This window comes from Homo sapiens, chromosome 8 (assembly GCF_000001405.40).
Source record: "Homo sapiens chromosome 8, GRCh38.p14 Primary Assembly".
Lineage (NCBI taxonomy): Eukaryota > Metazoa > Chordata > Mammalia > Primates > Hominidae > Homo > Homo sapiens.
The window spans coordinates 76400588-76977303 of record NC_000008.11 but is presented as its reverse complement, the minus strand read 5'-3'; the positions used below and the strand labels follow the sequence as shown (position 1 = coordinate 76977303).

The window sequence follows — 576716 nt, the reverse complement described above, 5'->3', positions numbered from 1 at the left end:
CATGCCTGTACTCCCAGCTACTTGGGAGGCTGAGGCAGGAGAATCACGTAAACACAGGAGGCAGAAGCTGCAGTGAGCTGAGATCAAGCCACTACACTCTGTTGCCAGCCTGGGCAACAGAGCGAGACTCTGTCTTAAAAAAAAAAAAAAAAATTCAACTTTTATGTTTAGGGGGTACCGTGTGCAGATTTGTTACCTGCATATATTACATGATGCTGAGGTTGAGCATAGTGGATCCTGTCACCCAGGTAACAGGTGACAGGGTATTGAGTATAGTACCCAATAGTTTTTTTTCCAACTCATACCCTCTTTGTCTCTCCCTACCTAGTAGTCCCCAGTGTCTATTATTGCCATCTTTATGAATACTGGTTGTTTAGCTCCCACTTATAAGTGAGAACATGTGGTATTTGGTTTTTTGTTCCTGCACTAACTCACTTAGGATAACAGCCTACAGCTGCATCCATGTTGCAAATAACATGATTTTGTTCCTTTTTATGGCTGCATTGTGTTCCATGGTGTATATGTGCCACATTTTCTTTAGCCAGTCCACTGTTGCTGGGTACCTAAGTTGATTCCATGTCTCTGCTATTGTGAATAGTGCTGCGATGAACATGGGAGTGCATGTGTCTTTTTGGTAGAACGACTTATTTTCGTTTGCATATATACCCACTAATGAGTTTGCATAGTCAAATGGGAGTTCAGTTTTAAGTTCTTTGAGAAATCTCCAAACTGCTTTCCACAGGGTCTGAAATAATGTACATTTCCATCAACAATGTATGATAAGCATTCCCATTTCTCCACAGCCTTGCCAGCACCTGTTGTTTTTTGACTTTTTAGTAATAGCCATTCAGACTGGTGTGAGATGGTATCTCGTTGTGGTTTTAATTTGCGTTTCTCTGATTAGTGATTTGGAAAATTTTTTCATATGTTTGTTGGCTGCTTGTGTAGTTTCTTTTGAGAAGTATCTGTTTATATATTTTGCCCATTTTTAATAGTTTTTTTTTACATATTGATTTATTTAAGTTCCTTATAGATTCTGGATATTAGACCTTTGTTGGATGCATAGTTTACAAATATCTTCTCCCATTCTGTAGGTTTTCTGTGTACTCTGTTAATAGTTTCTTTTGCTGTACAGAAGCTCTTCGGTTTAATTAGGTCCCACTTGTCAATTTTTGTTTTTGTTGCAATTGCTTTTGAGGACTTAGTCATAAATTCTTGCCCAAAGCTGATGTCCAGAATGGTGTTTCCTAGGTTTTCTTATAGGATTCTTAAAATGAGATCTTACATTTAAATCTTTAATCCATATTGACTTAATTTTTGTGTATGGTGAAATGTAGGGGTTCAGTTTCATTTTTCTACACATGGCTAGACAGCTTTCTCAGCACCATTTATTGAATAGGAAGTCCTTTCCCCATTGTTTATTGTTGCCAACTTTGTCAAAGAATGGGTGTAGGTGTGTGACTTTATTTCTCTGCTGTCTGTTCCATAACATTGGTCTTTGTGTCTGTTTTTGTAGCAGTACCATGCTCTTTTGGTTACCATCACCTTATAATATAGTTCGACGTCAAGTAATATGATGCCTCCAACTTTGTTCATTTTGCTCAGAATTGCTTTGGCTATTTGGGCTCTTTTTTTGTTGTTGTTCCCTATGAATTTTAGAATACCTTTTTGTAGTTATATTTAAAAAATGACATTGGTAGCTCAATAGGAATAGTACTGAATCTGTAGATTACTTTGGGCTAGGAGTATGGCCTTTTTAGCAATATTGATTCTTCTCATCCAGGAGCATGGAATGTTTTTTCATTTATTTGTATCACCTGTGATTTCTTTCAGCAGTGTTTTGTAGTTCTTATAGAGCTCTTTCACCTCCTTGGTTAGATGTATTCCTAGGTTTTTTATTTTTATTTTTATTTTTGCATCTATTACGAATGGGATTGTAGTCTTGATTTGGTGCTCAGCTTGAATGTTATGGTGTATAGAAATGCTACTGATTTTTGTACATTGATTTTGTATCCTGAAACTTTGCTGAAGTCTGTTATCAGTTCGAGGAACCTTTTGGCAGAGACTTTTGGGTTTTCTGGATTTAGAATTGTATCATCAGCAAAGAGATAATAGTTTCACTCTTCTTTTCCTATTTAGATGCCTTTTCTTTCTCTTGCCTGATTGCTCTGGCAAGGACTTCCAATACTATATTGAATAGGAGTGGTGACATTTGGGTTGGTTCCAAGTCTTTGCTATTGTGAATAGTGCTGCAGTAAACATACGTATGCATGTGTCTTTATAGAAGCATGATTTATAATCCTTTGGGTATATACCCAGTAATGGGATGGCTGGGTCAAATGGTATTTCTAGTTCTAGATCCTTGAGGAATCACCACGCTGTCTTCCACAATGGTTGAACTAGTTTACAGTCCCAGCAACAGTGTAAAAGTGTTCCTATTTCTCCACATCCTCTCCAGCACCTCTTGTTTCCTGACTTTTTAATGATCGCCATTCTAACTGGTGTGAGATGGTATCTCATTGTGGTTTTGATTTGCATTTATCTGATGGTCAGTGATGAGGAGCATTTTTTCTTGTGTCTTTTGGCTGCATAAATGTCTTCTTTTGAGAAGTATCTGTTCATATCCTTTGCCCACTTTTTGATGGGGTTGTTTTTTTTTTACTTGTAAATTTGTTTGAGGTCTTTGTAGATTCTGGATATTAGCCCTTTGTCAGATGAGTAGATTGCAAAAATTTTCTCCCATTCTGTAGGTTGCCTGTTCGCTTTGATGGTAGTTTCTTTTGCTGTGCAGAAGCTCTTTAGTTTAATTAGATCACATTTGTCTATTTTGGCTTTTGTTGCCATTGCTTTTGGTGTTTTAGTAATGAAGTCCTTGCCCATGCCTATGTCCTGAATGTTATTGCCTAGGTTTTCCTCTAGGGCTTTTATGTTTTTAGGTCTAACATTTAAGTCTTTAATCCATCGTGAATTGATTTTTGTGTAAGGTGTTAGGAAGGGATCCAGTTTCAGCTTTCTACATATGGCTAGCCAGTTTTCCCAGCACCATTTATTAAATAGGGAATCCTTTCCCCATTTCTTGTTTTTCTCAGGTTTGTCAAAGATCAGATGGTTGTAGATGTGTGGTATTATTTCTGAGGGCTCTGTTCTGTTCCATAGGTCTATATCTCTGTTTTGGTACCAGTACCATGCTGTTTTGGTTACTGAAGCCTTGTAGTATAGTTTGAAGTCAGGTAGCATGATGCCTCCAACTTAGTTCTTTTGGCTTAGGATTATCTTGGCAATGCAGGCTCTTTTTTGGTTCCATATGAACCTTAAAGTCATTTTTTCCAATTCTGTGAGGAAAGTCATTGGTAGCTTGATGGGGTTGGCATTGAATCTACAAATTACCTTGGGCAGTATGGCCATTTTCACAATATTCATTCTTCCTATCCATGAGCATGGAATGTTCTTCCGTTTGTTGGTGTCCTCTTTTATTTTGTTGAGCAGTGGTTTGTAGTTCTCCTTGAAGAGGTCTTTCACATCCCTTGTAAGGTGGATTCCTAGGTATTTTATTGTCTTTGAAGCAATTGTGAATGGGAGTTCACTCATGATTTGGCTCTCTGTTATTGCTGTATAAGAGTGCTTGTGATTTTTGCACATTGATTTTGTATCCTGAGTTGCTTATCAGCTTAAGGAGATTTTGGGCTGAGACAATGGGGTTTTCTAAATATACAATCATGTCATCTGCAAACAAGGACAATTTGACTTCCTCTTTTCCTAGTTGAATACCCTTCTTTCTCCTGCCTGCTGAACCAAATCCAGCAGCACATCAAAAAGCTTATCCACCATGATCAAGTGGGCTTCATCCCTGGGATGCAAGGCTGGTTCAACATACACAAATCAATAAATGTAATCCAGCATATAAACAGAACCAAAGACAAAAACCACATGATTATCTCAATAGATGCAGAAAAGGCCTTTGACAAAATTCAACAGCCCTTCATGCTAAAAACTCTCAATAAATTAGGTATTGATGAGATATGTCTCAAAATAATAAGATCTATTTATGACAAACCCACAGCCAATATCATACTGAATGGGCAAAAACTGGAAGCATTCCCTTTGAAAACTGGCACAAGACAGGGATGCCCTCTCTCACCACTCCTATTCAACATAATTTTTTTTTCCCCGCTTTCCCTTTCCCCTGCTCCCTAAGTGGTATCACTGTAGAGAATGCTATGTAGGATCTTCTGGCTTTGCTTCTATTGCCCTAATAGGCACTTCTGTTGTCAGGTTTTATATTGGGCTGTGCAGTTCAACCTAAGAGCCCGTGGATGGTGCTTATGGGTAAGAGCCAGTTTGGGCCAACACAGCTGGATATATACTTGATCATTGTATGCTGGGAGAAGCTCTGTTGCCTCAGGCAATGGGCTTATTCACAGAGTACACAGGGATCTGAGCTCCCTCCTTAGCCCCAGTGGGGTGGGGGCCAAGATGGTCAGGGCTGGACTAGACAGGTCTGCCTGCAGGCCCCTTGATGGCATGCACATGCAACAGTACCAAGGGAGAATCCATTGCAAAGTCACCAGGTACCCAGAGGCATGCGTAGGCATGGAGCTGGGAAACTTCCTCAGCCCCAGGTTCTCTGCACAGGGGATAGGGGCAGCCTAAACTCCCTGTCCATGAGAGTGGGTGCTCCAGATGCCTGGAGATCTGCCTGGGTAGGGAGCAGAGAGGGCCTCACTGTACCAGAATCTCTGCCCAGGAGGAGTGGGCTAGCTCAGGCCGCTGGTTCAGGTGAGCAGGTACTCCAAATGCCTGGGGATCTGTCTACATGTGGAGCAGAGAGGGCCCCACTGTACCATGATCTATGCCTAGAAAGCATGAGGCAATTTAAGCTGCTGAACCAGGGGAGCATGTGCTCCTAATCTCTGGAGATCTGCCTGTGTATAAACAGCCCTGCTGCCCCCCACCCACACCGTGATCTATGCATTGGAAGGGTGGGACAGCTCAGGCTGTTGATTCAGGCTTGGGAGTGCTCTGAATAGCTGGAGATCTGCCTGGGCATGGAGCAGAAAGGGCCCTATTCTACCACAATCTACGTCCATGAACGATGGGGTAGCCAAGCTACTGGTCCAGGCACGTAGGTGCTCCAGATGCCTAGATTTTTGCCTTGGGGTGGAGTGGAACAGGCCCCACTGCACCACAATCTCAGGAGAGCAGGGAGGGCACCCAGCAGTAACACATGCAGACCAGTTCCAGGTTGCCAAGCTGGCACTGGCTGCAAGTCTTGTCATCCAGGAGAAACTGCAGCTGTACCAGATCTCCTCCTACCTCAGGCCTGCAACAGGGGAGACCACAATTCCAGTACCTACTGCTGAGGCACTTTCCACAATTCTGGCTGTGGAGTCCCTACTCTGCTCCAGAGCAGGTGCTCCAGTCTCTGGCCTGATGCAATGCCTGCATGGCTATGCTGCTAGGTCACCAAATAATGCCTGTGACTTTGTATGCACCCTGATCAAAAATGGCATTCTGCTCTCAGTCCTGGGTGTGGGAAAATGCCTGCAGCTTTCCCAATGTCTTTTCCTTACAAAGTCTCCAAGCCTCTCCCCAAGTTAGCTCTTGGCTTTGGGAGAAGCAAAGTGCTCTCCCTTGGCCTGGGTTTCTTGAATCTGCAGTGGAAAGGTCAGTTACAGAGGGAGGCCCTCTGCTTCTTTCACATACTGGGGGTCACTCATTTTTATCAGCCGGACACTGATAAAATCAGAATCTGAGGTGTCCTTCACAATTTGTATGGATTCCTACTTTCCTTCTTGAATTAAAGCTGACAGAGTTGGTCTTTATGCACTGTCTTGCTATTTCCAAGTGGCTGAGGTGCACTAAAAATCTCTAATCCCCCGTCTTGGGGGGAACAAAATCAACTTTTTTTAATGTCTATTTCTTTTATCTTTCAAAGAGTATGTAAATCATGAAACAAGACAGAATATGAGAATATGCCTTCATGTTTCCAGGTAGTCTTTTATTTCCCCTCTTTTCCAAAAAAGAAAAAAAAAAGCTTATAGTTTTAAAATGTTGGGAAAAAATAAAGTAAGCATCATTTTGTATAATTTCTTTTACCTAATCCTGAATTGAGTTGTTATTCTGGAAACTATAAAAAGTCAAATAAAGTTGAGAGAAGTCACTTTTGAGGCCAGGAGATCCATAAGTGTAGTATTCTGTAGGTAGTTCACTTCCCTTCTCATTAGCAGCAGAATAATATATTCTCATTAACAGGTTCAACTTATGTCTACGCTGAAACCTCAGAACCAATAAATTGTATATCTACTTAGTTAAGTAAAACTGATTTTCAAAATCGAGTGGATGTGGACATGTTTATATTTATTAACTTCAAGAGATCTATCTGAAGGAAATGATAATGTTTAGTGCCAGACTATTCATAATAAAGAAAGATGTGAAACAACATAAACGCTCAACAATAGGGAAATAAATAAAATAGTGTAGCAATTTAGTTGACTAAAATAATGTAATACAAATACAACAGGAAATAATTTCTTGCAGAAATATTTATGAATATTTTTAATTACATGAGAAAGTGCTCATAATGTAATACTAAATTAAAGAAATAGGATACTAAATTAAGTACACTATGACCTCACCAATGAGATAAATAGGTACATAATATGTTTTACTAACAACAAATACCTCTCAGTAATCAAATTTTGATTTTCTTTTTTATGTTTTTCTGTATTTCCCAAATTTTCTACAATGAGCATATAATTATTTTTAATAAGACCCAAACAGGTTATTTCTTTAAAATTTCATGACCAGTTTTGTTTCAGTTAATCCAAAGATAAAACATCTTCACAACTTGTAAACAAGTTTTTTGATGTGAGATAATTTAGGAGGTAAAAGATTCTAAATTACTATAGTACCTATTTTTGCATTAAATAAAACCTGCCTTTATAGCCAATCACAACTGTAGAAAGTCTGAATTATTTCATATGTCTTAAATTACATATTAAATATCTAACTCCATACTATATATGCATTTTAATCACTTAGAAGTATGTAGGAAAGTCTAGAGCTAATACACCAGATCTGAAAAATTGACGTGAATATTTAATATTGTCAACTGCCTAAGCTTGTAAAGTCACTATATTTCCACAACTAAGAATCTAAGATACAGGGTCTGACCTAGGATTTTGTATTTCTTCCAGATATCAACACAAAATGTCGACGTTTCTGAGTATTGTTATGGTTTGGCTGCCAATAAGAGACAATGCAAACTTGAATCTCAACTGAGACCTAATCTAAATAGTCACAGTTGGTCAGGCGCCATGGCTCAAGCCTGTAATCCCAGCACTCTGGGAGGCCGAGGTGGGTGGATCACCTGAGGTCAGGAGCTTGAGACCAGCCTGACCAACATGGCAAAACCCCGTCTCTACTAAAAAATGTAAAAATTAGCTGGGTGTGGTGGTGTACACCTTTCCCAGCTACTTGGGAGGCGGAGGCAGGAAAAGTGCTTGAACTTGGGAGGCGGAGGTTGCAGTGACCTGAGATCACGTCAATGCACTCCATCCTGGGCAACAGAGCAAGACTCTTTGTCAAGAAAATATATAAAATAAATAGTCGCAATTCTGAATTATTGGAGCTGAAGTCTTTACTGTTCTTGAGGTTTTCAGAATGGTTCCTTGGTAAATATATCTCACCATACACTCAGAAAATATCATCCTCTCCTGACAGCCTCTATTTTAAATCCATGCCAATTTGTAAGAGTGCCTTTCTAGTCACCAAAAATAATAAAATACTACAATTTTTTTCACTAATTGAAATTATAATTACTTGCTTTAAAAATACTTAGTTCTAGACTAAATATAGAGGTCAAAAAAAAAAATTTAAGAGCAAGGATCCTCATCCAATATCGTGAGCATTATTTCTTAGTTTTCCTTCTCAGACCTAGTGGAATATTTCTCAGTTCAACTTGATGATTCTCTCAAACAGCAAAATAGCCTTTCAGCTCAGTAAGGACAGAAACTGTATCTTTCTCATTTTTGTGGCACTACAGCCAAAAACCGACTGACACAATACAGATGCTCTGTAAATGTCTGTAGAAACCAAGAGAGTTTGAAGTTTGATCATCAAGCCGTTCACAAAGATTGAGCAGAGCAGCTGATGGTATTAGCGTAGGGAGAATTCTATATGCATGTATATAATGTTGTGGAAAGGCCACACCTCAGGTTTGTAGTGTATCTTAGGATTGCCATTATTAATTTAAAATATCCTGTGGCATTCTTGCTTTGAGAAAAACAGTTGGAATTCAAGAGCACAATAAGAGAATTAATAACTTTGCTTTGAAAATACATGCAATTTCAGAGCTGTCAATTTTAGCTATGTCTCTTTAAATACTTTTTTCTTCTAGAATCCAACTGGGTAGATGAAGTTTGTTTTTTTTTAATTCCATTATAAAAGTAATAGCCCTGTTTTGGTGTTTTGTAAGCAGATAATATTCTGCTGGTGACTGTCTTTGCAATAATGCATTGCTCTGAATTCTGAATTCTATTATTTTACATCTACAGCAGCGTAAAGTATTTTTTATAAACAGCAAACTTCACCTCATAAAAATTCATTACATAAGGGCATAAGCAAGTGCTTTTCCTTCTAGTCATTGGCAGTAAGTGATTCATCAGTTTTCCACAGAAAACCAATTTCATTGCAGATGTTCTGTAATTTCCAGTCCTCCTGAATTGTGGAGCCATATCACACAATCCCAATGCCAGGAACATAAGGACTTTTTAAAAGGTCTGTGCTTAGTCTCTTTAATAGGATTGAATATCACTTGCTGTCTCATTGGTTTTATTTTTTTAAAATTAAGAAGTCAGACTCCTTTTCTTTCCTATATATGTTGATTCCACACATGGGTGGATAACTGGTAGCAAATTCAAAACCAACAGATTTCTTCGTATTTGAAACAATGACATTCATTCTTTTCCCTGGAATCAAAGCAGAAATATTAAGAGAAACAAAAGTTTTCCCAAACCTAAATCCTTTTTCTTCAATCGTGCTTAAATTCACTGTTTTTTTACCCCAGAGTAAGGAAGTCAGGCAGAGGGCTGGGGGAAATTCAGGAAGTGTCCATCTGTCAATTAATGGAGCTCCCGAGAATTTTCCTCAGGTAGATTTCTTCCACTGATAACTTGAGTGTGGTTTTGTCTAATGTTTCAAGGTTGAGAAGTGGAAGATAGGTATTCAGTATAAAATATGGAGATAAGAGTGGGGGAAAGCCTGCAGACTCAGTGATGGTCTAAGGACATATATGATAAATGAAAATTTCTCAGAAGTACAAAAGACTTCTCTCAGAAGATTAAACATCTCCTAGAAGGCTTATGAAATTAAAGTCCAATTTTTTTAAGAACATCGTCCTTGGATTGAAAGGTTGAATCAAAAGCATGATAATTGAATTTACTTACAATACAGAGTTATGAGCTATTGCAAGGGTGAAGTGATAGATTTTCAAGATAACCAGTTTGGTTCTGAAGCTGGTCCTTATTTACTCCTCTGCCTTCCATTGCAGCTCTGGTTACCCACGTATTTCCTTTAATGAGTTAAGTAAGTAATGCCCATGGACTTGGTCTCTGCAGGGCCACTCCTATGCAGAGGTCTCCGCTTGTGTTTTAGAGGTATAAATATCTGCCCTTAGCTCTGCCATGGTTCCTGGCATTTAATCATCAATTGAAAGTAGTATGTCTATAAGGGCAGAGCATTATCTATAACGTAAATTCCATGCAATGTGCTGCCTTCTGTTGTGGATTTCCTGCCAGCACCAGTCAGAGATTAGAGGCAGCTGGAGTGGGAGAAAGGTGGCTCGGACACATACATCCGTAAACTATAGAACCACCAATCAAAATCTATTCTATTTCCTCATCTCCCTAACCACTAATTATTTTTTACACATTACCTCTTTTTACTTACTATCCTCTAAATTCATGTTCATTTTATTTTTATTATTTTTTTTAGAGGCGGGGGTCTTGCCATGTTACAGAGGCTGGTCTTGAACTCCTGGCCTTAAGCAATCCGCCTCGGCCTCCCAAAGTGCTGGGACTATAAGTGTGAGCCACTGCATCTGGCCCTCTAAGTTCATTGTAAACTGGCTTCTCCTTTATACAAGCTAAAACTTAAGACCACATGAATGATTAAGCCTAGCCTCCCTCCTCATTCAGCCAAATGATTAGTGAACACTTTTTTCAATATTTTTTTTTCAGTATGTTGGGCATTAAGAATCCAAAGATTAGAGTCTACCAAAGGAAAAGGCAATGGGAGTAAATAGACAAAGTGCTTGGAGAGCATTGAGAAATGAGTGATTTATTTCATCAGAGACCTGTAGAGGCCTTCCAGGGACAAAGATATTTCGGTTTAGTCTTGAGGTATGTAGGATATCTTCAGGTAAAGAAATTTAAAAAGGACATCAAAATGGGATATACATACATGTACACACACATGTCATCCACACACATACATATATATATGTTTGTATGGATATGTGTGTGTATGTGTGTGTATACACAGAACCGACAGATTTCCTCATGTCTGAAAACAATAACATTTAAGAATATCTTAAGAGTATATAAGTTCTTGAGATTTAACACCTGAGCCCCTAACATCCAAGTTTAGATGAGTAGTCATTCATTCAACAGATAATCATCAAGGACTCACAGTCTGCCAGACACTGCTAGGTAAGCATCAAGGATGCAAAGACAGTAAATACAGGACATGTTTTCTGCCCTTAAGAAACTCACAGTTTCCCTGAAAACTAGTTAATCACTATGGAAAACAGGGTCCCGTGAGAAAAGAATTTTATGCAAGAACAAGGTGAAGATGGAGTCATAACATAAGACATCCTTTAGGAAAGAAAGCCCAGGCTGGTAATCCCAAATTGAGATTTTTCCAGGGCCACTAGGAAAGGCTAAGGATGCCTTGGAAGAAAAAGGGAAACAAAACTAGAGAAAAGGCTGTTGAAAGAGGACAGACCAAGTAGCAAACAAATTTTGGCCGAAATGAACCAAAAATTCATCATTCTACCAGGTGGCTGGTACCCTTTTAGAACTTTTTATTCTGAGATGTGTTATAAGCCACTCTTTACAAAAGAGGCAACTAAGTAATTTTCCCAAGGTTACATACACAGCAAGGGTGAGAACTAAGGTCTTTCTGATGCAAAATCTACCCTCTTTCTACAACACCCAATCGCCCTTCAATTTTATCTCACAATTGCTACCAGAGGCTCATTGTTTAACTGGCTTGTCCATACCCTCTGCAATACACTGCTTTCAACAAAAATCAGAATTGTGTCAAAAAAATTTCAAAAAAAGGTCATGCATATGGAACTACCACTTAAAGTAGGGGCGATATGAGAATAGAAACCAACTAGAATGTCCTGAGTAGATATAATTGAGAAATAGGAGAGATATAGTATATTCTTGAGATACTTGGATACTTGAGAGGAAAAGCCCTTGTCCAGACTTTCTTTGACTCAAGAAAGGGAGAATAGTGATTCAGAAAGGGAAGAGTTATTATTGTTTTCTCAGGACTCAACATTGTGCCTCATCCATGGTCATACTCAATAATTACTTGTTGAATGACTAGAAGAATGAATATCAAGGGAAAGGGAAAACACTGGAGATGCTAATTTTAACTTACATATTGGCAAAGCTACTTTCTGGTGGTGATTTTTTAATAAAAATACCAAGTATTGTTGAGAGTATAGAGAAGCTAGCATCTTCTTAAACTACTGTATCAGTGTAAATTTTTTTGGAGAGCAGATTGGTTATATGCATCAGCAGCTTTAGAAAATGCCTCCTTTTTCACAAGAAATTATAGTTCTATAATTTAATACTACTAATAGAGGGATTTATTTACCAGGATGTGCATCTCTATTTACTATGGTGAAAATTGCCAACAACCAAAAATCTCTCAAAGGAGATACACTAAATAAACCATGCTGTAAAAACATGTAGTTTTTCTTATCTATTATTTAGTAAAAAGTAAAAGTTGGTTATAAACAGAATGTACAATATCATCCTGTTTTCCTAAATACAGAATATGTATATTTTTATAGTTATATAAGTCTATTACAAAAGACTAGATAAATTTGTAGTAAAAATGTTGGCAATAGCCATCTATGGGAGATATAGGTAATTTTTATTCCGTTCTATGTGATTGTATGTATTCTCCAAATCTTCTACAATAGATATATAATTATTTTATAAAAGGAAAAAGGATCAGGCTGGTGGCTCAGGACTATAATCACAGCATTTGGGGAGACCAAGGTGATAGGAATGCTTGAGGCCAGGAGTTCCAGGCCTGCCTGGATAACATAGTCAGACCATGTCTCTACAAAAAAATAAAAATAATTAGCTGGGTATGGTGGTGAATGCTTATAGTCCAAGCTACTTGGGAGGCTGAGGCAGGAAGATTGCTTGAACCTGAGAATTTGAGCAAGACCCTGCCTCAAAAACAAAACAAAACAGAAACAAAAATTCAAAAACAAAAATTAAAAAAAAACATAAAAATGTAAAAGCAAGCAACAAAATGAGAAAAATATTTTCAAATTATATAAAAGGTAAAGAGTTAATGTACTTAATTCCCACCTATCTACTAAAAAATAATGAGCCCAAATACAAGAAAAAACAATCCTCAGAAAAAAAGAAATGAAAATGGCTAATGGACTTATAAAAATATGTTCTACTTGGCCAGCAATGAAAGAGAAATGGTGATTAGAACAAATTAGAATAAAAATGTACTATATGAATATGAATATTTATTGTTGTTGAAAGCCCAGTAATGATATACTTGGGGAAAGCAGTTTTCCATTATGAATGAAGAGCCTTAAACAACTCACAGCTTTTGACCCAAGATTTCTACTTCTCAGAATCTATCATAGTAAAGCATTCAGAAATGGGGACAATGAATTAAACATATATGTATATTAAAAAGTGATATGCACTCCTAGGGTTTACATATGTATATGTTAAAGGTATTTATGGAATAAATCCTAGGAAAGCTTAAGTTGAGTCACTTGAGGTGTTTTGACTGAGACTGAAAATTAAGGAAGATAACTTCTGCATGTTGACATACAATACTTTCAACTGAGTAACAATAATAATATCCTAAATTCAAGTACGGTTGGTGTACCATAAAGATGTACATTTCTAGTCATTTAAAAAATGTTACTTGAATTGAAATGTCGTTTTTTTTAGTTAGCTTGTTAGATAAAGCCAACAAGGAAATAAAAAAAAAAAAACAATGAAGAAAAGGGTATTGTGTTTGTTGTTATTGCTGTTGCTGCTACGGTTTTTATCTTAAGTGCCTGTCACATGGTAACATTCTATAAATGAATATTGATGAATGGACTTCCTACAAATTAAACGTGAGTCCTTCTTTTCAAATAGTAAGGTGTTTGAGTTTCACTGAGTTCATTGTACCACCGATTTTTCCAGTGTTTATTTTCCTCTATTTCTTACAATTCTGATTAAACTGCTATCACCAGAAATAGGTATTTGTATACATATTTGCTAGACTCAATGTTCTACTTGGCTAAAAACACCAACTCTTAGATATTCTGATCTGTCAGAAACTGTTTCTAATCTTCAGTGAGGGCTATGGTTTGGAAGGTAGAGTATGTTCCAAGATGCTCAGCAACCTCTTGAACCAGGAAACAGGATCTTTATCTTCCTGACCTTCTATTTATCTTTTGAAAAGACAGAAGCAATAACATTAGCTATGTAACTAACCTGCTAGCTCAGGTTCCTCTTTGTCCTTCTTAGTGGGCTCTTTCCATTTTTCTGTTTTCTTTCAGCATTCTCTATTGCTGAAGTATTTGGGGGAAAAAAACTGTTCTATTAACTTACATTGTTTACAGAAAAAAGTTTATTTTCTTTAAATTAGTTGGCCAAGTTAACATTCAGTGAAAACAAGGTATTTGATGTTTATTATTCTTACTTTCTTGTTTCAGTGAAATATAGATACTTTATACTTGTACACTTATTAACAAAGTCAGGTCCTGACTGAAGACCTCCGTTTTGAAATAGAAATGATGTCCTAGCTCTAAAGTACATCCAATCAAAGCAATTGAGTTCGAAGCACAAAACAACACTAGCGATTTCATTATCTACGTTAGAAAATATGGGAATGCAGGCACATAATCTAGCCAAAGACTAATCAGGATTTCATCCACAACTCTTCATACTAAAATAATCTATCAAGTAGGATTTTTAGGCTAAAGCTATCTGATACCTATGTAAAATCACAGTCAACTGTAGTAAACATTATACTGATATGCAAATATAAAAAATTAAGTGTTTCCTGAGGTTCTTCTACTCTTTTCCTGAATCTTTGTAGTTCAAGGATTATTCCTTTTACAAAAACCAAATGAAGCTCTTCTTCTTCCGTTCCATAGTCAGCTCTTATCTGTGATCATATATTTACTGGCCACAGTGCTTATTTGGTAAGTAATCATAAAATCACAGGCTTGAAAGTACTTTTTTAAAGAATACCTCTATAAAACCTTTATTAATTGGGTATTCAGACTCCATTTTATTACTTTCAGTAACTGAATTCACAGTCTCCCAAGAAAAAATCAGTCATGCTTTTGAGATGTTTTATTTACTTAAAGTGTTTACCTGTCATTTCAAAATAGTTGTCTACTGGTTATAATTCTGTCCTGTAAAGCCATTAGAAAAAGTAGAATATTCCTTCCTCAAGAGAGTTTTTTATATATTTGAAGTAAAACACAGCAGGATTGTCTTCCTTTACTCATGTCCAGTCAGTCACCTCTAGCACCAACCATACACCCATGCTGCAATGGAAGCTGGGTCAAGGAGCGGCATTGGAGCTGAAATTCAGGCTGCACTCTATGTGCCAAGTGTTGGACCCCAACACTGGGACTGTATCCACCCATAGAAGAAGGTGTCTTTTTATAATTTTCATGAAGGTACTTCCATTTGGTCCACTCGTCATGCTTTTTATCTATGCGATTTAGTTTATCTCAAGAAGGAACCTTCCGCTTATTGAGACAAAGTTGTCACCTGAGTTTAGGGGACCTGTGTTCTTTACATGACATGATTTCTAATCTCCCCTCTCTGGTTGCTTCCTAAATTTTTCCATTGTTATCCATATGCCAACATCACTATCTTCTCAACGATCGATTTTTTCTTAATCTAGTTGTTCCTAAATGATATATATTGTTATGCAATAAATTATACTGTAGCACCATTTTTATTATCCTATGATTCTAGTCTTCAATAGCTCTTGTCTAATTACTTTATCAAAGCTGAACTTTTGGACCTGGCTTTCAATGACTTATAGATTGGATCTATCTTACTTGAAAATGTAACCCGAAGGGTTCAAAACTTAACTGATTATCGTTATCCCCCAAACCGCCTCTTTACTATGTTCTTTTAATTGTCCCACCATCTATTTAGTTACAATGAAAGAAAAGCTGTAATTATTTCTTGACTTCCCCTCCTCCCTCACTCTTGTGTTCAGTTGGTCCCCCATTTCTGCAATTCTACATTTGCATTGCCTTATATACCCTTTCTACTCACTACTCTTCATTTTTACCTCCCTGCCCTAGTTTCGACTATAATACTCCCTAACTTCTTTGCCTCCTATCGAGACACACAATGTATCTCTAACAATGCTGCTTGCTATTGAAATTTTAAATTAATCAGGCCTTGCCAATAAAGACATGCCTGAGACTGGGTAATTTATAAAGAAAGAGGTTTCATTCACTCACAGTTCCACATGGCTAGGGAGGCCTCACAATCATGGTGGAAGGCAAAGGCGGAACAAAGTCAGGTCTTACATGGTGGCAGGGAAGAGAGCATGTGTAGGGGAGGGAACTCCCCTTTATAAAACCATCAGGTATCATTAGACTTATTCACTATCACAAGAACAGCGTAGGAAAGATCCACCCCTATGATTCAATTACCTCCCACTGGGTATCTCCCGTGACATGTGAGAATTATGGGAGCTACAATTCAAGATGAGATTTGGGTGGGGACACAGCAAAAACCATATCAGGCCTCTACACTGTTTTAAAGGTTCTTTGATGGTTTCCTATTTAAGTAAAAGGAAAAATGCCTTATTCGTTTGGCATGGCTTCAAGAACCTTTTATTCTTTCTCCCATTTGCTCTCCACAAAGGAAACACTATAGACTTCCAGGGTTTGTGTGTGTGTGTGTGCTTCAGATGATTCCCACTTCTTTATAACTCTGATGCTTCCCACTTCTTTGCAAATGTCAGGAGCTAACATGGCTCCAACAACCTATTATCTTTGTTTCTAGTTCATGTCAATTTTCTGTGGTCTTAAATACTAATCATTCTTCATAATCGAGGTAGAAACTAGTAGTTTGGATTTATTTATTGTGAATCAAATACATTCCCTAAAGATGGCACTTTAAATTTCACCATGATTTCTGATAGTTTTTCTATTCTTAAAAGTGTGATATAAATTTATCATTTCCACTCTTAGTAGACTCTGCCTTGTTGTAAAGTACAGCAGCACATTTGATTACAATATTATTTATACCTTTTGCTCATTGTCTGGCACTTAGTGAATTTAATATACTTTCAAACTGTAAGAACTTTAATATTCCTGCTCTGCAAGTCCACAGATTGTGGAATCTTCATATAAGAGCATGACCACATTTACTGAAACATTTACTCATCATTTTCCCCCATACTAAGTAACATGAGAGGATTTGAACCTATGAAGAAGCTACTTCTAAATGTGTCTTATATTTTCTTTTGCTATGTTATGTTGAAACATCAAGATGTTTTAATGCAAAAAAAAAGTTTAATGTAACTTCTTATCAGCAGAAAGCTTGCTTGGCTCCTTATCATCAAGCCTTTCTGATTTTTCAAGTAGAGACAGGGTAGATAAAAAGCCTCCTAAAGGTTTAAAATAATTTGAAACCCAAAGATGGAAGGTTGGGCTGAGACAGATCTAAATCTAAAATACACTAAGGTATCCAGACTTCCTACATTTTCAAAAGTGGTAGAGATCTGCTGTCTCTCTTTAAGCTTAATACCCTCTTGCTTGAGTAACATATTACTTAAAAATAAATAATAAAGAACAACCTCTCTTACAAGGAGCTTAAGTATATGAGTTAATTGAAAGGTCAATATATAACTGGCTTCGAGTTTATCCCAAAAGATTCAAACCTCAAGGAGGAAGAGCAACTGGACAGATCATAGTTCCTGGGGATGCACCACAGCCATGCTGCTCCAGGAGGCCACAGATATGAATTGAAAGGTAGGGAACCTAGAGTGAAGAAGACAGTGCATGAAAATAAAACAGGACAAGGCAGTCTGTGACATCACAGATCCAGAAGAAAAGAAACACAGTCACTTTAAAATTAGTATCTCATTTCTTTGTTCTTTCTATGAAGTGAATTATTAATATTAACATTGTTTGAATAGTATTTGCTGCATTTTGAAAAAGACAAGTCTCTAGAGTTGGTGCCCATTATTACCAATCAATGAGGAGAAGGGTGAGATATTAGTTGTCTAAGGAGAGAGTGGAACCATCTCATTGTGATTAGTCTGAACCACAGCCCCAAAGTCTTTAGGAATTTAATTCAGTCCATCTGTTTTCATGGCAAGCATTTCTTACCTTATCTGAACTCTAGCAGTCTCCAAAGTGTGTTTTTCAAACTACAGATCATAGCCCCCTAGGATTGATTAATCAATTTAGTAGGTTGAGACAAGCTATTTTGAAAACAAATAAAATAAAAGTAAGTAAAAGGTAAAATAAATGTCCTCACTCATGTAAAGGGTAATGTATTAGTCAGAATAGGCTAACCTATACTTGATATCTAAATGTCTTTAACACAATAAAAATTTCCTTCTCATATGTGCAAAGCCAATGCAGGTTAGATGAGCCCCCTCAGTCTTGCAACTTCACAACATGGAATGAGTGGTCTCCAAGACAGCATGCTACCTGCAGCAGTGAAGAGAGAGGTTCAGAGCCACACAAGCTGTATTTAAGAGGCAGGCCTGGAAGTGGCTTGTATCACTGCTGCCCATATCCCATGGGCCAGTACTTGGTTGTGTGGATCCAATCTAACCGTAAGGAAGGCTGCACAATGCAGTCCTCTTGTGCATACGGAAGAGGAAGTGGAATTGGAATTTAGACCAAGGCACTGTCATTACACCCATTCTTCATTGAGTTGAACATATATAAACTTCTGTAGAAGAGATAAGTCAGCTATTTTAACAAATACCTAACCTTTCCTGAAACAGCAGAAATTTTATTTTATTTTTCTTCTGAAAAGAAGATACTATCTGTCACCAATGGGGCAAAAACTAAAGTTTATTTTTTAGGTATTTGGATTTTCCTATCAAGTTGATTAAACTGACATGTATTGAACACCTGCTGAGTGTACCAAGCCCCATGGAAAAATCAAAGATGGATGAGATAGCAGTTCTACCTGTTTCCCTATCATCCCTTTCTATACCATCATTATTTATCCAACTGTGTGCTCCCTCTGAGCTATCCCACAAGGCCCCAGATAGCCACACTTGGAGACTTTTTCCCCAAAAATTGGAAATATGCAAAATTTCCCCAGTCTGAGAAAAATTGTTACCTTATTGTGAAGAATTCCAGTTCTAGTAAAGAATAACCAGTGGACAAGACTACTTGTCCAGGCTTCTGACTTCTTTTGCTCAGACTCCCTCCATGGATTCTGTATCCATTGTCCCTTAATCCTAAAGTCTTGGTGCCTGCTTCTGACTAGATGATGCTATGAACTGAACTGTGCCCCCTCCCATTCATATATTGAAGCCCAAGTTCCCAATGGGACTTTATTTGGAGATAGGGATTGTAGGTGGTAATTACAGTTAAATGAGGTCATAAGGGTGAAGTCCTAACCTGATGGGATTGGTGGCTTTCTAAGAGGAAGAGATCTTTCTTTCTCTCCACTCTCTACGAACTGAGGGAATACCGTGTGAGGACACAGTGAGAAGGTGTCCATCTGCAAGCCAGAAAGAGCCCTCTCACTAGGACCTGAGGGTGCAGGCACTCTGATATCAGATTTCCAGCCTCTAGAAATATGAGAAAAATGTCTAGTACAGTACTTAACACCACCTAGTCTGTGGTATTTTGTTTAATGGCAGCCTGAGCAGACTAAGACAGATGCTTACCTTAGGCAGTCAATAATAGGATATACAAGGATTAAGTGTCTCCTTCACTGTGCAGTTTCTTTTGCCTATCCAAGCTGAGTTCATTATTCCTATTTTTCATGCTATAGTCATTGTTTGTGTACACATTCTCTTGTGTATTAAAATGTAAGTTCCTGAAGAGTGGGAACTAATTCAAAGATAATCCTTCATGGTGAGAACACATGAGATAAATATGGAATGCTGTATCAAGGTCACAAAAAAGTGTCATTTAGTAAGTATTGTGTTGGTGTTTTATGCAAGTTATCTATCTTAATACCTAAACTAACCCTAAGAGGCAAACATTATTATCCACATTTCACAAATGAGAAAACAGGCTCACTAGGTCTCTGATGTCATATTGTAAGTAATCAGTGGAACTGAGATTTGAACCAATCCGTATTGGACTCCAAAGCACATTTTCTTTTTATATTGTATTATAAGCCTCCCCTCTTTTCTTTCCCTCTATCTTACCTACCTTTTGGACTTGCTTTCAGAACCCTAGCTCAGCCTTAACCACTGAATCATCTCTACCCTTTACCTACTTCTATGCTTTCCACCATCTCTGTCCCCTAAACCTATTTGACTTTCCTTGTCCCAGGTCCTTAACACATTGGTATCTACATTATTGGAGCTGATACTTTGATTAAAACAATGCAATATTGTACTACTGAGTGCCTCTATATTTAATTATTTAACAATTACTTTCCTTACTGTGCTAGTCATGATAATATACTAATGAATCAACTTAATTAAATAAAAATATGTTTGTTCTGTTTCTTTTGAAAAATATAATCTGATTCTCTTCTTCATTATAGTTACTGCTACACAAATTACAAGCTAAATTATTTGTTAAATTGCTTAAATCCATTGGGTTTATTCTATCAGGAGTGGAAATATTTGTCATCACAAGTCTTTAATTACTTTTCCCACTCATAGTAGGCATTTACAAGTGACATATGATATGAATTTCTTAAATTAAATTATTGCAAACAAAAGAACAGCAAAACATTAGGTTCCTTAAAAGTCAAAAATATTTTGATTATTCAGACAATAAGCAGCAATATAAATAGATTAATAAAATTAAGCATGATTCATATTCATTCTCTGGTGCAATTGATCCACTAAAACATGATGCCATTCTAAAGTTTAAAGAGCCCTTGTAGCTGAAGGCTTAAATATGTCATTTTAAAACAAGTGTATCGTTTAGATTTAATTGACTGTCCTCAAAGTATATGGCTTTAAAATATTTATGAGTGATTTTTGGTTATGTGCAACCCACAGCAATCCAGATTAAAAATAATACTGGTAATAACCCATAATATTGTTTTCAAAACAATTACTTTCCTAATCACTGGTAATGTTTATCTTATTCTTTGGGTTACTATCTTCATTAAATAAAAGATCTCCAAGTTTTACCTCAAAGATAGTCCCACTACAGGGTTTTAAATAAGTGAAAGCCCGTTATAAAAACCATGGGCGCTAGACATTATAAATGGAAGCTGCCATTGCAATTAATTTTTGCTCAATTCTGGATTTTAGGGTTCTTTTCATACTCTGAGATTAAAGATTTTGTGGAGAAAAGAATCAAAATCCCAAAGTGGGCCAAAATGCCCTATAAGATACAAATACTTTATTTGAATATGCCAAAAGAAAAGCTCTAACTACAGTATAATATTACATAGGTGTTAGCCTGGATCCATTGATTCTGGTGTTAAAAATTAAGAAAAAGAGAATGTGTATAAAAGGATTGGCATAATTATTGACTTCTATGTAGTTTTTATAAGGGTTGTTAGTCCTGCGCCAGTTGCCCCTTAATTGTTCAGCAAGGTCTCGAGTGGCCTTCTGCTCCACCTCTGTATTCCCAAGCAGTGCAATCTAATTGCAAATAATGGCTAACCATGAATCATGTAAATTTCATTCCATGGAAAGCCACATGGAAACTTCCACCACTAGGAATACCATTCACTCCAGTTATCAGATATTCTAGGTTATTTGCACCACTGCTCTTGTTCAGTCATTCATTGTGTATCTTTTGCATGTCTGCCAGTAGCTGCTATGTTTAGCATGAGAAAAACAAAGTGAGAAGACAGAGTTCCCCCACTTAATGCACATAAAGGATAGTAAACAGTTGTTCAATGTGTCAGGAATTATTGTGTTTTAATTCTCACAACAACTGCCTTATAATGTAGATATCACCATTTTAGAGATGGGGACAATCGCAACAATAAACCTGAGACTCCGAGAGGTTAAGTGTTAAGCCAAAGGTCACAGAGCTAATAGGTTATGGAACTTATGTTCACGTGAAAGGTAGTTCGATCTCATTTCAAACCTATGGTCCTTTTATTATTGACTTCTGTGTTCTCCATCAATTTAAATATACAAAAGCTTAATGCATTTATTTTGTTTGTAAGTCTTCCCTAAATCATCCTCATTCTTTATTCTTAAAGTTGACATTCTCCTGTCTAGAATGCTGTTTTTAATACATTTGATTTCTTTAACAAAAATAATATTTAAAATATATTAGGTACTAAAATATCATACAGGGACTTGTGCAATAAGTAAGTTTTACTTCCCCAACATGCAGAGAGAATAGGTCCACAGAGAACGCCTCTGCAGGAGCCCATTCTCTAGGCCAGTCATGACAACGAAGCAGCCTTTGATGAGAAAGAGTGTGGTCAGGAAGAAGCATGGCTTGAAAAAGAGCCAGAGAGGACTCTCAGTCATTCTAGAATTTGAGGAGTGATTTTTAACACGCCAGGAAGAAGTGAGTCAATAAGGAAGAATGTAAATCAAAAGGGTACGTGTAAAAGGAAAAACACAGTCACTTTTATGTAAATTGAAAGATCTGCTTTTGCCAGGAGGAAATTCTGGGAAAGATCTCTTCTGCACCTCAGCAAAACGCAGGCAAGTTCCCGTCTGTTTCCTTCCCTCTGTCAGGAACAATTTTCCCAAACAAGTGGGGCATACAGGACTAGAATGGAAATGGAATGGATTGGAACTCATTCGTGCTATGAAATCACAGAAGGTTCAGAGAGGCAGGGTTTTTTTTCTTGTCTGGTTCCTGTTTCTGTCTTTTTTCCTTTCTTTTGAGCAGTTTTCAAGAGGTCATATGAGCCGGGCTCTACCCTGAGGCTAAGACTAAGTCATTTCTAGAATATTTCTAGATTGAAAAAGTAGACTGGAAGCCAAAAGTTAATCATTTTTATTTTGTCAATCTCCTATGGCAATAAAAATAAACTTCATTTTGTTATTTTTAAAATTTTTTTAATTACAAAAAGCAATGGGTTTGTGGAATTTTATTAATATAAAAATACAGTGTTAATTTTAGTTTATAAAATTTTAAGGACTAATTGTCAAACTGATGTTTCATATTTTTCATATTACATCATTTCTATTTTAACACATTTCTGAAATGTATGGATGATTTATTTTTTAAGTGTCATACCTTCTCTCATAAACTTACATGGCAATATAAGACTCCAAATTTATATTGCCATGTAAGTTTATGAGAGAAGGTATGACACTTAAAAAATAAATCATCCATACATTTTCAGAAATTCAAGAAGCCTTTGTCAGTATCCCCCTAGACATTTTCAATCTTTTCCCTAAAATCCCCATTCTTTGGTCAGTAAATTACTTTAATGCCTTAATTTATTCCCACAGTGGTCCCAATGTTAGTTTTATCTTGCTGGTCTAACAAATTACCACAAACGTAGTGGCTTAAAACCACATAAATCTATTATCTTACAGTTCTTAAGTCAGAAGTCCTGTATGAGTCTCACCAGGCTAAAATCAAAGTATTGGCAGGTTGTGTTCCTGTCTGGAGGTTCTAGGGAGATCTGTGTCCTCCTCATTTGTCTATGAGCAGAATTCGGTTTTTCACAGTTGCAGGATTAGAGCTGTGTTTTCTTGCTGACTGGCAATGGGGACCTTTAGCTCCTAGAAGCTTCTTTCTGGTCGTTGCTCATGGTCGTATGTCTCAGAATCAGGGTGTTAGACCCTTCTCACGTTGCCATCTCTCACTGACCACAGCTATAAGAAGCTCTCATGTTTTAAGGCCTCAATATGATTAGATTGGGTCCACCAAGATAATCCAGGATAATTTCCCTGCTTTAAAATCCTTAAACATAATCACATCTGCTAAGTCCCTTTTGCCTTGTAAAATAACATATTCACAGATCCTGGGGATTAGGGATTGGGAGTATTAGGATATTTGAGGGAGCCATTTTTCTGCCTACTACAGCTCCTCCTCCACCATAATGGAAGTCTGGGCTTCTTCAGATGATCTACCTTTCCCAGTAACTCTCTCAAATTGAGGTGGATCACTACCCCAAATTTATAATTTAAAAGCTACACATTAGGTTCCATATTCACTACTGGGGTGATGGGTACACTAAAATCTCAGAATTCACTGCTATATAATTCATCCATCTAACAAAAAAACCATTTGTACCCTAAAAGCTATTAAAATAATTTTAAAAAGAGTACAAATGGAAACTGACAAACCATCTTTTCAAATATCTTAAAATTACAAATCCAGTTAACAAACTGTTAAATAAAATGTCAGTTCTGTTCTGAAAAATATGTCCTCCATAACAACCTGAAGGCAGGTTCAAATGTAAATTTCTCAGACCTCTAGGAATTCCTCTTCAGAAAGTAACAGAAGGAGAAAGCCACCCGGGCTTATCCCCTTTTCTTTCTCCTTCACATCCTTCCTCTGTCCAACACTATGCAGGGCGCCATGTGCAGGCATCTTGATAACAATGTGATTATTCCAAGCTCTCTAGTCTAGAATAAACTAGTCCTGCTTTTCCAGAAAATCTCTGACTATATTGGTTAGTCCAGCCCCTCAGTAGATAAATTACAGAAATTGAAGGAAAATTTGAATAAAGCAAAATGGAAAAAAAATTGAACAACAACAAAAAACATTACATAATATAAGATAATCATAAATACTAATGAAACAGTACTTGTACAGTACATGTGTACAAGTCATGGACTCTCTAAGATGGCAGAGCAAATCTTAGGACTTGGAGATATTTCAGTTCAAATTATTTCTCTGCTTTATATTGGACAAATCACTTTACCTCTTTTAGCCTCAATTCTCTTATCTATAAAATGGTGATAAGAGTATACCTGATAACTTATGATAAAAATCTATGACAGTTTGAAGATAAAACAGAAAAATAAACATGTAAAAGTGGTTGGCACAGTACACACAGTAAGTATTCAATAAAAACTCTCATTATTAAATACTGAATTTAAACAAAGTTAAATTTTATACTAATCAATTTATGTCACACCTAAAACCGAATGACAGAAAAAGGTGAAAAATTAAAGCATTATGAAAGATATTAAGACAAAAGCATCAAACCAAAAAAGCCAATATCAATAATCACCAAATTAGAAGTGAAGACAAATAATGATTAGGACAAAGGAGAACCGTAATCTGATTTTCACTTTAAAAGTGTAAATGTGGCTACTAGGTTGACAATAGGTTGTGGTGAAACAGAATGAGATGACAAATTTATTTCTCTCCCATATGAAAAAATAAATCCAGAGGTGAGCATCCCAAGTCTGGTCTGGAGGTCTCATAAGACATTAGAGACCCAAGTTCCTTCTGCTAACCCTCTGCAATACAATCCTTTGAACATTGATGACATTCTCAAAATCACAAGATGGCTACTGAATCTCTGGCCATTACATCCATACTCCAGCAGAAGGAAGTAGGAAAGGCAAAGTTAAACTCCCTTAAAAGCCCATCTGGAAGTCTCACCCTCCACCTTCTATTTACAATTCATTGGTCAGGACATTGTGACATGGTCACACTTACCTTGAAAGGAGACTGGGAAATGCAGTTTTCAAAAAAGACATATTGCTGTCCAAATTAATATCAGGATTCTGTTATTTAGTTTAAAAGTTGAGCCTGAGTATTGGGTAAGCAACTAACAGCTACTGCTACAAATCCTAGGCCCAATAGAAACATATTTGGAGGGGAATATGCTTTTATAGATTTAAGAAATGACACAGAAAACAAAAAAGAATAAAATTAATAAATCTAAAAGCTTGCTTTTTTATTTACTTTTTTTGTAAAAACATTGGTGATCTTTTATTTTAATTTTTATTTTAGGTTTGTGGGTACATGTGAACATTTGTTACATAGATAAACAGGTGTCATGAGGGTTTGTTGTACATATTATTACATCACCTGGGCATTAAGGCCAGTACTCAATAGTTATCTTTTCTGCTCCTCTCCCTCTTCCCACCCTCCACCTTCAATTAGTCTCCAGTGTCTAAAGTTGTTTCCTTCTTTGTGTTCATAAGTTCTTATTATTTAGCTCCCACTTGTAAATGAGAATATACAGTATTTGATTTTATATTTCTACATTAGTTTCCTAAGGATGATAGCCTCCAGCTTCATCCATGTTTCCACAAAAGACATTATCTCATTATTTGTTATGGCTGCATAATATTCCATGGTGTATATGTACCACATTGTCTTTATCCAGTTTGTCAATGATTCATATTTAGGTTGATTCCATGTCTTTGCCATTGTGAATAGTTCTGCAATGAACATACATGTGCACGTGTCTTTATAATATAATGATTTATATTCCTCTGGGTATATACTCAGTAATGGGATTGCTGGGTTGAATGATAGTTCTGCTTTTAGCTCTTTGAAGAATCACCATACTGCTTTCCACAATGGTTGAAGTAATTTTACTCCCAGTAACAATGTATAAGTGTTCACTTTTCTCTGCAACCTCACCAGCATCTGTTATTTTTTGATAGCCATTGTGACTGGTGTCAGATGGTATCTCATTGTGGTTTTGATTTGCATTTCTCTAATGATCAGTGATATTGAGCTTTTTTTAAATATGCTTCTTGGCCGCATGTATGTCTTCTTTTGAAAGTGTCTGTTCATGTTCTTTCCCCATGAGGGCATTTGTTTTTCTCTTGTAAATTTGTTGAAGTTCCTTATAGAGGCTGAATATTAGAGCTTTGTCAGAAGCATAGTTTGCAAGTATTTTCTCCCATTCTGTAGGTTGTCTGTTTACTCTATTGATAGTTTCTTGTGCTGTGCAGAGGCTCTTAAGTTTATTTAGATCCCATCTGTCAATTTTTGCTTTTGTTGCAATTGTTTTTAGTGCCTTTGTCATGAAATCTTTGCCCGCTGCTAGGTCCAGGATGGTATTGCCTAGCTTCTCTTCCAGGGTTTTTATAGTTTTGGGTTTTATATTTAAGTCTTTGATCTATCTTAAGTCAGTTTTTGTTTATGGTGAGAGGTAGGAGTCCAGTTTCATTCCCTGCATATGGTTCATCAATTTTTCCAGCACCATTTATTGAGTAGAGAGTTCTTTTTTTATTCCTTGTTTTTGTTGACTTTGTTGAAGATCAGATGGCTGTAGGTGTGCAGCTCTATTTCTGGGTTCTCTATTCTGTTCCATTGTTCTATGTGTCTGTTTTTGTACCAGTACCATGCTGTTTCGGTTACTGTAACCCCGCATTATAATTTGAATAAAGTAATGTGATGCCTCCAGCTTATTCTTTTTGTTTAGGATTGCCTTGGCTATTGGGGCCCTTTTTTGGTTCATATGAATTTTAAAATAGTTTTTTCTAGTTCTGTGAAGAATGCCATTGGTAATTTGATAGGAATAGTGTTGAATCTATAAATTCCTTTGGTCAATATGTCCATTTTAATGATATTGATTCTTCCTATCCATGAGCATGGGATGTTTTTCTTTTTTTGTGTTTTCTCTGGTTTCTTTGAGCAGTGTTTTGTAATTCTCATTGTAGAGATCTTTCACCTTTCTGTTTAGCTGTATTCCCAGGTATTTTATTCTTTTTGTGGTAATTGCGAATGGAATTTTCTTCCTGACTTGACTCTCGGCTTGGCTGCTGTTGGTATAGAAATGCTAGTGATTTTTGTACATTGATTTTGTATCCTGAAACTTTGCTAAAGTCATAGCTGAAAGAGCTTTAAGGCCAAGACTAAGGGGTTTTCTAGATATGGAATCACGTCGTCTGCAAACAAGGATAGTTTGACTTGCTGTCTTCCTACTTGGGTGTGCTTTATTTCTTTTTCTTCATAGAAACAGATTTTTTAAAAGTATAAGTGAATGTTATATATAAAATTATATAATAATAATTTTGAAAATCTTGAAATTCTTGATACCCATAGAAAATTAAAGTTTCCAAAACTGACTCAAGAAGAGAAAATCTGAATAAATCAATAAATATGAAATTTAAAATCCTGTTAAAGAAATTTTTTTCAAAAGTTACCCATCCACTCTATTTTACAGTTGAATTATTCAAAGCTTTCAAGAAAAAGATAAATTCTATTTTTAAAAGTTGTTCTGAGCCAGGAGGGGTCGCTCACACCTGTAATCCCCGCACTTTGGGAAGCCAAAGTGGGCAGATCACTTGAGCCCAGGAGTTCAAGACCAGCCTAGGCAACATGGCAAAATCTCATCTCTATAAAAAATACAAAAAAATTTAGCCAGGCATGGTGGGGCATGCCTGTAGTCCCAGCTACCCGGGAGGCTGATGTAGGAGCATCACCTGAGTCCCGGGAGGTTGAGGCTGCAGTGAACCATGATTGTGCCACTGCACTCAAGCCTGGGCATCCGAGTGAGATCCTATCAGGAAAAAAAAAATTCCATAAAATTAAAAAGGGAAAAACCTACAGTTAATATAAATAATAAACAAAACAATTAAATTACCCTGTTAACAAACCCTGGCAAAAGATACTGACAAAAAATAGAACGATTTCTTTTATGAAAATAGATGTAAATTCTAAAATGAAATAATGGCAAATAAACCCAGCACTACATAAAAAAGGGGGTGTAACTATGATTTACTGTTAGGAATCAATATACTGTTGACACTTGAACATCGAAGGTCAGATGCCAACCCCTGCAATAGTCAGAAATCTGTATATAACTTTTGACTTCTTAAAAACTTAACTATAATAGCTTACTGTTAACCAGAAGCCCCACCAATAGCACAGTTTATTTATTTATTTATTTATTGAGACAGAGTCTCGCTCTGTCGCCAGGCTGGAGTGCAATGGCGCAATCTCGGCTCACTGCAACCTCTGCCTCCTGGGTTCAAGTGATTCTCCTGCCTCAGCCTCCTGAATAGCTGGGACTACAGGCACGCGGCACTATGCCCAGCTAATTTTTGTATTTTTAGTAGAGATGGGGTTTCACCATGTTGGCCAAGATGGTCTTGACCTCTTGACCTTGTGATCTGTCAGCCTCGGCCTCCCAAAGTGCTGGGATTACAAGCGTGAGCCACTGCGCCTGGCTAATAGCACAGTTCATTAACATGTATTTTGTATGTTATATGTATTATATACTGTATTCTTAAACTAGAGAAAAATTTCATTAAGAAAATCATAAGAAAGAGAAAATATATTTACTATTCATCAAGTGGAAGTGAATCATCATAAATGTTTTCATCCTCATGGTCTTCAGGTTGAGTGGGCTGAGGACTGGGAGGAAAACAAGGGGTTGGTGTTGCTGTCTCAAAGGTGGCAGAGGAGAAAGAAGTAGAGGAAGCAGAAGGGGAGACAGGAGAGGCAAGTACACTTTGTGTAACATTACAGAAATACATTGTATTTTCTGTCTGACTATTTGCTTTTTAATTTCTCTCAAAATGTTTCTATATGTTACCAATCCTTCTTTTACTAGTTGCTTTAGTTTAAGTGCTTGTATCATAAAAGGGCCCCTGTCATAAAAGAAATCAAAAGGAGTCCTTAATAATCAAAACTCTTCTACCAGATTGTCTAATGTCAATCTATTTTCTGGCACGGCTTCTTCAACAATTTTTCCTCATTGTCTGGCACTGGTTTGGAAGCACTCATCTCCAGATCAAATCGTCTTCTGTTAATTCCTCTGGTGTGGCATCTGTTGGCTCTTGAATTTCTCAAGATCCATATCTTGAAATCCTTTAAACCCCACTTTTTTTTTTTCCATATCCACAGTCTCTTTCATGATTTCCTTGATTGGCTGTGTTTTAAATCCTGTGAATTCATGCATAACATGACAAAGCATTGATGAAACCCCTCCAGAAAAGCATTCTCATTGTTCATGCCTTCCTGTTGCACAACCAAAAGACTGGCAGCTAGTATTTATAATTTTTCTTCAAGGCTTGAGAGTTAGCAGGTTCATAGATAAGGGCAGTCCTGATTCTAAGCCTGACTGCATTTGCACAAAACAGTAGGGTTAGCCTATTCCTTCCTGCCTTAAATCCTAATGCTCACTTTTATTTCTTATTATTAAGTGCTTTGTTTTTTGGCTTTTTCACCCCAGAATAGAGCACTTTCGTCTGCATTAAAAACCTGTTCAGTCTTCCTAATTTATCTCCTGCCTCTTGGTCGCAGAAGCTACTTCTCCTGTTATCTTGAAATTTTTAAAGTCCTACCTCTTTCTAAAATTATCAAACCATACTTTGCTGGAATTAAATTCTCCAAATTTTAATCCTCTACCTTCCTTTTGCTTTAAGTTGCCATATAATAACTTTTTCTCAAATTATATTAAAGTCTACGGTTATAACTTTCTTATAGAAATCCTGCATCCACGGAAAAGCTGCACTTTCTTTTTGTTTATTATTATAATTTAAGTTTTAGGGTACATGTGCACAATGTGCAGTTTTGTCACATATGTATACATGTGCCATGTTGGTGTGCTGCACCCATTAACTCGTCATTTAACATTAGGAGGGATAGCATTAGGATAGCATTAGGAAAAGCTGCACTTTCAATACAAGATAAAAAGGTATTTCACCAAAATTGCAAGGTTTTTATGCCTATTGGTGTAGCTGCAGTGACTGCTTAATAAATTTTCTTTTCTTTTTTCTTTCTTTTTTTTTTAACAACAGTTCTTAGACCGGATTCATTTATCTTGAAATTCTGGATAACCACAGTGGGAGACTCCATCTATGGCACATATCAAGCAATTCACCTTTTTCTTGTAATGTCATGACTTTTCTCTGCTTCTTAGGAGCATTTCCAGCATTACTAGTCACACTTCATATGGGTCACATGGTGATATTCAGGATATATATTATTGCACTAAACACAATGAAAAATATGCAAGAACAACAAAATATCTCTTTTTATTGTGATACACAATTTACTGGAGAGATACACTGGTCAGGTGGAGATGATTAGTGTCCCATGGTGTTTTAGGCAGAAACTTATAACACTTGAGCTCATTGCAAAAGCAACAGGAGGTGGCTACAAAATTATTACGGTTAATGTACTACAGTTAATTTTATGCAATTATGATTTAGTACTGCATCTTTATATTTGCTTTCATATCTCTCAACTATGAATGATGCCACATACAGTCTATGTTTGTGTGCATAAATTTTGGTAAGTTTAATTTTTGTAATATTTTGTATATTTTAATGTAATATTTTGTATATTTTATGGTAGCAAACGATAACACAGACAAATATCTATGTACATTTTCTGCATTCATAACATACCTAACTTTTTCATTAATTATTTCTAGGCTACATAATTCATCTGTAAATTTTTTCAAATTATCACAAATCTGCAAAAATATTTTAATATATTTATTGGAAAATATCTGCATATTAGTGGATGTGTGCAGTTCAAACCCAGGTTGTTCAAGGGTCAACTGTAATTAATTCTTTTAATAGGTCACAAGAATAAAATCAAAGATCATTTTAATAGATGACCTAAAAGTAACTGATAAATTTAGTATCCACTTATATTAAAGATAACACTTTTAGCAAAAAGGAATAATTTATTAACAATATAAATATTTATGGCATCTTAATAACTGTCATGCTTAGTGCTGCAATAGACAGTAATTCCATTTGCAGTTGAAAATAAGGCAAGGACTGAGCACCCAAATTGGCCATCGACCCTACCTCCTCTGTGGCAGAGCCACCATAGGCTCAAGTTCCCCCCAAGGTGATGAAGATCAGCCCACAAAGTGCCCATTATTGCTGGCTATGCTGCCGCATACAACTGTGTCCCTCAGAAACTGAAGACAAACCTGCTTAGCATATATTCCAGCCATCAACACAGTTTCTGTAACAGTAGAGCTACTGTGCCAGTTGCATGCCCACTGATGGCTCAAAAACTGGCCTGCCCTTAGCAAAGTCATGCTGTTGTCTCCAAAACCATTTTAGACCATAGAGTTACTCTAATGTTGATAGCAGCCAAAGAAATCACACAGAGACTGTGCTACTGCACCCATCCAGAACCAAAGCCAGAGCATCCTATGCAACTCATAATATAGGACACATTTACAGGAAAAATCTTTCTCTACAAAAACTACTCTGTAAAATTGGAGGGAGTGACTGTTCCACCAGATATGCAGATATGAATATAAAAACACAAGAAACATGAAAAAATGAGACAACATGACACCTCCAAAAAAACACAATAATTCTTCAGAAACAGACCCCAAAGAAAAGGAAATCTAATGCCAAAGAAGGAATTCAAAATAGTGATTCTAAGGAAACTCAGTAAGATGCAAGAGAAGAGATGGACAATTTAACAAAATTAAGAATACAATTCATGATCAGAGTGAGAAATTAACAGAGATATATTATCAAAAAGCACGAAACAAATTTTTGAGCTGAGTAATTTTATGAATGAAAAAAATACAATAAAGAGCTTCAGCAACAGACTAGATGAAGCAGAAGAAATAATTTATGAACTTGAAGGCAAGTCTTTTGAAACAAACTAGTAACAAAATAAATTTCCTTTTTCTGTAATAACAAAAAAGAAAAAATAAGAATAAAAAAAGAAATGAAAACAGTTTCTTGGAATTATATGACACCCTTAGCCAAACAAATGTTTACATTATGGGAGTTTCAAAAGGAGAAAAGATGAAAAAAGTCAGAGAAAACCTATTTAATTTAATCAAAATAATAGCTGAAACCTTCCCAATCTTGAAAACAATAGGAACATCCAGATCCAGGAAGCTCAAAGGTCTTGAAATAGACTCAACCCAAAAAGGGTCTCCTTAAGACACATTAAAAGCAAAATTTGAAAGTCAAAAACAGAAAAACATGTCAAGTCAAATGTAAGAGAATCTTCAATAGATTAACAGCAGATTTCTCAGCAGAAAGCTTACAGACCAGGAGATAGTGAGATGATATATTTAAGGTCCTATAAGACAAATAAAAACAAAACTGTCCATCAAGAATACTATGCCCAGTAGATCTATCCTTCAGAAATGAAGAAGAAATAAAATCTTTTCCAGACAAGCAAAAACAACGATTTAATCACCAGTAAACTGTTCTTATGAGAAGTACTAAAGGAAATACATGTGGAAGCAAAAGGTAATAGCTACTGTCTTAGTCGATTTTTGCATTACTATGAAGGAACAACCGAGGCTGGATGATTTATTTTTTTTAAAAAATGGTTTACTTTGCTCAGGTTCTGCATACTGTGCAAGAACTGGTACTGGCATCTGCTTCTGATAAGGACCTCAGAAGGCTTCCAATCATGGCAGAAGGTGAAGGAGGAGCAGTTGTGTCACATAGTAAGAGAGGGTGCAAGACAAAGAAAGGAGGATGATGTTGGACTTTTTGTAATGATTATATCTCATGAGAACTAATAAAGCAAGAACTCACCCATTTTCATGAGGCTGGTACTAAGCCATTCACAGGAGATGTGATTCCATGACTCAAACACCTCCCACCAGGCTCCACCTCTAACAATGAAGATACTGAGATGTGGAAGGGAAAAATAACCAAACTATATTAGCTATCATCATGAAAATACACAAAAGTATAAAACTCACTGGTAGAACAGAGACACAAATAAGAAAGAGAAAGGAATCAAAACTTACTAATGCAGAAAACCACCAAACCATAAAGAAAGATCAGTACTAAGAGAGAAGGAAGATAACAAATGATGTGCAAAACAACCAGGAAATAATTAACAAAATTACTGAAGTAAGTCTGTACCTATCAATAGTAGCCTTGAATGTAAATGAATTAATTTCCCCCAAATATAAGATAGAGTTGATGGATGGAAAAAAAAATAAGGTCCAACGGTATGCTGCCTACAAAAACTCACTTCACCTGTAAAGATACACAAAGACTGAAAGTGAGGGGGTGGAAAAAGTATTCCATACAAATGAAAATGAAAAACAAGCAGAAGTACCTATATTTACATCAGATAAAATAGACTTTACATCAAACTCTGTAAAGAGAAACAAAGAAGGTTATTACAAAATGATAAGGGAATAAATACACCAAGAGCATATAACAATTGTAAATATATATGTACCCAATACCAGAACACCCAAATATATATGTGTATATAATATATATTATTACATCTAAAAGAGGAGATAGACTCCAATATAATAATAGTTGGAGACTTCAGTATTCCACTCTCAATATTGAATAGATCATCTGGACAGAATAAACAAGGAAATATCAGATTTAAACTTCACTTTGATGAAATGGACCTGACAGACATTTGCAGTATATTTTATCTCACAGCCGGAGATTACAAATTCATCTCATTAACACATGGAACATTCTCCAGGATAGAAAGCAGTACTAAAAGAGAAGTTTACAGCAATAAACATGTACATCAAAAAAGTAGAAAGAGTTCAAATAAACAACCTAATTATGCAACTCAAGGAACTAGGAAAGCAAATATAAACCAAACCCCTAAAAAAAAAAAAAAAGAAATAATAAATACCAGGGCAGAAATAAACAAAATAGAGACCACAAAATTATAAGGGTCAACAAAACAAAAAAAACGGCTTTTTGAAAACATAAATACAATTGGCAAACCATTATCTAGACTAAGAAAAAAGAAAGAAGACTCTAATAAATAAAATAAAAAATGAAAAAGGAGACATTACACTGATACTGTAGAAGTGGCAATCAGTAGAAATTACTATGAACAAATATATGCTAACAAGTAAAAAAACTAAGAGGAAATGATTATTTCTTGGATGCTTACAACCTACTAGGATTAAACCAGAAAGAAACAGAAAACCTGAAAAGACCAGTTATGGCTAACAAGATTGAAGCAATAATAAAAATTCTCCCAACGAAGCAAAAAACAGGACTGATGGCTTTACTGCTGAATTCTACCAAACACTTAAAGAAAAACTAACAACAATTCCTCAAACTATTCCAGAAAATTCCAGGAGAGAAGATTCTTCCAAACTCATTCATAAGTCTAGCAGTACCCTGATACCAAAACCAGACAAAGGTACAACAAAAAAAGAAAACTACAGGCTAATATCCCTGAAAAACCTAGAGGAAAAATCCTCAACAAAATACTGGCAAACCAAATTCAACATCACATCAAAAAAATTATACACCACATCAAGTAAAATTTATCTCAGGGATGCAAGGATGATTAAACATATGCAAATTCATCAATGTGATACATCACATCAAGAAAATATGATCAACACAATATATGCAGAAAAAGCATTTAATAAATTCAACATCCTTCATGATTAAAAACTCTTGACAAATTGGATATAGAAGGAACATACCTCAATGCAATAAAAGCCATATATAGTAAGCCCACAGATAACATCATACTGAACAGGGAAAAGTTGTAAGCCTTTCCTCTAAGAACTGGAACAAGGCAAAAACACCTACTTTCACCACTTTTATTTAACATAGTACTGGAAGCCCTAGTCAAAGTAATTAGGCAAGAGCAAGAAATAGAAGACATACAAATTGTAAAGGTGGAAGTCAAATCGTCCCTGTTCATAGATGACATGATTTTATATAAAGAAAAACGTAAAGATCCATCAAAAACTCTTAGAACTGAAAAATGAATTAACTAAAGTCTCAGGATAGAAAATCAATGTACAAAAATTAGTAGTGTTTCTATACATCATTTATGAACTAGATGACAAAGAAAGCAAGGAAGAGATCTTATTTACAATAGCCCCCCCTCCACACACAAAAATACCTAAGAATAGATTTAGCCAAGGACTTGAAAGATCTCTGCAATGAAAATTACAAAACTTTGATGAAACAAGTTAGATACAAAAAAGGAAAGACATCTCATATTCATTGACTGTAAAAATTAATATTGTTAAAATTACCATAGTACCTAAAGTGATCTACAGATTCATTGCAATTTCTATCAAATTACCAATGGCATTCTTCACAGAAATAGGAAAACAATCCTAAAATTTGTATGACACCACAAAAGACCCTGAATAGCCAAAGAAATCCTAAGTAAACAAACAAACAAACAAAATCTGGAGGCATTACATTACCTGACCTCAAAATACACTACAGAGCTTATGTTAACTTAAACAGCATGGTACTGGCATAGAAACACACAAACAGACCAATGTGACAGAAGAGAGAGCCCAGACATAAGTTCACACATCTACAGGAAACTGATCTTCAACAAGCCTCCAAGAACATACATGGGGGAAAGAACACCCTTTTCAATAAATGGTGCTGGAAAAAATGGATAACAATATGCAGAAGAATGAAACTGGATCCCTGTTCTCTCACCTTACAGAAGAATCAACTCAAAATGGGTTAAATACCTAATTGAAAGACCTGAAACTATGAAACCACTGGAAGAAAGCATAGGAAAATGTCATGATTTGAATGTTTGCTTCTTCTGAAATCTCATGTCTAAACTTAATCCCTAATGTGGCAGTATGGAGAAGTGGGGCTTTTATGAGGTGATTGGGTCATGAGAGCTCTGCTCTCATAAATGCATTAATCCATGAATGGGTTAATGGATTAATAGGTTATCATGGGAGTAGGACTGATGTCTTTATACAAAGAGGAAGAGAGTCCTGAGCTAGCATGATCAGCCCCCTCACCATGTAATGCCCTGTACTGTCTCAGGACTCTACAGAGACCCCATCAGCAAGAAGGCTCTCACCATATGTGGCCCCTGGGCCTTGGACTTCTCAGCCTCCATAACTGTGAGAAATACATTCCTCCATTGTGTAAAGAATATGCAGAAAACATTTTCAAAATGCGTTAAAGTAGTATAGCTCAAAAAATAAATACAACCACTTTAAAAAACATAATAATGCTGATTTGTTATAAATTGATATTTATTTAATAGACACCTGTATAGTACTTACATTTTATTGTGCTAGGCTCTTGTCTTAGTGTTTTGAACATCATAATTCATTTAATTTTTATATCATAATCCCCATTTCACAGATGAGCAATCTGCAGCACAGAGTGTAAGTAACTTGCTCATCACACAAGTAATTTTCAAGCACCAGCTACTTTTTTTAAAAAGCTGAATGTTGCATTTATTAATAGGTTTTGTCTTAGAGATGTGAAATTTATTGAATATCTTACTGAGTATTAAGTAGCTGCTGTGGTCCAGGCACCTTGTTAGGTCCCAGGTATACAAAAATGAGCCAATTGTGGTCACTGCCTTTATGGAACTTGCTTAGAGGTGGGAGAGAGAGAGGAGTGAGCCAGCACTTTTAATACATCTAGCTAGGATGAAATGGGAGCACAGAAGAGCAACATATAAATCAGACTGGAGGGTCTCTGAGGGCTTCTTCAGGAAGATAATACTTTATGTATAATTTGAAATATAGTAGAAATGTAGCAATGGGAAAAAGGAAAAGGAAGAGAAATACTTTTCAGGGGAAAGAATTAACATATTTGTAGAGGTGATTATTAGCAAATTGGCCACATCCTAATTCGTAAGTATATATGGATTTTTCAAACCTTTTATTTTACATGGAAGAGCTAAATGCATTAGTTTCATCTTCAAAACTCAGGAATTGAAATTTAACTTATACATAAATGGAAATTTTTTCTGCAGTCTTATTTTTGTTTTTACATTTTTAAAAACACTTTTTGCACTGAGCTGAGATCGTGCCATTGCACTCCAGCCTGGGCGACAGAGTGAAACTCCATCTCAAACAAAACAAAACAAAGCAAAAAACTTCTATTTTAAGTTTAGGGCTATATGTGTAGGTTTGTTATATAAATAAGCTAGTGTCCTGGAGGTTTATTGTACATATTATTTCGTAAGCCAGGTATTAAGTCTGGTGCCTTTTAGTTATTTTTCCTGATCCTCTCCCTCCTCCCACCCTCCACTCTCCAATAGGCCCCAGTATGTGTTGTTCCCCTCTATGTGTCCATGTGTTCTCATCATTTAGTTCCCTCTTATAAGTGAGAACATGCAGTACTTGGTTTTCTGCTACTGCATTAGTTTGCTAAGCATAATGGGTCTAGCTCCATCCATGTTTCTGTGAAGGACATGATTTCGTTCTTTTTTATGGCTGCATAGTATTTCATGGTGTGTATCTACCACATTTTCTTTATCCAGTCTATCACTGATGGACATTTAGGTTGATTCCATGTCTTTGCTGACCGCTTTTAGAAAATGCATGTTGAATGTCTGTCAAGGTGAAAGATCGTTTAATTGCTCCTTCCATTTGTGTTGATTCCACCTGCTGAGTTAATGAAAATTTCATCTCCTTATCCTTTACTCGTTCTAGACCAGTGGGCCTCACATCAGAATCATATGGGGAACTTGAAAACCAACTGGGTCCTACCTCCAGAGACTCTTATTTAACTAGTAAATTTTGGGTATCAAACTTTTAGAAGCTCTTAGATAATACCCACAAGTAGCCCAAGGTTAAAAAGTATTGTCCTGATAAACAATGGAAGAATTCTGGCTCATAAACTTTCTTGTTCTTCCAAGGAATTCCATGGTTACTAGTGTTTTTGTATACGTGGCAGCAGAGCACATAGTTTAAAGTCTGGTACATACTATGCAATCAAACTTTATTGAATAAGGCTTTCTAAATGCACATCCATATGCACATACAAATATCTACTTTCAAAAATTAAAAATTGGTCAAAGTGTGGTACTTGTGTCAAATTTAAAATTTGACTTTAATGTATAATTCATGTACAGCTTTTGTTTTAAGGAAAATATAGAATTTATAACAATTTATTGTTTGTTTGTTTTGAGGCAGAGTCTCTGTTGCCCAGATGCCATCTCAGCTCACTGCATCCTCCACTGCCCAGGTTCAAGCAGTTCTCCTGCCTCAGCCTCCCATATAGCTGGGTCTACAGGTGTGCACCACCACACCCTGCTAATTTTTGTATTTTTTAGTAAAGACAAGGTTTCCCCCATGTTGGCCAGGCTGATCTCGAACTCCTGATCTCAAGTGATCCGCCCGCCTTGGCCTCCCAAAGTGCTGGGATTACAGGCGTGCGCCACGGGCCAGGCTTAATTTTTTCTTTATTGATGAGGCTCTTCTTTTATTATGAAAATATCCCCAAAATTAAGATTGTGAATTAGACATATTTTCTATCTTTTAACAGATGGAAATTAAGTTCATATACATATCATATGTTTCTTAGCTTACCATGTTAGAGTATATGAGTTCTTGATGTTGTTATGTAAATTTCTAATTCCCATTGTGCATTAGTATTGATAGTGTCTAAAACAAATGGATGTAATTGCACAAAATGAAGACCTGAGGAAATTATTAGGCAACCCAATGACAAAACCTTTTGCCCAATAATTTGGACATTACAGGTAGAAATTCTATGAGAATTTGGATCATTTACATAATTACTTCAGTTTTATCCTTAGCTTTTATTAAATTAGTATATAAATATTTGAACATTTTATCTTAAGATAAATTACCTGGGTGGGAGAAATGTAAATTAATCATTGAATGTTTTACCCCTTGTATTCAGACAATTATTAAACTCTCTATGCTTTATTTTTTATACCTGGGACATTCTATAGAGTTCTATATGCTAATATTGTTGTTACAAATATATTCATGATATTTTCCCAATATTGAGAAGACCGCATAAATCCAGAGCCTAAATTTTTTCAGATACTATGGTTTTACTTTTTATATCTACTCGACGTGTCTGAAATCTGTTCTTTCTTCAAATACTAATTACAAATACATTTTTTTAAATAAAGTAATCTAACCTACCTACGATACATTCCAATTTTAAGGTAATATTTATGAATGCATATTGCTAGAGATTTCTTTCTTGAATTGGAGCCCTGTATAGGTAAGAAATAGGGAACAAAAATAAAAATATTCAGCAATAGAAGATGCTTATTAGCCAACTTGTCTTCTCTTTTCAAGGACATTCTAAATTTTAAGCATTTTAGGGTTGAGTTCTAGATCTATTCTATTTTTATTAGTAGACAGAAAGCAGTCTTGAATCAGGGATTAGGAAAGCTTACAGGTTATTAGGAAAGCTCTTTTTAGAAAAATCATAGCTATTAGGCTGCTGCTGAGAAAGTTGAGCTTCGTTCAAAGAATCTCTTAATCATCTTTCCTATTGCTGAAGCTGCAGTTAACATATAGAAAAGAGTGTTCTTCCATTTAATGAATTCCCAAATGCTGTGGCATTTATTAAGGAAATATTTAAGTAGAACCATTATTCAGAGGATATTTTATTCTTTCCTTACTACCACTGCCCTGTCTTCATCTTATTAGTTTCCTAGTGGGAGGTTAAAAGAAATATACAAGAATGTATTGTATTCCCTGTCTGGCCTTATTCCTTACTTAACTTTGTACTTCACTGGCACAAAAATAAAAATAGGTTCAGACTCTAGTGATGCTGATTAAGAAAACTCTCAAGCAGGTTACATGTTATTTAGCCCTACTACAATTCTAGCTGTTTTAATTTAGCCTTTTAACTTCATAATTAATATGAAGAAAATTAAAGTCATGAGTATTCACTTCTTTTCAGTGTATATTTATAGAGTATATAGTATAAATGAGGCATGGCATTCAGTTATGGGATACAAAGATGAATAACAGAAAGTTAGATCCTGGCACAGAACCATACAGTCTAGTTAGAGGGGGGAGATAAATATAGACTTATACAAGGTGATAAGCCCCTAATAGGAAGAGCACACCTGATGAGCACTCAGCCAGACTTGGGAGAACAGCAGACGTCCAGGAGGAAGTGTACAGATCTGCCTATATGGATAAATATGAGTGAACAACTGTAAACATTTTGATGTAGCTGAACCTTAAGAATCTGTGGAAGGGTGGACAAAAGTGAAAGGATAAATACCATCTCTTTGGGGATACTGCCACAATACAAGCAAATAGTTAAATTAGTCTAGATCTGAATTACATCTGCAAAAGAAGATATGGGGCAAGAAAGGTAAAAATATCTGGATTAGAGGCCAGGCATGGTGGCTCACGCCTGTAATCCCAGCACTTTGGGAAGCCAAGGTGGGTGGATCGCTTGAGGTCAGGAGTTTGAGACCAGCCTGGCCAATATGATGAAACACTGTCTGTACTAAAAGATACAAAAATTAGCTGAGTGTGGTGCCACACGCCTGTAGTCCCAGCTACTTGGAAGGCTGAGGTGGGAGAATCGCTTGCACTCGGGAGGCGGAGGTTGCAGTGAGCCAAGATCATGCCACTGCACTCCAGCCTGGGTGACAGAGTGAGACTCCTTCTCAAAGGAAAAAAAACAAAAAGAAAGAAGAAAGAAAGAAAGAAAGAAAGAAAGAAAGAAAGAAAGAAGAAAGAAAGAAAGGAAGGAAGGAAGGAAGGAAGGAAGGAAGGAAGGAAGGAAGGAAGGAAGGAAGAGAAAGGAAGGAAGAAAGAAAGAAAGAACGAACCTGGATCCTTGAATGCCAATTAGAACCTTTGGTTTTAAGAGGCATATCTCCTCCCAGTCTGTAACAAATCTAATTACAACAACAACTCAAAAAAGGCATTATTTGCCCATTTTTCTCATTCTTGTGAAATCTTCCTGATTCAATGTCAGGCAGAATGATTATAGACCCTATATCTTGCTATATTGATACCTGAACTTGGGGTTCTTATGATTTGGATTTTATAGGAAGAAAAAAAGAGTTAGTTCAATTTAATGTAAGATCAAGGAGGCATAAATATACACATATAAACTATAATGACATATAATATAGTTCTAATATTAATTTCATATTCTTCCCCGATAAATAAAATACCTTACCCAGATAAGTTTGAAAAAACAAGGAGTCTCCTCTGGGGCAGTCTAGATTTCTCTCCTTTTTTCATCTTCAAATTTGGCTGAGACTCTTCTGTGTGTCTCACACTGTTCTTGTTCCACATGAGTCTGAGGGATTAATTGTACAGAGATTTTATCTCCAGATTGTCTCAGTTTTCATTTGCACTCCTCAGGTTGCTCTTTATTACCAGGATTACTAAGGACATGATTTTTGTTTTTGTTTGCAATTCTGCCTGCAAAATTTCTGCCACCACTTATTGTCAATAACCCGGTTTGCTTGAAATTTCCATCCTTTTTCCAATCCAAAGACTTTGTAGTTGTTGATCATTGTCTCTGTGATCTGGCCCTGATGTGAAAATAGGCTAAGTGTATTAAACTATACTCTTATTTTTGAGAAAAGTAACTTTCCTATTGGAGTCTGGAAGCTCAAAAGCAATATCCCACTAGCAGCTCAGTCTGTCAATCAAGAAGGGTTTGTGGTGCGCTTATGAATTTCCAAACATTGTGCTAAGCACAGGGAATAACAAAATGAATGAGACCAAATCTCTGCTTTCAGGGAGCGTACAGTCAAGTGGACAGAAACATTGTGTATTGATACTTTCATATAGTGTGGTCCAACATCCTCTTCAGCCTCAGCAGCTTAGGTATTTTGTTTGACCACTCAAAGCTCAATGCCTTGTGGATGATAAATACAGACCCTGCATTTATATCAGAGCATTTCAACACCCTATTGCAGGTTATATTTCCCTTGTCAATGTTCTCTTCACCTATTCTACTTATCTCTATTACCACATATGGCATGATTCATTTTTTCAGTCAAATTTATTGAGTTTCTTGAGAAAAATTCACCCTTTTAAGAGGACAGTATGCGCTTTGACAACCATATACACTCAGGTAACTACTCCCACAGTCAAGACATGGACATAGTCTATTACCCCAAAAAGTTCACTTTTGCCTCTTCCTAGTCAAATATCTCCCTCTGCAACTGATACGATTATTCTCCCTGCTGTTTTGCCTTTCACCAAATGTCATATATATATGGAATCATAGAGTATACAGCCTTTGTGTCTGGCTCCTTTCATTTGGCACAATGCTTTTAAAGTCATTTATGTTGTTACATAAACTAGTAAATTTTTGTTGTTGTTGTTTAGTATTCCAATGCATAAAAGTGACAAATTTCATGTATAAAAGTGCCATATTAACAAGGGTTGTTTGCTGATTTTTGCAATTAAAGGTGCCCCTTTTTAGTTTTCCTTGCCTCATCATACTGAGTGGGGCGTCCAGTACAAAGTTGAATAGAAGTGGTAACAGTGCACATCTTTACCTTGTCCTCTATCTTGGGGAAAATATTCAGTCTCTACCATACAGTGTAATGCTAACTGAAGGCATTTAAAGCTAAATCTTTTTTCTATGAGTTCCTAAGAATCATATCCATGGAGAATGTCTCACAGCAATTCCTTTGACACTGGGTGATACCTCTTCTCCAGTTAGATGTCTACAACACCCTGTAGCTTCTGCAATCCGTAACATTCCACAGGCTGCTAGCAGCTATAGATGGCTGCCTGTGGCATGTTACAGATTGCAGAAGCTGTGGAGTCTTTCAAGAATCTCTTCTGGGTTTCTTTAATTAACTTACTTATTTATTTAAAGACAGGGTCTTGCTCCATCACCCAGGCTAGAGTGCAGTGGTGCTATCATGGATCACTGCAGCCTCAACCTCCTGGGCTCAAGTTATCTTCCTGCCTCAGCTTCCTGAGTAGCTGGGACTGCAGGTGCATGCCACCAGACCCGGCTAATTTTTCTATTTTTTGTAGAGACAGGGTATCACTATGTTTCTAAGGCTGGTCTTCGACCCCTGGGCTTAAGTGACCTTCCCATCTCCCAAACTGCTAGGATTACAGGTGTAAGCCACCATTTCTGGCCACCTGGGCTTCTTTTAAAATAATCCTTGGGCCTGTTCTCTTCCAATGGGCCCTTCCTCAGTTCATTTGATACATATACAACTCTGACCTACCCTCAGCTTGCTCACAGTGTTGCCACCACTCTGACACCAGGAGCATTTTATAGACACCAGCCATGTTACTCAAGTTGAAGGGCTCATGAAGCAGGTTTTGTAGGTGGGCTACTTGAGGCACCTCCCCCATGGCTTCAGTGAAGGGAAGCAACACTCAATCCTCTCCCAGAAGGAGCTCAGGGAAAACACCACAAACCGCAATAGCTTTCTCCAAAGACACCCTCTCTTCCAGTACCTTCATACTCAGTTGTTTTACTTGCTTGAGTGATTGTGGGCTGAAAACCATAAAACTGGTGTGGGGCCAGACCTTTGCAAATCCTTCATAAGCGTTCAAATGCCTTCTTTTGAAAGGTGTGAGTGCTTTCTTCTGCAGTTGTATTTCTTTAGGGACTTTAGTTAGCATGGAGGCAAAACAGTCCTACTTTATAACTGTATTACAAATTAATGAACTGATACTAGAAGATTAACCTTTCAACCTCAACTTGGTATTTTTCCAACTATACAACACTATTTCAATTTGTATCTAATACATAATGAGCCAGGAGAATGATATCCACGAATAGGCACATCAAGTAAGGAATAGCTATGTGCATATACTTCTTTAATTACTGTAATATAGTTCCATGATTTAGGAATTGTGGAGGAAGTTACTAAGGGAAAAAATGAAGGTGAGATTAGATAAGACTGACAGAATTGCAAAGAGTAAATATTTAACCGCATGTCAGAGTAGGAGCCATAGTGTTAAGTTTTTTTTTAAAGTAGAACCTTGCTTTGAAGTGAAATCTCTTATTTCATTCAATATATGTTTATTAAAACCCACCTAGGTAGGATGTTGGGCACTAGATGTATTTTAGTGTAAGAATGTAAGTGCTCTGATGGAGCTTGCATTCCCAAGGGAGGAAGAAACAATAAGCAATTAACAAATTAATGAACATAGCCATTTTTGCTAGTGATAAGTCCATAAAATTAGGAAAATATGATATAGATTGAGTAGGCATGAGAATATGGTATAGTAGATAGACTCGAAGGCCTCTCTCTAAGGAGGTGACATTTGAGTTGAAACAAACAACAAGGATCCAGCTCTATGAAGATATGATGGCAGCTTGTTCCAGGCAGAGGAGACAGAAAGTAAGAATGCCCTAAGGCAGGAATATGATAAATTCATAGATTAGTCAAAAGGCCATTGTGGCTGTAGCATAATAAGAGAGGTGGAGCATCATAGATGATGAGGTCAGACGGGCAGGCAGCAACTAGTTCATGTAGGGTCTCGAAGGTTATAGTAGGTCATTAGATTTATTCTAAGTGCAGCAGAAAGCTTTTTGGAGGGTTTTAAGCCAGGAAATGACATGTCTGATTAATGAATTTAAGACGTCATTCTCTCTACTGTGCAGAGTATAAATTCTAGGGAGCAAGAATAGAAGCTGGAACACCAATTAGGAAACTATTATCATGGTTTAAGTGAAAGATGATAATGGCCTAGAATAGGTAGTAAAGATGATGGGAAGGATGGCAGTAAAGATGAACAGAAGTGATGGATGTGTGATATATACTTTTAAGGTAGAGCTGATGGGACTTGCTTATGGGTTGTACTTGGAATATAAATGAAAGAACCTAACTCAGTCTTGAGCAATATGGCTGACTCAGAGGATTGGTTCAGAAAGTTTTAGAAATTAGTTTTCCATGAGATAATTTTGAGAAGCCCACTATACATTCAAGCAGAGGAGTCAAGCACATGCAGCTGCAAATGAATTGGAGTCCAGAGGTCAGTGGGAAGATCATGGTTGGAGATACAAATATGGGCTTTGTTGGCATTTTGATGACAGCCAAGGGACTAGATAAGATATTTTAGATAAAAAGTGTTCAAGGACCGAACTCTGAAACATTCCAACACTTACAGGTGGAATATAAAATGTTACACTAATGCAGTACACTCAGATGGACAAACCACTAAGGTAGTAGAAAAGTCCCATGTGAATGTACATCACAGAAACCAAGAGAGTGAAATGTGTCACAAGAGAGAATGGTCAACTCTTGTCTAATGTTTCTGAGAGATGGAATAAAATGAGGAGAGAGAAATTACCATCGTACATGTCATGGGTGAATTTTTCATTTGTGTTACTCACCCTGACCCTCTACCCAAAGATAGCACAGTCTAAAACGAAGGCGACAATAAAGGTAGTTTATTTTGGTTTATGATGCCAGGGACTAGGAATGTAAGATTGATAAGAATGAAACAGAAAAAGAGGGAAAGTCAATACAAGCATGCACTAAGCTCATCAACACTTAGCCTATAGATAAATATTCTTCTCTTCCATCCCACAGGCAGTCAATCCTAAGGCACATTCTACATGGGAGGCCTGGAACCTTCTGAGAAGCTGTGTAGAATGTGCCTCAGGATTGACTGCCTGTGGGATAGAAGAGAAGAACATCTATCTATAGGCTTTCCTTCCCCAGTGGTCAAAGGTTGTTCATGGAGTGTTACAGTTCCAGGTTTTCACAAGCTCCACTATTGAGAGATGCTGTCTTTAATGGAATCAAAGAAACATCAGAGCAGGAAGATAGAGATATGAGGTACAGATAGAGACAAGGTATTGTTTGGTTGTATTTGCAGAAAGCTGGTTGCCATAGCAATACGTGAAATAAAAGGTGACCATAAAGAATGTAAGATGGGGCATAATAAGGCCTGAAACTATCCATTCCTTGCACCACTCATATGTGCTTAGTTTATTGCAGGATCCTCAAGGTAATGAATGGCCTTAATTTCTACAACACATTTAATATTGAGGGATTAATTGAGTAAGCTATAGTCCCCACTGCTGCAACTGGGACTAAGGTTATAATTTATGTTCATCAACAGCCTTCTCTATCTAAAGATAGTAAAAAGATAATAAGGGAATATTGTGGACAACTTTATGCTTATACATTTGATGACTTAGATGAAATGAAAAAAAAAATCCTGGAAAGACACAAACTACCAAAGCTTACACAAGAAAGCATAAATAACCACAATAGCCTTATATCCATGAAATAAATTGAATTTGTAGTTAAATATATTCCCATGAAGAAAACTCTAGGCCTCAATGACTTCCCTGGAATAGTCTAACTGATATTTAAAGAAGATATAATATTAATTCAACCAACTTTTCCAGAAAAATGAAGAGATGGGAATATTTCTGAACCGATGCTATGAGACAGTAGTTTCCTTGATACCAAATTCAGACAACTATTACAAGAAATGAAAACTACAGACCAGTATTCCTTATGCACATAGATGTAAACATTCTTAAAATTCAGCAAGGTAAATCTATGAACACTTAAAATATATAATACATCATAATCTAGTGGTATTTATGTCAGGAATGCAAGGTTAGTTTAGCATTACAAAAATTAGTACATTTTACTCGGTGTGGTGTCTCACTCCTGTAATCCCAGTGCTTTGGGGGGAGAGGGGAAAATCACTTGAGGCCAGGAGTTCAAGACGAGCCTGGGCAACATAGCAAGTCCCCATCTCTGCAAAAATAAATAAATAAATAAATAAATAATAAATAATAAAAATTAGCCAGACATTATGGTGTGCACCTGAAGACTCAGATACTTGGGAGGCTGATGTGGGAGAATTGCTTGAGCTCAGGAGCTTGAGAACTGCCAGGTGCAACATAGCAAGACCTTATCTTTAATAAAAACATAAATTAGTCAGGCACCATAGTACACACCTGTAGTCCTAGCTACTCAAGAGCCTGAGGCAGGAGAATCACTTGAGCCCAGGAATTCAAAGTTATGGTGAGCTATGGTCATGCCATAGTCTGGGCTCCAGCCTGGGTGATAGAGCAAGACTTTGTCTCTAAAAGAAAAGAAAAAATATATAAAAGACTTCAGATTGAAAAGGAAGAAGTAGTAAAATTATTCACAGGCAGCATCTTTGCAGAAAATCCTGTGGAGTCTACACAAAGCTACTAGAACTTATAGGAATTTAGCAGGGCTCCAAGATATAAGATTAATATCCCCAGATCAATTATTTTTTGGTACACTAGCACTCAGAAATTAAAATAAAAACAACATAATTTGCAATGGTATCAAAACATGAAATATGTAAGGATAAGTTAGACACAATATATGCAAAACTTGTGCTGTGAAAAACTACAAATATTTATGTAATATAGTTTTAAAAACCTACATAAATGGAAAGGTATATTGTGTTTGTGCATTAGAAGACTTAATATTGTTAGGATGTCAATTTTCTCCAAATTGGTCTATAGATTCAACTCAACCCCAAACAAAATCTGGGCAAGTTTTTTTTCTTTTTCACAGTAATTGACAAGCTTACTCTTAAATTTACATAGAGATACAAAGGACTCTAGGAGAGCCAAAATAAAATTGAAAAAGAAGAGCAAAGTTGAAGACAAACTCTATCTGAATTAAAGACATAAAGCTACAGTAATCAAGAGAGTATGGTATTGATGTCAAGATAGATAAGTATACCAACAGCAAAGAATAGAGATTCCAGAATTATATCTACACATATGAACAACAAATATTGACAAAAATGATTCTTAGTGAAAGAAGTCTTTTATTTAACAAATGGTACTTGAAACAATGAATATCCTATTGAAAAGAAGGAAATGAAAAGAAAAAAAGAAGTTCAATCCATAATTCATAACATATATATAAAAAATTAACTCAAAGTGAATCATTACCCGAAATGTAAATCGAAAAGCTGTAAAATTTCTAAAAGAAAACATAGGAGAAACTTAAGTGATTTGGGGTTAGGCAATAATTTTCTAGGCATGACACTAGACCTGGAGGACATTATGCTAAGTCAAATAAGCCAAACACAGAAAAAAAAATTACATGATCTCACTTATATGAGGAATCTTTTTTCAAAATGGTCAAATATACAGAGAAAAAGGATAAAACAGTGGTTAGGGGGAGTGGAGGTAGGAAATGGGGAGATGGAGGTCAAACAATACAAGTAGCAGATATAAGGATAAATAAGCGTAGGAGACTCTGTCTCAATAAATAAATAAATAAATAAATAAATAAATAAATAAATAAACCTAGGGGTCTAATGTGCAACATGAGGACTAGAGCTAACAACATTCTATTGTATTAGGAATTCCTCTCAAATAAGTAGATTTTAGCTGCTCTTGTCACACAAAAAAGGCAACTGTTAGATGACAGGTTAGTATGCTTCAATACAGTAACCATTTTACTATCTATACATAGCCTAAAAGTCATGCTGTAAACCTCATATATACAAAATAAGATTTATTATTTTTAAAAAAAGAGAGAATGAAAAGACAAGCCATTGACTGGGAGATAATATTTGCAAATCATTTACGTAATAAAGGGCTAATATCTGTAATATATAAGAAACTGTTAAAACTCAGTAATAACAGAAAGACACAATTAGAAAATAGGCAAAAATTTGAATATACTCATACACCAAAGAAGTTATATGAATGGCAAGTAAGCACATGAAAAGATGGTCACCATTATTAGTAATGAGGGAAATGTAAATCAAAATCTCAATTAACTACAACTATTAGCATGCCTAAATTTAAAATGACTCACCACACATACCAGGTGTTGGCAGGGATGTAGAGCCACTGGAACTCTCATTCATTCCCGGTCAAGAGCAGTTCAGTGGATTCTTTAAAAAGGTAGTCTTACACCTACTGCACGGAACAGCCATTGTACTCCAAGGTTACTCAAGAAAAATAAAAGCGCGTTTCCATAAAAGATTTGTACCTAAATATGCATAGCTGGTTTTAACAGCCAAAAGCTGTAAATAATACAAATGGGCATCAATATGATTGGGTATATTATCATTTAAGAAAACACTATTCAGTATAAAGGGAAGTACTACTAGTATCTACAACAACACAGATAATCCTCTCAAGCAGTATGTACAGGGACAGAAGATAGTTAAAGAAACTGCATATTTTATTGTTTCATTTACATAAAATCCTAGAGGTGCCAATGAATTTGTAGTGGCAGAAAGCAGATCAGTGGTTGACTGCGGGGGTAGTAGCAGAGGGTACAGAAGGAAGGGACTGAAAAGGGGCATAGGAAAACTTTGAGGGGTGAGGGCTTTGTTTGTTATTTTGGTTGTGATGTTGGCTTTACAGATATATTCATGTGTCAAAATTTATCAAATTGTGCACCTTAAGCATGTTCAATTTACTGTATGTCAATTATACCTCAATAAAGCTAATACAAAGAGGGACAGAGATACTTGGTACAGGTAAGGCCAGATACTGCTGTGATACTCATGTGCCAAACTGGTTGCTCAACAATAACTGAGAAAAGAAAGGTGATTCAAAAAGATGTGAGGTACAGCACCAGAAGTATCTGATATAGTAGTAGCAGACTGTGGACAACGAAGCCCAAATAGTAATGTAGGCAGAAAATCATCATCATCATCATAAACTAAAATTGTATAATATTGGCCAGACACGGTGGCTCACACCTGTAATCCCAGCACTTTGGGAGGCCAAGGTGGGCAGATCACTTGAAGCCAGGAGTTCAAGACCATCCTGGCCAACAGGGTAAGATCCCATCTCTACTAAAAATACAAAAATCAGCTGGGCGTGGTAGCATGGGCCTGTAGTCACTGCTACTCAGGAGGCTGAGGCATGAAAATCTCTTGAACCCAGGAGGCAGAGGTTGCAGTGAGCTGAGATCATGCCACTGCACTCCAGCCTGGGTGACAAAGCGAGTCTCTGTCTCAAAAAAAAATTGTATTAATATAATATTTATTACCACCAGACTCTTAATACTGTAAACACACATATTTTACATATATATATTAGTAACTTATAATGTATATTTCTTTATAACTATAGATTTTTATATATTGTATAATTGTAAAATAGCTATAATCTATATATTTCATATATAAATATGTATTTTCTTATAATAAACCCAGTAATGCCATATAAATAGTAGTACTATATGTAGTAGTTGGCACTATATTTAAACCCAGGAATGGGTTATCTCCAGTAGTATCACATAAATAGTAGTACTATATGTAGTAGTTGGCACTATATTTAAACCCAGGAATGGGTTATCTCCATTTTAAAGATGAAAAAACTGAGACTCAGAGAGTCTTAGCTACTGTCTTAGTGAGTTTGGGTTGTTATAACAAATTATCATTGACTAGGTGATTTAAACAACAGAAATTTATTCCTCAGATTTTGAGGCTGTGAAGTCCAAGATAAGGGAGCCAGAGTGGTTGGGTTCTTACCCTTTTCCTGGTTTGTAAATAGCTGTCTTCCTGCTGTGTCCTCATAGTGGAAAGAGAGAAGAGAGAGGAAGCAAGCTCTCTCTTGTCTCTTCTTACAAGGGCACTAATCCCATCATGAGGGCTCTACTGTTATAATCTAATTGCCTCCCAAAAAGCCCACCTCCAAATACTGTCACATTGGTATTATGAATTTGGGGGAAGCATAAACATGCAGTCCCTAACAGCTGGTAAGGGGCTGAGTCCACTCGTACTAAGTAGATAATATTGAAAAGTGTCTGTGAAGGTAAATATAGGTATAGACAGATATAGACAGTAGCTCAGAGGGATGAGTGGGAAAGAACCAAGCATTAAGGAAGAATTTTTAAATTAAAGATGGTAAATGCTAATATAGCTATGTATAGATAGATAGATAGATAGATAGATAGATAGAATGATCCATAAGAAAGGTTAAAAAACCAAACACCGCATGTTCTCACTCATAGGTGGGAACTGAACAATGAGAACAAATGGACAGAGAAAGGGGAACATCACACACTGGGGACTGTTGTGGGGTGGGGGGAGGGGGAGGGATAGCATTAGGAGATATACCTAATGCTAAATGACGAGTTAATGAGTGCAGCACACCAACATGGCACATGTATACATATGTAACAAACCTGCACGTTGTGCACATGTACCCTAAAACTTAAAGTATAATAATTATAAAATTTAAAAAAAATTTATGATTCCAAGGAAACAATATAAATACAGGAGTGACATCTTGGGAAAGCAAGGCATGTAACGATTCTGTGATGAACTAATCTGTTGAGACCCTGCATTAGAACTGCATCCAAAGCCCTTTTAACCTCCCAACCTACCTTTCTAACTTCATCTTTTGTTGGTCCCCATCTCATACATTAAACATCTCTAATTATTCTGAAGACAACATGTTTTCCATTTCTCTGAGCCTTCGCCCTACTTTTAAACTCCTATAAGAACATCTCTCACATAACTACCATATAGTGACCCCTAACCTCATTCTTCAAAACCTGGTTCAAATATCGGTATCTTTGTGTAACTTTCTCCAGCTTCCTAACTTCAGGTCCACTACTCCCTTCCTTGCTACTCACAGAACATGTGACCTCTTATAGTTCTTATCACACTACATGGAAATATTTGTTTATACATCTTCTTCCTCCATTAGATGGTTACATTCTTGAAGACTGGGCTATATATTTTATTTTAAAAAATTTTATCACCTTATCAAGCACAGTGCCCATCATTGTGTTTGTTCTCAAAATGTGTTTCAGTGAGTGAAAATATGAATAAAATGTAACTGGCACAACTGAAACTGAGGACATATTTACACGTAGGAAGAACTTTCAGTAGTTGATAGTAACTCAGTAGAGAGCTGCTCTACCATTTTAAACATTGCCTCTGTTAGCACACAAGAATATAGAGTGTAAAATGCCCAGGGCCACTAAGATAATGCCCCTAGGCTCAAGACTCCCACCTAAAACATTGCCTGATCTCTTCCCCATGTAAAGCTGTTTGCTTTGTCTCCTGGTATCAGATGACCAGGGGACATGAAGATGGCATGAGTGTCCCTAGGCTACTAGCAATTCTGTTGAGGGAGATAGTATAGTTTTCCACTGAGCTATGTAGAAAGATTAAATTGAGCCACAAAGGATAAAGTACCTGCCTGGGGCTAAAGAAAGTTGACATTTGAGTCCTGCAAGCTCTGGCCCTACTCATACATTTGGCGCACAACCCTCTTTACTTCAGCAAACCTGCTAATAGTTTCAGCACTTACAGTGATAAAGCAGAAAATATAAACAATGTTTTGCCTCAGTAGCAGGCCTTTTCTGTGGGTGCCAATTCTCTGCTGCAGTTTTTCTTCAACAAGTTGAGAGAACTAATGAAAGATGTTCTCTTTTTTATATGTGTAAAATACATCTTAGCTCTAAAGCTGATCCTGGTATACCATGCCCAATGTGAGCCTTCTACTTCCTATTTGAGATTTACAGTCAATTTTGAATTTGCTGCTGCTGCTGTTTGTTTCCCATCCTATTTCTCAGGGCTAGCAAATCTATAAATAGTTTACATGCGGTTCAACTTTTAGTCTATTTTCTCATCAGATTCTCCGGCTTTGAGCCTTCTAAAATGGCAAGAGTAATCAGAATTGGACTTAGGGGATGCGAAATGGTACTTGGCAAAGGTGTGACTGACACCTTCTCTCTCACCCCCTTATTCTTTTCCTTCATCATCAAATTTTCTACATCAAAAAATCCTTGCTCTCTCAGAAACAGACTGCCCCCCACCCCATTAGAGCTGTGTCTTTGTGTGATGGCCTGATCAGATCCTGAGTTCATTTCATTTCTGTTACAGTCAAAACTGTCTCTGTATATGCCTATCTATATTTAAAGGTTTTCTCTTGGGACTCAAGTAATTCATATTTTATGTGAAGTAACTTAATTTTATGATGTGTCTGGTCTAAATAGATTTTTTCCCTCTCTACTCCTCTAAGACAATGACAATTTGATTTCCCATTTATGGTAACATTAATGTAATCTCCTAGTACTTAAGCACATCACTTCTGTCCAGTTTCTAAGAGCAATCTCATTTGCCAAGCATCCTATTGAGTGCAATGCTTAATACAGACCTAGCACCATCAACATTAAGGAGAACTTTGGCTGAGTAACCAATCATAGATGAAGGGGGAACAAAAAATCCTCATGATGGCTTTTCCTCTTTGTCATGCTTTCCAGTTGATAAGCTATCACCCGCCTAGTTTCAGAAAAGTTGTAAAACCGCTTCTGCACACAGGCATAAATTGTTCATGTTAGATTTCCGTTTTAAGTATTATGAATCTCATCCTAGTAAAGATCCTCATATCATATTAGTTTGAATGGCATCAAAAAATATCTAAAATCTTCCATTGCTTGTCATTAGTGATACCCATATACTCCTTTCCACTGCCAATATTGCTGTCAATCAGGTAAATTAGTGCTAAGAAAAGTGCTCTACTCAAATAAAGCAGACTGGGCCTGGAAGTGTTCATTCTAGTTCCATTGTTCTTAGATACCATGCTGCTCTGACATAATAGCAATGGGGATGAATCTCTGACATCGTGCATTTTAACTAGAATATTTTGGCATTCTGTTTTACTTGTTATACTCATTTCTAAGGGAGAAAAAAGAGGATACTTTCTATTTTGCACAAAAAAGTATATTTTTTGGAAGTCATTTTAAAAAGATTTAGTCAAATTCAATTTTACGGAATCATATACATCTATTTTTAAATACTCTAGAAATGCATGACTTATGTTACCACATAGCTTTTATTTCAACTCTTCTTTTCAATCAAGATCAATCCACCTTCTCCCACTTACTCTGCAATATATCTCTACCAGATTTCTTTAGGTAGCTCCTGTGCAAATTAGGCTGGGCCCAGGGAATTTCTAAATTTCAATTAAAAATATTTATAATTTCTTAATGCAAATATTAGAATATCATCAGGACACTAATGATACTCTGGGCCACATCTTCTGTTCCTCTATTCTAACAGTGTAGCTTTAGAGCTCACCTAGTGCCTAGCTGAGCCAGGGTTTCACATGAAAGTTGACTGGCTGAGTTTCAAGCTGGATAAAACAGAGGTGATGATGTTAGGGACAGAGGGCTAAGACAGGCCCAGGGACATTATTCTCTGGAGCCAGCTGAGAGCATTCTGACTTCTCACAAATGTGCTTTGCCCATACGTCCATTATCTGTTGAATTGCAATTTTTCAAAAGATGCCACCAGCAGATTGTACACTGCTTGAAGGCAGGGTCCCTCATGTTCCCTTTTGCATCGCTGGAACATAGTGTAAAGCCTGGCATGTAAGAAGAAACCAGTACATACGCATCAAATGAATGGATGGGCGGATGGATGGATGAATGAATGAATGAATGAATGAATGAATGAATGAATGAATGAACACTCTGGATAAACCAATAAGTGGTTTATATTAATCCTAATCCTCAATACTGTGCTGACAAATCTTTTGATTTTAACTGCAAAAAAAGCTTAATAAGGTGTATTACAGCTTCAAACTTAACACCCAGGACAGCAGAGATATCAAACAGAGCCTTTGTGTTAACTAAGCATAGTTCACTTCCTTCAAGAGCCTAGACAGATGCAGCCTCACACAAGGGTGAACAGCTTGACCAGGTGAATGAAGTCTGGATTTCAGCTCTGACTCAGCCTCTTAGTCAGAAGCCCTGGTGCTGGATGCAATCTGGAAGCCCCATAGAATACCAACTCTTACTGATAGTTATAAGTAAACAGAGAATTGTTCTTTGTAGATAAGATAATGCTTTAATGTTAATAGATTCCTAATGGCTATTTAAGCCATTGCACCTATTGCTACCCCAGGCTTATGACTTTTAAATTTCCAATGCTTTAAGTTTTATATATATATATATATATATATATACATACATATATATATATATATATATATATATATATGTATTCTATAGTAGTTTTTCCAAGGAAGTGATTGAAAACATTAATGATTCTCTGCTAATTTAACAAATGAGAATTCTTGACAAGCCATTTTGCTAACAGACAATCAAAATCAAATGTAAGGACATTTCAACAGTGAACCAACAAACATTATACTGAGAATTTATAGTCAAGTGTGGGGGCTCATGCCTGTAATCCCAACACTTTGGGAAGCCAAGGCGAGAGCACCACTTGAACCCAGGAGTTTGAGACAAGCCTGTGCAACATAGTGAGACCCTATCTTGATTTTTTTTTTTGATACAGAGTCTCGCTCTGTTGCCCAGGCTGGAGGGCAGTGGCACAATCTCCACTCACTGCAACCTCCACCTCCCAGGTTCAAGCAATTCTCCTGCCTCAGCCTCCCCAGTAGCTGGGATTACAGGTGTCTGCCACCATGCCCAGCTAATTTTTGTATTTTTAGTAGAGACGGGGTTTCTCCCTGTTGGCCAGGTTGGTCTGGAACTCCTGACCTCAAGTGATATAACCACCTCGGCCTCCCAAAGTTCAGGAATTCCAGGCGTGAGCCACCATGCCCAGCCAAAAATTTTTTTTTAACCAGGCATGATGATACATACCTGTAGTTCCAGCTACTTAAGAGGCTGAAGTGGGAGAATTTGCTTGAGTTCAGGAGGGTGAGGCTTCTGTGAGCCGGGATCATGCCACTGCACTCCTACCTAGGTGAAAAAGCGAGACGCTGTCTCAAAATGTAAAAAATAATAAATAAAGAAATAAATAAAGAATTTACTATAAAATTAGTTATGTTTACTATTTAAGGAAGCCTACAAATAGCTAAGAGCAAGCTGAAGGTCACAGGGAGATGTCTTATTCTTTCAGGATAAATCACATTCCCAGTTTGTCTTCATTTCTTGATATACTATATTGTACAATATTACACTAAAAAGCATAGGATTGGTTTAAAAAATATTCTAAGAGATTTCTAAATAGTTCAGCTACTTACAGCAGGCATACTCTACTTTTGATAAGATGAACAAATTAGTTCAAGTCAAAAGAATGGTTTTTAAGTGCTTTACTTCACTGTACAAATAGAAAATTGTGAAGATGTAGTCCCTATCATCTGAAAAGTGTTACTTGCATAGAGTTCCAGGTACTCTCACACACAGAGTGACTTGGAACAGGTACCCAGCTATCTATACAATTCTCAGAATAAGTCAACTGTGTAACCTATGCAAAAGAATCAAACTAATGATGAAAACAATGTATAGAAAGACATAACTTTTTGTTGTATTTAATTTTAAAATTTTTATTTATATGTAATGACTGTGCACATGAAGTATACGTGATATTTTGACATTTTAATACAATATATAATGATCAAATGAGGGTATTTAGGATATCCACCTCATTTGTCATTTATGTTGGGAACATTTCCAATCTTCTCTTCCAGTTATTTTGAAATATACAATAAATTGTTGATAACTGTAGTTGCCTAACTGTGCTATTGAACACTAGAACTTATTCCTTCTATCTATGTTTATACACATTAACCAACCTCCCTTTATCCCGCATCATACACTTCCAGCCTCTCTTAACTATCATTCTACTTTCTAACTCCATGAGATCAACTTACTAAGCTCCCACATATGAGTGATAACATGTGACATTTGTCTTTCTGGGCCTGGCTTATTTCACTGTGTGTAATGATCTCCAGTTCCATCCATGTTGCTGCAAAGGACAGGATTTTATTATTTTTTATGGGTGAATAGTATTCCATTAAGTATATATCCCACATTTTATTTATCCATTCATCCACCGATGGATGTTTAAGTTGATTCCATATCTTGGTTATTACAAATTACATAACAACAGTAGAGTAATTCCACTGTAGCTAAAGATAATCTTGTAGATGGGAAAGTCTATTTGTAGTCCCAATAATTTCCCATGTCAGGGGAGGCGTGAGGGACTAAGAGCCGGGAGCAATAGCTGAGGACATCTTGCAGTTAGAAATAAAAGACAACATAGCAGTGACCTGTGAGGGCAAGAACAACTGAAGATCACAGGAATCAGAACATCTTACCGGATGCTGTGCTTTGGCACTATAGCGTGTGCCCTTTTCACGTGCTTTTGCACTATAGAATCTTCCCAGAATTTAGACACAGCACTAGGGAAGAAGGAAACTCTACATTGGCTAATTAATGTTATTCCACAGTGATGGAGAGTACAGTAAAATCCTTTCATAAAACAAAATAAAAAAATTATTATTAGAATTATTATTAGTGAGGTACATAAAATAATAATTAGTGAGATACACTAATAACTAGTAGGCTACACTAAATAACAATAATAGTTGCATTTATTAGTAGTAATAATAATTATTAGTAGTAGTAGTGGAGTACACTAAATGTAATCATGTAAAAGGAGAGGCTTCATTTGGCCAGGCACAGTAGTTCACATTTGTAATCCCAGCACTTCGGGAGGCCAAGGCAGAAGGACCACCTGAGGTCAGTTCACAACCATCCTGGACAACATAGTGAGGCCCCATCTCTTCAAAAATTTTTTTAAAAAATTAGTTGGGCATGGTGGCACATGCCTGTAGTCCCAGCTACTCAAGAGGCTGAGGCAGGAAGATCACTTAAGCCCAGGAGTTTGAGGCTACAGCGAGCTACATTCACATCACTTACTCTAGCCTGGGTAACAGAACAGGACCTTGTCACTAAAAATAAAAAATAAAAACCAGAAGAGGTGCATTAAACCAAGGTTAAAGAAGACAGTTTGAGTTCATTTGTTATTTAAAAAGACAAAGCAGAAGAATAAAGGTGGTGAAAATTATAGTGTAAACTATTACACTGAACAGAAAATTCCTCTATAAACTGTCATCATGAGAAAGTTTATTTCCTATCTCTCATACCCATCCACAAAAGAGAATATAAAACTTTAACCCACTTTAGCTTTTCTTCTTGAGAAAAAGAGCAGAGCAGAGGACAGTGGTGAATCATCAATTGCATTAATTCTGAATTCATGCTATAGCAGAAAGCATTATAGCATTGTTTTAATGTTAGATATCAGATCCAGTTATCAAGTCAAAGAATTTATACTCATTGAATGCTTAAATATGTGACTGAGATTTTTTAAACCCAGCTTATTAAGATAAAATTTATGTCAAAATGCATGTAAAACATTTTAAGTGTGCAATCTGATGAATTCTGACAAATGTACACACCCTTGAAACCATCTCTCCCAATGAAGATGCAGAAGGTTTCCACCCCTCCAATGAAGATGCAAAACAATTTATAATGTTTCTTCATGGCCCTCTGCAGTAAATCTTACCCCCCATTCTAGACAACTGATGATCTAATTTCTATCATAAATTAGTTTTGCCTTTCCTAGAACTTCACGTAACTGGAATAATACACTCTGCAGTCATTTTTTGTCTAGCTTCTTTCATTCAGTGTAATGCTTAAACAATTTACTCATATTGTTGGATGACTGTGTTCCTCTTCATTGCTGAGTACTATTCCATTGCATGAAAAAAAGTTTTACATTCATCTGTTGATGGAGTTTGTTTCCAGGTTTTGGCTATTATGAATAAACCTGCTATAAACATATTTGGATATAAGATTTTGTGAATGTTTTCTCTGCTCATTTTAACATTTTAGGAGTTAAATTGCCATGTCTTATAGTAAACATATGATTCACTTTATTAAAAATTGCTACACTCTTCTGACAGCAAAGTTTGAGTGTTTCACTTGCTTCACATCCTCACCAACCCTTCTTGGTATTGTCAGTCATTTAATTGCAGTTATCCTAGTAGGTCTGAAGTCATATCTTGTTTGAATTCACATTCCTTGCTACCTAATAATGTCGGGCATTTTTCTATGTGCTTATTGTCCATTCGAATGCATTGCTTTGTGAGGTACCTGTATAAATCTCTTTGCCTGTTAGTGTAGGGTTATTTTCTTCTTTTTATTGAGTTGTAAACACTCTTTATATAGTCCTATTTCAAGTCCCTTATCAGATCTATGTGGCAAGTATTTTCTTCCAGTCTGCATATTGTCTTCTCATTTTCTCAATGAAGTCTTATGAAGAACAGTTTTTACTTTTGATGATGTCCAACTTAACACTTTTCCCTTTTATTTTATAGTTATTTTATAAGAAATCTTTGCCAGCTCCAAAGTTCCAAAGATTTTCTCCTGTTTGTTTTTAGAAGTTTAATAATTTTAGCTTTTATGTGTAGGTATGAACCATTATTAATTAATTTTGGCATAAGATATGAGGCAAAGATCAAAGTTCATTTTTTCATCTGAATAACCAATTGTTCCAACACCATTTTTTGAAAAGTCTATACTCTTCTTTTGGAAGTGAACATCTTTATCAGAATTAATTGACCATAAGTGTGCAAGGGCTGGTTCAATACTTTTTTTCATTGTTATATATGCTTATCTGTATAAACATCACACTGTTTTGATTATTCTATTTTTAAAGCAAATTTTGAACTCAAGAAACATGTTATGCAACTTTAATCTTTTTTGTAAAAATTGTTTAACTACTCTAGATCCTTTGTATTTCCATACTACTTTTAGGCACAGTTTCTTAATTTCTATGAAAAGGTTTGCTGTGGTTTTGAGAGATGTTGTTTTGAATTTATTTATCTATTTGGGGAGAAAGTGCATCTTAGTGCTATTGAGTCTTCTACTCCGTGAATATATCTTTCCAATTATTTATATCCCCTTTCATTTTGCTCAGCAATGTCTTACAGTTTTTATTGTAGAAGTCTTAATTTTATTCCTGTTAAATGGTTTTGTTTCTCTTGTAAGTGGTATATTTTTAAATTTTATTTTCTAATTGTTTGTTTCTAATGTATAGAAATGATTGATTTTTGTAAATTGTCCTTGTATCTGATGCATACTAGTATCCCACTGTGTATGTGTGTGTGTGTGTGTGTGTGTGTGTGTGGACTCCTTGGGATTTTCTACATAGATAGTTATGTCATCTGGAAACAGAAACAGTTATATTTCTTCTTTTCAGTCTTTATGCATTCTTTTTTCTTGTTTCATTGCATTGGCCAGGATTCCACTCTAATATCTAATCAAAATGATGAGAAGGGGCATCCTTATTCCCTTCTCAATTTTAGAGGGAGAGCACTCAGTATGATAGCTGTACGTTTTTTGTAGAGGTCCCTTTTCATATTAAGGATATTATCTGCTATTTCTAATTGCTATGAATCTTTATCATAAATGGATGTTTTGTTGCAACTAAGATTTGAACCCACTATGAATTGGAATCTATGTTGCTTTTTTGTTTAGACACAAGTTGTTTGTGGTCTGGTTTTTAAAGCAAAACATTTTAAGGAAAAATATTAAGTTTATAATGTGCTGCTGCCCCTATCTGCTCAGATATGGGAAAAGGGGAAGAAGTATCTCATTAGTATTAGACATATCAGGCAAGAAATATCTTCCCCAAAGGAACTGTTTGTATTTCAAGAATTGTATTCCTCCAAATAAGATAATAGTTACTTACCTTTGCATAATACTTTACAGTTTACCTGAGAGTTTTTACCCGTAAGATCTCATTTGATCCTTAAAACCTCTGAGATAAATTAAACTAATTTTTTTACTATAGTCATTCTACCGTGGAAGAAATAGGGCTCAGAGAGATTAAATGAAACATTTTTATAGATATGTAATGTTAACATAGGAGTTTCACTTCTGTAAACAACTTTGTACTAGTCAAACCTTCCAGTTGGTTGTAGTAACAAAATAGTTGCTAAGGATGGTGACAAGGAATCTCTTCGTTCTTAGAGCAATTCTATTTCTTCGGAGATAATTTAGGATTTATGTGACAAAATCTGAAACATAGAATCCCTTTAAATAAATGTTTACCTAGGCTGTAAACTCATTGTGTAATAAATTTAAGTGCCTAAGAGACAGGGTGTGATTCTTAGTCACTTGGGCTTGCCTCTGCCCATAGCTCAGTGCCTGGCACGTAGATCACAGTAAAAATGTGTGGGTTGGCGGCCAGGTGCGGTGGCTCACGCCTGTAATCCCAGCACTTTGGGAAGCCGAGGTGGGCAGATCACAAGGTCAGGAGTTCGAGACCAACCTGACCAACATGGTGAAACCCCGTCTCTACTAAAAATACAAAAAAAATAGCCGGCCAAGGTGGCAGGCGCCTGTAATCCCAGCTACTCGGGAGGCTGTGGTCTCTTGAAACTGGAAAGAGGAAGTTGCAGTGAGCCAAGATGGCGCCACAGCACACTCCTGCCTGGGCAACAAGAGTGAAACTCCGTCTCAAAAAAAAAAAAAAAAAAAAAAAAAAAGTGTGGGTTGGCAGCCTGGAATACTACCTGCTTCTGCTTCTTCTGAAATGACGTATTAAACTTAAATTCTAACAACAGGTATTTGAATCTCATAATTACTTTTCATACTGCAAAAGTAAATAAGAAGATAATTTTGCCCTTCAGGAGTCACATTCTACTTCTAACATTTATTAATATCTATCCTCAACCAAATTCTAAAAAAAAGATATAGAGCAATTAGCATCTATTTATACTTTACTTATTAAAATTAATAAGACAAACATATGCTTTTGATTTCAGTGACTCAAATTTTGATTCATTAAAATTTATAATGTACACCTAAAGGGGGAGAATCTAGGATTTCAATTGTGGACCATGACACAGTCATAAACACTCAGTATTGCAATGGTCTCTGTTTAATCTTTCTTCCCTGCTAGACTGAAAACTCCCTGCAGGCCGTAGCTGTCTTGCTCCCAACAACTGAACTGGGTTCCTGCTATCATACCTAACACGTGCTAGCACTAAATACATATTTGGTGAAGAATGAATGAGTGCCAAAACTGAAAGTTACCAGCTCAAGTTCTGAATGAAACTACTTGTGCTTTTTCAACTTAATGCCAGAAGAGTTTGAATACAAGAACACATGCTGGGGAGCAGGACATTTTTTCTATTAGATGCTTTATTTATCCCTACATCTTTCAGACAGACGGAGGGAATGTGCTCCAGGAAGGAGAGTGGGATGCTGGGTGTCAAGTCTCCAGGGTTTAATTCCCAACTCTGAATTTCACCAGCTTCAAGGCCTTGGGCAAGTCACTTAACCTCTGTTCCAAACAGAAATAATACCACCTCCTCCCAAGAGCGCACCAAGGCAAGTTTGATTGATGGCTAAGCTCTTGGAGCCTTTGATGAAATGTGCTGAATGTCTGCCAACTATTACTACTGCTAATAATAATAACGTTTTTCTAACACAGTCCCACGGAGCAAAATAAATCGGTAACAAGGGACACATTGCTCCATTGAAGCAAATTGTGACCAATTCTTTTTGAAAGAAGGATGATAGGCTTTGTTCCACAATGGTATCATTTTCTGCAATCTATTCTCTCCTTATTTATAAGTAGAACTAGTTGTCAAATGTCTATGTGAGATGTTTATACATCTTTAAAAAGGAGAAATGAAGGGGAAAGATTTTAACTAAATACAGATACAGTCATATTATGGAAATGTCATGTTTTGGGGGTAGGTTAATCAATTTATAAAAATAAACAGATGATTAGTAAGGTAGAAATGTTGTCATTTGTTATTTCATCAGCTATACGGTTTCACTGTATCCAAAAAGAAAATCTAAGGAAACTCTAATCCATCAATTTAGTTTTCAAACGTCTATTTCTTGAAATAGAAATATTATTCTGTATTATTTAGAAACTTTATTATTTTTCATTACAATATCAAATATAATTTTAAAATAAGATTAATAAGTTTTTTGGTTAAAAAAATACATATTTACTCTAGACCATTGGGACAGAGATATAAACATAAATGAATAAAAATCAAAATCTTACTACAGCATACTAATTAAAAGTGTATTCTCTGTGTAGACTGCCAGGGTTCAACCCCATGTCTGTCATTTTCAGTTTGACCAGGCTTCTTCATTTGTACATAGCTCAGCTTCCTTATCTTTTCAGTGGGACAGTACTGCCGGTCTTCCAAGGTGTTGTGGAAAATTTATTAAACAGTGCATGTGAGGCACTTAGAAGACTGCCTGGCAGAGATACCATTGTTAAATAAGCTATTATTGCTATTATTTAACCACTCATAATCTCTAAATTTACAGATTATTTTAAGTCATCTTTATTAATAAAAATTAAATATTAAAAGATAGCTTTTTAAAAAAATTTGAGATCATACCACACAAGCCATTTTTAACCTGCTTTTCCTCACTTAGTATATTACAAGGATTGTCTTATGTCATTAGACACTTTTCTACATTATGATACAGCCATTTAGAACTGCATAATATTCTACTGATTGATTTCTCTTAACCTAAAAAAAATACCTTATTGTCAGCCATTTACATTGTGTTCATTTTCTGTTTTTATAAAGAATATGGTGAAGACCATAATTTTGTGCATCTCAGCATCTTTTAAATTACGGCTTTGGGATAGATTTGTCAAATAGAATTTTCAAGGAGCAAAGGATATACATATTTTAAAGCTTTTGCTATTAAATTATCCTCCAAAAAAGTTGAGACAATAGTGTATATGTCATAATAATTTAATGTTGCCCTTTTAAATTTACATAAACATATTGTTTATCCCTGTGTGAGCCATGCCTGAGATACTCTCTTATTGGAAGTTTAGAGACAGAGAAATAAATGAAGAGAGAGTCCAATAGATTAAAAGAGTATAGATTACTTCTGCATGTTTCAACGATTGATCTCTACCTAGAAAAAACATACAGATGGGCATCTCAGAAGATTTATAAATGTTGGTAAAAAAATATAGCAATCATATGCTCTGCTCATTTTCTCTATTTAGAATAATTTGTTTTCAAGTTTCTGTTATTTTCTTCTATTTTGTGATACATAATATTAAGGCCATTTGGAAATAACTATATTCTGGCATGTTTTTATTACATTCTTATAATTTACTTATTTTAAGAAATCAGTTAACAGAAAGTCAAGTTCTTTGACATTTTTAATGTTTTATTTGATCTTTAATTGATGAATAATAATTGTACAAATTAATAGGGCACAGTGTAATGTTTGGGTACATGTATACATTTTTATCTCAGCAAGATGGACATCTTTAAAGAGATCCTGATGCAGATAAAAGAGGCTTCTGGCACACTTTAGGAAATGGATGTCTGTTTGTATGATTCTCCTCACTAAGTCACACTTGCCCAAGACTTGTCCTCCTCACCTTCTTAGCCTTGCTTTTTCTCTCTGAACTACCCTCCAGAAGGAAGACAATCCCTTTTAAACTAAGAGAATATTCACTGTATCCAGAAAAAAAAAAGGCCATCTTTGAGTTCAGTTTAGTGGCAGGAGAAAAGAGAATGGAGACTTCGTTACTGGAATGAAGATCTTCCCCTTGATGTTAATGTATCTAGTACCTATTGATAACCAGAACATGTTTCATGTATTGTGATGAATAGTGTACATCTAAATTCTACATATAAAGCTGTAATTTCATTGAGAGACTCTAGTGACATTGAAAAATGATGTCACTGGTAAGCTGAGCTTGAATTACAACTTTAATTATTTACACTTCGGCCTACATTATTCCTATATTATACCTGTCATAGTACTATCTTGTCCTGGGCCTGCTAACAGGACCATGATGATAATTTACTCTATCAATGGGTCAGGTAGAACAGCACAGCCACATCAGTCAACCACTTCATACAGAGATGAGAGTAATACAGGAACTGGATAGAGCATGAAGGGTAGAATTTACATAGAAGCTGTTTTGCAAATCCTCTCACCTAGCAGAAAGAGAGCTTTCTGGGGGTTTCCAGAGAGTAGCTTCTCTAACCTGTTAACCTCTTAAAAGTAGAAAACTGTTTTCGTTATTCTCCCTCTATATATTTAGCTGTCTGTCTTACTATTGTTTGACTTACCTCTGAGATTACTTTGATTACAATGGGGAATCCAGAAGATTTATTTTAGATATTTTTATTTTGAACTTATATGTTCCTGTGAGCAGACCCCAGTCTCTTTTAACAAAATCACCTTGTTTGTGACTTATCTTACATTAAAGGCCCCAGGAAAATGTAATGTAGTTTGAGCACATAAAGGTGTAAGAGATTTTGGATTCATTCCATTTATCTAGTATTCCATTTAAAGGAAATCTTCAGGTTAAGATTATTTTTAAATTATTCATTAAAGAATAATCGTATGGCAAAAAGGAAATTAAAAATAACATTTTAACATGAGTCTGTAAATCACAGACTTCCATGCCACATAATGGTATTATTAGGAACTACTCCAACTTGATAGGTATGTTTACATACCTTTTCAAACAGTCTTTCATGAAGAAGAAGAAAGATGGCGTGGGAAGGGCTTTAACTGGACATCAATCACAACTATTATCCAAGATCCCCATGGGGCCCAAGTTTTTCACGTGGCAGCCCAAATGAAGAGAAGTTTCTCTAGCAAAAAAGGGAGATACCAATCATATGTAAGTGATTCCATCAGTTACATGTCAGTGGGAAATATTTTGAAATCAGCTTATGTACAATTCCAATAATTGCAGATTATACACAATTATACACACACACACAAACACAGACGATTTCAGCTGATCAATAAGTAGTCTTAGAGAAAGAGCACATAAGACCAATCTATTTTCTTGAGAAAGAGTATAACAGAGGGAGAGCCTAGAGAGGAAAACACAAAAATAAAAATGGTAATTGAGTTGGGTATTACTGGTTATTATTGATTATTGATGCTTAATTATTTCCAAAAGAAAGAACAATCCTTATTTGTGTCCTAACAATGAAGAAAAAATATATCCCATCAATCTAACCTCCTATCAGGCCAGTAAATACTTTAAAAACAAAACAGATACTCCAAAGTTGTGTTTTATAAAATTTGTATCTACCCATACATTTTTCTTTAGATATAAGATATGGTTTATTTGATGAAGGCCCTGTACAAAACTCCAAACTTATAGAAAACATTATACTGTCTTAGAGTTTCTAAAGTACTTTCAAGAAAAAATTAAAAATATTGCACATGAATTACATTTTTACAAAAATATGCTGGAAAAGTTATTTTTACAATTGCCGTGGATTTATTTTCTAAATTGAATTTAAAAGTCTCCAGTCTATAAAGTAAGATAAGTCTTACAGACATGCAAGAAGAAAAATCAACATTAGCTCTACGTAGTCAATGTGATATATTGTCCATACTACAAACATTATAATGTTGAAAAAATTGTTAACTAGCCTTTACCCATATTATTTACATTTAATAACTGGGAAAAATATTGTAAAAGTCCTTGGGATTTACTAAACAATTCCCTATCCAGCCTCTCCGTCTTTTAATATTAAGGCAATTCTTTAAAAGCCAAGGTTAAAATGTTGGCCTGGCCTCATGTTCCCGTGAGGGAGCTCCCATAGACAGAGGTTTGTGGCCTTTCCCTACTTGCTTACTGACTTACTTCTTCTCGTGGGATTTTCTGGCTGGCAAGCTAGAAAAGCACACAGAGTAATCCCAGCTTCTCTTTGTGAAGCTGCCTGCCCATAGAAAGTCTACGTTCTGCTCTGTCGTGCTAGGCTTCTTGAGTCAGGAGGCTCCTACAGGGATGCCCTGTGGTGGCCCAGCTCACTGTGATAGTGTGGCGAAGTATAAATCTGAGTGAAGAGTTAGAAAAATGCAAACCTAAGCCATATTTCCATCTTAGCTTTTATCAGTAAGAAAGCTAATATTTTGATGCTCATCTGCTTCCTGTGGCTATGGAGCGTTATTTATTTATTGAGTGTTTCAAGAGAAGAAAGGCATGATGCACTGTTTATTAACCTTGAAAGATGGATGCAGAATAACATGTGGTGGTCTTTGCTCATGGGGATGCAGCTAAGGGACAGAAGCATTTAATAGTTTGCAGATCCAGGTCTTCTAGAATTGAGTCCTGGCATTTTGAGGCAGCATCTGTGTGGCTGTTATTCCAGTGGTGTGGCTGTTTATTAGCTGGGACAGATCCAAGCAAGCTGGCTGCCCAGGTCTGTGTGTGCACGTCATTATTGCTGCTCACGATTGCACAGAGGCAATTAGGCCAAGCATTGCAGGTGAGGCCCAGAAAAGGATAAGGATATCTTGAAAAAAGGGGGTTTTTTTAAATCAGATATCACTGTGAAAACTTTTTAGGCACTGGATGCATGAAATAATCTTAGCTTCCTTTATTTTTTTCATCCAGACCTTCAAGCTAGGACTTTAAATTTCAAAAGCCGTTAAGTTCCAGTCAAGCAACAGAGCTTCATAGCAGGCATTGATAGGAATCTGAATTAATTTTTTTCCTGACCTGCTTTTAATGCAAAGGAGGTGAACTATGCAGGGGCCCATCCGCTGTATTCATGTGGTTTGTTTCAAAAGAACTCTGTCCCTACATATTTTCTTCAGATGACTCTGGTTCATCAACAAATAGCCCCCAGTAGTGGAGTCCTTATTAAATAAGGAATAGACAACTTTGCCTGAAGTAGAATAGAAGCATCCCAATGAAATATATTCAAACCCAAAAGCTCAGAAGGCAAATAAAAAGGTGTGTGCCAGGAATACTCAGTTCTCAGGAACCAAGTTTGCTCAGGTAACAAGGAGGAATTGGATTTTTTAAATTTTATTTACTTATTATTTATTTTTGAAACTGAGTCTCACTCTGTCACCCAGGCTAGAATGCTGTGGGGCAGTCTTGGCTTACCCCAACCTTTGCCTCCCAGGTTCAAGCCATTCTCCTGCCTCAGCCTCCCCAGTAGTTCTGATTACAGGCGCCCACCACCACATCCAACTAATTTTTGTATTTTTAGAACAGACAGGGTTTCACCATGTTGGCCAGGCTGGTTTCAAACACTTGACCTCAAATGATCAGCCTGCCCTGGCCTCCCAAAGTGCTGGGATTACAGGCGTGAGCCATCCCACCCGGCCTGGATTGGTTTTTAAAACTATCAGAACATGATCATTGGAGAGTGAAAAAAAAAAATAAATAAAGGAAGTTTGGTTAAGTGGAGGAAGAGAGAGATTTTCTTAGGAGCAAGGTTAAGCTTTTAGAGAAGAGAGTAAGGCAATATGAGCAAGAAAAAAAAACCTTGGCAGCCAGGCTGGGCAAATAAGAAAGGAGAAAGGTCATGCACCCAGGTTTAGCTGTCCTTGCAGATAGGATTAGAGAAGAGTATTTTGGTTGTTACTTGATCAGGAAGGGTGATTGAGGTTCAAAGAAAACTACCAGAGGAATGGCAGCGAGATCTCCAGAAGCTCACTGGAATGATTCTCCCAGAGGGAGCCCTCAGTCCAGAAAACCAAGGGGAGGCATACCATTAAAGCTGCAAATAATCATCCTCCTAAGGCTTAAGTCAACTGTCAATGAGTGGTTTTATAATAGTTGGATATGTATCAGAGGAGAAGACTAGCGTACCATGTTTAAGGCATTAGTAGGTGCATTTGAAGATCCTATAGTGATTGTAGGTAGTAAAATCTTTCCTGAGATAAAATGCCTCAGAAATGTATGGCTAAGGGAAGACACAGGGAAGACAGGGCCTAATACCTATTAATATGTATTATATACTAATTTTAGAATTTTATGTAAGAGCTCATTTAATATTTATAGTAATTTCAGAAGGGAGAGACTATTAATATTTCCATTGTACAGATAAGAAAATTAAGGCATAGTAATGTAAGTGATGGCCCAGCTCCAGCATCTGGGCTCTTGAGCACTATAATTTACTGTCTGTCTTATATTGAAGGTTAGTGCTGGATTAGAAGGTCATCTGATGAGAGGATGCTTTCTAGGTGTGATTATGCAACACAGAATGGGGTGGGGAGAGTAGACACATTTGTTTGAAAGTGGGGTTTTTTTGGCAGACTCACAGTTCATTAAATTCACATTTCTTCTAGGACAGACAGATTGGTGGCAGTTGAGCAAGGCTAAATCTAGAGGAATATGTTAGAAAAATAAATGCCTGGAAAGAAAAGTGGAGGTTCCAGAAAACAGGATGAGTTTTTTGGGTGGTACAAAAAAGAAAGTGCCTTTAATTATAAAAACATAGCTGGGCCGCCCTGAAACGAATCAGAGGAAAAAGGGAACAACAGAGACATGTTGTAGTACTCCAGAAAAAGTGACGGTAGAAGAAAACATTTTTGCTGACATTAAAGTTTCTCAGTTATTCACGACCTGAAGAGACAAGGGGCTGGGGAAGAACAGGCTCTGGGAAATAGTGTGTGGCAAAATGTTGGCTCTGACCAGGCCTTGAGAGACACAGATTCTCAAACTCCAACAGCAGTTTTGGTCAGCAATCTGCTAGGGTGAAGCAAAACAAATGTTTCAGGCAAAACAAAGTAAATGAAACCTCAGAAGCAGAATTCAGGGGCCTTATTTATGATCAGTAGCAGCAAGAAATGCTAGCTCGGAAAAATAGGCCATATGATTAGACAGAAGCCATGGTGGGTTCATTGCTGGGGTGCCAAAAGCAAAGAGGTCAAAGGGTAACACAAGATGAGATTTTAAATATAATAGATGAGAAAGAAAGGCAGCCCAAAGAAGGCTTGGGAAATTTCTAAATTTTGCACTAAAGCAGTGATATCTCAAATCCTACTCTCTGACAGAGGAAGCTGTACATAGGTGCATTCCTGTCCTCCCTGCATGATCAATATCTGTATCTGGCTCTCAATGAGAGAGTTCTCCCATTTGACTTCATGTTCACAAGCCATAATTTCATGTAATTGCACTAGACTTATGGGCGATGCGACCACTGAATACTACTGAGTTTCTTCTGAAGCCTGTCACAAAGATCTAGATTTTTACTAAGTACTGCTTTCTAGGAAAAATGTTTTATTTAGATAACTGCCTCAAAGACCTAGAAATTAGCTTGAGTTTCAGATGAGATCAGGTGTGTTCAGGGTGGTATGGCTGTAGACAAATTTGCTTGAGTTTCAAACTTTCATGGGTGTAGAACTAGTGCCAGGGTAATTTTTATACCCTTAGCTTTGGTCACTGAGGGGCATTTTCATAGAGTAGGAAGTAGAAAAGAAGTCATTGGAGGTAAGCAGCTCAAAACAACAGTGGTGGCTTCCCATGGCTTCTGTGATTTGTTTTGAGAATTACCCGCCTGGCTGAGGCTGGGATCATTTGTTGTGACTTCCTGGTGAGTGCTACACTTTGAGATTTTCTGAAAGAGGTATTCTGATCTTAATCCATCAGCTCTTCAAATGATTATATAAACTTCTAATTCCATGTAATAAATATCTCTTTAATCAAGCTAACCTGGAGTAGTTTCCGTTTTCTGACCAAACCCTTATTGATATTGCTAGTGTCAAAATAACTCAAATTCTGATCCTAGGGAAAATGTATTCCCATAGAATATAGCCAAGACTGCAAGTAGCTAAAAAAAAAAAAAAAAAAAAAAAAAAAAAAAAAAAAAAAAACCTCAAATCTACTCAGGTATCACGGTGACCTGCCGTTGGCTAAGAATGAACAAAATAAGAAAATTTGATGATAGGGATAGCTTTTGGAATTTAACAGATTTCTTTTGAACTTAAGAAGTCTGGATTTATCTTTTTTTTTACTTGTTGAAAATTTTTGATCTTTGATTTATTTAGAAAGGGCCACAAATTTAATGTTTCATCATTTCTTCCTAGGAATTGATAAAAGTATTATGGTTAAGTTTGAGATATTTTTATGTAGAGATTGAGTATCCCTTATTTAAAATGCTTGGTACCAGAAGTATTTTGGATTTCCAATGTTTTCAGATTCTGCAATATTTGAATATACACAATGAATTACCTTGGGGATGAGACCCAATTTTAAACACAAAATTAATTTATTTTTTTATCTATCATATGCACATAGCCTGGAGGCAGTTTCATACAATACCTTTTTAATAATTTTGTTCAAGAAACAATGTTTGTGAACACTGAACCTTCAGAGAGCAAAGGTGCCACTATCTCAGCCACCCCTGTGGACAACCTGTGGTTGTTTGGCATCACCACGATTCCTGATTCTGAATTTATATGTTAGAGATAAGCAATCACTTTTTTTTACAATATTCACTCATAAACACTTAACAGGAAAAAAAAATGACTTACCATTAGTACAGTGAAGAAATAATGTGCTTAGTTTAGCCAAGAAGTACAGTGGCATCACCAGAATACCTAGATCAGCTGTTAAACAACAGCAACAACAAACAATGGCAGGCTTTCATTCTCTACCTATGATGCTGTGTTTTAGTTGAAGGTTACTGTACACAAGATTTTATTTTTTAAGTGAGAAGAAACATCAGGAGCAGGTGATGGACAAGGAAGTGGGCCCTCTAGCTATGAGGAGGCATTCTGTTGGAGGGCTTCTTAAAATGTTTCCTCCAGAGCCATCTGCCTCATTAACAATGGTTTTTGTCTTAGAAGTTTCTCTTTGATTTCATGAACTGATATGATTTGTTGTTTTGTTATAACATATGCTGCTGTAGTCTTTCAATGATCCTGTCACACATTTTTACCATGTCATCTATAGGCACCTTTTCTGCAGTGTTAACAACGCTATCTTCATTGTCACTATTATCACAATCACCTTAATTCACAGCAATTTCAGGTATCTCATCATTGGTCAATGAATGAATAATTGGAGCCTCATTATTGATGTTAAAAAGTTCTTTGATAGTCACTTCTTTCAGCTTACTGATGGACTCTGAAGGTATATTTTTTACATGCTTAAAAAGATCAGACATCATTTTTTTTCTCACTTGACATACAGAGTCCTTCAAAGCCACCACTTTATTCATCATTATCACCGAACCTATTCTCAGGCCAGAGACTGCGCCAGGCACGTACAACTGTGTCTTTAGTCACTGTGTTCCAGGCATTGGCTGCAGCATGTATGGCATGCCTCATACTAAACTCTTGAAAACCTTCCACACTCATGTCTCTGTGTGAACACGTTTCTAGCCTACTGTTCAAGAAAGTGTTCTTATATTTATTCTTCATTGATCTAAGGATACCCTGGTTATGTGGCTAAATTAATAAAATCACATTTGGGGGAAATTACACTCATGGATCCACTCATTCAATACATGATCGAAATCTTCATTTTTAGCTTGTTGCAGTGTTTTCCATTTTTCATTAACTTCTTGAACTCTTGGCCTCCCAAAGTGCTAGGATTATAGACATGAGCCAACATGCCCGGACTATTTTTCGTTAACTTCTGTTTAGCACTTTTAGCATAGAACTTGAACAGTTTTTCCTTCTCTTTCTTTCGGCCATATATGGTAGTTATTCTAACACCATACTCTTTTGTAAGATGTTTTATACGTACATCACTATACAGTTTCTCCAAAAGCTTGACTTTCTGTGCTATAGAAATGTAAATACTCTCTCTTTTTCTTCATACTGTTAGCTATAGGCATATCTTCAGGCCTTTTGACATTTTCGACATTATCTTTATACCACAGAACAGAGAATAAGCCCAAAAACACCATGACTAATGCACATAGGCCTTTGCCCAAAATGGGGCATGGAGAAGAACCTGCTGTTAACACATCTAGCCTACACATGGGCCATTTTGTTACACTTTTTGGGTGTGCTTGCATGGGGGAGTCTGGGTGTGCATTGAAAAGATGTATCTTCTGGGTATTAAAGTTTAATTGTCCACAGAGATCCCAGGAAAGTACACAAAGAAAGAGTAGTGCCAGTGTGGTAGGGTAGGTAACTTACCCCCAATAAGTTATTGGATTTACTTCCCATAGTGGATTTTCTACACCTCAGCTGACTGTATAACTCAAACCAGGAAAGATAAGTTGCGGAAGATGGTGATATCTCAAATGCCACTCTCTGAAAGAAGAGACCATGCATAGGTGAATTCATAGGCCTCATGCTTCCATGGCTTTGTGTTTCCCTGAAGGAATTTCCACTAGAATAACACTCTGGACCTCTATTCCACATCTGCTCTCACTCATCCAGACCACTCATCTAGACTTTTCTCACTCATTCTGCCCCCTTTGTAGAGGAAATATGAAGTAACTTACTGGTGAGTCTGGGTGAAGAAATGCTTCTGAGCTCTTTCTCTTTTCTCGCCGGGTCCAAAGAATCCTTCACGTGATAAGCTTGTTGGAGCAGTGCAGACCCCAGTGAGATCTGCAGTCACTTAGTTCTGCATGCAACTGAGTAGCATGTACCCTGACACACATTAGGAAGCCCACTGTGGCCATCCGTCTAAACCAGGTCTTTAATACAGTTTTGTCAGGAACATGAGTAATGTATTTTTCTGCATGATTAGTTTTGAACTTAGCAAGGAAAGCATTACCACAAGATAAGATTATTTTCTTCAAAAAGAAAACATCTTGCAAGCATCAACCTTTCCTATACTCTTAATAAAACTATCGTTTCATTTTTTAGATATTGACTAGATGCATTGTTCCTCAAATTCTTTTTGACTATAAGTCGCAGTAAGAAACATATTTTACATTGTGACCTAGTATACATACAGAACACAGCAATTTTCATAAACTCATTTTTATTATGTGTGTTATCTCTGTAGTGTCTATTCTATTTCATGTTATAAAAATAATGGTCATGGTCCCTAAATAAATTTCCTGACCTAGTAATAAATCACAAGTCACAGTAGCAAAATGCTAGACTAAGCCATATGCAGAAAACTGAAACTGGACCACTTCCTTACACCTTATACAAAAATTAACTCAAGATGGATTAAAGACTTAAATGTAAAACCCAAAACCATAAAAACCCTAGAAGAAAACCTAGGCAATACCATCCAGACCATAGACATGGGCAGAGACTTCATGATGAAAACCCCAAAAGCAATTGCAACAAAAGCCAAAATTGACAAATGAGATCTAACTGAAGAGCTTCTGCACAGTGAAAGAAACTATTATCAGACTGAACAGGCAACCTACAGAATGGGAGAAAATTTTTGCAATCTGCCCATCTGTCAAAGATCTAATATCCAGAATCTACAAAGAACTTAAACAAATGTACAAGAAAAAAAGAAACAGTCCCATCAAAAAGTGGGCACAGAATATCAACAGACACTTCTCTAATGTAGACATTTTTGCGGCCAACAAACATATGAAAAAAAGCTCATCATCACTGGTCATTAGAGAAATGCAAATCAAAACCATAATGAGATAACATCCCACACCAGTCAGAATAACGATTATTAAAAAGTCAAGAAACAATAGATGCTGTCGAGACTGTGGAGAAATAGAAATGCTTTTACACTGTTGGTGGGAATGTAAATTAGTTCAACCATTGTGGAGGACAGTGTGGTGATTCCTCAAGGATCTAGAACCAGAAATACCATTTGACTGAGCAATCCCATTACTGGGTATATACCCAAAGGTACATAAATTATTCTACCATAAAGACACATGCACATGTACTTTTATTGCAGCACTATTTACAATAGCAAAGACTTGGAACCAACCCAAATGCCCATTAATGATAGACTGGATAAAGAAAATGTGGTACATATACACCATGGAATACTATGCAGCCATTAAAAGGAATGAGATCATGTCTTTTGCAGGGACATAGATGAAGCTAGAAGCCATCATCCGCAGCAAACTAACACAGGAACAAAACCAAACACTGCATGTTCTCACTCATAAGTGGGAGTTGAACACTGAGAACACATGGACACAGGGAGGGGAACATCACACACTGGGGCCAGTTGGGGTGGGGGCCAAGAGGAGGGAAAACATTAGGACAAATAGCTAATGCATGCAGGGCTTAAAAACCTACATGACAGTTTGATAGGTGCAGCAAACTTAACAAACCTGCGTGTTCCGTACTTGCTCCCAGAATTTACAATAAAATAAAAAATAAAAATAAAGAAAAATGCTAGACTAAAGCATAATATGTCCAGGTACTAGGAAAAAACAGACTTTGAGAACAACTTCTAGACAGAGGTGTTACATAAGAGAAAATGTCATTTTGATTTTCTTCGAACATCTGTAATGAGTTGCTTTGCTTCCCAAGAGACCAAACACTGTATGAACCTCAGATGTGAGGCTCCTTAGGAAGCTGATGGCAATTCCGAATTTAGTATTTTATTGGCCTGCTGGGTTCATGGAATATCCAGAACACTGTCATTTGCTCCTGGTCACATGGCAAATATTGCTTCAGAGTTGCAGATCAAGGGGTGTTCCAAGATGGCTGAATAGGAGCAGCTCCGGTCTGCGGCTCCCAGCATGATTGACGCAGAAGATGGGTGATTTCTGCATTTCCAACTGAGGTACCTGGTTCATCTCATTGGGACTGGTTGGACAATGGTTGCAGCCCATGGAGGGCAAGCGGAAGCAGGGTGGGGCATCGCCTTACCTGGGAAGTGCAAGGGGTCGGGGTATTTCCCTTTCCTAGCCAAGGGAAGCGCTGACAGACTACATGGAAAAACGGGACACTCCCTGCCCAAATACTTCACTTTTCCCAAGGTTTTAGCAACTGGCAAACAAGGTGATTCTTTCCTGTGCCTGGCTCAGCCGATCCCACAACCATGGAGCCTTGCTCCCTGCTAGAGCAGCAGTCTGAGATGGATCTGTGAGGTAGCAGCCTGGCTGGGGGAGGGGGCGTCCGCCATTGCTGAGGCTTGAGTAGGTAAACAAAGCGACCAGGAAGCTTGAACTGGGCGGAGCCCACTGCAGCTCAGCATAGGCTTCTATAGACTCCATCTCTGTGGGTAGGGCATAGCAGAACAAAAGGCAGCAGACAGCTTCTGCAGACTTAAACGTCCTTGTCTGACAGCTCTGAAGAGAGCAGTGGTTATCCCAGCACAACATTTGAGCTCTGAGAATGGACAGACTGCCTCCTCAAGTGAGTCCCTGACCCCCATGTAGCCTAACTGGGAGACACCTCCCAGTAGGGGCTGACAGACACCTCATATAGGTGGCTGCCTCTCTGGGACGAAGCTTCCAGAGGAAGGATCAGGCAGCAATATTTGCTGTTCTGCAATATTTGCTGTTCTGCAGCCTCTGCTGGTGATACCCAGGCAAATAGGGTCTGGAGTGGAACTCCAGCAAATTCCAACACACTTGCAGCTGAGGGACCTGACTGTTAGAAGGAAAACTAACAAAGAGAAAGGAATAGCATCAACATCAACAAAAAGGTCATCTACACCAAAACCCCATCTGTAGGTCACCAACATGAAAGACCAAAGGTAGATAAAACCACACAGATGGGGAGAAACCAGAGCAGAAAAGCTGAAAATTCTAAAAATCAGAGTGCCTCTTCTCCTCCAAGAGACAGCATCTCCTCACTGCAACAGAACAAAGCTGGACAGAAAATGACTTTGACAATTTGACAAAAATAGGCTTCAGAAGGTCAGTAATAACAAACTTCTTGGAGCTAAAGGAGGATGTTTGAACCCATTGAAAGGAAGCTAAAAACCTTGAAAAAAGATTAGATGAATGGCTAACTAGAATAAACAGTGTAGAGAAGACCTTAAATGACCTAATGGAGCTGAAAAGCATGGCACAAGAACTTCATGATGCATACACAAGCTTCAATAGCTGATTGGATTAAGTGGAAGAAAGGGTATCAGTGATTGAAGATCAAATTAATGAAATAAAGCGAGAAGACAAGGTTAGAGAAAAAAGAGTAAAAAGAAACAAACAAAGCCTCCAAGAAATATGGGATTATGTGAAAAGACCAAATCTACATTTGATTGGTGTACCTGAAAGTGATGGGGAGAATGGAACCAAGTTGGAAAACACTCTTCAGGATATTATCCCGGAGAACTTCCTCAACCTAGCAAGACAGGCCAACATTCAAATTCAGGAAATACAGAGAACATCACAAAGACACTCCTCGAGAAGAGCAACCCCAAGACACATAATTCTCAGATTCATCAAGGTTGAAATGAAGGAAAAAGTGTTAAGGGCAGGCAGAGAGAAAGGTTGAGTTACCCACAAAGGGAAGCTCATCAGACTAACAGCAGATCTCTTGGCAGAAACCCTACAAGCCAGAAGAGAGTGGGCGCCAATATTCAACATTCTTAAAGAAAAGAATTTTCAACCCAGAATTTCATATCCAGCCAAACTAAGCTTCATAAGTGAAGGAGAAATAAAATCCTTTACAGACAAGCAAATGCTGAGAGATTCTGTCACCACCAGGCCTTCCTTACAAGAGCTCCTGAAGGAAGCATTAAACATGGAAAGAAACAAATAGTACCAGCCACTGCAAAAACATGCCAAATTTTAAAGACCATTGATGCTATGAAGAAACTGCATCAATTAATGGGCAAAATAACCAGCGAACATCATAATGACAGGATCAAATTCACACATAACAATATTAACCTTAAATGTAAAAGGGCTAACTGCCCCAATTAAGAGACACAGACTGGCAAATTGGATAAAGAGTCAAGACCCATCAATGTGCTGTATTCAGGAGACCAATCTCACGTGCAAAGACACACAAAGGCTCAAAATAAAGGGGTGGAGGAAGATCTACCAAGCAAATGGAAAGCAAAAAGAAGCAACGGTTGCAATCGTAGTCTCTAATAAAACAGACTTTAAACCAACAAACATCAAAAGAAATATAGAAGGCCATTACAAAATGGTAAAGGGATCAATTCAACAAGAAGAGCTAACTATCCTAAATATATATGTACCCAAACAGGAGCACCCAGATTCATAAAGCAAGTCCTTAGAGACCTACAAAGAGACTTAACTCCCACACAATAGTAATGGGATACTTTAACACCCCACTGTCAATATTAGACAGATGAACGAGACAGAAGGTTAACAAGGATATCCAGGATGTGAACTCAGCTCTGCAACAAGCAGACTTAATAGACATCTACAGAACTCTCCACCACAAATCAATAGAATATACATTCTTCTCAACACCACATCACACTTATTCTAAAATTGACCACATCATTTGAAGTAAAGCACTCCTCAGCAAATGTAAAAGAACAGAAATCACAAAAAAATTTCTCTCAGACCACAGTGCAATCAAGTTAGAACTCAGGATTAAGAAACTCACTCAAAACTGCACAAGTACATGGAAACTGAACAACTTGCTCCTGAATGACTACTGGGTAAATAACAAAATGAAGGCAGAAATAAAGATGTTCTTTGAAACTAATGAGAACAAAGACACAACATACCAGAATCTCTGGGACACATTTAAAGCAGTGTGTAGAGGGAAATTTATAGCACTAAATGCCCACAAGAGAAAGCAGGGAACATCTAAAATTGACACCCTAACATCACAATTAAAAGAACTAGAGCAGCAAGAGCAAACAAATTCAAAAGCTAGCAGAAGGCAAGAAATAACCAAGATCAGAGCAGAACTGAAAGAGATAGAGACACAAAAAACCCTTCAAAAAATAAATGAATCCAGGGACTGCTTTTTGAAAAGATCAACAAAATTGATAGACCACTAGGAAGACAATAACAAAAGAGAGAAGAATCAAATAGATGCAATAAAAATTGATAAAGGGAATATCACCACTGATCCCACAGAATTACAAACTACCATCAGAGAATACTATAAACACCTTTATGCAAATAAACTAGAAAATCTAGAAGAAATGGATAAATTTCTGGACACATACCCTCTCCAAATACTAAACCAGGAAGAAGTTGAATCTCTGAATAGACCAATAACAGGCTCTGAAATTGAGACAATAATTAATAGTCTACCAACCAAAAAAAGTACAGGACCAGACGGATTCACAGCCGAATTCTACCAGAGGTACAAGGAGGAGCTGGTACTATTCCTTCTGAAACAATTCCAATCAATAGAAAAAGAGGGAGTCTTCCCTAATTCATTTTATGAGGCCAGCATCATCCTGATACCAAAGCCTGGCAGGGACACAACAAAAAAAGAGAATTTTAGACCAATATCCCTGATGAACATCAATGCGAAAATGCTCAATAACATACTGGCAAACCAAATCCAGCAGCACATCAAAAAGCTTATCCACCACGATCAAGTCAGCTTCATCCCTGGCATGCAAGGCTGGTTCAACATAGGCAAATCAATAAATGTAATTCATTATAGAAACAGAACCAACGACAAAAACCATATCATTATCTCAATAGATGCAGAAAAGGCCTTCGACAAAATTGAACAACCTTCATGCTAAAAACTCTCAATAAACTAGGTATAGATGCAACGTATTTCAAAATAATAAGAGCTATTTATGATAAACTCACAGCCAATATCATACTGAATGAGCAAAAACTGGAAGCATTCCCTTTGAAAACTGGCACAAGAAAAGGATGCCCTCTCTCACCACTCCTATTCAACATAGCATTGGAAGTTCTGGCCAGGGCAATCAGGCAAGAGAAAGAAAGAAAGGGTATTCAATTAGGAAATGAGGAAGTCAAATTGTCCCTGTTTGCAGACGACATGATTGTATATTTAGAAAACCCCATCGTCTCAGCCCAAAATCTCATTAAGCTGATAAGCAAATTCAGTAAAGTCTCAGGATACAAAATCAATGTGCAAAAATCACCAGCGTTCATATACAGACAAACAAGCAAATCATGAGTGAACTCCCATTCACAATTGCTACAAAGAGAATAAAATACCTGGAATCCAACTTACAAGGGATGTGAAGGACCGCTTCAGGGAGAACTACAAACCACTGCTCAATGAAATAGAAGAGGATACAAACAAATGGAAGAATATTCCATGCTCATGGATGGGAAGAATCAATATTGTGAAAATGGCCATACTACCCAAAGTAATTTATAGATTCAATGCCATCCCCATCAAGCTACCAATGACCTTCTTCACAGAATTGGAAAAAAATACTTTAAAGTTCATGTGGAACCGAAAAAGAGCCCACATTGCCAAGACAATCCTAAGCCAAAAGAACAAAGCTGGAGGCATCATACTACCTGACTTCAAACTATACTACAAGGCTTCAGTAACCAAGATAGCATGGTACTGGTACCAAAACAGGTATATAGACCAATGGAACAGAACAGAGCCCTCAGAAATAATGCACACATCTACAACCATCTGATCTTTGACAAACATGACAAAAACAAGAAATGGGGAAAAGATTCCCTATTTAATAAATGGTGCTGGGAAAACTGGCTAGCCATATGGAGAAAGCTGAAACTGGATCCCTTCCTTACACCTTATACAAACATTAATTCAAGATGGATTAAAGACTTAAATGTTAGATCTAAAGCCATAAAAACCCTAGAAGAAAACCTAGGCGATACCATTCAGGACATAGGCATGGGCAAGGATCCATGACTATAACACCAAAAGCAATGGCAACAAAAGCCAAAATAGACAAATGGGATCTAATTAAACTAAAGAGCTACTGCACAGGAAAAAAAAATACCATCAGAGTGAACAGGCAACCTAGAGAATGGGAGAAAATTTTTGCAATCCACCTATCTGACAAAGGGCTAATATCCAGAATCTACAAAGAACTCAAACAAATTTACAAGAAAAAAACAACCCCGTTAAAAAGTGGTCAAAGAATATGAACAGACACTTCTCAAAAGAAGACATCTATGCAGCCAAGAGACACATGAAAAATGCTCATCATCACTGGCCATCAGAGAAATTCAAATCAATACCACAATGAGGTACCATCTCACGCCAGTTAGAATGGCAATCATTAAAAAATCAGGAAACAACAGATGCTGGAGAGGATGTGGAGAAATAGGAACACTTTTACACTGTTGGTGGTAGTGTAAATTGGCTCAACCATTGTGGAAGACAGTGTGGTGATTCCTCAAGGACCTGGAACTAGAATTACCATTTGACCCAGCAATTCCATTATGGGGTATATAACCAAAGGATTATAAATCATGCTACTATAAAGGCACATGCACATGTATGTTTATTGTGGCACCACTATTCACAATAGCAAAGACTTGGAACCAATGCAAATGTCCATCAATGATAAACTGGATTAAGAAAATGTGGCACACATACACCATGGAATTCTATGCAGCCATAAACAATGATGTGTTCATTTCCTTTGCAGGGACACGGATGAAGCTGGAAACCATCATTCTCAGCAAACTATCACAAGGATAGAAAACCAAACACCTCATGTTCTCATTCAAGGTGGGAATTGAACAATGAGATCACTTGGACACGGAGGGGGGAACATCACACACTAGGGCCTGTCAGGGTGTGAGGGGCTGGGGGAGGGATAGCATTAGAAGAAATACCTAATGTAGATGATGGGTTGATGGGTGCAGCAAACCAACATGGCATATGTATACCTATGTATCAAACCCGCATGTTGTGCACATGTACCCTAGAACTTAAAGTATAAAAAAAAAAAAAAAAGAGTTCCAGATCAGTATTCTTTGTCAATTGGATTGTCTGCTCCTTGAGGGCAAAGACCGTATCTTCTCTTTCTTTTGTACTGTCATACACTTTAATATGTAGCAGGCATGATTCTTATCTTCAAGTACCATATAGTCTAGCTGAAGAAAGATATTAAACCACAACTATTAAGAACATTTGTCATGTAACCAAGGCTAATTATTTCCCTAGATTCACAACTGAAATTCTGAGAGTCATGTGGAAGTGGCTGAAGTCAAGTACTATTAGTCAGTGGCAAATTCTGAAATGGGTGAATTCTGAATTGACTTTTAAAAGACTGTCAGATGATTGGGGTGCTCTGTAGAGGATTTACTTTCTGGGTCTCAGCACATCACCTGTTTAAGAAAAGCAATTTATTTGCGAAGGATTCAGACAATCTTTCCTCTGGATGTGTGCTTTGAACAAATTATAATTCAGTGTCGAATAGAACCAGAGCTGAAGCTTATCTGACATACTGTTATAGCATCACTAATCTTTATAGATCGAGGAGAAAATAAAGAGTAGTTTGTAATTTGCAGGGATGATCTAGGGAGCAATGGCATGGTATGACCTTTAACAAATTACTTATGTGATTGGTTAGTATGAAGTTGAGAAGGGGGACCAAAAGACCGAAGGCATTATGTCCCAAACTAGCCTCATCCCAAGAATCACAAGGGATGAGAGATGACAGCTCATATTTTAAGGTCTTTTCCCAGGAATGATGACTTACTGTTCTGGAGTAGAGACTTAGTTTGGAAATCTCTGGTCAAACAGTAAGTAAAACAAATAAGCATTTCCAAAATTAGTTCTTTAATAAAAACAATTACTTTTTACCAAGGATTTAAGTTTCGTGAATGTTTAAGCCCATCAAAAACTCTATGAAATAACTATTATCTCCATTTCATTAACTATTCATTAACTATTATCTCCATTTCAAATAACTATTATCTCCATTTCTCTCAGAGCCTACTCAATTCACATAGCTGATAAGTGAAAGAACCCTGTCTCACCTCACAAGACTTCTGTGCTCCTGATCAACAACTCTACTACCTCCAAAGAGGTGTAGCCCTCTGTAGTTCAGCCTCACGTTCACAGTCTTGGGCTCTGCAATCTCACAGGCCCTATATGGAATTCCAGGTGTACAGTTCTCCAGCTGTATGGACTTGCTGACCATATTAAATTGTTAGGTTATAGTAAATGGTAGCTTTCTCATCTGTAAAACAGGAATATTACTAGTATTTACTGCTACTAGAGCTGTGAGGAGTAATTGCTTCAAATATATTAGAAAAAGCCAAGTGCCCTCTTGGAAGTGTGATATCTTTGTCCACCTTCAGTAAATGTGAATTTGGCGTATGTGAAAGTTATATCCCATGTTTTTGGTTTTTATCATTTGTTTTAGGGTTTCTAAAAAAAACCTGAAAGGCTTTACAGAGTCTCTTTTGTGTCTTTTATGTCTTCCCTTAAATATATCTCCCCCATGTTTCCCTGATGTGAAGTTGCCATTTTCTTTTGAGACTACAGGACATCCATTAAAAAAAAAAAAATGTTGCCTCAGTATAGCTTTTCAAAGCATTAAGAAAGTATACTAAATTACCCTTCATTGAACCATATGCCAGGAGATTTTCTCTTACTCTCCCAACTGAAAGCAATGTATCTTAAGTCCTAACAGATTCACAGGCTTAAATCCTATGACTAATATTGGGCAGGCTCATCCAGGATTTATTAGGGATCAATGTGACCAATGGGTTTGGCAGCTGGTAGTTGTCCTCCTTTCTTCTAATGCTGTAAAAATAACATTGTTGCCATTATTACATCATTTTAGTGTCTCCAAATATGTTCATCAGTCTGACCACTGCTAAATGTTTTTATGAAAAAGAAACTTTCTGCTTCTCAAAAGGTTAGCCAACATCTGAGTGCTGGCAAGTTACCAAACACAAAACTTTGTCTCCCTCCCTACCTCTCACTGGCCAGCTGACTGAACAAGTAATACTTAAAATATTTGGGGAGCTTGATGTAGCCGGCAGGAACGTCAAGTTTCTCCTACTGATTAATTCTTACTGTTCCAAATTAGCAATGCAGTTCTTGTCCCGAGAGCTAAAACTGCCAGTAATGGTCTTACTTTTTGTCTTGAAGACACCACATCTGAAGCCTAATGGCAGCACTAATCCTGATTTATTCCTCCAAATGCCAAACCTGGAAGGAAAGGTCAAAACGGTCAGTGGGTTCTTCTTAAAATAAAACAAGAGGAAACACAGCCAGAAGAGGCCAATGTAAGATGGCTTTAGTCTTGCCCTCATTTACTCAGACAGTCCACTTACAGCTCATCTGTCACCCAGGATCATGGTGCGTCTTCCTGGGTGGCTGCTGCCTTAGTCCCTGAAATATTTTGTTCATTCTTTCCCATTGGAGCCAAGTGTCTCTTAAAAAAAATATTGCGCTGCTTATGTTCCTAAGACCTCAAGATTACCTCCCCCTTAAAACCATGCCAACTAGGAGGGGCCTCTCCTGTCTCAATTCCCTCCTTTCACAAAAGTTTGCTCTCTCGTTAATCTTTTACATTCAAAACATTTTTGGCATACTAGACCTGCATTTAATTAGTACAGACACTTGGAAGACTAAGTGTCCTGGCCTTACAAGGAAAGGAAGGAAGGAAGAAATGTTTCAGGCCCAAAGATCTGTCTCTCTAAAACCTAACAGCTTATCCCCATCATCTCTCAGCTATTGAGGTTAGAGGGTGGAAGCAGTACTAAGTTTATAAACTATTTGGAAGCAACCCCTATTAGGATTAGCACTCTACCTTATGTGAACAGGAGAGTTATCAGACTCTGACACCATGAACCGAAGCTGATCCAGCTTTCAGTGTTTGAGCAGTGAAAGAGGTACCTTTAAATCCCAGCACTATTTATCATCTGGTTTGCTCTTGCTATCTTGTCTCCATCAGCCTGCTGACCTCGATGCCCACCAGTAGCTTCAATGTTGAATGTTCTCTTTTGTGATTTCATGCTTTCCCAATACTGCCAACCCACTCATGTCCTCACAGAGATCACCAGGGTAAGAAATGGACCCTGTGCATTGTCCCAGGAGTGCAAAGGGAGCTATCGATAGCAATTGCTTTCACTGCTCATTATGCTCGCAGATACCAAAGGGGCATAGGTATGTGCAGTTTCCCTGTAATCACCATTACACCATTGTGATTAATGGTCACATTTGAAGTGCGCAATGTTCAAGAATATTTTAGTGATTCAATAACATATAAAATGCCCTGCTTCCTTTCCACCTCATTATTTTGATTAGATCATCTGCACTCTGTCTTATAACATGAGGAAAACAAAAAACCCCACAGATATTATTTTGTTTTCCTGAGGATAATAAAAGAACGTTCCACAGATGATACTTTCAACATTAAAGGCTACATAGGTATTAAAGTTTTCTTTAGTATAATCTCTTTTAGCAATATGCTTAGGCTACATTATTACCCACCTCCCAAGACTTACAACTATTAACAAAGATTGTCAGTAATTTAGGTGTCCTCCTGTGGTTATTCACCTAGAGACACCTGCACCATATGAACCAGATATATAGATCATTTCTATCACTTCTTCCCTTAAATTTGCTTACTTTTGAATCATCATTTGCAAATATTTTATTGCATTTAACATTTACTATTTTCTTTTTCTGGGAGAAGGGAGTACTTCCATTTGCCTTAGTCATATCTTCTGTGGCTAATTTGTGCAGTTAGCACACAAGATTCTTCACTTGAGCCTTCTTGTACAAGTTCCACTATGTGTACATACGTTTGAAAATTCCCTCTCTTTTCTAATTCCTTTTATTACCGTTCATTCTTCTACATACCTTTCTATGTAATACTGTATAGAGAAATATACAGTAAAGATATAGAAAATAGAAACATTGTATATTAAATTCATGTAGGCAGCTTGTTAATTTGTATACATTTTTATACATGGTCATAGCCCCATCTCTGAGCAAACCTCTTGAACCTTCCATGTCTTCTCAATAGCCTGGGGGGTCTTTCATTCATATAACGTGTATTTTGCTCCTTGACATGACTTCTGAGTGACTTGGATATGACAGGAAGACTTGATCCTTCCTAGAAAGGATCAGAATGAAAACCATGGTGTGTGTGTGTGTGTGTGTGTGTGTGCAAGAGCACATGAGCACATATGGATAGTACTTTATGGAATGGAAGCCCAGACCAGCGAAAGTAGCCCCTGGGAAGAAAGCTTGTGGCGTCTGGGACTCCTGAGGCAGAGCGAAAGAGAAAGGATGAGTGGGACTTACTAAATCGTCTCTCTGCCTCCAGTCTTTGTCCTCCTTTAGTTCTTCTCCACACTGCAGCTGCCAGAAAATGGAAATCTGATCATGATAATCACTTACTTAAAAGTTTTTAATAGCTCACTGCTAACCCTCAAGATAAAGTCCAGACTCCTTAGCATGATATATAAAGCCCTTCATTATCTGGTTCCGGCCTTCATGGCCAGCTTTATCTCCCTCCACTCCCCACGAAGATGTACAGCTTTTCTGTGTTCCCAGAACATGCTATGAGAACAGGGTTTTTCTTCTATTTAATACCAGTATGATGGAAGAATTGTGTGACCCCCAAGAAGCATCGAAAACTTTGTACCTCTAACTGTTTCGTTTCTTTAATGTAAGGCATAAATATGAGCTAAGCAACTTGATTATTGAAAAAGGTCACAGGCAGAATTATGTTGCTGTAGGGTGCTGTTTAAAAACATGTCCGTTCAATTTTACTTCCTAATACTACTTGGTGCCAGTAAGCACTCCCTAAAAGTTGAACACATTCTTGGATTTAGTAGGGTATCATTTATTTTTAGTTTGTTGTGTTCTGTTCAGCTACCACTAAAGTAAGTCACCTAAATGCTCTCTCTTTAACCTGATTGTATATATGTTTTAATATACGCTTGGAAAATTTCCCTGAGCAACTCATCTAGACTGTCAAGAAATTTGGAAAATGTGGTAAAAGATTGCAGTTAGTTTTGAGGTACTTTGGTGAATGTAACTATCTAAAAGACTTAGATCTGAACTTAGGACAGGGAGGTCTAGTTTCTACCCTGCCATTGAGGAGCTGCACCACCTTGCCTGGAGTTTAAGTTCTGCCCCATCTAGAATTCTTGCTGTGTGAATGGGACTGACGGAGTCCCTAGACTTCTCAAGGAAGAAGCTGCTACTCTATGTAGCAATTCCCAGTCCATTGTGATTTCTCTATCTTACCAGTTTCTTTACTAACAGTGTTATCACTGGGCACTTCTCCTCACCAAATTCAGTGATCGTTTGTGGGTTCTCATCCTGCTGAATTTTTAAATATCACTCAGGATGTTTGACCACTCTCTCTTTGAAACTATGCCTGTCCATAGCTTCTTATTCTCATTATAAAATTGGCAGTAGCATCTTTTTCTTCTTCATGGGATCCCTTCTTCTTTCCGCCCTTTAAATATGGGTGTTATGATAGTCGAGTTCTGAGCCCACTGTTCATCTCATTTTCACAGTTTGTGAGCCACCTATTCTTGTGGTTTCATCTTTCACCCAAAGGTTTATAAGTCCCAAACTTTTATCTCAAGTTTGGACCTGGATTTAGACCCTTTTCTAAATTCCTGCTGGTTGGGCCCACCTGGAATTCCTACTGGCAACTCTACCTTGACAAGTCCATAATAAACTTCGTCATCTTCTCCTTTACATGGACTCTTACTCGAATAATCTGTGTCTACTTTGATACTACAGTCACCCAAAGTAGACTTCTGGAAAGATTTTTGATCCATTCTTAATGTCCCACATTTAGTCAGTTTTTATATCTTGCCAGTTTTGCCTCTAACGTATTTCAAATTTGTCTTTTTTCTTCACCCCTACTTTGCTGCCTAGGTTTTAATGGGTCTCCTCACAGACTCCTGGGCATCCTAACTGATGCATTTGTTAAATGAAAGAATGAATGGATGGGTGGATGAGATCTCTTAAATCCTTGCATACAATTCTGTACTTTACTTTCCCTATCTGTAAATAAGGAAGTTGAGAATGTTCTGTCATATAACCCTGCCATTTTTCATTGTTTCTAAATCTTATCAATCAATGTACCCTTAGTCAACAAGTATAGAACATTAGCCCTCCAGCCATGAAATTATAATCAAAAGCTTGATTTAGAAAAGCGATATTTGAGAAGCTTTAATAAGCCATGTGTTTTTCATCTACTCCAAATGTCATCATTGGATCAAGTTAGAAAGTTAGAAAACCAGAAAATTATATATGGCACCCAATCAGTTTAGCCACCAAAATCTTGCTTTAAGATTTGTTGTAATATGCCGTTTTCTCTCAATGAAGGTTAAATTTTGCTAAATCCAATCACAAATTGCACATATTGGTGATAACATTAAATTATACAGTTAACATTGAACTAAATGTTAGATTTCTACCTGAGAGATATATATATAGTGCTGGGAAAACTATGTTTCCCCTGAAGGTCTGCTCCTTCTTCTAAATAAAGAGAAGAAAACATTAAAGACAAATTTGAGGCAGAACATACCAATTAGTTTGGCTTTTACAGTTGGCAGACTTGTGTCCTCTTTTCTAATTCCATTTTTATTTTACTATTTTATTATGTTTTATTGTTAAATGCCTTAAGTAAACACCTGGTCAAAAAAGCAATGGGTAGCAGATGCTTAAATGAAAATTTTAATACTGAAGATAATATTATAGGGTTCTTTCTTTTTACATATTTTTATTTTTATTTTTTTAGAGACAAGTTTGCATTATGTTGCCCAGGCTGGAGTGCAGTGATTATTCACAGGTGCCATGATAGTGCAGTGCAGCTTTGAACTCCAGCAGCCAAACGATCCTACTGACTCTACCTCCAGAGTAGCTGGGACTACAGGTGCACACCTCCACACTCGGGTTCTTGTTATTTTATGTGGTTAAAGGAGTATACAAGACAAAATCTATATAGTTTTTAGGAGCTAGGACAGAAAGCTGCCTTTTTGGTTCCCCGAAAAACTTTTCTTTAGTTCAGGTATTCGAAAATGCCATTTTTTGATGACAAAAGCAATATTTACTCTATAAATGTTAAATAACAAAAATTGAATATTAAAGTATTTGTAAATCACATATATGCTATTACCTGGCAATGATTTTTTTGTTGGTGGTGGTTTTTTGAGATGGAGTTTCTCTCTGTTGCCCAGGCTGGAGTGCAGTGGTGCGATCTTGGCTCACTACAACCTCCATCTCTGAGGTTCAAGTGATTCACCTGCCTCAGCCTCCCAAGTAGCTGGGATTACAGGTGCCCACCACCATGCCCAGCTAATTTTGTATTATTTAGTAGAGATGGGGTTTCACCATGTTGGTAGGCTGGTCTCTAACTCCTGACCTCAGGTAATCCACCTGCCTCGGCCTCCAAAATTGCAGGCAATTATTTTTATTCTCATTTTATGTCCACCTTTGAATTTAGTGTATATACACACACACACACACACACACACACACACACGTATATACTAAATATGTATAATGCATATAATATTTTAGTGAATAAAACCACATGAACTTGCACAAATTGTTTACGTTCTATGCCAGCATTTTTTATATTTTAAGTATATTTGGATCATATAATTTTAAAGATTAAATAATTTTCTGTTTTGTGATTTTTTAACCAGTTCTTTATCATTTTACTGGATAAAAAGCAGATGGATTTAGAAGATTAAATTTTTTAAAGATACGACTTATCACCAACCCTTTAGAAGCAGAGAAATTAATAGTATACAGAAGTAGAGAGAAATGAGTCTTAACTGGGTCATCTAGAAATAAAACTGAAAGAATTAGTGTCTAGTATGGTGGTGATATTGCAACAAGTAACTTATTTCTTTAAACTGATTAAATCTTATTGTAAAATATTCTTTTTTTCAGAGAGAAAGACTATAGAGCTGTAAATAAATACCTTTCTAACATTACAAGGCCACCATAGGCATTTTCTCTCATTAAAATGAATGAGCCCTCTATTCAAAATACATTACCATACTTTCTAACCATACTTAAGTAAAGAGATGAGACTCAAATAAATCTGATTCAAAAAGCTCTTCAGTTTAAGGAATCTCCCACTGGGAACTAATCTTTAAACCAGGCATATGTGATAAATCTGTAAGGTACATTCACCATTAGAGGCAGGTAGAGAGGAGTTCTTTCCTACGCTATAGTTAGAGCTGGTGCTCAGTGGGCAGAATAAATATTTGGTTTTATGCCCCATTACTCCTACATAGTGATGTCCCCACATCCTTTACTGCCTCTGATAACCTTTCCAGAAGAATTTTCAAAAATGGGTTTTGGGTGATACAGAAACTTGAAAGTAATCTCCAGAAATCCTAGCCTTTGGTAAATGTGTGTGTGTGTGTGTGCATGTGCATGTGTGTGTCTGTGCATGTGTGTGTGTTTTACCAGAAGGAGCCACAGATGAAATGCATGAAGAATTTTATGAGGCCCCATCTTTTCAAAGTCTGACAATTTATTTCCCTTGGGAAAACAGAGGAAGAAAAAATGTTCTACTGTGAAGATATCACAAATCATTACTCTACTCTGCCACATGTAAACTCTTTCTGCAATCATCCCTCACATTGCCAGATTAGAGAAAAACAAAATCAGATGTAAAATTCTTTATTCCCAGAATTGAAGTGTAAGTAGCGCAAATTCTATGTTCAGACTAAGTAGTCTCTTACTTTGGATCTGGAATGCTAATACTAATGTCATCTAGAAGTTAGCTATGTAACACCTAAAAACCCAAGGGCTCCCATATGAGTGCTCTGTTTACTCTCACGTTTTTAAGATAAGGTAGTAGAAGATATGATTTCATTACTAAATTTCAATACAAAGGTATAGAAGAAAGAGTTTATAATTTGACAGACCTAATGTCTTTGAATTTTAGAAATAAGATCTAATGTTAGAGCTAGTCACATTATGTTTTAGAACTTTTTCTTAGACTAAATTTTGAGGAACATCTTTGCTTTACAAAGCATGGTCTTTTAGTTGTTCCAAACCAATGCTGAGTTTTGGATGTGTCCAGAATTTGACACCCCTTTCCCCAACTTCTGAACCCAGAGTCGCTGTGTCTCGTTGGGCAGATTGTGAACTTCAAACTCTATAAGAAGCTATTCACATTTACAGACCAAAGTGCTTGCTATCTTCAGACAAGCACATCCTAAAGAGAAGGAAAAAAGGAAGGACAGAGCTAGGCATGCCTAGTTGTTCCAGATCCACCAGCCAGAGAAGTTCCTTCATCCTTCAGAAGGAGTAAATGAGGGGGTGGAGAGAGAGGCCTGGAGTGTTACGTTAATGATGCCTCACCACAGAGAAACACAAAGTCGAGGGCAAAAGAGGTTGCCCCTCAGCATCCCCGCCCTGTGAAAATTATTTTTCATAAAAAATGTTAAAGACTACCGTATTCAATAAATAATGTAGGAAAGTTAAAGGCAAAGATGAAAATATCAACTGATGTAAATGAATTCAGTATTCTGTTAACAATGAACTCTTTCAAGGAAGTGAACAGAACATTCCCTGGCCATTTCTATAAGAAAAACTTTAAAACTTATTTCTTAACATGATTATCAATATTTAAGATGTTGATATTATTGTAAGTATTTATGTCCAGAGAAGAATAGTGACTCCAAGAGGAATGATACAGAGCAAAAGGCTCTCTTTTTATGGTGAAAATTATGAAACTTATCAGGAAACACGGCCCCAACTTTGATGCTCAGTCATAACAATTCTATCACCCCACACACTCAATATATTTCCTCTTCTCTATTATTTACATTTAAAAATCTTATCTATGTAAATAAACAGTTTCTAGAAGTCCATAACAGCATTAGAGGAAAAGGGCTAAAAAGATTTTTACCAGCTTTAGAAGGTGTACTTGTTATGATCTGATGTAAAAATTATGCTCTGTGTAATGAAACTTACCTTGGGGGGATGGGGCATTGCGGGTGAATTTTAAAGGCCAAGACAGTCACTCTCAGAATATTATGAGGTGGCCAAGGGATGATTTTAGGTGTAGATTCTCAAGCAAAAGCCACACGGGTAGGCACTCGGCATTGCAGGAACTAATGGGACATGGAGCGGCTTCTCACATGGGCAACTCTAGAGAGTATGTTCCAGCGTGAGAAAAGCAGGGATTTATTATCAAATTTGGTTATATTTGATTCCATTTAAGGCAGTCTGAAATAATTTTTATAGAGAGGCAAAACATGAGTGAACGAATTAACCATTTTTAACCTGTCCTAACAGATCTGGTATTAGTGATAAAAGTAAGAAATAGATTTTTCAGCGTAAGTTTCAAACCTTCGAGTACATGAAGCCCCTTGCCTCTTCTTCCATACTAAGAGTGGAGACTTTTGCTCCAAGTATTTTTCTTCCTTAGGCCAACAACAACATGCCCACCTGACTTGGAGCCCTGGTCAAAGGACTGACCTCTTTTTGTAATATTGCATTCATTCATCCATTTTTTTTCACTCACTTTACTCTGGGAGTCAGACAGACTGGAGTTCAATTTCTGACTCTACTACTTAATAACTGTGTGACCTTAGGCAAGTTTCTTGCCTTCTCTGAGAGCATTGAGTATCTCCCTCACAGGGCTCATGGGAGGATTTCATGAGAAGATTCACATAAAGCATAAAAGCTTTACTTGCAACACAGTGAGCATCAATTTGGATATGTTATTAGGTTCATGAATATTAACCACACTACCAACCTTGTAGATTCAAAGATTATTAAGTTGTTCTTTCTCCCAGGGATAGTGGAGAGGCAAGTGGCTAATCATAATGTCATGTGAAGAAGTTTAAGGTAATGGCTAGCTTGTTAGCTCTGAGATCATCAGTCTGTCTGGTTCACTGTTTAATTCCCAGAATTTAGAGCAGTGACTGGTCATCATTACGCAAAAAAATACTCAATAAGCACTTTTTAAACAAATTCATGAATGAAGTAATGCCTGAATTATGGAATAAATGAATTATAGAGAGATGTACATATTGCTATGAATACACTAATAAAGGATCAGTTAATTCTTCAGGACAAGTAGGAATGAGGCATGGATTTGTTTGTTAATTGGGGGTAGCAGAAAGGGTAAAGCTTTTTGTTTGTTTGTTAAGGTTGTGGGCTTGGGTTGAGGGAAAAATTTCTGATGCTGACCTTTACACTCACATGGAAAATTTCCAGGCTGTGCAATTAGGGTAAGACATTTGAAGATATAATAGTATCAAAAGTTCAAGCCTAAGAACACAAAGGGCATTTTTAAGGGCTAGATGGAGCGTGGGCACACAGGGCAAAGACAGGAAAAGGGAAGAAGAGGCACAGAGGCTGATCTGAAACGTACATAAAGAGCTGCTGTGAATTCTAAGGCATTTGGGCTTCATCCTGTAAGCAATAGGGAACCATTGACAGTTTCTAAGGAAGGGAGACACAGCTTAGGTTCTGACAGTGCTTTTGTGTATAAAAGTTTCTGACTTCTACCACGGAGCTCTGCCCCCCACAAATTCCGTATCATAAATGAAAAGGCTGTCATTTATGCTGTCTGTATAAGTCCTGCCCCAGGCATTTGTACATGAGGTGTTTTTCCGTTTTATCTTGTAACATCTAATGCCATCAGCTTTGAAGCAAGCATCCCTCCTTTCAAGTTGCTTCATATGCTTAATTCTGTGGTTACCCGATAAAGTGCCTAATGTTGTAAAGTTTAGAGCTTTTTCTTAACACTATAGATAAATCAAAAAGAAGAGTGATCATAGCTTTGGATTGGAGTTCATCAAGGAAAGGTTTCTCCGAGAGTCAAGGTTTAGGTGCTGAATATAATGCAGTGAATTCATTTTACACATGATATTAAGTGGAAAAAATAAGTATTTGAGAAGAAAATCCAATTTAAAGACTTCAGAGATCTGATATCTCAAAATAGTGCTAGCTATGATGCACTCTCTCACTGAAGAAATATTTATTTGCCTCATGAATCTTGGACCTGTGAGGGAAAATGGCAGTTGCTGAAATATAATTTAGGACTATAGGAAAAAAAGTGAATTGATGAAAAAAGTTGAAAGTCAAGAGGTTTTTACATAGATATTTTAGGCAAAAAAAAAAAAAAATACAAAAAACAAAGTCAAATGTACAAGATTTTAGACTAATTGCTCATGTTGGCAAACAGGAGTACAAACATATGCTTCAGAATTTTAGAAGTAAAACCCGATCTTGTGTTTAATACGCAAAGCCCCCTTGACCTTAACACATCCTTCCTACATCCCCGCTTGGAGGACAAGAGAGTTCAAGCTGTTTATGGTAGGAATGTCTACCTTTGGGCTTTTTAAACCAGGTTCAAACCAATCACAATCTCTTTCTTAGGTCTTAAAATAAGATCAAACAGTGCAAAATTCCCTTACCAGTGTTTAAGCCTGGTTGCCTCTGTCCAGATGACTCCTATAATCCAGCCAGGCAGAACACCTCACCCTGCTGTTCCTGCTGATTTTCTGCATGTCCTTTGATTGTAAGTAATTATCTCCAGCTGTCCCTGCGCCCTGGCCTCCTTTAACTCCTCAAAGTCTGGCCTTAGAAACTGCCACACTGGAGGAAACTTAGGGTCCTGAGTATATCCCTGCACAAAGTGGTTGAGCACTGACCATAAAAAATACATATATTTTGGTATCTAGATGAGGCTATGCCCAGATATTCTTCCCCAACCTCTTGCAGTACTTCGAATGTACAAAGTCAAGAGCAAGAAAGAAAACTCCCAAGGAAGCCTTCCCAAATTTTAATCCAATATTCTTTCCCTGCTTATAATGACCACTGAATCTATCTTCCATTGTGTTAATAGTTAAAACAAAACAAAAACACCTAAAGGAATCTGTTTTTTCCTTGATATTTTCCCTTTATTCTTTTTTAAATGATCATCCATACTTTGTGAAGTGTTATTTGAGGTTGAAATATAGTTTCTCATCTTTGCATTAGATTTGCATTGAAAGGCAAAAAGCAATATAAAACACTTATTGGAACAAATGGGTAGGTCTTCATGCATGTATATTTATGTAGAAGTGAAGCGTAAAATCTAATCTCTTAGGATTTTAACACTTGGCATTATTTGCTCTAGTTAACAGATCCTGTATTTTGCAACTTAAAATTTAAGAAATTTGAGGGAATTCTTGATTTCAATAGGCATTAGTGGTGAAAACAATATTTTTCACAAAATAAAATTATCAAACATATCTATCATATTGCAATATTTGATTAAAGTTCTTCACTACAAATCTCTAAAAATTAAGAGACAGAGAGCTCTGGGAGAAGCCTTGAGTCAAGTTGCATGACAAACATATTGGCTGTGCCTTTGCTGTTTCTCCTGGATAGAAACTTATGGCAGGAAGAGGAAAAGACATTCTTGAGATTAATAATAAATCCAGATTACTTAATATGTGGTAGAGTGTATTAATCAGGTCTTTCTAGAGAAACAGAGCCAATAGAATATATAGAGATATATAGGAAAAGATTTAGTATGAGGATTGGCTCACCTGATGATGGAGGCTGAGGAGTCCTGTGGTCTTCTGTCTGCATGGTGGAGGCCCAGGAAAGCTGGTGGTGTAGTTTCTGGCTAAGCTAAAAGACCTGAAAACCAGGGGGGGCAATGATGGAAGTCCCAATACAACTCTGAAGGCCCAAAAACCAGGAGTGCCAATATCCAAGAGCAGAAGATGGGTGTCCCACCTCAAGAAGATAGAGCAAATTTGCCTTCCTCTGACTTTTTGTTCTAATCAGTCCCTCAACAGATTAAATGATGCCCACTCACATTTGTGAGGACAATATTCTTGACTCAGTCTATTGACTCAAGGAGACACCCTCACAAACACACCCAGAAACAATGCTTTACCAGATATCTGGGTATCTTTTAGCCTTATCAAATTGACACATAAAATTAACCATCACAACAATCAACAACAGCAACTTAAGCATCTAACAGTATAAAATTAATTAAATAATGGTTCCCTTTTTAACTTTTCATATGACGTTGTCAATAAACATCAACATGTAGAAGTATATTCAATGACATAGAAGGATAATTGCAGCATTATGGAAAAGTCTCATTATAAAAAGTATGCAGTATGATTCCAATGTAACCAATTGTCTGTATTAAGGTTACTAGCCTAGATATTAAAGATATTGGTTCTATTGTCACCCAGCCTGAGTGTGAGTGGCCTCCACCGTTGAGGCTGGTTACCTTTGGAAAACTGGCTAATCACTCCAGGCCTACAGTTCCTCATTGGTAAATGGAGATAAGAATAATACTTACCCTCTATTGTATTTGTCAGGGCCAAGTGTTTTAATCTATGTGAAACACTTAGAAAAAACACTGATTCATTAAAGGACTCAATAAAGGCTAGCTATTATTTCTATTAATAGTAGTATCTGTAATTATATATAGTTTAGATATAAAAACGTAACGGCTAAAAGTAGTAATTAATTTTTCTTCTTGGTGTGTTTCTGTGTTTTTAAAATTGTCTACAATAAGCCTGTATTTATCTTGAAATCACAGACACACACAAACACACACACAAACACACACACACACACAGTCAACCCACAATAAATATCATTTGTAAGGAAGAAAACCTGAATATGAATCATGGTTCATCTCTTTGAGCTCAGTTTCTCTCACTTTCAGCAAAGCATTCTCCCTTTCAGTTTCTGTCTCCTCATCCATAAAACAGGACTAGTTAAAAATGACTTCACAGTATTATTGTGAACTAAGATGAGTATCTATGTCTTTTTAGTTACAATTTCTTAAGCGGTTTCTATGTTCTGTGCACTGAGTTAAGTGCTTTAAATAAATTTCCCATTTAATCCTCACTAAAATAGGGGAAAACACACAGAATAGCTATTATCCTTATTTTCAAATGAGGATTGAAATGTTCCATAAACATTTCAATAAAAGTAATTTGTCTGAGTGTACACTGAAATGAAAGATAGGCCTGGGCATAAACCTTTATTTTCATTAAGGCATTTTTCTAAGTTTGGTCTTTCTTGCACACTGGAAAATTTCTATTTCACTCTGCAGTTAATTTTAAAGTAATGGAATACAGTTTCCAGATACAAAACAATAATTCTTCTGTAATGTACTTTTTCTCAGCAGTATAAGTTACAGAAATATGTTCCTACTACATATCAAAGGGAATCTGTTCATTCAAAGTTCCCACAGCCAACACTACCCATCATACCGTAATAGCTCTTCATCTGCCCTCCATGGACAATATGATTTCATTGTGCAGGTCAACTTGTTATCCCTAGCATGGAGGATGAATGTGTGTATAAGGTGAATGTATTAATATTCTGGACACTTTCTCTGGAAACGAATTTGCCTTTCCTACACACAAATCTTCTGCCAAAACTACCATCCATGGACTTACAGAATGCTTTATTCTCCATCATGGTGTTTCACACAGCATTACTCTTGATCAAGGAGCTCATTTCATAGCAGATGAAGTGGGACAATGGGCCCGTGGTCATGAAATTCACCGGTCTTGTCACGTACCCCATCATTTTGAAGCAACTGACTTGATAGAATGGTGGAAAGGCCTTTAAAGACCCAGTTATAGCACAAGCTAGGTGGTAACACTTTGTAGCACAGAAAGCTGTATATGCTCTAAATCAATGTCCAATATAAGCTACTGTTTGTCCCCTAGCCAGCATCCACCAGTGAGAAATCAAAGGGTAGAAACGGGAATGGCTCCAATCACTATTACCCTCAGTAATTCACTAGCAAAATACTTGCTTCCTGTCCTCACAACCTTATGCTAGGCTGGTATCTTAGTCCATTCAAGTTACTATAACAAAATACCATAAACTGTCTTATAAACAACATAAATTTATTTCTCTCGGTTTAGGAGGCTGGGAAGTCCAAAATCAAGGTGTGGGCATATTTGGTGTCTGGTAAGGACCTGATTTCTGCTTCATAGATGCCATCTTCTCACTGGGCTCTTACATGCTGGAAGGGGTGAGAAAGGTCTCTGAGGTCTCTTTAATAATAACACTAATCAAAGCCCTCATGACCTGATCATCTCTCAAAGGCCCTACCTCCAAATACCCTCACATTGGGAATTCAATTTCAACATATGAATATGCAGAATACAAACATTCAGTCCATAGGAGCTGGTCTAGAGAACCTAGAATGTTTCCATTGGAAGACACAACAATGACTATATAAACTGGAAGTTAAGACTACCACCTGGCCACTTTGGGCTCCTCATGCTTCCAAATCAACAGGCCAAGAAGGGAGATGCTGGCTGGCGTGACTGATCCTGATTACTAGAGGAATTGAGCTGCTACTATACAATGGGAGTAAAGAATACAGGAGATCCCTCAGGGCATGTCTTTATACTGCCATGCCATGTGATTAAAGTCAGTAGACAACCATACCAACCCAACTTAGGTAAGACTAGTAAGATCCTTGAGAAAGGAATGTTTGGGTCACCCTACCAGGCAAAGGACCACCTCCAGCTGAGGTGTTTGCGAAGTGCAAAGGAAATATGGAATAAGTCGCAGATGAAGGCAGTTATAAATAAAAGTATGACCACATAATGAGTTGCAGAATTGATGACTCTGATTGTTCTGAGTATTTATTCCTTATTTTGTTATGAACTTTTATGTGTGCTTGTGTGTGTATATATACCTACACATATGTATATGTCAAATATCTTTGTTTTCTTTTCTATTATCTCATTATCATATAACATAAAATCTGTGTATAATAGTTAATTTTATGCCACATTTTAAAGGTTATAAGATATCAAGGAAAAGAGAAAATATCACCCAAGGATTTTGCATCCTATCCTGGAAAAAGGGCTAGTGTTCTTGGCTACATGCAGGATAGTTATTTTATATTAGGTAGAAGTATGACCTTGTTATTGTCTTTATTTGAATATTAGGTATGCTTTGAGGAGATGTCACCCCAAGTTGACAAGGGGTAGACTGTGATGGTTAATATTATATGTCAACTTGGCTAAGCTATAGTACCCAGTTATTTATTCAGACACTAATCTAAGTGTTCTGACAAGTCACTTCATAGTGTGATTAATATCTATAATTTGTTGACATTAAGTAAAGGAGATTACACTCAACAATCTGGATGGGGCCTCAGTCAATCAGTTGAAAGCCTTACTAGCAAAAACTGAGTTTTCCCAGGGAAAAAGACAACCTGCATCAAGACTGCAGCATTAACTCCTGCGTGAGTTTCAGTCTGCCTGCCGTACAGACTTCAGATTTTCCAGTGCTGTCAAATGCATAAACCAATTCCTTAAAATAGTAATAATACTGTATAGGATAATATATATTTTACAAATATATATATATGCACATACATACACACATGCACACATAAACATATATATACATATATATACACACACACATGTCTATATAGTCTCCTATTGTTTCTGTGGTTGATATGGTGGGATAATTTATTCCATATATTTTCTATATATAAGTATAACAGGGCATCCTGAGAATTAATCCTTTTGTTTCTTATTTGTTGATACCTCTGAAGTTAGAATTCATACTCAGGACAGAAGATTTTTATATTTTCAGAAGCGGCCACTTTTGTAAACTATTTTCATCATATGTAGGGCAAGTCCTCACCTATGTTTATTGAACAAAGCCGTTAGGATTTCCTAGAAAAGTTTTCTAAAATACTTGTCTCATATCGAGGTATTAATTATTCTATTTTAATGATACAAAGAGTTTTCTTTACTGTCAAGAGTATCTTAGCCGACAGCATTATAATAGGAACTACATTGTGGCTACTTTTCTGGGTTCAGGGTCTAAGAAGGAGATTCCAATGTAAAAGAAAGAACAGTCCTCTGTAGTGTAGGTGCTAAGATGGAAGACAGTAAATCTAACTTTCTTGCAAGGGCATGGTCAATGTATGTAAGGAACAATTATATAAATATATATAACATATATATATATATATTTGTTATACATAACATAGATGGAAAATTCAACACAGGAAGGATAATAAAAATACAATGGATCAGGCTTATGAGATGCAGCTATTCTTCCGAGATACAGAGGAGCACAATGAGGCCAATAAAAAAACACCTAGTAGAGTTGATAGTATCTGTGGCTCAGATATCTTGAAAAGTGAAGCATCTTGTGAAATATAATTGCCCCTTTGTCTGAACCTAGTTTATAGATGTCCAACTCACTATATAGAGCATGACAAATATAATTTTTGGAAAAGGTGTCTTTAACATAAAGAAGATTCATCTTTCCTGACTTGCACTTCACTAAGAAATCTTTGGAGTTCATATTATATTCCACATATTGCTCCCATTATTGAAAAACTATAGCCAGTAGTCCCAACATATTTATGTATCAGTCCCCAATAATAAGGGTAATAGGCAAGGCCATGTGATAACCTCATATCAGTTACTAAGGACAGATGGAAGTCATTACTACAAGTTACTGGGTTTCCTGTATCTTGTGGATAGAGTAAATTTTCCCTGGTCTTTATTAGGATGGATTTCTTTAATTTACCTTGCCTGAGAAATTGTATTTTACAAGGTTATATTTATGTATCTGGAGGAGGTCTTATAAAACATGAAGATTAACTGCAGGGTTAATGAGGAGACTTACAGTGGCTCAGAAAGGCCACATGGTATCACAGAGAAAAGTCTTAAAGTGAAGTCAAGGTTTATTTCCAAGGCCTACGTCTGATTTATTGTGTCTCCTTGGACAAGTCACTTAACTTACCATCATCTCTATTTCCAGCTGTAATAATATTCCTACCTCATATCTCAGAGGGGTATTGCAAAAATTTTTACCAAACACAGACTAGAATTTTATTACTGTTGGGGAATAGCTTTTGGCACCTCTGAAGATAGGGTCAGAAAAAAAACCCGTTAAATATAGATACGATTGTGATGATGGCATTACATATCACATCTCATTTCCCTTCTTAGATTTCAGAAAACTTTAAGTAAAATTAGATCATGCTTTTTTTTAGAGAATACTCATAATTAACTTCAAAATTTTCTTTCAGAAAACAAGAAGCAAACCCTTCTGAGAGATTTTCCCAATCACTATTCACAGAAGCATTTTTACAGAAACACTAGAGGTTTTATTAACTTATATTTAGGATGTGTGATAATAACAACTAAAAAAAAGTAGTTCTATTTATACTATTCCTCCAGTCTCCTAGAATTAAAGCACAGCATATAATTCCTTCAGTAGGTGTTACCTTTGGCATTCTATATAAAAATGTGTTGAAATTCTGAAGTGTTATGTAAGTGTTGATTATTAGTAGCAGTATACTATGAGAGAAAATTTAAAAGGCAGGATTGAAGGTATTTTTCACTTTCTCTTTTGCTCATATTCAGGATTTCATGGACACATAAGGTTTTTACTTTTCCTTTCATAATTATTTTCTTTCAAGTAAAAACTAAATGGGTGTCTTAGTATTATTAACACAGGTTTTATAGGTAACAGAGAAGAATATATGTGTATGTGTGTATTCAATGATTATACATATCAAATATTAAAAATTACATGTAACATCCTACTTCATGGGTGAACTTTGAAGGTATTAGGCTAATGAAAGAAGCCAGGCACAAAAAGCCGTATATGGTATGATTCCATTTATATGAAATGCCCAGAATAAGTAAATCTGCACATACAGAAAATAGATAGTGGGTGCCAGGAATTGGGGGGAGGGAAAGAAGGAGTGACTGCTAATGAATACAGAGTTTCCTTTTAGGGTGATAAAAAATATTCGGGAATTAGACAGTGATGATATTCACATACTTTGTGAATATACTAAAAACCAATGAATTGTACACTTTAAAATAATCAATTTTATGGTATCTGAATTATATCTCAAATAACATTACATACAGAGAGAAATGGATAGAAAAAAACATTTAGTTTTGAGTCTGCTAAATCTGGCAGTGTCAAGGTAATGTATTTTCAGTGTTTTAAACATGATAATGATTTATTTTATGTTTAATGTTGCATAAATTGTTTTATCATTTCTAAATACACGTGGTGAGGAACGAATATCTTTTAGAATTCATATTGTCATACTTGAATTTTCCTACTGAAAGGCACTCTTGCCTTGTCCTACATGATTTTTTATCTCTTATAATGATTTAAAATCAGAAGAGCCAGGTTTCAGTTCTCTTCTCCAGGAAAAATGTCTTGTGCTATAGAATTGAACAGCCACAGTATAAACCTCAGGTGTGTGATTCAGGATAAGACAGAAAGAGCTACACATTCACCAAACCCAGTGTTACAGCCTGGGTCCAGCCAGAAGGAAAAACCACATGGTAATCTGAACAGGGGAAGTTTGTTATAAAGAATTATTAAAGTATGATAGAGGAGTAACTATGAAGACGTAAAGATAACTCTGTCTAAAGGGCATCCTAGGGCTGAGACAATGTACAAAAAAGGACAACTTGAATCCCCAAGCCCGGGTTGCAGAACTCATCAGATAAATGAGGTTGGAGCCAACTGAATGATGGAGAAGTTATCTGGCTTGCCCAGGTTGGAGCTGGTTCACAGTCACAGGCATATAGGAAACGACACTCCAGGGTGCAGGTGAGCTGAGGCTGGTGGGTGTGTGTTCAGAAAGTGCCAGGTGTTCTAGCCAGTGTGAGGCCTGGAGTATGTGGTGTCCACACCAGAGGGGATGTTGGGGGTGGTTACCAGTCTGGTGCTCAGGCTGCAAGGTTGTTAAGGGACTGTACACTGTTAGTCATGCAGCTGGGACACTTCACTGCTGGATGTCACCACGCACAAGCACCACAAGACTATACAGCAGGAGCAAGAGAAAACAAAACTCATCACACCAGACCAGGAAGAGAAGCCCCCTTTCGACTGCGGTGTTCTTCCAGCAACTCCTATTGACAAAACTTCCCATCGAGCTCACTGTGCAGAAGAAATGTTTAGAGTCTAGTGCAATGTTGCAGAGCAGGCACTGAAGTATCAAGGTGGCAGTGAGAGGCAGTAAACTGGTAACTAGTGAACCTAGTTTCCTTTTCTTCCTAAACCTGTAGCTTGACCATATTTATCAGCTCCCTTTGCAGTTAAGTGGGGGTGACTGAGATAAATTCTAGCCCAGGAGGTAGATGCAGAGGTAATCTGATATACTTTCAGAACTTGCCCCTACAAACTGTGGCTGTCCCTAACACACCCACCTGCAAAACTGGAAATGAAGAATTCTAAATCCCCAGGGGATGGCAGATCCACAAGGTGGAAATATGCTGGAAATATTCTAGATCTCTGACTTGTCTTTTGAGAAGAGACCCCAGAAGAGTCACCTGATCAGGCCTGTTGATGCTGAGGATGTTGCATGAGTTAAAAATAGATCTTTACAGTGGTCAGCCATTGGAATATTGCAGTTGTTTGTAACCATAGTTAGTCTTTTTTGACTAATCTGAGTAATAAGGAAACGGACGTCTTTTGGACTAATGGGCATCTTGAAATTGGTTGCTACCGTAACAGTAACGTAAAATATGTGGCATTGACTTAGTTGTCAAACAGTGGGCAACAGAGCATGAGATATCAGAAGCTGATAATCTGATACCCCTTATTATGCAATGGCAAAATATTTGATGAACTGTGTCTACAATAATTTGGAAGTCAGACCTCCCTAATGAGCTTATGTTTCTGGTAGAAGTGGTTGAGAAAAAAGTGTTAGAATGTGTTAGTTTATTGATTGCCTTTAGCAAAATATTTCAAGAAAGATTTCAGCTCAGAAAGAAAGCAATCGATTTACAAGCAACAACACAAAAAAGGGGAAAGAGTTCAGAAATTTGGGGCTTCACAAGATTGGAAAACCTGATAGTTTCTAGACCTCAGACAGTAATATATAGGGCAATGGTTTTGAGAAACAAAGGCCTATTAATACTCAAATAACAGATTGATTATTTTCTATGTAAGTTTGTTCTTTCAAATTGCTTCAAGGTAGCCACCATTAAGTTTGGAAAGAGAGACAAAAAGAGAGAGCAAGGAAGAGAGAGAGAGAGAGAGAGAGAGAGAGAAGGGGTGAAGGAGAGGGAGAAACAAGCACAGGGCTAGAACGCAGATAAATAAGGCTTGCTTGAAAATTATACGTAGGAAAAAACTTTGGGTATGACTGGATACTATGAACTGATTGGAAGCAAACAGACCAGAAAACTGTCAAAGAAACAGGCTGACAAAGCGGTGCATCCCCCAAGGAGAACATATATCCCAATCTCCTTTTCTGATGTGACCATCGAAATGGCCGCAAGGCTGAGCTTCATTGAGGATAGAGTCAGAGGTCACAAAGAACAATGGACAAGGGAATTTTTCCCAGAGGACAGAATGGGAGTTCATTGCCCCTCTACCAGGGTAGAAGCTCTTCACAATGTCTAATCAAGCAGGATTTCAGAACTGCTACAGACTAGCCACTGTGGTATTATCCATACTTCCATTTTCCAAGTGGGTCACTGTGGCCATCCCATCCATGCTTCTCCTTTGCATGCTGGTATTGCAATGTGGGAATAGATAATTTATCTCTGTACTTTATGTGTCACTGTATCACAGGGATCCACACCTGAACCTGACAGAAAGGACTCATCTCTCAAAAACCCTAGACTTTGAGTGGACTTCAGGAACTGGATGTGGCTTCACGTTATCTCCAAGCAGGAGGGAGGATAAGTCTTTTCCAAGTGTGAGAGAAAGGATGAATTGGGTATCGGATGACCAGAAGGCAGATGTTAGCAGACTTTAGAACCAAATTCTGTTTCTTGTTTTACTTGTGCAGAAAATGGAAGTGGTGAAATGTTACCTTTCTGAGTTTGGGTTAGTAGGATGTGGGTGGAAGGATAGCTTTATAGCCCTGTGCTTGTTTCTCCCCCTCCTCCACCTCTTCTCTCTCTCTTATATTCACTTCCACTTCTAGGTCTGTCCTTTGCTCTCCTTTAACCTCTCCCAGCAGCTCAAAGCAGAGGACTCTCTGATCCTAAGAGACAATGGAGCCATAAGATGAAAAAAGTTTTCAGTTCCGCACTGGGAAAATAATTGCCCAGAAAAACCACTGGACTCAGAGCCCTCATGTAGAACTATTGCATGAGTGAGTACACTTTATTTTGATATAACCCAAAGAAGGGGAATTAGGAATCAGAGAAAGAAGGAACAACAACAACAACAACAACAAAACAGGCAAGGGATGAAGACGTATTTCTATATCAAGTTGCTGCTACCTGGGCAGACTCTTGAGCATTAAAGCACAGTTTAGTTTAGAGTGGCAAGGCCAGGCCAGACCTATTATCCAAACTAGAATTCTATTCAAGGTGTCAGAGATGCTACTCATAATTATCCCAGAACAACATATATATATCTCACAGTAATTGTGGGGAAACTGGATGTGTGATCATACTTACAGTTCTGTGCAGTGTTTTATTTTTGTTTTTGTTTTGAGACAGGGTCTCGCTCCGTTGCCTAGCCTGGAGTGCAACAATGCAATCCATAAGGCTCATTGCAACCTCTGCCTCCCGGGCTCAAGGAAAACTCTCACTTCAGCCTCTTAAGTATCTGGAACTACCAGCATGCACCACCATGCCCAAATTAGTTTTTTAAATTATTATTATTATTTGTAGAGATGGGGTTTTGCCATGTTGCCCAGGCTGGTGTGCACTTTTAAGATCAAATAGGTAAAGTCAAATAGGTAGAAACTCCTTCTAAATGGAAAAGAGCCCAAATACTTGTTATAGTTATGATCCCAGCGAATAATTTTAAATAAGTGAGTGAATAAAAATCCCTTTAGTTATATCCTTAAGATATTTCCAAGTATCCATTTCTTAAGGAGGAACTTTGGTGTGCCTATAGCCACTTCTAAAATCCGGGCATTCCTTCCAAATCCTGTTCACGGTGTGTTGTTAGGACACAAATCCAGATTTCCTCTGCCACCCCTACAAGAGAGACCTTTCACTCTCCCCCTCTGCAATATACATCTCCAAACAACAAGCATCAGCGTCCTCGTGGTGGGGAGCAATTCATTTTCGTGTTGACTTCATGAAGAGACGCCTGCAGTGAGCCTGCAGCTGAGTGCAAAGTGCAGATTAGGAAGGAAAAGTCCCTGTTCCCTTGATGCATTAACGCATTCTCCATTAAGTTGCTCTACTGGGGGGTGATCCTGGGCCTGGAGGAGCTTTTCTGCTCTAGGGCTCTTATCTCCTGGGGCCATTTTTGGAGGGTGGCCAGCCCAGCACAACTCCATTTTCAGTTTCTTCCTACATGTGTCTCTCTGGCATTGGCTGCCCCGATCCCTTTCCCACTCCCCACCCCAGCCTCAATTTAGAAACTGAATGCTAAAAAAAAAATTGAATAGACATTTTTTGCATAATTAGTTTCTTAGCTGTGCATTGTATAAATTGTCATTTAAAAGACTAAACATAAATTCAAATTTCCATTATGAATATTAATGTTGGAAAGAAAGAACATCAGGAGATTGTGTGACCCAGTTCTTCTCTTTTGGTAAGAAGGAAAGTTATGACCATCAAGGAGGCCTAAATCGCCTGAGGACAGAGGCGTGACCGGCCTTCATGTCAAACCACAGTACAGATCTCCCACCAGATCTCAGAAAGCCCTGATAATCAGTACCGTGAATTGTTCATGAAAATGAATTAATATACATAAAGTCTTTAGAGTGATGGGTATATATAGGAAGCAGTATGTGTTAGCTTTGATTTTGACTATTCTTAATAGTGATGGACTATTACAATAATAACCAATATTAGCTGGTTTTATAATAATTAGTATATATCAGTCATCTCTACACACTATAGTTAATATTTTAGAGACATACACTAAATCATTATTAATATATAAATTATTATATATTATAAACTTGGAAAGTTTTATGTTAAAAAAGAGAGAAAGGGAGAGAGAGAGAAAGAAAGAGAAAGAATCTTACATCTGTGTGTTAGTGTTTGGGGTAGGAGAATGGTTCAGAGGGGAAACAGGAGTTGAAGGTGGCCATGAAAGCTGGATAAGTGACTCAAGTTTGGAAGGCTTTCCACTATTTCATAGCAATGATTAGATTTGTTCCATTTTATCTCACATTACCCTAGTACCTGCAGATAGGAGTTACACCAATGCAAAATTTGTTCTCTTCTTGGGGAAGTGAGAGGGAATAGTGGTTAAGATAAGGTCTCTAGAATTTCTCTGCCTGAGTTCAAATTCAGGTTCAGTGACTCCTTCACTATGGGACCTTGAGCACATCACTTAATATCTCTGTAGCTCACTCTCCTTATCTTTATAACAGCATAATAATACTGCCTGCTTGGTAGGCTTCTTGGGAAGATTAAATTAGTTCATACGAGTTAATGTATTAATGTAAAACACTTATGACATAGCGATTACTTGTGTAAGTTTTATAAACACTAAAGGGAATATTTAAGGTAATGAAAGTTGTTTCTAAAAATGGCATAGGGTATCTAAGGAGGTGGTGAGTTCAATACCCACTGTGGGGCTCACACATATATTCCTTACAACCCTGGGAATATCATATGCAGCCAGATAATATATTTAAATATCAATCAATTTTTTTCCTCCCAATATTTCACTCTTACCTCCCAACCCCAGCACTCCCAAACAACTTCATAATTTCTGCTCCCCTGGGACGACTTTACTTTGGGATATTCTCTATTTCAGGGTATGTCAAAAGCAGAAGGAAGAGAGAGAAGGGAACCCCTTCCTGGGTTTTGTGGTTCCATAGCTTAGGGCTTGAAGGGAATAAAAAGGATTCAGGGTACAGAAGAAACTCAAAAAAGATGCAAACCTCCAGGCCTGGGACAAGGTCAGGATGCTCTAGGTTAAGTGGAGTGAAAGGATCCTCAAATAGGATCCTGTGTTTCCCCTCTAGCAAAGTTCCAAGAGGGGGCGGGACCACTAGATAGATGAGAGTTTGAGGGCAGGGATGAGTTTTGGTATAAGGCAGACTTAAAGGTCTTCTTGACCTTTAAGTTGTTCCCTGGAGCAACAGTGGCAGGAGGTAGAAGAGCATCGGATGAGAATGAGGCAACTTTCTTGGACCAAAAAGGAAAGGCCAAAGAGAGGGGCTCCCTCAGCAGATATCACGGAAAGTGGACACCAAGCATTCAATGTCTCCTTTCCACAATGTGTACCATGTAAGTCCCCCAGAATTTAGACATAATCACAGGGACAGGAGGAATCCAAAATTGACGGTAAGGCCAGCTTCATGAGTGTGTGACCTATGCGGTCACATAGGACTCTGTCCTTCAGAAGAGTCCAGTGCTTGGTTCAGTGCTTGGTTCAATGCTTTGCTTTTGCCATCTCATGATTTTGAATAATTTTTTAACAAGGGGTTTGCATTTCCATTTTGCACTGGGCCCTGAAATTTATGTATTAATTCCTGCTTGACTTCTATTAACTTTTCTTAATCACAGTAGAAAGAGGAATTCAAATAGAAATTAAGTTGATTAGAGAAAAATAAAGTTATATTTCTGTATATCTGAGTTTGCAGTTTGATTTCTGTACTAATACATGCAAGCCAAGACCAGATGAGTAAAGTCAAACAAGTTCTGACCATGAAAATGAGTAGTGAGATTTGACTTGGATGCAGAGGGTATGTTGTGCAGGGTAAAGATAAAATTGGAAAATGTGGTTGGAGGTGTGAGGGTGGTCCATCTTGAAGACCTCTACAATGGAGAATATCAAGACAGTCTGGCATATTTGGAATTACTTGAGGCCCTGAAATACACAGCCATGTTTGAAGCCTCCATATATAATACTAAAACTAGCCTTGTAACAAGAGAACACTTTAAAATGGAGAAGACAGCTAAGGGGCAGTACTTTGATCCCAGATAAACCTGACACTCAATCCTACCTCTGCTGCATCAGCTGGAGAGCATCAAATTTTCAATTCTCATTTATAGAAGAGGAAAGGCTCATATCACTTACTTTTGTGGGTTACTGTGAGGATAAAATGGAAAGATGTCCATATAGTGTTGCGTAGAGTAGAGACTCCCAAACTCACTGTATAAAACTCATAGAGAACTATTTACAAGTGAGGTTATCCTTTTCCTGAGTTTGAATATCTACTATATGACAGGCTACATCTTTAGGGACCATACCTAGAATATTTTGTTGTTCAATAAATGGATATACAGTAAACACACATTGCAGGAAAATGAGCCAGTGTGGGCACAAAACTCTGGGAATCTAGTCTAGTCCAGTGGGAGTGGGGTTTGGGGCTCTAACAGTACTGGTTCAACCAGTAACCAACTTATTGGTTCACTCTTGAAAAGAGCAAAATAAAAATCCCATGGAACTATACCATCATTTTTGTGATAGGTAGGTAGGCTAACCTTACCAAGTTCATTGCTACTTTTGATCTGCTAAAACATGTGAATTTGGTTCACTAGAGAAATAATACTTCCTCTGATACCACCATGGGGCTTTGCTTTCTCCCTTTAATGGCATTTGAACAAGGCCCTTCTGGTCCTACAATAAATATTATACAGGAATACTTTTATACATGAGGAAATATATCTTTTACCATGACAATCCAGGCTTTTCTATGTTAGGAAAAAAAAAGTCAGGTTAACATTCAGTTTTTCAATGCAGACAAGTGATCACTAGGGAGGGAACCAAGATCAGAAAGTTCATTTTAACAGGGACCTGAACTTGGCCTCAAACTTAAAACATGGTCTCAGAGGTACAAGCGTAGTGTGTTAAATGTTTTGCCTTTTGAATATTTGATTTCAGCACAGAAGCTACAATCTAGCCTTATCCTAATGGTTTTCTGTCACTGCTGCCAACAGGAAAAGAGTTGTGACCTGCCTAATACAATGAAAGCAGCTTTTATTCACTTCCAGTGATGCACTAGAAAATAGCTCGATAATGCCAAGAAAGCATGTAAAACAAGGGAACCTCTACTACATTTCCAAATCAACCTATTTATATTTTCTATTTGAGGTTTATCTGTACCTTATAACACAGAATTCGTTTCTTTGGGGGCTTTCCAACTTGAGTGAAATTGGTGGGTCTGAGCAAAGAGCAGAATAAGGAAGAAAAACCACGTGCAAAATGCTTTGCCTTCTGCCATTATCAATGATAAGAGTGGGTTGAAAAGCGATGCTCTGAATTAAAAGTTTTCTGTGTTCAGTTGAGAGGGCTAGGGGTGAGAACCCACTGAGAACACTAAGCAGAATGGACCTTTCATTTCTTCTTTAGCTGACTCGCAGATGAAGTGAGCTTTGTGAGAGGGAATGTTTGCATTCAGTATAAATGAAAAAGTGTCTGGTCTATATCCAAAAGCAACATACAGGTGTTGAAATTCTAGCAGTAATACTAAAAGTAATAAGTTAATGAACTCTGAAATGAAATTATTCCATTTGTCAAAATCTGTTTGCCAGATTTTAAAATCTAACAGGGCATGCAGCATATGGAACATTAAAGTGTGGATACCCATTGTAGGCATAAAGAGTGCTACTGAGAAGCATGAGTTTGCCTGTTAAAGGATATAGAATTGGCCTAAAAAAAATCACAATTATTTATGTGACATGCTAACATTTTTGTGCCATTAAAATGTGTTGACAATAATGCCGTTATTTAACTTTTAATAATCCATGTGTCTATTTTTCTGGATTGCTTAGTGGCTGCTTAACACAGACTCCTGTTAGAGCAATCTGGTAATTCAAGTGGCCTCCCTTAAGTCACCTTCAGGTGGGGGAAATTAATACCTTGTGCAAATATTGCAAAGTCAACTCAGAAAGAAAACACATAGTAAATATGTAGATACAGTTTTTAATGTATCACAATGAGCAACAAACATACTTGATGAACTATTTCCAGAAGAATAAGTTCAAATACCATCTACAATAAACATCATTTCAACTATGACAACAGGTCTGTGACAAAATAAAAAAAAGTTTTCAAAACCATGTTATTTACCGTAATACGGTGCATTTGAGACTTCAAACATTACAGTAACAAAAACTAATGAGACTACTCTCTATATATAAAACATCAATAACATTTTTGGTTTAGTTTATTTAAAGTTATAGCCATAGGGGCTTTTATTAAAACCTCAGGGTGCATTTCCTATGTAACCCAGGCGTTGAGAGTACATGTTGTGTAGACAATGATTGCGCTGTGATAATCCCTTTGATATCCAGGAAAAAACAATTCTCATTCTCAACCTTTGGAGGCTGTCCTTTTATTTCTCACCCTAACAACGTCCATCCAGTTAAAGTTTTTTTTCTTTTTTTTTTCTTTTTTTGGCTGCTGTGCAGTTGTAAAAGTTTATGTCGACACACTGTCGGAATAATCATTTGTAAAACAGTCCTTTGTTTTGTGAAAAGCGTTCTGTTCCATGCTAACACACTGTTGCACATCGTGTTAACTGCCAGGACAGATCGATCTCACAATGCTGCTGCTTAACATTCATGAAAAAGGCAAAAGCAATTTTCTGAAGCCTTTGGATTCAGGACATTAGCTCACTATAGCGGCAGGATTGCACCTTAGGAGGCCATGTTGTCTCTTACGAAACACAATCAAAAAAGTGTCTTCAGGATTAAAATAAATGTTAAAATACTAAAAAAAAAAAAAATCCAAATTAAAGACATTAAAAAAGTTCACATAAAATGTATAGAATAAAGATTGCTGTGATCATCATCCGAAACAAAAACTGTACAATAATAAAATGTAAAATGAAATGTGTCTTGATTTGATCATTAAAACAGTTTGAAGCATGACTTGAGTTAAACTGTCAAACAGTTGCATTACATGCTACTTGTTCATCTCGGAAGAGAAATATCAAAAGCAATACATTTTGCATTTCTTCATATTAATAAATTTGTACCATGCACAGCCAACTACAAATATGTACAACAGCTTAGCTTTCTTTGTTCACAAGCCTTTAACTTTCTTACAAATAACCTTCTGTTACTTTGGAATGAATCACATTGTTTTACTATATCAAACACAAAAGTGATTCGTAAAATACCCTTTGACAGCTTTCACATTCTTTAAGTTCCACAGCAACAGAAAAACAGCAAAGCATAGCAATTTATAAATCAATTCACTGGGTGGTGGAAGTTGAAATTCATGGCAAGCAAAACAAAAATGTTAACACAGTAGCAGCAAATGTTGATAAAGATAATACTTTTAATGCATATATGATAAAACAAAACAGGTTAAAAAAAGTATGTAACAGAACAATACAACACAAGTGCCCAGAGTATGAATGGAAGTACAATAACCTATCCACTAAATGGCAGTGTATAGGGATATCACTGAATTCAGTCCTACGTGCGCAGGGCTAACCTCTTTATACAAAACAAATTTTTAGTCCCCTTTTTATTTTTTAAAGCAGCTTCTTTGCTTTCCCGAGAAGCAAATATACCTTTTCATAATTTTTGTTCAACTTGTACTTAAACAGTTTCAAGTATACAGTACTACTTTCATTTATGCACCAATTGTTAAATAGGTCTTTGGGTTGTTAGGAGTTAAACTTCTAACAAATGCAGACCAAACTGTTGCTGCACTACACACAAAGAAAGGAAAAAAAAGGTATCTTATTAAATTTCACATGGTCTACAAAATCATAAGTGCACTAGAGTTCAGACACAAGCAAGTACCTTGACAGTATAGCATTAAATTCACAAATGAAAAATGTCCTGTTCACATAATCCTCAGAGTCTATCAAAACTAGAATTATTACCTCTTTCAGAAAAAAAGAATGACGTCAGAGGTAAAAGTGAGAAGGTAGAGTTGGCACAGATTATTAGTATATTCTACAAGAAAAGGGTGACACTGGTATAAATATAGCTTGTGGCAATACAAACTGCAATACACAGGGCAGACACATGATTCCACTGTTCCAGATTCCCTCTGCGGTAAAACTGTACTATCCTGCAGCGTGAGCTCAAGGATCTGTGTGTTGTCCAGTAAGGGTTATAAAGTCTCTTTGTACACTAAACACACCTAGAAAATGCTTTCTAATAAAGATTGACGTTTGGGGAAAAGTCACAGTTTTACCAGGCTTCTTGCTGCTTTTAACAAATGAGAAATGTTATGTTCTGACCTGAGAATTTAAAGCTACTGAATTACACCTAACTAAACTAAGAGAAATTCTCTTTGAAACATCTGGATCATCCTCCCATACAGTACATGCTAGCATTTGGAAATCAATCCAGCTGAGGTGCAATTTGCTTTCTTGAGAGTTTTTGGCTTGAAACAAGTTCCAAAAGAACTTGTGAGATTTTTTTTTCCTTTTCCATATTTTAGCATATAGTACAAGCGCATTCAACCATCTGCATCAGTTCTGTCCATTACATACCATCCTATATTGCCAGCATATCAATATGGGAAAAACAATCCTGAGTCAATCATTTGGTACTGTAATTTTTGGGTTAGAGAAGCTTTGGAACTGCAGTTAAAGTCTTATTTTTTTTTTATTTTTTTATTTTTTATTTTTTTAAGCACGGGATCCTGTCTTCACTCCTACACACTGAACATATCCATTCGGATGCTATTGAAATTACCATCTAGGCCAGAAGCAGGCTTAGCCTTCACTTCCAAAGAATTATCTAAGTCTTCTAGCTTCTGGCTCAGCTCACTGTCAGACTCATCTGAACAACTTTCTGTGGGTAGTGAGGTTTGAACCCCTGAGGTGCTGCACAAACTTGAGGTAACCGTTGAAGGCAAGGAAAGGGAAGGAGGAGAAGAAGGGGGAGAAGCAGCTCTCCTGGCAGACGCTTGGAAAAGGATATTAGGCCAGGACTTCATGGAGAAGCAAGAAAGATGAGGATAGGTGTTATTAGAAGAAGCTGCAGACTGCGAGGTAGATGTGGTGTTAGGATTAGGGGAGCAGACTGAGTGAGGTAATAATCTAACATGCTCTTTGGCATTTCTCATTGCTTGTTTGATTGTTTTCTCTTTGTGCAAGCTTGACTGGAGGTGTTGGCTAAGTGCTTCATTCCCACTGATAGCCACATCACAGGCAAGACACTGATATTTGCTGACTGGGACACGAAGCACTGTCTCTTGTGGGTCAATCAAAGGCTGACCGAAATAACAGAAGGACTTTTGATGATTTACTGCGGCGTCTTCATCAGTAAACATCATCTGGCACTTTCTGCATATAAACTCATACTTGACGAATGGAACAACGTAAGTGTCTGAAAAGTCTGCACTTTTGGATTCTAACTGGGGTTCTTCTTTTGTGCTTTCTGTAGCAGTACTTTTGTCTTCCTTTGTTTCTGAAGCATCGTTGGAGTTTTGCGGCTGGTCACTTTCTACTTTGGATGTCTTTGCCTGAACTGGTTTCTGCTGCTGTTCTTGCTGTTGCTTTTGCTGCTTTTGCAGGGACTCCTGCAGGTTCTGCTGATACTGTTGGTACTGCTGCAACAGTGCACCTGGGGACAGACCTGCCAGTGTCTGGGGCATTGTAGGGCCATAAGGAAAGAGGCTCTCCATGCCACAGACAGGTGGGAAGTATCCCCCCTGCACTGTTCCAGGGAGCTGAGGTGTAAAATAAGAAGCAAACCCAGGGATAAAGTATGGCAAGAACTGTCCGCCTATAAAGGAAGCTGGGTCACCAGCAATTGCATTCTGTAATGCCTGCAACTGAATAGGATCGACATGTGTTTCACCTACAACTTTGCCCAACACTGAAAGAGCAGATGAGATTTTTTCCTCTTTTTTGGGGTGTTTTTCGGGTTTGGTGGCCTCTAATTCCTCCTCTTTGATTTTTTTCACCTTGTTTGGCTTAGTTTGCTTTTTCTCAGATTCTTTGTTCTGTTGCTCGGTCTGCTGTCCTGACAGAGAGGATGAAGGAGGAGGAGGAGGAGGAGGTGGTGGAGGTGGTGGAGTCTGCAGCAAAGGTTTGGTGGGGGCACTGCTGAGAGACAGGGCAGGAGACGAAGTAGCTGAAGTAGGAAACCCAAGCATGCCTGCACCGGGAGGTGTTAAAGCTGAAAACAACAACAGAGAGATGGCCACTGTCAATGTACAGACCAACATCGGAAGGCTGTATGCTTAACACCTAAATAGAACTCACTAAGGACATTGCTATATCAGAAAAGATGTATTACACACAATAGGAAATTCATGATCACCACCTAGAACTTCAACATGGGGCTTTCCTGTGTTTATAATATTTCTTATATTAGTTTTAACCCCCACCAATAACTCTAAGAATGTAAGCTGCATATTTTAGCAACATTTTACTCAGAAAACAGGCTCTCATGCTATGAAAGATGAATAACAAAAAACATCATCGTGAACTATAGTGGTTCCTTCCAATTGATACACCTTGCAAGATCCCTATTCTGTTATTTATTTTAAGCAATTTTTACTATACCTCTGGGAAGGCAGACTCTCTCCGTCCTTCACTTGAGCAGTTTGATAATTACCACGTTCACTAAAAGTAATTAGCTATCAAATACAATGAAATCCATCTGCCTATGTTCCAGCAGAAAAATACACTTACATTGAACAAAGAAGGTGATAAGCTAATTAAATAGCAATAGTAAATGACCACTGAAGACACCAAAAAACAAACAGCAGCGAAGTCAGAGCCATTCATTACTAGGACTGAACAAGGTTAGCCAGGATTTCATTTTTAGGAGTGTAGGTTAAGTTGTTTGTTACCATCCTGACAACTTGCCTAACAGGGTACTTGACAGGAACTGCATATATTAACAGTCAACTTTACCACCCCCAAAACATGCTTCTTCCAGGTTTGCTTGTAGTACGCAAACATGATTCTCACCTCATTAGAGATGGGAAACTAAATGATCAGTAGGCAGAAACCTGTGGGTACAGCATAACTCCTAGAGGAATGTAAAAGATCTTTGCTTTGTTTCAAGTACCCAGTATAATGTAGTGGCTGATAATAACCTATTACACAGCCATTTTTATGAGCTAGATAGTTGGCTGGGAAACTGAAGGACAGCTCAGGATAGAAAAGGGACTTGTAAAAGCCTGTGCCTTTTTTGAAGATGTTTTTAGAGGCAAGTAAAGTTGACTGCAAAAGGAACAGACCAGAAGTCTAATGGCTGGCTGACAGTAATTCATTCTTGAACAAGGGAAGGCTCACTACCAAATGATCATGACAAGGACTGTGATGGAGGTCTGGTGGGCGGAAGGAAGAATTAACCAGGAGAAGGTGAATAAAGTTTAATTATCAATGCATAGCTCTAGAGGGAATGATCATGAGACTTCATAGAGCCATCTTGTTAATATTGGTCATAGTCTTACCTCCATGCTAAATGCAACATGTGAGTGTTAAAAAAAAAAGGAGAGACAGAAAAACTGTATGCTTCTTTTTCTTTAGCTAAGAAATAATAAAAAAATAAAAAATAAAAATAAAAAACCTCCATAGTTTCTTAATTGATCTTTACCCAACCGAGAAAGCTTAGCATTCAAGATACTGTGAAGTCAACATCACTCCTTCCTTGACCCTTATCCTTATCACATTACCCTCAATTAACTTAGGGTATTATTGGCTGCTCCTCTTTTTAACTTTGCTACACTCAACTCTTCTCTGACCTACTTTGATATAACTTCTACAGTTTTAATAGTGATAGACTCTAAGGAGTTTACATGATGTTAGAAAACAATCTCCCAACATCCTTAATGGCAATGGGGAACTGCTGCTAAACATTCCATTTTTAAATAAGGAAACCGAGTCCTAGGAGTGTTATGACTCAATGGCAGATGAGCTAGAGGAGACTAAATTTTACAGCTGTCACTCCAATTTATCTTCTGGTTTAACTGAATCAATTTCAGGGGTTAAATAATTCAAATATTTAAGATGCAAAAAGAAAAGAAAATCCTGGAAAATAATGTTATATTTCCAGAAAAAAACTGACAGCAAGTACACACATTTTACTGAAGAATGGCTCACACATTAAAAATAAATTTAAATAAAGATGGCCCAAGCATTACTGGTATATGATAGGAATGAATGAATAAACTCTCTGATCTTTAATCCAATTTTAGTAATAGATGTCTAGATTCCTGGGACTTAGACCTAGCCCTAGGGAAAACTGTGAAGTAATAGATATGCCTTTGGGGGCCCACAAGCATAACTCCCTTGCCTTTATTCCTACAGTTCTATGTCTGGGATTGCGTTTCCACTTGCCTGTTTATAAAAATTTATTGGCAAGAAAGAACTGAAGAAATGAATAAAGTAGTACGAAAAAGGTTCAATATATACCAGATTCAATAATTTTTTAGGTTTCTTCCTGCTATGATATTCTGATTTCACCACAGTATACACTATTTTCCATTCGACAGTTAAAGGAATTAGTATCTAATTATAAAATTTCAGGCCTGAGTGATTCAGGTGGAGGAGGCTTTACTTGCATTGCTAAAATATTACATTGGTAGCCAGCTTCCTTTGCCTACTCACAAAACCAACCTTAGTTCTAGATCTCATAACAGTACAACTTCCTCATAAATAATTTTACCCTCTTTCACCTAATTTCCCCCCTAAATCTGAGGAAATTACTGGCTTACCTGTCTCCGACATGAAAATTTAAGACAAGATAAATTTTAAGGAATGGAGACATGAAAAAATAGCAATTGTGGTTAGAAAGCAAGATGGAGCAATAGTTGTTGACTTAGGTTTTCCCATCATGAAGGGTCTACATGTTTTTATCTAGGGTTACATAATGAAGTAATAAAGATTTTTAGAAGACTGCAATAGGAATCCCAAATAATCCTAGATCAAAGATTATCAGGAATTTTGAAAAAAATTCAACATCTTGAGGCAAAAAGCTGAGTTAAATAATGAGCTACTCTAAAAATTTTGGGAAAAGAGATGTAGATTAAGAATAATAAGCTATGTGCATTTGGCTTACTAGTAAGATAAATAAGCCTATAAAAATTTGCAGTAAAAATATCAGTAGCCAGAAAACCAGAAATAGAGGAGAAAAGCTGAACAGCAATAGAGATGTAGAGTAAGTGGTGGTAATTTACAATTAAATGCGTGTCAAATTTTATCTTTTATCTAGTTATACTGTTAAATATACATTCTTTCCCATTTCCCAACTCCTACTGCAGTTCTCAGAAATTTCACATAGAATTAAAAATGTTTCTGTAAATAATCTCATACTACCATCATTTTGTTGGGTTTTCTTTCTCTGAAATAGCTACCTTGTCCTGATAGTAATACTTTCAGAAGAAAATGCCTGCTTCTTAACGCACTCATATGTAGTTCATTTTCTCCAAGTTTCTTTGACTGAGGTCCCTCAAGTTTATATTTGAGGTTGGAAATGAAAATAATTATGTACATGGGGCCAAAGACAATTGTGCTAAAATTATTAAGGACTTACTCTTATCTACATTTACCCCAAATGTGCTAGTAAATTACATTAAAGTATGAGAAAAATGCAAAAGGCATGTTCTAAAGTTCCATTTAAGGAAATCAGCTTAGGCAGTATTTCCAAACACTAATGGAACATTTAAAATCAGACACTGCTTAAAATGATAAAGTAAATAAGTTAAAAATAGAAAAGCAAATAATTTTTTTATTCACTTTGAGTGTAATCCCAAAGCCAGCTAACACTCTAAAGGATAAAATATAAATTTAAAGTTTTCTAATTTTTCCAGGTATATAAACATACGTTGATATTCTATGGCCATTTTCCCTTTTTTATGTATGATCATGATACAAAAACTAGGATGTGAACAAAAATTAAAGAAAAAAATAATTCATCCTATTAAAAAGTGAGCAAAGCAATAGTAGGTAGTGATACTGAACACAGGGCTGGCCACTGTTTAGGAAGCAGGCATACATGATGAATATTACCCTTGAAAGGGCCTTCTTAGTAATTTTGAAGGAATAAAAAATTTGCAGATTTCTTGGAAGATAAGAAAGTTTTGTGAGCATTAAAACCGATATCCAACCAGAAAAACAATTCTACCTCCCAAAATAAAATAAAGTGTATGTTTAAATCAGGAAATTCAGAAGTTGATAAATACTAAAACCGAACATTTTTACACTGCAATTAAGCTAATTTTGGGGCGTAGCCTTTGAGTAAACTCTTATGTTCATCTTACATTCACTGAAGCGATTTTTAGTGATTTCCTTCTAATCAAAATCTTGGAACCTACTTTCAAAGGGATGGGACATCCTTAAAATGAAGGCTTTTCCATAACTAAATCTTATTAAAAAGGAGCCAAGGGGAACTTGTCATATTCTCAAAGATGTTCATATTGATAACAAATTGTAGCAACGGCCCAGGGCTTGTAAGAAACGCAGAAATATTTTACTTATAATGTTCTTTTGATTTTGCCTTAACTGGTATGTTTATCTCTCCCATTAAGCAAAGAAGATAATTGTTTGGTGACAGATAATACAGTAGAAAATGATCATGGGAAAATAGAGAACCACAGCTCTACTGAGCTGGTTGAAATAGTCAGCACTACCCACCATAAGTAAATTAACCTAATAAAGACATGAACTGAAAGTGCAGGAACTCAGGCGCTCAGGTGGGGCCCCACTGGTAATTCTGCTGTGTTAATGTTTAAAATCTCTCACAAAGGACTAAGTTGAGAGAAATTGAAAATTTCAGTAGGTAGCAATGTTCATGGAGCTTTTCTCTTTATAACACTCCCCAGTCTGTTTCAGTCCACGATTTAATAAAGCAGCAGATATAACAGATTTGAGTTCCTGGGTACCTTGTGTGTTTAAAGATACTCCTATCCGTGGTGTGACTGCCTCCAACATCTTCTCACTAATGCTATTACAAATAGGGCCTGTATTTTTGGGAGAGGATATAATTTATGGTGAATAGAATGAGGAAAATATTAGTCTATTTAAATATTTCATAAACATCTCTTTTCCTCCTTTCTCACTTTCTTTCACCTAGGCCCTCTGGGCGCCCATATCAGAATGACTGACCAAAGAGCAGTTGGCAGAAGGACCACTGTCCGAACAAAGGCCTTCAGACTCAGTGGAGAAAAAACAAGATGCTTTGACCACCACTTATTGGGATGACAACACAGTCATCATCAATCAAAGTAGACTTGTAGATTAAAGGTACAGATATTTCAACTGTTTTCAGCCCATGTAAAGATATCAAAACTCTTCTATTTTACTTAACTGATCACAGAAATCTTTCCATATAAGATATTTTTCTGAGTCAATAATCAGTGGTATATAAAATGGGACCAGAAAATAACAAGACTCATACCATATGCAAAAAAAAAAAAAAATCTGTCATTGCATTATTCTTCAAACACTTGTATTTTACTTAAATAAAATGTACAACCAAAACACTTAATTATAGCTCTAATATTTAAGACTCCAAAATTGTCTAGATAATGAAGCCCAAAGTACCTTTGGGGTGAGGGAAGTTGGTATGACAGTTCAAGGAAGGGACATGGCAGACATTTTCTTGGTGACATTCTTTATATGTATAGTTCCATTCTGCTTCTCTCAAAAACCAGCTGACTCAGAACAGAAAACCAGGTAAGCTAGCGGTGGCTGAGGGGCCATAGGATGTCATTGTTTTCACACCTCCCAAACTAAAAGTTAAAATAGGAATAACTTAAGATCACAGTGGCAATTTTGTTTTTTTGTAAGAAAATCATGGAATTGAAAAGTTTGAAATTCATGTAAAAATTCAACTTGTAAAAATGAAAAAAGCTTTCCTTATTTTTTGTAAATGTAGATATATATATATATATATATATATATAAAATTAGTGAATTCTAGATGTCCCTTTAACATGTTAAATTTTCCTTTTAAAAAGAAAAAAATCATTGATAATTTAGAAAACAAAACTTACTTAAATTATAAAAGAACCATGTTTTCCTATTTTGGGTGATATATAACTTTCGTTATATTTTTGGCTACATGATTGGCTAGCACGTTATATTCCATTTCTTTAACATAATATAATTGAATACCTATACTTATTCACAAAATCTAAACTGTGCAAACTGCATATCTTTTGATGAACACACAATTAGATTCAGCATCTGAGGTTGCCTCAAACAGCTTTACAAATTTGTTATGCCTTAAGTAGAAACTTTAGCTGGGGCTAGGGGTGAGGGAATAAAGGCATGAAGTAATATTAATGTATTTCTAAGGTTGCTGAATTTATTTAAATAACAAGTAGCAATGCATGTTACAAAACTCAAAATTGTATAGCAATGCTAAATTCTGTGCTATCACAGAAGTCATATTTTTAGTTGTTGAACTTCAAACATAAGTCCTATTAATCTGCTAGGAACCATGTGGGTGAATACCTGTGGCTGAAGGACTCAACTTTTGAACTCTGGGTGTCACAGGGTGGCGGCGGGGGGGACAAACAAAAACACCACCACCCCATCCCTTGGAAAGAACATAAATTAAGATACCAATAAATATATTATTTAATGTTTCATTTTTCTTAATATGTGTACCAAATACTAAGCCACATGTGAGTGCTGGAATGCCATCTGAAATCAAGATTGAAATTAGTATAAAAATAAAATATTTCTATGACATGGAGCTGTAATGATACAAATAATTAATATATATCTGAGAATCTGCTGTGATCTACCTAGTCTTTATTTTTCTGTGTGTGTTTCAGGTTGACCTACTTCCTGGTAATTAGCTATAGCCAATATAATATATACTTTAAATAATGTATTGATTTCACTAGCTGAAATTAAAAGAAATCCAAAGGCACCCCGTTCTTGGTTACATGTGACTGTCTACCTGATGCTACTTAATTAACTAGACTGAGTCTCCTTTAAATGACTTACTGTTTGAATTTTGTGGAAATCCCGGCAAGGAGGATGGACCGTTCATTCCGGGGAGAAGGACTGGAGGAAGGCCGGGGAGTCCGGGGTAGGCTGTTGGCAGGCTGATGCCGTGGAGAGAACTGCTGTCCATCATGCCTGGCTGCTGTACCGTCAAGCCCAGCACGTCTGAAGCTTTCTTTATACGATCAAGTTCTTGCTGTGCCATCAGCTGCCGAACCGTGGTCGGAGCCAAGTAATCTTTCTCCCGATCGAGCTGACTGCCAACGGTCTCCCTCACTTTTGAAATGTGCTGTTTGGAGAAAATGTGATCTCTGATGGACAAGCGGGCAGAGTACTTCACCCCGCAGAGGGTACACTCTGGTTTGGTGCCTTCCGTTCCGCCTTGATTGATCATGAAAGGCTTCCCTATGTTAATTTTAAATTTCTTTTCCTTTGCCCTTGCATTTTGGAACCACACCTGGACTACGCGTTTGGGCAGACCAATCTCATTCCCTAACATTTCACATTCTTGCATGGTTGGAGTTCGGTAGTCACTAAAGCAAGCCTTGAGAACCTTGAGTTGAAGATTGCTCATTTGCGTTCGAAAACGCTTGTGACCCGGCCGATCATTACTTTTGGATTTAAAGGGATTGCTGGATCCGAATGGATTTGGGGAGCTCGGGTCCGCTATGCTGGACGTTTCGCTGCGGTCGGCGTTGTCATCCGGGTCATCTGTGATGTAAAAGCTTTGGTCGTGGTCGCCATCTTTGTCATTGAAATGGATGGATGGGCTTGTGAGAGAAAAGAGAAATTTGTCATCGCAGACCTCCGTGGTAGGTGTGGTTGCAGGTTTTGGCAGAGTATCCAGAGTTTTTGGCTCTTTGGGAGACAAAGCCGGTTTCACATCTCCGGAACTTCCTGTGGTGCTTTCCATTTCAGTGTTTCCCTCGTCTCCGGTGGTGGCGTCACTGATTGCCGTATTAATCGATGAAGTCTCATCAAAATCGGTTTTATTTTGATCATACCCAGCCTCAGCAGGAGGGGCATTTAAATTCTCTACATCCTCAGAACACTCTGCTTTAAAAGAAGAAGGGCTTAAAAGATTCTTCGGTGACAGCTCTGCTGTTTTACTAACAGGTGTTGACACTGTAGAAGCCAATTCATTCTCACTTGATAGATCAATTTTAGTTAATGGCAAAGATGGGTAATCAAAATAGATGTATTTCTGTGGGCTTTCTCCCCCATCTTCGGTGGATATTAAAGGGCTTGGTGGCAAGCTGTAACCTGCCTGCTTTCCTTCATTCCAGTGCCGAGAGCGAATGTGGCTTTCTAAGGCCGACTTTGCTTTAAACAGGGCTCGGCAAAACGGACACCGTTTATGAGACTGTGCTGGACCCACCGCCCGGAACTGGCCTTTCCTCTCCCGCGCTCGTGTATTCTGGAACCAGACTTGCACGACCCTTTTTTTCAGCCCGACTTCGCGGGCAATATGATCAAGCATTTTTCTGGTAGGATTGGAATCCAGCAAGTATTTTTCATAGAGTATTTCCAGCTGTTCCGGGGTGATCGTGGTTCTCAAGCGTTTATCTCGGTGTTGGTCTTCACCGCTATTCCCTCCTTCTTTTTCACTGCAATTATTATCTTCTTTATCGTCTAGTTTCCTTTTTAGGGAAGCAGCAACCGTTGTGGGGGCTGTGGTGTGGGAGGAACTGGCCTGAGGGGGCATTTGAGTGAGGGAACTGCCCAGCAGTTGTCCAGTCATCAGCGGATTGTTGGGGTCAAATATCATGTAGGGCATGTCCATGGGCCTTTCCAAGAACGGAGAGTGAAGGAATTGGTTTTGAGCAGCAAGGAAGTGCATGTGCTGGTGTTCCTGCCAGAGTTCCAGAGTTGGGAAGGCAACTGTACACTGATCACATTGGTATTGTAGTAACTGTGGAGGTAGACTGTTCTGGAGAGACGTCATGGAAATTTGCAGTGGACTGGAAGGGACCGGTGTTTGAGAGGCCGAGGGAGGTCTTCCGATAAGTTGGGGTTGTTTTGGTGGCTGTGGCTGTGGCTGTGGCTGGGCTGTGGATGCCTGTGGTGGGTCCGAGGAAGTCGATGCTAATGGCAGGGCTGGTTTGGTGCCTTGAGAAGGGGGAGAGGGGTCACTCTGCTTTGGCTTTTCTGCGGGATATTCAGGTTTTGGAGAAGTCTTCTCAGGTTCTGGTTTGGGTGATGGAATCAGGGGGGTGCTGGTCCCAGAGCCAGAACTTGCTGCAGGGGCAGCAGCGTTTTTAGCTGCATCCGTTTGGCCAGACACTGTGCAATGCTTGTATACCACTTGATCAGTGGCATCCATGGAGTCTTCTGTTTGGCTTTCATCTTGGGCATCATCATCTTCATCCTTGTAACACTGCTTTTTCTGATGCGTAATCAAGTCAAAGATCCTGGGGAAAACCACATTGCACTTTTTACACTGGTACTGCATGTTGCTTGTTCGAATGTACCGTTCATTAGTGAGTTCTCTTTTTTCATTATCTTTTGTTTCTGCTTGATTCTCATAACTCTTTCGTGCTTTCTGACGAGCATTCTGGAACCATACAACAATAACCCGGGTAGGCAGATTGAGAACAGTGGAGAGTTGTTCTATTTCATCATCTTTTGGGTAAGCGTTTGTGTCAAAAAAGTCTTGCAGAACCCTAAGCTGGTAGTCAGTAAATCTCGTTCTAGAAGACCTTTTACTGAATGATGCATCAGATTTGTAATGTTCTAAAGAGGTGGGCTGTGGATCAATTCTGATATCTTCTAAAACCGTTATAGGAGGGTTACTGAAGTTGTATGGTGAATCTTTATTTCTCTGTCGTTCCTTAAAAAGCGTATTTCTAAACCAGTGTTTGATAACTTTTTGGGAGAGGCCAGATTTCTCTGCCATTTCCTGGATCTGTTCTTCACTTGGAGAATTATTAATGTCAAAATAAGCCCTCAGGATTTTTAGCTGATCATCTGTAATTCTTGTCCGTGGGCGTTTGAACTGAGAATGTCTTAAGAAGTTGGGATCTAATCCGAGCTGCTGCTGGCAAAGTTGGGTGAGGTCTGCAGAGAGTGCGTCCATCTGTGGCAGCTGCAGGGCAAGCTGGGGAGGAAGCGCAGGGTGTTGCACAGGTTGCATCATAATGGAAGGAAAGAGCGGCAGGTCCAGAGAAACCGGCAGTTGGACCTGTGGAGGAGCAGAAGGTGGAGGAGGTGGGGGGGGAGGAGGAGGAGGAGGAGGAGGTGGTGGTGGTGGGGGAGGAGTGGGTGGTGGAGCTTGCAGAGGAGTAGAAACCGTGTTGGGGATCTTTACAGGACCCATAGAAGAAGGCTGTGGAGGAGCCGGAGGCAAGGGAGGAGGAGGAGGTGGCGGGGGCGGCGTTTCTGGAGAAGATGGAGAAATTGGATAAAGCTTGTCATAGGCCTCCCTGTATTGACGAGCAAATTTTTCTAGCGCTGCATATGGAAAAAATTGCCCATGTACATGTTCTTGGTGACTCTTTAAAATAAGAACATTGGAAAACAATTTACCACATGTTCCACATTCTAGTTTGTCAGTGTTTTCGCCTTCACCACTTTTGCCCTTCTTCTGTACCTTCTGCCTGTTTTCGTTATACTGAATGACCAGTTCAAAACCAAAGTTTTCCAATAACGCTTTGGCAGCATTTCCTCTGGCCCCTGAAGCTATTCGGGGTGGTGGGATGGATGGTTCCAAGGATTTTTGCTTCTTTGTGTCTTTGCCTTCTTTGAGTCCTTCACCTTCACTTATAAATTCCTGCTTTGGTTTTTCTGGCTTTTCAGAAATATCTTCTGCCTCCTTATAAGATGGCACATCCTTCATGATTTGGCAGTCTGCACTCACTATGTTACTTTGCTCTTGTTTCAATAATTTGCTTGCCTGCTGTTGCTGCTGCTGCTGTGGAGGTGGTGGCTGCTGCTGTTGTTTTTGAGGCTGCAGCTGGGGCTGTGTGGCTTGGTATTGTTGTGCTTGTTGCTGTAGTATCTGGAGTTGAGTTTGACCAACGTGATGTTGGGTTTGAATCTGCTGCTTTAGGTCTTCAAGCAAGGAGCCAGCCATTCCTGTCATGCCAGGCATCCCAAATGTGGCAGAGCCTGGCAAGCCCAAATCTGGCCCCAAGCTGAACTCCGTCCCAGGTATATAAAATGGAAAGAGAAACTGAGGCTGCTGAAACTGCAGCAGTGCTTCTGGGGTCATAGGAAAATGAGGCAAAAAGGCTGGGTTTAGAAACTGAGGCTGAAAGAATGCGGCTTGCTGTTGTAATTCGTGCTGTAGTTGCATCTGAATTTGTGCTGGTGACTGTGGTGGGTGATGTGCAGGTTGAGCAGAGATTAAATCAGGAGTTTGCTTTTTATTTAATTCTTTGGCATCTAAATGGGTATCTTTGCTGTTTACAGCTGCTAAACTCATGGAATCTAACATCCCCTGGCCAGGGCTGTTGACATTTGCTGCAATGCTGTGCCCACCAGCCACATGACCACTGGGCTCCAGCTTTGCAGCCCTAGCCTTTGTCTGGTGGAGCACAGACCTCATGTGGATTTCCAATGTTGAGCTTTGGCTGTATGCAACATTGCAGATGCTGCACTTGTAGGGTTTGTTATCTGTGTTGCTGTTGGTTTCTTGTGGGACAGGACTGGAGGCTTCCTGCAAAACTTTTTTCAGCTTATGCAAGTGAGAAACTGAATTATAGTGGACCAAGAGAATGTTCTTTTGGGTGAATGACTCTTTACACACTGTACATTTATATGGACGAGATGGATCAAGGAATTTTTCCATCGTAAAATTGGGCCCTTTTCTAAAAGGTAAGGTCCGCTTTGGTTCAGAGCCCATGTCATCTGGAATAGAGCTACTATCACTTCCTACAGGACTTGCTTTCCCTTCGTGGTCCACCTCATACTCTCTCTCCATTTCCTGCTCTAGGCCATGGTCATCCTGGGACATAGTTTCGCTCTCTGCCCACAGTTCTCCATTCACGGGCAAGGAGGCATATAGCTGTTGAAGTTCAGCTTCACTCAGTTCAGGGTGGCCTGCTTCCAAGTGTTTTTTTAAAGCCTGGAATGTACGGAAACTGCGCTGGCAGAGGTTACACATTGTCGCAGCCCGAATTGCATGATACTGGGAATGTATCTGAAGCTTCTGCATAGTTTTGAAAGCCAAGCTACAATGGTTACAGCGATACTTGTAGACATGACGGTCAGAAACAGAGAGCGGTTGCCTTTTTTGCTGTTCATTTAATTGATCTTGCAGTGTGTCGGGGATTTTCACATCCTTACTGCTATTTTTATTCCATTCTGAGACTTCCAAGGGTTCTTTAGTCGGTTTCTGCTCCTCATTCTTTACTTCCACATTAGCCTTTGAATCCTCGAGACCTGCCATGCTTTTGTCATCCATTGGACTTTCACCTATTAGGAAAAAGCACAAACATCTCTCTTACAATAAGAAAACCTACTCCTTAAATATTAATTAATATTATAAATAGTAGCCTCTAAAGGCTTCTGCTTAATTAATTGTTTGAATAAATGTTTACTGAGCAACTACTATGTGGCAAGCACTGGACTGGGTACTGGGGATATAAAGGCAAACAAGAAATCACCGCTGGCCTCAAGAAATTACAGAAAAGGGAAGAAAGCAAGTCAAAGGTCATTAGAGCTTGCTGCAATTAGTGTGATACTAAGGGCCATCCCTTGGTGTTCATGAATTAGATCACACAGAATTTTCCTGGGTGTCTGACACTTGGGTCCCCTGAGGTCACTTACAGATAACCAGACACAAAATATGCCTTGGAAAATATGGCTCTTTGAAATGGCATACATTTTTCCCCTATGCTTTACGAAAATCTTTTGATAGTAATAATCTTTGGGCACCACCACAAATGCAAAGCCCCTAAGCGTATTGTTCACAAGTCTTGATGATAAGATGGCATACCTGAATATTTCCCAGACCCCTCAGCTGTCACGGCTGCAGGTGTGTCCCGCTCTGATTTCTCAGAGGCAGCTGCTGGCAGTAGCATACTGTTTGGCATCATCACATCAGGGACAGGCACCTTTGGAAACCAAAGGGGTTTATGTTAAATGTACCCCAGAAATCACAAATTCCATCACATCTCTCTTTTGCTGGTAGCATATCCCACTTACATTTGTTTATTTTAGCCAAAGCAGGGATGTTTTGCAGATGTTACAGATCAATGCCACACCTTGCCACTTTAGATCAATGCTGTGGCAATGTTGTATTATTATTATTATGGCTTAAAGGTTCCTGTAGGTTTATTTTTTTATAATGATAATGAAGCAAGTTTGAAATGCAAGGTGCCCACTGGGGTTATTTGATGAACATTATAGATATAAAAAGAAGACTGCAAAATAATGTTCTTTACTAAGCTATGCCTTGTACCATATTTTTTTCCAAGCAAAAGAGGTCACAAATGGGCCTTGAGTGTGACTACTATAACACGAGCAATAACAGAGCTTTAATTAGCTCTGAAGAAATACATTTCCATAAACCAATAATTACAGATTTTATATTGATATTCCTGACACAGATTATGTCACACATGCATCAATATTTGGTATCCTTACTGTCATAAGCAGCTTCTCCACACAGTCTGGAGACACACTGTGCAAATGCGTCAGATGCAGTTGGAGATGCATTTTGTTGCTGAGGACGTCCTGACAGAGAGGACAGCAGATGACCGGCTGCACCGAGTGCTGTGATAGGACGTGCATCTGGATACGACTTTGGTCCCTACTATTGTAGTTACAATAAGGACATTGATAGAACTGGAAAATATTGAATAAACATGGCCACTATTAGTTAATGCATTTCTTATTTGATACATAGTAGTTGTATTTTGGGGGTACGTGTGATATTTTGGTACATGCTTACAATGTGTAATAATCAAATCAGGGTAAATGGGATATCCATCACCTCAGACATTCACTATTTCTTGTACTAAGACCATTCCAAATCTTCTCTTCTAGCTATTTCAACATAGTTAATGTATTCTGATGACTTTAGAACATTAGAGGTAATACCAAGAGTTACATTGCCAATTGCAATGTCTACATACATTTCAACAGCATGGAATCATTTGGGGCTTTAAAACTATCAGGAGCAATAAAAAATAAAGATTTACACAGTAAAGGGGAAAAAAAGTATTTACCTGTTCATGACAGAATTTATTGTCCTCTGTAGGTTTTGACCTTTTTGTTGCAACATCCTCTTCTTTTGCCAGCAGGAGTGGCTGGGTACCCCCTGCCACACTAACTTTTAGTTCCTTCTCTGGTGTGATTATCCCTGATTCCCAAAAAGAATAGAACAATTCAATTTAAAAACACAATTCCGAAATGAGAAAAATTATGTTTTTCAAACATTTGCGACTCTAAACACACTGAATCACAAAAAGAACCGACAAGCATTTTAAATAATGCTAATCTCAAAAGGCAATAAGAACACTTCTTTTTGTCCACTGACTAAGTGGACTTTATAAATATATTTTAAAATGTACTCCTGTTTCATGTTTAGATAACCCTAGGTGGCCTGGAAAGATTCATCAATAACACATGCTCTCTGGTGTCTCAGAATGCCTTTACCACATTAAAGCAAATCTACTCCCTTTCACAAATACTAACTTAAAAAATCATTATTTCTACTAACATTTAATTACCTATCTCTTTTCTAAAATTCTTTGACACTTAAAATATTTCAACGTTCTGAGAAGGGCTGACTGGTTATAATTCAGAAACTCAAATAATAATAATTTTATGTCATGAATGGATTTAAAAACGGAAAGGATTGTAAAATTAATCATATGTATCTGCTGCTGCTATTAGTGATTTACTCTTTGCTGTAGATATTTCAGCAGTTGGCTGTACATATAACATTTAGTACAAATCTCAAGAAGACAATGGTTTTATGAGGTTAATCCAAATATTTGGTGTTAAAAATGATTTCAGATTTTGCCTAGACCAGCAGTGTAATGTGTAGGAGCCTCATATACATCAAAGAAAAGAGTGCAATTCTAATTTCCCAATCTAACAGAAAATTCTTTCCAGCATCAATTTGCCCGATAATCTCCTCTGCAAGGCTAGATATTACAGCGACATTGGGTAGGCATGTCACATACATCTCATGACAAACACAAAACCTCATTTACCAGCCATTCCAATCTCATCATAGCATGGCATCATCTGACCTTTTTTCTGCTGTTTATTATGAGTATTTCTAATTTTAACTTTCAATTTTCACCATCTTCCAGTCAATTTGCAACTAAATTATTTCCAGGGTGAGGACACTATCACTGGACAACTGGGTGCAAATACATCTTGAAATGCAATGAAGCTAAACCATTGATTGCTATCAGACCCCACGTAAATATATAGTCCAGGCGTAATCTGATTGTATGCTGTGCATGAAGATTTATCTTGATTTTTTTTCAATCCACATACGGTTCATATGAATGAACAAATTGCACCTTATTGCAAAATAACCCAGTTTTAATTTAGAAATAAGGTCAAGGATGTTATGGAAACAAAGTAAAAATAAACAAAAAAAATACATTCTATTTCAACTGTGGATAGAGATGCATGTTTTATACCTTATAAGTAATTTCAGAAATTTCAAATTCAGAAAGAAATATGAAAGCAAGAGTGATTCCATGCAGATCAAAATTAAAATATAATTTAAATTACATCATGACAATAATTTTATTCTCTTGGGGTTCATGGTAGATACAGAATTAATGCAAAGTTTTCATCAGATTATACTGATACTACTGATTTCTAGATTTACAAGCACTAGAATTTATTTGAGTTGGTACATTTGTCTTCATGTATATATATATGTGTCGGAGAAATTTAGGTTATTTCTAGATATTTGAAAAAATAATTTATGATATTTGAATTTGAATGAACTTAAATCCAAGAAAGACTGGAAAGTTTCATTACACTGATTTAAAAATGCCCAAGTATTTGATATCGAAAGATATGTCAAAATAGGAAAGTCATAATTCCTATTACCTTGTCATAATTAAGTCTGGAATCAAAAAATATATGTTTCTTTCTCAAAGCTGAATATACTTTGGAATATTGTTTTAGAAGTGTTAAAAAACAAACATTTAAGAAAACTATGATATTTTATATTTTCAAATAAAACTTACTGCTTAAAGTGTCAAACCAAGTTGTATAAAATCATTGCCATTTAAATCAACCAATGTCTATCAATTGCCTTCTCCTGTGAGATGTTTCTTTAAATGTTCCCCCACTAATAAGTAAGAATATGTTTCCTTAGGAGAATAATACTCTGTCATATCCCCTTATCGTTCTTTTGCGTACATGATGGAATTGGACAGGACCAATAAGTCGATCCAGGTCCCTGTGCCATCAAGGACTGTCACACACAAGTTAAAAGAGAATTTCCATGACTTAGTTGCTTGCAGGCCCTTTGGATCATCAGTAATAGAATAAATCTTTCAGAAACTTATAAATCTATTAAATGTATAGCTATGGACTCATTTCCATAAGCATATATAATGTGTATTTTATTCTTATATTGAGACTGTCAGGGATCAAAAAATGTATTGATTTCAAGATCTGGAACATTTTACTAAACCTACACACTGGTGTGCATAATGTATAATTAATACCATGTATATTAAGAATATATTTATTTTATTTTTATGCTTATTAATATTCATCAAAAATATAATTGCTTTTGAATTTAGTGATGTTCTATGCTGTATCAAAAAAGTAAGAGTTAAGTTTTAGGGTCACTATCACATGGCCGTTGCAACAACTGTTGGCTATAGTATTCAATACAGTTATGCGTCACCCTCAAAATTTTTCTGGCTAATTAACTTAAACCATAATCTTAATATAAGCCAGGAGCCTCCTAAAGACCATTTTGTTTGAAATTACCAAGAAGTTATAAATAAAAGCTAGAACATCTAACATTAGCTAGGTACGTCAAAAATGCATGGCACTGATAGTAAGAGGAAGTAGAGAATATTGAGATGTGGTAACATGACAAAACAGACTCTGGAGGATGAGGCAAGTCATCAGGATTATTTGTAAAGATGAAGGATGTTACATTCTATGCGTGTATGCCTTTCTTACTCAAAGGGATACTATCTTAGGTTTCATATTATGGCATCCCTGGTAAATTATAGAAAATTAACTCTGGGGTCTCTTTTCTAAGTTGTATTATCCTGGAAATGCCTATTAAATAAGGGTCAATTAATTTGAGGAAGGTTTTAAGTTTTATGATTGCTTATAGTTTATGCCTGCCACTTTATTTGAAGTAAACCCTGTTGATTACCCTAGATCAGAAAATTTTAAAATAGGATCATAATTTATTTTGTGTTATTGAGGACAACACAATATCCTCAAAAAAAATGTCATTTTCATTCATTTTAACTAAAAAATGAAGTCTAATTACAAATAAGCACTGCCAAATAGATGAAAAAAATGATTATCTGTCAGTTATGGGATTATTTAACTTGCATGAGATTGCTAATATAAAAAATGACATAATTCATTTCAATGCAGATGCCGCCTTCTTAATAATTTTCAATCCCTAAAATACAGAAGGCTGTAAACGGTTTATACTCATAACAAGTAAGAAAAATCCAATAACGCACATGTACTCAAAGCAAATCTTAATAAAAAAATAAAAGTACTGAGTTATTATTAATGAGTCAATGTATTTAATAAAGTTTGAATACTATAAAACTTGGATATAACAGATGTTATTCAACTCCAAATAATTATAAATTATAATTACCAGTACAGTATTCTTTCTAATGAGACTAGAATGAAAGGATAATTTTAATTGCAATAATGAAGGTTAATTTCCATCTTTCCTCATGTTTACTCCCTTATTAAAAAGTGGTCCCCTTAGCCAAGGCAGAGACATATTACATTTTCAATGCAAATGTATTAATCTGGATAAACTCTGTATTAATTCTTGTACTGCACAGGGCTATAATTTGGATTATAATTAATCTAAAGTGGCACTAGATTTAAATGACAATATAAATGAAGCATTAGAAGGCTTTTCTATTATGAATGAATATTCAACAAATATAACTTGCATATTGCCACGTCTCATTTTGAAAGCTCTACTCCTGCAGATTAATGTCAGCAACATAGCACAACAGCTTACACAAACATAGCCTTCCTAACATATGTTAATTCCTTCTTGTCTAAAAAATTCTATGTTAAAGTTGGGTCAAACTACTTCCCATCTAACGTATGAAGATAGTGATGAATTTGTAAGCTTGCTAGTATTTTTTTTACATTTATGACACATATAGAGAAAAACAATAAATGTAAGTGGTTATTCAATCATTAGAAATACATACAAGAGAAAATCCATGTAATAATATTTTAAACCTAAAAACATTCAATTCAGAAGGCAGAAAACTTTGTTAAATGTTCATGTTAGTTGTCAATCACAAGAGCTGTCTTGAAGGCTAGAAGGTTTTAAAGATAAATATTTGCATTTCAGCAACTGCTTTTAGTTGGTCCTTGCCTAGAGCTTATTTTTTATCCCTACAGAAAAACCCAGGAAGGCATTTATATGGGGATACAATTTGTTTTAAATAACTACCATTATACTATTGTCTATATCCTCTCAAATGCCCAAGTCTTGTCTGGATGGTACAATTAGGTGCCCAAGGAAGAATAGTAATTCATCAGCCCATTAGGGAGTGATTGAGTCCACTACTTTTGCGGAGCAGTAAGTGGCACTGGTAAAGATAGAGCCTTGGCATCTGTGCTATGTTCCAAGCCAGATTCTTTCCTCAATGGTAAAATTAGATCCATTTTTCTAGAGATTCCCAGAATCCATCCTTTACAAGGTACTAGATATTAGACATTTGAGACCTGGCATAATGTCATATACCTCGGGATTACATGGGCATTGAATTAACACAAATCAGATATCTCTGTTATACATTCTTCTGAAGAATGGGAAGGATATATTCCACAATCTGTTTTGGTACTACTATGTGAAAGATGCCACTGAATACAGACAGAACCTTGCCCTCTCTGAACCAGGCAAGCAGCTAATTTGATAAGGTCCATCATAGAAAGTGAACAAACCACCTTGCTATTTCCAATCTTTTCCAAATAAAGTTTAGATGGTACTGTCTTTCATATTAACTTATCACTAGGTACTTCTAATTCCTCCTCAGTAACTTCAGGAGCCAGCTTACTAATATACAGCTATGGCTTCTTTTTACATTGCTTGCGGCTTAATACCAACCTTAGATCTTCTTTGTTTAAGTCAAATTAGAATCACATGTTAGACAGTATATCCTAGGAGCAAATCTCAGTGACGCTTTTCTCACTGGCCTCCTGAAAGAAATTTAGTACTGAACAGTGTGGGGAGGGGTGCAGAGAGGCCCTTCAGATAATTTTTAAAGGGAATGAAAAACTTAGATATGCAAAGACTGAAGTACAAACGTGGGATGATTCAGGTTTAAATAAACTTGCATGTAAAAATGATATTTTTTGCACAACCCAATGTCTTCATAGTGAATACAAACTCCTTTATATGTGGCTGTCACTAGAATTCAAGGAAAAGATAGATGACTACCTGAAACTAATAGGCTTGAACCCGTTTCAGCACTTCTTCTGCTTCAATGAGTCCAACATAATAAAACGAGGTATAGCGTGCAGCAAAAGTAGCCAATGTAATATTCATTGCAACCATAGATTTCCATCTCATACATACAAAGCATGGATGAAGTCATATATTTGCCAAATCAAACACAGAAAAAGCCTTAGGTATCCACACCAGATGCTGGCCTAGGGTTTGTTTGTGCACAAGTAAATGTCATGACACGAAGGTTTGTTTTCAAAGACAGTAGCTTTCATTACTGGGATTTGTCTATTCTAGAAGATCAAAATTACCCAGCACCTAATCCCTTTTCAATGATATTTCCTCTTTCTTAGGCTGAATCATCTGTAAACTTTTTCACTGGATTTTGTTTGAAATACCTCAAATAGATGCCCTAAAAAAGGGCAAATTCCTGAGTGTAAGTTGTAAAAAAGCAAGGAAAACTGCATTTATTTTTAGGGTTACGTGGTTTGGCGGGCGAATACATGTGACTGAATGACAAAATTCAAGTGATATCTAATCCTATGCTTATGAAAAATTAATATGCCATCAGAGGAATCACAAGTATAGCTAAGATTAATGAAAGGCGCTTAAAAAATTACAAGCACACAAACTGATTTGATTAAAAAATAATCTCACTGGTCGTCCTGTAATATTCTTCAACTTATCCACATCTATTCTGTCAGATGGTTATGATTAAAAATAGGTCAATGGGAGGCTACTGATAGAAATCACATGCAAAATGCACATGCAATGAATAGTAGTGGGAATGTTCAGACAGTTTAAAATGAATAAAAGCTTTTAATAAGTTTTGTGGGGTGGGGGGATGGTGAAGGAAGAGTTGATGGCAGGGAATGGGTATAGGGAAATGCCGAGGTGAAAGATTCTTGCATCTTACCAGAGTCTTTATTAGAGTTTTTGCCTTCACTATTGTCTCTCTCACTTGTGTCTTTTTCATCGTCCTCGGCCACTGCTGTAGGCTTAATAGCTCCTTCTGCCTCCTCACTTTGTTCTTCTGTTAAGAAAGGCAGACCAATCAGTAGAACTGAAAACCGCCCAAAAGTTCACACTGAAATAAACTAGGTGGCCACTTGAAAACTTTGTTATTTATGAATCATCTGCAGATATTCATACTCAAATGAGAACACAAATTTATGCAAAAGTCTATGCTGATCATGCTGACTGTACCAATGCAAATTTTGTATCTAAAGGATCTTCTTTTGTATCCATTGAGAGGATGGGTCTATACTAAATTAAAATAAATTCTTTTTAGTACAGTTTAAGCTGAAACATATTTAAAAATTGGGTATAAGGCAATTCTGTGATTCGAATAGTAGAACCTTGTAACAACATAAACCTACTGTTCCATAGACTGGGATAGATGTCAGGAAAAAGAAAACAGATTCTTAGAAAAAAAATCTTAAATAATATAACAACGGTTATATAAGACAGGTGTTACTCCAGCTTTCAGACCCCAGACCCCAAAGGAATTCTTTGGCATTTTCTTAGAGTAAGATCTCAAAACTTCAGTTACATTGGGGATTTTTTTTTTCTTCTGTAGAGGGAGCTATACTGGGTGCAGGATATAACAAGGTATACTTCTATGACAACCACATCACCCCACACCTCATTCACGGGTTCACACCAGCTAGATTACATGGAAATCCTCATAGTAACTCAACCCTATTTAATTATTCTGTAAATCTTAGCTATGCCACTGCTGGTGGATTAATCTGTTTATGCAGTTAGCCTCTATGCTGGGGCTGTGTAGCACTAATCCGTGAAAGGCCCACTGTTCTCTTTCATCCTGCGATCATTTGTCTCTCACTGTGCTGATGTCACATTTTAATGAATTTTTGGCAATCTGAGTAATGCCAGATAACCAGGCTCGCAACTCCCCACAGCATGGCATGCTGTTTTCATTGCAGCACAAAAAATAAAAATCATATTCCCCTGTTCAGGTAGGAATTACATAAATTAGGATAAGAAGGTAAAATGGGATTTGAAGCACCAGGCTCAATTTCATAAAATCTTTAATGACCATATAAATTAACCCTGGAAAGGCAAAAGGTCACCGACACACATTTGCATACACTCTTCTATTTGCTTTTGATAAGCAGAGCTTTTATGCAGAGAACATGATACAATTAACCCTTCAATAACCATACAAAACGCTGCTATGGACATTTTAAGTGTCAAGCATTAACTGAAAATTACACACTGAATAAAATTTTCATTGCAAATGCTATAGTGATTGAAAGGGGAAATCGTGGCCCTCTCCACCCCCCATGTTTTATTAATAACGTTCTGACAGCAGAATGAAATATCCACTGTCATATGTAGCAGCTGAGCACCAAAAAAAAATCTATTTAGTGCCTCACTTGCCAGCCATGCTCTACAACTGTGTGAGCAGGATAACAACAGAAGGGGACAGTTCTGGGCTCAATAGGAAACTCTAAAAAGCTAAAGGGAAAACAAGGACATTTAATACATTCAAAATAAGAGTTTGTTTCAACTGTGAGTCCTCAAAGGCACCATACAAATCCATTTATTCCATTTTTGCCCTTTGCCTCTGCACAAAAGCAGAGGGATGGCCCTTGTTTAGGGGGTCAATCATCTGAGGGTTTGAGGGAAGCTTCCCTTTCAGGCAAATACACTCAGAAATTTAACTTCAAGAAGAGAAAGAAACAACACCTCTTCTGGCGCTAGCCTGCTTTCACCCGTCAGTGATAATTACTGATCAAACACAGGCTCCCTCCTCCCAGCACCAGGCCACGCTGGTAGGTAAAGTGGCTGGTGGCCAAGCTGGATTTGGGAGGCTGGAGGGCTGAGATCAACTGGATTGGGCTGTGTCCCTCCCAAGTCCACACATGTGACATGATCTCTAGTTCGCGACCTATGACAGCTGTGGCAATTACTTTTCAACTCATCCCGGGGAAGGGATGCAGGAATTCTTGGAGTAGATTTACTGGGCCTTTCCCCCAGGGCTGGAAAATAAAGTGTCAGAGTGCTACTGAGTGTCCTTATCTTGGGGGTACATAAAATTGTAAGGGCTATGGCAACTCACACTAATAAAACATTGTGTGTCAGGAGAAGAAAAAGAAAATTATGAAGGCACTAAAAGAAAAGCTACAGTATATAATCTGGGTCTCATCAGAGAGATTTTGCAGGGTCCTCTTCTTCATTTTCTGGTATGTGTTTTAAGTGTGAGAGAAATTCCCAGACATGTTCTTCTATACATCACTGTGGTGTCTGACCTCAGCCTGACCCTGGCAACAGTTTGAGAAATCTGAATGTGAACAAAGACTCTGTGTCAGCAGCAGGGAAAGATTGTGGGATAGACGCTCCCCATCAACTTAATCGCAAACAGCAGTTCTGAGGCCATAACTGCCTGGCTCCTCCAAGCCACAACTCATAACCTTTAGAGGTGGATTTGCCTGCAATGCCTCTGCTTCTGTGACTTTTTTCCCCTCTCTCTTTTCAGGTTCTTCCTTTGAAGTAGGCAGGCAATTAGCTCTAATGCTCAAGCAATTCAGATCTGTTTTGTGGTTTAGAAGGGGAAAGCTGTTTATTACAGGTAGGCTCTTTGGAGCCATAAGAATTTGCAAATTTTTAATCATGCAAAAAATAATCAAAAGGTAACTTATACACACCATAAAGTTTCATATAAGTCAGAATAAAAGGGCACTTTTATTCTCAAAGAGGGTTTTAGAAATAAATTTGACATTCATTGTATAAATAGACTTTAGAGTCAAGAGTATGAATGTGGAGAAACCACTTTCTCTGGAAACCCTGTAGGTTAGAACTCGGGTTAAGGGAAGGAGTGGCTACGTTCTAACTTTCAAGCACCACGTATCCTCAGTTGTAAAATACTATGAAATGTAAGGGAAATATATATATAAAACTAAATGTACTAAATAGATACTGTAGAACTGAGGAAAATATACTACATAAAATTCCAAAATAAAGATGCCAAAGCGGTTTTCATTTTCATCAATAAGCCTCTTCACTAATATATTACATGCAATAATAGTGAAAGTATTAAATCATTTCATGATACTGTTGTATTCAGTAGAAGTATACATGTATACAGCATATGGATATGCCACATGCATTTTATTCTTTTGCCTCATGAAATACAGAAAATACAATATTTCTATATTAATCTTTATGATATGTTTATACTTAAGCTTACCATGTATATCAAGGTCCATTTGAACATCCCAATTTTCAGACAAATGATAATACATATTCATTTTTACATGTTTCAAAATAATAGAAAGAAGGCAAAATACTGTAGTCTTATAGAAATGTTACAACAAACTTCCCCTAGCATTTTTGACATGTCTAAAATGATCTTATAAGTTACTCTACATATACACATTGGCTATATTTAAAATAAGTGTTTTTGAATGACTAGCTTAGAGTATTTTCATTTGAACAATAAGAAACAATTGGAAAACTGATATGAGTTTATCCTACAACATTATACAATTTCTAAGCAAATGTACATCAGTGGTATCCCTTTGATCTAAGTACCACCCAATTGTACTTATTTCCCATTGTCCTTCTCTCTCTCTCTCTCTCTCTCTCTCTCTCTCTCTCTCTCTCTCTCTTTCAGACAGAGTCCCACTCTGTTGCTCAGCCTGGAATGCAGTGGCACTCTCGGCTCATGCAACTTCTGTCTCCTGGGTTCAAGCAATCCTCCCACCTCAGCCTCCCAAGTGGCTGGGACCACAGGCATGCACCACCATATCCAGCTAATTTTTATATTTTTAGTAGAGACGAGGTCTCCTCATGTTGGCCAGGCTGGTTTCAAACTCCTGGCCTCAAGTGATCCGCCAACTCAGCCTTTCAAAGTGCTGGGATTATAGGCATGAGCCACCGTGCCTGGCCCTTATTTCCCATTGTCTTAACATACAATTGGGTTTGGGATCCCTCTCCTCTAAGTCTGCTACGAAAGCATTTCATACTTTTTCAACCCATGAAGTGATCATATAAAGAGGAAACACAGTAACTTAGACATCTTTAGTTTTATATTAACATATTGAGTATCTCTGTACAAGACACCTGGCTCGTGAGCATTCTTTCCTAGACTCCTCCATGATCTCCTTGCCCAATCATGCCCCACTCAAATCTATCCTCCTAATGATCTACTTAAATCTGACTTCCCCACTTAAAATCTTCCAGTGACTCCTATCACTTACAAAGAAATAACTCAACCTTCTGTACATAGCGAGATTATGTCCAAGATACCTGGTCCTTGTCTGTCACTCCAGTTTCATCTTTGTTCACTTCCTACATAACACTTAGTGCTTGGGAACAGTCTTCTTACACTTTAGAGTGTCACATTCACCCAATAGACCTGTTACTGGACCCCATCTTGAAAGGTTATAATGTCGTAGGTCTAGAGCTGAACCTGAGAATTTGCCTCTCTGTTGAGTTTCCAGGTAATGCCCGATGTTCCTGGTCCAGCTCACATTTTGTAACCACCGTTCAAGAAACCCAACTGTTTGTAGTGCTTTCTCCCTTCCTATATGTACCATTACATTTCCTTATCTTATTTAGAACAACTTTTCTTCACTGTGTAAATTCCACTTTTCCTTCAAATCATCTTGGGAAATATCAGTTTCAACATCTATGAAAACGGAGTTAATAATAATTATCTCATAGGTTTGTTATGGAATAACATACACAAATTGGTGAGCACAAGCTTAGTAAAAATAAATATTAAAAATCATAGCTGCATTATTACTAGTACTATTGAGTACTATTGTTTTTTTCTCTAAAAAGTCTTCTCTGAACCCTGAACTAGGATTAGTGTTTCTGGATAAATGCTATTTTCCCCCCACCTGTATATTGATGTTAAACCATTCACCACAATTTAATTTGTGGAAATTATCTGTATATTGCCTACTTGCTGTAATAGGTAAACATTTTTTGAAAATAGTGAATATCTTATCCATCTTTGTGCCAAAAGCAGCTGGAACAGTGCCTGGAATACAGTAGGTAGGCAATACATGTTAGTTGGAACAGTGAATTGGGTTTAGAAAGCAAAATTTGGGAAAGAAAAGGAAGAGTCCACATGCTACCCCAGCCCCTATTTCCCTTTAATAAAATGTAAAAGGGGTGTTTGATTTTGTCTTGGTAGTCTGGCTTTGGTTTTTTTTTTTTTTCTTTTTGCATTTCCCTCTTTACCAAATCATATTTATTATTCAACCCTCTCCAGTCTGGTTTCTGTTCATATTAATTCCTCCTCTCAAAGTCACCAGTGACTCCCATGCTAAGTTCAGTGGTTACTTCTCTGCATCTTACTTCACTTCCTTTGCTCGACCGATGTTACTCTTCCCTTCTTCTGGAAAATCGTGCCTCTCTTTGGATTTTATTGCACCAGGTAATTGTGATTTTCATCCTGCCTTTCTGAGAATTTCCTCTTATTCTCCTCTGCTGGGGCCTCCTCTATTAAACAACTAAATACTTGAGTGTCTCCAGTATTAGTACTAAGCCCTTTCTCTATCTACATTACCTCCCTAGACGATCTCATCCAGAATCATGGCTTTATATTTTGTAACTGTACTGGATGTCCAAAAAGTCTATCTAGTTTAGTATGCCAAAATCAGAGCTCTTGATGCTCCTCAACACATCTTACTCCATTTCCCCAACTTTACCATTGCCATTAACAATACCACCACCCAGCACAAGCAAGAGTCATCCCTTAGTCTTCTCTTTCCCATTCATATGCATCCTATCCATCAGTAAATCATACTATTTCTACTTCCAAGATACTTAATGTATACTGAATCCATCTACTTTACATTTTCCCTGCCAGTACCTTTAATCTCTTACCTATATTCCTGCAATGGTCTTATAACTAGATAAGACTTATTCTTGTGTTCCTTTAATTTATTCTGCACAACTAAATAAAATCAATCCATTCTTCTGCTTGAACCTTGTCATAGCTTACTATTTCACTTACAATAACATAACAACTCCTTACTAGGCTGAAACAATTAAGCCCTTGCCTACTTTTCTGGCTGCATGTTATGCTACACTCCTCCTCACTCCCTCATCTTTCTCCATGTTAGCTTTCTTTCTCTTCCTGGAATGGGACCAATTTTTTCCAAACTCTGACGTACATTTTCGCAGACTCTGCATAATTGGCTCCTTTTCATTAACCAGGACTCGGCTCACTTGTCATTTCCTCAGAGAACTTCTCTGACTACCGCTCCTAAAGTAGCTGATGAGCTGTCACACAAGTAAGGTCCTCAGATTTTAGCAGAATCACTACCACCTGAGGGGCTTGCTGGATTTCAACTCCAGTGTCTCTGATTCAGTAGGTCTGGGTTGGGGCTCAGTAATTTGCATTCTTACAAGTTCCTTGGTTGCACTGATGCTGTTTGAAAGGGGACCACACTTTGAGAACCTCTGCTCTAACATATCACCTCTTTAACACTTCCTTTATCACATTTATTGCAATCTGAAAATACTTTTTTGTTTATTTGTTTAGAGATATTATCTAAAGTGAGGGACTTCATCTGTCTTATTCACAATATATGCTCCCCAGTCTCTGGCACATAGAAGATACTCACTAATATTTTAAATAAAACTGATGATTTCTAATTTGACTATTTGTGCAACTAAGTCTACGGTGTGATGTCATCAATTGAGATGGAGAAAAGAGGAGAACAAGTAGTTTTGCAGAAAAGAAAGTTCAATTTGGAATTTGTTGTATTTAGCCTCACTACAGAACATCTAGATGAAAACATCCAGAAGGTATGGGAATATCTAAGTCCAAAGATTCTCAGACAGATTGAAGCAATAATGTAGATTTTGATGTCTTTGTTTACAAAGCAATAAAGAAATATATTGACAGGAAGTAATCTGTTTTTAGCTTGAAATGTTTGCCATAACTCTTGATTTTTGCCATATCACTGCTGGGTCATTAATGAAATCTTTTCATTGGTTTGAGGTGGGGGAGGGAGAGTAGGTTTATTCTATTTCATATTAAATATGTTCTCTAGATTTTTAGGAGAAAATAAGATTTTAAAAAGTATTGATGAGACATGCATAGGTAAACGTAAACTTAACTTTGAAGCTGGAATTTTTTATGAGGAATGTCCTGACTTTATATGGAAGGGATGTTTTCACTTGCAAAATTGTTTTTATTTTAAGTATTCCAATATACCATTGTGAATGCAAAGGACTTTGGTAATCATTTATTGTTCTATATAGCAGGTTATTATTCCAGCTGGATAAATCTGGAAACTGGGGTCATATTTATATAGCAGAAATATATAGCAGAAATAAATGAGCTGTGTTGTAGTAGTAGGAGTGAATTTCCTTTTAAATTATCTGAATATAATGCAGCTAAGAAGGTGTAACTGCCATTTTTAACAAATATATGTATGAATATATATATATATATATACATATATATATATATATATATACATATATATACACCAAAGCAAAAGGATTAGAGGATATGTTGACATAACTATACAAAATCCAATGAATTCAATAATTACCAAAAATAACTCCATCAACTAGGCTCTTTGACTTGTGAAAAATAATATCCAGCTTATTAATATATACTTTGTATAAAACCTATAATTTAGGTGAAGTTTCATAGTGCATAAATATCGATGTGAAAAATTATTAGCAGAAGTTTTAACTTATTCTTTAAGAAGCTACAAACATCCACAAAAAAGAAAAAAAAAAGAGTCCAGACACAAACCTTATATCCTTCAGAAACATTCACTCAAAATGGGTTACAGACCTAACTGCAAAACACAAAACTATAAAACTCCTAGAAGATAACATAAGGGAAAATCTGGATGACTTTGGGTTTGGCAACAATTTTTTAGATACCACACTAAAGGCATAATCTATGAAAGAAAGAATTGATAAGTTGGATTTCATTAAAATTAAAATTTTTGCTCTTTGAAAGATACTGTTGGAAAATAATGAGACAAGCCACAGACAGGAAGGAAAGATTTGGAAAATACATATCTGATAAAGACTGTCATCTGAAATATACAAAGAACTCTTACAACTCTTACAAGCAAATAAACAATTCAATTAAAAAATTGGCCAAAGACCTTAACAGACACCACACCAAAGAAGATACACAGATGGCAAATAGGCATATGAAAGATTACATGTATGAAAAAATCCACATCACATGTCATCAGGGAAATGCAAATAAAAACAACAATGAGATACAACTACACACCTATGAAAATGGCCAAAATCCAGAACACTGACAACATCAAATGCTGGTGATGATGTGGGGCAACAGGAACTCTCATTCATCGCTGGTGGGAATGCAAAATGGTACAACCACTTTGGAAGACAGTTTGGTGGTTTTTACAAAACTAAACATGCTCTTATCATACAATCTAGTAATTGTACTCCTTGGCATTTATCAAAGGGAGTTGAAAATTTATGTCCACACAAAAGCCTGGACACCGATGCTCATAGTAGTTTTATTCGTAATTGCCAAAACTTGGAATCAACCAAGATGTTCTCAGTAGGTGGATAAATAAGCTGTGACATATGAAGACAATGATATATATATATTATTCAGCACTAAAAGGAAATAAACTATCAAGCCATGTAAAGACATAGAGAAAACTTAAATGCATATTACTAAGTGAATGAAACCAATCTAAAAAAAACTACATACTGTTTGATTCCAACTATATGACATTCTGGAAAAAGTCAAACTATAGAGACCATAAAGGATCACTGGTTTACAGGGGTCAAGGAGGTGGAAACAATGAATAGACTGGCACAGAAGATTTATAGAGAAGTGAAACTGTTCTATATGATATTATAACGATGGATCCATGTCACTATGCTTTTGTCCACACCCATAAAATGTACAACACCAAGAGTAATCCCTAATGAAAACTACAGTCTTCAAGTGATAATGTTGTGTCAATATAGATTCATCACTGAACAAGTGTACCACTCTGGTGGGGAGGGCAGTGATAATGAAGGAGGCTATACATGTGTCAGGGGAGAGGGTATTGGGGAAATTTGCTGTGAACCTAAAACTGCTCTAAAATGTAAAGTCAATTTACATATACTTCCAATTATTGAATTTATTTCATTTTGCTTTTTACTTATTTGAATAAGGCATATGATCAGATCTAATTAGAGAAGTTCCAGAGAATGTTTATTCCATCAATTATGAGAGTAACAAAAGCAACTCATTTAGGACAAGGAAATATTTTGAGAAGGAGTAGGAACCATTACCTGAGGTCGATCTCAACTGCTGCTCTGTAAGATCATCATCACAAGTCCTGGCTCCCAATGAGGCAGTTTCTGCAGAAGACATCAGAGTGAAAGGTAATCAGCATGCCATATCCAGCTCTCTCATCATGGCTAATATTACAAGAACCCAAAATTTGGCAGTCAGGAGAGATAAGTATCAGGTGAAGCTCAGGTGAGTCTCCAGCACACATTATATCCTAGTGAGCAGCAGCTGGCAAAATGAGCCCAGGGAGTGATAGGATTAGATTTAATTCTTAAGTATTAGCAGCACAGAACAAACACACTGATAGAGAAAATATGGGAGCAGGAAAGGCTCATCATGATTTTTGTCATTGGACTATTTGGCCAAGCCTATATGTTATAGGATTATGTGTTATAGTGACAATAGCACATTACATAAATTATGAGCATACTTTTACTTCTCTGATAAGTTACCAAAAAGAAAAGAAAAAATATCATTACTGTATATGATAGCTGATGTGCCAAAGCAAACATCAGGCACTGGAGGGGGCACCTGAAGAATAAGTCCAAGTCATCAGCAAATCCACATCTTTATTCTCATCTTTCATTTGAGCTTTAGAGCAAAAGTGCCAACAATGTCTTGGTTTACAAAACTCAACACCAAACACAAGTCATTATTGTCAACTAACTGCGTGATTCCTTTTTGCACTCTATTGTAGGGGAACCTATGGAATAAACAAAACAACTAGACCTCAGAAATTTCCTTCGACATCTCATTCCTTCTCCACAGCAAGTCACCACCTGCTGTTGATTCCATTTTACCAAGTCTCTTATCATGGGTGCTCTCTATTCCCTCTGTCTTCTTCTCTTTCCTGACCGTTTCAGCAGCCTCTGTAATAGTCTATATGCCTCAAATTCCCTGTCTTTCCAATCCAATCCCTCATAAAATCTCAGGAGTCATCTTTTTAGAAAATAGAATCTTGAGTACAAATCATTTCGCCATCACTTCTAGGTATGGGTGAATTACTTAGCCTCGCTAAACCTCAAGCCCCTCATGCATAAAATGAAGATAGAATTATGTAAATAGTAACAGTAATAGAAAATAATACAACTAAAGGTGTAACATGATATAGTCTTTAAAGTCTGAAAAGACCAGATTGTTATCAAGAAGTTAAAAAAAATGGTCACATAATTCTTAACTGCCAAAGGAAATCATGTTTATTTACTATTTCTAGCAATAGCATCTCTGGTTGATTCTGAAGGCTTTAATTAAACAAACAATTAACCTGGAAAATAGAAGTGCATACCAAGGCACTATTATTGCATTTACTAATTGTCTTTCCTGCTGCGTATAAAACCTTTGGCCTTTAGTAGTAATCTATTTAAAAACAATACAATCATAATAAACACTCAGTGCCCCCCCCCACTAAAAAAACCATTATGTTAAATTCATCATGAAAGAAAAAATTTATTCTCAGTCTTTACTTATAAATCCACAAGTAGCTTCCAAATAAATCACAGCCTTAATTGACATCCTACATGTCACTCAAGAAGTCCACCTTTTTTCTCTTGACAACTTCTTATAAAGTTATGCCTTGATTAACGTGGTTCTTTTGACTTTGAATACCTTTTTGGTCTTCCTCTGTGAGCCTCCTATTCTTCCCTCAGAACCAAAAGCACGTGAAACCTCCTCTGTGCACCCATGATGATTAGCTTACATGTATGTTTCAGCACTTATCATGATGTGTTAATTTTTACATGGTCCAAGTAATGTTTCCCCGATAAATTTTGAGTTGTTCAAATGCAGCTTTTCATTTCACAGATTCTCAAGTAAGGACAGAGTAAGACATCAGTCACTTAAGACACTTTGATACAAAATACTAACCTACATCCTATATCCTAAAACAGATGAATCTGAAGATGAGAATTTTCTTGTAGCTTCCCAGAGCTTCAGGACTCTAAATTCAGAGCTCTGTCAACTATACCACAGATAACACAAATGCAGATAATACTCCCTGCTCTCTCTCTCTCTATGTGTGTGCATGTAAAAACCATTTCTCTTTTTTCTAGTGAAGAATCAACATAATTTTTCAGAAAATCTCTACCACTACCCCCACATACACATTTCAACGTATCATATAGACTTGTTCAAAATGAATGTCAGTAGTACCTAGGTGACTTTGACCAAATAACTGCTATTCCTTAAAGATTAATGAAAATAAAAATAAAATGACAAATTATTGAGTTCATATCTCTGCCAGGTACTGTGATAAGCTATTTGTATAGAAACCATCGTGTAATCCTCACAATAACATAATGAGGCAATTATTAATCCTTCTTTTACAAATCAAGAAGCTAGAGCTTAAAGAGGTTAAAGTAATTTGCCTCAGGTCACAAAGTTAGAAACCAATGGCCTGGAATGAAACCCTTGTCTGTCTCGTATAAAAGTCTGTCAAATTTTCAATGTATCTAGTTGTAATACCACAATATTTGGGAGCCTGTAAAGGTTTTCCTAGTCTTAGCAAAGGCCGGAAACCAAGTTGCGGGGAAAGCAATTTTTCTCTAGACCTGTGAAAATCCTGCTGTTTCATAACATATGTATGTTCCTTGAATATAAAATATAACCAAATAATAATTTGGTGCCATATTAAAGTTACTTCATTTGATAGTGATTTAATGAAATGTACAAAATGTCAAAATCAGCAACTGTTGTTTAATCTTACAAATTAGGTCATGTGGCACTTAGAGACTGCTCCAATGAGAGCTACTTGTACAAATAATTTCATAAAAGAATGTTTAGATCCTCAATAATGTTTATCTCTTCATACAAATAATATAAATATTTTAATAAAGGAGCTTTTGACTTACAAAATGAAATGATGAATCTATATTTTTCTGCCTGTGTAAAATGAAAATGTTTAAAACCTAGTAATGATACATAGCATCTTACAATATGTCACTTTAATAACTGGTCTGTAATAACAAATCTGACTGCTGTTAACACGATTTGTCTCTTTTGCTGGTAATTTAATTAGATTACTAATTTGTGTTCTCCAGCCCCTGACCTTCGTTGTTTTAATAGTATTTTTAAAAAATGCCATTGACTTAGTTTATCCAGTATTCTACTCTATCCTGTCAATTTGGTGATAATCACACATTTGAAAATTATGCCAAATTACGCTATTTTTATTAACACAATGTGGGAGTGATCAACATCATTTTCTGTGGAATAGTGTATTGATCATCCCAATCGCCATCAACAACAACATTTTACAGAATATCTGCTCTGTGCCAAGTACTGAATGATATCTTTATTTGCATTATGACACCCATAGCAAGTGATGGAGCTGGGATTTGAACCCACACAGTTTTATTTCAGGGATAGTTCTCTTAACCACAATGATACATTGAACTATAGTTTTGAAATCCTATGGATTTCAAAGGAAAGTAGCTTTCCTTTTTTTGATTCTGCATTTATTTCTAGCGTTCATTTTTGTCATTCTCGTTCAGGCCTGAATTCTGCTAATCACCTATTTCTTTAGCGTAACCCAAATGGTTACATCTACAAAAACCAAGATTAATGCCAAAATGTTTAAGGTTCCCATTCCTTAAATGGAGTCTCGCTCTGTAACCCAGGCCGGAGTGCAGTGGCGCGATCTTGACTCACTGCAACCTCCACCTCCTTGGGTCCCGGTTCATGAAGCAATTCTCCTGCCCCAGCCTCACAAGTAGCTGGGATTATAGCCACGCACTACCATGCCCAGCTAATTTTTGTATTTTTAGTAGAGATGGGGTTTCTTCATGTTGACCAAACTGGTCTTGAACTCCTGACCTTGTGATCTGCCCACCTCGGCCTCCCAAAGTGCTGGAATTACAGGCTTGAACCACCGCGCCTGGCTGGTCAATTCCTTTTAATCGTTAAGAATGAAAGTTCTCACAGCCCTCTCTCTCACTACCTTTTATTGCCACACCTACCCCTAAGCCTCTCCATAATGAGTCTCCAACTCATTACTCCTTTCTACCTTTTCCTTCCCTGTACAAGCAATATTTATTCTGGTAAGTAAACTGACAACTTTCAGGTATTTAATCTCAGTTCAAAAATCATCAAGTTCCCATCTGGCAAATCTTCCGCTCCTACCCGCCCCCCGCCCCGGCTAATTGGGATAACAATTTTGCAAAACTATAATCCATACAAATCTCATGGCCAGGGATATATTTGGAATTTTAATTTTTTAACAATCTAGATATTTATGCAGAGAATTATAAGATTCAGATATCGGAATAAATTTAACCTGTACTAGATGATTGCAACAGCCATGGGCAAAATTTGGGATGCATTCAGCACAAGTTTAGAGGCAACTGGAATTTTTAAAATAATGGATATATGTTCAAGTTGCCAAGCATAGTACTAATACTATTTGCCTGCAAAACCTCCACATCTCACCTCCTCCCAATAATTTGCTAATGCATTAAACAATAAAGTATAGTACTATTCTTACAAAATGTTTAGCACATAAAATAAAATATATACCACCAGAGTAAATATTAAGCCAACTGGTGTAAAATAGTAAAGGCGAAGAAAAACATTTTCTGTATTCCTATGCAGCATTATGAATCCCATGTTATTTTCATTTACAATAAGCCCAACTCTTACTTTTTTTTAAATTGCATAAAAAGACTAAATTCTATGATAGAGTTCACAAGTGTCAACCTTCACACCACAACCCCTCTAGCCATGCCTTTTGTGTTTTACTTTTGAAGCTTCTCCCACTTCTACTGGAGCTATGTGACTAACTGTAAAAGGATATTTTAGAGCCTATGAATACAATAAAAGATATTAGCAGTGCTCTAATTATAAACTAATGATCATTTTTGGAAACTTGTTAGGTGCTAGGCATGTATCCTGCATTTCCTTACTTAATCCTCAAAGTAATCTGCAACAGCAAAAAATCACTGTGTTTATGGAAGAGATGAGATATCAAAGCTCAGACAGTTTAACTTTTTCTAAAGGCACAGGGCAGCAGAAGTGAGATTTGAATGAGTGTCTGACTCCAAAGCTCTGTACCTCCCCGCTGGACAGCACTGCCTCTAGGCATCCCTCAGGACTCCTGGGCCAGGCAGCCTGAAAACTAAATTATTTTCCTCCTAAAAAAAAAAAAATAGCTCACATCGCTTCAAAGCAAATTCATCATAACAAGCTTAATATTTAGAAGAATACATAAAATTCAACATTTATTATTATCTTAGTAGTTGATATTTTAACAATGCCCTCTGAACTTGTCTTGGCATTGCAAAAGTCAAGTCAGTGTGTTCAGATAAAGCAAGTTCACAATTCAAAATGATTTCAAGTGGTCTTCTCCATCCTTTTCCTATGCGGATACAAAGACTGCTCTTCTAAAAAGCTGAGCAACTCAGCATGCTACCATATGGTTTTGAGTAACCAAGCAACATCATCTTTGTTGACCTGTAGTGCTTTCTCTTAAATTATTTCTTCCAGGCAGTAATAGATTGAAGTGCATTGGATGCTCCAGTGTCAATTATCTGAATGGGGCTGGATTTGTAATTTTTTATTTTCTGGAAAAGTAAAGCTCCTTTGCCCTGCCCTGTCTGTTTTTACCCAGAAGTTATTTTTATATAGTAAGGGAGTACTATCTCCTGGGGCCTCCTCAGCCAGGAATTTGTGATCACTTCTTTCTGCTTCTTGAGTCATCTATGACCTCGGTGTAATGGGGCCTCAAAAGAATTTAATACGTTCCTGATATAAATTAGTTTCAATAAATTACTTATACATCTTCTTAATGTCTTATATTTTAAAGTGCTTTTATTAAAATGTTTTTTCTTAAATTTACTAATTCCTATTGTATTTCTCCATTTAAGAATCTATTTCATTTCTGATTGTTTTGAAATTAAAAGATCAACCTTTTGTGAGGATAATTTCAGTATAAACTTGTGTTTCCATCTATCAACCAGTTGCCCAATTATCTAGATTTAAGTCCTTATAGCAGGGGTCCCTAACCCTGCGGCTGTGGCTCGCTCCTGGTCCGTGGCTTGTTAGGAACGGGCCATGCTGCAGGAGGTGAGCTCCTGCAAGCAAGCCTTGTCGCCTGAGCTCCACCTCGCATCAGATTAGAGGCAGCATTAGATTCTCACAGTAGCATGAACCCTATTATGAACTGCACATGCAAGGGATCTAGGTCGTGTGCTCCTTGTGAGAATCTAATGCCTGATGATCTGAGGTGGAACAGTTTCATCCCCAAACCATCTACACCTGACCACTCCGTCTGTGGAAAAACTGTCTTCCATTAAACCAGTTCCTGGTGCCAAAAAGGTTGGAGACCACTGCCTTATGGGATTCATCAAAATTTCTCTTTATTGTCTAGAAGAAATTTCATTCCTCAGCCTACTGTGCTGGCTTTGCTAGGTTGCTCATCAGCATAGGAACTGATCCCTATCCATAAACTGATCCCTCTTCCACCCAATAATAGCCTTTGTTTGTGCTGAGCACTGGCTAGTTATTTCAACTCTTTGCTTCCTATCTCAAAACCAGCTTTTATTTTATTGTGGTAAGAACACTAAACATGAGGTTTACTATCTTAACAAATGTTTATGTGCACAATACAGTATTGTTGCCTATAGGTATAATGTTGTGCAGCAGATCTCTAGAACTTACTCCTATTACTTAACTGAAACTTTATGTCCCTTGTTTATAACTCCCCATTTCTCATACCCCTCAGTCCCTGGCAACCACCATTCTACTCTTTGATTTATAAATTTGACTATTTTAAGTACTTTAGACTGCTTTAGTGGAATCATACAATATTTCTCTTTTCATGATAGGGTTCATCCAATGTTGTCTCATAGCTAGTTTTTAATTCATGAAAGCCTCTATTTTCTATTCCACAGTTACTACGTTTTTCAAATAGCTGTATACTAGGTCAAAAGCCTTTTGAAACTATTTTTTAACGATAAGAAAAAAATAGTTATCCAGCAGTACTTCTTTATCTTTACTTCCTTTAACTCTTTCAGAGACTCCTTACAGGGTGATATGGTTTGGATGTTTGTCCCCTCTGGAACTCATGTTGAAATGTGTTTCCCAGTGTTGGAGGTAGGGTCTGGTGGGAGGTGATTGGATCACAAGGGCAAATTCCTCATGAATGGCTTAGCACCATTCCCTTGGTGACAAGTGAGTTCTCACTCAGTTCATGCAAGATGTGGTTGTTTAAAAGAGTCTGGGACCTTCCCCTTCCCTCTCCCTTTTGATCCCACTCTTGCCATGTGATGTGCCTGCTTTCCCTTTGCCTTCTGCCATGATTGGAAGCTTACTGAGGCCATCACCAAGAGCAGATACTGGTGCAATGCTTATACAGCCTACAGAACCATAAGCCAATTAAGCTTCTTTTCCTCATAAATTACTCTGCCTCAGATATTTCTTCAGAGTGATGCAAAAACGGCCTAACATACAAAGGTACCTTTACTCTCAAGCAAGCTGCATTTCTTTGGCTCAGTGATATTATTTGGTTCTTGGAAGCTTCTATAACTTCTCTTACACTTTCATCTCAAAGACCTGTGATGATAGGTGCCTCCCTCTAAGGCTGCACTGTTTTTAAAGGACTACAACCATAGAGTTGAATCAATGTCACAAGTTTTTAAAAATGCTTTCTTGACTCTCTAATTTCATAATTCCCAATATTTTATTTTCATCGCAATGAGTTACTTGGGCATATTTCTTTGGAGACATTATCCATGAAACCATCATTCACTCTTGCTGTGAAGAATCAGAGAACATAACCCCTGTGTTGAAATAATGGTCAATTCTTTCTTAACTATCTGAGATTTATTCTTTTTGCTTGAGCAGTTTGAGCAAGCAAAGATAAAAGGTGAAACATCAGTGACATAAAATTGCCAACTTCTGCTACAGCAACCCTGCCCTCAGAAACCTACGTTGTTCAAAGAAGTATTTCATTAGGAGAACGTTGGCTGCTCTTCGAGCAAGGAAGAAACGCCATGGAGTTAAGAACCAAATCCATATACACTTGGGCTTGAATCCCAGCTCCACCAGTTTCTAGCTATTTGATACTCTCCAAGTTACTTAACTTCCCTGACATTCAGGATTCTATATGTGAAAGTGGAAACAATAATAAGTTTGCAGGATGGTATTAAGGAGCAAAGTTAATAAATACAAAGTGTGTAGTATTGAATAAGTAGTAGTTGTACTTATGCATAATTCTTCTCTGGCTTTGATCAATCCTGCTGAACACAAGTTACTCAAAGAAAAGACTATATCAATTTGGTACTATGGCTTTTTAGATTGTATTTATAAGTAATGTACTCTTTGTCCATCAGTTAAGTTAGTGTTTTAGGCCTTTAAAATATCACTATTATTTGTGCAGATATTTTGGAGGTAGCAAATGTTAACAAGACTAAACATCGATTTCTTAAGCATTGTAGTTTAAAAGTTATTTTTTTAAGTAAATCCCTAAGCAAATTTTACACATGCTGCAATAAAAGCAGTATGTGTATCAATTTGTAAAGGCTTGGCGTTTTACAAAAATCATAGTGAGGCCCGCAGTGACTCACTCCTGTAATCCCAGCACTTTGGGAGGCCGAAGCAGGAGGATCACCTGAGCCGGAGTTCGAGAGCAGCCTGGCAACAAAGGGAGACCCTGTCTCTACAAAACATGAAAATAATTAGCCAGGTAGAGTGGCACATGCCTGTAGTCCCAGCTAATCCAGAGGCTGAGGCAGGAGGATTGGTTGAGCCCAGGAGTTTGAGGTTGCAGTGAGCTATACTCATGCTACTGCACTCTAGTCTCAGGATCAAAGTGAGACCCTGTCTCAAAAAATGAAAATAAAAATAAACTAAAATTACTGTGACAGAATATGAACTTTGAAGGACTGGTAGTAATAGACAAGTCAGCCCTAGGTAGGTTTTTTTCCTTGCAAAAGAAGGGATCCTCTGCTCCCCATACCAAACTTCCACCATCCACCTTCTGGTAAGAGAAAAACTTGATGAGAAGATACGAACAATCTCAGAATATATAGGCCTACAAATGTGGCAGTCTGCAAAACTAAAAATTTTCATCTGTACACAAATATTGGATTTGAGTAATTTTCTAGATTATTCCCTGTGTTGCAGTCACCTAAATCATATGCCTTACTGAACACACCATTAAGACACAAAACATTTATTTTTCTTGAAAACAATTCATAATGAAACCAAAGATAGATAATACTTTAGAGCTTTCACAAAGGCAGTGTTCAATAGGAAATGCATAAAATAAGAAGCTCAATAAGGAACACTTTTCTTCAAACTGTAAAAATTTAAACTGATCTATTAATATGTTGGCACCAGTGTCCTCATCTGTAAAATCGGGATACAATTACCTTCTTTCTTGCTATCACACCTAGTCACTGTAAGGATGAAATGTAAGTTGCTATCACCATCTCTAGGTATGCATGCAAAACAAATAAATAAAATCTTGCTACTATACTTCCTAAATATTTAATGTTTATATATCCTGCCATGGAATGCATCGCTACTACTTATAATAAACTACCCTTTACAATTGTATACATGGGAGAAATTATTGCTTCTCATAGGTTGGGTTATTTATTTTGTGAATTATATATGACCATAAAAGAAAATCCTCAGATAACTAGATAATGTTTTTTACCAACATGATAATTGTTGAAATAAATTTACCATTAACCTAAGATGCAGTAAAGTTTCCTAAATTCTATGTAAATAATGCTTGGCTTGGAAATTTCTGCATCTCATCACATTCAAAAAGGTCAGATTTATGTAGTTATATACACCAAATTATACTTATGAGATCTGACCTAGGCAGTGATTGATACAAACATAAGTGAAAGAAATCTGGAAAGGAAAAGTTAGTGAAAGTATTCATAGCCCCAGAAAAGGAAGATTAGAGAAGCTAGCTTGGAGCCAAGATGAAAAATGTGCTATTGGAACCTGCTATGAATTTTCAAGACAATACTTATGCATATCCATGAAATGTTTATTTAATAAATCATTCATTAATGAGCAAACAGATTGATGAGATTTGGCACACTGCTCTCTTTGGACTGTGTGAGCAGCAGAAAAAATGGCTTCTGAGACATAGCCAATTTATTTTTTCCTGTGCCTGTATGCATGTATTGGCAAAGAGTTCCTTGGATTTTGGCAGCATGGGGGGTTTTAAGCAGAGGTGCCATGATCATATTTTCTTCTGTGGGATGCTGTGCAGAGGATTAAATAGAGGAAGAGGTGTCTCACTGTTAAAAAAAAAAAAAAAAAGGAGACACTATAGCATCCATCACACTTCAAATTATAACTGTCTGGAAGAAATTGTAGAGAAAGGTAGTAGAGTCATTTCACTGGAGAGAAAAGAAATGTTAAAAAGTCCAAGATTAGGTCAAGAGAAAAGATGATAAGCTCAATTTTGAACATGAATTTGAGTAGAGAGGTTTAGTAAACATATAAGTTTATGGGACTAGATCTTGGAAGAGAAAACTGAGTTGAATATATTTGAAAATGTTACTAACCAATGACTTGTGAGTAAATGACACTTCTTAGAATATATAGAGTACGGACGATGAAGGGTAAGGGCAAAACTCTAGGGAACAAAAATCAAGAAATTAAGTGACACTGAAGGATGACAAAAGATACTGAGAAAGAACAAAGAGGAGCTGGGAGTGGTGCCTCATGCCTGTAATCCTAGCACTTTAAGAGGCCAAGATGGGGGATCACTTGAGGCCAGAAGTTCAAGACAAGAAGTTCAAGACAGTAAGACCCCATCTCTACAACAAACAAAAACAAAATTAGCCAGGCATGGTGGAGCACACCTGTAGTCCGAGTTACTCAGGATACTGAGGTGGGGAGGATCACTTGAGCCCAGGAGTTTGAGGCTGCAGTGAGCTATGATCTTGCCACTGCAATAATGAGACCATCTCAAAAAAAAAAAAAAAAAAAAAAGAGGTAGACACAGGATCAGATAGTGATTGGTAAAATAGTGGCCAAAGGAAAAAAACCTTGGAATCACAAGTATAAAATTATAGAGAGAAGTCAAGTAAAATAAGGTCACTGTTGATATTGTCAGAGATGATGGTGTCTTGGACCAAGGAGTCAGTAGAGAAACTGGTATATATTTTGAAAGAGCAGTAGATAGGACTTGCCAATGGGTCTAATGAGGAATGGGAGAAACTGAAAAGAATCAATGATTATTCCAATGTTTTTGGCCCAAGAAATAAGAATTAAGATGCCATTTACTAAGATGAGGGAAAATGCAGGTGGAGCAAGTGAGAGTAAAAAGAAGGTTTGGATATGTTTAGTTTGAGATTTTTTGTTTATATAGGCAAGTAAAGGTGTCAAGTAGGCAAGGGTATGAAGGGGTGTGTGCATGTGTGTGTATGTGGAGAGACAGGGGCAGAAACAGAGAGAGAGATAGAGAAACAGAGAGCAAGTGGAGGGGAAGAGAGGACAATGCATTAATGGTAGTTTAAGTTTTTGAGATGAGATTGAATGAGATAACCTAGAGAATGAGGGTCCATGATTGAGCCTGGGATTCACTCCTACAAAAGGCATACCAAAGCTGGGGGCACTGTAGCAGTCTACAACCAGATGCAAGAGGTGATTTATCATCGACAATATTTAGAAGTGCCAGTACCTGGTAAAAACAAAAATACAGCAGGCCAACTTTTAGTCAGTTTTATTGCTGTTTTTTCTTTATTTCAGTTCCCTACAGGGAATGTATTGTTTTTACTGCCTGTGCTGAGGTGAAAGAGTCCCACGATTTCCTCCCAAAACAAGGAAGCACCAATGAAGAAAACTGATCAGGAATGAGGTAGGAGAAAACCAAGAGAGGATGTGGTATAGACAGCCTAGTGAAAAAAAAAAAAAATCTCAGAAAGAAGGAAGAGGTCAGCTTGTTAAAAGCTGCTAGCTATCGTAGTTAGGCCGACTAGGAATTGGTCATTAGGTTTGCCAAAGAACAGGTCAACAGAGTCCCTGATTGGAGCTTCTTTAGTAGAATGGTGTGAGTGCAAACACCTCCTGAACGTGGGTAGAAAGGAAAAAGAAGATGAAAAAACTGGAGATGTCAAGTGTGGAAAATTCTCAGAAGTGTCTGCTGTAAAAATGACCAGAGAAATAGGGTGGTATCTGAAGGTAGATGTAACATTAGGGAGGGTTTTATAAGTAGGGAAGGTTGAGATGATGATGGGAATGAGCTAGTGGAAAGGGAAAAATTAATAATGCAGAAGAGAGTGAAGCAGTGACAGGTGTCATAGGATGGACCTAGGTGTAGATGTCTGAAAAACATTGAGGGTGAAAGCCAAATTATCACAAAAGTCAATGAAATTGAGACTAGGGCTTATCATCCTGAAGCAGGATTATGACAATAATTGGGGAGGAGAGTTGGCAGAGTAGGAAGGACAGAGAAAAGAGGCACCAAAATGGATGCGAACAATACAAGACAGGGACTAAAAAAGAGGTTCAGAAAGCAAAAGTCATCTGGTTTTAGCATATAATACACACCCATTGCCTGTTTGTGATACACAGTGACTGTAATCATTTTTGTTGCATAAAGATCTGGCTAGCAATCCTATCTAGCTATGAGCCAACACCATTACTTTTTCATTGTAGGTATCATGGAGGCTATAAGCAATAAAACTTATCAACAAAGATGAAAATCCCTATGGAACATAAACACTTTCCTATTAAACTCTTAAGTTTTATGGCAATACCATCACACTGTAATTTTTGTAATAGTCCCAAGTTTGATCAGAAAAACTAAACAATATATAATGCATATGGCACATGTATTTTAGGATTTTGGCACAAGATCATTAAAAGGCCTCAAAAGTGTGTGGCAAATTGGTACTCTTTTCCACACACCCATTAAATTTGCTGCATGACTAATCAGATGAAGCATGTCATAATCATCACTAGTGTAAAAGGTGACATATAGGCTGAAGTCACACTGCCATAAACATCTTATGATTCAAACAAAAAATAATTGTGCAAAAGAGCAAATACATCATTACAATACATGATAACAGCAAGTAGTAGGGGAAAATGAACTTAAGTATGAACAATTAATTCATAAATGATTACCAGAATTCAAAAGTAAAAAAATGTGCAAAATATACGGTAATCTGAAAAAAATAAAAAGTGTGTTTGGAAGGATGACGATATTGGTGGTAAAGAAATTGAATTTTTAAAATCATTTATTTTTGTTTACTTCACATATACAAACTAGAATTAAAAACATCTCTACTAAGGTAAATAATTTCAGCCAAAGGCAGAATTCCCTTTGGAGGATTTTTAACAATGCTGTTACTAGGACATAGAAAGAATAGCAAAAGTACATTCACTGAAAAATGTAAGTAACGTGGGAATAAACTGCATCTTTTATATGGCCAATATTTTTGTAATGTTCTCATATACATCTCTTTACTCTGATCCTCACTTTTGTCCTCAGAGGAAGCAGATGTTGTATCACCCTAAATACTCTAGAAGTCTATTTCCAGAGTGAAGAAAACCACCCTCTAATTTGCCCAAGTTGCTTGCAAGGGTTGAAAATACACTGCTTTTTGCATACACTATTAATTGTTGGGAAGAATCTCTTATATATATCCACAAAATTAGAATGTAATAGGGTGAGGCCAAATGGAATATTGGAGAATCAGTTTTCATTTGTTCCACGGCACCCCATCTTTCCTGTGATACCCGTGAAACGGTTGCACAATACTTATAAGCTGGTGCTGGGGCACTCTGTCTTCCTTCTTCCTGCCAAATGCATGGAGGTGATCCTGTCTCACCAAAAGTCCTATAGACAGGGACAAATGAACTTCTGCCCATTGTTCTCCCAGAAGAGCGGCACCCACCACGAATGCTCCATTTCACCTCATGTCTAGTTCACCTAATGGCCTAGTTCTGGGTTTATTTATATTTACATATTCAAGGAGTACATATTGAACACTTACTAGGTGCAAGACACCCTGATAGTCCCATTACGGAAGTTCCAAAAGAATAGTTTATAGGTATTTCTGTTTAATCAATCCTTTTTATTTAGAAAGATATAAAAATGACTTACATTATTCCACATTCCATGAAATATTTCCACTTTATTCAGCATAAATGACATTAATAGGCTAACATAAGCTCTAAATGTTATAAATAAAACAGAGCCCCAACACTGTTTTATTAAAACTACCAAAAGCCCATTAAAATCATGAGGAAAAATGAATACTTTTTGTGAGTTAAAAAAAAAAAAAAAAAAAAACCTTTATGAGCACATTACTTCCCCTCCCCTTCCCACACTAGTTTAAAGCATTTTGTCTGAAAGGGGAAAATGTACTGCCTTACTATCAGGGCCCCTTCACCATGCCTAATCAGGCTGTGAAGTTTTCTATAGTCACCAAGCTTCAACCTTTAGTGGGACCCTTGGCTCCTCCTTCATTGCTTCTATTTAGTTGGTAAGTTTACTCTGGATTTCTTTTCTTTTTTTTTAGGCAAGGTCTCGCTGTGTCACCTAGGCTGGAGTGCAGTGTCATGAACATGGCTCACTGTAGCCTCAACATCTTATGCTCAGTGGATCCTCCTGCCTCCTGAATAGCTGGGACTACAGAAATGTGTCACCTTGCCTGGTTAATTTTTTAATTTTTATTTTTAGTAGAGACAAGGTCTCCCTGTGTTGCCCAGGCTTGCTTAGTCTCAAACTCCTGGGCTCAAGTGATCTCCCTGCCTCGGCCTCCCAAAGTGCTGGCATTATAGGCGTGAGCCACCGTGACTGTTCTAGATTCATTTTTAATGCTCTTTTCTATGTGTTGGGCCCTACCTCAGTGCCAGCCTCCCAGTATGTTGACTGGCTTTGAATGAGCTCTCTGCCTCCAGGTCCTCTTGCTTCTAAAACAGCTCTTCAACAACGCCATTCATACAATCAAAAGCTTTGGTACTTTCTTATTTTCTCCTTTATCGAATCCAAACTTTGCTTGGTCTTCAAGGCATTCCATAATCTTAACTATCTAGTTAATTTTTATTGCTTTCTCCTAAATGGTCATTAATAGTCTTTTAGTATAGTTTCTTGCTTCTCCCGCAGTCTTATCAATTGTCTTTCATCTCTGAGTCTGCATCATGCCATTCCTCCTCTTAACCCTAAGGACAATGCCAAAATAAATAAGCAAATAAAGAAACACACAAAGAGAGAAATAAATAAAACCTTATTTCATTTTCCTTCCCTACTCAATTTTCATGTCCTCATACCTCCATCAGCCATATCAAATCCCAGTTTCAATGTTCCTCTAAACATTACTGAACTTGAATTCCCTCAAAATGTCCTAATTTACCTGGTTTATGGTGACAAGTTCATTGATTCTGTCCTCTAGGCAGCCTCTAAACTCCTTGAGGGCAGGGAACTTTCACTTTTCTATCTCTCACAGCCCCAGGCCAAATGCTAAACCCAGAGCTGTTGCTCAGTGGATTCCTTTCAAGTGATTTCTACAACCAATAATGGTAGTAGTAGAAGAATCTTCCAGATACTAAAGAAGGGTCCTTTTCTCCACTTCATTCTGATTCTGATTCCAATTAATTCATCAAGTATTTGCCACATTTGCTATTAGATGCAAGTATCTGGTATTCTTGCTCAATGGGACAGGAGTTTAAAATCCAATTGAAATAGGCTAAAGAGGGAGACAAGTTCTTCACGGTTATATGCCAGCTTTGTTAGCAATTCTTTCTCCTTTTCTCTCCCAATACACATTGTAGAAATAAGTTACCCTGCACTGTTTTCCTTTTCCTAGTCCCTTCTTGTTACTGGTTTGTGAATGTGCAAGTTGTATGCATTTAATTCTTTGAAGTCCAAACACATTCTTGCTTGAAAGAAAAGCTCTGGAGGATGAAATAAGAGTATACAATTATTGCAAAATGGTAATAAAATCACCTCCCCACGCTTCCCTTGAGAACCATGGTCAAGGAAGATCTGGCTGAGAGGGCTGAAACAGACTGTCAACTTGACTTTTAATTTTATGAACTATGAGAATTTGGACAAAAAAAAATCTTCAAAGGATCAATATCATTTCTACAAATGAGAAGAAGACTGAGTGTGAAAACGCTGCTTTGAAGCAGGCTCAGAAGAAAAAAATCTTATGAGCAAGTACCAATAGTACTTTCTCAATTTCTCATTTTTTTTTCTTTAAAAGGGATTTTATTTCTTTTAAGCACAGGAATTGCAGTTAAAAATTATTTTATAACCCTTAAAATGAGAACATTTGCCTATTAAGCTCCAACAATCCACAATATTCTATCTGTAAAGCATATCATGTGGCCTCCTGCTGTTTCATTTAACTTTAGCTGAACCTTTTTTTTAAAGTGTTTCCTAATCTACCCTAATTTGCTTAAACTCCTGATCTGCCATTTCTCAAACTGTTTGTTTACATCTCACTGGAAATGTGTAACAGTTAACAAAGTGTTTTAAGAACTAGAAATAATGACAGAGTTAGACATTTTAACTTATAGCATAAAAGACATTTAAGGCTGGGCACGGTGGCTCACACCTGTAATCCCAGCATTTTGAGAGGCCAAGGCGGGCAGATCACCTGAGGTCAGGAGTTCCAGACTAGCCTGACCAACATGGAGAAACCACGTCTCTACTAAAAATACAAAAATTAGCCGGGCATGGTTGCAGGCGCCTGTAATCCCAACTACTCAGGAGGCTGAGGCAGGAGAATTGCTTGAACCCAGGAGGCGGAGGTTGCAGTGAGCCGAGTTCGTGCCACTGCACTCCAGCCTGGGTGACAAGAGCAAGACTCTGTCTCAAAAAAAAAAAAAAAAAAAAAAGACATTTAAATTAACACACAGGCACTCACAGCTCAGTCACAGCTCCCTAGGTGGCAAGAGCCATATCTGGCTAGGAGCTCCTAAGATGAAAACAACCTTCTTGTGCCCTCAAGGAGCTTGAATCTGGAGAAGGAGACAAAACATCCACCCACTATTATGAGAAGTGATATGCAGGTAATAGGAGCCAAATATTCTTGAGGCAAAAGAACCCAGAACAAGCAACTTGGTGGGAGAGGGGAGAATCAGTGCAATATGTATCTTATCCTCTATTATGACGTTTAAAAAAATGTTCTATCAAGGAGAAACAGTTTATAGACAAATGATAAAATAAGGACAATGGTCATCTTTTAAAACTTTCCACTCAACCTATATAAATAGCAAAATATGATACAAATAAATAAAGCAATGCTGAATTGGGAATCAGAAGCTTGGGTTGCACCATGAATTAGCTTTGTGACTTTGAGTAATGAAACTACAGGGAGCCTCTGCTTCCTCAGCTGTAAAATGAGGGAGTGGACCTAGGTGAGTTTTAAGGATTCTTTTGGCTTTCCCATTATCTGATCATCTGCAATTATTTTCATCAAATTACAGGTACTAGCAACAAGGTTAACGACAAGACCTCATAAGACTGGACAGTAATTCACCTTTACCTCATACATGTTACTTGTGAGTGCTATGGTTTGAATGTTTATGTCTGCCCCTAAATTCATATGTTGAAATCCTAGCCCCCAAGGTAATGGTATTAACAGGTGGGGCGTTTGGGTTTAGTGTCTTTATGAAAGAAATTGCAGGCCAGATGCAGTGGTTCAAGCCTACGATCTCAGCACTTTGGGAGACCAAGGCGGGAGAATTTCTGGAGCCCAGTAGTTCAAGAACAGCCTAGGCAATATAGTAAGACCCTATCTCTACAAAAAATAAAAAATTAGCCAGTCATGGTGGCACGTGCCTGTAGTCCCAGTTATCCCAGAGGCTGAGGCAGGAGGATCACTTGAGCCCAGGATTTCGAGGCTACAGTGAGTCACGATCATGCCACTGCACTCCAGCCTGGGCAATAAAGCAAGACCTTGTCTCAAAAATAAATAAATAAATTTAAAAAAATAAAATGCAGAGTGATAGCTAATCCCTTCCACCATGTGAGGATACTGCAATAAGGTACCATTTATGGGAAAGTGGGTCCTCACCAGACATCTAATTGGCTGGCACCTTGATCTTGGACTTCCCAGCCTGCAGAACTATAAGAAACAAACACCTGTTGTTTATAAGCTACGCATTGTATGGTGTTTTGTTATAGCAGCCCAAACAGACTAAGACAGTGAGCTTAGTTTTACAACCTTCCTTTCTCACATTCCCTTTCACATTATTAACCTTCTTGTCCTTTATATTTGCATAACCCTTAATACTTTTCAAAGTATGTTCATATTCATTATCTCAAGTCTTCTGAGTAACTCCTCCACATTCTAACCATACTGCAAATAATTTCCCTCACTCTCTTGCTAGACCTACCTCTTATAACCTTATTCATTCTTATTTCATATTACTCTGCTTTATGCTTAACTCTTTTCCCCTTTCCTTTCTTCTAAAGGAACTAGATACATCATTTTCTACCACCTTTCCACCCTCTTTCTCCATTACAGGCTATTCTAAATCACTGAAGTGAATTTGTTTTTGACTGAGTGCTTAAAGCTGAAACCTCAAAGAACAGAAGCACAAAGGTGACTCTGGATACTACTACAGTCAGTTTAATTTAGAGACCATCTTTCTAAGATGGTTTCTTCAAAAAGACAATGGACCTAGGAAGTTCTGAAGTTAGGAGCTTGAACGAGGGGAAAGGAGGTTTGTCCACGCAGGCAGGATGCTAGAGAGGCACCAGTCCCTCACCTGAATACATGGTAAGATTAGTGGAGTGGGGTTTCAGGGATGGCATTAAACACAGTAATGCCAAAGAGAGTGGCTCCATCTTTCAAAATGTAGTTTAGGTATATATCAAACTATATTTTTCTAATTTCAGCATTCTTAAGGAACAGCATTTGTTTTTCAAAAGTATTAGTAATCTAGTGGGAGTTATAGACCTTCTTCGTATAAAACTGTACATACGAATAATTTTGTAGACAATTACAAGAAGCCATGGAATTCCTGGGTCCATGGGTCTCAGGTTAATGAACTTTGCACAAATAGCCTAGATAAGCTATTTTGTGGATGTTACATAACTCTAAGAAAAGTAATCTCCATTCTCTTTTATCATATTGATGTAAAACTTTTTCATTTACCAGAAAACCAAGGATTAAGTCATCTAATTGGAACAGTCACAATGTTTTAGCTTCTTTTTCGTTTTTAATAATTATTAATGAGAATGTTGGCAGAGCAGGGTGGTATACACCTGTAATCCCAGCTGTTCAGGAGGCTGAGGTGACAGATCACTTGTGCCCAGAAGTTCAAGGCTGCAGTGAGCCATTATTGCACCACTGCACTCCAGCTTGGGTGACAGTGTGAGACTCTGTCTCTAAAATCTTTTTTTTAAATAAAAAAAGACAATGTTACGGAAGAATAGCATGATGACGGTTATTGTCAAACTACATGGACATGTCTACATGAAGACAAATCAGCTGATCATTAATATAAAAGCAAAAAGTACTCCTCTTTTAAAGAAAAAAAAAGATTGCATTTTTTTCTGTAATATAAAGTCCAAAAGGAATCTAATTTTTTAAACTGAAATAATCAAATGCTTTGGAATCATATGCTTACATATTCCCAAGAATTGTTATTCTAGGAGCCTAGAAGTGCTAATGGGCCTCTCCAAACACTTAACTCTTACATAGAACACAGATTATTAAATATACAATGAAGAACAACAGACAAATGTAACCTAGAGAGTGTAGATTACCAGGAGAACATCCATTGTTTCTGTATTCTGGCTAGTTTTGGGCATAATCTTGAGAATTTCAGTTCCAGACAAAAAATACTTTCAAAAAGGCATAAAAGTTCCAGTATGCAAAGCAACTTCATAAAATGTAATATGTATTCTACAAAAAGTAGGAAAAATTTTGATTTGAAAGCCAAACTCAAGAGGAAGAAGAGATTTTAATCTTTCAGCTTGGTTTTTAAATAAAGTTGATTTCCAGACATCCTTTTTAATTCTCCAAAAATCTCAACCACAAATTTTATCACCTAAATACCTAAGAGAAATATGAAAACAATGAAAGATGATGATATTTTTGGCTCACTAACTTTTGTAAAGTTCTTTTTCTTCTTATAATAAACTTGTGAATATTCTCAATAAAAGAAAATTCTTACGAGACTGTACCGGGGAAAAAGGTGCCTTTAGAAAAGTTTAGTAAAATCCACAAGTAGAACAGATTGAAAACTAACAGTGTTTATTTCAAATCGTTTGCTAAGTAACAGAGAGTTCTTCCCCTCCCCCAATAAATCCCAAAGTCAAGATTTTCTTACAAAATACAAAAGCATGTTAAAAAGATTATAAAGAAACAAATTTTTAGAATTTTTACTTTTATGCATATGTATATGATATTAGTAGCATTAAAGATCCTGAGAAAGGCCATGAAGCAATTTAAAAATTGAGGCTTTTAAATATCACAATAGTATGTAATTCTTGCCTCACAGCTGCCATCACTATCTTAAACATTCATAATAATAGTTACCATTTGCAAATATGTTAATGAAGCTTAACTGGCTCTTGAGAAAATTAATCTAGTTGAATGCCATCAAATACATTTTTTTAAAAAACTATAAAACAACAAATTTTACCTGCAATTGTAAATTACATAATATGTTAGACAGAAAAACTCATTCACTGTGTACCGCAAATCCATTTTTTTCGTTACAATCTTTATGGAACCTAAAAATATAACTCTTTCCTTTCTTTAACTCATTGACGTTAAAAGATGGAGATAAATGCTTAAAAATTACAGATTTTTGAGGGTACATATGAAATAAGTATTATGACTTTTAGTTAACATGGATAAAAAGTAAAAATATCAATATTCATTTTCTGAAAAGCATATTTTCTGTTTCTTAAATTTGGCTTAATAATACCTAATGCTACTTACTGTATAAGAAATTTAAAACCTAAGTTTGTCAAATATACTTGTACTGAAATCCAACTAAAAGAAATAATGCCTGTTCTTTATTAGACAATATGCACAGAACTCAGAGTTCCACTGCTAAGGTTGAGAGTGCACAACTCAACTCATTACAAGTCTAAAAGTTTCATGAGTTTCACCCCAGGTATCACAAGCTAAAATTCCAGGCCTCTGTGTCATTCCCTGAAACATCTGCAACAGAATTTAAAATTCTTGATAAATGAGATAAGCAAAAGCATTTACTTAATTAGATTTTTAAAGCATTATTTATTAACTCATGAAGTAAATCAACGAAAAGTTTTATACCAAAAAGCAACGTACAAACATACAACTTAATCTTTCATTTAGAAGTTGATGCCCTAGATGTTTTTTACTTAATGCAATTGTAAACATGATTTTCTTAATATTGGCTCAATTAAATACAAGCTCATGCTAAAAATAATTAACTCATAAAATTAAACTATTTTAAAGCAATTTAGATAGGTGCGTTCTTGACCTTGATAGGGTTTTCTGTTTCTTATAATCTACAAGGAATCCAAAATACAATCTATAACTTTTTTATTTTTTTTGAGACGGAATTTCGCTCTTGTTGCCCAGGCTGGAGTGCAATGGCGTGATTTCAGCTCACAGCAACCTCCGCCTCCCGGGTTCAAGCCATTCTCCTGCCTCAGGCTCCGGAGTAGCTAGGATTACAGGCATGTGCCACCACGCCTGGCCACAATCTATAACTTTGTATACATATGTATAACCTAATAACCTAATGCATAGAAGCATCTGATTGTATGTTTATCTGGAGTAATCTGTTTTGGTGTCTTTCCTGCCAAACCACTTCTGGTGTTTCAAGCAGGGCAATGACAGCATACACCTTCTTGTTATTATTTATGTACAGAAGGCCAAACCAAATGTCTGGGTGGGTCTCCAAACACATAACATCAGTAGTTTTTTTTCCATCCACAGGACCCAATTACATTGAAATAAACTAACTCCTAGTGAAAGATTGGCTCTAACAGAGAATACCACACAACCACAGACACTGAAATGAAATCACAGTCATAAGTATAGAAGCCACCAACATATTGTTAAAAATAGTCTGTAGTACAACCTCATACATACATGGACAGTCAAATAGTGCACATTAGTTATGAAAAGAAACTGCTCCTTTTCTTTCTATGAGGTGCATCCTTCGTGAAGATTTCCTAATTTTAAAAGTTTTCTGTCTCAGGCTAAATGTGTAAAAATACCAGCAGGGGCCCTAAGGACTACTCTCCTCACAGAGGCAGAAAAACTGTCATGTGGGGCTCTGGCTTTAAATGGGTGGATCTTTTAGCTGATCCTGGAGTGGCAGAGACTGACAAATGTGGGGAAGTCCTTAGCCGTGAGATGAGGGTTTAGCTTGTGGGCTCTTGGTCAACTGAAAGGTTGCATTCAATGTAAATTATAGGACTGCTCTTTAGATATATACTGCTTCCCACCAGGTGAAAGTTAAGCAGAGCGTCGGGCTCATTCAGAGATGGCCTAGTAGCTTCTTAGCAAGGAGGGGAAGCGAAGCAGCCATGAGCAATTATTATCGCCATCTCTGAAGGACAGAAAGGAAGGAAGGAAACATTTTTATAGAGACCTATATTAAATTTCCTTTTTAAAGTGCCTCTATGTATTTCTCGTTCCAATTTATATGAAAAAAAATATTAGTTTTAAAACTACAACAGAACTGGCAGTAAATATACCTGCAACAATTGTTCTTTTATTAAATATTTATTGAAATAAATTCCTGTGCCTTCTCATTTTTCTTCTTCTGGTTCCAATATTTATTTACAGCTGATTATTAACATCTGCCAGTATAACGGTTTCATCCATACAGAAGCCGAAGGGTAAAAAAGTCACACACACCCTTCTAACGTGACCTGTAGTTAGACAGAAAACAGTTTTCCCAGTCACTGCTTGGCTTCCTGTCTGTGACCTCTGAAAAGCATTGGAGGCCAGGGTTAATGGCCTTTCCAATCTCTGTGATAAGAATTCATTTTGTTCTATTACCAGCAGTTATCTGAGGAGCCTGCTGCATCACTTCAGCAGGGTTCAATCAATGAGAGGACCTAATGAAGTAACCAGCTGTAGCTCTATTTCTCTGGCCAGCTCTATCAGACAAATAAGATCTATCAGTCACATCTTAAGGCTGATCCTAGACACAGCATCTTCACATGCTGAACTCCTATGCATATGAACTAATGATACCCCGCCATTTCTTTTAAAGCTTCCCTTTTGATATAGGTTTTGTAGTGCTGAAAATGAAATAAGTTCTGAGATGTTATTTTAAGAGGAAAACAATGCAAGATGAAATAAGAATGAATTTGCAGAACAGTGAAAGAGTTTATAAGAATAACAAATGTTAAAACTATGTGGCATCCAAGCTTAGGCTCTTAACTTGGCAATTCTCAAATATTTACACTTTAGGTTGATATTTTTTAACCTTCAAAAAAATGGGGAAGGATGAAAAGTTACTATATTCAATTTTATCATATTTATTGATAGAAGTTTAATGATAGGACTTGCATTTTTGACTGGGTCTTCGGAATAAAAATATAATTATGCTGTATTTTTTACTTTTTGGTCAAATATCAATCAACGTAAGACCGTAAGTTAACTCTGGGTTATTTTATATTATCAAATGTCACTAATCACACAAATTCTATTATTTATACATTTTAATTTTTTAATTACTAATTTGATTCACCTTCCCAATCCAAAAGAGCATTTATTAATGGTATTTTTACACATGGAAATTTCAGAAGGGAAAACAAAGCCTAGCACCTTCAATTAGTGGCCTCATAAAAGTATTAGACAGTCATTAGAAGTACTATTCAAAATTAACCCTTCTGTGGAAAGGGGTACTGATAATGGTTCTACAGTTTTTAGACTATTTCTCAGGGAAATTTTGAAGCCAAGAATAAAATATTCATATTTGCTGATATGAGGAAAGCTACAAGTACCTTCGTTTACTTTATTAGGTTAATCACAATGAATTTCATGTAATACAATTTGTATTCTTTTAAATTTGCTGCTTTCTTTGTCAAACTGGAAAAAAAGAAAACATGGCTATGTGCTGTTATGCTTAAGAGATGATATCTAAGGGAAGCTACACAGATCAAAATTATTTGCTAGCCTTGTGCTAGATAACCACATTCACACTTGCAAAAATGCCCTGTTTCATTAGAAGACAATGGTTATTCAAGCAGTATTGCCAATATATTAGGACATAAAAGTACCAAGACAAGCGTTATTCAAGCAGTATTGCCAATATATTATGACATAAAAGTACTAAAGACTATATTCCAAATGTCTAGATTTTTAGGGGTATATAACACTGCTTTCTTTTTCAAATTGCAATCACAGAGATGTTTGAGTGATACGGGTATGATATCCAGATGGTCTTTTCATTCAAATCTTTGGAGATGTAAATGAAAGATTAAGGTGCACTAGATAAGAGGCTGGATGTAACAGAAAAAAACAACCCTGGTATTAAAGGAAAATAAGGTGTGGTGTGTTTGTGTGTGTGTGTGTGTGTGAGAGAGAGAGAGAGAGAGAGAGACAGAGAGATAGAGAGAGACAGAGACAGAGAAAGATTCCTGGACCTCTAACCATCTAGGTAAGTGCGAAAAGGACTGAAATATCTTTGCTGAATATGTAAACAGATAAGAATATGCCTAGCAGGCATTTTGGGAACATCTGTCAATTTTTTATAGAACACAATGATTGTGGGCTATTGATTGCATTTAAACAAAGTTGTTGCAAAAAAATCAGCTAACAATTCGTGTAGAAAGGGCCAATCAATATTTAAATGACTCACTTTATTGATTTAAAATTAACTTTCAATTAAGAGATCCATAGGACTCTTAACTGCGACACTTATCCATTCAAGAGAAAATAAAGGTACATTTATCGATACACTTAAACAGCAGTGGCTGGTTTCCTATCGATTCAGTCATTTGCGCTGGGATTCGTTAGCGTCATCAGCCTTTAACTCGCTTACTAGGTCTTCGCAGTGTACCATACTGCAAGATGTAGGAATGCGCAAAACAACACAAAGAAAGGATAGAAATTTAAACAGAATTAAAAGATATAGGAAAAGGTAAGTCAACCTTACACTTTTATTTTCCTTTTAGTATTACAGAAGGAAGAATGTTTAGATAGATTATTTGGGTGACTATTAGAAAAAGAGGGGCTATTTTTCAAAGCAAGTGGTTTAGATATGGCACATTTTAAAACTGTGTAAACAAATGAAATCTTTGAACAATTGACTAGTAAAAGTTTTTTTGGCTTCTATTGACTAACAAGAACACTAACTTGAATATACTGGTTATATTATAATCAATGGTAGCTAAAAATAACAGTTTATGGAATTTTTTAAAGACAATAATTATATTTCCTATTGGAAATACTGTATATATGTGTTTAAGGCCATATTTATTCAACAACATTGCAAGGGAACCACACAAGGCTATGTTGTATTATTTTGATAATCTACCAGTTATTATATTTTATAATTTATTTTTATCAGGGTTTTCATGAAGAATAAAACTAATACAGAAAATTAAACTATTATATAGTATGGATGAATAAAAACATGCATAGATAAGATTTATACATGTATTTCAAAATCATTACTATCCACTTATTTGTTGTGTCTTTATTGCCACTAAAAGGGAACTCTGGATACAGAAGGAGGCATTGATTGTAAATCTTTAACTGCAATTTCTAACATTATATCAGAAGAACAAAACTGAATGATCTCCATGGGGAATGGCATCTTAACAGGGCTGAGTCTCCAACAGCCTGATTGTAATATGTGTGGCCAGTGTTACTCTTTTTCAGGAATTCAAAACTATAGGTGTGGCTTTTTGGTTTAAGATGGTAATGTCCCCAGCCTATACTACCTCTCTTATAGCCCAATTGTCTTGTCCTCATATTCTTCACTATACAGAGCTGTCTGTATGAGAAAGAAGCTATCCCAAACAGAAACCCCCTACTCATTTACTGACATGCAATTCCTGGTAGGAGAGAGAAAGCTGCCAATCTAATTCTGCTTGTTCAGAATCTATTTTTAATCATCTTTACATTTACTGTGAATCTTCATTCATTCATTATATCCACTATGGATACAAAAGATGTTTTCAGTAATTTAAAGGTTAGCCTTTAGTTTTTCTCTGTGCACCGTCTTTGGTGGTTCTGCTATACCACTATACCACTTGTGTTTTCGATTTGCTCTAAACTTGTCAGAAAAATTTGGAGTGGATGGGAGTAAAAAAAATCACAGATTCAAATGTTCAGATAAAAGAAACCCCTCCTACAAAATTAGTTTAATCACATAATATTGGTGTAACAGAATTTGGAATATATTGTGATGATTACATTTACTAAAAAGTGCATGATGCCATTATTTCCAAGGAGAAATCAGATGATCATGCTAATTAAGTGATAGCAAGTGGCAAAGGATGCCTGTCACAGGCCTCTCTGATCTGCAGAGAGAGATGTGTGGTTCCCAGCCTAAACACTCAGGAGTAGTAACAATTGGCTTAAGCACTATTCAGTCCCAAGGTGAATCCCAAATCTCAAATAGGGGATTCACTTTAATTTAACACTTCCTTATCACATCAAAGAGGTGAAAAAGGCATCTTTATGAATTGGCTTGCAAGGACCGAAATAACAAAAACAAAAAAAATCAAAAACATTTTGGATTTTATCCCAGTACCTAAATTCTCTTTAAGAACTCTTGGGGACACTTGGAAATGACTATAGAAAAATTTATATATTTTAAGATTCAAGCTATAAATCCATGTAACAAAAATAATTAAAAGCTTAGTTCTTTTAATCTCTTGAAAGTTATAAACTTCCAATTATATTATTAAAAAGAAAGTACAGAACTACCTAAAAATACCTGTTCATTGGACCTAACTAATGTATTGGCTCTGTCCGATAAAATAAATTATCATTACCTCAGCCAGATTTACACCTCTTAAAAAATTATTTGCTAATATTTTTTCTGTGTCATTAATCCCATTTTACCTATAACCAAAAATAATAGAGCCTACCTTTCTCACAGCAGGCTTTGGAGAATGTTGACTACTTTAGTAAGAATGACACTGAGTCTACACCCATAGTCCACTGGTCAGATCTCAAGAATTTCATACGGCCATCTCATCATTTCCCTGTGTTCACTCGTTATCATCTTAATAACATAAGACATCAAATGGTTTGGAGCTAGGCATCTTGTCTTTTGGATGATCATGCTACGTGTTATTTGAGTGGGATGTTGTAATTTAACAGTGATAGAAAAGGAGATCTGCTTGAAGATGATGAACCATGCTGAGTGAGTCATGAGAAAGTGCAGGCAACACATGCCTAAAAGGCAAACCCAGTGATTCCTATAAAGGATGGGAAATGAAGGTTATCTAATTTCTGAAATTCTCTTATCTTGCTTGATCTGCTTTTGTAGTGTTTATTTCAGGATCATTATTGTATTTTTTACAATAGATCAAAGACATGGTTGATAAGACTTGATTCTAGATAAATTTGTTGCATTTCAGATATCTTACAATATATGAAATCTCACAGCATGGCTAGTTTATTTAAACCTTTTTTTTTCCCCTAAAGGCGTACTTACACCGTAATTTCAGAAAGGTTTCATATCACTTTACCCAAATCATGGCTAAGATGGACACAAATAATTACAGGAATTAGTGCTACAGGGTGTAAAATTGTTCTTCTTGTAGAAGAAGTGCATTCATTTCATTCTGGAATTCCCTGCTGAGACATGATGTGTGCAAACTATCTAAGGGACAACATAATCCTCTGATGCTTATAAAAAATAGTAAAGTTGCATGTAATCTCTGACTACAAAAAAAAAAAAAAGCCTAAGTGTCATTCACACCAAGGACAAATGCCAAGTATTCTCTGCTGAGCTCACTGATGATTCTTGTTCTGTAGAGAAAAAGCCAGAAATTATGAAAATCATTAGTTTCAGCCTCAGTGGAAGTAAATGTAATAGATTGAAACTTCATATCAAAAATTCAAAATAGCTATATATCTTTAGTGCATACTAAATTAGGTAGTCCTTTATGATCTGATTTCTTTTAGATGCATTTTTCCCTTTATCCTTTACAACAACCTCATTTTTAATATTACAGCTAAAGTGAGTATCCCTTACTAAAGTCAGTGGCTATCTTCTGGAAAATGTGGAAACAAATTTGGTTATGCGCCATATGCCATTTGATTAACTGTACAAAATGGAATAACAGTAAGCTACAGCACATAGAAGGTCACATGAGGGATTTTTAACTTCTTGTTCAACCACAGAAAATCAGGCAGCGTTAGGCATGAGGACTACTTTCTTACCCTTGTATGCCACTGATTAGTTCAGCCTTAGTAGAACAGAAATCCTTAATCTTCTCTTTTTAATATTGAAGAGGTAAACCCCTTTCACCTGCATGTGGAGGCTGCCTTTTCATCAAAGCTCAGGAGATTCCAGTAACAAAATCAATGTATGCATGTTCAGAGCAGTTTTCAGGGTTTTGTAAGACAAATCTCTCAAACGGGGGCTAGTTTAATGCTATTGAGCTGTGCTTCGATCTAACCCAGTGAGTGAACAACACAGCAACAGTTCACTTTGGGATCCTTCTCCACAAATGCAGCTGTGGAATTTCGCCATGACCTCTCACCTCACTTAATCCGACTTTAAACCTCCCAGTGGATGGTTAAATAAATAAATATTTAAAGGTAACCCCAAATCAACAAACATAATTAATTAATTTCTCTCTTCCATGTTAATAAACTAAACTTGGGGAAGTTTCCACCTGATGGAGTGCTTTTCCAGGGGCAGGGCAAATTCTGCAAACTCACATTTCCTTTTTAAAGGTAATGTTTGAAAAGCCAGTGAAAAATGATAATATATATGTATTTTTCTCTTTTCTTCAGTATATAGATTTGTCGACTGAGTCAAGAATAATAATTTGTTTTAAGTGGAAGTATTTATTTTCAGGTATTTATGGTACTCACTAAAAATGCTTTGATTCCTTAACAGTTTATGCTTTCTATCTTTAAAAATATTAAATGACTACTTCGCTATTCAAATTCCTCTGTTACTAGAAATCATAAAGTCACTAAATATACATTGTCTTATATAGTTTTTAAATTAAAAATTAAAAGTATGATTGATTTTTGAAAAATTAAATTTTGGACATTGTGTTACACTCAACTCTACGGTGGAAAAGCCTTGATTGTTTTCCTCACGTTGCTTCCATTAGTGTCATAACTTCACAAATTACCTGATGTTAAATCAATCATGACTTTACACAGCTACAGGCTTCCTTTCATAAAATAATATTTTATTATGGCAGGAATAAGGCATTTGAATATTTTCTAATGTTTTGGAAACATCAAAAGGAAACCATCTCAGATTCCTTGTTGCATTTTGAGGTGAGTATTTTCTCAGACATTAAAAAGACTGCTGGACTTAATGCAAAAATTCTAAGTCTGAATTATAATCAAATGTTAATGCAGGAGTATTTCAAAATCTAGGGCAAATCACTTTTGTATAATTACAATGTGAATATAAAATATTTAGCATCATTTATTTCTTCAGGCAAATGATATATACTTACTATCTTTTTATTGGTGTATTGTCAAAATGGGTTTTAATTTAAAACTAAATGTAACATAATAAGGCAAAAATATCCCTACTGATGTTGAATGAGTATTTGTGGCTTTCTTGTTTATTTGCCCTATTTATATTGACTTCAGGTGTAAAATTGGTGGCTTATATTAAATCAAATATTTCTCAAACTAAAAAGAACAAAAATGAGTGTGCAATCATTAGAGCTACTTTATACTTTTTAGAAGTAATTCAGCTGAGGATAGACACAAACACCAAACATTTTGATAACATTGACTACACTGTCCTCCACTACTCTTAGGAGGTTACATTTGAGTCATGATTCACACTCTACCAAGAAAGACCTATTTAGAGTTTAATTAAGAATAATTAGTGTAAATAAACATTGTCAAAGAAATTTAGTTACTTTTCTTAATTATATAAATGCAGTTTACAAGGATAAATATTAAATTCGTGGCTATTTTACCTTTTAAAAATGTTAACACTAATTTTCAAACATCAAAAGACCTGCTACATATGCCACCTTACCCTCTTCTTTCGGTCATACCACACACACACACACACACACGCACACACGCGCATGCACACACACACAATATTGATTTATATTCTTCCAAAAGAAAAGGCTGGATTTTTATTTCTGTACTAGACAGAGGAATTTCCCTTGCTCAAAAATATTTTAGAGTAAATTTGCGTCTTTCCTGTTAAATGGATATTGCTTACTGTTGGTTGACAGCTCAAGTGTGCTGACAGGAATTAGTGAAAAATGGGCTATCATAGAAAATATCACACTTTTCGGTCTCAGAGCCACTAAAGGATACAAAAGACTTCTTTGGCCTTGCTCTGTGGTCTAGGACTTCAAGTCTAAATAAGTACCATTAGATATAAAGGATTTCTTATTATTTTCTCTTACGTAATAAGGGCATTTACATTCCAATGTGAATGTAGAAATAGGTTTGTAGGGAATGTTTTCTCCTTCTAATATTTCTTTTGAAAAACATTATTGACTCTCAAAACAACAACTATTTGAAAGTGGCTGTCCCTATGGTGTAAAAATAATTCTGAGGCCTAAAGCTGATAATCTTGAATCCAAAGTACTGCAAAAGCCTTCTGTGTATACACAATGATGCACTCGGTAACCATTCGGTTTAATGCCAAACTTTGTAAAGTCATATTTTCTAAGTCAGAGGCACATTTTGTACCATATCATATAGGGAATGCCCCAGTTAAACCATATTCCTTTAATGGCAGAACTTCAAATGGCATCTTGGGTTTCACAAAACCCTCTTTCTTTTCAGAAGTAATTAGCTAAGGCAGAGTTTGTATGGCAATTAAAAACCACTTGCTTGCAGAAGCTTGTAGGCATTATGTAATTTTTTTATGCTACAAGTACATATGCGTTTTCTTGCCTCTAGCTTAAATACAGTGAATGTTGTAGTTGGTTGCACAGGAATTGTCTCAAGAACATTAAAGCAAGCCAAACACGATTGTATTCCAACTAAAATTGCTCTCTTTATACGGTGTATTGAAACTTGATAACTGTTGGTTATAAAATTCCTTTGATTTTCTGTAGGTAATAAAATACTTTGGCAATTACTATTGACAGTTCTGGATAATCTTGAAGGCTGCCTTGCCTGAAGAAGATGAGTGTTACAAATCACTCCACTGAAAGAGGGAAGAACAGCAGCAGGCAGCAGACAGGTTTCAATTTCACAATGCTGATTATCTCATTCGCGATTCTATGCATGCCTAAATCTGAGAATCCCTCAAGCAGCTATATGGACTTCTACTTTTAAAATGCCTATTACGCTTTCATACTTTTTCCTGCTTCCTGAAGAGTACCATTTCGCCAAGCTTAAATAGCAGAAAATTGCACTGCTTTTCCTCTGCCCATCTCCTCAATCTCTATTAACCTGCACAAGAACAAAGGAGTATGATGGTCCAGCTATAGGTTGAGAAATAGGTTTGGAGTTGTTTTTCATTTACTGCCACGCATATTTTTGACTCATAAATTCATTTCCAACAATAACCTTCTTTTAATACCTCAGCAAATTACTAAAAATGCACAATTTTGTCCCAACATATATACACGTGAGTCCTTGTTCAATCAATGTGAGCACACTCCTAACCGCACATACTTTTTATTATTTACAGCAACGCCAAATGAAAGTACGTGGTTATTAGCATGTGTCTTGATTTAAATAAAAGTGATGAAAATGAAGCTGGCCCATATGGAATTCTTTCTATTTTGGTTAGAAGAGAACAATAGGCTAGGAGCAGAAAAGAAAATGGTTGAAGCACCTGGTTCTAATGCTTGCAATAGGCCTTTATTAGATGTCATAAACTGAATGATGCATTACTCTGTGGACGACTTATAGCCCACAAATGCGGAGGTAAAATGGAGGACAAAGAGTTCTTTTAAAACAATAAGGTTAAACGGTCCTTTTAAATCAAACAATATTTATTAAATGCAGAAATCTTAATAAACTTACAGAGATTTGCTCATTCTTCTAATTGTATACATTCCTGCCTTTCTTTTTTAAGGCTAAACCTTTTGGTTGGATTTTAACAATAAACTGCATCTTGCATAAGCATTATTTAAAGTCACTTCTAAATGACAAATGCACTGTGAGAGAAAGGAGACATCTTTCAATTTTTTTTTTTTAATTAAAGAAAAGTTAGAAGGCTCAATGTCCATTCTCTCCAGTCAATTAAGTCAAAAATTCACGTGTGCTACAGAACAACAACAACAAAAAGGTAATTTTGGCCATCGGAAACTGCTTTCAAATGAGGTCTGTTTTGCATTTAAAAAGATAAAAGAATGTTTTCTAAAATGACAATTGCTGGTTGGCCATCGATTCTGAGCTTTAATCTCATAGCCTGCTCAAATTTCCCATTATGTCTCACCAAGGCTTAGAAGGCTCGAGAGGCCGAACTGTGGCCTTCAACAAAAGTGGAGGGGGTTACAGCATTAAGAAACACAGCTGTTGCTCGCAAACTGCAAATTTTAGAATAACTCACTGCTTGTTTTTTCCTTGCTGCTAATAAAAACTTAAAGTGTTTTGCATGCTTTCTATAAACAGTGCACTTAAGTTTTATAATCTGGTACATCTTATTAAGCGTGAAGTCTGCTGATCCCTAAATTATTCATAACGTGGTCCAGACTGATTAAGATTGGCTTGTTAAGGAGCACAAGAAGCAATTAAACTGACAAGGCAGTGCGGCCTTGATGTATACATTTATTATCACAAGAATACCCAAAGTGAATGCCCTTATTAAGCAATGAATTTCACCTCACTGGCCTTCTACCATGGCTGCCACGGGCAGAGAGAGTGAGGAACAACATGTCAAAAGCTAACTCTGAGGAAATGCCTATCTTCAAGTGAAACCGATTTTGTAATGAACCTTTCAGTTCGCTCCTGAGGTAATAAATCCTGACTGGTGCATTAATTACTTGATAACATCCCATCAAAATGCAAATGCAGCACTTGACCCATAGGAATGGCTCACTAGCTGGTAACTCTTCAGGGTGGACATAAATTGTCTGTTTTCTCTTATCAAACAGGGCGTTTATTTCCATCTTGCTAGGGTGAATGTCACTTCTGCCACGCTCAGTCCCTCTGTGGCCTGACACCATCATTTGCAGAGGACTGTCAGGATGTGCCAACATCCTAATTGTGCGACTCCTTCACTTTGTACCTTTTGGGAGGAGCCTCCCCTTCCTCCCCTCCTGCTAGGACCCTCCCCACAACACACACACACACTCACACACACGCTCTTTCTGACACACGCGCTTTCTGAAGGAATCCAATCCAACATGTCAAGGACGAACTGCAACAGTGTTACAAAGAATAAGCCCCACCTTTACAGAACACACTAATCTTTCTTTTCAAAAGCAACACACCAAACTCGGAATTTCGTTTTTTGCAGTGATCAAGTGAAAGCTGAATGAACACGGGAGGTATACAGCCAGTATGTATAATCAGACATTACATAGAATAAGGCAAGACGATGTTTCCTGAACCTGGATTCACATCGTGACGAGGAAGCATTTCTAGGTGGTGTTTTAATATTTTCACAAATAATCAATGCTTCATTAAAGAAATAGAAATGGTACACTCTAGGCCTGGAAAGAGAGAGTGAGATAAAAGGGAGCATCAAAATACCACTTAGTAAACACTCGAGTATGTGTGAGAGAGAATCCTGTTCTTGAATGTTCTCTTAGACTAGTGAAACAGATTTATTTAGTTATGGAAACTGTTTCCACAAGGAATGTTAATAAGGATTTTTGTTTTCTATTGGCTCGTTCAAAATTCTGATCTCCATCAATAGGTCTGATTCTCCCACCTGGGTCAACCTGCCTTCCAGTTGTGTTTATTCGTCTTGAAGGCTTGGTGAAAATCCTTAATTCAGGTTACTAGGCAACCCTGCAGGTGAGAAAATATAATGTTTGGCTGACTCCATTTTTGAATGCACACAGTGGCCTAATGCCTTCAAAATAGACGCAAAGCATGTGCTGATAATTCTCTGCTACATTCTCTAAAGGCGAGGTCAGAAGAAAATTAATTGATGCTGAAAATAATGACAGAAGGAGAGGCACCACTGAGACTTGGTGTGACTGGCATGTGATAATGTTAGCAAGAATCTCAGCATGTGACTGGACAGCGTGATGAAAAATATACCCTGTGCGAGGGAAAAACAAGTTACAAAACTTAATTAGTTTTTGACACTTCTTCGTAAGTTATTATCTTTTCATTTGGAACATTGCCTTGGGACATCAATACATAAGAAGAAATGAAACATTCTTATTGTAAATATGAAAGAAAGATGACTTTATATTGTGCCTCTCCTCTTTACATGTCCTTTTGAATAAACAAAATATCCTCTGCAGGCAAAAGGATAGAAAGGAGTGGATGATGCAAATGCATTTGCTCTATCTGCTGTAAGTATGACACCGTCTTAGTCAATGTATGGTTCCATTATGATGGATTATGCAATTTTGATTTAAAAAAAAGAGGTGGCATCCAAATCAAATGTGGTCAAAATAAGGCTCTTAGATGGGAAGTAGTCAAATTATACCTCCGCTAGCAATAATGCTTCCTGTACAGCAAATGTATTTTTAATTCCTTTCCACTAAGGTTTATACCTAGAAGTAATTCACACTGATTACTAAATAACCCTTGTGAGTTGCTTTGTCTTTTGAATTTTAAAAAATACACTTGCCATGAGCAATGAATTTCATAAACCAGCAGCTCTCATGCTTGATGAATCATTCTTATTTTATGCAGTGCTGTGTGATAGAGAACTGAGATAAAATATTCTATCCACAAGCTATTCAGTACAATTTATCATCAGCAGCTCACTAGTCCAGTGATAATACCTGGCTTGCAGATTGTAATGATCAGTTTCTGTTTTTATTTCAAACAGGAGCAATTCCGAATACCAGAGTTTTTAATTTACATACATTAGTGAGGTTCAAATGTGGCAATAGCTACAAGCAAATTCACTTGCAAACTGAATGCTCGCCTTGCATAATGGGTTCCCTTTAGCAATTACTCACCAGTGAAGTACCCAGATAAAAATGAAAACAAAGAGAAAAAAGGAAAATCATGATACATACACCATAGTATGGACTAGGATAATTACTGAACCACAGTGAAGGTCACGTTTATATCTGTTTTAGTAATGATTTTGTGTACCCTTCCTCTGTATTGAATTCCTAATGTAATCTTCTTTCTATGCTATGATGCCTTATTCTTTATCTGCAAATTTTTTAAAGTTTCAATACTAGCTTCCTAGTATACAAAAATGGCAACACATTAGTATTAATAAGACTGGTTACTGACAACATCTTAGAAGACTAAAATATGGAAACATCTGCTAAATACACACACATACACACAGACACACAGACACACACACACACACACACACACACACACACATACAGACACACACCCCAAAACTCCACAAATTATACCAGGTCAAACGTTTAGTAAAACTGACAGGCTTATAATAAAATACCTCTTATAGTTACATCACTTTTACACTGACCACAGTATTGAGCTTGAATTCCCAGCAGCATCATTACTAGACATTTTCTGCCACCTTTCTAAATCTGAAAAGCTTCCTACATTTAGTGAAGATTAGGTAATGCTACATCCAATCAATAGCAGCTATCAATTCTATACCTTGTTCAGCAGAACAAGTTGATTAACGCAAGTAAAAGGGCTGACTAAATATTGTTTAAAAGTAGATGTTTCTTAAAACTAATCTGTAGTTTTGAGAAAATATACTACTCAAACACAATAACAAACACAGATTATGACATATGCAATAAGAGTTGCTCATTGGCCATTTTAATCCCATAATATTATTGAAAAACCAGTACAGAGGCTCCAGTGTAGAACAGGAGCTTTGGATTCATTCTGCATTTCCAGACTCTGGGTTGTTTATGATGTGATCTTATGGTTATACATATGAAATCTCTTTTTAGGTTTATCAGCGCTTTTCTAAAAACACTTGTTTATCAGCAAGGTCAATAATATTCTGAAGAAATCATAACACTGTCTCTGGAAAAAAGTCATATCCAAATTCATGTATTAGTGCCAACAGAGTGAGTTTTTTCATTTCTAAACCTGAGCAAAGTGTGCAAAACCACCTATACTACTCCTAGAACAAGCCATACTCACAAGACACAGATGGATTGAATATACGACAAAATAGCTGGCCTGGCTGATCTCATGGTGCCTGCCTCCATGATGGAGATGCTGCGGACATGAGTGGTTTCTGGTTGCCACCTCATCAAACAGTTCTAGATATGGTCGCTTTACGTTAGAGGAGACTCACTCTTTTCTTCCAGTGTTGTAACAGTCACATATTGCCAATACTTGGACATTTTAGCCTTAGTTAGAAATCATTCAAGGAACCTGTGCAGGGAGTTGTATGAAAAAGATGGGTAGGTTGTGAATTCAGAAAACTAAAAACAAAAACACCTCTTCACGGTGTGGTAAAACAGCCTGTATTTTCCCTGGTTATGAAAAGATTATCAGGAGAAGTGACAATAACTCTTTTTCAAAAAAACATTACAAATAAGAAATTGGACACTTTAAGTTTTCAGACCCAGCCTGGGTTCTGGTTTTCAAACTCTCCAGGGTGGTGTGGTTAGACCATTACAGTTGGTTCCAGTTCTTCCAGGCAGCACTCAGCCACTGAAGTATTACGGTATATTTGTTTAACCACGCTGTTGCTCATCTTCCCCACCCCAAAGCCCAGCGGCAAGTGTGGCAGTCATGGGAATTAAAAATACAAGATGAATCTTGGCATACATTTAAAGACCCCAAAGATAAGTCTTGATTCTTAACAGACAATTTGTATCTGTAATAAAGCATCAAAATATAGATTTTATTGTTATACTAGTAAGTTTTCTAGAAAATTAACTTCCTTGAAGTTATAGTGAAAAAACTGCAATTCATATTAAGTGTTAGCATCTATCTCTACATATTCTATAGAAATCAGCTATATCTTCTCTATTCTAAAATAATACAATTTCTATAAATATACTATGTGTGCAATAGTCAGCTATCTTACCTAAGCTGTGTAAAGTCATGTAATTTTTATAAATTTCTATTTTCAAAATCATTTTCATTATTTCCCAATATAAACTGTCCATTCAAGTCAGATAATGTACTTGCCTACCCTACCTTAACCTTAAAATTTAGGCTTGTGGACTTTGGCAATTCCACAACCATCCCCAAATATACTTTCTATAAATTAATATTTCTCTCCTGATTTAAACTACCATGCAAAACTCTCTAAGATTTTTGGCCTTCCACAATCTAATCCTTTGAATTCCTCCTTTTCTAAAGGTTTCAATATTTGTAATGAAACTTGGTTTAATAGGTTTTACAATGGTACTTAGAATAGCCCTTACTGTATATTCCATGAAAATTGAACAATAAGCCTTCAACTAAAAAACATGCAAATATTCAATAAGCTGTGGCAACTTGGAAGACAGTGACTAGTACTTCATGTAAAGACTTGGAGGCGGGCGGATCACCTGAGGTCAGGAGATCGAGACCAGTCTCAACATGGAGAAACCCCGTCTCTACTAAAAACAAGATTAGCCGGGTGTGGTGGTGCATGCCTATAATCCTACTTGGGAGGCTGAGGCAGGAGAATTGCTTGAACCTGGGAGGCAGAGGTTGCGGTGAGCTGAGATCGTGCCATTGCACTCCAGCCTGGGCAATAAGAGCGAAACTCCGTCTCAAAAAAAAAAAAAAAAAAAAGACTTGGATCATTTTTGTTCTGAAGATCAAAATGGCTTAAAATTTACATGGCTTCAGCCTGGACAACACAGCGAGACCCCATCTCTACAAAAAATAAAAATAATTAGCCAGGCATGGTGGTGTGTGCCTACGGTGCAAGCTACTCAGGTGGCTTAGGCAATAGGATCACTTGAGCCCTGAAGGTTGAGGCTGCAGTGAGCCATGTTTATGCCACTGCACTCTAGCCTAGGCTACAGAGTGAGATCCTGTCTCAAAACAAACAACCAAAAACAAAAAAATTAATATGGCTATTATTTTCTGTGGTTACTATTTTACTTTTTCCTATATTGTCAAATGTCAAATGAAAGGAAATCTTTACTCTCCAAACTCAGACTTTCACTGATTTTTATTTAATCATTTGTTCTTCTGTTACCAGATGTAATTACAATGAAGAAGGAATGAAACAGTGGGGATTGCATCTTGTCTTCCATTTTCCCTGGGACTTGAAAAGGCTGCTTATATGAATTCTCCTGGAGGAAGCCACTACTTTGTACTTGACTCTCTACTTGCAGGCTGACAGCTGGCCCAGAGACAACTTGATTGTGAAAGTGTCTACTGAGATGGACTTCAACTGAGAAGAGGCTTGATTTGTCCACACACACACACACACACACACACACACACACACACAATGACAGGCCAGCCGCCTTCTCCATCTCTATCCATTTTAACTAGATTTAAAAATGTTTGATAGGATACTTTGCTAGTTACATAATCACATAAGATATATTAAAACGGCTACCTTTAAATAAAACTACTACAAATCTACACTTAATTCTTTTTTTGAGTAGATAGTTTTGTACTTAGGTTAAACTAGAAATTTGGTTCTAAAAAGTGAAAGGAGAATGTTGAGGCTAAAGAGAGAAAACTATTACAGTCTCCTGTATAGAACACATTTTCAGCTTGGTTTTATCATGTAGAGTATATAGAGAAGTGGCAGCGCATTGTTCTGATTCTAGTACTGTTCATATTCTCTAAAAGCCAAAATTTGTAACTTAACAACAGGGGGATATGTTGCCACAGAGCAAAAGAAATCTGTGGTCAAACATGAAAGAGAACTTTCCAAAGCACATTTTCCTGGATTCTGTATATGTGAACCTCTTCTTATACATGAAATGCATAAGAACCTCTTCTGAGAACAAAATCTGACACAAAATCTACTTCAAGAGCAAAAACAAAAACCTCGTTGTCCATTTTCAGCTGAAAATTGGGAAATACCTGCATTCATCTTAGTATCACTGCATAAAATTTTAACCTTCCAGCTATAGCGGTGCAAAAGTATTTCCACCCCAAAAGTTATCAAAATTAATAAAAGAAGATGCCTAAAATTGAGTCTTTTCATGTCAACTTCATTGCCATGTACATATTTATAGCTGAGCCATAAAGCTTTGTAAAGTTCTGCTTTTAATAGAAGTAACAGAAACATCACCAAAAAAATAAAAAAGTTCTGTTAAGATAAAATACTTAAAATGCTTGTTGGGCTTATGAGTCAGAAGAGAAAGGGCCAGCGGGCATCAAGGTCAGGTTTTCCTATAGAAGAAGATCAATTTTAAGTGGAGTGCATTAATTACTTCAACACTGACTTTTAAAGAGCTTTCCTACTCAAACCAGTCTTACGTACTCGTAAGAATCACCTATATTTGTCTACTTAATTATTGTTTTGATTTGTGTGTGTAGTTGATTCTTCAATAATGATAATCTTACCACCAGTATTAGTGTTTAAAAAAATGAGAAAGGAAAAAGAAAAAGAATGAAAAAGAAAAAGCAACAGAATGAAACTACAGACCAACCTCTTTTTAATAGTCTTTTTACATGATTCCTGTTTTAAATGAGTAAATGATGGCAATTATACTAACTAAACTGTTTTATGGCTTCTGATCTTAGAAATGGTGGATAAAGTGAAATCATTTTTATAGTAGCCAATATACATCCCCAAATTCATCTGCTGGAATTATGGAAGGGCAAAAGCAAATCCATGTGTGTTTCCTAAAATGAATCTACTTTGTAGAGATATGAATTTGCATTGAAGATTTCATTCCATTTACCGTTTGAAATCAAGTAGGGATTTTTAACTTCAAAACAGTTTATCTCATTTTAAAAACTGTCCTTGCATTTGAAAAATCTGCTTAAAAATTATTTTATAAATCAACAAATGCACAGACCCACATGGAATGATTTAAATAATTTTAAGTACATATATTTGAGAACGCCTGTATGTATGCCACCTCTAATAGTACTCTTTTTTTTTCCTTAAAGACAATCACAACTTCACCCCTAATCAAAGATAGAGGAAACTCTAAAATGTTCCTTGGAAGGTAACTGTAATTCCTTCTCATTCTATGCCTCATTCCATGCTTCACATGAGGCAGAAGCAGCAGAATAATGCCCATTGTTATTGTATGGTTACAGTGTCCTGCGAGTCTGGACAAGTTATTAGGTCAGACACTAACTTCCTTAGTAGAAAAATGATGTGTTCTCCTTTGTGCTCTCTTCAGTAATGGCTGGAGTCAGTGCTAATTAAGGCCCCACGGCAATGTGGTTCCAGAGAGGTCAGGGACTTCTTTCTGACACCTAAACAGTGCTCAACTCAAAGGAACTGCCCCTAATCTGAAATGATGTGATGTAGAGCTGGCCTTTCAGATTCATCGTATATTTAAAGGAAAATGACAGTTAATGGCAGGGGTGTCAAAAAAAGAGCAGATGGAGAAGCTGGAAAAATGTCACTCTGTGGCTATGTTTACCTGCAATTAGTTTCTCTACTTAAGAACCAGTAGACAATACAGCCATGGGCACCTTGTTACAACTTTGGTGCTCCTAAAATGTTGTGAAGAAGAAATCTGCATCAGGCACTCCCTGGAAGAAATAACTTCTGAAAAACCAAAGAACTATTTGCTTAAGGATCTATTATTGGACCTTCCTTTCTCCAAGAAACATATGATCTTGTCCAGTGGTCTTCCAGAATGATTAAACCATAATCTTTATTAGTGGTTGTAATAATAACACAAATAATAAATTCACAAATATTTCTTATTGGGAATAAACCATTGTGGTATTTAATTCTGGAGTCATTTTCTTTTGCTCCTTGAGGCACAAATCTTGCGAAACTGAAGCAATAGTCAAAAGAGAAGCCAAGATTTATTGTCAGTTTGTTTTAATAGACACCTGCACAGCTCACTAATTACTTCAAAATTGTAAAGTTTGTTTGCACAAATCTGTTCCTTGCTTTTTTTAACCTCCTTCCCCCAACTAAACACCAGTGACACACCTGCATGTCATGAACTTGAACTGATGTTGTATTTATCTCAGAATTTTTTGTTGCTGTTACGTTACAGAATCACTTTTCACAATAGAATGGCTGAGGTTGGCCCAGGGCTCTGGCCATATAGCATTAGGTTTTGGAAGTATTTGTAACTTCCAGATTATAAGAATTTCTTCCAGAGTAAACGAATATATAAGGTCATCACCTTTGTAACCAAGTCCTCAAATTACTTGAAAAAAATACAATTCAAATTTTAAAATTATATCTGTGGACTTAAAGGTTTCATGGTTGTATAGTTAAGATGTACACATTAAAATCATGATGCATATTCATGAGTAATATCTATACATTGAGTGGTGTAAGGTTTTGTGTAGAATATATTTTTCATAATATAATGTGCAACTTTAATACATACTGAATCTTACACATTTTCAATATTCATGTGAAAAATTACTAACCATAGAATTTTAAAAGTTACAGATAATTTATGCTACAACCTTCACTTTACAGATGAAGACATAGAATCTCTGAGATGTTAGGTGATTACCCCCACTTAATAGTAAGACTGAGATTAAAATCCTGTTTTCTCCATACTCATATAGTAGAGCGATTTTTCTTCCTTACTCTGCCACCTTTTCTTCCTAAAATAAGTTCAGTACTTTGTACAGGAATGAAATTTCTCAACATTTTAAATACAGTAAAAATAGCTCCAGGCATAAAAATATGTTCTCAAATTTGGTATGCCAATATGATATTAATATCATTTATAAAGACAGTACATAAATGGGAATTTATCAAAAGTTTTCTACGTTAAAATCCAAACCTTCTACCTTAAAACATAAGAATTCTGGAGTTTTTTCCCCAAACTGAACTTCAATACATCAGATTAATGGTTTTCTTTGAAACAGCTAACGTTCCAGGACACCATATAAGCTGTGATGGTATGCAACAGACACCCAAAGTGGCCAGAATCAGCAGTGCTGTGTGATCTGTATAAAAAGTGAAGAGAGAATTTATGAAGTAGGATTCTCCAAACTCTTGAAATTCAGAAAAATATGATTGAAAAGTACCTCAATGAATGGCAAGGAAAAGACATTTCTGCTCAAAGTGAAGGTGGAGAATCTTTTGTGCTATGTTTAATCAGTTTTTCAGTCTGTTTCTGACTTGTCTTTTTTGTAGCAAATTGAAGTCAAATATTAAGCAAAAGAACTTATTGAAAGTTTTTTGCTTTAATTTTAGTAAGAAACAATCTACCAAGAAGAAAACTGCAAGGCATAGGCCTCCAGGCCCCTTTAAAAATTCTTCTCTGGTTGAGTGGCTGTTACTCAACCAAGGCAGATCTCAGTAATCCATCCTTCAGTGCTCATGCAAGGCTGGATGGAAACTCAAACTTTACCCCTGGGAACCTAAAAGGTAGCAAGTTTCTGTAACTGAATTGTTCCAACTTGGGAATTATGCTACTGGATTAAAAATGGGGCTGTCCTTTACATTACACACACACACACAAATACCAAATAGGCAAAAAAAGATAACTGATGATAGTAGTTCAATAAGTCCTCAAAACTTGGAGCCAGAGATTTATTCCTTTCACAGAAGACCAAACTTGATTCATTAGAAGATAATTAAATATTATCAGTGCTTTAGTTTTAAACCTTTTAATCAAAGTTTTATCTCAAGCCAATAATTCTTTATGTAGAGAATTTTGGAAAAATTTAATGTTTCCAGTGGAGACCTTGATTTTTTATTTTTACTTTTTATATTTGAGTACTTTGGTCTGTTATCCTTTCAATAATAGCACTTTTAGTAATAATTCATTATTGTGATGCTTTATAACAAGCATACAAGAGTCATGTTGAATAAAAACCACAGCTCCACCATTTCTCAATTTTGTGACTTAAGATTATCTAATATCTGTGCCTAAGTTTCCTAAGATGAAAATCAGAGATAGTAATAATTTCCCCCTCAATTTGGCTGTGATAAAGTTTAAGGAATTAATACGTTTAAAGTATATTCCAGTGCCTAACACAAAGCAAGCAATCAATTATTATTATTACTAGAAAATGCCTTGGACCATGTATATAGGAAAGTGTACTTTCTCAACCACTTAATTATACATAAACAATTTCTAAAACCACATTCAGATGTACAGAACAAATTGTCCAGGCTTTTCAATATGCAAATATAGATAAGCATCAATAGGACAACTCATATTTTGACATAAATAATCAGTAATGAGAATGAATCTTTTAGAAGTTACCGGCATGTTACATGAAATCAAATCTGAAACAAAATCAAGCAAGTATTGTACATTTTAAGTGAAATCCAAATAGTTATTTACAGAGCAAACCGTAAAATCTCAGAAGATTCTGTCGTGCATTCATATCTGAAAAATTGTTTTTCTAAATGCATATGCACATTTATTTACATATTTATATGACAGGCTACAAAGACACTAATGAAACAGCCTATTATTTCTAAAATAATTCAACACTATTTTCAATTCCATTAATAGCGTAGAAATTAAACTTTTAAAACCCTACACAAACAAATCAAGATACTTCAGATCTCAAATCCACAAATTGAAATGGAGATTTGGTAATTATCTGACTAATTTGATTAATGGAGATGAATAAACTAGATAATTCTGACCCACAGATCTGTGTTGATCCTGAAATGCTTACTTTGACTGTATAAATCAATTTAAACTGGTTAAATGCTAAATGTACTGTCTTCACAGCACAAAGTGAAAATGAGATTCTGCAGTCATTTACTTATCTTTATTAATGCAGAAAGCTAAAAACAATTGCCTACCGTGATATGCACATATTTATTTCCTGACAAAATATTGTTTTTGCACAACACAGATATAGTCTAAGGCTCACTCATTATCCTTGGTAATTTTGCTCTATGATTCCCCATTAGAGCACTTCATACAAATGTTTCTTACAAATTGCTCTATTATGCCATAATCAAAAGACAGAATTTAGCCAAAATGTTTGTTTACCATTTTGTAGACAGTCAAAACAGTCTGTTGGTGCACTCTTTGATATTAATTCCTACTCATCCAGGAGTGGATTTTGGCCAAAACGCTTAATTGCTCTTTTGAGGACTTTCACAATCATATGTCAGTTTAGTCTTACATGAGCCAACAGCCATGCAATAATGGAAGTCACTTAATATCAAGCCAGCTGATTTCTTTGTCTACCATATAATGACAAATAAATACTTTAGTTGCAAACTTTCCAGAATACAAAATAACACACTTGTGTGAAATAAATGTTTTCATGAACTATTTTATTAATCTAATTTAATCATCAAGGCAATGTTGACAGTATGCTAAAATAATCTGATCAGTTCCCTTAAAAACATAAGCAGCACAGTAACCATAATCAAGTTAAACAATTTACTTAGTATGGCCCAGACCCCAGACCTGCACTTTAAAATATTTCACTTTTTCCTTTGTATACAAAGAACTAAAAACCTGGCTCTTTATAACAAAATGCAATTATTTGGTTTGATATTGTATAGATCTCATAATGTAAGTGGCTGTGAACAGCATTGATTTGGGAGAAATTCAGTTTTCAACTAGTCAGCTTTCATATGTCTTCAAACACCCCAAAATGGCATTTCAATGTCCAAAGTCTATTTGACCAGAACTAACTCAGAAACGATTCATGTTAATCCACCAGAATCTCTACTGTAAGTTGAACAGCACGGATGATGTTATTAGAAGCAGGAGACATATTTTTAAAAAATTGAAATCTGGACTGAGAGCCAAGAGGCAAAATTAGAACAAATAAATTAATAATCAAGAATAAAATTCAATATGTAACTGAATGCTAAGTTCTACAATACAGTAAGTACTAGAGAAGATCACTGATGAGGGATGTATAGCAGTACAGGCCAAAGTTCTGAGGCTTTCCTCAGAATAAATGCTAGCCTATAAAAGATAACTGAGGATTGTTAAGCAAAGAAGCAATGGTGCTTCTGGAAATACGGATAACACATAAAGAATGTGAGAAGACTATGAGCATGTGGTTCCTGTTGGGCAGGAAGTAAGGAAGAAGTAAGGTTTCCTAACTGGAGACAACTATGTTACTATCCAACCTGATATCTTCCCTTCATAAGATTCCAAACTCCTCAGGCCTTCCTGACCTCTGCCAGTTACTACTTGTGTAAATCATTTAGCCTAAAAGCATTCTCAATTTTCTTATTTATAAAATAAGGAACATGTTGGTACCACTTGTTTACCATTACTCTGAGGAATAATTGGGCTTGGATGTGTAAAGTACTTAAATAGTAGTGGGCATACAGAGATTGGTCAGTAAAGGTCGGCTATCATCAACATCATCATCATCATCATTATTAATCATTAACTATCTTTTCCTAAGCCTGGCTCATGCTTTCAGTCATATTTTCTTTTTTCTTTTTTTGAGGCAGAGTCTTGCTCAGTTGCCCAGGCTGGAGTGCAGTGGCATGATCTCGGCTCACCGCAACCTCTGCCTCCCGGGTTCACGCCATTCTCCTGCCTCAGCCTCCAGATTAGCTGGGACTACATGCTCCCGCCACCATGCCCGGCTAATTTTTTTTTTTTTTTTTTTTTTTTTAGTGGAGATGGGGTTTCACCGTGTTAGCCAGGATGGTCTCAATCTCCTGACCTCGTGATCCGCCCACCTCGGCCTTCCAAAGGGCTGGGATTACAGGCATGAGCCACCGCACCTGGCCACTTTCAGTAATATTTTCTAATCTTGTTTTCTAACAAGTACCATGCATCTCAGCCAAACTGTGCTACTGACCTCCAACACACCCTGTGGTTTTGAAACTCAGAGCCTTTGCTTCCCAGGTTTTACTTCATCTGGAGTATCACTACCTAATCACTTCCCTCTCCCCTTGTTGAAAACCTGCCCGTATTTCAAGACTCTCTTTTTCTATAGTCATGCATTTTGTTTCAGATTTATGTATTAGCTACCTTATCTGGGTTCTCATGACCTGTTCTTACCTGTCTTACAACACTTGATCACATACATTCTATTTTCCCCTTAAACTATAAACTGAAATGCAAAGACATGTTTTTGTTGGGGACTCATGTGACAGTATGCCAATAAGATTTGAAACAATATAAAATTGTTTGTTGTTTTGTTGATTTGAAAACAATATAAAATAGTTAAAATGTGGGATGTAAAATATGCATTTATACACAGTGATTATGCTATTTACAGGAAAAGAGATTGTGTAACCCTGAGTTAACAAATTTGACTACCCCCCTATGGCAAAATAAATATGTTGGTCATTTGATCTTCCTAGAAAATGACAGCAATCATGCTATGGATGGTTTCTGCCAATAAATCTCATGCTTTGAGCTTTTCTTCGTTATGGTGAACAAATAGCCCTGAACCTCCGAACCTCAAAAGTGCTGTGAACAGTGGCACACTCTTGCCAAGGGGCTTCTGGTTTTCAAACTGCAATCAGTGATCCCTGCCCGAAGTTCTACTTATGGGAACACAATTATTCAGGGCTTTTTTCTTGTTTGCTTTTGTAACAAAGGTATAATTATTACATGTTACATAAAAACTTAGCTAGGGAGTACAGAATATTATTTTATACATTTCTTATTTTTTGGGTTGGTTATCAGGAGATATTAAACCAAAACTTGGTACACACTATAGATACTAAAAGATATAACTATTAAAATATCAACACTTCTGAAATTTGACACATTTGATGTGTCTACTGTTTACTATATCGCATTGACTTGTGTCTTATCAAACCTAATTTCCATTGAACTATGTGTTATAAACTCAGATAATCTCCTTATCTAAAATGCCCAAAAAAGTGAAATTTATGATCATCGATGTCTAACTTCATACTAGATACTTTACATGAAACTATTCCATACGTTGTTAGTAGTTTTCCCAGATGAGAACTGATAGCTAGTGAAGGAAAAGAAAGAACAAAATGACGAGCAATTTTTGTCATTGATTTTGAATAGCAGGGGATTATCATGGAAATGCTTTTTTTTAAAAGTTCTGTCTCAAAACGTCTGCTCATTCTCTATAGCGTGTTAATTTCTAGAATAGTTAAAACAATAGATTCTGAAGTTAGACTGCTTTTCAAATGTCAGTTCTGTTACTGAAATAATGGAGCTGTGTAAATTTAAAAATAGACTTGACCTCTCTAAAGCTCAGTTTCCTCACCTGTAAAATAGGAATAAAATAATATCCACGTTACGGGTTTGTTTCAAGAATTACGTGAGTTGAGGAAATCAAGGGGAAACAAATATTTCCTTTTGTTATTATATTTAGTGAACCCGTTCAGATTCAGAGTCAAAATCTGGACTGTTTTACTGGTAACAGATAACCAGTTTATTGGCAAAAGATCCATACAAAGAAAGTAGAGAACATTCAAGCCAAATGACCATTTGCATCCGAACTATCTACGTAATTGAGAAAAATGTGCCACCTTAATCTAAATTCTTTGAAAAATTGCCTCAATTCTCCACCTCACTTGGCATCTATAGACAAGGTTTTAATGTCCACTACCCACTGAAGGTCTTTGTATTTCAAATAAAAATAATAGCTGCCGTCAAGTATGTTAATGTCTATAATCATTGTAATTTTTGTAAATTATAACTGTCAGTGGTCACAAACCTACCCAATGAAAACATAAGGTAACAATTTAGCCTTTGTATTACGCTTCTCAGAAAAGAAGAGCCACTTGTAGGAAACTTAAGTAGAAAGGCAAATTTATAACATTTATTCTAAAAATAGGTTTTTTTTCCCTCCTCTCCCAATGGGATTATTTCTGAGGGAATATTTGCCTGCAAAAATCTGCAGCTAAAATTTTACCACTGTTTTCACCGATTTCCATTATAGGGTGAAGATCCACAATGCTACTTTAGCTTCTGTAGACAACATTTAAAGAATAAATATCTTTCAAAATATGTTCAAAATATCTAGAATACCATGAAACCATTTTAACTAATATACAGATTTCAACTATGTTGCTGCCACATATGAATAAAACTCATTTGACTCAGTATGGTACAGTCTATAAACATTACAATTTTCTTCATTATAGAAAATGATTCTAGGGGGATACAGCTTTACATTATAAATTTATGTAAATTTAATTATATTTTTGCCCTGATGATTAAAAACTCTTTTAGTCTAGACTAACATAGCATATTAAAATTTCATCAGATATTTCCTCAATTAAAAGGTAGTACCAAATTTAAATATTTGCAACTATTAGAAATGAAGAGATCTAATTAATATTAGCTGTGGATTGTGTATTTCATATTTTTATTTTGTAGAACTTTGTCATTTTAATGACACCAACTGATCAAGTAATGCATAGCCTAATTAGAATATATATTGGCACATTCTGTTAAGATGCCAATAGTCTGGGGAAAAAAGTAGCAGCTAAAGCTGATTCAGTATTTTATTATATTTAAACATAATAAAAATTCACTTGAGTTTTAAAAAAATTTTGGAAGAATAATAATTCTCAGTATGCCTGCGAATGGACCTTTGAAGGATGGTTGTTTTTGGTAATTACAGGCTGCTTGGATGTTTAAATATGTCATAGACTTTAAGTCTAAAGGTAACCCTGCAGTGTTCCTGCTATATATTCTGGCTGTCCTCAAAATAATTACAGAGTGGAGCTTGACTGTCATTCATGGGTATCTATTCCATTGTGTGAGGAGAAAAAGAAAATGGCGGCCCACACATTAGCACATCACCCATGGCTAGAGCAATGACAAGACAGATTAGGATGTATATTAAATCTCACACATGACTGCCTTTCTGTATCAAGGTAAAAAAATACTTGCTCTTACATACATTAGGGACCAGTGTTGGTCTGACATCTACATTAATATTGACAGCATATCAACTTTTTTTTTACATTTACTGAGTCAATAACTAGTCTAAACCTGGTAAAACTTAGATAAGAAATGAAAAATATATTTAGCAGGCAGCCTTATTTTCTCACATCTAAAAACATAAAATAAAATAAAATAAAATAAAATAAAACTTTAACCCCCAAATAGCACTGAGCTTTTATGAATTATCAATTCTACAATTATATATCAACTGGCATACACAGCTGTGACTTGGCAATCTAATCTTATTTGTCCAACAAGAAATTTGGTAAAGAACGGTTCTAGAAAAAGATACTCCTGCACAGACAATAACATAAATATTATATGCATAAAAGACTAATTATTTTAAAAAGCTGGATTACCATCATTGTATTATTTCATCTTCTGTATATTATTTTCACAGACAAGAAGAAATTGCTAGGTAGTAATTCGGCTTCAAAATAACCACAGATGAGAAACATACATAAAGCTTACAAAATGGGAAATACTCAATTTTTAATTTGTTTGCGATTCTTAATATATTTATTGATATTTACAATGTTGACAACTGGAAGCCCCATTTGAACCGGGTTAGAGAAGAAAAGTCATTATTTACTTTGTTTTAAAATATCACAAAGCTAAATAAAAACCCATCTTTATTTCAAGGTAATACCTGGGTTTCATTAACAATTAAATGTTGCTTTCCAATGATGGCTATCTTACATTTTGAAATATGTCAGTTTTACCATTATTCTCAAAGACACCATAATGCTCTTGAGGTGCACACATATTTTATATACATTATGCAAGAATGCTGCAAAATGAAACATTCATTTTTCCTAGCTTCACAGTATCACCAAATAGGGAGAGATATAAACAAATCAATATGTACTTTTTTAAAAAAAGAAAACAACACTGGAGTTTGTTATTCTTCAAAAGTGTATGTTCAAATGGTTAGCATTTCAGTTTTAATAATTAAAATATGGTTGGAAGCATCATGAAGGACCAATATTCAGGAGAAACAAAATCAGAAAGCAACCGAGCAAAATTATTTTTATTTTAAACGCATCATGCAACAACACGTCAAGTGCTGTTCATCTCCAAAGTCAGACGAGCTTTCATTAAAACATGCCTTTGATAAAAGACTGCCTTTCTCCCTTTTCCAGCACTCTGTGGAAGATGATCCAGGTTAAAGTGATGTTCTTAGTAATAATTATCTTTATAAGATTCACACTATCATTTATGTACATCCTTGAAAATGATGCCATTTCGTGAGGCCATGACAAAATTGCAACCATGATTATAAGCCCTTCCATCAGGCAACCCTACTGGTAAACAATGGTAGGAATAAGAGACCTTTCTATGCTCTTCTGCTAATGCTGTGCTAGCCTCTTCTAGCAAGATATATGTAAAAGAAAAGATGTAGAGAAATGCCTGGCAGAGAAGAATAACTTGCACTTTAGTGCTTGAAATGTTTATAGCACGAGAGCTGATTAATTAATATCAATAGAGTCCCTTAAAAAGTTAAAGAATCGTTTTAACAAGCAATGAAAAACGATTATGATTATGAGAGAGGCATATTCTGTCCTTCGCCGGGGGTTGTTTTTACGCTCAAGAAAGTGATGTGAAATTAACTATTTTCATAAACAGATGGTCTTTCGGATAATGGCTTGTACTTTTTAATTTCCTTTTTGGCAGGACATCATGCCAAATGTCAGGAATGTCGATAGTCTTCATTAGAAGTTGTCTGATATTATTGGGATATTTTGTACAGATATCCAGTTGTTTCCCAATATTATAAATGGAAGGCAGAAAGGTTTAAGAAGGTACAGAAAGATAAAAATGTAATATACTGAATTAAGAAAAAATGAATCCATATTAAATTCCAAGATTAAAAATTTAAGGCTCAAAGTATTCACTATTTCTTTCCATCTCTACTGCATTGCTATCTTTAAATAGCAATGTAATCTTTAAATACGCTCACAGAAAACAACTTTTGTTCTTAAACTTTATTCTTAACAAGGGGTAAGTGATGCCCCATTTATAACATTTTCAATTTGTAGAGTCCACATGTGGCTGTGTACTAGCATAGCCAGACAGAGTGTACATTTCAAGAAAACTAAACCTCATAAATCTCCAGAAATTCCTCACATCTATTATGTTTACCTTCTGCTGCTGATGAGCCTGTTGGGCTCTGTACAGAGGAAATTACAAGCGCTCCAGAAGATTTGGCAAGAAGATGCTAGAAGAAACAATAGGCAAAAAAAAAAAAAAAAAAAAAAAATTCTTAACTGAAGCATCATATCCAGCTTTGGCTACCATTTACATATTTGAGATTATAGCTAGTAAAATGGAAATTCCATGGAAATGGAATAAAATGTTTTCTGAAATCCCTATCTGATTACTGCTGGTGATGTCTGAAATTAAACATGTTAAGCTACACTCAATATACTTTATGGAATTCAATTGAAGGCTAACATTCTTATTGAAAATCTGTGTTTATACAATTTTCCAGCTAGGAACCAAGGTGCTTGTATCCACCTGAAACTTTCGCTCCCAGCCTTGTGATTGCTTTCCTAATAATGTATATTACCAAACAAATCTCTCTTTACTTAACAGATGTTTGGAGACAGTTGTAACAGCTGCTAAGTAGTAAGGAAATGCCAGTAGAAATATTTTATAGTCCTACATTTAAATATCACTAGAAATTTGCTTACACTTGATGCCAAGGGAAATGCTTATGTTTAAGATATATTCTGCATCGTGATAAAAAGTTAATAGGTCAAAAAATCTTCCACCCAAATTATGCATCCACAATGCCAACAAAATCAAATGAAAAGTTAAGAAACCCAGTTTAAGAACCAGGCTTGTATTGTTTTTCTTGACTCATTCTAAATATCAATTTTTTCACCAAGTTGATGATTGGTTGTTTTGTCGTTTTGAAGACCCAGTCCTATAGTACATATTTTAAAAACTGTCTTTAAAAAAACTTAATTACTCATGTATTGGAAGGGAACTTTCTATTCTTAAAGCTTGTTAAGTAGACAATAGTTATTTGCTATTACAATGTACTCATTACAAAGATAAAAATGAATAATTAATAATGTGCAAATTCATTATCAGGAATCACTTTTAAAATAAAGTTGGAGGTAAAAGCTACTAGTAAGGAACAAACAGAAGAAAATAAAACAACAAAAACCACTGGATGAATATCAGTAGTTTACAACTCTCCTTAAAAAGCAAAAATCACAATTCAATATCTTAGCAACAACAGATGTCATGAAGTAATCAGATAAACTCAACCACACAACTTACAAATTAGCAAATACTCACATTATTGATAAATTATTGGCCCATGCACGTATCTGATGTGCTAACCATTTATCTTCTCCCGAACAATTTCCTAGCTGTTAAAATCATCCAGAAATAGGTAAACCCAGGTCCTATACAAAGTCAATCCAACTAAAGAAATATATTTTATTATTGTAAAACAAAATCTGGTACTTAAGAAAGTTAATATGAATGTGTCTCACTTCAAATTGGAAAGAAAGACAACAGGATTGATCCAATGCTTCCCTCAGAATGCCACAGCTGATTTTTGCCAGTAAATTACTTCTTGGGTTTTTCTATTTGGTCCAAAATACTGTCTACCTTTAAGTATAACTACAAAAATGTATTTGTTAAACTCATAATATCTATCCTTATCTCTGAAAATCATTACAGTGCCTTTACAATGTTTAGTTCTACATGTCTTTAGAATTGTTTGGCATTTAGCCAAAAGAGAGCTTGAGAAGGCTAGATAAGAGCCAACTGCTAAAAAGAAATTAGAATAAAAATTTCCATTCTAATGAATAAAAACTGCTAAACCAAAAAGCATTAGCAAGGGACTTATAAAAGATATGGCATAGGTTATTAAAACATCATCCTTATTACAAGAATTTTTCCCTACTGATATCATTTGGTTTATCAAATGAGTTCACATCTTTCTTACATTCCTTCCTTAGTTTTCTACAACCACTGGGTAGTAACCAGAAGCTGACTCCTGACTTGAGTATAAGCTTACAGAGAAAATTAATTTGACAGGTTATACAGATGCTTTGTACTTTGATAGACAGCTTCATTTAAAAGCAACTCATTTAAAACACATTGTAAGACATAGAAAACAAAAAATAGAAGATTTGACATTCAGCATGGACACGTTAAAGAGGTGCTATAAGTAAAGGTTGGCTGGTAAGATTTTCTGGAGTTCACACTCCAATTTTATAGTCACTGGTAAAACCTACCAAAGACTGATGATGGGTTACCATGCTTTTGTGTTTTTTTTTTTAATTTTACTTTTTATCCTTGGTGGATAATCATTTGAACATATCTTTTTGCTTATGGTTCTAACTCTTATTTAAATTATGTTCACATCATATGCCTTAGCAAAAATATTCTTATCCAAGCACAGTTGGAGGCTACTTAAGACCAAGGTTTTTATGCTAACACCCTTAGACTATTGGTGATTAATTAACATCAAGGAACTGCTAAACTGCAGTAAAATAAAAACTAAAACGCACATATGAAATATCTTTATAGGTTCGTGATTGCTGGTCTCTGCAGAGAAAAATCGTGGCACGCAGCCCAGTCATGCCAGACCCCCTTACGCCACTACATAAAATTTGAAATAATAAGAGGGGGAAAAAAAGAAATGTCTCAATAAAAATTATAGTTTCAAGTGAAGAACACAATGATTAGTTCAGTATTAGCAGCTAATTAGAGTGCCATTTTCATTTTTATGGATGACTTTTCGCTGCTGCAGTGCCCTCATTGGTCCGGGTTTGCCATGGGATTCAATAGAGTTGCTATGTAATGGAGTACGCTCTCAAGCTCTGTGCTCTATTCTGATTCACTGATGCTGATTTGATTTTCCAACTGGCCTACAGTAGATAAGAATGCTCAGTTGAGAAAGGCGACCTTGACGCTTCTCACCTGACCTGTCTAAACTTTACTTTGAAGTTCACAACCACTAATTCAAGTATATTTTTAACACTGGTATATTTATAAAGGTGTACTGAGTAAATATGTCTCCTGACAGATTTAAAACACCACCTAGGTTTGCCAAAAGGAAGAAAAAAAAGGGAAAACGGACTTTTTAAATACATAATAATGATTTATCTAAATAGGCTTTTTTATGCACCCAAACCCTGAACCACCTTTGATCCATTTATAATTAAAGCCAAAAGTACAGCCGTCTCATTTAATTCCAATATGGGTAGTTTTAATGCATAAAGTTTCGCATGTGGTTTTTAGCTCACGACCATCTGTTTCTGGATTTCATATATAAACAGGACACTTTAGGGAACAGAGATTAATTCAGTTTTGGAATGCCATTCAAAACGTGTTAGCTGTTTCCCTGCACCAGGTCAACCAAAGCAAAAACAAGTTAAGCGCTCATTTTGCAAAGTAGCATTAACATTGGAATTATTGTATAATGGACCCTGACTAGGTCTTATGTTTTAAATTACTGGTCTCTCTCAAATAAAACTATTAATCTTTTTTTGTCTCAGAATGTTTTACAGTCCTGTTACACTTATTAGCTGCTGGCAGCAAAGAAACTTTTAAATGAAAGCCAAATTGCTTTGGTCATGAGAAAGGAAATTAAAGCTCACTCTGGGGGGAAAAATTTCACTGTGAGATCCTCCCAAGGTAGAGTTTCATAACCTCCTGCATGCCTGCTAAAGATGTCACCGCATGCAGGACCGCGTATGGTACTGATATAAAAAGAAAGCTTTAATGGGAACAACATGTTCATTTCTGAGAGATTAAGAGCTGCCGTGTTTTACACTGGGGGACAGGCTCGAGTTGGAGAGTTTGAGGCGTGTGTGTGTGTGTTTGTGTGTGTGTGTGTGTGATGAAGTGGTGTGGAGGGAGGCTCAGAGACAGCCCTCTTCAGGGTTACTCACCAAGCTCATTTGGTGGGCAATCTTTAACAAAAAAGATCTCACTGAGGTTGTCCTCCTCTGGTGCCAGGCCTTGCTGGTGGAGCTGGAGCTTCCGTAGGCCCTCAGTCTGCTGATGCTTCACCGAACGGACATGTTGTACCAGATTCAACTTGACCTTGGTGGTGTAATCACACACGGCACAGTAGTAATAGCAGGATTCGGGATTCACTGCACCCTCTTGCTTCTGCAAGTGCTGAAAGGAAGGGAAGGCTCATTAGAACAATGGTCTAGCTCCATGGTGGATAACAAAACAGGTGACACCCACCCATGGCATGATAAACATTGGTTACACAGATGCTCAAATGCATTTTTCTTATAAGACGCAGCCCAGCCTACCACCTGAAAAGTGAATTAATTCCGTGCAGATACATTTAAAATAATGTGTAAATCTAGATGGAAAGCAGCACGCCAGCTTTATAAGCCCACTCCTAAGAGGAACTGTTTTCCAACAGATATATGCAAAGAAAATTGAGTCTTCTTATACAGTTAACTAGTTATCTCAGAAAAAAAAAAAACAAAAAACAAAAACAAACAAAAAAAAAAACAAGTTCATCAAGGTATGAGAATACCTGGGTAATTAGGTTGACATGAATGAGGTACTTCTTGATGTTTAAATGCTAAACATAGTTAAGATGAAAACTTTAACCATAAGCTGAAATCCACAAATTGCATGGCATTTGGTATTTTCTAGATGAGAATGGTCTCAGGTTTAATTAATATTTTAGTGTAGCACAAACTCAAAGCAAAAACAATCTGGGACTATTTCAGCTGAGCCCTCCGTGATAGAGGTTACTTTGTTACAAATACTGACTCAAACATAAATGTTTATTTAAATTTTCCATAAATCTGCATGCATGGAATAAACTTACATTTTCTATAAACAAAAATGTTTCTCTTAATTATATGTTAGATACACTAAAAAGTTAAGTAACTTAATTTGAAGTTTAATCTAATTCAAAACAGACACTATGATGTGAAGCTTTTTCTTTTTTACCATTCACAGTGACCCACAACAAATTTTTGCTAAAAAAAAATCTGTTTCGCAAGCTCTGCTGACTCTGATTTCTGCCCACAGCATGTAACAGGATCCTCTTAAATTCTGATTTTTTCAATGGAAAAACTTTTACAACTCCCAAACATATTCTGTTACAGTAGTTTATTTTTAAAAAAACTTTTCCCCCATTTTAATTGGGGTAGTTCAATTCCATACAAACAAGAAAATTCCCAAAATAAGAATAGCAACAAAGAGGAAGAATATTAATAACTGTGATTCAATATAAACTATGTGAGTTTTAGTAATTCATTAAAATATTTTTATGTGCTTCTTTTAAAAAATACACAAATGGGCACAGGTGGTATTTATTTGTTCTTAGATTAGTTGAATAAGGGTTAGCATTCTGAAATTCAAACAAACAAAAAGAAAACCTTTATATACAGGATCAAACATGTTGATTTCTACCTTCCCTCCCCCACCTCCCTGGCTTTTAGCATCTGAAAATGGTTAGTAAGAAAAGAATAACTAGCTGGTGAGCCTTTCCAAACACCAAAAGACAGGACCCATATATTATATTTGGTTAACGCTCATGGACACTTTTAGTATTTTTTAAAAAATCAAATGAAGTGATGTTTTGTTCTAAAGCGTCATTCTCAAAATTTTTGTAAAAGGTTACGTTTCTGATCATTCCCATTCCCAGAAATAGAAGTGCAGCGTAGCTCATGTAAGTTATGGCTCTTCACCTGCAAAAACAAATTCTGAATAAATTCTGCATACTTAACCTCAGCAAACAAAGACCTGAAAGATTCAAAAGATGAGAATCTTGAGTACCTGAAGGTAAGCTTTTCTTTCCTTAGTATGGACACTTAAAAAGATACCCAAGCCTGGATCTAAACAGGAACATTTCTGTGCCTTTCAAACACACCAGTCTCAAGTCGGGTCCAAAAGGGAAGAGACAAGCCAGGAATTGACCTTCTCTAGTCCCAGCGACCAGATTTGCCTGAGGCCACAGGACGCCTGAGTGTGTGTGAGAGAGAGTGCCTTGTGGGATGGTGGGGGTGGTATTTGCTATTATAACACACCAAAACACTTTCCAGAGGGGAGGGAGGAGAAATTAAACTCCCTTTTTTTTTCTCATGTAAATCGTGTAACCATTCACCCCAATTGGTATTCAACCAATGTCATTTCTAAGATTTCAGTCTTCGATATATTTATTAATAAATAGATCACCACCCGATTTTCTTTATAGCACGCACAGTATGCCTCCTTTCCACACCTACTGGGAATCCTTATGCTTGTTGATTCAAGTGAATTAAAAATGGTACCAATAAAAGGAGCAAGGGCTATTTAACAACACATTTCCTTCTGTCTCAAATCTGCACTGTCTAGAACAGAACCTCGTTTCTTGTCACTCCGCTGTGTTAAGAACAGCAGGCCACAGCCATTCAGACTGCCCCATCAACTGTGAGTTTTAATTTGAGCCACTTTCACATTAAAAAAAAAAAAAAAAAGAAAACTTACTTTTTCCACCAACCCATCTTCACCCTGTGTTGCACCACCTAAAGCTTTCAGGCCATGCTCTACTCTGGAGCAAGCCAAGCATATCAAGTGTGCCTGCAACACTCACAGGCTAATGAACAATGCACAAAAACAAAAGGAACAGCAAGGCTCCTATTATCTGATCTTCCGTAAAACACAAAAACTGCCTTCTCTGGTGCAGAGGAAGTGCCAGGAAGCCTGCAGGTGTGAGCCGGTTAAAAGAAAAGGCTTGGGCTAAATAGATTCTTTGACTGTCAGGGATTAGAGCCATGGCACTAGTGGTAACACACATCTTTTCCTTTAATTTACAAAATTTTCTCACGAGTCTGCAAGAGTTCACCCCATCAGGGGCTTTCGGAGGCCATTGAAATGTCTTAAGTTTTAATTAAGTTGGAGTTGTCAGAAGAAAGCTTTTTTGGCACAGAGTCAGGGTCATTAATTACTGCTATCTTTGTTTCTTTCTGTAAAGAGAACTCCACTGACTTGTTGGGTTTCTTACCCAGCGTACATTTTCTATCCTCTCATTCCCTTTCACTTCCAAGTGGGACTTGATTAAGTAGTTTACCAATTACTTCCATCAGTTCTAGGTACAAAGCATTTATACAATCTTAAATCTTAAAAAACATTTCTCATTAGTGGTTTGGAGTACAGTGGCAATAATACATTCTTCTAGTAAGTTATCAAGCAGCTGATTTCTTCCATGGATCTTTGCATTTAAATATAACTGTCTTCACATTTTTCTCATCATTATCTATTCAACATACTTTTTCATATTTTCACAGCCTGTGACCTTGCCTTTTATGAAATACTAATCAATTTTTAAATTATTTACTTTACCCAATGACATATAATTTTAGCTGGAAACATTCAATTTATGCCTAATATCTCCCAAGTCAGGCAAATATTCTTATTGTTTCCAGATAAAATTAGCTGCCACTATTACTGATATTTTGTAGAAGTAAAAATGAAAGGTGTAAAAACGCAAAAGTTTTAGGTAATTTGTTAATGTTTCATCTATCCCTAAAATAAAGTCATTGCTATTTGGACCAAGTATATTAAGCACTAAAAATCTTTAAAAATCAATATCTTATTAAATTTTTCAAATTTCTAAAATACTGTACAGACCTGAATATGTGTTATACATATTTAATTATGTATGTAAAGTCAGGAAAATTATATTCTTTTTTAAAAATCATAAATTTCAATTCTAATTTTTATGAGAAAATATACTATGTTTAGATAATTTGCTTTGAAGTATCTCCTTTTTGGTAGATATTTTGTATATCTCCTTTAGGTTTTTACATCATTTCTCATTTTTCCATTTCATGGAAAAATAACAAAAGCAAAACAACTTAGTTAAGATTTATAAGCAAGAATGAAGTTGAATAATTGTCTCAAAAATCAGAAAACATCTAAATTAGAGTAAACCTGAATCAATACAGATGTATTTCTATCTACCAGTATGGCCAGAATGAGTCTTTGAATTTAAGAACGTCTATTTTTAAATCTGAATGAAATGGATGGAAAAAGATTCACAAACCTGGGCAAAGCCAATTACCACACTCATTTCTTCCTGATGAGCATATGATATCACTTCAATTTTTTTTCTAGTAATCTCATAGACAACTGCCATGAGTAACAATCACAAACGTCTTACCACCAAATAAATGCCACTTCAGACAAAGCCCTGAATGCCACAAGGGGCACTCAACATTATAATGATAATGCCTCATCATTATCTGATGATTCTCTGATGAGCAACTTACAGGATTTGGAGTCCAGAACTTGGATGGGGGTCCAGAATTTGGACTAGAGTCTGCTCCAGGGAAAGCTAAAACAACCAGTGCTTTTATTCAGTCTGGTCCAAAAGTGGGCCACTTTGGAAAGGAGGACAGAATTCTTAGTTTCACAGAATAGCTGATTCTGTCGTGTCTTCTCACAGGTAAAAACATCATTTTTTGTCATTATACTATTCTGCTTATTAAACTTAAAATGATGCATTCTGAGAAAGAGGGCATACAATTTTACTCTGGTCCTCAATAAAAGTTCTCAATGCCATTTCTAATCCACAGTAAAAGATATAAATATAAAAGCATAGATGAAATAAATTAGATAATCAAATGTAACTACTCAATTGATTTAAGAAAGTCCAAGTTTTCTAGAGTAGTGAAGTCATATCTTTACATAGATCATTTAAAAAGCAAATATTAAAGTGAAATCCATCTTCCAGGATTTAACAATTAGGGAATTTGAAGGGCCCATTCTACTATCTTTGTGGTTTATCTTGTTTACACGTCTTTTGTATCACCCAAACAGATATCAGGAGGATGGGGACTCTGTTTTTCACTTCCAAACCACCTGTCAAAGCGCTAGAATAAAATAAGCACTTAAAAATTAAATCAACTTGAACAAATATATACATGATATCTGAATCTTAAACTTAACACTGAACAAACTTGGTAATGAAGATTATATTAAAAAGATATTATTTAAAGATGTATACAATGATTCTGCAACATTTTAAATCCTCCAATAACTCTATGGATCAATTCTGCTCATCTCCATTTATCTGAATGTATTATGAATATATCTGACTATAGTCTGAATATAGTATGTTCTGAACCTGGGTCCTTCTATATTAAATTTTTTCTAGATCATCTGAATGAATAAGAAATAGTCATATGGAGTTTGAGAAGGTAGCAGGATCCACTGCTTTTTCTTAAATCCTTCCTCGATTTCACAAACAATTAGTGTGCACACTATGGCAAGTATTGGGCAAGACATTGAAGATCCAGATGACGCAAAGCCTTCTCTCAGGGTGCTCGTGGCCTAAAGAAATAAGTTAGGAAACAAAATAAACAAATATAACCTCATACAACGAGGTTTTTCCTGTAGTGAAATAGATTTCATGGGATAGAGAAAAGGCACCTCTGGGTACCACTTTCCCAAAGAAGTAAACTAGAACTTGGTTTGGCAGGTTTTTGTCATGGACAACAGGTAGAGCGGCAGTCAAGGCAGATGGAATAGCAAGTATATCATCTACAGGCAAGAGCAAGTGTGGCAAGAGCAGTGCACAGTGTCTAATGCACTAAAGGAAAAGGCTGGAGAGGATGAAGTACATTGAATAGCAGGCTAATATTGAACTCGAAACAGAATGATGTGGGAAGTCACCAAAATATGTTAGGTGGGGCTGAGATAAGATTAACCTTCCTAGTTCAGAAACACCACTCTGGCCATGTCGTGCTGCCTAGATTGAAGAGTAGTCTGGTAGTATGGCCCTTGCCTTCCTGGGAGTCAAAATACAGTCAAAATATGACTCCTGGGAGTCATAAATACAGCTCACCTATGTCCCTCCTCTTAGTCCCTGGCTTTAGCCATAACTCTCTTAACCCTCTTACTCAGTCTTCCTTACCCACTATTAATTATGTTTGTGTCCACCAGAATTTAGTTCTAACTACCATTAACGAGGTCAAGTATTCATAAATAGACAACTCTCAAATTTCTATTACTTACCCAGGTTTCCTTTCTGAGATCTGAGTTCATCTACTATAAAAGCTATCTTAGCATATCCACTCAGAAATCTCTCAAGGCAACCAAAATTCAACAAATAAAAAACACAACTGATTTCCCTCCCTTTTTACTCATCCTCCACGCTTTCCCACAGTAATTAACTTTTACTGAGTGCTTTTTACGTACTAGGCACTGTTCTAAATGCCTTCCATAACGTTCTTTTATTAAATCTCCACAATATGGCCGACAAAGGAGATACTAATCTTACCTTCCATTTTAGGGATAAGGAAACAGAGACACACAGAAATTAGCAGCTTGCCCAAGGTCACAGTGTCAGTGAAAGATGAAGTCAGGCAAACCCCTATGCTTCTAACCATTATACCATATTCCTTCCTCAGGTCTTTCAGGTAGTGGCACCTCAGATTCACCCAGAGGCTCATTCCAGAAATTTGGAAGTCATCTTTGATGCTTTCTCTTCCCTACTATCTACATCTAAATTATCGCAAAGTCCTAAATATGCCTTCTGATTATTTCCCAATCTATCAACATCTCTACATTTTGCCACCATCTCTTGCCACAAGCTCTCATTCATTCTAATCAATTCGGACAATAACCACAGTGTCTTGAAAAGCAATCTGTTTGGGTACAGTGGCTCACGCCTGAATCCCAGTATTTTGGGACCTTGAAATCAGGAGTTTGAGTCCAGCCTGGACAAGAAAGTGAGAACCCATCTCTTCAAAAAATTAAATAAATTAGCCAGGCATGGTGGCAGGCGCCTGTAGTCCCAACTACTCGGGAGTCTGAGACAGGAGAATGGCTTGAGTCCAAGAGTTGGAGGCTGCAGTAAGCTATGACTATGCCACTGCACTCTAGCCTGGGCAACAGAGTAAGATCTTATCTCTTCAAAACAAAACAAAACAAAAAAGCAAAAACAGAAAAAAAAGAGAAGAAAACTGATTCATGAATTTAACAATTCAGAGAGCATCTGCTATATGTTGTGCACTGTTCTAGGTGCTGGAATTGCAGCAGTGAATATAACAAAGTCTCTGCCTTCACAGCCTAAATCCATGAAGGGAAGAAATATAACACTCAAATAAATAAGTACATAATTTCAGGTAGTATAAGGGCTGTGAAGAGAAATGAAGCAGGTAAAATTAGAAAGGGAAAGCAGATGTGGTGGAGAAAGATGCTATTTGAGTATGCCAACCTGATAAAGGCACATCTCTACTTAACACTCTTCAATAGCATTCCTTTTCTCTTAGAACAAACCCTAAAATTCTTAACATGACTCTAAATAGAATGACCATATGGCTAGGCTTTTCCAGCACACTTCCAGTTTAACAACCATCACCCCTTCACTTTCAAAATATTTCCATTTTGAAGTTTAAGAATGGAATCCTTATACCTAAGGGCCCTGCATGATGATGGCTTCAACCCAATTCTAACTTTAGTTCATTCATCTTCCTCACTTGCTGTCTTTACTCCAACTATCCTGATTTTAGATCTTCCAAGTGTAAGGTTCATTCTGAGTATACAGCTTCCAGAATTCCCTCAGCCTTGACAATTTACCTTCCCCCCTTCACCTGTCTTACTCCTATTTCTCCTCAAAATCAAAGTTTTTCCACTTAGGAGTCTTTCCTTTTTCTTTAGAAATATGACATTTTTTTCCTTGTTGTACTTTGTGTGTTTTCTTTGGAATGCTTATCCCATCACTAATCAAATATTAGCACAATTAATTGATAGGTGATTGCATTCTCTCCCAGACTGGAGGCTTCCTGAGTGCATGGACTGATTCTTTATTGTTCATTATTTTATCTCCAATTCCTAAATAATGTCCAGCATATAGCTATATGCTCAATAAATGTGGTTAGGAAGAATAATAGTGAAGAGGTACAACTACTGGCAGGCAATAGATCAGAAGTACTCAACAGCATGAAGAGTTAATCAGGACATCATATTTGATAGAATTTCTTGCCTAATTGATTGAATATAGTGGAGAGCAATAGGAAGAAGATTAAAAATAACTCTGATTTCTAGCTTTAGCAAGCAAATGAAGGATGCTACCATTGACAGAGATGGGAGATGCAATATAAAGGACACGTTGGGGGAAAAGGATGTGCTATATGCTTTAGACATACTGAATTTGAGATGCCTGTGGGATGTCTAGATAGAATTTGTTATCACTTATAGCAAGATTTATTTGTGTTATAACAATGATATTTTTAACAGAACCTGTGTCACCTCAGGTCCAGAAAAACTTTGAAAAGAGTTACAAAAAGCTAGAAATTCCCATTTGCCTGGTGGAATCCTGGTCTTTATTTTGCCTCTCCAGACTCAGTTTTGCGGAAGCCAGGCACCAACTCACAGAGCTGAGACAGTAGCAGGAGACAGTAGCAGGAGGCAGCAGCTCCCACAGTTTCTGACCCTAGTTTTCATTCCACAAATGAGTATCCTGCTAAGAAGTACTTTGAACAAACAGTAGTAGTCATAGAATACCAAATAATATGGCAGGAAAAAATGTAATTTATGTAAAATATTCAGTTTTTTTATTTAAATATTAATTTTTGAGATCTTTGCTCTATGCACTTATCGTCAGTAGACACTGATACACATCATAATTTGCAAAGTGAATGAAATCAAGTGACCCTTTGACTCCACAAATAGAGCCAAGTGAAATTGTCCCAATAGAAAACTTATCAAATTCTAGGCTGTGTGACATGGCTCACGCCTATGATCCTAGCACTTTGGGAGGCTGAGGCAGGCAGATGGCTTGAGCCCAGGAATTCAAGACCAGCCTGGGCTAATATGGCAAACTCCTGTATCTACAAAAAATACAAAAATTAGCCAGGCATAGTGACTCATTGCCTGTAGTCCTAGCTACTGGTGAGGCTGAAGTAGGAGGATCGCTTAAGCCTGGGAGGTCAAGGCCATAGTGAATGGTGATCAGGGCACTGCACTCCAGCCTGGGCAACAGAGCAAGACCCTGTCTTAAAAAAAAAGAAGAAAGAAAGAAAGAAAAGAAAGAAAGAGAAAACAATTTAAAACTTATCAAATTCTAAAGTAATAGAAAAAAATATGCAAAGCACACTGAGATGATGTCACGAACCTGAAAATAGATTTGTTTCTCACATATGGAAAGATCATTCATGTCATCCATTTGTCAGAGTCCCCCTGCAATATTTGACATTGCTGACTCCTACTTTCTTGAAATCCCTTCTTTTAGCTTCAGTAAAAAGCCCTCTACTTTATTTTATTTTATTGAGACAGGGTCTTACTCTGTTTCCCAGGCTGGAGTGCAGTGGCACAATCATAGCTCACTGCAGTCTTGAACTCCTGGGCTCAAGCAATCCTCCTGCCTCAGCCTCCCAAGTAGCTGGGACTACAAGCATGCACCACCACACCTAGCTCAACTTTCTTATCTTTGTAGTTGCTTCTGTTTTGTTTGCCATCTCTTTTTCTTATCTTGATACATAAAATAGGGGTTTCACTTGTGCTCGCCTCATCTTTTGATATCAAGCCCCCTTCTATTATTTCATTTTCTCTCTTTGTTTAGTTAATATCCTGGATGCAGATCACTCATAAATTAAGATTCCTAACAATGACCTTTCTCTCCAAACCTATACTGCATGTCTAACAACCCCAAATTATCTCCTTCTGGGGCCTCCTTCTTTTCTTCAAACCTCCAAGTCTATAATGAGTTCATCATCCGTCCTTTTAGTCCTGCATCTGCTCCTCTGTGCCTTCACATTACTGTTGATGATACAAGACAGACACATGGGTGCCCCCTCAGATTTATTTCTCTTCCCTGCTCCAGGCATCTAATTAGTTGTTAAGTGTTTGCTTATTCTAATGTTGCCCTCATCTTTCTCTTTCCCCCTACTTTCACTATCTCCTATTTACTTCTTCCTGGAACTACTACCTCCATCTCCTCAATGGCCAGCTTGAGTATAATCACAAAGTGAGCACTTGGCATCATGACCTGCATTATTACATTTATTACCATTAATGGCATTCCTAATCATATTATGCCACTCCTGCAATTAAAATCCATCAGTGGTACCCCAATGCCTACCAAGAATTTCCCAAACCCTTTACAGGTTATTTAAAATCTCACATTCCTTTCTTGATCATTTCATTGTTTGCTCTCTATGTGCCAGAAAAACTGAATCACTCACCATTTTTTAAATGTCTATAACTTACTCCATTATTTACATGCCTTCGTTCACAATCTTCCCTCTTTCTACCCTTGTCAATGTTTTATGTGTACATACCCCAATTTTACCCATTTTAAAGCCCAATCCAAATGTCACCTCAACAAAAAGACTCCTCAATTGTTACAACCAGAGGTATCCTTGTCCTCCTTTAAAACAAACAAAAAATACCTTATCTGAATCCCTTTATGCTGATTAACATATTCTATTTTTGTGTTACAGTTATTTATACACATGCATTATTTATTCCAATAATGGGTCCAATACAGGACCAATGTCAAACCCATCTTCATAAAAATCCCATATCCAGAGAACATGTTCAATAACCACCCATGTGCTTACATTTAGAAAAGCAGTTCTCCTTTAATGACAGGAAACATACTATATTTAGGAGGAACAAAGTTTTGTTGAGAGCCCAAAGTTTAACTTTTCCTCTACCCTTCACCAGATACTTGACTTTTGGAAGTTACTTAATTCTTTGAAGGCTTAATTTCTTTTTTAAAATGTGGTTAATACAACCTGTCATATATTTTTTATCAGATTAAGTGAAGCAGTATAATATAAACTGCTACGTGCAGGTATCTAATAACTTTTGGTTCCCTTCCTATCTTCAATATATGTGTGGTAGGTCTCTAAGATGACTTCAATACCCACATACAGCAATTTTAACATGTGCTGGGATAACAAGAACACAGAAGAGGTGGGAGAAAAAGACCTACCAGGAGTTCCCAAGCTGTGTCTCCGATTTATTAGGGCAAAACTGAGCAAAACAAAAGAGCTCACCTAAATAATCTGTCCCAACCCAGCAATGTTTACACATCATTAACACAAGAAGCAAGAAAATGGAAGGAGTGAAACCAAATCTCATTGAATAAATGCAAGGTGGTTTAAAGCGCTTTTATACCACCTATCTCAATCTCTATTTTACTGTTAAGAAAACTGAGTCTCTGTAAAATTAACACATTTCTGCCACTTATTTAGTAATAAAGCTGGAATGCAAGCTTAGGCCATTCTAATTTGTATGTTCATGTCACGCAGTGTCACGTTGTCTCACATACACACATGCACACATACACACACACACACACACACACACACACACCCCTTTATGAGACAGACAAAGGAAGAAACAAATTCTGATTCTCTTAAGAGGCTGTGTTTCCTCAGGTTTTGATTGAGTAACTGAGTGTTAGGGAAAAAAACTACATTAATTAAACAACTGACATTGGCCAAAAACTGTGCTGGCTAATAGAATGTTGCAGACTGTCTCTTGAAAAAGCACAGGTTCCATTTTCTTGAGATAATAAATTATTTAAATAGTAATTGAAAAGTAATAACAATACCATTTGTACATTCAAAAAGTACTTTTAAAAATTATAATATTATATAAATCAATATTTAAATTAATTGCTCTCAAAATATTCTCCTGTGTATTATTTTACCTGCTAGCCTCCACTCTATGTAAAAAGGAAAAATAAATTAAATTTTCTATTATTATTTTAAACCTATAGATGCTTGTAAGGTCTGCAAATCTCATGAGATATTTGTTATTAACCAATAATATAGGCATTCAATACTACCCACAGCCCATGCAGCCCAAGGCCACAAAAATAATAGTGTTTTTGCTTTTCAGGCAATAACTGAAATTGGATATTTTTTAAAGAAATAATATTCATATATTTAAGTTACATGTGAGATAAAAATTAAAACCATGCTTTTGTGTCATGGAACAGATCGTTTTAAATATCAAAATTGCAGTTACTTTTGAATAGTTCTTAATGGCCACACAAATGTGTTGGTTTGATTAGGCTCTCAGCAACCACCTACCAGCAAATCATATTAAAATGGAAGAAAACCCTATTTGCTAGAGAGAGACATTAAGACATTAGAGCATATTTTGCAACAGAAAGCCCAATTACCTATATAAAATTTTTGACATCAGTTGGCCTAAATGATCAATTTTTTATCTTTTTTTTCAAGCACTTGTTCAACAAGATTTCTTAAAAATGTGGTGGTACTATTATTATGTATAATCATTTTTCAAAGTTCCCCTATTTATGTATAATACTTAACACTCCTTATGTTGTAGCCATTCCTTCTATCACCGAAGGATATTAGATACATTAGAAAGGTTTTCCTGGTTTCTCTTAGCTCTGTCTTTAAGTATGGTCATATCATACATCTCCTGTGATGAAGATGAAAGCATGGATTTTTGAAGTGGGATAGACTAAGTTTTGGATGCTTCTTCCTTAATTAATGGCAGTATGGTCTTGAATGAAACATCTAACTGCTGGGCCTCAATTTCATCATCTTTTCTTTTTTATTAAGACTTGTAGTAACTGCCTCATGGGGTTGTTTTGAAGGTTAAATAAAATAATATTAACAAGTGTGCCATACCTAACGGTACTGTGCCTGGCAATGCAATAGACAGGAAATAATCTGTTCTGTTCCCCTTTTTGTGACAGTTTATTTTCTGACGTTTTAATTCCTTTAACCTAATGAAAATGGAGTCATAATATAGGAACAGTGACATCATTGTTATATTTCAAACTGCCACCCAATTTTGGTTCCATACCACTTAGAAGTGATTTCTGCTGGGATTATATCCTAAGGCCATTTATTGGGGAAATAAATTTATTTCATTCAATATATATTAACCTACATGTATAACATTAATATTTGAGTAAAGCTACATTTAATATTTACCAGAAAAAAAGAGGCATAAACCAAGCTATAGCCTCTGTAATTAATTCATTCTAAGAATTTCAGCATATCTAAAATTTTATATAATCAATAGTCTTCATACTTTTCATAAAGAAAAATAGGTATAGTTAACATTTACGATGATTTTTTAAAATCGTGCTTTCTGGTAGAACTTTGCACAAGGATTTATTATTGCATTTAAGTAGTGTCTCAAGGTATAATTTTTATGGTCTATTAAGCATAATTCTCAAGCACCTTTAACACAACTAAATGAGGTGGAATTACTATTAACTTGTATTTTAGGTTACCAAGTGCCCAGGCAGTTCCAAACAACTATATCCGGAATGGTATTTTATGACAGCTCATGACTTTCTATGTTGAGCTTCCTTGACTTAAAATTTTTACGAGATTGAAAACTGGCCTCTGAGATGGTGCCTGAAAGTTGGGTCATTAGTCCTCACCTTTTAAGAAATAATGTCTCAGCAGGTTGTATTTGAACCACTTGAGCTCAAGGAGGTGTTAACAGAGTTGTTAATTAACCTAGGTCTGGAACCTACTGTGAAGAATCCCAGAAAGTTGGAACAATAGGGAGGCACTGCTTAACCTACAGCATGGAAGAAATGACTTTTGCTTTAATAATATAACCGCAAAAGTTACACAATAGTAATATGAAGTTAAACAAAGAATGGCAACGTGAAACTAACAGTCAGAGGTCGGAGCAAATTTACAGAAAACCAGCTGGAGTGAAAATGTACGGAATTGGACACTTTTGAAATGTACTGGTCCTTTTGAAGTGATCCTTGTCTCCATATTTGAATAGAAATGAGTAATAAAATAAATCTGAAAATAACATCTCTTTTATACTCAAGATTCTAATTAGATCAATGCTTTGCTTAAATCTATCAAGACCATTGTTTTCAATAACCCACAAGGATGGAGATTTCATGGCTTTCCTTGGTAAGCATGTACCAATGTTTAATCATCCAGTTACAGTTGAGATCTCAAGGTGAAAATGATCTCTCTATAATTTCTCTGTAAACTCAGCTGGTCCGTGAAACTAGAGAACTGACTAGCATAAATAAACACAAACAAACAAATCTCTCAGATTCTTGAAAAAAGTTACTAAGTAACTTAAGTAGTATCTTAAGGTATAATTTTTATGGTTTATTATTTACCTCTCCAGACAAAGTAATCTCAATTAGTCATCTCTCCAGACAAATTAATCTCAATTGTATTGGCAATTTCCTTTGAGAAACTGCTTACAGTATTTAAATCAAGTTTGTATTATTTTCATAGTTCTTTGTATAGTCTTTTGAAGATATGTAATCCCAAATTCTTTTTATATAGGAGATGACCAATGCTAAGAGAGGACCCCTGTTGCAGTCTAAATGCTCCAATATTCCCTCCATTTTGTTGATGTTGTTGAGACCAAACCATGTGATGAGAAAAATAAATGATAAAGATTATGAACATATGAATATAAAGTTTAGCTGCTGTAATAAAAACATCAGAATTAATGTGATCCATATCCAATGATGTATATCTTTAAATGGTGGATTGCACTTATGGTAACTTTTAAACTAGAGAATCTACAACATGCATTATTATTACTAGTATCAGCTGTAATTGGATATACATTTTAAGCAGCTTATATGTTTTTCTAGTTAATATTTCCTACGCCTATAGCACATTTTTTCTTTTTACTTTTTTCCTCAACAATCAACTGTAATATTTATGATTTTCCCTAGAAAAAGGCTTATTTACAACCATTATCATATATAATAATACATCACTTGTTTTTCTGTTTGTTTGTTTGTTTTGGAGACAGGGTCTCACTCTGTCACCCAGGCTGGAGTGCAGTGGGGCCATCACGGCTCACTGCAGCCTCAACTTCCTTGTCTCAAGTGATCCTCCCACCTCAGCCACCTGAGTAGCTGGGACCACAGGTCCATGCCATCATGCCCAGCTAATTTTTGTATTTTTTGTAGAGACAGGGTTTTACCACATTGCCCAGCCTGATCTCCAACTCCTAGGCTCAAGTGATCTACTCACCTCAGCCTCCCAAAGTGCTGGGATTACAGGCATGAGCCACTGTAATCACTTTCTTAATCTTATCCTTCCACTGCTAATGATTCTAAACACATCCTGCTTTTTCATCTAAGGTCCTTATCGCTGAAGAGTCTCAGGCTTTGGAAACCTGGAGCTATCAGACGGGAACAGCCCAAGTACGGCAGGATGAGAATAGAGTGGAGTGACAACTGGATGGCTATATTAAAAGTAGCAAAGCTGAGGCCCTGTTATGGGACGGTGGCATAGAAGAAAGAGAAAACAATGACAATGGTGTCTCTTCCTCAACATCTGGATGCCGTGAGGGGATAAAAATGAGAAGAATGAGATTTAATAAAGATGACAAAGATATTGAAAGGGGAATCCTGAGAAACTCTTCGATCCAGCACCTCAAAGCAGTAAAGTGTCAAGGACAGATCTTAGTGTGTTGGTATTTCTAGAGAAAGAATAATATCTCTTTGCTTCTCAAGTATCTTCCTCTTTATGTTCATTATTATCAAGACCTTATTTGGCAAGTGGCAATTGCTTTAATTCTATTGGAGAACTGGAAGACCTAAAACTGTTACCTATTGAGAGAGTCAATACGATGATTACAATATGTTTTAGGCATAGTATAAAAGATGACTACAGATTGGCATCTATAAGATTGACTGTATCTTTTCTCTAGGAAAAGATAACACAAAGATGAACTCAGGAGTTGTAAACATAAATTAGCTCTGTGTATATTTATTTGAACTGTGACGAGTAGTGTAATAATTGGTAATTTTAAAAAATTTGGGGTAGCACACTTTAGGAAAACATATTCATTTGCTTTTATGGCATATTTCAGATTTCCTGGCTTTCACATGATGAATTCCTACTAGCATATCCTAATTCTAGTATTATACATTTTTAAATATTGCAGAAAACAATCACTTTAAACTTAGAACTTACAAAATATTGTTCACATACTATCTCATTTGATTTTCACTAAAAGTCAATATGAATGTCAGGGAGATATTAACTTCTTTTTATAAATCTGACTTCCTGTACTATTACATGTATTCTTCACTATTTATGTTGTTGCTAGAAGTTCTTATGCCTAATAGAGAAATAATTACTGTACTCTATACCTTTTTCTTTTCTCCTGACTTCATACTTCCTATAATCTCCAAGAGGCTATATCTATAAATCCCTAGAATATAATTGGGTGTCCTGGACCAGAAACTAGTCATACTTTCTTTGTAGCACTAGTGGGGATGGTGTCTTACTCATTCATGATGGTATCTATTAGAACAAAACACTCTCTTGTAAAGCAACTCAATCTGTTTTCATTGAACTACTGGCTGTCCTCCAGAGGAGTAGACCCACTCCAAGAAAGCATTCTAAAAATCTTGATTTTATTTGTTAGTAATTTTTCTCCAAATGACCTTTCAATTTTTAGAGTATTCAACCCAGTGATAGTAGTACTAAGCAGCCCAAACAAGACAACCCAATGCAAGTATTCTCAAGTGATCCTATTGTAACATGCTTCCTTCTGCATTTCTCTATGTACAGAGGCAAAGAGATTGCCCTAAACATCAGGCCAGAAAGCAGTCAAAGTGGAGACATTTGCTTCTAAACCTCATTTATTTTGAAAATCAAGAGGTCTTCTCTGTAAAACATCCCAAGATTAGAAAATCAAATAATTTTTCAGCTTGACTATTAAATACTTTTCCTTCTATTTTAAAACACATGTATTGTTTAACAAATGGTTTTCATCTCTATGAGGTCCAAGGATCTCTTTTTACATTCCTCCCTTACTATACTGAAGTAAAATAATATATAACATTATCTATTTACACATAGAATGTATATAAATCAATATAATAACCTAACTGTAATAAAGGAGAAGTAAAAGAAAAGAAATGTAAAATATAATATATAAGTTTATTTCACTTTGGAAAAGCTGAGGCATGGCCACTACATGTAATGAAGCAGCCATAAGCTTGCACCCACATGTAGCATTGCCATGAATTTACAAGGATAAATAAACACAGTTTCAAGTGTATTGCATGGGCAACTCACATTTCATGAGGAGGCTACCTATTGGTGATATAATTTTTCAAAGTGGTAATTAACTCTTACTAAACTACCAAACAAAAACAGCATCTTCTCTTGATGTACCTGATAGTTGCATTCCTGAAAATTTTAGCATATATCAAAACTGTGTTAAAAAATACTTTATGTATAAAACAGTGTTTGGTTATAGGTCTAATGAATATAAACAAGTTTAATCACTTAATTTGAATGCAGAATGGGTTAACTGAAATTGGGATACAGGACACTTTTCCCTTGTGATGGACTCTCACACATTATAGCTGTCTGGTGGACGTGAACCCCACCTAAGAAATGTGTTTAGTAACTAACTGGCTCTCAATAGAGAGCCAGGCTAACTTTTTTTTCTCTTTTTTTTTTTTTTTTTTTTTTGAGGCAGGGTCTTGCCCTGTTGCCCAGGCTGGAGTGCAGCCGCCTGATCACTGCTCACTGCAGCCTCAATCGCTTTGGCTCGAGCAGACTCTCCCACTTCAGCTTCCCAAGTAGCTGGGATGAAGGCATGTGCCACTATGCCCAGCTAATTTTTTAATTTTTTTGTAGAGAAGAGATCTCCTTATGTTGCCCAGGCTGGTCTGGAACTCCTGGACTCATGTGATCCTCTGGCCCTGGCCTCCCATAGTACTGGGATTACAGGTGTGAGCCACCCCACCTGGCCTCAGACTAACTTTTCACTCCCCACACTTCTTGTGAGTCAGAAAAGCTTTCCCTATCTCCTCAGAGTAGGAGATTAAACTCTTCCATTACACACCTTCACAGCTCCATAATGCATGCCTCTTTCACAGGACGTATCATAATTTTAATCAGATACTGTATGTGATTTTGTGATTTTAAGTATTTGTCTCTACTCTCAAACTGTACCTCCATGAAAGCAAGTAAGTCTGTCTGTTCGACCCTGTATCTTCAGTGCCAAACTTGTCCTTAGCACATTGTAGATGCTCAATAGTAAAGACATATTAATAAAGGAATGAATAAAACAATTTGTGTCTGCTCAAAGGCCGCAATCCACATGCCATATTGTTTCATGGAGTGAGATGGTGGGATGCCAAGATACTGACCTCCAAGTATATGTACCTATTTATTGTGTGGAATGGTAGGTACATCCTTAGAAATCAAAGGAAAACAAGAAAAGGTCTTAGGAGAAATAATAAAAAATAATCACCATGAGAATGTAATTTTTTCTTATCTAATGAACTTCATGTGTATTCTTGAACACAGCCTAAAAAAATTATGGGATCTTTAGATTCTTATTAGTGGACTGGGTGATTGCTTAAATTGCCAAAATAATATTTTAAAGGCACTGAATGACCATATCTATGGTTTCTGTAACTAAAAATAACAACATAAGCTTAAAGCAACATGTCTTAAAAAATAAAGAGTTGATCACTTAGATCATTTACCTGTCTTAATACTGTATGATATTTTCAAACCCTCTCATGGAGAGTATTTATTTTATTTATTTACATCCCACTTCATTCCACCAAGGATATGATGTATAAATCACAAATTAAACATTTCTACTCTTGGTAAATATTAAACAAGTTATTTTTTATTTCCATCTTGAAATTGAATAAAATTCAAAAAATTAAAACTCAAATGACTAAAGGTTAAAATATCTAATGTTATAATAATAAATCTAATCATTTAAATGTATTTCCAAACCTAAACTTAGCCAGATGATCAATCACCATTTCTGCTCTTCCAGATGGCTGCAGTTCCATCTCCTAGAATAATGGAGTGCTCAAATCTTTGATAGTTAATTGTACTGGATTACTGTTTGGCAATCAACCAACTCCCTGGCCTGGGGGCAGATCATTTTATTTAATGGTTCATCACCAAGACCTCACTAGCATGACAACATAGATCACTATGCTATTGATGCCAAGAGAGTGAAAAGCTGAGAGTCAGCCTATCCCACCCGGGAGGAATTACACTTAATAAACTACCCAGGTAAGTGGTAACCAAAATGAGTAATGATTAAGACCAAGAGCAAATTAAGTAAAATAGCAAACGGGGGAATAGATTTTTTTTATCACCTTTACTTTATAAAATCATGTGTTACCTAGTTTAACATTTCTTTCTAATATATAATTTGGCTGAAATATATAGGAATAACATCTATGGAAGCATAAAATCAAATGAACAAAAAGGATAATGATTTTTAAGGTTTAAGGTTTGAGCAGTGAGTTTTACATTTTTCACCAAAATTGGACATTTTATTTTCAAAATGTAAATATGTATGTAAAGAAAATCTTTCTTGAAGTCATTTTGGAAATGATTTTATTTTGTGGAAAATATTTAATCCACATACCAGTATTGTATCACTGAAAACTGATTTTTCTATTTATTTTCAAAATACATTCCCAGATGTATTTCACATATAAGCCTGAATGCCTCAAGACTGGGGAAAACAGTTGTTTAACAGGGAACAACCAATGAAGGTGCCACAGACCTCTCACTAGACTCTGTTTTCAAGCTCAGGAGTCATAAAAATAATAAAACTCTCTTATGACTGGGCACAGTGGCTCACACTTCTAATCCCAGCACTTTGGGGGGCCAAGGCAAGTGAATCGCTTGAACCCTGGATTCGAGACCAGCCTAGGCAACATAGCAAAACCCCATCTCTACAAAAAATACAAAAATTAGCCAGCCATTGTGGCACAGACCTGTAGTCCCAGCTACTTGGGAGGCTGAGGCTGGAGGATTGCTAAAGCCTGGGAGGTCGAGGCTGCAGTGAGCTGAGATCGTGCTACTGCACTCCAGCCTGGGTGACAAAGTAAGACATTGTCTCAAAAAAAACAAACAAACAAACAAACAAAAAAACTCTTTTATGATAACATTTGCCCAAAAACCCAATCATGGCTGAGAGGAAAATACCTGTTCTTATGCTTGATATTAAGACCCAGTAAAAATCTCATTGTCTTTTTTTATTGTTTATAAATCACTTATGCATTTACGCATGTTTCTTTATTTTGAGGTATCTTCCCTATCCTCCTTGGTAATTTTTCATGTACCTTTCAGAGCTACAATTGAAAGTTGTCTTACTTGAGTCCCTTCCAGTGCTCAGTAACATTCTCTGTCCTCTATGCTCCCAGAAAGCATTTTTCATACCTGTTTCTCCACTTACCATATTGTGCCATCATTTACTTGTTTTCATGCCCATTTCTTCTATCAGAGCCCCATGAATGAAGAGACTGTGTTCCTTCCTTGGTATCCTCAGGACTTAAGACAGTTCCTGGCACATATTAAGAGCTCAATATATTTGCTGGAAATGAACGAACAGTGTTCTATAGACAAACTATGTGCCTTAACAATGATAATAAACCTCATGAATGAAGGTATCTGCGCTCAGAATCTAAAAGGACCTGACCTCTGAGGACCACTAGGGACATCCCTGGTCCACCATCACCTGCTGGCTCAGGGCTGCCGTATGTGGAGGAGCCTCTTGCTACGCACTAAGACTCCCTTCATTGTGCACTTCAGCATTCTACTCCCACGCTCATCTTTAATCTTCCTTCTCTCCTGGGCTCCTCCTACCCTGCCTATTCTGAGCAAGAGACATAGGCATGGTGCCTATTTTGTAAATCAGGAGGACTGTGTTCTAACTCAAGCTCTTCTCAGTTATTTACAGGAACTTAAAACACTTTTCTCTCTGCACTTTCCTCCTCATTTGCAACCAAGGGAGAGCGGTTGGGGTGTGGGAGACCATGAGAGTAGAATGGAACAGACCTGGGCATAAACCTTCCATGCCCATGGGCAAGTCAAAGAGCCCTGGAGTTTAACAATAGCACTCCCAACTTCATCTTAAAAGTCTCCAGTGGTTGACCATCACACTCAGAATAAAGCCCCTCACTGGGCATGGAAGATCTTTTGTGGTGGAGCTACAAAATTTTTAGAGACTGGTCCTCTCAAACAATGTGTTACTAGCCTCAATCAACTAGGCACAAGTCCCTTTTTACCTCCATGTTCTCACTTCTGCACATTTACTAACTCTGTTCTCGGGCGCCACTGCCATTTCCATCCCATATTAATTTTGTATACCTCTATCATAGCTCTTGTCACACTATATTGCAATTCTTTTTGTCTGGCTTCCACTTTAGACTGCGAGCCCAGTTAGAACAGACATGTTGTGTATGTCATATCATTTGTGCCCAACCTCGTGCCTCTTGTGTCTAGTGTCACTTAATAAAGTTTTCAGGAGAGAGAAATTACTGCCTGGAAACCCCTGCTTGACAACTATTCAAATTCCTGAGATAAGAGTCGGCTGCGTGTGTATTGATTAAATATGGCTATATCATGGTAAATTCTTTCACTGCTATTGGAAAAATAAGCCAAGCTGTGATCAATTAAGTAAATGCAGAGGAAAATATGATATTAATTTGGGGATATATAATAGACACAATAACCTTTTTTAAAAATTTGGCAATTTATACCCTGCTTCTTTTAATAAAGGATGCAAGGAAACACATCATGGGATGAAAAAGAGAAAAAATCAGAAATATGCATGCAATAAGGACCTTTATAGTTGCTATAGTTTAGCGTAAATTTGGACCTTTGCTGCCTAGAAAAAGGTAAGACACTGGGAAAAGGGAAAAGACAGACATTTATAGTAACATAGATTCTAATCTTGTAGTTGACAAGAGGGCAATTGTGATAGCTTTGACGAAATGATTGAGAAAAGTTGGCAATTAGACCATTTGAAAAAAAATGGTAATAGATGGTATATGCATGTATTAAACTAAAATGAACTAAAATTAGACAAAATATATTATAAGGCATCTAACATCAGAAATTTCATTAACAGCCAACAAAAATCACATTGTTCCTTTTACAATGTATGAGCCTCTACCCACCCATCCCAACCTCAATCTGGTCTCTCTGTTTCTTGCTCTAGAAATCAGATATTTAACCTAGTTAAAAAAAAATGTGTCTTGAACAAAGGCTAAAAGAAAGTGGTTTACCTTTTTAAAAGTGAAATTATTCAATAGTTGGGAGGAAATGGAGAGATACTAAATAAATTACACTAGCATGTGAAATAAACATTTGATTTAACTGAAGGACAAAACAATTAATTTCTCTTGGATGACTATACTGTTCATCAAGCCAATAAAAACATGAAAGATAAAAATGACATGACGACGTCCCTACATGATGGCCTTGAAAAGACAATGCCATCAACAAGCACTAAGACAACTGTACTTAAATGAATCTGCACGAAAGAAGTAAGATTCTTCTTTGATGATTTCTTCAAAAGGACTTGACTTTGACACATCTTCTGGTGTTCTAACTTAATCCAAAGAATAACATGGAACTCCTACGAAGCAAGTTGATGGAAATAACATTAGAGAATGGCTGGGTTGTGAGGGCTGTGAGGATATTTTGAGGTCACAGTGACAGAGAGAAGAGAATGACCTCTCTCATATTATCAGTATACAAAAAATGAGATCATTATAGCAATGCTGAGCTTAACCACATACACTGTAAGATCTAGACTATCTAGAAGGCAACAAATGATACTTGCTCAAAGAAGTCGCAAAGGCTCTGTTGTGATACTAAAAAGGCAAATACAACTAACTAATAATGAAAAAGATCAGACAATTTCAACACAAAGTAATATTTTGACAAGCTTTCATCGAGCAATTTCTGTAATTGTTGGTGTTACTAATAGAATGTTCAGCCTTTCAAACAGTATCCATACAATGTCACAAGCACTAGATTTAATTTTTAATAAGCATGCATGTAGCCCATCTTGTAACATATACTGAGAATAATAATGTTTAGCCGCGCTTTTATATTACCTATGGCATCTTGTCCTGGTTGATGCCATAGAAGACTTAATGAAGACTTGTTAATGAAGACTTAACTAATAGTCAAAAAGAGGAAAGTAATATGCATTTCTCAAGAAAAGAAAAAATATTTCCTAACATTTAGATCTAAAAAGGCAAAAATCACGAGACTAATAATTTGTATACATAATAATTAAAACATTCCTGCACTGAAAAGATCCCCTAAATTAAGTTACCAACAAAGAAACTGGGTAAAATATTTACACCATATATAACAACGGGCTAGTATTCTCAGTATATAAAGATTCTAATACATCAATAAGAAAAAGACAAATAACTCAATGAAAAATTGTGCAAAGTATGTGAACATACAATTCATTAAAGAATATAAAGTTTGACCTATTAGTTAAATAAATACAAATTAAAAATAATAAATACATTCATTTCTTATTAGAAAAGATTTAATAGAATGGCAACCCACAGGGTGGCCCAGATGTGGACATTCTCCAATGTTGATGGTATTATGTAAATAGGCCTTATCTATCCAGAAGGCAATTTGGCAATGAGTGTTAAAAAATGCATGCCTGTTCTCACTCATATGTGGGAGCTAAAGAAACATGATCTCATTGAAGTAGAGAGTGAATTATGGTTATTAAACACTGGGAAGGGTAAGAGGAAGGGAGAGGTTGGTTAATGAATATAAAATTACAGTAGATGGGAGGAATCAATTCTACCTTTCTATAGCAATGCAGGGTAAATATAGTTAACAATAAGTGACCATATGTTCAGAAAGCTAGAAGAGAGGATTTTGAACGTTCTCAACACAAATAAATGACAAATGTTTGAGGTAATAAATATCCTAATTACTCAGATTTGATCACCACACATCATATACGTGTATCAAAATATTGCTCTATATCCTATAAATAGGTATAATTATTATCTATAAACTAAAGTAAAAGGAAAAACAAAACAAAACAAAAAATGTATGCTGTGTAACTAAGCAATTGTTTTTTGTTTTGTTTTTTTGAGACAGAGTCTTGCTCTGTTGCCCAGCCTGGAGTGCAGTGGCGCAATCTGGGCTCACTACAACCACCACCTCTTGGTCTCAAGTGATTCTCCTGTCTCAGCCTCCCGCGTATCTGGGATTACAGGTGCGCACCACCATGCCCGGCTAATTTTTGTATTTTTTGGTAGAGACAGGGTTTTGTCACGTTGGCCAGGCTGGTCTCAAACTCCTAACCTCAGGCAATCCACCATTCTTGGCCTCCCAAAGTGCTGAGATTACAGGCATGAGCCACTGCACCTGGCCTAAGCAATTCTTTTCCCAGAAATTTATCACAAGTAAATAATCAGGAATGTAAAGATACGTAAACAAATATGTTCCTAAGAATAACTGTTCACATTTCTCAAATGCCAAGTACTGTATATAACACCTATAAGAATCACGTTCTACCAGTGCAAAAATAGATTCTTGGGGAGGTTAAATACTTTTTCCAAGACACAATCAAGAATCAAAACCCTGTCAGTATGATTCCAAAGCGTTAACTATCAACTTATAAAATAATTTTTTTGCATATAAAAAATGTTGGCTGGATGCAGTGGCTCATGCCGGTGATCCCAAAACTTTGGGAAGCCAAGGCAGGAGGATCACTTGAGCCCAGAAGTTCAAGACCAGCCTGGGCAACATAGTAAGACTCCATCTCTACAGTAATAATAATCATAATTAGCTGAGCATGGTGTTGCATGCCTCTAGTCCTAGCTACTCAGGAGGCTGAGATGAGAGAATAGCTTGAGCTTGGAGATGGAGCTTGAGCAGTGAGCCACTGCACTCCAGCCTTGGTGACAGTGTGAGACCCTGTCTCCAAAAAAAAAAAAAAAAAAAAAAGGCCTAAGACGAATGAAGTGACTGTGACAGACAAACAATTGAAAAGAATCAGAGACCTACAGAGAAACAAAAGAGATGGAAAGAGAGGCAAGAAGACAGGGGCAGAGAGATGTAGCAAAAGACAAAGAGAATTTTGAATTGATTAGTGCTGTTTAGCTTATTTTTCTTTTGGCTAATTTGTTTCCTTTTATTGTTTGAAATAAGTATTATTTATGCAATATAAATATATTTTAAAATAAATTAATTGCTAATGGAGACAGGGGACACAGAATTTGCTAATTGGATATATGCCCTGTAGCACTACTGAAGCAAATGGGCTAAGAGATTTCACAGGCAACATCTTGTGTCATTTATCCATATAGGTAGGGGATATAATTCCAAAATGTAAATCAGTAAAGGCTGATTTCTGGGAGTCCAAGATAAACAATAAAGGAAACTGATGGTTCAATTTAATTCTAGAGAAGCCTGGAGTATGGTTATTCTATGTTGTTGACTTATGGATACACAAGCAGTTTATTAATCAATACAGAAGGAAATACTAATATCATTTTTATTGAAAACGATGGACCCTATTTGCAACCCTATCTCTACAAAGAATGCACATATATGAACATATGCATTGGCATGCACTGGTACAAATACACACCATAAAACAACACAAAAACAAAAATAAACCCAGAACCTTTTCAAGTGGCACACTATGGTGGTAGATCAGCTATGTCAATTTAGGAATTGTACAATTCACGAAAAAGTAATTACATAAGTTATTATAGTGAATTCACTTTCTTGGATTACACTGACTAAGATTTGCAGCTATAATTAAGTAAAATTCCAGTGAATGTAAAAATTATTTGGAACCACATATACTCAAATAGTAAAAGACAAAATATATATGTACTGCTAAATGTGGGGGGCATGGGGTGTTTTTTTGTTTTTTGTATTGTTTTGTTTTGTTTTTTGAGACAGAGTCTCACTTTATCATCCAGGCTGGAGTGCAGTGGCATGATCTCAGCTCACTGCAGCCTCTGCCTTCAAGGTTCAAGCAATTCTCCTGCCACAGCTTTCCTAGTAGCTGAGATTACAGGCATGTGCCACCATGCCCAGCTAAAGTTCTTTTTTCTTTTTTTTTTTTTTTTTTTTTTGGATTTTTGGTAGAGACAGGGTTTCACCATGTTGGCCAGGCTGGTCTTGAACTCCTGACCTCAAATGATCTGCCTGCCTCGGTCTCCCAAAGTGCTGGGATTACAGGTGTGAGCCACTGCACCTGGCCCATATGTGTGTTGTTTTTTTTTTAATACTCTTTTAAGTCACTGTTAATTTTTTTTAAAAAACATACTTTAGAGCCATACTAAATATAGTTAGACATTTATGAATGAACCAATATTTTTCATTCTCTTGCCTTCATGCAGGTAATTGAACATTACACCATTGAAATACCATTATCAAAACTCTAGACTTCATAGAACTTTCATAAACTGAATTCTGATGTCCCGTAAAGGATTGCAGGGAAGCTGCAATCAGTTTGCACATCCTTTCCTTAAACCTAATAAATTTTCATTCACTGTTAGGTTCATCCTCAAACCTCATCTTATTTTCATGGGAATATATACAACTAGATAATTAAGTTTTCTGGTAAATATTAACATAGACGTTAGTTAGGCTGAGATATACTCTCAGCATTATCCTTTCTAGCAATAATAATCTACTCTCAGCATAAGAGTGATCCTTGCATGCGGTTGATGACCACCTTAGGATACTCACTGTTGGAACCACCACTCTTGGTGAAATTAGTACTTATGATGCTCATCATCGTAGCTAGAAGAGTTTCCCAGAGATGCAAAGCAAATTGTGTACTTTCTTTTCCAAGTCAATATTCTAACCAGAATGATGTATGTAGAGAGTGAGATCATATTACAAATAAAAACATGAATTTCTGGCTAAGGTGTTTACCTAACAAAAGAAGGAAAATTACTATTTTATCTCATCTTCTTTCCCACTTGTATCCCTCACAATTCATTCTAAAAATTCTGGTAAAAGTGAAGTAAAGAAAGCAAATAGCTTTGCTACAGTTTACCTTAACTTACATCAGACACTGACATAAAGATGGCAAATAGGTTCTAACTGGCCTGCCCTCTCTGATCATTCAACAATTGTTGCCAAGACCACTGTGTCAAGAAGGATTCTGAGTGGCATTATTAATTACTGATGTCTATTGTGGAAACCTGAGGGAGAGACTGGAGGTTACAATTTGTCTCTATTCTTTCCTGGCTTTTAAGCCTAATAAATTTCCATTCACTGCTAGGCTAACCCACAAACCTCATCTTATTTTCATGAGAATATAAACAACTAGACAATTCAGTTCTTTGGTAAATATTAATGTAGACATTAGTTAGGCTGAGATACACTCTCAGCAAGAGGCAATGAACAGAAAGATTTAACCTGGTAGTGAACAGAGATGAGAGGGACATGTGGCCATAACCCATGTGAGTCAGAAGAATTGATCTTCTGTGAATTCCAAGGGCTTCCAAGAGACATTTCATAGAGGATGCAAGAAATTCCAAATTTAAGCTTCCTATAAAACACTGGGTGATATGGGGAGACAGGAAAATATTCCTATTAATCAATATAGATTGTCTTCATCTTTCTTATTAATTTTGTCCTTATCAGCTCCTGCGTTTTTTAAGGTATGAGAAAATGTGTTTACAAATACAGTAATCAATTCGTTCTCTTGAAAGTTTATGCATTATTTTGTGGTGCTTATCTTTTAATTTCAAAATGAAGTTTAGAATTGTTTAGATGAGTCGTTATAGTAAAAGAGAACAAAGGAGTATATTTAGATTCATTCCTGGGTTTGAGCCCCAGTACTGCCACTGATTTTTTTCACTTGTTAACTGCTATATTTAATAAAAACTTGTTGAAGAACTATGGGTAATGGAAAAATGAGATAAATAGAAATATTTCACAGAATTTACAGTATAGCTGGGAAACAGACTAGTAAATAGCAAAGTGGAAAATATCACAAAGACGCAGTTTGGAAGCAGAAAGAAAAGAATAAATCTGGCTAGCAGTTGGATTTCTTTCATTTTTCACACCTTTACATTTTACCTTGTAAGAATACACATTCTACTTCCTTGTATGGTTATTCTGAGGACACAGTAAGATCATATATGACTTATTTTACTGTAAATATACTAAGCTACATTTACTTCTTACTCCATTTAGGGTGAAATGAGCACAGTTTAGCATCTCAAAACTAAGTCCAGGCCATGCACACTCAGTGTTAAATTTTTTACAAATTTTTTACTTCAGTCATTATACAACAGCATCATCAAGCATTCACAAAGCAAATGTAAATCTTTATATACAGTCAATACAATTTTAGGGCATCCCTCCTAGATATAAATGTGAAATTCTCCTTGAACTGGAGACATCCTCAGGGAAAGCTTTCTGATAACCACAAGCATCCAAGACCCTAATCTTGGTTAATCACTAACAGGTCAGCATCTCTGAAAACAACACAGCCTAAGAACAAAAGAATGTGTGGTCTGGTTCTCATAGAATTTTAAACCTAGGACAAAACATAGGGATTTAGAAGGTTATTTTTTAAAAATCTCACATTATCAGTTTGGTAAGAAAATATGAACTGCAATTATCAAGCTTCCAGATATACAACATAGCTTTGAAATAGCATGCATTTGCTACTGACTCTGTAGAGGAAGAATATATAATTTTATAATGCAATCAACCTTTTGCAATATAATTAGTCTATCAAAAGATCTTAAAATACTGCAAAAATCTTACATTATTTTATTTGTGTTGAATTAGCAATTAGCTCCGCTCAATAAATCCTACTCTATCCTCAAAACACCTAGAATAAGATAAACAACATGTATTGGGTAAAAATTAGAAAGAATTTTGTAGCATGATGTGTTTTATTCATTTCATTTTTCTATATTACAGACATTGTAAAAATTAGAAACCAGCATCTCTTTGTTCTTAGTTCTAGAATTCTAGGCTAAAGAAATGTCTGGCCCAGGAAGTTTTACCCCATTCAAAAAGAATCATGAACTTTCCACTCTCTTTCTTATAAATGAATAGGCAGCTAGTCAAGCAACAACCAAAGTTCTGGATACCAAATACTACCTAAAGTTCTGAACATCTCATCAAGAAAAATGAACCTAAGTTATGAGGATTGATAGATACTATTCTTCTGAAGAAACTTAAGAATTCTTGATCTGGGACAAGTTACTTGGTCCTGCATGAAACAGTGTTACTTGTCTAGAAATTGACAAAGAGTCGATGAGGGAAGATAAGTCATATAAAAGATCAATTTATTGTCAGACAGCTGGGACAGGAAACCTCAAACTAGTACTTTGTGAAAAATTTACATTAAATTGAAGAAAATAGTAACAGAAAATGGCATATCACATACAGATGGTGGAAGGACTCAACTGAATAGTCATGGAACACCATGCACCAGAAGTGAAGTGAATACATGTAGTATCAACTTTAAAGAAAGCTTGGATTGCTGGAATTTAGCAGTTCATCCCAGACAAAGTCCTCCTTTAATACTGATTTTAGTTCATTTTACTGTTTTTTCCCCACCTGGATTGTAACAGAAGATAGCAATTTGCCAACTTTAAATTATGATACAGATGTACAGTAATATTGTTTTATAAATAAATAAGTTATAATTCTAACCCACATAAATTGACTTGGCTTTTATATAAGTTGAAATGGGGAACGACTGGGATTTCTAAGCAAAAATGTTTTCAGGAATAAAAACAGTGGATAAAAATGTTCAACATGGTAGCCTTGTACATAGCAGGCAGGAAAGAAAAGGTGCAGTAAGTGGAAAGGCTAGTTTGGAGGCTGTTATAGTGGTGTAAGTGTGAGGTAACAATTTTTTTGTTTTTAAAGAAAAGACACGCTTTGAGAGGCCGAGGCAGGAGGATCACTTGAGGCCAGGAGTTTGAGGCCAACCTGGGCAACATAGTGAGACCTCATCTCTACAGAAAATTTAAAAACTAGCCAGGTTATGGTGATGTGTGCCTGTACCCCCAGCTACTCAGGAGGCTGAGGTGGGAGGATCGCTTGAGTCCAGGACTTGGAGGCTACAGTCAGTTGTGATCGTGCCACTGCACTCTGGCCTGAGGACAGCGAGATCTTGTCAACAAAAAAACTACAAATACAAATAAAACAATAATATAAAAACTTTTTAAAAGGCATAATTAAGAAAAGATATTAAATACAAAATTATAAAGTTTGGCAATTGATTGGTTAAGAACAAAAATGCCAGGTGGAAGGCTCAGCAAATCGGAGAGAAGATGTTCTGCTAGAAGTCAGTAGGAGTAGCTGGATGATCCATGAAGAAGCTAAAGAGCAGAACATCAGTGAGACTTACAGATATGAGACACACAGACAGAGAGGGATAAAGATCTTATGAGTCATCCATATGAAAATGGGGGATGTAGAATTCAAGAGAGAAGTTAGGTAAAACAAGGATTTTGCAAACATATAAAATGACTATTAACATCATACGAGTAGTTAAGATTATAAAAGCATTTTAAAATTACAATAAAATCAAAGACAGAATGTTGAGTAAAAATGACATTTTAAGGGGACAGAAGGAAGATACAGAAACAGGGATTTTTATTCATTTTTGTTTGTTTGTTTGTTTGTTTGTTTGTTTGTTTTGAGATAGAGCCTCGCTCTGTTGCCCAGGCTGGAAGTGCAGTGACGCAATCTCGGCTCACTGCAACCTCCGCCTCCCAGGTTCAAGTGATTTTCCTGCTTCAGCCTCCTGAGTAGCTGGGTTTACAGGTGCTTGCCACCACGCCCAGCTAATTTTTGTATTTTTAGTAGAGATGGGGTTTCACCACCTTAATCAGGCTGGTCTCAAACTCCTGACCTCAGGTGATCCGCCTGCCTCGGCCTCCCAAAGTGCTGGGATTACAGGCGTGAGCCACTGTGCCTGGCCTTTATTCTTTCATTTTGTCAACACCTACTGCTCTATTAAGTGCCACGCTAAATACTAAACTCATAAGAACCAAGACAGAGATGCGTGATGTATATTTGGAATCCAAACACTATAGTCACATTATTTTAATAGTGGCCTTAATCAAGAAATTTAGGTTAACTTGAGAACACGTGGACACAAAGAGGGGAACAATAGACACTGGGAATTAACTGAGGGTGGAGGGTGGGAGAAGAGTGAGGATCGAAATCTACTTATTGGTTACCATGCTCACTACCTGGATGGTGACATCATTTGTACTCCGAACCCCAGTGACATGCAATTTACCCACATAACAAACCTGTACATGTACCCCCTGAACCTAAAATAAAAGCTGGAAGGAACAAAAATCGAGCTTAATAGAGCATGCTTTATTTTCTTTTGTTATGTTTACAGTGATATATTCTTTGTGCAAATATCTCTTGAGAACCAAATACCTAAAAGGAATTTGACAAATTCTAAAAAAATTATTAATATAGTTTCAGAAGTTACCATAAATATAGTCATTTTTTTCCTTGAAAAATACAGTGAATCACTAGAGAAATGGAAACCCTGCAAATGCAGAATTTAGCACGTGAGAAGTTTTCAAAAGATTTTGTTAAAAAGAAAATATAAGAAATGAAGTTTTTGTTCCTTAACATGTCAGAATTCGGTGAAAACAACATGGGTTTATAAACACAACACAGTCTTTGTTAACTGAAAGAATCCATTAGTCGAGTTTGCGGCCATGTAGTAAAATGGCTCCCAAGTAGAGGGACCATCAGCAGGGTGAAATGACTGTACCAAGGAGAGGTGGAACAATTGCCTATTTCTTTTACAATGGATTCTACTTCTATTTCTTACATGGTTGTTTAGTCTTAGTTTTGCTTTTAAACTTTATGGTTTCACATGTAAAGACTCTTTCATGTTCTGGTATTTGACTGCAAAATGTTATTTCTGGACACCTAAAAAAATAACTTTGAAAACTGGTATTTATTTTACACAATCTGAACAGAGAAAAAAATACCAAGAGTGTCTTATTCAAAATAGAATAGCCCAGAGTTTACATTTTTAAAAAATTTAGTAAAAAGTGAATAAAAACTTGCATTTCAAAAGAATGAAGTTCTGAAAATGATCACCGGGGTGAATCCTGCTTTAATTCTCTGCTTAGAATTTCTGTCATAAAACCAAAAGAAAAAAATATTTCTTGTTTGTTTTTTGTTTTCAGAAACAGGATCTCACTCTGTCACCCAGGCTGGAGTACAGTCATAATTCAATCTTAGCTCACTGCAGCCTCAAACTCCTGGGCTCAGGCCATCCTCCCACCACAGCCTCCCAAGTAGCTGGGACTAGGCGTGCACAACCATACCCAGCTAATTTTTTTAATTTATGTTAGAGATGGAGTCTTGCTATGTTGCCCAAGCTGGTTTCACACTGCTGGCCTCAAGTCATTCTCCTACCTTGGCCTCCTGAAGTGCTGAGATTATAGGCATGAGCCATCGCTCCTGACCAAAATTTACTTTTTAAAGCAATTTATACACCAAATAACGTTAATTGGATTACAGCCAGGTGAAAAGTTCCCTGAGAACCGACACCCTACAGATATGTTACCAGAAACCACTGTTAAAACTAAAGAAATAAAAGTAATCCTGTACACTAGCAATGCTGTACTTGGCTCATTGTCAAAGATTCCTACTGACAAGGAATCTGCTTATTTTAACTCTTGGAGCAGGCCAGTATATTAAAAGAACATTGCATTAATTAAAAAATAAATTTGCCCTACATATTATAATGTTTAGTTGAATATCATTTCATAATAATTATGCTATCCCAAAGCTTCAAACAATGCTATTTTAATCATTAAGAAAATTTTCTGTTGTTCATATACTGTCTTTCATCAAAATTATAAGCTTTTCTGTACATAATATTATGAAAGGCATATTTATCAAATGTTCTAATTGTCTCTAACATTGACTCTGCTACAGACTCTCAAATGCACACTGAAATCACCATCTTTAGGGAAAAAATTAAGATGAAAATGTATATATATATATCTTTTAGAAAATTATATGTAGTAAAACTGAAAAAATAATTGACTTTTCAACTATTATCATTTTTACTTTAGGTTCTTGAAAAAGAAAAAAACAAGTAAGTACAGACTTACCCTACAAAATGCCATTATTCAGTACCTTGGTCTGATTTAAAAGTCTATCTTTTTAAATCAATCCTCCAAGAAAGGATAACAAAAACTATACCTACACAAAAAGGAATTTTATTTTACCAATATTTTCAAATGCATTTACAAATTATGGGCTTTACTGTGAGCACAGGCAAAAAAATATAGCTTTCCAACTAATGTCCATTTTCCCCTCTAATTGAAAGTCAAGTGTTTTCAAGGAGGGAGGGTCATAGAGCATTCTGATCAATCTTCAAGTATCATGGGTGTGATGCTTGATCCATGCATCATACCCATGGTGCTCCAGCAGAGCTGATTTTTAAACCGGGTTTTATAGGATGAAAGTATGTTTTTTAGTGGAAGAGGAAAGAACATTTCAGGCTGAAAGGACAGCCTCTGTAGAAATACCAAGGCTGAATGCTATGTCATCATGGCCCAGCATTGTGGAGTGGAGAAAGCAGCAATTCCTACACTGACTTGGGCATCACAAGAAGAGTACTTTTTTCAAAAACCAGATTTCCAGGCTCTTGTCTAGAAATAGAAACTCCCAGATTGGAGCCTGAACATCTGTAAGTGTTTAGGAAAGCACAGGACGTATACTGAATCTTATTCAGTTCTAGATTAAGCCTGAAGTGGTACATACCTCATCAGGATGACTACATACTTGTAAGTAAATAATTTCATTTTCATTTTATCTAAAAAAATTTTTTTAATGCAAGAAATTCTTACAGAAAGTATAGCATATTGGCTGGGTGCGATGGCTCACCCCTGTAATCCCACCTCTTTGGGAGGTCGAGATGGACGGATTACTTGAGGTCAGGAGTGCAAGACCTGCCTGGCCAACACGGTGAAACCCTGTCTCTACGAAAAATACAAAAATTAGCTGGGCATAATGGCACATGCCTGTAGTCTCAGCTACTTGGAAGGCTGAGGTGGGAGAATCGCTTGAACCTGGGAGGTGTAGGTTGCCGTGAGCTGAGATTGCACCACTGCACTCCACCCTGGGTGACAGAGCGAGACTGTCTCAAAAATAAAAAAATAAGAAAAAAGAAAGTATGGCATAAATTGATTTTGTTGTTACCATCATTGTATTTTATTTATTTATTTATTTTTTAGGTGGAGTCTCGCTCTGTCGCCCAGGCTAAAGTGCAGTGGCATGATCTCGACTCCCCGCAACCTCCGCCTCCTGGGTTCAAGCGATTCTCCTGTCTCAACCTCCTGAGTAGCTGGGACTACAAGCACGCACCACCACACCCGACTAATTTTTGTATTTTTAGTAGAGACAGGGTTTCGCCATATTGGTCAGGCTGGTCTCGAACTCCTAACCTCAGGTGATCCACCCACCTCAGCCTCTCAAAGTGCTGGGATTACAGGCGTGAGCCACTGTGCCCAGCATATCATTGTATTTTTAATAGCTAAGACATGGCTAGAAAAGCCACAGGAAGGGCATAGGTACTCACATTTATGCTCCTTAAACAATGAAGTGGTTAAGCTATATTCAATCAATACTGCAATATTTAAAATAGGCCAAACTCTTTCTTCCAAAAAATAGTAATAGAGTTTGACTAGGATGAACTACAGGTCTGAATTTCTCATCTGACATTCCAGAATAACATTGATGCATCATAATAGGCTTGGCCTTTGGAAGTTACTGAAATATTAAGAGTCTCTAGACTTGCCAGTTTCTTAATACATCTGCTCCTGATCAAAAGTGTTTGCATACAGCTATGTTGACAATGTGACTATTACTAGCCAATAACATCTTTCTAATGACTGCTGAAATTTCGTTTTTAAAAAAATATCACTCATTCAACTCTACTTAGTAAAATGTTCTAGCTAAACAGTTAAAATAGGCTGTGACTTAAGCTCCTTTACCAGATTTCATTTGGCCTTCATGGACTCATTCCCCAGGACCCAGAGTTGGGAGTTTTAAGGTTTCCTCATAAAACTATGAGTTAATTCAGTTGACCATCATTGAATTTCATGTGTCCCCAAATACACTCAATTTAAAATGGCTATCATGGGTGGCACGCATGTTCATGCAAAGCAGAATTGTCTCAGCAGAAACCTGTAACAGAGCAGAGCTCAGATTAATTGGAAATCTATCTGGCACATGTTTGGCATGCAGTCTATAAGACAATATTCAGATGTGCAACATGGATTCATGTGATGGTAGCTTATCAGTTTCTCCAATCAGAAGTTCGAGGAAGATTAGAACCTCATAAGAGATACAAATCACAGCTCAGTCTCTGAGATTCAATCTGAAGGCCTGAAATCTGTGGCTGTGTTAGTGGCAAACTCTCTACTCTTAATTCTTTCAACTTCCTTTACATTCTACTCTTCTCCTTTTCCCCATACTTCTGCACTGGAAAGATAAATGGTAAATGTAAAAGGCGTAAATGGTTTAAAATGGAATATGTAAATGTTTGAAAAGAATAATTCTTACTCAAGTCCTTGAAGAAATCATCTTCTTTATAAAAGGGATGTGTGTGTTTTCTCACAAGCTGAGCTTCAAATTATCTAACAAGAATTATAGGACACAGAGAATGGAAATAAAAAGTGGCTTGTAAGATGTCAGGCGATAATACACCTCGGGAGGTCAGGCTGGGTTGCTTGATGAGGGCCTTTTGGTCACTGCCAGTTCCGATTTAGGAATATACTATTGATGGCCACACCAAAGAGGCCTGAAGGAAGTGCAGACTATTAAATCACTTGTTTACCTCAAGTGAGCACCAGTGGTACTCAGTCAATGATTTTATTGATCCAAATACTGTTCAATTAAGTGTGTTTATTTTGATTCTGTGATTAACATGCATTGCAGAAGACATACTCACAGTGAAACAAAGTCTAAAATTATCCCTTTCACTCCCCTTATCTTGTCCTTGTATCCCAGTGTCACTTTGATTTAATGAGTTATGCATTAAATGAACAGATATTATAACGTTGAAGAGTAGTATTAAGTGCAATATCTAAACTCTCAGGCCTTCTAAAAATTCATTTTCTTAGACCAGTCAGTGAACATGGCAGGAGTTAGTAATTAAACGTAAGGTTCCTGGATGCTAGGTAAAGGTCCAGTTGTATGGCTGCTGATAAAAGAAGCAAGATCGATATTGCCGCCAAAATTGCCAGATTCAAATTACTAAAACAATAGTCAAAGAAAGAAAAAATAGAAGTGCAGTATATTTGGTCCAACCAGAGAAGGTGGTCAAAGCATAATTCTAAGGGTGTCAAGAGTGGAATTTGGTGTGGGTCTTTGCTTTCACCCAACAAGCATATCTACACCATCCAAACGTCCTTTTTCTAACCACTACTTAACACACAATGCCTTCATTTTCTGCTTATTCCTCTTGTACATCCTCATTTATCCCTCTAGCAACACATTAGCTGGATCTATTTATGTGGAAGCACTCTGTGCCCAAACCAATCAGCAACAATTCCCACATAACAATACAACTGGAGAGAACACTATTTCTGAGATTCTACTGAAAACTTCAACATGCCATTGAATGAAAGCTGGAAAATATGACCAAAAATGCTGGCTGGAATTCTTCAGAAACTTTTCTGCTCCTGTCTTTATTATAGCTAAGGCTAAGAGCATGGTCATCTCTGAAACAGGAGGAGTACACAAAAGCTTTGACCACTCTTTTCCCCAAAATATACACATTCTGAAAAAAAGTGGTTTTAGATGGTGATATAAGGAATGGGAAACTCTGGAAATAGAGACTTTCTGATTATTTTTAAGGTGTCTCGATTTCTATCTATACCACAAAGCCCTTCCAGATTGCTCAGGCTGTTCAGGGTAGGGTTGCAGGGCACCTTTCTTTGTTCTTCCCGCCAAATACAAACTTGCCTTGTTTCTGCCCAAAAGATACATTGATGACTTCTGAGTCTTGGCCCACACAAATGCAAATTTAATAACTCATTCTAGTTGTCTTAGTTCATGAGATTTTATACTTGGAGATAAGGATGGAGAGTAACCACTGGACTTGACCTTGCTCCTGGCCATTGGAATGTGGTCTTCACACCTCTTGCCCGAGTTGATATTGAAAAGGATAAGTTTCCAGCTGAAATTTCTTTATTTATTTTTATTTTCTCCCCTAACAGAGCTGTAGTTTTTCAACTGATGAAATTCACAGAATTTAAACACATAGATCTCATTCATGGGAACACAGCCACCTCTCTATTGCATTGCTTCATGGCTAAACTTCTCTGGAGAATGAATTATATTCCACTTTTGGAATTCACTGTCATCTGTTCCTAGTCTCCAGATATTCTGAACCCTCTGTATAGCATTTGCTGCACTTCATCATCTTCTCCTAGCAGGTTTTCCTTAGTTTGTTTCCCTGATCCTCTACTCTTGTAATTTTCTTTTTAATCTTTCAGACAATTTCCTTCATTGTCTTCTCCTTTCTTATCACCACTCCTATGTAGAGGTACTTCCATGCATGCCTGGTTTTACTTGGAAATCTCATCCTCCTTTAATTAATATATCTATAAATTCAATTGATGTGATTTTTCAAAACTATATCAGAGCCCCTGATCTCTGCAGTTTGACTTCTTCCCTTAGATGTCCTGTAAAAACTTCACACACAAATGTGCTACAAACTGTACTCATTGCTCCTTTTCCCTCAAATAATGTTCCTTTTTGTTATCTATTTCTGGCACAACTGCCTCCCTCAAATAATTTTCCCTTTTGTCACCTATTTCTAGCACAATTGCCCTCTCAGTTGTCATGTGTTTAAAAAACAGCTTAATAACTTGTAACTCTTCTGACTTTCTTTACCTCCCATATAGCCAGTTTTCAAGGTTTGCAAATTTTATTTCAGAAAAATCTTTTAAATACTTCCCCTCTCCCCATTTCAATTCTTACTTCAAGTCTCTGTTTACCTTATGTCTCTACAGCATTAAAGGTGTTTTCTCCTTGACTCTTTCTCAAACCAATCCATCCCACACTTTTTTTTTTCCCCAGTAGGTTTTGGGGAAACTGATTGTATTTGGTTACATGAGTTAGCTCTTTAATGGTGATTTGTGAGATTCTGGTGCACCCATCTCCCAAGCAGTGTATGCGGAACCCATTTTATACTCTTCTTTCCCTCCCTCCTTCCTGACTTGCTTTCCCTCCCTTTCTCTCTTCTCCTTTCTTCCCTTCTCTCTCCTATCTCCTACTCCTTTCTTCCTTCCTTCCTTTTTGTTCTTCCTTTAATATTATAAACATGTTTTAAGCACCAGGGAATACAAATAAAAAACAAGCAGAATCTCTCCCATCAGAATTTTTCTAGATGAACCTTACACAAGACTCTCCTGACCAAAACTAAAAAAGATTTCAAAACACATACAAAATAAAGTTCATATTATTTTACCTAGCATTCAACAATTCTCTTCCACTGCCATATACACCATATATAAATGGTCTAATATCAACTTATATTTGAGGTCTACCTTATTTTCTGTTGCAACCCAAATAGTTTTCATTCTTCAAAACAGTTGCCCCATGACTTTCCTTCAATGATCCACAATACTAACTAGCAATCTGAGACTGAAAGTTACAAGTACATTTTTTCAGGAGGTAAGAAGAAGACAATCATGTTTAATAATTTTAGAGCCTGAATTTCTTCTCAAAGGCTGGGACCTATAAATATAACAAACATTATATATTCATATCACTTGTGAATGATATTAAAATTGTAACATTAAATTTTGAATTGTACATTGTTTTTCTCCTGACCATTCCATTTACTCGTGATAGGCAAGAATGCCTATAACAACATGGAATTATTCATGCTTTCATTATACCTTTTATTATCCCTCCCTGCTTACCCCCATCTTTGCATGCATCAATCCTATAAAATATTCTTAGGCCCAATTAAACAACTATCTCTTATGAAGCCTTTCCTGATCACTCTAATGGAAAGAATTGCTTGTCCTCTTGCCTGCCCCACTAGATATCCACATTTAAATACACTATCATTGAATTTTCTTAAGAGTGAACTCAGGCACACTTAAGGAGTGGGTATATCAAAATCTTTTGTTTCTTGATTCTTAGATAATATTCCAAAGGAACCATGAGGTAGTTATATCATGATCTCTTAGAACCAAGGTTATCACAGTTGATAGCTCCTTTCTTGCTATTTTCAAGGAGCAAGATGAATAGAAAGGGACAAAAAATAAAGGCTTAAGAATAACAGTTTTTAAAGTTTTGAAATTGAACATGGACTTTTAAAAAAAGGAACCACAATCAAATGTAACATAACAGTTTGTTCTTGGAGAAGGTTCTAAGTATCCTAACCCTGTTGTCTATGACAGAATGATATGGTTTTGCCAGCCTTGCACCTTAGTCACTGCTGATCTAATGATTCAAAAAGGGGAGGAAAAGCTTCCTAAATCATGGTTCCTGCATAAGCTGCCTTACATGGGTCTAGAAGAATTTAGTTATGAAAAAAAGCAGACCGGGCATGGTGGCTCACAGCTGTAGTACCAGAAGTTTGGGAGGCTGAGGCAGGTGAATCGCTTGAGCCCAGGAGTTTGAGACCAGCCTGGGCAACATGGTAAAACCCCATCTCTACCAAAAATACAAAAATTAGCTGGGCTTGGTGGCGCATGCCAGTGGTCCCAGCTACTGGGGAGGCTGAGGTGGGAGGATCACTTGAATCCAGGATGTCAAAGCTACATTGCACTCCAGCCTGGGTGACAGAGCAAGACTCTATCAGAAAGAAAGAGAGAAGGAGAGAGAGAGAGAGAGAGAGAGAAAGAGAGAGAGAAAGGGAGGGAGGAGGGAGGGAGGAAGGGAGGGAGGGAGGGAGGAAGGAAAGAAGGAAGGAAGGAAGGAAGGAAAGAAGGAAGGAAGGAAGGAAGGAAGGAAAAAGAAAGAAAGTAGAAACAAATCTTGTTCCACTGATTCCTTTGGCTTTATACAAGAAATATGGATAGACAATGAATATTCTAAATTAAGCAAATCGGTGGCTTTGGTTCAGTGATGAAAGTTTTGGAGAAATGTTACGGTAGTTACAAAGACTATGGAGATGCCATCACTTTTGTTCCACTTAGGCAACCTGAACTTGCTACATGATCAGCCATCTTTCAGAATCAGCTTACCAAATATTTACCTGATCCTCACACTTACTGAATAATGATGTGAGTACTTATCCCTTAACCGACCTGGTTACATCAGCATAACTGTGTGAGCACCATCAGACGACACATTCATAAGCCTCAGGATCTTAATGGGGGCACCTAGGGTTCAGGGGCAAGGCTGGGTGTCCTGAGAATGTGGCTTTTACCTACCCACAAGCAAAACAAAATTTTGGATACATGTGCCACTAAAAATAACCTCAAGTGCCACTTTCACAAAGCCTTCCTCCTACATGTGATGCCTTAGCTCATTAATTTGTGAGGTGCTTAGCTCTACATATAACTGAATCACTAGTTAAATTCTAAAAAATAAAAATATTTGTTCTCTTTATTTAAGAATTAATGCCACACTGTTCCCTTCCAGAGGGATCTCTGTCCTGATTCTTAAATGTATAAGTAAGAATTTAACCTCACAGGGCATGAAATAATTCAAATTGAAGAGACACAGTACCATTTCTGATTGGCTAACACTACTGCTAACAAGTTATGATGGATTCTGACAAATTCATGGTGAATATAACCACTTTTCACAAACAGCCTATCCTACATGCAATTGCAATTAGCTTGTCTCCATATAATAGCTTAATAGGTAAATTCATAAAAATAATTACCATTTTTATCACTTATTATGTTCCAGGCACTATGCAAAGCAGATAACATTATCATATGTAATCCTCACAAAACCTTATTATATAGGTAGTAAAAGAATCCCATATTATAAATGAAGAAACGGAAGGTTAGAGAGGTTAAGTAACTTGCTCCATGTCACACAACAAATATGTGACCAGGCTGAGACTTAGATGCAAGTTTCTCTGACTCCAAAGCCCTTAATTACTATAATGCTCTGCCTAATAAGCAACTGAGCAAAGTACAGAACATCTAGAAAAATCTTAAACATCATGGTCTTAGTCTATACAGGTAATTGTTTATTTAGTCATTAGTGAAATAATCCATCAGAATAAAATGTCTTATGGCCATTTTATGGCAAGGTAATGAGAAGACAAATGCACAAGCTTTTTAAATGCCCTCTGATATTTTCTTAAAGTCGAAATATTTTTTAAAAATCTGTATCAGTTATAACTAAGGAAAGGTCAAACTGGGTAAGTATGTGAGAGAGGGTAAATTTACTCATAGTACTCAGAGATGTAGCTCAGCAGATACAGGTTTATTACCTAGAGCGTAAAACACTGTGATTGTAGATAGGGAAAACATCAGAGCAGGTTCCACCAGTAAATCCATTTTTAGGATTTGGTAAACAAGTGTTTAAATTCTAAGAATGATTTTGATCATGAAAGCAACTGTGTATTTACTGGAAGTAATCAGCTTCAGGAGGGAGGCAGAAAAGTCTAGGTTAAATGCTCATGTTTGTAGTGTCCCATTATTCACATGTGTCATCTGATGCTCAATGTTCCTTTTATCTGTGATGACATAATGCTGGGTCTGGATGCCTGAGAACAGCTTCAGGACTACTCCTACAATTAATCAAGGTATTTTTACCTTCCTTTTTTGAAAAACTTGAAAGACAACTTACGATTTGAAATTACCTGCATTTTTGCAATATAAGCAACCATTAATTCATGACAAGCTGCTCAAAAATCAATTCTATATGGGAATATTCCAGTTACATGTCCTGAAATCTGGCAAACCTTTGTCTCAATGGCTAGAAATTATCTGGCTGAGGAAGTCAGTGAGCCAAACTACATGGACTGTTCTAACCTCATTCTTCCAAGTAAAATCAGAGGCATAAAAAGATTCTTTGTTTCTGTTTTTCACACTATATTTCTCTTTTTGATCTGCTTACTTAGTATAGCTCTTATGTTTGTCTAAGAGAATATGGCCCAGATTTTTATATCAGTTTAATATTTCACCATAATAAATGTTTTCTTTAGAAGACATTCTTGTCCATAAACTGAAATTCAAACCACAAAAGGAAAAGTTTATTAAGAACAAAGTAAACTTGGTCAGAAATACACTAACTAATTTTATTAATAAAAATTCAATTTACTGATTTCTCAAACTAAATTCAAAACACAAGTTTATCTCGTTTTTTTTCAAGGCTTGACTTAACAGCTTATCCATTCATTTTACACAAGTCAGTCCGACTACACTTTTATATTAACCATACATGCCACTTCCCTTGATTGAAAAATGTTGTTAGGTTAAAGTCAGTTTTTTTTTTTAAATTATGTTCTAAGCCCTAAAGGATAAACATTTATCCACTAAGACAGAAGGATAAAGATTTTAATGGCATCTTGCTTTAGGATTCAAAATAAATAAGGCAAAGATGAGTTTCCATCTTCTTAAGACTAAATTACAGAGATTAAAATATATAAACACAAAATGAATGTGTTCCATTTGCATATTATATTCCGCTCTTAAAGTTGATATTGAAGATTAAGGGTCACCATTTAATCCTCACTATCCTAATCCCTAAAATTACAAAGACAGGCATAAGTGCATGTCTGCTGCACTAAATTACCTTGAAAGAAAGCAAATTCCGGATGAAAAGGGAAGCATATTTATATTATGGTGATTTAAAATCTGTCGCCTAAACACATCTTCTCCCCTCGATCCATTGACCTAAATTGCACACTAAAAGCTTGTTTGTCTGCAAATGGGCAGCTAACACTTTGAGACAATCCAGAGATTCTTCACTTATGCAGAATCATGCCAACAATTTTTCTGACTACAATAAACACTGTCTTGTTCATATTCCACAGAAACAGAAATTGTGTTATAAAACAGAAGACTTTCTTTACAGTTTTAAAACCATTTCCTGGATAGTTAATTATGAAAATTCAGAACTCTGGATATAAGAAGTTGTGGATGCAAAAATATTTATAAAAACATTTCACTAAAATACTACCTAATCAAAAAAATATTGCTAATTTTGTTGAATTCTAATTCTTTTTTGTGTGTGAAAATAGAAAAGATGAGCTTTTTTCCATGGTTGAAAAATGCTTTATAGGCAAGGGTTTACTTCCCGGATATTCTTGTAACACTTTCTGAAATCTGAAGACCATTGTGATGAATTTTCTAAGCAAAATAAACTCAACTCACAGATTCACCTAGTGGCTCAAAAACCTACAAAATTCTTATTTTCTTTTGGAAAGCTCACATTAATATCAATGTGCTTATGTACAATAAGAACAGCATAATGGAATGGCAGAATAGCATACACTTGTAAAAGATCAAATTTCTTCCTAGGTCCTGCTGATTTCGTCAGATATACATTTACTTCATAAGATCATTTTCTGAAATCACATTATATCTATCAATCAGATCATAACCCTAGGATAGACTTGGTTCCTCTAGAAATCTATTCTATCATCAATAGAGTATCATGTTTCTTCCTTTAAAATATGCTTCAAACAATTTTGTGTATGTCTGAAGAATGGGATCCCCACTGTTAAAATCTATGCTATTTGTGTGCACATGTAGCAATTTGTATAAATTCAGGAAATATTCTTATTACATGTTACAGTGCACTGAAGACTAAAATATGTCTGTGTTCTTGAATATATTTCAAAGACTACACAGTGTGATGCTGAATTAGTACGATGCCATCTTTACTACTGTAAACATATATTTGAGAATATTTGAAAGCACACTGAAAATGCTTTATTGCAAATCTTTATTTTATGTAGATGTAAAAACTACAATGAAGAGGTCTAATCATCTTAAAAGGGAGAGTACACTGCAAATGATCCAGTGATACTCAGCATTTCAGGCCAAACCCCTGCTGTTTAGCCACAGTAGTTACAAAAGCAGACTAATGAAAGCTGCAAAAATTATAATTAATTTTCATTCTAAAGAAATTATTCTGCTCTAATCAACTGCCTATCAAATGTCAGTGCAAATTACGCTAAAGAAAAAAATATTAGGCCAGGTTTACAGAGTAAAATTTTCCGTGTACTGTATTAGAATAAAGAATGCCTGTGTGGGAATTACTTTTAATGAACAACAAATTACAATTACTAAACTAAATGAACCATCTGCCTTTTTTTGTTTGTTTTCACGGCCTCACTGGTGCAGAATGCATTGTCAGCTTAATTCCCATTCAAAATGGCAGACTGCCTCATCACCAGGCTCTCATGTCCATAACATTTTAACAGAAAATCTGTAACAGATGTTTTCAATTTTAGGAAGAGGACAAGTATGTTTTATAAATATGTTCTAAACATTAAAGGCTGGCGTTTATAATAATAAGGTACATGCCTTTTTCAGACTGGAGCACTGGGATAACTAAGTACTCCTAAGCCCTAAATTAGCACATAAAGTATTCATAGAGCAATACCAATAAAAACAAGTCCCGATGTACTTTATTAAACATTTCATTCAAGTAAATGTGTTTTGTCTCTATCCTCTAATAGGTGATCATTTGTTTCAAAGGGGCATGCATGAGGACATTCAATGATGACATCTATTATCAAACCTTTACTGAAAGGTTTAAAGTGGTTAGCTGGATACATCATCTGGCATCGGCATAAAACATTAAAAATGGAAAATCAGTCTCTTATTAGCATGTGTCTCATATTAGCTGGGCTTTCCCTGCTGAGGTTTGGGGACCATGATACTAAAACACTTGGAAGACTGACTTTTATCAGGGCCATTTATGGAAGAGAAAATCCGATCTGGGCATGATCTTAAAAAGAAGGAACAGCATATGAATATTATCTTAATATAAGGCAAAAGGAATATTTACTAAAGTAAATGAATATGTTTTCTTCATACTGCTATTTATGGCATTTACAAGTAGCACTGACTCAAAACTGCAAGGAGGACATACTTTAAAATAGTTCTTTAACATCCGTTATTAAATTTTTTTTCTTCCTTTAAATGAAAGGTATTATCCTGACAGCCCCTGGGGCTCTGGGTCTCCATTGATCCACTGTGCATGCACAGCACAGACAGGAGCAGTGTGAGCCTCTCACTACCACTAGTATGCCTCAGCACAGACGTGGGGGATCAGGTCTAAGGGAGACAGGAGAACAGCTCAGCTTTCATATTTACCCAGTCCTTAGTTTATCCACTGAGATGACCGAAACAGAAAAACCAAAAAAACGATTGGCAAAACTGATAGTTTATTTTCAAAGAGCAAAATGGACTGGTCCTCTATCTTTTCATGCTTTTCCTGGCATTGTTTCACTTTCATTTTAATTTAAAGCTTTGTACAATCCCATCCCCCAAACCGCCACCCCTGAACAATCATTGGAAATCCAGATTCCTTTCTGCAATTAAAAAACAAAAGAAAATTGTATTAGATTATTTCATGAGCTAGACACAGAGAGGGATATATGATTCCAGGCCTCTCCACAGGCTGGATGAGTCTCTGTCTAAATAGTCTCTGCTCTGAGTGGATATTTAACTCTCATCTGCAGTGGGAACTAAAATGTGCTTCTTTAGAAAAGCAGCTTGCATGCCAGGGTCCACTCAGTGTAATGGTGTCTGCTTTGAAGATTATTTTAATCTCCCCCCACCCTTATTCTGAAAGGAAAGACTGAAAAAAATGACAGCTCCATTATTAGAAATGCAGCTTCAGAAACAAACTAATGGAGAATCCTTCGAAGGTATGCTATTGAGGGAAAACCAGTTTTTAAAAGCCCTTGCCCATTTTTGCAATTGTATTTTATGATAGGAAGTCATGCTTTCAAAACATTGTTTTCCATATTTGCCTTTTATTTTGCATTTGGATCAATGGAAATCAACTAAGGCATTTTCTCTGTGCTTTATTTTCTTAGTTTTACCCTACAGTTATGGCCAAGTTAGAGGCCAAGTGTAGCCACTGCTTTTGAAGAACTCCAAGGGAATGTTTAATTTTAAGTGAAAATTACTTTCTGTAAATAATATATATATTATAATAATGTAGCTGTTATTAATTTTTAGCTACATTTTAAATTTATAGAATACTGCGAATATTAATAATTTAACAACTATACTCCTTTAACATATATATACACTTAGATATCCCATAAAACAGACTGCCCTTCTAAAAAGTCAAGCAATTTTGAAAAATAGTTACTTTTACCTGAATATGCCTTTATTAACCTGCTAATATTAATGACATACATAATTATACACTGATGAAGATATTCAACTCATGATAAAATATTCCTTTATGAAAAATATTGCATCTGAGAATTTATTAGAAATTACCATATATTTTACTCCTTACAAAAATGTGATCATGGTCAGGTGTGGTGGCTCATGCCTGTAATCCCAGCACTTTGAGAGGCTGAGACAGGCAGATCACTTGAGGTCAGGAGTTCAAGACCAGCCTGGCCAACATGGTGAAATCCTGTCTCTACTAAAAATACAAACATTAGCGGAGTGTGGAGGCACACACCTGTAGTCCCAGTTACTTGGGAAGCTGAGGCAGGAGAATAGCTTGAACCCAGGAGGTTCAGCTTGGGTGATAGAGCGAGCTTCTGTCTCAAAAATAATAATAATAATAATAATAATAATAATAATAATGTGTGGCACCAACAACTGTCACATAAAGTAAAAATTAATTATCATATCGCATTATAAAGATGCTAGCTAAAATTAGTAAGTCCAGTGTGGTCAGCATTCATTCCTTTGATTCCAAAATATATATTGACACTAATTTTGTTATATATTGATAGAATATTGTTCTACTTTACTAATACTGAAAGTGTGAAACAATGGACTTATTTAATTTCAAAATTTGAGATTATTTTATTTATATTTGTAATAAAATTTTTGCTAATATTCACAGACTGAGGAGGAAAGAAGTGGAGCAGCTCTTTTATTCACTCAAACCCATGTACTCACTGGCCATGTACTGCTAATAGCTGCATCGCATCACAGTCTCCCATTGCTAAGAAGATAAATGCCTTCAATTATACTGACTCTCAACTATAACCTGAAGAGGAAACAACCAATTCTTTCTTGACTCAGACAATGGGCTTCTCTCCCTTCTCCCCATCTCCAAACTTGACATCCACCTATCCAAATCCTGCTAGTATCGAGCCAAACACTTCCTGTTTTGCCCTACTAACTGTACTCTCTTTTAGTTGTAAAAGGGCTTACCACTTTGTAACTCTTTGTGAGCACTGTCTAGATAGCTGGTTTTACATATACAGGGTCTGAGAGTCTTATGAAAGGTATGGACACACTCTTCAGAGAGAAAAATGTGTGTTTTTGTATATACTCAGGACAGTCTCCTTCCACACCTTTCTGGATGTCTTCCATGTGTATGGGCCCCAGATGGGTAGCGTCAGCCTTTGGAGAAGCTTATCAGTAAAGAATGATTATTAGAGCACAGCCTCCAGGAGAGAAGCCAGGGTTCATATCCCAGCTCCTCAAATATCTGTATGATCCTGGGAAAGACACCTGACCTTGCTATGCTCCATTTCCTAATCTGTACAACTGCATGTACTTCAGTGGGCTGTTGTGAGGATCGAATGAGACAATGGACGTAAAACATTCCTCGCTACATAGAACTTAGCTATGATGTAGTGATACAAAACGGAGGAGCTTTATAGATGTCTTATTAGTTCTTTGTGTGTATCCCTTAACCATCCCCAAGTCAAGGACCAGGTGCTAATTAAGTTTGCATACCCCAGGGCACCTTTAAAATAGTTTTATTTATTTATTTATTTATTTTTTCAGATGGAGTCTCGCTCTGTCACCCAGGCTGGAGTGCAATGGTGCAATCTCGACTCACTGCAACCTCTGCCTCCCGGATTCAATCGATTCTCATGCCTCAGCCTCCCGAGTATCTGGGACTACAGGTGCCCATCACCATGCCCGGCTAATTTATGTATTTTTAGTAGAGATGTTGAGACCATGTTGGCCAGGCTGGTCTTGAACTCCTGACCTCAAGTGATCCACCTGCCTCAGCTTCCCAAAGTGCTAGGATTACAGGCATGAGCCACTGTGCTCGGCCTAAAAATAGTTTTAAAAGTACACTGTTGAAGAAAAACTCTTAATAAAGACATGAATTTTTGTAACAGCATATGATATGAACACAGTTTGCAGAATGAATACATTTTCTTCAGAGTTTAAAACTCTTCAGTCATTATCTCTTTGTTCACGTGGTCACAAAGCATTCTATTGGCCACAACTAAACCAGTTCCTTCTTTTTAAAAATAATACAGATGGACCTCTTTGGGGGATGGTTTTAATATTGCCTGTCTGCCAGGAAGGAGACTCCTCAAGGTCTCCTTTGTCCTTCTGATTCAAGATGAATTATTTTTTTCTAGAATCTTTTAATTCAATTATTCCAGAAGTAAATTACTTTATATTAACAAATAGAAACACAACAAACAAACACCAAGTTCTCCTTCGTTGCTTTGAAAATTTTTTTCTCCCAGTTACACGGAAGGATCTCTAGTTCTTTCTGATACACAGTACAAAGATTCACATGGCCTAGCTTCACGTCCCTTTATTATTTCATAGACTTCAGTAAATTCTGCTCCTATTCTTCTTCTTTTGAGATTTATTAATACCAGCTTTTAGTCATCTGTAAACCCATACAGGCTGGCTGCAAGCATTCCTGTTACCCTGGTCTGGAGCTTTTCAATCTGTTATATGTCTTTTGGGGTGAAAGGTTCACATCTATAATATTTCTGTTTTGTTCATGCTGATGCAATAGAATTTTATAACATACAACAAAGAGCTAGAATCTGAACACCAGCATATGTAAAATTATGTTAAGAGAAAAGGGCAAATCCCAGGACCACTGTAAGAGGCAGAGTCTAAGAGGCCCCATTCTCGAGCCATCTATCTCATGGGAGTACTTTTCCAATTAATTGGAATAATATGTCACTGAAATTGAACAACAGAAATCATCTTTGCTCTCTAAAACCATGAAAATTAGATATTTTGTACAAAAAGTAAGTAAAAAGGAGGCTTGTTAATTAACAATTTAGCAGAATCATTTCAAGTCACAACTCCCCACTTCATAAGCTCCTCTTCATTCCTAACCAAATAAAAACAAAATATTATTCGAGCAGGACCATCGTTTCAGCCTTAATCCCATCAATTTACTCACAGATTTATTTAAGTTCTTACAAACAACTAACCTTCAAAGCAGAAGGCACACACGATATTTCTCCTCTTGTCAACTTGATGCTGGCTATCATTACAATGGTAGTAGATCTATAGGGTGGGGAATATGGAAATGAACAGAAACTGCTTCCAAAAATTCCATAAAAATTATCTTTTTATGATTGTATGTGTCCTATTAAAGGATTTTTAGTTAAACAAATTTTTGCTCAATCAAACCCTTTAAGAACCACTAACGAGCAATTTCAGAAAGAAAGTTGATGTACCAATGCTTTAGCATTAAATTATCTTTGACCTTGAAATATTACCATAGGCAATGAGGTAGTATTCATCATCATGAGATTATTTGGAGGTCAAGTCTCTCAAATAAAACTTACATTTTCCTAAAACCTATGAAAATGGTGGGAAATCTTCTGATCATCAGAACCAAAATCACTTATTTCAATAATTAATAGAACTAGTTGTGAATATGAATATTTAAAGAGTCAACACAAAGAAACCTTGATAATTCAGGGTAATCACTTCCATAAAGATTGGGGGGGTGCTCTCCCAGACTGTGTTAGTTGTCACTAATAACCTATTTCAAACCTGTGACTTTGCAAGGACCTCATTTTGATGGCCTAATAGTGTCAGGCACAGATTTCAATGTTTAAATTATTAAAAACCATGATAAAGGCCGGTTCTTCCACTTGCATTGAAAGGGTGTATGCTCTTCCTTTCATCTCTTGATTAACATGGGGCAGACTTTCCAATTTGTGGATTAACTATACCTTTTACTAGTTCTTTTTCACTCACTGATTTCCTGCCTCTTGGCCATTTCTTAGCTCATTTTCATATCCCCCAGAGGGGAAAGAGAAAATTAAACTCAAACCTATGGAATTTGCTCTAATGAAAGGAAAAGGAAGATATTGGAAACCAGTGGCTAAAATGAGGTTTGGAGATTTTCATACTTGCCTTGGTTCCAGTTAACCTAGAATATCGAGGGCCTACTTTATATGAAGTCATTTATCCTCCACCTCCACAACATGATTTAACCGTGACCAGGATGGGAAAGCTATTACACAAACCAGAACTTTCGTGAAGTTTCTTAAACAAAATTATATTAAGAAGATAATATAATTCTTGAGACAGATATATATTTAAGATGCAAAATTTCACAAAAACAACTTGGACTACACATCTTTCTGACTTCAAAATTATTTTTAGGTATTGGCCAAAAAAATAAAAATAAGGTATAATGGCTCAGAATGTAATAGGTTTCTGCTTATTTGTTGCTTTTACTGATAGAGTATTCCAGCTCAAGTCCCCCAAAGGGTTAATGCTGCTGAGTGAGATGAAATTCATGAGCATAATCCTAAACAAGTGAGGTGAAGTTCTATCAGGTCTATTTCAGCTATCAGGGATTACCGCTAGCTGTCTAATCCTGCTGAGCCTCGGGGAGGAACGTTCTATTGTATTTGAAATCCTGGCCAGGAAAGAACAGAAGGTTAAATGGGTGCCTTGCTCTGTAATCAAATATCACAGGCACTACTTATCTATTCAATGAACAACTGACGTAGAAAATCAATTAGGAACCAAATAGCTTCTTAGGAATTTCTACCCAGAAAGAAGCAAGATTTTTAAAAAACTGAATTTATTTGATATGTTTTATGGTAGACTACTATGAATTGTCAAGTTCCAAAAGTTGTTTTAGCTGGTTTCTGAAATATGTATTCCTGCAGGCTCTAAAGTTTCTGTGCTACTTGCTTGCAAAACCAGGAAGATTTTAGGAATAATGATACCACACTCCAGGACAGTGACTGAGTCACTTACCTAAGGAAAGGAGCAGCCATGCAAAATCAATCCACATGAAATACTGTTAAATCTGGATAAAGGTTCTCAGCAATAATGCAAATCTATATTATTATGTTTTTGTTGAGATGACAAATAATTTACCTCTTCTTAAATGCATTCCTTCAACAGTACATCATCTTCTGTGAAAATATTATGAGTGTTGAAAACGATGGAAGAAAAAAAAAATGTGGCTGCGGCCCCAAGAGCTCTTTGTTTCCAGCAGAAAGAGGCTCCTTTTGGTGGCCTGAAGGTTAACACCCTTGTCTCACTACCCTCTTGCCCTGCCTGTCACTCTCAGTAGATGTCACAGTTGATGCACGCAGACGAACAGGCTGACCTGGCCAGTCAGCTTGACCTTGGATAGGCCTAAGATCAAATATGGTTATTAATACTGGGGACAGTAAAAATGTAATCTTCCAGACACTGGAGAAGTGAGCTAGAAATTATGCAGTAGGCACTCCCTGTCAATCAGAAGCATCATGACGCTAAGCATTAAAATGTTCATCTGGACCTGAGCGGGAATTAAGATAAACTTCTTCTTTTCTGTTCTGTGAATGCTGTTGAGTGAAATTTGCTCAGGGCCTTTATATGCCCAACTTATCTGTCCTTACACTTTCAATTATTTTTGGACTCTCTGCTTTATGAGAGTTTTTATAAGGTAATCTATTTGCAGGCTAAAGCAGATATAATTGGAAAAATATTGCCCTTTCATAGTCAAGGAAGATATTTTACAAACGGGATGAAATACTTTTAATACTCTCATTGTAGTTCAACGTGCATATAATTTTAACCATGGGTTCTCATTCTCTATAATTGTTATTCCTTTTAACTTTTTCTCAGAATATATCCATAATATGAGTTAAAAAAGGGAAATATAAAAAGTCATTTAAATGCTCAGGCAAATACAAAATGTGTAACAGTAATAACTGCATTACTATCTCAAACCACTACTAAAATGAAAACAGATATTTAATCTAATATTCCTTTCATAATTTACACTTTCATTTCCATATTCCCAAGTTATGGGCCTCTTGATGAGATGGTCATGTGTCCATTATGATTTGGCCAAAATGTCTGACAAAAGGGTATCAATATTTCCAATAAAAAATGTAGTTTTAAAATCATCAACTTTTCATTTAAGGACAGATCCAAAACAACACAAATAAAGAAAACAAACTTCTTCAGTTCCTGGGAAGAACTTGCAGTCTGCATTACAAATGTCCATTTTAACAAAGCAGTAAAATCATTTTATTTGAAAAAAAAGATAGGCTCTTTTGATTTTTGTTGTCTGCAAATTTCCAAAAAAAAAACTTATTTAAAAATGTATTAGGACTAATGTATCTTAATGAGATTTTTTGCATAATGAACTATTCATTTGAGCTCTTCGTGAAGGTACACTCAAAGGCTTCACACCAGTGTCCCGAAGACTTTACAGGGTATGTAGCATTATGTTACAACAAACTGCCCCACTCCTTCAGCCTCCTGGTATTTCATATCAGTTGCTTCCTCAAGCAACACAAATCTATTAATGCTTTAATTTGTGACACTGCTAACTGGTATTAACAGATTATGACTTCGAAATGTCCTTGCTAACTGGTATTAACAGATTATGACTTCGAAATGTCCTTGCAATTGTACTGGCACAGGAGGATGATATATTTGTCATAGCAGTGCAAAATGTTTTAGGTCACAGAAACATATAATATTGTACTTTGTGTTTTACTTAAACAAAACCTCAAAAGGTTTACAGTACACTGATGTTTGCGCATTGATCAGTACCCTAAAATAAGGGAGGGCAAGAAACTTATGCCCTTCACTGATCTATATATATCAACTGGTAACGATCAATAAGCGATCAAACCTATCAAATTATTAGCCAAGTCTTGAAATAATTGGTTTGATTTTTTTTAAACCAAATCACTCAGCTGTTTCATTAATCTAACTTTTTCACTCTGTGGGGAGGGTTCTTGATTCGTTTATGTCTCTTGTGAAACATAAGCTGTATTGCCAATGGAACTCAGATACAGTTTGGCACAAGCATTTTATATTAGATTCATATTTTAAAACGTAGCTCTTGTGGCCAGTACAGAACCGCTAGACTATTTCAAGTTGATCTGCAGAAGTGGTAGTTCTTTATGAAATACACAAAGATTCAGTTTTTAACTTACAGGTAGTTAAATACGATAACTTTTCCAGATTAAAGTATTATGACAATGTACATTGTGTTGATCATAAGATTGTGTACCATATTTATTTGCTTGTTTTTAGCACTGATTGTCAAGGTAGCTGCCAATGCATCTGTATTCAATATTGTATTTGGGAGAAAAGTATGGGTTATAATTAAAGAAAATTGTCCAATTATAGAACATACAATACAGAGTTCCCTTTCATACACAGGATGAAGAGCTATACATACATATATACACACATCAATATCTACACATACACATCCCCCCATATACCTGTACACACACACTTATATCCAAATCTACACAGACAGAGAGAAAATATATGCTGCTATGAAGTGAAACTCCCAAAACAAACCTCAGAATCTGCCTTCCTAGAATAGCAAGGAAATGAAAAACTGAAGAATCATTACAGTGAGTTACAAATGAGCATGTAACCCAGTGGGCCTGTGGAAGTTGGCTCTCCTGAGACCTGTAAGATTCCTGTTCAGAAAATAGACTATATATCTGCTGCCTGGGGATATCTTCATGTACAAAGGAAGTGGATTTCTGCAACCATGATAAGGCAAAGCATGATTCCAAAAATTTACCAAAAGATATTCTTACAAAATTTGATCCAGAAGCTTTGAGTATTTTAAACCAACTTCTGGACTCAGAATATGATTTCTTGGCCCAACAGTTCACTAAAGTGCCAGACCTTCAACAAAAGAATGGCTCTTTTGTACAGAAAGGGTTTCTTTGAAAACGCTTGCCATTTTTCCTACTGCCATGAGATTTTTGTATATCAAAACATGTCAGACTCTTGTCCTAAGAGGCAAAACAATGTGAAAGATAGGGTAATACCATCAATGACTTACTTGGAAAGAGTATGCAGCATTGGCAGACCCTAGAAAAATCCTAGCCTGTCGTAGGAGAAGACTCACAGAGAAGAGCAGGCGACACAGTTTCTCTCTTCTGAAGAAGAGAGGAACAGATGCTAATGGAGCTAAGATTAGCATAATCATCATGTTCACCATCTTCTCTTGGAGCCTTAAGATCTACAAGCAACCTTCAAAGTTTTCTAGTCCAGTGGTCCCCCAATTTGACTGATTATCACTATCATGACCTTGGAATCAGGATGTTTTAAAACTTACAACAGGTTCATCTCCTTCAACCTTCACTATTATATTCATTTCAGATTTGTCAACTGGATATACAGCCATTTCTAGAATGCCTTTTCACATAATCCTTTCACGACTGCAAAAAGTTTGAAAAGGTCTTTCTTTCTGATAAAAATCTCAGTGGTAAATGTTTTTTGGGGTTTTTGTTTTGTTTTGTTTTCTATACCTGATAGCCAATATCAAGTAGAGTCCATTCATTCCAGCCCTGGCTACCTTTCTAACTGCTTCAATGCATGTTCCCATTCAAACTCGTCACTTTCCCCAAGATTAGAGGAAGAGTTTCATGTACACAAATCCGAAGGTACTGACGACACAAATGTTCCACGTCAAAAATACTAATTATATTACCTATTTACAATAAGTAATCATTTCTTTGTTTAATAGGTGAGTATATGTTTAATGCTTTACTGTCTCCTCCACTAAACCACAAACTCCCCCAGAGCAAAGCCTATGTCCATCCTGCTTGACACCATATCCTTATTTCCTAGCATAGAGTCTGGGAGAGTGGGCTCTCAATGAATGAATACATGAAATGAGTAATCAAATAAGTTAAAAAAAAAAAGCAAGGGAATTAAGAGATATTTAGTTATTTTTCCCTACATAATTTTTACTCTGCTTCCTGTTTATAAGAAAAACAAATAAACATATATTCATGGATTAAGCAAAACAATGGGAAACAAGCAACCTGACATATGTAATTAAATCAGTAATTTAAGATGAGATACCTGTTAAAGCTCAGCATAATCTCAGCTCTTAGAACTGCAGAAGTGATTAAGTTTGGACTAGATCTCAAAGAGCATTAAGTGAATGCTAATCTTCTAATTCTAATGGTAACTCAGAGCCCATTTTATAGATGAAAAAATTGTTGTATCATACCAAAGGCAAAAGGAAAGTAATGCCAGATACAGAAACTTTACACATTCATTTTTCAGCTGTGAGCATCACTTACTACTGCTCATTTGCAAATTCACACTTGGCTGACTTGAAAACTGGTATTTAAAAGTGTAATACACAGTTCCTTTTCTGTGGGAAAACTTCTAAGAAAGAATGTATATTGAAGTTAAAACATAAAAGAATACACAAATAGTTATTTTCTACGAGCTACATTCACTGCTTTTCAAGTTGATGAGTATGGCTACATTCCTCTTCAAAGCAAATTTCAATTGAAGGCCAATTGGGGAGATAAAGTTAAGAATGGCTTTTCAGGAATGACAAGTCCTAGATATAATAGTGTAACCAAGTACACTTACAGAAATTTAAAAATAAAGTGCCTTACCAATAATAAAAAAGCAGAAGTTATCTCCAAGTACAAAACGCAACACCAATAGAGTGGATGTACTGACAAGACATGAGTAATATTTTCCACACATAAGGAAAGCTTTCATCTCAGAATCCCTTTTTTTTCAAAGCTATTTTTGCACCTCAATTAAGATCTACAGAACTCAGTGGAGTGTTTTTTCTCCATTTACTAATATATTAACTAAGGTACAGAAATTCTTGCAAAAAAAAAACACATAAAAAGTGAGAAAGTCAGTTGGACACCTTAAGATAGAAAATACCCAACCTTGTTTTAAACTTTTCTTGAGTTACAGAAAGATATAGGCAGGTATTTGTGTATATTTTTCACTCTCTTTCTCTGAGACATTCCCCTATACCCTCCCACCATGTTCCATCCTCAGTATATTAATAATGGGAGGATATCAAAAATTGATACCCACCTCATTAAAGCTTATTAGGCTCATCAAGTGTTCATAGACATAAATACTGAAGTAGGCAGTCAATCTTTCAGTTTTACTGTGTTACAGACTCAAGAAAGCTGATGCAGAGAATCTTTTAGCATGTGATATGGTATAGGAGCTTATCATGTTTTCTTGCATAATTTCCCCTTAACTCATTTTAACAGTAAAACAGAAAGAAAAAATTACACAATGATAATGTTCTGACAGTAGGAACATTGGTAGCCCTTGATTGATCTCATCATACCCATGTCAATCAGCCACATGAAGATCTCCAGAAATTGAAAACTTCAAGAAACATTAGTAACTGTTTGAAACAAATAGGATTAGGCCTGAAATAGCAATAGATAAAATAGTAAGACTTTCAACATCGAATATTACATCAGATATGAGAAAGAGGCATATTCATACTTTTATACTCATAAAAAGAAAAAAAAATCCTGTCAGTTAGCAAGAAAAGTACCAGGAAATATTTAGGTTCATCCATACACTTACTATTATGAAAACATAAAAATCATACATACGGTCACAAACATCACATGGGTGGAGAGGTGGTGGTGAAAGAGAGAGAAGACTCCAATTATACTGTTACTGTACATTATTTTTCAACAATGTGACAACATCTTTATTGGTATGGAAACACAGAGACACTCTTTATCAAAGTTCTGCAAATCAGAAATCTAATTTTTCCCCAAATACCACAAGAAATCTAAATATTAATTCTCTAAATGATACAAAGGACTAAACACTACAAAAATGTGTTATATAAAGCACTAAAAATGTCCTTACAAACTTCTGGAATTCAGGAAAGCTGTGAACAGGGACAACTTACAAGAAAAAATAAAGCACAGAGAAAAAGTATAAGGTATTTGCTTCTTAAAACTGATGAGCTTCTTGAGGACGGGGAGAAGCTCTCCAGTTTTTCCCTTTGTGTCTGTCTCATTTGCCTTGGGGCCCAGAACAGGGCATTTTTAATCAATTAGGATAAATAAGCCTCTCTGTATTACTAGAACATCAAACAACATATACTTAAGTAGATTTAAGCTGTCATAAATGTACCAATTTTTTCATTCCTACAAATATAGCAAATTCAGTTTGTAGATGTTTTTCAAAGAACATAGTATGAACCAAATAAATGATTCACATTCAGACTTTATAAAGAACTAAAGCCTACATACTGGTATGAGTGATTTTTCTAATTTGTCAGCCCTCACTTCTCCTCCTTCAAAAGACTCTAAATCTTTACCTTTCTCATCATTCATTCTTTTCTTCCTACCTCAGGAGATACATGTCCCCCTCAAAGACCAACTATTACAGTTGCACCTGTATTCCCATCCCCTTCTGCCACAAACAGGGCCTTCCCTTCCAGGTATCCCCTCTCCAGGCAGCATCTCACTGTAATAAAGTGTTCTATTTAACAACGTGGGTGCTGAACCAGACAGTCTGAGTTCAAGTCCTGACTGAGTTATCACTGTTACTACTAGCTATGTGACCTTATATAAATTAAGATTTCATTGCCTTAGTTTCCTCATCTTCAAAATGGGTATAATAATAGTAGCTAATCTAATAGAATTGCTGTGAGAATTAAATAAGTATATATATTTGAAGAACTTAGGATATTATCATGACACCAAATAAGTGCTCAACATATGCTACCATCAATTTTCTTAACTGAGCTAGTCAGTCAGAGAAGAACAGAAGATGGATAAGAGACATTGAGAGAATGATAAAAATGTGAAGTATTCTTTAAAGGACAGGGGAGAAGGAACAAATCAGGCAAAAATTAAGAACAGACGGCAGTAATGTGAATCCAGTTAATATTATTGACTGTCAATCCAGCTGTTTCACTGCTATGTATATACCCTAAGAGAAAAGAGAGCATATGTCCACACAAAACCTTGTATATAAATGTTCATAGCATCATTTTCCATAATAGACAACAAGTGGAAACGACCCAAATGTCCAGCAATTAATGGGGTATAAATAAAGTGTACTATACCTATGCAATGAAAATTTGGTAATAAAAAGGAATGAACTGCTGATACATGCTACTGCACAGATGAACCTTAAAAACATTATGCTAAGTGAAAGAAGCTAGTCACAAAGGACCCCATATACTATGATTCCATCTATATGAAATGTCCAGAACAGGCAAATCTATAGAGACAAAAAGCAATTAGTGATTGCCTAGGGCCGGAGAAGGGAGGATTGGGGATAAGGGTGGGAAGCTGAAACAGTACAGGATTTCTTCTTGGGATGATGAAAATATTCTAAAATCAATTGTGGTAATGGCTGCATAATTCTGTAGAAATTATAAAAATTATTGAATTGTATCCTTTAAATGGATTAGTTGAATGGCATATGAATTATATTTCAATAGAATTGTTGCAAATAAAAAAATGAAGTGGAGGCAAAGCAGAAGACAATGGTCTCAAGATTCACTGTACTCTCAACATGGTAGATTTTGTAGCATATCACTTTAGTCCTTTCCCTTTCTAATGCAGAACTGCTTTCTTAAAACTTTCAGTCACATTTTCCTATAGAACTGCATACTTCAATATTGGGATTGCCATCTTATTTCATCATTTTCCCACTATGAATATCTGACAGTCGGTCAGTTTAAGAAGATACTTGTTTGGGTTACCTAATACTCTGAATTTCAAGGATGTCTCTAAATCTAAGAATCTTGTGGTATCTATTATATCTTTAAGACCAAATAAAAGAGCAGAGTGTTAATTAGGTAGACAGTAATTTCAGAAGCACTTTACTTTTAAAATATTTTTTAAAAATACTTAGTACTAAAGCCTTTGCAAAAGCATATCTACTCCAAGGTTGGGAGCAGGACTTGCCTTTTGTAGAAAAAGAAAAGGCTTACTGTCCTCCCACAATTAGCAAGGCCATTTGCTTTTTGGAGAAACTATCACTTTTAGCAAATCATATCCTGTTCTCTGATCCTTTGATTAGTCATGTGTACATACAGAACTGATTTCAGTGCTTCTTGACGAGTCTTGCACAACATCATCAAAGGTTTATTATCTCTAGGAACTGAGAACCCTTACATTGTGCAGGAAGAGATTTCTGTGATCTACTTTAAAACAAAATACAGGGCATTAATGATTAACCCATAATCTTCATCAATTTTAATACATTTTTATATATTCTATTCTCATTCTTCTCTCTCTCTCCCTCTCTCTTACACACACACACACACACACACACACACACACACACATGCAATTCATCCCAAGGAAGTTTGGACAAAAAAAAATAATAGGTCTTCTTGGATATATATGGAAAATATAATTGAGGTACTGGCATTTGGCCTTTTTTTTATCATCTAACACAGGAGATCGGAATAGATCCATGTTCTACATTCATTGAAAGAATTAAATTGTTCACTTTTTGGAAAAGCATGTGTGTGTGTGTGTGTGTGTGTGTGTGTGTGTGATCAATTTCAGTGTACTTTCTTCTTTATCAATGATTTGCCAACACATTATCAAGCTGCTGTAATTAAGGGGGTAGTCATAATTCAGAGTGACCTGGTACATGGAACAGCAACTTACAACTAAACATTATACCAGACATTTAAAACATACATCTAAGGAAATGTGGAAAAAAACTGAGCAATAGGATAATCAGGAAGAGATTTTCTCATTTTGTGACTTAAAGAGAGTAGCTCTACCTTCATGTTAAGAATTGATGCTCTAAAAATTAAACAGCTCTTCAAAAATCTCATTTTAGTTTTTCTAATATTTACAGAATTAAGAGAGCCAAGACTATTTTTCTCTGAAAAAAAGTTATTTGTAAATTCCCCTTGCACCTATTTTTAAGGAATTCAGTTATGAAACTGGGGAGTATTTTCTCAGGAAATACTCATCATGGAAAAATTTGGTACTTCTATTCCATCCAAATGTGCGGGTTTTTTAAATTACCTAATTTTCTAATAAAAATCATAAACTAAAAAATAATAAACCAGAAATTGCCTTTAGACACATTTCTTCTCAAAAGATATCACAGGATTTCTGTTTAAAGAATAGTGATATTTGACTTCACATAGTAAACAAGAGAGAATTTTCTCCCTTTATCATGTGTTGTAAATTCATTAAATAAAATAAATTCTAAAAGGCAAATTCTGGTTTTATATAATTCCCATTTTAGCATGTCAATCTTTTTCAAAAAAACACTATTTGGTTTAAAAATTGGGAATTATTTTCCTCCTTCTCCATCTCTGATACCACCTACGCTGTTACTCAGTAGTAAGTGCTGAATGTATGTTGAGTTGAAAGGAGATGTCTTGTAAATTGACTCTCTTTCAGAGGTGTCGGCAATTAGACTTGCTACCTGATTTTTCACAATTGAACAATGAATGATTTTAGACCCTAAGGACATATGCTAGTGTTATTCTCAGGCCTGCCAAACGAATAGTTAGAAATATTTTAAGTCTATAAAAAATACTGCACATTACAGTTATCAAAATATCCTTACAGGCTGGATGCAGTGGCTCATGCCTGTAATCCCAGCACTGTGGGAGGCTGAGGGGGGCGGGTCACCTGAGCCCAGGAGTTCGAGACCTGCCTGGGCAACATAGCGAAACCTCGTTTCTCAAAAAAATACAAAAATTAGCCCAGGGTGGTGGCACCTGCCTGTGATCTTAGCTACTTGGGAGTCTGAGGTAGGGGAATTGCCTGAGCCCAGGAGGTCAAGGCTGCAGTGAGCAGTGATCACGCCACTGAACTCTAGCCTGGGTGACAGAGCAAGACCCTATCTCAAAAAAAGAAAAAGAAAGAATAAAAATCTTTACATGCTTTACACACATCAACCATAGTTATTGCGAGTTTCCATGCTGTTAACAATTCTGTTATGCCAAGCTACAACTATTCTTACTTTCCAGTAAATGAACATTCTTTAATAGATGTGGTCAACTGCAGCAATGTCAGTGACTGACAATTTTCTGCCGGATCAGGTACCCAGATTCAGGGAGGCAAGATTTCTCCAAACATCTCTAAGTCCAGTTAATACAAGTAGTTCTATCAAGACTTTGGGCTTTACATTGAAATCATTAGCAGAATTTTGAGGAGGAGAGAGGAAAGGAGTGTATTATCAACATATGATGGAGAGAAAATCCCTCGAGTCTTGTAACTAAAATGGATCAAAGTAAGATGTAGAAGATAAAATTAAGATAATAATAATAATAATTCAAAACAAGATGATTTTTTTAAATCCTAAGAAGTAGCAAGTGAATACAACTTCCTCCAGTAGTTGTAAGGAAACCAGGAGAAGGAGAAAGAGACTCAGGTTCTAGGCAGTGAGTAGATTGTGCTTCAGTTGTTCTTGTGTAGTAAGTTAAATGCTTAGGGAGGCACATTCCCTCTTTCAGGTCAGCAGGGTACCATTTAGTGCATTACTGCTGAGGTACCCTGGTGACCTGAATGAATTAATGCAGCTTCCAAAGGTGCTTAACTTGCAAACACTGAGAGCTCAGGCACTAGAAGTGATAAATATTCTATTAGTCCTTTCTATTTAATATACCAAATACCCAAACATGCCAGTAAAAGGAAGACTTTTAAAAATCTCTGTCATCCCAGGACATACAGCAGCTAACAATTTTAACAACAGTTTCTCCTTCCTGTTCATAGGTGACCCAGTGGGTTTAAGTTCATCATCTCAGTAGACTACATTCATGTGCACAAACCTACCAGCCAGCTCTTACTACATCTGCAATACCTTTAAGAAAATCTGCTTGCTTGAAGAAGTGAAAATGGGCTACTTTCCCATAACCTGCTCTTCCTATCCTCAAATATAGAAGTCTTCTTAATTAAAAAACCTTATTAATGTGGGCTAGGGGCATAAGCTGAAAAGAGGCCAAGGTTAGAATTCCAGCCCAGCCTCTTACTATCTATAAGGACTCAAGCAAGGTGTTTTTCTCTGAATCTGTTTCCTCATATGTCAGAGTATAATAATAGCATATGGCTGTTAGGAAAAGTATGTGAAGTAATGTACACAAAGAATTTAACTTACATGATTATTGTAAGTATGTTCTCTCCAAAAAGTAATGCCATTGTAAAAGGCAATAAATAAGTAAGTCAATTGTCAATATGGGTTCACTGTTGACAGATTATCTGGCATCAGGAGGGTTTTTTTTTGTAAAATTCTTCTGAATATCCCATAAATTTTATATAGATAGTAAATTGCCAACTCTATCGATAAATGAGGCCTTCTTGCAAAAGGACATGTAATCATAGACTACAAATCATTATTTTAAAGCTTTAAAAGCTTTCCTCCCAAACTGGAGTTAACTGTTACAGTTGGATTTATCAATAGATCATTTCTTCCCACATTCAGCCCTGCATTCCAATAATTTTATTAGCAGATATCGAGGAACAAATAGTTCTTCAATCATAACCTTTCTCTGCACTACTCCTTAAAAATTGCTTGATGGAAAAATATAGTCCTAACACTAACCCCTTAAGCAACAGAAGAGAGAAATGTATATTTTATGCTAGTACTTACAATGAAATAAAGTCTATAGGAAATTCTAAATCAAAAGAATATGATCTCCATACACTTTAATATTTATGTATGCACATTTAATTTATGTAAGTTCAAGATTACAAAATTTCCTTAAAGATAAGGAAAATAAAATGTTAATAAAATGGTGTAAAACCAAGTGAAATAAAATATGGTCACAACAACTGTTTTTATCTGTGATAATAACACTGTAACTGGTCATTACAATAATGTATCTTTAAGCAGTACTTTCATTGACCTTATTGTAAATTGAATTTACAGAGGTTTCCCAAGAGTTATACCACATTTTTATCCTGGTTATTTAAAGGGGTGGATGGTAGTTGTAATTAGACACATTTTGCATTTCTTTTTTTTTTTTTTTTTTTTTTTTTTTAAGATGGAGTCTTGTTCTGTTGCCCAGGCTGGAGTGCAGTGGCGCAATCTCGGCTCACTGCAACCTCCACCTCCTGGGTTCAAGAAATTCTCCTGCCTCAGCCTCCCGAGTAGCTGGGACTACAGGTGCGCACCACCATTGCTGGCTAATTTTTGTGTTTTTAGTAGAGTCAGGGTTTCACCAGGCTGGTCTCGAACTCCTGACCTCAGGATCCACCCACCTCAGCCTCTCAAAGTGCTGGGATCACAGGCGTGAGCCACCACGCCTGGCCTGCATTCTTTATTATGTGGTTTTCTTCTTCATATTCTAGGAGATGCATTAGTAGCAACATCCTCATGTTTGAAAACTACATATATGTCCTAACTAGTAGAAAAGCTCTATCCTGCCCTCAAGTTCCCACCATAATCGTTGTCTAAAACTGATAAATAAAGTCTTGCTATGCAATAGGGCAATAAAAGTAAGCGAAGACACAGAAGTGACATTATACTACATCTACTGATGACTCAAAAGACCACTCACATGCAGCCCTTTGACTAAACATTGCTGAAAAAATGCATGGAAACTCTTGATGACTACGTCCATAGATTTAACTCTGAACAACTTTAATGTCCCCGACATCTAAGCACCAAATGTAACCCATAATATTGGTGAGCAGAATGAGTTAGGAAGTATCACCTTAGAAAACTCTTTGTCTCTGAGCAGCACTTAGAAAGATGGCTTATATTCCATCACATCAATGGGACACAGCCACCATACCAGACACTTCAAAACCTTTCACATAGTAAGTGTTCAATAAGTGCTTCTATATTTACCAGAAGTAAAAATTGAGATATCGTCTGTGTATTCTGCTAACAGAATGGTGGCCTTTGTGACTGTTATACTAATCGCCATCCTCTTGAGTTATAGAATCTGTGAAGGTGTTTCCTCACGGTTATTGGTGGCTGTGCCTCCATGCCTGTCCTTCACCTTTCAAACAAATCAAATCCTCCCATACGCTCTCCTGGAATAGGCTGATAATTTGGGGGGCAGGCAGAAAGCACCTTTTAAGGCTTGAATTTCCAGCAACATTTCCAGCAAAGTTCAGGAAGTCCAGATGTTCTGGAAGCAGAACCACGGTCATTATACACATGCCAGCTCCTCCTCACTCCACCCAGGGCCAAGACCCTTTCAGCAGTGTGAGGCCTGGTTAACATATGACTTTCACTGCATTATGGCATGGCGTCCCAACACCCACTTGAACATCTCAGCAATTTTAAACAAGCTCCAATGACGGGGACTATTACATTTAAGCCACAGAAACACACAGGGAGAGCACATTAATTATGAGAGAACACCTTTGTCTGCATTACCTAAATGACCTCAGGGTGGGTGATAAATGAGCAATTTAGCTCTTTTGATTAAATCATACCTGCACTTCACATGAAATAGAATGAACACAAGTTACACAAAAAAATGTAATGTAAATCATAAAGTAGGAGTTGACATGAATGGGGGTGCCAAATTGACTCTGTTTCTGAGGTGTGGTGTGTTGTTGTTGTGGTGGTGGTGGTGGTACGTGGCGGTGGTGGTGGTGGTCGTGTGTGTGTGTGTGTGTTCAGGAGTAAATGAAGAAAGCTCTTAAGAAGGGGCACTGCCCTACCTAACCCCAATCCCTGACATAATCACTCCACTCCACACAAACATTAGAAATTCCTCCAGATCAGGCAGTTCCTTTTTAAAAAATGCACGCTGAAAAAGACTTCTAAGTCAATTACACCTTTGGAGGCACGACTCTGCTTTTATAAAAAGGCTTCATTCCCCTTAATTAAAAGAACGCTAGTTTTCTGTGGGGAATTAGATAGGTAATCTTGCAACATGGGATATTTCCATGAAGAGAAGACCTAGGTGGGGTAAAACAGTAAGGATTTCAGGAAAACAGAAAAGAGCATAAGAGTATTTTCCTGATGTGTAGGCAGACGGTGGCGTTGGTTAAGAAAAGACATACAGAAAATAGAGTAGGTGGGTTCTAATAACACACTTTGCTTTCTTTAAATTTTGTCTGGGTTTGATAACAATTTCACACAATAAAAATCATTCTATCTATCCTGACATGGATGTAGTAAGTTGCTAATGCCTGGTCTTAGTCAATCTTCCTAGGGATTGATATCTATCTATCTGTCTATCATCTATCTATCTATCTATCTATCTATCTATCTATCTTTCTATCTATCTCTCTATCCTTTGATTGACAGATTTTTCGTCACTTTTCTTTTCTGGTATGGTACAAAGAGGGTTCTCAGCTCACAATGTAATATATTACTTGACATGTGAATGCAGTGAGAAAGTCCATATTTGTGCTGAAGTAGCCATGTTATAACACATAGCCGTGCTTCAGCAAAAGTCAAGCTTAAAAACAGAAGTAGACATAGTTGATAGGGCTGGCCAATTGCATTTGTTCTGAAAACACCAGGGATTTATTAGTTGCTATTAGCAAACCAACTCCTCTTTATTTAATCCATGTATTTATAAGTTATAAGTATTATGCAAGTATGTACTATTCTACTAGAGAAACTGTTTTTTTTCAATCTCTGCCCTGTCTATTTATATAAGAATACAATAGAATAATTTGAACTGTGATTAGTTTTTTTTTAAAACAAATCCTGCAACTGGAATTAAATTTCACACTGCATTTCAACCTTGAAATGAACATAAATCTGAAACTAATACAAAAGTGCAAAGATTTTCATATTCAGGTTAATGTTTAGTAACAGAAAAGAATAACTTTTGTTTATCTCTGAAAACAGCTTTCTTCATCTAAACAAATGACTAGAATAAGATTAAGAAAAACTTGTTTTGGTTTCTTAGATACACACACATATTCCAATTTTTTTTCACACAATGACTTTTATGTAAATGTGTACCACACAATCTCCTGACTTCCTTTACCATCACACCGGGACAATGACAGTTCAATAATTGAAATGGTACATATCTCGTATATTTGATTTTAAATTGCAAAGTTGGATTCAGGCCTATTGAAATGAAAATACCTGTGACTGTTAATTCCAAACTGATCGGGTTATTATTTCCTACTAAGAAAAAAAAAGGCACAAAAAGGTAGATGAACCTAATTATTCCATTTTTTAAATTTCCTTTACACATACTGTTCCCAATATGCCTCCTTGCATTCTCCTCTGTGGGCCTCCCCAACACCTTGATTTTAGTTCTTAACCAGGATTCTTTAATCCATAACATGGATAATGAGAAAAACCCAAAAAATGCTCCACGGGGGAATGTTACACTAAAAGTTACCTAGGACTAAATCCCAAGTGTGTTCCTTTGCTCACCATGGAGACAGGCAATTTGTTCACTGCTTTCAGTCAATTTGATATCCAAATATGAAAAAGGCATTATGGAATTCAGACAGACTACTCTGCTTCACTACTAGCAGATGCAGGAAGGAAAAAAAGAGGTAGTATAATTAAGGCTTTGACTTTGAACAAGCAAAGCTGTGAACACCTCACTTATAAATACATATAATATTAAAAGAGCAGCCGAAGTACAGATGCAGCAAGAGTATTTCTATGTCCTGCACTGAATGGTGGTTAGACCAATCAGCTGGCCAGAAAAGTCTTGGCCATACTGAGCCAAGAACAAACTAAACTGTAAATCTGAAATATTGCCAGTTTCATTTGTTCTTCCTCAATTTGAACGTGTAGTGCTCTGTGGTTTTCATTATATCTTTTTACTAGACTCTTTAGAAGAAGTTGGAGATCATTTAAGGGGTAGACAAAATTACAGTGCATTTTTGAAAAATAAAGGCTGGAAGTAAAGGAGTTTCTTTAATTTGTTCCTTAGTTGATTCGTTAATCCATCACTCATTCTACAAATATTTATTGAGAACCAATTATTTTATCAACTGACTAAAATTTGTAAAGAATAGGAACACATGAAATTAGAAGAATATAATTAAATCTAATAAATGGGTTAGCTGAAAAACTGCTGTTTTATACACACACAGACACACACATTCACTTTGCAAGATTGATTGTAGCTAGCTATATATTTTGTATTTATTAATCTCACTTTGAATACATATTCAAACATTAAAAGTAAAGATTATGGGCAATCTTCAGTTTCATCTTATTGTTTTATTTTCCTAGAGCAATTTTGTTTCATCAATCAAATTTCTGGAGGAAAAGTCCAAATTTAGTAGTGCTTAGCACTTCAGAGACTCTCACTTGAAGAAATGGGTAAGATTTTCTTAACAGTAACAAAATTGCTTTTAAAAAAATTCTATGGAAAATAATGCTGCCAAAAATGAATATAGCTTTGTTTGTTTTTGCAGTCATCATTAGCAATAGGCATAAAGGTATTCTTTTTTTTGAGTCCATATGGAAAGATCATCAACACATTCTGCCTCTGGGTTCTTTGCCAAAATACCATAACCCACAAGCCTTCTACCTTAAATATAAAAGGAAAGGTGTTGTTCTGGTTAAATAAATAAATATTTTTTACTAGCATACATCTAATGTTAAAGCTGCCTAAATCCTGCCAAATATATTAAAAACAACATCTGTAAAACAGATTTTCATTACATTGATCAGTTTCAAGTCAAGCAGCCAGGCAGATGATGCTTCTAAGCTAACCTTAACCTTTAACTTTTAACCTCCTTAACCTAGAATAAGGACACACTTTTAGGTAATGCTGCTTCAGTTTGACAATGCAAGAGGTAAAGTGGCCTATTCAAATTGAAATGACACATCACCACATTTAGTGTTATGAATCAATATGTTGTCAATAACAAGACAAGCTGTTTTCTCGCAGCTCTGTATTTGTCTTATAACTGCTACTTGTCACTTCCCCTTAATGTTTAAATAATTCATGATGCAAAATGATGTAAATTAAACTCCTAATGAAAATGAATTTTATAGAGGAGATTACTGTCTAGCCACTAACTCTGAAACTATTTTAAGTCTAATTTTAATATTTTCACCATCATTTTTTTCTAGGCTCAGGCCAAGTTGTTACGTTCTCATTTAAAAGCAATTAATATTACTTATGAACCACTTTTATTTTGCCAACACAAGCCAACCAAGCTTGCTAATATCCTCATTACTGCACTTGAAAATCCTCTATGATTCACAGTTTCTGAAATCAGTTTAGAGGTGGAATCCTCAACACAATGCTACTTGGAATATTTTTTTCAGTTACTAGTAGAAATAATGAATGTTTCTTGAAAGAAAATGCAAAAGAATAAAGTTCAATTTTCTAATACCAAGTCTCAATAGCTCAAATATTTATCTCTTCAATCTTCTATTAATTCAAGATAAGTTTGTTCAAAGTTTATTTGCTGACCATATTTAAACATTGTACTGAACAAGGATACTTAGGTATTTAAGAGATAAACAACTAAAGAAGAATAAATTTTTATATGATTTATAACATTTTTAAGGAAAGAGTACACCTTTCAGTTGTGGGATCTGAAGCTCTCTCTGCTTTAAGGCCCTCTTTATAATCATGCTTTTGTCTTAATTGGTTGTTATAAATTCAAAGACAACATCCAACTCTCCATGAAAAGGAACTTCAAGGGTAACTGTGGCACCAAGCAAATTGCCCTGAAGAGAATGAGGTGGTCAATCCCTGCTTATGGAATGAATGGATAAACTTACACACACACACACACACACACACACACACGCACACACACGCACACACACGCACACATACATTTAAATAATCATCAAGCAGTTAGATTAAATGTTTTCTGAAAAAATAAACAATAACACCCCACCTTCCTTTAGGTTCCCACAAAAGATTAAAAAATAGAAAATTTATACATTTATATCTTCCATTCACAACATGTTAATTTAAAGTGTTAGAGGAGCTGCATGAATATAAACACAGTTCATGAATATTCTATATAGCTCCCAGGGTCTAAATCTATTATTTATACAAACTTAATGTTTGTTTTTCTCTCCTAGGTATTTTAAAAGTTTTAATAGGCCAGGTATCAACAGAAAAAAGTAGACAATTGAACAGTTGTCAACTGTTGCTGCAAAACCTATGAATTATAATACAATTAATCCTTTATATTATATTTTCAATACTGTCAACTTAGAAGCTTTCCATCTCACATTAGGGCCTGCACTCCCTTCAAACTCTGTAACGTAACCCAAATCTAATGCTTTCATTATTGATCCACAGAGTGCCAATATCACAGGAAGAGTGCTACAAATTCTCACACTGAGTCGTTAGGATTTTATGCACAGTACATTTATCTAGAATTTCAACTTCAAGAAACAACCCAAACACATAGTATTAGACAAATCCAAATAAATAATTCCTTCACCTAATCTAAACGGCCTCAACCTGCTCTTTTCATGTGTGGTTATAATTTTAAATAGTGTTAGAAAAGTCGTAGGTTTGATAATCACTGGTTGACTCCTGATAGTATAGTTAACACTGATTTCTAGTACAAATCAATAGACAACACTTGCAAAATGGATTTTGTAATCATATTTAGAGCTTGTTACAATGACTAATGGTTTGCAATATTTTCTGAATTTTAATATCCTCTAGACAAAAAGAAGTTTTTAATAAGTTACCAAGTTATTCATCATAGTAATGAATGTGTTATATTTGTACATGAACCAAGACAATCAAGACAATCCAGTGAACAAACTGCAGAAAATATATTAATCAGTAATTAGGGTTTAGAAAAAGTCAAGACAAGTTCTGTAATAAATGGTGTTCATCACTTGCACGTATTCAGTACATGTGCACAGTCTTCCAAGTAAAGATAAAAGTATATTTGCCATTGTATAAAGCATTGTATAAATAAGCATATTTATCTATACCACACCCATTTAGGAGGAAAATATTGATAGGAAGACAGTCATACAAAATAACAACAGAATTTACTTTTAGAGACTTCCAAGGATGCTAAGGGAGAGTGTGTTTACTCAGTGCTACTGAGCACACACAAGAAAACAAAGAAACAAACATTATGTTTGGAGCGTCATTGTTTGTCACCAAACAAAATATTATGCATTCACAAGGTTAGGCACTGATTTTGTCTTCTGCTCCCTGTAACCATTTACATTTAGCCAAGAGTGGTGCTAGGTTCAAAAAAAAAAAAAATCAATAGGTTTAAAAAGTATTATTTTATATATAACACTATCCCCCAAATTCTTTTATTTTGGGGAAGCCAGTGAAGAAATAAATGCCACTGAGACAGGTGTAAGTGAGACATAGGGTAAAACTTTATAAATAAAGCCTTCAATTCCATATATTTCAATATGTTTTTATAATGTTAATCAGAAACTGTGCCCCCTGCCCTTTGATGTTTTTTCTCTTTTTTTTTCCTTAAGTTGGAGACTTGTGCTCCAAGCTCTGAAAGAGTTAATTCCCTTTTCTACTCTGTGCCAACGGAAATGGATGTCACTGCTTACCTTGTAGAGCTTCAGGGCCGCCTCGTGCCTGTGATTGGTGGTATGCAAGCGTAATTTATCCACACTGTTGGTGTAATAGTCACAGGCGTTACATTTTAGGTGAACAGGGTTGCCAATGGCAATACACTTCAACCTCCACTCATTGCTTTTGCCCCCTTCTTTAATGTGAGCCACCAGTTGATATTTCTGCATATGTTTATCAGTCTTGCAGTGTAGCTGGAAGTTGGCTTTGAGCTGAGTGTTGTAGTTGCAGAGCTTGCACTGGTAGATATCTCCAATTACTGCCCTCCATTCCTCTTCAGGGAGAGAGCGCTCACTGCTCACATGCACACTTAGGGCCTCCAGGCTGTCAGAGGTGAATTTGTTGCAAACAGCACACTGGAATAGCTTCAGCGCTGGGTCACTGATATAAGGTGACAGCTCTCCTGCAGTAAGGAGGGACAGGTCATCACCCATTAGCTGACCACTGGCAAGCCGGATTTCAGGCGGCAGCTCATTATTTACTACAGGAAAAAAAAATTAAAAGGAAAAATAGAGACTAGAAAACACAGCACACACAAAGGAATCTGTAAAATAAAGTCTTGACAAGGAATGTGCTTTCTCTAGAGCTTAAACTATAAAAAGCTGTAATAGGATTCAATCAGGATCAATTACAATCATCCCTTTCAACTTCTAAATTCCCTCATCAGATAGCTTTAATTACTCCTACTGGGCATGATGTCATTCTGAAATTTGTATTTTCGAGGGCAAGAAAGTTGATCAATACCATAACAAAACAGTCACGTGCTTTCAATTTAAGAGCCTAGATAAACTTACATAAGCACTAATTGTTATTTCCCAATTTGTCTTAAAGCTTGATGAGATTTGGCTAATATTGTATGCGTGCCTGTAATCTACTGCCAAATACCTGGGATAAGGTAATGGTATTATTGTTAGATTAATTATCTTGGATCACAGCCATTAAAATATTTCTTAAATATATTTAATTCAAAATAATGCTATACCCTTTTAAAGCTCGTTTGATATGTTAGCGAATAATCACCAAAATTGAAACTATAAACCTTGTAAGGTATGGCTAATGATGGCAGGCAATTAATGCAAATTAGCTTTTGTTAATCAACTTACTGAATGAAGACAAAGTTTGCTAACTTCGCTGATGCCGCCATTGATCCCTTAACTCTTTCTTCTCTGAAGTTAATTTCGCTTTGAAGCAGAAGAGCAAATGGTTTGATTATCCAGCTTAAAGAGAAAGTCCTTTCTAGTAAGCTGTCCTCAATTTGTTGGCACTCACCATTTTATCTGGGTGCATCACGCCAAATCAAAATGTGATTAGAAACTAACAACAGTGCAGAAAAGCAGGAAATACTAACCGAGCCCTGGTGCCAAAGCCGCTGCTGTCGCTGGATCCAGCTGGAATGGATTGATCATCAGCTGAGGGTCGGCAGGGTTTTCCAGCTTCATTCCGGTCAGGCCTATGTTCTGGGCTAGGTAGTACTGATAAAGCTCTGCTTCCGCCGGGGCGAGGCCCAAGTGCAGATTATGCTGGATCTGCTTCATGTTCTGCTGCAAAAGCATCATATTATGCATGTGCTTTTCGCTGGTCATATGAATTCGGAGGTTCCTGGCGACATTGGTTTCATAATCACAAACTTCACACCGCCAGGTGGGTTTCTGTTTGGGTTTGGACGGAGAGGGTGTTCCGCAGCCACTGAGGCTGGTGTTGGGGGCTGGGGCAGAGTGGCCAAACACCTGCTCACCATTGCCATTTTGGAGATTCTGAACATTGTTCAGGTGCTTGTCCGACTGCATATGAATACTGAGGTTGCCTTTGGTAGTGGTAGAGTAGTTACAAACCTCACAACGGAAGGGTTTATAGCCACACGTGTAACTCTCACCCCGGGCAAGCCTGGGGTGAGGCTGTCCAGTCTTACAATAAACACAAGAGCCACCCGGCTCAGGGTGTTTCTCCTTCATATGGGCCTCCAGGGTCTGCTGATATTTGTAGTGCCAGTTACATTTAGGACATTTGAGGGTTTTGCATGAGTTCCTCGAGTGCATCATAGTCATATGACCACCAAGAGACCTCGAAGACCCCAACACAGTGTCGCACTTTGGACACTCGATGCCACTGCCCGGTGAGCCGTCTCCTCCAGGCCCTGGTGTGCCAGGAGTACTCGGGGTAAAGCCATGCTGGTGAGGAGTGGCTGAACTGTCTTCGTCTCCCCGGGCTATTTCACTTGGATGAGCAGCTGTGGCACTGTCTTTACTGGCACTTGCGTCTGCAAAGTCCTTGCCACTGATGCCATAGTTACTAGCAACACTGCCACTGGCCCTAACAGCAGCAGTCTGTTTTTTCTTTTCTGTGTCATCAGAAACAGTCGCCGAGGAGGACGAGGTACCCTTTTCAATAAATTTTAGCACACTGGATGATAAAGGAGAAATGCTTTGGTTTAAGAGAGGGAAATCTTTGTTACCAATACTATCGGTGAGTTCACCTAATACTTCCTCGTCATCAAGTTCATTGGAGTACGCATCTTCTTCATCCTCATCTCCCGGTTCAGTGGGTTCACTTTTGACAGGGCACTCCCCGTTTGGGTGTAAAACGTTGCTTTCTTTTGGCCTTTCACAGTTGTTCTCTTGGTCTTTGCTCTCTGACATCTTGCTAGACTCAGACGATGAGTGGCTGAGGGAGACAGAGGTAATTGGGGTGTTCACTACTAAACTAGACAGCCCCCCCAGATTCACTTCAGCCTTTGGCATTTGGGTAATCCCCAGCGGCTGCTCTGCTGAGCTCGAGGTGCTCGCGCTTCCTTTTAAGAAGGCAAAGCCAGCCGGCAAAGAGTCACCATTTTCAACATGAAAAGCGCTCCATAAACCGCGGAAGGTTGGATCGGGTCCTATGAGGTTTGTAGTAGAAAAATGGGGATAAACAGAAGTGGATTTTTTTGGTTCCAGAAAGCTTATAAGAGGTTCTTTGTCTTTGCCAATCCCCTGTATTATGGCGGAGACGCATTTATTACTGAGGAGCTTCTGCTCCTCGTCATTGAGGGTCATCCGATGATCATGCACAGCATGGGTTACAAATGACCTGATATAACCAAAAGACAACTTGCACAAGAAACACATTAAAACAGGTTTCCTTTTCCCATCGCTAACACAACCATCGAATTTGGACAAGTCCACATTGTTAGGGACATCTTTGGACACACAGGAGTTTTTGGCTGAGCCATCACTGGTTAGATAGTCTTTCTCTCTCTTGTGTCGGAGATCATAGACACGGAAACTGTGCAACACAGGACCAACTCCTGCTAATGCTGAGGTATTTGGGAAAGCCTGATCGGCTGTAAATGGTTTCCCGAGGGATGAAGCGATATGAAAAGTGTTGATGATCTGTGGGTAGAACGACATAGGTGCAGAAGCAGACTGATCACTCTTCTCTCCAGCAGATGCCAGGGAGTCCAGGAACATCGCTGTAGAAAAGAGTTTGCTATTTGCCCCAGTCTGTGCATTCTGCCCACTTTCTTTGGAGTCCTCAATTATATATGCTGACCCATCAGGCTGGTAAACGATCTCCCCTGTTAGATTTTCCACGTCACTGTCCTCTAACTCGCTGATCTCGCTCTCGTTGTCATCCTTCAGGACAGGAAGGCGGGCATTAGGGCAGTGGTGTTCCATGTATTTCTGTAAACTGGGAAAAGAAGTGGCACATTCGTTGCAGGGTATCTCCTTTGCTGAGGTAACCTGAGTGGCAGCTGCATTCTCAACGCTGAAACCCAGCAAGGCTTCACTTTTGCGCTCATCCGTTTTCAGGTTGTCATCTGTGGAGCTGTTTTCCCTGTCAGGCTCCATCCCTGCAACTTTCTCTGGCACCTCATTATCAAGTTGTGTCGTTCCACATAGCTTTGATGTGCTCTGCCCATTTTCCTGCCTTGAGATAGGAGGGGAGTCACAGGTTTCCATGGCAATTGCTACATGGGGATCTCATTTCATCCAGCCTGTCAGGGACCTGGATAAAAAATAAGGTGAGAGAAGCCATTTTTATTAAATAATGACACAGCTCACTAATAGCCCATCACTAATTTACAGCTGCTGTAAACGTGACTATCTAAAAAGGTAAGGGGAAAAACTTAAAACCGGCGTGCCTATCTATCACAGACGGACTTTGTATAAATGTAGCAAAATAATGTAGATAGCTATCACAGGCATGCCTAGACATCCAAGGTGTTTTCATAGTCGCTATGAGCATTCATAAGAAGTCTAAAATTTATATCAATAATCCTGAGTTTTTTCATTCCTGTTTTCCAAAAAAATACACAATATACGTGACCACTCTAAAACCCCCTTTGCAGTAATAGGAATGTAAATAGCTTTTGTATACAGCAGCTGGAATGAAAGAACAACAGAAATAACTTATAATTCTAAAAATTTACCTTTTCTTTATCAGGCAGTGACTAGAAGGGGAGATGAGTGTGGGAGGGAGACCAACAAATAAAGAAACCTTAAAATTAGAAATATTACAGCCACAGGCAGCACCGACCAAACTTCTCTGGTTTTCATTTTGCCAGTAAATCAGCTTACTACAAATCTTCCTTGTGCAAAAGCTCTCAGCAGGTATCTGGCTGGCCCTGATTAAGCACCAATCACAATTCCTCCCCACACTTCAGTCACCTCAATGGGCAACAGAACAGAAATTAATATTTACTGCAACCAGTCCTATCATCCTAGGGGACAATCACATTCACTTAGTTTTTTTCACTGCAATGCGTAATGAACACCATTTCAAATACCATTTTGATGTTACCAATCCTGGTGAGTTGCCCATCTCTCAACCACTGCCTCAATCGACATCTCCCCTGGCTTAACAAATCACACACAAGCACTCCCAATGAAAATCCTTCATTTTTTTTAAAGTTTTTTTGCAAGCAGGCGTCTTAGACCAGAAACCCTATTTGTTGAGGACAAGATGCACTCCATAAAAGCCATATCAGTTTCTGACAGCAGGGTAAAGTACTAGTGAAAGTTGGGCATACACTGGTAAAAAGTCTCATTCTCTTCGTTTGTGTGTGTGTGTGTGTGTGTGTGTGTCTTGCCTGAGAACCTCAGCTACTGTAATAGCAGTTTGATTACAGCTTAAGCTTCTCTGAGTCCCTGCAGATCTCTCAGTTTGCAGAATGATGGCACTGTACACAACAATGGAGTGGTCTGAAACTTGTGTTTATTTTCGGCCTGTAACATAGGCACTGTCTTGATTTCATGAAACAGGTAAGCAACCTTATTTCAAATCTTAAATTTGAAGAGTCTCATAACTTCAAGGCCAGCACCTTAATTTAAAAGTATCAACACTTTCACATATCCTGACAATTTCTAAAACAAGAAAGATTAATGTTGCTATATTACATTGCATATCATATTGGTTATGATAAATATGTACTATCTCAGCCTGGATGCTCCTCCCATCCCTATACCTTATTACACAGTCTTCAGAGTGGCAGAGAACTAGAAGAAAACAAAACAGAATATTGGGTTCACTAATATTACTAAGCATTTTAGAAATCCCTTTTAAAATGTTCTTATACAAGAAAGACATCAGTGAAGGTCACTGGCATATGAAGTATAAAGAATAGCTTATTAATACTCTCTTTACTGTAATCAAATCCAATCTTGTCAGGCCAATCAGAGAGAAAGTGATCAGTTTAGAAAACATTAAAAGATCTGCATAGATTGAAAATGAATTCAAAATTCGTTTTGGTATCTGAGATGGGACCCTGAAAATGAATTCAAAATTCGTTTTGGTATCTGACATTCTAATTGCTCACAAATCAAACATCACAAACCCTAGTGTGTAATTTTAATTTTAATCATTGATGAGCTTCAGGTTAATTATCCTTATGGCATGCATACAGCTTTCAAAACCACCTGAAATAATCTGATAATCATAAGTAAGAAAACCTAATAATTTTCTAATTAGTCCATAAACATTAATGTTTATCTTTGCATTTGCCAATTCTGCACAAATAACGTATTCATACTGAAGGCAGCCAAAATGCCTAAAATATAATCTCTTGCTGGCCTGAAGGAAATGAGGGAGTCAGAAAGAGACTAGAAATTTGGAATGAATGCAAGGTGGTGAATAATACTAAATTAATGATGCTAGATTAAAATGTAAAGTTCCAGAACCGAGGGTGATTTTCCCCAATGATAGGGTAACCTGCTAGGCATGATGCACATATCTGATATGTAAAAAAAATTCACTTTAATTAGAAAGAGTGAGGAAAGCTCCTCAACATTTTACAGCTTTGTAAAAAAGTTTCTAAGCTATGTATGCTATTTGAATTTAGTTCTATCTTCACTCCTAAAACAGTTCTCATCCCACAAATACAGTCACTAGCTAGAATTATTACACACATTCTAAATGCAACTCAAATGAATTGCATAAAATGTGCAGTTAACAATTTTGGCCAGATGTGGAATAAACCCTGCAATGTATCATCTCAATGTTTCTCTACATAAAGTAGATCCGATCTTTTTCTTTTACTTAAAAGAGCCAGAAGTCACCTTCAAAATGTAACATTATTGCTATATAAAAAATTATGAAAACCACCTTAAAGAATCCATCATAGGTCAAAGCAATATGGTAGGATATATTTTGGTACAATACTCCCATACAATTTTACAGAAAATTGCCAATCAATTTCTTCGCAATAAACTACACATAAATCAGAAACTAAGTCAAATACCTGTCTTCTATACAATCAAATTTACATTTCATCCTAAAACCAACAATAACAAAACTCTCTAAATTGATATAGCTAATAATATATTATTTGATTTTAAAATTTTTATTTTGTTGCTATTGGCTACAACCATGACAATGTTTTTCAGTATATTCTGATGGAATCACTTTAGTTTGTATAGATAAAAAGTTATTTAGATCCTTATATACAGTGACACTGAATATGATGCTAAGTGATTTCACTGTCGTCAATGTCAGACGAGGTCTTTCTTTTATCAAAGTGACCCATTTAAGAAATTTACGATAAAGTTTTATAAGTCCCAGTAAAAAAGACCACAAAAACAACCATTTAACTTAAACCATAGAATTAATTCCAAAATGACTGCATAACAAGTTAACTCACTATAAAAGTTCCTTCACCATTTAAGGTGATTTTTATTCAGTGTTCACCAACTTCTGTTCCCTACTGCCAGACATTCTGTTTGTAAAATCACCAAAGTCCTCAAGAAATCCCGAAGAGAAAACCTAACATAGTTTTAATGCTAAATTCAGAGCAATACATACCTGCTGGTCTGCTTAGAATATGTGCACATACACATTTTTTGGTATTCTCAGTAATTCACAAGATCAGTGACTTTGATCATGTCAAATCTCTTTTTCAGAACTAATGGACAATATGCAGAAAAGAACTTTTATTACTCATTCTGCTTTGCTTTCGTCTGAAGTCACTGCTGCCTAAACTCTGCTCTGCTAAATGACCAAACCCACCTACAAGGAGCCTGACTAATGAAAGGGGGTGCTTTCTGAACAATAGAAGAATTCCTTTGCATTCAGAAAGCAGAGTTCCCATTAGAACCCAAAATCAGAGAGGCCAGTTTTACCTCTGTTTTTTAATTGAGATTGTCCCAGCCCTCTTCTACGGTCCAGTGAGACAGTGTTTGTGAAATGATTAAAAAGAACGTGATCTGATCAAGAGGAAAGAATAATGGGAAAGGAATGCTAGGTTAGCCACTCTGCTAAGTGCTGGGAAAGAAGACCAGTGGGCTCCTTAGCCTATTGTTTTTATTCTCATCTGCCCTTTAGCCATCTCATAACACTTTGAGTCTTTATTTACTCCATTTTACATGGGTTAAAAGTTGTCCACTTACATGATAATTTGGTAACTAGTTACGAATTTAAAAAAAATAGAAAATAAATAAAAATCCTTGAATTATATCAAGTTTCCAAAAGGTCATCACTGTCTCTGCTGTGGCCTTTTCCCCATTCCAAATCCTCTATCAATATGTCATAGTGAGTTAGGCAAAGACAAAAGAGAGGCGCAGTGTGAAAACGGCACATATATCTAATCCTGACAAAGCAATGAATAGACCTTCACAAGTATAATTATACTTGTTTATTTGTTGCCACGTACAGAGAACTGATGAAAAAAATCCATCAAAGTGGTATTATGCAGACACCAAGAGCTTCTTTTCTTTGGTTGCTAAAGCCACATTGAGGCTTAAATTCCTTATTGTTAAATTCAGAAGAAAGAAAAAAAAAAGAATTTTGGCTGGACTTTTTTTTTTTTTTTTGCATCAGTTGCTGACAAATCTTTTGTGTACAAGGCTGTATTAGTTCACACCACTATCGCTACCTCACTTTTACCCAAGTTGGAATTCATAATTATAAACTACTGTACAGAAGCTTTTAAAAGGGTGTGGTGTGCTAACCAAGAGAAGAGGGTAGGGGAATTGCCTGTTTCTCAGTCTCTCTTTTGATATATCATAACGCAGGTAAATACCTGTGTGGAAGTACCAGTTACGTCAGATACATCTTTGATCTCAGTCTTAAGTTGGTGCTAGTGTTTCTCTTTAATTCACCTTACTCTGCTATTTGCTTATTTTGGTGTATGTGGAGTATTTCATGAAAGATTGTGTAACTTTTTCTCCACTGCAGTATTAAAAACATTAGCAAGAAGGACAGCAAATGCAAGGATGTAAAGGGATAGAAAATATTAAGTGAAAAGGTTTCAAATCCAACTATTAAGGAGTCATTATGTTCCAATAGACACTAAATCAAATAACTTAACAAAAGCACATTTTTAGAGGTGGGGGTTGGGTAGCCAAACAAGCTTTTTTACTTGTAAGATAGAAATATATCAAAGTAAATGCAATCTGCGTAGTTAATGTTTGTGAGCTTTACAATTTAAAACAGAAAAGCTGTAATTTTTCTTTGCTGGCAATCTGGAAACACTCTGGAGTTAATTACAGCTGATTCGGAGTGAACCACACAAACAAAGACCAGTCTATGTCCAGACAATTATACTGCATTAACCAGCTTAGAGCTTCCTGCTGATGTTTCAGGGCTCTTCTGTTACACCCTCCTACCTTCCCAGCACGAGAGAAAATGCTTCTGCAAGAAGGAATTAATGAAGAGAACTGCAAAAGAATGTGTGACGACCTCTCCTGACACGGCAAAAACTTTCCACCCATGTCACGACAAAGGGGAGAAGGTAATTAAGTTTGAATAGAAGGATGTAACCAAATATATTCAGCATTTTAAACAGGCACATTTTTTAAGTAGAGAAAATTTACAAAGACAAGTATGAGTATGTGAGCCAACTAAGTCGTTTTTCTCTGTTTTCCTCTCATTTTTCTCATTAAAATCTGTTAGCTAGTCAAAGAAGATTTGTTTTCTTCTCTGTAAATGGGACCCTGTGATTGATAGTCTTCTTCTCCCTCTCATTCTTTTCTTTCTCTTCCTCTCTTCCCACCCTCATTTCCCTCATTCTCTCTCACATCACTAAATCTGCATAGACTGTATATAACTATTACATAGCATTAAACATATGTGATGAAGAGCTAAGGAGAAAAGGTGCACTTTACCAATGAGTCCAATAGTTCTAAATTTGAATAGTTGTGGGAAATAGGAATTTTACTCAGTTTTCTTCAAAACTTTAATCAAACTCCAGCTACTTTCCTTAGAGAGGAATCAATAATCTCTCCTTAACAAAATTACACTATTATATGACTCATTTTATTTGTTTGCTTCAGGAAAATTTTATAATCAGTGTGCAAGATGGACCCAATAATTTAGCTACCCTCTATAAACAAACTTTGGTACTTGCAACCAATCTAGTTGATTTCTAATTTTCTTATTCATTCTAATTGAAAATGAATAGTTTGCATTGGTGTGAGACAAGGACATGAACTGTAATTATGTTCAGTGCCTCTTTCTGAGTCTTTCTTTGATACTGTTTTGCTAGTATTCCAGCTGACATTAAGGCTTTGTAGTGATTGCTTCATTAAAGGTTAAGGATTTCCTAATCAGCTAAAGTATTACTAGAAAGCTGTTGTTTGCCAATACTGAGAATATACTGACTTTTTTTTCCTGTCTTTATTGAGGAAAAAGGTACTTCCAAATGCCAGTGACCCAGCCATACTTCAGCATTAATCATCTCCTCTTTGGCTCATCTATGCAAAGTAGGATTAGAGTTAAATGACTATATGATCCTTTTAATTTTTCTTCCTTAAAAAAATATTAATCCATAAATCAATCAGGTACTATGATAAAATGCATATAAATATACCCTGAAGTTATGGAAAGGTTGTGTAAATTACACTTACATTTACAGGCATCTCAATAATGGACAGAATTATTTTTCTTTCACAGACCCCCTCCCTCAATTTCTACCATATCTGAAAGTTCAAGTAAATTACACTGCTAAACATGAAGCTTTAACACAGAACACTGTAGTTTTCCTTGGAAAAACATGAACCGCATCGATCATTTTTGGAATTTATAAATCATAGTTACCATGTTTTTCATATGTTATATTGCTAGTCTTTAAGATGTAACTGACTAATCTCTCTGGCATATGCATATCTAAGAGTGCGTAGTTGATAACCTTTTAAGTTATCACATAAGAACATTTAAAAAATTAATCTTAATTGGTTTTATTAAGTTATATATAACTGTAGAATATTTGGCTTCAAAAATAGATATACCGAACTAGTAAAAACCAGTGCACATACAATTTATTTCATATGTAAAGACATATGAAAGACAATGTAAAGACGGTATATTTTAACATGCGTCTATATTTTTTCTCCTTTGTCTATTCATATATGAAATTGATTATTGAACTACTGACAACCAAATATTTCAAAGAAAAAACAATTGTATAATTATTTCTATTTCACAATTGCTACCAATATGATCTCATAACCACTATAACTAAGTATAATAGCGTAGGTACATATTTTTAAAAAATCATTTCTTGCAGGCTAAACCTACCATAATTATCTACATAAAATCAATCACAAGTCAAGTACACCAGCAAACATTCCTATTTCTTGAGCAATGATTTCAATAATTTTATATGATTTCAAATAGTTTCACTCAAGAAAGTTATATGCATAAATTCTTTAAATCACTACCAAGTGCATCTTACTATATAATACTCTTAGACTCTACCAAATACAAGTGTCTTTTTACATTCCATGTAAATATTTTAAATAACTTTATATTAAAAACCACATTAGGACTAGCATAATAGAGAACATAAGTAGAATGACAAGTTTTCTTCTAGATGAAATATTGGCAAACTTATGTTTGATTTCTGAGATTAGTTGTTATTTTATTGCTATTATGAAGAGCCTTTTGTTTGGGGATTTTTATTTGAGTTTTTTTTTTTTTTTTTGGCCTGAAAGTAAATTTGACTGCTGCCCATCAGTGAAGTGAGCAATTCAGTAATTAGCTTTTGTGTTTTAAATATATGAACTTTAATTAGATTTCATTATAAACAACCGTCAACCATAATTATAAGCTCCTTGGTTTACCCACATATTATCCCTTTTCAAACAAACTTGATGTCAGACTAATTAAAATCAAGCAGCCAGCAATTCTGAGTTGAATTTTACATGATCTGCTGGTAACCTGATTACTTTAACTTCAATATCATTACAGGAAAAGTATCTCAGGAAAAATAATTACAAGAATTCCAACAGGAGACAAGCTTAATTGTATTGATTCAAAAGATGCATGTTCAGAGGAACCATGTTGAAGAAATAATGTTATCTCAAATCTACAGTTTCTATTAAAATGAAATTGTCCAGCATGAAATAAGCAATTTAAGATTAGTGTCTACAGAACTAGAGATACTAAACTAACTAAATAATTATCTGGGCCCAATTATCTTATACTTTAAGTAGCAAAATATCAGTGTGGAGAAACTACAAGTCATGAGGTTTGCAGGTTTATTTACTGACTGGTGTATCTATTAGGACCAAGAACAAGTGGAGCTGTCAGGACATAATGAAGGTAAATGATTAGTTAGCACCAAGCTTGAACTCTTCTTCAATGCAATAAGAGTTAATTAAAGTTTACCACCAAACATCAACCAAAGCAGGATGTTGATCAGGTTTCAGCATTAAGTGCAAACAGACAATAGTTGGCAGCAATTAGTGCAGCTATCAAATGACATGCAATGATAATTATACATTTAAAACAGTTAAAGAGCTGGGGGAAAAAACTAATCAGCCTCTTTGACGACAAATACTCAAAGGGCAGGAAACAGGTATCAGATTATTTCACTTTAACACTGTAAATCAATAGAATTAAACAAGAAAAGATTGTATGGGTACATTATCTGAAAGAGAACAGTTAACTGGACCTAAAATGAAATAAATCTGCTAGTATTGGTCTATCAAAGATAAGAACTTCTGCAGCTAAAGAAAATAACTTGCTTTTCAATTAAAGTTTCAGAATGAAGTCTCTGTAAAGAAAGTTTAGCTTCTTGGTTTTGTGTAAATTCAACAATGCAACAAGTATTTCGTCATAATTACTGTTATTTAAATTAAGTGTTAACTTCCATTCTACCATAATGTCAAAAGTACTTTATGCCTGGATGTTATCTTTGTGTACTCCAATATTATCTTTCTGAAAACTTTTCAAATGGATGTTAAGATTGAAATTCTTTTCATGCAGCTAAATTTAAAACAGAGGCCATATATGCGTATTTAGTGGTACATCATGCAGGTCTTCCTTGACACCATTCAAACCTATGACTTCAGTTTTGAAATTGATGAACCTGCATACAACATATCCCTTAAAATAATTTTATAAATGACCTCATTCTTTTCCATAGTTTCTGGCCTGTAGCCTGGAGAATGTCTCCAGAAATGTGCCTATCCTCATGACCCCCACCTCCCCATTTTCCCAACTAATTCTGTTGTGCTAAGGATTTGTACACAGTGTTGGCTAATCCCAATATTTCCCTGGAGCTAAATCTAAGCCATGACCGACTCCCAGCACAAAAATGTCTCTCTCCAAAAGCCCTTTCGCCCCCTTCAGCACTCATACACTCATTGGTCCTGACATTTTCACTTCAGCCATGACAAATGAGCTGATGACTCTGATGTGATTGCACGGGAGGATGGCTTTATCTAAAAATATATCATTAACTCTCATCGCCATCTCCTAATATGGCTCTTCTGGGTTCATGTAATGTGTTGCGAAAATCTGAGGAAAAATTTTTGTGAATATATGCACTGTAAGTAATAAGAGATCAACTTCATCAAAAGAAGAAAAGGGAAGCCTGAGTGGACAGGATGGTGGGGCGGGGGCGGGGGCAGAGGCGGGGGCGGGAGCAGGGGGCGGAGGGTGGGGGGCGGGTGCAGGAGGAGGGAAAAAAAAAAGACTAACATTAACTAAATGATGCTCTGGGGATTTAAGTAACTCTACTCAACCTCTGCCCCAGTGCAAACCAGCCGGCTGACTGTCTCTTAAAGGTCCCTTCCGTTCAACATGGGCATCTGCAGCAGAGCATAATTTGTGAAGTGGCACAAATGAAGCTTCTCAGAAAATATGGCTTACCAATTGGCAGGCCAACCGATTTGCTTGTCTTTATCACAGGGTAGCACCTATTTTATTCTCAAACCCTTCATTTCCTATGTTACTAAATCTCTTTACATTCACTTTAGTCGGGGAAGGGATTATCAAAAACAATTCCACTTTGAGATCATTGTATTCTTCAATTAGAAAGAGGCAATAGTTTCCTTCCAAACTATGATTAAATGTGAAACTTTTAAGCTCTCTCAAAAGGAGAGCCTTAACATTTAGCATAAACATGGCAACCTTTAGGTTATGTTAGAACCCAAGTTCCAGTCACATCGTTCTTGTTATGTACACGATAGAGTTTACAGAGTAGATACTTGTTATAACCTCTTCTCTCAATTCATCTGAGGAGCCACAGCCAATCAGAGTCAACTCTAGCATAACAGACTTCTAGAAAAGAGGTCAGGCTTTGAGGTAAAGTGCTATTCAGTCTTGGACCATGCAAGGAGCTCTTTATTCCTGTTCTTATTGGCATCAGACCGCCTTACTAGAGTAAGAACAAAGCCAAGTGCTCGTGTAAGGTTTATGAATAAATCAGAGGTGAGCCACTTCAAGTGCTGCCCATGATTTCCTTGTTGACAGTGAGCACTTAAACAGACTTCTATGACCAGCAACTTCTGGCAAGCCATAATGATTCCTAATCTGCACCCTCCTTCATTTCAAGAACTAAATGACCCACCCTATTTTTCCTGCAAGCTTTCACCTTTCAGGCAATTGTGGTCCTATCTCTAACAGTTTACCTTTACAATCCCAGAGCAGTCAGCACAGGAATTGTAACAACTAAAACCTTTCTTTGCTCACAAATAAAAATAATCTCCAGCGTAAGCATAACAAATTATTCTCATATTAATATTATAGAATTTTTGGATAGGGAGAAGCTAAGCCAACTAAACTGAAGAGGGCACACACACATACACACACACGCACACATACACACTCAATTTCTTCAGCTGCACTCTGTAGTTATGTGATGTTTCCCAGGAATTTCCATGAGCTTTGGTTTCCGTATTGGTTAAACAAGGGGATTGTGCTATATCCCTTCTGACTGCAACAATCTATGGTTCTAATATAAAAAGCCATTTAGATTTCTCTGTAAGATAGTGTTCCCTGTGGAATTTCCCAAGACAAGTCCAGCTGTTTTTAAGGTGATTTTTTTTTCAGTACCTAGATTTCAAGAGGAAAGGCAGATTCCAGTAGTACAGTAAACTGAAGTTTTCTATTTATGTTTTTAATTATCATTCATTTATCCATTCACTCATTCAACAGGTATTTATTAAGCACCAAAGATTTGCCAATAGTATGTCCATCACTGTGGATATAGTGTTTAAACAGAAGTGGGTGCTACCCTCATGGAGGCTGCAGTTTTATTTGAGGAGACACTTAAACAAGCATCATGAAAAATGTTAAGATGCTAATTGCTTTCTCTACATGAATTATATCCTTATATTGATTAATATTAAAAAATGCTTTGTCTTAAATAAATGTGCTTCAAATGAAATGTCAAGTCCAGGGCCTTTTATAAATGACCAGAACATAGGCCATGCACACACTTTTATTTTTAAGAAGTACTTTAACAAGTGTTATGAACCAAACATATATAAATATTAAACAATAATCAAACACAAAATTGGAAAATTATAATCCAAATGCACTTAGATTTCCCATAAAATTATAAACAATAATTTTAAATGTGTATCTTACATGTATCGCAATGAAAAATGTATTAAAAATAAACAGATTAAAAAAACAGAACTTTCATTTCCAGGTGGTTCAAAAAATTGTATTTATATACATTAACTCATCATGAATTTACCATCTTTGAACTTGGGTAGTCCTCCAGAATAATGCATTATTATAGAACAATAAAGGACTGTGATTCCCTAAGAGATAAACCAGGTGGAGACCCATAAGTTGGCTGTAAAATAACCTAAGAAAATTTAAGGTTTCATAATGTTATTGAATTATTAATAACTGGATCTCTTCTCTAGGTTGGTATAAATTTTGGTCAACAGGATACCACGTAACAGTATCCATTCTCCTTTCTTGGCATATGAAAATGTCACTAATATCAAGTATATAATATCATTAATAGCAAGTACATAATCCAGTTTTGGAAAATCCTCTAATTCAGCGACTTTCAAACAGAGGCTTTCAACTTCAAGACTGAAATAAGCATTATGGTCATTTCTATTATTGTATTTAATGGAGTGTCTGGAATCTTGAGTTCATGTGGATAGACTAAGGTCTGAATTATTGAAAAACTGTTTCTGTCCTAATTTGCTTCTTAAAAAAAAATGAAGATTCAGAAATGCATTAAATACCCAGAAGCCCCTTAGGACCAAACCAGCTTGTAGTGATGGAGTGGCAGATAAAGATGTGGAGGAGCATCCACCTGTCAACCTAGATGCCATTTAGGTACCTGTCAGTAAGAAAATATCAAAAGAAGGATACTACTCCTTTCCCCCACCTCTTAGACATATCCATTGCCAAATTCATATCTTTTTCTTGTAGGAGAGAGGGGAAACTCTACTCAAAATATCTGTGTAGACTTGCTTTACCAAATGCTCTTTAGTTGATCATGACTTTGAAACAACCATTGGGAAAAAACAAAAAAGGAACATACGGATCAGTTATCAGGTCCTGCCCACAATCACTTATTTTAATGTTCACAACACTTTATCTTATGTAATCTCTGCAGCAACCCTGATATACAGATGAGAAAACTGAGGCTCAGGAAGATTAAGTAACTTGGACAAGGGCACCCATAACAGAAATGTAATCCAGGTATCTTATAGGTTGAATAAGATTCCTATTAAGCATTGGGTTGCCAACAAATGTAGTAGGTGTTAAAATACCTAAAATGTAAGTTTAAATAATGTCGTTTAAATAATATCATTTAAAAAGAAAAAAGAAACCAAAGTACGCAGAATCAAAAAATGTCTGGTCTTAACTAGGTGTTATTCTTTCTGTACATTATGCTGCCTCCAAAACATCACAGCCTTGACTTCATATCCTTTCCTTACACGGAATTGAAGTGTTGTTCTTGTTCACACCATGTTTATGATTATGATAAATACACTTTAAGTCACTGAAATCATCAGTATTTTTATGAATCATAGGCTCTTCTTGTCCATTTGGAGCACCTAATCTACCTCCTACTTAACACAAAAATATGTTTAACAGTCACAATAACAAGAGGCCATCCAGATTCTACTTGTCTCCTGTCGATAACAGAGAGCTCACTCTCTCAGAGAAGACAGGTTATCATGCACATTTTTCCTTCCAACTCTTCACCATCTCCACAACCTTCATATTCATTCATTCAACAAGCCTTTTTCAAATAGCCAATACAGTTGAGTGACCACTGGTCCTAGAGTTAGAATATGTGAATTCTTGTCTCAACATTTTCCTGCCTTGCTGGGTAATCAAAGATAACTCTCTTTAATTCAATAGCCCATATTTTAAAATGAGTTAATTGAACTGAATGATCGTAAGGCCACTTCCCAGGCTCTGGCATTTTGGTAATTTCTAGTTGCCTTACCATCCTAGTTGCTCTTTTCTGTTGAGATTATATTGGCCAATTCTTAGAAGATGAAAGAAGTTTAGCCTATGAAGGGAAAACTTCACAAGCTACCACTAGGAATGCATCTAAAGAGGAAAGAGAGGCCTAACATGGAAAGAGGGTAGACGTGTGTGTATGTGTGTGTGTGTGTCTGTCTGTATATACTCTACTGAATAGGAATGTAGGAGTGTTAGGGATGATGAAACACAGTTGTATCCACTAAACCAAAAGAGATGATTAATTCTAATTTTCAATTAATGGGCTCAGGAAATCTTAAGTATTAATTGCATTATTCCAAAATTTATGGTATTTTAAAAACTACTAAGCACTATATTTTTGAAAATCCACATTAGCAAAGTATTTCAGGTTTAATGAAAATACCATGGGAAATGTAAAAATGATTGGTCTTTTTCAACCTATTCTTCCAAGCAGACAAACTTTAAGATTCCTCAAAAACTTCCCTCTTAAGAAGTTATGTTTCATTTTGTTTTTAACAATATAACCAGGTGGCATACACCAGCTCATATGTTTTTGTATTTTAACATTGTTAGAACTATGGATTTCCTTTCTTCTTTACAGTGAAGGAAAAGAATTTTATGGGCAGTTATAAAATGCATATTTTAACCTGAAAGTCAATTTTCCCTGGTTAAAATGATTTAGACCTGAGTAAATATTTGCAGAGTGATTTCTTTTTTATAGCTAGAACACAATGAAACCTATAAATGTTGTCTTTAGAGGTATGTCCTACAGTGCATACCATTCAGTAATTATCATCTGAGCACTGTTGTGTCCTCAAGTCAGACAAACATTAGAAATGATCTATTATCTGAATGATGATGCTGGTGTGTGAACCGCTAACCTGAGTGACCAAAACACGTCCTCACAACTTTTCTTGGACCATCAGGACATTATGATGTATTAACTAAGTCAGTCTGCCCAAATTCTTAAATCGTATTTGTTTATTTTATCCAGTCTCTAGAATGTTAAAGTGGTTAATTATATTAGAGATAAGCTGCTTACTAAATATGACTTTAGTGCCAAAGCCATTTTTAAGTCCAGTGCATAAACTCAAATATGCCTTAAAGTGGCAAATATTTGATTCTATTCACAAACCTTTAAAAGAAAGGGAGACTAGAGAGCAGCCATTCTTGGACTGAGGATTGTATGTCAAATATGAAACCATATCAAACTTTCAAGGCAACTTGTGAACCTCTGAAACTAGGGAATTAACAGAACATCAAGTCCAGCAAGATCACAAGGGGCACAATCCTTATGCAAGAATATAATGCCATCGAGCCCTCATTAAAAGCCCATTTCGTCTTTAGCCATCAAAGACTGTGAGTGCACTAAGATCTTGGTTATATCATCAGGGATAACTAAAACAAGTGCCAAGAGAAATTGTGCACTTTTAGTTCTCACATGTGTCCATCTGTTCACATATAAACACATATTCTGCTTTCTGTCTGATTTCTAAAATCTTGATATCAGAATACCCTGGGCTTTTGCCCATTTCCTAAGAATGCAGACATCACATAAGCTACTATTAACCCATGTGTGATCCACTTCCATGGTGGCTGGAAAACTGCCAGTTACAACACATGGTGCCTGGTTAACAATGTCTTAAAATATAAATGAATTTATTTTTTAAATTAACACATTTTCTTATGGAAATACCTTAATAAGCCCTTCTGCATGTAAAAGAATAGCCTCCATGTGGATTTTTTTGTTCTTTTAAGACTTTTTTCAAGCATATCATAAAGTTAACCATAAAAGTTTCTGAAACAATCCAGAATTTCTTGACAAATTTTAAAAAGGACTCCAGTAAAAAATTTGGGGGACTATATAACATAGATCAAACAGTTTTCCTTTACAATATGCTGTACTCAAGAGTCAACCCTTACACATTAATTTATGTAAAAATACTTGTGATTTCCCAAGTTTCCATCTAACCATCTTAATAGTACCTCAACAACAAAACTGCTAAAGTGATGAGGCAAATGGAAGTTCTAAAATCTAGCAACAAACAAGTTGGGTTAATATCTGATGAGATCTTCTAACCTTGTTCTGAGACAGCCATCGGTGGATCATTTGTGGTGACCTCAAACCAGAAAGAGCTTGTTTAAAATGTATACATATAAATAATTATCTGCACTGCATTTGATTTACATAGGTACAAAAGAACCAATTCCGATCTTTGAAAGAGTCTTCACACTTATGGTATTTTAACTGTCCTAATGCTGGCTGAAGAAACATCATTAAGAGTGTTGATCACATTGTCAACTGATAACCAGTTACATCCCTAACTAGTGACAGGGGACCCTACTACAAATGTCTCCAAGAGTGAACTTATAATACCTAGACACTTTTAAAAAGACTTATCTCTAAATAAAATACACAATACACCTACAAAGCAACATGAAGACTGCATTCAGAACTTTATGAATTAAATCTTAAGAAAATACATCAGTACCCTCTTCTCTCCCTTCCCAGCCACAAAAGCTGATAGACCACTTAAAACACTTAACATTGCCAAAAGTCAGATTACACAACTCTTTCCCAAGTGAAGTGTTTCACCAATCGAGATAGTTATTTATAGCCTATGGGGAAAAAAACAGGCACCTTATATTCCATCATTAACTGAATTAAATATCCACACCATACTATTGGCTCTTCTAAAATAATTGTTTTTGCCAGCAAAGTGCTGGGAATTCCTGATACCCAATAGTCAATATTTGGCTAGCCTGGCATGTTTCTGAAACTCTTCTATATACAAACCTCTGTTGATCATCTTCTAGCTGCACTATTGTCATACACATTACGTCCCAATGATGATGAAAACACAGCATCTTATAAAGTTGCTGAAATCTGAGCCCCTGCTTGTTTTCTCAAGTCTTGGACAAACATAACTTTAGAGAGAGCGGAGCATAGACATAAAGAAAGAGAAGCCTGCATTTTCATCTTCCTTTCATCTTAGTCATTCAGTCAGCCATTCAGGACCCTATTCAACAGAGCTTTTCATTATGCAAAAAAATGCTAATCCTTTTCCGATGCTTTCACACTTGTATAAACCCCCATTCCTTCAACTGAAAAGCAATTATATCAGTTTACCTTTCTGTCAAAAACAGGATTAATATTCCAATAACAGAATCTCTTTTCTTTTCCTATCTTTTTGCTTTAGGAAACCAGAGATTATTAGTAGAGGCATTCTTAGAACAAGAATCCATTATTTTAAATATGATTATGTTAACCAATGGGTGGAAAAGGGAGAATAAGAAGAAGAAAAAGTCCTTCAGTTACTGCAGAAACTCTTTTCTGTGACAGAAGTGACCTTCCTTTTACAGATGCCCAAAAAGAATGAGACTCACTCTGGTCTATTAATCAGAAACAAATTATGAAAGAATGTAGCTGGACTGGTTGACACTATCCCGTCTTGGGAGACTCAGTAACAGCCTAGTAACAATGTCCTCTTCATGGGTAATGAACAGCCATGACAAATGGGGCAGAGAAACTATTTATTTGCATATGCAAATTCTCACACAAGGGAAACATGTACAAACAAGTGTCATTGTAAGGTGGATTAGGCAAACAACGCTTTCTTTTTAGGACATTCTGCAGCCCAGAACATTAGTCAGCACAATTAAACCAGTCTCCATGGAGACTAATGAAATTTCACCACGGTATGAGTTAAATTAGATAGCTAGTTATGTGTTTCCACAATCCAACTTGAAATCCATTATTGTTTCAGAACAATACTGCAATTGTGCCTAGCTGATCTTTGCCAGCTCAACAAGCTCCTAAGTTGACAATTTGCATATGTTAATATAATTAAGCACTAATTACATGAAACTTGTACATATTCACATGCACTTTCCCTGGGCGCTTCTCAGTTTGAACCTTGGCCAAGTCTTTAACCCTTAGAGTGGTCTTAGAAGGGGGGGAAACCCTCTCCCTGTGGGTACAGCCCTTAGGCAGTCACAGAAAGGCTCCTCATTTATAAACACAAAGCTTAACCTGGCTTCTCATATTTCTAGCAACAATGACAGAACATATTTTGTGAGAGTGCTAGAGACCAGGGATAAGGAAAATGAAGAGAGGGAGATGGATTAGTCTTTAAAGACTCATAACGAGTATCTTCTCAAAGGAAGGCAGGAACATTCATTTCAAGAAAATGTTAAGAAAGAATTTGTTCTCATTGACATTGTCGAACCTTGGGAGATGAACATGGTTTGACAACAGCAAAAATAGCAAGTAGGAAAGGGAAAAGGAGTCAGCAGCACCTAATGAGCTTTACATAAATATATGCAGAGTCAATTAAGCAATATTAATTACTATGACAGCAGTTAATTGAATATAATTAGATATTTTAAGCCACTGAATAAAGCATAGTTAAGATTAATTTTATTGAGATTAATTGTAAATAAGGATAGATTAACGCTGTGTTTTGACAGGCATAAAAAGTAGTTCTGCAAATTAAGCAGAAGCGTGGCCACCAGTCCAAAAATCATATATTATTTTAATGTCACACCTCAGAATCATCTCCTCAATAAACATGACTTTTCAAACCCAAATAGACAGGAATCTTGAAGAAAAACAAACAGCTTGCAGAGATTAAAGAGCCTTTTGTCCTTTTTCATGTGCATTTCTTTTAACAGACTAAATTAAGCGAGTCTGGTGTACGTTTTTTAGGAAGGAACATTTCACACTGAATGGAAAAAATGTTCTATCACATATGAAATTCGTGCAGCTGTGCGGAACTTGGTCCAGAGGGTTTAAGACCATAAAACACCACCAAATGATAGACAGTAGGCCTTCCCAAGATTATGTGATAAAGTCACAATCTTTTATTTTGACCTCTCTCCAAATTTCTGCTCTGTATTCTTTCCAGTCAAGTCACATATTTTGTTTCATAATTTTCTTTCTCTAAGAGGATAAAAAGAAACGTTGCACCTACTAAGTGCTAGAAACAAAATGTAAAAGGAATTGAAGAAGGCCTCATTTAACATAGATCAGCTAAGTCATTCAGCCACAAAATGCAATGATAGCTATAACAACAATGTATGCAAATGACACCTCTTGATTATTACTCTCCTAAACAATGGTTGCTGAAAATATTTCTTAGGAAAATATTGCTAATTGAAAACTCCTCTGCCCCAATACTTTCACACCAAGCTAATTCATGCATACTCTTTAAGAAAATTAACACAGTCCTCAAGAAAGCTGAACAAATCACTAATAAGAAAGAAGCTTCAATTGATTTTGAAATAAATCAATAGGTGATTAACATAATATTTTTAAAGCAGCAGAATGTACATATATATTACATAAACGTATATATTATATTTTCAATATCTTTTAGTTCTTAATCGAACACGGGCTTTACACTATTGAGCCTGGGTCTACACTGCCTCACAACTTCTTTAGGATGTCTTTAGTCTTTATAACGAAAATCCTAAAACGGTCTATGAAACAAGACTACGACAAGCCATTCTGCAGTGAAAGATTTTAAATCATCCAGCCTCTTCTAATAGACTTGAGACTTATTGAGGTAGAAACCATAAAAAATGAAGGAGGGAAATTTAATCCCTGAAATATTGATTTGCACATTAATATCATATAGGCAGAGGGCAATTTGGCTTCGTGGAAATGACACATTGTCGACCCTTGGTGAAGTCAGAGCCAATCTAACTGCTGAACATGTCTGAATCTCAAGAGTTATTAAGGGCTTCCCTTCTTGCCTTTATGACTTTTCTTCAGCCTACCAATGCAATCTTAAATGTATTATCTTTAAGAAATAATTGTAAAACCTCAGGGGTTTTCCAGTTAATGGAGGGGAGGCCAAACCACATCAGATTCTGAAATGCAACATTAAACCCTTGCAATCAACAAAACCACCTCAATTCTCATCCATCCAGTGCAGGATCTAATATTGTTATTAGAGATAATCAAATTTCATTGTGTAAATTTAGGCTCATGGTCAGAATGGAAGCAGTAAATTCTGCAATATTAAACAGTGATTTTCTCAGCCTCCTTTATGTTTTCCTTTGCTCATGAAGAATCTTTTAAAATAATCCAACTAGCTCAAAATTAATGAACAGATTTGGGCTCATCTGCTAAAAACTGCAAAAGATTACAAAAGCACTGAACATGTTTGCCTCATTTTTAACTTTAAGTGGCAACTTTCACTTCATAGAACCAGAGTCCACTATCCCTGTCTAACCCCACAGTTGGTGCTATTGCTTTGACTTACACAGCTGGTTTACCTGACCTTTCTTTGTTCCTTGGGTACATTTCACTTTTCAGATTTATGATATTTCCCCCATATTTCATTGACCCTATCTTCATTGCCATAAACATGAAAACACCTAAATATGAGTTTACTTTTTTAAAAATCCAAAATCAACCAGCAACTGAATAAAAACACAGTGGTGCTCTCCCCAGTTTATGCCATAAATATTAAAACCATTCAAAAAAAGAACTGTATAAACCTTATGATCCCCACACTGAAGCCAGGTGCAAGAGGTTAAAACAGCTGGCTAGCCATCTTTTATTTTTGTGTGCCTTCCTGCTGACTGAAACCACAAACCTTGAAAACTATCAAATATTCCCTTAAGGATTTTTTTTTTTAAGATGAGGAAGGAAAAAAGAAAACCTTCATTCTCTTTAATATGCTCTTCAGTGGAAAAGGAAAACTCCAAAACACAGTCAGTCACAGAGGTAGTGAAATAATTCCGAATATCTCCTTTCTGTTTTATTTAAACCACCCTTTTCAGCAATTTCTATACACAATTGTTTTTAGTCTTCAGTTAGTAAAGAAACAGAAAAAAAAAAACCAAAACAGAAAGAAAGTCTGAGCTTGCTCTGTCAGTTTTGCCAGTAAATACAAAGTAAAACAAGTGTTGATGGCACCGAGAGTGTTACATACCCGGGCTGTGTTTTTGCATTGCTCTCAATGGAAGCGATCGATGCCCGTGTCACTGTCGCGTCCCAATCGCAGCCAAGTCTCAGCCTTAATCTAAGCAACACCCGAAAAGGCAGCGGCAGCCGCAGCCTCTCTCTCACTCTTCCATCCATCCACCCAACTAAAAATATAATACTACATATGAGCTTTAACCACTCCACGTTTATAGGGATCAAGCCACTGAAAATCCAGGAGAACACAATAAAAAAAAAAAAACCCTCCTCTGTCTCTTGTCTCTTCTCTCCCTCTCTCTCTCTCTCTCTCCCTCTCTCCCCCCCTCTCTCTCTTCCTCTCTCCTCTCTGTCTCTCTTTTTGCCATCTACATGATCCTTGATTAAACATGGAACAGAGTTAATAAAAAGGGTGGGGGGGAGACTCAAGGAGAGGAAATGCAACTGTCAGAAATCAGGACGGCCAGATTTCCTGGTGAACCTGCCTCTGTCTGAGTCAGTGTCAATCCACCATCTTCTGCCAGTGAACTTGTCTTTGGGTTTTTGTTTGGTGTGTGTGTGGGGGGGGATGTTGTTGTGTGTGTGTGTATGTGTGTGTGTGCTTTTTTTGGAAGGGGGGAGGGGAAAGACAAAGTGGGGGCCGGAGGTGGGGGGAAGAGTAGGGAGAATGTGTGTCTGTGAGTGTGTGTTGAGTGTGAGTGTGTCTCTGTGTGTGTAGGGGTCGAGGTGGGGGGGGTCCGTGTTTGCGATCTGAACCTTTGGTACCTACAAGGAGGGTGTCTCACCGAACGGTAGCTAAAACCTCACCAGAACCGCGCGGAAGTGAGAAGTCGCGGCCAAAGGCGCCCGCAGAAGCCTCCTCTCTGGGCCGGACCCCAGCCCGAGCGGCCGAAAGGAGCCCCCCGCCCGGATCACAGGTAACAAAAGAAATAGAAACCAGTGCACCGTCTTCTAGGGGAAGGGGATTAGAATAGGGAACCTTCTGTAACTTGGACATCGGCAGAGAAACTTTATACAATTCCATGAGAGATTTTATTATTTTTTTCTGATAGAAAAGAGGAGCGAGAAGGGGGTTGGGGGTGGATAGAAGTAGAAGGAAGGAGAGACCCGGCGCATTCCAGTCCCTTTTCCCTTAGCTGCTCCCAGCCAGAAGGCGCACTTGATGCTTGGAGAAACGAAGGAGGTGAAGTTCATTTGTAGGCATGGAACCCTTTTAGGGGGGCCGAAGAATGAATCGGTTCTCACAGCCGAACACAGCCACTCAATACACACACACACACGCACACGCACACGCACACACCCCTTGCCCTTTGCTAAAAAGGAAAAGATTCTTGACCCCAAGCCGCGGGCGTCTATCCGCTGGTCTAACGCACACCCGGCGGCGTTCCGTTCGGAGCAAGCAGCCGCCGCCTCGCGGGTCCCTGGCCCAGAGGCCGGGCGATCCCGCCTCCTAACGGACCTGCCTTTCCTCCGCGGCGCCCGCGCCCGCGCCGCCGAGAGCAGCCCTCGGTAGTGCCTGCCGCGCCCGCTCCGGTGGGCGGGTGTCTACCTGCAGCCCCAGCCCCAGCGTTCACCCCAGCCTCTTGGAATCCCCTCCCCAGAGCTCACGAACCCCCGGGCCTCCGCCAGCCCCGCACACTAAGCGACCTTCGGGGAACTTGAGAAGGGGAAGAGGGGCGGGTGGTAAAAGGAGGAAGAAAAACGAGGCTGAATAAGGTGGGGTGGGGGGTGGAGGGTAAAGCAGGGAAAGAGCAGGGAGAGAGGGGCTCCCAGCCCCACCGACCAACGTCCAAACTTTCAGAGGATGAGTGCGGAGGACCAGTCATCCCGATCGGGGTGCAGGGGCGCGGGGCGAGCGGAGACCCCTGGCAGTGCCCGCGCCGTTGCGGAGCTGACAGCTTCCCCCAGCCACTAGAATGCCCGGGGCTCGCGGGGAAGGCAAAACCCGAAAAGACAGGGAAAAGGAGAGAAAACTGCCCAAGCAAACGTAGATGATCCTCCGCCACTTAATCCAAAAGTTAAATCCGGAAAAACGCAGCCCCCCTAAAGAAAGTGGAAAATCAGGTCCCTCAGTGCCCCCTCCCTCCCTCAGCGGAGCAAAACCTTGAGCCAAAAAAAAGGGGAAAGAGATAGAAAAGGGGGGCAGAGCGGAAGAGATGGTCGGGATGAGGGGATGTGTGCGACAGCGAGCAGGAGCGAGCGAGGTAGGGGTAGAGAGGAAGAGAGGCGGAGAGGGAGAGAGAGGGAGCGAAATATCAAAGATTGTGCAAGATCAGGCTGGAAAGATAATCGATACTCGACCTAAATTTAACAGAAACTACTCAATAAAAGTTAAAGAAAAAACTTACTTTCCATTTCCCCTGCAGTTCCTACTCGATCTTCGCCTCTTTTTTGTTTTGCTTTTATTTTACTTACAGCTGATCACATCCAAGTAAAACGAGAGGGTTCATTAAAAAAACAAAAAAAATAAAAAATAATCCTCGAACTTTATTGGGTGAAAATAAAAACGCTGGAGCAGAAAGTGGGGGGCATGGAGCGGTCCTCGGGGGTCCGGGAGGAGTTAAAGCATGTGCCGACCGCGGTCTCGCTGTTTGGTTGTGAAGGGGTTGGGAAAAGGAGGAAAGGAAATGAAAATCCGATATGTCTTTATTCTGCTAATTATTATCGTTTTAGCCCTGTTTAAAAAAATGGCTGATTAAGTTGAGTGCGCATGTCTTTGTGTGTCTATTCCCGATATGCACTCTGGGAATGAGAGAGGAGAGCGAGGGAGAGGGAGAGGGAGAGGGGGGAGAGAGAGGTGTAATTAGTGAGGTGATCAACATTCCCCAGACTGCAAATGACGCGCAGCCCGGACTCAGAGCAGCTCCGGAGCCTCACGGCTTCCAAAGCTCCCAGCGCTGCGGCTGGAGCCCCGGATGCGGCGACCGCGGAGAGGACAGGGGATGGGGACCTCCGGGTCTCGCACCCTACGCGCCCCTGCGCGCGACTCCCAAACTTCATTAGACACACACGCGCTCTTACACACAAACACAGACACACACAGAGCAAGAAGGGGAAAGAAATAAAACATAGATACCGCCAAAGCATGGCCCTTTAACCATTCGAGATTTTTTTTTTATTTTAATGAGGCAAAGTAATTATTATCGGACCAGAGATTTGTTTACTAGGGAGCTTTAAGCAGAAATATGAGTTAGGGTAATGAAGAGCTTTTCTCTGCCTAGTTTATTCTGCTGTGCACATGAATGCACTTTAATGGCGAAATGCGGGGGCCTGAGCAAATATGCAGATATATGTAAATAAAGGGTGCCTGGCTGTGTGCAAACACCGCTCAGCCCAGCCTATTTCAAAGGAGGAATTGCACTCTGGATCCTTAGGCACTCTATTTAAACACGTATCCTTCACTTGTATACGCAGGAGAGAAAACCCAGGGTATGGGAGATGGAAGCGGTTAGTCAAAGAAAACTTCCAAATGAGAATAAGTGACGGTTGCAAGAATGATGGGGGGGTGGGGTACAGTTCTAGCCTTTATGTAATATTCTTGAATATTTTATCAGAATTGCATAAGTTCAATGTAATAACTTTAAGAAGACTTAGAAAAGAAAAACCTTTCATCTTTTGAGTCTGTTGAGTTATCTTTCTTGAAGCACATTATGATGAATTTTAAAACCCCACTACAGATCTCATTAGAATGAAATATACTTGGTATTTTCTGGTGCAAAATTTAAGGTGGCTGATTCTCATTTGAAAATCTAATTATCTCTTTCCAATATTACAGATGTGAATATGAGTGACACTTTCATTAAAAGATAATTAACTAAAACTAGGAATAGACATACTTTTAAATACCCCCTACTGAATTTGGAATATATATATGGAAAAAAAAAAAAAATATATATATATATATATATATATATATATATATATATATATATGCATTGCTACTCAGCATCTTGATGCACTTCGCACTACTATACTACAGGTCACAGGTAGACACCATCTATGTAATATTTCAAAAATAGGAATTCTAAAGAGAAAGTAAGAATAACAAATCAAATGAACTAAAAACAGGAAATACTTGCAATGTCCAGTTTCCTGGACAGGTGATGTGTCAGCTGCCTTTGAGTTGACAGGCCTTTGAAGTTCTGGATCGCCAGGATCTGCTTCAAAACCTTGTCTTAGGCCTTAAGCACCAAATCTACCAAATACCAACAGAAAGATTTATCGCACAAGTATTTGGAACAACAGAGACTGCAAAAATGCATCTTTCCAGGCCAAAAACCTTGCATTATCAGGGAACGTTTGGAAAATCCTAGGACTGATGCAAATGGATTAAAAACCAAACAAAACACCTGGGAGGATAAAAGCACAGTCCTCAAAAAAGCAGACCTAGGCCCAGATCAGGAAAGCTGGTTGCCTTCAGCAGCTGGCTAAAGTTACAATGAAAGTCCAGAGGCATGGAGTGGAGAAAAAAACCCCTAGATATGGTCTTTATTAAGAGAAAAAAGCAAATCACCACCTTAGGGATCCAGAGTCAGGGCAGGTACTAGTGTTTTAGAAACCAAGGCTACTAAATGTTAACAGAAAGAAAATCATCTGTCTCTCCAAAGACTTTATTCGATTTTAAACTTCTTTGGGAAGAAATTTGTTGAAAGTGGAAAGCTTTCTAACATTTTAAAGTTACTTTGTTTACAGCCCCACCTTTACACAGCAATTGTATCACCAATTTGCTAGCAGTATCTGATTGCACCTCAGTGGGGCTTATCCATATGCCTTAAGAAACATACGTGCACACAGGGGTAACATTTAAATTCTCTGCAACTTGTAAGTGAAAAAGGTGTTTATGTAGCGTTACTGTTTACTGAAAAACACCCCAGAGAGCAAAATTTCTGGCTTTAAAAAAAGTACTTGAGGTGTGTGCATGGGGAAGGGGAGTGGGAGATTTTAAAAAGACTGAGGGGAAATGAAGGCAGGGAAACTTTCAGGTTCAAATCAGAAAAGATCAAGCCCTTTGCGGGAGAGGGCTCCATGTACAAGCTCACTGATGGAAAAACCATTTCCTGCGACTTCAGACGGGTAAATGCATATGATGAAGGAAACACCTGAGAACAATAAGTCTGTTTCAGGCTCAGGTGAAGAAAGAGGTCTATTTCTGGCATGGAAGAATAGGGAAATGATGATCATTTCGTTTTCAAGTTCTTTATTTCTTTTGCCTTTTCCTCCCTGAAACATCAATAACATTAATGTCATTAATGTCAAAACAGCAAACGTCAAATCAAGAAAACCATTAAAAAAAATTGGTGGCTATTTCTCCTCTACACCTCCCCCCGTCTTTTCTTGGAAAATACAACTGTGTGTATCCGTGTGTGTGTGTGTGTGTGTGTGTGTGTGTGTGTGTGTATGTGTGTCTGGTTGTGGGGGGCGGTTATTGATTTCTAAGTAAGGAAACAAAAGAGGATTTGTAAGGGGTGCCCACTTTATCAACCCCCTCTTTTGCTGGCGAGAATTCTCCTAACGTGTGTGTGTTGTTGTTGTTGTTGTTGTTGTTGTTTACCATCTCTTTCTCGTTTTCTTTCACCTTTTCCCTAAGAAGAGAGGCTGGAGGTGAGGGTCGGGGGTTAATGGGCTGAGGGAAGGGGCAGAGAGGTTCTAGCGCAGAGTCAAGAGTTTCCTCCAGGGCTTGGCCTCGGAGCGCGCCAGCGTGAGGAGGGCTGTTGGGCTGAAGCGGCGGCGGGACTGCGTGGGGTGGGCCCCGGGGCGCGGAGCGCGGCGCCGCTGGCAGGGGAGCGGGGAGGCGGGCGAGCCCGAGCCCAGCCCGCGGGCCGCTATGGGGCGCGAGCGCGATCCGAGCGGCTGGACCTGGCTGCTCCGCTGTGCCGCGGCCGCTTGCGCCCTACTTCTGGGCTCCCAGCGCCAGGAAACCCAGCTGCTCCTCTCGGGTCTCCGCGGACGCCTTTGACCCTGACTCCCACTCCCTGCCCCACCCCCATTCCACTGTCCCTAAACTCTGCGCGAACCCGCCGCCGCCCTCACGGAACGTTGGGCCACTTTTTATTTCAAAGTGAAAGGAGTAGAGGTTTCCCTGCCGCTCCGAGAACTTTCCCTAGATCCTCTTCAACACTTTACAGGGCAACCCCAGCCCAGCCACATCCACTGCAGAGCACTCGGACCCTGACATTGAGCACCGAGTTAGGGGAGAACCAAAAAGGACTACCAGGTGGTTAGGTGTTGAGTGTTGGAGGCAAGGAGTAATTAACATTGAGACAAAAGGTAATTTCCACTTCTAGACTTTTTCTTCGGCGTATTTTATTTCCCAAATCCACTCCGAGGACACTCTTCACAATCGGTCTAATGAGTTTTCAGCTGTTTGTTCTTTCTCCCACCCTGTCCTCACCAATTCACTAATAAATACCCCACCTCCCTCTCCCCAATGTCCCTCCAGCTCAAGAACAACTCCAGCCCAAGGGGAAAAAGGTTTCCAGTCTTTTGACCGCGCTTCCGGGGTCTATAGATGAGCTCAGTTTGAAACGAGGTATTACAAGATGTCAGCGTTAGGAACTCTTTATATCACCACAGACACTTAAAGATCCTCAGCCCCCCTCCTCCTTTTCTCTTTTTGTTGGGTCTTCTCCACCCGGGGGCTATTTAACAAAGGCAGTGTGTTAACTAACATTTTTGTTTAAGTTAGCAACCCCTTTCCAAAACACACTTAAGCCTGATACCAATATTTGTCACTGTGTGTGTAGGGGGGCGAGGTAAGTGACAGGGTTGGGGGGGTATTTATGTAGGGGAGAGATGTGAAGTTGACAATGAATGGAAAGGTGCAGGGCTTGTTTGGGAAGGTGTCATAAACACATTATATTTACAGTGAAATAATTCAAGAAATAGTGGGGTGTGTGTGGCTGTGTGTGTGATGAGGGAGCCAAAGATTTCTATACAGAACAAGGTATATATTTTTAAAGAACTAACAAAAAAGGGGGATTTAAAATATGACCTAACATTGAGAATGGACACTCTCTTTGATGGAGGGAGTGAGCTAGAGGAAATAAAATTCAAAAGGGAAAGGCATTTTGAGTGTGTATATACGTGTGTAGTATTTGTGGGCAGTTAAATTCCTCCCTGAATCCCTCCCCTCCTCCAGCTACACTCGCATCTCCTTTATGGTCTTCTTCTTTTTCTTAAAAAGCATAGAAATGTCCCCCTTTTGTTCCTGGGTCTCTGTCTCTGCACCTCTATATCCATGTGTATTTCTCTATTCCTGGACTAAAGTCCATTTTTGGCTTCTACTTTGGAGTAAATGTTTTAGCTTTTTTCTTTTTTTCCTTGGGGATTCTGACCTTTTAGGGGGCAGGGGAGTCATTATGTAGAGTTAGACACAGGTAAAGAAAGGAAGGGGGAAAGAAGGAGGGGCTAGAGGGTTTGAGGAAGGAAGAATTAAGGGAGGAGAGGAGGGAAAGGGAGAAGAAAGAGAAAAGTCAGATGCCCTCTGGTCTTTCAGAGGTCAGAGCTCAGACAGTGCTGTGACCTCTTTTCCCTCTAGGCAACCAGCCCAGTGTTTATAAACAAATCAGACAGGACTCTCCCCAAACAATAGCAGTACACTAACTTCATAAGCACTTCCACAGCACTTGTACAAATTAATGAGGACCCCTTATCACATTCCTCCCCCCAACACACATACATGTTCACACCACCAAAAACCAAGATCACAATCACACCCTCCTCAAATATATATGGAGATATTTCCAGCAAGAGTATCCAAAGAAAATGTTACATTCTGTCTGGGGAAGAGCTCCAAGATATGATCCAAATGGGAAAGGATAGACAAATAGAGAGAGAGAAGATACAGACAGACACACACACACAGACAGAATAACTAATTTCATTGAGCAGAAGATAAAGTGATATTTTAGACCTAAAAGCATCTATATCTAGTCAATGAAATGCTGTATAGACAATATACTAAACTCCGGCCACCAAATAAAATTATTTTAAAACGACATTGCATTCATCCAAACACCCACATCTCTAAGACAAATGTGCAGATATTTACAGCTGAAGAAAAGCCACCACCACTATATGCAATGTCCCTAAATATTAGACACAAGAGCACTCTTAAATCCTACAGCAAACAAAACAGCCCATCCAATCTAAGTTACAAAATGTATAATTGTTTCTATCTTTAATTACAAAAGACAACTAGCAGAAACTAAATGAATCAAAGATTTTGAAAGAAAATGTGGTTTGCCAAGATACAGGAATGGTAGCTTTACATTAAATTATAACCAAAACACCAATTCAGAAATAAATGACAAGATAGAAAAAGAAGGTGAAAGAAAAAAAATGCATTAAATGATTTTCAAACTTTTGCTTTAAAATGATTATCAGTTAAAGTCTAAGAGAAAAAGGTTAAAGAAAATATACCTCAGAGCAAAAAGATCATCTCCTTTTCTTCTTTGTCTATCAGTCCCCTGTTAAAGCATATGGAAAATGTTTTCAAAATGCCCAGATTTGGCACATTGTCATTGCAAAGAGGAGCGCAGTGATGCTGTTAGAGAAAATGGGAAATAAATTCAGGATTGGGTGCTGCCTCCTTCAATGCGGATTTATCTAAGTTTAATTTAATATTCCGCAATCACTGAATGATGGCATATAATTCACCAAGATTTTAAAGGGCTTTATTTAAATACCTTGAGCAATAAGAGAATGAAATTTAAACCATTTCAGCCATTGCTTATATTTTTTGTTTATTTTCCTATTAGGAGAAATGTAAGTGGCAATTTCTAATAATAAAAGGAAAAACGATGAAGATTTAGGTTTTCTTTGGGGGGGGAGAATGTTAAAGGAAAGCATTAGCTTTATTAAAATCATTCTGAACGTAAAATCAAAAAGCACAAAATGGTTGTTTGTAAAACACTAAACCTTTAATCGATTTTATTGGCATTCCGATCGATTAGATAAACGGAAATCTATAGCAAACATCAAAGCATTTAAAACATTTTCTCTATCTCATTTATAAACAAAACTTTTCTTTTCAGCAGAAAAAAATGATTATCAAACGACTAACAGGAAATTCTTCAGATATCAAATTACGATAATAAAATTATTTCCACATGGAAAGGGATAATGACAATGATGATAGTAATTACAATAATGAATAATTCAACAACCCTTTGACATGTATGGAAGAACCTCAGCAGAAACGGGTGTTTGAAGGGGGGCTATTTTAAAATAAATACTTTATTTTTAAAGGAATATTTTAAGAGACAACTCGAGGGCAGTTGCTTAGGTGTGCCTGCCGAACTAGTGTTGATTTCCCTGCAGATGTAAAGGAGTCGATTTCTTTGCCGGCGGTTCCCTTCCAAATTGAGTTACTTCTTATAAGCAAAATTAATATGCAAACAAGAGTGAGCCCTACCAGATTTACAAACTAGTGTCTGGACTTGTCTTCTACCTATTCTTAAAGGTGATTCCCAAATTATAGAGAGGGGCGAGGACTAGACTCTCCAAACCTGAAGTGAAGGAAAACGATTTATTTGGAGATGTGAAAACTGCTGTCCGGAGAAATGCAGCCATTAGAGCTTATGGCATTCTAGCTGTGGCGGCAAGAGGAAGTGTTGCTGTAACGGGTATTATGTTTATTTGTTAAAGAAAATCAATGGAAGTGGCTGTAAAGTAGTTAGTGAAGCGTGTGTTTGGGACTCGCGGGGAATCGTGACTCCGGCAGGCTGGTCGAGCAGCCTTCTCATTGCCAGCAAAGTCCCTGCGTCGCCCGGAGCCGGGGCGCGGACCGCGCGGCACCTGGCTTCGCGCTCGTGGGTCCTGCCCCGCGCTGCTCTGGTTGACCGCCTGTCTACACAATCTTCTGCCCTCTCTGTCCGAAGTCCTAGCAATTGCTCCCTGACTCGGGCTCCTTCCAATTGACTGTGGTTGTCTTCCCACGCCCCGCCTCAGCAGCACACAGCTTTTTCCTCTTTTTCTCTTAGGGATTCTTGTCGTTTCCTCCTTTCCTTACGCTGGGAGCCTGAACTTATGTTCCTTTCCTTCTCCTGGAATCTCTCTGAATCTCCCAGTCCCTTGGGTGAATCGCGGACTATTTCTTTCCTACCTTGCCCCTCCCCCATTTCTCTCTCCTGCCATTTATTTAGCACCCGGGTCTTCTTACCCTCGCACTTCTATCCTCTCCTCCAGACATTCCAGAGAGTTCTCATCACACCAGAATGCACTTTTTTTTCTCCTCCTCCTACTCCCTTTGGATTGGGGAGTAAAGGGGGATTTCGAGTTGAACTCCCAGGGGTTTTATTCTATTCTTTTAACAGCTTTACTTTCCCTTTTCTTCTTTGCATAACCTTCACCTACCTACTAATTTATAACAGAAGCGGTTTCTTTCCCTTTCATTTCCTAGTTTACAATTTCCGTCTGGGGTTGTGCATTGCACATGCACTCTCTGACTTCCCCGCCCCCGCTCCCCCCGCCCCGCCAGCCTCCGTCCAAGGCAACTATTTTCTTATACTCGGTTGCCGTCTAATTGCACTTTCTCTTCTCGGAGTTAAGTTAGTTTCCACGATATAAAGTTCACCGTACAGCGCCTTTGCATCTGTGAAATTATTTCGTTGCCCAAATGAACAGTAGGGTGTGGGGGGAAATGTATCAACCATTTAGGTCCCTTTTAACACCTTTTTACTCTCAGTCCCACCACCCACTCCAGTAATGTCTAATGTGAATAATAACGAATTCTGGAAGACGTTTCCTCTCAGCGCGTGCTGATTGCTCATGAGTTATTCCTGAGCGGGTCTCAAAGCCCTCACTTGTATCTTCTGACTTCGAGTGATCACCATTTCAACCGTCCACCCTTTCTTCTCTTTCCCTCACTGGCAGCCCTGACTGCGGGAGGGGGACGCAGCCTAAAGACCTCGTACTCTTGCTTCTTGTTTCTAGCTGCTGCAGCTGCCGCTGAAATTCGCTGTGGCCGCTGCCTCTTCCCGCTTTAATCCCAGACCTCCAGTCATTGGGCAGCTCCTCAGAGGCAAGAAGTCAACACCATGGCAACCCGACAAGCCTATCAAATCACCGGCTGGCGTGACAGCAGCAACACTGCAGGCAGGAGTGGGCTGGGCGGAAGAGCAGAGTGGCCACTGCGCTCAGGTACACAGTCTGGGAGTGGACAGCAGCTGCTGGTCTCCACGTTCTGGCTACACATATGTGCACCACCCAGTCCATACCCCTACCTTATGTGCCCTAGTAGGTTCTGGAGGAGAAAGGGGAGGAGGAGAAGGAGAGAAGCATATAGGCTTGGAGGAACAGGAACCGCAGAAAAGAGTTTTAAACTAAAAGGAATCCAAGTCTTAGAATTGTAAACTAAAGATGTCTTGTGCCCCAGCAGTCTATGAAAACAAGTCACAATAGGCTCAAAACTAAATGGAATGAGTTTACACAAACAAGGTGTGTGTGTGTGTGTGTGTGTGTGTGTGTGTGTGTGTGTGTGTGTTTGCCAGTTCTGTTATTTGTTTGAACATTAATGCAACATTCTGTTCTGGAGCTCCAAAAGGATAAAGGAAGATGTTGCTCTGGAGTTCCAAAAGGATAAAGGAAGATGTTGCATTTTAAAATTTTCTTGTCTGCCACTGTTGGAGTCTGCTCAACTTTAATTTCAGCTATGGTAATGGTAATTGGCTTCCTTGAAGATGACCTAAACTTTACCTGAAACCGTCTTTGCCTTGTTCTTTCATAAAAGGTGTGTTGCGTGTAATGTGTGTTCTAGATCTTGATTCCATAAAGGGAAGAAAGAGAGGACACCAGGAAATGTGTGTATTCCTCTAAGGCCTACCTGGCCTTTGTATTTCCTCATTTTCCTTAAGAAATGTTGAATTAGGCAGATGAAGGAAGATGGGCATTTCACTAACATTTCAGAGCATTGTGTAAATTACCATGAGATAGATTGGAATTGCATTGTTCTTTTTTATTTTAAAAGCAAACAATATTTTTGAGAAACACCCAACATATTTCTTAACTTACAATTTCATTGTGAAACCTTTGACAAATATTTGTACAAGAATATAGAATGCTATCATTGACCAAACGTCCCCCCTAGGTCACTTATCTCATCATGATTTCTAAATTTTGGAATGCAAGTTTGCCTGTTGAAGTTGTATAGGACAGAAAGGAAAATTTATTTAATAACAAAGGTAATGTGTCTTATTGAGGAAATCTTGTATGAATTACAAAATCTACACTTAAATCCACTCCACATAAACACGATTCACTAAATAAACAATTTTTATATTGATCTAACATTTTTATGAAGAGGCTTTCAATGTGTAAGTATTTAAATTATACTTGGCATCCATAAAATGTTAGAGAACTAGAAAGGCTTTTAAAAGCAGCAATTGCAATATTAAGCAGAGTAGGATGGAGAGCCAATGTTTGAGGCTATAAAGAAAAATTCGATGAAATCTTGAACTTCATTTCCTTACTTTCTCTGTGTTTCATTGTTGATAGATCCCAATATTAAAACAGTATATTTTCAAAATATAATTTATTATAGAACCAAAATGGGCATAATTACTGGCACTAGAGAAACAGGTCATGATATCCTAGAAAAAACTTTTGGACATAATATGATTTTTCCTGCATTGAAACTCTAATGTCATACTGGTAATATTTTCTTATTCTGCGCTACTGTGCAGAGTTGCTTAATGAAGAACCGCCAAGCACACAGAGCTGATATTTGGTTATTGCTTAAATGGCTACCTCAATGCCAAGGTATTGATATCCTTAAATATTTTTGGCTAATTCACATTACATTTAACATGTGCTGAGCGTTTACAGTGGAAAACATATGAAGAAACATAATACTGTAATTTAAAACTAAAATGCGTATATTTAATTTGTTATCTCCTGAAACTACATTTGTAAATTTAAAATATTTTTAAAGATAAGTTTAATAAAATGTTCAAAAATATTTCAGTATACTTTGGCTTTTGTAATAATAAATGAGCACAGGAAATATGGTGACATTTAATATTTTACTATTTCTTTTAATGGCATGTCCTCAGTTAATGGAAAACTTTCAGTACTTCGGGATCTATAATACTATTCGTGTGCGTGTGTGTATATAGTATGTTATTTAAGGATACTGTCACTCAAGTGTTCATTTCTATGTTAATATTTCTAATTTTAAAAAATTAAAATGAGATGAAGTTAATATATTAAAGAATTTAAACCAAAACAAATGCCTAGGTATTTTAAGAAATCCTTTGAATTTTTCTTAAGTTTTTCTTTATCATGAACTTGCCATTTATGGGTGATTGAAAATTGAAACAATTTTTTTGCATTTATAACACAAATATTTATTTTTTAATTATAAATCAATTTTAGTGTCTACCATTAAAAATACCTTCATAGGTTGTATAATATATGACCATCTGTTTAAATATAGATTCATGTATATGCCACACACATGTTGCTAGTTAGCTTTACATTCAAATCTTTACATTTAAAGCTATTTTTTACACTTTTAGTACTTTCCATATGGATGCTGTTAGAAGGAGGAAATTTCTCTCCTTTAGCTGATGAATAAGATAGTAGAATTAAACATAGTTTAAATACTACATTAAAAAAAATCAATGCAAGGATGCCTCACTCATTTTCAACAGGATGGATACCATCTCCATAGAGTTCATTCTTGACCTTACCTGAGTAAGTACTTTAACTTAAAGTATGAGATGCACCTAGAGGGGTAATACATTGAGCTTAATAGGAAGACAGTTAATAACCTTTTTTCATCCTCGTGCACTATCAATCATGGCTGTCACCAGTCTGCTGAATCAAAGCAAAAGTGTTCTTCACAGATGACTGATTAGAAACGCAAAATCACAAGATCCATCTTCATGGTCACTTTTATTATAGTCATTTTTAAACTGACAGCAACCTGCTCAGCTTCAGCACACTGGGCATCACAAATAGTGTCACTCAGTGCAGCTAGGCATGAGAAGAGGTTGGTTGGATTATACTGAGAAATAATTAGGCCCTCAACCCTTTGTGGTTCCTAGAAAAAGGTATTTGGCTCTCAATCTCCCCTCCCCCACTCCTAATATATTTTGATTCCGTTGTATCATTAGTTTAGCATTAGAAGGGAGGAGTCTTAGGGTATAGTTTTATCCCTGTTAATTGTCTGGGAATTAGGAAATGAATATGTCTACTTGAAAATTACATACAACTTTTTGTGTACCGTCTTTTGTCAACTTCATGACAACCAGAAATATTGCTACCCTCACAGGGGTAAATAGTTTAAATAAGGTGGTTTTTATACAAATATGTGCGTGTGTGTTCACGCTTCAGAAATCTAAGTAGTCAGGTCATAGTAAATGATGCCCACTTACTAATAAGGTGTCCTTTTTCTGTGGAAAGCATTTAATACCATCACTTGAGTGCTGTAACACTGGAATTACTGAGGCTCTAACTAAATGCATAGTCTTAAAGAAGGCCAAAATATTAACTCTTAGGTAGCTGTGTAAATTCTTGACATGTAGTGTCATATTTTTTTCAGCCCTAGAATATTGAAAAAAGGACAAATTTGGAAGACCAACAAATAGATATACGTAAAAAGCATTACAGTAGGAGGTTTGAAACAGTTATAGCAGAATCAAATGATAAGGAACTTTGTCTTTACTAAGACTCTTCATCTTTGTGATACAAGATGAAACTTTTGGGTTTATTTCATGATATTGTCATACATGCCTTAAGAATATTTTATAGTACTATATGACAGTATTGATAAGAACATTTACATGGGGAAAGTTTTCAATAGAAAATCTTCAAAATATATTGTAATTCTAATGCCCATTTTATAGGTTCATTATTTCATATTTTGGGAAAGTAAACCCCAATAGATTTAAGTTTTAGTTTAGTAATTTTAACCAAAGTGCCTTATTTTAGGTCTCCATACAGTTATCTTTTCCCCTCATCTCAAATATCCACTTTCTTGTTAGTGTGCGCACACACACACACCCCCCCAAACACTAAGAGAAAGAGAGATAAGTCATTAATAATGTTTATATAACATAATAACCTTAGATTAACTTTCAGACATGTGAATATCCTACCTTTAACTTTTCTGTAAGGTACCAATTTTTTTCTCCATCTCTCTATAAACCGCCCCCCCACACACAAACACACACATATGCACACACAGACATACACACACATCTTTATTATTTATTCTAGGTTATGACAATGTTTTTCTCTTCTGTGCAAAATACATAAACAGCATACATATACACATAGTCATATATATGCATGTACGATATATCTGTGTTTTCTACAGATGGTAATAGATGTCTAAAAGTACTCTATAAAAAGGCTAAAATTAATTTCTTTAATATTGTACTTTGTTATACATATTTTTGTATATAGAAGAATCAAATTATATTGTGAAATAAACCCAATTAGCTATCTAGTTTCATTGTATATTTTTAGTTAAATAACACTTAGAATTTGAATAGAAATGTTAGCTGATATTTTAAAATATTTTCACCTTATAAAAATTAATAATAACAATACTTATATTATTAAATATGTAAAATTAGGGCTAACTGAAATGTTTATGTATTTTTAAGCTACATAATTACATAAATAACAATGCAATAATCATCTTAATGTGTTCATTTTCAGTTCACTTTAACAATAAAAACAGAATGTCTCCTGACAAAATGTCTCTCTGTGTTTGTGTGTGTGTGTGTGTGTGTGTGTGTGTGTGTATTTACTTTGCATACATTAAGTTTACACTTCTAGAAAGGACAATCTCATAGAATTCAATATTGCTTTTAAATTTTTGGCGGTAAAATATTCTTTATGACTAGATCATACACATCAAAATATTTATGAAAAAGATATTTATTTGAAATTTCTGGAATCTGTCCAGGATATTTTGCTAGTAAAACTAATGCAGTGAAATGATACACATTTTTTTTTTTTGGCATCATCTTGGTAGTCTATGCAGGTGGTCACTATAGATCTTTAATATTAATCTTTAATATGCATCATAAATATGAAAATTTATAAAATTTATAACAATTTTAGGTTTAGCATCATGTTTTCTTCTACAGATAGGTCTTAATGGACCGAGAAAATAAAAATAATTTTCTCTTTTAGAAATTTAATTAAAACAAAATATTTAAAGAAAATTAGCTTCTTTTAAAAGTTATCATGGAATGTTATTATTTGAGATTTTCATGTTTTGACAAAAATTGAAACCAACATTGACTTACACTTAAAGCATTATTGTTAATTTGGAAACTGTTTTGGAGAAAATATTAACATTTTTATTTCTCTGAAATCTTTAACTATTTTGCTGTTAGTCGTTTTAAATACCTATCTTATGTCCATTGTTTGTGCTTACATTTTCGTTACTGAGAACATTCTTATGTTTGTCAATATATAAAGCAAGCAACTTTATTTAATATAAGAATATTACATGATAAATGGACTAGCATAGTTGGTAGAAATACACTTAATATATAAATACATGTTAATCAAAATATATTTGAAATTGAAAAAGCCTAATAATGTTTGTGCATTGTAGCTTGGGCTAGAATTTATATTTGTGCATTACATGTAATATTTCTATACATGAATGCATATACATAACTATACCTAAACCCTTTCATATTTAGGTCATTGACTTATTTTGAATGCTATCACACAAATATTACAATTATCTTTGCCATACCTGCATTTATGCAGTTTGAATATGCAGTTACAACATTTCTCTTTTTCCTGGAGTGTGATTTCTCCCTTGGTAACTGAATTGTTCTTTGTTGAATCTTTGTGATTAAAAAAAGTAAAAGCACTGTTGTATGAGTGTCAGTTTGCAATAAATGTGTGAGAAGATGTGTGGTCAGGACAGTCTGCCTATCTTTTAGCATGTCTTTTCTACCTGGGCTTAACTAAAGCTATTTAAAGAGAAAAGAAAATAAAGCAAAGGTCAAACAAAAATCACTGTTAGCATCTTGTAGTAAAAGAAAGAAAATCTTGAGATATTTACAATTATTTATTACATAATTTTTACTGAATGTTAACTTTCAAAATGCTGCTATTACTATCACTTTTTATTAAAATCGTCATTTTGTTCAATTGTTGCTTTTTAGTTAAAATGTGACATATACAGACCTTAAAAATCTCTAAAACTAGAATTATTATTTTTTCTGCTGCTCATGTTCCCCAAATCTTTCTGCCTTTCAGCCACTAAAGCTAGAGGATGAATTTTATAACAAATAGACTATTTTGATTGGTGTGCTTTATTCTTACCTATTTCGGTTTACAAAAATATGCAAATAGGTGTAATGACAACCTTCAGAATGTATTCTAAGATGTTAATGATATTTTCAAGTAAACGTTTAGGATAATATTTTATAATGATCCTTTTCTTGATAGCTAAAGCTTTTATATGTAAACCTCCACTTATATATTACACTACCACTGAAGAATTTTAATGTATTGCAGTTCATTTTGCAATAGATGCACAAACATTCAGAGTAGCATGATGTTGCTTAGTTATTCCTCATAGTTCACATTTAGATTTTCATTTGAATTTTTCCTTTTTCAACATTTGGATATCATTTCATTAACTATCATAAACCAGTAGTTTAAGGAGGAGCAATTCTGAAATATAAACACTCTTTCTAGGATTTTACAGCATTGCCATAGGAGAGAAAGAAGGGACTAGCATTACTTTACTCTAAACATTTCCCTGTTATGATTATAAGAAAAGATCTGATACTGTGGCAATTTTTTTCATATGTGATCTTTCTTTAGAATTATTTTCAAAGTCAACTGTTCTTAGACCTTATTTTCATCTCCAAAAAGCATAAGTTTTGTTTCTTTGTAAGATATTTCTTTAGAGCATATCTTAGTTTAATTCACTTTTAGCAAAAGAAACACCCAGGCTCAATCTGGAGACCTCCTTCCAACATAATTTAGCTGGACCTTTTCTTAGTAAAGGTTTTCTGGTTTTCATTTTCACTTCATATTCTCAAATAAAAGATCCTTTGTTGTCTACCATTTGATTGGACTTAATGAAAAACACTCCATTTTAACTTAACAGTATTTCCTTTTGAATTTATTATATTTAAGAACACTGTCAAAAATCAAACATTTAATCTCAGGTTTTTATATTTCAAAATATATTACTATCACATGGCTCAGTGAGGTGATGTAAAAAGTATACTGAAAAGATTTCAAAAAGAAAAGCAAAAGTGAAAAAACCTGGCTTCATTTTAATATGAAACTAAATACTATGGCTAATGTGCAGATTGGGTACGGCAGCTGACTATGAAGACGAACATGTGACAGGGTGCCAACAGCGGAATTGTGCAGTATTGACTAAATGAGGTTCACTGATTTGTATTGAGGCTAATATCTTCTTTAAACAATTCCGTGTAAATTGTGCGTATAAAGTCATTGGAAGCTATTTCTCAGGACAGCCTCGCTGGCTAGCTACCTGCTGGAGTGAGGAAGATAATCAATAGGAAGAAATAGAGCTGAGCATGAGCCTGGGAAGCTGCAGAGCAGTTAATGCTGATAAAAGTAGATGATGTCAATATTTGGGAATAGCACAACTCTAGGATAATAGACAAAAGAGAAGTGCATATGTTGTAGGGTGTTCAAACAGGGGCAAAATTAAAGCCTAAGTGGCAGATGATGTCCTAGGCTGCAAAAGACATTACTTATTACAGGTATTGTTAAATTTCTACTGAAAGCCATACACAGAGCAAGATATTGTATATAAAAGATACCTAACTTTTATCAGAAGCTTTACCCATTTCTATTTCAATGGTCAGTAGCTTTCTGCTCATGATTAATAAGGAAAGACTGTCTTTAAAACATTTGGTAGATATATTTTTACATGCATAGAACTACATGTCTCATTAAGAAATTAGTTTTTAAAAATTATCTGAGTTGCTTCCAAAATAGAGTTAAAAATCATATAAAAGTGCAAATGAAAATAGGCTGTCAGTCAAAGGGTGACACCAAAGACATAAACCTAATTGCCTTTGCATATATTTGTGATTATAGCAGATGCCCTATTTTTTAAAGCTACTAGACTTATTGGAAGTGAGTTAATGGTATATTTTTACAAACTTAATACTGAAAATCAGTTTTCCTCTTGCTGTCAGGTGATGAAATTTTGTTCTTCTGTGCTGATCTTTCTGTTGATGTATTATGACATAGTCTGTCAACATGAACAGATATGTGAAAGGAGATTGGGTGACTGAGAAATACAACCTGCATAGAGCTCTTCTTGAATTTTAAGCGTGTTATCATGTTTGGGTACAACAAGTAAGATTGTGCTTGCTTTAAAATGCTGTTATTTTTATATAATTTAAGCCCAAGTAAAACAGGTGGACCATGAGAAGGTTCTAAAGTGGAATGAGTGAGCCAATTCCAAAACATGTATTTCAGAATATCTTTTATAAAGCTTTTCACATCATAAGTTGATTCCTTTAAAAAAATCATTTGCAAAATGTAAAAGTTTCTTGACAAAGAGGAGAAATCAATTCATGTACATGTGATTATTAAACATAGCCATTTTCTCCCAAATTAAACAATTCCACAACTGTTACATGCTTTTATTGTCGCAGATGTTTTTATTGTTTGGTGTTAGATATCTGGATTATATCAAGTACACGATTCTGAGGTTAGGTAAAACAGCCAAGCCTGATAGTGTTTACTTGGAACCAAGCTAACAAATGTTATTAGAAAAGCAAGTACATTTATCTAGGACCTTTCCTTTTAAACATATTTTAACCATAAATATACAGATTTAAATAAATGGTACCTCTGCTTTTCATTTTCTGCTTTTATTTTGAGAATAACTATCTATTTTGAAAATAATTTACAGATTTAGCAAACTATACGTTGCAGTTATTAACCTCAGATACTAATTATACTAATTTCATATTCCAGATATATAATTTTATAAGCTCTCCTACAAATAAAACATTTGCTTTAAAAAATTGCTATGATGTTGTCATATATTTCATTTTTCATCTTAAATACAAAGAAATAAAATATCCTTATTCATTATTGAATTATAAAGAAGGCTTCATTTCAAATAAAGTATGAATTTTGATTTAGAGACACAGAAAAAAAATCTTTTAAGATCTATACTTCAACTAATTTGTTAATCTTGTGCCACTTTCAGCATTTGTCACACATATAGACCAGGAAATTGGCTCCATCTCATTCTAGCTCTGTATTGAATTAAAAACCTCTACTGCAAAGAAGAGCATGATGTGGGGAAAGAATAAATTTAGTTCTTTCTTTAGTAATGCACATATATTTCCATACATTTCACATCCTAAGGGAGCCTATGAATGCGTTCAATAAATACAAAACTATAAAGTATAATTCCAAGAAAGGAACAGGTTAATTTTTTTTCTGGTTTCAATATAGCATTTTAAGGTTGAAGACTGAAAATTAAGTATTTTTATTCATTTATTTTACTTTCCTTTTAACAGACACCTTCAGTATTAAAAGTAAATCCGTAATAATGAATCTTAGTTGTTCCATCCACTTGGATAATGTTAGCAGGTTTAGATCAAAGCAAATTAAATATCAGCAGTGGCAAATCGAGAAAAATGTTTTATGCCATTTGAATCAAGGTTTACATTTAGTTCACTAAAGTCCATCCTGGCTAATTTAGTAGGTATTGTATGCAAGCGACATATATGTATACATTGAAAAGAGTGTCCATTCCTATTTCATTTGTCTAGGGTAACAGAAAAGGTCTTTTTCAATAAAGTATAACAATAAAGGGTTAGCTTTTACACATGATGAGGGCATTTCTATTAAGATTTTGTTAAAATGAAATATGCCCCACAGGTGATTGAGATTACTGACTTGGAAGATAGACTTTCTGTATGTATAGTTCTCTATACTTTCAAATATTTGAATCTTCGACTGCATTCTGAGAAGACAGTACAGTGTGGTAGATTTATGACGGCCTCACCGAAACAGAACTAGCAAAGATTATGGCTTGCTTGTTTAGAATAACAGTGAACTGAAAGTTCCTGATTTACACCAACATATATCTAGATGAAACCACAGTTTGCAAATTGTCTTGAGGAGTCATCTTTTATTAAGCATTTGATAGGTATAGAAATGTACATGTCTATTTCTAAACATATTATAATAACTATGCTGATATTATATTTGCAAATATTCTATTTAATATTTTTAGGTTAAAATTAATTTACCTTATATATTTGTATTTCTGGAATGCCTTAAAATTTAATTTCCAGCAATAAATATCATGTTAAAAGATATGTTTTATAATATATCAAAAAAAGGTCCAATAGTATTAAAAATTTTGAGACGTCACAGTAAATCTGCATACTAAGACATTCAAAATTTTTGTCTTTTTTAACATTTGTATTCGTATTCAAGGATAAAAAATAAATCATCAAAGACTGCCTAAATTGGTCAACCTAAAGCTACCCAACTTCTTCGCTTTTTAAGTGTTTAATCACCATGATCTTTATTTGAAGGGTAGAGCTGTTTCCCTCTTACTTTATAAGGCCAGCGAAGACACTCCCTTACTAAATTTAGGACTAAAATTGTGAGCAAATGTTCTTATAGACTTTTTCCTATGGGAAGTCTTATCCGTGTATTATCAGAAATGACAGAATGCATGACATAAACTTGTAATTATTCTGCTATTCATTTCTAATTCTTGTGACTATATTCTTTGCTCCCCCCTTTAAATTTTTTTAATAATAGCTTATAGTGTTACCATTTATATTTGGGTGAACCACAAATTATTTTTCCAAATCCCACATACCAATTTATATACTTCCATTTAATCTGAGAAATAAATGTTTGGGAAAAGGTGAAGATGTTATACAATTAGATGACATAACTTTGAAATTGCTGGAGTCACAGCTCCCTTGAAATCCTCATTCTATTGGTTTGATTAATCTTGTATTTTAAAGCTTAAGAGTTTAGATGCTTAATATTGGTATTGTGTAAATTAGGTGTTCCTGGAAGTCATATTTATGAATTATTTTGTGCCCCAACTGTTTCAGGGCATAAAATTTCTCTAACAGACAGCAGCTGACAGATTGGGAGAACCTGGCTCAAAGTGTCAGATAACTTTTAACTCTAATGTAAGTTTTGAAAGTATCTTTTGGCTCTCTCATTTTTTAAAGGGATTTAGTAATGGAAAGCATTTGAAGTGCATACTTCTACTATTGGCCCAGGAATTGGAAGGATACCAGCTCAGGCTCCTTCTTCCTTCATTTCCTTTTTCCTTCTTCCTTCCTTTTTTTCGTTATTTCAATTTTTGTCTTTTGCTGTGGTTAGAGAACACCTAACATGAGATTTAACCTCTGATATGGTTTGGCAGTGTCCCCACCCAAATCTCATCTTGAAATGTAGCTCCCATAATTTTCGGGTGTTGTGGGAGGGACCCAGTGGGAGATAATTGAATCATGAGGGCAGTTTCTCCCGTACTGTTCTGGTGGTAGTGAACAGTCTCATGAGATCTGATGATTTTATAAGGGGAAACCCCTTTTGCTTGGCTCCCTGATTCTGTCTCGCCCAGTCAGGTAAGAAGTGCCTTTGGCCTTCCACCACCATTTTGAGGCCTCCCCATCCACATGGAGCTGTGAGTTCATTAAACCTCTTTTACTTTATAAATTACTCAGTCTTTATCGGCACTGTGAAAATGGATTAATACAACCTCTTAACAAGTGTTTAATTGTTGAGTACAGTATTAGCTATAAACATAATGAGATACAGTAGTTCTGTAGAGCTTTTTCTTCTTTCATAACTGAGTACACCTGTTAAAAACCAACTCCCTATTTCTCTCTCTCTCTAGTCCTTGGTAACCATCATTCTACCCTCTGCTTCTAGGAGTTTGACTCCTTTAGATATCTTATATAAATGGGAAAATGCAGTACTTGTCCCTTTGTGCCTAGCTTATTTCACTTAGCATAATATCCTCTAGTTTCACCAGGATACCTTTCTGTGTCTAACATTATCCTCTCCTTCCTTGGAGGATCACAGGGAAGGGGCCTAGTTGGAATGTTCAGTATGAAATGAAGCAGTTCATTTACTAAGAGTTTGGAAGATGAAAGTCAAAAGAGCAAGACTGCTGAATTCTATGGGAAATAAGCCCACCAATGCTTTTAGCCACCATTTGAGACATTGCTGACTGTTGGGAAGCAAAGTTAATGTTCACTGCGTGCTCACGATGTACCAGGCATGGTGATAAGTGCTTTACTAAAATGGCCACATTTATCCACATAGCTCCCCACTGAGGTAGGTACTATTATTATCCCCGCTTTACAGAAAAGGAAATTGAGTCACAGGTTTTAAGACGCTTGCACAAGTTTATAGAACAGATAAGTACTAGAGATGGGATTCAGCCTTCTATATGAGCACTGTCATGCTGCTTCCCTAAAAGTCACATAGCAAAAAATGTTCTTTTCTTTGAATCCAAGGGGGTAAAAATATAATCTGTCTCAATGGGGGAGAAACAGTCCTCCATTCACCTCTCCTAGCTAAGAAATAAGGAGAAAGTGTCCTTGGCCAAAGTCAGCTGACTTTGACTATTTGGTTCTGAAGAAGAGTAGATGTATCTAGAGTTAGACAACCCAGGCTAGATGTCAGAATGATGGATGTGACAGATCTAATTTTCAGGCTCTGTCTCAGTGGTATGATGTCCAGACTTTCACCATTCTCAGTGGCATGATTTTTACCAATGGGTTTGTAAAAGATGCTCAAGTTTAGTGGAATCCAAGTATTCCATGTGAAAGTATGATATTTTGACTTATGTGTTTCTGTACCATTAATAGGAATTATTGATGATGTCCTTCTTTCCAAGAGCATATTCCTTAGTTGTGGTTGTTGCATTTACACACCATTGTTAAAGACCAATTATAAACTTATGATACTTTGAGAGAAATTATTGCTTTTTACCCTCAAGATAGGATTCAGTGCCTAACTTTCTGTTCTTTTTATCAATAATCGCTTCTATTATTTCTGTTGCATTCACTTTTATTCAAAAAGGCTTTTATTAAAAATTGCCTTTTTTTGTTACTCATCAGAGTTGCAGATTATGTGAAAATCAGTTACAACCACTGAACCAGACCCTATTACACTATATGTCTATACTCTGTTGAGGTAATATGAACATTTTGCTTCATTTTTTAAAACTACGGAATTTACTTCTGTTAGCGAGTGATTCACATATAGTAGGTGCTCAATAAATGCTAACCAAATACATAAATATCTGCTTTGATAATAATCTGATTTAAAGGGTCCATAGAACTTTGATCCTAATATTGATCATTCAGATTTATTATGTTAAAAAAACTTTGTTTTTCCCCCTAGGTTACCATAAAAACAGGAAGATAGTAAATGCAGTTTGCTAGTATGTATTAGGGAGGAAACAGAGATGTCAGAAAGGCAAACAAGTATTATTAAGCAAACTATAGAGCAAAGTACATAAGAGTGGAAGCATTGGGGTCAGTGAAAAGAGAGAGAGAATTCTAGCTCCAGTTCATATGGTGGTGCGATCCTAGACCATTAATTAACTTTCTCGAGCCTAGTGTACTTTTTCTATAAAATGGGTATTATAATAACAGAGATAGATGCCTCAATAGAGGATTGTTAAATATCCTGTGAAATGGCACAGGGCCTGGCACTGTATAAGCACTCAATAAATATTACCTATCATTATCATCAATTTATAGGAGATTTTAATGCCTCTAAGTATGTATCAGTTTGCTATTTGAAAAGTTATATTTTTGGCATATTACACTAATAAATGATATTTTCAATAAAATCCTTATAATTTTGAAAATTCCCCCAAGAATCAAACAGTCTCAAATCTGAGGGAAATTTTTTTTAAAGAAAAGATATAATTTAGAACATTATGATTACATAAACTTGTTGAGTTTATAAAAATTAAATTTTAAAAAGCTTGGTTTTATATGTAGAAGAAATACTCTATACACAAAATTTAAAATTAAATATAATTTTCTTTTTATAAATGCCATGGGATTAACATTTTTTCTTGCATTGTGGGCTACAATGTTGAATGAGATCCCATCTCTATCCTCATGAAATTTATAACCCACTGGCATATTTAGTGATGAAAATTATAACAAAGAGCAGTATGGGAAAAATTAATTCCATGAAACTAATTTGGGAGTATAAAGCTGGGCATATAATTTATGTTGTAGACTACTGAGAATACCATGCCATTATCAAACCAATTTAAGCCTGCATCTGTCCCTGTTGTGTATGTATGCACGTATGGCTATATGCATTTGTTCATGAATTGTGAAAACAAAGCAAAAAAGTATACTTTCATGCAAGATATCATTGCCTATTTGTAGAAAGAAAAATTGTGTTTTTTCTTCTCACCCTTAAGAGAAGATACTATTTCCCTAAAGGAACAATTACATGCTGCATAAACTGACATGCACGCTTGTATAACACAGTCATGATAACAGTGAAATGGTTTGTAAATAGCAAAATCTATCCAGCAAAAGTAATGTTTATGATGCTTTCTGCATTCTTTCATTTTTAAGTTTTCCACTTTCTTTCAAAGTCTGCCGAGCAATGACATACATAATTTTAGGAAAAGGAAAGGCAAAAATCTTTCCCTTTATGACTGACAAAAATAACAAATATTCCATCTTTTCCTTGTCCGTTGACTTGGGACACTTGTGCCCTCGTGTGTGACCACAAGGCATCCTTTCTGTTGACAGTTACAAGCAAAGTGTAGCTGCCTTGATTGACTGTGGCACAGTCAAAATAAGCCAAAATGTCTCGAATGATTTGGGCAGCCAAATTGTCGCTGTGTAGGGCATAGTACAGCCGTCTGCAGGATGCTTCGATGAAACAGGCAAAAGGAGGGAGAGAGAGCAGACCTAAATCTTCTACCCTACTAATTCATGAGTGAAATGAACTTGATGAAAAATGGCTTCAGACTTCTTGTCTAACTTCACCTTGTATATTATTACTTAGGACTTTCTAACTGCTAGATACAAAAAAAATTCTCCTACTAGATTATTATTGCTGAAGTTAAACCCAAATTTCACTGTCTAAGCTGTATGTAGTAAATGTTGCTTTCAAGAGAGATATTAGGCATTATTTCCTCTTCTAATTTGGTATTAATGATAAAAGCAGGCCTGTCTATGATCTGTTATCATAGGTGTCTTCTGATGGAAACGCTGATTTTTGAGATTGACTTTGATGTTCTGTCTGCCAAGGCAAATAGGAAGTCAATAATCTACAGTGCTGACTCTTCACACTGAACTGTTGCTCTCTGCATGGAACCTCATGATAGAATTAAGGCAGTATATTTTCCAAATCTTTTGAAAATCATTTGTTCCTAACTCAGAAAACCATGACTAATGTATGCCTACATGGTACCAACAAGAGAAAGGAAAACCACTACTTGGAAAAAAAAAAAAAAAAAGAGAGATGAAGAACATGAGCAAACCTTTGCTACTCTTATTTAGTCTTTTCATTAGCAGGTTTTACTCAGTCAGTCATATCATTAACATGTCCTGGGGTGCCCACAGGGCAACTAAAAAAGAGGCACTGTAAAACTGGAACTACAGAGCATGGACAAGCCAGGAAGTTCTACATATTAAATGAAAGTGAGGTGAGCATCTCCTTAATGTAATGTACCAGGAAAAGTTTCTTAGAAAAATTAAGCCCTGAGCTGCAATTTGGTGGATGGACATTGTATCATAAGCTTATTTCCACTGTACTGCAGTTTTCATTAATTTGGTCATGGATGGATTTATTTTATTTTATTTTATTTTATTATTTTATTTTTGAGATAGAGTCTTGCTCTATTGCCAGTGCAGTGGCGCGATCTCAGGCTCACTGCAACCTCTGCCTCCTGGGTTCAAGAGAGTCTCCTGAGCCTCCCGAGTAGCTGGGATTACAGGCACCCGCCACCATGCCTGCCTAATTTTTGTATTTTTAGTAAAAATGGGGTTTCACCATGTTGGCCAGGCTGGTCGAACTCCTGACCTCATGATCCGCCCACCTTGGCTTCCCAAAGTGCTGGGATTACAGGCGTGAGGCCCCGCACCTGGCCGATTTATTCTGTTTTAACCACTTACATTATTATACTTTTAGGTTTTTTTTGAAACTTTTTTTACTATAGAATGCATTTGTTTAAATGTTGAAAATTTGTAATTTAATGTCCAATTACAAAGAAATGGTAAAATAAACCATGGAAATATACAAGGATGAATTATATATCATTAAAATAATTATTGCCAACTTTCTAATGACTTAAAAATAAAAAGTAAAGCAAAAACTGCATTACACAAACTTATATATTATGAGCTCAATGATATAGCATTTTGTATACCTAGGAAAATATTAAGGAAATTTAATTTACCAACTTTTGTCTGTGGTCAATTTCGAATGGTGGGATTTTGAGTGATTATTAATTTATTTTTCTTCTTGGCTTTTAATATTTTTCTCTAAAGAGCTTGTCTTATTTTTGAATTAGAAAAACAGAATTACTTAAAAAAAATGAGTCTGCAATAAAAACTTATACGTGTAAAGTTTCAAGAAATTTGCTTTTGGATCAAAAGAAATAAATATTTTTATAGTCTTGAAAGATAATTCTAGTTTTTAATCTAGATTATTATTTATCAATTCAAATGGGCACTGAGACTGCCAGTAATACTAGCATTGAGTCTGAATTTTAAAAATTTCCCTGATTTAATAATACTGCCTCCTTGTTATTTTAATTTGCATTTCTTTGACTAGAAGATATAATAATTATTTTTCCTCTGTTTGAGTTCTAATTACTAAAATATACTTTCTTTTGTCTGAATTATATATAATGTCTTTCGTCTATATTTCTGATTTTATTCTCTTTGTAAGAATTCTTTATATAGCCTTAATATTTGCTGCAAATATCCTTCTTTGGCTGCATTCTTTTTATTTTACATTGATTTTCCTTCACCAGGAGAATGGCCAAATTTGTCAATATATTTCTTTGTGGCTACACCTATAATTTCAAATGTATAAAGTGTTTAATCCTTCAGGGTTCTATAACTATAAAATCATTTTTGGTAGTTTTTCAATTGTTTTGGCTAGTTTTTTGTAGTTTTAATCAAACACTTTAAATCAGCACTTATAGAGTGTTGACTTACAGTTTTTCAAGTGCTAATAAATGGTCCCAACATCATTTATTTACATATTGTTTGATGCTTCCTTTAATCATATATACATGTATACATATATATATGTATTCACATACACATATTAACATATATAGTATATGTATGTTTATGTTATTCTTGAATTTATTATCTTATTCTCTTGGTTTGTACATCTGTCTAGAAGTTTGTACATCTGGCTAAAATACTACACTATTTTAGTTATCATTGCTTTAAGTTTAATGAATTGCAATATTTTATGTTAGTACACACACTCATGACATACTTTAATATCCTTGCCTGCTTGCTTTTCTAGATTAATTATTATTTATTGCCAATTTCTGTCAGGCTATGAAAAAAAATTCAGTTGTGTTTATTTAAAATTGAGAATTATATTAAATGTGCAAATTAATTTAGAAAAATTGAACATAAATGATAAAGAGTACTGAATTTTCTCTTTCAATAAAAGAGGCTGATCAAATCCACAGAAACATGAAGGGAAACATAACCCCTAAAACTTTTTTGGATCTTCCCTTTTCTCCCATAGGGCTCTAGGAAGCAACAACCCTTTCAAACTGTATTATTCAGGGCTGTATTAGGGGAATTGGCTTCCAGAAGTATAGAGGCTGAGAAGTCCAGCAATAGGCCATCTGCAAGCTAGAGAACCAGGGAAGCTGGAAGTGTGGCTCAATCTATATCCAAAAGCCTCAGAACCAGGGAAGTCTATGGTGTAATTTTCAGCTCAAGGCCTGAGAACCCAGGGGCCACTGGTTCAAGTCTGAGTCCAAAGGCCAGAGATCTTGAAGTTCTGATGTCTAAGGGCAGCAGAAGAAAAGCATGCCAGCTCTAGGAGAGAGAGAATGTAAGGAAATTACCTTTTCTCTAACTTTCTGTTCTATCTGGGTCCCCAGCTGATTGGATGGTCTCCACCCACATTTGGGCGAGATCTGCCTTCACTCACTCCACCAGCATACACACCAATCTTCTCTGGAAACACCCTCATAGACATACTGAGAAGTAATGCTTCACCAGCTCTATAGGAATTACTTAATCCAGTCAAGTTGACACCTAAAATTAACCATCACACAAACATAACTAAACTTACTTTCTGTGTGTTGCTGATGGTTACAAACAAATGTTCCACAATTCATGGAAGCAGTTCTTCAAAACATAAAATCTTTAACCAATTAAAGATTACCTTTGAGATTAACAAACATGTTGAGAAGAAGACATTAAACCTAAAACTCATGCTCACCTGATGACAAATTGTGACATCAGATTTTCTAATACCTGAAATTTCAATTTTGAAAAAAAAGGTGTTGATTAGAAAGGAGCAGTTAATTCTAGGTTACAGGTCTGTCGTAGGAAAAATAGATCTAGTCAGAGCCATACATTTGGGGCTTTGAATCATCTCAGAATGAATCAGAGTGTCTGGGGAGAGAGGTCTGTGGAAGGGCTCTTGGCAGACATCTTTTACCTGTTGCAATTTTGTATGGTGCCCCAGTATTTGTAGCACAAGCATTTATTTTTGAGCCATGGTATCAGTTCCTGCTTTGATTCTTAACATTCTTTTTTATCTCAGTTAAGATCTCTATTATCCACTGCTTTATATTTTTTATCATTTCATCAGTGGCATGATTATCAGTAGCTTTCTCTATATCATTCATTATACTACACATATAATTTGTGCTGGCTCCTGGATTGTATATTTTACATGTATGATTTTATTTACTCCCCAGAATAAGTCTGAAGTGCACATATTATTTTGAATGACCACCTAATTTTTTTTTACTAGCACTCTTGCTCCTTATATCTTTTAGCACCTTTAGTTTTTCTGTATATGGCAACTCTCCAGATCATCCCCATAGCTTCAATTAACTCCATAACCTACAGTCCCCTCATTAGATTCCACCTGCTGGCTCTGCCAACTGACTGACTCAGTGAGCTTTGGGTGAGATGGTGTTCTCTTCATGGTCAGCATCTGGTTCTAGGTCGGGTGTCTCTAGCCCTTATTCTTTAGCTCTGCATTAATAGTCTGTTATCTTGTTTCATCTTATCTCATGTTAATTTTACTCAGTCAGTCATATCATTAACATGTTTTCTTGTCTCTAGCCCTTATTCTTCAGCTCTGCATTAATAGTCTGTTATCTTATCTCATCTGATCTTTTCTATCTACCCATTTGTTTATTCATCCATTTCGAATTGTTTTTTAACATGTTTCTCCAGGATAAGCAAAAGAATTCTAGTACTTCCAACGTTGCATAAAAATGACTCCGAAGGGTAACTAGAGGCAGTCCTTAAATTCAGTGTTGATACTAACACAGAAAAATGTGACCCCTTACTAATGTGTCACAGTCAGAGAGTTCTGGCCAAAATAATTCCTATTCAGATTCACTTCTGTTGTTCCTATGTACCTGTGAGTTTATCTGGATACAGTTTCAATATATAACAATGTTCTCTATATTCTCAATAAATAATCATACCAAGGTAAAGTCACAGGAAAAGGAGTACTAGACTTTGAATAGAAGACCATGATTTAATTTTTGGCTGTATTATATATTATCTGAGTGTCTGAGCAACTCTATTAAATCTTCTGTGTCTCTGTTCCTTTATAAAATATGGGTTATATTATCAATTTATTCATAAGGTTTAATAAAACAATATATAGAAAAGACTATACGAATTCAGGTACACAGTGAAGTATTGGATTTATAGGAAATAGATGGCACATTCAATGAGGCAATTACGGAAATTTATTAAAGAATTTATTTACAAGATATGGACAGGGTTAAGTGAAACTAACAAGAAGGAGCTGTTACCATGTTTAGGCCAGAAGGAGCAAGAGAAGCGAAGAGTTATTGGAATATAGAGAAAGAGTTCTGCCTGTTTGAAAGGACTGCCATACAGTAGTTCTGGCTTAAGTGGAGTTAGCTACAACTGCAAACTCTTACTTCATCTAGCACTACCAGACAAATCCATTAAGAAAAAAGAAATAAAGCCCAGTTGGTCTAGAGTTCTAGACCGTAAAAGCCAGCCTTCTAGAGCAATGAGAGAGTAGATAAAGGATAGAAATTGGATCAGGAGGGGCAAAGAGACTGTTCATCAGAATGCTCAAGAAATGTTTGTTGAATACGAAAAGGTTGAATCTAAATCCTAAATCATTCTAAAGATACAATAGTAGGCCATGGACTAAGGACTGAAGGTTTGATGGTAAAATGAAAAAAAAATAAGATGGGAGGAGGTAATTCGGAAATGATACTAATTTGTTAAGGATTTAAAAGAATGAATAAATTAAAAAGCAATGGGAAAAAATTGGAAATAAAAACACAGAAAAATAACGTGAGATTTGAGCAAGAGCAAGTGTATTACTACAATAAAAATAAAGTGTAGACTTCAAAATGAATATATCATATTATACTATACTAGTCACTCTGTCATTTACACTAGTAAAGGCTTATTCAGTTTTGAAGTTTTAAACTAACTAAAAATAGAATGTTGTTTATTGTGCTCTTGACAGAAAAACATAGTCTCTGTTCCACATATGTATAGTCTTCCAAGATAGAGACAAATTTGGAGTTAGAATTTGGAACCTAAATTCAGCTTGACATGGTCTTGATGCAGTATTCAAATGAGTTAGATATCCATGTTGTTACAAAATATAAGTTTGAGGGAGTTCAGCTTCCTAGGATGGTTCAAAAATGAAGATTTTTCTCTTAACCAAAAAAGTGAGTATTTTGCAAATTAAGTTGTTTTGTATCTGTTTAAAAGGGGAGCTTAAAATCCATATAATTTACCTGTTTTCTGCCTGTGTATTTCATCACGTAAGTACTGGAGTCTAACTGGGTAATTTCACAAGTATACACAAAAGCCTAGTGGGATGCAAGATCTAGTGCTCATCGCTACCGAGGATGTATAGAAAAATATGTAGGAGAACCTGCTTTGCTTAGCGTTTAGCTGAGACTAGTAGGAGGAAGAAAATACAAGGAAGAACTAGAAACAAGCCAATGAGAAATTTAAGGAAAGTTCTCTCAAATATTATAATCACTTTGACCCAAAGGGAGTTTCGCTGATATTCGTGGTATTTAAGTTGGTTTGTAAGACAAGAAAAGGACAATATTTTGACAGAAATGGGGGAGTAGAAAAGGTTTTCTACATAACTAAGAAAAATAATAATACTAAGCATTTACTGAGTGCTTACTGTGCATCAGGTATTGACTTAAATGCTTTCCATGCAGTTAACTAATTACAACTCAATTTTACACAGAAATGAATCATCAACTCTGCAAGACCATGTGGGTACCCTTGTTTCCAAAGACTTAGGTTACCTACCATTCCATGGGCTGAAAAAAATTCTTTTTTCCCCTAACAGCCAAAGTACCTAATAAAGAACAGTTTCATAATTTTTTGTGTGTATAATTTCATAATCTTAATCATTATCAAGCATGGGGAAAATGTTTATAATGTCTTCATGACAGATATAATCATTTTCCTAAAACCAAGTAAACAACATTCTCAATAGATAAGAATGATTAGCTTCAAGCTCTTAATAAAATTGATGAAATTAAGTTGTTTAAGAATACATTTAGATAATCTTTAAGTATGAAGACTAAATAAAAGTGCAGATTACAAAATAAAGTATTATGAAAAATTCTCTGATTATATTCTTCCTAAAGGGATGGTATTTACAAAAAAATGTAAATTTTTATGACTTGATGCATCCTAAAAAGGTGGAGGTTCTTTGTAGAAATGACATATAACTACATGTAATAAAAGTACAATTCCCCAATATAAAGAAAGTGTGAGGCAAACTATATCTATCATTATATGTTTCATTTATTTTCACCTTTAACAAATGTAGCTCTCCAGATGCAAACTACCTCATGTCAAATTTAGATGTCAGGTGAGTAAGTATTTCCGGAGAGGTATAGGGAAAATGATTATGAAAATGGTTGGAAAGTGGAGGTGTAGACCAGAAAAATGCTTTGAACCAACCAAAGGACCAGTGATCTATGAATCTAAGAAAAGACATGGAGAAGGCCGGATGCAGTGGCTCATGCCTATAATCCCAGCACTTGGGCGGCCGAGGAGGGCAGATAACCAGATGTCAGGAGTTCGAGTCCTGCCTGACCAACATGGTGAAACCTGGTCTCCACTAAAAATACAAAAATTAGCCAGATGCAGTGTCACGCACCTGTAGTTGGGAAACTGAGCTTGGAGAATCACTTGAACCCGAGAGGCGGAGGTTGCAGTGAGCCAAGATTGCGCCACTGCACTCCAGCCTGAGCAGCAGAGTGAGACTCCATCTCAAAAAGAAAAAAAGAAAAAAAAAAAACAGACATGGAGAAAACTTAAATTTTAAAAGTACAGTTGGGCATGACATAACAATGTCAATGATTGACTACTTATACGGCAGTAGTTCCATAAGACTATAATACCATATTTTTACTGTGCTTTAAAAATGTTTAGATATGTTTAGACACACAAATATTTTCTGTTGTATCAAAACTGCCTACAGTATTCAGTACAGTAACATGTTATACAGATCTGTAGCCTAGGAGCAATAGGCTATATCATCTAGTCTAGGTGTGTAGTAGGCTGTACCACCTCTGTTTGTGTAAGCACACTCTATGATGTTTGCACAATGATAAAATCGCCTAATGGCACACTTCTCAGAAGATATCTGTATTGTTAAAAGATGCATGATGTAGCGGGAATCATACAGTATGTAACATTTCAGATGGGCTTTTTCACCTAGTAATGTGCATTTAAGTTTTCTCCTTGACTTTTCATGGCTTTGTAGTTCATTTCTATTTGCTGCTGAATAATATTCTGTTGTTTGGATGTACGTCAGTTTATTCATCCATTGAAATATGGAAGGGGATGGAGGTTGCTCCCAAGCTTGGGAAATTTTGAATCAAGCTGCTGTAAACAGTGTGTATGTTTTTGTGTGAACATAAGTTTTAAACTCTTTTAGTTAAACACCAGGAAGTACAATTACTGGATCTTATAATAAGAGTATGTTTAGTTTTGTAAGAAACTGCCACACAAACTGTCTTCCAAAGTGGCTGTACCATTTTGGATGCCTGCCAACAGTGAATGATAGTTTCTTTTAGTCTACATCCATGCTGCTTGTATTCTGGATTTTGGCCATTCAAATAGGTATGTAGGGCTATCTTCTTTTTTAAAAATTTTAATTTTTGTAGGTACATAATAAATGTATATATTTAGAGTGTACATGAGATATTTTGGTATAGGCATGCAATGCATAATAATCACATCATGGAAAATTGGATATCCATCCCCTCAAGCATTTGTTCTTTGTGTTACAAACAATCCAATTATGCTCTTTTAGTTATTTTAAAATATACTATTAAATTATGATAAACTATAGTCCCCCTGTTGTGTTATCAAATACTAGGTCTTATTCATTCTTTCTAGCTATTTTTTTGTACCCATTAACCATCCCCACCTCGCCTACACTCCTCCACTACCTTTCCCAGACTCTGGTAACCATTCTTCTATTCTCTATCTCCATGAGTTCAATTGTTTTAATTTTTAGATCCCACAAGTAAGTGAGAACATATGTTTGTCTTTCTGTGCCTGACTTATTTTACTAAACAGAAGGACCTCCAGTTCCATCCATGCTGCTGCAAATGACAGAATCTCATTTTTTATGACTGAATAGTACTCCATTGTATTAATCCTTTCTCATGTTGCTATAAAGAACTACCTGAGACTGGGTAATTTATAAAGAAAAGAGGTTTAATTTGCTCACAGTTCTGCAGTCTGTACAGGAAGCATGAATGGAAAGGCCTCAGGAAATGTACAATCATGGTGAAAGGTAAGGAAGAGGAAGGAAGCACATCTTACACAGCCAGAGCAGGAGGAAGAGTGTGCAGGGGGAAATGCTACACACTTTTAAACAACCAGATCTCATGAGAACTCACTCATTATCAGGAGAACAGCAAGAAGGAAGCCAATCCCCATGATTCAATCACCTCCCACCTAGCTCCTCCTCCAAAATAGAGGATTACAACTCAATATGAGATTTGGGTGGGGACACAGAGCTATACCATATTATTCTGCCCTGTCTACTCCCAAATCTCATATCCTTCTCACATTTCAAAACACAATCATGCCTTCCCAACAGTCTCTCAGAGTTTTAATTCATTCCAGCACTAACTCAAAAGTCCAAGTTCAAAGTCTGATCTGAGACAAGGCAAATCTCTTCCATCTATGAACCTGTAAAATCGAAAGTTAGTTACATCCAAGATACAAGAGGATACAGGCATTGGGCAAATGCTTCCATTCCAAAATGGAGAAATTGGCCAAAACAAAGGGGCTACAGGCCCCATGCAAGTCTGAAATCCAGCAGGGCAGTCATTAAATCTTAAAGCTCCAAAATAATCTCCTTTGATTCCACATCTCACACCCAGACCACACTAATAATGCAAGGGTTGGTTTCCCAAGGCCTTGGGTAACTCCACCCTTGTGGCTCTGCAGGGTATAGCCCTTGCAGCCACTCTCATGGGCTGGCGTTGAGTGCCTGTGGCTTATCCAAGTGCACAGTGCAAGCTTTTGGTGGATCTACCATTCTGGGTTTTGGAGCAGAGTGGCTCTCTTCTCACAGCTCCACTAGGCCGTGCCCTAGTGGAGACTCTGTGTAGGGGCTCCAACTCCACATTTCACTTCCACACTGCCCTAGGAGAGGTTCTCTATGACAGTTCGGCCCCTGAAACAAACTTCTGCCTGTACTGCCAGGCATTTCCATATATGCTTTGAAATCTAGGCGAGGATCCCAAGCCTCATCTCTTGCCTTGTGCATACCCGCAGGCTTAACACCATGTGGAAGCTGCCAAGACCTGCGGCCTGCACCCTCTGGAGCAGCAATGTGAGATGTATCTGGGGCCCTTTTAGGCACAGCTGGAATTGGAGTGGCTGGGACACAGGGAGCAGTGTCCGGAGGTTGCACAGGGCAATGGGACCCTGGGTCCAGGCCACAAAACCAAAGATAAACCATATCATCCATTGTGTATATGTATCACATTTCTTTATCCATTCATTTGTTTATGAACGCTTAGGTTGCTTCCAAATCTTGGCTATTGTGAACAGTGTCACAACAACATGAGGGTATACATATCTCTTTAACATACTGATTTCCTTTTTTTTTTTTTTTTTGGTATATACTCAGAAGTGGGACTGGATCATATGGTAGATCTATTTATACTTTTTTGAGGAACCTCCAAACTGTTCTCCATAGCGGTTTTACTAATTTACATTTTCATAAATAGTGTACAAGGGTTTTTCCTTTTCTCCACATCCCCACCAGCATTTGTTACTGCCTGACTCTTGGATAAAAGCCACTTTAACTGATATTCATTGTAGTTTTAGTTTGCCTTTCTCTGATGATCCATGATGTTAAGCACCTTTTCATATGCCTGTTTGCCATTTGTATGTCTTCTTTTGAGAAATGTCTATTCAAATCTTTTGCCCATTTTTTGATCAGATTATTAGTTGGTTTTTTTTCCATATAGAATTGTTTGAGTTTCCTGTGTATTCTGGTTATTAATCCCTTGTCAGATGGGCAGGTTGAAAATATTTTCTCCCATTCTGTGGGTTGCCTCCTCATTTTGTTAATTGTTTCCTTTGCTGTGCAGATGCTTGTTAATTTGATGTGATCCTATTTGTCCATTTTTGCTTTGGATGCCTGTGCTTGTGGTGTATTACTCAAGAAATTTTTGCTCAGAGTCATGTTCTGGAGAGTTTGTCCAATTTTTTCTTGTAGCATTTTCATGGTTTGAGGTCTTATATTTAAGCCTTTAACCTACTTTGATTTGATTTTTTATATGGCAAGAGATAGAGGTCTAGTTTCATTTTTCTGCATTTGGATATCCAGTTTTCCCAGCACCATTTATTGAAGATACTATCTTTTCCCCAGTGGCTGTTCTTGGTACAATTATCAAAAATGACTTTACTGTAGGTAAGTGGATTTGTTTCTGGGTCCTCTATTATCTTCCATTGGTCTATATGTCTGCTTTTATGCCGGTACAATGCTGCTTTGGTTACCATTGCTCTGTGGTATAATTTAAAATCAGGTATTGTGATTCCTCCAGTTTTATTCTTTTTACCCAGGCTTTAGCTATTCTGGGTCTTTTGTTGTTCCATATAAATTTTAGGAATTTTTTAAAAATTTCTTTCAAGAATGTCATTGGAATTTTGATAGGGATTGCTTTGAATCTGTAGATTGCTTTGAGTAGTATGGACATTTTAACAACATTGATTCTTCCAATCCATGAACATGAAATGTCACTCTATTTTTTGTGACCACTTCAATTTCTTTCATCAGTGTTACATAGTTTTTATTATAGAGATCTATCACTTCTTTGGTTAATTTCTAGGTATTTAATTTTATTTGTGGCTGGTGTAAATGGGATTCTTTTTGAGATTTCTTTTTCAGATGGTTCACTGTTGGCATATAGAAATGCCACTTATTTTCGTATGTAGATTTTGTGTCTTGCAACTTTACTGAATTTATCAGTTCTAATAGTTTTTTTTTTTTTGTTGGAATGTTTTGGTGTTTCCAAAAATAAGATCCTATCATCTGCATATAAACATAATGTGACTTCTTTCTTTCCAATGTGGATGTTTTTTGTTTCTTTCTTTTGTCTGATTGCTCTAGCTGGGAGTTCCAGTGCTATGTTGAATAACAGTGGGAGTCTTTGTCATGTTCAGTATTTAAGAAGAAAGGCTTTTCATTTTCCCCTGTTCAGTATATTACTAGTTATGGGACTGTCAAATATGGCCTTTATGTTCCTTCTATGCCTAGATATTTCAGGGTTTTTTTTATCATGAAGAGATGTTGAACATTATCAAATGTTTTTACAGTTTCAATTGATTAATCATATGGTTTTTGTCCTTCATTCTATTGATATGATGTGTTGCATTGATTGATTAGCATGTGATAAATCATTCTTGAATCTTAGGGATATATACCACTTGGTTATAATGAATGATCTTTTTAATGTGTTGTTGAATTTGATTTGCTGGTATTTTGTCAATGATTTTTGCATCAATAGTCATCAGGGATGTTTGCCTAACTAAAACCCCTATGCATTTATATAGAGGAGATAAGTCGTAACATGGTAAGCGTACTGGAAAGTGCACTTGGACGAACCAAGGTGTAGCTTAACATAAAGCACCCAGTTTACACCTGGGAAATTTCAACTCAATTTGACCACCTGATCTAACCCTAGTTCCAAACCCAACCAACCCTACTACCAAACAACTTTAACTAAATCATTTACTCATGATTTAGAAAACTAAATCATTTACTCATGATTTAGAAAACTAAATCATTTACTCATGATTTAGAAAACTAAATCATTTACTCATGATTTAGAAAACTAAATCATTTACTCATGATTTAGAAAACTAAATCATTTACTCATGATTTAGAAAACTAAATCATTTACTCATGATTTAGAAAACTAAATCATTTACTCATGATTTAGAAAACTAAATCATTTACTCATGATTTAGAAAACTAAATCATTTACTCATGATTTAGAAAACTAAATCATTTACTCATGATTTAGAAAACTAAATCATTTACTCATGATTTAGAAAACTAAATCATTTACTCATGATTTAGAAAACTAAATCATTTACTCATGATTTAGAAAACTAAATCATTTACTCATGATTTAGAAAACTAAATCATTTACTCATGATTTAGAAAACTAAATCATTTACTCATGATTTAGAAAACTAAATCATTTACTCATGATTTAGAAAACTAAATCATTTTCTCTTTTATAAACGTGTCTTTGTCTGGTTTTGGTATCAGGATAATAATGGCTTCATACAATGAGTTTGAGAGCATTCACTCATCCTTCATTTTTCAGAACACTTTGAGTAGGATTAGTATTTGTTCTTCTATAAATGTTTGGTAGAATTCAGCAGTGAATCCATCAGTTCCCAGCTTTCTTCTTTTTTTTTTTTTTTTTTTGTTTAAACTGGGCAACTTTTCACTATGGGCCTCGGTCTTGTTATTTGTTATTGGATTGTTCAGGTTTTGGATTTCTTCATGCTTCAATCTTGGTAGGTTGTATGTGCCTAGAAATGTATCAATTTCTTCTAAATTTCCCAATTTATTGGTATATAGTTGTTCATGGTAGCCACTAATGTTCCTTTGAATTCTGTGTTGTCAATTGTAATGTCTTTTTTTTCTTCATTTCTGATTTTACTTATTTGGGTCTTCTCTCTTTTTTTCCTAGTCCGACTAAAAGTTTTTCCATTTTGTTTATTTTTTCAAAAAACCAACTTTTTGTTTCATTGATCTTTTGTATTGTTTTTGTCATTTCAAATTCATTTATTTCTGCTCTGATTTGTATCTCTTCTCTTACTTTTGAGTTTAGTTTCCTCTTGCTTTTCTAGTTCTTTAAGATGCTGTTTCATTCATTTATTTATTTGATGTTTCCATCTTTTTTGATATAGGCACTTACAGCTGTAAACTTTACTCAGTACTGCTTTTGCTGTATCCCACAGGTTTAGGGATGCTGTGTTAAAATTATATGTTTGAAAAATTATTTAAATATTCTTCTTAATTTCTTCATTGACTCACTAGTCATTCAGGAGCATACCATTTAATATTCATGTTTTTGTATATATTCTAACATTCTTTTAGGTATTGACTTCTAGTTTTACTCCATTGTGGTCAGATAAGATGCTTGATATTATTTCAATTTTTTGAATAATTTAAGACTTTTTAAGGACCTAATATATGGACTATCTTTGAGAATGATCCACATGCTGAGAAGAGTGTGTATTTGACAGATGTTGGATAAAATGTTCTGTAAATATCTATTAGATCAATTTGTTCTATAGTGCAGATTACATTTAATATTTCTTTGTTGATTTTCTGTCTCAGAGATCTGTCCAATGCTGAAAGTGGGGTATTGAAGTCTCCAGCTATAACTTAAACAGATTTACAAGTAAAAGCAAACAACTGCATTAAAAAGTGGGCAAAGAACATGAACAGACACCTTTCAAAACAAGTCATACATGCAGCCAATAAATAAGCATATGAAGAAAAGCTCAATATCACTGATTAATAGAGAAATGCAAATCAAAACCTCACTGAGATACCATCTCACACCAGTCAGAATGGCCATTATTAAAATGTTAAAAAATAATAGGTGCTGGCAAGATTGCAGAGAAAAGGGAATGCTTATACACTGTTGGCAGGAGTGTAAATTAGTTCAACCATTGTGGAAGATAGTGTGCCAATTCCTCAAAGACCTAAAGAAAGTGGTATCATTTGACTCAGCAATTCCATTACTGGGTATATGCCCAAAGGAATATAAAATTTTATGTTAAAAAGACATGTGAATGTGTATGTTCATCACAGCACTATTCATGATAGCAAAGACATGGAATCAATCTAAATGCCCATCAGTGGTCGACTGGATAAAGAAAATGTGATATATATATATATATATAGATATGCAGCCATAAAACAGAACAAGATCATGTCTTTTGCAGGAACATGGATGCAGTTGGAAGTCATCATTCTTAGCAAACTAACATAGGAGCAGAAAACCAAATACCACATGTTCTCACTTATAAGTGGGACCTAAATGATGAGATCACATGGACACATGGGTGATAGCAGGAGGAATAACAGACACTGGAATCTATCAGAGGATGGAGGGTGGGAGAAGGAGGGAATCAAGAACAATAATAAATGGGTACTAGGCTTAATATCTTGGGGATGAACTAGTCTCTACAACAAATTCCTGTGACACAGTTGGCCTGTGTAACAAACCTGCACATGTACCCCTGAAGTTAAACTTGGGGTCTGTCTCTCTCTTTAGCTCTAATAATATTTTCTTTATATATCTGAGTGTTTTAGTGTTGGGTGCATATATATTTAAAATTATAATATCCTCTTGCTGAACAGACCCCTTTATATAATTACCTTCTTTGTCTCTTCTAACAGTTTTCATCTTGAAATCAATTTTGTCTGATATAAGAATAGCTACTCCCATGCTTTTTTGGTTTTCATTGGCATAAAATATCTTTTTCCATCCCTTTATTTTCAGTTTATGTGTATCTTTTTAGGTGACTTATGTTTCCTATAGGCAACAAATCATTGGGTCTTGTTTCTTCATCCATTCAGCCACTCTGTATTTTTTGATTGGAGAGTTTAGTCCATTTACATTTAATATTATTATTGATAAGTGGGAAATTACCCCTGCCATTATGTTATTTCTTTTTTCTGGTTGTTTTGCAATCTTTTCTTTCTTCTTTCCTTTATCCCTGTCTTCTCTTTGGTAAAGGTGATTTGGTCTGGTGATATGCTATAATTTCTTGCTTTTTATTTTTTGTGTATCCATTGTATGTTTTTTGATTTGAGATTACCATGTGGCTTGTTGTTGCAGGAAGTCAGGGACCCCAAATGGAGGGACCAGCTGGAGCTGAGGCAGAAGAACATAAATTGTGAAGATTTCATGGACATTTATCAGTTTCCAAAATTAATACTTTTATAATTTTGTATGCCTGTCTTTACTGCAGTCTCTGAACATGAATTGTGAAGATTTCATGGACATTTATCACTTCCCCAATCAATACTCTTATAATTTCTTATATCCTGTCTTTACTTTAATCTCTTAATCCAGTCATCTTCATAAGCTGAGGATGTATGTCACCTCAGGACCCTGTGATGATTGCATTAGCTGTACAAATTGTTTGTAAAACATGTGTGTTTGAACAATATGAAATCAGTGCACCCTGAAAAAGAACAGAATAACAGAGATTTTCAGGGAACAAGGAAAGATAACCATAAGGTCTGACTGCCTGTGGGGTTGGGCAGAATAGAGCCATATTTTTCTTCTTGCAGAGAGCCTGTGGGGTTGGGCAGAATAGAGCCATATTTTTCTTCTTGCAGAGAGCCTATAGATGGACGTGTGAGTAGGAGAAATATCACTGAATTCTTTTCCCAGCAAGGAATATTAATAACTGATAGCCCTGGGGAAGGAATGCATTCCTGGGGGTAGGTCTATAGACAGCCACTCTAGGAGTGTCTGTCTTATGCAGTTGAGATAAGGACTGAAATACGCCCTGGTCTCCTGCAGTACCCTCAGGCTTACAAGGATTGGGAAATTCCAGCCTGGTAAATTCTAGTCAGAACGGTTGTCTGCTCTGGAACCCTGTTTCCTGTTAAGATGTTTATCAAGACAATGCATGCACAGCAGGACATAGGCCCTCATCAGTAATTCTAATTTTGCCTTGCCTTGTGATCTTTTATTGCCCTTTGATGCATGTGATCTTTGTGACTTACTCCCTGTTCGTACACTCCTTCCCCTTTTAGAATAGCTAATAAAAACTTGCTGGTTTTGCGACTCAGGTGGGCATCATGGAACCTGCCAATATGTGATGTCACCTCCAGTGGCCCAGCTGTAAAATTTCTCTTTGTACTCTTTCTCTTATTTCTCAGACTGGCCAACACTTAGGGAAAATAGAAAGAACCTATGCTGAAATATTGGGGGCTAGTTCCCCTGATAGCTTGTAAATACTGCATTATAACCTATTATTTTAAACTGATGACAACTTAACACTGATTGCATGTACAACCATACAAATACATGAAGAGAAAACTAACAAAAACTCTTATGTTTTGTTGTTTCTCTATGTCTTATTGTACTTTCTGTGTCTTGAAAACTTGTTGTGGTTGTTATTTTTGATTGGTTCATCATTTAGTCTTTCTACTTAAGCAGTTTGCACACCACCATTATAGTGTTATACTATTCTATGTTTCTCTGTGTGCTTACTATTACCAATGAATTTGTACCTTCATACAATTTCTTTTTGCTCACTAACATCCTCTTTTTTTTCAGATTGAAGAACTCCCATCAGCATTTCTTGTAGGACAGGTCTGGTGTTGATGAAATCTATCAGCTTTTGTTTGTCTGGGAAAGGTTTTTTCTTTCACATTTGAAGGATATTTTCATGAATATATTCTTCTAGGGGAAAAGTTTTTTTTTTTTTCCTTTAGCACTTGAAATATACTACGCCACTCTTTCCTTGCCTATATGGTTTCTACTGAAAAGTCTGCTGCCAGATGTATTGGAGCTTCTTAGTATGTTATTTATTGCTTTTCTTTTGTTGCTTTTAGGATTCTTTCTTTATCCTTGATCTTTAGGGGTTTGATTATTAAGTGACTTGAGTTAGTCTTGTTTGGATTAAATCTGGTTGGTGTTCTATAACCTTCTTGTAGTTGAGTGTTGATGTTTTTCTCTGGTTTGAGAAGTTCTCTATGTTATCCCATCGAATAAACTTTCTTCCCTTATGTCCTTCTCTACCTCCTCTTTAAGGTCAAAAATGCTTAGATTTGACATTTTGAGGCTTATTCTCTATATTCTGTAGGTGTGCTTCATTGTTTTTCTATTCTTTTTCTTTTGTTTTCTCTGACTGTGTATTTTCAATTGGTCTGTTTTCAAGCTCACTAATTCTTTCTTCTGCTTGATCAATTCTACTTCAACACTATTAAGAATTCTTCAACATGTCAATTGAATTTTTCAACTATATAATTTCTACAATTTTTACTTGATTTGTTCAAATTATTTCAATCTTTCCTAAATTTATCGGATAGAATTCTGAATTCCTTCTCTGTATTATCTAGAATTTCTTTGAGTTTCCTCAAAACAGCATTTTCAATTTTCTGAAAGGTCATATATCTCTGTTTTTCCAGGATTGGTCCCTGGTGCCTTATTTAGTTAATTTATTGAAGTATGTTTTCCTGGATGGTCTTAATACTTGTAGATGGTTGTCTGTGTCTGGGCATTGAAGAGTTAGGTAGTATTGTAGTCTTCATAGTCTGAGCTTGTTTGTATCTTTTTTCCTTGGGAGGGTGTATTAGTTTGTTCTCACACTGCTATAAAGAACTACCTGAGACTGGATAATTTATGAAGAAAAGAGGTTTAATTTACTCACAATTCCACAGGCTTAACAGGAAGCATGGCTGGGAGGCCTCAGGAAACTTACAATCATAGTGGAAGGTGAAGGGGAGACAATCATGTCTATGACTTATCATGGTGGAGTGGGAGAGAGAGAGTGAAGGGGGGAGTGCTACACACTTTCAAACGCCCAGATCTTGTGAACACTCACTCACTATCATGAGAACAGCAAGGAGAAGTTTGCCCCCATGATTCAATTACCTCCCAGGAGGGCCCTCTCCCAACACGTGGGGATTTAATTTGAAATGAAGTTTAAGTGGGAACACATGGCCAAACCATATCAGAGGACTGTCCAAGAATTTGAAGGGACTTGGGCCTCAAGCCCAATAACACTGTGGTTTTTGCAGACTTGTTGTTAGCAATACAAGACTGTCTCTCCGGCCTTCCTCAATGCCTCTTCTAGTGATATGAAATTAAAACCTGGTAGTGTGATTGCTCACTTGATTTTTGGTTCTTGTCATGATGCTTTTCTGTGTGCAGTCAGTTGTTAAAATTTGGTGTTCCAACAGTGGGGGCAAACAGTGTAGGCTTTTATTCTGCCATCTTGCTCAGCTTTATCTTTTTTTTGTCTTAATTTGCAATTATCTAATAGCATTTGATGTTAAACATACTTTTGTGTATTTATGTGTCACGTATATATTCACTGTGTTGAGGTGTCCATTCAGACCTTTGGCCTATTTTTTAATTGTATTTTTCTTATTGTTGAGTTTTGAAAGTTCTTTGTGTATTTTTGGATAACAATTCTTTATCAGATACAGGATTTTAAGTATCTTCTCCCACTCTGTGGGTTATCTGTTTATTCCTTTGTCAGTGTATTTTACAGAGCAGAATTTTTATTATTTTCATAAAGTCCAGTTTATCAATTACATCTTTCATGGATCATGCATTTGATGCTGTACCTAAAAAGTTATTGACAAACCCAAAGTGACCTAGATTTTTTCCTATGCTATCTTCTAGAAGCTTTATACTTTTGTGTTTTACATTTAAGTAAAACACAAATTCATTCTGAGTTAATTTTTGTGAAAGGTGTAAGTTATGTGCCCAGGTTCATTTTTTTGGTATGTAGATATGTAGTTGATCCAGCACCATTTGTAGAAAAGACTATCTTTTTCCCTCTATATTGTCTCTGCTCCTTTGTCAAAGATTAGGTGACTATATGTATGTGAGTCTCCATCTGCTCTTTATTCTGTTCCATTGATCTATTTGCGTATTCTTTTGCCAATACTATATCTTTTTTTTAAGAGATGGGGTCTCACTCTGTCACCCAGGATAAAGGGCAGTGGCATGACCACAGCTCTTTGGAGTCCCAAACTCTTGTGTTCAGGCAATCCTCCTGCCTCAGCCTTCCAAGTAGCTGGAACTTACAGGCACGTGCCATCATGCCATTGTGTCTGGCTTTCATTTTTTGTAGAGATGGGGTCTTGCTATATTGCCCAGGCTGGTCTCAGACTCCTGGTCTCAAGTAATTCTCCCACCTAAGCCTCTGTAAGTTCTGGAATTACAGGCATGAGCCTCCACACCTGGCCCAATACCACACTATCTTGATTACTGTAGCTTGATAGTAAGCCTTGAAATCAGTCCTCCAACTTTATTCCTCTTCAGTATTGTGTTGGCTTATCAGGGTCTTTTATCTCTCCATATAAGCTTTACAATTAGTTTGTTAATATCCTTAAAATAACTTGCTAAGTCTTTAATTAAAATTGCATTGACTCTATAGATTCAGTTTGAAAGAATTGGCATTGTGACAATATTGTGTCTTCTTATACTTTTTTTAGTACTTTAAGTTCTAGGGTACATGTGCACAACGTGCAGGTTTGTTACATAGGTGTACATGTGCCATGTTGTTTTGCTGCACCCATCAACTCATCATTTACATTAGGCATTTCTCCAAATGCTATCCCTCCCCCATCTCCCCACCCCCGCGACAGGCCCTGGTGTGTGATGTTCCCCACCTTGTGTCCAATTGTTCTCATTTTTGAATTCCCACCTCTGAGTGAGAACATGTGGTGTTCGGTTTTCAGTCCTTCAATAGTTTGCTGAGAATGATGGTTTCCAGCTTCATCCATGTCCCTGCAAAGCACATGAAATCATCCTTTTTTATGGCTGCATAGTATTCTATGGTGTGTATGTGCTACATTTTCTTAATCCAATCTATCATTGATGAACATTTGGGTTGGTTTCAAGTCTTTGCTATTGTGAATAGTGCTGCAATAAACATATGTGTGCATGCGTCTTTATAGGAGCATGATTTATAATCCTTTGGGTATATATCCAGTAACAGGATCGCTGGGTCAAATGGTATTTCTAGTTCTAGATCCTTGAGGAATTGCCACAGTCTTCCACAATGGTTGAACTAATTTACACTCCCACCAACAGTGTAAAAGCATTCCTATTTCTCCACATCCTCTCCAGCATCTGTTGTTTCCTGACTTTTTAATGATCACCATTCTAACTGGTGTGAAATGATATCTCATTGTGCTTTTGATTTGCATTTCTCTGAGGACCAGTGATGATGAGCATTTTTTCATCTGTCTGTTGGCTGCATAAATGTCTTCTTTAGAGAAGTGTCTGTTCATATCCTTTGCCCACTTTTTGATGGGCTTGTTTGTTTTTTTCTTGTAAATTTGTTTAAGTTCTTTGTAGCTTCTGGATATTAGCCCTTTGTCAGATGGGTAGATTGCAAACATTTTCTCCCATTCTGTAGGTTGCTTGTTCACTCTGATGGTAGTTTCTTTTGCCATGCAGAAGCTCTTTAGTTTAATTAGATCCCATTTGTCTATTTTGGTGTCTTCTTAAACTTGAACACAAAAATCTCTTTCCGTTCATGTATTATAGTACTTCCTTGATTTTATTACAGTTCTGTAGTTTTCCTCAAATAAATATTGCACATATTTTGTTAGATTTATGCTCAAATTTTTAATTTTTTTGGGGGGTGCTATTGTAAATAGCATTTTGATTTTATTTGGAAATTCCACTTATTCACTGCTGGTGTATAGGGAAGTGGTTGACTTTGTATATGTGCCTTGTATCCTGCTACCTTCCTATAATTGCTTATTAGTTCCAGAATGGTTTCTTTTTCTGGTTAATTATTCTGGATTTTCTACATAGACAATCGCTTGCATCATCTGCAAATTGGGACAGTTTTATTTGTGTGCCATCATGTATGGCTTTTTTTTTTTTTTAATAGAGACAGCCTTTCTCCATGTTTTTCAGGCTGGTGTTGAACTCCCAGACTGAAGTAATCCACCTGACTCAGACTCCTGAAGTGCTGGGATTACAGAGGTGGGCCACCATGCCTGGCCATCTCTGTCTTTTAACTGTGCACTTAGACTATAGATATTTAAGGTGATTATTAATATACTTGGATTGATATTTATCATATTTTTTACTCTTTTCTACTTTTTAACCTTGTCCTTTGTTCCCATTTTTGTCTTCCACTATTTTTCTTTTTTTTTTGGTTTTAATTAAGCATTTAATATGATTTCAGTTTTATCTCCTTTCTTAGCATATCAGTTACATTTCTTTATTTTTTTACTTTTTAAAGAGATTGCCCTTATTCTAATATATGTTTAGAACTAATCAAAATGCACATTAAAAGAACACTATGCAGCTTCATGGGTAATGCAAATATCTTATAATTCTAACTTCTTCCTCTTGTCTTTTGTATTACTGCAGCCATTCATTTCACTTGTATATAAACACACACACACACACACACATATACATATATATATATCTACACATATATGCATACATAATTAAATGTATTTTTGCCTTCTTTATTTTGAGCAAAATGTTATCTATCAGATTAATTAGAAATAAGAAATATCCAACTTTTTACTTTACTTTCACTTATTCTTTCTCCTATGCTCTTTTTATATTGATTCAAGTTTCTGACATATATTATTTCTTTCTTTTTTTAAACAGAATTTTTATCTGATACTCATTGGTATTTAGACATATTCAGACACAGAATGTAAAATCACTCTTTTAAATACTTTCTATAAAGTACATATACATAAGGGAAATAAATGGTATCTAGTACTCCTTCAAATGAAGTATCAAATTCTTCTGACTCAATTTTTGACTTGGTTATCAATGGCCAAGTGTTTCCACACAGTATTGTTCTATGTATTGGTGATACAGTATTTCTTTTTCTTTTAATTGACAAATAATAATTGTATATATTTATGGAGTACAACGTGATGCCATGATACATATATACATTGTAAAGTGAGCAAATCAGCCTAATTAACCACACACACACACACACACACACACACACACACACATCTCATATACTTATCATTTCTTTGTGGTGAGACTATTTAAAATCTACTCTGAATATTTCTTAAAAGTATGCTCCACTATTTTATTTTATGTATTTCAATAGTTTTTGGGGAACACGTGGTTTTTGGTCACATGGAAAAGTTTTTCAATAGTGATTTCTGAGATTTTGGTGCACTCGTCACCCAAGCAGTGTACAAGGTGCCCATTGTGTATCATTTTATCCCTCACTCCCCTCCCACCCTTTCCCTGGAGTCCCCAACGTCCATTATATCATTCTTATGTCTTTGTGCCCTCATAGCTTAGCTCCCACTTCTAAGTGAGAGCGTATGATATTTGGTTTTCTATTCTTGAGTTACTTCAGTTAGAATAATGGTCTTCAACCCCATCCGGGTTACTGCAAATGCCATTATTTCATTCCTTTTTATGGCTGAGTAGTATTCCATCATGTGTGCATACACATACTCATACACACACACAAACACACACACGTACACACACACCACATTTTCTTTATTCACTGTTGACTGATGGGCATTTAGGCTGGTTTTATATTTTTTGCAATTGCAAATTGTGCTGCTATAAACATGCATGTGTGGTGTCTTTTTCATATAATGACACCTTTTCTTCTGGGTAGATACCCAGAAGTGATATTGCTGAATCAATGGTAGTTCTACTTTTAGTTCTTTAAGAACTCTCCATACTGTTTTCCATGGTGATTTTAGTAGTTTATATTACCACCAGCAATGTAAATGTTCCCTTTTCACCACATCCATGCCAATATCTATTACTTTTTTGATTTTTAAATTATGGTGATTCTTGCAGCAGTAAAGTGTTATCTCATGTGGTTTTACTTTGCACTTCCCTGATAATAAGTGATATTGAACATTGTTTTCATATGTCTGTTGGCCATTTGAATATCTTCTTTTGAGAATTGTCTATTCATGTCCTTTGCCTGCTTTTTGATGGAATTAGTTGTTTTTTTTGTTGCTGATTTTTTTGAGTTTTTTGTAGATTCTGGATATTAGTTCTTGTCAGATACATAGTGTATTAGTCTACTCTCACACTGCTGTAAAGAGATACCAGAGACTGGGTAATTTATTTTTTAAAAAAGGTTTAATTGACTTACAGTTCCACATCGCTGGGGAGGCCTCAAGAAACTTATAATCACGGCAGAAGGCACCTCTTCACAGGGCAGCAGGAGAGAGAATGAGAGCAGAGTGAAGGTGGGAGCCCCTTGTAAAACCATCAGATCTTGTGAGAAGTCACTCACTATCATGAGAACAGTATGGGAGAAACCACCCCCATGATTTAATTATCTCCACTTCATCCTGCCCTTGACATGTAGGGATTATTACAATTCAAGGTGAGATTTGGGTGGGGACACAAAGCCAAACCATATCACATAGTTTGAGAAGATTTTCTTCCACTTTGTGGGTTGTCTGTTTATTCTGCTGATTGTTTATTTTGCTGCGCAGGAGCTTTTTAGTTTAATTATGCCACTCTATTTATTTTTGTTTTTGTTGCATATGCTTTTGGGTTCTTGGTCATAAACTCTTTGCCTAAGCCAATGTCTACAAGAGTTTTTATGGATGTTATTCTCTAGAATATTTATGGCTGGAGCTCCCAAATTTATAAAACAATTACTACTAGACCTCAGAAATGAGATATACTGCACAATATTAATAGTGGGCGACTTTAATGCACCACTGACAGCATTAGACAGGTCATCAAGACAGAAAGTCCACAAAGAAACAATGGGCTTACACTGTATCCTAGAACAAATGGATTTAACATATATTTACAGAACTTTCCACCCAACAACTGCAGAATATACATTATTTTCATCAGCACATGGAACATTCTTCAAGATAGATCATATAATAGGTCACGAAAACAAGTCTCAATAAATTTCAGAAAATCAAAATTATATCATGTGTTCTTTCACACAACAGTGGAATAAAACTAGAAGTTAACTCCAAAAGGAACTATAAAAACTATGCAAATACATAGAAATTAAATAATCTGCTCTTGAGTGATCTTTGGGCCAACAATGAAATCAAGATGGAAATTAAAATTTCTTTGAATTGAATGATAATAGTGACAAAATTTACCAAAACCTCTGGGATACAGCAAAAGCAGTTTTAAGAGGAAAGGTCATAACATTAAATGCCTACATCAAAAAGCCTGAAGTACAAATAGACCATCTAAGATCATACCTCAAGGAACTAGAGAAACAAGAACAAACCAAACCTAAACCCAGCAGAGGAAGATAAATAACAAAGATCAGAGTAGAAATAAATGGAATTGAAGCAAAACCAAACAACAACAACAACAAAAAAAACCAAAAAATAAATGTAACAAAAAGCTGATTCTTTGAAAAGATAAACAAAATTAATAGACCATTAGTGAGATTAACCAAGAAAAGAAGAAAGAATATCTGAATAATTCAATTGGATCAATTAGATTCAAATATTTAGATGGGATCAATTAGAAATCAAACACGAGATATTACAACTGATACCACACACATAAAAAGTCATTCAAGGCTACTATGAACAACTTTATGTGCACAAACTGGAAAATACAGAGATGTGTAATATAAATTCCTGGAAATACAAAATCCTCTTAGATTAAATCAGGAAGAAATAGAAACTCTTAACGGATCAATAACAAGTTGCAAGATTGAAACAGTAATAAAAAAATTGTCAACAAAATAAGTCTAAGACCAGATGGATTCACAGTTGAATTCTATCAGACATTCAAAGAAGAATTTGTATCAATCTTAGTGAAACTATTCCAAAAGATAGAGAAAATGGGAATTCTCTCTAAATCATTCTATGAAGTCAGTATCACCCTAATTCCAAAATCAGGAAATGACATAACAGAAAAAGAAAACCACAGACCAGTGTCCATGATGAACATAGATTCAAAAATCTCCAAAAAATTCTTGTGAACTCAATCCAACAGCATGTAAAAAAGATAATGCACAATGATCAAATGGGTTTCATACCAGGAATGCAGGGATGGCTTACCATACACAAGTCAATAAATGTGATACCTCAGATAAACAGAATTAAAAACAAAAATCATATGATCTTCTCAAGAGACACAGAAAAAGCATTTGACAAAATACAGCATCACTTTATGACAAAAACCCTCAGCAAAATTGGCATAGAATCGACATACATCTAGGTATGGTTTTTCTAAGAACCAGCTTTTAAAAGCCATCTATCATAAAACCACAGCCAACATTATAGTGAATGGGAAAAAGCTGAACGCATTCCCCCTGAGAAGTGGAACAAGACAAGGATGCTCACTTTCACTGCTTCTATTCAACATAGTGCTGGACATCCTAGCCAGAGCAATCGGACAAGAGAAAGAAATCTTTCCAAATCAGTAAAGAAGAAGTCAAACTGTCACTCTTCACTGGTGCTATAATCACATACCTAAAAATCCCTAAAGATTCATCCAAAAAGCTCCTAGGTCTGATAAATGAATTCCGTAAAGTTTCAAGACACAAAATTAATGTTCACAAATAACTGCTATACACCAAAAATGACCAAGCTGAGAACCAAATCAAGAACTCAATCCCTTTTACAACAGTCACAAACAAAATAAAATACTTAGGCATATATCTAACCAAAGAGATGAAAGATCTCTTCAAGGAAAACTACAAAACACTTCTGAAAGAAAGCACAGACCACACAAACAAATAGAAAAACATCCCATGCTCATAGATGGGTAGAATCAATATTGTAAAAATGACCATACTGCCAAAAGCAATCTACAGATACAGTGCAATTCCCATCAAAATAACATCATCATTTTTCACACAACTGGGAAAAAACAATCCGAAAATTCATATGGAACCAAAAAACAGACCACAGAGCCAAAGTAAGACTAAGCAAAAAGAACAAATCTAGAGGCATCACATTACCTAACTTCAAACTATACTACAAGGCTCTAGTTACCAAAACAGCATGGTACTGGTATAAACATAGGCACATATACCAATGGAACAGAATAGAGAACCCAGAAATAAAGCCAAATACTTATAGCCAACTAATCTTTGACAAAGCGAACAAAAGCATAAACATAAAGTGGGCAAAGGACACCCTTCAACAAATGATGCTGGGATAATTGGCAAGTCACATGTGGAAGAATGAAACTGCATACTCATCTCTCACCTTATACTAAAATTAACTCAGGATGGATCAAAGACTTAAGTATACGACCTGAAATCAAAATAATTTCTATCTTTCTAAAGGACTTTTTTTTTTTTTTTTTTTTTTTTTTTGGGGACAGAGTCTCACTCTGTAGCCCAGGCTAGAGTGCAGTGGTGTGATCTTGGCTCCCTGCAATCTCTGCCTCCCGGGTTTAAGCGATTCTCCTGCCTCAGCCTCCCAAGTAGCTGGGAGTACAGGCACGTGCCACCATGCCCAGGTAATTTTTTTGTATTTTAGTAGAGATGGGGTTTCACCAGGTTGGCCAGGATGGTCTCGACCTCCTGACCTAGTGAACTGCCCGCCTTAGCCTCCCAAAGTGCTGGTTTAAACGGCTTTTAAAATTTCTTGCAAGGCAGGCCTACTGGCAACAAATGTCTTCAATGTTGTTTGTCTGAAAAAGTTTTTATTTTTCCTTCACTTTTGAAAGATAACTTCACTGAGTATAGTGTTCTAGATTTGTGTTTTTAAATTTTACTTCATTTTAAATATAAAATATACTTACATCATTTAGCATCTTTACCATCTGTAAGTGTGAGGTTCAGTGGTAATAAGTACATTTAATTATTTTTCCCCTCACCCTATTCCCCTTTCTGGCCTCTGGTAATCACTGTTCTACTCTTTATCTTTATGAGCCATGTTTTATATCTTAATTTCCACATATGACTGAGAACTTGCAATATTTTTCTTTCTGTTCTTGGCTTATTTCACTTAACATAATCAACTTCAGTTCTATCAATGTCGGTGCAAATGACAGAATGTTATTATTTTTAATGGCTGAGTAAAATGGTGTACATAATACCATACTTTGTTCATTCATTTGTTGATGGGCACTTAGGTTAATTTCATATTTTGACGATTGTGAATAGTGCTACAATAGATATGGAAGTGCAAATATCTCTTTGATATATTATTTTCCTTTCCCTTAGATATATACCCAGTAGTGGAATTGCTGGCTCACATTCTAGTTCTAGTTTTAGCTTTTTGAGGAATCTCCATCCTGTTCTCCATAGTGGTTCTACTAATTTGCATTCCCACCACAGTGTTTGAGGGTCCTCCTTTCTCCACATCATTGCCAGCATCTCTTATAACCTCTTTTTTTGATACAAGTCATTTTAACTGGAGCGAGATATCTCATTGTGGTTTTGATTGCATTTCTATAATTAGTGATGCTGAACATTTTTCATATACCTGTTGGCCATTTTTATGTCTTCTTTTGAGAAATATCTGTTCAGATGTTTTGCCAATTTTTAAATCTATTTGTTGTTTTATTTTTTCTTTTGCTATTCAGTTATTTGAGCTCCTTCTATATTCTGGCCATTAATTCCTTGTCCTGTAGGAAGTTTGCAAATATTTTTTCCCATTCTGTGGGTTAACTCTTCATTTTGTTGATTGTTTTCTTTGCCTTCCAGAAGCTTTTTAGCTTGATATAATCCCAATTGTCCATTTTCACTTGCTTGACTGTGCTTTTGAGGTCTTACACAATAAATCTTTCCCCAGACCAATGTCCTGAAGCATTTCCTCAATGTGTTCTTCTAGTAGTTTTATAGTTTGATGTCTTACATTAAGTCTTCAATTCACTTTGATTTGATTTATGTGTATAGTGAGAGATAGGGGTCTCATTCTTCTGCATTTAGTTATCCGGTTTTCCCAGCACCATTTATTATAGCGCTGCTATAATAAATGCTATAAAGCATTTATTATATTACTTATGTTATTATATACACATTATATATAATAAATGCTATATGCATTTATTATATTACTTATATGTATATTATATCTAATATATACATTATAGTAATATATTATTATATTACCTATAGTATTACCTATAGTAAATACATTACTATAATGTATTTACTGCACTGCTATAATAAATAAATCTCTCTCACCCCTTGACTGGATCTCCCTGGAGTTTTTATCTCTCAAACTTGTTTTCACTGAATCTCCAGCAATTCATCAACTACAGTTTGGATTTTCCTATCCCAGCACTGGTTCCTGTGGAGGTTTCAGCATGTGGGTTTCTTCTTCCCTAAGTTTTAATTCTCTGTATTTGCCTGTTGGTCTCTCCAATTTTGGAGGCAGAGGTTTGCCCTGTGGTCTCATGTCTTCTGTGGCTCTCAGAAGTGTTGTTGATTTTTCAGTTCGTTCAGCTTCTGGCTAGTTGTTAGGATAGAGCGGTGGCTTCCAAACTTCTTACAAGCCAATCCAGAATCTGGAAGACCATTTGTATTGTCATTTAATTTTTGCTCTCAAGTTTGGATTTTCCTGGTACTGGGGACTTTTGTGACAAGATGGCATTGAATATGCAAAAGTTTAATTACCTCAATTGTTTGATTAAGCAACTGATTTGAGAATTGGTCAGTGAGAGTGAGAAGTCAGCCACAATAATTTTAGATTAATAATAGTTTAGAAGAACAATGTTGATTCTGTTGCTTGTGCCAGTTAACAGTGGGTGAAATCTGAAGTCTTTCAGACATCAAGATACAAAATGAAAATATCACTTCTACTCTCATATGTTTTAAAATAGTTGTATGTTAATCATTACAGATAAAGCTTCTATTATGTCCTGACAAAAAGGTGTACCTTGGATGGCAAATCTGGAAAATTGCAATACTGAATATAAGTATAAAGGCACATATGTATTGTGTTATTTAGAATTTTTTGCATTTAAGATTTTTGAATGGGTAATCAAAATCATTAACATAGAAGATTTTCATATTTACCTTGAGCACAAAGGTTTTTGTAAACTGGTTTTTTTAAAAAGAGTAGGATTTAAAAAGGGAGCAATGAAATATATTGTTTAGCATGCATGTTTGACACTTTGGGTTTATTGATATGTTCTGCCTTTTATAAGATGAATACTATGACAAATGACAGAGAAGCGATTGCATGCCACTATCTCTGTTCTATCCATGTACTGCCAGTGGGCAAAGATTTCTCATTTCATACATCATTTACAACTTCCTACAGTAATTTTACATAGTTCATATCCTTGGTGCAAGGCATAGCAATTATCTATACACATATATGCATGCAGGCATAACGAATATGAAAACCATGGAGTTCTATAAAGAGTTCCAAAGTTCACACACTCCAACCAATAAAAGTTGGTGAAAACCAGTAAGTTATCTAATTTAAAAACTTTTCTATTTTAACTATTACTCTGTTGTGCACCTGTGAACCAGGTTATCTCTTGAGGTCTTCCTTTAGACTACTGAATATAATAGTAAAATGCTATCTTCAATTTTTCCAAGGTACTTTTGTATACCAAAAGTTACATTAAAAAAGAATAATATTAATTTTTTCTATCTACTTTTACTCTTTTGTTTCTAAATAGATAAGAAAAATAAAATATTGCATTCTGGAGTGAGAAAAAATTAAAATTCAATGATTTTTAGTTTTAAATATAAACAAACAGTTGAAGTTTGATGACATTTGGCTATTTTGAATTTTCTGAAATTAATTAAAGTTGCCATGATTTTATTAAATTTTTCAACCAATATTGTACAAATAACATTTACAGAGATTGTAAAATCCTAAACTGGTACATAATTAATAATACCCAGAAATAAACTTTGAACTCTTTCGTGTGTTATGTATGATCTAGGATTAAATTTTACTTTTCATATTTTAAATTTTTCAAATTTCGGTCTAAAAAAATGTAGTGGCTTCCATTATATGTGGGTAGAATAATGAATGGTAACTAGATCCTTTCAAAAGTACAGAAATTAATGCTTTAGATTCAGCAAACACTTTTGACTTATGCTAGCTATTTATTAATGAATAAATACCCTATCTCCTTTCAAAAATTACTTAATATATTGACACTGTATATTCCTACTCCTTCACAATAATAATTTCTTGACATTCTTTTCTTTCTTTTGAAAAATCACTGCTTCAAATTTTCTTTTATTAGTCTTTACTGGCTATCCATGCTGCATCAGAAAGTATAACATTATATGGAGAAGGGAATGTTTCTCAAAGCTAGGTTCTTATGGTCTAAGACAAAACAGAACAAATAACTGATATATCCTACCTTTGTGACTCAGTTACTAAGTTCTGATAAATGCACAAAAAAATTAGAGACCTATGTTCATTAGTTAAACTCAGAAGAGATTTCTAGTGCTATTCTGCCATTACCCACTTTTTTGTCCTTGGGTTAGCCTCTCTTTGTACTTCAATATCTTCATCTATAATGTAAAGCAAACTGGATGATTTTATATTTTCTTCATATAAGCAAGATCTGCTTTATTGGCCATGACCCCAGAAATCTTTAATGTCTAGAAAGGAAACAATATGGCAATTTTTTGAAGGGTACAAAATGAAGACATGGCTTTTTAAAATCAAGATTGTTTTAAAGACTATTGTATTTCACTTCATCTGCCTATAATCTTAGTAATGTTACAGTCAATGACAAATACTAACCATAGAAATAATTCCATTGTATCTTAATTTTATGAGTAGTCACATTTAAAAAATAGGCCAGCATTTTCATTGAACACTCAAATCCATATACCTGCTTTCTGTAGTTAGTTTCCTTTTGAAGGCCATTCAGTAGGCCTCTTAGAATGCCTGAATAACATCGGAATAAAGTAAATGTCCATTCAAGTGTGATTTAGAGTTCTTGAAATGGAGAATGAAGTCAAAAGCAGTTCTTTTAATGATCTTAAAAATGGAAATGACTGTACAAAAGCTACACTGATCAATTCTCATAGCATTGACCCTAAAGTTATAGAAAGACCTATAATAGCAACATACACAACACAGATGTGGAAAGTCACATTAGTAAATTTCTAGAGGCTAAGTAATTTTTTCTTCTTTTCTAATGTTGAAATTCTAACCAAAGCTATTTTTGCTTATAATGCTCACTCTTTATTACACACAAATAAAAGAAAAAGTGCAATTATCAGCAAAAAAAATTAAAAAAATAAATGATAATACAATTAAACCATAATCAGGTTTTACCTCTTCCTTGTTGATTTTATACTAATGATATATTATCATCCCTTCATTCAGGATATATTCATTCAGGTCCTCTGAGTACACAAAAAGTAACTAAATCTTAACTAGCTAAACCTTACTTAGTTTGACAATAATTAAATTCAGTGTTAGATTCTTGCTGTAATAAGGCTAAGTACATGTATTATTTTTCTATTGTATAGGAAGTTAGCATAAGTGTAGTGGCTTAAAACAATAGACATTTGTTATCTAACAGTTTCCGTAGGTTAAGAGTCTGAATACAGAGTAGCTGAATTCTCTGAAAGGCTGCCGTCAAAGTCTTGTTGAGGACTGGGTTTTTATCTAAAGGGCTGACTGTGGAAGGACTCACGTCCAAATTCACTCAGGTTATACCATGATTCATTTCCTTGTGACTGCAGGATGGAGGGCCTCATTTCTTGCTGGTTGTCAGCTGGAGATCCTTGCAGGCTGTTGGCTGGAAGCCTTTCTCAGCTCCTAGAGGCTGCCCTTAATTCCCTGCTACATATGCCTTCTAACATTGCTGCTTGCTTCGTAAAAGCCAGAAAGTAAAGTAAGTGTGTGTGTGTGTGTGTGTCTGTTTGTGCGTGTGTGTGTGTCTGGGTTGAGAGAGAGAGACTACAGTTAAATGGAAGCTATAATCTTATGTAACATATACATATAATTACATGTAAGTAATAATGTGCATCCCACCACACCACCTCTGCTACATTCTTTTAGTTAAAAGCATAAGTTACAGGTCTTATCCACATTCAAAGGAAATAAATCACACAAAGGCATAGATACTAGGAGGTAGGGGTAATGGAGAGACCTTAAATGTCTCTCTGCCATACTACATGATATGGTTTGGTTGTGTCCCCACCCAAAATCTCATCTTGAATTGTAATTCTTAAAATCCCCATAATTCCCACATGTCAAGGGAGAGACAGGGTGGAGGTAATTGGATCGTGGGGGTGGTTTCCCCCATGTTGTTCTCATGATAGTGAGTGAGTTCTCATGAGATCTGATGGTTTTATAAGTGTTTGGTAGTTCCTCCTGTGTTCCTTCTCCTTCCTACCACCTTGTGAAGAAGGTGCCTTGCTTCCCCCTTGCTTTCCCCCATGATTGTAAGTTTCCTGAGGCCTCTCCAGTTATGCTGAACCATGAGTCAATTAAACCTCTTTCCTTTATAAATTACCCAGTCTTGGGTATGTGTTTATAGCAGTGTGAAAATGGACTAATACACTATATAAAGCTAATATAGGTAATAATGCAGGTATAAGCAAATCACTCCCAAATAAATACATAAATGAAAACTGTTGGGTATAATTAACTTTTTTTGCATGAAAATTAGCAAGTTGAACTTTGCTATTAGCAAGCTACATGGCACTCAATAACTAAATCACCTCTCTAGACCCAGAAGAGTTTGGATCCACTTCTGAAAATTGAAAGGATTGACTTTAAATGACTGCTGAAATCCTTTGTAGCTCAAGACTTCTACAAGGCTTAGAACATTTGGAATAGATAGAATTATTTAATATATTAATATTTTACTTTTTACCCCAGACACGTATCCAGAAGTTTACATCTTTTTTTTTTTTTTTTTTTTTTTTGAGATGGAGTCTCACTCTGTCGCCCAGGCTGGAGTGCAGTGGCACCAGCTTGGCTCACTGCAAGCTCCGCCTCCCGAGTTCATGCCATTCTCCTGCCTCAGCCTCCCCAGTAGCTGGGACTACAGCTCATGCCGCCACATCCGGCTAATTTTGTTTTTGTATTTTTAGTGGAGACAGGGTTTCACTGTGTTAACAAGGATGGTCTCGATCTCCTGACCTGGTGATCCGCCTGCCTCGGCCTCCCAAAGTGCTGAGATTACAGGTGTGAGCCACTGCAGCCGGCCAAAGTTTACATCTTCTAAGGGCTTATCTCAAGACTGCTAAATCTAGCAAGATTTTAATTTAACGTAAATGTGTTTTTGAGTATCTTCTCTAAACAAGGCAGTAGAAAGTAGTAGGGTTCTAGAGTCAGATACTTGACCTTAAATACTAGCTCTTTCTGTTACCAAGAGACCTTTAGCAAAATATTTAATCTCTTTTTATTGGTAACATGACACGATAATAGTACCAAAACTGTTGGATTTTTGAAAAGATTAAATGACATAATATGTACAAAATGTAAGTTTCTCTGCATTGAAAGAAATAACAAAAATGGTGCTTTACTGAAATATTTCCTCTTCTAGAATATGCCATTATGTTTAATTTCCCTTGAGATTTATCAGAAACCAGGGAAGAGTTAAAATTCTTGTTTAATATGATAAATATGGTTATTTTAATAATTGAATAATTTCTGCTGGATTTTATCCAACACTTTCAGGAAGAATTAACTAGGGCAAGTTTTATTTTTTTAATGTAAAAATCATATCTGTCTTATGAAAATGTTCTGTTTGATTCTGTATATTCTGTTCTTTTGAGAGCAGATTTCCAGGTACAACACTTCATTGTTATTAATAAATGGGCCATACATAAATTATGCATTAAGAAAAAATAACAGACAAAAGCACTGGCATCTCTTTTGCTAGGTAGAGGAAACAGTTTTAGTGTCTGACATAGAAGAAAAGAGAGTCAGTGTAATTTCATAGAATTACAAGCAGCCAAATTCACACCCCAACTTATCTTTCAAACTCTTTTTTTGTTCTCCACATAGAAAAATCACACAGAATGAGAAATAACCATGCAGTGACAATCATTTTGCTTTGGAGAAAAATCCTCATTCACTAACCTCTTCTGAAGACTTTTTTTTTTTTTCACAGTCTTGGGTTTTCAGTCACTGAACTTCTCTGGTGACCTGGGGACAAACCCAAAATACTGAAAAGTGCAAAAGTTGATGTCTCAGTCCATTTGGGCTGCTATAACAAGATACCACAGAATGAGTAATTTATAAAACACAAAATTTTATTTCTCAGAGTTCTAGAGGCTGGGAAGTTCAAGATCAATGCATTGGCAGGTTCATTGTCTGGTGAGGGTCCAGACTCTACTTCCTAGATGAAGTCTTGAATGCTGTGTGTGTCCTTTGAAGGGGGAAAACACTTGTCTTCACATGACAGAAGGCAAAAGGACAAACGGGAAGAACTGCTGACAAGACCATTTAAAAGGTCCCTGACTTAATGACTTAATCATGACTTAATCACCTTCTGAAGGTCCCACCCCTTAATACTGTTACATTGGCAGTTAAGTTACAACACCTGAATTTTGGATGGAACACATTCAACCACAACAGCAAGAACTAAAAAACTTCAATGAAAGTGAGCATCTTTGAATGCTGACAAACACATAACATGGATGTTATAAAGCATGGCATATATTGATGTGTTTCATGAATATGTGGATGCCTTTTAAGGGAAATGGCACAATGAGATGGATGAAATATAGATCTACTGATACATTTATATTTACTTTTAACTTCAAGGAGTAAAAGGGGTTTATCAAAGAAGTTGAGGAGAGAAAATCAAATAGCTGCATTCTCGGGTGGTGAAAATTGCAACAACTCCTTTTTAGTATGTATCACAATCTTAAATTGTCTTTCCTCCTCTCGTTTCCTTCTTTGTTTTTTTTTTTTTTTTGCCCCATTAGAATGTCAGATCCAAGGTTACAGGGAATTTGTATGTTTTGTCTATCACCTAACCCATTTCCTAAAGTTGTATAAGGACATTGTCGGTGCTTAAAAAAAATTGCTCAACAAATGAATGAGGAGTAGATTTGGATGTTTTCTGAAACATCTGTCCAAAACGAAATTAATTATGACGTTAATTTTGGTGTCGTCATTCATGTCTTCTTTTTTTTCCCAATTAAACCATGTTTTTTTGTCTTATAAGTTCTGTTTTGATTGTTTAGATGCCCAAATAAGATACAATAAAAAAATTCTTATAAGTTTAGATTCCGTGTTCTTTTTTTAAAAAAAATAATGTTAATTTTTTAAAATGGTGAATTTACGGACAACTTAAAGTACAGATAGGTCTATTTGATGGGAGGAAGAGAGACTAGAGAGATTCTCAGTTGTTTCCAAATTAATAGTGGAATGAACATCATGAATGAGTTGACATTAGAAGTATCTTCATTTATTTCTCTTTTTTTTCCCTGTGTGGTAAATATAAATTCTAAACACTTTTGACTAGATTTGTTAACTGATAATAATTTCATTACATTGTCAGATGATTGAATTCATAGTTATAGAAAGGTATCGTTGATAGTGGTGAAGAACGTTTAGCTTCCTTTATCTCTTGTGAAGATGTTTTAATTTTTAATTGCCTATCCTTGTCTTTCTCAATAGTGCCTAAATGTGATATATATCATTTTAATAAGATCAATATATACAATTCCAAACACATTTTATTTCAAATATAAACACCTAATATGGTAATACAATGATTTTATTTCAACATACATTATTTTGAAAATATTTTTAAAGTTTCTAATTTTGCTATTGTAATTGCAAATGCAAATATGAAATATGAATACACACTGGAGAATAAAAAAAGCTATAATATTTACTATATTTACAGGATAATTATAATTTTCATATTTAAAAACCATGCCATTTAGTTGAATTTGCTTGCTAATGGAATCACAAATGCTATAAGCTTTGTTTGCAGATTTCTAACTTTGTGGCAGATGTATAGAAAATGGGGGCTTATAAAGCTTGGCAAACATCTATGTTGATCACTCGTATTGACTTGTCTTCCTTCTGGATCATGAGAAAGTAAAGGTAACCCAAACTGAAAGTACAAAGAGAAAAAATGGAACTAGTAAACTCTACAGACGTTAACTTCCTCTGAATTTCAGCATACAATTTGCCCATACAGGTTCCATTAAAGTTAATGGGAGTCGTGTGACTAATTCTCTCTGTAGGGTACTAAAAATGTACCCTGCAGTATTAAAAAGTCTGAACCTAATTTTTACTTTCTCTTAACCTTGATTATGTTACACTAAAGATAGGTACTTTCATTATCACATATATATATAGAGTAAATTTTATATAAAGATCTGAAAATAATCTATTTGGGGAAGAGACTGCATTTATATGGATCAGAGTAGAATTTTAATTAGTGTTGCAAATATCAGTACTGCTTTCATTATAATGATAAAACAAGCATGAGTATCTGTAATTTACCCTCCAGCTATACAAATGAGAACTTAAACCTCAATGAATTCAATAAATGAAACATTTTCAGGACACTTACTTAAAATCACGTCTACTTTTTAATCAGTCATGTTTTAAGTGAATGCTTATTAATAGATCATTAATAAAACATGCTTATGAAATGAGATTTCAAGAAAGAGGTGACATGAATGAAATACAAAGAAAGTAAAAAACCTGATGGAATATTTAATTTTGTTTTAAACAGTTCACTTTATAGTGAGTTACATTAGAAGTATTATTTCAAGCTAAAAAATGAATTCAAAATCTTTTTTTTAGTTCTACATGAAGATAAAACACTACAGATGATATTGCCTGTGAATTCATGACCCTTTTTTACTGCCCAAGTTCCCTCTGCTTTTGACATTCAAACTGAAATATTAATCTCATTTTTTCCTTTAAATAATTTCTGCCTGGCTTCTATCACTACCTGGGGGGATGAAGTTATAAGATTTTATTCTTAAAGAATGCAAAAAGAAAAGAACAACTATATACATGAATAAATACTCTACCATTCATTTTTTCACTGAAATCAGCAGCTATGCTGCAAAAAAGGGACATGCACAAAATATTTCCTAAGCACAAAGAACACTGGGAAAAGGCAGGCGATATTGCAGAACAATAAATAAAGCAGAACACTCTCCAGGGGTCTGGGGTTTGGTTTGAATAGCATTCCAGAAGGCGGAATTCCTGCCCAACACCAACATAAACGGCAATTAAAACTGAACTTCATATGTTACACATACATCTTCTTCTCTGGGTTTCTAAGAGTCTCTATGTCTAAATTACAGTAGAATCCTTTGAATGTGGGTGGGGCTGGAAAGAAAAGTTACTATTACTAACAAGTCACAGTTTTCAATGTATTGAACCTGATGTCAGACTCCTAGCTATTGAACTTCAGATTCTTAGAGTACTTCCAGCTCATGATCCCATTACTTAGAATTTACTTTGAAGCTTGTAACATTTGGGGTTTGTGCTGCCACTTGCCTTCCTGATCTGTAGGCTCACTGCTGAATGCTGTAAGCATGCAACTACAACGGGCTTTAGGGACCCATTGGACCCAGCTTTCTGGCTGATTTGTGGCATCGACCTCAAAGCAGCAGAGGAAGAAGATGGTTTAATTCTTGTTACTTATAAGTTACACTTACATGAAAACGAAATCTTAAGTGGGACTTCTAAGAAATACATCTGGTAGTCTGGGCTATGCCAATAACTAGCCAAGCCACATAGCTCTCACAGGTTTAGCACAATTCCATTCTGAATTGTTCTGATTCTTGAGCTGACTCTATAGGGCACTCTCCATCCTTTTTAAAGCCATAAGGTAAACCTTGGATTAAAAATAATTTTCCTATACAAATATCTTTCCTTTTTTTTTTTCTTGGATCTTGAAATTAATGAAAATTGTATTTAGGATTTTGCAATGTCTTTTGAGATAACTAGAAGCACTGCGGGATGCTAGAATTATTTGTCACTACTTAAAAAAAACAACAGTTATTGATGAATTTTGTGGCTTTCTAAGAAGAACAATGTGATGAGTTGAAAAGAATGCAGCTCAGACTGAATTAAGTACAATGTACCAAGAATATGCAGTGACCCAAGATGACATACCTGCATAGTGTGTGTTGGTGTTTAACAAAAGGATCAAGCCCTTCGCACTAAGAGAGTGTCTCTACTGCGGATTTAGGTCTGATACTCTTCTGCCATCACTTGGATTCTGTGACTCCACTGCTAGTCCTCATTTTGATGTGCTTCCATGGGGGCCTCCTTTGCTTTGTAATTGTTTGGTCCTACTTTTGTATCAGGTTGCAGAAGTGATCTTCTCTATCTCCCACTGCACCCAAATTCTACTAAAATTATCTTTTTACTTGTGTCTCTTTTCTTAAAATGTAAGTACACTAAGGGTAGGGACCATGTTTCACTGTTTGGCACAACTGGTGCTCAAACTTTGCTTATTGAGTGGGATAGAAAGAATGGAACACACACTTTCAGAAAGTTCTCAGTCTTCCGATTTATAATTGCTGCACATTGAATTTTTAAATAGAGATCTAATTTGCATTACAAAGCCTCTGTCAAGGATATTTCTTTCATTTTAGCTATTTCTACCCAAATTTGCTATGTTACAATTTTGTACTGTGCTTAAAGGTGAGGTTCTTTTTATGCCCCCATTACACGAAAATGTGCTTTGCTAGAGCCTTCCGGAAAATATGTCCTATAAGATGCCTCATGCTGGTGGTCATTTCTGGATTCCTTCTACCTTTAGTGAATGTTCCAAGTACATTACAGGAATGGAAGCCAGGACTCTGGCATAAAGAGCTGCCTTGACTTCCCTATGGCAGGGACTGCTAGGTCTGTATTACCCTGTTATGTGATGATTCAGTTCACCCCAATTTGCCCTTTGGGAACTGCTGTGAAAATTTCTTTTGTACAGTAAATCATGACAGCATTTGGCCTTCATTTGGGGGTGAATGCATGGTTTATATATTGAACCCATTTCTTTTTTTCCCTTCAGAAATACCATGTGGCATCAATTTGTAAGCACAAATCAAATGGCAGTTTGGGATCCTCCAGATGATCCAGAATATTCTGTATTAAGTTTTTAAAGGTTATCACAGCAATGAAAACCTAACATTGAAAAAATTGAGACTCGTTGAATCCGCAAGAATATATCCTTATACCCACAGAGATATTCAACACTAGTTAAAGAAAATCTACTTTGAAACATTTAAAAATGCTGGAGCAGTATTTGCTCCATTCTAGAATTAATATACTATTTAGAAATATGTACATTATATATATTTGTATATATATGCATTATATATTTTTTATCCCTAATTTTTTTTTAGAAACAAGATCTCACTCTGTCACCCAGACTAACGTTCAGTGGTGCAATCATGGCTCACTGCAGCCTCAAACTCCTGGGCTCAAGTGATCCTCCCACCTTGGCCTCTCAAGTAGCTGGGACTATAGGTGCTTGCCACCACAGCAAGCTAATTTGTTTATTTTTTAGTTTCTTTTAGAGATGGGGGATTACACTATGTTGCCCAGTCTTGTCTTGAACTTCTGGGCTCAAGTGATCCTCCTTCCTCAGCCTCCTGAGTTGTTGGGAATACGGGTGTGAGCCACTACATCCAGCTATATCTTTATCTTTCTATATCTGCATCTATATCATCTATCTATATCTATAAATATCTATATCTATAGAGCTAAAATCTGTTTTTTCCACCTAGTCAGCAGAATTTTATATTAGTTATCTTTAGCCACAGGTGAGATTAGAATATAGAAAAAAAAAATCCGAGACAATTTTGTAGCTTCAACTTTCAGATATGCCATATATGGACAAATACAGTAATTCCCTGAGAAACTGCTTGCTTCTCTGCCTTCAGCCACCCAAGGAACATCCCAGGCTCAGCACTATGGGTTTCCAAATTTATCCATTCAGCCATACTTGTGGCTCTTGTGGTTGGTCTGTGGCCTGAAGCTTAACTTGCCCAGTAGTTCTATTTCCCAAAATAGGCTCAGGAAGTTTGTGACCATGTTTGGTTTGTTTCAAAGGGTTTCTACATATTTAATGAGGTTGTGAACATATACTAAGATTTGTATATTGTTCATCAAATAAAACATATCTTCAACCCTCTTTTCACTTCAGTGCGTGGTTTGGAGCTGTTTTACAAGCACATGTGTTTATCATATGACTTTATTTGGGGACAAACACCACCCCTTACATTTGGGATACAGTTTCTGAGTAGCTGAACACTCAATTTCATCCCTCCCTATTCAAGAACAAATGTTAAGCCGGGTAGCTCTTTTCTCTTATTTTTGGCAGGTTTCTCTGAATGCTAAGGTGTCTTACTTCATCCAAATGTTCCCTTTATCATAGGAGGGTAAGAAAATAGCCTGTACCCTGGAGATCTTTTTCACCCAGAAAGGCATTTAACTAGTGTCTTTCTGTGTGCTGGGGGGAGTAGGGAGCCTCTTATCAGTTACATGCATTTATGAGAACAATGTGTTCCACTGGTTTGTGCACCAGAAGAGGATCCTGGAAATTTTCATCTTCTGTTCCTCAGCCTTGCTGAGACATTAGGCAAATTATTTAGCTCTTAGGTCACTGACTTCTTTTGTTTTTCTATAAAATATCTTCTCCTAGCACAACAAAGGGGCATTATGACTAATACTGATAATAGCTATAAAATTTATTTTTCTTTTTTAAGTCCCTATCATACCATATAGAGCAACAGAGGTGGTCTTTTACTAAATGAACCTTGGTGAGTAGCTAAATGACTCACACAATACCTTCCAGTTACTGTATAATGTAATAAACCACATTCTATAAATAAGCCAGATATAATAGATAAAATGTATTTCATTTGATGATTCAGATCCAATTCAATAAAGCAGAATATTCCACAGAGTTTAGTTTCTCTAATTGCAGGAGATAAAATTGATTTTCCTATATTTTCCGTCATGTTTCCCTCCTCCACTCAGTGTTTGCTATAGTTGCTGATTGTGAGAGAAAACTAGAAATAGAATTTGCTATGAAATTTAAAACTTCACAAACTTCATGGTGCTTCATTTGAAAAGCAATGTGGAGCTGATAGTTTGTATGAAATTCTGATGTGGACTTTTTTTCTTAGAAGTTTACAAGGAAAGGGGAAATGTCTGAAATGGAGATTGCACAATCCTGTCTTGAAGCAGAAGACTCAGCTAGAGCACATCTGGAAACACCTGGCACTCCTCAATAGAATTCAAATGCTATTTTAAAAGGTAGTATGGTCCTTTCTACTTCCCGTTGATCTGGGTCAAGGATTTGGGCAGTGCAGCCAATGCATTGATGGGGAGGAGCCCAGGATGTGGCTAGTGCTGCGGCTGTGTTGGTAACCTTAATGGGACGGAGCAAATCAGGGAGTACACTGAAGATAATGACAGGCACCATTCTTGCAACATTTATGTAAAGTTTTACACTATTTCAAAATGAAAAGTAAAATAAAATTTTTAAAAAGCTGACATGGTTTAGGATAACAATTTTACCAGAAGAATATCTTATGTTGCATTTAGCCCATGTAGAACATTATACATATATATAATGTTATATATTTCTTTATGTTTTCTGGTGTGTACATACATTTATCGATATATTCTTATTGATCTAGTTTCTCTAAGATTCTGACATATTTCAGAACAAAGGAAGAAATCTTACCAGTCAGTTCAGTAAGATATTTGGAAAGGGAGACTTGAATATGTGAAAAATTTATTTTGATCTATAGAAGATGTTAATATTATTTTCCTTAGTTTTTGTCTTTCTGATTACAGGCTTAACGCAACCTTGTATTTCTCTTTTAAGTGATCAGGAGCAGAATTTGCAAACTTTTTAGAATATGTATTTTAGTTCAAATTCCCCCCACCCAAAATTAATTTCATCTACGTATGCAGAAAGTATAATTTATAGTAAAGTGCTAAATCTAACCTGATTTCTCTCCTTAAAATTAGGTTTAAAATAAATTAAGCAGTACCTAATGTGTTTCCTAACAAGGCTCAGGGTACACAATGTTCTTTGGTTGGCCACAAAACACAAGGTCCTTGAGCTGAGATGACAGATTCTTCAAACAGACATATCCTGTACAAGGTGCCTTAAAAGTGAAGGCATTGCTGCCATTGGCTTGCAGGCTTTATATTGAAAAGGAGAATTCTGAAGGAAGGATGTTTGTTTTCTTCTTTTTTAAAAAATAAAATGATTTATAAAAACCGCACGTTTTTCTTTTTTGCTAGATGTAAAATCTGAGCTGCAACACTGAACAAAAGCTGTACTTGCCAGCCAGCAAAGATGCTACCACTCTGCACAACAGATAAAACCCATACATATAGGGAAGTCAAAAGAGTCTTTAAGCTACAGTGTTTGAGAGGCTGTTTGTCTCTGATGGAAAATTAAGAAAATGGTAAGAGCAGCGTTAGCATGAGGTGTTCATTCCAAATTTGTCACTGCAGTGTGTGTGGCATTGTGTGCAAAAACAACTCTTCAAGCAAAAACACCTCCAGCAAACTTCCTCCTTCACTTCAAACCTCATCTTCAATTACAATGTGGTTCCTACAAAGTAAAGGGCTGTTGTCCTCTCTTCAGACCTGTGCTGCTTCTGCGCACTAGCCCTGTAGACCATCAAGGCCTAAAAATAGCTGCTAGATTCAATGAGACATGAAGCTGACAGAAATGGCATCAAGCTAATTGGCAACAAACTCTATGAAACCTACTCAGGAAATCATATTTTTAAGCTGAACACCAAGTGGATTCTTGTTTGAATGTGAGGCTAACTTATTTTTATATTTATATTTCAAATAAAACAAAGGGGAATTGTTAAAGAAGAACCTTTTTATTTCCCTTATTATATATTTATTTAATCCTTTTAAAAGTTTTGTTAACAAAATCTTTGGATTCAGTGATATTTATTTGAAAAGATTGTTATCCACACATTATGATTAAGAAAGTGGGGCTTAAAGAGGTGCAATGACATGTCCTTAGTCAAAACATAGACAACTTGATTCTAATCTATCAGGAAAGACGACGATATTTATAAGTAACCAGAACACAAAGTGCTAAGTTCAATACTCATATTTTGAATAACACAAGAAGTAAAATCCTTTATTTAAAGAATCAAAGGGTTATCAGAAGAGAAGTTATTGGTGGATGATCACAGAGCTAATAGCCATAATTATACATGACCTGCTGGAAGATGGAAAAAACATAACACAAATCTTACCATTTCCTCTGGTAGTTGATTCATAAGAAAACTCTTAGGTCTTGATTGTTTACTTGAGAGTGTTGCTATTGTTACTCAACTTATTTAAAAAAAAAATGGAAAAGTTAGTTTTGGTGGCTGTTGTTGTCTGGAAGAAATAGACTATATTCAAAATAAAAATTGCCTGAATAAGTCAACATGATTGCATAATTTTTCAAATGTTGATTCCTAATACACAGATTGTAAGGATTCAGTTCACTGGATGAGATGTTGTTTTTAGAAATGATCTGCCTTCTCTGTTCATTCACATTCAATTCAAGAAGTAGGAAATTATTCTGGAATCTTTTTTCTCATTATGGTCTTGATGTGAAATTCATTTCGTGGTTGCTGAGCATCTTGAAAATACAGTGGATGGTTGCAACTACATATTCCTCTCTGGTGATTTTACTACAACTGCTCAAATAACAAATGATAAAATGTTTTAGATGGTATATTATTTATTTTACTTGTCTTAATGGTGAATTTACTTAGTGTTTTCAAAAGGAATTCCATTTCAGAATATAAAATAGCATTCTAAAATTCTATAAAATGTAGATAATTTAGAAACCTGAGTTATAAAATACATAAATATGATTCAAACATATAATCAAAATAATATATGACTTTTATAATATCTTTCTGCTCTAGTTAATCTTTCTGCCTCCATTAATTACTGTAACATACCTTGAGGTAGGTAGAAATAAATTAACTATGTTTAAGCTGTAATGAATTTTTGGGCAGTGCCCAGCAGAAAATAATATTGAACAGAAGACAGAATTGTGACTTCCAGATTTCCATTTGAAGGTCTTATATGCTGGGAGAAAACTATAATTTATTATCACAATAACATTTCTAAATCAAGTCAGTTTCAAAGAGAAGTTGATTTACTCTGATTTAGGCAGCATTTCCTCTAAATGTGGAAAAGGTTTTTAAGTTACTTTACCTGGAAAGACATTTTTATCAGATGGCAACGATTTTACTCACACTTTCTATAGTTTCCTATATCCAAGTTGTGATTCTTCTTAAACAATCTAGAAGATATGCAGTACTAATGCTTTAGGATATCATCTCCATTTTTATTGATATAAGTACAACTTCAGAATAATTTATTTTAGGCCTTTCTAAGATGACTTTAGCTATAGAGTTTGGGGACAGGATGAATTAGATACCTTAGATATGTCTGATCCTAAAAATGTAGGTTCTGAAATATATTGCACTAGTTTTCAAACAATTAAAATAATTAAGTACACCGTCTTAGATAGATAAATATATTTTCCAACTCATGGCAAACGAATTGCTCTGTATAAAGAAAATGTAACTAAATATTAGCAGTTACTTGATAATGCATTTACTTATAGTCCTGCAGAAAAGAAGATGCTGGCTGGCTGGCTGACAATATTAACTTGGAACACCCTGGTGTATCCAGATCCTCCTGGGAGTGTCTCTAGGGGCAGGTTGCAGAGCTTCAACCTTCTCCCTGGCCCGTGCAACAGAAGCAGATTTAAGGATGGCCCCAGACTGAGAGAGATGGAGACAGAGATAGAGATAAAGGGCAAGAGCCAGAGTGGGAGACAGTGTGTGAGAACATCCTTAGAAGACCAAATTAGCATTAAAAAATTACAACGATTTTCTGGGTTAGATGTAAAGGCAAGAATATAAATTTGAAAAATGGACCTTGAAAGATTGTAGAAAATTAGTACACAAGAACATCATGTAAAAAGGAATTAGAGGATTTTTGTTAGCAGCAAACTCAGTAAATTAACAATAAAATGAGGGAGTCCAATTGCTCACTTTATTTTTGTTGTTGTTAATGTAATACTAATAGGAACAGAGTGCCTAGAGAAAATAAGATGATATCCTGGGGAAAAACAGTTGGTGCATCATTTTCAGTCCTTGTCAGCATACATTTAGAGCACAGAGTATGTAAGGAGAGACCACTAGCGTAAGTGGGAGTTCTAGAATCAATATTCTGTTAGTTAAAAAAGGTGAGACTGTTTTGTCTAAAAAAGTGAAGGCTGAGAATGTAGTGACTCTCTTCAAATATATGAAAAATTGTTTCTAGAAAAGAGACTAAGCACATTCCCTGTAGTGCTTTAAGAATGCAATCAGAACAACAGGCGAGGGTTGTAGAGAGGTATATTTCGCTACCATACAGGACAGTTTTCCCCCCCTCAATCACTATTGCTATTCATCAAGGCGCTAGTTGTCTTAAGGGAGAATATGAGTTTTGCATTACTAGAAATATTCAATATAACCTTTATAATTTTTCTTTTCTTTTTATTTTCAAATAGAGTCCATTTCTAAGAAGATGTGGTTCGAACATACAGAGCTACATAATATGAGTAAAATAGGACCTAACAGTAGTGTTCTCCAGCATTGCTCTGCCTTTCCTTTTCTGGATGTAACAACATTACTAAGAAAGGAAGAAAAAGCAAAAATCTGCTCTCGGGGAGATTCCAGAATGTTGGAAAGCCCCAAATGGAAGTCTCTGCTTTGGTTACAGGACATAAGGTTTAATAAATAAAAAGATGCTCATCTGGGATGCTGCACCAATTATCATGTACTAAATAAGGTTACCTACTTCACTCTCCAGGTAGAAATGTCTATCATAAGCATGTGCCACAGAAGGTCTCTCAAGTATCATTATTGGCTGTGTTGAATTTTGTTTTTAGTTCTCTTTTATAAGGTCTGTAGTCTTACTTTCAGTGAGGAAGTGTTTTCTCAGGTTCTCAAGAAAGTAACAAAATGCCAGCATTGTCAAGGTCACCATTGCCACTGAATTATCTTACTGTCTGATTATTCCATCTTCCTCTGCATCATATTAGCCTGATGACTACATTCTAATTATTTAAAGCGTTATGTAAATCAAAGCAGTAAATGTAATTTCTAGTCTTACTAGATATCATGTACATTAGGTCGAATAACTCTAGAAATGTCGTCATAATCATGTCATGCCTAATGATGACCTACTCAGCCCCTGCCAACATCATTCAATTACTCATTTCAGTATTGATTTTTCTCATGCCTCTCTTCGTGGCATTTAAACAGCCCTCACATCTCCCCTTTTACTGAGGTGTAATGTTGTATAATGACAGAGATGCTTTGCTTCCCAGATTCATAATGTTACACTCTGTTTCAAATCCTTTTGGAGACAAATTGGGGAATCAATATATAAATAATGACACACTTATTTTTAATTAAAATCACTGCTTTCACAGAAATGGTATATTAAAATTATTTTTGCTAAAAAAATTTTAAATACCTATGTACGATAAAAAGACTGCCAATCCTTGGGATCAAGAATATAATTTGCCCCAAATAACTTTTCTGTAAAAGTAGAATTCTTAATGGAAAATAGATTAATACATATAATTTCAAGATCTAACCTTAAAAATGGAAATAATGTGTCCATTTTTAAAAATAAATCATATTTACATACACTGTGTTTATGAGAGTTGTTTTGGAATGAAACTTCTTTGCATTTGAGATCAAATTCTTTTATTCACAAGAATTACATTATCTTTTTCAGCTGAATGTTATGTTATACTCTTCCAAAATCTATTTTCCCTGCACTCAAGTAGCGGTAAATATTCTTTTTTTTTTCTGGAAATTGATAGTCTAATTTTCTCCTGCCTCTCTTTGGCACACCCTCATTTTGCATGAGATATGCTCCTTAATAAAATTTCTACTCAATATTACAGAAACTTCCAGAAATGGCATCTAAAATATTACACTGGCCCGTTTAACTTCACCTTCACTAATTGCAATACATTATACAAAGAGCACTGTGGACAAAGGTGGAATATTTAACTAACTGGATTTGGTTTCACAAACAGTAATAAGACTTTTAAAAACATTATTAGAGCATTTATTTCATCTCCTTTGCAATATATTTTTCTTCCTTTTAAACTAGGCTTTCTAAATTCTCATTTTTAATGTTTCAGTTGAAAGAACTTTCACAAGCCTTTAAAAGACATTATGATTTGAATTATTCTTGCCTAGAAAATTACTTCTGATGTTTAACTTACATTCTCCTTTATTCAATTGTAGCTTCAAACTATCTTAGAAAATTAATTTGTCTTATAATTTTCCCCTTAAATCATTGTAGGTAATCTCAATATTTTATCTTTCCAAGCACACATAGTACTATTTAAATTTCCAGAAAATCTGAAGATAACTAAGATTTCCTTTAACTTTTCATGTTTGATGAAATGATGCAGATATTCTCATTTAAGTAGTGAACCCTAATCTCATAAAAAAAGTAAGAATATCCCATAGGAACTTTAAATTGTTGTACATTTTTCCTGTTCATGTAATATATTTTCATTTGGTTTCTAAAACTCATTTCAAACACTCCCATCAACACACTCCAATCAAAAACTTGTTTCAAACACACTCAATCAACAAAATGGAGGTGTTGCTTTTCTTCTCTAAGCTTGATGCCAAGATTCTAACCTGGACATTTTCCTTCAAGTTTCCTTTTTCCTCAGCCACATCACACATTTAATCTAACACTAGTCCAAAATGTAATCTGAATTCATCCACATATTTTTATCTCTACTGCCACCACCCTTGTGCAGGCCACCATTATTTCTTGCCTGAGCTTTCATCATTGTCTTTTATCAGGTCTCTCTGCTTCCATTCTCAAACCCTTTCTAATTTATTTTTCACAAAGCAGCCAGAATGATCTTTTAAACACATAAGTCACATCATGTCACTACCCACATTAAATCTTCCTAAGATTTTCCCATTCTACCCAGAATACAGTGTAAATTGCTAAGTTTAGTAGCTCATGCCTGTCTTTCCAACCTGATGTGATATCACACCCACATTCTCCCTGGCCATCCCCACCAACATTACCCAGTACTAGGCTCCAACCACAATGCTTTCCTCTCATCTGTGAGCAAGCTAAACCCTTTTGACATCAGGGTCTTTTAACTTTCTGTTCCTTATACCTAATTCTCTTCTCCACATTCTTTGCATGGCTTCCCCTTTCCCTTCTCTGAGTCTCAGCTTAAACGAAACTTATTCAGAGAGTCTTGCCCTAACCACCATAACAAAAGTTGGACTCTCCCTTAATATATCATCTATATTTTATTATAGCACCTCTCACAATATATAATTGCTTGCATAATTTAATAATTTTTTATTTTTTTCTTGCTTCTGGCAGAATATAAGCTCCAGTGCCATAAACAGCCATTTCTCCAGAGAACCCAGATTCCTTTTAGTGGGAAATGGTATTTAGAAATCAAGTTCTGGATGTCAGGTGTGCACATGGCTAGGGAGGTGCCATTACTTGTAAACCTCTCAGTGAATAAAGGCAGAGTATACCCATATACAGCCATTTACATTTCATATACATCTCTCTATCGTTTTTAAACACCATGGCCTGTACTCTTTCCAAAATGTCAAAGTTGTATATGACAAATAAAGTCTGGGGAAATGTTCCAGATCAGATGAGATCCAAAAGAGGAAAAGGAGATTAAAAGGTAATGTGTCATCCTGGAATGAATTCTGGATTGTTAAAAACTTAATCATAGGCCGGGCGCGGTGGCTCATGCCTGTAATCCCAGCACTTTGGAAGGCTGAGGCGGGTGGATCACGAGGTCAGGAGATGGAGACCATCCTGGCTAACACGGTGAAACCCCGTCTCAACTAAAAAAATACAAAAAATTAGCCAGGCATGGTGGTGGGCACCTGTGGTCCCAGCTACTTGGGAGGCTGAGGAAGGAGAATGGCGTGAACCTGGGAGGTGGAGCTTGCAGTGAGCCAAGATCGTGCCGCTGCACTCCAGCTTGGGAGACAGAGCAAGACTCCATCTCAAAAAAAAAAAATCATATATTGTATATCTTTGGCACAATTGACACACTTTGAATATGGACTATGAATTCAGTAATAATATTGTATATATGTTAAAGGTCTTGATTGTTATAACTGTGCTGTGATCATGCATGAGAATGCTCTTGTTCTCAGGAAATATACATTGAAGTATTAGAGATAAAATGTCACCAGCCAGGCACGGTGGCTCACGCCTGTAATCCCAGCACTTTGGGAGGCCGAGGTGGGTGGATCACGAGGTCAGGAGATCAAGACCATCCTGGCCAACATGGTGAAACCCCCTCTCTACTAAAAATACAAAAAAATTAGCCGGGTGTGGCAGCACGCGCCTGTAGTCCCAGCTACTCAGGAGGCTGAGGCAGGAGAATTGCTTGAATCCGGAAGGTGGAGGCTACAGTGAGCCAAGATTGTGCCACTGTACTATAGCCTGGCAACAGAGAGAGACTCCATCTAAAAAAAAGAAAAAAAAAATCACTACCTCTGCAACTTGCTCTCAATGGTTTACAAAGAAACATACACCCACCCTCTCATCTATTGAGGGAAAGAGAATAACTTACTAGCAAATATGGGCAGTTATAAATAATTGAATCAAAAAAATGGCATACAAGAACTCTTTCTTGTATAACTTTATATAGGTTTATAGGTTTATATAGACACATAATAGGTGTGTCTATATAGGTTTATATAGACACACAAACAGGTTTATATAGGCACATAAATTTACAAATTTATTTTCAAAATCTGCAATATGGTGTCTATTAGCATTGCTTTGAATGATTAAGGACTGAAATAACATCTTTTTTCTTTACCAAGGAAAAAGTAAATTAAATGGCTTGAAGTAAATAGCAGTATGTAAAACGTGCAAAAACATAATTTTTCACAAAGGTTAAATAAAAACAAGATTTATTAATTTTTTCCTTAAATAAATGGATTTTATGATCGCAACCATATTAGTCATCAGTAGCAAATCCACACAGAAGAATATTATTGCTTAGTTTTTTATTCCTTTACAAAAAGAAAATCTTCTAAACAGCTTAAACTTGCCTAAAGCAATTTCAAGATGACCCAACTCTCCCCAAGTGACTTCTCAAATTCTTAAGCTATTATCTTTCTTGTTCAAACCCTTTTTCTAAACTTTTCCCCAATTACTCCAACCATATAATTGCAAAGCTAAGATTCCTATAGACTATCTCTATCAAAGGATCAGGATAGGGAATGATAAACCTCTTAACAAAAACTTAATTCTGATTCTTTTCCCAGATTAAGGTATCTTAGCAACCTGTGAAGCATTTTATCTGCTGATTCTATCATTTTGAGCACTTTGTTGAACCCTTGAACTGACCTTATATCTGTGTGTGTCCCCGCTTGTTGGCTTTGTTGGTCCAGGATATATAAAATGAGACTGACAAACATAAAGCAATGTGACCACACATGTCTAAATGTATTTAGCCTTTAACATCACAATTGGTTGTTTATTAACTTATGAACCAGAATCTTTATTTCTGTTCTTTGTCTCCTGTGAATTACAGGTTTCGCTCTGCTACATGGGTGGCAGAGATGGGGAGTAAGAGCTTGCTTTTAGCTAATACAAGGATTTGAAATGAAAGAAGGGTCAAAGCCAAATTCAGACAGAGTTGCTGTAGCTGAGGAAGACTAAACACTGAAGCACACGCTGCAGTCCAACTCTCATGAGAATGTTCCCAGTCACACTACTCCAAGATGGATGCCTACTTATAAGAGAGCATTCAACTTTAAACAAATTCAACTATTTTGTGTTTCAGTCCTGTGAATACAGCTAGTATTATATGATATAATCAAAGAATCACTGTCAATGGTATTGAGAAATTGTTGTTTGCCATTTAGAACACTTTCTTCATCTTGCCTTCTACCTCACGGGCCACTGCATCTCAATGTCAATCTCTGAATGTCACTCATTTTCCTGACTGTGTGTAAATGTTGCAGATTCAACTTTTTATCTTTTTTTTCCCCATCACTTCTCATTCACTAGGTGACCCATGTACTCTCAAGGCTTTAAATCACATTTATTCTCTAGAAACTCTACATTTTTTTTCTGTAGTGCAGACCTCTCCAGAATTGGACTCCAGAATCCTAGGCAGAGACTTTCTCATAATCTCCAGGTGGATATATGTACTAGGCATCTAAATCTTAATATGTCCAAAACAAACTCCTGATTTTTAACTTCTAAAATCTGTGATTCTTTTCACAGACTCCAAACTTTAGTAAAAGGCTACTCCATTCTTCCTGCTTTTCAGTACAAAATAATTCTTCACTATTCTTTTCCTTGTATACCCCACATACAATATCATTAGCAAGTCCTGAGGCTCTACTTTCAAAATACCCAAAAAACAGATCACTTGTCACCACCTTCATCATTAGGACTCTAGTCTAAATCATATTATATCTCATCTGGGTTATTGCAATAGCTATTCATTGATCTCTCTTATTTCACCCTGTACGTTCCAGTCCACATTGCCCACAGCAACCATGGCGATCCTTTTAAAATACAGGTCAGATCATGTTATTCCTCTGCTGAGGCCCCTTTAACATAGTAAATCCATACTTATATCTTCAAAGACCCCGCATGGCGTGGTCCCCCATCTCTCTGATCTATTTTCCAGCACAACTACAGCTCTGCCATCATTCTACCCTAGTCTCACGGACCTTTTTGCTGTTACTTAAACAAGCCAAACATACTTCCTTTAGCATCTTTGAACTTGCTAAGCCCACTGCCTGGGCTGCAGTTTTCTCAGATTACTTAGATTCCTAAGGTCTCTGCACAGATGGAAGTTTGTGTAAGAGTGGATTCTTCCAACCATTCTTATCTAAGAGAGCACCAGCACCATCACTGATGTCCCCACATTTTCCATTTCCAATTTGATTTTCTCATTACTTGTATAATCACTTGACACATTTTTTATTCATTTGTTTGTTTATTGTCCTTTTCCAGCAAAATATCCATGAAAGCACAGGCAGACCTTTGCTGCTTTCCTCTCTGCCAAGGACAGTGTCAGGTGTATGTAGATGCTAAATAAATATTTGTTGAAAGAATCAAGTGCATTTTTTTCTATGTGAAAGAAGTTTTTTATTATACCATGGGTATTTAAAATAAAGACTCATGATTATTGAGGCAAGGATATAAAATACTTATTATTTTTGTGAATTTCTTTAAGGTCCGCTGTAAAAGAGAGGTGATGATATCTTTATAGTCTGCTACAAAGAGTTGACATAAACTAAATCAGGTTACATCTAGGAAGCATTTGAATTCTACCTAATGTTACAACTATGCAGTCTTTAGATGACCACCTTGCGCATGGGAATGCCTTTGTGATTTGCTAAATTCTAGAAGCTTTATTTTTCCTACTTTTTTTTGGTCAGTAAAAATACGGGTTAGCATCAATTTGAAAAATTCCTTACTAGAAAACATCCCTATTTGCATTGTCCCGTTAGGATGAAAATCTTGAAAGCATGTTAGAATTCATGAATGCTGAAACCCTGGGAAGAATACCTAATTTACTGGATCATGAAATCCACACGATGGCTCACACCTGTAATCCCAGCACTTTGGGAGGCTGAGAAGAGTGGATCACCTGAGGTCAGGAGTTTGAGACCAGCCTGGCCAACACGGTGAAACCCCGTCTCTACTAAAAATACAAAAATTATCTAGGCATGATGGCACATGCCTCTAATCCCAGTTACTTGGGAGGCTGAAGCAGGAGAACTGCTGGAACCCAGGAGGTGGGGGATGCAGGGAGGCAAGATTGTGCTACTGCACTTCAATCTGGGCAACAGAGTGAGACTCTCTCTCAAAAAAAAAAGAAAAAGAAAAAAGAAAAAAGAAAAAAAATATTAATGGGCTAGGGGCTAGGACATGGGCCAAGATAACTGCTGCACAACAGAAAAATCTACACTTTGACATCATTGCGAATTATTTTACATATATTATTTCATTTAAGCCTTAAAAAACTAAACAAGTAGACATTATCCAACTCTTACACAAGTATTGAAACTGAGTCTCAGAGAAGTTAAGTAACTTTCTTAAAAACACAGAGTTAAAATGATGTAGACTATATGCATATGGAAATATCTAACTTTGAAGTTCATGTCATTTCCATTATACATTTAAGACCATCTTCTAGAACGTAAAGAAAAAAAGACAGATTCAAAATAGGAGTTAAGTAGCAACATAGATTAAAATGCACATTATCCTTAAGCCATTTAATAACTGTTGTCAAAGAATGACTAAAATATAGTTCATGTTACTGGAATGATGCGTCCGTTCAGACGGAGGTGATAATCTGGATCTATACTGTGTTGGTCAGAAAGTTCCTGGAATAATGTTTGGGTGTGGCTGTCATACTTTAAAGGTTACAGACAAATGGGAAATTCTTCCAGGGAAAGCAGCCAGGATGACAAAAGTTCCCACAGAATGTCCTAAGAGAAATGGTTGCTGACTTTGGGGATGTGTAACCTGGGATGGGAGAAGGGAAGAGTCAGAAAAGGCTGACAGTCATCTAGGCCGGAAATCTCAGTCATTCAATATGGCTCCAAAGGAATAAACTATGACTATGGGACTGTCGTGCCCTCGGCATTGTGGAGCACTGGGTGGATGGAAGGTACCACTGGCCAGGGAGGGCCAGAAGCTGCGTCTGCACCAGCGACACTACATCGACAAGCTGGTGGAGGACACGGAGCACTGGCCCAAAGAAAATCTGGAGATCATCTTCACACAGTCTGTGGAGACACTTGGAGTCTGGGGTGACCTGATCTCAGTAAAGAAATCTGTGGATCGGAATCAACTCCTTTCTCAGAGACTGGCTGCATATGCATCACCTGAAAACAAGAAGCTGTTTGAAGAGGAGAAATTGCTGAGACCAGGAGGAAAGTTACAGAAGATCCAGACCAAGGCAGGTGAGGCAACAGTGACATTTCTGAAAAGCTGTCACCTGGAGGTAGGGATGAAGAACAGTGTCAAACGGGAGCTGAACCCTGAAACAGTTGCCTGCCACTTCTTCAAGAATCTTGGTGGTGTGGTCACCCCCATATAATAAAATTACCGGAAGAGCCCCTCACTCGGTGGGGCAAGTACTGTTGTGAGGTGACGGTAAATGGGCTTGGTACTGTGAGGGTGCCTATGTCTCTGGTAAACTTTGAGAGGCCCAAAATCAAAAGATAGAAGTACTGGTTAGCCCAGCAAGCTGCCAAGGGCATGGCCCCACCAGCCTCTAGAGGATCTAAACCTGTTCTCCTCCAAGGCAGCAAAGCAGAATCAGAGGAGCAGTGGGACCCAAACAGGCAAGCACCCTGCTCTCACTCCCAGCTCTGACAAAATATGGAATTTTAGAGAACATATGGAGACATCAGACTGCCCTGCACAGACATGTTGAATTCCTTATATTTGCCATCTTCATCTTTAACTGTCATCCCTGGGGCAGCCTTGTTCCAGAAGTACCAGGCTGTGGATTTGATAAGCTGGATACAATAGACTGAAACTATCCAGATCCTGTTTAGTTTCTTTTTCCACTGGAGTTTACTGGGACAGGCACAGGAGCTAGACATTGTCTCCAGTATTTTCCTCATTCTTATCATCTAAACTGAACATTTGTATCTCAAGCTGACATAAAGAGATTGTGTTCCTAAAAAATAATAAATAAATAAACTACGACTATGGGTAAAAGCTAAGTTTCTTGGGTGAAATAACCTGCTTCAGGAGTTACTAAGTTCTCTGTCACTGGAAGAATTCAAGAGGGAAAAAACAAACAAACGATGGATCGCGTGGTAGGGAAGTTTTAGAGGAATTTCAGGATCAAAGGGGAGACAGAACTAGGTAAGCTTTGGGTCTCTTCTGACACTTGAATTTCATGCTTTGTTAGAAAAGACTGCCAGTCTGCATCTACCAGTTAGAGGGTTTAGGGTCAGCAATTAGGTAGCTATCTCATCTTGTTTGTAATGATAAACATATATTTAATTACAATGTTATCTGGATCTCAGTTGAGGCCTTCCTACACCCCAAGAGCAGAATAAGATAGACCTGAACCCAAAATTCTATGCTCTGAGAAAATTTAAGAAGCAACATAATATGAATGATTGGAGTGGAAGTCAGGCAGGGGGAGGATTTTGCATTCTTAGTATTTCCAGGTTTCTCTTTCTGCTCAGTAAAGCTAAATTTTCTCACTTCTTTCAAAACTAACTAACCAACCAACCAACAACACTCCCACCAACATTAGTGGATTTAGTGAAATTTAATAAAGTTTAAAGTGGGGAGGATTTCTATTGCAGTAAAGTAACTAAATTAGGCACAAGCTATGTCTGATTTAAAAATACGCCTGGGTTAAGCCACCAGGGAATACCACTGGCCTTTTAGTCCATGTTGACCCTATCCTCATACAACTCAATGGCCTTTCCCCCCTCCTCTGCCTCCCCCACTCCATCTCTCCTCCTTAGTCACTATCTCAGGATTGCTCTCAGGAACTCCAGCTTCTTTTCCAAGCTCTCAAACTCTCAAACCTACCTCAGATTCATTATCACGAACCCAAACTTACCCAGGTGCTCGGTAGACATTTTGGAATTAATGAACAATTATTTTTTTCAAGTTTATTATTTTAATTATCATACAGTAGAACTGACTTTTAAAAATACTAAATGTTGGAGGGAAGTTTTTGTCAGACTCAAGACCCTCAAGATTTAAATGGAAAGAGGAAGCACACCGTGGTGCTCTGGGGGAAAATAGACCTTGCTTCCATCATGGTTTCCATTTGACTGGCTGTGCTGCTTTGGGCAGTTTACTGAACTTCCCAGATCTTCAATTCTTCCATCTCCAAATGTGATTGATAGCAATGTGTTCCTCATGGTTTTGTCTAAGTTAAATTAAATAATTCACGTAGAGCATTAGTCTACTCCTTGGCATGTGGTCAGTGTTTTGAAAGTGTTAGCCACCACTATTAATAAAGTTTCCTCAGTCAAACATCTTTTTCAATTTTCTCAACTCACGAAAGATTTTTCAATGTGCACTGAAAATTTAGCTTGAAAGACTTTGAAGCATGTACTAAGGATATTTACTACCAATTTTTTTTGTCTGTCTATCATTTGCCAAACCGTCATCAAGATTTCCTGACAATACATCTCAATAACTTCTGTACTGAAGGCAATTTATGTGACTGGCAGAATAATAGAGGAACTATTAGTAAAATACATTTTATCAATTTTACAACTCTCCCTGCTAGCATGATATCAAGATCTGATACTATGATTCTTAATAACAAAGAAATATTTTGACCTTTGGCAAAATTGTAAATTAGAAATTGTTTAATTTAGCACGAAGTTTCTTTTCACTATCTCTATCCCAGCCTTAGGCTAAGCTCCAGACCTATGCTGTCCAATATGATAACCACTGGTCACATGGGGTTATATACATTTTAATTAAAATGACTAAGTAAAATTTAAAATTCAGTTACTCAGTTGAATTAGCCACATTTCATGTATTCAGTAGCTACATGTGACTAGGGTACTCTCTTGGAGACTGTGCATATGAAGTTTTTTATCTTTGCAGAAAGTTCTATTGGACAGTGCTGCCTGAGACTCAACTGGTACTCTTCTTTAGCCTGGCACCCTCAAAACTACTTCCTGCCTGGTGCCATCACCCCAATACCTTCTCCCTCTGAGATATTCCTGTTCCTTGCTTATATTATCAACTAACAGAAAGTAAGGTGCTGTGGTGCTAATAGGGAGCAAGCTCTGAGATCACTTCCAGGTAAATGAATGTCTCTTCTTTCCTCTTCTACAGCAGTATTTCTCAGAGAGAGGTTCTAGAATGGCTATTTTAATAAACTAGAATGCTTATTTAAATTTGAGATTCTTAGACCCCCACATCGGACCTTCTAAATTTGCATATTGAAACAGCTTCCTCAGTCATTGTTATGGAATGCTTAACGTTGAGAGCTGTTGCTGAAAGATCCAGCCACTATTGGTATTTGATTACCAGGGCCAATACAGTTAGATGTTAGTCTGTATAGAAATGAGCAATGCCAAGTTTTGGTACCTGGGGAACACATTTTTGGAGAAAGATTGGTTTTGTTGCTCTTTAAGATCATATGGTCACCTCCATATAGACTGATCACAGACCAATTGGCTAACATGATTCAATGTGACAAAGTCGACTTACTAATTTTGAAAAAATTTACACTTGAGATTTTTAAAAAGTTAATATTATGGGATACTGTTCACTTTTATAATTTGGTTTTCCATCATTTATAATTTGATTTCATGTGATTTTAAAATTTCCCTTTGAGAAGGAAAGACTTTGAAAGAGGAAACAAAACAGGTAAAAAGTAGACATTACATAAAACTGGAAACTTTTACTAAATAGACAAAAAAAAGTCAAAACTAGAAGCAAAACTAAGCAGTTGGAAAATCCTCTGGCAAGTCTCATCAAAGAAAAATATGTATAATTAAATAATGTTAGAAATAAGAATGGAAAAACATAGAGGCACTACTTAGATGATTAAAAATAATGACTAAGACAATGCGGTAGAAGAATCATAAGCTATGTTTTGTTTGATCAGTTGTCAAGACTTACTATAAAGCTATACTAATTACTGTAGTGCAATTTGCCACAAATAGATGAGAAAAGCAGAACAGAGAACACGGAAATAAGCCTTGAAAGATGAGAGAGCTTCCTGGAGGATAAAGGTGGCATTGCTAAGCACCAGAGAATGATGCTGAAACAAGTGACCATCCACCTGGAAAAATATAACATTAGACCCCTAACTTGCACCATAATACAACTCCAGATGAATTAAAACCCTCGATGTGAAAAATTAACAGTAAAACAATTAGATAAAATATAAGCCATTAAAAATACCACTTTATCCAAATTTATCCACTTGACCTTTTTTATCCTGTTTTCTGATTACATGGGTGAAATACTCCTTCTTCAAAGGCTAATGGTTTTTTTAAAAATTTAATTGTGCACCGGCTCCTCCCTGTTTCTGGTACTCATGCCTGACTCTCCTCTCTCCCCTGTCTCATCAGTTTCTCACCGATTTTATAAAATTGCAACAATGCAGCATGTTCTAACAGCACTCAGCTAAGAAAAAGAAACCTGCTCCAAATCTCCTCTTATCATCTAGTTTCACTTCTCTGTTTGTCTTAAAACAAAATCTATCAGGACTTGTCTTCACTTACCTTCTCTTCTCCCCACAAAACTGTCTGGTCAGGCTTGCATTTCCTCTACTTTGGATGCTACTCTTGACAAGATCACCGCAGACTCCCACCTTGCCAGGTTCAATGGTATATTTCAGTCCTTGTTTTTCTGATCTCTCAGCTGCATTTGGAACAAACTGATCCCATTTTAACATTGCATAATACCTTTCTTTACCTGGCTCCAGAAGTGGATTTTCCATGGAGAAATAAAGCTTAGGTTTGAAAAGAATTACGGATTTTTAATTTAGACATTTTTATTTTCAAAATGGCTCCCCAACTTGTGTTAGCAGCTAGCTTTCCCAAATATCTATGTATTCCTGCTAATGTTATGAATACCACTCCCTTGATTTTTATTGAAGGACAGTAGTTAAAGGCATGGGCTCTGGAATCAGAATGAATTTAAATTATTGTCTATAATTTCTATCTTTTTGAATTGTTTCATATTTTATAATAACGACTATAAATTTGTATAATCTCTTATAATTTTTTATTTTTTAATAAAATAGATTCCTAGAAAAAGGCAAATGATCTGTTTCTTGAAAAGCATAAATTACCAGAATTGACTCAATATTAGAAATAAAGCTTTATTGAAAAGTAAAAAATGACTGTGAAAAAATGTTGAAAAAGTGACTAAAACAGTCAAAGACTTATATACCTTACTAGCAGTCCCTTTCCACAAAATGGACACACTCACATATACACAGGCTCAGATGGTCTTATATGTGCATTTGATCAAATCTATAAAGGGCTTATAATTCCTATGTACTTTAAACTCTTCCTGAACATCAAAAAGTAGTTAGTCAAGAAAACTAAGTAGACTCACTAAAATAGTGTGCCCACTCAGATGATAGAGATACAGAGGTGAAAACTTGGATATTTCTTTAAAACAAGTTCTTTATTATTATCTGAACTATTTGAAAAATAAAATTCCATTATGGAAAAATTGTGACTATAACACACGTTTCTAAAGCAAAGTATAAAGGACAAGATACCTTTTCTGGAATTTTTAAGGACTTTTGGGCAAAACAAGATCTCGTCGGATTTTCTTGCAATGATTGACACAAAGTTTTGCTTATTCTCAATATAAAAGAATTATCTGTCAACGAACACAAGTTCACACATGTACACACACACACACACACACACACGAGTACAATTCATAAAGGTCGGACATAAATCTATTTATTCCATGAAAATAATACAATTTAATACGGTTGAGGACACTGAGAAATGGGTCAAGCCATCTACATATTGCTTACTTGTCTGGAGACCATTAGAAAAACAAGCAGAATTCTGACAAGCTAGGTTAGATACATTTACCTGACAACATTTGCCTATGAATCCCAGAGTTCTTTAATCTAGGAAATAGGAGGAGCAAAGAGCCAAGTAGCCAGAGACATTTAGAAAAGTGTTTTAGCTGAGGAATAGGAATTTTTTTTTTTTTTGACGGAGTCTCGCACTGTCGCCCAGGCTGGAGGGCAGTGGCGCCATCTCGGCTCACTGCAAGCTCCGCCTCCCGGGTTCACTCCATTTTCCCGCCTCAGCCCTCCGCCACCACGCCCAGCTAATTGTTTGTATTTTTAGTATAGACGGAGATTTCACCATGTTAGCCAGGATGGTCTCGATTTCCTTACCTCATGATCCCCTGCCTCGGCCTCCCAAAGTGCTGGGATTACAGGCGTGAACCAAGGCGCCCGGCCGGAGTAGGAATTTTATGGGTTATAAACTAAGGATATGGAGGTCGACTTGAGGAAGAAACCTGGAGTATAAAAATTCAGTTTGGAAAAAGACGTTTTGTCTCTTAAACTGAAGCACATTCCTGCCATTCATTCGGACCATACGAAGATAAAACTAAAAACTTTTCTCTAAAGCTCCTGGTGATGGTAGTTGAGTCAATGAGCCACCAGCAACAACAAAGGACAAAAAGGTATGTATGATTCACCACGTGTTAATGCGAATGGTAAATTATTGCATCATTACAAGTTAATCAGAAATTTTAAGTTCTATCATTTCAAAATTGACTGAATAATAGGATAGTGTAGTGGTATTAGCCAAATACTGTAAGAGTCATGTTTTTCTAAAGACCTAGTTTTGCTGCCTAGGTTGAGAACAAAACAAAATTTTTGGCTCTGGTCTTTGCCTCCCCCTCTCACCACATCTTGCACCCTAACTGTATGTCCCTCCTTGAACTGTTCCAAATATTCTATGCTCCTTGCTCTGCACTGAACAAGCTATAATATGCCTAAAAATGTCACTCCTTTAAAACAACAACTAAGTTCAGATGTGAGTTGCATGATATTTTGATTAGGACCAATGACCCAAAGTCAGTGATGTAGAGAGTCATTTCACAATTACAGAAAAAATTTCTGGTTCTTAGTATGAGTTCTAACATTAATTGAGTATGTCACTTTGATACGTCTTTTCTTGTTAAATATTTCATGAAGAAGGTGCGATTTTCATTTCTGTAATACAGATGAGAAAATTGAGGCAAACTAAGAAAATGTCAGAGCAGAGTAAAAATTTCAGCCTTCTTAATCAGTATTCTATACTAATTCCTCTGAGTTATATGTGAGTTGAGTTGATACACACACACACACACACACACACACACACACACACACAGAGTGCAGAGCTATAGATTTAAAAGAAAACAAAACAAGATCTTCTAGGATTTTCTTGGAATGATCAACACAAAGTTTTGCTTATTCTCAATATAAAATAATTATCTGTCAATGCACACAAGCTCACACATGTGCACGCACACGCACGCGCGCACACACACACACACACACACACATGAGTACTATCCATGTTTTCCCCCAAAGCTATGAAAAGGTTACCTAATCTAAAAAAAGATATTCAGCTTCACATCTTATGAGATGCTATATAGTTTTAATATCTGTCCTGCCCTGCAGCTATCTCCCAACAATAAACTATACATAGAAATCAGAGTGTAAGGAGAAAATAAAGATATATAGTGACACCAATATGGGAAAGCAGAACATCTGGAAATTCAGTGAAAATATTAATAAACTCTGAAAAATTTAGTCAAACTTTTTAATATCATGTAGCCAGAATAAATGGTTAACTGAGTCAATTTGATATTTTGGTATTGCTTGAAAATAAAATGACTTAAAATGGTCTAATTTTTTCTAAATTATTCTTTTGTGAACTGGCCATTTGATTTTAGTCACAGGTCTGTTTACAGTTAGATGAGGTATAAATAAATGTAGACATTTTCACTCAATGGATTGTATTCTACTCAGAGGAGCAATAAATTAGCTGCATATTACCAAGGTTTACATTCCTAGAAGTATATTTTAGAATATTGGTCTGGGAATGATGTAATGTTTTTAAGATGTTCATGTACGATGGTCAATAACTCAAATCTCCTGATCAAATTAAGCACATAGATTCTTTTAAAGATACTCTTCTACTCCTAAATGTGAAATAAAGCCAGCCAGAAAAATTTTGACATGTAACGTGGAGGTAAAAAAGATAACCAAAAGCAGAAGAAAATCCTAGCAATGGGTGCTACAGTGGTCTTGAATAGAAGATGGGAGAAGTATGTGGAAGTTTGTCTGGAAGATCCTGGGGTCAGATGTGCAGGATTCCCCCAATGAGAGAGAAGAAAAATACATGTGCTTCTATTCTTATTTTGTTTTTTAAATTTTTTTTATTATGGTAGAATGTACAATATAAAATTTGCCATTTTAACAATTTTTAGGTGTACAATTCAGTGGTATTAGGCATATTCACATTGTTGTGCAAACATCACTATTATCCATCTTCAGAACTTTTTCGTTTTCCCAAACTGAAACTCCATAATTACTAAGTCATAACTCCTTATTTTCCTCTTCCCCCAGCCCCTGGTAACTGCTCCTTTACTTTCCGTCTCTATGAATTTGACTACTCTAGGTACCTCATATAAGTGGAATCACACAATATTTGTCTTTTTGTGTCTGGCTTATTTCACTTAGCATGATATCTTCAAAGTTCATCCATAACGTAGCATGTATCAGAATTTGGTTCCTTAGTACGGCTCAGTAATATTCTAGTGTATGTGTATACTACATTTTAAATATCCATTCAGTGGTCCATAGACCTTTTAGTTGTTTCCATTTTTTGGCTCTTGTAAGTAATGCCGCAATAACATGAGTATACAAATATCTGCTGGAATCTCTCCTTGAAACCTCTTTAGGTATAAACCCAGAAGTGATGTTTTTTAAATTTTTAAAACTTTTTGTGGAAATATACAGAATGGTACACAGATCATAAGGGTACAGCTTAATGAATTGTCTTTCAGATAACACACCCACCTAAGCAGAAGGCAGATCAAAAGGCAAAACATTGACCAGCACTTCAAGCCCCACCCCCATCCAGACCTCAGGCCGCTGCATGGGTGTCCACTTTCTTGACTTTCAACCTAGATCAGTCATGTCTGGTTTTTGAACTTATATAAATGGAATCATACAATACATACTCATTTTTTTCACTCAACATTATGTTTGTGAGACTATAAAAATTCTGTTTCTGAGGTTATTAACATTACCTAACCTTCTAACATTTCTGAGATCTTTAAAAACCCATATTGCCACTTATAGTTTTAATGTGTCCATTCTCATTGATATATAATATTCCATCATATAAATATTATGTAATTTATATGCTGATTCCATGATTGATGGGAATTGTGCCTCTTTTCTTTACTCTTTTATCCTTACAAAAATCTTGGGTGGTTGAGAGTCCTTGTAGAGAGATTCAGGGTGTTGGACTTTTCCTTCTTGCATTGTAAGAAAAGAAACAAATGAAGTAACTACAAACCTTGTCTTAAAAAAAGCATTTACCATTTTACTTTCAACCTATATTTTGGACTTATCCTGATCTGCCAGTACCTCCATTCAGCTATGGCTTCCTGACAACCAGATAAATTCTCTTCTTTTCTTTTACACTTCCCTCAGAAGTACTTAGGCAATTTGACATTTTTTTTTCCTCTTCAATATCAAAGGGTGATCATCTAATTTTATAAATTGTGTATTTTAATGTGAGTGCAGTTTAGAGGTCTCCCTGCTGAGGTTGCCAGAGTTGGATTCAAGGGAACTTAGGTGGCAGTGGGTGTTGGGGAGGAAGAGCAAGTATCTAGCGTGAGGAATAAGCTCTTGCTTTTTCTGTCATAGCCACGGGATTTATACCTACTGGTACATTCGGTGGGTTCTCTTTGACTTAACCATCCCTTCAAATCTTTCTTTCTACCAGCACCATCTCACCAGGATGATTCATCACTTTTTCCTACATAATCACTCTGGGCGATATTGGAGCCCATTACTCTAGTTCCTGGAGCCTTTCTCCACAGGTCCCACTCTTACCTCCCATCTCAAGGAGCTGGGTACTTTCAAACTCATGACCCAGAAGTTCTTCTACTTTAAATTACATGTCCCTTAGGAATGTTCCTTTTGAATGGCTAGTAGATGGCTTAGCTATCTGTATTACTTTGTTTTCATTCTTTTGTGTATAATGACATACCCGAAACTGAGAACAAAAAGAGGTTTAATTGGATTTACAGTTCCACATGGCTGGGGAGGCCTCAGAATCATGGTGGGAGGCAAAAGGCACTTCTTAAATGGCAGGGGGAAGAGAAAAAATGAGGAGGAAGCAAAAGCGGAAACCCCTGATAAATCCATCAGATCTAGTGAGACTTACTCACTATTATGAGAAGAGCATGGGAAAGACCGGCCCCCATGATTCATTTACCTCCCCCGGGTCCCTCCCACAACATATGGGAATTCTGGGAGATACAATTCAGGTTGATATTTGGGTAGCGACACAGCCAAACCATATCACCATCTTTGTTTTACCAATAGTTATTTTATGTTTTGAATGACCAAGAAACTCTAATAATAGGGTATGGAATAAAGGGAGAATGGCTAAAAAGCCTCAAGCTTTTGAGTAAATTGAATCCAAAGTTACTGATTTCATGGATTACAGCAGTGAAGTCTTCATATTGGTTCATCCCTTGGCTATAGCAGTGAGATTCAGGGCAAAGAACAGGCATCTTATGGACTGGATTGGGGCTCCTCAAATTCATATGTTGAGACCCTCTCCCCCAATATGACTGTATTTGGAGACATGATTTTAGGAGGTAATTAAGTTTAGATGAGGTTATAAGAGTGGGGCTCTACTTCTATAGCACCAGTGGCTTTACGAGAAGAGGAAGAGAGAGCTCTTTTTGTCGCTCTCCGCCATGTGAGGTCACAGTGAGAAGGTGGCCATCTGCAAGCCAGGAAGAAAAGAGCCCTCACCAGGAAGAAAATCAATTTGCACTTTTATCTTGAACTTCCCATCCTCCAGAACTGTGAGAAATAAATTTCTGTTGTTTAAGCCACCTAGTTGATGGTATTTTGTTATGCTTACGCTGGCAAACTGCAGCTTTGTACCCCTGAATGAGTCGTTTATGCTCTTTAAGTTTCAGTTTCCTAATTTATAAATTGGCGATAATAATTCTTACTCCACCCAAGTTGTTGGGGAGATAAATGAGATAACATATCAAGGAGTGCAACAGATACCGAGTGCATTTCTTAAAAAATGATGCTTCCTTTTTTCTCCCATCCTGTGTTCCCTACCACCTGATCACAACTGTAAAAGGTAAAGGGAACAATAATGCCACCATCACTTTTCAAACAATGAAATAATAATAATGGCTAAAAATTATTGAGTACTTACTATGGGCCAGACACTCTACTAAACACTTTATTTGCTTTATCTTGAGTCCTCACAGAACACTTTAAAGTAAATATTGTGATTCCTTTTAACAGAGAATTAAAACTGAGGAAACCAAGACACACAAAAGGCAAGTAACTTCTCAAAGTTACATAGTTATTATTTGGTGGAGCCTGGATTCCTATCTGTCTGTCTGACCACCTGGGCTGAGTTCTTATTCATTTTCTTATTCCCAAGTATGCGATTGTTGGTCATTCAACCCTAAGGGCACAGGAGATTCAATCACTGCTCTCATGCACCTCACTCTCTAGTAGGAAAGATGAAAATAAGATTGGTAATTAATAAATAGAGTGATAAATGTTAAATTTGCACAGGCTGTTGTTGAGTACAGAGGACAAATACCAACTGTCTGAAGTAGCCAGAATCAGTCTGCTGAGTTGACAAGGTTGAGAAGGACATATCATGCAGAGGGAATTAAAACACAGAGGCATAAGGGCAAGGCTCATTGGACATCCACATGTAGTTCTGGGTGCCTGGAGTGAAGGACCTACAGTCGGGAAATGGAGTAAATGAGGCAGGAGAGGTTTGTAGAGGCCAGATTACAAAGAACATTTATATGACATAGAAAGGTATTTGAATTCTCTTCTATGCAATATATGTGTTAGAAAGCCATTCTTGGGCTGGGCACCATGGCTCATGCCCGTAATCCCAGCACTTTGGGAGGCCGAGACAGGTGGATCACCTGAAGTCAGCAGTTCGAGACCAGCCTGGCCAACATGGCGAAACCTTGTCTTTACCAAAAATACAAAAATTAGCCCAGCGTGGTAGCGTGCGCCTCTAATCCCAGCTACTTGGGAGGCTGAGGCATGAGAATTGCTTGAACCCAGGAAGTGGAGGTTGAAGTGAGCTGAGATCACGCCATTGCACTCCAGCCTGGGTGACAGAGCGAGACCCTGTCTCAAAAAAATAAAATAATAAAATAAAATAAAATAAAATAAAATAAAATAAAAGCAAGCAAGCCACTCTTGTATGCCTTCCCCTTCAAGATAGTGTTTCTTCAGAGAAGAGTCTGTCCTGTTCATCTCTGAATATCTAAGGCCTAACATGAGGTAGTCACTCAATGAATATTTGTTGAATGAATGAATGAAGGAATGAGTGAATGAATAAGTGAATGGTATTAAGCCCATCATAATGTATACTTTTTGATCACTCTAACTGCAGGGGAACAAGGTTCAAGGATGTCAAAAATGAGGTAAGGGCTGAGTGCAGTGGCTCATGCCTGTAATCCCAGCACTTTGGGAGAATAAGGTGGGTGGATTGTTTCAGCCCAGGAGTTTCAGACCAGCCTGGACAATACAGGGAGATCCCCTATCTACAACAAAAATACAGAAACTTAGCCAGGTATGGTGGCACGTGCCTACGGTTCCAGCTACTCGGGAGGCTGAAGTGGGAAGATCACCTGACCCTGGGAGTTTTGGGCTGCAGTGAGCCTTGATTGTGCCACTGCAATCAAGCCTGGGTGACAGAGTGAGACCCTGTCAAAAAAAAAAAAAAAAATGAGACAAGAGATAGGAGAGAGGGAATTATGCAACAAAGGCATAGTGAGGAGGGTATTGGAAAGTTATTCAGGAGAGTGACAATTATTAACCAATACAAGATAATCCAGAGTATTGGCTGGGGGCAGAGTGAGGTGAGGTAAAGATGGGGAGAAACAGATTTGGGGAGAATACAGTTGAGTTTTGGACGTATTGAGTTTGAAGTGGTTGGAACCTGCAGATGGAGGTTCCTGGTTGTCACTTAGACATAGAAAGTAGGGCAAAGGGTCATTGTATTAAAACTAAGGCCATGCCTATTTATTGTGAGAGAGAATGTGTAGAGGCAGACTGCAGAGAGTTCTAGGGTCAAATCCTAGAAAAAAAAAAACAAGCACTTTCAAGAATTTGGTACATGTTATTGAATCTTATTTGCTGTCAATGGTAGAGAAAGAGGAGCCAAGAACGTGGGTTTAGGAGGAGTATGAGATGATATGAACCTTGTGTCATGAAGTCTAAGGAAAACTCAAGGAGGTATGCATCCAACAGGTAAATGCTGCAGAAAGGAGTAAATTTAGAACTATTTCCTTTATATTGTTTGGTAGAATATTTATTGGGGAAATTATATAATATCTATGGAATTAATTTTAAAACAATTTCAAGTGTCTGCTTTGCCTGGTGCTATATTTTTTTCCATGAGTTGAGTACATTTTATATTCAGCATCTGAAACTGAGGATTTAAGAAAAGTAAATCACACCTACAAATAGCAGTTCTTTTTTCATGAAAAAAAGAAGAATGTTAACACAGTATAATACCAGGAGGATACAGTGAATGTAATTGCTTGCTTGCTTAAGACATCATTAAGTTGGTGGTCAGTGCAAAAAATAATAGGACCAAATGGAAATTTCTGAGCAATTTGTGTGCTGACTTTTCTGGTGGTAAAGGCTCTCTAGGATGACCATGAGAATATACTATCTCAATAGACTAAAATATTACAAATAGAAGCATAATGGAAAATTCAGCACGGTAATTCATTTATAAAAATAATGATGCTTCTCATGTTTTTAAAAAGTGTTAAGACTTTTTAGTTTTTTGCTTTTTAGAAACTTAAATTATAATTCAATTTTTAAAGTATTTGTTGAGACTAAGGAAAACGTGTGCCTATTCTTTGTAAAGGATAAACAAATCTATACCTTTAAAAATTTTAATCAAAGTATAATAACTATGAGAAAAGTACACATAAATGTGTAACTCAATGATTTCTTCACAAACTGAACACAATTGGGAAACCTATACCCAGGCTAAGAAACAGAACACTAGGAGCACCCAAGATATTTTCTCTGAGTTTGTTTTGAATTACTAAAAGAAAACACCATCTGCCTTCTACAGCATAAAATCTAAATTTTTAAACACTATATTTTTTTCTGATTCTCTACCATGCAAAGGGATAATAGTTCATTGAAGACAGTGCATTCAGTCATTTATCTCATTTTTCTCCTTTATTTAGGCTCTAAGCTTGTCCACACCAGGAATTATGGCTTATGCTTTCATGTTTGCCTGAGGGCCTAGTGCAGACTTTGGAACATACTAGGTATTCAATAATCACATTGACTAACAAAATTGGAAAGCAATGGAGACAAAAAAAAAAAAAAAAACCTGAGAAAAATTGGAGCCCAGAATTCTTGTGATAGAGATGTTTTGGTCTTGGTGACACTGAAGTACAATGTATGCCTGGACCAGTTCTCACCCTGAACATGACTCAGAGCAGGGCAAGAGAAAAGAGTAATTCTCTAGAGCTGATTTTCTGGTCTCCTTTGATGGGGTAGAAAGAGGAGGCTTTATTACTGCATCACATGTAAAGGTGTCAGGACACCCAGAGTGATTCTCTAAATAATTTGGCACAAATCTTATATAGTTGAGAATGTTAGCACGTTTTTTTTTTTCCTTTCATTCCTAAGGGAGATTAAAATACTTACTTTCTAGAGAACCCAACGAGGTTGCAGTTGAAAGAAATGACTTACATTGCTAATATTTTATCATTGCTATTTGTTCTATATATATTTTAGAGTTTCCTCTCAATCTGATAATTTACTGATAATTATTAGAAATAAAATGAATACAAAAAGGAGAATAGTTGGCTATATATTTTGCAGCATTTAATTACCTAAAAGTGTCAATAACCTTGATTTTTAATTTTTTTTTGTTGTACAAATGACATTAAATTCAATGATACTAACAATAATGCAGGTTAAGTGAATGCTTGCTCTAAACCAGCCTTATAATTTACATAAATGAACCCATTAGAGCCTCACAATTATTACACCTCCCATCACATTGCATCCTCATTTTAAGAGAATGAGGCTTAGGGATGTTCAGCTACTGGTCAAATCAAGTAGGTTTTTGAACATGCATTCAAACTAGGTCTTCCTAGCTCCTGAACCTGGACTTCTACCTATGTATTAAAATCTTATAAATTTTAATAATTTGGGTTTTTACCTACTATTATTAGGTTGGTGCAAAAATAATTGTGGTTTTTGCCATTACTTTTAATAGATACTCAACACTGTTTACTGAAGTTTTTTTTTTTTTTACCTTAATGTGATTAAGCAGATAAGCTTTCAACTGGAAAATAAAAGCTCAAAGAGACAAAATACAGCCCAATAGTGATAAAAACAGCCCAAGAGTTTTTATCTCTAAAGTTTTGACCATGATTCACAGAGAGGTTTCTGTATCACACCAGGAAGGTTGGTTGTGAATACAGAATTACAAGAAAAAAATCCCAATTATTATATACAGCTTAAAATGAAGTGTGGAAAGGCATCCTTGACCATTATATGCATAGATACAGTAGCTAAAATTCTGACCAATTTAGTCATTTTTTTTTCTAGGTGAAGACATTGTCTCTAAGAGTTCCCATTAAAAAGCAAATGATACCTGTTAGTTTCCATTATGACATTAGCATCAATTAAACTAAGGGGTTATAAGAAACGGACAAACGGTATCATATCAGTGAAATGTCTTAGTGAAAGGCCACCTCTCGGCTAGGGGGCCTCAGAGAGACAAGTCAGCCTCTTGAGAGAAGGCAGTTTGTTAGGCTCTTCCAACCTGGGGAGTTGCAAAGAGGAGGTGGTTCTAAGTAACGTCCAGTTATACCCTCAGACTAGAGTCAGGAACTAAGATTTGGTTGCTCTTCTTCATAAAAGCCTTCCCAGTCTCCCTTTGTTTTTAGGTTGAGTCATCATCTTGCATTTTCCACTAGAAACTCTTCATGGCCTCTTCTCCAGCCTTGTTTCACATTTTGCTAACACACGTGGTCTTTCTAACCTACTTGAGCTTTTCTCAATATACCTTGGGCATTGTCTTTAAACTGCTTGAGAAGTATTCTGAGAATAGTAAACAAATGCATATGCATGTGTATTTGCTAAATTTCCTAAACTACTAAAAATCCATGCAACAGAATTTGAATGCTGTAAGATACAACTCTCTCACATGTCATTTGAAACACAGCAAGACACCAAATAGGTGACAAAGAGGCAAGTAGTAATAAAAATAACATACTATTATTTTGTCTTTTGCAAATAAATCACATATGAAGAAATAAAAGTATTCCTATAAAATCTGGTAAATTATTTTAGGCCATATCCAGAGAGAAATAGAATGTGTTCAATTAAAAATGATTGAGAAATGTTGTTCTTTACTTTAAAATAGCTGTCGATTTAATTATTTATAACTTTTATTCTCTACTCAAGATAAAAAGACAACTTTTATATAACTGGATAGCTATTATAAAGCTAACGAGATACCTTTGTCTTTCGTCTTGCTTTCATATTAAGCTCTACAGACTAAGCGTCTGGCTATAAATAAAACTATTGATGTTAAAAGGTCATGGCTATGACCTTTCACATGTTTCTTCTCCACTATATCTATATACACTGGATACTTTACCCAGAGAAGAGATTCTTTATTTAAGAGAGCTTAAACTGTTCAAATTTGTAACATACTAAGGATTTTGGAATGTCTAGGGGACTTAGTGGATAAAAAACTGACCTTTCATCTCTGAACCCAGACACAGTCCAACCTCAGATAAATGAAAAAGTTTTGTGTCAGTTGCCTCTATGATAAACTGGTACTCTCCACTATCTTCCAACCCAATTAAGCATTACTGGCAGGTCTGGCCTCAAGAGGCACATGGAATATAGAAATGGAATTACTTCTGCTCCTGGAGAGGGTGTCTGAACCTTCAAAATAGGATTTTAAAGTTATAAATGGGCAGTGTTGGCCAAAGTTATGTCTACAGACAGAAATCCATAAACTTGTATGAAAACCTCCCCCAGATCCCATAATTATATGCAAATTTGAGATACTGTGATACTTTTCATGATTCATACTTTTGGCTTTTATTTGACATGTTTACAAATTTATAAAATAATTTTATTCTATTACTTTACACAAAAAGGATAACTTGAATGTAGTAGACAGTAGCAATTATGTATAGAAATAATAGCATACAATGCAGTTTGAAGCTGTTACAGCTAATTTAGTTTTCACAGAAAAGTATGGACAAGATTTTCTAAAATATTAAATAATACCAAGTCTTGGCATTTTATTTTGAGTATGTAATACGAAGTTGTAAAAAGTTTTTCATTTTCTTGTTTAAATTTTACTTATATAACTTTAAATAAACAGATTTTTGGCTGGGCGCAGTGGGTCACGCCTATAATCCCAGCACTTTGGAAGGCCAAGGTGGGCAGATCAGGAGGTCAGGAGATGGAGATCATCCTGGCTAACACGGTGAAACCCCGTCTCTACCAAAAATACAAAAAATTAGGCGGGCGTGGTGGCATGTGCCTGTAATTCCAGCTACTAGGGAGGCTGAGGCAGGAGAATCGCTTGAGCATGGGAGGCAGAGGTTGCAGTGAGCCGAGATCACGCCACTGCACTCCAGCCTGGGCAACAGAGCGAGACTCTGTCTCAAAATAAATAAATAAATAAATAAAAATAAATAAAATAAAATAATAAAATAATTTACATTTCAAATAAACATTGCAATTAATTAAAATAATATGTAAGCTTCTAGTGGGCATAATTGCTGTTTCTTATAGCTTTGATTTTCAAATATACAACCCAACAATACGCAGTGGATGCTCACTACCTACTTTATGATGAATTAATAAGTAATGATTGAATGCAGTATTAATGTGTATCAAGGAAGGCCATTGTAAGCGGAAAAAATCCATCAAATATTTCAGTTATGTAAATATAATGGAGGGGGAGAGGTTGAATCATTCTTATAGATATATTCAAATGATTTAAAATTTCAACAATGAAAGATATAAGGTTTAACTTGAGACGAGCCTTCACTTTCAGGGAGAGCGATAGTGATTGAGGGTCTCTATTTTTCTCCCTCAGAGAGAAGACAATGGCTATTATTGAATTGAATTGAAATGAGTTTAATTGCAACTTTAATTTACATATTACTAAGAACTTTGTAATGTGCATTTATACATTAATTTATTTTAAAATTAACAGAAGAAAAATACATGATTTTTTTCCCTGTAGATGTACCACATGACACTAAAGGATATAATGATGAAAACCACTGATCTAATCTCTTAGGTTGGATTACAAGTTACTTTCATTTACTTCTTTGCATTCTTCTGTATTTTGTAAGTCTCATACCAAATACAGAAAAATGTTATGATAAACTGGTACTCTCCACTATCTTCCAACCCAGTTAAGCATTACTGGCAGGTCTGGCCTCAATCTTTTATTCATACAGTTGTACAATCTTTTATTTTTTTATTTTTATTTTTTTACCAGGAAAAGTAATCTCTGAAACAAACAGTGCTCCCTAAATTCCACCTTATTATAATTTTTTTATGTAGTCATCCACCCATTCATATTTGGAAAATGAAATGTAATATTCACTCTGTAAATCTGAAAATCATTAAGTCCACTAGACATTAGAGGAAGAATATTTGAAAATTTTTATGTGGTGAGTAATTAGATTTGTAAGTTGAGTGAAAGTGAACTCAATAAAGGTGAAAAATTAAAATTCAATAGCAGAGGCAAAAGTGGCTCAGAAGGGGCTGGGAACTTGACAATACTTGAGAGGAATGTGTTGAGTGGTTTCAAAGAAAAGAAAACAAGACTAGCTTGATCTATGTACATAGATGATCTGGATACTTTATATTATTGGGTTTGGCCAAATTGATCAATTTAACCAAATGGTTACTCAATCATACTCTAATAAAAACATGAAATATGAACTGCAAAATATTGGGTAATTAGGAATAACACCCTGAAGAAAAAAGTAAAACACAGGAAGTAAAAGACTGATATTTCAAGGTATGAAATATCCAAATCATTACCAAATTGGAAGTGAGAAAATGATGCTATACTCTGAAGATTAAATTAGAAATATAAGCTAAAATCTGAGAAGGATTAGAGTAGAACACTGATGTGAGAAAAAATCAAAAGCTAAAATCCAAGTTTTTTGACTAAAAATTTTTGTTTTTATATTTTAATATGTTCCATTTTCACTATATGGTTTTCAAAGGGATATCAGATATAATTATTAAGGACCGGTTAGAAATGGCTTATATACATACATATTTTATATATATATATATATATATATATATGTGTCTTCTTATACTGATTATTTTTCCTACTTAATATGTGAAACTAAATATGAAACTCAGAATTCTGAAATCATAAATACAAATTTTATCATTTCTGAAATCTGTCATTTGCAGTCTTATCATTCCCATCTTGTTTATAGGTAGATGTTTTATTTCTTTTTGGAAACTATAGATATGAAATTTTCAGTTATTTTACTTAGAATAAATCATAGCATCCTTATGTCAGAGCTATACAAACACAAATGTTGGCAAAATTCACATTATGGGAATTTCTTATTTTCATGACCCTTTACAGCTGGCTAATTGTAGTTTACATAGCTATTTACTTAATTATTAATTTAATGTATATGTCTCTCACTAGACGTGAAGGCAAAGCTATGTCTATATTTGCACCCTTGAATGTGAAGTGCCTAACTGAATGACACGAAGTGCTTGAAAACTAACTCGAATGAAAGATTGACCCAACGACTGAATAAAGATCTCTTTGAGTTTTCATTTGGACTTAAACCACATGTAATAAAATAGATGACTGCAATTAAGGGCTTTTTCTTGCTCAGAGATTATTTTCGTTACTTGAAGGAAAATTAACAGTTTTAAATTTCATTGACTTGGATAATTCATTGAGTTGGAAATAAGCATTTTCCTACAAAAAAAGTAAATATACAACCTCAAACTCCAGGAAAATATTTAATAAAATAAACTACCAATTTAACAAAGAAAATGCAAGTCACTGAAGATCATTATGCATTTTACTTTAAAATGGCCTTATATTTCTCTTATATAGAAAATTGTTTAGAGATTCATAAATTGTAATTTAAAACGATGTCCACTTATTTAGTGTCTGTGAGCACTCAATGCATGTTAAAACCAAGAGAAGACCACTTGCTTTAAAGATGATAACACCTTTGGAATGTTAATAGTATAAAACTTTCTAAAGGAAAATTATTTCTTTACTGAACAAGGAAAGAGTCAGATTGGCTTAGTCCATTTTGCACCTTTGTGCTGGGGAATCTCTGGGTTTAAATTACAGCAGCCTCAGTCTTTGCTTTTCAATCCCTTAATCCTTAAGGAGCATAGGTTTCAGTTCAAGACAACTTCACACAGAACACAAGAAAAGATTCTGTGAGCCTACCTCAAGTATGATGATGTTTTTTTCAGCTGTGATCTTTCACTTGCATCCCATAGTAAAAATGACTTTGAGGCAAACCAGTGTCAAATAATTAATGCATTTTCAACGAAGGGCTTTTTTTTCCCACTATACTATAATGCAATGCATGAAAAGCAATAAATGCTTTCATGTAAGCCACTTGTACCTGTGGTTTTCATCACTGTTTCACTGGGATCCCTCACATTAGAGAATCTATGTGAGGTGCCTACGCTGAAATGGAAAGAAAAGCTGGCCTGGGAGGTTTCACATCTGGTAGCCTACCCCATTACTTAAACAGGCTACATCTTAAAAAAAAAAAAAAAAAAAAAAAAAGAAAAGAAAGAAAAAGAAAAAGAAAAAAGTTACACAGGTTGAATTGAGGCAATTATGTTCTGATCTAAGACATATATATTTGTCGATTATTTCCAGGTGTTTCTTGAAAAACATGTTTTCTTGATCTATAATTAATATTCTGCTAATGGAACTCTAGCAAAATGCCACAAAACCACTCAGCATTTCTCCATGCCATAAATGATAAGAACTAATAGTAACCATATTAAGATTCTTAGGTTTTTAAGCATTATCCTAGTTTATGTCACGACTATTATTTAAAATTATAATATCCAGGTGCTGTATATGGTATTTGATCAAAGGGAATCAAAATGTAATGAGTTATAAGTTTTCTCCCTGAGGGCTCAAAGTGTACATAATGGGAGAGGGTGTGATTTATTTTCTGAGTCATTCTGGAAACAGTTATGAAAACCTTTAGTTAAATATTGGTAACTGGGGTTATTGAATCTGCTGATATTTACCACTTATAGGAGGTTATAGGAGTATATTATTTTGAAGGGAAAACTGAACCAAATTTTCTTTTAAAAAACTCAAAATATCATAAAGCATTACTACCAACCACTGATTTTTTAAATGAATATTTTCAGACTCTATGTAACATGTTCATAGAATCACACACACACAAAATCAAGACTTCAAAACTGACCTTTAGAGATAACAAAAAGTGACACTTGATTCTTTTTATGGTGATGAATGTATGCTCTAAATTACAATGAACAGTAGAGCTATAATTTTATGGGAACATTTCTAATTTTTCTCACATTAACCTTGTATTAAGAAATGCTGACAACTTTGAATTGCAGAAGTACATCCACTTCCCATTCTCTGCCATCAGTGAAAATGATCAGTCCTTCCCCTTTAAGCAAATACAATAAGGAAGCATCAGAAGAGGGTTGAACACTTTTCTTTTCTTTTTTTAAATTTTGATCTTCCTCAAATATTGTTTGACCTTAATCACTGTCTTCCAACAAGCTTAATGGGACATCACCTTGAAACAAAAACACACAGCTCTCAAGTCTGGCTCTGGAATGAAAAAGCCCTGATTATTAGTCCTCTGTGTGATCTTTTCAGATTGCACTGATGAGATGAAGTTTAATCTCGTTTCTCTCCTCTCCAGTACCACAAACCACAGGCAGTTTAAGGCAGCCTGAAAATCTCTTACATCTGGAAGAGCAATAATTCATGGGATTTCGCCTGACAGCCATGACAGGCAGCAGGGCAGCCAGAAACAACCATCTCTTATGTTGTGCTATTTGCAAAAAATCAGAAAAGGAGGAGTCGGCACATGACCACATCCTTCTTTAGCATATGTTAGTGGAGAAAACTCTTTTATTTTCTGCCAGATGCTTCATAAATAGGTCCTAAATATTACATAGACAGTAGCTATTACTTCCAAACAAAATTCCTGGGTGTCTGCTAAGCTGCAAAGCATATGAAGGCCTATTGTCTGGCAAAGGGTCATGGTTAGATTTTTTTAAATAGATATTTCAGATTCTACATGTGATTTATAGGCATTTGCACACCCTGCTGTGCATGAATATGATACCATCTTCTGAGAAGGATTATTTCATGAAATGTATATGGGATTTAGCTACAGTAACTTTTACTGGGCAGTTTAGAATGGCCAACAAAGTACTAGAATTTACTGCAGCACAGCTTGGGCTGTCAGGCTCCAGGTTGGTGTTTATGATTTCTGCAGAAGCAGAAATAAACAACTTCTCCTTAATGGCCTTCTTTATGTGTAGGCAGCAGTGGCCCTATCTGGTCTCAACAACAGTAGCTGGTGCAGCAGTCTGTCCCATTTCATGTGGAACCAATGTCTGAAGATTTGCATTTCTGCTTTTCTGAGTTTTCTGTAGTAGCAGCCAGAAATAGGGAAATAGACTGCAAATGTTTGAATGGGTAGCATTCCACTCTACTGTTTTCAGTGCTATAAATACATTGTGGATAGAATGACTCAATTTTAAGACTCTGACTGAGAGAAGGGAATGGCTGCATTCATTTTCAGATTGTACATTGTCAATAAACCCTATAAAAATACTCATCAAAGAAATTTTAAATGACTTCTCTGAGAGGCCTGTTTTCCCCAAAGTATGTGATATAGTTAAGTCTCCATTCAATATGCATTTCAAGGTATATTTAAGCAATATTCAGAATGATACCAGGCGTAAGAACAAGCATATGAATATGTTAAATATGCACTTTTCTATTTAGACAAAAATTGTAAAAAGGAATTATCTACAAATTTCCTGATATAGCAACAGTTTTTAAAGTTCAAAAGAATGTCGACACACATTGTGTATAGAAGCAGGCAGAATATACATTTTTAAAAAACGAGACAACCGTTTCATGCCAAAGAAAAACAATTCCTTTGCCAAACTACACATTGTTAACTTAAAATGTGTTCCATGTGGAAATACGGAGACTGATTTTAAGGAAAGACTAGTGATCTTAAGTCAGCTGGCTCCCTGCCTGTCAACTATACGTTTTGGCTTCTAGTTTTACAGCTAGAATTGGAAATATTTATTTCCCCTATTTAAGACTAGTTCTTTTCCTTTGCCTAGTAAACCAATGAATTTGCCTGTAAACATGCATATAGCAAAAACTTTCAGGCAATACGCAAGGGAAGAATAATTTAAAATCTCTTGTAGGCAGCATATAACAGGTTGGAAAGATTGCATTTTATTCTGTTCTCATTTTGTCCAGGCCTTTTGCCAGCATTTTTGTATACTCATCACATTTTCTGGAAAGAAATTAAATTACCGAAGCCTTCAGCTCTTGAGTTTGAAAGCTTATGACCACAAAACAGTTACATATTTGGAAGGCTTATATTGTGATGACAATATTTACCCATCACCACTGCTTAGAATTATCAACATCAACAAGCCTTCACATACCCTGTTACGGGTTTCTTTAAAGTAGTCATTATATTGTGGTCTTATGCTGGTTACAGATGAATTCTGAAAGGCAGCTTGAATACACAGTGATGAGCAGTCATTGGAAAGACCTTGCAAAGGGAGACATTTTTGATAGTGTTTAGAAAAGATTATCTAATATTCATTTGCTAGTCATAGCAAATTTACATTGGATAACTTTATACATATTTTCAGCATTTGATCTTTGCAATAAAGAACACAAATGATCGACCAAAACGTATTATTGTATTATTTTACATAACATAAAATAGCAGGAATTCGAATTTCATGTGTATGTGGAAAATATACCATATTTATTTCAGTTTCATTCTCTGAAAGGCTAATCCAGAGGCTTTCAGTAGCCAGATTTTAGTAAGTCTGAGTGGGCAAGAGCTATTTATTGCAATTCTGAGAGCATAAAGCTCCTCCTTTTCACACATACCCCTTTGCTGGAATACCCAAGTTTTATTTATGATTTTGGATTTTATTTCACAGCATTCCAGTTTAGTTTAGCATGATGTATTTAATAACCATGTCGACTGTCTTAATTACCCTATAAAGCAGGGTTCCATTGGCATTTGACCCTCCACGGCATTCCAGAGAAACTGCAGAACCATGATAATTACCAACCGCCTGTGAGAAAATTAAACAAAAGGCCCAACTTTTAAACCACCATTTTAAACGACCTATTACATCTCAGAAATAAATCATTGAGGAAATAGCCTGCTTAACAGGAAAATAGCTATTCCATAGCAAAGAATTTCCCCTTGTGTGATCATGAAGAGAATATTAAGTATTCTTCAGCTCAAAAGGTTAGATTTTATGTCTGTCCAATGTCTTTTAATGACACATTTTTGTGTAATTTTACTGTAATCAAAGCCTTTTCCAATAGAGGTTACAGACTGTGGATATTTTGTCAGTCTCACACATTTTTCTATCCGTAGTATATTAAATGCACTTAGATATGGCTGGGGGTAGGGAGAATCTGTTTATAATTGGAGAAAATTCAAATTAAAAAGAGATCTATGAATAGTTTTATTTCCCTTGATTAGCGTAGCCATTTGCTATACATTCTTCAAAATGTGCTAATCAATCACTCTGTGATAAGATTGATTTATTAATTGCTGCCATAGTCCAAAAAATAGTGACCTGCTTTGAAGGTCTAAATGTCTGGATTAATTTGAGAGTGGTGCCAATATGTCATAACTAATCATGATATATCTTTATGTTCATTTCTACATAGCAGTTCTATCAGTCTGATGCTCGACAAATACAAAGCTCAAATTATTCTCCCCTCTCACTCCCCATCGACAAATATTTGTTTTGTGAAAGTTAATACTTTTACATATGCTTTCTATTATGATTCTCAGTGTGACATTAGAGATATTCTAGATAATTCTGTTCTGATCTCACTATAATCTAATAATTAGGATCATCACTTTAAAAAATAGGAATACAGCTCAAGTAAGGACATATAAAACTTCTAAGCTTTTGTTCTTTTTTGGAATCATTTTGACTCTCTTCTTTGCAAAAGCCAGGGTAAGGAAATCTGCCTTAAGGTCACATAAGGTCCATTTCCAGGTTTTTCACACTGATGATTCTGTTTTTTCTATTGGCAAATTGCCCAGAGTCCAGGGAAGCTGGCCAATGGGTACAAGAAATAACTGGGTGAGCAAGTGCGTTTCTTTGGCAAGGAGATATGACAGCAAAGAGGAGCACTAGATTTGTAGTCAGGCATCCTGGCATCACATACGTATTCTGCTGTTTACCAGCTGTGTGATCTTCAATAAATTACTCACCTTCTCTGCGTTTCAGTTCTCTCACTTGTAAAATGAAAATAATGGTAGCTATTCCACACATTTTGAGAGGCTTAAATAAATTAGTATCTGTAAAATGCATTCCATAATGCCTGACTCATAGTAGTTATTCAGTTTTTGTTGGATTTGATATTTTGGCTCTTCCCTCACCTGAGTTCACAATAATCTGGTTAATGCTTTGCGAAATGCTTTCTCATTAAAATCCACTCAGAAGCTCCAAGAGATTGCCAAGAAGCATGGAGTAGCTGATCAAGGATCCTAAATCTATTTCCTCAACCATTCACATCACATAAATTACTTTGACTATCAATGCCAGTTCCCAGGGGTGCATTCCTCATTGTTCTTCAAAAATTCTATCCCAAACATAAACTATTTGTTTTTTCCTTCTTGGCACAGCCAAAGAAGGTTAAAGTCTTAAAATAATTTAAAAATACTATGAAAGAAAAAGAGGGAAATAAGAATTTTTTTTTAAAAAAAATTAGGTTTTTGAAGTAGATATTTCTGACTCTGTTATCATTAGTTCTTGCAGGGTTATCCAGTTCTAGACTGTAACCTCAAATGGCTAGTGTCCATGTATCTATGGCCTGTACTGCTCTTCTCCTTGTCACCCATCGAAAGCAGAACACCTCCACTTCCACCAGAGTTGAACCGCTCTTCTTGATACTTTAAGCTCTACTATTCACGGCTTAGTGCTAAATATAAACCTTGCTACCCGTTTAGGACTCAAACGCAAAACAAGGTGTAGGTCTGAGAAACAACCTTTTCTGAACAAAGTGACATCACAAATTATTTCACTCTTCAGATGAGACATAATGGGAATAGCTAGGTCAAGAAAGGCCTACATCACAATCATGTAAAATAAAATCTTAGTTTTGGCCTTGGCGTAAAATTATCCAGGTGAAGATGGGCAGCTGGATCCAGTAGCTCCTGAAATGCATCTTTTCTTAGGGATTTTTCAATTCTTACCTCATTGACTCTCTAGTTCAGCAGCTTCTAGCCTGGAGTCCATGGACTCTGCAGTGATCTATGAGCAGAATTCAGAGGGACTAAGGACTTGGGTGGGCAAAATTGTAACATTATTTTTACTGGCTTCAAACTAAAGTGTATAACTTTATTCAAATTTTTAAGCAGGAAACAAATCACAATAATACTAGCAGTATCTGTATTGTTACCAAAATAAATCACAGATATTTTTATGTAACCTTACACATGTGGTAAATACTTATGGTCACTACTACCTGAAAATTACGTGAGGAGTGATTAGGCATGTTTCCACGTCTTATCACTTAGTGTATCAGTAATAAAGCATGCATGTGATTGTATCATAAATTATTTTTAATATATTTTGATAGCTATACTTAAATATCATAGTTTTTCTTTGCAATCTTATATGTTGTGTCTTAGGAGTTTAAATACATTATTCTTAGATTGGGTTTTTCGGTTTCCTCCAGACTGCCAAAAAGTTCTATGGCACAAGAAGTTTGAGAACTAGTGCTGTGGATACCATCTATACAGCAAAGCACTATGCTTCTGACGATAGACCCTGCTTTCCTAATTGATCAAGAGATAAATAAGTGATTCCAGCTGGCTAAATGTGAGTTTCTTCCCTTGATTTTTCAGGCTAGAAATGATAATAAAATGTCCTTTCCTTTCTGATGAAATGATAGGGATATGAGTCCAGAGAGCCATGTGTACCACTAGGTGAAGAAAGTTCAGTGGTAGAAGAAAATAAAGCTAACAAGTAAAATAAGAGAAAGAGCTGGAGAGCAGAAGGTCCTGATAATTTTTTTTTCACCATGAATTCAATTCCTGAGGCCAGCCCCCCTCTTCCAATGATTGGATTATATAAAGCCAATTGATTTTCTTTTCAAGTTAGTTCATGATGGGTTTCTGAATCTCCTAACAACTACGACAACAACAGCAAGCATCCTAACTTATAAAAGGAAGCATCACGGCTTCTTTCATCTCTCACCCAGGCAGTATACCAAACTCCTTTCCTTGGAATATATTTATTGTGGGCATCATTTTTTTTTCTTTCTTTCTTTTCCTGTTTGGAATCCTTCTCTTCTTCACTTGTAAAAGTAAACCATTTTTCCTTGGGAAACTTCCCCCACACCCCACATTCTCAGTCTACTCCATATGAATGAGGCTGACCCACTTTAAGCTGGAAATGTTGGGATGTGGTCCACGATTAGCCACTCAGCACATTTCATGACCCTGATTGGGTTCCACATAAGATCTAATCTAGGCCATTGGGAAGCAAGTCCAGTGTTTTTATAAAATTTGAGAAGAAATATAGCTCTTTCCATTGGGGCTACTGACAGTAAGGAAGAAGTGATGCTGGAGGTACAAGGACCCTCTCAGTGGAATGCTAAGTGGAGACTTTAAGATGGACCAGAGCCTGGTGACATCATTTGATCCCCTACTCCTGGCCATGCCAGTGGTTGATTACTGTGCACTTAGCAATGTTCACCTAGATTTGCAATTCTATGAAACAATAAATAGCCCCCACATTGCTTTTTGGCTTAAGTTAGTTCGCATTTGGTTTCTACCTGTTGAAACCCCAGTAGTCCTGAATAATATACCACAGTACACCCTAGGCAGACCAAAATATTCTAAAATCTTTTTGCTAAATACTGCCAGCTAGGGTTGAGTTGTGTGCCTGGAGGTTCATCCATCTCTAGAAACACAGGTGATGTCAGTAGTTACTAGATCAGTAAACTTTCCCTGTGAACAAGGAAGGTTTGAGAATACTTCTTGCACATTGCTTAAATTCTGACCCTGTATGTTTCAGGAATACTACTGAGCATTGATCAGATTTCTTGGTGGTCAGATCTAGGTGTTTACCATGGTGGTGTTACTGACCCTCTACCATCTTAGGGAAAGATGAGATGTCCCCTAATGGTCATGTTTTCTGGACTTTTCCTGTCTTATCATGGGATGAACTCAATTCAATAGTAAGAAAACAATCAAATTGAAAAATAGACAAAGCGACAGGTATAAGAAAAAATGTTAAACATCACAAATCATCAGGGAAATGCTTTCCTGCCTTGTTATAGGATGAAATTCTTTAAATGACATAGTCTGTTATTCCTATTGTCTCTTCTCAGCACTTTCATAGCTATATCTCCTCCCTGTTCTTCCCCTTATGATTGAATAAACGAGTGAATGAATAAATCAGGTCTCTTTGAAGTTGGCCTGAACCTATAGCTGACCTGCTATGCCTGTGACAATTGCTTCCTCACCTGTTTACTTTTGTTCATTTTGTTTCTTACTTGCCTTCCTCTTCCCCAAGCTCAGCAACTTTTGGCTCTCAGTAAACTGTGTTCCTGAGTTTGTCACACAGGATTGAACCTCAATCTCCAGATAAATAGAGATGTCAAAGAGGAAAACATGCCAAGAGAAATAAACTTAGAGAATGCAACAAGAGTAAAAATGTCCTAGCTTCCACAGTCTTCAATAGCTTAGTCTTTCAGTTCGTTGGTAGAGCATATGCCATTTGAATTATCAACACCGTTACCCCAAGGGCTGGCACATATTTTCAGCATTTGGATATCCTAGTTCTTGCCCTTTCTTTGAATAAAGGACACCATCTTACATATTATTCTATAGAACGTCTCAGTTTCTTCAGGGCTGAAACCATGAGGGCCATATTTTCATGGACCATATCTGCTATACCTTCTTGGGTCCTATACCTACTCTGAGAAGCTCTTCTTCCCCCACTTACTGTCAGTGTGAAAAATCTCAGGCTTACTGTTCCTTTTATGTCTTTACAGACTCTATGCATACATGAGGTATCTCAAATCTCTCCAGCCTGTAAATACAAATGAATACATATGATTATTAATGCCAAAGGTATGATTCCAGTTAAATATACAAATAAGCATGGAGCACCTCCCCGGGGTCAGGCATTGTGCCACATGCTGGGGAGATATTAGTTGAATGAGACAATATTGTCATGTTCTACATGTACTTAACCACTTAAAGAGAAAGGCTGGCTTCAGACAAACCTTTAAAAACAAGCAGAATATTAAAACTGTTACAAATCTAAGCTAGTGCAGAAAGTCAGGGAAAGCTCATCAGATTATGTAACATTGAAAGATGAATAGTGAGTTAAACACAAAAGCAAGAGAAAGGCTTCTCAAGCATAGTGAACAGAATATCTGAAGGGGACAAGAGAGAGAATAAAAAGTATCAGTGTGGCTAGAGCCCAGAGAAGCAAGAGAGAACACAGCCCTTCGGGAGATTGGTGAGGTGGGAAGGAGCCAAATTTTGGAGAGCCTGGTAAGCCATGTTAAGAATGTTTTTAATTAAAGTAGACTTGAGGAAAACTACACAGATTTGGAACAGATGCTGTGGGAAATGGGAAATAGCTGTCGAGAGAGGAGCGAAGGGATTGCCAGTGTTTGTGAAGGCCTAGCTGAGGGTGGACATCATGACAACGTAATGAAAGCAAACAGCCCAGCTATTTAATTTTCTCCAACAACACTTAGCAGCGTGGAAGTAGGCATGATGAGTACAGGCAACTAAGCTGCTCCAGAATTTGGGATTGGCTTAGTATGTGCAAACAAACTGAAGGAAAAAAAATTTAAGAATGTTGGTGTAAGCAGTGGTGCCAAGATTGACCAGGAGATTCGGGTTATGCAAGGAAGGAGTATTTAGAAAAGATATTCAACATAAGGACCACAAATACAACCTTGTAAGTCCTGACTGCCTTGTTCACTTCCAGATCCTACCATTTATAAGCTCTTAGGGAAGTTACTTCAAGTGTTTGAGCTAAAAAAGGAGCATGATAGTTCTTGTGTCATAATTTGTGGGGGAGGGAAAAACTGATAAAGTTTATGCAATGAGTTTAGCCCAAACCCGGCACATAGTAGACACTCAGAAATTATTGTTTTAAAAGAGAGAAGGAAAAAAATATGTCTGTGAAGAGACTAAGAGATTTGGAGAATTGATAAAGGACAGGAGGTCCTGGGGTAGTTGAAGCTCCAACTTAGTAGGATTGAGGAAGTAATAGAGGCAGAAGTTTCTCAACAGTAAGATAGATACCGACTTGCTAAAGAGTAGAAAAGAAAACTATTACAGTAACCATGAGAACAGCCTGTTCTATAGGCCATCACCTGTGAGCCATAATGAGGACAAAAAAAAAAAAAAAAAGAAAGAAAGAAAGAAAAACTATGAGCCAGGGACCAACATCCTCAGCCAAGTGTCTGGTGGAGGCATGTTGTAAAGCCAGGTATACACAGTTCACAGGGAGAACAATTGCATTTTAGGATTTCGCTTCCTTCATGATTGCCTTTTCCTTCTTCAATCTTCTAGTTCTTCTACTCTTCTCAGTCTTCCCCTGAACTGACTGTCGTGTTTCTGCCCTCAAGGCAAAGCTTCGGCTCTTTTTATCTTTTCTGGTTATGATCCTCACCTGCCCTCTGCACATGTTCTCTAGGAGCACTTTTCATTTTCTATGGTCTGATCATGCTTCAAACCGGGGCAGCAATCAGGATTGTCTGATTGAAGCCTGGGGTCTCCAAATGCCCTCCTGTTCACTAAATTCCACCCTGTTAACCACGCCTACTCTCGTTTACCATAAACATTTATTGCATGAGCCTATCTGCTGCAGCTGGGTGTTGTGCCAGGTGCTGGGTTGGAATCATTCCAGTACTGGGCGATATGGTTTGTCTGTGTTCACAACCAAATCTCATCGTGAATTGTCGCTCCCATAATTCCCATGTGTTGTGATTGGGACCCAGTGGGTGATAATTGAATCATTGGGGCAGTTTCCCTCATACTGTTCTTGTGGTAGGGAATAAGTCTAATAAGATCTGATGATTTTATAAGGGGCTTCCCCTTTGGCTTGCCTCTTATTCTGTCTCTTGCCTGCTGCCATGTAAGACATGCCTTACACCTTCCACCATGATTGTGAGGCCTCCCCAGCCACATGGAACCGTGACTCCATTAAACCTCCTTTTCATTATAAATTGCTTAGCGTCCAGTATGTCTTTATCAGCAGCATGAAAACAGACTAACACACTGGGTTTCCTCCCTTTCAATGACACTCTGCCTGATACTAAATTGTCTAATTTTTCCAACTTCTAATGAGCACTGGATTTTTGTGTCATTGTCCTTGACCAGTTTCTACAGAGAGAATAAGCTCAGTGTTTATTCCTCTATACTCTTACTCAGGAGTTTTCTTTCAATTCTAATTTGTTTACCTATCACTTCTCTACAGGTAATTCTCAAAGAGACTTTCCATTGCTGACCCTGCCCCATGCTTCAGTCTGCATTCCTGATAACTCATCTACATGAAAATTTAAAAAAATACTAAGGTGGCTAACATTTGTTTCAGTGCTTGAGGGTTTACAAATTACTTTCACATAATTTCTCTTAAGGCTAATATAAAGTTTATTTGCATAATGAGTGATTTACATTTTCTTCCTTTTTTTCTATCTAGATTCTAGAGGAAGAGGTACTGTTCTGCTATGCTCTGTGACATGCTATTTGCTTTAATTTTATTCTTGGTGCAGTCCCCGCCTCTCTCACCTGGAACCTTTTCCCATCAATTATCTCCTCTCTCTCCCGTGTCTTCAATCTCAACTTTTCCCCTGGCTTCCTTTCTTCAGCCAACAAGCATGCTCACCATACCCACCATACCCATTCCTAAAATGACCTCCCTGCAACCTTGACTCCCTGGACAATATTGCCTCATTTCTCTGCACCTGCTTTCTTCACTTCATTACCCTCAATTCTCTCCTCATTACCATCAGGTTTCCACACTTACCACACCATTGAAGCCTACCTCTTAAAAATCAGTGACTTACAATGAAATTCCTGCAAAGGTGAATTTACCACTTTTTGGAATTTATTCCTTCTAGGTCAAAAGAAGGGAGAGAAATAATTCTTCATTTCTATACCCTCAACCTCCTTTGAATCAGGCTTTGGCCTCTTCTAACCAGGAGGAAAATGCACTGTAGCTTCAATACACAGAGAAAATATATAATTTAATTCTCGGCTTTTGAGTTTCCAGAACCCAAATACTGAAGACATAAAGGCAATTTGAGAGATGTCTTAGGATGGTTTTGATCATGTGAGGTTATCATCTCAGGTACAGATTTTAGAATGTCTTCCTTGTAATGTGCTACTCCAACATATGTCTTCCTTGTAAACACCAATAATCTCTCAAAAGTTTTTGTTTCATTTACTTGTCTGCAGCGGTGTACACATTTGACTATACTTCTTAAAATATCTTTTTTTGGCACACAAACATCACTTTTCCATGTTTTATTCCTATTTCTCTAACTACTTCTATTAAGTTTATTTTACTCTCTATTCTTTTGTTGTTCTCTTAAAAATTAGTTTCCTCCACAAAGTTCATCCTCAATCCTTTTTGTACTGGACACATTCTCCCTGGGTGGTCTCACTCTGCTCAGCCCCCATTCAGAACCCCAGGCCCATGTATTCCACTGCCAAGCAGGTATCTCCACCTGATATACCAGAGGCATCTTAAACAAAATATATCCAAATGTCAACATCTAAATTCTCCCCTTTTTTTCCTCCACTTCCAAAGTGCATTTGAATGCCATTTCTGAAATAAAAGCAGTAATGGGGTTTTCTGCCCTACAATAATGTCTGTCACCTTTTCACAGCCACTCAGGCTAAAAATCTCAAAGTCATTGTGGACTTATTTATAATTCCACACATCAAATAGTTTAAAGTTCTACTGATTCTATATCCCATATATCTCAAAATTTAATTTCTATATCATCACTGCCATTTGGTTTACTATACTTCTTTTCATTTTTCATTTTACCCATACTATATTATTTGGCTTTGACAAAATTATTTTATTGTGACAACCTCCAGAATCTCAGTTTATTTTCAGCTGAAGTTATATGTTCATCATGAGCTGCCTTTGGCTCTTCACTCTGGGCTCCTTGCTGGTGTTGAGGCACTAAAAAGAAAGAAGGCAGAGCCATGTTGTGGGTTTTAAAGTTTTGCACAGAAGTGGTTAATGTTCTTTTCACTCACATTTCACTGGCCAAAGAAAATCACAGGACAAAGCTTTACTTTAATGAGGCAAGAATTCTAATTTTCCCTCAGGGACAGAGCTGGTAAGGGCACATTTGGTAGAGATGCATTCAGTAGGAAAGGGCAGTGGATATTTTGAATAAATACTGTAATGTATTTTACACTCTGAAAAGATTCTAATGACTGCATTCTTGATTCACTTGTAATTTTACTTACTCATTAGATGACCTCATTCACAGCCATATGCTCAACAATCAGTCATACATAGGAGGCAGTCTAATATATATCTCTAAGTCAGCTACCTCACCTGAGCTTTAAACTTGTATTCCAAATACTACTAGCAAGGTCTATGCAGATATCCCACAGGCAATTAAATTTCAGTAAGCCTCAACCTGAATACACATTCTTTCCAAATCTGTTCTACATTTGCTCTTATATTTCTTATTTTGCTTTTACATTTCTTATTTGATCCACATTGTATTAAAGCACATGTCACATGACGTTTTAATAGTGTTGTTTATTTAGCTATCCTTATCTCCCCTTACCCCACGTCTACAAGATAGTGAGCTTCTTGAAGTTAGGACCATGTTTTAAATTTCTGTATCCCCATTATTATTTTTGTTTCTCCAGCTTCATGCTTATTCATAACAAGTACTCTGTAAATGCTTCCTTGTTGAATAAGTGAGTGCTGTGAGCACCCTTCTGAATGGCCTGTTTCTATTTCCTCTCCTTTCAGTCCATTCTCTACAATGTCACTCTATTTCTTTTCTGAAACTCAGAACACATTTAATGCTTCCTTTGCCCATATTGTGAAGAACAGGCTCCTCAGCATAGTATACAATTTTCATCCTAATATGGACTGAATTCCTCTTCTGGGTTCATTTCCCCCCACTTTCTCATGTACCCCAGCCCCCACCCAACTAGTTGTATTTCCTGAGAGTACTGTTTCTCTGTATCTACCTACTTCCCTTGCATGAAATGACTTAAAGCTACCATTCCTCATCACTTCTATATTTTTTTCCGTCTTATTTCTACATACCTTTCAAAGTCAAATGTCAAATCTAAAAATATTCTTACTGAATCGTTCCTCCATAACCCAATAAAACTAATTTTAGTTTCTTCTTGCATTTCCCCATTTTATTACATAATTATAACTTTTAATAAACTTGTTACATTGTATCACAATTATTTCCCTTCAGGTTTCCCTCAACAGAGAGTGGAATTCTTGAGTTTGGGGGACTAGGTCTTATAATCTTTATTGCTAACTCCACTTGAGGGATTGGCTCATAGTTCAGTTGGAAGCAAACAGATGAGCGCCTGCATGAATAAAAAGGCTGGGTGTGATGAAAGCGTGGCCTCTCTCTCTGAACCCATATGAAAGAGGAGATGGAGAAAGAGGGGGAAGGACTAATTTGAGGTGTTTAGGAAGCTCATGCTCTCATTTTTGAGAATGAAAAGTTTCGAAAGAGTTAGGAAGCTCAGGAAAATGACGAAGGCCTGAAACAAACATAGTATAAAATGTTCTCTGCAATAGGAATCTGCTAAAATACATCAACTGGTTGGCTAACATTAGGTGTTATGAACTTATTAGGAAAGTTCTAATCATCATAGTTCTGGACTTTTTCAGTAATGCACTCCTGCCTGAATGCAGAGTGAGAAAATGAGATAATGGAAGTGCAAAGATTTGGAGACTGGTAAATACACATATTTATGGATTGGTAAATTACACCTGAAGCTCAAGAGAGCATTAAAGATGAGCAGGAACAGAACTAGGTGTGTCCTTCTGACAGTCAATCATGAAACTTTGTTTAAAAATCTCCTTTTTTCAAGTAGACAGAAAAATGTGTATTATATTAATATGAAGTAAATAAAATCTTCTGAGCATCATTACTATGTCTTTTCGTAAAAGTATCACTCATGCCAATAGGTGCTAGGTGTTCATTCAAACTTGTTATGTTAGTTATTCTAACTCATTTATGTGTGTGTGTGTATTATATCTAACTCATTTATATTTATGCTAAATATATACATATATGTTATATATAAAACTGAATGAGTTAGCTCTATAATATAGAATTACATATATATCTATATATAAAATTAGATAATATGTATAATTAGATAGTTTTGATTCCCTAAGGCAAGGAAACCTCCTTTGAAGTTTTCTTCAAGTAATTTTTGTTATTTCTGTAATTGTCCATATAATACTCATTCAGTGACTTATTTACATATAAAAAAATTGCAGGTGTTTGACAACAATCCTGAATAGTTAGAGAATATAATAATGACCAATTTTAGATTTGAAACAATCTAAATTTCATGAAGAGATTTGGGTAGCAGTTATAATTTGAAATAGCGTCAATTAAAATACTTAGCATTGGTTAATAATCAATATGTATTATAATATTAAAGTGCTGTAATTTCCCAGAGCAACACGGACATTCAGATATAAAGCTAAAATATTAAAGGCAATTATAATAAACATTGTACTTTAAACAATTCTGTTATTGTAGGCAATTTTTATACTGAGTATAGCATTTAAAATTACACTTAGTTTGCAGTAATAGGAGACAAAGCAATGTTGGATCTGAGACTTCCTCACATGACATAGGAAGCTAAAAAAATTTCAAGATACACCAGAATTTAATAAGGGAAAGGGTAAATTCCTATTTTAATTCCCAATACTTTTCTTTCTTCCAATATTTTATTAAGGATGAATTTTGGGGATAATATTTTTGGTGGAATGATTGGAAATGAATTGAGGGTGATTATTTTGAGGTATGAAGTTGTTATAGGGAAGGGGATTAGAGGTAGAGTGCTCATTTGAGTCAAAGCCCATTATGTCCTGTGGAAAACTGGGTTTAGCCCATCTTGAAACTCTTTTCTCTAAACTTCCTTTGTCCCACACATCCTAAACCAAGGAAATAACTAAAAATTGAAGCATCAATTATTTTTATAGTAGACAGTTAATATTACATGTCAGAGATAATATTTGTGGATTTGTATTGCTTATTGCAGGGATTTTGATATAACTAGATCAAAGAAGCATTAAAATTATGCACAAACATTATCTGGAAATACCAGATTTGGTTTACTTTAAATTTTAAAAAGAGATTTTAGCAGATTTATTTAATTTTTCTTTTTTATACACATTTACTCTGGAAAATTTATTAAATTAAGAGGCCTCAGGAGATGAGACTAAATTTGGTAATTCAGGTAAAACCTAAGGCTTATGAAAAACAAAGACGTGAAATCATAAATGTTTTTATTAAATTAGTCTTGTATTAAAAGCATAACATAACTTTGGAAATGAAAACTCAAACAATTTATGAATTAATTCTTCTTATTGTTTGCCATAGATATTTAATGTGGTCATTCATTAGGCAGAGAAGACATTCTTTACCTACAAATGAATACATACAAAAAGTCTAACTTTATGTTTTTTTCCTTCTTGATTTTGGCTAATGGTCTTCTACCACTATTTATAATAGCTTTTTTCCCTTCATCTGATGTGAGCCTTCTTTAGATTAAGGAAATATTTATTAAAGCTTATGAATTGGGTTTCTGTAATGAACATAGATAGAGAAGAAGAATAAACACGCATTGCGTAAGCCTAGCTAAAATTTGAATATTTAGAATTCTTCAAGAAATATTGGTAAACCTGATGAAACTTAGCATACTGAATATGGTATTATTTAGGGTAAGTGGGACAAAGTGCGGAATAAATGGGTGTAAAATGGAAAATGGCTCAAATACAATGAGCTAATGCACCATCCCTCAAATGGCAGTGGCCACTGAGGCGCTCTCCTCTGCGTGGTGAATTGGGGGTCAGCTTCCTTCCTCTGTGCCTCTGGTTGCCTAGGTTCTTATTATCATCATCTGCTTCCCGCTAGAGGCTGGAGAGAGAATAGGAAGACACACTGACTTTTTATAGGCTGTAGCCCAGAGCTAGGATCTGGCCCTCTGCTTACTTTCCATTGGCTGGAAATAAGTGATAGGATGATGCCTCACTGCAAGAGGGGTTGTGAAATATATAGCTACAATTGTTTATATACTAGGAAGGAAAGAGCGGATTTGAGGGAACACCTAGCATTTTTTCTCACATATCTACATCTTTGAATTTAGTCTTTGATCTTAAAATTCAATTATCTTGATATGGCAAATTGTTTGATCTCATTGCCTAAATTTTTATATACAGCTCAAGTTTTCATCATTTGCAATTCTTCAATAGTTACAGTAGAAGTGTTGTATCAATAAATAGTAAATAGATTTGACATCCTTAGGAATAACAATTGATTTCAATAAGAAATTATTGAACAATGAGAACACTTGGAAACAGGAAGGGGAACATCACACACCGGGGCCTGTTGTGGGGTGGGGGGAGGGAGGAGGGATAGCATTAGGAGATATACCTAATGTAAATGACAAGTTAATGGGTGCAGCACACCAACATGCACATGTATACATATGTAACAAACCTGCACGTTGTGCACAAGTACCCTGGAACTTAAAGTATAATAAAAACATATATATATGTTTATATATATATTTATATTATTAATATAATATTATTATATTATATAATTATATTATATTTATATATTTATATATAAATATAATATATTTATATATTTATATATAAATATAATATATTTATATATTTATATATAAATATAATATATTTATATATTTATATATTTATATATAAATATAAATATAAATATATATTTATAAATATAATATATAATATATAATATATATTTATATATAAATATATAAATATAATATAATTTATATAATATAATAAATTTATATATAAATATATAAATATATATTATATATAATATAGATAAATATATAATATAAATATAATATATATTTATATATTTATATTAGATATATTATATATATATTATATATATAAAATATATAAAAGAGAAACAGAGTGAGTGGCAATGGCAAGCAACACTGGAAGGCTAGTCAGAGAGGCTTTCTGAAAGAGTGACTTTTGAAAGAGAGGCTTTCTGAAAGAGTGATGTGAAGGATGAAAAGAAGTCAACCATGCAAATATTCAAGTGGAAATTGCTAAGCAAGTGATGACGGCAAATGTAAAGCCTGCTGTAGAATTGAGCTAGGAGCATTTATCAGATGTGCTTCTGGATAGCGGGTTGAAGCACAGTGATCCTGGGTATGTGAGAGGGTCAGAGAACTACACAGGGGCCAGTCCATACGGAGCATTAGAGGCCGTGTAAGGATTCTGGCATGTTTTTATTTGGAATAGAAAATCACTGGAGGATTTGAAGTGGGACATTAGTATATTCTAATATAACTTTATTTTTATTTTTTTGAGACAGGGTCTTACTCTTGTCCAGTCTGGAGTTCAGTGGTGTGATCACAGCTCACTACAGCCTTGACCTCCTGAACTCAAGGGATCCGCCCACCTCAGCCTCCAGAGTAGCTGGGACCACAGGCATGCACCACCAGGCTTGGCTAATTTTTAAATTATGTTTTGTAGAGATGGGGTCTCACCATGTTACCCAGGCTGGTCTTGAGCTCCTGGGCTTAAGCAATCCTCCTGCCTTGGCCTCTCAAAATGCTGGGATCACAGGCATGAGCCACCATGCCCAGCAAGATATAACTTTAAATTGCTGCCACATATAAAAGTATAAAAGGACACAAGAGTAGATGCAAGGGGAGGAAGAAATGGAGGGATACAGGATATGCACCTAACACAGATATGGGAAACTGAGAATGCTTTGCTGGAGGAGGCAATATATGAGCTTGGATTTTAAAGAGTTACTTGTAGTTGAACAACTGAAGCAGGTAACCTGGCTGATAGAGTAGAGCAAGAAACAGCAATGAGGGTGTAAAAAGCCATAAATCATTCTGTGGCAGAACATGAGGTCCAGAGGCATAACCAGAACCTGTAATGAAGGGTCTTTTGTATTATGCAATGGTATTTGGGTTTTATCTTCAAAACAATAGAGCAACGAGAGGACTTAAGCAGGGCTGTGTCATGATCCACTTTCCCTTTCAGAATTAGCTCTCCCGAAATCCTGGGAAGGATGGACTGGGTGGGTTTGGCATGGAGAATGGTTGTCTACATGAACAGTGACAAAGGCCTAAAGCCCTAAACTAAGACCATGGATGTACATGTGAAATTATTAAATAGGGGTGGGAAGAAAAAGGAAACATCTAGGGATAGTTTCTAGTTCTCTGGCTCTTGTTGATATTCTCAAAGACAGAGCAGCAAACATGAGTTGGACAGGGGGAAGGAAGGGACTAGAATGAGGTGGTGGGCTTATATAAAAGAAGTATTATTTGCAATAAGAAATATGTCTCCAGGAGCCAATAACAGTGTAATAGTTGGAAAGTCACGTACATTGAAAGCTATTGAATTGTTTCTGTCAACTTAAAATCCAAATATATAATATAGGGTCAGATAGGTGTAGTTAAATAATGTATTTAGTTAAAAAAAACACTCAAGTACTTATCATAGTAACATTTACAAAGCTGCACATGAGGCTGCATACAATTTTTTATCAATCAACTAGTTAATGAAGATACGCATTTGTTCAGCATTATATCAACTAATATTAAAAATCATAATCATATTTTTTATTAAACACACTTGTTAGTATGCTAAGAACTTTACATATATTAATTTTCTTATTTAATCTTCTTAGCTGTCACTATCAAGTTAGAACAAGTATTATCTCAATTTGTTGTACAATGAAGCTGAAACTCAGAGAGATTATGTAAGTTGTCCACAGTCACTGGCTAGTAAATGTGGGATACAAGAATCCTACCCCTATTCTGAATGACAACCAGCAGCCTCTAACACATATTTTATTCAACACAGCATGGTGATTTGTTTAGATGCCTCCTTGGGGCCTCTAATCTAACCACATAAAATAATATATTTTTAAGCAAGCTATTAGCTTTGGAATACAGAAAATATAAACCTGCTTTTTAAATTTTAAATGAATTTGGCATCATTTTAATTGGATAAAGGCCCTAATAAAAGTAAGAGTCATCAGGACTGGTTTCTGTGGTGGAAAAAATGAGGGTTTTGGAATCAAGTCTGGATTCAAATCCAATTCAGCACATATTGACTGGTTTATCTTAAGCACGTTTCTTTTCCTCTTAAATTTCACATCTGTAAAATGAGGGCTGTAACTCAGTGCTGGGTGCAGAATAGGCATTCAATAAATGTAGTCATTCGCTTTCCTATATTAAGTACATTAACCATTGAGTTAGAAGCTCAATTGTTAAACTAGCTTTTTCTTCAGCAAAAATGAAACTAGCAAGCTGGTTGCAGAATTTTCTTTCTTCGTCTCTGTTTAAATCAAGATAAAGCATTCTTTTTTTCTGGTCTGGATAACTTTGCCAGTCTCCAAATTGTCCCTCCCCTCCTAATGTGGAAAAAAACACACAAAATTAATGGAGAGCTGGCTGGCCTGTGCTTTTAGAATCTTGGGGTGTGGGTACTGGGGACTGGAACCTGCCCTGCTGAGTGTGTTCGTCACCAGCTCCTTCTCGCTTTCCGCTTGGCTTTTTGCCCTTCGTTCCCATGTGTTGGCTGTTCTCATTTCCAGATCAGAGTTGACCTTTTTTGTAAGGTTAAAAAAAGCGTTAAAAGCCTCTGCCTTTTTACTGTCATACATTATTAGCTTTCTCATCCCATCAAATAAAAGAGCTGCATTCTCCTTTACCCGGCTCTTGTGACTGATGTATTTAAAGAAAGGCCTTTTTTTCCTGTCCATTTTCTTACAGTTTACAAAGAAAAAACACACACACACACAAAAAAAAACTAACATCATGAATTAATTTAACAAATGTAGTAAAATAGCCTTCTATCTTCACATAGAACTCCTTCCGCCCACTATAATTAAAAATTAATACGAAGTTGCTTTGAATCAATTACCCTAAAAATGTCAACATAATCACAAAATTAGGGCTGTTTCTCTTTTATTGTTAAGTGTATGCATTTTAAATATTTCAGTATATATCAATGCATTGAGGGACAAACAGATAGCAAAAAAAGATATTGCCATTGCATGACACAATTTTTAAAACTTTTTTGTTTTGAGATAACTGCAGATTCCCAGGCAGTTGTAAAAATAATATGGAGAGATTCCATATACCCATTATCTCGTTTTTCACAAATATTTTTAAACACAGTCATTTCTATTTGTGTGTGCCTGCATAGTACTTTAATAGGCCCAATGTACTTAATTTTTCTGAGAACTGAAAAGAATCTCTTTATTGTCAATACAGTTTTTGCCTTCTCAGCAGTCAAACGCACACAAATATATACATATATATACATAAATATATATATATATTTACTTCTGGAAAATTCTTGGAAAAGAGAATATTCAAGAGTCCTAAAATAAAAATACCAGAATTATTTACTATAAATGTATTGTTTAAAGTATGTAAAATAATCAGAATATTTATTGTAACACAAAACATTTTTGTTACTTATTATTCAAAGCATATAGAAAAGTTCCCAAATTTCATTGTGTTACAACTCATATAATGGAATATGATGTATGCATGTGTGTGCACACACACTCACGTTTGTGGTTATTTTAATTTGGAGATCATAAATTGTGTATGCCTTTAATGTGGTAATCTCTGCTATTTTCCTTGTGACATTTATTTTATCAACTTTTCTATAGGATTAGGAATCTCTCCAAAGATGCATATCTTTTGAGAGAGACAAACTGAACAAAATCTCTTTCAAAATAAAAGGGTTAAAACTCTCTTCAGGATTCTACAATGTTTTCCATGATCTAATCATAAAACTAAATTATAATGGTGACAGCCTTCCATATCTGGTTCCTCTGAGTCCCTTTAAATTAATTCAACACCATTACAATTCTGGGAAGCCAGAGGCTGTGACTTGCAGTCCAATTAAAAACATAACATAATTTAACTATTGATAAAAAGATAATCTTAGAAAGTTCCTTTTCATGGGAATTATTAAAAACTTGATATATTCCACATGGGAATAACAATTTTATTTCACCTCAGGTAAGAAAAGTAAATGGAAATAAATTCAATTGTAAGTACAACTCAAAGAACTGCCTCCAAAAATATAGTTTTGCAGACTTAACTGGTGTTCTTGATGATTAACAAAAAAATAATGCTTTTCTTTCTAAGTTAAAAGTGAAAAAGCCAACAGTAAATCCTAATATAGCTTTAGCCTCTGACTCCAGCAAAACAAAACCACTGAATAGAAATTTCTCAGTCCAGATTGGAAAAAGCTACTAGGTCAGTGAACAATTTTAGAAATGAATTTAAAGACCACTTGAGTTCTTAATAGCTGAATAATACGTGCAAGGATTTGGCACAAGTGTTAAAAATGACTAAACCTAACTAATGAGGTAGACAGTAGTAACTCACTTTTGGTTATAGCCTTTGTTGAAGCTCTAGTTTGTAACAACTTTTATTAACTATTCAATAAATCCTTAACTAGTAGAGTTACAAATTCTAGGGGATCTTATCAGGAAGTAGCAGCTCTTTTTTATTTTCTCGACTTGGTCTGGAAATGGCTGACCTCTGGGCTCTGGCACAAAGAGAAATGTCTTCCTTGAGAAGGCAGCCATGGGAATATCCACTAGGTAAAGGGAAAAACAGTGCCTACATTTTTTTTTCTTTTTTAAAGAATACAACTTTTTTGTTACTTTTAAATATATTATGAACAAGACGCTTGACTGTCCAAAAAACAATACCTACATAAAAATAATGACTTTTGTTCTACACTCCAAGTTTTTATTATCTTAGAAACTGGCAATGACCAGATTTCCTTTTATGACTCATTAAAAAGAAATTCAACAAACAAATTATATCAATGATATAAGCAATTTTAAGATGTTTACTTTAAGCCTCTCCTCCCTTCTACTTCATCTCCACACCACTTCATCAAAGCATCCTGATTCACCTTCTCATCTTCCCTATCAATTTTTAGCTCCAAGGCAGCCCAAGTATTGAAGAAATGGATCCGGATACTAGAGGCCACTGGAGGTCCAGGCTGGTGGGCAAAACTGTGATGCCTCCAGGTTAACACAGTTACTGAACTTGGTCTATCAAATAAACAGTAATGGTGTTGTCATGTAGGTTTCAATAGAAATACAACAAAGAGGCTGGAAAGGTAGGCAGTTAACAGCTGAAACAGCCACAGATGATGAAGGAAGATTCTAAACATTGGATTATGGCAGAGGCGGGTTCCCATAACTGAAATGGGGGCTCACAAGAGCAAAGTGGTGTCATTCAGGGCCTAGACATAATGTTGCAATAAATCTTTCTGACCTTGAGATCCATGAAGAAGCCTCTTGGGGTATACAGTCTAGTGTATTTGCAGTGGACTTGCACACAAGACTATCTTATTCTAATGATGCACCTTAGGATAGGTGCCTAGGAAATACTATAGAAGTCTCGAATGTTCCCCAGACATTTTGTCGTTGACTTAATGGCAAGGCAACTGGATAAATAAGCTAAAGCAATAAAATAAATTTCTGTTTCAAATTAGGATTGATCTGAAAACTGGTGCAGAATACCTATACTTGAAGGAAAGTAAGTTTATTAGTGGAACACAGGATTTGGAAGATAATGATGTTTACTGGAGTCAAAGAACAATAAGATGGGGGCTGATGTTCAGGGTTTGCTGTGAGAATCCAATGAGGTAATATTTTTAAGAGTACTTTCTTAAGTATGAATCACTTTAATATGTTTATTAATACCTTATTGCCCTGATGTTTCTACTGACCCTAGTTACTAAGGTCAATAAATTTAATGAATAAGAATGCATATGCATGATTGTGGGGTGCACACAAACCATAGAAATGCCAGTTTTACTTTGATGGTGCATCTTTATTTTCCTCCAATCTTAATTGGAAAATGCCAAATTGGTATCGCAGGTCTATACCCATTAACATCGTACTACTTATAAAATTGTGAATGAGTTGAAATCCCCTAGCATTTCTATTAGGGTTTTGCTAGCCTTACTGGAAATTCTCACAAACAGTACTCATGATTTTCCAGTACCCTTTTTTTTTTCTTTTTTTTTAATTACAGATGCTCCTTGACTTACAATGGAGTTACCTCCAGAAAACCCATTGTAAATTGAAAATATCAGAAATAAAAAATGCATTTAATGCCTTGATAACCCCATCCTAAAGTTGAAAACCTTTGAGTTGAACCATCATAAGTCTGGGACCATCTGTATATGCTTTGCTTTTGTGCTTTTTGCAACACTATGCTACTGCATGTTTTTGCTTCTGTTCTAAGGTTTTTCTTTTCTGATTCTTTCATTGTCTTTGTCTGCTTTGGCTGCCATAACAAAATACCTGAGACTGGGTAGTTTATAAGAACAAACATTTAATTCTTTCAGTTACAGAGGCTTGGAAGTCCAAAATCAAGGCATTAGCATGTTTGGTATCCAGTGAAGGCTACCCATGGCTTCCAAGGTGGCACTTTGTTGATGTGTCTTCACATGGCAGAGGGGTGAATACCCTGTCCTCATGTGGCAGAAAGTGGAAGGGCAAAAAAACATGACTTGTTTCTTTCAGCATTTTATAAAGGCATGAATCTCATTTTAGAGAGTGGAATCCCCATGACCTAATTGCCTCCCAAAGGCCCCACCTTTCAATACCATCACCTGGGGTTTAAATTTTAACATATAAATATTGGAGGGATTCATACATTCTAACCGTAGCATTCCACCCAGGGCCTAAGCCTCTCTGAGGCATCCTTTGAAATTGTAGTGGAGGTAGCCATGCCTGCACAGCTCTTGTGCTCTGCAGAGTCAGCACCTCAAGGATGTCACCAAGGTTTATTACTTGTGCCTTCTGGAGGGGTGGCCCAAGTTGCACAGGGCCCGCTTAAACCAAAGCTGGTGGGTGGCCAAGGGGCTCTGCACCAGAATGCAGGGAGCAGAGGCTTGAGGTAAAACTGGGCATCTGTCCTTGAGATCCCACAGATGCCCTGGGCCCCTCCCTTGAAACAGTTTTGCCCTCAAGTCCCTGGCAGTCTGGGCCTATGATGGAAGAAGTGGCAGCCTCAAATATCTCCAAAATGCCTTAGAGTCATTCTTCTGTTGTCTTGGTAAATATTATCTGGCTTCCTTCTATCCAGAATAATCTCCTTATCAAATATACTCTTGGCTACTCCCTCACTGTTCTCTCCTAAACATGCCTTTTCTTTCTTTTTTAAAAACATGGCCAAGCTGATAATTTTTCAAATTTCTAACTTCTGCTTGTCTTTTGATTATACATTCTATCCTTATTTTGCTTTTCTCTTTTTGTATTTTACTACTGGCAGTCAGGAGAAGTCATGTCGTCACACCTTCAACACTTTGCTTAGAGATTTTTTTTCTGCTAAATATCCTAGTTTATCATCATTAATTTCTGATTTACATGAAACAATAAAACATGGACATGATTGAGTCAAGTTCTTTGCCACTTTATAACAAGGATGGTCTTTCCTCCCATTTCCAGTACCTTATTCCTCATTTTCGTCTAGGATCTCATCAGAATTGCCTTGACCATCTATATTTCTATCAACATTCTTATCAAGAGCATCTCAGTAGTCTCTAAGAAAATTGAAGCTTTCTCTATAGCTCTCCTCTTTTTCTGAGCTCACACCAGATTAGCCTCTATAGTCCAGCCTCTACCCATTACCCAGTTTTAAAGCTGCTTCCACAGTTTTAGGTATTTGTTATAGCAACAACCAGGTTCAGTGTTGACTGATTTCTGTCATAGTTTGCTCCTGCTGCTATAACAAAATACCTGAGACTGGGTAAATTATAAGAAGAGAAATTTATTCCTTACAGTTCTGGAAGCTGGAAAGTCCACCATCGAGGTGCTAGTAGAGTTGGTGTCTGGTGAGGGCTGCTCTTTTCTTCCAAGGTGGTGCTTTTTTTCCTGGTGGTAAAGCCTTCTGCCAGACAGCAAAAAAGGTGAATGCTGTGTTCTCACATGCAGGAACCAGAAGGGCAAGAGGCCTAGCTAGTTCCCTTCTGCTGTTTTATAAGAGCATTCGGCTCATTCGCTAGGGTGGAACCCTTATGATTAATCACCTCTCCAAGGCCCCACCAACATAGGAATTTTGGAGTGACACATACATTTAAAACATAGCACTCACTGCCCCTGCTGCTATAAAGATTTCTAATCTTTGCCTGCATATACTTCTTGGCATTAGTTCCCTCTGGTCTCTTCTGCTCTCACCATTAAAAACTCATTCCATCCTCTCACTTTTCGTGGTGCAGCTTTCACCTTTTGTAGTATGACTTCCTGGATCCTAGCTACAATTACAGCCTGAGGTATGTGACGACTCTCAAATTGTTTTCCGCTGTTTGCCACGGTAGAGAAAGTTGCTTATCTGTCCCACAGCAAGGATGTAGTGAGGTGAAAATCAAGGGTTCTTAAAATATTTTGAGTCCCAGAACCCTTTGGGATCTAGTTAAAATTATTATGAACCCTCAAGAAAGAAAGTATCCATACATAAGTATTATTCTGCATACAATTTTAAGAGATTTACCCCTGAAGTCATACATGTATCTGCTACTATTCTTTTGCCCAATACAGATCTACAATCTTTGCCCAAGGACCTTGCACCTCAGGTTAAGAGTTTTCTTATGCAAAGAAAAAAGATCATAGACTTTGTAATAATCCGGAGTGCAAATCCTGATTTTGACTATGTGATTCTAAAAGAAAACAACATTTCACTGAGCTAAAGCTCCCGCTTTTGTAAAATAAGGTTAACAATATTTATATTTCTGTGTTGTTAAGGATTAGAGATAATTTGATAATATCCTGGCATAGGGAAGCTCCTCAATAAACATAATATCATAATTAAAAACAATGTATCTCATTACTTCTAGTATAACATTAGGTCCTGCATTAAGATAACAATATTTGGTGTGTAGTGAACTAAATTAAAATTGTATTTAAGAAATTGCTGTGCCATATATTTTTCCCCCTTCAAATTTGAGCTATGGGCTTGTGCTAATTTTCACTGCTATGTTACTATGTTTATGTGCTGGTTATGTGAATAATAACCAGTGTTGAGTCAAGCCTGTGATAAAAGTTCTTAAATTCCTTCTAGTTACAGGAAGGAGGATTTTTTGATAGAGTTTAAAGCCGATAATTTATTCAACTAAAACTTTGCTCCTGTAGGCTTTTAACTCTTAATTGCAGCTTTATACATTGATTGGGATTTGTACAAATTTGGATTCTAAGTTTACAAACTGTCTTATGACCATTAAAAATTTTCAGATATCATTCCTGTTATAATTTATTAAATTGGAATCAGAAGGTTCTCAATAATTAAATAGTTGTTTACACACTTTGTACAATTTCATCACAAATATGGAAGGAAATAGGTGAAACTTGCCCAGGTTAATGCTGCTGAGATCTCAATAATCATGTTGATAGATGCTAACATGTAAAGATGGTAATCACACACCTCCTGACCTCTGGAGAGAATACAGGAACATGAACAGAGAGGCTCACCTTTTGTCTACACTGAAACAAAGGCATAATCATATCCTTTTGAGCTAAGAGGGAGAATAAAATCTCAGTTTTAGTTGTTTATGCTCTTGGTGTACTCGTTTTATCATTTGCTCACAAACACCCGTTATGGGCCAGTCTCTTTGCTTGACCTTAGAGATAAAAAGATATATAACACATAGGTCTTTCTTTCACAGGCAAAGTAGAGAGTGAGTGTTTGATTCTCATTTAGAACAAGACTGCAAAGTGCTGTGGTTAAGAACACAGGCTTTACTATCCAACAGACCTGGTCAGCATCCTGCCTCTGATATTTACTGTCATGCCAATTTAGCCACATTTTCAAAGCCCTCTGTGAATGGTATGTAACTTGCAGGATTGGCGCAGAAATTAAATAGCATAACGTATGTGACATTCTTAGCAAAATGGCTAACATATACTAGTTGCTCAATAAACAATGGTTATCTTTATTGCATCTACATCACGTTAATGCCAATAACAGCGACAGCTTCTCAGTGACACCATGGAGTTTTATTTTTTTGCTGAGTGAGCACAGATAGGAGTTGCTCTGGAGCAACTTTTAATTGCTAAATACTATTAAAAACAATAACCTACTTATTTCAAACAAATAATCATTTTGTATTAAAGAATCTCATAGGGTATGCTTTACTAGCTATTTTCTGACAGTAATCTAAGTCTGAGACATTCCAATTAAAATGATCTATTGGTTTTTTTGAAACCCTCCATTAAGAACAGATACTATGAAGAAAAAATAGAAAATTAAGATTAAATTAAATCTGTATCTATGTTTTGTTATCCTAAGCTCTGAAACAAATCTACAATTTATATTTTATTTCCAAAATGCATCCAATTATTTGTTTCACAAAACTACTGATGTATTCATATGTACATACACACATTTACACTTACACATACACATATGTGTATTTATCAACCAAGTGCCCAAATCTCAAGAAGATACCTTATTAGGCAACATCACGTTTTCTTTTTTTTTTTTTTTTTTTCAGAGACGGAGTCTTGCTCTTTCACTCAGGTTGGAGTGCAGTGGTGTGATCTTGGCTCACTGCAACCTCCCCCTCCCGGGTTCAAGCAATTCTCCTGCCTCAGCCTCCCAAGTAGAGCCTCCGAGATGCTGCTGAGATCTCAATAACCATGTTGATAGATACTAACATGTAAAGATGTTTTATTTTTTGACTACAGGCACACGCTGCCACACCTGGCTAATTTTTTTTTTTTTTTGTATTTTAGTAGAGATGGGGTTTCGCTGTGTTGCCCAGGCTGGTCTTGAACTCCTGAGATCAGGCATTCCACCCGCCTCAGCCTCCCAAAGTGTTAGGATTACAGGCATGAGCCACCGCGCCCGGCCACATCGCATTTTCTTGGTTAGGCATTAGCACATCTCTTTGAGAGTAACTGCCCAATGTCTGTACTTTTTTCTCACTATAGACTTTCTAACAATAGCAAATAAAAACAAAATAATCTCAAAACTAAATTTTAAAATACTTCATACCTCAATTACCCATCAGGAGCCATAGAACTTAAATGAAAATAACCAAATCTCCTGGTTTCAAAAACTAGTTATTAAAAATAAGATTGTCTTATTTCCTCCTATATTTTCTTAATAAAATATTCTTCCATGACCCACAATGCATTATATAAGAACATGTCAAATGTAAGTGACCAATTCCTTATATAAACCTTAATAAATATATACTTTTGCATGATACCTTGTACAATAAACCCTTAAGTTCTGGAATGCATTTGTAGACACAATTCAATTTTTCATAGACGTAATGTGATCTTTAAAAACATTATTTTTAAAAGCCACAGTGCTTTTTCTTCTTCTGCCACTGACTCTAAAGTTATTGGTAATTTCTTGAATGTTTCCACGACACCTGACAAATATGGCTAAGTATTTCCATAATGTCTATCATAGTGATATCTAGGTGCTCTGAAAGCAGTATTAGACTATAAATGTAATGAATGAGGGAGAGTGCAGAGCTCATGTGTTTCCACAACTCTGTTGGAGCTGTTCAAGTAGTTATGGGTTAGAGGAAACTGTATAGGGTCAGTGCTTTTGGTTTATAGAGTTATAATTGCCATTTGGCTGGAAAAGGGAGAGAGTTGCTACTTCACTCTTGTGGCCCCAGGACTTAGGGTATTAACATTTGTAAATTTTATAATCAGTAGTTTTAGAATTTGATTTTTCAATTTTTAAAAGTAGTAGCATGAACATATTTCTAATTCAGCTTTCCTATGATCAGGGATTCCTAATGGACTGACAATAATGAATGTATAATTCAAAGTTGAAATTAAGTAAGGATAAAAAAGACATGTTAATAAACTGAGATTGTTTAGTCTAAACACGTAGGATAGTAAACAATAATAATAGTAACCACAGTGATAAAGTACAGTGGACTGAATGCTTGTGTCCACCCAAAATCCATGTGTTGAACCTAATCCTAATGTGATGGCATTTGGAAGCGGGGCCTGTAGGAGGTAATTAGGTCATGAGAGTGGAGCCTTCATGAATGAGATTAATGCCTTTATAAGAAGAGGCCGGAAAACTGTCTAGCTGTCCTTTCTCCATGTGAAGATATGGCAATAAGATGGCTTTTGCAAACCAGGAACAGGACTTCAACTATGCTGGCACCCTGATTTTGGACTTTCAACCTCCAAAATTGTGAAGTATAAATGTCTATTTTTTTAAGGTTTCTAGTTTGAGATACTTTGTCATAGCAGCCCAAGCTGGCTAATATACTAAGCATAAAAATACTTAGTCTTTTGGAATTGCTCTGGTGCTTTAAATTTAAGCAAGACTTTGGTTTGTCTAAATAAGCCTTGCAGTATGCTTGCCATGTTATGACTGAGGAAAAAAAAAAAAGTAAAATTACACTCACAGTTTATGTCAGCATGAGGAGTTAAGCTTGATATAACTGCGAAGTTTATTAAGAATTAAAATGAATTCCTAAGGGGAAATATGGAATTTTCCAAAAATATGTCTAAACATTTCTTAATCTACCTGACACTTTTGAGGCTGTGTGTTAGGAAAGCAAGAAGTTGGCCGGGTGCAGTGGCTCATGCCTGTAATCCCAGCACTTTGGGAGGATGAGGTGGGTAGATCACAAGGTCAGGAGATCGAGACCATCCTGGCCAACATGGTGAAACCCCGTCTCTACTAAAAATACAAAAATTAGCCAAGTGTGGTGGCACGCTCTTGTAATCCCAACTACTCAGGAGGCTGAGGCAGAAGAGTTTGAATCCAGGAGGTGGAGGTTGCAGTGAGCCAAGAACACGTCATTGTCCTCTAGCCTGGCTACAGAGTGAGACTCCATCAAAAAAAAAAAAAAAAAGCAAGAAGTTGTATACAAGATCTCTGGTCTCTTTATTTTCTATAAATTTGGCACATTTTAATGTATATATTTAAGTTGCACAACATGAGGTTTTGATATACACATATATAGTGAAATGGTCACCACACTCAAGCAAATTAATATAGGTCACTTCACAGTTACCTTTTTTTATGTGTGATAAGAGCACTTAAACACTACTCTCTTAGTAGATTTTCAGTATGAAATACAATAGTCCTTAACTATAGCCCTTATGCCATACAGTAGATCTTTAGACCTATTCATTCTATATAACTACAACTTTGTACCTTTTGACCTATATCTCCTCATTTTTCTCCCCCCTTAACTCCTGCCAGCCACCATTCTGCTCTCTGTTTCTATGTATTCAACTTACAGAATATTAACATGTAAGTGAAATCATGCAATATTTTTCTTTCAATGTCTGTCTTATTTCACTTAGCATAATGTCCCTAGTTTTGTCCATGTTTTTGCAAATGACAGGATCTACTTTTTAAAAGACTGAATAACATTCCATTGTGTGTTTCTGCACGTGTGTGTGTATTTCTTTATTCATCTATCAACAAATACTTAGGTTGATTTCACATCTTGACTATTGTGAATAATGCTGCAGTAAACATGAGAGCACAGATATCTCTATGTAGTGCTGATTTCATTTCATTTGGGCATATACCCAGAAGAGGTATGGTTGGGTCATATGGTAGTCCACTCCCTATTGTTTTGAAGAACTTTGATACTGTTTTTCATAATGACTATATCAAATTACATTCCAACCAATGGAATGTTGTTGTAGATGTACAAGCATTCCCTTTTCTCCACACTTTGGCCAATACTTGTAGCTTATCTTTTTGATAACAGCCATTCTAACAAATGTGAGGTGATATTGACATTTCATTGTGGTTTAGATTTGTGTTTCCCTGATGATGAGTGATGCTAGGCACCTTTTCATGTATCTCTTCACCACTTTTACGTCTTCTTTGGGAAATGTCCATTTAGATATTCTGTCTATTTTCTAATCAGGTTACTTATTTTCATTTTGTTTGCTATTGAATTGTATGAGTTTCTTGTATATTTTGGATCTTAACATTTTATCAGATATTTGGCATGCAAATATTTTCTCCCAGTCTGTAGGATTCTTTTCATTTTATAGATTGTTTCCTTTGTCATGTGGAAGCTTTTTATTTTACTGTAGTCCCACTTATTTATTTTTGCTTTTATTACCTGAACTTTTGGTGTGATCACCAAAAAATAATTGCCAAGGCCAAATTTATTATTTAATTATAATGTGAATCTATTTCTGCTTGATATAGTTTGGATTTTTGCCACCTCCAAATTGCATGTTGAAATGTAATTCCCAATGTTAAAGGTGGGGACTGGTGGGAGATATTTGAGTTGTAGGGGAAGATCCTTCATGGCTTGGTGCTCTCCTCTCAATAGTAAGCGAGTTCATGTGAGATCTGGTTGTTTAAAAATCTGTGGCACCTCTTCCCTGTCTCTCTCTTGCTCCCACTCTGATGATGTAATATGCCTGCTGCTGCTTTGCTTTCTGCTGTAAGTAAATTCTCCCTGAGGTCTCCCCAGAAGCTAAGCAGATGCTTGCATTATGTTTGTACAGCCTACAGAACCATGAGCCAATTAAAACTCTTTTATTCATGAATTACCCTGCTTCTGGTATTTCTTTATAGCAACATAAGAACAGACTAACCCAGCAAATTGGTACCAGGAATAGGGTGTTTCTATAAAGATACCTGAAATCATGGAAGTAGCTTTGAAACTGTGTAACTGTCAGAGGTTGGAAAGTTGAGAGGGCTCAGAATAAGATAGGAAGATAAAGGAAGGTTTGAGATTTCTTAGATACTGGTTAAATGGTTTGACCAAAATGCTGACACTGATATCGACAATGATGGCCAGGCTGACAAGGTCTCAGAAATGAGAAACTTACTGGGAACTGGAGCAAAGGTCATGCTTATTATGCCTTAGCAACGAATTTGGCTGCATTGTGTTCATAACCAAGGGATCTGTGGAAGTGTGAACTTAAGAGTGATGACTTAGCATATATGAAAGATAAAATTTCTAGGGAACAAAGATTTCAAGATGTGGCCTGGCTGCTTCTAACAGCCTATGTGCAGATGCAGGAACAAAAAATTACTTTAAGTTGGGAGTTATATTTAAAAGGAAAGTAGAATGTAAAAGTTTGGAAAATTTGCATCCTAGCAATGTATCAGAAAAGAAAAGCCTGTTTTCAGGGGAAGAACCCAAGCAGGCTGCAGATCAATCACTTGCTAGAGAGATCTGCATGACTAAAAGGGAGCCAGGTTCTGATAGCCAAGGCAATGGACAAAAGAACTTGAAGGTATTTTGAGAGATCCATGAGGCAGCTCCTTCTATCACAGGCCCAGAGACCTAAAAGGGACGAATGGTTTCATGGGCCAGACCAGGCGTGCTAAAGCCCTGTGCCATCCCAAGATGCTAATCCCCATCTCCCTGCTGCTCCAACTCCCGCTATGGCTAAAAGGTCCCCAGATACGGCCCAGGCTGCCCCTTTGGACAGCATAAGCCATAAGTCTTGGTAGCTTCCAAATGGGCTTATACCTACAGGTGCACAGAATGCAAGAGAAGGCTGCTTGTTGGCTTCCATCCAGATTTTAGTGGATGTATCAGAAAGCCTGGGTACCCAAGCAGAAGCCTGTCACAGAGGCAGAGACCTTACAGAAAACCTCCACTAGGCCAGTGCAGAGGGGAAATGTGGGATTGGAGTCCCAACACAGAGTCAGCACCAACACACTGCCTAGTGGAGCGTGGGAATGGGGCCACCACCCTCCAGACCACAGAATGGTAGATCCACTGGTAGCTTGCATCCTATGCCTGGAAAAGCCACGGGCACTCAACTTCAACCCATGGGCACAGCCAAGTGGGCTGCAGCCTGCAAAGCCATAGAGGTGGAACATCCCAGGGCCTAGGGAGCCCATCCTTTGCACCAGTGTGCTCTAGATGTGGGACATGCAGTCAAAGGAGATTATTTTTGAGCTTTAGGATTTAATGATTGCCCTGCTGGATTTCAGACTTGTATTGGAGCTGTACCCCTTCTTTCAGTCAATTTTTCTCCTTTGGAATGGGAATGCATACCCAATGCCTATACTACTATTATATCTTGGATGTAAATAACTTTTTTAAATCTCACAGGCTCATAGATGGAAGAAACTCATCTCTAGATAAAACTTTAGACTTGGGACTTTTGAGTTAATGCTGGAATGAGTTAAGACTTTGGTGAACTGTTAGGAAGGTATGATTGTATTTTGCAATGCAAGGAGGACATGAAATTTGTGGGGGGGCGCAGAGGAAGAATGATATATAATTTGGATGTATGTTCCCTCAAAGTCTTATGTTGAAGTATAATCCCCAGTCTTCGGGGTGGGGACTGGTAGGAGATATTTGGGTCACGGGGACGGATGTCACATGGCTTGGTGCTGTCCTCACAATAGTGTGTGGCACCTCCCTCCTTTCTCTCTTGCCCCTGCACTCATCATGTGACATCCCTGGTTCACCTTCCACCATGAGTAAATAAATCTCTAAGGCCTCCTCAGAAACCAGTATCATGCTTGTCCAGACAGCCTGTAGAACCGTGAGCCAATTAAATGAGCCAATCAAACTGCCTTTCTTTATAAATTACTCAGCCTCGGGTATTTTTTATAGCAACACAAAGACAGACTACCACACTGTTCTTTCTTCAATTTTCTCATTGAATATCTGAATGTTGATAAGTGGAAAGGTACATTCTAGTCATTCTAGTGAATAACTAGATGTTACTTTCTGGCACTATTCTGGAAAGATTACTAAAAATCTATTGACTCACCTCAAAATGAAAAGGAAGTTATGACCAGTAGTACCTAGTACATGTTCATTAAGAACAAGTGAAACCCACTGGGCAGCCAAAAGATGATGTACCAGGGCAGCATGAAACATCTGACAAAATAGCTCAGGGATCCCAGTGTGAAAGCTAGAGAGACGCAAACCCTATGGTGGCAGTTTTGAGGTGAATGTTTTAATTGGCAGCCTTCTTCTACAAAGATTCTCTCTTGGGCCTTCCCAACTCAAAAATTATACTAATGACTTCAAAGAAAAGAATTATGGCATTCTGATCACAGTTTGGAAAATGTGAACAGCCAATGAGTGGCTTTTATGATATTGTCAGGATTTTTACAAACCAAATAAATAAAATAAAATTTAATAACCTTAGAAATTGCCCCATAAAGATTAAATAAACCAGTTGTACTAATGTATGTAATGGGAAAATAGGTAATTTAACAGTGATTAAAAAGCGTTAAGTGAAAATTACCTTCATTCAACAAATATTTGTTGGGCATCTAATATCTGCCAGTCACTGTGCTAGAGTTATGAATGAAAAGGTAAAGAAGACAAATACACTTTTCTTTTTAACCTCATGGAGTTACATCCTAGTTAGTGAGATAAAAAAATTAAACAGCAAATGAATATGTAAACAAAATAATGATTTTGAAAGTGCTAGAGGCAGAGGAGAAGGAAGGGCTATCAAGAGAAAGTCCAATAGGGAAGGGATATTTTAGATAAAATACCCGGGGAGGTCCTCTTTGACCATGTAATATTTAAGTAGAGGTGTGAAGAAAGAGAAGAGGCTAATCACATCAAGAGGCATGGGAAGAATTTTTCACATAAAGAGAATAACAAATACACAGTTTCAGGGGCAGAAAAGACCCTGATGTGATCTAGAAAGAGCTAATAGGTCAGTAGTGGTGGACTGTGGAGATCCAGGAAGAGAAAAGTATATGATGACATTTTAAAGGTAGAAGGATGCTGAAACACATTATTATGGTAATCATATAAAACATTATTGTGGCCTTAATTAAGGTAGTCACAGAGATAGAGAAAAGAGGACAATTTGAAATATACATTAGAGGTAGAACAGATAAGATCCACTGATGGATTAGAGGTGAAGGTAAGAATTAGGGAGCAGAATTAAAACTGTCTCTCAATTTTCTGGTTTGAGATAGCATGAGGTGATTGTGCTACTTCATAGAGATAAGTTAGGGTGAAAAAGATTTAGGGGAGATTCAAGATTTCCATGTTGCCATGTTATATTAAAAGTGAATGTGAGATCTTTCAGTGGAGTGCAAAATAGTCAATTAAATATATGAGAAAAGGTCTGAATTAGAGACATCACTATGAGACTCATAAGCACAGAGATGGCATTTCAAGCTTTGTCAATATATGAGACTATCTTGGGAGAGAGTTAGAAAAAGGATTAAAAGAGGGTTCGGGACTGAGCAGGTAGAAACTCAGCATTTAGGGGTTGCAAGAGAAAGAGGTGGTGAAGGAGACCAAAGACTGGCCAATGAGGATTGTAAAATCATGTAGTTTGAGGAGACATGGGAGGCAAGAGGGAAAAGTATTTTTAAAGTGAGGGAAAACATCAGCTTAATCAGATGGAATAGGATGAGAACCAAAAGGCTATTGGATTTGGCAACTGGGATGTGATGAAGATCTTGACAAGTGCAGTTTCGGTGAAGTTAGAGAGAAATACGATAGATAATAGGAGGTGAGAATAGATAGAAGAGATAGAGAAAAGAGAAAATGGAAGGCAAGGAAATAGAAACATTACATTTAATCAAATAATTTTAGAAGTTTCTGTAAAAGGAGCAGGAACAGGGTGGAGTGTTGCCTGGAAAGAAATGTAGTGTCAAGGGAGGTGTTGATGTTTAATGAAAAATCTTAACACATGATAGTATGCTTATGTAAATCTAATAGTAACAAAGAAAGTTTGATAACTGCATGATCAAAATTCTTAATAAGCTAGAAGGCAAAATCAAAGAGAGACACAAAGTACAGATAAACATTGGTTTGTAGCTTTGGATATAGGAACTTGAGGAAGTTGTACTTTCTTCTGTTTTCTCAAAGAAGTATGAGTTGATGTCAATAGCAAAGTCTTACAGGGTAGAAGAATTTGTGGGAACTTTGAGAAGAAAATATAAGGCATAAAGTAGTCATTGTGTGGGAAATATAATAATTAGACTCCTGGGGAAACACAGTATTATTACATGGAAGGACTGAGCATCCAGTTGAGGTTTGCGATAATGAATTTAAAGGGAACTAGTTAGCTTGAGTGGTTTACTCCAAATATTTTCAGCTACATTTTTTTTTTGGTGGAAGATTTATGGACAGAAAAAGGGAAGTGACATGCAGAAAACAGAAGTGTTGAACATAAACAACTAGACTAGTTACAGCTTGGCATTTGCCTTATTTGGACCTGGTTTGAAAAGTTGGCTGCTTTTGATTGGCTGAAACTCCGAGATTGTAACAAGAGTAGGCTACAATTTGTTTACACATCAAGTTACATTCACTGTAACCAGTTAGGTTATAGTTAGGTTAGTCTACAGTTCACTGTGCACTGAGAAACCTTAGGCTGAGCTTAGAGTATGTAAGGAGGCAGCTTTAAGCTAAACTGCGAAACTGAATTTAACAGTTTCCTCATTTTGGTCATCTTTTCAATTTTGAGAGATTGACTTTAGGCATTGCTGTCACACTGTCATCATTCTAAATGTACTTATTTGGTCTCAAATCTTACTGGGGAATAGCAGGTCAGTGAATTTTGTAAGGTGGGAATAAGGACTTCAGGTTACTTTTTTGTAATGGTTAGAGTACAGGGGACCTCCTTGTGCTGTTTTCTCGTTTTCAGAAGTAAAACAAAACCAGGTCTGCTTTAGGACTCATCTGCTTTCTTAAAGTTTTAGTTTGATTATGTCACATTTAGCATGAGTGACTGATCTTGGTTTGGTGTGGTCTGGTGTGTTGGGGCATAGTGTACAAACTCAGTCTAAAACAATGGACTGCCATAATTTTGTTTAACAATTCCCCTTTTTTGGTCAGGTTCTCATTTAGGCGAGAGTGTGACCAAAACTTGGGGCCTTAGCTCCACTCTCAGTTGCCATCATTTTGGGTTTCTGGTCTCAGCATGTCATTCATAGGTTACTGTGTCCTTACAGTGCACATTTTAGTTTTTGCCATTTTAGTTGAAGAAGGATCATTTGACATTCTACAGATAGCTACAGGCTACCATTTAAAACTTCTGAGAGAATACAGTGCACCAGGGAGATGACTATTATGTCTATCTGGAGGATAATTCCAAGAGCTCAGAATATGCTCCTTAGCCAGGGTCTTCATCAACCAAACCAACTAAAATCAAATAGATCAAAGAATGAGTTAGATAGGGAGTCTACTCATTTCAACCAAGCAGCCTATTCATTAATCCCCTACATCTGAGCCTCTGTAATACCCGATGTATTCCTCTATGTCCAGCTAGAACTATCAGCAACTGTGTAGAAATTTCTCTGCTCAGCCAGTAAGCAATCTACAGCAATTCTACTATTTAGCACAACTTTCACAAGAGAATTTAAAGCTTTGTTGTGTAACCATAGCCTTTGCAGTAGAATCTGCTATAGAGCCGATTGTGGGGGATAAATTTCTAATCATTGCCTCATTTACTCCAAGCCATGGATAAAGAGACCTAACAAATAATGCCCATCCAGAAGAGTAAAGGCCTCTGGAAATGTTTTCTTTAACTTATGCTGGCAATGTTCTCTTTAATCTATGATGTAGTTTAAGTGGACCACTGTTCTTCTTTTTCTGACTGATTATGAAGCAACAAAGGTACTATTAACATTTCTTTCCAGCTTCTTCGTTTCCAGTACTCAAGAAAATGGTAAAGCTCCTCTACTGTTGTGATTTGCCAGAGGAACATTATGAAAGAAAAGAGTAGGAAGGGAATTGAAGATGTTTTAGGGAATTATTACAGGACAGAAAATGAGCTCCATATTGGAGAATAAGGGGCATAAGGATAGGTGTAAACTTTTGAATGGTGAAAAAGAGGTAGGATAAAGGGGCTCACATTTTGTTTTAAGAAAGTAACACCAGGGTCATTAGGGCAAGTTAACTTGTAAGATTATATGTGGGAGCTGAGCACGGTGGCTCACACCAGTAATCACAGCACTTTGGGAGGCTGAGGCAGGCAGATCATGAGGTCAGGGGTTCTAGACCAGCTTGACCAACATGGTGAAACCCCATCTCTATTAAAAATACAAAAATTAGCTGAGTGTGGTGGCATATGCCTGTAATCCTAGATACTGAGGAGGCTGAGGCAGGAGAATTGCTTGAATCTGGGAGGCAGAGGTTGCAGTGAGCCGAGATAATGCCATTGCACTCCAGCTTGGGCAACAGAGCAAGACTCCATCTCAAAATAAATAAATAAATGAATATATATATATATATATATATATATGTATAAATAAAGATATTATGTAGTGACTAGAGTGAGATGTTTTATACTAAAGTTTCAACAGCTTCACAATTTCCAGTAACGATAAAGTGTAGAATGTGATCATGGCAGATGGTGAATTAAGGGGAAGAAAGAAAATTATCACTGGAGTTGAGGTCAAGAACTAAGAGTCCAGGGTCCATCACATGGATGTTAGAATGTTAGGTCAACACCGTGTTGTGATTGTGCTTCCTGAATTATTGTGTGGTCTTAGGCAGTACTAATGAAGGTATAGTAATTAGAAGAAGGGAGATGGTAGTTATGTTCTATGGGACATTGGAAAGCCTTTATTTTAGTAATGTCTTTAACTCTGTGTGCCACACTTTGAAAGGGATTATGCCAAACAGAAAAATAATCAAAGCAACAGAAAAGGATAGTGAGAAAAATTTTAGATATATCATAAGAGAAACAATTGAAGAGATTAGGAGTGTTTAGGTTAGAAACGAGAAAAACATTAGGGGAAATTGAGAATTGTTTTCAAATAGTATGTAGGGAAAAAAACTGGATTTGTTCTGTGTTGTTTCTGAGGAAGAACTGATCGATCAAAGCCTGTATCTTACAGGAAGAGATATTTCAGACAATGAAGTTTTCTTACAGTCAAGTATGTCTAAAGACAAAATAAGTTTCCTTGCAAAATATTGAAGTCTTATCATTGGAGGTGTCCAATCTGGTAGGCATATGGACAAGGATTTTCAAGAATCAGAGGCTAATGTCCTTTCAAATGTTCACAGTCCATAAGGTCATCAAATCCAGAATAACCCAGCATTCAAGACCATGAGTTTTAATGTGGTGACGATTTTTTCCTGGTCTATGTGTTTGGGTGTGTGATACTATTTTATTTTTTATTTTATACTTTCAAATATTTGTAACAAAATGAATGTTGTAAAGTGTAAAACTTATCAGACATAGAATTAAAATTTCTGTATTTGTACACCAACTATGCTGTTTATTACTACTTCACTTCACTTCACTTTTACACATATGTAACATGAGAATAACCACTTGGTTAATGAGTTGATGGTTAATAAATTATTTTTTGTAGAAAGCAGGCCAAAGAAAGGTGCTAAGCTTTATAGAAACAGGTGAATTTTCAAAAGGAAAAGAAAACATACTGATGATTAGAATGGCATGGAGAGGTTCTAATAGCTTTCCTGATATTCCCATTGTATGGAGAATCACTAATAAGTATGAGGTGAAAAAACAGAAAGGACTATAACCAAAATAATAAAGCTATTATCCAACTTATAAATAATTGGTTCTTTATATATTCTCAGTACCTAGAATAGTTTTTTTAAACTTAAAATATCTAGCCTAAGAATATATTGGTTTTATGACAATTTACAAGATGAGAAGTACTAAGGCTTGATAATAGTATGGTTACATCTTCAAGTTCATGGCCACAAAGGAGCCTTTAAATATACAGAATACAGTAGAAAACTAACAGCCAGATTATGCCACCCTGGGGACTTTATATAGTAGTATGTTACTTTCTATACCAATCTTTCACATTTTTACATTGACTGCCTCTGTTAAGCCCCTACAGGGCTTGAGAAAACAGAGGAAAAACACTTAGACTCACACCCCCAAGTAATCCAAACTAACTAAGAGAATGGAATTTTGCATAATTTAGTCTCAGGGGTTTAAATTTGGCACCAGTAGTATATTGATGACTTGGCTGGATGGAGCCTCAGCATGTCATGGGGTTAAGAGCTCTTGACTTAGAATTAGAAATGTTGCAGTTGAGCTGTTTTCCACGAGGCCTCTTTGGATAAATCTTTTAGTGTTCTTCAGCCTCAGTTTTTTCCTAACCTGTGCTAATAATTCCATCTCACCCACCTCATGGTTTTTATGTGAGGAACAAAGTGGAGGGCACATACATTTCAAGGAGGAAGTTACAGGTGGATGTTTACACATGTTATTTTTAAAAAAGCTTCCTATATATATAGTCTTCAAAGAAGTTACTGATTTGCACATTTGTTGCTCAGAAATAATTGCCAAGGCTCAGCAGTCTAAGGAACCTACCAAAGGTCACAAGCAACAACACAGCCAACATGGAATGCGAGTTTACTAATTTCAAAGCCCAAGATTTTTCCACAGCACAGAAATGCATTGATGTGTGCCAATGTTTGCAAACAGCAAAACATTCATTTATTCCAGGAATAGCAAAAAGTTATACTAAAAAACAGATTTAATGATAGTACATTACTTGGCTCTGTAGTGAATAATATTTGCATAAGTATAATAACTTAAACCATGTCTACTTATTTAACTAAACATAGTTTTATCAGGAAGACACAGTTTTAGAGGATAAAGACTAAATTAATAAACCAAAGAAAACAGTACCACTAGCATATCACTTAAAAATTTGTATGTAATTACTGAAAGAATCAGATAAAACAAAGAAGATGAAAATAATGGATTGTACTAGGAGCAGAGAACACAAGAACAAAGAGCTACTGTTTTCTATGATGAGCTTTTTATTGCTACTTGATTTTTAACTGTGTCCATGTATTACATTGAGAAACATACAAGATGGAAAATACAGAAAACTTTGAAAAGCTTACTGAGGCCACCTTGTAAATATGCTGCATTTTATGTTGAGCTTTTGAGAGCATTGTAGCATTGATCTTGTTCTTTACATTTTCATATTCTGGCAAGTTAGAACATTTAGTGTCTATTAAGATATTTAAAAAGTGAGAGGTTATTAGATCCCTATGAAAAGTATGTTTACTAAGTTTGAAAGCTGAATTTTTAGTCTGTGGCCAGTCTTTGTTTTTTAATTATTGCTCATAGTTAAAAAAGCATGTTGCTTTTTTCTGTTGAAGAATTTTGGTTAAGGTGAAAACTCGCAGCAGGATGAATGTGGAAATCTATAGTAAAGATGTAAGAAATCTTGCTTAAGATATGTCTAGAAATAATCTCATAATCTTGCATCCTTCAATTAGGCTTCCAAACTCACTCAGTATTCCTGGAGTTTAGGTACCACTAATGATGAAATGATGAGTGAATTCCTTAAGGGCTAAAACTACATGACCAGGAAAAGGCAAGTCTTTCCTGAATCACAATATGACAGGTAAAGTACTGGGTTTTATGCCTGGCCATACTCAAAAAGCATAGGGGAAATAGGTATCTTTAGCTAAAGGCACCTCTCTATTTTTAGTTGACAGATCGATAAAATGAAAATATATGACAATCAAATTTATATTTCCTAACTTTTACAGAAAATATTTCCCTCCATGTACATGTGTATTTATATATATGGATGCCCATACATATGTATTACACATTTATAGTCAAAATATGAACATGTAAAAAGTTATGAGTGATTTTACATCCTAACTATCAACATTTATATATCTAACTACATGCTGTCCTTTGGAGAATAGTTCTCTTGGATAGCATTATACTTATCCTAATATTCTTTCTAAATGTAGAAGTCTCCTTTCTAAAAATTGGCTTCTTTGGCTGGGTGCGGTGGCTCACACCTGTAATCCCAGCACTTTGGGAGGCTGAGGTGGGTGGATCACAAGGTCAGGAGATCGAGACCATCTTGGCTAACATGGTGAAACCCCATCTCTACTAAAAATACAAAAAATTAGCCGGGTGTGGTGGCGGGTGCCTGTGGTCCCAGCTACTCAGGAGGCTGAGGCAGAAGAATGGCGTGAACCCCGGGAGGCAGAGCTTGCAGTGAGCCAAGATCGCTCCACTGCAGTCTGGCCTGGGCGACAGAGCGAGACTCCGTCTCAAAAAAAAAAAAAAAAAAAAATTGGCTTCTTTGATAGTACATCCTACCAAAGACTCTTGGAGATAGATTGTAGAAAATCAATGTCTGGGATCAGCTGAAAGTATTTGGAATGAAATCTTGTGAAGGTGAGTGAGAGACCTGAGTCATAGGGTTATGAGTCAACTATAAGGTTTGATGATAAAAGCTAACTTTATGTTTCTTGTTGGTTAAACTAAAAATCTCCAATGGAAATCCAATAAAGCAAGTTCCATGTGTGCTTCTAAAAATGTGTCCTCATTGGTATATGTCTTGAATCTTGAAAACTATTCTCTTTCGGTAGAAATTTTGACATTGCCCAACACAGAATAAAGAAATAGGCATCTTATAAACACTTCATGCATGAGTCCAGATATATGAACGAGAAATAAATCTTATAAGGACAAAAGATGAATTAAAGAAAAAAACATGGCTGAAGTTAAAGAAATCAGCCAGGAGGCAATATAAAGGGGAACTTAGGCTGGTAGAATACAGGTTGTTGTGATTTGGCTGTGTCCCCATCTAAATTTTATCTTAAATTATAGCTCCCATAATTCTCACATGTTGTGGGAGGAACCTGGTAATTGAATTATGGGGGTAGGTCTTTTCCTTGCTGTTCTTGTGATAGTTAATAAGTCTTATGAAATCTGATGGTTTTATAAAGGGGAGTTTCCCTGCACATGCCCTCTTGCCTGCTGCCATGTAAGATGTGCCTTTGCTCCTCCTTTGCCTTCCGCCATGATTGCGAGGCCTCCCCAGCCATATGGAACTGTGAGTCCATTAAATCTCTTTTTCTTTATAAATTACCGAATCTTGGATAGGTCTTTATTAGCAGCATAAGAACAGACTAACAGAGTAATACACAGTTCTACCAACCTAAGTTGTTAGTCATTTTGCCAACAACTATGGAAACCTTCCTAAGAAATGAAGATAACCCAGAAAAAAGCTGGTCCAAGACAGAGAGAAAGTACTTGCTTGATGACAATCTTTGCTTTCCTTGATCCAGCCATTCATAAAGACAAATATCTCTAGAATTCACAATTAAGCGGGCCAATAAGTATACTTTATATTTACATTTATATTTATTTATTTATTGGTGGTAGTAGTCAAGGAGGAGACAGAGAAGAGAGGAAGTGAAGATGGAGAACTAGGGATAAGAATGAAAGGAAAGGCTGAATCAACCCAGGGGAAATTATTGCTACCCTTGAGAAACATGAGAGAGTTGGGAACAGTAACCAGTTTGAGGAATTGAAGAAAAGATTAATTTACTATCTTAAAAACTTAATTTTGAGAGAATGATGTGAGTTATTTCTTCCAATGAGCTCCTACTGCTTACTTATGATTATGCTTCTTATGTAACCTCAGTTCACAAAGTTACAAACTGAAAGGCCCCTGCCATAAAGAAGCTTGCTGTCTAATAGCTGAACATACATTTCCACAACCCTTCTGAAATAAGTACTATTATTCTGCTCATTTTCTAGAGAGAAAATATGGGGATTAGTGAATTTAAATTTGCTCAAACAATGTTTCAGAGCTAGAATTTGACCCCATTCTTGATTTCAGATTATAAGCTCCTGAGCATCTCCATTATATGTATACACTCTTTCCAGATTTCTTGCATGTTCTGCAAGCTAAATTTAATTATATATTTCCTGTGTCTTTGGTAATAAAAATATACTAGGAGATAAATGTAAGTTTCCAAGAGTATAGATTTCAACTTAATACACTCAACAAAACTAATAATGAGCCATACACAGCTTAATTATAATATTGTCCTGAAATGAATATAAACTTAATGTTTCATTCCATATTTATCTACAATACTCAAACTAACAATACTGATAATTGTCATCCATAAAATACTTCTTTAAACAAGAAAACATGCAAACAATACCAGCTATAAGGAATACAAATTTCTGACTGGAAATTATATCAGAAAAGTCTGTGTACTTTCAATACACTCTAAATGCTACATATTGTCTCTGATCTGTGTACCAAACAAAAGTCTTAATGTTATTGCTTTTGCTTATCACCTTTACCCATAGCATCTCTTTGAACTAAGCTAATAGTACTATCTGCATGGTGCTTTCTACTTATTAAACACTTGAATTATTAAAGTCTTTCTTTATCTTTCTTAGTACTACTTGTGGCAATGTCGGCACTGATCTGCCCTTTTTTCCAGGTAAAAGTTACTACTTCTTTCATTTTCCTAAAACAAATGCTGTTTTGCACAGAATAAATTAGAGGAAAGGCATAATAATGTCAGGAAGAAGGTTAAAGATTCTATGTTTCCTCTTGTGGGCATGTCTCACTTTCATGCATAACCTGTAGGGATGATCTCATATGCATAGCCAGAAGAAAACGGACAGACCTTTCAGTCAACGTTAGAGTAATCTAGGAAGCTCTTCTCCAGCAATCCTGAAGTAAGCTTCAATGAGAACAATTGGATTTGGAAACTTATGGCAACCATTATTTTTGAAAATTAATACTTCCTTAAACATGTTTTGTATGTTATTGGAAATCAGAGATGAGTTTTATTGATGCCTTTTTTTTTAAAAAAAAAAAGAAATAACTAAACTGAAAAAAGTGGAAACAATAATTGCTTTCTTTTGATTCCCCCTTCCCCCCACCCAATACTGGGAAGATGTTTAAGAGATTTTAATTATAGCTTGAGAAAAAAAAAAATCTCCACAACTGTAAAAAGCAACTATTGGCAATCCATCATCTGTTCATCTTTATCATAATTATCTTAAAGTCAAAAAGTTTATATTTCTAAATCCAATGGTGTGATATTTCAGGACTATATCCCCAAATTTGATTCTAAGCTGTTTACCAGTATTTCATTTGCATTTGTATGAAATGAAAACTAAAGATGGGTTTAAAAAAGTATTAGAAGTGTACCCAATCTGATCTTCCATGGTAATGCTGTCAGAATTGCAAAGCTTTCTTAAATGTTTAATGAACCACCTCACATGGTGTTTAAACGTTTTTCACCTTTTTAACAAAGCTTCACAGATATTATGAAGTTGACATGATCTCTTAAGAATTAATGTATTAATGTGACAGACTCTTGAAATTTCAAGCATGGTCTAATTATTACTCAAATAAAAAAGCAAAGATTGTGCAAAACCATTTCTCAAGCTGTAAAAAAAGATTTGTAATATTAATTCTTAAGTATTATTTCCAATATGCTGGATTTTGTTGCCATACATATGAAGAAAAGCATTGTCATTGTCTTCTAATCTGTGATTGTTTTTGTTGGCCTGGACAATGGGCTGCAGAATGAATTAGCCCTTAAGAGGCCTTTCCATGGTTGGTTTTAAGGTCAAGGTGGATCATTTAAACCATTAGGAAAAACAAAAAATACTTACAGTTCACAGATATCATTTTAATTATTATATGCTTCATTTGTGTGTGTGTGTGTGTAAATGTGTGTAAATAAAAGGTAATGGTTTCAAGATACAATGGAAAGAGTTGGGAATAATAAAGCTAATTTGATCAATGCTACAACCAACCTGGATGATTTAGTCTCCTATGAGTGTTTCTTGTCCTAAGTCATCTGGCTTGTCTGTCTACTGACCCATCACTCTCCCTTACGACACACTTTTTCTCCTAGACGCAGTCAGATTCACCACACAAGTTGGTGTAGTTTACCTCTGAAATGCTGGTTCAGCCATGGGAGTACAGTGACCACTGAGAGGTTTTGCAGGGCATGGGGATTTTCAGTGCTTAAACAGGATAGTCTGTGAAAAACCAACAGGCTCATCATCCTAGGTGTATATGCTGTCAAGAGCCAAGCACATAAGCTAACTTTTATGGCACCTCTGTCAGTTCTGCTGTTCTGAATCATACAATTTCAACTTCAATCAATTCTATATTTTACTGAAAAATATATTACCTTACACCAAAAATGAATTAATAGATTCTCTGGTTAAAAGGAAACAGAGAAAGGGAGAAGTTTTGGAGTTAAGGTATATTTCACCTAGGAATCTTTCTCTCTGGGAAACCTTGTGGATCATAAGGAATCGTTCATTACTCTGTTCATCTCAATGCAATATTTGATTAAACAAATAATGCTTAGCATAGGTTGTGAACCCACTAAAATCACAGCACAGAAACAACTCATCTAATGGCATTTTGCAATGCATGTCTGTTTTTAATTCTCTACCCCTCAACTCAATACTCTAGTTTCTATCCTGGGCAGGGTGTACGTAAATAAGCAAAAGGATGTAGCTGCCATATAAGAGAAACAAATAAAAATAAAATCCTTAAAGAGAGTTTTTGTTTTCTTCTTTTCTTCCTTTCTTTAAATGGAGAGTTCATTTTATTTTAATGGTTATGTCTTGGATCCAGCAGGCAAACCTTTCTTACTGATGGGGTCTCTACTTAACTGGTGTCTCTGTCATCAGCCTGACCTTGTAGCTTTTTCTAGTGCCATTATACCCTGGTCGCTGGCTTATTTTCATACAGCAGCCCCCTCTGCTTGATCCCACTTCATCTACTTCACGGACACAGACATTTGTTGGGCTTATTAGCTCAGCAGGAGCCTTATCATATTTTGTATCTGAGGCTGCTGGAGATGTCAGGAGATGGAAATGCCGTGTAGCTTTTTATCCTCCTTTCTTTCACTTTCTCCTAGAGCCCAACACTACATTTGGATTCAGTGCTCTCTTGCTACTAGCTTCTGAGATCTCTTTAAATATGTCTAGCTTTGCCATCTGTACCAATAACACTGCAAAGGCTTAGCCATGATTAGGCTGTCAAGATTTATTAAGTTAAAAAGTATCAAAGTTACTTGCTGCAACCCCAGACCTTTTAAGAATCTACCTTCTTTGGAATCCCTTCCCCCTTCCTCTCTAGCATTACAGTCAATGTGCTTCGCTTGACCTTGACCAACATCTGCACCCAGGGAACACTAATGAATTTGGGCCAATTCATCTCCGAACTCCAAATTTAATCAAGCTGACATGCCAGGGATAGAAGCCTATAATTAACTCCTAGCATTTTAGGTAATCTGTAAATTTTCATAGATTTCACCTGATATGTTTTGCCATGCTTAATATTTCAGTTTTCTTTAAGATACAATGTTAAACAAATATATGCATATGTAGTAGCTATTTTTTTAATATTAGAGAATTGTGTTTGTGTGTGTGTGTATCTATGTATGTGTACTTTTAATTTTGGTAGTATACTGAAAGTAAATATGACAAACAAATACCCTTTGCTATGTAACAACAACCTACACAAACCACAAAGCTGTTGAAAATTTATTTCATGATTTCGTTTGTCTTTAAGATAACTGACTACTCTGGTTACTTTAATACATTGACACATATATGGTTGTATGTGATTATAAATAAGTTCTAAATGCTTGTACTTCACCATTATCACTTGGCTGTCACTTTATTAGAGGATGGATTATTTCATTCATATAGGATGTTATTGCCTTTTTTGTGTTCACTAAACAAAAAAAGCTCTACGTTGATAGAAATTCTCATGTCTCCAAATGAATTGATCAGTTCTTATATACTCACTTATAAATGTTAATACTTAATATCAGGTCAAATCACGATCCAATTTGTCCTTGATAAACTTATGAATGATGTCCAGGCAAGTTTGTTAGAAAAAGTAAGTCTGCAGTGTTCGTCACAAAATCAGAATAATGTAATCTTTGAAAAGTTGTCATTACTTCACTTCTAATATGTCTACACTGGTGGTGGTGTGTTTGAAAGTGAGAACAGTAGCATACAATAGAAAATCTTTCATTTCCAAAGTAGTCTGCATAGTAAAAAAGGTATAATAGTCCAGGCGTGTTGTCTCACGCCTGCAATCCCAGCACTTTGGGAGGCCGAGGTGGATGGAGAATCACCTGAGGTCAGGAGTTTGAGACCAGCCTGGCTAACATGGCAAAATCCTGTCTCTACTAAAAATACAAAATTAGCTGAGCTTGGTGGCGCATAACTGTAATCCCAGCTACTTGGGAGGCTGAGGCATGAGAATTGCTTGAAACTCGGAGGCAGAGGTTGCAGTGAGCCAAGATCGCACCATTTCGCTCCAGCCTGGAAATTCTGTCTCAAAAAAAAAAAAAAAAAAAAAAAAAAGGTATGGTAGCATTATTTTATTCTTATTTTATGTCATATTTTCTATAAGAAAATCCAAAATTTGTGTTCTTTATTACAAATGGTAGGTGTTTATATACATACGTGTTTACAAATATCTAGTGCTTTAATATAGAGAAAAATCTAGGCTCATTTTCTCATAACTGCTTCTAGAAAATAGAAGATATTAAAGGTGAACAAGATTCAAGGAAGATATTTATAGGTATCTTTCAGTGAAGAAATTTTCAGTTTGTACCATAGAATAAACTCTAATGAACATATATCATCAACCAAATATTACATACCTAAAGACCAATAGCACATATTTACGCTGGCTGAGTTAAAATTTTAGTTAAAATTTCAATTAATATTTCCATACAATTTGTTATAATATCAGTTGAAACAGATTTTATCGTTACTGACATGCTTTTTTACATGATGAAAAATTCATTTAGAACTTACTTGAAAATCATACCAGTCGTAACTATTAACCTTGTATGGCAAGATTTTGGTTATTTGGAAATATTTGGAAGGCATAGAAGTTTCAGTATTAATTAGAATAATGCATCCTAATATTTAAAAAAAAAACATACTTTTTTGAAGGCAAAGATAATTATAACTTTTTTAATGCCTGGAATATCTCTGTATGCTTTTAGCAACTGTTAGATTCCTCAATTTTCAACAGGTAATATTTATTTTCTTTAAATAAAGTGATATTATTTTCATTTAACTTTGAAAAGGGATATGATAAGAAAGAAATTTCTTACCTATCATTCATCCTTAAATCTATAGGCACTAGCTTAACTAAAACCCAAATAAATCAAATTATTTTTTGTGGCTTCAGATGTAAAATAACAAGGACAAAACCATCATGTGCTTTTTTTTTTTTGTTCCTTTTAACTAGTTGTCTTGTTAATATCTAAATAAAGCATTCCTTCATTTCGTGTTGTTTCTCATATAAAGAACTTGAGGTAAATACTTTTACTCATTGGACATCAGAAATTGAAAAATAGGGCACCAAAATTTGACAAAACTTAATTAAAAATGAACTATAAACGTGTGGTTGTATTAACAAAGAAGGTCATTCATTTTTAAAATCCAGCTCTACTGGTTTGTTCGTAAAATCACCTTGTTTTATAAAGATACACAAATATTCAGTAGTAGGGATAGTGTAAACTATGCAAAGATAAGACATGGAAGGTTTCTTTGTTTTTAGTTGGTTTCATTAATCTTATATGTTTTGGCTATATAGCCCTGGTCTGTGATAAAAAAAATAAAAATTATTTAAAAGAGGAAAATTTTGTGTTAAATGGCATCAACATTAAATATTCTGGTTGAATGTAAAACACTTTACATTTATAAGATCTGCAGGTGCTACATTAATGTCACCATTCTCACTTAATTGATAGATAACCCTAAAGTGCCTAAGGAATTACTAAAGATGTTCCAGGGCTAATGTAAACACTAGACTTGTGCTTTTCAGAGATTTTCATATGTAGAAAAATGTCTTACTTGGGTTTCTATTTGTTTAATATTCACTAAGGGGCCATGCATATAACTAGCTTAGAAATGCTGATAGGGAATCCCTGATAGTATTTTGTTTATATAGATAATATTTTTTTGTCTGTGGTTATCATTTGTGTGGGATGGTCCAAGATCTTCAAGTGGGGATAATTAAGGCTGGAAGTGATGTGAGGAAAATTCTCTGTTATGTTCATGTTAAGAGTAATGACAACAGACATTTGTATGGTACATTACGGTTTATAACGTTCTGTCATGTACCTTTCTCATTTGATTCTCACTAAAATTTTGTAAAATGGTAAAGTTCTTTGACATGCCCTACAAAATTATGAGCACTGTTTTTAATATCAGATGGACCTGTGTTCAGATCTTGCCTCTCCCACTAGCTTATTGAACCTCTTGAATATTTGATATCATCCCATATAAACTCAGGATAATTTTTTTCCAGGGTTGGGATCATGGATGGATTAAACATGAAAAGATGTATAAAGCACTCACAAAGTTCCTGGCACACACACCAGCTGCTTTAATTATTTAAAGACCAAGACCAAGTATTTTTAACTTAGTTCACTATTTTGTACCTGGTACAATGCCTAGGAGTCTAGTTGATGTTTGTTGAGGAAATGAGTGAAAAGTAAAATGTTAGAACTGACAGTAATACAGTAAAATGATTTGTTTGAAGTTATGTGCCCAGAAAGTAGTGGAGATGAGAATCAAACCCATGTTTCTTGACTCTGAAATCCAAGGTTTTTCCTGCGTGCTGCTCATGGTGGGGAATGTGCCATTGTTCTGCCTTCCTCTCTCAGGGGATTGGATTCTTCTCTGTCTACCATTCCGATGACGACTGCACCAAAATTTTGCTGCTTTAGCATCTTCACCACGAATCTCTAGTAGTTATTTGTTGTTTCAAAGCTTTAACAAAGCGTAACACCTGGCAGGATATTATAACAACACACAAAAAAAGTGGTGCCAGAAGTTGTTCAAACTGATGCCATAGTGATCCACATACACAAACTGTATTTCCAGCCTTCCTGCTTTGAACAATGTCAATTGATCATACGTTATAGTACTTTTACAAGCATAACTAGTTTCATATAACACACTGTGCCCTTAAATAACAACACAGCAGAATTTCTATTTTGGTTATATAAAGGCAAGAGTCAGAAAAATGCATGTTATTTCCCATTTCTTGGGAAGTGACAGATTCACGATGCGCTTGCACCTGGAAGCTCACATAAAGAACCCAAATCCTTAAGGAGGATTTGGGAAGCTAAAATTCTGTGAGCAAAAACATAGCATCTAAATATTAGCTACTTTAAAGCTAGCCTGGAAGACAGCATACAAAAAAAATGTTAACAACAAAAAGCCTTACTATTATCAACAGCAACAAAACCAAAAAATAAAACAAAACCACACAAGAAAGGAAAAGAGAAGCAAGCGCCTTAAGATTTCAGTCATTGCAATCACTTGAAGGTGAATTTCTCTTCTTTTGTCGTATGATTTGTTTGAGAAATCTTATTTATTATTGTTTTCACTATTTTTTAAGGCTAACCTTTATATGATCAAGAAAGCCATATAAAAATAATCACTTGAGTGGGGATGAATAGCTCTTATGGCATTCTCAATACATGACACAAAATATTTTTTACTGTAGTCATACAATCCTAGAAGACAAGTACTTATAGGGCTGATTAAATCAACTGGGGATTAAATCATATAGACTAAATATCTACTTTTTATATATGGGATGGATATAAGCTTCTAGATTTGAAAATCTTATTGAAAGTAAGGGAAAGGCATATCTTTATGGTTACTACATTTTTTATTCAAAGATGGGAGCCTGCAAGATATTGAGAGAGAAAGAAAGAAAAAATTGACTCTGTGCTCTGTGTTCAGGAAAAAGTGCTTTGGACAAAATAATAATAATAATAATAATAATAATAATAAAAGGTCACAGTTCAAATTAAACTGCCAGGCAGTCTATACATGACCTGCTCATTATATGTTTATTGTTTCTTGACTATGGAAAAATGATCATTATCATCATGGTTTTCACCTGACTTTCAAAAATGAATGCACATTATCTTTTGCATTATCTAAATATAATAGGCTATGTTCCGTGCAGTTGCTAAACTTAAAATGATAGAATGTTCATTTAGCCCGTCTGTCTCACCCATCCCTTTCCCCCTCCTTTCTGTTGGGAGGGAAAGAAATGGGAGACAGTTTTTTTTTTTTCCTTTCCTTTGGCAAGAGGGTAAGCAAGCAGTTGTTTCAGCAATCAATGCCAGTGTCATTTTATGAGTCAGCAAGACACATTGAACGCTCTCTTGGTTAGGGGCTGACTCTATTACTCCCCAGAGCTTTAACCTTCTCTGGCCTAATGCCAGAGGAGCTTGATCAGGTCCCCAAACCTCAGGCGGAGAAGTCCCCATCTCACAGCTCTGCAGAGCTGCCTGTGGTATCTACTTTGTCATACGGGAAATTTGTCTATATGAATAGAAAGTGGTCTCTCATTTCTCACTTATAGCTGGTGTTGAAAAACAGTGGCTTAAAAAAATTCTAATTTCCCAAGCATGTACTGAAATGAAAGTGACAAATTAAATATAATTTTAAAGTACTTCAGTTTACATTTCTATTTATTGTCTTCAACCAAAATGGAAAAAAACAGGTGTTTTGCAGTATGCATCTTAGGTCTGACAATCTAGTTTTTGATGCTCAGGGTTAAATTTAAATCCACATGGCCTGGTTACCAATCTCCACAGTTGCACCCAGGCAGGACTAGGAAAGATTGATGATTGTGATTGTGAGATTAATCCTGTAATGTTTACAAGACTCCTGAGCTGAAGCCTGGTTGGTCGTATCATGCTACCCAGAGAAGGCCGCTTGGCTTGCCAGGGTAATTTCTTCTGATGCAGTAAATAACTAGGCGTAATGAAAATACTCTGATGTATTCCACTGCTTGATTGATGCTCTGCATGTGATACGGTAAAAGCAGTGCACTTCCTATCACAAATTTACATATACAAACCAGCAGAAGACTCATGATAATGTCAGCATCCTGCAGAAGCCCTGGGATGCTACACAATTTTATAGCAGTTATGAATTACTGTTGACCTTTCTGGCCTCTTATACCAGTAGGCTAGACTTGAGCATATTGAAAGTCATCAGTCTGAAGCAGTCATTCTTTACATAATTATGGCTATTTGTGTGGGGGGAGGGCAGTGTTTCTTTTATTGTTAAGAATTAGCATTAAGGCATAGCAGTGCTGTGACCTGCCACATTCTCTGCTGCTTTATACACGTTTTAATAAAAGCAGGCAAAAAGACACTAAAAATACTTCAACATATTTTCAAAGCACAATCATACTGAATTAAAAATGCTAACTACTTTTCAATATTTTTTTTCCTAATTGGAGAAAAATGATGCTGGCAGCTTGCATTCATTTTTTTAATGTAGTTACATTTAAATTTTTTAAAAAAATGTTTTGTAATACTTAAGCCAAATGTTCGTATTAAATTTATGTGCCTTTGAGCTGGGAAAATAGTTGGTAAGACCAAAGACAACTTTTGAGTCCATATATAGATTAAATTTTTGAATTCATGTAGATGTATTACTGAACGCAGCTCCATACTTCATACTAAATATTTGAATAATCAGGCTTTCAGAACATCACTAAACACAGCTCCTTATTATCATTTGCATTTTAATATTCTTAAAATTATTAGACTAAGGGAAATGTTGTTGATACATTACAGCATTTCCTCTAAATGTGTGATTATGTTAATAAGTTTTCAATCAGTATCCTAGCCTGACACCATAAGAAAATTTATGCAAAGTTCATACCCTGTCAGGGCCTTTAATCAGGACCATTTATTAGAGCCCTGCCTTCTTTGATGGTTGCTGCTGCCTTTATTAAATATACTGACTTGGCCATCTGAAGAAAAGGACAATAAAAGGTTACTGGGGATGAAAGCATAAATGCTATTTGCTCATGTTTCCTTTACAGACACTTCTTCAATAATTAAGGAAGGGCTTTCTCTGGCATTTTAGGCTTTTGAAGTGCATATCAAACATAACAGTTCTTGTTTTTATGGAATGCTTAATACTTACACTTAAACACAAGACTTAAACTAACTTAGAGATTGTAAGCACAGGAATATCTATCTACCCATCTATATGTACATGTGCATACACACACACACACATATATATATTTCTACCAAAAAATCACAAGCTCGTCAAGTATGTGTTTTTACATTACCAGATTTTTCTCTAAGGAAAACAGATATGCTTTAAGTAACACAGAAAATAATTAAATTAAAATGATGCTCCTAGTTTTTGGTATCAACGATGGATATCTTTTTTTTCCTTCTTTTATTTTTTCCATATAGGAACTTAAGTGGAACTGTGACTCTAGTATGTAAAATTGTGAATTTGACAAAAACAGTTTTCAATAGAAAAAGTGTGATTTTTAGCTCCTGACATTAGCACTAGTGATTTTAAACAATTAGTTAATACACTCCCTATACATTTATAGAAGGGTTGAAATTGGCATGAACAGCACCATTTTTTTTCTGGATTACATGCAGAGAAAAACAAAACAAACAGAAGCCCTAGCTAAGCAGTATTGACAACCTGGGGTTTGGATACAGATTCAATATGAGAAAACAGACTCACTTCAATGAAATACAAATAAACAACCAATTCTGTTTTAACATGTCTAAATAGGTAGTAGGTGACTGACAGGCTTGCGTCTCCTAGGAAAGCCATTAGTTGAGAACTTGATAGGAAAACGTTTGATTTGAATGCACGTGGCATTTCCCCTCAGGGGGTGAGCTGAGTGGTAGAGGGGGAGTCACTGAATATGCCTGCTGGGCTATACCCAAGAAAATGAAATCTGTAGGGTACCATAATACTAACAACTGTATAACTCTATCATCAATTTCGAAGGCTTAGTAATTATAGTAGTCTGCTGATTGCTCATTTTGCTTTTTTCTCACCTTCCTTAAATCTCACTCGTTTTGCCTTCCATTCAAATTCTAAGGGCTTTTCTTATAACTAGAATGTTGTCCATCCTCAAGTAAAAATTAGTTTTCAGATTTACGTTTATATTTGCTGATTACAAAAATTATTCATGACCCGCCTAAGGTAACTGTTAAAATGTTTATTTAAAAAAAATGATTTGTTACATAAAATTTGGTAAGTGAATTGATTATTATACACTTTTCAAAAATTTTCTCCCCAATTAGCATGGTAATCCATATATATTTATTCGAGTTTATAAACCACAATTCCTCAGCCTATAAGAAAGTTGCTCTGAATTTTTGTTTTTTGGATTAGTGATGCTTGTTATATTTTTTCTCTGAAAAAAATACACAGACTGCTAATTTGGATTTAACAATGTATAAAAATAAATACATTGTTGGCAATATTGACAATTTTTTGGGACCCAGAAATTTATAACAAGTTATAGTGTTAATTATGCCATAAATTTAAGCATTGGTGCACAAGAATTTGTATTCAAGGAAACTCTGAGTTAATCATATTTGTGTAGGAAAAAAAGTTAAAGAAAATCTTAGTAAATGAACCCTTTGACACCACATATGTTTAATTTTATGCATATCTTTCTAATATACTGGATCATGTAACAATTATTTTCTCCTAGTGCTGGTCTATCTTTCACCCCTCCCTTCTTACCTTCATCTTGCTAATATGGACACACACACACACACACACACACACACACACACACACCCCGCAGGCCAACCAAATGAATCAGGTACTGTCTATTGGCTTGAAGAAAGAAATATGGAGAATGCATCTTTAAGCACATCAAAACAACCTATAATGCTTCTGTGTTATTATTTTCAATATATTATTATAGAGTATTGAATTACTATTTTACTTACATTGGCGTTGAAAATATATATGTCTTTGGCTTTATCAAATAAAAAGGAATATGACACTTCAATTCACAGGGAAAAATGCAGAGAAAATACATGAATATTAAAACTAATAAACCTTGCTGGCAAGATATACATTTCTGGCATTAGGTTTTTTTCCTAGCACTCTGTATATCTGGACAAATATTCACAATATTTCTAAATATGTATATGTATAGGGAATGCATGTGCACGTAGCTGTTCCTCTCCCTTCCCCCTTCCATATGTTGGAGTCTTATGAGGTGAACAATAAGAATGAAAATCAGCTTCTGCAAAAGGCAGCAGCAATCCCATGATTCCATCTGAGCCCATCACTTAACATATCATTCATAATGCTAGCCTGCTCCCATCATCCTTGCCCTGTCAGTAGTATCTTTCTTCATTTTCTTCTGCTACTCATTTCCAAGAAAGTGGAACCACTGTATCATTTACTGTCCACAACCTAAGCTGCTGATTTAAGGGTTGATTTGTTATTTTCCATAATGTCATGTACAATTCTTTTTTTATTTCAATGCAAAGTTTAAGTTGAAGAAAAGTCTTAGATAAATTTGACAGTGGAAGGTTTGGATAAGATTAAATTTATCTATAGCTTTGAATGGCTCTATATGGTTTTAAGCATTTTAAAAGATTTAAATAAGTGTTTTATGGTAAGCAGTCCTTTTTCCCTTTCAAGACTGTTACACATTAAGTGGACAAAACAAATGGCCTAAGATATCTTTAGCATGAGTTAAAGGAAATCTTTCTTATCACTGAAAATTGGTGACTCAAAAATGTCTATAATGAGAAGGAAAAACATTTATTCACTATATCCTGAAATAGGTATTGTCCCATTATGTCTAACAAGGCCTCCTGAAGGCAAATTCGTTATAATTTGTATTTTTTCTTATTATTTTTCACAGTGGACAGTGATGACTCTCTGACTTAAAACCTAATCACCAGTGCCTATTAAATTTGGGTTTATATGTTGCTGAAGATAGAACTGATTATCATAGCGAATGAAATACTTGTTTGGCCTATTCCCAGAGGGCAAAAAGTCATTCTTCAAGGTGATGCATCTCATTTGAGGAATACATTAACAATTGAAGGCAGTTAAAAATACATGTGAACTCCCAGTGAGGCAAATCTGAGGTTGACCACATATATTTACTGACTGACTCTTGCCTCATTCAGGGAGGAAAACTATGGTATGGAAGGCTGATTTCTGCAACATACTAGACTTTAATTTACAACTGTAACGTGGCATGTAGATCATGTGCGCTTAGAAAATATTTAAGTATTATCATTCTGTACAGGTTTGTATGCTTTTATATATCATGAATGTCATAGAAAAATATATTGAAAAAATGAGTGCTAACAGCATTAAAAGTCAATATGTTTGGTTAAAATAAGCCTCTCATTTCAAATATGAGACTTTGAACAACTCACTCTGACTCAAATAATATCAATGCAATTGTGTAAGCATGGATTCAAAAGCTTAGGAGAAAATACTCAAAACCTAAATTATTAAAAAAGACAATTTGGTAAAATGAAACAGGTTAGATAATGATTTTCTAAATTAGATGGACATCTATAGTCAAATAAATAGGATATGGGGATGTGGTATAAATAAAAAAACGACCAATGTCAATTAATAACATTTTGCATTTTTGCTTTGCTAATTTGGTACAAACATACCAGTATTTAGATGTGAAATTATAATGCACTAAAGAAAAATAAGACATAATTCAAGTTTAAGCATATACTTTTTTTATTGCCCCTAAAATATAACAAGTGTAAAGAAACTCTAGGAATCTTCATAATTTTCAGATAAACATATTACTTCCCATAGCAATAGACTACAAAGAAGTGCCAGCAGTGAACTAATTTACTGGTAAGCAAATTCAAGAAAAGTAAACATTTGTAAATTTGTAAAGTAAAAACATAGTAAAAAAATCACAATGAGAAAAAAAAAATCCCCTTTTACATGTAGCATTTTCTCAGAATGCTTTCTTATACATTACCTTATTTAGTTACCACAAGAACTCTAGCAGGTGGACAGAGATGTACCATTGGTCTGCAAACTGATTTTTAAAGAGGATGCACAACTCACCCAACATCTGGGAGCCCGAAAGTGCTGGGGATGGGACTCAAGTTCTATCTAGTCTTCATACTTCTAGCTCAGTGGTCATTCTCCTAAACCACACTGCTCCTTTTTTTTTTTTTTTTTTTTTTTTTTGTCAAGTAAAGGGACTGTGAACATACTTCACTCAGTATGATGTATAGGTTTATTGGTAGAGTGACACAACAGAGCAGTGAAGTGCAATGAAGTCATGCATAAAGCTGTATAAGAAATATGTATATTGAAGTCCCATTTCATGAAGGTACTGAGGCCATGTGTTTTCCTATATTATTTATGTGCACATTGCTATTCCTATATTATTATTATTGTTATTATTGTTTACCTTCTTTGATGCACCATATTGTTTTAAATAAATTGTGCCACAGGCCATATGAAACAAGAATGGTGCACTTTGATTAAAAAAATAGCGTTATCTAGGTTCAAGTGCTAAACTTCTCCCTTGCCACAACCTGAGGGCATTGCAGGTTCATGATGGAGGGAATGCATTTCTGTCTCTGGGGAGGGCATCCTTTTCAGCTGATTTTAGAGCTGAAATAACAGGAGTTTCAGAGGAAGCTTCTGCCCTTTCATTCAGCTGCCTGTAAAGTGTTGTGAAAGCTGAGAAGAGAAATGGCAGTGATTGAGGATTTTTAAAAGTGAGGGGGAAAGAGGAAACAACCGAACAGGCTCCCACTGCCCTGAATGAAATCTACTGGTTGGACGTTCTGTTTGATTTTTAGAAGCCTGACATTTCCTAATTCATTTGAAGTCATTAAAAAGAATATAACAATTTTGAAATGAAAGGAAAAATACCAGAGAATACTAAAAGATCTTCAAATATGGCATTATTTGCCAGTTCTATTTTTCCATGTGCATTCAAATCTGATCTTATATTTCAACTTACTTTTAAGAACCAGATGTTAGATTTTTCACCATTTTGCCTGTTAATTTATAATATTAAAATATTTAATAGTTATTTCCAGTTTAAAAGGCCATTAAGGAAGTTGATCATACTACATTACCTCTCAAGTTAATTTAAAAAACTATATTATAGTGATAGCATGACATTATTTTTAAAAATAAATTTAGGAATACCTGAGAAGTAATTTCTATGAAACACATTAAATAAAGATAATGTTTAAAGACAATAAAGGTCAGTGTAGCATATTATTTAAGAATGTGGGCTCTGGAATCAAATGACTAGATTTAAATCTTGGCATCTGACATCCCACTCTGTGCTTCAAGTTTTTGACCTGTGAAATGAGAGAAAGTATAAAATTATATTTCATGAAATTGTTGTGAGAATTTCATGCAAATATTTTGAACAGTGTTTGGAATGTATAAAATACTTGATATGCATTAGTTATTGTTTTAAGTAAGTTTTTTAATGGTGTTATGGTACAATACAGTCTAATATATACATGTTCTAAGAAAAGGCAGGAGTTTTAGAGATTCTAGAAAGAAGTGTGGTTCAGGCAGTTTACAATTAAAGAAGGAGGGGAGTGATTCAAGCTTTGGAGTCAGAGCCCTGACTCTTTTAGATTTTTAACTTTGGTTTAGCTACTCTTAAGCCTGCTTCTTCTCTGTAAAATGGAATGATAATATTAATTATACAGTTTTTTTTTCTTTTTTAGCAGGAGAGATGTTAGTATATATAATAAGCCAGTGCCTGGAGATAGGAGGCCTTTGAGATATGGTTGTTGTAGTATTGCTGGTGGTGGTGGTGCTCAAAGAGGCGGTGCTCAAATACAAGAAAGGAAGAAGTGTGGTGGAGATACACAGCACATAACATATGAAAATCACTTGCAAAACTGAAGTTAAATTTTTAGTAAGATTCATTAGCTCAAACAGTTGATGCTTAATTTAGCTCAGCTTAGTAGTCATGTTCTACTGAGGTCAAACAGCCGAAAATTGGTGTTAGAGAGGTTGATTTTGTGGCAGCACCAGGGATAGCTCCCAGTAGCCCTCAGAAAAAACAGACCACTTCCACTTCCTCTCTCAAGTCTCTGCTTAGGCTTTCAAAAGTTAGGTTCCTATTCAACATAGTACTTGATGTCCTAGCCAGAGAAATCAGGCAAGAGAAAGAAATAAAAGGCATCCAATAGGAAAAGAAGAAGTCAAACTATCTTTGTTTTCTGATTATATAATCCTCTACTACAAAATCCTAAATACTCCACCAAAAGGCTTCTAGACTAATAAATGACTTCAATAAAGTTTCAGAATACAAAATCAATGTATGAAAATTAGTAGCAGCTCTATACACCAATAACATTAAAGCTGAGAGTCAAATCAAGACCACAATCCCATTTACAATGGCCACACAAAATATAAAATATCTAGGTATAGAGCTAACCAAGGAGGTAAAAGATCTCTGCAAGGAGAACTACAAAACACTGAGGAAAGAAATCAGAGATGAAACAAATAAATGGAAAAACATTCCACCCTCATGGATTGGAATAATCAATATTGTTAAATGGCTGTACTGCCCAAAGCAATTTACAGATTCCATGCTATTCCTATCAAACTCCCAACGTCATTTTTCACAGAATAAAAACTATTCTAAAATGTATATGGAACTAAAAAGGAGCCTGAATAGCCTAAGCAATCCCAAGCAAAAACAACAAAGCCAGAGGCATCACATTATCATACTTCAAACTATACCATAGGGCAACAGTAACCAAAACAGCATGATACTGATACAGAAACATAGACCAGTGGAATGGAATAAAGAACCTAGAAACAAAGCCACATAACGTAAAACCAACTGATCTTCAACAAAGTTGAAACAAAACAAACACTAGGGAAAAGATTCCCTATTCAGTAAATGGTGCTGGGATAACTAGCTAGCCATATGCAGGAGAATAAAAGTGGGCTTCTACCTTTCACTGCATACAAAAATTAACTCAAGTTGATCAAAGACTTAAATGTAAGACCTCAAATTATAAAAATCCTAGAAGAAAAACTAGGAAGTAGTCTTCTAAACATTGGCCTTGGCAAATAATTTATGACTAAGTCCTCAAAAGCAAACACAATAAAAATAAAAATTAACAATTAGAACCTAATTAAACTAAAGAGCTTCTTTTGCACAGCAAAAGAAACTATCAACAGAGTAAACAGACAACCTACAGAATGAGAGAAAATAATCGCAAACTATACATCTGACAAAGGTCTAATATCTAGAATATTTAAGGAACCTAAACAAATCAACATGCAGAAAACACATAAACCCTAAAAAATAGACAAAGGATATGAATAGGCGTTTCTCAGTAAAAGACATACATGTGGCCAAAAAACATGTAAAAAGATGCTCGTCATCACTGATCTTCAGAGAAATGCAAATCAAAACCACAATGAGATACCACCTCACATCAGTCAGAATGGCTATCATTAAAAAGGCAAAAATAACAGGTGCTGGTGAGGATGCAGAGAAATGGGAACTCCTATACACTGTTTGTGGGAATGTAAATTAGTTCAGTCCCTGTGGAAAGCTGCCTGGAGATTTCTGAAGGAACTAAAAATAGAACTCCCATTTGATCTAGCAATCAATCTCATTACTGGGTGTATATCCAAAAGAAAACAAATACTTCTACCAAAATGACCATGCACTCATACGTTCATCACAGCGTTATTCACTGAGACAATGATATAGAGTCAACCTATGTGCCAATCAGTGGTGGACTGGATAAATAAAATATGGTACATGGGATATTATGCAGCCATAAAAAATGAAATCATGTCTTTTGCCACAGCATGGATGGAGCTGGAGGCCATTATCCTAAGTGAATTAATGCAGAAACAGAAAAGCAAATACCACATGTTCTCACTTATAAGTGGAGCTAAACACTGGGTACACACAGATATAAACATGGAAACAATAGGCACAGGGGACTACTAGAGAGGGTAGTGCAGAAGAGGGGCATGGATTGAAAAACTGCATGTTGAGTGCTATGCTCACTACCTGGGTGATGGGATCCATATACCTCAAACCATGGCATCATGCAATATACCCATGTAAGTAACAAACTTGCACATATACCCCCAAATCTAACATAAAAGTTGAAATTATTTAAAAAGAAAACAAATTATAGAAGGTTAGATTCCCTTTAAGACAATTCCCAACACTGATAAAGACCAAATTTAATCCTTTATCTACCCAGGAGTTTCAGTGTTGAAGGGATGACCATGCTATGGCCTATGGCTAGATGGAAGACAAGGAATACATTTATGTCTGGCTGGGTGAGAGCTGTTTCTTTTTTTCTTTTCTTTTTTTTTTCCTTGACATGGAGTCTTGCTCTGTCACTCAGACTAGAGTGCAGTGGCAAGATCTTGGCTCACTGCAATCTCTGCCTCTCCGGTTCAAGCAATTCTCCCTGTCTCAGCCTCCTGAGTAGCTGGAATTACAGGCACCCAACACCATGCCCGGCTAATTTTTGTATTTTTTTTTTTAGTAGAGATGGGTTTTCACCATGTTGGCCAGGCTGGTCTTGAACTCCCGACCTCAGGTGATCTGTCCATCTCGGCCTCCCAAAGTGTTGGGATTACAGGCATGAGCCACCACTTCTAGCCGAGAGCTGTTTCTTAAGCATCATCATAATTCTTTTTGGTCGTCTTATTCCTTTAGGTTGGTGGATTTTCAGGGCTAATTTCACAGCACACAATTGTGTTAGGATCTGTTTTGGGGTATTTTGCAAGAAACTGAATTTAATAAGCAAATCAGAGAAGATTGTATATTATGATAGAATTAAAAATAAAAAAACTCAGAAAAAACATATTGCTTAGAAATACATACAAATGCAGTAAAAGTGTAAAAAACGAGAATATTCAACACAAAATTCAAAATAGTGATACCTCTATAAGGTGGCAATTGGATCAAATCAGGAAACATACTAGTAGTTTCAAATGCATTAATTGTATTTTATTTTTTAGACTGGATCATAAGTTTATTGGGTAATATTTTCAGAATTACTAAAATTATCTCAGGCAACTGCTTCCTTCTTTGCTTTATCACAAAAATTACTTTTATCTCTATCACTCCATGTAAGACAATGTGGGGAAGCATTGTGACCATATGTCCAGGTATACCCAAAGGTACTTTTTCACCTCAATTTCATCAAGCTGGCTTCTGGTGCATCAATTTGCCCTTATGTCAATTCACTATTTCAAAAATATTTGTCAACAATTGTGCTAATAGTAAAAAGGCTTATCATATTTACCACTTATTACTGTGTAAGAAACTCACTGGCCCATATGCCTGAAACTTTTGAATAACTGAAATCTGAACTCACTGCTAAGAGAGGAGTTCACTTCTATTGTTATCTTTCTACAATTTTTGGTGACATAACCTTTAAGTATAATTTAACTGTATACAATTATGACTCCTTCCAGAGCTGACTGTGGGACAGAGGATTCTCTATTTCTTTTTTCTTCTTTGGTTTGTTTTGTTTTCCCCATATTTTTGAATGCTTGTGGCTTATGACCTTGTCTTTCTTTGCTTTGAAGCTCTTAACAAATCAATTGGGCTCATTGCCCAGAGAGATTGGAATTGAAAGATGAGTAGAAAAATTAGTACCCACCTTTGATCCAAGGGCCTTTTCAGGGACTAGCTTCTCATAAAAGATCAGATTGGTGGGTTTTCAGTAAACAGTATCCTGAAATTGCAGAAAGAATTCCTAAGTTCAAGTATAAACTCCAAATATTAACAAGTGCCTAAGACCCTCGCTAGGTTGCTTAACTTCTCGTGGTCTCTGTTTACTCCTTTGTAAAACTGAGCGACAATAACAATCGTCATTTTTTCCTTAATGTTAAAATTAGTGAAATAATTTAAAAAGTTTTGTGAATAGCCAATTGTCATACTAATGCACAATATTAATATTATCCTCAACTTCTCTCTATTCCTCACTTAATTTATCTAGTGACTCACAAAGTCTTGTCTATATGACTTTTTAAATACCTTTAGAACAAGTCCACTTCTCTCTGCTATTACCACAACCTAGTGGAAGCTACCATTTTCTCCCTACCAGAGAGCTTATGGTTGTAGCTTCCTGTCTGCCCTTCCTGTTCCTTATCGCCATGCAGTTCATTCTCCAAAGTGGAGTCAGAGAGATCTTTTAAGAAATGCAAATCTGATTATAACACTCTTCTGCTTAAAACCCTTCACTGGCATCCCATTGTTATCAATAAAGACGAAAACATTAAGTGGGTTTAAAAACTCCGCATGGTCTACTCCAACCTACTTTTCCTGCTTCATCTCTCTCCATAGTGCCCCTCAATTTTTGCATTACAATATCATGAACACATAGCCAAGATTTTTAAAAAAAGACCACTGCATTAACCACATTCTATGTATCACACACACTAATTCAGAAGTAAGATTTTAAAATGAAACAAAATGCGAGAAAAAGATTAGATTATAAATACTGGGGACACTGATGAGTCTCTGCATATTGTTATTTTACTGTTGCCCTATTTTCTTTAACTCAAAAACATTTCAAAGAAAATTCACAGGACAATATGTTTTAGGAAAGTATTTGAGAGTGAAGTAGAAGGCACCTTGATGGATGGGCTTGAGAAAAATTTCATAAGCTCAAGAATATTGACAGAATGACATTTTACTCTTTCAAGTAGTACTTATTTCTAGGTAATGGGTAGGGAAATTTAGTATGTTGCCTGTCTTTTCTAAAACATTTTTTTATGCTTTGACATGTTGAGTTGGATTGATTCACCTGTGTAATTGAATAGTATAATTTGGCCTTAGTGTAATTGGTCTTCTCTTTGAATTCTCATCTGACAGAACAGATAAATTATTAGTTTGATTCCGTCTTCTACTCCCACACAGATAATAACATATGTAAATTTTTCCTGGAAATTCACTTATTAACGATATGCATATATAAACATGCACATGAAATCTAATTATATCTACATATCTTTCTCCCTCTGTCTCTACATATATATATATACATGTATGCATAAACATATATGTATATGTACATTCATTCATGTGTGTAAAACATACATAAATTAAGTTTTAATTCATATTGATTACTTTTGTTAATAACAATTTTATTACATTTTATAGGTATCCACTAGTATTTTTAAGATGTAAACATAATATAAGCAAGAAAGATGGTTAAGATTGCTTTTTTTGCATATTCTTAATAATTATATCAGTCAATCTGAAAAATGTATGTCTTCTTATTCAAGTTATATGCAATCCACAAAGTTAAAATTAGCCTTGTTTCCACATGTCTTCCTTTTCTAATCTCTGTGTCTTTCTGATTACTTTCTGAGAAACAAACCTGATGGTGTCACTTTCTTGTTTTATGAGTCTTCCTGGCTCCACATTACCTAAGGGAAAAAGACCAAACTGATTTGTCTTTGGAATCTCACCCAGCTTTAACATCTCTTGCCGTTCTCCTCTTATACACTTCAAATGTCAGTCACAATAAGCTTCTCACTAGTTTCCATGCAAGATTTGTCTTGTCATGACTTGGAGTTTTTATATTCTATTTTCTCTTCCAGGAATATCCTTATCTTCTTTTATATCTAGAAAACTATTATTTATCCTTTAAGGCCCAGTTAAACGTCACTTTATTTCTGTAAACGTTCTCTTCATTATGTTTACTGGAGTGAGTTGATCCTTCTTTTCTGGAACACTCAGTTTATACCATTATTAAATCACTTGCCGATTTATGTTGCAATCATTTATTAACTTGTTTCTCTAACTCTTGATTGTGACTTAAAAGAAATAAAAGGGATGTAGAGATCCCATATTAGGATACAATTAAGTTCATAAAACAAAACAAATAAGTGGACAAAAGTAACCATATAGCTTAAACAAGATAGGTTTTCTTTCATCCATTTGATATAAGCAGTTCACGGTTGACAGGTCAACTCCGCAATGTCAGGACATAGCTCCTTTGACTTTTTCCTCTTCTATCTTTTAACTGTTGCCCCCATCTTGTCATCTAGGACAGTTTCTTTCCCTTCTGTCATTCTGAAATTGGCCAATCTGAAAAATGTGTATTTGTTCATGTTCAAATTATGTTATGTTTCATGAAGTTAAAATTATTTTTCATTACATCAATATTTCAGCCAGTGAGAGAACAGGGGAAAGGTGAGGGATGGGTGCAAGATCTCAAATTTGACTAGAGTTCACTTCCATATTTTTCCACTCAAAACACATATACTTCACTTCCATCACATTGGTTTGGAAGCTGGGAGATAAAGTCTTATATTAGCTGTCAATCTTTGGCCACTGAAAATACTACAACTATAAAAGCAGAGAACAAATACTGGGAGACTCTACCAGTTTCTATCATAAAATACATCTTTGATTTCTTAATGCCTAGCACAGTGTTGTTTCACATTATGAATCAGGAAATACGTGGTAAATGAATAGATGAATTGCAAAAATCAGCAAATTAGAACTGCAATGAATCTATAAGTCATCTACTACTACCTTCTCATTTCATAATGATGCAGCTGAAGAACTTGTGATTTTTCTGAATTTATTATAATAGTTGGTATTGTATGATTAGGAGCTTATTAGCAATTTTTTTCTTTTAAATTTGTTTTAGACCCAGGGGTACTTATTATGCAGGTTATGTGGACATATGGCATGATACTGGGGTTTGGGTTTTTATTGAACCCATTGCCAAGATAGCGAACATAGTACCCAATAAGTAGTTTTTCAACTCTTAACCCCCTCTCTCTTTCCTTCCTTTTAGAGTTTCCAGTGTCTATTTTTCTCATCTTTATGTCCATGTATTAATGATGTTTAGCTCCCACTTATAAGTGAGAACATGTGATATTTTGTTTTCTGTTTCTGTCTTAATTCACTTAGTAAAATGGCCTCCAGCTCCATCCATGTTTCTGCAAAGGACATTATTTTATTCTTTTCTATGGCTACATAGTATTCCATGGTATATATACCACATTTTCTTTATCCAGTTCACCATTATTGGACACCTAGGTTGATTCTATGTTGTTGTCTCAGTGAATAATGCTGTGATAAACATATGAGTGCATGTGTCCTTTTGGTAGGATTATTTGTTTTCCTTGGGTATATACTCAGTAATGGGATTGCTAAGTCAAATGGGAGTTCTTTTTTAGTTCCTTGAGAAATCTCCAGCAGCTTCCCACAAGGAGTGAACTAATGTACGTTCCCACCAACAGGGTATATGTGCTCCCTTTTCTCTGCAACCTTGCCATCATCTGTTCTACTTGCGTTTTTCATAACAGGCATTCTGACTGGTGTGAGAAGGTATTTGACTGTGGTTTTGATTTGCATTTCTCTGAAATTATTGTTAATGAGTATTTTTTCATGTTTGTTGGCGACATGTATGTCTTCTTTGGAGAAGTGTCGATTCATGTCCTTTGCCTATTTTTTAATGGGATCATTTGGCTTTTGTATGTTGATTTGTTTGAGTTCCTTAAAGGTTTTGGGTATTAGTCCTGTGTTGGATGCATAGTTTGCGAATATTTTCTCCCATTCTGTAGGTTGTCTGTTTACTCAGTTGATAGTTTCTTTTTGCTGTGCAGGAGCTCTTTAATTTAATTAGGTCCTAATTGTTAATTTTTATTTTTGTTGCGTTTGCTTTTGAGGACTTAGTCATAATTTTTTTTGCCTAGGCCAATGTCTAGAAGAGTATTTCTTAAATTTTATTCTAGGATTTTTATAATTTTTCATTTTACATTTAAGTCTTTGATCTATCTTAAGTTAATTTTTGTTTACAATGAGAGGTAGGAATCCAGTTTAATTCTTCTGAATATGGTTAGCCAATTTTTCCAGCATCCTTTATTGAGTAGGAAGTCTTTTCTCCATTGCTTGTTTTTGTCAACTCTCCTGAAGATCACATGGCTGTAGGTGCGCAGCTTTATTTCTGGGTTCCCTATTCTGTTCCATTTGTCTATGTGTCTGTTTGAAGTTGGGTAATGCAATGCCTCTAGCTTTGTGTTTTTTTTTGTTGTTGTTGTTCAAGATTGCTTTGCCTATCATTAACACATACAAAAAAAGTAAATCACATTACTTTGATAATTCTGAAGGATACCTAATAGAATAGTATACTTTTTAAAGGGGAGATTACATCTCTGTTGTTTCACACTGAAGCCTTTTTGGTATATGCTCCTTTATCTTCAAAGAAACCAAGGGATATCAGAAAGACATTAAGGAAGTTTTGACTGAGTCTCCATAATGAAACATTTTTTTTTTCTTTCTCAAATGTAATCCAAGTATATGATAAAAAATTTACTATGGTACAAAATGCTGGTCTGAACAATAAGCATCCTTCTGTCTCTTTCCCGAGTCACCTGGTTGCCCTCCTTGGGAGAAGTATTCCTTTCAGTTTCTTGTACAGCTTTGCATCTAAAACTGGAAGATGCAGCTTTGCATCTTGCCTTTTTTTTTTTTACTTCATTTGGATATCTGATAAGGCATATTTTAAATTTTAAAAAAGTAGAAATGTGAAAATATGGACCTACTTAATGAAACCTTTCTTAAATTCAAAAAACAATCTTCAAAATTTATCATATCTTCTTGAAAGGGCCGTGAGTTTTGTCTTTCCATCAGTAGGTATCAAGTCATTTTTGGTCTTATACTGCTGATTAGCCTTCTATCAATTCCAAGAACAGGTCAGGTTCTTCACAACTTTGATCTTTGCTCTTCCTGTTCTCTCTGCCTTGAACCTTGTTCCCCTGATAATTTGCATGGATAACTTATTATTTTTCAGGCTTTAGTTTAACTTTAAATTCTTCAAAAGGGCTTCTGTAACATTCTTTCTATAGTTAACAACCCCTGCTGTTAGTTTTATGAGAGCACACTATGTAGATACTTCAGAGTACTCACCCAATCTGCAACTATGCTGTTTCTTTGTTTATTTGTTTAATGTCTGTGTATGTGTGCCATTGAAATATGATGTCGGCCAAGGCAAAAATAATGTCTGTCTTGTTTTTCTTGTATATCTAGCACCTTGCTTGGCACACAGTCAACATCAATGAGTATTTCATAAGTGAAAAAGAAAACAAATGAATAATAAACAAAGTCCTCTTTGAAGCCTCTGATTAACAAATCTGTGTCCGATCTCAATTTCATAAACTTTTCAATCTTTTTACATACAAAGGTATATAAAATATATTAAAACATATGAGATAAGATATAAAGGCTTTTTCCTTTTGTTCTTATAAATAAGACTACAGATACATTTCATCTACTAAATGCTTTCACTTCCTTGTGATTTCCCATAGCATCATGAATTTTTAAAAAGGCAATATTTTCTCAGTGATCTCTTCTCATTCCGTATTTACATTTGCTATTTTTTACAACTTCTCTGACGCTAAATAGGTTGACCACTACCTAAGAAACATGACAAATATGGATAGCAAAGCATTTACCAAGAATCTTTTAAAAACAAAACTAGATAATCATTTCAATGACTAAAAAATTAATGCTACTGCTAGGGGTGAAATAAACATCAGCAAGGCAGTGATGGAATGATGTTAGAATTTGATGTGTTTATATTAATTCTTCTTATATCAGCATTCTTTACAATGCCATAAAGGCAGAGCCTAGATGCTTATTATAAAAATGTAAAAGTAAATGTTCTATCATATTTGACTGTATAGGAGTTTGTACTACTTAGATGTTAAAATAAGAGTGTCTGTAGTTACCGTTTATCTTCTTAAAACAGTGCCTTTGTTTGGTATGTAAGAATACTATTTATTCACAATTACAAATACATTTCTTATATTGTTGCTTTTGAAAAATTTCTGTTTTTTTTTTTTTTTTTTTTTTTTGAGACGGAGTCTCGCTCTGTCGCCCAGGCTGGAGTGCAGTGGCGCGATCTCGGCTCACTGCAAGCTCCGCCTCCCGGGTTCACGCCATTCTCCTGCCTCAGCCTCCCGAGTAGCTGGGACTACAGGCGCCCGCTACCACGCCCGGCTAATTTTTTGTATTTTTAGTAGAGACGGGGTTTCACCTTGTTAGCCAGGATGGTCTCGATCTCCTGACCTCGTGATCCGCCCGCCTCGGCCTCCCAAAGTGCTGGGATTACTGGCGTGAGCCACCGCGCCCGGCCTTCTGTTTGTTTTGTCAAAATTTTAATTTTCCAAGTTATCAACTATTTTATTCATGATTACTGTTGTTTCATTTTGTCCTCCAACAAATATTAATTGGTCACTTGTATCAGGCACTGTAAGAAAACAGGAATGTGTTCATTTTCTACTGCTAAGATCTGTGAATGGATTTTCAAATTTATTTTCCTGCCAAATTCAGCCAAAGATATTTCTTACCACACAAGTAACTTGTAAAAAGTAGTTACTTGAATTATGATTATTGTTAAATATAGTAATGAAGGCTCATGGAAGAAAATTTTAAATGTGCAAAGAAAAAATGATTGCATAAATTGTGACAAATTGGAAATCTCTCTTTCAATATTTTTTCTCTCTCTGTATATATATATATATATATATATATATATAACATATTATATATACACAGTTACTTCAAGTATTTTTCTAAGTATAGTTACATGAGTATATACGTACACTATTTATTTACAGTTATTTAATTTTATAGATGTAGTTTGTAACTTTTTAATATAACCATCTACTTTGAACATATTTCCATAAAAACATAAACATATTTATTAGAAATATATATGATTACATTTACTGTCATCATTTATTTAACCAATCACTGTCATATATTATGATTGTTTCTTTTAAAAAATCTATTATACAAATCACTGTGTTGAATATACTTGTGCATACATCTTTTTCTAATTACTTCTTAAGCTAAGTTTTCTGGAAGTATGATTGCAGAATGACAATAACAATACTTTAGTACTTTAAATGCATTCACTCAATACTTGCATTACATGCATTTATTCATTTAATTCTCAGAACAACTCTATAAAGTACATGCTGCTTCATGATTGCTTTTGTTCTGTTTTTTCCTCCAACAAATATTAATTGGTTACTTGTATAAGGTGTTAAGATACTGGCACATAAGGAAGCTAAGACTGCACCTAATTGAATTGAAATGGCCATCTGGTGTATGAAACACCATTATTATGTGCAAATAAAAATAAAAACAAGTACTGCCAATTCATTTATGAGAAATATTTAAATATGCATGTTAGAATTAATAAAGTATGATAACTTGCTGAAGATTCTGTATTCTTTAAGTGCAGAGGTGACATTGAATTCCAAGTGTAGACTTCCAAGTCTACACTCTTAAGTATAAAACTCTGTTTTTAAAAAATGTATTCACATTTTTAAGCCTTTTAGTACTAGATTGATGGCCAGAAAGGTTGTAGCTATTTGCACTTCCCCAGCACTGTTTTTAAAAACAGAACTTTTTTCTAGGTTTCCTTGCCAATATTAGTAGATATCTTTATGCATTTTATCACTATGAAAGGTTACAAATATAATTTCATTTGCATCTATTCAATTACTCATGGGGTAAAGACTTTTGTCAAGTATTTACTGATTATTTGTATTTCTTCACTTAAAATTTTTAGTTATGTGTTCATTTATCTTTTCACATATCCAGGATACTAACAATTTGTTCATCATTGCAAATCTTTTCAGTTAGTTACTTTCTTTTTAGCTTTTTTCATGTGTTTTTAATTATAATTTTTAATTATAAACTCAAATCTATAAATTTTTTCTTACATAGCTATTGCTTTTAGTATAACTCATTCCCATGTGGCACATATACACCATGGAATACTATGCAGCCATGAAAAAGGATGAGTTCATGTCCTTTGCAGGCACATGGATGAAGCTGGAAACCATCATTCTCAGCAAACTAACGCAGGAACAGAAAACGAAACACTACATGTTCTCTCTCATAAGTGGGAGTTGAACAATGAGAACACATGGACACAGGGAGGGGAACATCACACACCAGGGCCTGTCAGTGGGTGGGGGGCTAAGGGAGGGATAGCATTAGGAGAAATACCTAATGTAGATGACGAGTTGATGGGTGCAGCAAACCACCATGGTAGTGTGTACCTATGTACACATTCTGCACATTCTGCACATGTATCCCAGGACTTAAAGTATAATAAAAAAAAGAAAAATAAATTAATATTGTTAATTTTTGACAATATATATTTCTTGAATCTGCATGTATTGATCAAGAACCAATGCTAACTGATAAAGGAAGAAATAACCTGAAAGACTATGCATAATTCATAAAAATTCAATAAAACAGAAGAATCAGTTTTGAAAATTGGGCAAGAACCAAGAGGCATGTTGGACAAAGATAGGCAAAATTATTCTGAAGGAACTTTCTAGTAAGGATCCCAAAGCTGGCAGTGGTATTGTATATTAGATGTTGTGGATTGTCACCAATAACCATAATAAGTTGATTTTGTTCTTAACACTACTGCTGTCAGAATTGATTTTATACTAGAATGTATTCTTCAGATTTAAAGTTCTGTCCAAGACAGGTTGATTGTTTGAAGGAGATCTGCCTGTACTTAGTAAAATCAGGCATTTGAACTTCAGTGGTTTTATATTTTGGGGTTATAATATGTCAACGAAGCAAATTGTAATAGCTAGCATAAGTGAAATAATAGTAAAAGAATGTAAAACTACCATTTAAGAAGGCAAAAAGGCAGATAATAACATATTGATAAAATAAGGCAAGAAAGAGGAAGAACGAAGCATTTAAACATGTAAATCTAAGGCAAAGTAATAGTAAGATACTAGATATAGACAAATCATATCAATAATCACATTAAGTATAAATGGACTAAATACTCTAATTAAATGATTACAATATCAGACAATGATAATTTTAGAACACCTTACCCTATGCTATTTAAATATGAGACTTAGACACTCTTAAAATATAAGGACACAGAGCCATGCAACATGAACCTCCCTAAAAATATGACTTATGTAGTTATACTAATATTAAAGTAGATATTAATGAAGGAAGGATTACTAGAGGTAAACAAGAATGCTTCATAATGAAAATAGGTCAATTTACTGGAACGATATAATAATTCATAGTCTGTATAAATGCAACAATAACTTCAATGTAATGCAAAAATTAATGATATTAAGAGCAAAATATATAAATTCCCAATTATGTTGGAAGATTTTAATACATCTCTCTAACTGATAGAAAAAGGAGATAAGTTGTCAGTGAGAATACAGAAGATATGAGACCTGAACAACATGATAAAAAAAACCTCAACCTAATTGAAATGTACAGAAACCACACTCAACAGTGACAGAATATACATATTCTTTTCAAGTGCACATGAAACATATCAAAAAAAACTTCAAAGGACTGAAATAATTCAAAGTATCTTTTCTGACCACTGTTAAAATAACAAGAAATGAATCAAAAATGTATAACAAAAATATGCAAACATTTGGAAATTATCAGTATACTTCAAATAGCTCATAGGTCAAATAAGAAATCATAATAAAATTTTAAAAGATTTTGAACTGATTGTTAACACAGATATAATGTACTAAGACTTGTGAGATTTCATTAAGGCAGTGCTTAGAAGTGCATTACAATATATATTTAAAAGTGTAAGACTGAAAATCAATTATTTGAAGTTTCATATCAAGGAACTAGAAAAATAAATCAAACTTAAATAAGATAGAAGTACAATGATAGTAAGGAGCAGGGATCAACAAAATAGAAGATAAATATACAAAATAAAAATCATCAAAAGCATAACAATTTTATAATTTGAAATGCTTATAAAAAGATCCCTAGCAAGATGAAGAAAAAAGATAACATAAATGATCAATATCAGAAATAAAAAGGGGACTTCAACCCAGATTCCACAAACATTAAAATGATAATTAAATGTGATTATGAATAATTTTATGGCAATAAATCTGAAAATTTAGAAGAAACTGACGAATTTCTTGGAAAATACAACTTACCAAATTTTATACATAATAATCAAAATAACAATATTTGTATTAGAATTGTGCTATGGTTTGAACATCTGTGTCCCCTAAAATTCACATTTTAAAAGCCCAATCACCGATGTGATGATAATAGAAGTCAGGACCTTTGAGAGTCAATTAGATCATGAGAGTGCCAGCCTCTTGGATGAGATTAATGCCTTTTTTTTTTTTTTTTTTTTTTGAGACGGAGTCTCGCTCTATTGCCCAGGCTGGAGTGCAGTGGCACGATCTCGGCTCACTGCAAGCCCCGCCTCCCAGGTTCACACCATTCTCCTGCCTCAGCCTCCTGAGTAGCTGGGACTACAAGTGCCCACCACCATGCCCGGCTAATTTTTTGTATTTTTAGTAGAGACGGGTTTAGCCAGGATGGTCTCGATCTCCCGACTTAGTGATCCACTCGCCTCAGCCTCCCAAAGTGCTGGGATTAAAGGCATGAGCCACTGTGCCTGGACGCCTGATGCCCTTTTAAGAGTGGCTCCAGAGAGCCCCTTTGCCCCTTCTACCATGTGAAGACACAGTTAGAAGGCATCATCTGTGAACCAGACACTGAGTCTGTTGCTACCATGATGCTAGACTACCCAGCCTTAAGAACTGTAAAAAACAAATGCCTCTTCTTTATAAGCTACTCAGTCTAAAGTATTTTATTACAGTATCCTAAACAGACTAAGACAAATGGATTGATTATTCAAATTTCTATCAAAGGAAATAAGATTTAGGCCCAGTTGGCTTTGCCAGTGAATTCTAGTAAACTTTTAGTATAAAAAATAATTCAAATCTTTAAAAAACCTAAGATAAAAAAGTGAAACTATGTCCCAATTCATTTTATGAGGCTATCTTGTCTCAGGGTAGTACCAACAAATTGGTGTCATTCATGTTCCAAAGCTTCCTGTGGGATTAGCTAAAGCTAGAATCCAGCTGAAAGTACGACTGTGTTTAGTTCCTTCCCACGTCTTATCCTGCTTCCTCCACTCCCTTTGTTCTGAGAGCATGCTCTTAATAAATCACATGCACCTGAATTCTTGTATCAGGCTCTCTCCTTATGAAGAATCTGCCCCAAGACACTTGGTACCAGAGGCAAATTCTGAGGACAGGATTTTGAAGTTGGATCACTCACTGGTTAGCTGGCAATGAAGACTATTAGTGGTGTATGTGGAATGTTGATAGTCCCTGACATGCTGTATAAAACATCTGCTAGAACTTCATCTGTGGTGAATTGGGATGGGATGAAAGTGGGAGAAAATGCACTGGTATGTGAAATATCTGTGGTGTTTGACAGGTCTTGGGTGAAAAGCAATGTAAGAACTGTGGAGTTTAAAGTGAAAGCTGGAGGGCCTCCTTGGTAATATTTAAAGAAACTCAATCTCCCAAAGCTGGAGGTCAGGCCAAACTGAAAATCAGTCTCAGGACCTAATTGTTTAATAGGCTGAACGTCAGTCTCGACAACTCTTATGCTAAATCCAGAGTCTTGACAGGAATAGTTTGGATATAAACACTTGGGATAGGCATATCATGATATCTGATATCCTCTGAAGCACTCTGAGTCTGCAGAATTGGCCCATTCTCCTGTTTTTGAGGACAGTGGTTGTCCCTTGCTTGAAAATTATGTAAAGTCACACGTAAGGTATGTTTCCTACAAGGCAATATTTAGGTTTTACAAAATTTGCCTACACCTCTCCTGCTGGCCACCAGATCAAAAATTCCACCTTCCAAGGGAGTAAAGGGATTGTATGTCCAAGAGTTATGCTAGAATGGATCTGCTACAGAAGAAGAGAAAACACACTAGTTGTCCCTCAAGAGGGCATGGAGAACACTCTGTTCAACAAAACAATAGGAAATGCACTGGTGAAGGGGTCAGGATCATCTAGTACTCAGTAGTGGCTTTTCTCTGTAGTCCTGGGATATCAGAGGGAGGTTTTTTTGGAGAGGGGTGCTTTTTTTCCCCAGTGGCCATCTAGTGGCAATTAGGGTGATAGGATGATGCAATAGCAAAGGCAGCACTTGACTATCAGAAATAAGATGGGATAATTACTGTAATTGACAGAAGAGTCAGACTATCAGTCATAGGGTATAACTGATATACAAAGGGCTAATATAACATGGTGTCTTAACAGCATGTAGATGAGCATCCAAAAGGGTATTGTTTACTAGCTACAATCCGAAGAGTTAAGAAATAAATAAAGAGAAGACTGAGATTAACTACTCCAATGGATATCCATTCATTCTTTTTCAGTTTCCAACCTGAGTCAATTTTCAGACCCAGAGATTGCTTGCTGCCATTTATTCAAATATTCATATACTAAAAAAGAGGAAATACTCATATCTTTCAAGGGTTATTAGGTTTAGGTTCAAGTTGTCTCAGGTATCTAGGGACCTACAGTGCCATTGCAGAGCCCTGTTAGAGTAGGGCCATGTGTAGATCAGGTGATATGAAGTTTTCAATCAGGTACAGCTCACAGTGGGAAATTTGGTGGTCGTTCCTCATTTCCCAAATGTGTCATTGAAGCACTTAGTAGTTGGCGAAATTCTTTTATTAATTCCTTGATTTAGGATTAAAACAATTACAATAGAGTAAAAGCTATTATGGTTGGAAAGGCCACATAAAACTCAACACATAAAATTGATAAATGTCCAAGGAGACAGATAGCCTATATACCCTGATTTGATTGTTACACATTGTATACATGTATTAAAATACCACATATACCCCATAAATTTGCACAAATTTTACACATCAATTAAAAAAAGACTTAAAGGATGCAAGCCTCAGTTTCCATTATATCGTCATTTAATTCACCAGTTTGGTCCCAGCAAAAAATAAGATAGATCACTGTATACAATAGTGGACTACTATAAACTTAAAGAGTAATCACCCCATTTTTAGCTACTGTGCTGGATGCTGTAGCTTTACTAAATTAATATAGTCTCTGGCATGCAACATGTTTCTAGCACTTTGATGAAAGCATTCTTTTTAATACCCACTGCTATGGTTTGAATGCTTATCCCCTCCGAAACTCATGCTGAATTTAATCCTTAATGTGGCAGTATCGAGAGGTGGAGCCTTTCTATTCATGAATTAATGGATTTATGAATTAATGGGTTAATGGATTGCTGAGTTATGGGAATAGGACTGGCGGCTTTTTAAGAAGAGCGAGACCTCCGATAGCACACTCAGCCACCTCACCATTTGATTCTCTGTGCCACCTCATGATTCTCCAGACTTCCCACCAGCAAGAAGGCCCTCGGTAGATAAGGCCGCTTGACTTTGAACTTCTCAGCCTCCATAATCGTAAGAAATAAATTATTTTATTTATAAATTACCTAGTTTTAGGTATTCTCTTAAAAGCAACAGAAAATGGACTAAGACACCCATCACAAATTTATCAGAAAGAGTTCACATTTACATCATTTATTTATGGTCTTACCCAGTGGGATGTAGACTATATTTTAACATTTTGCAGGGCACCACATTGGTGCCATTGATGGTATTATATATATTATCTGGAACAGATGAGCAAGGAGTGGCAAGTACTTGAGATGCTACCTGACAGTCCTTCTTCGGTGGCCAAGAGAGAAGTGGTGAGACAAAATCTTGTCAACACAACAAACTGCAGATATCTGATGGTCATCTACTTTGTGTGAAGACAGAAGTGACCCAAAGATAGGTATTTATAGCCTCATGGGAAATAGTGAATAGTTTGGCTAGTTAGGGCCTCAAATGGGAAAAAAAATGGAATATATAGCAAGGAACTCTGAGAAAGTGGCAGGAAAGTAGACCTATAAGAATTAGTGAAATGTTTAACATCTTTTATACCACACCAGTGAGAATCCACTGTATAAGAGACAGTAAACAATCAAGTGGTCAGGACAGTTCATGTCAATCCACAAGACAGCCAAATATACCACATAAATTTTAGCTGACAGAAAGGAAATCTCTAATGGTTGGTGGAGGAGAGATATAATGACTATAAGTTTCGCCTCAAAATCAACTACAGCAGTAGGGGCTGAGCTTCACCCAACTAACCCTCGTATTATGAGTTTTCACTCAAATTTTGACCAATTAGAAATTATCCTTGTGTGTTTCATGTCCTATAAGTGTGTCCAAAAATACTACAGCATATTATAAAGAAATATTACATGTTTATTCAGCTGATATACTAACTACAATAAATAGTACATGGTTTTGTTTGTAATTTTGTTTGCCTTCTTGAATTTTATAAGCATTTGGAGGGATCATTTACATAACTTTTTTTTAAATTATACTTCCTTGACTTTAAAATACAATATGTGGCTTTAAAAATTAAGAAACATATGTAGAACAATACATGTGAAATAAAGATAAAAGAGGACATGTAAATAATAAAAAATAATGGAAATAGTTGTGTTAGAAACTTGAAATAATTTTTGCAATTGGCTCCTATGTTTCTTAATGAAAGTGTGAATTTCCTAACAATCAGGCCTTAGAAGGAAATAAAACGATAAGAGAGTTTTATATGACACCAGATATCACACTTTTTTTTTCTTCAAATTTTTGGAATGTATTTCTTAGACCTATTCTTCAGGAAAAGTTTATATGATAAGTATATATAAGCATTGAGAAAATCAATGGAGATTGTATTCAGCTGTAGATTTAGACAGAAGGCAATCCAACTAATTAATTTTTATTGAATGCTTAGTATTTGTTAGGCACATTTTGTAGATGATCTTATAGAGACTTAGAGTGATTACACAATTTATTCAAGGTTGCATCAGTAATAAGTAGTAGTCAGAACTTGAATTCAGGCCTGTCTTCCAAAGCCCACGTGAATTCTTTCTACTACCTTAGCCTGCAGAATATGCATCCTGTTCTTCATAAGATCTTATGTATATTGATTCTTTATGAAAAATGGCATCCATAATTTACATTTTCTAATACAAAGAAGACATACTTTGTGTGCTTTAAGCTAATGTAGACTAAGCATAACATCTTCTTGATCTTAATGTAAGATGAACTATCTGAAATTGTCAATATTGATCAAGTTTGATGCACATAAATGATAATACCATGTTTCAAGCTAATGGAAGGATAGACCCCTGAGAAGGAAAAAAGGAATCCGTAACAGCTGGGCCTAATATCTATGCCTGATATTGTTAAGAGCTGGACTGGCACTTATAGGTTGGCTATTGAATTTTACTGTGGGATATAAACTGTTTTAAAGATCACCAACATCTGATAACATTGCTCTGTGAATGTGGGAAGTGAAACACAAACAAGACTACTTGGTAATTATGTTTAAGTACAAACAAATTCAATGTTACTATGCAAACTTCAAAAATTACCAAATATCCCCCTTGACTCCTTGGCTAACAGGACAGAATTCTGCTTCTTTACCGTTCAGATCTGTTTTATTTTTTATTATCTCATCCTGGTAAAAATTATTAAGGTATCTAATCATAGTATTGCCCCCTCTCGAAAAGCTCCCAATCTAGAACAAGCCCCTCCTTCCTGGAACACTCCCCAACAATTATCTAATGTGAGCATAAATCCTGTAAGTCTCGTCCAAGTCCTTACTGAACCCAAATCCTATAAGTCCCTCCCAATTCCTAACTGCTCCCTATGGTGTGTGGTTTCGCTTGCTACAATCAGCGAATAAACGTAATTTTGTTTCACTTGTAGGTGTGTTGCTGGCAATATGTGGCCCCAGGGGAGAGGCAAAAGTGGAGGTTCCCGAGTCATCTGAGATTTGTTGCCTCGGAACAGGATCCACAGCTCAATAATAGTAAATATATCTGAGATTCCTTGTGTCTCTAGCTGTCTGAGGCATTACCCTACCAATGGCTGAGAGTTAAGTTCCTCTGGATTTAGACTTTGTTTGCAGGTCACTGTTAACAGAGAATATGAAACACTATGCTGTCTCACACAAGCCATTTCCATCATGCTTCTGCTGGGTGGTCGTTAGGTCAAAGCTGACCTCCTTGATAAATGCTTCAAATCATGATATGTTTTAGGATATGTTAAGGAAAGATACTATATATTAAAATCAATGCAAACAGGTGTAAAGATGACATTAGGTATGAACATTACAGAGCCTAGCACATTCAGCTTGAGACAGAGGCCATTGTAGAGTAATATAGACTGTAGGTATATGTGCAGACAGAGCCCAAACTGAGGTATTATAATTTTATTATCTACTGGGATACATATGTAAATGAAATGCTAATGTACTAGTATACAAAAATGCATGGAAGAGTTTATCTTGGCTTTTAAAAAGGTGGTTATTATTAATTGACAATCTTGACCATGAGATGATTTAATTATGAAATATATAAAACATTGGATTTGCAATATATATCCTCAATGGTCAAGGAAACAATAATTTACTATGCCTGCTTTGGCATTTGACAATAATTCTAAGTATTCTAAAATGAGACCTTTTTAAAATTATAAGACATTTCAAACAAAACACAGAAGTAGAGAATGATATATTGAACTCAAAGACAGTGGTATATATCATTCAACTTCAGAATTTTGCCATCTCATTTTATGTATCTTTTCATTTATTCCATTTCCCTGATGGATCACTTTAAAGCAAATCTGCTTAAGAAGCTTTTGGGCTGAGACTATGGGGTTTTCTAGATATAGGATCATGTCATCTGCAAACAGGGATAGTTTAACTTCCTCTCTTCCTATTTGGCTGCCCTTTATTTCTTTCTCTTGCCTGATTGCCCTGGCTAGAACTTTTACTTATAAGTGAGAACATGTGGTATTTGGTTTTCTGTTCCTGTGTTAGTTTGCTAAGGATGATGGCTTCCAGCTTCATTCATGTCCCTGCAAAGGACATGATCTTGTTCTTTTTTATGACTGCATAGTATTCCATGGTATACATGTACTACATCTTTTTTAATCCAGTCTATCACTGATGGGCATTTAGGTTGATTCCATGTCCTTGTTAATGTGAATAGTGTTTCAATGAACATGCACATTCATGTGTCTTTATAATAAAACGATTTATATTCCTTTGGGTATATGTATACCCAGTAATAGAATTGCTGGGCCAAATGGTATTTCTGTCTTTAGGTCTTTGGGGAATCACCACATGGTCTTCCACCTATGTAACACACCTGCCCATATACCCCTCCCCTGAACTTAAAGTAAATGTTTAAAAAAAGTAAATCTCAAGTATGTATAATTTTACTGGTTTACATCTAAGCCTGATTATATCAAGATATTTTTGAAAATAACTAGCCAAATGTCTGCATGTATTTTAAGATGTCTGTTACCATATGTTAGTAAAACAATTTCAATAGAGGAAAAGGCTTATTCTCTTCTTCTATATGCTTATTTGCTAGGGCAGATGGGAAAACAAATTATTTAGATATTAACTTTAGAAGAAAGGCATTTGCATTGTTTTGATTTACTCGATTTATAACTTAATTTACAAAAAAATTATCTGAGTCAGTAGCAATAGGTACAGAATTTGAAAAAAAAATTAAAACTTAAATACTGAGGAGGAAAAGCAAGATAGCCAAATAGAACCCTCTAGTGATCATCCTCCGCTCCTCTACAGGAACACTAAATTGATCAACGATCCACACAAGAAAGCACCTTCATGAGAACAAAAAATCAGATGAGCAGTCACAGTACCTGGTTTTAAAATCCTATTAAAGAAAAAGGCACTGAAGATGGTAGAAAAGCCACTCCTGAATTGCTGTCACCAGTCCTCTCCCATCCTGCATCAAGTGGGCTCCTGGGGTCCTTGATGCAAGGCCTTGGTCCCCAAAAAGCACTTTTTGACCCACCTTGGGACAGAGGGGAGCCCACTGACCTGAACAGAAAGACCCAGGTCTGGCAGCATTCACCACAAGCTGACTGAAGAGCCCTTGGGCCTTGAGTGAGCATCGGCAGTAGCCAGGCAATACTTGCTGCAGGCCTGGGGTGGTGATGGCCATGGGGAGAGGCTCCTTCTGCTTGAGGAAAGAAGAAAGGAGAGTGAGAAGGACTTTGTCTTGTGACTTGGGTGCCAGCTTAACCACAGAAAAATAGGGCACTGGGTAGATTCCCAAGGTTCTCATCTCTAGGCTGTGGTTCCCAAACAACATTTCTGGACCTGCCCTGGGCTGTGGGGAGCTCACTACCCCAAAGGGAAGGCCAGAAGCCTGGCTGGCTTTGCCACCTGTTAATTGTAGAGCCCTTGGGCCTGGAGGGAACATGGGCAGTAACCAGGCACCGGTTGCCAAGAGCCTTGGGTGAGAAGCAGTGCTCTGCTGGCTTTGGGTCTGACCAAGGGCAGTCCGAGTGGTGGTGGCCACAGCGGTGCTTGTGTCACCCCTCCCTCAGCTCCAGACAGCTCAACGAAGAAAGAGAGGCTCAATTTGTTTGGTGGAAAAGTAAGGGAAGAGAACAAGAGTGTTTTCCTGGTGATTCAGAAAATTCTCCTAGATCTTACTCAAGACCACAAATGTGATACCTCTACGAGTCTTCAAGAGTCACAGTGTCACTGGGCTTGAGTTGCTTCCTAATGCAGATATGGCTGCAGTGACCAAAGACTTAGAATACAACACATAATTCCCTTTGACTACTTGGAAAGCCATCCCAAGAAGAATGAATACAAATATGCCTAGACTATGAAGATTGCAATAAATGCCTAACTCTCCAATGCTAGACACCAATGAACATCCACAAGCATCAAGACCATCCAGGAAAATATGATCTTACCAAAAAAACTAAATTCGGCACCAGTGACCAATCCTGGAGAGACAGAGATATGTGACCTTTCAGACAGATAATTCAAAATAGATATTTTGAGGAAGCTCAACAAAATTTAACACAATACAGAGAAGGAATTCAGAATTCTATGGATAAATTTAACAAAGAGTTAGAGATAATTTAAAAAGAATCAAGCAGAAGTTCCAGAGCTGAAAAGTTCAAATGATATACTGAAGAATGTATCATAGTATCTCAGTGGCAGAGTTGATTAAACAGAAGAAAGAATTAGTGAGCTTGAAGATAGGGTATTGAAAATACATAGAGGAGACAAAAGACAAAAGACTAAAGCATGCCTAAAAGATCTGGAAAATAGCCTCAAAGGGCAATTCCCAGAGTTATTGGCCTTAAAGAGGCGGTAGAAAGAGAGATCAGGGTAGAAAATTTCTTCAAAGAATAATAACAGAGAACTTTTCAATCCTAGGGAAAGATATTAATATTCAAGTACAAGAAGGTCAGAGAACATGAAGCAGATGTAACCCAAAGAAGACTACCTGAAGACATTGAAAAATCAAACTCCCAAAGGGCAAGGATAAAGAAAGAATCCAAAAAGTAGAAAGATAAAAAAACAACAACAATGGAGCTCCAATACATCTGGCAGCAAACTTTTCAGTGGAAACTTTACAGGCCAGGAGACAGTGGCATGACATATTCAAAGTATGAAGGTGAAAAAAACCTTTTACCCTAGAATAGTACATCTGGTGAAAATATTCTACAAACATGAAGGAGAAATAAGTACTTCCAAACAAAGTGAAAGCTTTGGCTATTCATCAACACCTGACCTGTCCTACAAAATACACTAAAAGGAGTTCTTTAATCTGAAAAAAAGGTTGTTAAGCAGTAAGAAATTATCTGAAGGTACAAAACTCACTGGTAATAGTAAACACACAAACATGGATTTTTAAAATGTTAATGTATTTTATTTAACTTGAAATATCTAAAATGTTATTTCAACATGTAATCAATATCAATTATTATCAAAATTCTTTTGGTATTTTTTTCTAAGTTTTTAAAAATTGTATTTTAGGTTCAGATGTATATTTGCAGGTTTGTTATAGAGACAAACTCATGTCACAGAGGTCTGTGGTACAGATTATTTCATCACCCAGGTACTAAACCTAGTACCCAATAGTTATTTTTTTCTGCTCCTCTCCCTTCTCCAATCCTCCACCCTCAAGTAGTCTAAAGTGTCTGTTGTTCTCTTCTTTGTGTTCATGAGTTCTCATTATTTAGCTCCCATTTATAAATGATAACATGTGGTATTTGGTTTCTTGTGTTAGTTTGCTAAGGATAATTATAGCCTCCAGCTCCACCTATGTTCATGCAAAAGACATGATCTTGTTCTTTTTTATGGCTGCATAGTATTTCACGGTGTATTTGTACCACATTATCTTTATCCAGCCTGCCATTTATGGGCATTTAGGTTGATTCCATGTCTTTGCTATTGTGAATACTGCTGTGATGAACATAGGAGTGCATGAGTCTTTATGGTAGAATGATTTATATTCTTCCAGGTATATTGCTGGGTCAAATGGTAATTATAATTTTAGGTCTTTGAGTTATTGTCATACTGCTTTCCAGAATGGTTGAAATAATTTACACTCCCACCAATGGTCTATAAGCGTTCCTTTTTCTCCACAACCTTGCCAGCATCTGTTCTTTTTTGACTTTTTAGTAATAGCCATTCCACTGGTGTGAGACGGTATCTCACTGTGATTTTGATTTGCATTTCTCTAATTATCAGTGATATTGAGCTTTTTTATATATTCTCGTTGGCTGTATGTATGTCTTCTTTCAAAACATGTCTGTTCATGTCCTTTACCTGCTTTTTAATGAGGTTGTTTGTTTTTCTCTTATAAATTTGCTTAAATTTCTAATAGATGCTACATATAGGAGCTTTTTTCAGATGAATAGTTTGCAAGTATTTCCTCCCATTCTGTATGTTGTCTGTTTACTCTGTTGATATTTTCTTTTGCTGCACAGAAATTTAATTAGATTCAATTTGCCAATTTTTGCTTTTGTTGCAATTACTTTTGACATCTTTGTTATAAAATCTTTGCCTGTTTCTTCGTCCAGGATGCTATTGCTTAGATTGTTTTACAGAGTTTTTATAGTTTTGGAGTTTACATTTAAGTCTTTAATCCATCTTGAGTTGATTTTTGTTTACGGTGTAAGGAAGGCATCCAGTTTCAATCTTCTGCATATGGCTATCCAGTTATCCCAGCACCATATATTGAATAGGGAATCTTTTCCCCATTGCTTGTTTCTGTAAGCTTTGTCAAAGATGAGATGGTTCTAGCAGTGTGGCATTATTTCTGGACTCTCTATTCTGTTCCATTGATCTATGTGCCTGCTTTTATACCACTATCATTCTGTTTTGGTTATTGTAGCCCTGTAGTATAGTTCATAGTCAGGTAACATGATGTCTCCTGGTTTGTTCTTTTTGTTTAGTATTGCCTTGGCTATTTTGTCTTTTTTCACTCCCTGTGAATTTTTAAATACTTTTTTTCTAGTTCTGTGGAGAATTTCATTGGTAGTTTGTTGGAAATAGCATTGCATCTGTAAATTGCTTTGGATAGCATGGCCATTTTATTGATACTGATTCTTCCTATTCATGAGCAGGTAAAGAGTTTATGTTTGTTTGTGTTTTCCCTGATTCTTTGAGCGATATTTTGTAATTCTCACTGTAGAGATCTTTCATCTCCCTGGTTGGCCAAATTCCTTGGTATTTTATTTTTTTTGTGGCAATTGTGAATGGAGTTGCCTTCCTGATTTGGCTCTTGGCTTAGCTGTTTTTGATGTATAGGAATGCTAGTGATTTTGTACATTGATTTTGTGTCCTGAAACCTTGCTGAAGTTGTTTATCAGCTAAAGGAGCTTTTGAGCTGAGACTGTGGGGTTTTTTAGATGTAGAATAACGTCGTCAGAAAACTGGGTAGTTTAACTTTCTGTCTTCCCATTTGGATGCTCTTTATTCCTTTCTCTTGCTTGATTGCTCTGACCAGGACTTCCACTAATGTGTTGAATAGGAGTGGTGAGAGAAGGCATCCTTGTCTTGTGCTGGTTTTCAAGGAAAATGCTTCCAGCTTTTTTGTTCATTCAGTATGATGTTGGATGTGGGTTTGTCATAGATGGCTCTTTTTATTTTGCCATATGTTCCTTTAATACTTATTTCATTGAGAGTTTTTAACATGAAAGGATGTTGAATTTCATTGATAGTCTTTTCTGCAATTATTGAGATAATCATGTGATTTTTGTTTTTAGATCTGTTTATGAAACAGTATATTATAACGCCAGTAATGGTGTGGAAACTACTCATATCTTGAGTATAAAGGCTAAAAGATAAAATTATAAAATCTACAACTTTTCAGGAAATAATAAAATAAGATATAATATAAACAACATAAAGTTAAAAAGTTGGGGGATGAGATTAAAGTGTAAAGTTTTCATTAGATTTCTCTTTGCTCGTTTGTTTATTAGTTTGTTTTTGCAGTGAGTGTTAAGTTGCCATTGGTTTAAAATAATTGGTTATAAGATGTTATTTGCAAGTCTCCGGGTAACCTCAAATCAAAAAGCTTCCCAAAGATACATAAAAAATAAAAAGCAATAAATTAAAACATACCACTGGAGAAAATCACCTTCAAAACAAAGAAGGAAGGAAGAGAAGTCTACAAAACAAACAGAAAAAAAATAACAAAATGGCAGTAGTAAGTCCTTAGTTATCAAGAATAAAATTGAATATAAATGGACTAACTTCTCTAATCAATAGATAGAGAGAAGCTGAATGAATTAAAAAAAATATATAAGACCCAACAGTCCATTCCTTGCAAGAAACACACTTCACCTATAAAGAAACACATAACTGAAAAGAAAGGAATGGAAAAAGATATTCCTTGCAGTTGAAAAAAAAAAAAAGCAGGAGTAGCTATACTTATAGAAAACAAAATAGATTTCAGACAATTCTACAAAAAGAAACAAGGTCATTACATAATGATGAAGATATCATTATATAATGATCAAAAGGGTATAACAACTTTAAATATATATGCACCCAACACTGTAGCACTCAGATATATAAAGCAAATATTATTAGAGCTAAAGAGAGAGATGGATCCCAATGTAATAATAACTGGAGACGTCAACACCCAACTTGCATTATTGGACAGACATTCCAGACAGAAAATCAACAAAGAAACATTGGAATTAATCTGCACTATAGACCAAATGGACCAAATAGATATTTACAGAACATTTCGTCCAACAGCTGCAGAATGCATACTCTTTTCCTAGCACATGGATCATTCTCAAGGACAGAAAATACATTAGGCCAAAAATAAGTTTTAAATTTTTTTTAAAAAATTAAAATATTATACAAATGTCTGCTCTGACCACAATGGAATAAAACTAGAAATCAATAAGAAGAGGAACTTTGGAAACCATACAAACACATGGAAATTAAGCAATATGCTCCCAAATGACCAGTGGGTCAATTAAAAATTAAGAAGAAAATTTAAAAATTTCTTGAAACAAATGAAAATGGAACCACAACATACCAAAACCTGTAGGATACAGCAAAAACAGTACTAAGAAGAAAGTTTATAGCAATAAGGAACTACATCAAAAAGTAGAAAAACTTCAACTAAACAACCTAACGATGCATCTTAAAGAACTAGAAAAACAAGAACAAACCAAAGCCCAAATTATCAGAAGAAAAGAAATGATAATGATCAGAGCAGGAAAAAAATGAAATTGAAAGAAAAAGTACAAAAGATCGACAAAACTAAAAGTTTTTTTTTAAAAAGATAAACAAAATCAACAAACATTTAGCCAGACTAAGAAAAAAAGAAAAGGCCCAATTAAAGAAAATCAGAGATGAAAAAGGATACAGTATAACTGATACCACAGAAATTCAAAGAATTATTAGAGCCTACTATGAGCAATATATGTCAACAAATTGGAAAACCTAGAAGAAATGGATAAATTTCTAGACTCATACAACCTGCTAAGATTTAACCATGAAGACATCCAAAATATGAACAGATCAATAACATGTAATGAAACCAAAGCTGTAATAAAATGTCTTCCAGCAAGGAAAAGCCTGAGATACAACGACTTTACTGCTGAATTTTACCAGACATTTAAAGAAGAACTAAAATGAATTCTGCTCAAGCTATTCTGAAAAATAGAAGAGGAGAGAATACTTCCAAACTCATTCTATAAGGCCAGTATTATTCTGAAATGAAAACCATACAAAGACACATCAAAAAAAGAAAACTACAGGCCATTATCCCTGTTGGACATTGATCCAAAAACCTCAACAAAATTCTAGCAGACCAAATTCAACAATACATATACAAGATCATTCAGCATGCATAACCAAGTGGGATTTATCCCCGGGATGCAAGGATAATTCAACATATGTAAATCAATCAGTGTGATAGGTCATATCAACAGGATGAAGGATACAAATCATATATTAATTCAATTAATGCTGAAAAAGTATTTTATAAAATTCAACATCCTTTCATGACAAAAACCCTCAAAAAACTGGGTGCAGAAAGAACATACCTCAACACAATAAAACCATATACAATATCCCCACAGGTAGTGTCGTACTGAGTGGGTTAAAACTTAAAGCCTTTCTTCTAAGATTTGTAACAAGACAAGGATGCTGACTTTCACCACTGTTATTCAACCTAGTACTGGAGATCCTGGCTAGAACAATCAGACAAGAGAAAGAAACAACATGCATCCAAATTGGAAAGGAGGAAATCAAATTATTCTTGTTTGCAGATGATATGATCTTATATTTGGAAAAGCCTTAAAACTCCATGAAAAAACTGCTAGAACTGATAAGCAAATTCAGTGAAATTGCAGGATATAAAATCAGCATACAAACGTTTACAGCATTTCTGTATGCCAACAGCAAATAATCTGAAAAGGAAATCGAGAAAGTAATCCAATTTACAATAGCTGCAGATAAAATAAAATACCCGAGAATTAACCAAAGAAGTGAAAGCTCTCTACAGTGAAAACTATAAGACATCGATGGAAGAGATTGAAGAGGACACATGAAAAATGGAAAGATATTCCATACTCATCAGTTGGAAGAATCAGTATTGCTAAAATCTCCATACTACCCAAAGCAGTCTACAGATCAGTGCAATCTCTATCCAAATATTAAGGACATTCTTCACAGAAATAGAAAAAAAATCCTAAAATTTATGTGGAACCACAAAAGACATAGACTAGCCAAAGCCATTCTGAGCAAAAAGAACAAAACTGGAGGAATCATGTTACCTGACTTCAAATTATACTACAGATAAATAGTAGCCAAAACAGCATGATACTAGCATAAAAACAGGCACATATACCAATGGAACAGAATAGAGAGCCCAGAAATAAGTCCATACATCTACAATGAACTCATTTTAAATGATGGTGCCGAGAACATACACTGGGGAAAGGACAGTTTCTTCAATAAATGGTGCTAGAAAAACTGGATATCCATACAAAGGAATGAAACGAGACTCCTCTCTCTCACCATATACAAAAATTAAGTCAAATGAATTAAAGACTTACATCTGAGATCTTAAACTATGAAACTATTAAAATAAAACATTGGGGAAATTCCAGGATGTTGGACTGGACAAAGATTTTTTGAGTAATACCCCATAAGCACAGGCAACCAAGGCAAAAATTGATAAATGGGATCACATCAAGTTGAAAAGCTTCTGCAAGGCAAAGAAAACAATCAACAAAGTGAAGACACAACCCACAGAATGAGAGAAAATATTTGCAAACTATCTATGTGACGAAGGATTAATAACCAGAATATATAAGGAGCTCAAACCACTCTATTTATAAAAGGTAATAAATCTGATTTAAAAATTAGGAAAAGATCTGAACAGACGTTTCTCAAAAGAAGACATACAATGGCAAACAGATATATGAAAAGGTGCTCAACATCATTGATAATCATAGAAATGCAAATCAAAATTGCAGTAAGATACCATCTCATCCCAGACAAAATGGCTTTTTTTTTTTTTTTTTTTTTGAGATAAGAGTCTCAAACTGTTGCTTGGGTTGGAGTGCAGTGGCGAGATCTCGGCTCACTGCAACCTTTGCCTCCTGGGTTCAAGAAATTCTCCTGCCTCAGCCTCCTAAGTAGCTGGGATTACAGTCACCCACCACCACACCCGGCTAATTTTTAGTAGATACGGGGTTTCACTATGTTGGCCAGGCTGGTCTTGAACTCCTGACCTCTTGATCCGCCTGCCTTGGCCTCCCAAAGTGCTGGGATTAAGGCGTAAGCCACAGTGCCCAGCCTCAAAATGGCTTTTATCCAAAGGACAAACACTAACAAATGCTGGCGAAGAGGTGGAGAAAAAGGAACCCTGTACACTGTAGGTGGGAATGTAAATTAGTATAGCCATTATGGAGAACAGTATGAAGGTTCCTCAGAAAACTCAAAATAGAAGTACCCTATGATCCAAAAATCCCTCAGCTGGCTATATCCAGAAGAAAGGAAATCAGAATATCGAAGAGATGTCTGCACTCTGTGTTTATCGCAACACTATTCCCAATAGCCAAGATTCGAAAGCAACCTAAGTGTCCATCAACAGAAGAATGGATAAAGAAAATGTGGTACATATACACAATGAAATACTATTCAGCCCTAAAAAGAATGAGATTCTGTCATTTGCAACAACGTGGATAGAATTGTGTTAAGTGAAATAAACCAGGCACAGAAAGACATTGGTGGGAGCTAAAAATTAAGACAATGGAACTCATGGATATAGAGAGTGCAATAATTGTTACACAGGCTGGGAAAGGTAGTGGGTGAGGGGGCATGTGAGGATGGTTAATGGGTACAAAAATGTAATTAGATAGAATAAATAAAATCTAGTATTTGATAGCACAACAGGGTGATTGCAGTCAACAAAAAATGTTTTGTATATTTAAAAATAACTAAGAGTATAATGGAACGTTTGGAACACAAAGAAATGATAAATTCTTGAGACAATGGGCACTCTCTTTACCCTGTTGTGATTATTGTACATTGTATGTCTTTATCAGTATATCTCATGCACCCCATAAATATATACACCTACTATATACCCATAAAAATTAAAAACCTTTAAAAATTAAAACTTTTGAATTGATTCCCCAATTGCTTCCTCTTTTACCCCACAACTAGAATTCCATTCTTTTTCTCATCTGTTTCTTTTACAACTGTTGGGAGCACTTAGAATACTCTCAGCTTAGTACCTTTGATACTGGGGCAGATACTTTGTAATCCTTTTCTCTCTTATTTCACACCCAGAGCACATTATTTTTATTTCCTTTTCTATTATTTTCAATAATAATAAAATTAAATCAAAAATAATAATCAGAAAAAATGAACAAGAAAAAAGTAACAGATATTTCCAAAGGAGTAAATTCTCTATGGTTTAGAGAATAGTTTGTATGTATTATTAAAATGACAAAACTGAAATAACTCAAGTTCCATTTTTTTTATTTTACAGGTCACTGTACTGTCATTGTTTATTTGAAATCTAAAGGTGTAATGCAAGAATATGCAAGACCACAGGGACTGGAGACACAAAGAGCATCTGAAGAGAGCTTGAATGACTCCCAACAGTTCCAGTCTCAAAGTTACCATGTGCAGCACAGTCAGGGCAGGTCTGTCTAACTGGGCTTCCTTGAATTAACTTCCACATAGAATACATTGTTTATTAAAGAATAAGTATTTTTTTCTAGCTTAAATCTTGCGTGTATATAATATTATTAAATCTCAATGGGAACCTCAGGAATTGTTTTGAAATTAGATCTACCAAAGATGTTTCTCAAGGAGGAGTATTTTATTTTTGAATTGTTTAGAATTGCTGGAACACAGTGATAATAGTAGGGCAAATCATAGCCAATTTGTTATTGTTATTAAATTCTCTGTAGACAATGCACACTCTTGTCTGTACTGGGGAAGACTGCACCGTCTGCTCCACTCTTTGTACACTATGTGTCAGCTTTGACTTAACCATTTTTACTACATTTCTGTATTAGATTCCAAGTTTCAAAGAGAAGGTATATTGTATACTGTCTTCTTCCCTAACCTTATATCCTTTTGCTCCACATTTTATTACAGCCATGATGACCCATTTTACGTCAAATTGATCAGATCATGAAATATCCAAATATTTGGTGAAAAATTATCCTAGGTGTTTCTGTGAGAGTATTTTTGGATGAAATTAACCTTTTAATCAGTAGAGAAAATTGCCCTCCATAATGTGTGCGGGCCTCATCCAATCAGTTGAAGACCCCAAAAGAATAAAAATATTGACTGTCACTTCCCTGAGCAAAATAATTTTCCAACAGACTCCCTTTGGACTTCATCTACACCATTGGCTTTCCTGGGTCTTGAGTGTGCTGGTCCACACTGCAGATTTAGATTGCCAGTCTCCATAATGCATGAGCCAATTATAATAAATCACTTCACACACAAATTCTATTAGTTCTATTTCTCTGGAGTAACAAACAGCTTCTTAAAGGTGCCACTTGACAGAACTTCAGTATAATTGTTCTACGTAGATCTCACTTTCTTGGAACTATGCTAACTCTGTTGTTATTCGTTAAAATATAGACCAGAGGCACACTGATTGACTTGACATATCACAGTACACTAGGCTAGTTCACCATATTGGTGGCATACTAATAGCACCTATTGAAAAGAAGCTAGTAAATATTTTGAATACCTTAACAAGGCATGTAAATGAAAGTGAAGGAGAGATAACCCCATGAAGATCCAAGACCTTGCCAGACTGATAAAATTTTTCTGGACCTTGCTGATATACCCTATAAAATTAAATGGTCATTATAGAAAACGGTATGGAGTTTTCTCAAAAAAATAAAAATAGAACTTCCAAATTATTCAGTAATACAACTACTAGGGATATATCCAAAGAAAATGAAATTAGTATGTCAAAGAGATATCTGTACTACCATGTTCATTGTTGCACTATTCACAATAGCCAAGTTATGGACTCAAACTGACAGTCCATCAATAGATTACACACACACACACATATATATAAATATATATAATATTATATATGTAAAATATTATATAAAAATATATAATATATATATATAATGGAATACTATTCAGCCTTAAAAATGAAGGAGATCCTGTCATTTGCAACAATGTGGATGAACCTGGGGAACATTATATTGAGTTAAACAAGCCAGGCACAGTAGAATGGTGATTACCAGGGGCTGGGAGGTGGGAAGTTGGGAAGATGTTGGGCATGGGATACAAAATTTCAGTTAGACAAAAGGAATAAACTCAAGAAATCTATTGTAACACGTGGTGACTATAGTAAACAAAAATGTATATATAATATCTTGAAAATCACTAAGAGTAGATTTTAAGTGTTCTCACCACAAAAAATGATTAGTATGGAAGGTAAAGTGCATGTTACTTAGCTTGATTGAGCCATTCCACAACATATATATATTTAAGAGCTAACGGTGTATTACAATAAATATGTACAATTTTAATTTGTCAATTTAAGAAATTCATGGAAATGTATGAACTTTGCATCCCCTAAAACTAAGAAAGTAATGGATTATTGATGAGCCTCATTGGATTTTGTAGGCCATATACTGCATATGGTAATTCTGCTCCAGTCTACATACCTGGTGACTACTAGTTTTGAGTGGGACCCATAGGAAGAAAGAACTGTGAAGTAGGTTCAGGCTGAGGTTTAAGCTGCCCTGTCATTTGGATTGTATTACTCAGCAAATTGGATGGTGCTGGAGGTATCCATTGGATGAGGATATTGTGTGGTGTCCCTATCATACCCTAATAGAGTCACAGTGCAAACCATTATAGTTGTGGAGCAAGAGGAGGAAAACGTAGCATTTGGCATATCTTCTGGAATGACACTGGGCCCCACTAAAGACTGAACACCTGACTGTGGACAACAATGGTTTGTCCATAACAAATTGAGTATTATTACATTCTATGAGGCATACATTTGGGTTAGTACAAAAACAATCCATTTCATGATTGAAATGATATATTCAAGAGTGAATCCAAGCAGATCCCAGAGGGTAAAAATAACTTACATGAACAGGTTGCACAGGTTACTATGTCATCTACCTACGTTGCACTGATGCCTCTCTCCTTGAAATTACACATATGAATTCAGGGGCTGGGCAGTGTATTGGATTGGCAGTATCATAGTTCAACATAATGTACTGATGATTACCAATGGTTTCAGTATGTTTTGCTACTATAACAGAATACCCAAGACTGGGTAGAAAGGTTTATTTAGTTCACTGTTCTGCAGGCTGGGATGTTCAAGGACATGGACCTGGCTACTGAGGAGGGCTTTTGTGCTGCATCATAACATGGTAAAGAAGGTCAAAAGAGAGGCAGACATGTGCGAAAAGACAAAACCCAAGGGGCATCCTTACTTTATACAACCCATTTTGGAGGGAACTAATCCATTCTGGCAAGAACTAATTCAGTCTTGAAGAATGAGAACTCACTTACTAATGAGAAAGTGGCACCAAGTCAGTTATGTGGAATCTGCCCCCCTGACCAAAACACCTACTACTGGGCCACACCTCCCAACATCACTATGTTGCAGATCAAATTACAAAAGTTTGAATTTTGGTGGGTATAAACCAAACCATAGTACCAATGAAAAATGGTGTTGCTTCTCTGTAATGAGTGAAGGGACTCAGGAAATTAACTGACACCATTTTTGGTGTTTTCAGGCTTGCAGGGCCAGTGGGAGCAAACATGCCTGACTAGGTAAAGCAACAAAGGCCTCTAACAGTGTTGGAGATGAAAAGCTGAGTCATAATACCAGGCAAGTCATACCACTTGACCTGTTTAAATGCTGGCCAAGAGTGAGATCAATCTAGAACATGTGGTAAAGAAAGGAGATTATGAGTATCAATTACGGCCTCAAGATCAGTTGCAACAGCAAAGACCTCATTCCACTCGTCCTCCTATATTTTCTTTTGGAGAGATTGGGGCTAGCCACCACCTTGATGTTTTGGGGCTTAAGGTCATGAATTATCTAAAAGCTACACATGACTGTATTGGGTGACTCTTGAGGTCCACCTCTCAACTTCTATATTGCTCTAGCCCAGAGATTCTCGAAATGTAATCCCTGAACCAGCAGCCTCAGCATCACCCTGCCTCTATCCCCCGGTGATTCTGATGCACTCTGAAGTTTGAAAACTACTGCTGTAGCCATTTCTGTGCCAATTGACATCAAGCAGGTGTAATTTGCCAGGACATTATTTGAGCATCTATTACATTTTTGGTTCCCTAATGGCAGTGTTTATATACTGGTTTGGCAGAAAGATCCATGGCACCATGCATCTTATCTGGGGTTCCCTAGTTATAGGGACTTCCTAATGATGTGGTAACAGAATAATAGGAGTAGGATTAAGATGATGGATTTCAAGGTTTAAATAATATGCAGATATCTATAATAATGTCAGGCATTTTGAAATAACATGAGGAATTTTTTTTAAGTTTTATTTTTTTCTGGTGGAAGCTAGAGTTCAAGCATAGTTCTGGGGTAGAAAGGTGAGAATCAAACGCTCCCACTAACAACTTTACACCATTTGAACATTCTTCTCCCATTTTAATTCTCCTGATAATGAAAACAGTTCAATCTCTGATCATCTATATCATTTAAAAGATGACAATTTATCTAGATAAGCAGGCCATTTGTTTCATGGATGACTATTTTCTTTTAATAATTAGCACCAAACAATTATGCCATAACTCTTAAGATGGAGACAGTGACTTTGCTACAAAATGGTTGTCTTAACCAAAAATCACAGTAAAATAGAGAAGTAATGAAAAATAGCATTTGACATATATTTTAATAAAATTTGTGGCCAAATACAGCAACAAAATTATTCTTTTTCTCAATTTTCAAGTTGCGCCGTAAGTACTTTACATTCAAGGCAAATCACTCTCCCCATAGCAAGCAATGATGACCTGAAAGATGTGTTGTCCCACTTGAGAAGATCCCTTAAGAGCAGCACAACTGTCATTACAGGCAACCTGAAGACTCTCAGTATGTTCTACATTAGAGAATATCAGTTATGTATTAATTAAAGCTATATATAGAGAACAAGATTACCTAATTAGGTTAACTGTATTCCAAGATCAACTTTCACTGAAGGAGAGGTATCACCTGGAATTTTTACAAAGTTATTTAATTCTCCATTTGTTTGTTTAGGTATGAAGTAAAGGAAAGAATCAGATCTGTGATGACATTTCCATCTCTTTTTGCAAAACAAAAGAAATCATTGAACATATATTTTATAGTAAACTTCCATTGGACAGCATAGGTATTTGTACTAATTAATTTTTATTATTCTCTACCACATAAGTAAATCACTTATTTTCATAAGTGAGGTAATCTGTGATAATATTACTTACAAGTTTCTTATAATCATTATATTATTTGTGGTTTCTAATGAAAACATATGGTAGGTTAAAAAAGAGTTTTGGATGTGCTGGGTTAAGTTTTGGGTCTTGATTTAAAAGAAAATTATAAAGTTGAAAATTTTAAGAAGCTAAAATCATAAGATTGTTTCTTTTTAGGGGAAACTAATGGAATTACAATTACAATGTCATAGGAAAATTTATGTCTTTTTGACTCTATAAATAAAAGAAGCTAAAAGTTAGTAATCTCAATTAAAGTTGAAGAAATGAGCATATGATACAGCACAATAAATGTGAGATATAAACCCTGATATTATATTCATTTGCAATAAAAATATAAACCTTTCAAATATATATTCATTGATTGCCTACTAAGTAAAGCTACACACAGTGAATATACGATGGGGTTTTGCCTACAGGTAACATATTTTCAAATGGAAATATACTTATAAGTATACTTATAAGTATATTATGAGTAAAAAAGGAACGCATAATACATTAGAGGTGTCAAGAAAAAATATTTTCTAGACTAGAACTTATGTCTCTTTTAATGCTGTTAAGCTCAGTGCTTCTCAAAACACTTGGGTCACAGTAGATCTTCAAGTGATATTTGTTTTGATAACGAGTGAAAAAATGTGATATGGTTTGTCTTTATGCCCCCACCCAAATCTTATCTTGAATTGTAATCTCATAATTCCAAAGTGTTTAGGGAGGGACCCTGTGGGAGGTAACTGAATCATGGAGTTGGTTCCCCCAATGCTGCTCTTGTGATAGTAAGTGAGTTCTCATGAGATCTCATGGTTTTATAAGAGGCTTCTCCCTTCGCTAGGTTCTCATTTTCTCTCCTGTCACCCTGTGAAGAGGTGCCTTCCACCATGACTGTAAGTTTTCTGAGGCCTCCCCAGCTATGCAGAACTGAGCCAATTAAACCTCTTTTCTTTATAAATTACCCAGTCTTGGATATTTCTTCATGGTAGCATGAGAATGAACTAATATAGAATGAATTAAAGACTTATTTTGGAAAAAGTGGTTTATAATGATCTAGCAGTTGTTAACACCTCTTCAAGATATGAGATAGTTAATATAGGAAATATTTTATGTGCTCAATAAAGTTCATGTTACTACAAGTACTAGCTTTAAAACTATCAAAATGAGGGTAATGACAATCCATTGGAAACCTTTCTTTTTTTTTTTTTTTTCCCAGCATTTTTTCCTCTATTTCCTCTCCATTTCCTCGGGCCCACACCTTTTCTAACTGCCAGTATACCAAAACTTCCCTTTAATAAATTATTTAAGAAGGAATGTTACTATTTTGCTCTTAAAATTTTTCATTCTGGATTACAAAGGATGTAGAGTTTTTTTTCCTAAAGAGCCAAGTGGTCATAACTATTTAAATTAGGTGAGGGGTTCCCGTGTTTTCCTGTTTTCTCTACTTGTGATAAATTTGAAAATTTAAATTATATAATTTTATGAGAAATATTAGACAAAGGAGATAGGACTAGCTGCCTAAATAGTGTGCATATAATGTATCAATTACAAATGTGTAAAGTGATGGTTGAATTTATTTTTTTCTTTTAGTTCACAAGTATTAATCAATTAGAATTTATTTTTTTCTTTTAGTTCACAAGTATTAATCAATTAGGACCATTGTGGGCATACAAACATATTCTATGTTGACTTTGTCTAATATTTTTTAACTATCATTGGAATAGTTTCTTATAAAACATATCTATCATTGGAATAGTTTCTTATAAAACATATCTAAGTAAAAGTTATAACCATGCTTTTGTTGTTATTGAAAAATAATAAATACATGTAAGTGTAAAACAAAATATTATTCATATTTTTTAAATAAAAATTATAGAATAAAGAAGAGAAAAAACTTTTTATAACTTAGTGTTATCAACATTTTAGATTTATCTGCAAATATAGATTAGGTTTACAAGAAGAGATATTAATACTTTCATTGTAGGAGCATAATATTACTAATATAAACAGTATATTGCTTGCTATGGACTGAATTGTGCCTCCCCACAATTCATATGTTGAAACCCTATCCCTCAATGTGGTTCTATTTTGAGATGGGGCCTTTGGCAGGTAATTACCTTTAGGTGAGATCATGATGGTAAAAGGTCCTCATAATGGGATTAGTGCCCTTATCAGAAAAGATCAAAGAGCTTGCACTCCTTCTCTCTTTCTAGCATGTGAGAAGAACAACAAGAAAGCTGGGGTCTGCCAGAGAAGACGGAAGCCCTCACATTAAACTGAGTCAGCTGGCATCTTGATCTTGGACTTTCAAATCTCCAGAACTGTGAGAAATAAATGTTAGTTGTTTAAACCACCCAGTCTATGGTATTTTGTTATAGCAGCCCAAGCAGACCAAGACACTACTTTTCTACTTTTAAAAAATTTACACTTTCTGCAGGTTAGCAGTCAGCTGAATATTGATAAAGAAAGAGTATATCATTTCAAAAATAAAAAATTGGTTTGGCAACATACATTTAACTTTTTATAAAATGGGAATATGACCCAAGTAACATGTGTTATCAGCCTAAGATGTATTTATTTTGTCATCAATGTAGTGCTAAGTAATAGTTTTAGTAATATACGTTCAAAAATCTAGAATTAAACTTTCTACACACTGGAGCAGTCCTGTACATTTTGGAAGACATTTAGGGTCAGTGTCTTTGAAATATTAAGGCAGTTTCATTTATAACTTGAAATGTCAGTTCCCATTGATTTATAGCCTTTCCCACAGATTAAAGATTAATGATTTCCAGGCATGAGAACATAGGAAAATTCTCTCTTCTTTTGTCTTCAATGTTGCCTCTTTTGGAGGAAAGCCCTTAATGTTTGGTTGGTTTCCAATAAAAATCAAAAGGAGACAGAATCTGGCATGACAGTTGGTGGCCTGGTCATTGTTAAGAACCATGAAGGGTCTGAGATTTTATCCTACTTATCCACTAACAAGTTAATCTGCTGTGGATTCATAGAAGCTGGCAGAAGACTTGAGACTCCAGGATCAGAGACAAAGGATTTTATTCCTGACAGCAATAACAGCATCCACAGTCTCAGCCTTTGTTCCAGTTCCTTCAACTCCAGTTCCCAAAAGTCAAAGCAAGCAGGGTCAGGTGATACCTGTGAACACAGTGGGTTGTGTTCCAGGAGAGCAGTCTGAGTTTGGGGAAGCCAAATCTTTTATAAGAGGCAGTAAGCCTGCCTAATCTTGGCCCCAGAAAGAGACATCGTTATCATTATATCAGACAGTGAACAGAGTGATCCTTTGTTTCTGAGAGAAACACTAGCTCTACTTTGCACCTATTTGTTATCCAACTATCCCTGCAAAGGTATTCCAGAGCAGACAGTCCGTGCTTCTACTCACAAGAAGTACACAAATGCTAGAGACCCATTGCAAATTTTCTCCTCACAGAGATAAAATAAAAACATTAAGATAAAAAAAGAGTTTATAAAAATAACCAAACACACACACTATATATCAGGCAATGGACTAGGCTCTAGGGAAGACCACAAACATCCTTCCTCCTCAGAAAGTTCACATTTTTCTCAGAGAGGCAGAAATAAGCTTAACACAAGGCAAACGTTCACAGGCCATCACAAGAGAGAAAAGAACGTACTACGTGTGGAAAAAAATTTTGCCTAGGAAAATGAGGAAGGTGTCAAAAAATTTAGCAATTGCTATGTACTTAATGATGAGTAGGGTTTTTTATACTTAGAGAAAAAATGAATGAAACCATTCTGGGGAAATAAAAGATGAAATTTAATAGTGCTTTTTTTGGAAAAAGCGAGTAGGATGGCATGGTGAAGAGAAGCAGAAGATGACACTATTTTAATGTAACTTAGAGCTAGATTGTGGAAGTTTCTCAGTTTTATACATCAACAATTCACAATTGGGGTGTGTGGGGTTTTCAGATTTGAAATGGAGATTATAGGGAAAGGAAATAAAAGAAATTTAGTTGCTTAGAGGAAAACATTTCTATGCAGAGATTCTCATGTCTTTTTATATTTTCCGTTTGCAAGTTGAAAATAAGCTTTCATTTATTTATTTATTTATTTTAATTTTTTTGAGATGGAGTCTCACTCTGTCGCCAGGCTGGAGTGCAGTGGTGTGATCTTGGCTCACTGCAGTCTCTGCCTCCTAGGTTCAAGCAATTCTTCTGCATCAGCCTCCCAAGTAGCTGGGACTACAGATGTGCTCCACCATGCCCAGCTATTTTTCTTATTTTTAGTGGAGACGGGGTTTCACCATGTTGGCCAGGATGGTCTCAATCTCTTGACCTTGTGATCCGCCCACTTCGGCCTCCCAAAGTGCTGGGATTACAGGCGTGAGCCACCACGCCCGGCCTGAAAATAAGCTTTTAAAATTATTTAAGGCATTCTTTAAGCAATGGAGAATCATCTATGATTTTTATGCAGGACCAGATCTGTGGATTTTAAATAGTCATTAGTTTTAATGGGAAGGGACTAAAGAAGGGAGACGGTGGAATCTTGTAGACAATTTGGAATCTTCTTCAATAGATTAAAGTGGATGAACCAAACAATGAAAATTTACATAAAATAAAAATGTCTTCATGTGGGGAGATGATAAGGAGAACTATTTTGCTTTGTAGCATACTATAATGAGTCACAATTAATATAATGTTTTTGTTTTAAACATTTTTTCCTTCTTGCTAGAAATAGGTTCATCCATAATATTTATTCACTAGTGATTTCTGTAGAATTTTAAATATATAAGCTAAATCTCACATACAAACATTCACTTTCTTCTTCATTGTCCACAGCCTAAGCAAGGCCACCATTTGCTCAGGCTTGACAATGGCTTATCCACAACTGAACTTCTCTCCATTTGCCCTGGTTCAAGCAAAACTCAACCTAACATTTAAAACACTAATAAGTGTATGTCATTCCTGTGCTGAAAACTGCTCTATGGTTTCTCATTGCTCTTAGAATAAAGGTAAACATCTTTAAAATGGGTGCATGATTTCTCTCTATCCAGATTTATAACCTCATCTCAGGCCATTCAGCTTCTTAGTAAAATGAATTAAAGGCACCAGTGGTTTTCTTGCCAATCTCTGAAGTGCGCTATGTTTCTTGGGGCTCTCAGCCTCCCTCATTCGCTTTTCCTTCAGCTAGAAGGCTGTCCTGTCTTTACCTCCTGCTAATTCCTACTCTTTTGCCCCCCAGCTCACTTCCTCAGGGAGATCTTCCCCAATCTTCTTCTCAATCTTTATTTGTTACTCCTGTTTTAAAACCTTTACCTTTCTGTAATAACTCATACTAAAATTGAAATTTTCAATTACTTATGTGAGTATTTATTTGTTGCCTGGTAAATCCAGCCTCACTTTCTACCCTACCTTACCCCAAAGCCACTAAAGCTAAACGTGTGATAGAGAAAACAGCTACATCTGCTATATCCCTAGACCTTGCATTATACTTGGCACATGCTGAGTGTTCAGTAGTGTTTGGAATGAACATGGTCAAAGTGTATCTTAAGAAGATCAGTCTGGCTATCATTTGACTGATCAATGGGGGCAGATAGTATTGGAGGTAACGGAGGTGAGCTGGAAGGCTAAAGTGAAGAGTGATGAGAGAGGCTCTAGGATATTGATACAAGATGGTGTTAAGTAAAAAAAAAATGATGCAACGATCACCTCCAAGCACACCAACAAGTAAGCTGTCCCAGAGGTTATGGAATAGAAAGACTCACAGTGGAAACTGAATCACCACTTCATTAAGTCCATTTTAAACCACACAAGAAGACAATTACAGAGCCTGTTATTGGTCTGTTCAGAGATTCAACTTCTTCCTGGTTTAGTCTTGGGAGGGTGTATGTGTCGAGGAATTTATCCATTTCTTCCAGATTTTCTAGTTTATTTGCGTAGAGGTGTTTGTAGTATTCTCTGATGGTAGTTTGTATTTCTGTGGGATCAGTGGTGATATCCCCTTTATCATTTTTTATTGCGTCTATTTGATTCTTCTCTCTTTTATTCTTTATTAGTCTTGCTAGCGGTCTATCAATTTTGTTGATCCTTTCAAAAAACCGCTCCTGGATTCATTAATTTTTTGCGGCACTATTCACAATAGCAAAGACTTGGAACCAACCCAAATGTCCAACAATGATAGACTGGATTAAGAAAATGTGGCACATATACACCACGGAATACTATGCAGCCATAAAAAATGATGAGTTCATGTCCTTTGTAGGGACATGGATGAAATTGGAAATTATCATACTCAGTAAACTATCGCAAGAACAAAAAACCAAACACCGCATATTCTCACTCATAGGTGGGAATTGAACAATGAGAACACATGGACACAGGAAGGGGAACATCACACTCTGGGGACTGTTGTGGGATGGGAGGAGTGGGGAGGGATAGCATTAGGAGATATACCTAGTGCTAAATGACGAGTTAATGGGTGCAGCACACCAGCATGGCACATGTATACATATGTAACTAACCTGCACATTGTGCACATGTACCCTAAAACTTAAAGTATAATAGTAATAAAATAAAAAATAAAAAATAAAGAAACCATGCAGGCCAGATGGAAATGGCACAATATATTTCAAGTGATGAGTGAAATATATTTTCACCATCTTCCAAATCCTATTGCCCAGCAATATATACCCTATATCTGGCAAAACCATTTTTCGGGCTTGAAAAGGAAATAAAGGTATTTTAAGAAAAGATAAAAAAAAAAAGAAGAACTATGGGGAAAGTGATACAATAAAATAACACATTTAGAATAGGGAGAAAGTTGAGTAAAGAAGCACACAATTGAATTTTTGGGGTATTCAATATTTTTATATCTTCTCTCTCTCTCTCTCTCTCTCTCTTCCTCTTTCTCTCTCATTCTTCCACATCAGTCTCCCTTGCTGATGGTGAACCATGGACAGAAGGTGCCCTGAATCAATAGCAGACACTACCTCTATCAAAGATACTGAAAGATAAGTATGTGCAGTTAGTTGCAGTTTGCCAATTAGTTTGATGAACATTCAGGAATTTCATATGTGTTCCTTGGTTGATGGTCACATGCATCAGAATGGTTTTAATCAATAGGTGACTAAATTAAGATCTCATGACTATTAGGTATTATGTATATTTAGCACATTTTGAATATTTTAGTGCCTCTTTCAGGCTTAGTCTCAAGTGCCTGAGGAATATTCAGTATCTTGTGGTCCTGCCATTCCTCTCTATGTTTAATACATATGTACTTGACTTGCTAATTACTTCTCTTATGCTTTATATGTTGTATACTTAACTTACCCTTAACATATTGAATGAATTCTGCCCATGCCTTACCAGCTTTAGCTTACTGGCTTCATATTTGTACTTGAAACATATTAAACATTTTGCCTATGATTTATATTTGATGCTTATGTAATAGAGTTGAATGTTCTCGATGGAAATGTACATTATGAAAGTGAGATAGAGTCATTTGCATACTGATTGAGCTGGAAAGTTAGCAAGATATTCTGATAAATAGGTTTGGGAGTGAGGGTGAAGAAGACAAAGATGTCAAAAATATTTCTTGTGTTTCCAACTTGAGCATTTGCATAAAACTTACTGAGTTAGATAATATAGGGATTGAGATAACGGTAGTTGAAACCATAATTGTGGGTGAGTGCTCCCAGGGAAAGCTGTGAAGGGAACCTTGAGAAAACCAAAAGTCAAGGAGTCAGTGGGAAGTATTTAATATAAATGAGACAGAGAAGAAAATGTCAGAATAGCTAGGGGATACCAGGAGAATGCCCTTCTATTGAAGCCAAAAGGCCGAAGTCCTTTAAAAAAAAAAAAAAAGAGTGCTCTATCGTATTCAACATCAAAATTAGGTCCAGGGCCAAAGACTTTAACAGACAACTCTGAATATATATATATGAAAGTTATGTAAACATGTAAGAAGATGCTCCACATCATATGTCATCAGGAAATGCAAACTAAAACAATAATGAGATATCACTACATACCTATTAGAATAGTTAAAACTCAAAACACCGGCAATAATGTATGTTGGTGAAGATATGGAGCAACAGGAAATCTCATTCATTTCTAGTGGGAATGTGAAATGTTATAGCCACTTTGGAAGACAGTTTGACAATTTCTGACAAAACTAAATATGTTATTTTCATACAATCCAGCAATGGCACTCCCTGGTATTTACCCAAATAAGTTGAAAACTTATGTCCACACAAAATCCTGCACATAGTTGTATATAGCAGCTTTAGTCAAAATTTTCAAAACTTGAAAGCAACCAAAATGTTTTTTAGTAGGCAAATGGATAGATCAACTGTAAACAGTTGATTTCAGACAACAGAATATTATTAAGCACTAAAAAGAAATGAGCTATGAAGCCATGAAAAGACATGCAGGAAATTTAAATGCATGTTTCTAGGTAAAAGGCGCCACTTTTTAAGAGCTATCTACTGTATAATTTCAGCTACTTGACATTCTGTAAAAGGCAAAACTAGGAAGATCATAAAAAGTACCAGTGGTTTCTAGGGATTAGAAGGAAAAGAGGAAGAAATAGGTGGGGAATAGAGGATTTTTAGACAGTGAAACTACTCTGTATTATACTACAATGATGAATGTATGTCTTTAAGAATTTATCCAAACTCATAGAATGTACAACACCTAGAGTGACTCTAATGTAAACTGTGGACTTTGGGTGACCAGAAAAATTAGGTCAAGTTTACCTGGACCAAAAAGAAAGTGCTCAATAGGTTGTGTGGTAGGATGACTTATGGTGGGATTAGCCAATGTTTTATTCTTATAGAATTCTTTCTTCCTTTTTCTACATGCCAATGCTATGTATCGTTCCTAGTCTTAGCAAGTTTTTTTTTTTTTTTTTTTTTTTGAAAGCCTAGATCACGGTAGATACCATAGATAAGAGCAAAAGTGAGGAAGTCTTTTGAGGACAAGGAGACAATGAGAACATGTCCACCATATTCATAAAAGGGGAAAGTGGGTGAGTCCCTCAGTAGACACACCCTGCTCCCTGCCTTGTTTGGTGTCCTGTGGAAATCCTACACTTTAGAATGAATGAACTCAGAGATGCTGAACCCTAGGTACAGGATTCTTATTCTCAAAAATGATGTCTTGGTCCCAGGAGTAAATGATTTCAAAGCATCAGCAAATCTGCGCTAAAAATCTCCATGTCAGCTTGAACATGAAATTGCTTGTCTCTAACTAGTGTCACAGAAGACTTTAAAGGTCTCTTCAACGCAAGGTCCTGGAGGATCTTGCAAGATGGGGATTGATTATCTTAAGAGCTGAGTAAGATATGGCTTATAACTAGAATTAGGTTGATTTAAAGAATCAATGTATTAAATTAAATTTTGATATATTTCTTGTACATCTGAGTTTGTGGATCAAGATTCTTATTTCTACAATTAGAGAATTAAGCAATTAAGGAGTCAATAGTGTAAGTTCAGCAGAGCAATGAGAAAGTATACATTGAGCAGAGAACAAGAAGTAAGAAAGTTTGAGAAAGGAGGAGAATAAAATTGAATGGGAGCTTGATAGTAAAAGAAAACTTGATTAAGTTTACTGGCTGAGAAAAATAACCAACAGACAGGGAAACAGAGTGAAAAGGAAAAGGGCACAGACAATTCTCTGTATATGCAAACACTATATATGTACAGACAATACTGTTTTTTCTTTCTGTTGAAGCCTCCTCACATTGAAGATGCATACATCTCTAACTGGTCTTTAATAGGCTATCATCTAAAATTTCTTAACTCCTGGATTTCCTTTGCTATTACAAGCCCATGCAACCCTAGCCTGTTTTTTCTCTCTCTCTCTTTTTTCTTTTTCTTTTTGAGACGGAGTCTCACTCTGCTGCCCAGGCTGCTCACTGCAGCCTCCACCTCCTGAGTTCAAGCAATTCTCCTGCCTCAGCCTCCCAAGTAGCTGGGATTGCAGACACCCACCACTATGCCTGGCTAATTTTTGTGTATTTAGTATAGACAGGGTTTCACCATGTTGGCCAGGCTGTTCTCAAACTCTTGACCGCAGATGATCCACCCACCTCGGCCTCCCAAAGTGCTGGCATTACAGACATGAGCCACTGTGCCTGGCCAGCCTGCTCTCTTTCTGTCTGTCTTTAGGATTTTCTCCAAAGACATAAGGTCAATTTAATTCAATTCAACTAATTTGACCTGTTGTGTTTATTGATTGCCTGGCCACTGATTAAGCACTTCACCATCCTACTTGCTCTTCATCTGCAGCTTCTTCTCTCGGAGTTGAAAGGAATCATTCTCAGGCTGTTCAGGTCTTCTGGTCAGTAGGAAGATCCCTCCTTTGATGGAACTGTGGATGAACCAATAGTTGTTAGTTTGCCTTTAGGAAAGGAGTCCCACTTCACTACTTTTTATGTAGAAATTTTGTAGACAAAGATACCATGTCTATGATGTGAAGTCATGTCTAAGGGGTTCAGTTTATTATTTATTTGCTAATGAAAGATAAGTATTTTGTCAACGGCAATAAATGACAGCCCTCATTTTATTGCAAGGAGGGAGAGGGAACAGATCTAAATATCTTGCTAAAACATGACATTAGTTCCATGTTTTTAATTTAAATGAGGGCATTTTGCAATATTTGGTCTGAGATAGTATACATTTATCAAAACTCAATGGCATTGGCTCTGGTTTTCTTGTGTACTTGTGGAGGGAAAGTGCACATTTCATTGTTGGCAGCTGCTACAGCTAGGAATATGGAGATTCCTCTCCACGTGCACAAGAAACAGAAGTTAGGCCCAATCAATCCTTGCTCAGGGACTTACTGTGACCTAGACAAGTCCCTGAATTAAAATGTCCTTAACTACATCTAAAAATGGGGTGACTAGTACCTATTCTGAAGAATTATTAATATATGCAGAACACTGAGTCAGGTGTCTGTGTTAAGAAAAAGTAGCCACTCTGGTTAATATTAATTATCAGTCTGCTGCTAAATGGTAGCAGAACAGTGAATCAGGTGTCCGTGTTAAGAAAAAGTAACTACTCTGGTTAATATTAATTATCAGGTTGCTGCTAAACAGCATCTGCTACAGACATTTTAGAGGGAGAGGGTGAAGGGTAAAATGTTTTCCATTATCTCCATGATCTACCCCAAATACTCATTCCTGCTGCACTTACTTCATTTTTGTAAAAAGCTGCAACTGTCCCCACAAAAATAAACATAAACCCAATTCATTCATTTCTTAGTTTTGCTTTTTAAGCAAACACTCACATTTTAGTATGCTATAGGCTAGCCGAACATTGCGGAGTTTGGGAGGTTTATAGGGGTCAGGCAGCACTGCAGAGATTGGGTTAACATTAGGTTTATCTTGAACACTCAACTCAAAGGTTTCTAACACCTCAGTAAAAATTTCCCCAGACTCTCCACCCCAACACTTCCCAGTTCATTGTTTTTTTCCTTACTGTTGCTTCTTGTTACATATCTTGTTCTTGTACTGTCCCACTATATTATGTGGTTTACGTGACTGTCCATCTACCTACATAATGAGCCCACAGACTTTGCCTTTGACCCTTACTACTAAGAAGATGCTCAATAAATGCATGCATCAATTCATAAATAGAATTCTGAATAAATTAATTAGTACCAATGGAGAGGTATAGACAGATTATGAAACTGTAGCCTAGTTCAATTAGAGCAGTGAACCAGCCATCTTCACCTTCACAAGGACAACTTGAAGGCAAGCTCCAGGGCATGTATGCTTTAGGTGTTAACTACAACAGAGGTTGCACTGAGGACTAAGAACAAAAGGGTGGGCATTTAGGGGGCACTGGGCTGCTTTAGAACCTTTTTTTTCCTCCTGGGATTCACTTTCCTATACCATCCCCCACCCTTATTCACCGAGCACTGATCCTGATAGCTTCCATTACCTGAGAGACTTTTATATGCATAACAAGACATTTATTCACCAGGACTCCTCCCCTCAGCCTCCCATGACTTGTGCCACCACCTCCCAGAAGCCCCAAGTCCCTATTCCTTTCTGCAGCCCAGGACGCTATAGAAACTTTAGTCACCTGATCCTTCTTCAAGTCTCATTTTGTGGAACTCCCATGCATGTGTGCATCACTAAATATATTTTCCTCCTGTTAATCTTATGTCTTATATCAATTTAATTCATATTCCAGACAAGGAACCTAGAAGAGTTGAAGGAAGCCATTTTTTACTCCCCTACATTAACTTCTTTAAACTTTAGTTCACTCACTTGTATAATGGAGATATTTGTACAGTATTACGTTCCTCATAAGGTTCTTAAGAAGATGAAATCTGGAATATCTTAAAAACTGAACAAATTGCTTTTGTTATTATTGTGGTTACAATTAACCCTTGAACTTGACTTCTAACAGGCTATTGTTGACTGAAATTCTTACCGATAACATAAACAGTTAACATATATTTTGTATGTTATATGAATTATATGCTGTATTCTTACAATGAAGTAAGCTAGATAAAATGATATTAAGAAAATTGAAAGAAAGTGAAAATATATTTACTTATATTTCATTAAGTGAAAGTGGATCATCCTAAAGGTCTTCATCCTCACAATCTTCATGTTAATTAAGCTTTGGAGAAGGAGGAAAAGGAGGGGTTCTTGCTGTCTCAGAGGTGGCATAGATGGAGGAAAATTATATATACGTAAACCCATGTAGTCCAAACCTGTGTTCTTTAAGGGCCAATTGCATTTTGATTTATGAGTTTTTGGTTAAAAGTCAACAATATCTTTTACCACTGGTAGTATATATATTCTTTCATATTCAACTTAGAATAGACTTTTTATATTTGATTGGGAAGAATTTTCTTATGTCTTTAAAGAAAATATGGGAACAGAGGCAAGATGGTGGACTAGACCCAGCCACTGAGGGACAGGGTCATCAGGAAGACTGGTGCACTCCAAGTAGGTCTTCAAATGGAAGGTATTGAGAGTGGACAGAGGGAGGATATAGGCACTGGACTGAAGGGGGAGAAAACTGGGAACCCTGCACGGGGCTACTGCACACTCATTCCTGGCCCCCAAGGACTCTTGGGGAAGGGGTGACTTGAGCAGGCAAGGAGAAACCTGTTCTCACCATGAACCCCTGGAATCCTGGCAGCAGGAGACCCCACAATCCCTCTGGACACTTGAGCTGGCAGGGAGAGCTGCTTAGAGAGGTGGTAGGGGCCAGACTCCAACCTGTGCAGAGTCCAGAGGGTTTGATGTGAGAACATCTGCAGTGGAGCATGGCCAGGGATACCCATCCCTCAAGGCTTACCATGCTCCCCTAGGAGATTTTTAACCTTAGGGTGATCATTGGACCTGAAGATAGCAAGGCCTTCTTGCCAGTGAGATGGGACCAGTCCAACCTGAGCACCTCCTTGTCTGTTGGTCTCTCCCAGGGTCCTAGCTTGCCTGTGCCTGCTTGCAGTGCAGCCTTGGATGCCCAACTGGGGTGACTCCTGGGGACCTGCATGAGAGCTGCTGCACTGGCAGAATGCACCTGACCATTGGAGAGCTCCACCAGTATGCACCAGCCCACTCACACCCTCCTCCCACAGCAGCCTCTCTCATGCCTCTTCGCTGGCACACACTCATCCATGGCCCCCATTGCTTTGCTGGTGTATGTGTGCACAAGTGGACCTCGCCTCTCCTCCCCAACAGATTCCTGTGTGTGTGTGCACCCACTGTGTCACTGCTGATGGTATAAGCACACCCTGCTCTCTCCTTCACCATGCCAACATTGCTGGTGCAAACATGCACATGGAGACTAGTGGGTCCACTCCCCTGTCCTGCACCACCATTGTTGCTGGTGCAAATGCATGCACAAAGGCCAGTGGCCGTGCATTGTCATTGCTGCCAGAACAAACCCGTGCACAGAGGCTGTCAGCCCCGCACTTACCAGTGCCCTGTCCCCACACCAAGACTGTTGCCAGTGCAAATGTGCACACAGATGCTAGTGGTTCCACCCCACACCATGCTACCACTGCTCCCATAGCCAAAGCCTGCACAGAGGCTGGTAGCCCTGTGCCCATGCCCTGCCCGATCTCATGAGCATGTACCCTGCATGCTACTGCTGCTGCTGCTGGCATTTGTGAATGAGCTTGGATCCTGCTGCTACCACTCAAAGAAGTGCTTTGGCTGGTACCACCCATTGAAGTGTTGTGGCCAGCAGTCTGGGAACACCTCGACCTCTCCAGTGCAGCAGGATCCTAACCTCACAGGAACAGAGAACAAGGCAAAGGGCCCACCAGCCCCACAGAGTGAGAACATGTAGCCCAGAGTGCTGAGCTGAGCCTTGGCCCTCTAAAATATTACTGAAATGAAGCCAGTTAACTAAACTTACCTTATACCACAATCAACTCACAAAGGATATGAAAATAAAAGCAAAAAAATCCCATCCAAAGGACAGCAACTTCAAAAATTGAAGAAAATCAGCCCACAAAGATGAGAAGGAACCAGCACAACAACTCAGGAAGCTCAAAAAGCAGAGTGTCATCTTACCTCCAAATTACCACACTAGTTCCCTAGCAATGATTCTTAACCAGGCTGAAATGGCTGAAATGACAGAAGTAAAATTCAGAATGTAGACTGAAACCATTATCAAGATTCAGGAGAAAGTTGGCTGGGCGTGGTGGCTCACGCCTGTAATCCCAGCACTTTGGGAGGCCAAGGCGGGCGGATCACAAGGTCAGGAGATCGAGACCATCCTGGCTGACACAGTGAAACCCTGTCTCTACTAAAAAAAATACAAAAAATTAGCCGAGTGTGGTGGTGGGTGCCTGTAGTCCCAGCTACTCGGGAAGCTGAGGCAGGAGAATGGCATGAACCCGGGAGGCATAGCATGCAGTGAGCTGATATTGCACCACTGCACTCCAGCCTGGGCGACAAAGCGAGACTCCATCATAAAAAAAAAAAAAAAAAAAAAAAAAAAAAAAAAAATTCAGGAGAAAGTTGAAACCCAATTCAACAATTCTAAGAAATACGTAAAATAATACAAGAGATGAAAGACAAAATGGCCATTTTAAGAAAAAAAAACTTATCTGATAGAGCTGAAAAAATCACTTCAAGAATTTCAGAATACAATTGCAAGTATTAACAGGAGACTCGTCCAAATTGAGGAAACAATCTCAGAATTTGAAAACAAGTTCACTAAAATAACTCAGTCAGATAAAAATACATAAAAAGTAATAAAGAAGTATGAACAAAACCTGAGAAATGTGGAATTATGTAGAGAGACCAAATCTATGACTCACTGGGGCCCCTATAAGAGAAAGAGAGAAAGCAAGCAACTTGGAAAACATTTCACGACATCATTCATGAAAACTTCCCAAACCTCACTAGAGAGGCCAACATTTAAATTCAAGAAATTTAGACAACCCCAGCAAAATACTACACAAGAAGATAACCTCCAAGACAGATAGCTATCAGGTTTCCAAGGTCAAAATGAAAGAAAATGTTGAAAGCAGCAAGAGAGAAGGGGCAGGTAACCTACAAAGGGAACCCTCATCAGGCTAACAGTGAACCTCTAAGCAGAAACACTACAAGCCATAATAGACTGGAGGTCTATAAATAATCAGCATTACCACAGAAAGGAAATTCCAACCAAGAATTTTATATTCAGCCAAACTAAGCTTCATAAGTGAAAGAGAAATAAGAACCTTTGTAGATAAGCAAATGCTAAGGGAATTCTTTACCACCAGACCTGCCTTACAAGAGGTCCTGAAGGGAGTGCTAAATATGGAAAGGAGAGACTATTACCAGCCACTACAAAAACATATTTACATATATAAACCAGTGACACTACATGCCAATCACACAAAAACATCTGTATAATAACCAACTAAAAACATGATTCACAGGATCAAATCCAAACATAATAATACTATCCTTGAATGTAAATGAGCTAAGTGCTTCAATTAAATAAATGGCAAATTGGATAAAGAAGCAAGACCTAACAGTATGTGTGGTCTTCAAGAGACCTGTCTCACATGCAGTGACCTCATAGGCTCAAATTAAAGGAGTGGAGAAAAATCTGTCAAATGAATGGAAAACAGAAAAAAAGCAGGAGTTGGTATTCTAATTTCAGACAAAACAGACTTTTAAGTGACAAAGATCAAAAAAGACAAAGAAGGGAATTACATAATGGTCAAGAGATCAATTCAATAAGAAGACCTAACTATCCTAAATATATATGCACCCAACAGAGAAGCACTCAAATTCATAAAGAAAGCTCTTAGAGACTTACAAAGAGACTTAGATAACCACACAATAATGGTAGGATACTTCAACACCCCACTGACCATGTTAGACAGATCACGGAGGCAGAAAACTAACAAAGATACTCAGGACCTAAACTTGACACTGGACCAAATGGACCTAACAGACATCTATAGAATGCTCCACCCCAAAACAAAATATATATTCTTCTTATCCGCACATAACACATGCTCTAAAATCGACCACACAATCAGCCACAAAAAGATCCTCAGCAAATTGAAAAAACAAAACAAAACAAAACTGAAAACATAAGAAACACATTCTAGGACCACAGTACAATAAAAATAGAAATCAATATTAAGAAAATTCCGCAATTCATACAATTCCACATTAATTAAACAACCTACTCCTGAATAACTGCTGAGTAAATAATGAAATTAAGGGGAAATCAAAACCTGGCAGAGACACAACAAAAAGAGAAAGCATCAGAGGAATAACTTTGATGAACATCGATGCAAAAATCCCCAATAAAATACTGGCAAACCGAATCCAGCAGCATATCAAAAAACTTATCCACCATAATCAAGTAGAATTTATCCCTAGGATGCAAGGTTGGTTCAACATACACAAATTAATGAATATGATTCATCACATAAACGAGCTAAAAATAAAAAGCACGTGATCATCTCAATAGAAGCAGAAAAGGCTTTTGAAAAAGTTCAACATCCCTTCATGTTAAAAACTCTCAATAAACTAGGCACTGAAGGAACGTACTTCAAAATAATAAGAGCTATCTATGAAAAACCTACAGCCAACATAATACTGAAAGGGCAAAAGCTGAAAGCATTCCCCTTGGCAACTGGAACAAGACAAGGATGCCCTCTCCCACTCCTATTGAACATGGTACTGGCATTCCTGACCAGAGCAATCAGGAAAGAGAAAGGAATAAAAAGCATCCAAATTGGAAGAGAGTGTTTCAAACTCTTCTTGTTTGCAGATGATATGATTTTATTTATAAATATTTTAGAAATATTTATTTTAAAATATTTTATTTATAAATCATATCATCTGCCAACAGGAACAGCTTGCATGGTTTTTTACATAAAATCTGTGGGCTTTTTCAGATAGAATCAGAGAGTCAAACTATCCCTGAATCATATTATTTGTAAACAGGGATAGTTTGACTCCCTGATTCTATCTAAAAAACCCAATAGTCTCAGCCCAAAAGATGCTTGATTTAATAACCACCTTTAGTAAGTTTCAGGAAGCAAAATCAATGTATGAAAATGAGTAGCATTTCTATGCACCAACAACATGCAAGCTGAGCACCAAATCAAGAACATCATCCCATGCACAATAGACATGAAAAGATTAAGTACCTAGAAATACAACTTACCAGGGAAGTGAAAGATCTCTACAAGAAGAATTGCAAAACACTGCTGAAAGAAATGAAAGATGACACAAACACATGGAAAAACATTCCATGCTCACGGATAAGAAGAATCAATATTTTAAAATGGCCATGTTACCCAAAGCAATTTGCAGATGCAATGCTATTCTTATCAAACTACCAATGATATTCTTCACAGAATTAGCAAAAAAAAAAAACAAAAACAAAAACTATTTTAAGACTCTTAGGGAATGAAAAAAGAGACCAAATAGCTAAGGCAATCCTAAGAAATAAAGACAAAGCTGAAGGCATGACATTATTCAACTTCAAACTATACTACAAGGCTACCAAAACAGCATGGTACTCATATAAAAACACACACATAGACCAATTCAACAGGGTAAAGAGCCCACAAATAATACCGCATATTTACAACCATCTGATCTTCAACAAAGTTGAATTTGTTGACAGCAATAGGGAAAGGACTCTCATCATATATAAAAATTAACTTAAGGTGGATTAAAGACTTAAATGTAAGACTTCAAATTATAAAAATCCTGGAGGAAAACCTAAGAAATACTCTTCTAGACATTGTCCTGGGCAAAGAATTTATGACTAAGTTTTCAAAAAAAAAAAAAACACAACAAAAACAAAAATTGACAATTCGGACCTAATTGAACTAAAGAGCTTCTGCACAGCAAAATAAACTGCCAACATAATAAACAGACAACCTACAGAATGGGAGAAAATACTTGCAAACTATGAATCCAACAAAGGTCTAACATCTAGAATCTATAAAAAACATAAACAAATGTCCAAGCAAAAACCAACCCCACTAAAAAGTGGGCAAATACATGAAGAGACACTTCAAAATAAGACATATGTGTGGCCAACAAGCATATGAAAAAATCCTCAGCATCACTATTCCTTGGAGAAATGCAAATCAAACAACAATGAGACACCATCTCACACTAGTCAAATTGCTATTATTAAAAAGTCAAAAAGTAACAGATTTTAGTAAGTTTGTGGAGAAAGAGGGATGCTTATACACTGCTGGTGGAAATGTAAATTAGTTTAGTTATTATGGAAAGTAGTTTGGCAATATCTCAAAAAACTCAAAGCAAAAATTATTCAACCCAGTAATCCTATTATTGGATATATACTTAAAGGAATAGTCTACTGTAAAGACACACGCACATGTATGTTAATCACAGTATTATTCACAATAGGAATGACATGGAGTCAACCTAAATGCCTATCAATGGTAGGCTGGATTTAAAAAATTTACTACATATACACCATGGAATACTACACAGCCATAAAAAAGAATGAGATCATGTCCTTTGCAGCAACTTTGATGGAGCTGGAGGCCATTAACCTAAGCAAACTAATACAGGAATGGAAAACCAAATACCACATGTTCTCACTTGTAAGTGAGAGCTAAACATTGAGTACATATGGACACAAAGGTATGAGCAACAGACATGAGCACCTACTAGAGGGTAAAGGAAGGGAGGAGGAAGAGGATTGAAAAACTATCTATTGGGTACTATGCTTATTAACCTGTATACCAAACCCCTGTGCCATGCAATTTACCTATATAACAAACCTGCACATGTTCCCTTGAACCTGAAATAAAAGTTAAAAAAATTAATGAAAAAACTGCATAACTTTTTCCTTAAACTACCAAATATTGCAAAAGAAAATTAAGGAAAATCTAAATCAATGGAGAGTGATTGTATGTACACTGATCAGAAAATTCAATATTTTAAAAATAACAGTTTTACCCAAACTGCTGTATAGATTTAATGCAATGTCAGTAAAATCTTAAAGAGAATCCTTTTCTACTCCCTCCAAAAAGAAAGTAAAATAATGTATTCATGATAATATAAATTATTCTTAACTGAACCCTACCTGTCAAAGTTTGTGTAAACATCTTATGATGATTAATTCATTGACTTAATTCCATAAATACATGTAAATCATGTAATACTGGAGGCAGATTTCAAAAATAATTTTTGTCACTTATATGTAGTTAATGAATGAGGTTCAGAAAATGGCAAACTTTTTGAAATTCTAGATAGTATCTCTAGGTGAAAGCGCATGTCATCCGTTTCTCAGTGGACTCTATAAACCCACTCCTGTCCCCCAAATGATTAAAAATTGCTTCTCTGTAAGTACTGATTCAAATTATTTTTGGAAAAGAGCAAGGTTCATTACGTGTACTAAAATAAATTAATTCTATAAGTAAAGAGTGCTTCAACCTCAGCAAATTTGTAACTTGTTTGAATGGTTTTCAGGACAATAGCAACAAGCTCCTTTTTCCATACTTAACCTGGATCTAAATAATTAACAAATTCTCCATGGGACGTTAAACATGCTTAAAAATGATACAATTCTAAAGTCAATGCAGGGGCTGAAAAGGCTCTGTTCCTTTTCCAAGTTTCAAACCAAAATGGTTGATGTTTTAAAACAAGGAGCATGTTCTTTGAGGCTGTGTTTTCAATATTAAGCTGTAGTTTATGGCCCTTTATTGTCATTTTGTCTATATTTTAAGCCAATCCTGTAATAGTTTTTTTTTTTAAGAATAGGGTTAAATTTAAGAGTTAGAACTTGCCAAAGATGACCAAAGGGAAGGAGAATGAAATATTTGCTGCTAATTGTAGCTTCTAGGCTGAATCTGTAAGACTTGGATAAAGGACTTCTTTATCTAACACACTTCCCATAAATAGTAGTTAACAGATGTGTCCAAATTTTCTATATTTCTTTCTCCATTAAAAAGTCAATTGTGATTTTTATTCTGATCAATATTTTCAGAGCAAACAAAACAATGTATCTAACTTTTAAAAATAATGTTTTATCATGAGGCTGATTGTCTGACTCATTTAATCTGGTGGTGAAAAAGATTGAGTTTGCCGTTATCTGAACTTTGTGGTGATAGCAATGGTCCTATTAGGTCTTCTGGGTCTCTCTTCTGTATTTTAGTGATGTGTTAAAGGTGTTAAAAGTATCGTTGAAGGTTCCTTTGAACTCTGAGATTCTGTGATTCTTTAAGCATTGGTTGTTGAGCAGGATCAGAGTTTTAGAGCTTGAAGTTATTTTTAAAATAATTTGTTTTCTAAGTACCAGGAGTTAACTTCTTGTCCAAAATTACAGTATTGGGAAGACAGCAGTCTCTGCCTGAAGTCCCAACATCTAATCAGATGCTTCTCTCCAACATGGGAGAACATGGGTTTTGTCACTGTGACTACTATGTGGAATTCATCCTAAAGATTATGCAAGGAAACCTCAGAGCAGGTTCCTTGCAGATTAATGCCCTGGTTATAAGCAAAACTCAGGTCAGCTACGACAGAAATAAGGGCTGGCTTACGGTTGTGAAAGGCGTAAGACAGAAGCAAAAAAGATAAAGCAAATCCTTGAAATAGAAAGAGTTGGGTTTTTATATTATTTTTGTCTACCTACAGGGCTTCCCTATAGTCACTTTATATTTCATTGAAAATTCCTTTATACTTACATTTTTCAGGTGTATCTGATATCTCAGATATGCTCTACATGGACTCATTCATGCCTTTTAATGCAGTTCATACATAACTTTGTAATAATCACCTTGTTAATGTAGCAGTATATTGGAGCATTTATTTGAGAGTAGGGTAAGATAAGAAGAGGAGGGAATCATATTGGAGAGATAGATGATAGGGAAGTGAAATGAAAATGTGAAGTCTATGATTACAAAAGTAAACAACTTCCTAAAGAAGTCTTCATAAATTTAAAAGAAAAGTAAAAATACTATTATTGAAATCCTCTTTTGTCTTATATCTTTACATTAAACATATATCTATCAATCTATACATGCACACACATGCACACACACATATGCATATTATTTAAAGAGGATAAACTGTGATTTAGAGATATAAATGCCTATTTTAAACTTTGAAATATCTTTAAATCTTCAAAATAATTTGTGATATGAGCTTTTATTCAGTAATCTCATATTTTTCATTTAATATTGTTTCAAATAATATTTTTCGATCTAATCTTTGGCCATCTTTGAAGTGTGTGACTTAAGTATAACGTTTTAAAAAAGCTACTATAAGATGGAGACAGATATAAAGACCTCACACACACACACACACACACACACACACACCACAAAAATGTAGGAACACTTTAGGGAGAGAGGAAGCGTTCCCTGAATATGGTCACTGTGGGACAATGATCTCAATCATTCATTTTTATATAAATGGGCAGTTTTTGTTATTTTTTTGATAGTACATTAAAAAATCAAATCCAAACCTAGTATCCTTAATGGCTAGATGTGAAATGTAGATTCATAGCATTTATCTTTCACACACAAGCTATAAATTACTTCCATTCATAAAGTTTTTATAGAACCTTTTTTCCAAAAAAGAATTTTTGTGTCCAAACAACAAATTTAGTAAGCATTTACCAAACTTTGAAAGTGGTGTGACTATTAGAAAATAAAGGAAGGTGTTCAAGACCCTGGTTAAAAGCAAATGTCCCTTCAGCAAGTGGGAAATGTTGAAGTGTAAGAATCAATGTGTAGAGTCTTGAATAGTTAAGAAACGGGGCCTATAGGGTGGGCACATCTAGTTGTGCTGTTCTCCCATTAACAACCCTACCATATGTCTAACATTTAGCTAATTTTATTTTCAGAAGATAAAAGATGCCAAGTCATCCACCACACTGGTACGTTTAATGAGCTGGGGTTATTTTACCTCTTTGCTTACATGTGAAAATCAACACATAAGCTCACCCGTTAGGTTTCAATCAAATCTGAACAACTTGGGAGTAGGGATGCAAAGTTTATTTGTGCTCCCATCATACACAATAAAGATCCTGTAGTGATTATTTTTCCATCACCTGTGCTTGACCCGAAAAATTTTAATAGGATCTAAAATATCTCGTGATTGGCCTTCTACTGTCAAATAGCAATCAAGATGCTGTGTTTAAAACTGACTTTAAAGCAGAACACACATTTGCTAAGCGATATTGAATGAAATGCAAATTTCTCAGTAGTTGCTAGTAAAATAGTTGTTAGATTGTTCAAATATAAGCTTACAATATGGAGAACAAGTATGGCATTAAGGAAGGATGCTTAAGTCTTTTTACTTTTCAGGGGAAATAATTCAAATCTTCAAAGTTTGGTTACATTTAGACAGGAGTTTTAAAATAAATATATGTGCATCTATACTATTAACTTAAAATTATGTAGTCCCATATTTTATATATTACATTCTAAGTAAATTCTGAACCTTTTTATGCTACCAAATGGTTATTTATACATTGTATACAATTCTATCAAGTTGTACATTTATAAAGTACCTATCTGAGGGAAGTATTTATTAAAAATATAAATGATCTGCTCAAAATCCAATGTCAATGTATTTTAAAATAAATTTGGAGGATTTATATTATGCCATATTTGGGAGGAAGATAGGAACCTAGAGATTTTATGTGCTTAACTCTTTAATATTTTATTGTTCAAATATTAACTAAATGATATATAATGTATAGATTCTGGATTTTCAGATACTCATCAGCCTTTTCTCTCTAATTTTATAAAGATAACATAATGTTTGAGATTTGGATTGCTCATTTTACTGAAGACTATGGTCAGCGTTAAGTTAATAGAAATAGTGTAGCCTGACTGCATACAGTAAGTTTTGAATCTGCTTATAAAGACATGTAAAAGTGCACCCTGCTAGGAACTCTACTATTCATGCTGAGGTTTAAACACCGGAATTGGGTTCCCAGTGGATTTTCACTTTCACAAGTACTTAATGCAGCTTTAGGTGTCTCAGGGGCAATCTGAACTAGCCACTGAATATCCTTTTTAAGGGGAGTTAACAATGGCTTAGTTCCACCTCTCTTGAAATACAGGATTCATGTTTTTCTCTCTTAAAATTTAGTGTTCCTAGAGACAGTTGGGAACATTAGAGAATAAGACTGTATTTATCCATCCCAAGCTAGGTACAATGTAGGTGAGGGCAATCCAATGTTCCCTGCAGTGCTTTGTCAAAGCTTTTTAACCCTACGCTGAAAGGATAACCACTTCAGAGTGCGGTTACAATTGAAACTCCAAACCTATTAAAAACTTGGGCCTTTACATTGGTGTAGGCTTTTGATTATAAAAAAATTCTATGGACTTTTGATGATGTACACCTCTGTACTCAAGGTTATATTGTGAGCCCTGGACTTATTACAGGTGCAGCCAATTCTAGGATTAGAACCCAGACCTTAGATCCTTTCTTTTTTGAAAAGTATTGTGATTGTATTTTGGGCTAGAAGAGTTACGGGGTGAACCAACTCAAGTTAAACTCATAAAGTACACACATAAATGATGCTAGGAACATAGTTGTCAGGAATGTAGAAAAGTTACACACAGGATCTAATATCTCATGTTAAAATAATCACACGCACATATGTACATATGCAAATAGATCATATAGGAGAAGTCATGATATCATTGCATTTTGGTAACTTAGAAATTTTAAAAAAACACTTAGAATATATTAGTCAGGATGAGCAAGATTATTTATGCTGTAGTAACAAGCAACTGCCAAATCTCAATGTATTTGAACATACTTTGTTTATTTCTCCTTCACAGAAGCCCTGGGGACCCTGCAGGCATCTATCTTCCATTCTTAGTGATCCAAGTTACCCAAAATCTCAACATAGGTTTTCTCGTTTATCTCCATAGTAAGGGAAGAGACAGCTTGGAGTCTCCCACGGATACATGAATGCATCTACCTGGAAATAATACATCACTTCCACTCACGTTTCATTGGCCGAAGAATATCAAGGGGATGGGGAAGTTCAGTGACCACTCCCTTCCACCCCCACCATAAACTGAAGGAAGAGAAGAACTGGAAACACAGGTGAGTAACCTAAATGTATACTACAGAAGAGCTGATAGAATCGTAGGTGGGAAATCCATGAACTCTTTAACTACTTCAAACATATACACTGTATTGCTGAATTAACAAATATAACTAATTTTGAATAAGAGGGATTTTCTGAAATTATTCTCAATGATTTGTCTATAAAAGTCAATGAAATTATTATTATAAAACTTGCACAATGTGCATATTTATAAAGTACTGTATTTCATCAAATATTTAAATGACATTTCAATATACAAAAAAATCCATAGACTAATTTCATTATTGTCACAGGCAGAATATTATATTACTTGAAAAGTGCTCAATAAGATTGATTTGTGTTCTCGGTGACATGTAGTCTCCACTGACCACTTGCCAGGTTGGGTTACAAGAGCCTTTCAAACCACAAACTGTGCTGTGGTCTTTACAATGCAATGCCTGGAATGCTTACACTAAGCTCTGAAACACTACAAAATATCAATGGCCAGTTCACAGCCACTACCAATCCAGGCAGAAGCACTTTGCTTCAAATTGTTTGAAGTAGCTATTAGTGTAAATCAAAGATTTCATGTATTCTCATTTTTTTCTATACCCTTCTAGAATATTCATAAACAAATTGCACATCTCTTGCATCCACTGGAAAAAATCACCACTTGATAAATCTTTAGCTACCATAATTTAATCCCCCACCCCCTTTTAAATAAACCCCATCAATACCATTTATAATTAATGAAAGGTAGAATGATTCCTGGATGAAGTTTTAGTCCAGACGTCAAATCGATAATTCTGACCATGTCTGTTTCATTATTGACAACGTCTACCCACATTTACTTTTATAATTAAGTTTTAGTTCTACTTCTAACTTTTCTCAAGTGTTTGAAATGGCTATATGGTGTTCTTAATTTCAGCTGCTGTTTCATCTTTCTCAGTAGGTGCCTATTTTATTGTTAAAGGTCATACTCATTTGTCTGCTCCAACAAAGGCAGCCCTCAAAGTTGGCTGTGGTTTTGACAGACAGTGGTCCCTATAAGTGATGGCCTTAAGGACAGAGCTGGCACTGGGAGACAGTCACCACAGCAAGGGGAATAACAGATAACAAATCATGCCACTATTTTTCCTCCTGGCGTGATTGACGACAGCACAGCGGGTGTAACTTTTCAATGTCCTCAGATTAAAAACCCCTCAAACAAATGAGTTCTGAAAATACTATCCAGAGGCATTAAAGGGAGCTGTTGGACTCAAAATACTCTTAAAAAAAACAGGTTTTTCAAAAATGCACAATTTATGGCCACTCAATGCAATTATCTAATTTGCAGTGATACTTTGAATTTGACATGCACAAAGCTCAGCTATAGATTTGAGGGGCTGTTGCCGAACCAATGTAAAGCTTTCAGAGGGAAGTATGCAGGTCTCTGCAAGGCCTATCAAGCAGCATTCTAAAGAGGAAATTTGGTATTTGTTAAGGCATGATATGTATTTCAGTGTTTACAGATTATTTTTCAAAGTACTGTTCGCATAATATTTTAACTGATTGGTGGAAATAAAGATACTCAAATGACCACGCTGTGGCTACATGGTAAATCACCTCTGCATTTTCCTGGTCCATCATAGGAATATACAAAGCAGTGCAGAATAAAATACAAACATTTCCACTTAAAATGTTATTTTTACTTTTTCTTAATATATTGTATTGTCTAATAAGTTTTTGATATGCTGCAAAATGAACCTATCTACCTGATATAATACACAAATTCTATAATTCTTGTTTAAAAAGTACAATTAGACATAATTTTTCTATACTTGTAATTATAATTATGGAATATAGTTAAGTAAGTATAACATATATACTTGTAATTTTATGTGTGCATATAAAACGTTATGTATATGTACCATTAATAAATATAAACTATGAGAAAATAATAATATTTTTCTGGAAGTTGTAGTCATTTTAGTAGTTTATGCCTGTGGAGCGCAGCTTGGTGTAAATAAGGATTATGGGCCTCAGTCCCAGGAAGATTGATTCAGCAATTTTGAGATGAGGCTTGGAATCTGCATTAATACATGTCCTAGATGATCTAGATATAACCCACTCTAGCTGTAATCTGGGAACCACGTGAGGCACCTTAGGAGTTGGATTAGCATTCCTGGGTCACGTGATTCTGCACAGATGCACTGGCTTTGTAGCCAGGTAGATGAAGGTTCGAATCTTTGTGCTGAGTCTTACTAGCTATGTGGCCTTGGGGAACTTAGTTAATCTCTCAGTGTTTTAGGTTTATGGGCATCTACACTGGAATAACAAATTGTATCTCGAAGAATTATTGGAAGACTAATGAAGCTGCCAAATGAATGCAAGTGGTCTTTACTTGCTAATGATGCAACCAAAATGCTTAAAACAACACAATCAGGAGCTTGGATTGAAACAAACTTTTTTAGAAGATAAATGGATTCTCCCACCTCTACCAGTTCCACAGCCCCAGGACTTTGGCCCATATACATCAATGAGGTCATCTATCCTCAGTTAATAAAACAGGTGCTGAGATACTTCCTGAAACAACCATAGACCTAAATCAAGTCTAGTTGTTCAGATATTAGCCACTCTCTTAAATCTTGTCCTTTCCTTCAGGTTCTGGGTAAAACTGGGCCCTTGGCAGGCACTTATTCAACACACTTACTCAATCCCTACCACACACCGAGGCTCAGATCTTCCTTCATAGAGGATAAGATAAGCCAGAGTCTCCATGGACTAGGAACCATTCCAGATGGAAATAGCACTTGCTTTCTTCACCTCACATCTCCAGGTTTTCTTACACTATGGTGTGGGATACTTTGATTTCTGGTAGTGCCTCTGTTTCCTCATCTTTAAAATCACGATAATAACAAGACTGACCATTGTAATAAGGACTAAGAAAAGTTAGTATATGTGAAATGTTTAAAGCAGTATCTGGCACATAGAAAATGACTTGCCCTAGGTCACACGGATGAAAAATGTTAATGGATTGCAACCCAGGTGCTAGAGTCTAGACATTGCAACATTTGCTCTCGCTAAATTTGTTTATAACTTCTGTGTTCTTCTCCAACCGTATAAACTCCAGACGGAAGAGCAAGCATTAAAATATCTGAAGTTATATAACTAGACATATAAATGACAGGTGATAAGTAAACACATTTTAAAATAAAATGAAAAATATTTAAAATTTTTATTTGTTTTGTTTTTAAGTAGGTAATGGATGTAAACAGTAAAAATGTTAAAAAGTATATTAAAATATGTACAAAACAATCTCATTTTTACTGCTGTTTTCTAATCGTCCTATTTTTCCAGCACAATGGCCAGCATTATTACTACATTCTGAGTTCCTTCAAGAGATGCTCCACAATTACACAGCATATATGTGTATAGATGATCACCTACTTAGATAAATGGTAGCATACTATACTCACTCTTCTGCCCCTCCTCTTGCACTTGACTTTCTTTATACTTATTGTCATAAAATTAACATATTTTTTAAAATAGAGAAGCATATGAGTAAAAAGTAAATGTCTTTCCTTCAATCTTCTAAAAGTAACAACTGTAAAATTAGATGGTTTTAAAAATTGTCTTTACAAAAAAATTGGAATTTTGTGATATCCCTTTTCTATTCCTTGCTTATGTTTAACATTGATAACGTTTTCCCAAAGTTATATGTTTGCATCCACCTTATTTTTATTTATTTATTTATTTTTAGACAGTCTCACTCTGTCGCTCAAACTGAAGTGCAATGGCATAATCTTGGCTCACTGCAACCTCCACCTCCCAGGTTCCAGTGATTTTCATGCCTCAATTTCCTGAGTAGCTGGGATTATAGGCATGCACTATCACACCCAGTTAATGTTTTGTATTTTTAGTAGAGATGGGGTTTTGCTATGTTGGCCAGGATGGTCTCAAACTCCTGGCCTCAAGTGATCCGCCTGCCTCTGCCTCCCAAAGTGTTGGGATTATAGCCGTGAGCCACCATGCCCAGCCTATCCACCTTGTTTTTTAATGACTGCTTAAAATTAGAATTTAGTGTATGTTAAAATGTTTTTATCTTCTTACCTATTGGTGGACATTGAAGTTGTTTCTGACTTTTAAAAAACCATTTTATGGGCTGGGCACGGTGGCTCATGCCTGTAATCCCAGCACTTTGGGAGGCCAGGGCAGGTGGATCACTTGAAGTCAGGAGTTCAAGAGCAGCCTGGCCAATATGGTGAAATGCCGCCGTCTCTACCAAAAATACAAAAATTAGCCAGGCGTGGTGGCGTGCACCTGTAGTCCCAGCTACTTGGGAGGCTGAGGCAGAAGGATTGCTGGAACCCAAGAGGCGGAGGTTGCAGTGAGCCAAGATCGCGCCACTGCACTCCAACCTGGGTGACAGAGCAAGACTCAGTCAAAAAAAAAAAAAAAAAGAAAGAAAAAGAAAACCTGCCATTTTATGTAATGCTTCATTTTCTTTATCTCTTATATCTTTTTTAAAAAAATTATACTTTAAGTTCTGAGTTACATATGCAGAACGTGCAGTTTTGTTACATATGTTTATATTCATTTTTGTAGGATAGATTCCTGGATATGTGAATGCTAGGTAATAAGGTAAACCATATTTCGTTTCAAAAACCTGTACCAATTTACAATGCCACAAAAATTGTAGGAGAAAGTCTATTTCCCACACTCTTGACAACATTGGACTGTTTCAATTTTACAAGTGTAGATTTCACTGATTCTCAGATGCACTTCTTTTTTTCCCCCATTTTTAGCAGCTCCAAAATTTGAATATGTCTTATAACCAATGACATGTAATAGTTTAATTGGCAGCATGTTTACTTTCTCCATGACATAAAATCATGATTATGTCTTTTAATTGAAAGTACCTTAGATTCAATAAAATATGGTATTTTCTAATCTAACAGCTGGTGAAAATCAGATCTTAATGGTGTTTATGTTTTATTTTGTTAATTTCTAGTTAAATTGTGCATTGTTTCATATTTATATTTTCTACAAGTAATTTTTAATGAATTATTAATACTTTATTTTTTATAGTAAATATAAGGAAATTATGCAAAGGAGCACAATGTGGCTGACAATCTTTGCAGATCTAGGTCCATTAAAAACTTACGGTGACCCAGTACCTTGTGATGACAAGTCTGTTTTCAATAAGGGGATCCGTTTCCACACAAAGACGATATATATCTTCATAAAGCCTATTTTGCTGGGAAAAAAGACTTCGCAAATTTTAACTTTTTAATTGACAAACAGCATGTTCTTCAGGGAAATGTTGGCACTCCTCTCCTTCCCAAGAGGGAAAATTTTGTGTCCTACAAATAGCGCCTTTTTCTCAAAGTTACTGTAGACCATAACACAGCTATGTTTACTTGCTTTTTTCCAATACTGACAAAATACACTGCTGCTGTTTTTTTTAAACCTTTTATTCCTGAATATGACACCCCAATTATTATCTTGTTCACAATTGTGATGAATATATATCTTATTAAGATGTCTCCTGCTTGATTTAAATCAACACTTCTCTCCCTGTTTATACCACACATACTTTCAGCTCAGTGATTCCCAACAGAGGGCAATCCCTTCCTCACCCCACACCCCCAAGCAGAACATTGGCAATGTCTGGAGACATTTTTTATTGTCTTGACTGTGTGCGGAGGGCAGGGGGCTACTGGCGTCTAGAGGGTGGAAGGCTGGGATGTTGCTAAATAGCTTACAACACACAGGACAGCTCCCTACAACAACAAATTATTCCATCTAAAATGTCAGTAGTGCAAGGTTAGGAAGCCCTGCCCTAGAGTTTAAGTTTCAAGATGGCCTTTACCTGCAAATCACAGTCTTTGGAATTGCAGTGTGATTTGCTGGGGTTTCTCAATAGCTACTACCCTGTTCCCTACACCCCCAGCCCCCAGCAAACACCTGGGTGATGTGTGACATACTTTTTATTAACAATATTTTCCTGGGGGAATGATGTGGGAGGATGTGGACAATGGCAGCATGCCTATAATTTGAGAAGAGTTCCCAGGTAATTTCTTTATTGCCCACTCCTCTCAACAATTGAGTTACCACTATAATTTAGAAAGTCTGAAGACAGTGATTGTCAAAGTGCTTTGATTTACATCCTTCTCCATCTTCTCCCCTCCCAAAGATTTACCACGTGTTTGTCCATGGCTGCTTTTGAAAGATATAAAATGTCTCAAGCTAGAATTTTCTACTTATAAAATAAAGCTTATTTTGTTATGTAGTGATGTTGGAAAAAATAAGTCGTAAAATTTCTGAGAAGGTACTTATATATTAATTCCATGGTATTACTCCAGGAATTTAGACAAATAATCTGTTCCTTGGTAAATATGGATGACTTACAGAAAGTCAGTTTTATTTGATATTAAGCACTTTTACTTAAGCACTTATTTTGACATCCCCAATCCATCTAGTCTATGGAATAAACCATACGTTTTAATTTCCAAAATTTGGATCTTTGGTCACTTAGCATTAATATATTTATTTCTATTATGTGTAATATATATTATTCACTCATAAAAATATATATTCTCTATATGTGTAATATATGTCTGTGATAGTATATACAATATAAGGTATAGATAATATAATAATGCCTGTGATATCATATAGAATATGTATGTTCATTCTTATGGTTATTTCCTGCAAGCCCCAAACCCCTGCACTCCTGTTCAAAGCAGTAAATTGCTGCAGCCAACCCTATGGACTCAGAATTCAGTGATGCCTCAGATAGAGGCAGTGTTGACCACAGATACCACTTCCCTCCCTCCTCACTGAGCACAGATGCCACCTCTGTTCACTGTAGTCTGCCAACATTTTCTCTTTCAGTTTCTAATGTGGCAAGAAGGGAAGGGCTGATTGTGGTTCTGGAAAGAAAGAACAGGTTGAAAGGGTGAGAGATCTTGGCAGTAGTTACTCCTTATTTCTGCCCTGTTTGATAGCCTTTCTGCCTGCTTTCACAAGCATATAGGCTGTATTTGGTTTTCCAGTTGCTACTTTCGGAGTTCATCTTCGTCTGTTTATGTGTAACGGGTACCAACACTTTCAACATAGTTATTAGAAATAATCATTTTAAAACATTTTCAAGTCATTTGAAAAATGTCCTACCTCTCAAGTAGGGCTCACATAATACACAAATATCAATTGCTTTGCTAGTCATTATATTTATGTATATTTTATCTTAGTATGTGATCATTGGGACAATAAAATAATATTAAATAAAAATTTGGTAAGAGAAATAAAAAATCTCTGGTAATAAATAGCATAGAAGGCAAAAGTATTTTACAAAGTTGTTTTCAGAGAAGTGGAAGTGGCATCTCAATGAAGCTTTTCAAACATGACTTACCAGAGTGGCTAGTCTGAGTCCAACACAAAACTATTGACATATTTTCCATTGAAGGGGAAGGTAAATGTGAATCTTAAAGTGCTGCAATCTTCACTTTGCTTGTTTCCCCCACTTTTCATAATCAGTGACAATCCGTTGTATTTTCCTTGCATCTCAATTTAAATCTAAATAAATTAATATTTTACATTTATATTGTTAGCTGCAATTAAGATATAAGAACTCTTCTGATTTTAGGCATTTGTTTTTATTTATTCTCAAGTATGCCATCTGTCAGAATTGAGAAAAAAATAGCAACATATGGATGAATTCTTTGTGTTTCTCTAGATATTTTAGAATCAATATGTTCCAAGATATGTTGCCAACTACATGTTTTTGATTGCTGGTGCTTACATTTGGGTTTATGAATTAACTTGCAGACAATAAAAGGTAAAACTTCAGCTCTTGCAGGGAGTAGTCTATGCATTAATACTAAAAAACATGCAGCTTGTATATTTCAAAATAACTAGAGGAGTGGATTTGGGATGTTCCCAATACAAAGAAATGATAAATATTTGAGGTAATAGATGTCGCAGTTACCCTGATTTGATCACTACGCATTATATGCTTATATCAAAATATCACATGTACCCCATACATATGTACAGCTATTATGTACCCACAACAATTTTTGAAGGTAAAAAACATGTGGCATAAATTTCTATTTTCTAAAATCAGGTCAATAGTAGAATAATTGGAAATGTTGAATTGTATGCTTACAATAGTTTTTAAAAAGTACATTTTTGGTAATGGTATCTCTAAAACTACTATAAAATCTTCATGTCCCTTTTGATCACTAAGCAGAGATTAAATTGCACCTTGCATAGTCTAACATAACATGAATACTGTGTTGTAATCTGAAACTGGTAATCCAAGTATGGTGTAAAAGTTGGCACTCAGTTACCGATTAGGTTGAACCACATAAAATTGCCATTTTTTGTAGGTTAAAAATGATTTAATGTTAGTAATTTCATATGGATCATACTAATTTAATTTTTAATTGATGTTTCACCTTACTGACCATTTTAAGAAAATGGTTTTATATTTTATTACTTTAAGATGTTTATTTTAAGCTAGTGTTATGCATAGCATTCTAAGGACCAAATGTGACTTCTTGTCTCACTTAATATAATTGTTAGCACCAGGTCCACATATGCTCTATCCTAATGTGTTTAAGGTATTCAGCATAGAACCTCAAATGCTCACAAAGCAATGACTGCACAAACACATACGTATAAATAAATTAGAAAATGAGTATAGCCAAACTGCAAGTGGTATAAATTATATTTTCTTTTTTACCCAAAATTTAATTTGGGGATAGCAAGGGTGGACCCATACATGATTAATTTCAGCACACAACTGTTAGTATTGGCTTACTTTTTCTCATTTTGGAGTTAAAATGTTGAGAAAATCAATTCTGAAAATATATGTAAACAATAGATACTGGTGAGTCCAACAAATATTTATTGAGTGTCTACTCTTTCCCAAACAATGTTATATGTATAGGGGTAACACATAAGACACATTTATAATTGTCTCCCCTGAACTTGTAATTTCAGGGGAGAGATAAACACATGAACATGCTTCAGTATAACATGATAGGCTTTATTATTAAGAACACAGACTTTGGCACAATGTCTGAGTTTGAATGCTAATTCTGCTACTTAAAAGCTCTGTGACTTTAGGCAAGTTTCCTAAATGATTTGTGCCTCATTTTTGTTATCTGTATAGTGAGTGTAATGATAATATCTATCTCTTAGCATTATTGTGAGGAGTCAGTAAATTGATATAGGCAAAGCACTTAGTGTCGGCCACAGTGTAATTGCTAAGTTTTAGCTGTTACTATTATTAATAATAAGACACTGTAAGAATAGTGAATATTTGCTTTTCCCATATCTAATTGTTCTGTAGGAGATAAAATATTTTTGGACCCTGTTGATTTAGCTGGAATGCCATACACATTGCAGCCAATCTATGCTGGGTTCAAATCTTTATTACTTCCTAGCAATGTGAGTCTTAATTTTCTTATATGTAGAAATAGAAATAATACAACCACAATATTATGGTTATCCTGAGTATTTAGTGAGATAATGTTTAAAAGGCAGTCAATAAATAGTAGCTATTAATATTTATTAGGAGAAAAATCCATTCACTCAACTATATCCCCAAAGAAAATAAGGAATACTATAGAAAATGTTGTGTGGTTACTCACTAAAATAATTTTATTCTTCTTTTAAAAATATAATTCAGAGATTGGATAATTCTCAACACTAAATTTCATTCAAATGTGGTTATTACCAAGTTCCCTTTTTATCCTTATAAAAATAGTTTTTCTCCTTTATTTTCATAGTGTTATGTAAAAATTTTTACAGGCATAAGAGATCATCTTATTTTTGCACTATAGAATGCAAGCTGTCCACACAAATTTGTAATGTGATAGAGTTTATGCTAATTTTGCTATAAGTTTCATGGATATATTGGAGGCTTGTTAATAATTAAAAAATTTTACTTCTTCAAGTTACAAATAAGTATTACAGTAAATACTTTCCAATCTTTATCTGACATGACATCTTACCAATACAGGCATCACAAAATAAATAATTTATGAAAAATATTTATTTAAAGAGCTGTAATTTACCTTGCATTTACCATATGCCATTCATCCAAGTAGCAATATAAAATATTCATTAGAGAAACTCATTAAAACAAACTTCTATACAATGAGGTGATGGTCCAACAAAAAACATCAATCATAGCAAGGCTTTAAGTTTTTATTAGTGCATATGGGCACACTAATATTTCAAAGTAGAAAATTATGAATATTTTGCTCTGCCTCTGAAATGACCAGGCTGATACAAAGACAAATTTTATAAGAGTGTAACAAAGACAGGAACTGGTTTTTCTTCATTTGTTTTCATTTTAGTCAAGAAATCAGTGACAGTTCACTGAGATTTATTTTATTAATGATGAATCAACCTGATGTTATAATTAATGGGAAATCTATAGCTAATCTTGGAGGAAAAATAACTATGCATATAATGATGTTTAAACCTGGCATAACAGAACTCTGAGCTGCTGTCTCTTGACTATGTGAGTGGTAGGCAGAGCATTTGCTGTGAATTCCAGCGACACCCTAATGCACTTTGAGGCCCATGAGAGAATTCCAGCCTCACTCATGCCTAAGAAGTAGTGTTGACAAAACAGCACAACCTTGGACTTTAAAAAAAAAAAGATTCTACTCACACTAAGTAACTATGTAATTATTGCATTGTCAATTTCAAACATACACAAACACACACACACATTGCTTCACAATTCTAGTGAAGCTCTTAAATATGAATAGTATCAGAGTTCCAGAAAAATAACAGACTCAAATCAATACACGATGGGATTCACATAAGCAGCACTGTATTCTTCTGGATCTCCCTCCATAAACTAATTCACAATTCATTAGGAAGTCCTGTTAAATCTCTGCTTCACATTCCCTGCCCTTCTAGTACACTGTTGATCTGTGATTAAATGTTCTAATAAAATTAACTGGCTTTGCTACAAACAGGACATCTGGAGCTATGTTTAATTTCACGTCAAACATACACAGGAAACACCTGTCTAGGTGAAGTAATTTTTTTTAAATGACATTAATCCATCTGTTTTGGAAAATGGTGTCATGGTTGTCACATTAAAAGGTAATATCAACAAACACAGAAATCCTGAATTGCTTTGGAGCATACGTTTTCTAAAATTAACAAAAAATTGCTTATCTAAATGTTATCGTGAGAGCCTTATTTTGTGCTGAAAAATAGGAGGCCTTCTTCTTTAACTCAGCGACTTTCAATCCCTGCGCTGTAAAACTTCCAGATGTTCAGTTAGTCCCCGTACTTAAAAGATTAAAACCACGGGTGTGACTCTTTGTCTACATATCTGTGCCAAAAGCAAACTGACACCATCCACTAATATCCTCATACGACAGGTAGATGTTAGTTACATGCATTTTTAAGTATGCAAATGTATACATAAATTATTTTTATGTGATACCGGTGAGCAAGCATATACTTTTTAGAATTTAAATGTTCACAAATGTATATAGTTTGCAGTGGCTTCTGATAGAAGGTAGGAGCACACAATGGAAACCTGATGGAGGAATTGGCTGGATGTTATTTACAACCTGTTTTTCCTTTAATTTGGTCTGTTTCAAAATTCTCAGGTTATTGGGCTCCAAAAATGCTTTCTTTAAATCTTTCCAATTGTTATTTCCTTGTGAGGGACAGGTGGGCTGCCCAGACAGTAGTTTTCCATGACAGCTTAGTGTCTTAATTATTTTGTGAAAATCATACTATTATATTTTCTTCTTTAAAAAGCAAGGTTGCCGAAGAGGTGAAAAAGCTAAGTGACTTGACCAGGATCACCCCACATAGCCAGAAATGCAGAATATATTATGCCAGTATGTACAAATTTTTTTTTTTTTTTTGAGACAGAGTCTCACTCTATTGCCAGGCTGGAGTGCAATGGCGCGATCTCAGCTCACAGCAACCTCTGCCTCCCGGGTTCAAGCGATTCTCCCTGTCTCACCCTCCCGAGTAGCTGGGATTACAGGCGCCTGCCACCATGCCCAGCTAATATTTGTATTTTTATTAGAGACAGGGTTTCACCATGTTGGCCAGGCTGGTCTTGAACTACTGACCTTAGGTGATCCGCCCACCTCGGCCTCCCAAAGTGTTGGTATTACAGGTGTGAGCCCACCGCGCCAGGCCAAAATGTTTTTAATATAGGTGTTCTTTGCAAACTTTTCCATTAAAGTGCATACAAAGGCAAACTATGAATTCTTAGTGGGGTTGGAGAAGAATTGGTGGGCAAGTGAGAAGTCTGAAGGCACAGTCAATAAGGCTTATCCATCTTGTGTTTTCCTATAAATTAATGTGAATTTCTAATTCTACTCCCTAACATTGTTCTACATGCAAATGGGTGCTTTTTGTTGTTTTTCTTTTAAAAAGTCTATAAATAAAATTAATATTCCAGAGAGATATGCCTTACAACTCTGCCTACTCCTCCACCATGGCTTTATCTATTCACAACATCCAGTTTGGTGTCCTCAGGGTGTAGTCACTGAAGGAAATTATGAGAAACAATTTTAAAACCATTACGCCAGCACATAGTTTTCTGGAAAATTATCAATAAGCTTTTTATTTTAAAAATACAACTATATGATAAAAGAATGCAGATTTGTTAACTATGTCTAAGAATTTGTCACAGATAACAATCTGCAAAAAATTTAAAATTTTTTGAAACTTTAGTGTTTAATGCTTTGGTCAATAAATTATTGGTTACTAATTTTCATAGTTGTAAGTAACAGATTTTTATGCTGTTTATTTCTGTAGTAGCAAAGAGGCATAGCAGAAACATGAAGGTTTGGGCACATGGTTTTGGGTGAATTCTGGTGGAAGTAGTTAGAAGTTATTGAAAAAGGGAGATTGAAAACATGTTATTACTAAATGATTATTTTGGCAGACTGGAGGTATATAGGTAGGGACAGAGTGACAGTAAAGGAAGTTAAGGTAGAGGCATTGTACAGAATGACAATCAGTTTAAATAAACTGTGTCTGGTTGAAGCATGCCAAGTATTGCTAAGACTAAATTGATGGTAAACTCTTGTATGGAAACTCTGTAATAGTGAGTGACATGTTATAGTCTCAAGAGCCCTGAGTTTCACTGCTGTACATCAAAACTTGTCCCAGGGGATGGGGGGGGGAAGGTGGGGAGGTAGAGTCATGGACCTTCTGCCCCATATTTTCATAAGAGCTCTCCCTGTCTCTTTATCTCTCTCTGTCTTAGCCTCTCTCTAAACAGGTATGTTTTATATTATATATGTATATACGTGTTTATACATACACACACACACACATATATATATATATATATAACATTAGGTTTTTAGATGAGCTGGGTTTTTCGTAAGTGGTGTTCTGCTATAGAAATGTTTTAACTATTGGTTTGCCCAAACATTTCTTTTTAATTGAGTACATAGGGTACTTTCAATTCCTGATTGCAATGACTCTGACTCTATAAGAGGTAATAGTTTTCATGATTACTTAGTGATATGGTTTGGATCTGTATTCTCACCAAATCTTACATCAAATTTTAATCCCCAATGTTGGAGGTGGGGCCTGGTGGTGAAAGGTGACAGCGTGCTGGCAGTCCTCACAGCCCTCGCTGGATCTCTGCGCCGCCTCTGCCTGGGCTCCCACTTTGGTGGCACTTGAGGAGCCCTTCAGCCCACCGCTGCACTGTGGGAGCCCCTTTCTGGGCTGGCCAAGGCCACAGCCGGCTCCCTCAGCTTGCAGGGAGGTGTGGAGGGAGAGGCGCGAGCGGGTACCGGGGCTGCGTGCGGCGCTTGCGGGTCAGCCGGAGTTCTGGGTGGGCGTGGGCTTGGCGGGCCCCGCACTCGGAGCGGCCCGCCGGCCCTGCCGGCCCCGGGCAATGAGGGACTTAGCACCCGGGCCAGCGGCTGCGGAGGGTGTACTGGGTCCCCCAGCAGTGCCAGCCCACTGGCGCTGCGCTCGATTTCTCACCGGGCCTTAGCTGCCTTCCCGCGGGGCAGGGTTCGGGACCTGCAGCCCGCCATGCCTGAGCCTCCCACCCGCTCCATGGGCTCCTGTGAGGCCCCAGCCTCCCCGACGAGCACTGCCCCCTGCTCCACGGTGCCCAGTCCCATCGACCACCAAGGGCTGAGGAGTGCGGTGCACGGCGCTGGACTGGCAGGCAGCTCCACCTGCAGTCCCCGTGCGGGATCCACTGGGTGAAGCCAGCTGGGCTCCTGAATCTGGTGGGGACGTGGAGAACCTTTATGTCTAGCTCAGGGATTGTAAGTACACCAATCCGCACTCTGTATCTAGCTCAAGGTTTGTAAACACACCAATCAGCACCCTGTGTCTAGCTCAGGGTTTGTGAATGCACCAATCAACACTCTGTATCTAGCTACTCTGGTGGGGCCTTGGAGAACCTTTGTGTCCATACTCTGTATCTAACTAATCTGGTGGGGATGTGGAGAACCTTTGTGTCTAGCTCAGGGATTGTAAACGCACCAATCAGCACTCTGTCAAAACAGACCACTGGGCTCTACCAATCAGCAGGACGTGGGTAGGGCCAGATAAGAGAATAAAAGCAGGCTGCCCGAGCCAGCAGTGGCAACCCGCTTGGGTCCCCTTCCATACTGTGGCAGCTTTGTTCTTTCGCTCTTTGCAATAAATCTTGCTACTGCTTACTCTTTGTGTCCACGCTGCCTTTATGAGCTGTAACACTCACCGCCAAGGTCTGCAGCTTCACTCCTGTAGCCAGCGAGACCAAGAGCCCACCGGGAGGAACGAACAACTCCAGACGCGCTGCCTTAAGAGCTGTAACACTCACCGCGAAGGTCTGCAGCTTCACTCCTGAGCCAGCGAGACCACGAACCCACCAGAAGGAAGAAACTCCGAACACATCTGAACATCAGAAGGAACACACTCCGGACACAAAGCTTCAAGAACTGTGTAACACTCACCGCGAGGGTCCGCGGCTTCATTCTTGAAGTCAGTGAGAGCAAGAACCACCAATTACAGACACAGTGGGAGGTGAGTGGATCATGGGGATGGATTTCTCATGAATGGTTTAGCACCGTCCTCTTTGGTACTGTCCTCATGAGAATGAATGAGTTCTTATGAGATCTGTTTGATTAAAAGTGTGTAGCATCTCCCTTCTTGCTCTCTCTTGCTCCTGCTTAGGCCATGTGAAGCATCTACTCCCTCTTTGCTCTCTGCCATAGTTGTAAGTTTCCTGAGGCCTCCGCAGAAGACAAGCAGATGCCAGCATCATGCTTCCTGTACAGCCTGCAGAAACTTGAGTGAATTCAACCTCTTTTCTTTATAAATTACCCAGACTCAGGTATTTATAGCAATGCGAGAACAGGCAAATACATTTAGTATTTTGATAATGAAATATATTACTGAAGTTGAAATTAATGCCTCCAAAAATAACTTTCATACCAATTAACTTGTAGTAAAACAGTATTGACTACTTAGGCTATAAGTTGACACATTTTTTCTGAAAGGGGAAAACCATAAATATTTTTGGCTTTGTGGGCCACTTTGTTTCTGTTGCAACTACTCAACTCTGAGATGGTAACAAGAAAGCAGGCATAGATAAAGCAAAAAAAAAAAAAAAATGGTATGACTATGTCCCAATAAAACTTTATTTACAAAAGGATGCAGTGGGTTGATTTGGCAAGCTATAATTTACAGACCCTTGACTTAAACTACAGAGGTCTACCATAGAAACAGCAGTCATCATATGACTAAAATATATGGATCTCAATGTGTGTAAATATTTCAATGTTGTTTTAACTGTATGCATGGTATATTATTCTTATACCATAAAAATATTATTTTTAAATTTTACTGCTAAATCAAGTGAGCCCTGCTTAATAGGGACCTCAATTTCCAAATCTAAGTAATAGATATAAAATAAATGCAGCCATAAAAAAGGATGAGTTCAGGTCCTTTGTAGGGACAGAGATGAAGCTGAAACCATCATTCTGAGCAAACTATTGCAAGGACAGAAAACCAAACACCGCATGTTCTTACTCATAGGTGGGAACTGAACAGTGAGAACACTTGGACACAGGATGGGGAACATCACACACCAGGGCCTGTCGTGGGGTGGGGGGAAGGGGGAGGGATAGCATTAGGAGATATACCTTATGTAAATGACAATTTAGTGGGTGCAGCACACCAACATGACACATGTATACATATGTTAAAAACCTGCGCGTTGTGCACATGTACCCTAGAACTTAAAGTATAATAAATAAATAAATAAATATATTTAAAAAGAATACTAAAAAAAATAAATGAAGCTTTTAGGATGAATTTTTGGAATAATGCAAATAAAGTATAAATAAATATAAAAGATTATAAGTAACCATAACAAATTGAGCAAAATCTCATGCAAAACATAAGTCTATACACAAGTAAATAACTAGGAAAGGAGATCAGCAAGCTCTCATGAATTCCAGAATGATTTTCTGATGGCAGAAGCAAAAACTGATGAAAAACAATAAATGCCAAATTTTCTAAAATGGAATATTACTTAGGTTATTAGTTTAAATTCTGAGGAGAGATGTATTAGTTGGGTAGTTATAGGAGCAAACAAACAATCCTTCATGTTGCATATGGTTATGGAGACATCAAACATTGTGGCAAATTCTAAATATGAGTCTCCTTTCTCTTGCGCATTGAAGGTGATGGTAGTCTTGGTGATAATGTGGTGTCTCTTGTCTCTCAACTTCCATAATTCAATTATGTTTTATTAATTCCATGAGAGGGAAAACTAAACAGTTTTCCAGAATAAGACAAGTAAATTAATTTAGGAACTAAAATAATTGAAAATTGATGTCTAAAGGCAGTGATCCCTAAACTTGGGGAAAATCCACAAATTTAAGGACATCTCTAAATTAGAATATCTCATTAATATTATAACATCAAGACTTACATTCAGCCAAGTGAGTACCTCTTTTACAGCTACTGCTCTGCAATACTAAGAGGCTAGGAGCAAGTTCCAGACTACATCATTCTGTCTCTTTCCCCTTATCCCTTTTCATTCTGTACCTTCTGCTTGGAGATATATATACGTATATATGTATATATACATAAATACATATATGTATATGTATATATACATAAATACATATATGTATATGTACATAGCCAATTGTATATATATATACAGTATATACATACACACACACATATATATATATATATATATATATATATATATATATATATATACACAGCCAACTCATCCTGCAAAAGTCAGATATATACAGCCATTTCTTCCTCCAGGACTCATTAAACATTATGTTCTTGTTGAATTCCTTCCTAGGACCTTCTTCCTCTTTAAAGTTAATGTTGATCAGTCTCTAATCTTTGAATCTTTTATATGGGATTATTGATGAATTTATTTTATATATGAGGAAACTGAATCCCAGAGAGTTTATATAACCTGTTCAGGGCCAGATAGCTAGAAAGCAGTGGAGCTGGCATTGCAAGTCAGGCTTATTTGACCTTGTAGTTCATGCTTTTTCCCTCACTTCTAAGGTACCTTGTATGCCAAGGTAAGCAAGTATGGATAAAATCAAAGTAATAGGGCTCGTGACTTTTTCCAATTATGGAAGTATTCAATTATGAAAGTAATGCATGCTGATCGAAAAATATTTGGGAATATAGAAAAGTAAAAGAAGAGTAAAACTATGTTTCCACCAACTGTTTCCCTAGAATATTTTGCTATGCTAACTTTGCATACTTTGCTATTAATATAAGTAATGAGTACAATTTTGTTTCTTGTTTTTTCTAACCTAACATACTATAAACAATTTGCATGTTATAAAATATTTTACATAAAATAATTTTCATTGACTGAATAATCATGTGATCAAAAGAATATATCATAATTAAATAATTATTGAAAACGATAGTTATCCTCAATTTTTCCTGTTTGTAGTGTTGCAATCAATATACATATATATCTCTCTCATGTTACATTAATTTTCTTAAGATCTGTTTTAAAGATTGGAATTTTCCAGGTGCCCTTTCTTTGACTAGGAAAGGGAATTCCATGTTCTCACTCAGAGGTGGGAATTGAACAATGAGAACACATGGACACAGGAAGGGGAACATCACACACCAGGGACTGTTGTGGGGTGGGGGGAGGGGGGAGGGATAGCATTAGGAGACATACCTAACGTTAAATGACGAGTTGATGGGTGCAGCACACCAACATGGCACATGTGTACGTATGTAACTAACCTGCACATTGTGCACATGTACCCTAAAACTTAAAATATAATAATAAAAAAATTGGAATTAATGAGTCAGAGGTTATGAATATTTTTATGGCTTTTGATATAAAGTTTTTATGGCTCTTGATATAAAGTTTTTATGGCTCTTGATATAAAGTTTATACTTGAGCAAATACATGGACAGCACAATTCCTGAAACATTGCAAGTACTCAAGTAATTATGTTTACGTTTTCAAATTGCTTTCCAGAAAGGTCATAATAGCCTGCACTTCCACCCATGTTAAATGAGCATTCATTTCACAATAAACTGGTGATGGTGCCTTTTTAAATGTTAATAAATATTTAAAATGTTTTTTAATTGATAAGTGAAAAAATGTTTCCATGGTTATTTTGGATAAATTGTATAGTCCAGAAATGATATTGAATCCCCAAATTTTTTGGTAGTTTCCTTTCTAATAACCATTGCTCATTCTTGAATAGAGAAGAAATTGTCATACAAAATTTCCAATACTGTAATTTTTATTTTAAAATATATCACTTGTCTGATTAAAGATATATTACTATCTGGAATATTAAATTTTAAGTAACTATAAAACCTCTCTATAAATTCAATTTTTTATAGCAATTTAAAGACAAATAATTGGATACACTTTCTTATATTGTTATTTAAATTGTATACAAAATTCACAAAGTTGTTTTGACTGTCTCTTAGTAGTAGAAGTGAATTAAAACTATCTTGTTCAAAATTATGCTCAGAAATTAACCAAGGAATGTTAATTTCAATTTACCATGGTTAAATATGAACAATCATCAATATTCAGCAGTTAATTTTACATAGCCTCATGTTCTTTGCTTACCAATTTGTTATTTGAATTTGCATGTAGTTAAGTGTTTAGTGATGTTTATTGCCCTTTTATTATTTTTCAAATACGTTTTTTAGGAGGTGCTTCTAAGATGGCTGAATAGGAAGAGCTCCAGTCTACAGCTCCCAGCTATATCGATGCAGAAGATGGGTGATTTCTGCATTTCCAATTGAGATACATGGTTCATCTCCTTGGGACTGGTTGGACAGTGGGTGCAGCCCACGGAGGGCAAGCCAAAGCAGGGCAGGGTGTCATCTCACCTGGGAAGTGCAAGGAGTTGGAGAATTTCCCTTTCCTAGCCAAGGGGAGCCATGAGTGACTGTACCTGGAGGAACGGTACACTCCTGCCCAAATACTGCACTTTTCCCGTGGTTTTCACAACTGGCAGACCAGGAGATCCCCTCCTGTACCTGGCCCGGTGGGTCCCACGCCCATGGAGCCTTGCTCGCTGCTAGTGCAGCAGTCTGAGATTGACCTGGGATGTTGGAGCTTGACAGGGGCAGGGGCGTCCAACATTGCTGAGGCTTGAGTAGGCAGTTCTGTGCTCACAGTGTAAACAAAGCGGCAGGGAAGCTTGAACTGGGCAGAGCCCACAGCAGCTCAGCAAGGCCTACTGCCTCTCTAGATTCCACCTCTGGGGGCAGGGCATATCTGAATAAAAGGCAGCAGACAGCTTCTCCAGACTTAAACATCCTTGCCTGATAGCTGTGAAGAGAGTAGTGGTTCTCCCAGCATGATATTCGAGCTTTGATAATGGACAGACTGCGTCCTCAAGTGGGTCCCTGATCCCCATTGTAGCCTGACTGGGAGACACCTCCCAGTAGGGGCTGACAGTCACCTCATACAGGCGGGTGCCCCTCTGGGACAAAGCTCCCAGAGGAAGGATCAGGCAGCAACATTTGCTGTTCTGTAGCCTCCGATGGTGATACTCAGGCAAACAGGGTCTGGAGAGGACCGCCAGCAAATGCCAACAGACTTGCAGCTGAGAGGCCTGTCTGTTAGAAGGAAAACTAATAAACAGAAAGGAATAGCATCAACATCAACGAAATGGACATCCACAACAAAACCCCATCTGTAGGTCACCAACAGCAAAGACCAAAGGTAGATAAAACCACAAAGATAGGGAGAAACCAGAGCAGAAAGGCTGAAAATTCCAAGAACCAGAACACGTCTTCTTCTCCAAAGGAACACAACTCCTCACCAGCATGGGAACAAAACTGGATGGAGAATGAGTTTGATGAGTTGACAGAAGTAGGCTTCAGCAGGTTGGTAATAACAAACTTCTCTGAGCTGAAGCAGCATGTTCTAACCCATCGCATGGAAGCTAAAAACCTTGAAAAAAGATTAGACAAATGGATAACTTGAATAACCAGTGTAGAGAAGAGTTTAAATGACCTGATGGAGTTGAAAACCACAGTGCAAGAACTTCATGAAGCATAGACAAGCTTCAGTGGCTGATTCTATCAAGTGGAAGACAGGATACCAATGACTGAAGATAAAATTAATGAAATAAAGCGAGAAGACAAGGTTAGAGAAAAAAAGAGTGAAAAGAAACGAACAAAGCCTCCAAGAAATATGGGACTGTGTGAAAAGACCAAATCTACATTTGATTATTGTACCTGAAAGTGATGGGGAAAATGGAACCAAGTTAGAAAACACTCTTCAGGATATTATCCAGGAGAATTTTCCCAACTTAGCAAGGCATTAATACAGAGAACACCACAAAGACACTACTCAAGAAGAGCAACCCCAAGACACATAAGTGTCAGATTCACCAAGGTTGAAATGAAGGAAAAAATGTTAAGGGCAGCCAGAGAGAAAGGTCGGGTTATCCACAAAGGGAAGCCCCTCAGACTAACAGTGAATTTCTCTGCAGAAACCCTACATGTCAGAAGAGAGTGTGGGCCAATATTCAACATTCTTAAAGAAAAGAATTTTCAACCCAGAATTTCATATGCAGCTAAACAAATCTTTATAAGTGAAGGAGAAATAAAATCCTTTAGAGACAGAGAAATGCTGAGATATTTCATCACCATCAGGCCTGCCTTACAAGAGCTCCTGAAGTAAGCACTAAACATAGAAAGGAACAACTGGTACCAGCCACTGGAAAAACATGCCAAATGGTAAAGACCATCAATGCTATGAAGAAACTGCATCAATTAACAGGCAAAATAACCAGCTAACATCATAATGACAGGATCAAATTTACACATAACAATATTAACCTTAAATGTAAATGGGCTAAATGCCCCAATTAAAAGATACAGACTGGCAAATTGGATAAAGAGTCAAGACCCATCAGTGTGCTGTATTCAGGAGACCCATCTCATGTGCAAAGACACACATAGGCTCAAAATAAAGGGATGGAGAAAGATCTACCAAGCAAATGAAAAGCCAAAAAAAAAAAAAAAGAAAAACGAGGGTTGCAGTCCTAGTCTCTAATAAAACAGAATTTAAACCAACAAAGATCAAAAGAGACAAAGAAGGCCATTACATAATGGTAAAGGGATCAATTCAAGAAGAACTAACTATCCTAAATATATATGCACCCAATACAGGAGCACCCAGATTCATAAAGCAAGTCCTTAGAGACCTACAAAGAGACTTAGACTCCCACACAATAATAATGGGAGAATTTAACACCTCACTGTCAATATTAGACAGATCAACAAGACAGAAGGTTAACAAGGATATCCAGGACCTGAACTCAGTTCTGCAACAAGCAGACTTAATAGACATCTACAGAACTCTCCACCCCAAATCAACAGAATATACATTCTTCTCAGCACCACATCACACTTATTCTAAAATTGACCACATAATTGGAAGTAAAACACTACTCAGCAAATGTAAAAGAACAGAAATCATAACAAACTGTCTCTCAGACCACTGTGCAATCAAGTTAGAACTCAAGATTAAGAATCTCACTCGAAACCACACAACTACATGGAAACTGAACAACCTGCTCCTGAATGACTACTGGGTAAATAACGAAATGAAGGCAGAAATAAAGAAGTTCTTTGAAACCAATGAACAAAGACACAACGTACCGGAATCTTTGGGACACATTTAAAGCAGTGTGTAGAGGAAAATTTATAGCACTAAATGCCCACAAGAGAAAGCAGGGGAGATCTAAAATTGACACCTTAACATCACAATTAAAAGAACTAGAGAAGCAAGAGCAAACAAATTCAAAAGCTAGCAGAAAATAAGAAATAACTAAGATCAGAGCAGAACTGAAGGAGATAGAGACACAAAAGCCCTTCAAAAAATCAATGAAGGCAGCAGCTGGTTTTTGAAAAGATCAACAAAATAAACCCCTAGCGAGACTAATAAAGAAGAAAAGAGAGAAGAAACAAATAGACACAATAAAAAAAGATAAAGCAGCTATCACCACTGATCCCACAGAAATACAAACTACCATCAGAGAATACTATAAACATCTCTATGCAAATAAACTAGAAAATCTAGAGGAAATGGATAAATTCCTGGACACATACATCCTCCTAAGACTAAACCAGGAAGAAGTTGAATTTCTGAATAGGCCAATAACAGGTTTTGAAACTGAGGCAATAATTAATAGCCTAACAACCAAAAAAAGTGCAGGACCAGAAAGATTCACAGCCTAATTCTACCAGAGGTACAAAGAGAAGCTGGTATTATTCCCTCTGAAACTATTCCGATCAATAAAAAAAGAAGGAATCCTCCCTAACTCATTTTATGAGGCCAGCATCATCCTGATACCAAAGCCTGGCAGAGACACAACAAAAAAAGATGATTTTAGGCCAATATCCCTGATGAACATCAGTGCAAAAATCCTCAGTAAAATACTGGCAAACCGAATCCAGCAGCACATCAAAAAGGTTATCCACCACAATCAAGTTGGCTTCATCCCTGGGATGCAAGGCTGGTTCAACATACACAAATCAATAAACGTAATACATCACATAAAGAGAACCAACGACAAAAACCACATGATTATCTCAACAGATGCAGAAAAGGCCTTCAACAAAATTCAACAGCCTTTCATTGTAAAAACTCTAAATAAACTAGATATCAAAGGAACATATCTCAACATAATAAGAGCTATTTATGACAAACTCACAGCCAATATCATACTGAATGGGCAAAAACTGGAAGCATTCCCTTTGAAAACAGGCACAAGACAAGGATGCCCTTTCTCACTACTCCTATTCAACATAGTATTGGAAGTTCTGGCAAGGACAATCAGGCAAAAGAAAGCAATAAAGGGTATTCAAACAGGAAGAGAGAAAGTCAAATTGTCTCTGTTTGCAGATTACATTATTGTATATTTAGAAAACCCTATCATTGCAGCCCCAAATCTCCTTAGGCTGATAAGCAACTTCAGCAAAGTCTCAGGATACAAAATCAACGTGCAAAAATGACAAGCATTCCTATATACCAATAACAGACAAACAGAGAGCCAAATCATGAATGAGCTCCCATTCACAATTGCTACTAAGAGAATAAAATACCTAGAAATAAAACTTACAAGCGATGTGAAGGGCCTCTTCAAGGAAAACTACAAACCACTGCTCAAGGAAATAAGAGAGGACACAAACAAATGGAGAAACATTCCATGCTCATGGATAGGAAGAATCAATATCGTGAAAATGGCCATAATTCCCAAAGTAATTTATAGATTCAATGCTATCACCATCAGGCTACCACTGACTTTCTTCACAGAATTGGAAAAAACGACTTTAAACTTCATATGGAACCAAAAAGCCCATATAGCCAAGACAATCCTGGGTAAGAAGAACAAAGCTGGAGGCATCATGCTACCTGACTTCAAACTATTCTACAAGGCTACAGTGATCAAAACAGCATGGTACTGGTACCAAAACAGATATATAGACCAATGGAAGAGAACGGAGGCCTGAGAAATAAGACTACACATCTACTACCATCTGATCTTTGACAAACATGACACACACAAGCAATGGGGAAAAAATTCCCTATTTAATAAATAGTGTTGGGAAAACTGGCTAGCCATATGCAGAAAACTTAAACTGGACCCTTTTCTTATACCTTATACAAAAATCAACTCAAGATGGATCAAAGACTTAAACGTAAGGTCTAGGACTATAAAAATCCTAGAAGAAAGCCTGGGCAATACCATTCAGGACATAGGCATGAGCAAAGACTTCATGTCTAAAACACCAAAAGCAATGGCAACAAAAGCCAAAAATGACAAATGGGGTCTAATTAAGCTAAAGGGCTTCTGCACAGCAAAAGAAACTATTATCCGAGTGAACAGCAACCTACAGAATGAGAGAAAAATTTTGTAATCTGTCCATCTGACAAAGGGCTACTATCCAGAATCTACAAAGAACTTAAACAAATTTACAAGAAAAAAGCAAACACCCCATCAAAAAGTGGGCAAAGGATATGAACAGACACTTCTCAAAAGAAGACATTTATGCAGCCAACAGACATTTGAAAAAATGCTCATCATCACTTGTCATTAGAGAAATGCAAATCAAAACCGCAATGAGATACTGTCTCATGCCAGTTAGAATGTTGATCATTAAAAAGTCAGGCAACAACAGATGCTGGAGGGGTTGTGGAAAATTAGGAATGCTTTTACACTGTTGGTGGGAGTATAGATTAGTTCAACCATTGTGGAAGACAGTGTGGCGATTCTTCAAGGATCTAGAACTAGAAATACCATTTGACCTAGTAATCCCATTACTGGGCATATACTCAAAAGATTATAAGTCATTCTACTATAAAGACACATGCACAGGTACGTTTATTGCGGCACTTCACAATAACAAAGACTTGGAACCAACCCAAATGTCCATCAATGATAGACTGGATTAAGAAAATGTGGCACATATATACCATGAAATACTATGCAACCATAAAAAAGGATGAGTTCATGTCCTTTGCAAGGACATGGATGAAGCTGGAAACCATCATTCTCAGCAAACTATCACAAGATCAGAAAACCAAACACCACATGTTCTCACTCATAAGTGGGAGATGAACAATAAGAACACATGGAGACAGAGAGTGGAACATCACACAGCAGGGTCTGTGGGGGGTGGGGGACTAGGAGAAAGATAACATCAGGAGAAATACCTAATGTAGATGACGGGTTGATGTGTGCAGCAAACCACCATGGCATGTGTATACCTATGTAACAAAACTGCACATTCTGTACATGTAAACCAGAACTTAAATTATAATACAAAAAATACATTTTTTACTCTAGAACTTAGGAGTCTTAATATAATTGATGTATATAAGATTTCTCTTGATTAAGGCAGCAATTTATTTAAAAAAAAGTTGAATAGCTATAATCTGATTGCTTTTCTAGATGCAGATGTCACCTTTCCCCAGACTTAATAATTCTACCATCAGTACATGGCTAATTTTTCTCCAACCAGTAACTGTATTCTGAGGCTTTATTTATATCATTTAGTCTTCTACATTTGAACTTACAAACTTATACTCCAACAAATTTGATTCCATGTTAATCTATGGCATAATATTTTGATCACTTGTGTGCAATAAAGTCCTTCTTTTTTATGTGGCAGAAGAAATCTCCTGTATAATACAAACAACATTATCTCTAAAAGTGTGATACATCATCATACATGCAAAACCAAGCCGAGGTAGGCTAGACTGGCAGATTAGATGGACCACTTCAATTTTCCGTCAATCAAATTATAGTTTATTGTTCAGCTGAACTACCTCAGGCAACACAAATCTAAGAAACTGTCATTTTGGAAACATTACATTTTTTTCCTTGTCACATTATAACCCGAGCTATAGTCATAAAAAAGAATGTCATACCATTACTGGATCATAATATTCCTTATTTCAAGACCAGCTAATTCATACCTTTAAAGATTATAGTAGTATAGGAAATAATACCAGCCAACCATGTTGTTATTTTAATTATTTCCAAAATAATAATGATTCAAAAAATATTCAATTAAACACCGGATGATTGCCCAAAATGCTGGTTTAATAATAAGATTAGAGACAAGATTGTAATTCTTGATTCATCTAACATTTCAATTGTTTCATGCATAAAATAAATTTTTAAAAATTTAGCTAAAGATTCCATCTTTGAAAATAGAATAACTTTCCATTTTTAACCATTTTTACAACAGAAAAAGTGATTCATTGGTCAGATGAAAATTTTAACAAAAACAAGCAACAACAAAAATCTAACAGCCAAACATTAAAAACCTGATTACATTCTACCACCCACAAAAGTGTGTCAATACATTTTTCTGATATTTATTCTGCAAAGTTCCTCTTAGGTTGAAGAATTATCATAGATGCTGTTGCATTTTAAAAGCTTTCTTTCAGTTCATCTTAGATGTCTGAAATAAGCTGATGGCATTTCTACAGCTAGAAATATTTAGTTGAATGCATGCAACAGTGATGATTGCTTTTCTTTGTAGTAGAGGTATTACAATTTGGAAAGTGAGGAGGGAAAATGACAAAATAAATTTTATTCTCAAAATACAATTTCTTCAAAATTGAATGAGATATTTGTGCAAGAATGAACCTGGTTAAAACCATGGTGGTTTCCAGTTGCTATGGACTCATATTTATACTTAAAATGTGTTCATGATTACTTGATGAAGGCATAAACCTGCTCAAGAAATAACACTCATAAATAATACATGCTAAAGCATGAAGATAATCAGACAAGTTATAAGAATATACCTCCCTCCACAAATGTATGTCATTGCTACATTTCATGAAAGGCCATTTAATTGACTACCAGATAAAGGAATAAACCTGCTAAAAGAATAGATTTACTGTGCACTGAGGCAATGCATTGAAGAGGTCTCCACTGAATAAAAAACTAGTTCCATTGGCTGAGCTATCATATGTTCTTGAACGCATTGGGACTTATTAACTGAACTTTTATGTGCCTTTTATGCATCATTTATTTTTGAAAAATCAGGAATTTTCATGATAGCAATTACTTAGGCACTAAAGTCATGCGAAATTCCTGTGGTTGGTACCACAAAATCCACCCCAAGGAAAGAACTTACCCTCTTTTTAACACCTCTGGAGTTTAGGATGGAAAAAAAGGAAGTGGAATAACACCAAAGAAGGTGTATATGGCTCAGCTGAACGCTGTGGGTTTTCCTTAAAAAGGTAGCTTGAAGGCCTTACACTAACTCTTCTGTAGATTTTATTTTATTGGCATGGAAGTTAAAAAAAAACCAACAAATTCTTGAATCATTTTTTGCAAATATGATGATGATAACACCTAACACTTACTGAGAGTTTTCTATTTGCCTAAGCAAATTTGTAACATTTGTTTATTTGTACCATATTTGTGCAAATATGTCTATGCTTGGCATGACCATAAACATCTTCATTCTGTTCTATTTAGCCAAAATTTGTATTTGCCTGTTCTGCAATTCCTTCCCCGCATTGGAACTACAAAACCAATTGGCAATAAAGCTTTTTGGTTCAGCTTTGCTATAAAATTCAGAGTGTTTCTCAACACTATATAATTAAATGCAAATGCTAAGCTGTAATTATATTATGGATGTGACTAAAAGAGACTGAGGGAAGGAAATTCTTAGTTAAATCTGCTTCCACCTTGTTGTTTCTAGGTTTCGTGTGGTTTCATCTCTGCACTTTCACTCTGTATTTGATCCAAAATAACTTTTAAATACCTCATTAAGATTTAACTGAATGTGCAGGTTTTCAGTCTTCCCTCTGCAGGTCCCTGGACAAGAAGGATGAAATAGGATTCCTCTGTTGATGCATTGCAAAGTTCTATTCCATCCCCCTACTTATATTTTTTAGTTATGGACACACAAGGGGTTGAATGTACCAGCAGAGACTCTGAAATTGAAGACTCTTTGTAAAGAGCAGTGTCTGACATGGCTTACTTGCAAAGAGGATTCACATCATTAGACTTAGCCTTCATTTTCCTCCTTTCACTACACCTTAGTGTCTGCTCCCCATTCTCTCCTCTTTCCTTCTTCTGTTGCCATTTTTTCCTACAAAGATAGGAGCAATATGATGTCAGAAATCATAGTTACCATAGGAAAAAAAGGCACAGGGCAATTGAGAATTTAAATATCAACAGTTCTGATCAGCCTGACTTTTTATCTCCTGTACTGTGATTTTAAAGCTACTACTGGACTTATGTGAAGTGTGTCATGCCAGGTTGAGCAGCTATTATTTCCCACTTGCCCAAATTTTCCCCTGAGGCTTGAAAGGACAAGACCTGGGAAACAGGCTTTCTGAAATCCCTGGGTTCTCAGGCGGCATCTGTAGTGTTGGTCTGATTTAGATATTTAACTCTTCCTAGAATGCTAGAATTCTAGAGCTGGTTGGAAGTCTAAGTTAGCTAGTGTGAGATTCAGAGTTGGGCCCATGTCGCACAGTCTTTGAGTGATAGTGAGTGACTAAAGCCTGGTCCTCTAATACTTAGTTTAGGGCTTATTCCCATATTACAGTAGTTTCTAAATCTTGGCCATCAGCCCAGTGCTGGTGCAGGATAAAGCATGCATTAATCCTCAGCTAAATAGTAAAAAAGGCTGCAATAAGATGAATTTTTCATAGAGCAGACTTCATTCCATAGTAAGAGTGTCCTAACCTTTGATATGGCAGTGTCTGTTTTTGGGTGAAATTGTGGTGAAAGTTATTTATATTTCTTTTGCCTTTGTTTTAAAATGTCTTTTCTTGGTGAAATTAAAATATTGGCAGCCCAATGATGGAACTTATATATTTATTTGAAATGTTGTTGCTCCATGAAATCTAAAAATCTGGGAAACATTGCAGTAGGCCGGCTTCCTCCCCCTTTCGAGTCCCACATGGGCATTGCTGGGAGTCTCTCCTTCTTTTGGTTTTCTTCTTGGCAGAATATGTCCTATGATTCTTGGCTGGAGGCTGTGGAAACCTCTATGGATGGAAGGTTAGTGAGCCTGGGGTTCAGACTCAGCTCTCTCACCAATTAAGGTGCCACATTTGTCAAGCCATTAGGTTCCCTGGACTTCATTTTTTAAATTATATCAAAGAAATGGTGGTCAAGTTAACCTATAAGACTCTTAGCTGTCTTTCTCATGTGTGTATGTGTGTTTGTGTGTGTGTGTGTTTGTGTGTGTTTAGCATGTCCTGTTTTTGAGGCAGTGCTTGTGGATGAAAATTTTATCAGTTTGGACTAAAGAAGCATGGTGTAGAGAAGTGGGGATTAGGGAGAAGTAAAAAGATAGAAGAATCAATTTTATTCCCACAAAGAAGGTGAATCCTAACAAACAACATGCAGACCTCTGAATTGTTTGCTCTGTTTACTGAAGTACTCATGTCTGGTTTTGCTCCTTCCTTTACTTAAGTTTTGGTGCTCAGGTCCCTTGATATTTGAAGTATAAACTAAATCTGAACTTATGCACATGTCAAATGTGCTGGAATACATTCACTCTGTATATAAATTGTTGCTTTAATTGCAAGGACACTGGCATTGGGGGCTAAGAGCTAGGATTAGAATCCAGTGTTTTTAGTTTTTAGGTTGCTCCACATGAGTTGTCTAACTTTTAGACCTACATGGAGATACTGCCTTTCTTTGTGATGACTCTAATAATTAAATAAGGTTATAAACATAAACATGTATTGTAAACCGTAAAGAGCTATATATCCCAGTGGAGTGGGGGCAAAAAAAGAAACGAAAAAACAACCAAAAAAAGAACTATGTACATGTCAGACATTTATTAATGTATGTGATCTATATTTTATTTTACACATGATACACCTGATGGATTTATATTATATACAGAAGTATCTTTCTCTATTTCACAATTTTATATAATGACTGTATAGTCCTAGGATCGTCCCTGTTTCCTTCTTTCTCTTCTTTCTTTCTTCCTTCCTCTTTAAAATTTCTTTGTTTCTCCTTACTGTGCAGACCCTATAAAATTTTGTCTAGGTTTCATCTTTTGACTTTCTCACCTAGACTCAGGAGTCACTAAATACCCCTAGCTCATTTAAGCTTTTATGAGTCACCTTGTTGTCTGCAACATAAACTCTAAGTCTTTTAGTAAGGCACATCAAACCTTTTATAAGTTTACTCCAAAATATCTATCCATGCTTCTTCCTTGCCCTGTATTTCTCTGACACACTTTCAAAAGTCTGCCTTTTTGAACACTTCGTTATAGGCTGAAATTCCTACCGTCTCGCTTCATCTGACAAAGTCTTACTCATCCTACTGAAACCTGCTTTTCAACTCTCCTAAGCTGTGTTAGTCTCTCATCTGTGAACCCCGTGCACTCACCCCCACCAACATTGCTATGTGGTGACACATGTTATACTGTAAATTTCTATGGTATCCTTTATCAGAAGCTAGAAATTGTCTATTAGATTTTTTGTCTGTCATTACCTATTAAAATATCTGGCAGATAGCAGATACTTAGTCAATGTTTATGGGCAAATACATACAACATCAGTAATGTTGTATGTTTTGATATTGTTGATATTTTGTCACTTAGTGCTGGTCTAGTAAAATTCAATTAAGATCAGGGTTTCGCTTATTATTATTATTACTGTTGTTATTATTTTCCTCGTTTTTGTTTTTTACTTCCAAGCAACAAAATTGCTAAATTTTGAGCAATCATTTACAGTCTAGTATATTTGATCTTATTTTTACTATTAAATCACTGAAGTATGAGACATTGTTTAAAGTTCTCTAAATTATTCAACTGGACCAACTTGGCAACAATCCAACTGATTGCATGGTGAGCAATTTTCAACAGTAGATTTAGATTTCCATAGTAAAAGTGATCTCAGCATCTCTTAAAGCTTCCCCTTTATTATTAGCTGGAGTGTAACTAAATACATTATCTTACTTTTTATATGAATATTTCCTATGAAATTTCATGAAAAAGTAAAAAGAGGAGGCTAGAAAAAATTTTGCTTAATTCTCCTTGAAGAATGTCACAAGACAAGGATGCCCTCTTTCACCACTCCTATTCAACATACTATTGGAAGTTCTGGCCAGGACAATCAGGGAAGAGAAAGAAATAAAGTGTATTCGAATAGGAACTGAGGAAGTCAAACTGTCTCTGTTTGCAGATGACATGATCCTATATCTAGAAAACCCCATTATCTTAGTCCAAAAACTTCTTAAGCCGATAACCTCAGCAAAGTCTCAGAATACAAAATCCACGTGCAAAAATCACAAGCATTCCTATATACTGACAATAGACAAGCAGAGAGCCAAATCATGAATGAATTTCCATTCACAATTGCTACAAAGAGAATAAAATACCTAGGAATACAGGTAACTGGAAGTGAAGGACCTCTTCATGGAGAACTATGAACCACTGCTTATGGAAATAAGAGAGATAACAAACAAATGGAAAAGCATTTCATGCTCATGGATAGGAAGAATCAATATTGTGAAAATGGCCATACTGCCCAAAATAATTTATAGATTCAAAGCTATTCCCATTAAACTATCATTGACATTCTTCACAGAGTTAGAAAAAAAAACTATGTTAAAATTCATAGGGAACCAAAAACAAGCTTGTAAAGCCAAGATGATTCTAAACAAAAAGAACAAAGCTGGAGGCATCATGCTACCTGACTTCAAACTTTACCACAAGGCTAGAGTAACCAAAATAGCATGGTACTGGTACAAAAACAGACACATAAACCAATGGAACATAATAGAGATCTCAGAAATAAGACCACACATCTACAAGCACATGATCTTTGATAAACCTGGCAAAAGCAAGCAATGGGGAAAGGATTCCCTATTTAATAAATGGTGCAGGGAAAACTGGCTAGCCATATCCAGAAAATTGAAACTGGACCCCTTCCTTACACCTTATAAAAAAATTAACTCAAGATGGATTAAACACTTAAATGTAAAACCTCAAACCTAAAATACTTAAATGTAAAATCTAGGCAATACCATTCAGGACATAGGCATGGGCAAAGACTTCATGACTAAAACACCAAAAGCAATTGCAACAAAAGCCAAAATTGACAAATGAGATCTAATTAAACTAAAGATCTTCTGCACAGCAAAAGAAACTATCATCAGAGTGAACAGGCAACCTATAGAATGGGAGAAAATTTTTGCAATCTATCCATCTGACGAAGGTCTAATATCCAGAATCTACAAGGAACTTAAACAAATGTACAAGAAAAAACAAGCAGCCCCATTAAAAAGTGGGCGAATTATATGAACAGACCCTTCTCAAAGAAGACATACATGTGACCAACAAACATGAAAAAGAGCTCAACATCACTGATCATTGGAGAAATGCAAATCAAAACCACAATGAGATATCATCTCATACTAGTCAGAATGATGATTATTAAAAAGTCAAGAAACAATGGATGCTGAGGAGGCTGTGGAGAAATAGGAATGCTTTTACACTCTTGGTGGGAATGTAAATTAGTTCAACCATTGTGGAAGACAATGTGGCAATTCCTCAAAGACCTAGAACCAGATATACCATTTGATCCAGCAATCCCATTACTGGGTATTTACCCAAAGGAATAGAAATCATTCTGTTATAAAGGTACATTCACAAGTATGTTCATTGCAAGATTATTCACAATAGGAAAGACACGGAATCAACCTAAATGCGCATCTATGATAGACTGCATAAAGAAAATGTGGTACGTGTACACACCATGGAATAATATGCAGCCATAAAAAATGAGATCATATCCTTTGCAGGGACATGGATGGAACTGGAAACTGTTATCCTCAGCAAACTAACACAGGAACAGAAAACCAAACACTGCATGTTCTCACTTATAAGTGGGAGCTGAATAATGAGAACACATGGACATGGAGAGGGGAACAGCACATGCTGGGGCCAGTTGGGAGAGGGGTTCTTGTGGAAGGGAGAGCATCAGGGTAAACAGCTAATGCATGTGGAGCTTAATATGTAGGGGATGGGTTAAGTGCAGCAACACCATGGCACATGTTTATCTATGTAACAAACCTGTACATCCTGCAAATCTATCCCGGAACTTAAAATAAAATAAAAAAAAATTTTTTTTAAGTTGCTTAAAAATCCAGGGATTTGGACCTACAGATTTTTAAAGAATAATCATACTTTTTGAAATTGATAGTCACAATTAATTTTAGAAAAAGAATCTTGCCCACCTACCCACAAGCTTTAGCCACATAAATGAACTCGGTTGTAAAGTAATTAAGAAGTGAAACAGAGAACGACAATATTAAAGTTAGTAACAACAATATAATCGTATCACATAATAATTCATAGCGTTCTCACACACTGAGTTAAGTCTGGGTTCATGTACAGCTATAATTTTAAGCTTGTCATTTTATGAAATGGATTTGGAATGTATTTGGATAATGATTTCCACACATTCAAATATTTGTTGCAGCTCAACTTCCTCTTAAATCATCAACTGTTCAATGCTAATAGTTGCAATGAAAGTTGAAGGCCAAGTCAGAAAGAAAATTATATCTTTGACCTAATTTTGTCTTTCAGATTTTTTAACTGGGTTGACTTCTGGCTGTGTGTACATACAGAGGGTTGTGTGTATGTGTGTGCATGCACAGATTGGGGTAGGGAGGGGACAGTGACTAAAGAATTCTGATCTGAGTCTAACAGTTTCCAAATCTTAAAATAAATGTCGTTGACATAGTTGTTTATCCAACATTTCCTAACTGCTTCAAATACTTCATGGAATGTATGTGAAGAAACAAACAGAAAAACTAAATATTTTATTTCATTATTTGTTTATTATTTTATATGGGAATACCTTTGTCATAGTTCAGATTCCTTGGGAAACAGACTGAGAAATGCATGCAGGATGTTTTTTGGAAAGTGATCTGGGGAACAATTCCTGTGAGGAATTAGGAAGCAGGGTGTGGAGGGAGAAGGTGAATTGTAATGCATTTGCCACAGGGGCCATATTAAATCCCAGGAAGAGCTCTAAGGTGGGGATTGTTCCTCCCAGATGCCTGAAATAAGCAACCTGAGCCAGAATTTTTCCTTCCCCATCATCTGGTCATTAGTTATGAGCTTTTGCACTTTCTCCACAGCAAACCTAATAGGTGAATTACGGCTGATTTCTACTATTGTTTGAACTTCAAAATATTCACTTTATCCTATTTCTCTATTATATGGTAAAGATCTTAAAGGCTGAGTTAGGTCTATTTTGTTTGTTTTGAGACAGCATCTCACTCTGTCACCCAGGATGGAGTGCAGTGGCATGAACATGGCTCACTGTGCAGCCTCTATCTCCTGGGTTCCAGCAATCCTCCCATCTCAGCCACCCATGTAGGTGGAAGCACAAGGTGCACTCACCATGCCCAGCTAATTTAAAAATCTTTTTTTTTTTTTTTTGTAGAAACAGTGCCTCACGATGTCTCATGTTTGTCATGACATGTCAATATGGTATTGCTTCAGATAATATATAGGAAGAGATAGTTTGACTTTATTTGTGATACACAAAAATGTACAACATAGAACTAGGCAAAATGGCTTTCCAAATAAAAACCAAAACTAATTGATTAATAACTGAAAACACTACTTTTAACCTATTACACATAATAAACATGTAAATTTCAAAATATTATAATTGTCCTAAAATATTTTTAAATAAAATAGCTAAGTAAATCATAGGAGTAGAGAACTTTGCTCAATATAAATTTCATGTATTTCCCCCAAGGTTTGTATTGTTTTCCTCTAGAACTTTAAAAGGAAAAGCTAATGATAATTTGCAAAGTTTTAAGTCTTTAAATACAGTGATAACAAGCTAGTTGTGCATTTGAGTACTGGCCTCTATTCCAGTCCCATTTTACCTTTTAAAATTGAATTGGATTATAGAAAAATAAATAGGAGAGAAAACCTGGAATTGAATTCCATAATCACAGGAAACATGTGGATTCACTTAGGGCTACAGGTGTTTCTTGGGTAAAGGAGGGTACGGCCTGTTTCTGAATTGGTCCCTATTTGGGTCCAGAGGCATCCCGAATGTCAAGAAGACTGAGGTGGTGCCTAGGTATTGGAGATTGGATGGTGAGGGGTGTCAAAAATTTAATTTGCGATAATATTTTTGAGCTGTAAATCCACCAAGAACTTTCTCTGACAGCTTTTATGCTGAAAACCTCCACGGATGTTTCATTTTGAGAGACAGTGTAGTGTAGTTAAGAGCATGGATTCTAGAGTTGATCTGCTTGTGTTTAATTTCAAGATCCACTATTTATTTGCTGCACGTCCTTGCTCAACTTACTTACTTACTCTCTCTGTTCTTCTATTTCCTCATCTTCAGATGGCGGTAATATTATCTACCTCATAGTTGAGGTATTAAATTAGTTGATACAGGCAGGACACTTATGACAGTACATGGCATATAGCAAATATTTACATAGCACCTACTAGTATTATTTACCAGCCTTTAGCTTAAATTAATACCAGTCATATTTATGAAATACCAGTCCCCTTCCTTGATTAAAAAGACAAAATTGACAAATGGGATCTAATTAAACTAAAGAGCTTCTGCACAGCAAAAGAAACTACCATCAGAGTGAACAGGCAACCTACAACATGGGAGAAAATTTTTGCAACCTACTCATCTGACAAAGGGCTAATATCCAGAATCTACAATGAACTCAAACAAATTTACAAGAAAAAAACAAACAACCCCATCAAAAAGTGGGCGAAGGACATGAACAGACACTTCTCAAAAGAAGACATTTATGCAGCCAAAAAACACATGAAGAAATGCTCATCATCACTGGCCATCAGAGAAATGCAAATCAAAACCACTATGAGATATCATCTCACACCATTTAGAATGGCAATCATTAAAAAGTCAGGAAACAACAGGTGCTGGAGAGGATGCGGAGAAATAGGAACACTTTTACACTGTTGGTGGGACTGTAAACTAGTTCAACCATTGTGGAAGTCAGTGTGGCGATTCCTCAGGGATCTAGAACTAGAAATACCATTTGACCCAGCCATCCCATTACTGGGTATATACCCAAATGAGTATAAATCATGCTGCTATAAAGACACATGCACACGTATGTTTATTGCGGCACTATTCACAATAGCAAAGACTTGGAACCAACCCAAATGTCCAACAATGATAGACTGGATTAAGAAAATGTGGCACATATACACCATGGAATACTATGCAGCCATAAAAAATGATGAGTTCATATCCTTTGTAGGGACATGGATGAAATTGGAAACCATCATTCTCAGTAAACTATCGCAAGAACAAAAAACCAAACACCGCATATTCTCACTCATAGGTGGGAATTGAACAATGAGATCACATGGACACAGGAAGGGGAATATCACACTCTGGGGACTGTGGTGGGGTCGGGGGAGGGGGAAGGGATAGCATTGGGAGATATACCTAATGCTAGATGACACATTAGTGGGTGCAGCGCACCAGCATGGCACATGTATACATATGTAACTAACCTGCACAATGTGCACATGTACCCTAAAACTTAGAGTATAATAAAAAAAAAAAAAAAAAAAAAAAAAACCAGCTCCCCATACATCTAGTTAACAACCCAAAGTCTGTATCTACCACTAAACATGGCAACTTAGTCATTTACCAACTTAGGTTCACATTCAGTGGAAAGAAAATAAGTGATAAGGTAAAGTTTAGGAAGAACTGACCCACTTATGCCTAGTGTTCCATTATTGGAGTGCTAAGAATGTGAGAGTTTTTTATATCCTGCTGCTCAAGGTTATTACCAAGGTCTGATTTTTTCACTCATGTAAAAGTTCAAAAAATGGCAACCTCTGGCATAAATGGGTTAATAATAGCCAGGGACAAAGGTGATGGACGCAGATGCAGGAGATCAAGTGCTATTTTTGGCACAAAGTTACTCACTGTCTCCGGGTGATACTCTGTTGAGATTACCTGGTCACTGAAATCTCAGACTGACTTTCCAGCTGGATTTTACACAGTATGAGACAATAATTTTTATGAAACAGGGAAAGGGTAATTCATAGCAAGTGTGATGTGGCTATTTATACATATGTGTATGTATATGCTCCCACACATATTTATAAACTAATTTGTACTAGATAAAATTAATGCATAATTGACTTATTTTTTAGGTGACAAAATAGTGAAGCAAAAGTTTAAATATACCATGCTAAACTTACAAAATAGAAAGTACAAGAATTTTCCCACGTATTTTTCTCTATAAAATTTTTGAAAATTTACTAAACATATTGTTAACCTGGCTCATGTAAGTTTAGATTTTCATATAAATAGAAGACATAATTACTCTAGAAATGCATGTGCCCATAATTGCATTTTAAAACTTTTGCTTTTATAATTGCTGCTTCTGAGGATTTCTCACATGCACACACACACACACACACACACACACACACACACAAATTGTTACTTAGATTAGCCAAACATCATATGATCTACCACTTTTCTTAAATCTAGTGACCATTTTTTAGGCTCTTCGGACATGACTCTGTCAGGCTTTTGCAATAGAGAGACTTTTAGTTTATTTATTTTGCGATTAAAATAACATGTCCAGAGTCAGGAGTAGGTCTATGTGGTAAGTACATCTGGGTTTTGTGTACTCTGGACTGGTGATTTTCTGAGCAGGGATTCACTCTGTGCATTTGAAATATAAAAATGCAGTAGAAGTGGAAAAAGAATGTTTGTGTGTTCTTTTGGCCTCAAAACATTCACAGCCCATCATGCCACTCAGGCAGTTATTTGGGATAACAGAATTTATTTATTTTTCTTTTATTTTTTTGTGTATGTAATAACTATATTTCAGTGACAGGTTTTACTTAATATCTATTTTTAATACATTATTTTAGTTATCTATCAAATAGTGAAGAAAATGCAACAGAATGCATACTTTTTCCTCTTTAAAAATGGGTGATTTTAGGCATGAGAGTCAAAGGATAATATGAATTAATTTATAAATTAGAGTCTGGGTTCCACATGTTTCTTGGCTAAACAAATTGGAACAAGACTTGATTTTTTAAGTGTTTCTTTTGTATGTGTATGTAACCTTCTTTATGTAAGGTGTTTTGCCTTTGACTATGAGCCCCAGCTTTATTTTATTTAATAAGGATATAATTCCTCTACTAAAGGAAGATTTGCAAAAAAAAAATCACTAAGTTACCAAAATAAATATTAAAGTTGTTATTTTCTTCTTATTTCTAAAACTATTACTGGTTTTTTCCACCATGTATGGATTCTTTATGAAGAAAATAGAAAAGTTTTCATGTATCTATTAGTGTTACCGATAACCTTTATAGAAGTTATTGGACTAACTTTATAATTTAACTTTATAATTTGTAGACCAAAAAAAAAAAAAGAGTTTTCTGACATTGATAGAAAATAAAAAGTCTTCTAATTCCCAGGCTAGCTATTTAAGACTGAGCAGGGGACATAAGGAGCCAGAGCAATAGATACTCTATTTATTGTGAATTAGTCAGAAAAGGCAGAGCACAAAGGTCTGGTTTCCATAGTTCATGAATTCTGGATAATTTATGTACCTAAAATCATTCCATTGTTACGTTATCTTGACTTTACGAAACTGATTTTTATTAATAACTCCAGCAATGATGTGTGTCAATATGTGATAAAATAACCTTAAAGAAGTTAAGATGAGTAGCTTTAGTAACCACACATTTTCTATGGTTTTCTCGTTTTCTGAACTAGTTTAGAAATGTATATAAATTAAAATTGAATTATCTTGGATAATGTTTTAATCTTTGTCATATAAGAAATAGTACAAGAGAGATCTTTACTCACAGTTTTTCAATCCTTGTGGCTCCAATAATGCACCAGAGAGAAATAAAACTATAAAAATGTCAAAACAACTTTTGGGACTTTAACAAAGTGTGTGAAAGAAAGAATGATTAAAAAAAAAGGTAAGCTTTTCAGTGATTTATTTTAAGTAATTCAATCTATACTAAAGATTGAGTTAAAATTTAAAACTAAAGCTGGCATATTATAACATGGTAGATAGAAAATCAAGAATTGAAAGAACTGCTAAAAATATTTAAGCAAATTACAACTTAGAAACAACTTGAAGACTTTTTTCCACATGACTTTTCACTAGACTCTAAAATATAATAGCCTTTCAATAAAGATAAGTGTCAGTGCAACATATAAATATACATGCAACAAAGTAATATTGCTTTGGGTAGTGAACAATGACAAATAATCATTTATTTTTATAAAGGACGAGACCTATGCCGGTGACTATTACGACCCACTGAATGCTTATGATGCTGGGCCTCATTGTAATAAGAAAAAAAATCCGCCCCCCCGCGCAAATCCCATATTTTTAGCTCTATCTACTGACATTGTGTTACTTCATTACTTGGTTGTTTACAGTACGTTTCAAGGAAATAAAGAATTAAAAATATAAAAATGATCCATCATAGCATATAGGCTGGCTATAGTGGGAAGTGAGGATAGTAGGGAATGGATACATAGAATGCATATAGAAGAGTGCATGGCAAGAAGTAATAAAAAGACAAAAACAGTTTCAGTGACATAATGACGTTATGATGCAAGCTGGAGGTATCAGAGGTTGTGTTCAGAAATGGGAAATTTCAATTGAAAGTATCAGAGGTAGTGTGTGGTCCAAATGTAACCACAGCACTGAATGAATGTATCACTGTGTAAGGCTCATAAATTTAGATGTTACTGTGATTTATGGATAACTCACAAATATGATGATTTCACCAAAAGGATGGTGAGGTTTAGAAAACGCCAGAAAACTTGACCTGTCTCCAACAATCTTAAAAAGTGAGAAGTATGTCAGTCTATGAGAGTTTTCAGGTAATATAGCTTACTGCCATAAAGTAGAATGATAATTGACTTTAAAGTTCTTAGGCCTGAACCGCCTTCCCAAGTTAGAACACAGACTGAGTACGTAAGAAAATCATAGCCCTGAAACTTGGTTGTTTATCAGGATGTCTCAGCTCTGCTAAAGTCGAGGTACAAAGCATGTATAAGAGGTATGCTGCAGGTTTCCCACTCCAGGAAGTCTACACCCTGAGTATACCCAGTTAATTCATGACTGCTGTTCCTTCAGATGAAGGGACCATCCTATTCATCCTGGTCCCCTCTGTCTCCAGAGAAGAAACTCTTCTGCCTTATATGTCAGTGTGAGTCCTCTAAGATGCACACAGATATCAAGACAAACTTGGTTATAAAAGAGATTTATCGGTAGAAGTCACTGTGAAGACTAAAAGGGAGTGGGAAGAGGAAAGAGAAGGCAGAGAGAGCTCTTAGACCTCAATGCATGTCTAATACCTTTGATAGGAGAGGGAAAGAAGAAGGATCAGGTAGAAAGAGCCTGGGTCTATAGTTAGGTTCAGAAAAGCTTGGCCAGGCTGCGGGGATGCCCCACAGCAAAGTTTCCCCTGTGAGGAGTTCCGCCTTGGGCAGACCTGCCATGCTGTGGTACCTCTGCTTGCTGTGTTCAGTTATGACTGGGAGCAGGCTATGGAGCACAGCCTCAGCGTTAAAGCTACAGGTGATCGGAAGGGGCAGCAGCTGGAGGTCGTCAGTTGACTCTGCAGGTGCAGCATGTTCCCTTCAAGGCAGATCAGAAGGGTGAACCTCAAAGGCCATCACACTTTTAGGAATTCAGCTGCCTACAAAGACCACATGCATGGGCACACTCTAGATGATCCCTGAGCAAACCACATGCTGTGCTCAGAGTATGAGGAATGCAATTGAAGATCATGTCTATAGTCACCTTTAACTATGGAATTTTGGTTCAGTGATCTATTCAAAAGATACTTATTGAGCATCTACTGTGTCCTTGGTACTGAGGATACAGCAGTGAAAAACAAATCAGAGAACACAACAAAAGGACCGTAAATTTAATACCTCTACTCTTATTCCATCTTTCATCTAATTGTTGTATAGTTTCAACTCTTTAAATTTTAAAAATACATGATTTTTACTTTTACTGTTTTTACTTTTTAATCTGTGTTTATTTAGATTTAGCTTTGGTTTTTGCTCAGTATAGCATTATACATCCCACCCCTTCTGTTTTTTTCCCTTTAAATTAATGATGTACATATGTTAGTAATTTTAATGATGGTATGAGTATAAAATTGTTCCTTTTGTATGAAAATGTTTTTAACTTTGAATGGTAGTCTATCTGGGTATAAAGTTATTATTTGATAGTCATTTGCTCTTGGGAGTTTAGAATTATTATGTCTTTTTATTTTTTACTGTCTTTCCTTTTTTTGAGACAGGGTCTTGCTGTGTTTCCCAAGCTGGTCTCAAAACTCTGGGCTGAAAGTATCCTCCCATCCCAGCTTTCTGAGTATCTGGCATTACACGCTAAAATTGTTTTTCTGTTATTGCTTCTGCTACTGATGATGAGTATCTTTGTTTTGTTCAGTTTCACTAGATATATCTGAGTGTAGATTTGTTTTTACTTATATAACACTTGGATTGGTATGATTCTATCTGTGTGGAAATCTAAAGTTTTTTGTGTCTTTGAATATTTCCTCTCCTTTTATTTTATTTTATTTTTATTTTTTTGAGACAGTGTCACTCTGTCACTCAGCTGGAGTGCTGTGGCATAATATCAGCTCACTGAAACCTCTGCCTCCCAAGTTCAAGTGATTCTTGTGCCTCAGCCTCTCAAGTAGCTGGGATTACAGGGGTGTGCCACCACACCTGGCTAATTTTTTGTATTTTTAGTAGATATGGGTTTTTGCCATGTTACCCAGGCTGGTCTTGAACACCTGGCCTCAAGTGATCCACCCGCCTTGACCTCCTGAAGTGCTGAGATAACAGGCGTGAGCCACTGCACTTGGCCTCCTCTCACATCTTTTATAATTACTTCTTTTCAGCCGTCTGTTAAATATATATTGGATTTGCTTATTCTGTCCTTCACAACCTCAAATTTTCTCAAATTTTTCTTATCTCATTCTAGGTAAATTTCACAGACAAACCTTCCAGCACAAATTAACTTTTTAGCTGTATTTAATATGGTGTTTAAATCATTCATTGAATTTTAAATTTCAGTATTTTTTTTCTAGACATTCTATTCTTCACAGTGAGCTGTCATTTTATTAAGGTTTCTATTTCATTTTTATTTCTTTCATTAATATTTGTATAGTATCATCTTTCAAATTATTTGTCTCAAGTTATTATAAGTCTGTCTTATCGTATAGCTTATGATTCTTTTTATTGTGGATTCATTTTCTAGTAGAGTTGATTCATTCACCCTTCCCACCCTAAGTCCCTTGGAATAAGATGTGGATGGTTAACGTTGAAGTCCCGAATGAATAAAAGCTTTCATATTTTGATGGCAGTTTTATCTTAATTTCTCAGTCTCAGATAACCATATTTTGAGCAATAGAAATTCAAACTCCACATACTTGCATGGTATAGGCTTTGCATTTTAATTTATTTTCAACTGACTTTATCTTTTTCTTCCATACAGAGTCCCAGGCAGAGATAGGTCCCCATCTACTTCCCTGAGCTATTAGTTTTCTAGAGTGATAATGGATCTGGACTACAAGGGTTCCAGCTTTATGCTCCCTGCCTCACCTCAGACTCAAGATGTGTGTTTTCTCTTTTATCCCTACATGACCTTTAAAATAACAATCACTATGTGTTAGGGCCTAAATCTAATAGGATCCTCCTTGACCCCAAGGATAGGAGCTTGGTTACTTACTACTCTGGCTGTTTCTTATTTTTATTTCCTAGCACTGATTTTTTCTTTTTAGCTTGCTTAATTTTTTTTTCTTAATTATATCTTTATATTTTGTGCTTACATTGGGGGTGGAGTTGCTCAGTCATCTTTGATGTGGCACTAATGCTCCTATTTTAATTCATGACCTCTGCTAATGACATGGCAACCTTAAAAAATTGTTATTTTCAAAGCTTATGTGCTCTAAATTTTAGGGCCCTAGGATAAACTTCTGATTTTCCACAGACTAGTTGCAATTCTGTTTCTTGCACGTTGAGAGAACTCCCAAAGGAATTATCTTAAAAATCAACATGCCGTGCCAGAAGTGAGAGAATGCTACACGATGTGAGGGAAATGTGTTCATTAGGGACACTGGTTGAAATCTATTGTGACTTTAGATTCTATCCTACCTCAACGATTTCAAAATATGAAAAAAATGTAGGAAAACATTATCAAATGCCTATGTGGTAGAATTAAAGCAGTTTAGCAGCTCGATTTTAGTATCAGGGCATAAAAATGGCTTAATATCTAACATGAGTTGCCGGTTAGCACTGAAGTTAGGAGCATGAGCTCTGAAGGACCTTTCCTGTGTTAATTCCAGCTCCTTCATTTGGCAGCTGTGTGACTTTGGAAGTGTTTTTTAACTTCTCTATATTTCAGTTTTCTCATCATGAACATTTGAATAATAATGGTGTATTAGTCTGTTCTCACACTGCTATAAAGACATACCTGAGATTGGGTAATTTACAAAGAAAAGAGTTTTAATGGGCTCATCGTTCTGTGGGCTCTATAGGATTCTGCCTCCGGGGATAGCTCAGGAAACTTACAATCATGACAGAAGGTGGAGGGGAAGCAGGTGCATCTTCACATGGCTGGCTGGAGAAAGAGAGAGTGAAGGGGAAAAATGCTCCACCCTTTCAGACAACCAGATCTGGTGAGAACTGACTCATTATGATGAAAACAGCAAGGGGGGAAGTCCGCCCCCCAGGATGCAGTCACCTCCCACCGGGTCCCTCCCCTGAAACTGGGGATTACAATCAACATGAGACTTGGGTGGGGACACAGAGCTAAACCATATTAAATGGCAAGTTTCTCAGAGAGTTGTTACATTGAATTAATATAGCTAAAGTTCTTTGAGCAGTCCTTTGCACATAGTAATTAACTTTTGGGTGTTAGCCATTCTTATTACAACTTCTATGGATACTGTTAACTTAGTGGTTTCCCAAATTGGTATTCCATGGAAGAATATTTTTAAAAATCAAAGAAGGGTCTGGCATAAAGTGTCCAATGTTTTAGTGTTAGTTAAAAAATAATTACTACCATCTGTTACCCAGTATATGAGAGAAATACTTTAAGATATAAAAGTGAGAAAAAACTTTATCAAGCTTCATTTAAAAAACTAATTACAATGCATCTATTATTTACCTGTCTATGGAAGAGTGAAAACTTCATCATGAAGCAGCACCAGCCTAGGATTTGAGCATCGTTGTTTTAAACATAATTGACTGAAAGGTAGGACGAATTGCGGACCATGACTGTTTTACAATAGCTTCAATGTAATAGGGAAATAGCCCCTTGTAGTTAGAAATAGCAATCAAAATGTCCTTGCTAAAAGAAGGGACTAAATTAATTTGCAAGAATCACTTAATAAGGACTACTTAAAAGAGAAACAAGTTGTTCAAATATAGGAAATGACTATGTATAGGTCTAAAAGTTAATTAATATGCTATTTTGTAAAACATTATACTGGGAAGACTCAAAAGTCGTTGAACATGAAGAAGTAAATCATTCATCACTGACCTAATTCACTAGAATATAATGCCCCCTCTGCACTCCACAGCCTAAAGAACAATTGAATAACTTGGAGGCTGGTAAAAGCAGTGCAAGAATTATTAAGGAATTAGAAAATAAAATAGAAATATTAAGTAAAGCACATGGAATTTAACTTTTACTTTAGCCTGGAAAGAATATGGTTGAAGATCAATATAATGACTATTTTAAACTATAAATAGGTATTACTATATGTTGAGTTGAGGTAGCGATTTCTTTAAAGGTTCAAAGTTGACTGGAATTTAACCTTCAGAGGAACTAAACTATCCATTACCATTCACGTACACATCTATTGGACTCTGTTGGTTATAACCTCTGTGAAGATACTAGGCCAGGCTGCTGGAACACATGTAGCAATTAAAGATTTGGATGAAATGATTGCTTCCTACTTTCATGGTGCTTCTATTTATCCATGTGCACACATTGCAGTAATAGAATACATTGTAAAACAAGCACTCTGCAAATGAGATCACAGAAGGAAGAGAACCTTTCAACTGAAGCAGTTAGAGTAAAATGACTCTTGACATTTCAGATCCATGAGCCCCTTTAACATGGGTAGAAAGGTATAAAAGTCAGCGCTGAATGAGTATTCAGCAGGTAAGGCATGTTTGCTAAACCATAGGAAGAATTAATTTGTTGGTAACATAGTGGGATAATAAGAAAATATGGGAATATAAATTTGAAAAGATAGATTGTAGCCAGATTACATGTTGGATAAACTTTTAATGCCTTAAACCTGGGAGAACCTTTTATTATTATTTTTGTCTAACTTCAAAAACATCATTTCAAAACTCCAAATAAAATAGCATAGTGTATTTTATCTAAACAATAATAGAAAATGGACTACCTGAAAACATCTTAATGTTTGACATTGACTATATGTAGTCATTATAATGATATACAATGGCTATATAAATATTCAATGTATATGTTCAATGTATATTAAATATATACTGCCTTTATATATAAATATATATTCTATATCTGTATTCAATACATATTCAATTATATATTCAATGTATTCTATGTATGTTTGAAATTGAATATATATATTGCCATTTTATAGATTTATGTATAGCCATTTTATATAAAATGGCAAATAACGGTCAAATAAATGGCATATATATGTATAAAATGGCAAATAATGGCCAAATAAATGGCCAGTTTATATATATACATAATGGCAAATGACATATATATATGCCATTCATATATATATATAATGGCAAATATATATTACATTATATATAATTATGTAAATAATGGCTATATATATTCAATGCAAACATTAAGATTTATATATATAGTTTTATGTGTGTGTATATATATGTATGTATGTATAAAATGGCCTCTATAATCTTAAGAATTGAGAAGATTTTTCACCTTCCAGCAATTAGCACTGACCGAGTTAGAAAATAAAAATACTATATTTTATCTGGCAATCCTTTTAGCAATACACTTTGACTCTGTCTGTTCTGCATTTATAGCTCTGTTTTAAATTAATGCATTCATGGGTTGAAATTTTTAAAAATAGATTTTCTTTGGTTTTACAAGATATAAGCAATTCATGACAAATTGATCTTTTGTCAACTTTTGTTTTGTTTTTGGGTGGAGAGTATATCAAGGATTTGCCTTACAAATACATAAATCCTCTCTATTTTACATCAAAACATTTGCTCTTCTCTATCTTAAAATTAGTGTACTCATGTTTAAAAAGCAACAAACTATGCAAAAGCATATGTGGTGAAAATTAAACTCTTTCCCACAGAGACAACTGTTTTTATTAGTTTGTGATCCTTGCATCATTATTTGCATATTCCATTAAATGCATGTACAGTAATTCCCCTTTATTCATGGTTTTGCTTTCTGTGGTTTCAATTCAAGGTCCAAAAATATTACAACATTTTGAGAGAAACTGAGAAAGAACATATTCACATGACTATTTTTTACAGTATATTTTTATAATTTTTCTATTTTATGATTGTTTTTAATCTTTTACTGTACCTAATTTATAAATTAAACTTTATCATAGGTATGTAGGGATAGGAAAAAATACATAGGATATACAGGGGTCAGTGTTATCCAAGGTTTCAGGCATCCACTGGGGTATCTTGGAAAGTACCCCTGGAAGATAGGGATACTGCTGTATGTATATACATATATATAATACACACACACAGACACACACACACACATATATATATATACATATATGTACACATATATGTATTTTTTTTTTGAGATGGAGTCTCACTCAGTCCCCTAGGCTGGAGTACAGTGGCATGATCTCGGCTCACTGCAACCTCCGCCTCCCGGGTTCAAGTGATTCTCCTGCCTCAGCCTCCCAAAAAGCTGAGATTATAGGCATGAGCCACTGCACCTGGCTAATTTTTGTATTTTTAGTAGAGAAGTTTTGCCATGTTGACCAGGCTGGTCTTGAACTCCTGATCTGAGATGATTCGCACGCCTCAACCTCCCGAAGTGTTGGGATTACAGGCGTGAGCCACCGCACCCAGCCTTACTGTACATATCTTTACATACATTGGAGCACATTATATACATTCTTCTGCACCTTGCTTTTTTGTTTAACGTATCTTGGAAATTATTCCATATAAACGCATTAAAGCACTACATTATTATTTTAATTGCTACATCGTATTTTATTGTTTTGATGTACCTTAACTTATCTGAACAGTCACCTAATGAGAATCATACAATGGCCTCTCCCCAGTGTTTGTTTTGTGCGTACAATTGAAATAATGGCTATAAAACTTTTGTTTGCTATCTTCAGTTAATATTTTTATAACCATGTCCCCACATTACTCCACAAATCAAGATGCCATTTCCATTTTTACAAGTTCACAGTTTAGCTTCAGGGATAGCATGAAAGCACGGGGAAACCGCTGTGCATTGATTGCCTACGATGTGCCATCCCATCTTCTCACCATCCAGAGGTAGAGTAAGCTGTGTGGAAGGCACAGCAGTGACCTGACCGTGAAGATACTGCCTGCATGTCTCTCAGTAGCTTAGAGAGAACTGGTTTATTGTCTTCCATCAAGATTTAGAAAGGGCAAAACACCAGATCACACTCCTGTAGTTTGCAAGCATCAAAGCCCAGGTTTCAGAGCATAGTCTGATTTTTAAAACACTTTCTCATTGGTAATAGGATGCCTCTGATTCCAATATTAGATAGAAGGGGGAAATGTTGTAAATAACAAATACTATAGATATACAAAAGAAGATTCTCTGTAAAAAGGGCTCTCAATACCTATAATTTGCTGTCCTTTGGCTACATAAATAAAAACAATTCCTTTACAGGCCAGATAATTGTGATTATATTTCTGTCTCTGGAAGGATTCTACCTCTATAATTTCAATAATTGCAAACAAACAAAAAACTTGCTTATCTGCCCCTCCCCACCCTAACATTGTTCTGAAGGTTTCTTATTAATATTTCAGGATGGATTATACTTCATCTTTAAAAGAGGAAATCAATCTCCATTTATCAAATTTATAATGACATAAATATTATAAAACAATTATAAAAACAATTTCATTTTTATTTAGTGAAAGAAAGCAGTGTTTGAGTATATTTTGTTAAACATCATACTTTAAGGAGGTTTAAGAGGCCGATAAAGTGCTTCTATAAAACTTTCACTTGTAAATTTGGGTAATTAATTGGATTTTAAAGATTTCACTATAGAGTGTGAGGTCAGACTGGCATGAAAAGAATACTTACTTTAAATTAAGAAAATTATGAATGTGCAAGGGGAGGTGTACATTTTTTCTATGCACAATTGTACAATATTAAAATAGAAGAGAAACAAATCATGTAGTAATTCTCTCTCATCATATGGACAAGGAAACCAAGGCATAGTAATGGTAAATACTTTTTTTTTTTTTTTGAGACTACAGGCGCCCGCCACCATGCCCGGCTAATTTTTTTGTATTTTTGGTAGAGACGGGGTTTCACTGTGTTAGCTAGGATGGTCTCGATCTCCTGACCTCGTGATCTGCCCGCCTTGGCCTCCCAAGGTGCTGGGATTACAGGCATGAGCCACCGCGCCCGGGCCATGGTAAACACTTTTTTAACATAGCTAAATAGTTAGCATCAAGGCTAGTATTCAGGGCTTCTGTTGCCTTTACTTGAAAAGTTTTATGCAAAAGCACTTCATAAATTTCAGAAATTATTTTTAAACTTCTGTCCCTGTATTACTGTACCCCCTAAGATTTAGGTAAGTTTTTCTTAGTCAACACAGTTAAAGCTGACCTGTATGCAGTTGAATAGATCACAACACTGATTTGAAATGGTCGTTTTCAAGGTTGAAATAACTGGACCATGAACTGGTTGGTGATATTTTAGCCAATATAATGACCAAATCAGCTATCAATCATTATGGCAGTTAAGAAAACTAGTCATGATGAGGAATATCACATGATTATAGTGCAATTTTGAACAGTGATGAAATAATGTGGGACTTCCATGCCATAAAGGACTTGAAATAAGATTTATACATATACATATAATTTTCTCATAGTGCTTAAATAGAGACTTGCTAACAAGCTGATGGTACAGGACTTGTTCACTATTCCTTAAATTAGAGGAGGCTGTGAAAGAGTTATTTTAACAGCTATGGTAAAATGAGAACATTAAACTTCGGAAAATCCGGATATAAATCTGGATTCTGCCATTTATAGGTCTTGTGACCTTGAAAAAGTCATTAAATGCAGCTGTAATTTTCTCTTTTTAAAAAATGGTGATAGTGCATTGGGTTTTTGAAAGGATTAAACAAAATATATATGTATACATATAAACAAGTATGTACACTATGAGAACATCATATGTATATATATATAATTACATATGTAATGCATTGCAAAACAATTTAGAAATGACAGGTGTTGTTACAGGTGGTAGTGAGTTCTAGTTAATTTTATGTGATACTGAATATCAGATTATTAGTAAATGATTAGAAAATATTTATAGATGTTTTAGTTTTTTCTAGGCTAGTGATTCTCAAAGCATAGGCCCAGACCTCTGAGGAGCCCTGACATATTTTTAAGGAGTCCTTGAGGTCCAAAACCACTTTTATATCAATACTTTTGTTATTTACTTTTTTTCTTGGGTTGAAGTTTGCTGGCAATGCTGGAGCCTTAGTAGTCTTGGCTTCTTAGCATGAATCAACAGCACCAAACTTTGCTAGAAATCATTGTGTTCTTCATTTTGGGCAAAGATGATACATTTCCACTAACAAAAATAATGTTGTTGCTCTTTGAAGAAGCAATTACTTTAATTAAATGTTTTCTCTTAGTTATGTATATTTTTAATACTTTATATCACAAACTAGGAAATGCCCATAAAGAACTTGTGCTACATACCGAAGTACTAACTGTGATGGCTACTTTGCGGTAAAGGAGTTGTGTGATTCAGTTTGAGCTGAAATAGCCCCTTTTATACAAATATCTACTTGAATATCTACAACAAGTGAAACAACTCACAGTGTTTGTGGTCAATAATAACATTTTAATGTTCAAGGAGAATTAGAATTTTGGAGAATTTATATCTGCCACCATGAGCATGACAGATTGCCAATACTTAATGACATTTCTGATAAGATCATAGAAGTTATATTAATACATGTGATTATTTTTTGATACTAGATAATGAAATGTGTCAAAATTTGCATAACTCAGTGAACCAATATTTAATAAAAGACCAATTCATGGTGCTACAAAATTATACATGGGTCAAAGATCCATTAAAAATGCAAGATAGTTGATAGATTTTAACCTGAGTGAAATATTCATTGATATGGTTTCTCATTCCCTGTTGCAACTAACTTTAAAGAAATGACTACTTGTTGATGTTTGGTTTATCAAAGAAGAATATCTACAATTAACTGAAAAGTCTACTAAAATGTCCTTCATTTTTTTCAATTATATATTTTTGGAAACGTGGATTTTCCTCATAACCTCACCCAAATAAAATATTGCAAGACTAAATGTAACAACAGGTATTAAAATTCAGCATCTTGTGTTAAGCCATGTTAAAAACATTCGCTAAAGTGTAATACAATGACATTTTCCTTGCTTTTTCATTTTGAAAAATATAATTGTTTTAGTATAATATACTATTTATGTTAACATTTAATGTGTTTATAGTTATTTTAAATTAATTGAGGAATAATTTTAAAATATAATTTCTATTTTATTTTATAATATGGTAGATGTGATTAACTATAATCTGCATAAACAAAAGCTGTTATAATCTCAGTGATTTTTAATAGCGTAAAGTAGTCTGTTCTAAGCTGTCATTTGCTAAGGATAGTTGAACCACCACAGGGTTACCAAATGAAATTAGAATAGAAAGGTTATGATTTATTTAGGTAGCATTTTGAATTGTAATTTGAATTCCCAAAGACCTTCAATATGTGCATAAGAATGAACAAAATGTCTAGCTGTAAGATTGTGTATATCTTCCTGAGCAGATTTTCGTATTGTTTACTACTTTAAAAGTTTGCCTACCTTCTCTGTCTAGCTCACCTTTATAGTCATAAAGCTTCTATAAAAGTGCATAACACAAAACACAGGCTCCATGCATCTGTGTTGCATTGTTTTATATATATATATAGCTATAAAGTAAAACTATTTCTCTCATTTTCAAACAGCAAAATGTACAGCAATCATGAGTTACATGTACATGATACATTTCCTTTCATTGGCATCTTCCCATATCATCATACAGGCTATGAGATTTATATATTTATATAATTTATATATTTTATAGCTACTTGATCAGTATAGCTTCATGAAAGAGGTCGGATTTCTAAAGTAAAGGGTACTTTTCAGCATTAATAACAACGAAAAGAGCAGACTAGGGGACAGTATAAAATATTCAAAATGATAAATAGTTTAATGAAAGAGGAAGAAGGTAAATTCATTTAGAAAGAGGACTAAGGAATGAAGAACACGGCCGTTGACTGAAGATGTGAAACTGACTCAGCTGAGATGTGATTACCTACACGAACAAAGGAGGAGTGAGTAGCACCTTCAGAGGAAACTGTGAAGTTGTTTGGGTGGTATTTTAAAATTTAGGGCAGGAAGCCCTTCCCACACCTGAAATTATATCTGACCAACCTGGCGCAATATCTTGGAAGATTAATCAAAATAAGAAAATTAGAAAAAAAAATGTTTTTCTGAGAGGCTGTCCATTTCAAGTTAGGTCCTGAAATTGAGGCTTGCCTACTAATGTCAGAATGTCCAACAGGTGAGAGAGTAGTCAATCTGTGAATATTTTATTGAAAAAAAAGAATTGAACTGGTTGTAGGTGAGTCCTTGCAGAGAGAAAAGGGAGAGAGATGTTTGATTTATGCCTCAGGTGTCTGGGAAAGAATGTAGTCTAGTTTGATGAAGATAATAGTTGAAATAAAAATAAGAATTTTTATTGTTTTCTTACAGCTACCTAGATGAGTATCATTATACTTAACAATTTTCAGTATATTTAGAAATGAGAGTATTTAAAAAAGATTTTGAATGATTATTTAAAATTATTTACAGTAACAATGGGTAACACAAAGTATATATTACTTGTATAAAATCTTGCTCCAATTTACTTTTAAGTAACTAGTATTTAAAAGGAACTCTTAAGGCAGAGATTTAAATACACATTAATTTAATTCTCTTATGTCATTGTAATTGTCATAGAATATGTGTTTTTTTCATGATTAAAGTAAAATCTTCCAAGTGATCTCAAAATTACTGAAATATTAGTAAGTCTTTCTATTTATTCCTGGAATGGTCTCTTCTACAAACTATGAAAAGGATCAGACTAAGTATTTAAATATAAAAATTAAACCTATGTTTTTATTTAAGTATAGAGACTGTCAGGTGATACCAAAAGTAAGAATAATTTTTATTTGATCCTATGCTTTGGGGATGTTTTCTATCTTCTACTTTGATTTCGTCATTTCTTGATGTCTATATATGTCAATCATGCATTTTTACTATCAAACACTTTTGGTCATGCATATGTACGCAAATACATATACCATATAAGTACACACACATTTTCTATTCTTAATTGAAAGAATTTGTAGTTATGAACTGTTAATAGTTCTCTAAGTAGCAATGATGTATATACAATTTAAAATCTGAGAGGAAAGCAATTATACCTATATCTATCTATCCACCTATAGATGTAAATATCTATATATGTCCTCTAGAATTAATGCTTCAGTCACATGTCATTTTGTGTCTTCAACTAGAGCACCTACTACTGGCTTTCCTTTCTTCTGCTTGAGACTGACGTCATATAAATATCTATATGTATATAGATATATATCTATCTGTATCTATCTACATATCTTCCTATAGTTGAGAATAAATTATTATACTATTTTGTATATCTATACTGTTTATATATATTTATATAGTTTATATATAACTACTTAAATAAATATGTTTATATTTATAATTTTATCTATTCAAAGATATGTACATGTGTATTCTTATAGGTCTAGAAATTTCCCGTTCGTTATTTGGGTAGAAGAAAATGAAGAAAATGTAATCAAAACAGTGCTGTTGATGATTTCCTTCTTAATAAAAGTGAAAATATTAAACTGACTTTAAAAGTCAAGTCATGAATGTGTGTGTGTTCTAAATGTTGTGGCCTAAGTCTTACAATTCTGAGTGCTTTATAAACACAGCAAAGCCCTCAGCTACCCTACTAAAAAGACCAACAAAACATGTTAATGTTAAATTCAGCAAGGCTCAAGTTCTCAGTTTAACACACATGGGGCTCCACTGCTCTAATCTATACAGGACAAGGACTTACTGGCCCTGGAATGCTCGGCCCTGTTTTCTGGGCCTTGTTCCTCTGGCTAACAACCTTACTAGTTAGTATAACAGTGGCTACATAAGTTATGGTGGGAAAAATGTAACAATAATGTGCATTTTGACCAGTTAGTAAAAAATCCTCTAATATAAACAGAAAGATAACACAGAGAAATTGCCCTGAACTCATGTCATCTTACTATTTTCCTATGCAAGGGGCACAAATAGGCTTGCTCCCTTCTCAAACTTGGATGAGACACTTCAGTTTTAAGTTGGCATTTTAGTTTGTTTTTGGTTTTGGTTTTGATTTTCTGGTTTAAAATATGTACCCAGTTGTATTCCTACACAGAAGGAAGAGATAATAGCCAATAAATATGAACCATATCTACAAAACACTGATAAGAAATCGTACATGCTTTTCTGTGTGGATGTTAAAACAGTATCATTAATATTATTTTGGATAGAATTTTCACTCCTGCTGCTTAGAAAGCAAATGAGCTAATGATATAATTTCTCTTCTTGATAGAGATTCATCAGTGTGTTGATTCCCAAAACTGCATGGTAAGTACATGCACAAACGTAATCAACCAAATCATTAGCATTTATTAAAGAAGACAGTTTCAAATTGATGGGCAGTTCTGAAGAAACGTATAAATATAAATCTTTTCCTTTCTAAATCTTATTTGAATTACAACCAAAATATATTCTTTGAATATAACCAAATGTATTCTTACTTTTTTAAATAAAATGGTCAACACCATCTATTAGAAAAAATATCATTTTGAAGCCTAATAAATTGAATTTCAGACTCATGTGAAATAGCAAATATGTGTTAAAAATGATGCAGTCATGTCTTTGTTTAACATGGATAAATAACATTGTTTCAAACTAATATATCAGTCTCCAATCTTTGCTTGCATTGTGTTATGAAGTTGATGGTTATACTCTGTCATCAGATGTTATCATTAGGACCCCAGAAAAAGAGTTCCATTTAAATATTGTTTCTAACTCTGATAGTAATCAGATTACTGTTATTACTAGATCAAGGCAACTTTATGTTAGTTATCATTCTTCCATCTTTTCACATAAAAGAGTAAATATACAAGTACAGTATTGCCAGTTAGTGGTAATACTCTTGTTTTTCATTAGTAGAGATACTTAGCACCAAACTATCAAATAGTTTATTTTCCTTAAAAGTTAGATTGTGGAATACAAGCATATAGTTTCCCAAAAAGTTATAATTTACATTTTTCTTCTCAGATTTAAAACTCAGTTACTAAGAAAAATAGCTAAAACCCCACTTTAAAATGTGCTACATTGTGATTTGTTAATATCATACCAGTATACACTATGGAAAGATTATTATACATATTTTTACAAGTTTATGGAAACTTATAAAATATTTCTCCTTATTCTACATACTTGCTGGTATGCTTTTCAAAAAAAGGTATAGCATCTTTCATGAAACATTCTCCCATTTTTTCCATATGCAATTAAACTTTACCTCAATCTAGAGTAAGACTTACCTGTCAGTTGCTTATAGTAGTTACTAAAAGTTCATAGTTCCTTGCAGTATACCAAAAGAAAATGTCTTTATGATAAATTCAGTCTACATTTTATCATTTACTCCATTTACATTTTAAAAAATAGAATAGAAAGGAAAACCACTATTAAATGTCCATTGTAAGTTTGTTAGTTCTAATATGTTTTGTTGCTCCCCACTAGTGAAAAGTTCTAGAGAGAAAAAGGGATGGCAAGAAGTGAGAGTTTGTTAATAGGTCATAGATTTAGGCTCTGTTTACAGAAATCTGAAACACTGGGGTAATGCATGAAAAATTAAGTTATGCACAAATGTTTCCAATTACTCACTTGTTTGGCATCACATAGGGTGGACCAAGCATGGAAATTAAAGTCTACATTTTTCACCCCATTGTTGGCTGTGTTGTAGAAATGACCTTATAGGTCATACTGCTGAATTTATAAGTTTGCTAGCAGTAAGTATAACTGTTCCTATTTTACCATTTCAGAATCAAGCAAAACTAAGGATTAAGTCAGTCAATCCATGGAGGCTTAATAGAATGAGGCATTTAAAATATTTCAAGAATGGGCATGAGTAGATCAGTGACGATGACTCAGAATGGTGTAACTGAATTATTTTGTGAGTAAAGAGCTACCTTGGTCCTCCTCCAACCTTTAGAAGCTTTAAAAAATGAGTGTGAACTTTCATGAGGTTAATGCGTTTTGAACATACCAGAAAGATCAAACCTTAGCCCACACATGAGAATTAATTTTCTTACAGCTTCAACTACTTAAAGACACCTCTTGTGATATATGGACTCTAGAATTAATGCTACAGTCACATGTCATTTTGTACCTTCAACTAGCACACCTACTACCGGCTTTGCCCCTCTTCTGCTTGAAACTGGCATCATATAATGAAAGATGAAGGAGCCAATACGCTTCTTAAGAAGCAAGTAGTCATGAGACTTCACCTGCCACCACAGATAGAGAGAAAAAAAAGGGGAGGGGGTAGTTAGCAATTTCAAGAGCCACAATTTACCATGGAAGCCTCTACTTAATATTCCGCTTGATCTGCCAAGTTTATAGCCTGGCAAATCTGAATACAAATGTCGATGCAAATGAGGATTCATTATTCTTACAAGGTCTTTGTGTTGAAGCTTAATGTAACTTGGTTCCTATGGTTGCTCAGGGAACGTAGATTGCAAGACAGAAAAAAATGATGAAAAGAACAAAAATAGAAAGGAAAATAATAGAAATAGAAGGAAATGCTTAAAATGCACTTTAGCTTGAAATAGGAGGATGCATAGGAACAAAGCATTGTCCTTACAATCTCTGCTTATTGCCAGTCCTGGTATTTACTTCTCATCAGCAACAGAGGAGTTAACCACTCAAGAACATTCTACACAGAGAGAAAACATAACAAGTCTCCTTTTGCTGATTATAACACATTGTTCCCATTATAAAACCAGTACTTCAAATTGTCAAATTTTTTACCATTCTTTTATAATTATAGAGCTCATGGGCTGGTGGGACCTACACATTCCGATCTCTAAGAAGACTGAAAATGCATTAAAAAAAAAACCCCACCCAACAATTCCCTTTCTTTCATATGGATTTATTGCAAATACTTCAGAATCAATATGTTAAGAAAGCTAAAATTAACAAACTACACATTGAAAAATCACAACACTTTAGCATCATTCATTTATTGTTTACCATAACCCATTGCACACAAAGGTTGCAAAACCTCCAAGTTAGAGGAAATCCTGAGAGGCTGCAAAATTATGATTATATCTCATATACCACAGTATATTGTTCCGATGAATCTTTTGCATGGTTAGTTGTTGTTTACATACAAATACCTTCTCCGGAAATAAAAAATGTACTGAAGGTAACAGGAGCTGCAAAGCTTAGCAGATCCGATGATCCCAAGATCATGCAGTAAGGCTTGCTTCTTCATCCATAAATAAAGCACATTTGCATCCATTCAGTCAAATTAGCTCCATTAAAAAGGTGGTTATAATTAGCTCCTTTTTCTGGTTCACGGGTAAAATTCTTGCATGCCTGCTGTTTTGATTAAATCCACCATTGTCTTCCAATAGCTAGTGCTAATTCTTCCAAGGAAATCTTCAGTTGAGGTGTTATTTTATTCTGCGCTTCCGTTAGTTGTCTAATTTACGCCAAGTCCCTGCAGTGTTTCCTTAAGCCATCCTCTTTGTCTTGCCTTTGAAATTTACCAAATCTTACAAGAAATCAATACTTAATTGATTATTCACTTTTCTGCAGCTTCAAACAGCAAGCACGCATAAGATCCTGGAGTAGTCCCCCGATTTCCAATGCAGGAGGTTGCTTGGTGGCAGAGCTCTGCAAGTGTCCAACAGCAGGCATTCCATGGAGCCGTGCACTGGCGTGGAGTGCCAGCCAGCGTCTGATAAAGAAAACGAAGATACTCTAACGAAGCAGGAAAACTTCCTGGATGAGGCAGATCCATCTCAAGGCTTTGGATAAAAGGCTGAAGCAGGAGCAATTGGATACCACAACATTATAATTTTTTTTTTTTTTTTGCATTATTCCTTTTGCTTTTTGCTTACCATTTTCTTCCCATGGCACTGAAGTGGAATATCCCAAGTGCCACCGAACTCAGAGAACTCCACGCCGGAATGGGGGTGAGACTGGTGTTGTACCTCTGGCATAGGATAAGGATGGCAGGCACGTAACATTACGAAATGTAGGACAAATTCAAGCGAAAGAGAGGGAGAGGGAGAGAGAGGGGGAGAGGGAGAGCTAGAGACAGATGGCGGATCTGGCTAGGAGCCAAAGCCAGTGAAATGAATTACATTGCTGAATAACTGTACACCATTGATTCTGCCACTTGTTGCTGCATGGTTAAAAAAATGAATTTTTAAAAAGCCCCAGTGTATGCTGGAATCCCCTTATTTGTCATGTGTGCAGCAGACAACTTTCACACGTAACTCCATCCTGACAATGATATGCTGTGGGTGTCTTGCATAGGTGTGTAGATGCGCGTGAATGTGGTTGCGTGCATGTAGGTGTGCCCAAGAAAGCAAATGTGAGTGTGTGTGCATATGTATGTGGGAGGAAGGAAAAACAATCCCTGCAATCTAGCCATTTTTGTTTAATGAAGAATGGAGGACTGGCATTCAGAGATGTGGTTATGTGCTGCATATTAATGTGTGCTTACCAGACATTCTCCCCCACTTTAAAAATGAGTGGCACAGGAGTGAAGCCCTCTATAGATCAACCACGTGGGAGAAGCAACTCATGAGGTAGCATGTCATCTCTAAACCTACAAATGTGGCACAAGGAATTCCGCAGAAGAACAAGTTGCTCTCTGACAAGAAGAAAAGCTGGTCCCAGGAATACGATGTTTGGGTGTTTTCGAAAAGACAGCCAGTCTCAGCAGATTGTTCAATAAATGCTTCATACCCAGGATGAAGGGAGACATTATGGGATGCCCAGGGGGCTTTGGAAATCAAATACAATGTTTGAGTAGCACAATTTGAGGTACATTATATAAAAGCAATTTGAATTGCCAATGAGGCGACATATCTGCATGCTAATTAGACCTGTGTCAAGCTTAGTCTGCAGGCTTCTGTTGATGGGGAGGAATGTGCATGTAGCTCTGCTGAGAGATTGTTTCTGCATAAATTATCAGCTTTGTCCTACTGATCATTTTCCCAAACAAACATGAAATGCAAGATCAAAAAGCGATTCTAAAATTAAAATTATTGATTGACAAAGCCTAGATTTCAGAATCTAATTAGAGGAGGCCCAAACAAAAGCTGATATTATTACTGACTATGCCTGAGCTAGCAGCCAGATTGTGCAGGGTTTGTAATTTATCTTTGTTTATGCAGCCAGGATATTAAAAATGTAATTAAAATGGTAAAATGATCTGATCAGAAATAGCCACCTAGTGGCAAGTATATTATTTTAAATGGATTATAAACGCATTGGTCTGTGCAAATAAAAAGCTTTTTTTTTTTTTCATGACAAACCTAGCATCTCATTGAGATTGTGCTGGGCAATTTATCTTTGGCTAATAAGTTGTCTTTTGTGTTTTGTTCCATAGATAAGCAACATCATTTATAACGCTCATTTGTGCACTAATAAACATTCTGTTATTACAGGTGGCATCCTGTTATTACAGAAATATCTTTCATAAATTATGACGTTTTTCACAAATGGAAGTAATGCAACACCTATTTGGTGTATTCATCATATTGGTTAAATATAATAATTGCATATAATTGATAACATCAGCAGGTAAGGTCACTCTCCCTTCTTTTGAACTTTCTGATTTGAAATGGATCTGGATATCTCTGGAATTTGGCATTGATGGTAATCTAGAGCTATGAACCTGAGATTGTAGAGCAAACATGCTTGCCTACTGAGAAGCTTCAACTCACTACTACAGAACAGATTTAGTTACTTAAAAGCAAGAAATAAGGTGATTCAAGTGATTTATAGGCTGTATCATCTCTCATTTAGCAACATTTTGGAAGTGCCAATTAATTATTTTAGGAACAAATTGTCTAATATAAAATTTATTAACCAAAATGCATCGGCTGTCATCAAATTGTACATTTTGCAGCCAGCCGCTAGATCCAGTCTTGTGATTCTCTAATAAAGCACCTAAAAATGCATGATAAATACTTTTTAGAAAAATGACAGCCCAGGCTTGTGACGTCTACATAAGAAATGTAGAAACATTTATTTTCCTTTTTCTTTTTATTTTTTTAATGAAATCACTACGGACCTGCTCAATTCCCTTTTAAGAAATTCACAATTTAGGGTCCTGTCAGCAGCTCTAGGGTCTTTTGTTAGGTGCACTTAAAATGCCAGATTAAATATTAATATGTGGTTAGAATTGTGCTATTTTGCAAGATCTGAAACCCTATTAGTAAATCATGATCTGGTGACTGATGCAAGAAATTTCGAGGTGCCAACAGTGCAGATTGCTTTATGCCCATTAATCTGATGGATCACTAATTTTTAGTAAATTGGGCCTTTGGAATCAGAGCTGTGAGCAGGTACATGTTTTTCATCAACAGAGAACACAGTCCACATAATATAGCATCTCTTTTTGCAATATGTGCACCATAACAGGCAGATTTGTTTTGCATAATCAATAACAATGCTTGCATGAGCAATGCTGTATTTCAAAATATACTTTTAGTTGTATTGTAAAGTGCCCAAAGAGGAATAATTGTAGATTTCATAAGCTTCCAGAAATGTTTTAAAGGGAAATAAAGAAGGGCAGAGCCTGATGTGGGGACAGAATACATCAATCCCATTTGCACTCTTTATAAATCAGAAACTATGAATAACAATGACATTCTAGAGAGATTCAATGGTACCTCTGAAACTATGGTGAACTAACAGATAGAACCACACACATAAGATCAGTTAAAAGACTGTGAAAAGGAAAATAGGAAATAATGAACAATTGCTTGAAAGCAACTTCCCTATTATTTCTGAAAATACGACTACATAACACGCTACTGCCCTTGAGATGTGAGAGACCTTTTAACATATGGCTTATCTTTGAACTGTGGTTGAAATTACTATTTGATCCTCTGATAACACAAGTGGGAAAACATATTTATTGGCGATATTTGTTTCACACAGATGGGCCTTGACTTCTAAATCCTTGTAATGTGAATTAACATATTTGATTATAGTATTTACCAATTATAAAGCATTTTCCTCCTGGTGGATACCATCCAAACTTATGCTGGGTTCTGCCTTGACATCTGTCTTCTCTTTCATTTTTACAGACCATCCTACAGTACACACATCGTGAATTTAAAGGGACAACCATGAAGGACTAATGACTTGTTTCTTCCTCTCTGCTTTATTATTATTATTATTGCTATTGCCTTAGCAATAAGTAGAGTTGCAATGTTCAAACCAACATGTAGGCAATATATGCCTTTAGTCACATTCTAATTCAGTGCCTTCACTGAATTCTCACATCTAGTACTATGAAACTCATTATTATAAGTTATTTCAAATTATTGAAATCAATTTTTAATCTATAAAATTAGTTTTCTGTATCACAATGGATATATCCTATGTAAGATTCATTCACACACAATGCATACACACACAATGCGTCACACACACACACAATGCATACACACACAATGCATCACACGCAATGCATACA

At 36.1% G+C, this 576716-nt stretch overlaps 1 protein-coding gene, 4 long non-coding RNA genes, 1 other non-coding gene and 1 pseudogene across 7 annotated transcripts, besides 10 other annotated features; 4 read left to right on the top strand and 3 right to left on the bottom strand.

Moving 5' to 3' along the window:
- Positions 1–10453: 10453 nt before the first annotated feature.
- On the top strand, positions 10454–10536 carry MIR3149 (microRNA 3149). The gene has a single exon (NR_130460.1). It is a non-coding gene; the product is annotated as a microRNA 3149 (primary transcript).
- Positions 10537–110022: 99486 nt separating this feature from the next.
- On the bottom strand, positions 110023–296057 carry ZFHX4 (zinc finger homeobox 4). 2 transcript variants are annotated; one of them, NM_024721.5, is made up of 11 exons: positions 295684–296057; positions 270626–273261; positions 269256–269758; positions 198865–199096; positions 143898–143966; positions 134533–134649; positions 128176–128309; positions 127592–127792; positions 126942–127059; positions 121004–126418; positions 110023–114210 (listed from the first exon to the last, which is right to left on the bottom strand). In NM_024721.5, the coding sequence occupies exons 2-11, from the start codon at positions 273213–273215 to the stop codon at positions 112739–112741; spliced, it is 10851 nt and encodes a 3616-aa protein (NP_078997.4). In that variant the 5' UTR covers positions 273216–273261; positions 295684–296057; the 3' UTR covers positions 110023–112738. The 2 variants fall into 2 exon arrangements, with proteins under 2 accessions (NP_078997.4, NP_001397863.1); NM_001410934.1 differs by having other exon boundaries at positions 269256–269680.
- Positions 135197–137987: an enhancer, noted in NCBI's record as "VISTA enhancer hs1681". NCBI's record gives its function as "enhancer in: dorsal root ganglion[5/5] | limb[4/5] | branchial arch[5/5] | trigeminal V (ganglion, cranial)[5/5] | genital tubercle[4/5] | tail[4/5]" and the evidence as "EXISTENCE:transgenic organism evidence [ECO:0001131][PMID:17130149]".
- Positions 165795–165854: a silencer, noted in NCBI's record as "silent region_19305". NCBI's record gives its function as "represses an Ori minimal core promoter by ATAC-STARR-seq in GM12878 lymphoblastoid cells {active_cell/tissue: GM12878}" and the evidence as "EXISTENCE:reporter gene assay evidence [ECO:0000049][PMID:35858748]".
- Positions 197761–198857: an enhancer, noted in NCBI's record as "VISTA enhancer hs774". NCBI's record gives its function as "enhancer in: limb[5/5]" and the evidence as "EXISTENCE:transgenic organism evidence [ECO:0001131][PMID:17130149]".
- Positions 211927–212870: an enhancer, noted in NCBI's record as "OCT4-NANOG hESC enhancer chr8:77676670-77677613 (GRCh37/hg19 assembly coordinates)". NCBI's record gives its function as "activates a minimal SCP1, AML or CMV promoter by ChIP-STARR-seq in primed H9 embryonic stem cells {active_cell/tissue: H9 hESC(primed)}" and the evidence as "EXISTENCE:reporter gene assay evidence [ECO:0000049][PMID:30033119]".
- Positions 288894–291532: an enhancer, noted in NCBI's record as "VISTA enhancer hs1318". NCBI's record gives its function as "enhancer in: midbrain (mesencephalon)[4/6] | forebrain[4/6]" and the evidence as "EXISTENCE:transgenic organism evidence [ECO:0001131][PMID:17130149]".
- On the top strand, positions 294029–366425 carry ZFHX4-AS1 (ZFHX4 antisense RNA 1). Its single transcript, NR_024360.1, has 4 exons — positions 294029–294252; positions 304271–304477; positions 360853–360982; positions 365277–366425. It is a non-coding gene; the product is annotated as a ZFHX4 antisense RNA 1 (long non-coding RNA).
- Positions 299059–299208: a silencer, noted in NCBI's record as "silent region_19304". NCBI's record gives its function as "represses an Ori minimal core promoter by ATAC-STARR-seq in GM12878 lymphoblastoid cells {active_cell/tissue: GM12878}" and the evidence as "EXISTENCE:reporter gene assay evidence [ECO:0000049][PMID:35858748]".
- Positions 303356–303650: a silencer, noted in NCBI's record as "tiled region #233; HepG2 Repressive non-DNase unmatched - State 21:Repr". NCBI's record gives its function as "represses a minimal TATA promoter and a strong SV40 promoter by Sharpr-MPRA in HepG2 cells {active_cell/tissue: HepG2}" and the evidence as "EXISTENCE:reporter gene assay evidence [ECO:0000049][PMID:27701403]".
- Positions 303886–304386: an enhancer, noted in NCBI's record as "NANOG-H3K4me1 hESC enhancer chr8:77585153-77585653 (GRCh37/hg19 assembly coordinates)". NCBI's record gives its function as "activates a minimal SCP1, AML or CMV promoter by ChIP-STARR-seq in primed H9 embryonic stem cells {active_cell/tissue: H9 hESC(primed)}" and the evidence as "EXISTENCE:reporter gene assay evidence [ECO:0000049][PMID:30033119]".
- Positions 335550–336051: an enhancer, noted in NCBI's record as "NANOG hESC enhancer chr8:77553488-77553989 (GRCh37/hg19 assembly coordinates)". NCBI's record gives its function as "activates a minimal SCP1, AML or CMV promoter by ChIP-STARR-seq in naive H9 embryonic stem cells {active_cell/tissue: H9 hESC(naive)}" and the evidence as "EXISTENCE:reporter gene assay evidence [ECO:0000049][PMID:30033119]".
- On the top strand, positions 373431–374477 carry MRPL9P1 (mitochondrial ribosomal protein L9 pseudogene 1; annotated as a pseudogene).
- On the top strand, positions 379625–493368 carry LOC107986952 (uncharacterized). Its single transcript, XR_001745962.2, has 4 exons — positions 379625–379969; positions 474458–474560; positions 486073–486229; positions 493229–493368. It is a non-coding gene; the product is annotated as an uncharacterized LOC107986952 (long non-coding RNA).
- On the bottom strand, positions 452948–570650 carry LINC01111 (long intergenic non-protein coding RNA 1111). The gene is made up of 6 exons (NR_105006.1): positions 570529–570650; positions 543553–543663; positions 501260–501358; positions 466820–466913; positions 458430–458504; positions 452948–454109 (listed from the first exon to the last, which is right to left on the bottom strand). It is a non-coding gene; the product is annotated as a long intergenic non-protein coding RNA 1111 (long non-coding RNA).
- Positions 454706–454855: an enhancer, noted in NCBI's record as "active region_27544". NCBI's record gives its function as "activates an Ori minimal core promoter by ATAC-STARR-seq in GM12878 lymphoblastoid cells {active_cell/tissue: GM12878}" and the evidence as "EXISTENCE:reporter gene assay evidence [ECO:0000049][PMID:35858748]".
- Positions 570651–572213: 1563 nt separating the features above from the next.
- LINC01109 (long intergenic non-protein coding RNA 1109) lies at positions 572214–573185 on the bottom strand. The gene has a single exon (NR_170172.1). It is a non-coding gene; the product is annotated as a long intergenic non-protein coding RNA 1109 (long non-coding RNA).
- Between the last annotated feature and the right edge of the window lie 3531 nt (positions 573186–576716).

What these genes read in the sequence shown, in the direction of transcription:
- ZFHX4 (NM_024721.5), bottom strand. Translation starts at nt 273,215, where the DNA reads ATGGAAACCTGTGACTCCCCTCCTATCTCAAGGCAGGAAAATGGGCAG. An exon ending in GGGGTCTGGGAAATATTCAG is followed by an intron (nt 126,419 to 126,941) that starts GTATGCCATCTT and finishes TTTTCCTAATAG; the next exon opens with GTGAAAGTCCAATGGATGAC. An exon ending in ATTTCCACAAAATTCAAACA is followed by an intron (nt 114,211 to 121,003) that starts GTAAGTCATTTA and finishes TGTTGTTTTCAG; the next exon opens with CTTTAACACCTCCCGGTGCA.